Genomic DNA, 576,716 nt, shown 5'->3' on the forward strand with positions numbered 1-576,716 from the left:
GGCTATATTAATACCAGAAAAAGTAAAATTCAAAACTAAGAATATAATAGAGATAATAAGAATTATATCATGATAAAGGGTCAGTTCATCAGGGAAACATACCAGTACTAAAGGTACATGCACCAAATATAACTTGAAAATACATGAAACACTAATACACATCAACAATAATAATAGGCAATTTTAACAGATCTCTTTAAGGGAATAACATAAAAAGGGCAAAAAATTTTTAAGATTTCAAAAACCCTAGCAATAAACTTGACTTGACATTTATATATTAAACAACTGCAAAATCTGCATTTTTTTTAGTGCACCTGGAGCATTCACCAAAATAGGCCATAGGCTGGACCATAAGCAAAACAGTAATTTCAAAAGATTGAAATTGTGTATGTACATTCTCTGACCATGACTGAATTAACTATAAATCAATAAGAAAAGACTAAACAGAAAATATCCAAATATTTGGAAGTTAACACACTCCTAAGTAATCCATAATTCAGAGATCAAAGTGAAAATTGGAAAAAATTTTACCTGAAGAATAATAAAAATAGAACATATAAAAATTCACAAAATGAAGCCAAAGAAGTACATAGAACAAATATATACTTTTAAAGGAATTAGAAAATGTTTAAAATAAATTATCTAGACTTCTAATTCCAAAAGCCAGGAATAGAGCAAATTTTTAAAAAGGCAGAAATCAATGAAGCAGAAAACAGAGGCAATTAAAAAAAAAAAAAAAAGACAAGAGGTGGTCTGAGGGATTAAGGGATTCATTATTGTGAAAACTCTGCTATCAAGATTGATCACAAGAGAACTACAATTACTATGATTAGGAATGAAAGAAGTGACATAGGGGCTCCTGGGTAGCTCAGGAAGTTAAGCCTCTGCCTTCGGCTCAGGTCATGATCTCAGGATCCTGGGATCAAGCCCTGCCTTGGGTTCTCTGCTCAGCAGGGGTTATGCTCCCCCTGCCCCGCCTGCTCTCTGCCTACTTGTGATATCTCTTTCTTTCTCTCTCTCTGTCAAATAAATAAATAAAATCTTTTAAAAGAAAGAAAGAAAGAGGGGACATAACTACGGACACTAAAAAATGTTTTTAAGAACAACTTTATGCCAAAAGATCAGCCACTAAATGAAATGGGTAAACTCCTTTAAGATTACAATATTTGAAAAAACTACTGCAGAAAAAAATCTGTATAGTCCTCTATTAAAGACACTGAATCCATAATTAAGATCTACTCATAAAGAAAACTCCAGCTACCCCAGTGAATTTTATCAAATATTTAATTGGAAAATGAAACAATCTCATACAACCTTTCAGAAAATGGAAAATGACAGAAACTTTTCTCAACTCAGTTCATCAACTTTGTCACTAAACTCTGATAGAGGTTAACCTTTACCCCTGAGATCCAGTCCAAGCTCTCTGGGTCCTTCTGTTTTCTGGGATTCATCCTGTGGATCACCTAGTCAAGGAACAAGGGAAGGGTGGTGGGTAGAGCAAGAATCCTGGACGGTAAAGTACAGTCCTCAAAGTGAACACAGCTTCCTTCAGAAGCCTAAACTGGGGTTGTTGGGTGAGTAAGGTGGGAATATATCGGATTAACTGAGATCTGTACGCCCCAGTCAAGTCTGGTAAGAAATACCAGGAGGAAGACCATGGACTACCTACCACGCATGAGCTCTTCCTGAGTAAAAGTTGATGCAGATTTCCAGCACCTGGGGCCCCAGGCAGGAAAGCAGCAGTGGGTGGTAGGAGAGCTGGGAAAAAAAGCTCAGTGAGTCTGGTTGGGATGGGGATGCTTGAGTTGATGTATCTTCAGTTAAGTAACCTGTTATGACAGAACTGAAGCCTCAGGGGTAGAGGAAGAAAGAAATACAGATGCACATGCAAATAGTTCCACATGCAGTTTATTGTTTCCTTTGACTGTGACCAAGGGAGGAAAGGTGGAATTTTCATTTCAGTGAGACACTCTGTAATATCCATTGTCCTCTGAAGGAATTATTAGTTACTATGGAAAAGAAAAGAGACACATTTTTAAGGTACTGACAGCAAATAAACTCCCCTCCACTGTAAAATATACAAACAACTGGGGGTACTGCCAAGCAAAAAAATTCAAATGTCATAAAAAGGCATTCTAGAAAAACTTTTTTCAATTTACTTGTGCAATTATTTGCCTGAGATTAATGTTTATACTACAATTTCCTGATTTCTGGAGAAGCATCATATTTAATCAGAAGTATTGCAAATGAAAAACTTACATTTTTCCACATACAGTGTTTATGAATGTAACAGTTAAGAGTTGGCATTTGTTTAGAAATTGAAATATATTATTAATTTTACTTTTTCATATATTGGAGCTAATCTATTTAGTTTTTCATGTGGTAAACAGTGTTTTGTTTTTGGCAGTTAGAAACTCATAGGCCTTAAATATTATGCCTATAATACCTAATGGATAAATTCATAAATTAATTATGAATTTATTTTATAGACTAATTTACATATCTTATATATTATATCTTATTAGATATCTTATTGAATTCAAACTCGTTAATTCCATTCTGTCCACAAGAGCAAGTTCCCAACAGAACTTTACTAAACTGAAGAAAAAAGACTAAATGAATAAATACTCATTAATAGCAAGATTAGTAAAGATTAGTATGTTGTTTCTGATATAGTACTTAACTAATTCATCTACCTAATAAATACCTAGGATTTAATTATAGGTTATAAATTTTGTTTCAATTTTAGAGACAGCTCCTAATGTACTTACCTGCTGTTAGGTGTCTGGGGTGCTTTCCTGTGATTTGGATCTAAGTAAATAAGGAAATAATACTTTCATTTTGATAAAATGCAATCTGATAAAGTTACTTTTTTAATTTTTAATGGAAGTTTCTTCCTCTTTCCTTCAAAATAATAGTAAGAAAGAAATATCTACCAAATGTCTATGTTTATACTCTTTATTACCAAAGTCAAAATAAAATTATTGGGACCCTTTTCTAATTTTTATATCTATAGATTAACCTCTAATCCTCTAACCAAAAGAATTAGAGAAAAAAGAATAAATTAAAGAGAAATTTAGTGAGGTTTATTGACAGAGAAAATAATATAGATAGTAAGATTAGTGAGATAATTCTGTGATAAGGGATATAATTTTACTGTTCCCATCCTTTCCTTACCTCTGCTATCTTCAGAATGTAAAGTAGGTTCTTCCTACTACTCTGTGAAACACACTCCTTAAATATATGGTTGACCCCTGAACAACACAGAAGTTAAGGTTGCCAACCCCTACACAGTCAGAATCCACGTATAACACTTTGACTCTCACAAAATTTAATTACTTAATAGTATACTGTTGACTGGAAACCTTACTGATAATATAAACAGTTATATTTTATATGTATTATATACTGTATTCTTATAATTAAGTAAGCTGGAGAAAAGAAAAATTATTAAGAAAGTAATAAGGAAAAGACATTTGTAGTATTGTACTATATTTATTTTAAAAATCCATTTTAAGTGGATCTGCTTAGTTCAAATCCATGTTGTTCAAAGGTTAACTATAGTTAGTTTTCCCCCAAGCCAATTTAAGAATCTAGACTTATGAGTCTACTGATATGCACAACCCATTAGATATCCATCACTTAAAAAAATTCTTATTTTAGTAATGTTATAACACAAAGAGCTTGTTCTACCAATATCTCCCACCAGCTTTTCAACTGAAAAAATATATATATTTGAAATAGAAGTTTAAAAAGAAGAGAAGAAAAAATCTAATAGGCACTATAATAATAAAAGCAGAGCAACTATACCTAGCTTATTAAATTTAAATGAAAGAATAATTCAAAGATGTTTTTCTGGTATATGCTAAACACAAACTGGATGAATGGATTAATGTTCCAAATTATATTCTTCAAATGCAATATATAATGTCTTATGAATGATGTCCTTGACTATCCCTCAATCCCGTTGAACACCATTTCTAGAAGAGGATGATTACGTGAACCTCATATTCTATGAGAGAAGGGACTCCAATTAGAGTAGTTATAATATTAATTATGTATGTGAAGTTCAAGAGAATCACTTATTCAATAAGTTAGTACTTTTACACATGTACTCTGCTAGGTGCTAACTCTAAATTGGTTAGCAAAAAGACACATGGCCATTACCTTCAAGTGGTATCAGAGTATAGAGGGAAAGTAATGCAAAGGGCTGGAAGAATTACAGTGTTTGAGCATTATATCACAAATCCCATGAAAGGGAATGAAGATAATAAAATCAGCTCTTTTTTCATAATTAGTTGAGAAAATGTAACTAACATCTATAAGAGGTTGTGATGTTAGAAGACATCTAAAAATAACAGAGAGAATCAAGGATGTAGAAATTCCATAGCTTCTCTAATGGAGGAAAGGACTTCATCAGAAAGGATAGAAACTATCAATGTTATGGTATAGCCTGAAAATTTAACCCATGGCTATAAGGATATTCTGGAAAACTAGTGGATTGAAAGTAACTAAAAGAAGACACTTGGAAAAACATCAGACCTTAGGAGAAAACTAAACTCTCTAAGGAAGAAGGAAAGGTGAACAGACCAGTATTTGATACTTCAGAGGGATCACAAGGCCACAACTGTGGAGCATGGGAAACTGAAAACTTAAGAAAAATTCAGAGAACCTTTGTTAACACAACTTTGGGCTCTTGAGGGGCTATGAGAAGCAAAGAATTTTAGTGTGCTTATGACACCATCTCTTTGATAAACTCCTCCTAAATGGAGTTCACTCAGTTGTTTATATTGAGGTTAGAGAGGCAAATGTAATCTGAACCAAAAAAAATTTCCCTTTATGCATCTCAACATAAAGGATGTAAAAATCCTCTGCTTATGAGTTAGTTCTGCAAAATAGTTATAGATACCTTGTCTCATTAGATTTAACTAGTTTTTCCTATGTACCAATAAAGTAAGAAATCAATAAAAATTCAGTCAGCTGAAGAAAAAAGACTCATTCCTAGAATGGAATATATTAAAAAATTATTTTTAGGGTTTTATCAATTGTGGGGGCCCAAAAAATATTAAGCAATTATTTATTTGTTCATTCTTATTTTCAAGGTACACTTATTTACGAGAAACACTTCCTAAATTTCTTACCTGCTGGTATATGTTTGAGCACTACTTTCTGACCTGGATGTAAATAAAAACATAAGATAAAAATAATGTCTAACAGTTATATTAAGAAACTTGACTATAGTAAGAATGAAGATCAGGATGTTTTACATCAAAACTAACTTAACACCTGGGACATGCAAAAAAATATTCACCCAACATCAAGTGCAACATATAATATAAAACTTAAGTTCTCCAGTGGGGAAAAGTATCTACATAGCAGAGATGCATTTTTTTCTTAATCACCTCTAAGCACAATATGTAAGTTTGATGATGAATGCCTAAGTTTGGCTGTCAGGCTTCAAGTTAGCTTTTTAAATTCACTGATAATGTAAATTGCCACATTTATGCAAATTAAAACACAATTATTTATTTCTGGGCAATTTATCAGCAAGAAATGACAGGAAAAACTTCCACTTTCTATTCTGTAAATAAAGCTTTCCTTTTCCATTCCACAGAAAAGCTGAAGAAAATAGAATAAAAATCTAACACCCAATGGAGGTCGACAGCTAGAAAGGCTTTTCCTTCTGTTAGTAAAAAATGAAGAAACTAGAAGTTCAGAGGGAAAACAGGAGCAAAAGCTGAATGATTACAAGGGAATATGAATTACTCACACCCTAATAAACATGGTTTTACTAACCTTAGCTTGGAAGGAGTTGATGCAGGTATTTAGACATTAGAAAGCTAAAACAAACCCCAGGACCAGTAGTCCTAAGTGGGGATAAGAAAAGTTATGGCTACTGGGAATACAACAGGTAAGTTGTCTTGGCCACATGGATGGATAAAGATTACCTAGAGATGTAAAACCTCAGGTCTGCAATATGTAAAAAGCACAGGACCTCAATTCCTTAATTCTACTACCCACAAATTTGAACCAGTTAAGTATAGAAAATTCTGAAACATTCATGCTTCAAGACAGGCAAACCTAAAACATTCCCCTCTTCCTAATGTATGCCCACAACTCAGAGCATGCAGAATTCCCATGAGACCATTGTTCCTGAGGATGACACTGCTTACAAGTGTAAATTACAAACTACTGGGTAAAAAAGGAAATTGAAATCAAAACGAGAAAACACGTTCAAGAATGAATAGTGAACAAACTAATGGATAAATATGTTGTTAAATCTTAGTAAGTATTCATTTAGTGCAATAACAATAACAATGACTAATGAAAAGGAAATCATGTAGGTAAAGAATCTAGAAGTTAAAAGCCAAATGACAATATGTGACAGATTAATAATTGAATTTCTCTATTAGATGACCTAAAATCCTTCTGTTTTTTAGGAAAAGACTGGAAATATTAATTGAATTGAAGTATTTAAAAATTAATTATGGGGCACCTGGGTGGCTCAGTGGGTTAAGCCTCTGCCTTCGGCCCAGGTCATGATCTCAGGGTCCTGGGATCGAGTCCCACATCTGGCTCTCTGCTCAGCGGGGAGTCTACCTCTACCTCTCTCACTCCTGCCTCTCTGCCTACTTGTGATCTCTCTCTCTGTCAAATTAAAAAAATAATAATAATAAATTAATTTTAAAAATAAAAAAATAAAAATTATGTTTAAGTGACATTAATATAACCATTCTGGGATTCACCCCTTTCTGTATTCCTTGACTTCAACAGCCTTTCCCACTAAATTTCTACCAGATAAAGATCATTCCAAAAAAAAGAATTGACCTGAAAACTATAGTGTAGATGTTATATTAGTAAAGTGCAGCAACAGTATCAAGTGACATTATTAAAACTTAAGTGAAAACTTATCCAGAAATATTTCCCTAGTACACATCAAGCCAAAAGGCTAGACCAGTAGATTAACATCCCAAATTATACTACACCAAATGAAATGTACATTTTCCTGTAATTAATGGTATCATTCCTCACTCAGTGTAGGCAAATAATGATCCTAGAAGAGATGAATTATGTCAACAGGATTTTAGGATAAGACATATGAAAGAAGAAATGAGAGCATTTTTTTAACTTATTTATTTATTTGACAGAGAGAGAGAGAGCAAGTAGTCAGCACAGGAGGTAGAGGGAGGGGGAGAAGCAGGCTCTCCACTAAGCAGCAAGCCTGAGATGGGGCTAGAGCTAGAGCTAGATCTGGGGCTCAATTGCAAGACCTTGGCCTCATGACCTGAGCCCAGTGCAGCTGCTTAACTGACTGAGCCATCCAGGTGCCTCGAAATGGTTATAAAATTAGTTATATGGATGTGTATGTGTGTGTATATGTCAATATATTTTATGTTTTTAAGTTTTTCTATTTGTCAGTGTGAGTGTGTGTGTGCACACAGCACGTGCGCACACCCCTGGGCAAGGGAGAGGAGTGGCAATTAAAAGTAATCATTCATTCATTCATTCAGCAAATATTTATTGAGCACTTACCATAAGCCAAGAACTCTACTACATTCTGGCTATACAGTGCTGAGCAAGATAATCATAGTTTTTATTTTCTAAGATAACACTATAAGACTTGTGTCCAAGATGAGGAAAAAGTAACTGAGACTTGCTGTATTTGAGTACCATATGATAACTCCATGACATATAAAAGAGATGCTGTTGCTGTTGTTGTTATTATTATTATTATTATTAAATGAAAAATAAATTTTTTAATTTGGTGATAGTAACTCATGACTTCAAAGTGTCATGATAAAGAGAAGACCATAATAGTAAAAGAGAGATAAAGGATAAGAAAGAGAGGCATTCTCATTGAAGAAGAAGCCTTCTTCTAGAATAAGACAAATTATATCACCATCTTGTACAGCCTAGAAAATTTACTCTGTAGATTTGGAAGTGTTTTAGACTAGCAATGGACTTAGAAGAACATACAAGGAATAACACCAGCTCCCCATACGAATAAATAAAGCCTTAAGTCAGAGAGAGAGGAGTAAAAACTCCTAAACATTTCATATCTGCAGAAAGACCCCAAACCCAAAAATTTTAAGTGTGGGAAACTAAAGACTCACTGTTTTATTATATGGAAACATCCACCTTTCAGGACATGGACAGAAATCTAATTAAAACTACTTTGTGATCCTAAGAGGCTATGGAAGATGTAGAATTATTGTTTCTTTATGATGTTTCTCTTCAGCAAAATTTTCTTAAGTGACCAGGATAAGCATTCACTCAGTTGTTCATGAATTTTGTACAGAATTTCTAGTTGCAAAGTCTCCAAATACAGAAGTAAACTTCCCCAATTATGAGTTAGCTCTGTAACCATTTCACCAATCATTTATTCCTTTGTTTCCAAAAAATAAACTCCCAACATACATTAACAAACTGAAAGAAAGAAGACATTGATTTTTCTACACAAATAGTCATTAGTTACTAGATTGGCAAATACTAATGGGTTATTTTTGGTGTAGTACCTTACCAATTGTTACTGTTCAATTAATATCTAGCAATTTATTATTGATAGTTTGTTCATCTTATTTTAACATATTTTAAGAAATACATCCTCATTTACTTACCTGACTGTATCTGTTTGGCTGCTTTCTGATCCAGATCTAAATGAGAATGAAAGTAATGCTTCCAGGTTAATACTAAAAAAAATTTGCCTCCATAGATAATAAATGAATGTTAGACTATTTTGTGACCTATGTTAACTCTTTTATACCTCTAATTACCTCTAATGAGTAATTTTAAAAGACTACTAAGTTAGGCTATGCAAAGAAATAATATCCTAATTTACACATATACCAATCCATAAAGAATATAAATTTCAAACCTCCAATAGGGAAAAACGCAAGAAAACAGCTTAGTTTTTCTCCTTACTTCTTCTCAGAATAAAATATATGCTTGACTTTGAATGCCTGATTCTGGCCTGCAGGTTCCAGTCAAATGCTTTAACAACAGATAAATTACATGTTATGATTTAAAACACTCACTGAGGGGTGCCTGGGTGGCTCAGTGGGTTAAGCCTCTGCCTTCGACTCAGGTAATGATCCCGGGGTCCTGGGATCGAGTTCTGCATCGGGCTCTCTGCTCAGTGGGAAGCCCGCTTCCCCCTCTCTCTCGCTGCCTGCCTCTCTGCCTACTTGTGGTCTCTGTCTGTCAAATAAATAAATTTTTTTAAAAGTCTTTAAAAAATAGGGACGCCTGGGTGGCTCAGTTGGTTAAGCAGCTGCCTTCGGCTCAGGTCATGATCCCAGCGTCCTGGGATCGAGTCCCACATCGGGCTCCTTGCTCAGCAGGGAGCCTGCTTCTCCCTCTGCCTCTGCCTGCCATTCTGTCTGCCTGTGCTCGCTCTCTCCCCCTCTCTCTCTGATAAATAAATAAAATCTTTAAAAAAAAAAAGTCTTTAAAAAATAGATAAGTAAATAAAACACTCACTGACTCCTGGACAATTAGGCAGACTGGGCTGACAGGGCAGTTTCCTCCTTCTATTCCACACAGAGAAATAGTGAAAAAATAATAATAAAACCCACAAAATTACTAATCAAAATTTAAGAGAAGAAAATAAAATTTCTGATGATAGTTTTAAAAAAAGAGAAATTAGAAACATGAAATATAAATAGGACCTAAAGCTGAGTGACTCTGGAGAGCTATGTGAATTAGTCATCCACATTAGCCTATAAGGAGTTGAGATCTCCTGGAAAGCTGGAGTTGACTTCTTTCCCTAAAATTAGAAGCCATGAAAGGATAGTAAAAGCTATTACCATTAATCTTTGAGATGCAGCAGGGAAATTGCATCAGAAGAAGACATACAAATGGCTAACAAACACATGAAAAACTGTTCATCATCATTAGCCATCAGAGAGATTCAAATCAAAACCACACTGAGATACCAGTGTGGACAAAGTTAACAAGACAAGAAACAATAAGTGTTGGAGAGGATGTGGAGAAAGGGGAAGCCTTTTACACTGTTGGTGGGAATGTAAGTTGGTATAGCCACTTTAGAAAACAGTATAGAGATTCCTTAAGAAATTAAATATAGAGCTACCCTATGACCCTGCAATTGCCCTACTGGATATTTACCCCAAAGATACAGATGCAGTGAAAAGAAGGGCCACCTGTACCCCAAAGTTCATAGCAGCAATGGCCACAATTGCCAAACTGTGGAAAAAGCTGAGATGTCCTCCAACAGACAAATGGTTAAAGAAAAATAGAGTCCATATATACGATGGAATATTATGCCTCCATCAGAAAGGATGAATACCCAACTTTTGTATCAGCATGGATGGGACTGGAGGAGATTATGCTGAGAGAAATAAGCCAAGCAGAGAGAGTCAACTATCACATAGTTTCACTTACTTGTGGAGCATAAGGAATAATGGAGGACATTAGGAGAAGGAAAGGAGAAGTGAGTTGGGGGAAATCAGAGGAGGAGACAAACCATGAGAGACTATGGACTCTGAGAAACAAACTGAAAGTTTTGGAGGGGAGGGTGGTGGGGGGATGGGTGAGCCTGGTGGTGGGTATTAAGGAAGGCAGGTATTGCATGGAGCACTGGGTGTGGTACATAAACAATGAATCTTAGAACACTGAAAAATTAAAATAAAATTAACTTTTAAAAAAAGAAGTGTAGATAGAAAAGAATCATCTAGAGACATAGAAACTCTAAGTGCTTAAAATGGTTTAGGGATGTGGATGTAAAAAATATCACATAGAAAAACGGGAACCTCAAGCCTTCCCAACTTTAGGTTAGGATACCAGTCCATGCTTCCTATGAATTCTAGACCTCCAGGTGTAACAAGTGTAAAAATGTATGACTTAGGAGGGTAACATATGAAATAATCTCCACAAGGAATATTTTATAAAGCAGGACACACAGAAATCTCATGAGATAATCATTGTTGCTTAGGCAACCTTAAAATCAAAGAAGAAAGCCACTAAGAGTTAATGTCCACAGCTAGAGAAAAGTAAAGAATTCATATATGAAAAATTATAGGTAACAAACTTTAAAAAAAGAATGTTTAGGATTTCCATAGAGATCAATAAAGGAGCAGAATTCATTAAATAAGAAATTAAAGAACTGGAAAAAAATTGCTGATTTTTAAACTGTTTAGGGAAATCACCCAGAACACTTGATAAACAGGAATGTAATAGAATATAAAAAGACAAGAAACATGAAACAATTCAGACACAGAGGATTTACTATGAAGGAGGTTCAATATTTGAAAAGAAAACATCTAGGACTTTTCTAAAATGAAGAAAGTTGTGAGTCTTCTCACTGAAAGAAAATACGGAGTCCAGTTTATAAGTTAAAAAGAAAAATCTCTACCAGAATATATTATAATGAAATAATAACTCTAGGGACAAGAAAAAAACATAGAAGCTTTGTTAGGCAGAATTCTAGAGATTGCTTCCTAAGATCTCCATTCTTTGGTTATCCAAACATTCTTCTGAGTACTTAAAAGATTTTGCAAGTGTAAGTATAGCTCCCAATCAATTGACTTTAAAATACAAAGATTATTTTTGTGGGTCTGACACAATCAGGTGAGCCTTCAAAAGTAGATTTAGTCTCCTGCTGGAGAGAAGGAAAGAAGAGGAAGTCAAAGCCCAAGGAAGACCTGAATGCCCTATTTTCTTTGAGAATGAAGGGATAAACAATGCAGGCAGCCTCTGAGAGTAGAAAGGGGCCCCCAACAGACAACCAGTAAGGAAACAGATAGTTCAGACCCATAGTCTTAAGAAATTTGATTCTGTTTACAGAGCTAGGAACAAAGCCTGGCCTTTAGGCCTTCTGGTCAGGCTTGTGACAACCCAGCCAAATCTGCCTGATTCCTTTTTTTTTTTCTTTTTTAAGATTTTATCTTTTTACTGAGAGAGAGAAAGGGAGAGCACCTGCATGCATGTACAAGTAGGGGGAAGACTAGAGGGAGAGAAAGAGACTCATGTAGACTCCCTGCTGAGTGCAAAGCCCAACCCAGGACTTGATCTCACAACCCTGAGATCATGACCTGAGCTGAAATCAAGAGTCCCATGCTTTATTGACTGAGTCACCCATGTACCCCATCCACCTGGATTTCTAACTTACACATCTTTGACAGAATAAGTGAATATTGTTTTATGTCACTAAGTGTGTGGTAATATTAACATATTACAGCGATAGAAATACAAAGCCTACTACAGATAAAACTCCTATTAACCACTAAGGAATAAATGAATAAACACACTGACAGATGTTTATCATCATCATCATTATCATCAGTAGGCCAGACTACACTGACATACCTTCAAATAGCTGAGGCAAACTGATCTCAATTAGAAGTCCACACTACATAGACTCACATTCAAGAGTGAAAATAAAGACAATTTCAGGTGGATAAGAAAAACAGCTTAATACACAGAGACTCACTGATGGAAATTCTAAGAGTTGTACTTCCCCAAACAGGAGAGTGAACATAAAAAGATGGAGCAAAATTCAAAAGGGAATAGTGAACAAATAAAGTGGTAAATATGTAGTGAAATCCTGGTATGTTTTGACTAAATACAACAATGACAATGACAATGATAATGATGACTTGTTTGCAGCGGGTTAAAATTCAGGAGTAATTAAATACCAAATAATAATAATATGGACCAGTGGAGAAAAATGTATAGGGATAAATGGGCTAACAACCATATGTGGTTAGAAATTTTAAGTGTTCATTATATCTGAAATTGTAAAATTAACATTGAATTTTAATTAAAATAACAATAAAATAATTCAATCATTAAAGAATATCACTTAAAGACTATAACTAGAACACATAATGACCAAAATAATAGAAACAAAGAAAGAACAATGAAAGTACAATTGATGTAAAAGACTACAAGATAGTGGAAAAATAAAACATTGACCAAGTATGATAAATAGAACAAAAAATAAAGTGGTAGAATTTAGTCTAAATATATCAGCAAACATATAAGTATATAACCATATTAAATTCAACTTTTGAGAAACTCTGGAGATTATACATTTTTAAATTCCATTGGCAGGTTGTTTTTAAGAAACTAATTTAAATAAAAGATTGAAAGTAAAAGAACTGAAAAGTTGCATTATGTCAATCTAACAAATAGAATGTTCATATAGTAATTATAAAACAGTAAGGACTGAATTCATGGCTAAGAAACAATAACAGGGACAAAATACTAACAGCACAGTTAGGTCAATATAATTAGTTCTTCCCAATCCGTAATTACTATAGATTTTACCTGAGCTTTGTCACATACAATCTGTGAAATGCCAGGTATTTGCTTATTTATTTACCCAAGCAATAAAGAATATAACCCAAGTTGGGCCATTTCTAGGCACTATATAGCCTTTTTCTTTACTAATTATATACATCCTATTTCTTAGTAGAGTTGGCTATTTTTATCCTTGTTTCCTGAGTAAACTTCGAATAAACATTAAGTGAATAAAAGACTACTAAAAATTAATTGCTATAAATTAGTAGTCTGCTTTTCAGTGCATTACTTTACCATTTGTATCTGTTCAATTGATACCTAAATTATGAATTATTAATTCACTCTTAATTTATAACATATGTTTTAAGATACTTTCTAATTTACTTACCTGCTAGCAAATGTGTGAGAGCTGCCTTCTGAGCTGGATATTAAAAAAATGAAAAATAGTACCTTATGTTAGTCCTAAAAAACTCTTGTCAACTACATGAATAAAAAGGTCATTTTATAAGCAGTGTTACTACCTCTTTTACAAGACTAGTTACCAATAAAGAAAATAATGTTCAAGATCACTGAACAAAGGTATAAATAATGTTCTTATTTCCCCATATACCTCATCCACAAAGAGTGTAAATTTCAAATCCCACAGCAAAAAGACTATCAAAAAGGCACAGATTTGCTTTTTCCTTATCTCTTCTGAACACAGAATACAGATTTGACTCGGAGTCCCTGATTCTGAACCACATGCCCCAACTTTTAACCTTTTTTTCATTGATCTTGGAAAAAAAACGTTACATATTATGAATTTTAAAAACCCATACTGGCTTCTAGACAATTGGTAGAGTGAGCAGACAGTGCAGTTTCCCCTCTTTACGTTCCTCATAACATAGAGAAGTGCTGAAACCCAGTAACACAGACACTGAATACATAACTGGGGTTAACAATAGGACTTCTCCTGGTGCTAGTAAAAATGAAGAAACTGAGAGCTGAAATGGTAAACAGGAGCTAAAATTGAATAACTGACAGGGCACCTAAATCAGTAATAACACCTTTCAAGCTAGAGATTTAATAGCTCTTCCTCAGAAGGAGTTGAGGTTCCAGGCCTTCGCATATGGGGAAACTGAGTTCCTTAATTAAACCTGGGAGCCATGATGAGCCATATCACCCTTGAAACATGGATAATAAAAATTCTGACTTGTGGCCTTTGAAATGCAACAGGATAATGAGGATATGTAGATAGGGGAAAATGCATCACTGAGAGAAGTAGGAATCCCAAGCCTCCAAAAAGTGTAATTTTAGGATTCCAGTTCACACTCCTACAAATTCTTGAATTCCATGCATAGCAATTGTTTTTAATTATTTTTGATTGATGAAGGAAGCAAAATGAACAATCTGTATGTATTTATATTCAACACAGAACATGCAGAATTCTCAAAGGAAAATCATACACACTAAAGATAAAAGGATCTATGATTACAAACCACTAGGAGTTAATGTCAACACCCACAGCAAAATAATGAATTCACACACCAAAAAAACCAAAAATGATTAATAAAAATTTATATAAGAATATTTTAAATCTCCATTGAGTTCTTTGCAAGAACAGAATTCACAAATCTTAACAGAATAGTGATGGCAGAACTAGTGTAATGAAAGAAAAATCTAACACAATACAAGATTTAGGTAAACATGAATGTGGTTACAAACCATAAAAGCATACTTCCAATTCTGACCAAAATGGAGTAACAGACACAATTTACCCTCCTGCCTAACACAACTGAAAATGCAGACAAAATTGATGAAACATTGATTTTCAGACATTGAATAGCAGACAACATAGGATAGCGATTTCTATAAGAGGGGAATAAAAGAGCTGAGACACTTATGACTGACCCTTCTTATTGCCTGGTGAGAGCTTCCAGGCTATCACACAGCCAGGAGGACCCAGGAAAAACCCAGAAATCTCCCTAAGTTGAGCTAATAGAACTGGGGTTCTAGGAAGGACAAGGCATTAGAATTCACAGAGAAAATACCAGGGAGGGAAAGAACTGCCTAGAGAGAGCTCCTGTGATACGTGGAGAGTCCTTCTTGAGTCTTCTGCAAAGTACTGATCACTGAATGCAAGTGAGGAAACTACTTAAGCCAGAGAAAAATTATTTGAAATTGAGCAATCTTTTGTGCTTACATGGGGACAAGAATAGCTTGTGTTCCCACCACCTGACTTTTAAAATACCATGTTTTGAAGAATTGGGTGGAGTTACTCAAAAGGGTATCATCTCAATAGTGGTGACTATTGTGATCCCACTTAGCAAGGCATTAAAAACAATAGTGTTAGAACAATTGGATATTCTTATGCAGAAAACAACAACTCTATCCATACATTTTAACCTATACAAAACAATTCAAATTGGATATAGGTCTAAATGCAAAACCTAAAACTGTAAAAACATTGAGAAGAAAGCATAGGAGAAAATTTGTATGAATTTTGGTTAGGCAAATATTTCCTAGATAAAAAACTAAAACCATGATCAATAAAAGAAGAAATTCGCACAATGGATTCCACAAAAATTTAAAATTTTTGCTCTTTTGAAAGAATAAAAAGAGAAGTCTATTCCTAGTGTAACTATTTGCAAATCATACGTAAGACTTATATCCAGAGTATGTAAAGAACACTCAGAATTCAATAATAACAACCCATTTTTAAAACAACCACAAGATCTGAACAACTCAGTAATAAAAAGACAAGTCAGTTAAAAAATGAGACCTTTCAGCTGGAACTATCATCTTCCAGCAATTTGTCAAAAAGACCAATACAAAGGGAAAGAGGTATGGCACTAGCTATACATTCTTTAGGCCTTTTAGAAAACATGAAGTTGTTCCGTTAGCCACATAGATGTGAATCTACAATTAAGATATTATTAACATCAAGGAAATGGCCACTGTTCAAAAAGGAACGTCCCACAAATGTTACCATGGCAAAACTGAAAGTCTACGATGTTACGAATCCCACTCAAATTAAGGGCAAGATTCATGCCAAGAGAATTAATGTCCATAATGAGTGTATCAGGCACTCTAAAAACTGAGATCGTTTCCTAAAATGTGTGAAGGAAAATGATCAGGAAAAGAAGGAAACCAAAAAGAATGGTACTTGGGTTCACCTAGAGCACCAGTCTGTTCCACCTAGAGAATCACTTCGTGAGTTTCAAATTGAAACTGCTGGAAACCATTTCCTATGAAATCATGGCATAACAGGTACAAAAATAAATGAGTAAAAGACCTCTGAACTCTAAGTTAATTAATTACTTAATTTTAAAATGGGCAAAAAATGTGAACACATTTCTCCAAAGAAGAGGTACAGATGACAAATAACCACATGAAACAAAGAAGTATCATCAGTCATTAGAGAAACGCAAATTAAAAACAATGAGATGCTACTGCACACTATCGGAATTGCTAAAATTTTTAGAATAAACATATTACCATACCAAACATTGGTGAGAATGTGGACAAACTAGAATTCTCATGTATTAGTGGCTGGGATATAAGATGGTACAACTGTTTTGAGAAACAGTTCAGCTTTTTCTTTAGAAGTCAAATATACCTACCATATTATCTTACCATTCATTCTTAGGTATCACCTTAGGAAAAAGAAAGCACATATTCACAGGGACTTGCATATAAATATTCATAGTGGCTTTATTTATAACAGCTAAAATATGGACACAACCAACACATCCATCAACAGATGAATAAATGAACAAATTATGCTGTATTTGTACAACTGAATACCTATCAGCAATAAAAAAGTAACTGATATATATAAGAGCATGGATGAATTGCAAAATAATTATGATGAGTGAAATAAACCAGACAAAAATAAAGAGCGCATATTGTATAACTCTATTTATATAGAATTCTAGAAAATGCAAACTGAGCTGTAGTGACAATGCAGATCAGCAGTACTGTGGGGATAAAGGAGATGCCAGAGAAAGGAGGGATTACCAAGGAACACAAGGAAGCTCTTGGGCATGATAGGTATCTTCATAATCTTGACTGTTATGATGGTTTCATGAGTTTCATGAGACTACTTTTCTAATTATCAAAACATACCAGATCATGTACTTAAAGAATATGCAATTTCCAGTATGTCAATTATACCTCAATAAAACTGTATGTTATTTTTTAAACAAGAACAAACTAACACATAACAACATGGATCAATCTCAAATGTGGGAAAGAAGGCAGACTCAAAAGAATACCCAACTTTTGTAGCAAAATGGACGAGACTGGAAGAGATTATCCTGAATAAAATAAGTCAAGCAGAGAGATTCAATTATCATATGGTTTCACTTATTTGTGGAGCATAACAAATAGCATGGAGGACATGGGGAGATAGAGAGGAAAAGGGAGTTGGGGGAAATTGGAAGGGGAGATGAACCATGAGAGACTATGGACTCTGAAAAACAATCTGAGGGCTTTGAAGGGGTGGGGGGTTGGGAGGTCGGGGTACCAGGTGGTGGGTATTAGAGAGGGCACAGATTGCATGGAGCACTGGGTGTGGTGCAAAAATAATGAATACTGTTATGTTGAAAATAAGTAAAAAATTAATTAAAAATCAATTAATTAATTAATTAATTGATTTTTAAAAAAGACTACACATTCCATTATACAAAATTCTGCAATAGACAAAACTACGGCAAAGAAGACAGATCTGTCAGCACCAGGAGCTGGAGGTGGGGTTAGAGGGAATCTGGGGAGCAATGGGATTGTTCTTTATTTTATGATAGTCATGGTATATGTATATATTTGTTAAACTCATAGAATTACACACACTAAAAATATTTTACTGTATGTAAATTATAGCTCAGTTTTTAAAAGCCTAATTTGATGAGCACTATTATATGCAACTAATGAATCATTGAAAACTGTATCAAAAACTAATGATGTACTATATGTTGGCTAATTGAATTTAAATTTAAGAAAAAATTCTCACTGTAGTGTCAAAAGAAAGAAGAAAAAGAAGTAGCAAGAGGAAAAGGTCACTACCACCATGGAGACCAGAATTGAAAACCCTAAAATAAAGGAACTGCAGAAAGATAAAAGAGGTAGAATGGTAAGTGTAAATCATTGAATAGATAGACTTTTCTAGAACTAAAGAAAAACTTTTTCATTAAAGATTATGCTGAGTTCAGAGCCAGATAAATAAAAATGAACTCATCAGAACAGGTAATAATTTAGTAACAAGACTTTGGATAAAAGAATACTTGGAAAGCTAACTTAAAGAAGAAACATAGTTTAGCATAATTCATAAAAATAAATTAATTAAACTGGCAGCAGTCATCTCATCACCAGCAGTAAATGACAGAATTCAATGGCATATCACAAAAAGACTTAGAGACATAATTGTTCACATATGCTATGCCCATATAGTGAGAATGAAATAAAGCCCTCCCCAGGCATATTAAGTCAAGCAGATTATTACACAGGGACTGTCACCGTAGTAACTACTAAGACAATGCTTCCTAAGAATAAAGTTGAACCCAGAATGAAAAGAGCAGGATTCTAAAAGAATGGTGATAATTATGGTACCAAAAATCATGTGATTAAATTTCTTAATATTATATACACACATATACTCAAAATTGAGCACAAAAAAAGACTGCATGTAAATGATGGTGAATATGTATAAGGTCTAGAGTTTAATTATTAATATTGTACCAATACCAATTTCCTACCTGTGAAAATGTACTATTTTTTAAAAGGATTTTCTCTTTTTTTTTTTTAAGATTTTTATTTATTTATTTGACAGAGAGAGATCACAAGTAGGCAGAGAGGCAGGCTGAGAGGTGGGTGAGGAAGCAGGCTCTCTGCTGAGCAGAAAGCCTGCGATGGGGCCTGATCCCAGGACCCTGGGATCATGACCTGAGCTGAGGCCAGAGGCTTTTACCCACTGAGCCACCCAGGCACCCCAGTGCACTTATGTTAATGTAAAATGTTATCATTGGCAAAACCCAAATGAAAGGGATAAGGAAAATCTGTGTTATTTTTGCAATTTTTTATATTTCTTAAACTATTTCAAAACAGAAGTTTAAAACAAAGGAATAGTAAGCAAAGACCTAGGAAATATAATAAGTAATCCTAGAAAGTACTGACTAAATATAACAATAGCAAAAGAACACTAACTTATTTGGGGCCAAGTGAAAAGCCAAATTACAAACAAATACCTGAAGAGAGGCTAGTATTGTAAGATCCCTGGTATAATTCAGATGACCATATAAAATGATTAAATTTAGATACTGTATAACATTAACTATAAACACTAAAATTTAAAGAAAATCATTTGAAAATAAAAACAACATAAAAATGTGCAAAGTAACAGAAGAAAAAGAAAAGAAAAAAACACAATTAAAAAATGGATTTAGGATTCCTGGGTGGCTTAGTCATCAGCTCAGGTCATGATCCCAGGAACCTGGGATCAAGCCCCACATCAGGCTCCCTGCTCTGTGGGAGGCCTGCTTCTCCCTCTCCCACTCCCACTCCCTCTCCTACTTCCTCTGCTTGTATTCCTTCTCTCACTGTCAAATAAATAATCTTTAAAAAAAGAAAGAAAGAAAATGGATTTGAGGAAAAGGGGAAAAAAACATGTTAAAAAAAAAAAGATGGCAAATAAGAAAAAATAAAATGACTAAATATATGCCATTATATACTAAGCATATATGCATAACAAACTCCACTATTGTATTCCATATAAGGCTATTTATATGAAAATAACTAAAAACAAAGAAAGATTGAGAATAAAAGATGAAAAAAGATATACTAGGTAAGTCTAAATTTCAAAGAGCAAGTTGATATAGGAATTTAAAACAGTGTGAATAGAATTTAAGATAAAATTAATGACAAAAAGATAACATGTCAAGAAAGCGTAACTAAATTGAGCATTAATGAATTGTCATTGCCTCAGAATAATAAAGCTAAAGTTTCAAAAATCAAAGGGGAAAGCCATGAAATTGAAATACTGAAAAACTTTAGTTTGCTTCTCACAGAAAATAAATTAATGAGCAGATGGGGATGAAATCCCAATACATATAAAATTATTTGAAACAATGTAATTAAAAAGTTTGTTTTGAAACATCTTAGAACACTGAAACAAAAAAATAAACATGATGCAATAATTAAAGTATACCCACAAGAATACATTTTTACAAAAACTGACTTCCCTTCTGGTTCCAACATTTAAGAATAAATCATAGAAACAGGTCTCTCCCAATAAGGTGATAAAATTAGAAAATAATTTTTTCAGCAACAAAAATTGTTGGAAACTAAATTGGAAACTAAAGACTATAATTTACTCATAATTCAAATAAGAAATCATACTACAAGTTTCTAATTTTTTAAACTGTCAGCTATATATTAAAAACTGAAGAGTATACATGAAATGATATATATATTTATATATATGATATATAAAAGGGAAAGTTTTAGCTTTAGTCTTTTGAAAGACTGAAAATTAATTTTAGAAAGAGCTTTAGACTCAAGAAAGCTAGAATTAAAACAGAGCAAAAGTAAAGAGAGCAGAAAGGAGGAAAAGAGCAAAATTTAACATCCTTAAATAAATAAACACTAAGGAAATATAAAGATATCAACAAACCCCAAAGTTATATTTTTCAGATTACCAATAAAACCTCTGAGAAGACTGCTTATGAAAAAGGGAAAAAAGAAAACACACAAACAAAATTAGAAGAGGAAATGTACCTATAAAGAATGTGTAAATATTTAAAATTATATACAATTCCAAAATAAAATAAATAAACTTTAATTCCAAGATATGGCACTCTGATACAGCCATATGTGGCAAAAATATGTAATACATACTAACTTTCAGTGTAGAAGTTGTTCTCTGCAGAGAGGGAGATAATAACAGAAAGATACTACAATGGTTTATTTCATAAAAGAAACAAGAAAAACATTAACATTTGTTTATTTCTACTGGTGGGCAAATGAATATTCATCACTTTGTCCTCTTTGTGTTTAAACTATTTTTTAAAAAAATTAAAATATGCTCAGGATGCCTGGGCATCTCAGTCAATTAAGCATCTGACTCTCAGTTTGGCTCAGGTTGTGACCTCAGGGTCCTAACCTCAAGCCTCCATCAGGCTCCATGCTCAGTATAGAACCCACTTCAGACTCTCTCCCTCTGCCCCTCACCGCTGCACACTCCTCTTTCTCAAAAGACTTAAAAAAAAAAAAAATTCTCTCCCTCTCCCTCTGCCCCTTTCCCCTACTTGTACACACTCTCTGAAAAAAACAAAAACATGTTAAATTCTACAGTATAAGTTTGCCTTCTGAACACTTTACCCAGAGAATACTTTTACAGTCATTTCTTACATAAGGCCACAAAGAAAACTGAAATATTTTCATCTGTGATAAGGTATAGAAATCTAAATTTTTTAAAGATTTTATTCATTTATTTGACACAGGGGAAGAGAGATCACAAGCAGGCAGAGAGGCAGGCAGAGAGAGAGGGGGAAGAAGGCTCTCTGCTGAGCAGAGATGTGAGGCTTAATACCAGGGCCCTGAGATCATGACCTGAGCTGAAGGCAGAGGCTTAACCTACTAAGAAGCCCAGGCACCCCAAAATCTGCATTTCTAATAAATATTTCTAGTGGTTCTCCTGCAAGTAACACATATCACAATTTGAGAACCACTAATGTATTAGAAAGCAATAGATAGGACACATTTAAATTCTTTTTCTCTCAATTTCTAAGTAACTTTAGCAAATTATTTAAATTATACTCCCAAATTTTGCATCTTTAAAATGGGGATATTCAAAACTACCTCACAAAATTAAATGAGATATTTATATAGTACTCAAAATCACTGTAAAACGTATGGTTGCTGTTCATGATACTGCCCTATGTATGACTAGAGTCAAACAGTACTAAAGTTCTGGAACACAAATTCAATTTACTCGCTACTTAGGGACTCCTCTTCTTTGGCAAACCATTTTTTTGAACTATTCCATGAAACAGCTATTATGGTTGCTATGATGATAACAGGTAAAGCAATGCAGAAACCTAGAAGCCACCGGTTCTTTTCAGCCTTTCTAAGAGCTCTTCCCATGGTTAAACCTAAAAATAGAAATATATTAAAAAATCAGAATAAAAAACTGAAACCATCTACTTTACTTTCAAGTTGCAGCAAACCAATTACAATGTTCTTAATTTTTGTTGTTATTCAAAGAACATAGAAAAATAATAATAGAATCATAATACTTAAAACCATCTCTACAACCTCTCTCTCTAAAAGATTAGAAAAAAGTTCCAGAAAGTTCCAACATACTCTACATTATACTATAGCTATATCAAAATCTCACTATAGCACCATTAAATTGGACCCTAAAACGTCAATAATATATAATGTGGAATCATGTAAACCAACAAATTTACAGGACAACCTAATGGAGAAAGTCAATGATATCAGTAAATAAAAATTTAAAATATACTCTCAGTTTCAATAATGATATTGAGAGTTAATATTAGAAGACTAAGATTAAGAAGACATACTTGGTTTTCATTTCTTGAAAAGAAGATGGTTTACCTTTTAATTGTAAATATTGCCTTCTAGGCACCAAAAATCTACCTTTGTTTTTATGAAAATAAACAATTTGAGAATTTATTAACTGAATATGTAAAGATATTAGATACTTGCCCTCCTGCTTCCCAGACAAACTAGAAACTTCTCTGCCACGCCTTTCACAAAATGGAGGCTGGTAGCCCTCAAAGCAATAGCACGTTTCATTGGAATTGCATACCTAGGATCATTTTTAAAAACTTAAATGATCATTTAAAACTATTTTCTCATAAAAAGTAAAATTACCAGATGGATCATAAAGCTTACTTTTGTATTTCCATTTAGTGTAGTTTTATTTATTTATAGAGATAATCCTACAAATCAGATGTTTGGTTTCTAATGCACACACCAAAAACATACACACAGTTTTTTAAAAAACTATAGAGGCTCATAGAATTTACATCAAGAAAATTTAACTTTCAAATATTCACCTGAAAACTTAGTTTGCAATTTCAGAAACATATCCTTAAATTCTAATGAGAATGAGACCCATCCAGTGGTACCCTGGAGCCAGCTAGGACCACCACCTCCAGAACTGGTTGTGCACATCTCTTCCTATCTCCAAGTTCAGTGACATTATGTGCTAGCTTGAAGTATTTGTACCTACAATCCCACTGTCCTTCACCAGGATTGGGTTGTGGGTTTTTTATTTTGTTTTATTTTTTTAAAGATTTTATTTATTTGAGAGAGAGAAAAAGAAAGAAAGAGCAGGGGGAGGGGAATGGGGAGAAGGAAAAGCAGACTCCCTGCTGAGACCTGGGATCATGACATGAGCTGAAGTCAGATGCTTAAAAAACTGAGCCATCCAGGTGATCCTGTTTGCTTGTTTCTTAATCCAAGGGTTTTTGCATTCCAAGAGGCCATCAGATACTTAGATTAGGAACTGACGGTTTCTGTAATTAATATATAGTATATATTATATATTAATATAATTAATGAAATAGTAATAGCAAACACCTTTATGGTACTTACTATGTGTTAGTCTCTATTCTGAATACTACTTAGATTTACTCGTTAAGTCCTCACAACAGCCCTGTGAGGTTTGAGACTAATACTATTCCCACTGTATAGAAGAAGAAACTGAGGCACAGATATTTAACTTGCCCTGCCCTTGACCTCTTGCTATTCTTCCTCTCAAAATAATATAAAACATCTCTCAGTTTCTAAGATCTCTATTCAACAACTTGGATCTAATTCCAAGCCTTAAATGTACAGAGGGTAAAAAAGTGTTCTATTCAGGGTATCCATTGTCCCAGCTTTTGTCACACCACCTTTATGATGTGCTGTGTGTGTGTGTGTGTGTGTGTGTGTGCGTGTGTGTGTGTGTGTGTGCGTGTGCGCACAAAGTATTTTACTCTGAAATACTTCACAGAGGTGATGTCCTTCTCAGGAGATACATGTTGTCAGTTTGTCCTAATATTCTATTGTTACTTTTGGATCACTTGATTAATTGCTGTCTTCCAGGTTTTTCCACTGTAAGTTTCTATGCTTCCATTTGCAATTAATAAGTCATCTATGAGGAAACAGTTGTGAGATTCTGTAAGCATCTGGATCCTCATAATAATTTCACTGATTAGTCTGAATATCCATTATAATTATTTAACTTCATTATTCCTTCTATATTGATAACACTATAAGGAAGAATTTTCCCTTCTATCCACTTATTTCATTTATTTATTGTTATTCAATTATTGTGATCAGTAATATATTAATTATATGGTCAGATGATCTATGACAAGGATGCCAAGCCCACTCAATGGGAAGTCTTACCTACGAATGAAAACTGGATATCCAATGCAAAAGAATGAAATTAGACCTTTATCTCACATCATGTACAAAAATAAACTCAAAATGGATTAAAGACCTAATGTAAGACCTCTAAGATTATAAACTCCTAGAAGAAAACATAGGGAAAAAGCTTTATGATATTGGACTTCACAATCATTTCTTGAACTAAAAGCACAAGCAACAATAGTAAGAATGGACAAATGGATCTACAACAAACTTAAAAACTTTTGTAAATCAAAGAATACAATCAAAAGAGTGACAATGTAATCTATAGAACAGGAGAAAAGACTTGCAAATCATATATATGACAAGAGAGTAATATCAAGAATATGCATAGAGTTCATACAATTCAACAATAATTTTTTAAAAAAATCAGATAACCTACTTAAATGGGCAAAGTACTTGAATAGAAATTTCTCCAAAGATGATATACAAATGGCCAGTAAGAACGAATAGATGTCCAACATCAATAGTCATAAGAGAAATACAAATGAAAATTACAATATCATCTTATACCCATTAGGATGACTATTATAATAAAGAACTGAAAGCAGAGTCCCAAAGTGTAAATTTGCACACCTATGACCCCAGAAGTATTATTCACAAGAGCTAAGACGTGTTAACGACCCAAATGTCCACTAACAAATGACTGTATTAACCAAATATGGTACATACATACAAAGGAATATTATTCAACCTTAAAAAGGAAGGCAGTCCTGTCACATGCTAAAACATAGATGACTGAAATGAGTCATCAATAAAAGACAAATATAGTATTACTCCACTTATATGAGGTATCTAAACTAGTCAAAACCATCAGAACAAGTAGAATGGAGGTTTTCAGAGACTGTTGGAATAGAGGAAAGAAAAGTTACCATCTAATGGGTATTGCAATATTGTGATAAGAAATAAATATTTCATCATTCAGATGATTGATGTATTTTTCATATGTATTTGGTCTTTGTCCACAGTTTCTGGTTTACAGCTCCCAAAACCCTTATAATTTCCTGTGTTGAGAAAGATTAAAGTGTCTTTTGTTATGTAAATGAAGTTAAGTTTTGAAGGCATCTAAGGATGGGAGCTGGTTGCCAGTGGAATCCATGTGATTCCATGTGGCTCTATGATTAGATGGGTGGAAATTTCAGTCCTGCTCTACCCTTCCCCCAACCTTCAGGGAGGTTGAATCAATTGTCAATGGCCAATGACTCAATCAGTTGTACCTATGCAATGAGGCTTCCGTAAAACACAAAAGGACAGGATTCCGAGAGCTTCTGGGTTGGTGAACATGTAAAGATTCGAGGACAGTGTGCATATAGAGAGGGCATGAAAGTTTGGCACCATTTCCCCATACATCTCTCTTCTACTTGGTGTACCTGAATTTTATCTTTTTATAATAAAAGAGCAATCTAGTAAGCAAAATGCTTCTCTAAGTACTGTGGGCCACTCTAGCAAATTAATTGAATCCAAGGAGGGAATCTTGGGAACCTCTGATTTATAGCCAGTTAGAAGTACAGGTAACAACCTGGACTTGCAATTGATATTTGAACTGAGTTGCCAAGGAAGAAGTCATTGGAACTTCCAATCTATAGCCAATTGGTCTGAAGCACAGGTGATAGCCTAAGATATCACCGAGGATAGAAACTGGCATATATATGGGGAGGGGATTGTGCATGCAGTCTTGTAGGACAGGACCCTTAACCTATGGAACATGATGTCATCTTTGAGTAGATAGAATTGAATTGAATTCTGCTGGTGTCCAAGAACTGCTTTTTGGTATAGGAGGAATCCGATCACCCACACTGGAAGCTGGGTGCTCAGAATACCAAAAAGAATATTAGCATTTCATATTTCCAAGATAAAAAACTTCTGGAGATCTGTTTCACAACAATGTAAATATATGTTAATACTACTGAACTGCACATTTAAAAATGTTAAGATGGCAAATTTTGTTTTTTACCACAGTAAAAATCATTCAAAACAGCTTTATTCAAAACAGCCAAAACTTGAAACTATCAAATTATCACCAACAGATAAATGAATAGTTTAATATCCATAAAATGAGATATTAAAAACAACAGAAACTATTTTGTCTAAGTATGTTACAAATGCCATGATACTTTATTATTGTGAACTTGAGATAGTCAATTATCTTTTAAAAAACATTTAAAAGGGGGCACCTGGGTGGCTCAGTGGGTTAGAGCTTTGCCTTCGGCTCAGGTCGTGATCCCGGGGTCCTGGGATCGAGCCCCACATGAGGCTCTCTGCTCGGCGGGGAGCCTGCTTCCCCCCCTCTCTCTATCTGTTGCTCTGCCTACTTGTTCTCTCTCTCTCTCTGCCAAATAAATAAATTAAATATTTTTTTAAAACATTTAAATGAAATACAGTATTTTATCCACATATTTTTTATTCCATCACTCTTCAATGCTTTGTTTAGATCCACATTTCCATCTGACATTATTTTCCTTCTACCTATAGTTTAGTATTTCCTTCAGTGCATATTTTCTACTGGCAAATTCTCTCAGATGTTCATATCAAAAAGAGTCTTTTCTACCCTTAATTTTCAAAATATTTTCATTGGTTAATAGAATGCTTACTTTACAGTTTTTCCCTCACATTTAAATAATGTAATTTAATTGTCAGACTTACATATTTTCTGATAAAAAGTCTGAAGTTATTCTTGCCATTGCTCCTCTGGACCCAATGTGTCTTTCTTCTCTGGCCACATTTAAAATATTATCATTAATGCTGGTTTTCAGTAATTTGATTATAATGTGCCTTCCCAGGTATATTTCTTTGAGTTTTTCTGTCTTAAGATTTATTGAATTTCTCTGAACTTTGAGTTTATGGCTTTCACCAAATTTTGAAAATTATAAAAAATTTTTCTAGCATCCTCTCCTCTTTTTCTATAACTCCAATTACAGATATACCAAACCATTTGATATCATCCCAGGAATTACTGGTTCATGTTTTTTTTTTTTTTTCAATCCTTTTAAATCCTTTTCCTTCAGTTTGAATAGTTTCTATTGGCTTATTTTTAAATTCACTGAAATGATCTTTCATGTCTACTGAGTTGTTAATCCCATCCATGGAATTTTTCATTTTAATTATATTATTTTCCCATTTCTAGAAATCCCATTTGTGTTTTATATTTCTACTTTCTCTTATTATTATGTTAATATTTCTTAAGTCCCTGAGAATAATAATCACTTTTAAAAGTCCCTATCAGTAAATTATATCATTTTAAACATTCTAAGGTCTATCTTTATTGGCTAATTTTTTTTCTGGTATGGGTCACATAATTCTCCCTCTTTGCATATTTCCTTACTTAAAAAGTTTTACATTAGATATTGTGGATATTATACTGTAGAATGTATAGATTTTGTTGCTTTCCTTTAAAGATTGCTATACTTTGTGCTGGCAGGCAGCTAAGTTACTTGCAAAACAGATTGATCAAGCCTTTTAAACTTTGAAAGGGAAGATTTAGAATATCCTTTTCTCTAGGATGAATTTACTGTTCCTAGTCAAGTAATAACTTTTCTGGGGTTTCTAGTGATAAGTTTAGTAAGTTACATGAATAGAAATGAATATGCAAACATTATTAACTTTCCTACACTCTAAACGTAATGGGAAAAGATCCCTAAACACACTAAAAAGAAACTATGGAATATAGAGAAATAATTTTAAAAATAAATATTCAACATCAAATGAAAAAGACCACCAAACTTTCCTGAAAACTATATCAAAGATTTGAATAAATAATCCAAGAAAGAATAATTATAAAACTTGACATATATAATATTAATATTTAATGGATTTTTACCAACTCCTAATAAAACAGTATTATAGTTAGTGAGAATAGTCAGGTCAATAAATAAAACAGCCATTATACATATCTGACAAATGATAATATACATAGCACCACATCTTAGACACCACATGGAAATTAGAAGCCCAGTGGCCAAAAGGCAGAAACAACTTTTCCATTAAAATATATCTATCAAGAAGAGGTTTTAGGGCACCTGAGTGGCTGTTGGTTAAGCGTCTGCCTTTGGTGCAAGGTCCCGGGATGGAGTACTGCATTGAACTCCCTGCTCAGCAAATAGTCTGCTTCTCCCTCTCCCAATGCCACTCCCCCTGTTTATTCCTTCTCTCTCTCGCCCTCTCTTCCTCTCTCAAAATGAATAAATAAAATATTTTTTAAAAATGAGGCTTTAACTCTTTTAAATGATTATCATAACATCAAAACAAAATATTTCAACTATAAGAACACAATACACATACAACATATTTTAGGTTTACGCTCTTAAAGTATGATTTAAACTTTTTTAACATAAACTGAACTTAGCACTGGATGTATATATTAGATTTGTTAAGATTCATCAGTATGACACATAATGATTTGCTTTTAAGTTTTTATTTAAATTTCAGTTGATTAACATACAGGGTAATAATAATTTCAGATTAAAATATAGTGATTCAACATACAACACCTGCTGCTCATCACAATCAAAATGCATTCCTTAATTCTCAACACCAATTTAACCCAGCCTCCTGCCCACCTCCCCTCTAGTAACCATCAGTTTGTTCTCTAGAGTTGAGAGTCTGTTTTATGGTCTGCCTCTCCCTTTTTTCCACTTTGCTCATTTGTTACAATTCTTAAATTCCACATATTAGTGAAATCATAAGGTATTTGTCTTTCTCTGTCTTTCTTCACTTAGCATTAATACTCTCTAGCTCCATCCACATCATTGCAAATAGCAAGATTTCATTCTTTTTATGGCTGAATAATATTCCAGTGTGTGTGTGTGAGAGAGAGAGAGAGATCTTCTTTATCCATTCAGCAGTCAGTGGATACTTTGGCAGTTTCCATAATTTGGTTATTATACATAATGCTGCTATAAACATTGGGATGCATGTATATTTTGAATTAATGTTCTTGTATTTGTTGGGTAAATACTTAGCATTCTAATTGCTGAATTCAGTAAAGTCACAGGGTACAAAATCAAAATAAAGAAATCTGTTACCTTTCTATATACTAATAATGTAGCAGCAGAAAGAGAAATCAAGGAATTGATCCCATTTATAATTGCATCAAAACCAATAAAACACATAGGAATAAACCTAAACAAAGAGGTCTTTCAAGTCCTGTACTCTGGAAACTATAAAACACTAATGAAAGAAATTGAAGAAGACACAAAGAAATGAAAAAACAACACTCCATTTGGATCAGAAGAAAAAATATTGCTAAAATGTCTGTACTACCCAAAGCAATCTACACATTTAATGCATTCCCTATCAAAATGCCAACAGCATTCTGGGGTGCCTGGTTGTCAGTTAAATAGCCAACCCTTGATTTTGGCTCAGGTCATGATCTCAGGGTCGTGGGACTGAGCCCCACTTCCGCCTCCATGCTTAGCACAAAATCTGCTTGAGATTCTCTCTCCTCCTATTCTTCTGTCCCTTCCACATTCACATTCTCTTTCTCTCTCTCAAATAAATTAATAAATTAATTTAAAAAAAAAACAACAACAGCATTTTTCACAGAACTAGAACAAATAATCCTAAACTTTGTATGGAACCACAGAAAACCTCAAATAGCCAAAGCAACCTTGAAAAAGAAAGGCAAAGCTGGTCGCATCACAATTCTGGACTTCAAGTTATATTAAAAAGCTGTAGTGATCAACACAGTATGGTTCTGGAAGGAAAACAGATGGTCTTAGTGAGAAAGAGAAAATCCTAAAGCAGCCCGGGACAAGAAGTCTATAACATACAATGGTTAAAAATACTAGATTGGCAGCAGACTTATCCACAGAGACCTTGCAGGCCAGAAAGAATTAGCATGATATTTTCAGAGGACTAAACAAGAAAAACATACAGCCAAAAATACTCTATCCAGCTAGGGTATCATTGAAAACACAAGGAGAGATAAAAAGCTTCCAGGACAAACAAACTCTAAAAGAATTTGTAAACTCCAAAGCAGCTCTACAAGAAATATTGAAAGGGGTCCTATAAGCAAAGAGAGAGCCTAAAAGTAGTAGACCAGAAAGGAACAGAGAAAATATACAGTAACAGTCGCCTTACAGGCAATACAATGGCACTAAATTCAATTCTCTCAATAGTTACCCTGAATGTTAACGGGTTATATGCCCCAATCAAAAGACACAGGGAATCAGAATGAAGAAAAAAAAATCAATATGCTGTCTACAAGAAACTCATTTTAGACCCAAAGACACCTCCAGATTTAAAGTGAGGAGGTGGAAAACCATTTACCATGCTAATGGACATCAAAAGAAAGCTGGGGTGGCAATCCTTATATCAGATCAATTAAATTTTAAGCCAAAGACTATAATAAGAGATGAGAAAGGACACTATATCATACTCAAAGGGTCTGTCCATCAAGAAGAGCTAACAATTTTAAATATCTATGCCCCCATCATGGGAGAAGCCAATTATATAAACCGATTAATAACAAAATCAAAGAAACACATTGACAATAATACAATAATAGTAGGGGACTTCAACACTCCCCCTCACTGAAATGGACAGATCATCCAAGAAAAAGATCAACAAGGAAATAAAGGCCTTAAATGACACACTGGACCAGATGGACATCACAGATATATTCAGAACATTTCATCCCAAAGCAACAGAATACACATTCTTTTCTAGTGCACATGGAACATTCTCCAGAATAGATCACATCCTGGGTCCTAAATCAGGTCTCAACCAGTATCAAAAGATTGGGATCATTCCCTGCATATTTTCAGACCACAATGCTCTGAAGCTAGAATTCAATCACAAGAGGAAATTTGGAAAGAACCCAAATACATGGAGACTAAACAGCATCCTTCTAAATAATGAATGGGTCAATCAGGTCAATCAAGAAATTAAAGAGAATTTAAAAAATTCATGGAAACAAATGATAATGAAAACAAAACGGTTCAAAATCTGTGGACATAACAAAGGCAGTCCTGAGAGGAAAATATATAGTGATAACCAGCCTTTCTCAAGAAACAAGAAAGGTCTCAAATACACAACCTAACTCTACACTTAAAGGAGCTGGACAAAGAACAACAAAGAAAGCTTAAACCCAGAAGGAGAAGAGAAATAATAAAATCAGAGAAGAAATCAAAGAAATAGAAAACAAAAAAACAACAGAAAAAAATCAATGAAACTAGGAGCTGGTTCTTTGAAAGAATTAATAAGATTGATAAACCCCTGGCCAGACTTATCAAAAAGAAAAGAGAAACGACCCAAATAAATAAAATTCATGAATGAAAAAGGAGAGATCACAGCCAACACCAAAGAAACACAAACAATTATAAGAACATATTATAAGCAACAATATGCCAGCAAATTTGACAATCTGGAAGAAATGGATGCATACCCAAAGACATATAAACTACCAAAATTGAACCAGGAAGAAATAGAAAACATGAAAAGACCCATAACCAGTAAGGAGATTGAAGCACTCATCAAAAATCTCCAAACAAAAAAGAGCCCAGGAACAGACAGCTTCCTAGGAGAATTCTACCAAACATTTAATGAAGAATTAATTCCTATTCTCCTGAAACTGTTTCAAAAAATAGAAATGGAAGGAAAACTTGCAAACTCATTTTATGAGGCCAGCATTACCTTGATCCCAAAACCAGACAAAGGCCTCTTCAAAATGGAGAATTTCTGGCCAATATCCTTGATGAACACAGATGCAAAAATTATCAGCAAAATACTAGCCAATAAAATCTAGCAGTACATTAAAAGGATTATTCACCACAACCAAGTGGAAATTATTCCTGGGCTGCAAGGTTGGTTCAACAACTACAAATCAATCAATGTGATACAACACATAATAAAAGAAATAACAAGAACCATATGATACTCTCAATAGATGCTGAAAAAGCATTTGACAAAGTATAGCAACCTTTCCTGATCAAACTCTTCAGAGTGTAGGGGGATAGAGGGTACATACCTCAATATCATCAAAGCCATCTATGAAGAACCCACCACAAATATCATTCTCAATGGAGAAAAACTGAGAGCTTTTCCACTCAGGTCAGGAACACGGCAGGGATGACCATTATCAACACTGCTATTCAACACAGTACCAGAAGTCCTAGCCTCAGCAATCCGACAACAAAAAGAAATTAAAGGCATCCAAATCGGCAAACAAGAAGTCAAACTATCACTCTCTGCGATGATATGATACTTTATGTGGAAAACCCAAAAGACTCCACTCCAAATCTGCTAGAACTTGTATAGTATTTCAGTAAAGTGTCAGGATATAAAATCAATGCACAGAAACCAGTTGCATTTCTTTACACCTACAACAAGACAGAAGAAAGAGAAATTAGGAAGTCCATCCCATTTACAATTGCACCCAAAAACACAAGATACCAGGAATAAACCTAACCAAAGAGGCAAAGAATCTACACTCAGAAAACTATAAGTACTCACGAAAGAAACTGAGGAAGACACAACGAAATGGAAAAATGTTCCATGCTCCTGGATTGGAAGAATAAATATTGTGAAAATGTCTATGCTACCTAAAGCAATCTGCACATTTAATGCAATCCCTATCAAAATCCCCTCCATCTTTTTCAAAGAAATGGAACAAATAATCCTAAGATTTATATGCAACCAGAAAAGACCTCGAATAGCCAGAGAAATATTGAAAAAGAAAGCCAAAGTTGGTGGCATCACAATTCCAGACTTCAAGATCTATTACAAAGCTGTCATCATCAAGACAGTATGGTACTGGCACAAAAACAGACACATAGATCAATGGAACAGAATAGAGAGCAAGCCCAGAAACAGACCCTCAACTCTATGGTCAACCAATCTTCGACAGAGCCGGAAAGAATGTCCAATGGAAAAAAGACAGCCTCTTCAATAAATGGTGCTGGGAAAATTGGACAGCCACATGCAGAAAAATGAAATTGGACCATTTGCTTACATCACACATGAAAATAGACTCAAAATGGATGAAGGACCTCAATGTGAGAAAGGAATCCATCAAAATCCTTGAGGAAAACACAGACAGCAACCTCTTCAACCTCAGCCGCAGCAACATCTTCCTAGGAACAATGCCAAAGGCAAGGGAAGCAAGGGCAAAAATGAACTATTGGGATTTCATCAAGATCAAAAGCTTTTGCACAGCAAAGGAAACAGTTAACAAAACCAAAAGACAACTGACAGAATGGGAGAAGATATTTGCAAACAACATATCAGATAAAGGACTAGTGTCCAGAATCTATAAAGAACTTATCAATCCCAACACCCAAAGAACAAATAATCCAATCAAGAAATGGGCAGAAGGCATGAACAAACATTTCTGCAAAGAAGATTTCCAGATGGCCAACAGACACATGAAAAAGTGCTCCACATCACTTGGCATCAGGAAATCACAAATCAAAACCACAATGAAATACCACCTCACACCAGTCAGAATGGCTAAAATTAACAAGTCAAGAAATGACAGATGCTGGTGAGGATGCAGAGAAAGGGGAACCCTCCTACACTGTTGGTAGAAATGCAAGCTGGTGCCACCACTCTGGAAAACAGCATGGAGGTTCTTCAAAATGTTGAAAATAGAGCTACCCCACAACCCAGCAATTGCACTACTGGGTATTTACCCTAAAGATACAAATGTGATCCGAAAGGGCACGTGCACCCAAATGTTTATGGCAGCAATGTCCACAATAGCCAAACTATGGAAAGAACCTAGATGTCCATCAACAGATGAATAGATAAAGAAGATGTGGTGTATATATATATATATACAATGGAATACTATGCAGCCATCAAATGAAATGAAATCTTGTCATTTGTGACAACGTGGATGGAACTAGAGGGTATTATGCTTTGTGAAATAAGTCAATTGGAGAAAGACAATTATCCTAAGATCTCCCTGATATGAGGAAGTTGAGAGGTAATGTGGAGGTTTGGGGGGTAGGAAAAGAATAAATGAAACAAGATGGGATCAGGAGGGAGACAAACCATAAGAGACTCTTAATCTCACAAAACAAACTGAGGGTTGCCAGGGGCAAGGAGGTAGGCAGAGGGTGGTGGGGTTATGGACATTGGGAAGGCGTGTGCTATGAAGTTTATAAACCTGGTGATTCATAGACCTGTACCCCTGGGACTAATAATACAATATATGTTAATTGAAAAATTAAAAATGTAATAAATAATTAAATAAAATAGTACTTAGGCTTGAAAGGAAGAATTGGGAGAGACATGCTCATACACTTATTACCACAGGATAAATTTATAAACTTTCTGGAAATCACTTAAAAATTTTAGGTGATCTTAAAGGGGATTAGTATCTTATACTCTATAATCCACTTCTGGAAACCTCTCCCACAGAAATAATATACAAGTTTCTCATAAAAGCAAATTTCAGTAAAAAAGAAGAATGAAATATCATATGATATTGAACATATGGGACTGGTGAAAAGAAATAAAGTTATATAATATTATTTTCTATAACAATTTTTAGGCAATGTTTAAAAGATGGAAAAATTCTTAGAAGTGAAATGCTTTGGATAGAGAAATCATCTGTTACCCCCTGTACATAGTACCATGTCTTCTTGGTTGAGTCAATGACTCAATGAATGAGGCTACACATGTATACATAAACATATTTAGTGAATGAATGAATAGATTTATACATACTTATACATATACATATATACACTTGTAGATGCATGGAACAAAGAAAGCTTTCGGGAGAACAGTTAAGTCTGCATTATAAAAAATATAGTTAATTTTTTACTTTCTACTTTAGATTTCTAAATCTCCAAAGTCTTTCATGATAAATAAGTAGTACTTTTATTATGAAGAAAGAAAATAAGTAGTATCTAGGAATTTGAAGGAATGAAAATTTGCATCGTTAACAAGTCAACAATTGACCTATCAGACAAATATAGCCTCCAAATAAATTTTCTTTGACATGCCCAGAGTGTCCAGAGGAATATTTATAACACTCATTGCTCAAGAGAATTGGGGATAAAGGAGGGAGACGGGGGGGGGAAGAGGTAGTTTTTTTACATTGTAAGTAAAATTAAAAGTGTTTTGGCATTTATGAAAAATAATTTGGCTTTAAGAAATCATTAAAATTTTGAATATATAGATATAGATATACACACACACTTCAACCAAGTAGTCATACTAGTAGTATGACTACTTGGTTGATCCTGGTTATCTTCCCACAGCAACATAGGTTCTAGCATTCAAGGACATACATATACAAGGATACTTATTAAATCTATATCTCCTCATTTGGAAGCATCTGAGTGAAGCATTGTTGAATGAAAAAGTAAGATACGGAAAAGTGTGGTATGCCTATATGTATCTATATTATCAATCGATAGATGATAAATAGATGATAGACAGATACATGATAGATATACATTCAGCAAATATTTGCATTCCTACATTGTGCCCAGCAGTTCTGGGCTCTTGGTAACTAACAACAAAGAATACATGTCTATATGAATATAGCTCTGTACCTGAATAAATGAGTCTAGAATAAACAAAAAAGTAATGATACATGGTAGACTGATAACAAGAGAACACCACAAAAATTAATGTCATAACACTGGTATAATTATGTAATCCTATCACCAAAAATACATGTATACGAACATACATGTGCATGCACAGAGATATTCAAAAGAATAATCTACAATAAAAAAACATAACTTAGTAAGTATATCAATGGCAATATAACTATTTAATGTCCATGGTTGTATACCAAATTTGCCTTACCTGTTTATTTACTCTTTTGGCATATTTAAATTTGTGAACCCTGAAACAAAATTTTCAACAGACAGTATTTTTTAATTTGGATAATGATTTACACTTGTATTAGAATGTGAGGGGTTTTTAAACTTCCTATACACTACAATCTTTTTTTTTCCTTATTATTCTAATATGTGTTATTGTACCATTGCGTGATTTTGACTTTATGCTAATTTTCTAAACGGTAACCTACATAAAGGCAATTTGCCTAGGCAAATTCACTCAATGTCAGTTGCCTTAACAGTCAATTAATCAAATAGTTACTTAGTACTTGTAATGCCAAAAATTTAATCTCAGTATTTATATAGAAATATGATTGGCTGAGGGCACCTGGGTGGCTCAGTGGGTTAAAACCTCTGCTTTCGGCTCAGATCGTGATCCCAGGGTCCTGGGATGGAGCCCCACATCAGGCTCTCTGCTCAGCAGCGAGCCTGCTTCCTCCTCTCTCTCTCTCTCTGTCTGCCTCCCTGCCTACTTGTGATCTCTGTATGTCAAATAAATAAATAAATAAATAAATAAATAAATCTTAAAAAAAAAAAAAAAGAATTATGATTGGCTGGATTGGTTGTCACTGCACTGGAAGACTTCTGCGAAGTTTTAGTAGAGCGGTTTTCATTTTGTTTTCAGAAAAGCATTTTAATAAATTTTCCATTTATATATGCCCAATTATATCTCTCTAGCTATAGCAGCAGAGACCTACTATTCAAATTTTTGTGAGAACAAGCACAGAACACCTGTCCTTGTCTGGCATGTGAGGAGCTTGGGGGTCACCACTCTATCCTAATAAGTAAAAAGCTGAATAAGCTGAAAATTAACAATTCTTCTATATCCATCAGAAAGGTGAAATCACAAACAAACTCTCACCTCCAAAACTGGAGACACAGGCAAATACACAAAGTCAGAACTTAACAAAACAGAAGCCCACATGGGAATCAGTACCAGAGTAGAAAAAATGAAACTGTCATTGATGTACTACTTGGAGGCTCCATTAGAGTTAGAAACTTCAGTGTGCTGTGGAGGTGGGGGGTCTAGTTATTAGAGTATCCCCATACTTTTCTGAGTTTTACATCCAGAAGCTCAACCAGATTCTCACAGAAAATATAAGAGAAAAACTCCCTGTACCCACAGCAGGGGGAAGAGAAAAGGACCAGTTTTGAAATATGCAGGAGTACTCTGTTCTTCTTAACAAGACCAAACTTAAAGAGAAACTATTTTACCAGAGCCTAAAATTATTGAGCTTTTTCAGAGCCTAACTGACATAATGGAAGGGAAATGCCCAATTCCAGTCTATTCTAGCCATACTGTCCCACGTAAAAGAAGAAAAAAACTTACAAGCACTTGTAAAATTCACAGACCAGAGGCATAAGCTCATTAAAAGAATGAGACTTAATTATGATTACAGAATTCTACCACCCCCCACCTTTCCAACACAATTTACCAATACATTATTATTAGTTCCTTTTACTCAGTACATCATGTACAGCTACCAAGAAAAAAATCATGAGGCATACAAAAAAGCAAAAACAAAACAAAACAAAAACCACAATGTGAACAGAGCAAACACCAGAACCAGACTCAGCTAAAGCAAGGATGTCAGAATTATCAGACCAGGAACGCTAAGGGCTCTAATGGATAAAACAGACAGCATGCAAGTATAGATGGGTAATAAAAGGTGGAAAATGAAACTATTAAGAAAGAATCTAAAGGGGCACCTAGGTAGCTCAGTTGATTAAGTGTCTGCCTTCAGCTCAGGTCATGATCCCAGGGTCTTGGGATGGAGTCCCACATTGAGCTCCCTGCTCAGCAGGGAGTCTGCTTCTCCCTCTCCTTCTTTGTGTGCACTCTCCCTCTCCCTCTCTCTCTCTCTGGAGGAATCTAAAAAGAAATGCTGGAGATAAAATTGTGAAAGAAATAAACAATGACTTTGATGGAATCAGGAGTAGACCTATAAAGCTTGAGGAAAGAATCTCTGATTTTGAGGGTATCTCAACAGTAACTTCCAAAACTGAAAACTAATGAGAAATAAAGACTGAAAAAGAACCCCAGGAATCCCAAGGACTGTGGCACAACTATAAAAGGCACACCATACGTGTATTTGGAATACATTATGAAAATAAAGAAATAAGAGATATTTAAATGAATAATAACTGAACATTTTTAAGATCAGACACCAAACCAGAGATCCAAGAAGCTCAGAAAACAACAAGCAAAAATTTCCACCTAGCTATATCATCTTCAAACTTTAGAAAATCAAAGATGAAGAAAAATCTTGAAAACAGCCAGAAAGGGGGGGAAATCTAGAGAGGTGCAAGGATAAAAATTACATTAGACCATTATTCTGAATTGATGTAAGCAAGAAGAGCATGGAGTGAAATATTTAGTGTCTTAAGAAAATAATCACCAAGTTAGAATTTGGAATCCTGCAAAATACTCTTTAAAAGGAAAAAAGAGACTCTCTCAGACAAACAAAAATTGAGATATTTGTCAAGAGCTGGCCTACCTTGGAAGAAATGACAAAAGAAGTTCATCAGAGAAATGGAAAACTATATAAGGCAGAAAAATTGTATTTTACATATACAGAAAAGGAGCATTAAGGATGGAGTAAATGAACATAAAATAAAAACTTTTATTGTTCTTAATTGATCTAATGGATACCAGATTATTCAAAGTAATGATAACAACAAGTATATATGCTTTTGTGTAAGTAAAATGAATCACAAGATGATATGAAGATTGGGAAATAAGATATTGATAATTTACTTATTATAAGGTTACTTACACTACTTGTAGGACAGTGTTATTTGAAACTGGACTTAGATTAGTTGTAAATGTATATTGCAAACAGTAGGGCAACTACTAAAAAAGTAAACATAGTATATAGTATATAGTATATACTACATAGTAGTATATATACTAGTATATAGTAGAAGTATAACTGATATGTTAAGAAAGGAGAGAAAACAGCATCATATAAAAGGCTCAACTAGAACCACAAAGATAAGAAAACAGTGGAAGACATAAATAGGAATAAAGAACAATAACAATAAATGGAAAATACTAATAAACATAGTAGACATAGATTAATATCTATTCTCTTCAAATTATTCTAAAACTACAAGAAGAAAGCCAGCTCCTAAATACATTCAATGAGGCCAGAATTGCTTTAGTAGAGAGCAAAACCAGATGTAGACAACACAAGAAAAACAAACAAACAAAAGAACTATAGGCCAGTATCGCTCATGGACACAGATGTAAAAATTCTCAACAAAATATTAGCAAACAGCATTCAACAACACATTTAAAAATTTATTCAGGTTGGCCAAGTGGGATTTTATTCTGGTGATTCAAGGATGGTTCAATATTCCCAAATTAACCAATGTGATACTATACTAGCAAAATGAAGACAAAAATAACATGATCATCTCAATAAATGAAGAAAAAGCATTTAATATTCAATATCAGTTTATCATAAAAAATCTCACCCTATACTTAACATCATGCTCTATGTTGAAAAACCAAGAGCTTTTCCTCTAAGACTAAGAACAAGACAACGAGGTCTACTCTCACTACTTTTATTCAACATAGTACTGGCAATTTCAGTCACCTCAATCAGACAAGAAAAAATTAAAAGAATGCATCCATATTGGTCACTATTTGCAGATAGTAAAATACGATACATACAAAACCCTGAAGACTCCACCAAAAAACTATTTGAAGGCATAAATGAATTCAGTAAACTTTTAAGATACAAAATTAATACACATAAATCAGTTGTATTTCTATATAATAACAAGGAGCAGAAAGAGCAATTTAAAAAAACAATCCCATAAGAATTGCACCCCTCCCCCCAAAAAATCTAGGAATAACCTTAACCTAGTTGATGAGAAACCTATACTCTGTAAACTATAAATCTCACAAAACAAACTGAGGGTCGCTGGGGGGAGGGGGGTTGGGAGAAGGGGGGTGGGGTTATGGACATTGGGGAGGATATATGCTATGGTGAGTGCTGTGAAGTGTGTAAACCTGGTGATTCACAGACCTGTACCCCTGGGGATAAAAATATATGTTTATAAAAAATAAAAAATTAAAATGGGAAAAAAAAGAAATAACATCTGCAATTTAAAAAAAAAAAAGAAAACACTGCTGAAAGAAATTGAAGACAACACAAGTAAATGAAAAGATATTCCATGGTTATGAATTAGAAGATTGAATATTGTTAAAGTGTCCATACTATCCAAAGCAATCTACAGAGTCAATGCAATTCTCAACACAATACAGATGGCATTTTTTACAGAATTAGAATAATACTGAAATCATTAGTATGGAACACAAGAAACCCTAAACAGCCAATGAGAGGTTGAGAAAAAAGAACAAAGCTGGAGGTATTAGAACCCCAGACTTTAAGACATGTACTACAATGTTGTAGTAATCAAAACAGTACAGTACTGGCACAGAAACAGACATGTACATAAATAGAACAGCATAGAGGGACCATCCTTAAATGGTCAATTAATCTATAATAGAAGAGGCAAGAATATACAGTGTGGGAAAGAGTTTCTTCAATAATTAGTGCTGGGAAAATCCATGTTGTATATAAATATATATATTTTTATATATATTAAATATATATTATTAAATATAAATATATATTATTTATATATATAAATATAGTATTTATATTAGTGTATATATATTATATATAGTATATATACTTTATGTATAATAATATATAATTTATGTATATATACTATATATTATATATTATTATATTATTATATTATATATATAATATAAATATATATAAATATAAATATAATTTTATATTTATATAAAATATATACTATATATTTTATATAAATGTATATACATTTATATATAAATGTATTATATATAAATATATTATAATGTAATATAATATATAATATAATATAAATATATTATATATATACTTTATAGATAGTTTATATATAATATATATAATTTATATATATACTATATATACTACATAAATAAACTATATACATAAAGGAATCTTATATTATATATAATATATATTTATAATTTATATATACAAATTAATTATATATGAATATATTAATATTTATAATTAACCAATATTAATATATATAAATATATTTATATATAAAGTGTATATAATATACACTTAATAATATAATATATAATTAATATCAATATAGATTGATTGATATTAATTATATATAAATAGTTATTTAATTAAATAATATATTAATTATATTAATATTATATTATATAATATATATTATATATAATATTATATTAATAATTAATGATATATTAATTATATAAGTTAATAATTAATATGAATTAAGTTGATATGAATATTAGTATATTTATATATAATATATAATATTTTTTATATATATATGTGAGGGTGCAAGAAATGTGGAGCAAATATATCCATACAAGGTTGTAAAAAGACCCAGATATAAAATATAAGATAATATTTGCTAGCAGCAAACTGCTGACAACAACTAGTAAAGATTTAAGAAGCTAACTACTTCAAATGTGAAAGAAGCAACACAAAACTTGAGGAACATGAAGAATCCTGGAAACATGTATTACCAAAAGATAATAGTCTAGTAACTGAACTCAAAGCACAGAATTTGGCAATTTAGCTGAAAAAGAATTCAACAAAGCTATTTTGAGGAATTTAGCAAAGAGAAATCATAAAAAATTCCAGAGATACAGAATGTAATAAATGACAAGAAAAATGCAATAGAGAGCACCTATAGCAGTATAAAACAAACAGAAGATAGAAATGTTGATCCAGATTATAGAAACTTTTAAATAATCCCATTATAGTAGAACAAAGAAAACAGAATGAAAAACAATGAAGAAAATAACACGTGATCTAATGGGAAATCATCAAACATATATATTAGAATAATTGGCGTTCCAGAAGAAAGTGAGGAAAACAGAACAGAAAGTCAATTTAAAGAAAAAATAGGAGAGTTTCAGGGAAGATGGTTGAGTAGGAGGAACCTGAACTCACTTCATCCCACAGACACACTGAGATAATAACTACATATATGCAACTAACTCTGAAAATGACCTGAAAACTGGTAGAACAGATGATCCACCATAGAGAGAAGACTACATTTAAAAAGGTAGGAGGAACTTTCTAAATCATCAGGGTTTAACTTGGGAGAGCTTGAGCATGATAGCAAACTGAGTTCTCACCCTTAAAGAGTCAGCATAATAAATAACTTGACCTAAAACGCAGCACAGAAGCAATAGTTTGAAAAGTGCCTAGGATATACATTTACTTTTCTCAAAATACGTACAGTATCTTCAGTAGATACCTCCAGGAATAAAATTGCTGGTGGGCACAATTTCTCACCCCCAGCTTAGACAGCTGACACTTGTGGGAGTGCTTTTTCCTTCTATCTAGCTAGCACTGCATGCCCTGTCTCCACATTCCCCATCAGACTTGCCCTATCCGACCTGCATGCTGTAGCAAGCATCTCTCCAAGGAAGCTTCTGCCCTGCCTCACATTGCAAGCAACACCAGCAGGGAAGAGTGTCTCTCCAGAGTGACTTCTGCCCTGGGGAAAAGGGAGATAACCACACACACCAGTACATAGCTCCAGCCAGGACTCTTAGCTGGCTGCACACAGAGGAAGCTCTGCCAGTTGGCATGCTTGCAACCGTGGCAAAGAAGCTAATTGAGGATGTCTAGTTGGCCTACCAGCCCCACCCACTAACAAAAACGTCTCAGTTGGCCACATAAAGAGCAAGCCCCACCATTTGGTGCACCCATAGTTGTAGCACGGAGGCTGACTGCAGGCACCTAGTCTGATTGCCAATCCGTTCTACCAGAGAACCTGTGGTGACCTCAGACAGGTCTCTTAACAGCACAGGAACCAAACCCTGTTCAGTGAGCCGACAATAGGCAGAGGAGGTTATTGCAGTTTGCTGGGCTGAGGCAAATATGGCACAGGCACCATAGCAGGGTACATGCAGTCCACACAGAAGACACACAGAGTGCTGCTTCTGGTGACCAGGGGGCATTGCACTGCAGCGCACCACAAAACCTCTTCTACACAAAGCCACTACTTTCAAGACCAGGAGATGTAGCTGACCACCCTACTACATAAAAACATAAAAACAAACACAGAGGGTTAGACAAAATGAAAAGAAGAGGAATATATCTCAAATGAAAGGGTAAGAAAAAAATCATACCAAAAGACCTAAATGAAGGTTTTTTGACCTTTGTTTTTTTTTTTTAAGATTTTATTTATTTATTTGAGAGAGAGAGAAAGAGAAAGAGCATGAGCATGGGTGGCAAAGGGAGAGGGAGAAAGAGACTCCCCTCTGAGCAGGGAGCCTGACGCAGGCCTCAGTCAGGACCCTGAGATCATGACCTGAGCTGAAGGCAGATGCTTAAATGACTGAGCCACCCAGGCATCCCCAGTTAATTAGTCTTTAGAATTCACCCAAATGAACTGAAAATTTATTCCCATATTAAAAACTGCACATGAATGTTTATAGCTGCTTTATTTATAACCAAAAATGTGAAACAACCAAGATACCTATCTTCAGTAGGTGAATGAATAAGTTATGCTAACATCCAAATAAGGGAATATTAACACTAAAAAGAAATGAGCTATCAAGCCAGGGAAGAACATGAAGGAATTTTAAATGCATATTATTAAGCTAAGGAATCAGTCTGAAGAGACTACACACTATAAGATTCCAACTGTATGGCATTCTGGAAAAAGCAAAACTATGGGGACACTTAAATGATTGATAGTTCTCAGGAATAGGAGGACTGGAGGGTTGAGTAGGCAGAGCATAGAAGATTTTTAGGGCTATGGAACCACTCTATATGATACCATTAATGATGGATACCAGCCATTATACATTTGTCTAAACACATAGAACAAACAACACCAAGAGCACACCCTACGTAAACGAAGGACTTTGACTGATAATGGTGTTTTTGTAGGTTTATGATGATAACAAATGTACTCCACTCTGGTGGAGAACATTGATGGTGAGAGAAGCTGTGTATTGGGGTTAGGAGGTAAATAGGAAATCTGTGTACTTCTCAATTTTGCTATGAACTTAAAACTGCTAAAGAAACAGTGTATTTAAAAAGGAAGATAAAACCAATAGTTTTTCCTCACTGCACATATTCAGAGACACACAAATTATGGCATAATTATTTTCCCTTAATGAACAGGTGAATGTATTCATTGAACACCTCTGAAGAGTAGCCATCTATAAGAATATATCTGTTAAGGTCATTAACAATTTAATTCTATACAGTGTTCTCTAAAAGTACCTTTGGTTATAAATTTAGTGAGCCAATTTAACTCCACATAAGCGAGACACAACACAGACTCTCAAATAAAAGAAACACGATAAATGTTGAATAACTTAGTTAAATGATGCTGTAAAGTGTCCAAGATAGATGTGATTTGGGGAAACAAAAATTTTGTGCTTACTTACTCCATGTCCTCCGCACTTCTCTGAACATAAGACTGCTGCACTTGTAACGTCAGTTGCATCTACACATTCATGATTTATACATATCTAAAAAAAGAAAAAATGCAAAAAACCTTTTTCCATGTTACAGGAATCCAACTGTCTTAACATTACAATCAGTAATTTTATACAGTAAGACCTACCATTCAATGTAAAACATTTCAATCTAAGTACTACTTTTACTGTAACCTATAAATTTTTATATGTTGTTTTCATTTTCATTTAGTTCAAAATATTTTTCAATTTCTCTTAAAATGTCTCCTTTGGGGCGCCTGGGTGGCTCAGTGGGTTAAGCCGCTGCCTTCGGCTCAGGTCATGATCTCAGGGTCCTGGGATCGAGTCCTGCATCGGGCTCTCTGCTCAGCAGGGAGCCTGCTTCCCTCTCTCTCTCTCTCTGCCTGCCTCTTCGTCTACTTGTGATTTCTCTCTGTCAAATAAATAAATAAAATCTTTAAAAAAAAATTGTCTCCTTTGGCACATGTGCTATTTAAAAATGTCTGTTTAATCTCCAAGTATTGAGGGGTTTTTCAGATAAGCCTAAGATAAAGTATGGACTGGATGATAATAGTGTGTCAATGTAGGTTCACCAGTTGTAAAAACTATCCCACTCTGGTAGGGGATTGTTGATAATAAGGGAGACTATGCTTGTGTGGGAGCAAGGGAGTATATGGGAATTCTATACCTTCCTCTCTGTTTTGCTGTGAGTCTAAATCTTCTCTAAAAATTAGTCTTAAAAAATAACTCAGTGTAGGGAAATAGAAGGTATAAATACAACAAGACCAACAAAAATTATAACCATATAACCACTTTTTATTATACTACCCTAAAATCTAACAAAACTATCCCTAAGAGCACAGTTTATATCTCTCAATTTTATTTTTTGTTCCATATATCAAAAGTTTATATTGAAAGAAAACCAATTCAACATAATGAAGACATTTATTAAGTTTTAATCAAATTTGAGCTATTATTAGAGTCCACTAATAAAAATAATAGAAATCTTTTTTTTAAGATTTTATTTATTTATTTGACAGACAGAGATCCCAAGTAGGCAGAGAGGCAGGCAGAGAGAGAGAGGGGGAAGCAGGCTACCCACTGAGCAGAGAGCCTGATGCAGATGTGGAGCTTGATCCCAGGACCCTGAGATCATGACCTGAGCTGAAGGCAGAGGCTTAACCCACTGAGCCACCTAGGTGCCACAAAAGGAATCTTTTTAAAAATATGCTATACATATCTAATATTCTATTATGTAATGTATGAAACATCCAGATATAACCCCTTTGTGTTTAAAATGTAATAACCAGAGGATTAAACATATTCCCAACTCCAATATTTATAAGCAATATCAACTTCTATAGTTGCAGTTCTCTTATATGAGTACAATCATACTTTTTCTATGGAATTTGAGATTTGTTTTGAGATTAAAATGAAATATTTTATGTGAAAATGATTTCCTTTTAAACATTATAACACAGCACAACTCTCTTCAAAGAAATGGCCTCACAAAACCCTTTCTAAATCCAAACTACACCTTTTAATCCTTTACTGTGTGTGTAGTAGTTCTTGGCCATGGTGGTGTGTCTAACAACTCTCTTCCTAATGTGGTCTTTATTGTCTGCTTGCCTCACTTGAAACTGAGATGAAGAGTCCTGTTATATAAGGATGCTACTGACTAAAAGAAATTGCCAAGAATGTTTCATCACATGTTATTAAAAACTACTTCATATAATGTGTTCTCATGCATTATCACTGAGGATCGTCCATGTTATAAAAAGGATTCTATTCTTACTAAATTATCAACTGAATTGTATCAAATCATCTGATGACCAGGCTTCATTTTTTAGTTGTTTTGGCTCCATGGCCAAAATATATCTACTGAACTCCTTGGTATATACCTCCATTGAGGAGGCATTTATGACTCTGAGGCATGAAGAAGTCAATATTAAGAAGACTACATACTGTATTCACTTCGGCAGCACATATACTAAGAAGACGCTACCTACAGGAAACTTAATTTAAACTATAAAACCACCAGAAGAGGCTATTACCATTTACAATTTCACATATTAAATAATTTGTTCAAAATCATCTATTAAGTGGAAACATCAGAATATAGATGCACACCCATCTTAGTCTTTAATGCCTAGAGCATATACTATAATACGTTCCTCATAAGCAAAGATTTGGTCAGGAATTAAATGATATTTTGAAGTGAATTTATGTTATGTCTATGTTTTCTCCAGATTTGGGTTAGCCTCAAAGATAATTAATTATAATAATCAATAATAATAGCCAGCCTATATTTAGCTCTCACCATCTTACCATGGTGCCAGGCATCACACTAAACACTTTACAGTTATTCCATTTTATCTTTGGGATAACCCCATTGAGTAAATGCTATTATTACCCTCACTTTACATACAGTTGTAGTACCTCAGACTTGTTATATAACTTGCAAAATGTCAAAAAAAAAATAGTTTTGAAGATTTGATTCTAAGAAGCCTGACCTAATTATCTACTGGGCTACAAAGGGACATATATTACAAAGTGGGATTTCTTTTTCCTTCTCTAAGAAGAAAAATGAATTTCCATGCTATAGAATACTTAATATATTCCCAAGACCTCTCCCCTCCACACTCCATCCCAAAATACTTAGAGTATCCTTGGTCATAATACTGAAGTTCTGAAAAAGATCAAACATTCCCATTACCCTCTTAATATCTGGAGACAAAATGAAACAAAACTTCTTCTTATCTAAATACTTTAAGTTACATAGTACTAGAAATGAAGTTTGATACTTAAATGACAATATTTATTGAAGAAATGAACAAAACTAGAGTTTAAAAAAACAGCTTTTAAATAATTTACCCTTCCTGTATCACAAAAAGAGCCGCTGGAGATTCTCATTGAATCTTGTTTTGATTGAGCTGACAGGTAGTCTAGGGTTACACATAACTTATTTTCAACAAAAGCATAAATCACAGCACCACTTTCTTTGAAAAAAGGAATTCGAGTAGGGTAAGTACAAACCAATCTTCCACATTGAAGATTCCTGTAAACATAATAAAATTATATGATTATTACACATTAGACATTTATTAAGAATGCTTCAGATTTGCTTCCTTTGACCAAAAAAAAGGACGATTCTCTATTTATATCAAATGTTACTAGAGAAAATGTAATATTTTAACACTGACATTTAAAGTAAATATTTTTATAAGTTTGTAAGCATATCTTTCAATGGCATTAGTGGTCTTTTATTCCCTGTGCAGATGTATATACTTATTTTCAAATAATCAATTCACTCATACATCATATCCCTCTTTAGAGGGATTGAGAGATAAATAAGTTGTGACCCCTACCCTCAAGGACCTTAGAGTTTTGATACTAAATGTATTATAAATCCCATTAAAGGTGCTATGAATAAAATAAAATGAAATAATTCTTACCAAGATTTAAGATGAGGACACATTCTAACTTAGGAATTAGGGAAAACTTCATGGAAAAGATACCATCTGAGTCAAAGCTTAATGATTAGTAGAATTTCAATAGGCAGAGAATAAGGTATTACTAGACAAAGTAACAGCATAACAAACCAAGGAAACAATTACATGGCATGTCTACCAGTGTACAAATGCTGTACAAAGGCCATGTATGCTTTGCTAACAAATAGCTAGTCCAGCGACTAGCATATAGATTTTTAATAAATGTTTGTTAAAATAAATTCATAACCAAAATATCAAAGAGCTTGGTCTTCAGATGTAGAAGAAATTTAATTTCATTTTATAGACACCAAGCAGTCTTCAGCTTGAGCATGCAAGGAAGTGAACAGAGATAATATTTTTATTGGAAAAAATTAGAAGATTCAAATAGGAAGGTCATAATGGATATTATTATGTTCAATCTTGGATTGAATTTAGAAGCCTAATGATCACCCACATACAAATGTATAAAAATTAGACATAAATTTAGGCCTGTAGCATAAGAAAGATGTCAGGGCTACAGAATCTGATTTAAGATTCACTCCCATACTTATGTGTGATAATTGAAACCACTGGAATGAATGACATATATAGAAAAAACTGAAAATAGAATCTTATAGGAACATAAGAAAAGTATCTTTAGTATTTGCATTGCATACCTCAATTCACAGAATTTATATTCACCTCTTTTTCTACCACAGTTCCCAAACCTATCAGCTTGAGAGTGTATTTCTTCATAGCAGGCAAATGGTGCATTTTCTGAACCTGCCAACATTAGAAATATATTTGGGTTAAAACTCCCTTTTTTTTTATCTTAGTCCATTCCCTCATATATTATATGTTTGCTTTGCCTTCTGTACCCAGAAACTTCTCAGAAGTTTTCCTAGTGAGATTATAAGGAAAGAGAATTAAAGTGATAAGGTTATAACTCCTTTTGTTTCATTTTCATTCATTTCCATCACAAAAGATATCATGAAGTGTAAGGACAATTATAGAAGCATAAGCCATGAGAGTGGTCTCTGAAGCAAGGCTATAGAGAGCTAATACAAGAAAACTATACTTGCTTTCCTATGTTATGAATAGGAGCTCATAAAAAGCCAGGTTTATAATAAATTCTCACTAAATAAACCTAACTGTATCTTCAGGAAGTCTAAAATGAAGGGAACAAAACTGCCAAACTATTAACAATTTTTTACTTCATTACTATATTTAGTTTTCATCACTGTGTAAAAACTTATCAAAATCTTGGGAACTTAAAACAACATCTATTTATAATATCACACAAGTGGGTTCTCTTTTTGCTCAAGAGTATCGTAAGGCTAAATAAAATTATTGACTGAGGCTGCAGTCTCATCAGAGGCTGAAGTCCTCTTCTGAGTTCATTGGTTGTTAGTAGAATTCAAGTTTTTTAAATAACCTTACCTTCCTTTTCTTACTATCTGCCAGAGATTGCTCTTGGCTTCTAGGAACTCCCCTCACATCCTAATCACATTGCTCTCTCACACATGGCAGTTTATTTCTTCCAAGCCAGCGGAAGAATCTCTTTGACATCTCCCATCCTTTAAAGGGCTCACATGATTAGGTCATGCACACTCAGAATGATCTCCCTTTTGATTAACTCAAAGCTAGTTATGGGCCTTAATTTCATCTTGAAAATTCCTTTATCTTTACTATATACTATAATCACAGGAATGATATTCCATCACATATTCACTGCTTCTGCCCCAACTCAAAGGGAGGGGATTATCCAAGGCCTATACACTAGGAGAATCCCGAATTTGCATGGGACTACAAAAGACCTCAAATAGCCAAATCAGCCTTGAAAAAGAAAAGCAAAGCAGGAGACATCACAATTCTGGACTTCCAGTCATATTACAAAGTTGTAGTGATCAAAATAGTATGGTACTGGCACAAAAACAGATACATAGATCAATGGAACAGAATAGAACACCCAGAAATGAACCCCCATCTATATGGTCAATTAATCTTTGACAAACCAAGAAAGAATATCCATAGGAAAAAGACAGTCTCTTTAATAAATGATGCTAGAAAAACTGGATAGTAACATGGAAAGAATTAAACTAGACCACTTTCTTACACCCTACACAAAAATAAATTCGAAACAGATGAAAGATCTAAAGGTGAGACATGAACCATGAAAATTCTAGGGGGGATAATACAGTCAGTAACCTCTTTGACATCAACTGTAGCAATTTCATTCTAGATATAGCCCCTCAAGGAAGGGAAACAAAGGCAAAAATAAACTATTGTGGCTGTATCAAAATAAAAAGCTTCTGTACAGTGAAGGAAATAATCAATAAAACTAAAAGGCAATCTATGGAATGGGAGAAGATATTTGCAAATGGCATATGTGATAAAAGGGTACTATCCAAAACAGATAAAGAACTTAACACACTCAACACCCAAAATAATCCAATTAAAATGGGCAGAAGACACGAAGAGCCATTTTTCCAAAGACATACAGACGGTCAATGGACAAATGAAAAGATGCCCAATATCACTCATCATCAGCAAAATACAAATCAAAACTAAAATAGAGTATCACCTCTCACCTGTAAGAATAGCTACAATTAATAACACAGAAAATAACAAATGTTGACAAGAATGCAGAGAAAGGGGAACCCTCTTGCTCTTTTGGTGGTAATGTAAATTGGTACAGCCATTCTGGAAAACAGCATGGCGGTTCCTTAAAGGGTTAAAATAGAACAATTCTAAGATCCAGCAATTACACTACTAGGTATCTACCCAAAAGCTACAAAAATACTGATTCAAAGGGACACATGCACCCTGATGTTTATAATAGCTAAATTACGGAAAGAGCTCAAATGTCCACTGACTGATGAATGGATAAGGAAAATGAGGTATACATAAACAATGGAATATTTCTCAGCCACAAAAAAAGAATGAGATCTTGGGACACCTCTGTGGCTCAATAGTTCAGTATCTATCTTCAGCTCAAGTTCTGGGATTAAGCTTCATAACAGGCTCCCTACTCTGCGGGGAGCCTGCTTCTCCCTCCCCAACTCCCCCTGCTTGTGTTTCCTCTGTCTCTCTGTCAAATAAAATCTTAAAAAAAAAAAAAAAAAAAAAAAGGATTTGAGTTCTGAAGTACAGTTTATACTAAATGAATAAATTGCTTTTGCACCATCATAAATCTGAAAAATTGTTAAGTTGAACCATTTTAAGTTGGGGACTGTCTCTAGTCTGTGATTAAATACAATTCTTATATCGTCTCTCCAAATGGTACTGAATTATCCAATTTCTGATTTTTCTTGAACAATATCTTGGTGTTTAACAAGTCCTGAATTGGCATTCCTAACCTGATATCTCTATTTACAAGTGAACTGATTAAACATTGTGAATACTTAGAAATAACATCACTTTTCCTAATGGTATCTAAATAGTCACCTTTGAAGGACCAATGTTTCAAAATGGTGAAACGAGAATTAGGAAATGATAAAGAAAGAAAAAGAATGTGGGGGGGGTGTAATTAATGAAAGCAGAAACAAGAGAAACCCAAACCCCTTGATCATAAAAGAAAACAGAGAAGGATTAGATGGGAATTCAGAGTGGCTAAATAAACATCATCTTAATTCTCGTAACAATCCATTGAAGTAGATATTGTTTATTTTTATAAATGAGGTAGCTGCGATTATTAGCAAGTTTAATTTTAGAGAAGGTAACTGTGCTAGGCAAAATTCTTTTTTAAAGTTTTTATTTAAATTTCATTTAGTTAACATAGAGTGTAATATTAGCTTCAGGTGTACAATATAGTGATTTAAAACTTCCTTACAACACCTAGTGCTCATCACAAGTGGACTCCTTAATTCCCAACACCTATTTAACTCATATTTCCACCCACCTCCCTTCTGGTAACCATCAGTTGGTCCTCTATAGGTAAGGATCCAATTTTTGGTTTGCTTCTTTCTCTTTTTCCCCCTTTGCTCATTAATCTTTTCCTGGGCTAAGTGGTAGGATACTCACTTGTGATGCTGGGCAGCAGCAGCAAGTCACAATTCCCAGTCACCCACACAACAGTAAGTGTAAACAACCAATACAATTATAACCTTTCTGTACACATATAAGAATTCTATTTTTATAGTATTCAAAAATTCAAAAATTATATGAGATATTCAACACTTTATTACAAAATGGGCTTTGTGTTAGGTGACTTTTCCCTATTATAGGCTAATGAAATGTTCTTTCTGAGGACCTCCAAGAGAAGGCAGGCTAAACTATGATGTTGAGTAGGTTAAGTGTATTAAATCCTTGATTTATCAAGATATAACCCCATCATAATTTGAGAAAGATCTGTAGTCAGATGAATTCTGTTGAAAGTGGGTGTTCTTTGTCGAGCCTATTTTTTCATTAGTCCATCTATTGCATCTAAAGTTATCAATAAACTTTATTATTAATTTCTCTCTTAAATACCCTCTTTCATTAGTTTAGGAATTTTCTCTAAGATCAGTGTGGGTTTTCTAGGGTGAGATGGAAACACCAACAGGGCAACACTTTGCAAATGTGATGTCGTATGTCAAAATGTTCCCTTGTATTCAGTATACTGACCAAATCTACTAAGAGAATCTGTCCTTCCATAGTCCAAATAGTGTATTTAGGTTCCCTGTATTCTAGTACCAAACGCCATGAAGTACAATTAAATAGTGAATTCACTGGCATAGATACTTGTGCATGGCTGGTACTAGGGCAGTAAATGTGAATTTGGGATAATTATTGCAAATAATTTAGGCAATCCTCATAAATACCATTGGGCATTAGGAAGTTTGAGGTTATACTACTTGACAACTGTTAGAGACTACTAGCTTATGTTTCCAGTTGGATGGCTACCCATCTCAACTAGAATAAACAGAGCCACTGAAATGTTAGCTAAAATTTTAGCTTTCATAATCTGATATCTGACTCAACTTCATCTTGTGACTAACAGGCATCCACAGTTTAAATATCCTAAAACCAAACTCTGATTTACTCCTAGATTTCCTCACTTCAGTTTTTAGGACCATTAGTCAACCAGATGTTCAGGGCAAAGCAGAAATCATCCTTGATTTTCTTTCTTCTCCTCACTACCTGCTTCTACCACCAAATCTAAGTCTTAGTTGACACTATTTCCTAAATACACCAGAATATGATCATGTCTCACCTACTCAATGGCCCCAAGTCTAGCCTGAGTGATCATGATTTTCTCTTCTAATGTTCTATAAAAGCCTCCTAACTGACTCACTACCTCCCTTCTCCACTGTAGTACATTCTGCATACCACAAATCAGAGTCATATTTTTAACAAATAAAAAATAAAAATCATGTATCGGTCTCTGATTTAAGTATCTCAAATGGCTTCCTATTCAAACCAAGGATAAAATCCAGTTTTCTTACATAATCTTTACTCAGCTTGGTTCATCACAGTTCAGCAACACTGTCCTCCTTTTTGTGTTTACTGCCTGAACCCTTCACTGGACTATAACTTCCATAACAATAGAAATCTTTTTTTTTTGTCTTGTCCATCATTGGGTTTCTAATGCTAGAAGAGTAGTGCCATGCCCAATTAAGGTATTAGATAAATATTTATTGAGTGAATGAAAAAATCAACACCTTAGGTAACTATACCCCATAATCTTTCTTCCTTATGAGTTTGACATCCAAAACCAAGACCTCCAACATGAATTATACCTATCCTATTTGAGGCAAAAGAGATTTTTAGAGATTGGTATTTGAAACAAACTTCTTAGTGATATCTTCTAAATTATGTTTCCAATGTCAAACACACTAATTTCATTATATTTTGTTTTGTAGTCCCAAAAATATTTTTATTGAAAGAAGCAATATAAATCCTACATTTTTCAAAGAATTTGCAGATAAAACTAATTAAATTTTCCACAAATGGATGAGAGGGGAGAGTAGAAATCTTTTCCTCATGGCTTCCAAAACAGTCTTAAAAGGCATGTAAGATAAGTAAGCATAAACTTACTGAATCTGAAGCCCCTTGACCTATAATGTTTTTCTACCTCCAATAAACTATAGATCACTACTGTACATCAGCTGAAATGATGGAGAAATATCATTTCTAGTAAATACAAAAAATTCACTTAAAAAAATGAGACCAAGAACAGAAGAGTAATGAATATAACTTATTACACTATCACTGGAAGAAGAAATATAGGTAATTTATCTTTCTCCTGTTTTCATTTACATTTACCCTCCAGCTTCCTGCTATTCCATTAGGCCCATCTTTCTCCATATGCTCAAAAGCATAGCTCCCAAAAACTCTAGAGCTTTATATTTGATAGTCTGGTGTCCTTAGAGTGAACTTTCTCTTGGCTCAACTGTCTAGAAGTTCCAGAAAAGAGATTTAGAACTTCCTCAACTCCCTTAACATGAGTCAGATGCTCACCTTAACACGGACTGACTGTATCAAGATTGGAAAGTATTGCAATTGGGCCAGGCCTGATTAGGTACCCACTGCAGTATAATCAAATATGAATAAAGGTATTAATAAGACCATATTGTACTAATAGGATATTTCCCACAGTAACCATGTGGATATTGGATGGTTCCTGGAAAGTGGTACTAAGAAAATCCTAATGGAGATCTCTACAGAAAAAGATGATTCTAGAAGTTTACTGTGGAATCTTGCTTCTTATCATCAATAGAACAGTTCATGACATTTTGATCCATACTGATCTCTGTCTTCTCTATATAAACTTTGGCACTCCAGACAAACATCACTAATAGGAAGAGTATCCTGCTACCATAACTTCTAATGACTAATGCTGAGCTAAAGAGAAAGGAAACATAACACAGAAACTGGCAATTGCCCCCAATATCCACTCCTTTTTTTTTTTTTTCGTTTAGTAATAGAAGTTTTTTATTATTAGCAGGGCAACAAACACCAAGCTAAAAAAAGGATTTCTCAGACTCTCTTGCAACCAGATGTGGTTATGTGATGAGGTTCTAGCCCTTGGAAAATCAGCAGACATTATATACCCAAAACATCAAGTTAATGGCAGTAAATAAAAGGTAGTTACAGTTTCATTTCCTCTTTTCTTGATTCCATAGGCTGGTATAAAGATTTTGTACAGGAAACTATTTTCTACCAGAGACACAAGGTATGGCTGAGCAAGAAGAAAGACGACAGATTCTTGGAAAATGCCATAGAGCCACGTTGTTGAGATGCCTTTAACAACATACCTACCTCTGGAATATTATATGAGAAAGAAAAAAAACTTTTGAACCACTGTACTTGTGTAATAACAAGTTATTCTTTAACCAATAAAGGGAATTGCCACTGTGGTAAACCAAAACACTTTAGGAATGAGCGTCCCATACAAAATACTCTATACCAGATGCCACAGTTTTGTTTTGTTTAGTTTCTTTTTCATTTATTTATTTTCAGCATAACAGTATCATTATTTTTTCACCACACCCAGTGCTCCATGAAATCTGTGCCCTCTATAATACCCACCACCTGGTACCCCAACCTCCCACGCCCCCACCACTTCAAACCCCTCAGATTGTTTTTCAGAGTCCATAGTCTCTCATGATTCACCTCCCCTTCCAATTTACCCCAACTCCCTTCTAACTCCCCATGTCCTCCATGATATTTGTTATGCTCCACAAATAAGTGAAACCATATGATAATTGACTCTCTCTGCTTGACTTATTTCACTCAGCATAATCTCTTCCAGTCCTGTTTATTAGTAACAGGAAGATCAGATTGATCCATAGACGGTTCCAAACTGAGCCAGTATTTGAAGACCAGTGGGAGCTCAGGTAGCCAGCTAAACCTATGTAAATATATTTCAGAAATTGGGGAGTTTGCAATACTGAGTTAAGTGAGCTCAGCTATTAACATGAGCAATCTTACAGATACTTTATAAGCTAATCTATTACATTCATGAGATCACACATACTCAGTTGAATGACCACTTTGAATACTTGTTTTCCATCATATAAGTCCTGACACTTCTTATTGATCTTATTCTCACCTTTATAAATTCTACCATAGCACCATTTCTGTTTCTAAGACAACTTCATTTTATCTAAGACAAATGCACAAGTACTATCACAAGAACTATCAGTAGCAGTCAATAGCACAAGTACTATCAAAACAGTCCCTGTCTTCCTTCTGTGAGTCATACCAACCAGTGTACCACTTACAAAGTTTTCCTGGGGCATCATCTGAACTCAAAATGTTTGACAGGTTTTGAGTCTAGGAGTTTGGGGTCAAACATTAGTTAAATGAATTAACTCCCTCTTAATACTAACATTTAGAAAGTAATTTATGAAAAGTATTTCTGAGGCCTTGATTTCTCTTATTAAGATTATATTACACATTTTATCAAGAAATGAACTAAGGGGGCACTTGGTGGCTCAGTGTGTTAAAGCCTCTGCCTTCAGCTCAGGTCATGATCCCAAAGTCCTGAGATCGGGCCCCCGCATCGGGCTCTCTGCTCAGCAGGGGAGCCGGCTTCCTCCTCTCTCTCTGCCTGCTTCTCTGCCTACTTGTGATCTCTGTCTGTCAAATAAATAAATAAAAACTTAAAAAAAAAAAGAAAGAAAGAAAGAAATGAACTAAGAAGATCTAGTAAGCTAAGGACATATATTTACCTCTCTTCCATTTAAAAAAAATTCTACTGAGGAAGAATGAGGTCGGCCAGATGGCTGGCAAAGTAAGAATGCCAGCCTTCATCCCTTCACAAAAAAAAAAAAAAAAAAAAAAAAAAAAGAATGGCTATCTACAAATGAAAATAGCCCTGGAAGAGCTCAAGAGTACCATTTAAGAACTTAACAGCAATATGGGGAACAAAAAAAAAAAAAAGGAGAATAACTGAACAGAAAGAATTATTGGGGAGATCAAATTAATGGAGACACCTGGAAACAACTAGAACAAAGATGCATGGGAGCTATCAGTAACATGCAACAGATGCCACTATAGAACCCAGTGGCCTGTGCTTCAGAAGACACTGGCAGATTTTACCACTGGGGACCTCAACAATCCCCATGACAGCCATAGACATCCCACACCTTTCACAGTAGAGAAGTCCAGTGCTTACCTGGAGCTCCAGAAAGACACTGGTAGTTTTTACCATTGAGGTAATCAACAGTCATCACCACTGCTGACCCTCCAGATAAGGAGACCTCGCTATGCCTCACTCAGAAAAAGCTAATGTTCTGCTGTCCCAGAATCAGGGCTGCCACACATCTTTCCAAACATTTGGAAATGTGTTTCCAGACCCCAGAACTATAGCTACTCCACATGCACCCACATTTTAGACACAAGAGCGACTGTCCCTGTGTGCTACTCAAATAGACCCTGGGTCCACTGTTGCTCAGTGAGCACATGCTTTCCAGTCCCTGCTACCATGAATCCTCCAAGAACACCTGTACCTGAAGCAGCAGAGCCACTGACAGTCTGGCTAGCCAGGGGCCCAGACCTTGACATGCTTTCACTCTGTAAGGTGCTCAGCCCTATCACTATTACAGAGGCACTGTGCATCAGACACCATTGCCACTGCCACCATCACCACCACCATCACCTCACTGAAGAACCCAACAACCTTGCCACGGCTCTGGCCATCTAAGGACTCCTGCAATTTTTGCTGACACTGACCTCAGCTGAAGAAGTTGCATAGAGACTGTGCCACAGGGCCTGCCCTGGAGCTGTAATCTCTACATTCCACTGAAGAATGCCCCGCAACACACTCACCCACAAGTAAAGGTATTTCCCTATCAAAACTAGTCCATAAAGTCTGGAAGACAATACTACTCTATCAAATATGCAGAAAATGCAAAGACACAAGAAACCCAAAATATCCAGGAATTTGTTGACATTTGCACCATTAAAATATCCTATAGTTTGTCAACTGCTTTTTCTGCATCTAATGAGTCATATGATTTCTACCCATTGTTTCTTTAAATAAGCTTTCTGTCTCCTTCTCTTTTCCTTATGACCCTTGTTGCTTTTGGTGGTATGCCATGGATCACACAGATTTTCTTTATTCTTTTTTACTTTTTTCTTTGTTTTTCTTTCATTGGATAATTTCAGATTATCCAATTATTCTACTCACATATTTTTTTTCTTCTGTTTGATCAGCTCTGCTGTTGATGCTATCCATTGTATTTCCCATTTCACTCACTGTATTCTCCAGCTCTGGAATTTCATTTGATTCCCTTCAATGATTTCTGTTAAACTTCTCATTTTGAGGGTGCCTGGGTGGCTCAGTTGGTTGAGCATCTGACTCTCAATTTCAGCTTGGGTCATAATCTCAGAGTCATAGGGTTGAGCCCTACACATCAGGCTCTGTGCTCAGCAGGCACTCTGCATGAGACTCCCTCTCTATTCCCCTTGCCCCTCCCTCTGCTCGCACTCTCTCTCTCTCTCTCTCTCTCTCTCAAATAAATAAAATCTTCAAAATACTTCTCATTTTGTTCAGTGTTATTTCATTTGTACTTTCTGTGTTTTCTTGTAGCTCACTGAACTTCCTTAAAACAATTACTCTGAATTAAGTTCAATGAGCAAGATAAACTGTTTTTATGAAATACCTTCCATCAGCTCTCCTAGGGATTCTGAGGCTTTTTCAGACATGCTCCATCTTCTTGCTCCCTTTTGTAGCAGAATTATTAAGCACATAGGACTTCTCTCAATCCTGTAACACACCAGGCTGAGTGCTGACAGACTGCTTTTGCTTTTACATGTCTGGCACTAAAGCTCTCCAAATGCATCCAGTTTTTGTTGTTGTTGTTGCTTTCCAGAGATGGGTTAGAACTTCTCTTCTGGAAAACTGGACTTCCACAAAGTCTCTCTCATCAGGGTGATTGTCTAAGATAGTATTTTCCAAACACTGCTAGACTGTGGCCCTGAGGCATCAAACAAGTTCACAAGCCACTGCAGGGTCCACAGCCACGTCCATAGCTGGTTCCTATATGCTTATTATCCAATGCACAGGTGGGGGAGGCTCCTTCCAAGTCTCTTAGCATATGGTGGTAGGTCCCATAGCTTCCATAAACGCTCTCCAACAAAGGTTCACAGATGAATGCCAATTGTTGTTAAGCGGGGAAACAGTGAAGGACATTTTATCAAATACTTAGTGAAAAAATAATGTTCTCAGAAAATAGAATGGAACGGGCCACCTTGGTGGCTCAATTGATTAAGTGTCGAACTGCTGATTTCAGCTCAGGTTGTGATCTCAGGGTCCTGCAGAGGAGCCCTGCATGGGCTCCATGCTCAGCAGAGAATCTACTTGTCCCTCTCCCTCCCACTTTGCAACTCCCCACTGCTTGTGCACTCTCTCCTTCTCTCAAATAAATAAGTAAATAAAATCTTTAAAAACAAAAAGCAAAAAAAGAAAATAGAAGGGAATTTTGTTACTCATTTTATGAGTCTAATAACATAATTCTCATACTGAAATCTGACAAAAACATCTACAAAAAAGATTATAATATACCTCATCAACACAGACAAAAATCCTCAGCAAAATATTAATAAATCAAATCCAAGAATATAAAAAACAATAATACCTAATAAATAATGGGTTTTATTCTAGAAATGCAGGGGTTTTCTTTACCCCCTGTAAAATCAATGAATATAATCTGCCATATTAACAGACTATTAGAAAAATATACTCATCTCAATAATTATGGGGGAAATGTTTGAAAATACTGAACACCCATTTATGGAAAATCTGAAAGAGAAGGGAATTACCTCAACCTTATCAAGCACATTCAGGAAAAACCTATGGCTAACATCATACAAGTAACATTATACTTATTAACTAAGTATAATACTTAATGCTTTCCACCCAAAATCACTAAAACACATGGATGTTTTACTATTCTTTACCACTTTATTCAACATTAACCCTGTACAGTAGAATGAAAAAAGAAAAAGAAGTATATGGCATACAGGTTGAAAAATTAAAAATAAGACATTCTTTATTCTAAAGATATAAGTGTGTGTGTGTGTGTGTGTGTGTGTGTGTGTGTGTGTGTGGTAAAATGCAAGGTCAACAAAAACCACTAGAAGAACTAGTAATCTAAGTACTGCAGACCGTTAACAAATTCCAATGATCTCTGTGAAAGGCAAATTTTTAGTTTAAAAAAAAGTAACAACCACTTTGCTTCTAGCAGTAAATTTCATATCACCATTGTTCATCTTTATCAGCATTTGTATAGGACAGAATAACTCTGAAATCCCTGAATACCTGCTTGTTTCAGGCACATATACACAATGTGTTGCAAAATTTGTTTTTACAATGATTCATTCTGAGCAAGTGCTCTGAATTCTTATTATATAATATTTTTGTCATTTAACAGTTCTGTACCTACAATTCTGTACAGTTCCATGTTCTCTGGTGACTAGTTAGAATAGGACTTCTCTATAACTATTCAGAGTCATTTTGTTTATTTCACTACATCAGATCCCAGATAAAAGATTAAGATACAAAAATCAATTGTATTTCTACTTAGTAGCAACAAACAACTGGAAAACCAAGTTTCATGAAAGCAATACTATTTTACAACAGCACCAAAACCCAAAACATAGTTAGGAATAATATAAAGATTTTTTTAAAAAGTTCACTATAAACTAAAAAACATTTTTTAAGAACATATTCATGGTCTGAAAGACACTATATTGTTGTCAATAATCTAGAATTCATCTATAAATTCAATACAACCTTAATTAAAATCCTAAATGGCATTTCTTTTTTAGAAATTGGCAAGCCAATATTAAAGTTTAAATGAAGATGAAAAGGATTCAGAAAATCCAAAGCAATATTGAAAATAATAAACAAAGTTGAATTTACATTACCTGATTTTAAATCTTACCATAAGTTATGGTAATCAATAATATAAGGATAGATAGACCAATGAAGCAGAAGAAAATCCAGAAATGGAACTCTCCTACATTCTCAATTGATTTTTTTTTAACAAAGATTTCAAATCAAATGAATGAAAAAGTCTTTATTAAAAATGATGATAGGACAATTGCACATATTTTTTAAAATAACTATAAAAGAAAAATTTTTCTTTTTTTAGGAAAGATGGTGGACGAGTAGGGGACCCCATTTCAACCAATTCCCTGAATTTAGTTGGATATCTACCAAACCATTCTGAACCACGAAATCAGTCTGGATCTAAGAATATATATCTGGATCTCTACAAGCAGATAAGCACTGCTTTTTGCAAGGATTGGAAGTGCACAGTCATGAATATGCCAGGAGTTATCAGAAGATAAACACTGTGTGAGGATCCCAGGGTCCTGAGGTCAAGACCTGAGCTGAAATTAGATGCTTAACAGACTGAGTCATCCAGGTGCTTTATGTTGTTCTTTTTCTAGTTCTGATAAGTGTAAGATTAAATTGCTTGAGATTTTTCTTGCTTCTTCTCTTAGAACTGCTTTTGCTGGATCCCAAAGGTTTTGGACTGTTGTGTTACATTTTCATTTTTTTCCATGTATTTTTTTATTTTATTTTTTATTAAGTTTTTTTTTTAATTTTCATTCCAGCATAGTAAACTTAGTGTTATATTAGTTTCAGATGTACAATTTACTGATTCAACAATTCTACACATAATTACTCAGTGTTCATCATGATAAGTGTATTCATAATCCCCTTCAACTATTTCACCCATCCGCCACCTATCTCCCCTCTGATATGCTTTATTTTAAATAAGAGCCCCAGGGAGGGAGACAAATCATAAGGGACTCTTAATCTCAGGAAACAAACTGAGGGTGGCTAGAGGGGGGTGGGAGGGATGGGGTGGCTGGGTAATGGGACTCTAAGGAGGGTATGTGCAATGGTGAGTGCTGTGAATGGTATAAGATTGAATCTCAGACCTGTACCCCTGAAAAAATAATATATTATATGTTAATTTTAAAAAAACCTTCAGTTATTTTTTTTCTACAAGAACATTTTTTGCTTGAAGCATACTTCAGAATACGTGAAGTATATATATATAAAGCATTCATCCAAAAAAAAAAAAAAACAGAATACAGATTTTCTTCAAGTACGTACAGAAGAATCCCCTGGTCATGTCATCATGTAAAAAGAGACATAACAATGGGCACTCAGATGGCTCAGTCAGTTAAGCCTCTGCCTTCGGCTCAGGTCATGATCCCAGAGTTCTGAGATCAAGTCCCACACCTGGCTCCCTGCTTTGCAGGAAGTTTGCTTCTCCCTCTCCCCTCACCCTGTTTGTGCTCTCTCTCATTTGTTCTCTCTCTCTCAAATGAATAAATTTTTTTTAAAAAAGAAACGATAAGTATTCTAAAATTAAGATGACTGAAATCATATTAAGTATATTTCCCAACCACAATAGTACAAAACTAAAAAAGCAAAACTAAAACACAGCCAAAAAATCTACAAAAAAAGCAAAACTAAAACACAGTCGAAAAATCTACAATGTAAATACTAAATATTGAATATATAAATATTAAGCAACACACCGCTGCACAAGCAATAGGCCAAATAAGAAAACGGCAAATCAAAATAGTCTCAATACAAAAGAAAAAGAAAACACAATATTTTAAAACATTCAGGATGGAGCAAAAGCAGATGTTAGAGCGAAATTTATGCTATAAATGCTTTTATTAAGAAAAAAATTTTAGAGGTGCCTTTTTTCTAGTTATGTCACCTAAGGTAAGAGAAATAAAAGGAAAAAAAACTATTGGGACTACATCAAAATAAAAATCTGTATAATGAAGTAAATAACCAACAAAACTAAAAAGCAACTGAATGAATGGGAGAAGATATTTGCAAATGACTTGTCTGATAAAGGTTTAGTACCCAAAATATATAAAGAACTTATGCAACTCAACACCCAAAAAACCAAATAATCCAATTTTTAAAATGGGCAGAAGACATAAACAGACATTTCTCCAAAAAAGACATGCAGATGGCAAACACACACATGAAAAGATGCTCAACATCACTCATCACCAGGGAAATGCAAATCAAAACTACAATGAGATATCACCCTACACCTGCCAGAAAGACTAAAATCAACAACACAAGAATCAGTGGGTATTGGTGAGGAGATAAAGGAACTCTCATGAATGGCTGGTGAGAGTGTAAGCTGGAGCAACCACTCTGGAAAACAGTATAGAGATTCCTGAATCTCTTAGGGTCCTTAGAATCCAGCAATCACACTACTGGGTATTTACCAAAGGATACAAAAACATTAATTCAAAAGGATACATGCACCCTTATGTTTATAGCAGCATTATTTACAATAGCCAAGATATGGAAGCAGCCTAAGGGTCCATAAATTAATGAATAGATAAAGAAGTAGTGGTGTGTGTGTGTGTGTGTGTGTGTGTGTAATGGAATATTATTCAGCCTTAAAAAAAAAGAATGAATCTTGCCATTTGCCTAGCATGGATAGAGCAAGTTATTATAATGCTATAAGTCAGTCAAAAAAAGACATATAATTTCACTCATATGTAGAATTTAAGAAACAAAACAATTGAGCAAAGGGAAACAGAGTACAGAGAGGCAAATCAAGAAACAGAGGACAAACTAGATGTTTACTAGAGGGGTGGTGAGTGGGGGAGTGAATGAAATAGGTGATAGGGATTAACTAGTGCATTTCTCATGGTAAGCATTGGGTGATATATGGAATTGCTGAATCACTACATTGTACACCTGAAATTAACATAACACTGTATGTTAACTATAATGGAATTAAAATAAAAAATAAAAGACAAAAATGCAATAGAGAACTTCAACAGCAAAATCAAGCAAAGGAAAGAAACAATATGCAAATTGGAAGACATGTTCAGGCAAGGGGAAAAAAAAAAGAATGAAGTCCTACAGGATTATAAGACACCAACATATGAATCAATAGGCATTACTGCAGTCACATTAAAAGAAAGAGAATGAGGCAAAAAGCATATTTAAGGAAAAGGAGCTGAAAAATTCCCAAATCTTAGAAGACAAATGGATATCTAGGTTCAGAAAAGTCAAAGGATCCAAAATAGGATCACCCAAGACAACACTAAACAGATTTACATTAAAAACAAATTATCAAGGAAAAAGAATTTGAAAGAAGGCAGGGAAAAGTGGCTACTCATATACAATGGAAACCCCACAAAACCAGGAGTGGATTTTTTTTAGTGGAAACCTTGTAGGCTAGGATGGAGTGGATGATATAATTGAAGTTCAAAACAATCTGCCAACCAAAAAGTACTGTGTTCAGAAAAACTGCTTTTTAAAAATAAAGAAGGATAGTCTTTCTCAGACAAACACAAAGTTAAGTTTATCACAACTAGATCTGCCTTCAAGAAATCCTAAAGGGAGTTCCTCAAATTAAAATGAAAACATACTACACAGCAATGAAAAAGCATAAGAAAACGAAAAGCTCAATGGTCAAGGATATAAAGCTGTGATGATGATATATAAATCACTTTTAATCTAATATAACTGTTAAAATATAAAAATTTGTTTATATTTTGAATATACAATATAAACAGAAGCAATTCTGACTAAAATAGCACAAAGTACGTGAAGGGGAAGTAAAAGTATAGATTTTTAGGGAGCTTGGGTGGCTCAGTGGGTTAAGCCTCTGCTTTTGGCTCAGGTCATGATCTCAGGGTCCTGGGATCAAGTTCCGCATCGGGCTCTCTGCTCAGCGGGGGGCCTGCACCTCCCTCTCTCTCTGCCTGCCTCTCGGCCTACTTGTGATCTCTCTCTCTCTGTCAAATAAATAAATAAAATCTTTTTTAAAAAAGTATAAATTTTTATGTATACAATTGAAGTTAAGCTTATCAACTTAGAAGGCTACAACTACAAGTTACTTTATACAAGCCTCAAGCTGTATAAAGAAAAAAATCTATAATAGATACACAAAAGGTAGAAAAGAATCAAAGTTACTACCAAAAAAATCATCAAATTGGAATCGACAACAATGACAGACAATAAAACTGCAAAAGAGACAGAAAACATAAACAAATGACAATAGTTAATCTTCACCTACTAAAAATGAATTTAAAATTAAATGGATTAGGGGCACCTGGGTGGCTCAGTGGGTTAAAGCTTCTGCCTTCAGCTCAGGTCATGATCTTGGGATGCTGGGATCAAGCCCCGCATCAGGCTCCCTGCTGGGAGCCTGCTTCCTCCTCTCTCTCTCTGACTGCCTCTCTGTCTACTTGTGATCTCTATCAAGTAAATTTTTAAAATTTTTTCAAAAACCTAAATAGATTAAATTCTCCAATCAAAGGGCATAGAGTAGCTAAATGGATTAGCCTCAGGGCACACCTGGAGCTAGCCCCTCCACTCTGTATCCACAGACAAGTGGCCCAAATGCTATCATTAACACCTAATGCAGTGTGTATGCCTGGGCATGAAGGTGAAGCTATGGTAGTGTATGCCAATAACCAGTGACATGACAGCTGCTAGTAAGCCCATAATTGGACTTGGCCTTTGCTGCTTGCTCTGGCCTCTATCACTGTAAGTGTGTATCCAACCAGCCCTTACCCCTAACACAGGCACCTGGAATAGGCCTCTATAGCCAATTGTGTGCACTCAGTCACCTCCAGCCACTAACACTGTTTATCCCTAGTCTCTAGGCACTGAACCTGGAGATTTTTCTGAGGACTCTAATAGCCCCTGAAGCCACTGAGGACTGTCTGACCACACAACGTCCATGCCATGAACCCTAGTGGCCTAAGCCAAGGAGACATTACACCCCATGGACCAAGTGCCATCAACACATGCCCAAACAGGGTACACTGCACCACTAGACCCCGGATCACCACTTACTCCAGAATGCCCCCTCCCATAGATGAAAGTCTTCCCTTACCAAAGTCAATCCATAAAGTCTGGAAGAGGTGACTGCTTCTTCAAATAAGTAGATAACTACGCACAGCTACAGGGATCATGAAGAAGCATAAAAACATGATGCCACCAAAAGGATATAGTAAACCTCCAACAAATAGCTTCACACAAATGGAGATCCAGGAATTGTCTGATAAATATTTCAAATTAATTGTTCTAAAAATGCTGAGAGAGCTACAAGATAGTGCAATACACATAAACAATCTAATAAAATCAAAAAACAATACAAGAACAAAATCAGAGGTTCGACAAATAGAAAATATAAAAAGAATCAAACAGAAATTGTGGAACTAAATAATCCAACAACTAAACTGAAGAATTCAGTAGAATAGTTCAACAGTATAACTGACCAAGCAAGCAGAATCAGTAAGCTAGAAGACAGATCAATTGAAATTATCCAATTAGATAAACTAATGGAAAAAGAATGCAAGGTTATAAAGAAAGCCTATGTGATGTATAGGACACCCTTGAGAGAAATAATGTATGCATCACTGGAGTCCCAGAAAGAAAAGAGAGGGAGAAAGGAGTAGAAGTCTTACTTATATAATGACTGAGAACATCTCAAACCTGGGGAGAGATTTGGACATATAAGTTTATGAAGTTAATAGATCACCTCAAAAATTCAATCCAAAATGAACACATAATAATAATAAAGAGACATTGTAATAAAACTATCTAAAATCAACAATAAGGGAAAGTGGTAAAAAAAATATATTGTCTCTCATAAAAGAGAATCCCTCCCACCCCAGAAAACTGTCAGTAGATTTCTTAGCAGAGATCTTGCAAATCAGGAGACATAGGATGATATAATCAAAGTTCTGAAAGAAAGAAACTGGTAACCAAAAATACCTTACCCAGCAAAGTTGTCCTTCAGAAATTAAGGTGAGATAAAGACTTTTGCTAGTAAACAAAAGCTAAGTGAATTGATCAACACTAAATCTGCCTTAGAAAAAATGCCAAAAGGAGTTCATCACGCTGAAATGAGAAAAGCTAATCAGTAACATGAACACAAATTAAAGTATACAATACATCTGCAAAGACGAGGACATAGTAAAATTCATAATATTCAAACTGTAACATGGTTATGCGTTAACTCTAGTATAAAAGTTAAAGGAGAAAAGTATTAAAATAGCAATAGCTACAGTAATTTCTTAGTGGATACACACTACAAAAAGATGTTATTTTGACATCAAAAACATAACAGGAGGGGAGACTTGGGAAGGGTTTTGAAATTGATCAAACATTATTCTTTTGGCATAAAATAAGCTGTTATACATATATTTTATGTAAGTTTCACAGTAACCATAAACAAAAACCTGCAGTAGATTCACAAATAATAAAGAGAAGGGAATCAAAGCATACTACTATGAAAAATCACAAATTCACAAAGGGAAGCAGAAAGAGAAAAATGGGAAAATAACAATTAACAAGTTGGAATTAGTAGGTCCTTGCCTATCCATAATCACTCTCAATGCAAAGGAACTGAATTTCCTAATCAAAGGACAGAGTTGCTTCATGAATAGGTAGAAAAATAAGACTCAAGTATATGCTGCCCACAAGAGATTCACTTCAGCTCTAAGGACACACATAAGCAAATGTAAAGGAATGGAAAAAGATTTTCCATGCAAGTGGAAAACTAGCAAGCAGGGATAGCTATATATCAGACAAAATAGACTATAAGTCAAAATGCTAACAAGAGGAGTAAAAAAGATCATTATATAATAAGGCAGTCAATTCATCAAGAGGATATGACAATTATAAATATATATCCACTCTACATTGATGTACTTAAATATCATAAGTGCTAATAAAACTGAAGGGAGAAATAGACAACAATACAATAATACTAGGGGGCTTAAATATTCCACTTCCTACAAAGGATAGATATTCAGACAGAAAATCAACAAGGAAAAGCTGGACTAGGGCCAGACTTTGGACCAAATATATATAACAGACACATACAGAATATTCCATTTAGCAGCAGCAGAACACACATTCTTCTCAAGTGTGCATGGAACACTTTCCAGGATAGATCATATGATAAGCCATAAAACAAGTCTTAGTAAACTTAAAACGGAAATCATACAAAGTAACGTTTACAACAACAACAATATGGAACTGAAAATTAGTAATTGAAGGAAATCTGGAAAACTCACCAATATGTGGAAATTAGAGAACATGCTCTGAAACAACCAGTGGGTCAAAGAAGAAATCAAACATAAATCAAAAATTATACTGAAATAAATGAAAATAGAAGGACAATATATCAAAATCTATGGGATTCTGCAAAGCAGTTCTAAGAGGGAAGTTTATAGCAATAAACACCTCCATATAAGAAAAAAGGTGTAAAATAAACAACCCAACTCTATACCTCAAGGAAAAAGAAAAAAAGCCACCATATTAGCAGATGGAAAAAAATAAAAAAGAGCAGACCAGAAATGAATTAAATAGGGATGAGAAAAACAATAAAAAGATTAACAAAATAAGAGCTGGTTTCTCGAAAAGACATACAAATTTGACAAACATCCAACTAGACTAAAAACGAAGATTCAAAAAAAAAAAAAGAAGAAAAGAAGATTCAAATAGGTAACCATAAATTAAGGAAGAAACATTATAACTGATAACATAAACATGCAAAGGGTCATAAGCAACTATTATGAACAATTATATGTTGACAAATTGGGAGAACCTAGAAAAAGTAGATAAATTCCTAGAAACATAACCAACTAATATTAAATCATGAAAAAATAGAAAATCAGAACAGACCAATTTTGAGTATGAGATAAAATCAGTAATCATAAATTTCCCAACACAGAAGAGGCCAAACCAGATAGTCTCCCTGGTGAATTATACCAAACACTTGTTAATGTTAATCATTCTCAAACTCCTCCAAAAAACTGAAGAGATCATTTCCAAATTCATCCTATAAGGCCAGCTTTATCTTGATACCAAAGTCAAATAAAAACACTATAAGAAGAGAAGACTATAGACCAACATCTCTAACGAATACAGATGTAAAAATTCTCAACAAAATATTGCTAAACTAAATTCAATCAAGCATTAAAAGAATAAAACGCCATTATCAAATGATCTCTGGAATGCAAGGATAGTTCATTACATGCAAATCACTAACTGTGATATACCACATAAATAGAATGAAAGATAAAAGATCGTAAGATTCTCTCAATAAAAACAGAAAAAGCATTTGACAAAATACAATATGCTTTCATGATAAAAATAATCAGCAAATTGAGTATAGAAGGAACACATCTTAACACAATAAAGTCCACATATAATAAACCCACAGCCAATATCAAACTTAGAAAGCTTTTCCTCTAAGATGACGAATAAGACAAAAATGCTCATTCACACCACTCCTACTCAACATAGTACCAGAAATTGTAATGAGAGCTGTCAGGGTAAAAAATAATAAAAGGCATCCCAACTGGAAAGGAAGAAGTGAAATGGTCTTGTAAAAAATATAATCTCATATAGAGAGAGACCTAAAGACCCAACCAAAAAGGTGTGTTATAACTATTAAATTCAGTAACTCTGTAGGGTACAAAATCAACATACAGAAATCATTTGAATTTCTATACACTAACAACAAAGCAGCTGAAAAATAACAGTATCATTCTCACTAGCATCAGAACCAATAAAAATACTTCAGAATAAATTTAAATAAAGTGAGAAATCTGTACCCTAAAAATGACAAAACTTTCATGAAAAAAATTTAAGACACAAAAGAAAAGATATCTTGTGTTCTTGGATCAGAAGAATTAATAGGTTAAAATGTCAATACTACCAATACCATTTGTAGTTTCAAAGCAATCTATACCAAAATTCCAGTGGCATTTTTCAGAAATAGAAAAAACTACTAAAATTTATATGGAACCACCGAAACTTTTAAAATCTAAAGCAATCCTGAGGAAAAAACAAAACTAGAGGTACACAATTCCTGATTTCAATTATACTCCAAAACTGTAATAATTATAACAGTATGGTACTGTTTTAGAAGAGCAGACCAATGGAACAGAATGGAGAACCTAGACCAAATCCCATGTATAAGCTCAAAAAATAGTTGATGAGGGAGCCAAAAATACTCAATGGGGAAAAAAGAACCTATTCTATAAATGACATTGGGAAAACAGGATATTCTCATGTAAAAGAATTAAAGTAAACCTCTAGTTTATACAATTCACAAAAATTAACTTGAAATAGATTAACAACTTAAATGTAAGAATGAACACCATAAAAATCCTAGAAGATGACATAGGGAAAAAGCATTGACACTGACACTGTTGTTGGCACTGACTTTTTAGATATGACACCAAAGCACATGCAGCAAAAGCAAGAAGTAATAATGGGACTTCATCAAACTCAAAGGCTCGTGCATAGCAAAAGAAATAAAACAATGAAGACAATCTATGGAATGGAAGTGAATATCTGCAAATCACGAATCTGGTAAATGTCCAAAATATACAAAGAACTCATAAAACTCAGTAACAAGGGTGCCTGAGTGGCTCAGTGGGTTAAAGCCTCTGCCTTCAGCTCAGGTCATGATCCCAGGATCCTGGGATCGAGTCCCACATCGGGCTCTCTTCTCAGCAGGGAGCCTGCTTCTCCATCTCTCTCTGCCTGCCTCTCTGCCTACTTGTGATCTCCAGCTGTCAAACAAATAAATAAAATCCTAAAAACAAAACAAAAAAAAAACCCAGTAACAAAAATCCAAACAATCTGATTTAAGAATGAGAAAAGGAAGAAAATAGACTATTTTCAAAGACATAAATATAGACAAAGGTACATGAAAATATGTTTAATATATCATTAATACCAAAGAAATGCAAACCAAAACCACAATAATTCCTTACATCTATTAGAATGGCTTTCATCAAAAACTGAAAAAATAACAAATATTGGCGAAAATATGGGGAAAATGAAACACTTATGCACTGTTTGTGGAAATGTAAATTGGCACAGCCAATACCCATATGAAGAGCAGTATGAAGGTCCCTTTAAAAGTTAAAAGTAGAACTACTATATGATCCAGCAACCCCATTTCTAATCCACTTTGTATCTACAGGAAATGAATACAAGATCTTGAATAAAAATCTGCATCCTCATGTTTGTATCATTTTTCACAACAGGGAAGATACAGAAACAGTGTCTGTCAATGAAAGGTTTGGTAAAGAAAATGTAGTATTTATATAAAGTAACATTTTATTCATTCATGAGGAAGAAGGAAATCCTTCCATTTATTCCAACATGGATAAACTTGTGGGCATTGTGTTAAGTGAAATAAGTTAGACAAGGAAAGACAAACGTTCTATAGCATTGCTTATGTGTGAAATCACCAAAAACAGAACAAAACAAAAACTGAACTCAAGTAAACAAAGCATACATAGCCTGTGATTACCAAGGCTGGTAGGTGGGGGAAAGGGAGAGATGTTTGTCAAAGAGTACCAATTTCTAGTTACAAGATGATTTAAGTTCTGGGATTCTGAGGTACAACATGATGATTATACTTAATAATACTGTATTACATACTTGAAAATTACTAGGAGAAAAGATTTTAAATACTCTCACCACGAAAAGAAATGTTAATTATAGCACATGATGGAGGTGTTAGCTAACAATATGGTGGTAATCATTGTGCATTGTGCAATAAATAACCATACCAAATCATGTTATATACCTTAAAATGACACAATGTTATAGGTCAATTACATCTCGATAAAGCTGCAGAAGGTGGTAAGGGTCAAGACCCAAAACTGTTAAATTACAAGAAAATAGGGGGAAAGCTCTTGAATATTTGTCTGGGAAATAATATTTTAGATATGGCATGAGAGAACAGACAACAAAAACAAAAATAGACAAGTGGGACACATCAAACTTAAAGACTTCCTTTTAAAATATATATATACTTATTTATTTTTAGAGAGAAAGAGGGAGAGCAAGGGAAGAGGAGGGGCAGAAGGAGAGAATCTTTCAAGCCCACCCCCCACTGAGCAGGGAGTTGGACCAGAGACTCATGAGACCCTGACCTAAGCTAAACCAAGAGTCAGACACTCAGCCATCTGAGCCACCCAGGGGCCCCCAAACTAAAAAAAACTTAATAAAGGAAACAATCAACAGAGTGAAAATGAGACCTATCTGCTAACCACACATCTGATAAAGGGTTAATCTACAAAATATGTAATAACTCATACAACTCAAGAGCAAAAACAAATAATGAGATTTTAAAAAGCAAAAGACCTGAATAGACATTTCTCAAAAGAAGATATATAAATGACCATCAGATTAATGAAAAGGTGTTCAGCATCACTAATCATAAGAAAAATGTAAATCAAAACCACAACTTATACCTTTTAGGATAGCTATTATCAAATAGATAAAAAATAACAAGTGTTAGCAAGGATGTAGAGAAAGGGAAACTTTGTACACTGCTGTGGGGAATGAGGTTGGCACACTCATTATGGAAAACTGTATATAGACTCCTCAAAAATTAAAAATGAACGACATTATGATTAGGAAATTTCATTTCTTGGTATATATATGTAACTAATATGTTAACTACCATGATTGTGACAATTTTTTCACAAAATATCAAAACAATTCATTTATCTTAAATATATATTTTGTCAGTTATACCTTAATAAAGTTTGAAAAATAAAAACATAGATGTTAAATAGAATAAAGAATTTAAATATAAACATTGGGGTGCATATGGCCCTTCTTTTCATAACATCTGTATCTTTGGGGTAAATACCCAGTAGTGCTAGGTCATAGGGTAGCTCACATGAATCATGGAACACTATATCGAAACTAATGATTTACTGTATGGTGACTAACAGAACACAATAAAAAAATTTAAATATATATTTAAATATACAGATAGAATTTAACTTGCACATACATACGTATGTATTAATTATATTTCATATATTATAATTATATATGTGTACATATGCATTGTTATAAGTATATTTTTAATGTAATATGAACATTATATACAATTATATATTATATACATATATATAAACAATTATATAATTATATATATAATTAACTTCCATTTGTCTTGGTAATGTTAATAAAAATACAAAGTACCAACTATGTAGATTTTACAGAACAATATTACCTTTTCCAAATGTGATCTCACAACGTGCATTTGTATCCTGGCAGCCTCCATCATAACACAGATATTTCTTTCTACATAGACGTCCATTCTTTATAGTTACATCATATGGACATTCTGGTGACCCTCCATCACAAAATTCAGCAATATCACATTCACGATGTCTTGCTTCCCTACATTGAACACCTCGTTTTTCAATCTAATAGGAATTAAAATATAAAAAATAAAGCATTACACTTAAGATTGTTGTATTTCTCAGTATTTATTTCAAAACTGTTCTATTTCAAAATTCATTCTATTTATAGTTTAATGACCTATTTATTCATTAATGTCTATTAGTACCTTCTTTGTATAAAGCATTATGCTTATCATATTGAAAAAACTGTATGTTATCAGCTATAACAGGAAATAAGCATATGCACATGCAAAAGTATAACATAAATATGATGTGATGATTGCCAAAGCTCTGTTTGCATTTCAGTGCAAGGGAGGAAAAATCACTTTTAGCTTGAGATAATTATTTCTTGGGTGAAAACAATGTAATTCAGATAATTTCTAAATAAAATATACTTATTCAAAGCGTAGTTTGTAAGTATGGAACATTAGTAATTCTATGACAAATGTAACACATAAATAACAGAATAAACAGAGGAAAACCAAAGGGTAAAGAGGCAGTTCTTAGAGAAGAAACTTAATTATAACTGTTCTCTTGAATTATCCTGTAGTTAATTAACACTTTCATATACAGAATCTGAAAATGTACATAAACCATCTTAAAGGGACATCTATCTCATACATCTTAATTGATGATTTCCAGGTGACAATAAAAAGATTACAGATGTAAGAATGTAACCACATGATAAGATTCTAGAAAAAAATAACAAAATTGCATTAGTCAAGGATAGTCAAGAACACAGAACCCATGGTAGGTAGTTCAATAGAGGGATCGTCATATGACAAATCTGTTACAAATATATTGCAGGAGCTGAAAAGGAAAACAGGAAAAGAGTCAACATCTTCAACATATAAACTGGTATGTGATCTTTCAATTAAATGATCTTTGAATAAATAATAAGTTTGTAGTTTGAACTTTGTGCTAACATAGCATTTAGGAAGTGCTATTCTAGTAAGTTTCATTATTTATACATTTATGGGAGATTGTTGTGTCTTTCAATTACATATCTACAGGTAATTACCACAACCAGTAACAATATTTTTATTTCTAAAAATATAAATAATGGATAGGGTAAATAAAAAGCCCCTTTTAAGGGAGATCTTCTGTATTAAAAATTGTACAATAGCTCTCAACCAAGTCTTAAGAACAACAGCATAAAGTTAGGCAGAATAATCGCATAAGAAGAAAACCTGAACATCCAAGTAATCTTCACAAAATCAGAAATCTGATTGTGAATTTAGTATATTTTTCTTTATCTGAAAATTCACTTATTTTTTGTTTTAACTTAAATTCCATCTTCTTAACATACATAATATTAGTTTCAGAAAGTTCATTTATTTCTATTTCAGCTATAGGTCTAAGTGATTTAAAGTATTAAGACATGATTCATTACATACTTAATAAACTTAAATCTTACTTGACAGTTCCTGCAGCACAATCCTGCAGCACACTGTGATCCTGGTTTCAGCATACAAGTGTGAGGATTACAACAGCTAGCAGGTCCACATTGCTATGAATTAATGGAATGCACAAGTAAAAGTACATCATGATAATAATATAAACTTTGGCAAGAACTATATTTACTGGGCTTACTTTTTGAGTTTTAGGGAAATATATTAATGCTGTCAATATTTATGGTTCTGTATCTCTAAACAATTAGAATACTAAAGTAAGACTTTCACTTCAAATCAAAACAGAGTAACCAGTACCAAGAAACTCTTACCCAACTAGAAAACTAGGAAAAATATATGAAACAACCTTTTTTTTTTTTTCCACAAATTAGAGAATAGTGAGAGAGAACAGAATGGTGGTAAATAGCATCTGGAGGGTGGGGAAAAAGGGGAGATACTGTTCAAAAGGTACAAATTTTCAGGGTGCCTGGGTGGCTCAGTGGGTTAAGGCCTTTGCCTTCAGCTCAGGTTGTAATCCCCAGGTCCTGGGATCAAGCCCTGCTTTGGGCTCTCTGCTCAGTGGGAAGCCTGCTTCCCCTTCTCTCTCTGTCTGCTTCTCTGCCTACTTGTGATTTCTGTCAAGTGAATAAATAAAATATTTTTTTTAAAAAGGCACAAATTTTCATTTAAGAATGAATTAGTTTTCAGGATCCACTGTAAAACATGATGACTATAGTTAACAGTACTGTATCATACACTTGAAATTTGCTAAGAGGATAGATAAAAGTGTCCTCACCACATACAAAAAAAAAAAAAAGGGAACTTGTGAAGGATAGGTTAATTAGTTTGATTGTAGTAATCATTTCAAAGGTTATACATATATCAAAATATTATGTTGAACACCTTAAAAATAAAATTTGTATTTGTCAGTCATACTTCAGTAATGCTGGAGGTGGGGAAAGGTATATAGAGCTTATGCCTACTGCAAATTCAGAATGTCCCCAAAACTTCCCTCTCTACTTACACCAAACACAAGTTCAATGGATTTCCAAAACAACTCTAAGGTTTGGTAATCTACTAGAAGAACTCACAGAACTCACTGAAAGCTGTTATATTCACAGTTATGGTTTATTATATGGAAATGATGCAAATTAAAATTAGCCAAGAGAAAAAGCAACCCAGGAATAGCTCATACTGCCTTCACCCCAGGAATTACATACATAATACTCTCCCAAAACTGATGTATGAAATTCCTGACTTATGCTATGTGGCCAGTATTACTCTAATACCAAACCCAGAGACGTTACAAAAAAAAGAAAATTACAGACCAATATCTCTCATAATCATTCAAATACCAATTTATTCATTATATTGACAGGCTGAAGAAGAAAAACCAATGTAGAAAAAGAACTTGACAAAATCCAATATTCACTTAATGAATCATACAAAATATTAGCAAACTAGGAAAACTTCCTAAATTTAATAGTGAACATACAGAAAAACCTACAGCTAATATCATATATATGATATATATGCTATATCTCTTTCACAAAAAATAACTCAAAATGGATCATAAATTAAATGTAAAATGTAAGGCTATAAAACCTCTAGGAAGGTAGATTTAAGAATAGACCTTATGTGAAGTGCTCTTCCACAATAAATAAATAAATAGGAATAATAATAATCTTAAATAAATTCTTTCAGAAAGTACTGAGCTCAGAATTGCCTTGATGCTTAAACCAGAAAATATTCCAAGACAAGAAAAAAATGCAGACCACAATTCCCTTGTGAAGATAAGTGCCATCAACCCAAACAAAATATAAGCAAATTAAATCTACCACTACATATACAGAACAATGTAAGTGAAGCTAATGTTAGAATGCACGGTTGGGTTAGCATTCAAAAACCAATCAATGATATGCACTATATTAATTAATTAATTAATTAATTAATTAATTTTTAAAAGGAGAAAACTCATTTGAATCAGCTCAATAGACACAAAAATAAGACATTGGACAAAATTCAACACTAATTCCTGATTTGAGACTCTCAGCTAATCAGAAATAGAAAGGAACTTCCTCAACATGCTAATGGTATCTGTTTACCAAAAAAGTTTTATCTAACATCATATCTAATGGTGAAAGTCAGAAAGCTGCCTCCACCAATAAAAACAAAGCAAAGACCATTCTCAACATTTCTAATTGACACTAGATCCAAGGTGAATTCACAAAAGTCAATTGTATTTTCTATACTAGCAATGAATAATTCTTAAATAAAATTTTAAAACAATTCTATAGAAACAAACTATAGAAAAACTAAATGAATTAAAGAAGAGCTAAATAACTGGAGATACACACCATGTACATTGATTGGCAGACTCAATTTTAATTTAAAAAAAAAAAGTAATTCTCCCAAAATTGATGAATGAATACCACACAATTCCAATAAAGTCTCTATATTCACATGCTGATTCTCCAATTTATATGGAAATACAAAGGGCTCACAATAATAAAACTAACCTAGAAAAAAGGAACAAAGTTGGGTGATTTACATTACCTGTTTTCAAGATTTACTGTGAAAATACATGAATTAAAATAGCGTAGAACTGGCATAAAGTTTGGTTACATAAATAAACAGAAAAGAATCCAGGGATAGACACACATGTATAGTAATTTACTTTCATAAGAATGCTAAAGTAATACAATGGTTAAATATAGTCATCTTAACAAATAAGAAATATTTGATACTCAAATGGAGCCTAACGGACCTCAAAAACACTACCCAAACACAAAAATGCACCCAAAATGAATCAAAGACCACTGTGAGTGATAATTGTAAAACTTCTCAAAGAAAACATAGGAGAAAATATTCATGACCTTGAGTAGGCAAAGATTTCTTAGGACATAAAACATTATGACCATAGAAAAAAAAATGATAAATTGGTCTTCATAAAAAATAAAAAATGCCTGTTGTTCAAAGATGTTGTTAAACAACCAAGAAGGTAATACATAGATTGGAAATAAATATTTGTAATATACATGTCTGACAAAGAACTAGTATCCAGCCTATAGGAAAAAAACTCTTACTAATCAATAACAAAAAAACCAGAACTATTTAATGGTTATTTAAGGACATGAGAACATGTTCAACATCATTATACTCTAAGAAAACACAAACCAAAACCATTGTAATGGTTAAAATTTAAAGGGCTACAACATCACATTTTGGTGATGGTGTGGAGGAAATTAAGTTTCATATGTTGCTGATAAGATTGTGAAATAATATAACAATTTGGAAAATAGTTTGCCAGTTTCTCATGAACATATACTTATATGATCCAGCAATTCTACTTTTAAGAATTTGGAATAATGGCCCACTACTGTTAACAACTCAAATATCCATTAGCAGGTAAGTGAAAAAACAGATTGTGTTCATATTTAAACAACAAAGTATTACACAAAATAAAAAGGAAGAAACTATTGTGACATAAAGCAACGTTGAATGAATCTCAAAACACAGTACTGAAAGGAAGAAGCCAGGGCCATCTGGCTGGTTCAGTCAGAAGAGTATGGGACTCTTCATCTCAGGGTCATAAATTTGAGCCCCCCACTGGGTATAGAGATGACTAAAATAAACAAATAAATAAACTGAAAGAAGAAAGGATATGTGAGGCATCATTCTATTCACATGACTTTCTAGATCAGGCATACTGACAATCAGATGTTTCCTGAACAGGTATCACAATCTCAGATTTCAAGATATAGTACAAAGCTACAGTAATCTAGGCAGTAAGGTACTGACACAAAACCAGACACTCAAATCAATGAAACAGAATACAGAGTTCAGAACTAAAGTCACACTTATATGGGCCATTGATCTACAACAAAAGGGGCAAGAATATGCAATATGGAAAAGACTGTCTCTTCAACATATGATGTTAGGAAAATTGGAGAGCTACATGCAGAAGAATAAAATGACAACTTCCTTACACCATACACAAAAATAATCTTGAAGTAGACTAAGAAACTACATGTGAGACCAACCTGAAACTGTAAAACTACTAGAAGAAGACACGGCTGGTAATTTCTTTGACATAAGCATATAAACATTTTTCCAGATATGTCTCCTCTGACAAGGGAAACAAAAGCAAAGTTAAACTACTGGGACTGCACAGAAATAAAAGGCTTCTGCTTAGCTAAGGAAACCATCAGTGAAACAACAGGGCAACCTGAATGGGATAAGATATTTGCAAAATTATATATCCAATAAGCAGTTAATATCCAAAATATATAAAGAACTGTTATAGCTCAACACACACACACAAAAAAATTTCAATTAAAAAATGGACAGAGGACCTAAATAGACACTTCTCCAAAAAAAACATACAGATGGCCAACAGACACATGAAAAAATACTGAACATCACTAATGATCAGGGAAATGCAAATCAAAACCATAATGAGATATCATGTTACACCTGTCAGATGGTTAAAATTAAAAACACAAGATAACGAGTTGGTGAAAATGTGGGGAAAAATAACAAGCATTGTTTGACAATGCAAACTGTTAAAGCCATTGTAGAAAACAGTACAGAGATTCCTCAAAAAATTAAAAATAGAAACATCAAACAAACCCATAATTCTACTTCAGGTACTTACTAATTCAAAAAGATATGTACACCACTATGTTTATACTTAAATTGTTTATAATAGCCAAGATATGGAAGCAAATCAAGTGTCCTATGATTGAAGATGTGGGAGATACATCTGTATCTATATCTATAAATATAATGGAAGATAGACAGATAGATACAATGACATATTACTCATCCATAAAGAAAAAAATAAAATACTGTCATTTGTGACAACATAGATGGATCTAGAGGATACAATGCTAAATGAAATAAGTCAGTCACAGAAAGATCAATACCATGATTTCACTCAAATGTGGAATTTAAGAAATCAACAACAATAAAAAGACCAAAAAATAGAGGAAAACGGTAGTTGCTAGAGGGGAATGGGCAGGGGAATAGTGAAAACAGATAAAGAGGATTAAGAGTACACTTATTATGAAGAGCACCAAGAAAAGCACAGAATTGTTGAATCATTATACTGTGCACCAGTTTCAGGTATACCGTAACACTGTCTGTTAATTATATTTTAAAAGAAATTAAGAGAAAAAGAAATTAAGAAAGAGAGAGAGAGAAAGAAAGAGGAAGGGAGGAAGGGAAACAGAATTAAGAGGGAGGACTTGATCTACCAAATGGCAAAACCTGGGTGGCTCAGGGGGTTAAAGCGTCTGCCTTCGGCTCAGGTAATGATCCCAGGGTCCTGGGATCAAGCACCGTATCAGGCTCTCTGGTCAGCAGGGAGCCTGCTTCCTCCCCTCTCTCTGCCTGCCTTTCTGCCTATTTATGATCTCTGTCAAATAAATAAATAAAATCTTTTAAAAAAATAAAATAAAATAGAGTGGTATGGATACAAGCATATTCAGACTCACATATGTATCACACCCTAATATCACTTCCATCTGTCTTGTAATCATGGAAATGTATAATAGCTGCAGTATGGCTGCAAATACTGAATTATCTTAAAGTACTACAACCTGGACCTTTTGCATCCACTATATTTTCATAGCTTCCTTACCAAGTGTATAATTAAAATCACCCTATGTTCAGACTGTAAGATTAATAGCCTTACCTTACCATATTACTGATCCCATTGTGGAATAATACCTTAAAGGATACTTGGTAGATGGCTGACATGTTAATCTTCAATAAAACATTTATAATATATCCAGAGGTTAAGCACAGGTTTGGAAAGATCTTAGATATTTAGTTTAAAACACAAAAGTTCATTCTAGCTGCCTATTTTTCCCATCAGCAATAATTTTTAGGAGTACATTTTCTACTTGTTCAAAATCCTTCAACCTATGTTTATATAGTATATTCTGGATGTATTTCAAACTTAATTTCACTTACTGTCAATATTCTGCATAGTACTCAGTCATATTTGAGACACGTAACATTTATGACAAAGATATGAGCTTAAACAATTAATTTATTAATTAACTTTCCTATTTATCAGACTTACTTCCTCAGTACCACAGTCACACGCTTCACCTATCTCCACTCTGCCGTTGCCGCAGAGTGCTACCGCATTTTTTCGCATTCGTGGCTTGTTCTGAAGACATCTGGCACCCATATTTGAAATGAAATTTTCAAAGGCACTCAAACTGCAACTGCTAAACGTCTTCACACCACTTGATCTCCTAGAGGTGAATCCATATAATGTCATTGGCAGTACATTTCCAAAAACACAACTCTATATAATATAAATTACTTTCAAAATGTTAAATTGAATAGGTAATGATAAATGTTTATAACAAGTGCTTAGAGGTGAAAATTATTCCTGGGTAGATCATGTGATTTTATTCATTGGGATACATATCCTTATTCAAATAAAATTAAGTACAATAGTAAAAAATAAACAAACCAATTAGAAAATGGGCACAGACTTGAATAGATCATTATTCAAAAAATACATATAAATGTCCAAGAGGAAAATGAAAAGGTGCTCAATATCACTAGTCATCAGGGAATTTCAAATCAAAACCACAATAAGATATCACCACATACCTGTTAAGATGACTATTATCATTTAAAAAGATCAGATTTGAAAAAAATAAAATTAAAAGATCAGATTTGGCAAGGATATGGAGAAATTGGAATCCTTGGTACACTGTTGGTGGGAATGTAAATTGGGGCAGTCACTGTGGAAAACAGTAGAGAAGTTCTTCACAACATTAAAATAGAACTACCATATGATCCCACAATCCCACTTCTGGGTATACATATAAACTAACTGAAACCAGAATCTCAGTGAGATATCTGCACTCCGATGTTCATTGCAGCATTATTCACAATAGCAAAGATAAGGAAGCAATCTAAATTTCCACTGACAAATCAATGGATTAAAAAAAATGTATATACATGCATATATACATATATACACCCATATGCAAAAACATGGATGAACCATGAGGACATTATGCTAAGTGAAGTAAGCCAGTAACAGAAGAAAAACACTGTATGATATCACATATATATATTTCAAGTAGTTAAACTCATGGATGCAGAGTTTGTCCCATGATAATGGTGGTTGTCAGGGGTTAAGAGGAGGTGGAAATGCGGAGTTATTCAATGGGTATAAAGTTTCAGTTATTTGATATGAGTACATTTTAGAAACCTGCTGTACAACAAGTACCTATAATTAACAATACTGTATTGCACATTTAAAATTTTAAGAGAATTCCTGTTAAGCATTCCTACCGCAATAAAAAAATAAAAATAGATTATTTTATATACATTATTATATTAATTTTGAGTTTCTGGGCATGACTGTATATAAATTCTTGTATGTAAAGAAAAATACTTATACATGAATATGATATCTCTTGCCTAGGAATGAAGAAAACCCTGTATCCATTTATGTCAATTCCTGGATATATATCAACAATTCTTCAAACTTCTCTTCTACTCCCTCAGTCCTTCCCCTGACTATTATAAAATTAAGAATCAAACTCTTTTAAAGTTTGAATCTTTTCTGTTTTAATGGTTTTTTTTTTCATTTTATTCACAGGTTTGTAGCACATATATGATAAATGATTCATTAAGTAGTAAGTTGCTTGAGGCAGGGAACTTTATCATCCTTATTATTGGTATTACTTATCACAAGTACAGTACTTAGCAAACACAGAATCAATTGTCTACTGATTTTTTTATAATAACAAAAATCTTCTATTAAATAGATTATACTGTGTTTGGTTCTAAGCTTTCTCACCGATCTTAGAGAAATTTTATATTAATCAAAATTTTATGGGGCGCCTGGGTGGCTCAGTGGGTTAAGCCGCTGCCTTCGGCTCAGGTCATGATCTCAGGGTCCTGGGATCGAGTCCCGCATCGGGCTCTCTGGTAGCGGGGAGCCTGCTTCCTCCTCTCTCTCTGCCTGCCTCTCTGCGTACTTGTGATCTCTCTCTGTCGAATAAATAAATAAAATCTTTAAAAAAAAAAATCCAAAAAAAAATTTTATGTCATTATGTCCACATACCACTAATAAAGATAGCTTCAGAGAGCATTTCCATGAATCACGTTCAATATGTAGTAAAATTCTATCAGATAAGGAGAAAACTGACATTTATTGAGCACCTATTATCAGCTAGAATATTTAATACATACTACATGTCAGGGAGACTGGTTTACATATCAGGGAGACTGGTTTTGTGACCAACATTCTATAGAAATTGAACTAAAGTTAGAAAAGCTAAAAACCTGACAAAACTCAGTTTGTAAATTAGCAAGATCAGCATTCAAACAAAGCTGTTTAAGATTTCAAATTCAGGGGGGAGGAGTCAAGATGGTGGAGAAGTAGCAGGCTGAGACTACTTCACCTAGCAGGAGATCAGCTAGATAGCTTATCTAAAGATTGCAAACACCTGCAAATCCATCGGCAGATCGAAGAGAAGAAGAACAGCAATTCTGGAAACAGAAAAAGAACCACTTTCTGAAAGGTAGGACTGGCGGAGACGTGAATCCAAAGCAACGGGAAGATAGACCCCGGGGGGAGGGGCTGGCTCCCAGGAAGCGGCGGAGCAACAGAGCACAAAATCAGGACTTTTAAAAGTCTGTTCCACTGAGGGACATCGCTCCAGAGGCTAAACAGGGGCGAAGCCCACTCGAGGTCAGCGTGGCCTCAGGTCCCACAGGGTCACAGAAGGATCAGGGGTGTCTGAGTGTCGCAGAGCTTGCAGGTATTGGAATGGGAAAACCGGCTACAGAGGCAGAGCCAAAAATAAGATCACAGCTCGGGCTTAACTTGAACCCGTCGCAGGCTCGGTGAGCTCGGAGCGCCGCCGGAGGTCAGGCAGACGGGAGTTACGGGGAGCTGCTCTCTGAGGGCGCATTGAGGAGTGGGGCCCCAGGCACTAGGCTCCTCTGGGCCGGAGACCAGGAGGCCGCCATTTGTATTCCCATCCTCCAGAACTCAACGGAAAGCACTCAGGGAACAAAAGCTCCTGAAAGCAAACCTGAGCGGATTACTCAGCCCGGCTCCTGGTAAGGGCGATGCAATTCCGCCTGGGGCAAAGACACTTGAGAATCACTACACCAGGCCCCTCCCCCAGAAGATCAACAAGAAATCCAGCCAAGACCAAGTTCACCTACAAAGGAGTGCCGTTTCAATACCAAGGAGAGCAGCAGAATTCCAGAGGAGGAGAAAGCAAAGCACGGAACTCATGGCTTTCTCCCTGTGATTTTTTTTAGTCTTGCAGTTAATTTAATTTGTTTCTTTTTCATTTTCTTCTCTTCTTCTGCTAAAATTTTTTTTAACTTTTACCCTTTTTTACGTTATTAACTAGTTTATCTAATATATATATTTTCTTTCTTATATTTTTCTTTATTCATTTTCTTTTTTTTAATTCTTTCCTTTTCTTTTTTCTTTCTATCTTTCTTTTTGAACCTCTTTTTATCCCCTTTCTCCCCACTCACGATTTGGGATCTCTTCTGATTTGGTTAAAACATATTTTCCTGGGGTTGTTACCAACCTCTTAGTATTTTACTTGCTCCTTCATATACTCTTATCTGGACAAAATGAAAAGGCGGAAAAATTCACCAAAAAAAAAAGAACAAGAGCAGTACCGAAGGCTAGGGACCTAATCAATACAGACATTGGTAATATGTCAGATCTAGAATTCAGAATGACAATTCTCAAGGTTGTAGCCGGGCTCGAAAAAGGCATGGAAGATATTAGAGAAACCCTCTCGGGAGATATAAAAGCCCTTTCTGGAGAAATAAAAGAACTAAAATCTAAACAAGTTGAAATCAAAAAAGCTATTAATGAGGTGCAATCAAAAATAGAGGCTCTCTCTGCTAGGATAAATGAGGCAGAAGAAAGAATTAGTGATATAGAAACCAAATGACAGAGAATAAAGAAGCTGAGCAAAAGAGGGGCAAACAGCTACTGGACCACGAGGGGAGAATTCGAGAGATAATTAACACCATAAGACGAAACAACATTAGAATAATTGGGATTCCAGAAGAAGAAGAAAGAGAGAGGGGAGCAGAAGGTATACTGGAGAGAATTATTGGGGAGAATTTCCCCAATATGGCAAAGGGAACGAGCATCAAATTCAGGAGGTTCAGAGAACGCCCCTCAAAATCAATAAGAATAGGCCCACACCCCATCACCTAATAGTAAAATTTACAAGTCTCAGTGACAAAGAGAAAATCTGAAAGCAGCCTGGGAAAAGAAGTCTGTAACATACAATGGTAAAAATATTAGATTGGCAGCTGACTTATCCGCAGAGACCTGGCCGGCCAGAAAGAGCTGGCATGATATTTTCAAAGCACTAAATGAGAAAAACATGCAGCCAAGAATACTATATCCAGCTAGGCTATCATTGAAAATAGAAGGAGAGATTAAAAGCTTCCAGGACAAACAAAAACTGAAAGAATTTGCAAACACCAAACCAGCTCTACAGGAAATATTGAAAGGGGTCCTCTAAGCAAAGAGAGAGCCTACAAGTGGTAGATCAGAAAGGAACAGAGACCATATACAGTACAGTCACATTACAGGCAATACAATGGCACTAAATTCATATCTCTCAATAGTTACCCTGAATGTGAATGGGCTAAATGCCCCTGTCAAAAGACACAGGGTATCAGAATGGATAAAAAAACAAAACCAATCTCTATGTTGCCTCCAAGAAACTCATTTTAAGCCCGAAGACACCTCCAGATTTAAAGTGAGGGGGTAGAAAAGAATTTACCATGCTAATGGACATCAGAAAAAAGCAGGAGTGGCAATCCTTATATCCTATCAATTAGATTTTAAGCCAAAGACTATAATAAGAGATGAGGAAGGACACTATATCATACTCAAAGGGTCTGTCCAACAAGAAGATCTAACAATTTTAAATATCTATGCCCCCAACGTGGGAGCAGCCAACTATATAAACCAATTAATAACAAAATCAAAGAAACACATCAACAATAATACAATAATAGTAGGGGACTTTAACACTCCCCTCACTGAAATGGACAGATCCATCCAAGCAAAAGATCAGCAAGGATATAAAGGCCTTAAACGACACACTGGACCAGATGGACATCACAGATATATTCAGAATATTTCATCCCAAAGCAACAGAATACACATTCTTCTCTAGTGCACATGGAACATTCTCCAGAATAGATCACATCCTCGGTCCTAAATCAGGACTCAATCGGTATCAAAAGATTGGGATCATTCCCTGCATATTTTCACACCACAATGCTCTAAAGCTAGAACTCTACCCTAAGAGGAAGTTTGCAAAGAACCCAAATACATGGAGACTAAACAGCATCCTTCTAAAGAATGAATGGGTCAACCGGGAAATTAAAGAAGAATTGAAAAAAATCATGGAAACAAATGCTAATGAAAATACAACGGTTCAAAATCTGTGGGACACAACAAAGGCAGTCCTGAGAGGAAAATAAATAGCAGTACAATCCTTTCTCAAGAAACAAGAAAGGTCTCAGGTACAGAACCTAACCCTACACCTAAAGGAGCTGGAGAAAGAACAAGAAAGAAACCCTAAGCCCAGCAGGAGAAGAGAAATCATAAAGATCAGAGCAGAAATCAATGAAATAGAAACCAAAAAAACAATAGAGCAAATCAACAAACCTGGAGCTGGTTCTTTGAAAGAATTGATAAAATTGAGAAACCCCTGGCCAACTTATCAAAAAGAAAGTAAGGAGCCAAATAAATAAAATCATGAATGAAAGAGGAGAGATCACAACTAACACCAAAGAAATACAAACTATTATAAGAACATACTATGAGCAACTCTACGCCAACAAATTTGACAATCTGGAAGAAATGGATGCATTCCTACAGACATATAAACTACCACAACTGAACCAGGAAGAAGTAGAAAGCCTGAACAGACCCATAACCAGTAAGGAGATTGAAACAGTCATTAAAAATCTCCAAACAAACAAAAGCCCAGGGCCAGACGGCTTCCCAGGGGAATTCTACCAAACATTTAAAGAAGAACTAATTCTTATTCTCCTGAAACTGTTCCAAAAAATAGAAAAGGAAGGAAAACTTCCAAACTCATTTTATGAGGCCAGCATCACCTTGATCCCAAAACCAGACAAGGATCCCATCAAAAAAGAGAGCTATAGACCAATATCCTTGATGAACACAGATGCGAAAATACTCAACAAAATACTAGCCAATAGGATTCAACAGTACATTAAAAGGATTATTCACCACGACCAAGTGGGATTTATTCCAGGGCTGCAAGGTTGGTTCAACATCCGCAAATCAGTCAATGTGATAAAACACATCAATAAAAAAAAGAACAAGAACCATATGATACTCTTAGTAGATGCTGAAAAAGCATTTGACAAAGTACAGCATCCCTTCCTGATCAAAACTCTTCAAAGTGTAGGGATAGAGGGCACATACCTCAATATCATCAAAGCCATCTATGGAAAAACCCACCGCAAATATCATTCTCAATGTAGAAAAACTGAAAGCTTTTCCGCTAAGGTCAGGAACACGGCAGGGATGTCCATTATCACCACTGCTATTCAACATAGTACTAGAAGTCCGAGCCTCAGCAATCAGACAACAAAAGGAAATTAAAGGCATCCAAATTGGCAAAGAAGAAGTCAAATTATCACTCTTAGCGGATGATATGATACTATATGTGGAAAACCCAAAAGAATCCACTCCAAAACTGCTAGAAATTATACAGGAATTCAGTAAAGTGTCAGGATATAAAATCAATGCACAGAAATCAGTTGCATTTCTCTACACCAACAGCAAGAGAGAAGAAAGAGAAATTAAGGAGTCAATCCCATTTACAATTGCACCCAAAACCATAAGATACCTAGGAATAAACCTAACCAAAGAGGCACAGAATCTATACTCAGAAAACTATAAAGTACTCATGAAAGAAATTGAGGAAGACACAAAGAAATGGAAAAAATGTTCCATGCTCCTGGATTGGAAGAATAAATATTGTGAAAATGTCTATGCTACCTAAAGCAATCTACACATTTAATGCAATTCCTATCAAAGTACCATCCATCTTTTTCAAAGAAATGGAACAAATAATTCTAAAATTTATATGGAACCAGAAAAGACCTCGAATAGCCAAAGGGATATTGAAAAAGAAAGCCAACGTTGGTGGCATCACAATTCCGGACTTCAAGCTCTATTACAAAGCTGTCATCATCAAGACAGCATGGTACTGGCACAAAAACAGACACATAGATCAATGGAACAGAATAGAGAGCCCAGAAATAGACCCTCAACTCTACGGTCAATTAATCTTCGACAAAGCAGGAAAGAATGTCCAATGGAAAAAAGACAGCCTCTTCAATAAATGGTATTGGGAAAACTGGACAGCCACATGCAGAAAAATGAAATTGGACCATTTCCTTACACCACACACAAAAATAGACTCAAAATGGATGAAGGACCTCAATGTGAGAAAGGAATCCATCAAAATCCTTGAGGAGAACACAGGCAGCAACCTCTTCGACCTCAGCTGCAGCAACATCTTCCTAGGAACAACACCAAAGGCAAGGGAAGCAAGGGCAAAAATGAACTATTGGGATTTCATCAAGATCAAAAGCTTTTGCACAGCAAAGGAACAGTTAACAAAATCAAAAGACAACTGACAGACTGGGAGAAGATATTTGCAAACAACATATCAGATAAAGGACTAGTGTCCAGAATCTATAAAGAACTTAGCAAACTCAACACCCAAAGAACAAATAATCCAATCAAGAAATGGGCAGAGGACATGAACAGACATTTCTGCAAAGAAGACATCCAGATGGCCAACAGACACATGAAAAAGTGCTCCATATCACTCGGCATCAGGGAAATACAAATCAAAACCACAATGAGAGATCACCTCACACCAGTCAGAATGGCTAAAATCAACAAGTCAGGAAATGACAGATGCTGGCGAGGATGCGGAGAAAGGGGAACCCTCCTACACTGTTGGTGGGAATGCAAGCTGGTGCAGCCACTCTGGAAAACAGCATGGAGGTTCCTCAAAATGTTGAAAATAGAACTGCCCTATGACCCAGCAATTGCACTATTGGGTATTTACCCTAAAGATACAAACGTAGTGATCCAAAGGGGCACGTGCACCCGAATGTTGATAGTAGCAATGTCCACAATAGCCAAACTATGGAAAGAACCTAGATGTCCATCAACAGATGAATGGATCAAGAAGAAGTGGTATATATACACAATGCAATACTATGCAGCCATCAAAAGAAATGAAATCTTGCCATTTGCGACAACATGGATGGAACTAGAGCGTATCATGCTTAGTGAAATAAGTCAAGCAGAGAAAGACAACTATCATATGATCTCCCTGATATGAGGAAGTGTTGATGCAACATGGGGGCTTAAGTGGGTACGAGAAGAATAAATGAAACAAGATTGGAATGGGAGGGAGACAAACCATAAGTGACTCTTAATCTCAAAAAACAAACTGAGGGTTGCTGGGGGGAGGGGGTTTGGGAGAAGGGGGTGGGATTATGGACATTGGGGAGGGTATGTGCTTTGGTGAGTGCTGTGAAGTGTGTAAACCTGGTGATTCACAGACCTGTACCCCTGGGGATAAAAATATATGTTTATAAAAAATAAAAAATTTTAAAAAAAAAGATTTCAAATTCAGGTACTTTTTTACCCTCAAATTCATCTTTGAACATTACATAATAAAATATTTACTATTAAATATGAATGTTTTTACTATAAATTATAAATTTTGATAATAGTATCACTAAAATTGAAAAGTGAGGAAATTTTTAATTGAAAATTATATAATATTTTGGCCCTGGAAACTACTTTAGGTCTACTATATATAATCTTAAGTTATTCACCTTTTTGCTCCCCAAAACAGCAGTTCTTAAGAATATGTGTTCCCAAAGATTACTTTTAATCAACTATGCAGGATTTTTTCTATTAGTTTTTTTGATATTTTACATTTTGAATTCTAATACTATGTTAGTTTTGTTTCCAAATTATTTATAAAAGCTTACTGAAAGTATGTATAACTAGCCTAAGTTCTAGGTTCAGAGACAAAGAAATTGAGTGATAGAAAAAAGTAATGGTACTTTCCCTTTGGAAATGGAAAATGCTCTCTACCATTTTTTTGAGGTAAAGGCTAGCACTTGACAGCATTTTGAAAAAAGAAAAATTTATCTTCCCCACTACCCCATTTTCCTTTCAAGGCCTTTCTCTCTTCTACATTTTTTCCTCTAAATTCCTTTCTCATTGCTCATGTTTTCCCTACTCCTCAAATAAGAGGTAACAGGACAGCAATAAATAACTTAGATGTAACTTTATTACTTACATCCTCACAAGTAATGGATAAAATACAATGTAGCTATTATGATCTCATTTTTCAGATGAGGAAACTAAGAGAAAATATAACAAACAAGTGAAAGATTCTAAAGCCCATGTTCCCCTCAATGTATTCCATTCTGAAAAATGGTATCTCCTCTTCTTCAATCAACTTCCATATTTTAATGAAACTGATCTTAGCAAGGAATGAAAAGAAAGCAATATTCATAAAATAATTCAATCTCATTGAATAACTTATAACTCCTTGTTCCTTCTAAATATTTTTGCCTTGTAAAATGATGGAACCAGACAGGAGAGCAAACCTTGCCAGGAGTTTTCTCTAGGTTTCTAGATTCATAGCTCTTGCCATTTTCCATGCTCCTTTCTTCTTTTCAACTTTGAATTCATTTGCATGTGCAGACTATCCTAAATGTGAGAGTTTAAGATACAAGCAACCCACATTTAAAAAGCAGATGTAAATTAAAGCATCTAAATAATATGCCAGTAGGATCACTGAATTATAAGAATTAAGTCTGTTCAAATGCATGCTAATGTTCTCTTGCTTTGTGATTCAACTTAATTCTAACATATTTACTGTCTTATATATGAAGTCATTGTGGAGTACAGAAAATAACAAAGCTTTGGGTTAAACTTGTTAACTAGTATCAACACTGTGACTTAAGAGGTTTTAAGCAAAGTAATTTAACTAAGCCTCAGTTTTCTCTTCTACAAAACAGGGATAATAATACCCATCCACCTCCTAGGGTTGTTGTGAAGATTAAATACTATTAAACAAGTAAAGTGCCTAACTGAACTTTCTGACTTTTATTAAGTGCCCAATGAATCATTGGTGATATTATTGACATCAACTGAAGTCTGGCCGTTAATTAACTGTATATCCAATGTAAAGTCATTTAGGCTTACTACTAATACTAAGCAGGGGCTTTAAAAGACACATTAAATGGAAATAATACTTTCTTACTTGAAAATTACTTAAAATAATGTATGAGATGTATTGTGGAAATACAAAATTTTGTAAAAGTAAGGTAATACATATACACAAGAGTTTTTTAAGAAATTGAAGAACAGGCTGCTCCTGGGTGGCTCAGTAGGTTAAAGCCTCTGCCTGCAGCTCAGGTCATGATCCCAGGGTCCTGGGATCAAGCCCCACATCAGGATCTTTGCTCAGCAAGGAGCCTACTTCCCCTGCCCCTCTCTCTCTGCCTGCCTCTCTGCCTACTTGTGATCTCTGTCTGTCAAATAAATAAATAAAGTCTTTAAAAAATATATGTGTATACACACATATTATTTTTATATAAAGCTAATTTATATCTAATTTGTAGTATAATACATATGTGTATATAAACATGTATGTTAAAGTTGGAGCAGTTATGAAAGAGCATGTTTTCAAAAATTAATGCCTCACTTTCACTCTGACTTCTCATTGTTCTTCAGCTATGAATCGGTCATACTTAGCACAGTCCCTTTGATGTGGGAAACAAAGGCAAAGAACTGTAACTTAAAACTTCCTTACAGCTTGCAGCCCACTGATGGATACCTGAAATATGCAGAGCATGACCTTCCTCAAGGAGCTCATGGCAGCCTTAGTACCTTAATGTTTAAAAGTAACCTTATAGGGGCACCTGGGTGGCTCAGTGGGTTAAGCCGCTGCCTTCGGCTCAGGTCATGATCTCAGAGTCCTGGGATCGAGCCCCACATTGAGCCCCACATCAGGCTCTCTGCTCAGCAGGGAGCCGGCTTCCTGCTCTCTGTCTGCCTGTCTCTCTGCCTGCTTGTGATCTCTGTCTGTCAAATAAATAAATAAAATCTTTTAAAAAATAATAATAAATAAAAGTAACCATAAAGAGATACCTGGGCAGCTCAGTATGTTAAGCCACTGTCTTCGGCTCAGGTCACGATCCCAGGGTCCTGGGATCGAGTCCTGCATCGAGCTTGCTGCTCGGCAGGGAGCCTGCTTCTCTCTCCTACTCTGCCTGCTTGTGCCCTTGTTCTCCCTGTCTCACTAACAAATAAAATCTTTAAAAAAAATAAAATTTTGGGGCGCCTGGGTGGCTCAGTGGGTTAAGCCGCTGCCTTCGACTCAGGTCATGATCTCAGGGTCCTCAGATCGAGTCCCGCATCGGGCTCTCTGCTCGGCAGGGAGCCTGCTTCCTCCTCTCTCTCTGCCTGCCTCTCTGCCTACTTGTGATCTCTGTCAAATAAATAAATGAAATCTTTAAAAAAATAAAATAAAATAAAATAAAATAAAATAAAATAAAATAAAATAAAATAAAATAAAATTTTTTTAAAAAAATTAACTTTATGTTCACATCAGCTGGCCCCTCAATGTCCTGAAAGCCTTGTTTCCAGATTCCTTGGAGATTTGTGCCATCGCTAGCCCCCACTATTTAAAAAGTACACAGTCAATCCTTACAATCCCAGTATAGCCCTTTCTGCCCACCAGTCCTGCCCCAGGAGTAAGGAAGGGGTGAAAGTCTAGGCAGGAGAGAGAGGAGGCCCCTGATTTCCCTGACTGGGCGCTGGAACTATTCCTGGCAGGTGCAGACAGACAGCTGAGAGAGCTGAGCAAAAGATAAGGGAACAAACCAAGAATCTCATGACCACAAGCTTCCCAGTCAGTTCTCAATAAAAGATTGTCCCTAAAAGCCCTCAGCAGCAACCCATTCGGGACTCTTCTCACCCTAGAGAGATTTTTCTTTCCTTTCTGCTCTCGCCTTCACTCAATAAACTTTCACTTCACTTCACCCTTTTGTGTCTGCAAGATTCATTCTTTGACTCTGTGAGACAAGAACTCTGCAATCCTGCAACACTTTCTCACAAATAAAAAATGTAGAACACTATATAAACCTGTGGCAGGAGTTAAGATGGCAGAAGAGTAGGGAGACCCTAAGCTTGCCTCATTCCTCAAACACAGCTGGGTAATTATCAAATTCTGAACACCCAGAAATCAATCTGAAGTCTGAGAGAACAAAACTACAAGTCTACATATAGAAAAGCAAGCACCTTTGGAAGACAGGAGGTGCAGAGAGTTGATACGGGAGAGACATAACTTGGGTACTTCACAAGGGAGGTAGTCCTGCTTAGGGACACTACTGCAAAGCATTACAAGAAGCAGAGCACAAAATCTGAAATATTAGACATCCACCACTGCCAAGATTGTCCCCGGCTTAAAGGTGCTCAGGTGGCAAAGAGGGGCAGAAGCCCAGGAGTAGCCAAGGTGGTCTGAGGATTCCCTGGGTCGCAAGGAGAACAGGTGACACGTATGTGCGGCACTGTTTTCAGGCATGGGAATGGGGACTCCGGCTGAGGGCAGCTAGCCTAGGTGCTGGCTCTCTGCTCTACGTTGCCATGAACTCTGAATTGCTGCACAGTAGTGGGGCTGCTTTCTTGGCAGAGGCTGACAACAGAAAACATGAAGTGAGACCTTCCCCCACAGAATCAGTGCAGGTCCACACCAGGGGAGTCCCTATAATTTGGAGTTTTGAAACCCAGTCACGCTCCAGAAATAAAACAGTTCAGACACAGGTAAGGTGAAAGCAGGGATCTGAAGGCAGCTGGGAACATGAATGATTATTCTTCTGGAGGGCTTCCTGGGGAGTTGGAGGCATAAACCCTCAGCACTAGTTCTAGAAGACAGGGTTTGAGGGGGTGAGGCTCTGCCATTTTCATTCTGCCCATCAACACTGAAAGACTTCTGGGAGCAAAACAGAGCCACCTAGTGGAGGCCAGAGCCCTGCACCACCACCCCCACCCCTAGCCCCCTAGAGACACATCTCCACTAGGGCAAGTCCACCTGAGAAACAGGGCAACAGGGTCCCTCCCCAGAAGACCAGCACAAACAAACATCTTGCACACACCAAGTTTACTGATCTTAGAGTGTTACAAAGCTTCAGCTCTAAGGGAAACAGGATCTAGCTTCCTTTTTACTTTTATTTTGTATTATTAGTTTTTCATTTTTCATTTTTAATTCCTTTTTAATTTTTATTTATATTTTATATTTTTTGTTTGTTTGCTTGTTTGTTTATTTATTTACTTTTAGATGGGACTTCTTTTAACAAGCAGACCAAGACACACCCAGGATCTACTTTTGTTGTTGTTGTTGTTTTTCTACTTTTCTTTTCTGGACAAAATGAAAAGATGGAGAAATTCATCTCAAAAGAAACAACAGAAAGAAGCACGCATGGTCAGATATATGAATCCAGATATAATTAAGATGTTTGAACTAGAAACTGGCAAGATATACTCTGTGCTGAATGGGAAAAATATGCAACCAAGACTACTTTATCCAGCAAGGCTGTCATTCAAAATAGAAGGGAGAGATAAAGAGTTTCTCAGAAAAACAAAAACTAAAGGAGTTCATGACCACTAAACCAGCCCTGCAAGCAATATTAAGGGGGACCTTGGAGTAGGGAAAAAAAGACCAAAGCAACAAAGACAAAAAAGGACCAGAGAACATCACCAGAAACATCAACTCTATAGGTAACACAATGGCACAAAATTCAAATCTTTCAGTAATCACTTTGAATGCAAATGGAATAAATGTTCCAGTCAAAAAACATAGGGTATCAGAATGTATTTAAAAAAAAAAAAAAAAAGCAAAATCCATCTATATGCTTGCTACCTGTAAGAGACACATTTTAGACACCAGCAGATTAAAAATGGGAGCTGGAGAATCATACATCATGCTAATGGACATCAAAAGAAAGCCAGGAAGAGGTTAATATTTAAGATGGTGGAGAAATAGGGGGACCCTGACTTTCCTTGTCCCTTGAATAGAGCTGTATTGATGTCAGATGACTTGGAACACCCAGGAAATCCATCTGAGGATTCGAAGAAGGATCTCAACAGCTGGAGGGAAATAGCATGGCAGCTGCAAGGTGTGTGGAAGTGAACTGTGGGAGAGAAAAAGTGCTCTGCTGAGGAGGGGAGGGAATTCTTTCCACAGGGAGAGAAAGGGAGAGAGTGCGGCCTTGGGTTCACACAAGAAGACTTCTAGGGACCAGAGGCCAAGGAGCCAGGGAACTAGTGTGGCAGGTTTTTCTGCAAACAGTGTGGAGCGCAATCTCTCAGGTTTTGGAAATGCAACACTTTTGCCAGATTGAAACTGTGGCGTGTGCTTCTGGGGAGGAAGAGGACGGTGGCCAGAGAGCACACAAAGTGGTGTAGGAATCTCCAAGGTGCACTGAGAGAAATTGTTTTCCTTCCTGGAATACACTTGGTAAAAGGTATACTGCCACACTAGTGGCAATCCTTATATCAGACAAACTAGATTTTAAGCCAAAGATTGTACTAAAGAGATGAAGAAGGACACTATATCATAATAAAAGGGTATATCCAACAAGAAAATCTAACAACTGTAAATATATATGCCCCCGGCACGGGAGCAGCCAGCTATATAAATCAATTAATAACAAATTTAAAGTTATTGATAATAATATGATATGACTAGGGGAATTTAACACCTCACTCACAGCAATGGACAGATCAGTAATTGGAAATAAGAGCTTTAAATGACTCACTGAACCAGATGGACTTAACATATATTCAGAGCATTTCATCGTAAAGCAGTAGAATACACATTCTTTTTGAGTGTACATGGAACATTCTCCAGAACAGATCACATACTGGGTCACAATTCAGCCCTCAACAAGTACAAAAAGACTGAGATCATACTATGCATATTTTCAGACCACAGTGCTATGAAACTCGAAGTTAACCACAAGAAAAAATGTAGAAGGACCACAAATACATGGAAGTTAAAGAACATCCAATCAAAGAATGAATGGGTCAACCAGAAAATTAAAGAAGTACTTAACAAATACATGGAAGCAAATGAAAATTAAAACATGACAGTCTAAAACCTTTGGGATGCACCAAAGCTGGTCCAGAGGGAAGTATAGTAATACAGGCCTTTTTCAAGAAGCAAGAGAAGTCAAATACACAACGTAAATTTACACCTACAAGAGCCAAAAAAGAAACGGAAAATAAAGCCTAAATCCAGGAGGAGAGGGAAAATAAAGATTAGAGCAGAAATCAATGATATAGAAAGCAGAAAAACAGTAGAATAGTAGATCAATGAAACCAAGAGCTGGTTCTTTGAAAGATTAGCAAGACTGCTAAACCCCTAGCCAGAATTATGAAGCAGAAAAGAGAAAGGACCCAAATTTTAAAAATCATGAATGAAAGAGTAAATATCCCAGCCAACACTGCAGAAATAAAAACAATTATAAGAGAATACTTTAAAAAAAATTATATACCAACAAACTGGGCAACCTGAGAGCAATGGACAAATTAATAGAAACTTACAAACTACCAAAACTGAACCAGGAAGAAATAAAAAATTTGAACAGATCCAAAACCAGCCAAGAAATTGAATCAGTAATCAAAAATCTACCAACAAACAAAGTCCTACCCAGATGGTTTCCCAGGAGAATTCTACTAGACATGTAAAGAGCTAATACCTACTCTTCTGAAACTGTTCCAAAAAACTGAAATGGAAGGAAATCTTCCAAACTCATTCTACAAAGCCTGCATTACCTTGATTCCAAAACTAGACAGAGGCCCACTAAAAATGAGAATTAATAATGGCCAATAACCCTGATGAATACAGAAGCATAGGTTCTCAATAAAATACTAACAAAGCAAATTCAACATTACATTAAAGGATTTTTCACCATAACCAAATGAGATTTTTTTTTCCCTTGGCTGCAGGGGTGGTTTAACACCCACAAATCAATCAGTGTGATACACCACATTAATAAGAGAAAGGTTAGGAACCATATGATGCTCTCAATAGATGCAAAAAGGGCATTTGAAAAAAATACAAAATCCTTTCATGATAAAAACCCTCAACAAAGCAGGGATAGATGGAACATATCTCAACATCATAAACACAATATAAGAAAAACCAACAGTTAATTTTTTCCTCAATGGAGAAAAACTGAGAGGCCAGGAACAAGACAAAGATGTTTACTCTCACCATTATTATTTAACATATACTGAAATTCTTAGCCTCAGCAATCATACAACAAAAAGAAAAAAAAGCCATCCAAATTGGCAAGGAAGAAGTCAAACTTTCACTCCTCACAGATGACATGGTGCTCTATGTAGAAAACACAAAGGATGCCATGAAAATATTACCAGAACCTATCCATGAATTCAGCAAAGTTGCAGGACATAAAATCAATGTGCAGAAATCTGTTGCATTTCTATACATCAATAATGAAGGAGAAGAAAGAGAAATCAAAGGATCAATCCTATTTGCTGTTACACTGAAAACAGTAAGACAACTAGGAATAAATCTAACTAAAGAAGGAAAAGATCTAGGGGTACCTGAGTGGCTCAGTTGGTTAAGCATCCACTTAGGGGTACCTAAGTGGCTCAGTTGGTTAAGTTAGTCAACTCTTGACTATAGATCAAGTCATGATCCTATAGGCTGTTAGACCCAGCCCTGTGTCGGGCTCTGTGCTTATGGGGTGGTGGGGGGGGGAGGTGTGTGCTTGAAGATTCTCTCCCTCCACATCTCCCGCCACATGTGTGTTCTCTCCCTCTCTCTCTCAAATAACTCTTTTTTAAAAAAGAAGAAGCAAAAGATCTCTACTCTCAAAACTATAGAAACACTTCGAAAGAAATTGAGGAGGACACAAAGAAATGGAAAAACATTCAATGCTCTTGGATTAGAAGAATAAACATTGTTAAAATGTCTATACCACCCAAAGCAATATACACATTTAATGCAATCGCTATCAAAATACCACCAGCATTTTTCACAGAAATAGAACAAACAATCTTGAAATTTGTATGGAACTACAAAAGACCCCAAATAGCCAAAGCAGTTCTAAAAAAGAAAACAAAACTGGAGGCATCACGATTCCAGATTTCAAGCTATATTACAAAGCTGTAGTCATCAGCACAGTATGGTACTGGCATAAAAATAGACATACAGATGAATGGAACACCATAGAGAACCCAGAAGTGGACCCAAAACTATATGGTCAACTAATCCTCAACAAAGCAAGAAAGAACATCCAATAGAAAAAAGACAGTCTCTTCAACAAATGACATTGGGAAAACTGAACAACAACACGCAAAAGAATGAAACTGTACTACTTTCTTACACCATACCCAAAAATAAATTCAAAATGGGCTAAAGACCTTAATGTGAGAATGGAAACCATGAAAATCCTAGAGGAAGGCAGAAATGTCTTTGACGTGGGCCATAGCAACTTCTTAATAGACATTCACTACAGGCAAGGGAAACAAAACAAAAAATGAACTATCAGGACTTCAAGTAAAAAGCCTCTGCACAGCAAAGCAAGCAATCAACAAAACTAAAAGATAACATATGGAATGAGAGAAGATATTTGCAAATGACATATCTGATAAAGGGTTAGTATTCAAAATGTATAAAGACTTTACTTATCAAAGTCAATACCTAAAAAATAAATAACCCAGCTAAGAAATGGGCAGAAGACATGAACTGACACTGTTCCAAAAAAGACATCCATATGGCTAACAGACAGATGAAAAAATGCTCAACACCACTCATCATTATCAAAATAAAAATTAAAACCATTATGAGAGGGATGCCTGGGTGGCTCAGTTGGTTGGACGACTGCCTTCGGCTCAGGTCATGATCCTGGAGTCCCAGGATAGAGTCCCGCATCGGACTCCCAGCTCCATGGGGAGTCTGCTTCTCTCTCTGACCTTCTCCTCATTCATGCTCTCTCTCACTGTCTCTCTCAAGTAAATAAATAAAATCTTTAAAAAAAAAAAAAAAAACATTATGAGATACCATCTCAAACCTGTCAGAATGGCTAAAACCACAGGTGTTGGCCAGGATGCAGAGAAAGGGGAACCCTCTTACCCTTCTGGTGGGAATGCAAACTGGTACAGCCACTCTGGAGAACAGTATGGACCTTTGTCCAAATGTTAAAAATAGAGCTACTCTATGTCCCAGCAATTCCATTTCTAGGTATTTATCAAAAGGATACAAAAATAGTGATTCAAAAAGATACATGTACCTCGAAATTTATAGCAGCATTATCAACAATAGCCAAACTATGGAGAAAGCCCAAATGTCCATAAACTGTTGAATGGATAAAGGAAATGAATGTGTATATATACAATGAAATATTACTCATCCAACAAAAAGAATATAATCTTGCCATTTGCAATCACTTGGATGTAGCTGGAGTGTATTATGCTAAGTAAAATAAGACAGTCAGAGAAAAGCAAATACCCTATGACCTCACATATATGTTGAATTTAACAAAGAAAACAGATGAACATATGGGAATAGGGAAAAGAAAAAAGAGAGAGAGGAAAACAAGCTGTAAGAGACTCTTAACAATAGAGAACAAACTGAGGGTTGATGGAGTGAGATGAGTGGAGGATGGGTTAAATGGGTGATTGGTATTAAGGAGAACAATTGTGAATGATGAGCACTGAGTGCTGCACCTAAGTGATGAATCACTCCAAAAACCAGTATGCAGTGTATGTTAACCACCTAAAAAAAAATTTTTAATGCAACAAAAACAAATCAAAATAAAAATAAAACTTAAAAAAAATTATTTGTAATGAAGTTCAACAAAGTTCTGACATTTCCTGCAATAAATACTTTTGTTGTCTTAAAAAAAAGTCTATTTTTTCTGATAGAGCTGTTGCTACTCCAGACTATTTTAGCTTCCATTTGCATATAATCTCTCTCTCCAAACCTTCACTTTCAGATTGTGTGTGTGTTTTTTCTGTTGTAGGCGGCATACACATGGGTCATGTTTTTTTATCCATCCTGCCACTCTATTCTGATATGTTTTTAACAATCCTCACTATGAGATTTCACAAAATACAGTCTCATTCCCTTGCTAATGTATTTTTGCAATTAGGTTTGTTATCTTTGTTCTTAATGGTATATCTCTTTCCAACTCTCTTACACTTAAAATTTCAGGTTTATATTTTGTAGTACTTGGTCCATTTACAGCTAATTGGTGCTATAATTAAACACTAAATTTTTCGCTTCAAATATTTAAAACAAGATAAACATAACCAATAAATCTTACTTTTAAATAAACTTACATAGCTTCTGGATTCATTATGCAAATTGCTCCTGAACAGTGACATTTCTTTGTGTCATCATATTTCATTCCCAGACTTAGTCCGAGCATCTGCGCAACAATAATGGAAAATGCCTCCAAAGTTATCTCCTTGGGGTACTACATTAACAAAAACAAAATTTCAAATGAAAGACAAATCATTCAAAGGTGATAAAAAGTGATAATTTTCTAATTTTGAACTTATTTATTATTTTATCAAATACTTAAGGAAAGAAAATACAGCTCTTTAAACAGGTGAAAAGCTAAGTTCTTCTTATGAAATTTTATTGAGAAATAAGCAAATTGAGTCTATGCCAAGATTGATCATGATTTAACAACAAAATACCTAATATAATTCCTAAGTACCTATCACAACAATATAAAAGAGCTGTTTTTCATTATATCTTTTGGCTACATGGACCATGATCTTCAATTTATCTAGTTTCTTAAAATAGCTCTTATATACATTTAGAATAGTCCACATGATATTCTGCTTCCCAGCACATGAAATGGCCACAAAACCAGATTACTCAGTTCAAGTGTGCTATCAGTTTCCTAATGGGATTCTCCATGACTCCATAACTCACATCAGGAGAAACAACAGAAAGACTCTCAAGGTAGCTTTCCTGTATAATAGCACTCACATATTTAACAAGTGCAGAGATAACTTCCATGCCAAGGAGAAATGTGATACTGGTAATTCATGATGAGCAATAACATCATGATCTCTCCAGTTATGACCAAATCTGGCATCAAATAAAGAACAGGTGAGGACAGGTTGTGAGGAAAATCAGGGCACTTCACTGCTCCAGTGACAAGCGCTAGTAAAAATTTACGGTTCAACTGGATTGTTAATAGTACTAGAGGTTACATATTATGAGAAATATAAAGGGAAAGCTGTGAACGAGCAACTGAACAGTAGATCTTCCTGATTCAGGTCATCAAAGAGCCTTGCCGTTGAAGACGGGTCTGTCCCCTAACCCCACCCAGGTAGGGAGTTCAATCATAACCCTCCCAATGTTGAGTTCACCTTCTGGTGCCACCTGACCAGAAATCAGGTCATAATACCTAGAAGCTGCATAGCTCAGCAATATTCAAGTGGAGTGTACAGTAGGAATAGCTATTGTCCACAGAGCAAAACCAGTGGTAACTTTCAGCCAGGAACTTGGGGTACATGTCAGCCTAAGACCACAGATAGCCTTCCTGGGCTTAAAGTCAGTTCTTCCCAGACAGGGAAGATGATTCATACCTCTTCCATGGCTGCATGTAGCTCCTGGCCCTGCCCAACCATAAGCTTAACTGCAAATACCTAAGAGGCTGCTTAGAAAAGTCTCTCCTGCTCTGTCCAAGAATGGGATTTAATTTTCAGTCTTACTGACTGCTGAATGTAGCTCTTGGCCCTAACTGAACAGAAAACCTAGCTGGTACCTCGGATAGCTGTGTAGCTCAGCATCTCTTGAACAGAGAGAATGACAGGCAGCAGTGAATAGCGACAAGGCAAAACCAATGGCGCCATTTGACTGTGGAACTTAGGGTATAGGTCAGTTTGAGTCAAGACCAACAAGCCATCTAATTCTCATTCTCTACTTTTGCAGAGAAACTAATCTGCAGTCCTGCCCATTGCTAAATACTGACTTCAGCCAGCCTAGACCAGAGAACCTAACCAGTGTACATGGGAAACTGCATAGCCCCATAGTGATACATGAATGGAGAGCACAGCCCATGGCTTTCCCCATCTTCAGAACAAAACCACTGTCCTATCTAGCCAAGAATTCAGTGTACGATATTGCCTATTTTGTGTCCCCAAACAATGGGCCATACAGGATTTGGGGTACATTCTGCTATCCTGCCATGTCAGGGAAGCTAAATCATAGTCCATCTCCTGCTGAGTAAGTACCTATCCTACCCATCTAGGAAGCCTGATGAATGAACCCAGACAAGTGCTGAGCATCTCCCACACCCTTACTTGGGAAGGGAACCAAGCCAGCCATCCTATCCAACAGTTACCAGCTAGCAGCAATTCCATCCCCAACCCCAGAGCTCAGGCAGTAAACTCACCTAAAAATAGACCCTGAGAGCATGCTTCACCTTCCCCAGGGCATTACCAGTGGTCATGTCTTGAAACCCAAACTGCGCTGACTGATAATGAACTATCTCTGCAAAAGCAAATCAGTAAAGTCTGGAAGAGGAGACCACTTACTCAAATGCAGATATACCAACGGAGGCTCCTAGATGGCAACCTAGGTAGACCCTGAACTCATCTTTTCCAAAGACATATGCAATCTATTCCTACCTATAGAGCAATTCCTCCTGAAAAAGAACTAAGGCACATTAAACAACTTCTGGACAACACAGGATAGAGGAAACACATAGAGAAATGAAGGAGATAAGGAGACACAAAAATGACGGGAACACCAGCCCTGATTCTATAGGCTAGAGGCTATAGCACTGAGGGACTGTGAGCAGATCCCATTTTAAAAGCCAGAATTTAAGAGGGAAACAAGAATACAAAGGAACTGACCCTCCACCAAGTGAGGAGGAATCAGAGAGGCTGACACAACTACATTATCCTGTTGACTTGATAGCACAGATGGGAGCAAAATTCAGGCACTTTAGCCAGCCTACCCCCTTACCCAACTCAGGGCCCCTAGCCAACACCAGTCCTGGACACTCTGGGATACAGGGAGGACAAAAGTGCCACAGAGCCATTATAAAAACTAGAATACAGAGGAGGAGTCAAGATGGCGGAGAAGTAGCAGGCTGAGACTACTTCAGCTAGCCGGAGATCAGCTAGGTAGCTTATCTAAAGATTGCAAACACCTGAAAATCAATCGGCAGATCGAAGAGAAGAACAGCAATTCTGGAAACAGAAAAACAACCACTTTCTGAAAGGTAGGACCGGCGGAGAAGTGAATCCAAAGCGACGGGAAGATAGACCCCGGGGGGAGGGGCCGGCTCCCGGCAAGCGGCGGAGCAACGGCGCACAAAATCAGGACTTTTAAAAGTCTGTTCCGCTGAGGGACATAGCTCCAGAGGCTAAACCGGGGCGAAGCCCACGCGGGGTCAGCGTGGTCTCAGGTCCCGCAGGGTCACAGAAGGATCGGGGGTGTCTGAGTGTCGCAAGCTTGCGGGAAATGGAACGGGAAAGCCGGCTACAGAGACGGAGCCGACAGTAAGATCACAGCTCGGTGTTACCTTGAACCGGTTGCAGGCTCGATGAGCTTGGAGCGCGGCCAGAGGTCAGGCAGACGGGAGTAACTGGGCGCTGTTCTCTGAGGGCGCACTGAGGAGTGGGGTCCTGGGCTCTCGGCTCCTCCGGGCCGGAGACCAGGAGGCCGCCATTTGTATTCCCGTCCTCCGGAACTCTACGGAAAGTGCTCAGGGAACAAAAGCTCCTGAAAGCAAACCCGAGCGGATTACTCACCCCGGCTCCAGTTAAGGGCGGTGCAATTCCAGCTAGGGCAAAGACACTTGAAAATCACTACAACAGGCCACTCCCCCAGAAGATCAACAAGAAATCCAGCCAAGACCAAGTTCACCTACCAAGGAGTGCCGTTTCAATACCAAGGAGAGCAGCAGAATTCCAGAGGAGGAGAAAGCAAAGCACGGAACTCATGGCTTATTCCCTGTGATTTTTTTTAGTCTTGCAGTTAATTTAATTTTTTTCTTTTTCATTTTTTGTTTTTTTTCTCGCCTTCTGGTAAAAATTTTTTTTAACATTTACCTTTTTCTTTTTTAACGTTTTTTAACTAGTTTATCTAATATATATATATTTTCTTTTTTATATTTTTCTTTATTTGTTTTCTTTTTTTTAATTCTTTTCTTTTCTTTATTCTTTTTTTTTCTTTCTTCCTTTTTGAACCTCTTTTTATCCCCTTTCTCCCCCCTCACGATTTGGGATCTCTTCTAATTTGGTTAAAGCATATTTTCCTGGGGTTGTTGCCACTCTTTTGGTATTTTACTTGCTCCTTCATATACTCTTATCTGGACAAAATGACAAGACGGAAAAATTCAACACACAAAAAAAAAAACAGGCAGTACCAAAGGCTAGGGACCTAATCAATACAGACAATGGTAATATGTCAGATCTAGAGTTCAGAATGACAATTCTCAAGGTTCTAGCTGGGCTCAAAAAAGGCATGGAAGATATGAGAGAAACCCTCTCGAGAGATATAAAAACCCTTTCTGGAGAAATAAAAGAACTAAAATCTAAACAAGTTGAAATCAAAAAAGCTATTAATGAGGTGAAATCAAAAATAGAGGCTCTCACTGCTAGGATAAATGAGGCAGAAGAAAGAATTAGTGATAAACAAGACCAAATGACAGAGAATAAAGAAGCTGAGCAAAAGAGGGACAAACAGCTACTGGACCACGAGGGGAGAATTCGAGAGATAAGTGACACCATAAGACGAAACAACATTAGAATAATTGGGACTCCAGAAGAAGAAAGAGAGAGGGGAGCAGAAGGTATACTGGAGAGAATTATTGGGGAGAATTTCCCCAATATGGCAAAGGGAACGAGCATCAAAATTCAGGAGGTTCAGAGAACGGCCCTCAAAATCAATAAGAATAGGCCCACACCCCGTCACCTAATAGTAAAATTTACAAGTCTCAGTGACAAAGAGAAAATCCTGAAAGCAGCCCGGGAAAAGAAGTCTGTAACATACAATGGTAAAAATATTAGATTGGCAGCAGACTTATCCACAGAGACCTGGCAGGCCAGAAAGAGCTGGCATGATATTTTCAGAGCACTAAATAAGAAAAACATGCAGCCAAGAATACTATATCCAGCTAGGCGATCATTGAAAATAGAAGGAGAGATTAAAAGCTTCGAGGACAAACAAAAACTGAAAGAATTTGCAAACACCAAACCAGCTCTATAGGAAATATTGAAAGGGATCCTCTAAGCAAAGAGAGAGCCTACAAGTGGTAGATCAGAAAGGAACAGAGACCATATACAGTACAGTCACATTACAGGCAATACAATGGCACTAAATTCATATCTCTCAATAGTTACCCTGAATGTGAATGGGCTAAATGCCCCTGTCAAAAGACACAGGGTATCAGAATGGATAAAAAAACAAAGCCCATCTATATGTTGCCTCCAAGAAACTCATTTTAAGCCCGAAGACACCTCCAGATTTAAAGTGAGGGAGTGGAAAATAATTTACCATGCTAATGGACATCAGAAGAAAGCAGGAGTGGCAATCCTTTTATCAGATCAATTAGATTTTAAGCCAAAACTATAATAAGAGATTAGGAAGGACACTATATCATACTCAAAGGGTCTGTCCAACAAGAAGATTTACAATTTTAAATATCTATGCCCCCAACGTGGGAGCAGCCAACTATATAAACCAATTAATAACAAAATCAAAGAAACACATCAACAATAATACAATAATAGTAGGGGACTTTAACACTCCCCTCACTGAAATGGACAGATCATCCAAGCAAAAGATCAGCAAGGAAATAAAGGCCTTAAACGACACAATGGACCAGATGGACATCACAGATATATTCAGAACATTTCATCCCAAAGCAACAGAATACACATTCTTCTCTAGTGCACATGGAACATTCTCCAGAATAGATCACATCCTCGGTCCTAAATCAGGACTCAACCGGTATCAAAAGATTGGGATCATTCCCTGCATATTTTCAGACCACAATGCTCTAAAGCTAGAACTCAACCACAAAAGGAAGTTTGAAAAGAACCAAAATACATGGAGACTAAACAGCATCCTGCTAAAGAATGAATGGGTCAACCGGGAAATTAAAGAAGAATTGAAAAAAATCATGGAAACAAATGATAATGAAAATACAACGGTTCAAAATCTGTGGGACACAACAAAGGCAGTCCTGAGAGGAAAATATATAGTGGTACAATCCTTTCTCAAGAAACAAGAAAGGTCTCAGGTACAGAACCTAACCCTACACCTAAAGGAGCTGGAGAAAGAACAAGAAAGAAACCCTAAGCCAAGCAGGAGAAGAGAAATCATAAAGATCAGAGCAGAAATCAATGAAATGGAAACCAAAAAGACAATAGAGCAAATCAACGAAACTAGGAGCTCGTTCTTTGAAAAAATTAATAAAATTGATAAACCCCTGGCCAGACGTATCAAAAAGAAAAGAGAAAGGACCCAAATAAATAAAATCATGAATGAAAGAGGAGAGATCACAACTAACACCAAAGAAATACAAACTATTATAAGAACATACTATGAGCAACTCTACGCCAACAAATTTGACAATCTGGAAGAAATGGATGCATTCCTAGAAACATATAAACTACCACAACTGAACCAGGAAGAAATAGAAAGCCTGAACAGACCCATAACCAGTAAGGAGATTGAAACAGTCATTAAAAATCTCCAAACAAACAAAAGCCCAGGGCCAGACGGCTTCCCGGGGGAATTCTACCAAACATTTAAAGAAGAACTAATTCCTATTCTCCTGAAACTGTTCCAAAAAATAGAAATGGAAGGAAAACTTCCAAACTCATTTTATGAGGCCAGCATCACCTTGATCCCAAAACCAGACAAGGATCCCATCAAAAAAGAGAGCTATAGACCAATATCCTTGATGAACACAGATGCGAAAATACTCAACAAAATACTAGCCAATAGGATTCAACAGTACATTAAAAGGATTATTCACCACGACCAAGTGGGATTTATTCCAGGGCTGCAAGGTTGGTTCAACATCCGCAAATCAGTCAATGTGATACAACCCATCAATAAAAGAAAGAACAAGAACCATATGATACTCTCAATAGATGCTGAAAAAGCATTTGACAAAGTACAGCATCCCTTCCTGATCAAAACTCTTCAAAGTGTAGGGATAGAGGGCACATACCTCAATATCATCAAAGCCATCTATGAAAAACCCACCGCAAATATCATTCTCAATGGAGAAAAACTGAAAGCTTTTCCACTAAGGTCAGGAACACAGCAGGGATGTCATTATCACCACTGCTATTCAACATAGTACTAGAGGTCCTAGCCTCAGCAATCAGACAACAAAAGGAAATTAAAGGCATGCAAATCGGCAGAGAAGAAGTCAAATTATCACTCTTCGCAGATGATATGATACTATATGTGGAACACCCAAAAGACTCCACTCCAAAATTGCTAGAAATTATACAGGAATTCAGTAAAGTGTCAGGGTATAAAATCAATGCACAGAAATCAGTTAAATTTCTCTACACCAACACCAAGACAGAAGAAAGAGAAATTAAGGAGTCAATCCCATTTACAATTGCATCCAAAACCATAAGATACCTAGGAATAAACCTAACCAAAGAGGGACAGAATCTATACTCAGAAAACTATAAAGTACTCATGAAAGAAATTGAGGAAGACACAAAGAAATGGAAAAATGTTCCATGCTCCTGGATTGGAAGAATAAATATTGTGAAAATGTCTATGCTACCTAAAGCAATCTACACATTTAATGCAATTCCTATCAAAGTACCATCCATCTTTTTCAAAGAAATGGAACAAATAATTCTAAAATTTATATGGAACCAGAAAAGACCTCGAATAGCCAAAGGGATATTGAAAAAGAAAGCCAAAGTTGGTGGCATCACAATTCCGGACTTCAAGCTCTATTACAAAGCTGTCATCATCAAGACAGCATGGTACTGGCACAAAAACAGACACATAGATCAATGGAACAGAATAGAGAGCCCAGAAATAGACCCTCAACTCTACAGTCAATTAATCTTCAACAAAGCAGGAAAGAATGTCCAATGGAAAAAAGTTAGCCTCTTCAATAAATGGTGCTGGGAAAACTGGACAGCCACATGCAGAAAAATGATATTGGACCATTTCCTTACACCACACACGAAAATAGACTCAAAATGGATGAAGGACCTCAATGTGAGAAAGGAATCCATCAAAATCCTTGAGGAGAACACAGGCAGCAACCTCTTCGACCTCAGCTGCAGCAACATCTTCCTAGGAACAACACCAAAGGCAAAGGAAGCAAGGGCAAAAATGAACTATTGGGATTTCATCAAGATCAAAAGCTTTTGCACAGCAAAGGAACAGTTAACAAAATCAAAAGACAACTGACAGACTGGGAGAAGATATTTGCAAACAACATATCAGATAAAGGACTAGTGTCCAGAATCTATAAAGAACTTAGCAAACTCAACACCCAAAGAACAAATAATCCAATCAAGAAATGGGCAGAGGACATGAACAGACATTTCTGCAAAGAAGACATCCAGATGGCCAACAGACACATGAAAAAGTGCTCCATATCACTCGGCATCAGGGAAATACAAATCAAAACCACAATGAGAGATCACCTCACACCAGTCAGAATGGCTAAAATCAACAAGTCAGGAAATGACAGATGCTGAAGAGGATGTGGAGAAAGGGGAACCCTCCTACACTGTTGGTGGGAATGCAAGCTGGTGCAGCCACTCTGGAAAACAGCATGGAGGTTCCTCAAAATGTTGAAAATAGAACTGCCCTATGACCCAGCAATTGCACTATTGGGTATTTACCCTAAAGATACAAACGTAGTGATCCAAAGGGGTACGTGCACCCGAATGTTTATAGCAGCAATGTCCACAATAGCCAAACTATGGAAAGAACCTAGATGTCCATCAACAGATGAATGGATCAAGAAGATGTGGTATATATACACAATGGAATACTATGCAGCCATCAAAAGAAATGAAATCTTGCCATTTGCGACAACATGGATGGAACTAGAGTGTATCATGCTTAGTGAAATAAGTCAAGCAGAGAAAGACAACTATCATATGATCTCCCTGATATGAGGAAGTGTTGATGCAACATGGGGGCTTAAGTGGGTACGAGAAGAATAAATGAAACAAGATTGGAATGGGAGGGAGACAAACCATAAGTGACTCTTAATCTCACAAAACAAACTGAGGGTTGCTGGGGGGAGGGGGTTTGGGAGAAGGGGGTGGGATTATGGACATTGGGGAGGGTATGTGCTTTGGTGAGTGCTGTGAAGTGTGTAAACCTGGTGATTCACAGACCTGTACCCCTGGGGATAAAAATATATGTTTATAAAAAATAAAAAATTAAAAAAAAAAACTAGAATATAAAGAAACCAGCCCTAGAACTCTATCAAGTGTCCAGGGAGCTATGGAACACTCTCAAGGACCAGAGGGCAGGTGACTACCATTGCTTACATTCCCTTTCCACATTGATAGCACAGACAAAAGCAGAGTCAGGGCACCCTAGCAAGCCCAGTGCCTGGAATTCTGGCCCACACAAGACCCAGTGCTGCCCCCAGAAAAGCCTCACAGTGGGGCCCCAGTGTGGCATACATAGGGAAATCCTTGGACTGTGCTGGCAATAGTGCCAACCATCTCACCAAGATGACTTATGTACAAAGTATCCTGAGTTATTCCAGGCCAACATCCACTCTACAGAGAGCCCCAGAACCCACCAGCAAGTGCCTACTTCAGTTTCAGCCATCGTACCAGTGCAGTCCCAGTATGAAGTGCCCCAGGACTTCCAGTCCACACCCATTACAGATACAGCAAGGCAACCAAAGCTATCAGGCACACACAGACCACATAAGGGGTGCTCCTATAAAATATCATTTCTTCAAGTCTAAGAGAAGCAGCTGTTTTACTTAATTCATAGAAACAAACACAAAAAGACAAACAAAATGAGGCAGCAGAGAATCTTTTCGAAACTAAAGAAGACAAAAGTCTGAGAAAAAGAGCTAAACAAAACAGAAATAAGCAACCTACCTGATAAAGAGATAAAAGTAATGGTCAAAAACATCCTCACTGGAGGGATGCCTGGGTGGTTCAGTCAGTTAAGCATCTGTCCTCAGCTCACATCACCAACCCAGGGTCCTGGGATTGAGCCCCATTTTGGGCTCCCTGTTCATTGGGGAGCCTGCTTCTCCCTTTCCCTTTCCCCCCAGTTCCTACTCTCTCTCTCTCTCTCTATCTTAAATAAGTAAGTAAATAAATAAATAAAAACATGCTCACTGGAATGGAAAGAAGAATGGATGAACTCATTGGAACTTCAACAAAGAGACAGAAAATAGTTTTTAAAAAATCACACTTGAAGAATAGAATAACTAAAATGAAAAATACACTAGAGAGGATAAAAAAAAATTAGAGAAAGCAGAAGATGAATTAATGCTTGGGAAGACAGGGTAATAGAAAGTGCCCAAGTTGAACAGCAACAAAGTAAAAACAAATTTTTTAAATGAGGATATCTGTTCTTATCAGTTTAAATGAGGATATGCTAAGGGATCTCTGGTATAACATCAAGCATACTAATACTCTCATAATAGAGATCCCCAAAATAAAAGAGAGAGAAGAGAGCAGAAAACTTATTTGGAAAAATACTAGCTGCAAACTTCACTAACCTTCACTAACCCAGGTCCAGGAAGCACAGACAGCCACAAAGAAAATAAACCACAGGAAGCACACACTACAATACATAATAATTAAAATGGCAAAGATTAAGATAAAGAGAGAATCTTAAAAGTACCAAGAGCAAAACAAATATTATGTACAAGGAAACCCCTTAATAATGCTATCAGCTGGTTTTTCAGCAGGAACCTTGCAGGCCAAAATGTAGTAGCGTAACATATTTAAAATGCTGAAAGAAGAAAACTACAAACAATAATACTCTCCCTGACAAGGCTATCATTCAGAATTCAAGGACACAAAGAGTTTCTCAGACAAACAAAAGTTAAAAGAATTTATCACCACTAAACTGACCTTTAAAAATATGTCAAAGGGACTTCAATGAAAAAGAAAAGACGGGACACCTAGGTAACTCAGTGGGTCGTGATCCTAGGGCTCTCTGCTCAGCAGGGAGCCTGCTTCCCTTCCTCTCTCTCTGCCTGCCTCTCTGCCTACTTGTGATCTCTGTCTGTCAAATAAATAAATAAATAAAATCTTTAAAAAAAAAAAAAGAAAGAAAGAAAGAAAAAGACAAGACAATAATTAGAAGAAAATTATAAAAGAACAAAATTTCATGAGCAGAAGAAACAAAACAAATGAGCCTAGCAGTAAAAAAAGAGAGGGGGCAAACCAAGAAACAGTCCCTCAAATGCAGAGAACAAGCTGATGCTTACCAGAGGGGAGGTGGGTTTGGGGATGGATGAAATAGGTAATGGGATTAGGAAGCACCAGGTTTTGTATGGAAGTATAAAATCACTAATTGTACACTGAAACTAATATTATACTGTATGTTAACTGGAATTTAAATAACAACTTAAAAAAAGAATGAAGTCATGCCATTTGCAACAACAGGATGGATGGATCTAGAAGATATAATGCTGAGTGAAATAAGTCAGAGAGAAATACCATCTGATTTCACTCATACATGGAATTTAAGAAACAAAACAAATGAAAGGGAAGGAAAGACGCAAAACAAAAACTAGACTTCTAACTATGAAGAACTGATGGTTACCATAAGGAGGGGGGAGGGTACAGGTGAAACAGATGAAGGGGATTAAGAGTACACTTATTTGCTGAGCACTGAGTAATATACAGAATTATCCAATATTATATTGTACCCCTGAAGTGAATACAACACTGTTAACTATACTGGAAATAAAATTTTTAAAAAGACCTATATCAAAAAATTAAAATATTTTAGATTCCTATATTCCTTCCTCAATCCTTTTGTTGAATGGTAAAGTAGTTCTAAAATATTCTTCCTAGGGTGCCTGGGTGGCTCAGTGGGTTAAAGCCTCTGCCTTCAGCTCAGGTCATAATCCCAGGGTCCTGGGATCAAGTCCCACAACGGGCTCTCTGCTCAGCGGGGAGCCTGCTTCCTCCTTTCTCTGCCTGCCTCTGTGCCTACTTGTGATCTCTGTCAAGTAAATAGATAAAGTCTTTTTAAAAATTTTAAAAATAAAAATAAGTAAAATATTCTTCCTAGCTTTCCAGAAAAATAAAGGTAAATCTAGACCTGTGGCACTGGTAGACCTAGCCCATTCTGAATTGTACTCAAGTGTAATAAATGTTCCTCAGTCATATCTGGCCCACATCTATCTCATGTCTCCAATACCCCAAAAGCAAACTGAAAGGCTACAGGTGAGAGATGGGCAGTCATAGCTGGGAGTTCCCTCTTGTCTTCCTGCTAGGGTAGGAGCAGGCAATGAGTTTCCTGGAGGAAAGACCTCCTGCCTAAAAAGTCCTACACCCAGAACACTGGGCAAAGAATTGGGTCAAAAACAAAAGAAAATTATTTCTTGTAATTAAAGGAATGTAAAGAATAATTTTGAAAATAATTTAACACCTAGTACATTTAGGATATAACCCACAGGATGCCAGAAAAAATAGTTAACATTGAAAGAAAAGTCTGGTCTAGAAACTAATCCTGAACTGGCCCACATTCAGACCCATGAAGACATAAATTTTTCTTTATTTTGAATTCAATATACAATACCCAATTCAAATAGAAAAATAACAATATTTTAAACAATAAACTGGAAACCAAACAAACAAAAAACTCAAGAATTACTCCAAAAAAACAGGAAAGGATTCTAAGAAAAGGAAGATAATATTTAATTTTCTATGGCTGTTGGTTTCACTCATAGAAGATAAAGAAGTAAGGAGCTAATTAAGCATTTCCATTAGACCCTGATGCCTAAGAGGTCCTCCTCTGACCATCAAAGCTTTACTAGCATAACAATATATTTCTTTACCCAAGAATTAATATTACTTACATATCACAATATTATAAAATACTATTCATTAATTTAAAGTATAAAAGTTTTTATAGTATTTTTTACTAATCTTGACAATGGATATAAGAAGTGTTCAACTATTCTAATTTATTTTTCATACTAAGTAATTAATGGGCATTGCCTAAGGTAAGTCAATATAATACAAAAAGATATGAATAAAATATAATATTAAAATAAGATCATGTAATATTACATATTACGTATATATTATACATGTATAACTATAAATTACTTATGCAAATAATGTATAATGATATATAATTATCATATATTTCAATAGTATATATATTATATTATTTGGTAACATATTTTAATAATATATAATATTATATACCATATATATGTATGCTATATATTATATACTAAATATAAATATATACTACATGTATTTTAAAAGTAGTATGTAATAATATATTTTAATAATAATGTGAATGTTGTTAAAATAATAAAAATATAAGAATATATACATGACAGAGAGTGGGCTAAATATGTTATAGCTAATATGACCAACATTGCCTAAAGTTTATAAATCAAAATAGGGGGAAGAGAACATTTACTTTAAATAATAAATTTAGCTACAAGAAGAGTTTAAACAGAAATTATAAAGTCTTCAGTAGGACTCCCTGAAGAAGATAAGGAAGAATTACTATCGAATTTTGCTTTTTATACTTATAATTAAAATAACTTTGCCAGGTACATGCACAAATTTTGTAATAAAAATTATGAGTATCAGAAACAAAAATATGAGGGCGCCTGGGTGGCTCAGTGGGTTAAGCCTCTGCCTTCAGCTCAGGTCATGATCCCAGGGTCCTGGGATCAAGCCCCACATCGGGCTCTCTGCTCAGCGGCAAGTCGGCTTCCCTTCCTCTCTCTCTGCCTGCCTCTCTGCCTACTTGTGATCACTGTCTGTCAAATAAATAAATAAAAATCTTTAAAAATATATATATATGGACTGCAAAATCCCACTTTTGCAAAAACATATAGAGAGGGAGCCACAGTAACAGATAAAGACACAATGTAGAAGATACATATTAATCAAAATATTAATAGTGGTCATCACTTCCTGAGTAGAGAGATGCCATAAATTTACATAAATTTCCTTATATGTTCCTATTTAACTTTTAAATGGGGCAGAACATAAATTATTTTGTAATTAAAAAATTTTTTAGTACTTAAATTTGTTTTTTTAAAAAAAATGAACAGGATGGGAAAGTTCCTCAACCAATTACTTTACCTTTCAATGATGCATCTAATTATATCAATAATTTATTTCTAATATATATAAAATATTTACAAATATTATAAATTTTTTAAACAGACATAAAAAGTTTCTTTTAAATACTCATTAAATTTCTTTTAAATTCTCCAACTTTATGTTTACAAGCAAAAATCTGTTTGGGTTATAAAAATTTTTTACAGATAATTTTTCATGACGTACTATTGTCTATATTAAGGAATGCACATGTATTTGTGATATTTTTATTCTACTTCCTACTTCCAAAAGAATTGCAACAGATTTATTCTACAAAATATTCTTCCTTCTACACATTTCAAATTTTTAACAGCTAGAAAGTGTAATCTCTAAATGCAAGTATAAATGTAAACTGTATAAAATTTTGTTATAATGTTGAATGATTTTTAAATGTATAAATTTTTTTAAATAGTAAGATTAAATAATTACATACCAAAGCAATTCCAGCCGAATAATGAGTAACACACATCTTTCCAGGAATTGTTGCTCCTACATAATCTGGATGATCTCTATAGCTAAATAAATAAGTATATATTTATAATTAATTTTGAAAAACATTTGAAAGATGAGAATTTCTGCTAATAATTTGTCTGGGGCCCATAAAGTCCTAGACTGAAGCAAACTGAGGAACAATCTTTCCATACTTACTATTTCAAATTAAGAAGACATTTTTAATTAAATGATATTAAGCATATTATATATACTTTTTAAGATTTTATTTATTTATTTTTCAGAGAGAGAAAGAGACAGAGCACCAGCAAGTGGAGCAGCAGGCAGAGAGAGAAGCAGACTCCTTGCTGAACAAGGGACTCAATCCCAGGACCCTGGAATCATTTTCTACTTCTGTATAAAACTATTATTATTATTATTACCAGTTTCTCATAAGAATGACTTCATTGCTCTATAACTTAATATTATTAATTCTTCTTTGAGTAAGGGCCCATATAAATTGTCATATAATAATGCACTATTCTCAGAGATTTTTCATAAAAATTATCCCATTTAATTCTCAATTTAAGCCAATGAAATAGATATTATTATCTCCATTGAACAAATCATACATCAGATGAGAACTTAAAAGTAACTATCTCAAGGTAACACAATTAATAAGTGCTAGTGAAGGATATGAATTTAGGCAATCTGAACCCAGAGCCATACTTTCAACCACTAAGATACAGACACTCTAAACGTGTTCTGCCATCTTTAGAACCCCCATCAAAACAAACATCCCAAACTATATAAAGGAACTTGTTTCAATTATCAATTGGAACATCCCCCAGTTTCAACTGTACTTCGCATCACATTGCACTGTCTTCCTAGTGCTCTCTTTATTCTGTCTCTCTGATATTTTTTATGCCTAACCCTTCCAGCACTTGTTTACAAGTATTCACTCTTACATGCAACTTTGGCTCCCCGTTCCCCCATGTTTTGAGTACTGTTTACACTCATTCTTAATCCAAGAGAGTGCTACCAATAGATGTGAAAATGTAAGGACTGGTATTCAGCATCATACTAGAGGTTCTAGCCTGTTAAATAAGGCCAAAAATGTAAAATAAAAGGTATATGGATTGGAAAAGAAGGAATACAGTTTTCTCTGTTTATGGATGACGTGGTTGTCTATCTAGGAAATCCCACAGTATATAAAAAAGCTACTAGCACTGTGTGTTCAGCAGGTTTTCATGTCTCAAAGTCAATGTACAAAAGTCAATCTGATTTTCACATACTAGCAATAAAATATTTGAAACTGAAGTAAAATGAAACATTTACAATAGTGCTGATGTTATTTAAGGGTATGAACATGCAATGAGTAGTCAGTAAGACCTACAGATCCAATACAATAGAGGAGATAACAATGTTGTTTTATAATCTTAAAATCTGCTAAGAGCTTAGAAATTTATTATTTCAATCACACAAAAATGATAATTATATAACATGATAGATGTGCTTATTACCACTGCAACAGCAATCATATAATATATAAATGTATTTATTAACATGTTGTATACCTTAAATTTACAATGTTATGCAGAATTCAAATACATTTGAATAAAAAATTTAAAGATAAGTAAATTAATTTTTTCCATTCTGTGTTCAAAAAAGAAGAAAAAATAGCACTAAAAACATGATATACTAGGATATAAAGCTAACATAATGTGAGAAAAATATGTATCCTGATAGACACTGGTATATCTGTATACTGACAGAACTGTATACTACAGAACATTGATGAAAGAAATGTAAAAAGATCTAAGTAAATAGAAGAAAATACCAAGTGCATTGACTGGAAGAGTTAGTATTATTAAGCTGCCAGTTCTCTCCACACTACTGTATAGATTCTATGCAGTTCCAATCAACATTCTAGCAAGATATTTTAAAGCAACTGAGAAGCTGACTCTAACACTTATGTAGAAAGGCAAAAACTTAGAATAACCAAAACAATTTTCAAAAAGAACACATTTGGAGAATTTATACTACTTGATTTAAATGATTTTTATAAAGCTATAGTAATCAAGGCAGTGAGTTATTCACAAAAGAGGCCAAAAATAAACTCTTACATATAAAGTCAAATCACTGTTGCTACTGAGGAGGGAGCCCAAGCGCAAAAAGAGCCCAAAATTGCAAAAGCAATTAAATGGAGAAACTATAATTTTTTCAAGAATTAATGTTGAATAATTATTCATATGCAAAAATGTCCTCCTTCATATTTTTTGGTACAACATCAAAACATGATTTATCATCCAAAACATGATTCATAAAATAAAAAATTGATAGGATAATAATGAATTCATCAAAATCTGCTTTTTAAAATATACTATTAAGAAAATGAAAAGACTATCCACAGCCAGAAAATATTCTGAAATCATATATATTATATAGGACATGTACCTAAATGCTTAAAGAACACTTAATAGGAAGAGCTGGTCCAGGATGGCAACATAGGAAGATCCTGATCTTACCTCCTCCATAGACATACCAAATCTATACCTATTTGTAGAGACACTCCTCCTGAAAAAGGACTTACGGCTAACTGAACAGCTTCTATACAATGAAAGATAGAAAGACAAGAGGGACTGGCAAGACAGGAGACACAGTAATGAAGAGAAATCCCAAATCTAAAACTGCGAATGGCAGTGAGGAGTGATAGCACTGAAAGACCAGGAGCAGATTCATCTGCCCTGGGGCACAGAAAGAAAAGAAAAACAAAACAAAACAAAAAACAAACAATCAAAAAAACCCCTGGTTAAAAGAGCAACTAGTACATAAAAGAACAAGCTCTAGAAATCCACTAAATGTCAGGGGAGGACATTGCTGGACTCTGTGGGTCAGAGACGCTAGTGAGTGCAATGGTTTACACTCAGCCTACAACTTGATCTTGTAGATGAGAGCAGGGTCTGGGAGCCATAACCAACCTGCAAGCACCTGGCCCCTAGCTCACACCACCCCTAGATGCCCTGAGACACAGAAAAAAAAGCCATGGTTTAAAAGACCAACTAGTGTATAAGAGATACAGCCCCAGAACTCAGCCAAACTATGGGGGTATGGGAGTAGTAGGGAGCTGCTAGATGCTAGAACTCTCTCCAGGACAAGGGAGCTAGCAAGTACAACAGTTTCTTTTCCTCTTCCACCTTGATAATGTGAATGGGAGCAAGGTACAGATGCCCTGGCTCGTTTACCACCTCAGTGAGCCCTGTGCCCCTGATCCAACCAAGCCCAGCTGTTCCACTGGAATGCCCCTGGTCACTGCTCACTGCAGCCCTAGCCATTATGCCAAGGTGACACATGTACAAAGCCACCTCAGAACACTCCAAGCCCACACCACTGCAGCTTCCACCAGCTTGATAAGGCACCCCCAATGCAGAACACTCAGGACCTCCAACTGACACCTGCTACCGTTCCAGTCACCCCCAACAGGGTGTGCCATGCCTATAGTGCCCCAGAAACCTGCAGCCAATGCTCACCTTGGTTCCAGCGGCACCACCCCACCCCAAGGGCACTTGCTCTGAGCACCTCAGGATACTTAACTTCAGCTATCCTGCCAGGGCACGGTTTGCATGGAGAGCCCAAGGACCACACCAACACTTTCCCACTTCAGCTTTACCTGTCCTGCAGGGTGCCTGCTGCCTCAAGAGCCCCAGGAAGACCAGCCTATGCCATTTCAGCTATAGCTCACCCACCAGGGTGCCCTTCGCACAGAACAGGACTCTCTGGTCTATACCCCATCTTGGTTCCAGCAGTCCAGCCTAGGCATCCTCTAAGCAGAAAGCTCCAGAATACCATGGCTTACATCCACTTCAGCTTCAAGTATCCTGTCAGGACACCCTTTGTGTAGAAAGCCCAGGGACCACCCTAGACTGTGCTCATATCAATTGTAGCTGTCCTGCTAGGAGGCCCTCAGAATGTAGAGGCCCAGAATACCCTGGTCCGCACCTACTTCAACCTCAGCTGTCCTGCCAAAGTGCCCACGGCGCAAAGAGCCATAGAACCCATCAGACTGCAATCACTTCAGATTCACAATCATATCAGGATAGCCCCTGTGCATAGAGCCTCAGACCCGGCCCACACTCACTTCAGCCCTGGCCATCTCACCGAGCAGCCCTAGTACAGACTGCACCATCTACAGACTGCACCATCAGCCCACTTCATCTACAGCTCCAGTTAGCAAAAGTCAACAAGGGAAGTTGACACAAGGAATGAATATAAACAAGACCATTCCTTTAAGTTTAGGAAAGGTAGTTTCATATAAACAAAAAGAAATTCAAGAAAAATGGGGATACAGAAAAATTGCTCCAAGAGAAAGAAAAAGACATCAGAAAAATAACTAATGAAAAAGAGATATGCAATATGCCTCAGAAAGAATTTATAGTGATAATCATAAAAGACGTTCACTGGGGTGGTCAGAAAAAGTGGAAAAACTCAGTGAGGCCTTCAGTAAAAAGAAAATATTTTTTAAAAACCAATCTGACTTGAAGGATGCAGTAACTAAAAGAAAAATAATCTAGATAGAATCAATAGTAGATTAGTAGCTGCAGAAGAATGGATCAGCAATCTGGAAGACAAGGTCATGGCAAGCATCCAAGCTAAACAGTAAAAAGAAAAAGGCATTTTTAGAAAGTGAAAATAGGTTAAGTAACTCATTGAACAACATCAAACAAACAAATATTCCCTTCATCATTAGGGCCCAAGAAGAAAAGGAGAAAGGAGCAGAAAATGTATTTGAAATAATAAGTAGGGGCAGCTTGGTGGCTCAATTAAGGGTCTGCCTTTGGCTTAGGTCATGACCCCAAGGGTCTGGGATCAAGCCCTACATTGAGCTCTCCACTCAATGCGGCATCTGCTTCTCCCTCCTAGGTCTCCCTTTCACTCTCTCTCTCAATAAAATAAATAAAATCTTTAAAAAAAATAATAGGTAAAAACTTCCCTAACTCCGAGAAGGCAATACACAGCCAGGTTCAGGAAGTGCAGAGAGTTGCAAACAAGATGAACCCAAGAAGGTCCATACCACAACACATTACAGTTAAAATGTCAGAAGTTAAAGACTGGGAATGTTAAAAGCAGTAAGAAAGAAACAACTACTTACATTCAAAGAAAACCCTACAAGACCATCAGTTGACTTTTCAGCAGAAACTGCAGATCAGAAGAGAGTGGCATGATATATTCAAAGTGCTGAAAAGAAAAAAAAACCTACAACCAAAAATACTCTACCTGGCAAGGTTATCATTTGGAATTGAAAGAGAGAGAAGGAGTTTATCATCAGAACAAAAGTAAAAGGATTTTACCACCACTAAGCCTCCTTATAATAAAAATGTTAAAGGGACTTTTTAAGTGGAAAAAAATCCATAATCAGAAGCAAATTATGAGTTAAAGGATATAAAGTATGACAACATATATATAAAATGTGAAGAAGGGAGTAAAAAAGACAAAAAGATCATAAACTTTAAATATAGACTGTTACACGCATAGGATGCTATATGTGAACATCATAGTAACCACAGACCCAAAACCTATAATAAACATAAAATAAAGAAAGCCAAACATAACACTATATAAATTCATCAATCACAAGGAAAGAGATCAAGAGAAGAAGAAAACAACAGAGAACAAAACAACCAGAAAACAATTAAAATTGCGAAGGACTATACCTATCAATAATTTCTTTAAGTTTAAATGGTCCAAATGTTCCAGTCGAGACACAGGGTAGCAAAATAGGTAAAAAGAACCATCTTTTGCTGCCTATTAGACTCTTACTTTAGGCCTAATGATACATACAGATTCAAAGTGAAGGGATGAAGAAAGATAAACCAAGCAAATGAAAGTGGAGGAGAAAAAAGCCAGGGTAGCAATTCTTATGTTGAACAAAACAGACTTTAAAACAAAGACTGCAGGGGTGAATGGGTGGCTCAGTCATTAAGTGTCTGCCTTCGGATCAGGTCCTGATCCCAGGGTCCTGGGACCAAGGCCTGCACCTGTTCCCTGCTCGGTGGGAAGCCTCCTTCTCCCTCTCCCACTCCCGCAGTTTTTGTTCTCTCTCTCTCTCTCTCTGTCAAATAAATAAATAAATCTTTAAAAAAAAAAAACTGTAAAGAGACAAAGAATAACAATAGCAATAACAATACTGTTAAAAGGAATCAGTCCAACAAGAGAATATTACAAATATCTATGCACCCAACATTAGAATATCTAAGTATATAAAGAAAAGATTAACCAATATAAAGGGAGAAATTGACAATAATGTAAAAACAGTAGTGGACTTTAAACTTCATTAACATCTATTAATAGGCCATCCACATATAAAACCAATAAGGAAACAGTATCTTTGAACAATACTTTAAACCTGATGGATTTAACAGGTAAATACACAGTACATTTCATACAAAAACAGCAGAATATACATTCTTTCAAGTGCACATGGAACATGCTCCAGGAAAGGTCAAGGTAGGTCATAAAATAAAGTCTCAACAAATTTAAAAAGACTGAAATTGTATCTGTCATCTTTTCTGACCACAACAATATGAAACTAGAAATCAATTACAAGGAAGAAAAAAACTATAAAAACCAAACATGTGGAGATTAAATAACGTGCTACTAAACAACCAATAGGTCAACTAAGAAATCAAAGAGGAAATTTTAAAAAATGCATAGAGACAGATGAAAACGAAAACACAATGGCACTCAGAGAAAACAATTCTAAAAGGAAAATTGATGGCAATACAGTCCCACCTCAAAAAAACAAGAAAAATCTCAGTCTAACCTTATAACTAAAGGAACCAGAAAAAGAACAAGCCCAAAGTTAGTAGAATGAAGGAAATAATAAAGATCAGAGCAGAAGTAAATGAAATGAAGGCAAAAAAAAAAAAAAAAAATCAGTGGAAAAGATCAAAGAAATGAAGAGCTAGTTCTTTGTAAAGATACACAAGATTAATAAACTTTTCACCTATCTCAAGGTGCTTTTTGTTTCCTCTTTTGATTTTTTTGACCCATAATTTTTTCAGTAGCATGATGTTTAAACTCTATATATTTGTGAATTTTTCAGTTTTCTTCTTGTATTGATTTCTAGTTTCCTAAAATTATCAGAAAAGATGTCAGATACGCTTTAGATCTTCTTGAATACATTAAGACTTATTTTGTAGGAGGTGTCCAAGATGGCAGAGGAAGAGGAGACCTTGGTTTTGTCTGGACCCAGGAATTCCACTAGATAGCTATCAAACCATTCTGAACACCTGCAAACACAACCAGAGATCTAAGAAAAGAATAGCTGGGACTCTACAGATAAAAACGCGACCACTTTCTTCAATGGAGGAGGTGCAGAGAACTGAATCGGAGGTAGTATATGGGAAGATAAAACCACAGTGGGAGGGAGCCTCCATAAGCTGGCACCAGAAAGTGATATATCAGCAGAGCACAAAATCGTAACTTTTAGAAGTCTGCTCCAGTGAGGAATGCCCCCACAAAAGGCACTCGGGTGGCTAAGTAGGGGCAGAACCCTAGGCAGACCTGTGTGGCCTGAGGATCCGCAGGGTCACAAGACGACTGAGGGTGCCTGAGTGTGGCAGAGTTGGTTTTTTTTTTCTTTTCCAAAAGAAAAGAGAAAGGACCCAAATAAATAAAATCATGAATGAAAGTGAAGAGATCACAACCAACACCGAAGAAATACAATTATAAGAAAACATTATAGCGTTATATATTATATATATAATATATGTTATATTGTATTATATTAAATTATATTAGAACATATTATAAGCAATTATATGCCAAAAAAAATTAGCCAATCTGGAAGAAATGGATGCATTCCTAGAGATGTATAAACTACCAAAACTGAAACAGGAAGAAATAGGAAACATAAGCAGACCCATAACCAGCAAGGAAATTGAAGCAGTAATCAAAAATCTCCCAACAAACAAGAGCCCTGAGCCAGATGACTTCTGGGGGAATTCTACCAATCATTTAAAAAAAAGAATTAATGCCTACTCTTTTGAAGCTGTTTCAAAAAATAGAAATGAAAGAAAAACTTCCAAACTTTATGAGGCTAGCGTTACCTTAATCCCCAAATCAGACGAAGACCACAAATGTTATATGATTTCACTCATACGTAGATTTTAGAAACAAAACAAACAAGCAAAGAGAGGAGAGAAACTTAAACCAAGAAACAGACTCTTAACTATAAAGAACAAACTGATGGTTACAAGAGGGGAGGTGAGTGAGGGGATGGGTGAAAACAGGTGATGGGGTTTAAGGAGAGCACTTGTGATGATGTATGAAGTGTTGAATCACGGTACACCTGAAACTAATATTACACTGCATGTTAACTAACCAGTTTAAATTAAAACTTAAAAAAATAAAAACAAAAAGGGCCTGTCTGAGCCAATGTGAGCTTATAGTTGGATGGTGTCAGCAATCAGACCACATACTTGCCCTCACCCCATTTCTGGAGAAGCAGTCATAGCAAACTGCAGGCACTCCCTTCGCATTATCTTGAGAGGCTTTCATTGGTAAGTAGGGCCTGCAGTCAAATCAGATGCCTGCCCTTTGTCTGTCTGTCTGTGGGGGTTCAGGGTGCTCTCCTTCCCTTGTCACATGAGAAGCTTTTGCTGGTGGGCAGGGCCAGCAATCAGACCAGAGGCCTGCTCCCAGTCTGTCTGCCAGGGCTGCAGTGACCCTGAACAACAGGGCTCTCTCACTATACTCACCGCTGAGAGATTTTTTTTGGTGGGTGGGGCCTGCAGTCAAATCAAATGTGTGCCTCCAGTCCATCTGCTGGAGCTGCAGTCAAATTAGTAGTGTGTATGGCAATAGTCTCCTTCCCCAGGGGCAGGGGTCACTGGAGTGGTGCCGGTCCCTTCCATGGCTGCTTGCAGGATGTGATAAAGCAAGAGCCACTTTGGAGAGACTCTTGCAGAGTAGGAGGGTTAGAATGGGCAGATCTGCAGAATGCAGGAGCAGGGCACACAGTATTAGCAAGGTAGGTAGAGAGTGTTCATGCTGGTCCCCAGAAGTGTCAGGGTATCTAGGCTGAAGTGGGGAAAAGAAATGGCACCCACCAACTCTTTTGCTCTTTGAGAAGTCCCCTAAAGATCCCTGGCCCTCCAGTACACATTCTGAGGCTATTAAGTAAATCTCCTTCATGTGTATCTCTGGCACTTTTCGAACTGTGTCTTCTATGCTCTATTTCAGTGAGGTTGTTTGTTGTGCTGGCTCTTTAAGGGCAGGGACTCAATTTCCTATTGCCCCATTGTAAAACTCATGAAGTTAACTCCACTGGGGTTTAAAGCCAAAGGTTATGGAGATTCATCTTCCCATAGAGGTCCCCTACGTCTCTGGTGCCTAGTATGTGGTCCACTCCTCTTCCTTTTCCATGATTCTGATGTCCCTCCTGTTTGTGGTTGGTTTCACTGGGAATTTAGCTTGTGACTCTGTCTCTCCACCCTACCCATTTGGATATGGCCTCCTCTCTATAAGTAACTGTGGAAAGTCTGTTTTGCCAGTCTTTGGGTCATTTTCTATGTTAGCTGCACTGATGTGGTTTTTCTCTAGGTGTGCCTGTGGGACAAAGTAAGCTTAGATTCCTCCTATTCTGCCAACGTCCCTGAAGTCCCAACCAACAGCTAAGTTCTTACTGCCACTTTATTGTTTTCTGGCTGCTTTATAACTAACTGCCCTTTCATTTCTCCTTATCTTGCTCTCTTCCTTTTTGATTTGATGATTTGCTATAATGTATGCACACATTTATTGCATGTTATCTTTTGTATTTATACTATAAGTTTTACCTTTGTGGTTACCATGAGGCTTTCATAAAACAAATTATAAGTCTACTTCAAGGTCTACTTCAAAGTGATAACCTAACTTTGAACACATTTTAATGGTCTACATTTTTACTTCCTCCACCCCGTTTTGTTATGATGTCATAACTTACATCTTTTTGTGTATCCTCTAAAAAAATTATAGTTGTGTTTACTACTTTGTCTTTAAACCTTCTTACTAGCTTTATAAGTGATGAACGCACCCCCTTTACAACATTAGACTAATCTGGATTTTACTATTTATTTGTGAGTGAGATTTACACTTCCATATGTTTTCTTGTTACAATTGCGGTCCATCTCATTTAAACTGAAACAATATTCCTTTAACATTTCCTGTAATATTGGTCTAGTTAGTGGTGATGATGCCCTTTAGCTTTTACTTGTTGGAACACTGTTTATGTCTCCTTCAATTTTTCCAAATACAGTATTCTTAATTAACATTTTTTTCTGTCAGCACTTTAAATATATCATGTAACTTCTTCCTGGCATGGAAAGTTTCTGCTGAAAAATCTGCAAATAATGTTATGGGGTTCCCTTATATGTAACAATATGGGGGGGGGTCCTTGCTACATTTAAAATTCCCTCCCCTTTAACTTTTGACAATTTGATATTAATGTGTCTTGGTGTGAGTCTCTTTGGCTTTGTCTTACTTGGCCTCTCTGGAATTCCTGGATCTGAATGTGTATTTCCTTCCCCAGGTTAGGGAAATTTTCAGCCATTATTTCTCCACCAAAGTTTTCTACTCCTTTCTCCTATCTCTTGCTGATATGGCTGTAATGTTAATATTGGTCTGCTTGATGTTCTTCCACAAGTCCCTTATGCTATTTTTGCTTTTCCTCTCTTTTTCTATTTGCTGCTCTGATGGGGTGAGATTTGAGTTCACTGATCCTTTCTTCCACTTTATCTAGTATGCTGTTGAATTCTATGTATTTTTCCATTCGGTTATTATATCTTTAGCTCTGAAACTTCTGTTTTTTATTTCTTACATTTTCTCTTTTAATGAAATTCTCACCTTTTCCATACAATCCTGAGCTCAAAGAGCATCTTTAAGACCATTATTTTGAGCTCTTTATCAGGTAAATCACTTATATCTATTTCATTAAGATCTTTTTCTGAAGTTTTATCTTTCATTTGCAACATATTCCTGTTTTCCATTTTCCTTGACTTTGTGTTAGTTTCTATGCATTAAATAAATCAGTTATCTCTCAGTCTTAAAGGAGTTGCCTAGTAGTATAGAATATAAAGTTATCATTTAACCTTTTTCTTCTTCTGGTAATCTCTCAAACATCTTGATGTTCAAACAGGTTACTTTATTTTTAGAGGGTCCCACTACTTGATGGTGTCCCAAGACCAGTCACTGCCCCGAATGGGAGGGTGTCAGTCAGCATCTAGATTCAGGCAGACTGGAAACCAGACACTAAGGCAAATATACCTCTTTTAGGGAAGCACAGAGAAACTGGCATTTGGTCTATTCCTTTGCTGAACCCTGTGGTGATAGCCAGTTAAGAACCATTTCTTTGTTTCCACCCCATCACCCTGTGAACACAAGTCCCTCTGACCATCAAAGTCGGGCTATTAAGGAATGTATACTCTGAGCAGCAGCCTCTTAAGTTTAGGGCACCAGACATGTGCACAAGCTCCTTTCTTAGAGACACCAAAGACTTCGGGATGGACAGAGGAAGAGCATGAAGATGGCACCTGCTAGCCTCCCCAGCCTCTGAAGAGGATTATAATCAGACTCTAGATGTGTGTTCAATTCAATGTGTGCTTAACTATGGCCCTCAGGCCAGAGCTATGAAGATAACTAATAGGCCTCTTTCACAGAAAGATTGGGGATGCATTTCAGTTTTCTATCTTTATACTGTGCCCTGTGCGCTGTAGCCAGTCAAGAACTATTTCTCCATTAACTACAGTCCTATAGTACCCACAAAATTAAGCCCCACTGACCATCAGGTGATCCAACAGGTATCCCTTGGGCAGCAACCACAGAAACCATTGCACCAGATGAGTACGCAAGGTCTTTCTGGAAATTCCAGCAACCTACAGTAATGCAGAAGGAAAGCACAAATATGGCACCTAATGGTAATTCATTAGGCCCATAGATGTGTGTTAAATTTCTACTTTCAGAGGAAGACTGGGCATCTCTGTCCACTCCCTGTGTTCTAGGCCCTGTGGGATAGCCTCAGAGTCTGATGAGCCCTTAAAAAAAATTTCCCAATTCCCTATAGCCTGTGGATATTATGATGCAAGCCTTATCAGCTTTCAAATCTAGATGTCTTGTGGGCTTGCCTCTCAGGCACTATCTTAAAAGCTGGGTTGTTAGACGTAGGATTTAAGCTATTAGTTCCTCAGAGAGAATCTCAAAGTTACGAGTTCCCCCAAGTTCTGAGAGACCATTTATCGTGAGATTGTGTCTCAGTCTCTCCTACCTGTTTCAATATGGGTTTTTTTCTTGTTCATCTGATGTGTAGCAGTAGCGTAGTTTTTTTTTCTTTCTCAGAAAAAAACTTTTCTATATGTAGCTTAGTTTTTCTCAGAAAAAAAGTCTTTCCAGATTCAGTGTGTCTATTTCTTGATTTGCATTCCTCTAATGATTAGTATTGACAAAGATTTCTTAATGTGCTTATTGGACACTTGTAGATCTTATCTGGAGAAATGTCTCTTTAAGTCCTTTGCCCATTTTTAATGAGACTGTCTTTTTGCTGTTAATATTTATTGTCCCTTATATATTCTGGATATTAAACACTTACTAGGCATGATTTGAAAATATCTTCTCCTATATGGTGCCTTTTCATTCTGTTCTTTTTTTATTCAAGCATAACCAATATATGTTCTTATATTAGTTTCAGGTGTACAGTATAATGACTCAACAATTCTATACATTTTTTGGTGCTCATCAAGATAACTGTACTCTTAAACCCTTTTATCTATTTCACCTAGCTACCCACCCACTTTCCTATGGCAGATACCAGTTTGTTCTCTGTGTTTAGAAGTCCATTTTTTCTCTTTGTTCATTATTATTTTGTTTCTTAAATTCCACATATTTGTGAAATCATATGTAATTTAACCCTCTCTGACTTATTTAACTTAGCATTTTTCTCTCTAGGTTAATCCATGTTGTGGCAAATGGCAAGATTTCATTCTTTTGATAGCTTAATAATATTCCATTGTGTATGTATACCACTTCCTCTTTACCCATTCATCTATCAATGGACAGTAGGGTTGTTTCCATATCTTGGCTATTGTAAATAAAGTTGCAATACACATAGGGGTGCATATATCTTTTTGAACTAGTGTTTTTGTTTTCTTTGGATATATCAAATTGTGAAATTACTAGATCAGATGGCAATTCTTTTTTTTTTTTTTTTTAAGAAAACTTCATACTGTTTTTCACAGCAGTTCCAATTGTGTTCCCACCAACATGGCATAAGGATTCCTTTTTCTCCACATTTTTGCCAACATTTATTGAGACAGAGAGTGGGTGAATGGGGTGGAGGGGCAGAAGGAGAGAATCTTAAGCTGGCTCCACGCCTAGTGCAGAACCCAATGTAGGACTCAATCTCACAACCCTGAGATCATGACCTAAGCCCAAATCATGAGTCAAGTGCTTAACTGACCAAGCCACCTAGGTGCCCTCGTCTTTTTTATTTTAGCCATTCTGAGAGGTATGGGGTGCTATCTAACGTGGTTTGGATTTACATTTCCCTGATGATTAGTTATGTTGAGTATCTTTTCATGTGTTAGCCCTCTGTACATCTTCCTTAGATAAATGTCTATTCAAGTCTACTGATCATTTTTAACCAGATTATTTGTTTTATTGCTGTTGAGTTATATAAGTTCATTATATATTTTGGATAGTAACCGTTTATCAGATATATCAGTTGCAAAAGCAAAGCCTTTATGCTTTGCTGATGGTTTCCTTACTGGTGCAGAAGATTTTTATTTTTGTGTAGTCCTAATAGTTCAATTGTGTTTTTGTTTCCCATTCCAGAGGGCAGATCTAGAAAAATGTTTCTATGGCTGGTGTGAAAAAAATTGCTGCCTATATTTTCTTCCAGGAATTTTATGGCTTCATGTCTGAAATTTAGGTCTTTGAGCCACCTTTAATTTATCTTTTTCGTATGGTATAAAAAAAAATGAAAGACAATTATCATATGATCTCACAGATATGAGGAATTTAAGAAACAAGACAGAGGATCATAGGGGAAGGTAAGGAAAAAATGAAACAAGATGAAACCAGAGAGGAAGACAAACCATAAGAGACTCTTAATCTCAGGAAATGAACTGAGGGTTGCTGGAGGGGATGCAGGATGGAATGGATAAGTTGGCTGGGTGATGGACACTGGGGAGGTTATGTGCTATCGTGAGTGCTGTGAATTGTGTAAGACTGATAAATCACAGACCTGTACCCCTGAAACAAGTAATACATTATATGTAAGTTTTTTTAAAAAGATAGTCTCTTCAACAAATGGTATTGGAAAAACTAGAAAACAACACACAAAAGAATTAAACAGGACCACATTCTTACACCATACAAAAAAAAAAAAAATTCAAAATGGATTCAAGATGTAAAGGTGAAATATGGAACCATGAAAATCCTAGAGGATAACACAAGCAGTAACCCTCTCTGACACTGGCCCTTAACAACTTCTTCCTAGATATGTCTCCAGAGGCAAAGGAAACAAAAGCAAAAATAAACCATTGGTACTTCATCAAAAGTTTCTTCATAAAAAGTTTCTGCACAGTGAAGGAAGTATTCAACAAAACAAAATAAAATCTTTGGAATGGGTTGATATATTTTCAAATGACCTATGTGCAAAAGGGTAAGTATCCAAAATATATAAAGAACTTCTACAACTCAACACAAAAAAATGAATAATCCAATTAAAAATGAGAAGACATGAATAGACTTTTTTCCAAACAAGACATATGATGTCTGTTGGATGGCCAACAGACATATGAAAAGCTACTCAACATAACTCATCAGCAGGAGGTACAATCAAAACCTCAATAAGATAACTCCTCACACCTGTGAGAATGGCTAACACAAGAAACAACAGGTGTTGGCAAGAATGTAGAGAAGGGGGAACACTTTTGCACTGGTGGTAGGAATGCAAAGTGATGCAGCCACTCTCTAAAATAGTATGGATGTTCCTCAAAAAGGTAGAAATAGGACTACCCTAGGATCCAGCAAATATACTAGGTATTTACTCAAAGAATACAAAAATACTAATTCAAATGGATACATATCCCAATATTTATAGCAACATTATGTACAATAGCCGAATAATGGAAAAAGCCCAAGTGTCCATCAACTGATGAACAGATAAAGAGGAAGTGGTATATATATGTATGTATATATATATATATATATATGTGTGTGTGTGTGTGTGTGTGTGTGTGTGTGTGTGTGTGTTGTATATACATACTCAGCCATGAAAAAGAATGAAATCTTGCCATTTGCAATGACAAGGATGGAGCTCGAGAATATTATGCTAAAGGAAATAAATCAGGGAGAGAAAGACAAATACCATATGATTTCATTCATACACAGAATTTAGAAAACAAAACAAATGAGCATAGGGAAGAAAAGAGAGGGAGAGGCAAACTAAGAAACAGATTCTTAACTATAGAGAACAAACTGATGGTTATCAGAGGGGAGATGGGTAAGGGGGGTTAAATGGATGATGACAGTTGAGGAGTGCACTTATGATGAGCTAGCAGGGCTGAGGGAGGGATAAAGAATCTACTTTTAATAAATAATGAGCTAGAAAGACCAAAAAACAAGGATTTACTTCAAATAATTGAGTTTGAGGGGGTGAGAAAAAGAAAAATTTAGCCATTAGCTGATAATTGTTTTATGGATATGTAAGGTACATAAGGATTAATTATTTTACTTTCTCAACTGTTGTTATGCTTGAAATCTCCCCACAATAAAAACTAGAACAAAACAAAAAAGAAAATTAATATTTAAAATAATGCAGAAAATTCATTAGGGTAAACTGTTTCTAACCTACTTTCCCAAGCCTTTGATCCAACTTCATAACAAAATAAGAACTTTATAAGATAAATCCCATTATTTTAGGTAGTGGTTAAGATTATGGGCTCTGGGGTTCAAACCTGTGGGTTCAAACCAGAAGGACACCACTAGATAGAAGAATCCTGAAATCGTTTAACCTCTAGAAACCTCAATACCTTCATTAGTAAAGAGCTAATAAGCAAAGAAATAAATTTTAGCAAGCCTTTTTTTTTAGTGACAAACAGAAAGAGAATATGAGGCCTGAATGAAGCACCTAATAATGTATTAATAGTCACCAAAAGAAGTTCCCTAAATAAGCTATATTATTATCACAGATCTCTGCTTTCTAAGAATAGTGAAACATTATTCTTACATGAATAAATATGCAATATCATGAGGCCTTAGAGTTAGATAGAACTTTTTCCATTTTAAAAAACTACGCAATACTTCATCTGCCTCACCAACTGTAGAAATCTTATTTTTATCTGACCACAACTCCAATGATGACAGCACAACAGTAACTTTAAACTGGGCAAACATCTAAAAACAAAAGAGATAAATACATGAAAAATTAATCGTTGTTATTTTATAATAACAAAGAAATTAATGCTTGACAATTCCATACTCAGTTTGTATAGATGGCTTAATTATTCAGAAATGCCAAGTGAAGTTAATAGAAATTAGAATTTCAAAACTAGTATAAATTTTTCTAACAAGTATGAAAAGAAAAATACTTACCGAATTTACAAGGCCAATAATTTCAATGACTTTATTTGTTACTATCATGCTATCAGAGCCCAAGTAATCATACTGAAAAACAAAATTAATTTTAAATTTAAATATAATCTGTTATGTAATATGTTTGAAATATACTCTCCATTTACTCTCAGAACTTTGAGGCTGCTTTGGGGTTAGAATAGTTCAAACTAAGACAGTAACAAATTTTAAAAATGAATATAAACTTGGTCATTCATATATGCTGGTGGAAATGCAAAATCATACAGCCACTCTAAACTTCTAAAGAAGGTTAGCAGCTTCTTTCAAAACAAATAATATATTTACCATATGACCCAGCAATTGCTCTCCTGGGCATTTATTTATATTTTTTAAGATTTATTCAAGAGTGAGAGAACAAGCACAAGTTAGGGGAGGGGCAGAGGAGGAGAATCTTCAACAAGGTCCTCAATCCCACAGCTGATGAGATCGTGACCTGAGCCAAAATCACAAGTGGGATGCCAAACCAACTGAGCTACCCAGGCCTCCCACCCTCCTGGGCATTTAACCTAAAGAAATAAAATCTGATGCTCGAAAAAAAAAAAATTCATGAATGTTCATAACAATTTATTCCTATTAATCCAAAACTAGAAACAACTTCTATGCCCTTCAGTGGTTAACTGGTTAAACAAACTGCGGTACATTCTTACCATGGAATAATGATCATTAAAAGGAACTGACTAAACTGTTGATAAATGAAACAATTTGGATAAACCTTAAGAAAATTATGCTAAGTGTTAAAAAAAAATCTCCGAGGGATATATACAAGATAACATTTATGCAATATTGCAATATTCCTAAACTCAAGGAATAGAGCACAGATTAGTTACTGCCAGAGGTTAAGTAGGGGAGTAGGGAGAAATGGATGTGACTATTAAGAAAAATGTAAGAGTCTTGTAGTGATGGTTTATTTAGTGTCTTGATCGTGACAGTGATTACACAAGCCTACATATGTGACCCTAGTGCATAAAACCATACACACACACACACACACAATTAGTGTATATACAACTGCTGAAATCTAAATAAGCTTTGTAGAATGTGCCAATGTCAAATTCCGTATCTATAAATCATCTCTCTGAGGTACAGCACTGCTTGCATGTACCAAAGGACCCTCAAATTAAATATATCTAAAATGAAGCTCATCATTCTTCCTCAAAAATTACCTTTCCAATACTTTAATCAATGGTATTATCATCTATGACCTCCCAAATTTATGATACTACATATCATAAGAGTTCCATAAGAGCAGAACTTTTTCTGTTGTGTTCACAGCTGTATCCTCAATAAGTAGAATGTAATTGGCATCTACATAATGCTCAATAAATTTAAGTGAATGATAAATTAAATCAATTTAAGTCCTTCTAATTCAACCTCAGCAGCAACTTTTAAAATTGCTTTTCTTTTTTCCTATTACTAATACTACTAACTAGTAAATGTTCAGCTTGATTACTGGAATGGTCTCTTAAATGTCTCCAACTATCCTATCAGCAATCCAGCCCCTACCCTATTACAAAAATGATGATTCTAAAATGAAAATATGAACCTGTCACTCCCCTGTTTAAAATCTTTAATGACTCTCCATTAACGTTAGAATAAAATCCAAATATCATATTAGTTCTTCAATTTGTCTCTTTCCATTTTTCTTCTTCAACTCTATGTATTAATCATACTAAACTTGCAGGTTGTTTGTTGTTATTGTTGTTTTTAAAGAACCTTCTCTCTTATTTATGTGCCTTTGCAAGGAAAAGTTTTGCACCAAGTCTTCCCTGGCCCCACCCTCACTTCATTATCCAAACTAATCCACAAACCATCCCTTCTCAGGATCTCACACTCCAGGCCATTATTCCCCTGCCCTAATCACCCAAAGAGCCAACCAGAGACAACCCTTACATCCCAGAACCCACTGAAATCATTCAAGCTCGACAACCCTAAACCTGTTTACTTTGCCTCAAGGGTTCTTTCCCACAGAAGTTATAATCCAGTCTCCTGCCCATGTTCTCCACTGGCTCCCTCTGCTTCCTACCTATTTTGTTACTTCCCCATGTGGCTTCTGCAGGATGTGGCATACTATCTCCTTTTGGGAACTTTGAGTAACAAACAATCTCTCCAATAACAATTTTGTCTCCTGATCTGTTGGCCCAATCATACGTGAATAATAATAAAACACATTTTAAAACTCCTACTTGCATGCTTTTATACTACTCCAGGTTATAGGTATGTGTTTCCATGTCTTTCTCCATCATTGGACTGTGTTTCATACTCCCATATGCTTCCTTCAAGCATAACATTGAATTCACTAGACTACAATGTGGATTTAAAATTTGGGAAGTCAGTGAAGACAGTATCACTACCGTTCTTTATATGCCCAACATCTTTAGTAACATAGATGTCACAGTAGGCTCAATGTTTGCTTTATTAAGAAGATGTAAATATGTATATAAACGTAGAAAATGGACGTTAATCAGCATCATACGGCTGGTTAAACCTGACAATTTGAACAAAAGCTTTTAAAACAACTCTTAAAGTTTGTAACATAATTCTGAAAAAACTATTTTTATAATCCAGAATATTCCCTGGAAATTTAGTGATCATTATTATAAATATCTTAATTTTTTCTTAAATGTTCCATTTGTCCCTTTCCCTATATTCTAATATATCAAATATTTTCATATTCTTCTCTAAATTCTGTCTCTGAATCTCAACTTTGGCTTCCTGACAAGCTCTACAATTCTACAAGTAGAACTGATAATGTGTTTGATTCATATTCTCTGTAGTACCCCAGAGGTGTAACAATCAAATGTTCATCATCAGAACATAACCTGGAGAGTACATTTTTCCCCATTTTCTGAAATCTCTGAAATATGGAGAACATAAAGCCATAAGAGGTCCTTAAATAGTTTTTGGGAATCAGGGATTTAGAAGTATGTTTGTACCAGGTAAACAATACACTGGACCAGGTGAACCTTAAAAACTGCTCCAAAAAAAAAAAAAAAAATCTTGATACATTAATGTAAGCAGTTCTCATAGGTATACTCTCATCACTTTTGGGTCAATAAAAACTTTATAGGATAAAACATTCCCTAGGCTACATACTGCTCTTCAAGTGCCCTAAAAACAAATACTAAAAGCTTAAAGATTTTCACTTAAAACAAATATCATCACTGAAAATATTGTAGATAGAGAGAGATATGAAAGATATGAAAAGATATAAAGATATAAAGATATGAAACATCAGCCTAAAAATCATTTTGTTATTCAGGATTTTTATTTAGAGATTTCAAATAAAACATTTCTAATAGAAATATGTAATTTTGGGCGCCTGGGTGGCTCAGTGGGTTAAAGCCTCTGCCTTCGGCTCATGTCATGATCTCAGGGTCCTGGGATGGAGTCCCGCATCGGGCTCTCTGCTCAGCAGGGTGCCTGCTTCCTCCTCTCTCTCACTCTCTCTCTCTCTGCCTGCCTCTCTGCCTACTTGTGATCTCTCTCTGTCAAATAAATAAATAAAATCTTTAAAAAAAAAAAAAGGAACATGTAATTTTGAGTATTTCATTTTTCAGTTTACAAATTTTTCCACTGTTCTAAGACATGTAGTAAAAAGATTGTTGGGGGTTTTTTGTTTTGTTTTGTTTTGTTTTTACTTTTTTTTTTTTTTACAGTTTTCCATTTTATTTAATCAAAGACTGGTGGGTAAACATAAATACAGCACAATTACTTCAAATCATTCTTCACACCGTGTACACACAGACCGGTGAGCGTAATCCGAAAGAAACCCGCAGTTGGCAATGAAATGCACACAGCTTTTCCTTCCCTCGCTCAAAAAAAATTAAAAACACACAAACTTAGAATCTCATCAGCACACACTCTCTTGTGACAAATGATTCAGACATAAATAGTGGATGCAAAGAAACTATACGCTAACTTATGTAGAACTTCTGTTAATGAACACCCAGCAGCAGCCGTAAGCATGAGGATACATTCCGTGACTGGTAACTAGTCGGGCCCCGAGGGGCGCCGTCGGCAGGGATCGTGCTGCAGAGAAAAGCTATGGACACACACAATGGAAAATAAACTGCAAGATCAACGCATGCATGTTTAATACTGGAAAAATCACGGCCCTCCAAAATTTCTCCACGTTTGTTATAAAAGCCCTCTGCACTCAACTAAAATTAAAATGATCTTAAAAGGATAATACTTGTAAAGTTTACTTAAGTCTTTTCACCCACAGAAACTGCAATGGAAATAAATGTTCAGAGTCATTTTCAAAACAAAAACAAAAATCTATTCTTCTGGCGACATGCATGATTAAAAGGTCTATGCAAGTACGTTGCTCTACATTCCCAAGGACTAGGAAAAAAAACCTCAAGTCAGTTTTTAGTTTGCAGATGGTCAAAGGATTTTGTATTCCAGCAGGAGTTCAAATCTTCTGGATCTTTTCACCAACAACTACTGGATTTTCTTTTCTGATTTTCTCAGCAGCATCAGCTTTGTAATTGTAAGAGCAATTGTGTACATCGGAGTAACGGTGTACACCACAGTAAACATTTCCACACCGGCATTCAAACCCAGTAAGTCCCACCTTCTTCCTGCACATGAAACAACGATTCTTTTTTTATTTTGGTTTTTCAAGAGACTTGCTTTGCTCTTCAGACGGCTGCTGTGCCGTATCTGATACTGAAGCTTGCAGGTCTTCTGTGTCAGGTACTGCTTTGTCCACAGATGTACTGTCCACTTGGGAAGATGCTACAGATTCTGATAAAAGTGACTGATTTGATACAGGGCTTGGCTGCGCTGACGCACATGCAGAGTCCAGCGGGCACTGAACGTCGGGGCCACCGCCGTCCACGCACTGGACGGGGAGAGACTCCGAGAGGCTACTGACGGAGGCTGCAGGTGGGCTTATTCTACCATTACTACTATTCTGTCTTTGAAGATGTTCTTTATAGCACACTGAACACATGCCATTTGTACGAGGGTTTCCATAAAATCCGCAGCCAGTGGAACAAAGCATAGGCACTTGGCTGTGATTAGTTTCTTGAGCCATGTTCCTCTGTTGCACACACAGTTGAGGTTGATGGGCAAACAGCTGTCCTGTATCTCGAGACACACATTAGCCTCCTGCCTTCCCTAGCCTCATAAGCAGCTACTTAAAGTCTGAGTTTTATGCAAGAAAACATTGTAAAGCCTTCAGTGTTTTACCGCAGCAGACTTCAGATTCATTCCACCGAAACCTCCACAATTTTCTGTTCGCTTCCCCTCAGATTAACTTCACTTGAAGCTGTGCTCCGCGGCAACCGAGCTTCTTTACTTTTTTTTTTTTAATGTGTTATGTTAGTCACCAAAAAATACAAGTTCCTTTCTAGTTGGGAAAATTAGACATTCACAACAAATATTTAAAAACAAAGAAAAAGAAAAATACATACCAAAGCTTTATCCACCACGATATGCATTTCCACATAAAGAGGAATTAAATCTGGAACAGCTGATTCCAACTAGAAAAAAGGAAAAAAGCACTTAAAAGCATATAAAACTTTCATAAATTGTTTACTCTGAACCTTTAAAGTCATTTTTCCACTTTATAGAGGTATAACTGACAAAAATTATATGTATTTAAAATATAAGACTAGTTTTGATATATATACATAGTAAAATAATTGTCATAATCAGGCTAATTAACATATCCACCTCACAGAGTGACCATTTTCGTTTTGTGTGCATGATAAGAATGCCCAAGATCAATACTCAGCAAATTTCAAGTTTACAATACACTATCATTAACTATAGTATACAATACACTATCATTAACTACAGTCATTATACTATATGTTTAATCCCCAAAAGTTACTTATCCTGCATAACTGAAACTTTGTACCATTTGACCAAAATTTCCCCATTTCTCTTTGTCCTCAGCTCCTGGCAACTATCATTTTACTCTTTGCTTCTAGGAGTTTTACTACTTTAAGATTCTACATCTAAGTGAAATCATGCTGTATTTGTCTTTCTGTGTGTGGCTTATTTCACTTAGCATTACAGCCTCCAGGTTCATCCATGTTGTCAGAAATGGGAAGATTTCCTTCTTTTTGAAGGCTGAATATTCCACTGTATGTATGTATGTATGTATGTATGTGTATACACATACGTGCATACATATATACATATATATAATAAATATATATATATTCCCAAGATACACAAGTACAAGTATCTCTTCAAGATACTAATTTCATTTCCTATGGATATATATCCAGAAGTAAAATTTCTGGATGATAGGTAGTTCAATTTTTAACTTTTTGAGGAACCTCCATATGCTTTTCCACAGTGGCTATAACAATTTGCATTTCCACTAAGAGGGCACAAATGTTCCCTTTTCTCTACAGCCTCACCAATAATTGTTATATTTTGTCTTTTTGGTAAAGGCCATCCTAATAGGTGTGAGGTGATACTAAATTGTGGTTTTGATTTGCATTTCCTTGATGATTAGTGTTATTGAACACCTCTTCATACACCTGATGGCCATCTGTATGCCTTCTTTAGAAAAATGTCTATTCATGTCCTTTGCCATTTTCAAATCTCATTATTTATTTTTGTTATGGAATTTTGTGAGTTTTTTACATATATTACATATATTAACCTCTTACATATATTAACCTCTTATTGAGTATATGAGTGTATGATTTGCAAGAATTTTCTCTCATTCAATAGGTTGCCTTTCCATTTTGTTGAAGAACAAGGGGTTTTAGTTCCACATTAGGTATTCCTGCACTGGGGGCCTACAGTGGAAAGACAAACCCCCATAATATATGGCTTTAAAAATCAGCAGGGTTTAATTTGAGGAGTATTAGAGGGCTACAGTAAACTGAACTGTGCTTTTGAAGAGCCTATGCACATATTCACTCACTCAGAGGCTCAGCACAGAAGCAGCTGTTTGAAAAGTACCTAGAATATAGGTAAAGATTAGTAACTAATTTTAGGGCCAATGTCAGAAGTATAGAGATTTGTAAAAACTTTCTCTGAGAACAGAAAAGCTAGTATGAGCTATTTTTCTCACCCTCCTTCTGCCTAGCTGGCCCAGCGCTGGTGGGTACCAATTCTGACACTTTCCATCTACCTTATTAGCATTGCATACCCCATCCCAGGGTTCCCTTGAGGACTGGCTCTGTCTAACCACCCCTCACACTCTGGCAGGCACTCCTCCAAGGTGGTCCTGTCCTATCATACTCTGCAGGCATACCTGGCCAAAACCAACTGCTCCCAAAGTGGCTACCAACTAAACACACCCAGTAGATACCCTTGGCCAGGACAAGGCCTTCCGAAGCAGATCTTGTCTTATGGGGAGGCCAGGGGGCAGACCTGCCCACCAATGCAACAGCAAAAGTAGTGATTTGGCTTGAAACCAACCACAACAGGGGCTAGTCCTGCACATAAAACCACACACAGCGGTTGTGGCATAGTCACAATAGAACGGCACACATATCTCAAATAGGGGACAACCCTGGACTGCCTCATTCTGGTGATGAGGGAAATAGTGCTCTGTGCCTCACAGAACACCCTCTATATAAGGCTATACCTTCAAAATAAGGAGCCATAGCTGATCTACCTAATACACAGACAGAAACAGGCAAAATGAGGAGACAGAAGAATATGTTTGAAATGAAAGAACAAGACAAATCTTGAGAAAGAACTAAACAAAATGGAGATAAGCAATCTCTCTGACAGAGTTCAAATTAATAGTCACAAATCTGATAACTAAACTTGGAGAAGACTGGATGAACACGAAGAACTTCAACAAAGAGATATAAAATTCTTAAAATCAACCAGAGGTGAAGAACACAATACCTGAATGAAAAATACACTTGAGAAAATCAACAGCAGAGTAGAGGATACAGAAGAATGGATCGGTGATCCAGAAGACAGGGACTTCTAGGACAACATAAATTATACTAACATTCTTATTATAGGTGTTCCACAAATGGGAGAGAAAAGAAATAAGCAGATACTTACCTGAATATGGAATAGCTGAAAACACCCCTTATCAGAAAAAGGAAATGACATCCAGGTTCTGGAAGGACAGAGAGGACCAAACAAGATGAAGCCAAGAAGATCTACAGCAAGATAATTACTAAAACATCAAAACATAAAGATGAGAATCTTAAGAGTAGCAAGAGAAGAGTAACTAGTTACATACAAAGGAACACCCATAAACCCATCAGATGATTTTTCAACAGAAACTTTCCAGGCCAGAAGGGATTGTCATGATATATTCAAAGTGCTGAATGGAAAAAACCTAAAAACATGAATACTCTACCCAGCAGAGCTTTCATTAGAATTGAAGAAGAGTTAAACATTTTCCCAGACAAAGATTAAAGAGAGTCATTACACTAAACCAACCTTATAAGAAATGTCAAAGGGATTTATTTAAGTAGATAATAAAAAAGTCATATCTAGAAGTAAGAAAATTATGAAAGTGAATTCTCACTGGGAAAATAAACATAGAGTGAAGGTAGTGGACCACGCATTTATAAAGTTAGTATAAAGGTGAAAAGACAAAAGCAGTAAAATAAACTATATCTACAGTAATTAGTTAAGCAAAAATAAAAGATGAAACTATGAAATCAAATACATAGAACATGGAGGGGGAATAAATATGTAGGTGCTTTTAGAATGTATTCAAAATAAAGAGATCATCAACGTTAAAAAGACGGTTAAAGAGGGGCGCCTGGTTTAAGCCGCTGCCTTCAGCTCAGGTCATGATCTCAGGGTCCTGGGATCGAGTCCCGCATCGGGCTCTCTGCTCAGCAGGGAGCCTGCTTCCTCCTCTCTCTCTCTGCCTACTTGTAATCTCTCTCTGTCAAATAAATAAATAAATCTTTAAAAAAAAAAAAAAAAGACGGTTAAAGGGACACCTGGGGAGCTCAGCTGGTTAAGCAGCAGCCTTCGGCTCAGCCCATAATCCCAGGGTCATGGGATTAAGCCTTGCATCAGGCTCTCCACTCAGCAGGGCTTGTGCTTTCCCTCTCTTGCTCTCTCTCCCTCTCTGTCAAATAAATAAAATCTTTTAAGAAAATGAATAAAAAGTAAAAAGATGGCGCTATATATATATAGGTTGTTGTATATGAACCTCATGGTAATCACAAACCAAAAACCTATAATAGATACTAAATAATATAAGGTTAAAAGAATCCATGCGTAACAGAAAAAAGTCATCAAATCACACAGGTAGAATAGTAGAAGGAACAAAGAAGAACCAAAAATCAACCAGAAAACAATTAATAAAATGTCAGTCAGTACACATCTACCAGTAATAACCTTAAATGTAAGGGAACTAAATGCTGCAATCAAAAGGTGTAGGATAAGATAGTGGATTTTAAAAAAACAAGACCCATATATGCTGCCCATAAAAGACTAATTTGAGGCCTAAAGATATATATAGACTGAAAGTGAATAGATAGAGAAAGATATTCCATGAAGTAGAAAAAAACTGCAACATTTTCTTATACCATACACAAAAGTAGACTCAAAATGGATGAAACACCTAAATGTGAGACAGGAATCCATTAAAATCCTAGAGTGGAACACAGGCTGCAACTTCTCAGACCTCAGCCACAGCAACTTCTCACCAAACACCTCTCCAAAGGCAAGAAAAATAAAAACAAAGACATACTATTGTGATTTCATCAAGATAAAAAGCTTCTGCACCCAAAGGAAACAGTCAACAAAGCTAAAATGCAGCCTACAGATAAGGAGAAGATATTTGCAAATGTCTTATCAGATAAAATCTATAAAGAACTTATCCAACTCAAAACCCAAAGAATAAAAATCCAGTGAAGAAATGGGCAGAAGACATGAACAAATACTTCTCCAAAGAAGACATACAAATGGCCAACGGACATATGAAACAATGTTCAACATCACTTGGCATCAGGGCAATACAAATCAAAACCACAATAAGATACCACTTCACTTATGGTTTGTCTCCCTCCCAATCCCATCTTGTTTCATTGATTCTTCTCCTACCCACTTAAGCCCCCGTGTTGCATCACCACTTCCTCATATCAGGGAGATCATATGATAGTTGTCTTTCTCTGCTTGACTTATTTCGCTAAGCATGATACGCTCTAGTTCCATCCATGTTGTCGCAAATGGCAAGATTTCATTTCTTTTGATGGCTGCATAGTATTCCATTGTGTATATATACCACATCTTCTTGATCCATTCATCTGTGGATGGACATCTAGGTTCTTTCCATAGTTTGGCTATTGTGGACATTGCTGCTATAAACATTCGGGTGCACGTGCCCCTTTGGATCACTACGTTTGTATCTTTAGGGTAAATACCCAATAGTGCAATTGCTGGGTCATAGGGCAGTTCTATTTTCAACATTTTGAGGAACCTCCATGCTGTTTTCCAGAGTGGCTGCACCAGCTTGCATTCCCACCAACAGTGTAGGAGGGTTCCCCTTTCTCCGCATCCTTGCCAGCATCTGTCGTTTCCTGACTTGTTGATTTTAGTCATTCTGTGACTCTTAATCTCACAAAACAAACTGAGGGTTGCTGAGGGGAGGAGGTTTGGGAGAAGGGGGTGGGATTATGGACATTGGGGAGGGTATGTGCTTTGGTGAGTGCTGTGAAGTGTGTAAACCTGGTGATTCACAGACCTGTACCCCTGGGGATAAAAATATGTTTATAAAAAATAAAAAATTTAATAAAAAAAAAAAGATACCACTTCTTGTCAGAGTGGCTAAAATGAACATCTCAGGAAACAAGAGATGTTGATGAGCATGCCAAGAATTGGAACCTTCTTAGTGTTGGTGGGAATGCAAACTGGTGCAGCCATTCCAGAAAACAGTATGGAGGTTCCTCAAAAAGTTAAAAATAGAATACCCTATGACCCAGCAATTGCATCCAAAGGATAAAAACATACTGATTCAAAGGGGCACACACACCCCAATGTTTACAGCAGCAATGTCCACAACAGCCAAACCATGGAAAGAGCCCAGATTTACATCAACAGATGAATGTATAAGAAGATGTGGTGTGTGTACACACACACACACACACACACACACACACAAATGGAACACTACTCAGCCATCAAAAAGAATGAAATCTTGCCATTTGCAATGACATGCATGGAACTAGAGAGTATTATGCTAAGCAAAATAAGTCAGTCAGAGAAATACAAATACCACATGATCTCAGTCATATGTGGGGAATTTAAGAAATAAAACAGAGGAACATAGGGGAAGGGAAGGAAACACAAACTAAGATAAAAATAGAGAAGAAGGCAAACCATAAAATACTCTTAACTATAAACAGAGGGTTTCTGAGGTGAGATGGTGGAGGGAAGGGGTAATGGGCATTAAGAGGATGGCACTTGATGAAATGAGCACTGGGTGTTATATGCAACTGATGAGTCACTAAATTCCACCCCAGTAACTAATTTTTTAAAAATCCTTCTGAATCAAAAGAAGATATGCTGAGCTTTAGATGAAGAAAGAATAAAATCTGACTATAGCTGGAAAAAAAAAACTGGCATTTAAATAACTTCCAGGAATACAGACATAAAAGCAGGAATTCAGTTTATTACACTTATGTTGAATATACACTAATTTTTAGAAAGTTATAAGTATGTAACAAAATAAGAATCAGAATAAAAATTTATCATAAAAAAGTAGATGATTAACTGATGCAAAAGATGATATATGGTTCAAAGGAAATGGTAACATTAAGAAAAGATAAGGATGTTCTGAAGGAAAGAATTATTTGTTACAGTTACATGTATGTTCATATAATTTTCTTATAAATAAATCAAGTAAGGACAATAATTGCCCCCAAAATAGTAATAAAACATACACAAACTCACCTTTTCACTTACAAAAATGTTATAGTCCCCTGGGTTTTGTTCTGTGCCTTGGTTATCTTCACTAAGATCTTCAAATTCACTATTTCCACTCTTTAATTTATAAAGAAGATGTTGAAATTCAACTGCAGATTCCAGAGGCTCGATTCCATAAGAAACATTTTCAAATTGCAGTATTCCTCTGTAAAATTAAGACTAAAATTGTAAGTGTTTTTAATCAAATCTCTATTATAAAACTCTGACAGAATCCAAAAGGAGGAGGAGGAAGTGGAGGATAAAGAACATTTTTGAGCTCTGCATTTTGACCCTAACTCTTGACATTATGAAGATAATTCTGAAGAGACAAAAGATCTCCTGCAATCCACAAAATCAGTGGATTTTTTATTTTTTCCATTTTATTCTCTCTATAGATATAAAGGCAGCAGAAATTATATAATCAGTTGTGAGATGTATAAGTATATAGCATTACTGTGATTAAGGAATTTCTTCTTCTCCAAGTCAGTGAAATGAAAACAATAGTAAATAGAAATCTAAAATCAAAAGCTTCTGCACAGCAAAGGAAACAGTCAAGAAAACAAAGAGGCAACCCATGGAATGGGAGAAGATATTTGCAAATGACAGTACAGACAAAAGGTTGATATCCAGGATCTATAATGAACTCCTCAAACTCAACACACACAAAACAGACAGTCATATCAAAAAATGGGCAGAAGATACGGACAGACACTTCTCCAATAAATACATACAAATGGCTATCAGACACATGAAAAAATGTTCATCATCACTAGCCATCAGGGAGATTCAAATTAAAACTACATTGAGATATCACCTTACACCAGTTAGAATAGCCAAAATTAGCAAGACAGGAAACAACATGTGTTGGAGAGGATGTGGAGAAAGGGGAACCCTCTTACACAGTTGGTGGGAATGCAAGTTGGTGCAGCCACTTTGGAGAACAGTGTGGAGATTCCTCAAGAAATTAAAAATAGAGCTTCCCTATGACCCTGCCATTGCACTCCTGGGTATTTACCCCAAAGATACAGATGTAATGAAAAGAAGGGCTATCTGTACTCCAATGTTTATAGCGGCAATGGCCATGGTCGCCAAACTGTGGAAAGAACCAAGATGCCCTTCAACGGATGAATGGATAAGATGTGGTCTGTATACACTATGGAGTATTATGCCTCCATCAGAAAGGATGAATACCCAACTTTTGTAGCAACATGGACAGGACTGCAAGAGATTATGCTGAGTGAAATAAGTGAAGCAGAGAGAGTGAATTATCATATGGTTTCACTTATTTGTGGAGCATAACAAAAAGCATGGAGGACATGGGGAGTTAGAGAGAAGGGGGTTGGGGTAAATTGGAAGGGGAGGTGAATCACGAGAGACTATGGACTCTGAAAAACAATCTGAGGGGTCTGAAGTGGCGGGGGGTGGGAGGTCGGGGTACCAAGTGGTGGGTATTATAGAGGGCACAGATTGCATGGAGTACTGGGTGTGGTGAAAAAATAATGATACTGTTATGCGGAAAATAAATAAATGAAAAAAATAAAATTTAAAAAAAAGAAATCTTAATGAATTTCTCTCTGGCTGGCACTGCTTTTAAAAAATGATTAATGGGTAAGGAAGATGTGGTCCATATATACAATGGAATGAATAGATCCAGAATGGAATAGAATAAATAGAATTCAGAAAGGATGAATACCCAGGCTTTGCATCAACATGGATGGGACTGGGGAGATTATGCTAAGTAAAATAAGTCACGCAGAGAAAGTAAGTTACCATATGGTTTCCCTTATTTGTGGAACATAAGGAATAGCATGGAGGATATTAGGAAAAGGAAGGGAAAAATGAAGGGTGGGGATCTCGGACGGATAGATGAATCATAAAAGACTATGGACTCTGAGAAACAAAATAAGGGTTTTAGAGGGAAGGAGGTGTGGGGATACCTTAGCCCAGTGATGGGTATTAAGGAGGACACAGATTGCATGGAGCATGGGGTATTATACACAAACAATGAATCGTGGAACACTACATCAAAAACTAATGATGTGGGGTGCCTGGGTGGCTCAGTGGGTTAAAGCCTCTGCCTTCGGCTCAAGTCGTGATCCCAGTATCCTGGGATCGAGCCCCGCATCGGGCTCTCTGCTGAGAAGGGAGCCTGCTTCTTCTTCTCTCTCTGCCTGCCTCTCTGCCTGCTTGTGATCTCTGTCTGTCAAATAAATAAATAAAATCTTAAAAAAAAAAAAAAAAGGAACAACTAATGATGTACTGTATGGTGAATAACATAACACAATTTAAAAAAAAAGAAAAATGAGGGCGCCTGGGTGGCTCAGTGGGTTAAAGCCTCTGCCTTTGGCTCAGGCCATTATCCTAGGGTCCTGGGATCGAGCCCCACATCCAGCTCTCTGCTGAGCAGGGAGCCTACTTCCCACACCACCCCACCCCCACCCCACCCCGCCGCCTGCCTCTCTACCTACTTGTGATCTCGGTCTGCCAAACAAATAAATAAATTATTTTTTAAAAAAGAGAAAGAAAGAAAAAGAAAAATGATCATATTGCCTATATAACAAAAGTATATGTAATAAGTTAAGTTTTATTTATAAAAATAAAAATTTAGCATTAATTATGAAAAGGCATTATTAACCTTTTTTATGCATATAGTCTGAATAAGAAATTAAAAGCAAGATTTTAAAGAGTAAACAACTTTTATAACTATTCTCTGGCCCTGGCTCTGGTTCAAGTGGCTATTTCCCAAAAACCATAGGGTTCCACATAACAAGCAAAAGGAACAGTTATTTGTTTGTTAACATAAGGAACCTATATTATAAAAATGAAGATGAAGAATTTCCTGACAGAATGCAAAACTCTAGGCACTATGGAAGAAACCCTTTTAATTGTTAACATTTAAGATATTATTAGATAAATAATTAGATAAATAAGATATTATTAGAAAAATATGAATACTATATTAGTAATTATTTGCTTATATAAAATTTGCCTCCTCCTCCTGAAGGTGATTTTCCTTGAGAAAAAGTATGCCTTGTTTGGTTTTGCTTATTTTTATATCAGTAGGTGACACATGGTAGGTACCAAATATACCCATTTGCTGAAAAAATAAGCATCCTAAACACCTCCTCCAACTTGCTATAGTCATTTGCATTCAGTTGTCATTCCTGTAGCTAAGAAAAACAAGATACAGAGAAAGGAGAAGAGGAAATCTAAACCTTTAAAGAGGTTAGAAATGTCTCTAATCTCGCTAATTTTAGCAAGACAGGAAACAACATGTGTTGGAGGGGATGTGGAGAAAGGGGAACCCTCTTACACTGTTGGTGGGAATGCAAGTTGGTGCAGCCACTTTGGAGAACAGTGTGGAGATTCCTCAAGAAATTAAAAATAGAGCTTCCCTATGACCCTGTAATTGTACTACTGGGTATTTACCCCAAAGATACAGATGTAATGAAAAGAAGGGCCATCTGTACTCCAATGTTTATAGCAGCAATGGCCATGGTCACCAAACTGTGGAAAGAACCAAGATGCCCTTCAGCGGACGAATGGATAAGGAAGATGTGGTCCATATACACTATGGAGTATTATGCCTCCATCAGAAAGGATGAATACCCAACTTTTGTTGCAACATGGACAGGACTGCAAGAGATTATGCTGAGTAAAATAAGTCAAGCAGAGAGAGTCAATAATCATATGGTTTCACTTATTTGTGGAACATAACAAATATCATGGAGGACAAGGGGAGATGGAGAGGAGAAGGGAGTTGAGGGAACTTGGAAGGGGTGATGAACCATGAGAGACTATGGACTCTGAAAAACAATCTGAGGGTTCTGAAGGGGTGGGGGGTGGGAGGTTGTGGGAGCCAGGTGGTGGGTATTATGGAGGGCACGGATTGCATAGAGCACTGGGTGTGGTGCAAAAACAATGAATACTGTTAGGCTGAAAAGAAATTTTAAAAAATAATTAAAAACAAAAAGAAAAGAAAGAAATGTCTCTGGTCAGCAAGGAAAGTGAAGAGATATAAGAGAAGAAACATGCCCAGAGGAGGACTTCATTGCATGATCTCCACATGGGACTCCTCCCTCAGCCCCAAACTTAATATAAACATAACAAATTCACTGCAGCCAAATATCATTCATTGCAATGTTCACATATCAATTGCAGAAAATAACCTCAATCCAGAGCATGTGCTGAGTGTGACAACAGAATTCAGATGTCCTTCAATATGCCCCTGGTAGTAGCACTGAGCCTAGGAAAAGAAAGAAAGTGAAATATTTAGGACTGACAAATTTTCTCATGATTTCTTATTTTATGCTTGCTAGAATTTTCTGAATATTTTCACAGGCTACATGGTTTATATATCAGCATGAGTAAAGTGATATTCAGGAAAAGTCTCCCTATATTTGTCACTTCTATATTAAATAATCTTCTGATTAATATTTGGGATTAATATTTTATACTCTGTTTCCAAAATATTATCCCAAATTTTAGGTTAAATTGCTTTCCAATATATAAATTTAGGTCATCAATTAAAAGACAAAGATTATTAATCTGGATTTCTTTAAAAACCTCATACTCTACTAAAAAAAAATCTAAAATTTAAGGACACAGGAAGATTAAAGAACTAGAAAGCGATATACCATATCAACACAAACCAAAAGGATGATTCTGAAACTTTATTAATACATGAAATGAAGACTTTAAGAAACATTGCCAGGTGATAAAGAGGAACATTTCATAATGAAAAGAGTTTCAATTGATCAGAAAGATATAAATATTCCAAATTTGTATTCACTGACTAGAAAGCTTCAAAAAAAATAAGCTCAAAATTAAAAAAATAATAAAAGTAGAGAAATGCATAATCATAGTAAAAGACACATTTCTGTCAGTAACTGATAAATCAAGCATTCAGAATCTACAGAAGATCTAAACAGCATGTTAGCAACTTAGTATAGGTAAAATACAACCTCGGTTTTATTCTACCTATATTCTTTTTAAAGAATATGTTCTTTTTAAAGAACATAGAACATTTACAAAAATGAAACCATATTCTGGGCCATAAAGCGAGACAAGAAATTTTAAAGAACTGAAATCATACCAAGTTTGATCTCTGAGCACGTACAATTAAACTAGAGATATAGCAAACATCATCACAGGGAGAAGAGTATGTAATTTCCAAGATTCAATAGTGCTATAAATTTTGGTAGAAACCAGTGTAAGATTTCTAATTAAGACACTGTTTTATAATGGAATGAAAAAGAGGAGAAAGGAGCAAGAAAGGAAGCTGATAGCCCTAGCCAATAAAAGTAAAGCAACATGGTGTCCAAATTTAATCTTTCAGCAAATTTTTGTCATGCTAACAATATGCCAGGAATTTTTCTAGGCATTGGGGATAGAACAGTGAATAAAAAGACTAAAATAAAATCCCTCCCTTCGTGAAGATTATTTTGCTAGGGAAACAGAAAATAAATAAAATATATGACACATCATATATTGAAAAGCACCATAATGAAAAATGAAACAGATAAAGTAAGAGAGGACTAAAGGTAAGAGAGCAATTTAAAATCAATAAACAAGAGCATTGAATGACACATTGGACCAGATAGACCTCATAGATATATATACAGAGCATTCCATCCTAAAACGACAGAATACTCATTCTTCTCAAGTGCACATGGAACCTTCTCCAGAATAGACCACATACTGGGTCACAAATCAGGGCTCAACCAATACCAAAAGATGGAGATTATTCCCTGTATATTCTCAGATCACGATGCTTTGAAACTGCAGCTGAATCACGAGGAAAAGTTTGGAACTCAAAAACCTGGAAGCTAAAGACCACCTTGCTTAAGAATGCTTGGATAAACCAGGAGATCAAAGAAGTTAAACATTTCATGGAAACCAATGAGAATGAAGACACTTTGGACCAAAACCTAAGGGATACAGAAAAGGCAGTCCTAAGGGGGAAATACATAGCCATCCAAGCCTCCTTCAGAAAAACTGAAAAATCCAGAATACACCAGCAGTCTCTACACCTTAAAGAACTGGAGAATCAACAACAAATTAAGCCAACCCCAGGCACAAGAAGGGAAATAATCAAGATTAGAGCAGAGATCAATGAGATAGAAACCAGAGATACAGTAGAATATATCAGTGAAACTAGAAGCTTGTTTTCTGAAAGAATCAATAAAATCAATAAACCACTGGCCACACTAATCCAAAAAAAAAAAAAAGAGAGAGAGAAGTCTCAAATTAATAAAATTATGAATGAAAAGGGAGAGATTACAACTAACACCAAGGAAATAGAAACAATCATCAGAAGTTATTATCAACAGTTATATGCCAATAAGTTAAGTAACCTAGATGAAATAGATGCATTCCTGGAAAACTATAAACTCCCAAAATTAAACCAGGAAGAAATTGGCAACATGAATAGATCAATATCTAGTAACAAGATTGAAGCAGTGATCAAAAACCTCCCAAAACACAAGAGCCCAGGACCTGACGGATTCCCTGGGGAATTCTACCAAACTTTCAAAGAAAAAATAACACCTCTTCTCCTGAAGCTGTTTCAAAAAATTGGAACAGAAGGAAAACATCCAGACTCTTTTTATGAAGCCAGCAGTACCCTGATCCCCAAACCAGGTAAAGACCCCAAGAAAAAGGAGAATTTCAGACCAATATCACTGATGAATATGGACGCTAAGATTCTCAACAAGAGGGGCGCCTGGGTGGCTCAGTGGATTAAGTCGCTGCCTTCGGCTCAGGTCATGATCTCAGGGTCTTGGGATCGAGTCCCGCATCGGGCTCTCTGCTCAGCAGGGAGCCTGCTTCCCTCTCTCTCTCTCTCTGGCTGCCTCTCTGTCTACTTGTGATTTCTCTCTGTCAAATAAATAAATCTTTAAAAAAAAAAAAAAAAGATTCTCAACAAGATCCTAGCAAATAGGATCCAACAGCACATTAAAAAGATTATCCACCATGACCAGATGGGATTCACCCCTGGGTTACAAGGATGGTTCAACATTCACAAATCAATCATGTGATAGAACAAATCAATAAAAGGAGAGAAGAACCACATGGTCCCCTCAATTGATGCAGAAAAAAGCGTTTGACAAAATCCAGCATCCGTTCCTGATTAAAATGCTTCAAAGTATAGGGATAGAGGGAAGATTCCTGAACTTCATAAAATCTATCTATGAAAAACCCACAGCAAATATCATCCTCAATGGGAAAAAGCTCTCAGCCTTTCCGTTGAGGTCAGGAACATGACAAGGATGCCCACTCTCACCACTCTTGTTCAACATAGTATTAGAAGTCCTAGCAATAGCAATCAGACAACAAAGAGAAATAAAAGGTATCCAAATTGGCAATGAAAAAGTCAAACTCTCTCTCTTTGCAGATGACATGTTACTTTATAAGAAAAACCCAAGAGTCCACCCCCAAACTACTAGAACTCATACAGCAATTCAGTAATGTGGCAGGATACAAAGTCAATTTACAGAAATCAGTTGCTTTCTCATACATTAACAATGAAAATACAGAAAGGGAAAGTAGAAAATCGATTCCATTTACTATAGCACCAAGAACCATAAGATACCTGGGTATAAACCTAACCAAAGAGGTAAAGGATATGTACTCGAGGAACTACAGAACACTCATGAAAGAAATTAAAGAAGACACAAAAAGATGAAAGACCATTCCATGCTCTTGGATTGGTAGAATAAACATTGTTAAAATGTCTATACTGCCTAGATCAATCTATACTTTTAATGCCATTCCGATCAAAATTCCACCAGTATTTTTCAAAGAGCTGGAGCAAATAATCCTAAAATTTGTGTGGAATCAGAAGAGACCCCGAGTTGCTAAGGAAATGTTGAAAAAGAAAAACAAAACTGGGGGCATCACATTACCTGATTTCAAGCTTTACTACAAGGCTGTGATCACCAAGACAGCATGGTACTGGCATAAAAACAGACACATAGACCAGTGGAACAGAGTAGAGAGCCCAGATATAGACCCTCAACTCTATGGTCAAATAATTTTCGACAAAGTAGGGAAACACACAGTGGAAAAAAGACAGTCTCTTCAATAAATGGTGCTGGGAAAATTGGACAGCTATATATAGAAGACTGAAACTCAACCATTCTCTTACACCATACACAAAGATAAACTCAAAATGGATAAAAAACCTCAACGTGAGACAGGAATCCATCAGAATCCTAGAGGAGAACATAGGCAGTAACCTCTTCAATATCAGCCACAGCAACTTCTTTCAAGATATGTCTCCAAAGGCAAAGGAAACAAAAGTGAAAATGAACTTTTAGGACTTCATCAAGATCAAAAGCTTCTGCACAGCAAAGGAAACAGTCAACACACAAGAGGCAACCCACAGAATGGGAGAAGATATTTGCAAATGACAGTACAAACAAAAGGTTGATATCCAGGATCTATAAAGAACTTCTCAAACTCACACACAAAACAGATCACCATGTCAAAAAATGGGCAGAAGACATGAACAGACACTTCTCCAATGAAGACATACAAATGGCTATCAGACACATGAAAAAATGTTCATCATCACTAGCCATCAGGGAGATTCAAATTAAAATCACATTTAAGATACCACTTTACACCAGTTAGAATGGCCAAAATTAACAAGATAGAAAACAACGTGTGCTGGAAAGGATGTGGAGAAAGGGGAAACCTCCAACCCTGTTGGTGGGAATGCAAGTTGGTGCAGCCACTTTGGAGAACAGTGTGGAGATTCCTTAAGAAACAAAAAACAGGGCGCCTGGGTGGCTCAGTTGGTTGAGCAAATGCCTTCAGCTCAGGTCATGATCCCGGACTTCCAGGATCGAGTCCTGCATCGGGCTCCCAGCTCCTTGGGGAGTCCTCTGACCTAATCCTCTCTCCTGCTCTCTCTCACTCATTCTCTCTCAATTAAATAAATAAAATCTTAAAAAAAAAAAAAAGAAAGAAACTAAAAATAGAGCTTCCCTATGACCCTGTAATTGCACTACTGGGTTTTACCCCAAAGATACAGATGTAGTGAAAAGAAGGGCCATCTGTACTCCAATGTTTATAGCAGCAATGGCCACGGTCGCCAAACTGTGGAAAGAACCAAGATGCCCTTCAGCGGACGAATGGATAAGGAAGATGTGGTCCATATACACTATGGAGTATTATGCCTCCATCAGAAAGGATGAATACCCAACTTTTGTTGCAACATGGACAGGACTGCAAGAGATTATGCTGAGTGAAATAAGTCAAGCAGAGAGAGTCAATAATCATATGGTTTCACATATTTGTGGAGCATAACAAATATCATGGAGGACAAGGGGAGATGGAGAGGAGAAGGGAGTTGAGGGAACTTGGAAGGGGTGATGAACCATGAGAGACTATGGACTCTGAAAAACAATCTGAGGGTTCTGAAGGGGTGGGGGGTGGGAGGTTGTGGGAGCCAGGTGGTGGGTATTATGGAGGGCACGTATGGCATGGAGCACTGGGTGTGGTGCATAAACAATGAATTCTGTTACACTGAAAAGTAATTAATTTAAAAAATTAAATAAATAAAATAAAATAGGAGTCAGTAATTTTAAGCAAAGACCTTAAGGAAAGAGAATCTTGGGAAAGAGCTAGCATCTGGATCAAGGAAAATAGTAAGTAATCCTGGAAGAAGAACATGTCTGGTATGTTGAAGAACAGCAAGGAGACCAATATAGTTGGAACAGAATGACCAAGTTAGGCAGTTATAGGAAATGAGGTCAGTTAGGTAAAGAGGACCAGACTGTATAAAGGCTGTAGGATATTGAAATGACTTTGGCTCTCATTTTGTGAACAGGAGGTCATACGAGGGTTCTGAGTGCAGAAACAATGTGTCTAAGCTCTAACAGGACTGATCTTTTTGGTCAGGTTGAAAACTGACTAAAGGGATGGACAAGGTATAGAAACAAGATTATTCAAGAAGTTATGGCAATAATCTAAGAATTTACTTGGAAAAGAGTGTTATCAGGATGGAGACAGGGGAAGTGGATGGATGTGGCTATCTAATTTAAAGTGTAGGGTCATTATTGATGGAGTGATGGGGGAAAAAAGAAAAGGTTTAAAATATTGTATTTAGTATTTGTGTTTGCTTTTATTAGTCTTTAATTTATATTCATTTATTCAACAAAATATAAATAAACGAATTAACTAAATGGTATCTCTGTTCTATGCAGAATAGAAGCCTTAGTCCATCTAGTTTGTCTTTAACTTACCAAGATTTCAGAAAAGGCTAATAATGAGGGAAATGAGTCAATAACCTGATCCTTAAATATATCGCTTATGAATACAGTATTCTGTATTAGGAAAACATTTAATCAATGTAAAAAAGTTTTTAAAAATCTGTAAAATATAGAACTTAAATCTTACCTGAATATCTGAAGGATGAGAATTCACAGATCCTTGGTTATACAAATAAACCATAAAATTATGTGCTAAAAAATACCTGAATATTAAAAATGAGATAATATTAAAAGTTATTCTTTTTTGAAACATATAAAGCAGTGCTCAGCAAACTAATGCCCTCGGGCCAAATCTGGCCTACTCTGTCTTTGTAAATAAAGTTTTATTGGAACACAACCACACCCATCAATTTATGTATGGTCCATGGCTGTTTTTAAGTTAAAACAGCAAAGCTGAGTCATTTTAACAGAGATAGTATGGTTCTCAAAGTCTGAAATATTTGGTCTCCAAGCCTGGACCTTTATAGTAAGTCTGCAAACCGAACAAAGGTAGTATTTTCTTTTGACATAAATATATAGTTTATATTCAAAGAAATACACACTCAAAATAATTTTCCTATTTTAATGAACTCCTTTATTTTATTTTAATGAACTCCTTTAAAATAGGAAGGGACTACAAGATGAGAAAAAAGGCATTTTAAAATTTGCAAAGATATAAACCACATGTAGGATTATGAAAGTTTTCCATTCTTTCATTCCTTCTAAAATTTCCCTACCATGCATATATATTACCTTTATAATGAAGTAGAAAAGTATTGTTTAAAAGACATATTAATCTGAATGTAGATACTGAAACTACAAATCTGAGTTCAACCTTCTCTGGTATCACTCCCTATACTTATTATCCTATTCCCTCACCTCGTGGTTACTCCTCAATCTAATGTAACATAACTAGACCACCTAGACTAGCTAGTTAGGAATCCTCCACTAAAAGTGATCTTCTACAGGTAACTAATAACCTCCTAGATGTCAAATCCAAAATGCAGTTTGAAGTCAAATAAAAGTACTCTGACACAGACATACTATTGATCACAATTCCCTTTTTTAAGCCATCTACTCTTCAACTTCAATCATACTATTTCCACCTGGCTTCCCTAATATCTTTCTGTATACTTTAAGAGTCCCTTCATCTGGGTCCTTATTTTTTCTCTTAAGTGTTTCCATGGCATTCACCTCTGGGTTGTTCTTCCTTCTCATCTTTGATATTCACTCCTTCCTCTACAGGTTTATCTTGTTCATTTCTGGTGCTTCATTTATACCTACATAAATAGATGGCTTTGAAATTCACATTCACATTCTAAACTGTCATCTGGACATTTCCCTTAGGATATCCTACAAGCACTTCATATCTAATTTTTTCAAAATTGAGCCCACATTTCCCCTGACTCAGATCTGTTCCTCTTCTCCTTCACTGCTACACCAAATCTCTGCTACCACTAAATCCAGTGTTCGCTAATCTTTTTCCTGTCACCTCAGTATATATCTCAAAAGGAAAAAAATACCCTACCTCTACATAGTTCTGCTTTCTGCTATTTCTCATAGAAGTTATTTGTAATATCTTCCTAATTATCACTATGCATAATAGTGATAATCATAATCATTATGCAAGTAATTTCCCAAAACAATACACCCATGTTTTCCCACCTTCTAAACTCCAGTCCCTATAATTCTTACCACTGTTAACAGTCCTGATAAGATGTTCAAATGCACTGAGTACTCTCACTTTCCCTCTTACACACTTGAAAAGATCTTTGAGTTGCTATTTACCATATTCTTCCCTTCTGTCTACAGAAGTTGGTTAACTCTTCTTTTACTCAATCCTATTCCTTGGCATTTTATACAATAAATAGCTTGTTTATACATCTCTAAGAAAATTCCCTCCAGCCTAAAAACTTTTCTTCCTTCTTAAAAAGCATTCATCTGCACTTGTTTCTTCTTTTTCTGCCAAACATTTTTGAAAAAGTTATTTATAACTTAATACCTTAAGTTTCTCACAATCCACCTCTCCCTAATACCATATAGTCTAGTTCTATAATCAAAATTTAACTGAAATTATCCTATTCAAAGTCACAAACTAATTCTAAGCCAACTTTTCTCTACATGAGAGACATTTCCATTGTTTCCTGGTTTCCATGAGAGAATTAAACCCTGCAGAACGTTATTTCAATTACTTTTTCAGTTCTCTGAGGGAAGTACACAGCTAGCACTATTTTTCATAAACTCTCACAAGTGTATAGTCTCATTCCATAATAAATTCCTTATTCCAGGCCTGTCTCTCTGATCAAATCCTGATAAACTTACAGACTTACTTCTTATTCCAACATTCTGCCCTGATTATATATGTCTTTCTGGTTCTGTCAACAACATAAGATCATATAGATTAATTACTTCATGGGGGGGGGCCTTATTTTTTTTCTGTTCCCCTCTATTCACAAAAGACTACTTGAGGCATTAGGACCAAAAATTAAATTAATTCTCAGGAAAGCATCTGTTGAAACAACTAAAATGTTTAATAACAACTACATTAATTATTTTTAACTCTCCATTTTTATTTTAAGTAAATAAATTCATATCAACAAAATGAAATACAAAACTAAATGAATAAAAATTACCTTTGCTTAAGATGTACAGTGTATGGCTTCTCATCTATTGTAATAGTATAGGAAATCTGTTCCTAGAGAATCCAGAGCAAATGAAATGAAGATTCATGAAACAGCAGCAAAACAATAATTTTGTATCAATCAGTCCCTCCAAACATTCCCTAAAATGTCTTGATTAAAATGTCTCAGACTATATATGATTCAAAATATGCAAAAAATATTAAAAATAATATTATGTATTTATTATATAACCCAATTTCTACAAAAATAAGCCTAACATAAGAATTTATATGGGATCAGAAATCTATATGTAACTATATATAACTGAATTTTAACTTCTTCTGAAATTAGAGACCACATGTTATACTATAATTTCTATGTAGGTGGCATCACTGGGATAATAAGACATCCTATATCAGCAAAGTTTATTCTATCAGGCACAAAGATATTTAACTGTTTTCTTAAAATGTATTGCCTGATTCCTATATTTTTAAGTAGAAAATTCTTGAACAAAATTTGGTATTGTTTTTTACTCTATCACTACTATCAAGTTAAAACATGGATAACAATAAGTTGCAATATCACTAAGTTGCTGAAGCTGAGTGATGAGATTTTATCCAACTCAGAGAACATGTAAAAAGAGTTAGCGCATCACTGAAAAGAAAACATAAGCATATAAAAACCAAAAAGACACAAATACCAGAACACAGAAAAAGATAAGGCTTCTAGGATTTGTGACTGTCAGCTCTCCCACCCACAAAAACCCCATAAGGGGCAACACAGAGATAGCCTGGTAGTTTGAAGTCCCTGAAACTCCAACAAACAGACTATGGATAGATATCTGGTCTCACTGCAGACCCTTCCCACCAACAAGAACTTCTTGGGGGACAACACAGGCAGAACAGCACCCTTTAGTGTGCTGAGACTGCAGTCCTGGCAAACATCTGGTCTGCTCAATTCAAGCCTAAGGTGGCCCCAGACTGACCACTTCACAACAGAGGGACCAAGCATTCCCCACAAAAGGAAAAAAGAAACACTGCAGACAACTGGACATAAGGCATATGCCTCTCAGTCACATTAGGACACATACAACATACATAGGTGACACCGATGGAGCACCAGGTTCTGGTAAATAGGAGACATCACACTTCAGGGCACTACAGCACCTCTTCTTCATAAAGCCACTACTTTCCAGAGCAGAAGTAGTTGACTTTCCTAACACACAGAAACAGACACAAAGAGACAAAATGAGAAGACAGAAAAGTATATCTCAAATGAAAATAAACAAGCTAATAAATTCACAGCAAAAGAGCTAAATGAAATGAAGATAAGCAATATGCCTGAAAGAGAATTCAAAGTAATGCTCATAAAGATACTCACTGGACTTAAGAAGATCTCCATTAGAACTTAAACAAAGAAACAGAAAATCTAAAAAGAACCAATTTGGGATGAAGAACTCAGTAACAGAAATTTAAAATACACCAGAGGGAATAATAAACAAGAGGAAGGAGAAGAAGAAACCAGAAAACCAGGAGACAGAGTAATGGAAAGCAATCAAGCTTAAGAGCAAAGAGTAAAAGAATAATAAAAAATGAGAATAGTATAACAAGTACAACAACATTAGCATTATAGGAATCCCAGAAGGAGCAGAGAGAGAGAAAAGAGGGAAGAAAACATATTCAAGGAAATAACGAAGGAAAAAGTCACTAACCTGGGAAAATAGAAATCCAGATCCAGGCATCAGAGAGAACCCCCAACAAAATCAACCCAAAGGGGTCTACACCAAGACATGTAATAATTAAAATGGCACAAAGAAGTGAAGAGAATTTTAAAAGCACTAATAGAAAACAGTTATATACAAGGGCAATCTCAGAAAATTATCAGGTGATTTATCAGCAGAAACTTTGTAGGCCAAAAGAGACTGGAGCCAAGAATACTCCATCCAGCAAGGATATCATTCAAAATAAGAGGAGAGATAAATAGTTTCCCAGATGAACAAATGTTAAGGAATTCATCACCACTAAATCAGCCATTCAAGAAATGATAAAGAAAATATTTTTGCTAGGTACCCAATCATTGTGGATATTAGTAAGATGTCAGAATTAGAGTTCAGAATGATAATTATAAAGATGATAGCTGGATGTCGGAGGCAGGCCCCTGGCCAGGGCGGCCTCCGCCATTAAAAGATGGCTCCTGGCCAGGTTAGGATTGCCTGGTGAGACTAAGCGGAACGCCCAAAGAGGAAGTAAACAGCATTGGTTGTTAGCGAAGTTGTTCGTTTAGGTGCATGGCCTGATTCGCTCCCTCCTGTACCCTGCTTGCTGATTGGTCATGTAAGCGTATATAAGTGTGTAGACTTGCGGAAATAGAGAGAGAAGATGCATCCAAACTGGGGTTCTTGTTGTCCTTGCGGGGCGAGGGCGATAAATGGCGCCGGCACCCGGGAACTAAAAAAAGGAATCTTGCAAGGTAATCCGCAGGAAAGCGGGGAGTAAAGGTCCGCAGGTAAGCGGGGACATTAGCCACATTCAAAATGGGAATTCCACGGTAAAGCGGAGAGTAAAAATAGAAAAACCTTGCAAGGGAGAAGTCCACAGGTAAGCGGGGTAAAACCATGACAAAGGTGGTGGGAAACTTGTACAAGACCGCAACAAGAAGCGGGGTGGCGATAGAGCCAGGATTTTCTTATTGAAACTGCAGGTAAGCGGGGAAGGGACCACGATCAAAGTGGTGGGAATCTTGTACAAGTCCACAATAAGAAGCAGGGCAGCCTTAGAGCCGAGATTAACTTGTACAAGTCCGCAATAAGAAGCAGGGCGGCCTTAGAGCCGGGATTTAGCTGCGAGTATACGCGGAACAGCCATTAGGTTGGGATTCTAATTATGGGATCTGGACTGTCAAAGTCGAGGTTAGAGGGTTCCCTAAAGGACCTTCTAAAGGCCAATGGCACGCCATTAAAAACGAAAACTGCTAGGATAAAAACGGTCAAGCAGCAGCTGAAAGACATTCAGCCCGTATGGATTCTTCCCCCAAGCCCTTAGTTCTTTGGAGGACACTGCCTGCCGTAATGCAGCGGCTGGAAATCCTCAGTGGGACCTAGAAATGTTAATGGGATTAGGACCGTATATGGGAAAGCAGGCCCAAATACAATACAACCCTGCAATGTATCTGCAAATAGCCGCAGCGGCCACTAAAGCATGGGAAGACAATTCAAGGCAGTGGGGATTTACAGGGTCAGCTGTCTAAGGTAATACAAGGACCAAATGAAGCATATGCTGATTTTGTAGCGAGGCTGATGCAAACAGCTGGTCGAATATTTGGGAGGTAGAGACAGCCATCCCATTGATGAAACAGCTGGTTTATGAGCAGGCTAATAAATGGTGTAAAGAAGCCATCAGACCTTGGAAAAGCAAAGACTTGAGTACATATATTAAAGTTTGCAGGGATATCAACGACAGTGTTATTCAAGGGCAGGTGATGGCTGCAGCTATCACTCAAGGTTTACAAGGATTACAGGGAGCTCAACAATATAAACATAGGGGTGCTCCTGGAGTTTGCTATTACTGCAAGGAGCCAGGACACTTGTAGGAGCTATAGTTACCAAAGAAGAGAGTTGGACCTTCCTATTTCAAAGCTCCTCTCCCCAAGAAACCGAGCTGCTCACAGTGATAAAAGCATTTTAAATGTTTCATCAAGAACCCTTCAACCTTTTATCAGATAGTAGATATGTGGTGCAAGCTGTCTCTATCATTGAAAATGTGGGTTCTATTAATGCCAGGTCTACTATCTCTAAGGCATTACAAGAAATCCAAACATTAGTTTGGGACAGGAAGGCTCCATTTTATATTGGCCACATACGAGCTCATATAACCTTACCAGGCCCCCTGACAAAAGGTAATCGGTTAGCAGACTCCTTAACCAGAGGAGAATTTGTCTTTGCCATTGAGGACCCGGTGCAACAGGCGAGACATTATCACAAGCTGTTCCATGTGAATGCTTTAACTCTTCGCCTCAAATTTAACATAAAAAAAGCACAGGCACGGGACATAGTAGTCTCCTGCAGAAATTGCGTGATCTTACTACCTGCACCGTCCTTGGGGGTTAATCCTAAGGGTTTGTTACCTAATCATATATGGCATATGGATGTCACACATGTTTCAGAATTTGGAAAGTTAAGATACCTGCTCTGTAGATACCTGCTCTGGAATAATTTTCGCCTCAGTGCATACGGGGGGAAAAATCCAGAGATGTTATCGCCCATTGTCTACAGGCTTCCGCGGCATGGGGAAAGCCACGCCAATTAAAGACAGATAATGGTCCAGCCTACACATCACAACCCTTTAAAGCCTTCCTACAACTTGACATTCACTTGATACATGGAATACCCTATAACCCACAAGGACAGGGTGTTGTGGAGCGTGCGCATCTTACAATAAAAAATGCGCTTTATAAACAAAAAGGGGGAATAGGGGACACTTTCAGGTTCCCTAAAGATAAGCTCAACACCATTCTCTTTATTTTGAATTTTTTAACGTTGAACAAAACGGGTAAATCAGCTGCAGACAGACATGCAAGTGATGCTGCTGCTTCCCCTAAGCCTTTAGTACTTTGGAAGGACATCCTCACAGGAAAGTGGAATGGACCAGATCCAGTGTTAGTATGGAGTAGGGGGTCTGTATGTGTTTTTCCACAGGAAAAGGAGGCTCCAATTTGGATCCCAGAGCGGCTGGTGCATGCAGCCTTGCCTCCAAACACCAGTCATGATGCTGAAGATGCTGATGATAACTCTGGGGATGCTACACCTCCTGCAGCAGACTCAAGCCAGAGAGCTGTGAGCAGTGGTTAAAGCATGGCTATATCCTTTACCAGTGACTAACTCTTCTCTCATATTCCCTCCTCTCCCTTTGATGCATGGCAGGTCTGTAACTTGCTAGGAGCATGTACTGATATCCATGTTAAATGGTGGCAAATTCCTCAACTGTTCTTATAAACAAAATGACTCTAGTATCTTTGAGACAACAGTTAATGTGTCTTGTCCCAATAATATTACTTATCAGCCCACTCCCATATGGGTCTCTCCACCATTCCTTTTCCTCGTAACAAATGCTAGCGAGCTGAATGATATGTTGAATTGCACTAAGAATTGCTGTCTTTCCCAGTGCTGGAATGTTACGGCCTTCAAGCTGGCTGTGATTATGCGTATCCCTACCCATGTTCCTATCCCAGTTTCCATTCCAGAGGACAAGTTACCGGTGGTGCTATCCAGAAAGAAGAGAGATTTTGGTATCACAGCCGCCGTTGTGACTGCATTGGCTATATCTACAGCGGCTGCCACAGCAGCAGCAGTCTCGCTTGCTGCAACTATACCCACTGTGGAAGCTGTGAACACCCTTGCAGAAGGAACGGTGGCTGTCCTTCAAACACAGACTCAGATCAATGCACATCTGCAAGCAGGAATTCTGATAGTCAACCAGAGAGTGGATTTGGTTCAAGAACAAGTGGACATATGGGGGGCCCTTTGGGGACTGTGATGTATAGTACCCTTCCCGGCAATTTGTGTAACTCACATAGCCTATACTAATATGAGTGACTTACAGAATGTCTCCCGACAGCTCTCCCAATGCTTGCGGGGGAATTAGTCCGCAGAATTCCAAAACTATACTCAGCACCTGCTACTAGGCATAACAAGGATAAATAACACTAGAGTTGAGCTTGCAACCCTCCCAGAGATAATCAAAACATTGCAAGATGTGTTAACCTTTACAAAACAATGGGCTAGCGTAATTGGTCTGATGATAATCCTCGTAGTGGGCTTGATTCTGCTAGTAAGGAAACTGCAAATTTGGAGGCGACAGCAACCAAGGCAACAACAAGCCATGGTGCAGGCCTTGTTAGCCATTGAGACTGGTACATCCCCCCAAGTGTGGCTAAGTATGCTGGATCGGTAGTCAACGACGGGTAAGATTGGTGGGGGAAATATACCAACCTAAGACAGGACGCAGATCATTGATATCTGCCGCACTGACAACCTAAGACAGGCACGATCCCTGCCATAAAAGAAAAAAGGGGGAGATGTCGGAGGCAGGCCCCTGGCCAGGGCGGCCTCCGCCATTAAAAGATGGCGCCTGGCTAGTTGCCAGGTTAGGATTGCCTGGTGAGACTAAGCGGAACGCCCAAAGAGGAAGTAAACAGCATTGGTTGCTAGCGAAGTTGTTCGTTTAGGTGCACGGCCTGATTCGCTCCCTCCTGTACCCTGCTCGCTGATTGGTCATGTAAGCGTATATAAGTGTATAGACTTGCGGAAATAGAGAAGATGCATCTGAACTGGGGCGTCTTGTCGTCGTTGTGTGTCGAGGACGATACCTGGACTTGAAAAATCATAAATGATACTAGCGAATACCCTTCTGGAGAAATAAAAGAACTAAAATCTAACCAAGCTGAAATCAAGAAAAACTATTAATGAGGTACAATCAAAACTAGAGGCTCGATGGAGGAGAGGGAAGATGGCAGAGAAGTAGGAGACCCTGTTTCAACCAGTTCCCTAGGGTGAGCTAAATATCTACCAGAACACTCTGAACACCCATGAAATCAGCCTGAGATATAAGATTATACACTTCTGGATCTCTACATGGACAGAAGACATCAGTGGAGGTAAAGCCGAGTGGGAATGCTCGGACTAATATCCGAGGATAAACAGAAAGAAGAGGGAGCCACCACAAGCAACCCATTGAAAAGTAATACTCCAATATGAAAGTACCCTGTGATTGGGGACCAGCATTAACTTCGAGTCTGGTCAAAAGCACTCAAAAGAGCAAAAGGTCTTAAGGGGCAACTGGTAATCAGGCAGTCAGGGGCATGGGCCCAGGATGGTCACCACTGGCGACCTCCTATGCCAGAGAAAGTCCAGCAGAGCCTCTAGTCCATGGTCCCCGAGTCTCTGACTTTCCACTGCTTACACCACTGCTTGGCTGGGCCTTAGAGAGTTGCTGACTTTCCACTGCTTACACCACTGCCTGCCCGTGCCTGAGAGAGTCTGGTGTGGGTGCCAGCTGGCAGTCTCTGGGCCCGCAGCCTTCTGAGACCAGCCTTGGGGTCTAAACACTCCCAGTCCATATTTAAGAAACCCAGTGTGATCTCCAGTCAGGATACCTCAGCTGGAAGCCTTCCGTGACCTGCACGACCATGCTGTCTGAGAGTCCCTGGCGTGGGATGCACTCCAGACAGCAGTCCTGACAAATGCAGCCACCAGAAGTGGGCTCCCCAGACCAATATAGCTCGCGGCTTTAGTGGCACAAGGATGAAAAGACAAGCGGGGGGCCTCGGGTGACTGAGACAGTGGCTGCGGGTGTGTACCATCTGTGGGAAGTTGCCTTGTTCAGCAGAGTCTACAGAAGGGGAGTCTGTGTGTTCCTGACCATCAAGAGAGGAAGTCTAAGGCTTCTCTCTGAGGCAGAAGTCTAGGTGCAGACAGATTTTTATTTTTCTCTGACCCTCTGAAAAGCTGCAAAAAGCTACCAAAGAACAAAAACCTCCAGAGAACAAAAGCCTGAAAAACTAGTTTCCATAGAGGCCAGCCCCTTGATAGCCTGTCGGGCTACTCAACCAGAACAATATTAACTGGAAAACAATGTAGCAGTCCTCTCCCCCAGAAAACAAGACAAAAGAACAAGAGAACAATCACCACAGGGTCCACATAAAACTGTAAAACAACATCAGGGGAAAACAATATATTAAGCTCCCCATATTGCCCTAAAACCTGTATATTTCATAAATACAACTTTTTTTCCTAATTCGTTCTCACAATTCTTATTCTTTTAATTTATTAACCTACTTACTATTACAGTTAGAGGTTTAACACAACATATTCCATAATAACTTTTTAACTTAAACTTTTTTCATACAAATACCTGTATTCCATTTTCTTTTTATTTGCTTTTAATATACATATAGATATAAGCTTCAAGGTAATCCTATTTCCTTATTCAATACTACCCCTATATATAAACCAGTTTTAATTTCCCTATATCTCTGGAAAGTTGAGTCCTTTAACAAAGATAACAAGATACACCCAGGAAGAACCAAAAAAAACTTCTTCACTTCTTCACTGAGGATTTATAACCATCCTCCTATCTTTTTCTTCTGTCAGGGGTTCTGTGTATTTGCTTTCATTCTAGTATTACATAAATCTTATTCTTGGAGTTCATTTTGGCTAAGTTCTTCTATTTATTTCTTCTCATTTACTTTTGTCGGGCTCTATTTGTTTATGTATCAAATAATCTTGCTTTGGGGACTCATTTTGGCTGGATTTTCTCGCTTTTTTTTTTCTCTTTCTCTCTCTTTCTTTTTCATATTTCTTTCCTTTTTGGTGGTGACTTCCAACTGCTCCGAAATTTTCCAGGGTTCATCTTGCCTGGGTTGTGGCTGATATATTCAGCTATAAATCCCTTCAACTACCACTCACCAAAATGACAGGGAGGAGGAAACTAAACAGAGGAATAATTCAGAGACTGTGTTCTCTCCCACAGAACTATTGTATATGGACATAAACAGTATGTCAGAAAGGGAATTCAGGGTAACAATTAACCAGGCAATGGTTAGAGAAAACCATTAGAGATAACATACAATCTCTAAGGGCAGAAGAGAGAGCCAATCTGGCAGAAGTTAAAAATGCTATTGATGAGGGACGCCTGGGTGGCTCAGTTGGTTGGACGACTGCCTTCGGCTCAGGTCATGATCCTGGAGTCCCGGGATCAAGTCCTGCATCCGGCTCTCAGCTCCACGGGGAGTCTGTTTCTCTCTCTGACCTTCTCCTCGCTCATGCTCTGTCTCACTTTCTCTCAAATAAATAAATAAATAAATATTTTTTTAAAAATGCTATTTATGAGATCCAATCTAATCTAGATTTTATTTATTTATTTGACAGACAGAGATCCCAAGTAGGCAGAGAGGCAGGCAGAGACAGAGGAGGAAGCAGGCTCCCCGCTGAGCAGAGAGCCCGATGCAGGGCTTGATCCCAGGACCCTGAGATCATGACCTGAGCCGAAGGCAGAGCCTTTAACCCACTGAGCCACCCAGGTGCCCCAATCCAATCTAATCTAAATACTCTAACAGCTATATACTCTATTCAGGCAGAAGACAGAATTAGTGATCTAGAGGGCAAACTGATAGAGAAGAAGGATCAGGAGGAGGCCTGGAACAAACAGCTTAGAAGCCATGAAAACAGAATTAGGGAAATAAATGATGACACAAAACATTCCAATGTCAGAATTATTGGAGTCCCTGGGCCGGGGGGGGCGCGGAGAAGGAAGACTAGAAGATATAGTTGAACAAATTCTGGATGAAATCTCCATGATCTGGGGAATGGAACAAGTGGTCGTGTCCTAAATGCAGAAAGGACACCCTCCAAGGTCAACAAATCTAGAAAGACCTCCAGGCACTTAATTGTGAAATTCACAAATCATAATTTTAAATAAGAGGTCTTTTCTAAAATATTTTATTTATTTATTTGAGAGAGAGAGAGAATGAGAGGGGAGAAGGTCAGAGGGAGAAGCAGACTCCCCATGGAGCTGGGAGCCCAATGTGGGACTCAATCCCAGGACTCCAGGATCATGACCTGAGCCAAAGGCAGCCACTCAGGTGCCCTAAACAAGAGGTCTTAAGGGAAGGTAGGGGAAAGAAATTCCTTACATACAGAGAAAGACCCATTAGAATAACAACAGACTTGCCCACAGAAACCTGACAAGCCAGACATATTCAGGGCACTAAATGAGAAGAACAAGCAACCAAGAATACTTTATCCAGTGGGCGCCTGGGTGGCTCAGTGGGTTAGGCCGCTGCCTTTGGCTCAGGTCATGATCTCAGGGTCCTGGGATCGAGTCCTGCATTGGGCTCTCTGCTCAGCAGGGAGCCTGCTTCCTCCTCTCTCTCTCTCTCTCTCTCTCTCTCTCTGCCTGCCTCTCTGCCTACTTGTGATCTCTCTCTCTGTCAAATAAATAAATAAAATATTTAAAAAAAAAAAAAAGAATACTTTATCCAGCAAGGCTGACATTCAGAATGGACAGAGACATAAAGATCTTCCAAGACGGGCAAGGTTTAAAAGTTTTTGAGCACCACGTCAACACTACAAGAAATATCAAGGGGGAGGGTTCTATAAAAGAAGAAAGAACTCAAGAGTGACATAGAACAGAAATTTACAGACACAATTTATAGAAACAAGGACTTCTCAGGCAACATGATGTCACTAAAAACTTATGTTTCAATAATCATTCTCAATGTAAACAGCCTAAATGCGCCCATAAAAAGGCACAGGGTTGCAGACTGGATAAAATGACAGAATCTGTCCATACGCTTTCTACAAAAGACACACTGGAACCTAAAAATACATCCAGACTGAAAATGAAGGGCTGGAGAACCATCTTTCATGTCAATGTGCCTCAAAAGAAAGCTGGGGTAGTGATTCTCATATCAGATAAATTAGATTTTAAGCTAAAGACTGCGGTCATCCTTACAGAAGGATGCTACATCATTCTTAAAACATCTATCCAACAAGAAGATCTAACAATTGTAAATATTTATGCTCCCAATATGGGAGCAGCCAACTACATAAGCCAACTGTTAATTAAAGAGTCATATTGACATGAATACATTAATAGTAGAGGATCTTAACACGCCACTCTCGTAATAGGCAGATTGTCCAAGCAGAAAATCAATAAAGAAACAAGAGCACTGGGGCACCTGAGTGGCTCAGTGGGTTAAAGCCTCTGCCTTCGGCTCAGGTCATGATCCCAATGACCTGGGATCAAGCCCCACATCAGGCTCTCTGCTCGGTGGGAGCCTGTTTCCTCCTCTCTCTCTGCCTACTTGTGATCTCTTTCTCTCTCTCTGTCAAATAAATAAATAAAATATTTTAAAAAGAAAGAAAGAAAGAAAGAAAGAAAGAAAGAAAGAAAGAAAGAAAGAAAGAAAGAACAAGAGCATTGAATGACACATTGGACCAGATGGACCATTCCACCCTAGAACAGAACATTCCACCCTAGAACAGCAGAATACTCACTCTGGTCAAGTGCACATGTAACATTCTCAAGAACAGACCACATACTGGGTCACAAATCAAGGATCAACCGATAACAAAAAACTGAGATTATTCCCTGCATATTCTCAGACCACAGTGCTTTGAAACTGGAACTCAATCACAAGAAAAAGCTTGGAAGGAATTCAAACAAATGGAAGCCAAATACCACCTTGCTTAAGAATGTTTGGATCAACCAGGAAATCAAAGAAGAACTTAGACAACTCATGGAAACCAATGAGAATGAAGACACTTTGGACCAAAACCTCTGGGATACAGCAAAGGCAGTCCTAAGGCGGAAATACATAGCCATCCAAGTCTCCCCCAAAACAACTGAAAAATCCAGAATACACCAGCTGTCTCTATACCTTAAAGAACTGGAGAATTGGGTGCCTGGGTGGCTCAGTGGGTTAAGCCACTGTCTTTGGCTCAGGTCATGATCTCAGGGTCCTGGGATCAAGTCCTGCATCGGGCTCTCTGCTCAGCAGGGGGCCTGCTTCCCTTCCTCTCTCTCTGCCTGCCTCTCTGCCTACTTGTGATCTCTCTCTGTCAAATAAATAAATAAAATCTTTAAAGAAAAAAAAAAAGAACTGGAGAATCAACAACAAATTAAGCCAACCCCAGGCACAAGAAGATGAATGGATCAAGAAGATGTGGTATATATACACAATGGAATACTATGCAGCCATCAAAAGAAATGAAATCTTGCCATTTGCGACAACATGGATGGATCAAGAAGGGAAATAATCAAGATTAGAGCAGAGATCAATGAGATAAAAACTAGAGATATAGTATAACATATCAACGAAACTAGAAGATGGTTTTTTGACAGAAACAATAAAATCAATAAACACTGGCCAAACTAATGCAAAAGAAAAGAGAGAGGACCCAATGAATGAAATGGACAGAATGAAAAGGACAGAAACAATCATCAGAAATTATTATCAACAGTTATATGCCAATAAGTTAAGTAACCTAGATGAAATAGATGCATTCCTGGAAACCTCTAAACTTCCAAGACTGAAACAGGAAGAAACTGACAACCTGAATAGACCAATATCTAGTAACGAGATTGAAGCAGTGATCAAAAACCTCCCAAAAAACAAGAGCCCAGGACCTGATGGATTCCCTGGGGAATTCTACTAAACATTCAAAAGAAATAATACCTATTCTCCTGAAGCTGTTTCAAAAAATAGAAACAGAAGGAAAACTCCCAGACTCTTTCTATGAAGCCAGCATTATCCTGATCCCCAAACCAGGTTAAGACCCCATCAAAAAGGAGAATTTCAGACCAATATCACTGATGAATGTGGATGCCAAGATTCTCAAGAAGAATCTAGCTATTAGGATCCAACAGTACATTAAAAAGATTGATCACCATGACCAGGTGGGATCAATCCCTGGGATGCAAGTGTGGCTCAACATTCACAAATCAATCAATGTGATAGAACAAATCAATAAGAGAGAAGAGAAGAACCACATAGTTCTTGACAGAACATGTCAACATGTCGACATGGTCCTCTCAACTAAAGCAGAAGAAATATTTGACAAAATACAGCATCCATTCCTGGTTAAAACTATTCAAAGTATAGGCATTGAAAGAACATTCTCAACTTCAAAAAATCTATCTATGAAAAACCCACAGTGAATACATTTTCAATGAAGAAATGCTGACAGCCTTTCCTTTGAGATCAGGAACATGACAAGGAAGCCTACTCTCATCACTATTGTTCCACATAGTACTAGAATTCCTAGCCTCAACAATCAGACAACATAAAGAAATAAAAGGTATTCAAATTGGCAAAGAAGAATTCAAACTCTCTCTCTTCGCAGATGACATGTTACTTTATATGGAAAACCCAAAAGACTCCACCCCCAAACTACTAGAACTCATACAGCAATTCAGTAACGTGTCAGGATACAAAATATATGCACAGAAATCAGTTGCTTTCTTATACACAAACAATGAAAATATAGAAAGGGAAACAACAGAATCGATTCCATTTACTCCAGCACCAAGAACCATAAGATACCCTGGAATAAACCTAAAACAAAAAGGTATAGGATTTGTACTCAAGGGACTACAGAACACTCATGAAACAAATTGAAGAAGATGCAAAAAGATGGAAAAGTACTCCATGCTCATGGTTTGAAAGAATAAACATTGTTAAAATGCCTATACTGCCCAGAGCAATGTACACTTTCAATGCCATCCTGATCAAAATTCCACCAGCATTTTTCAAAGTGCTGGAACAAACAATCCTAAAATTTGTATGGAATTAGAAAAGATCCCAAATTCCTAAGGAAATGTTGAAAAAGAAAAACAAAGCTGGGGCATCACGTGCCTAATTTCAAGCTTTACTACAAAGCTGTGATCACCAAGACAGCATGGTACTTGCACAAAAACAGACACATAGATCACATATGGTCAAATAATATTCAACAATGCAGGAAAAAATATCCAGTCAGAAAAGAACAGTCTCATCAATAAATGGTGCTGGGAAAATTGGACACCTATGAATAGAAGAATGAAACTTGACTATTCTGACACCATACACAAAAATAAACTCAAAATGGATAAAAGACCTCAGTTTGAGGGAGGAATCTAACAAAATCCTAGAGAAGAACATAGCAGTAACCTCTCTGACAGTGGCCACAAACTTCTTTCAAGACATGTCTCCAAAGGCAAAGGAAATAAAAGCAGACATGAACTTTTGGGACTTCATCAAGATAAAAAGCTTCTGCACAGCAAAAGAAACAGTCAATAAAACAAACAGGCAACCCACAGAATGGGAAAGTATCACAAATGGCACTACAGATAAAGGGCTGATATCCAAGATCTATTAAGAACTCCTCAAACTCAACACCCAAAAAACAGATAATCACATCTAAAAATGGGCAGAAGACACGAACAGACACTTCTCCAAAGAAGACATTCAAATGGCTAACAGACACATTGAAAAATGTTCATCATCATTAGCCATCAGGGTTTAAATCAAAATCACATTGAGCTGCTACCTTACACCAGTTAGAATGGCCAAAATAAAAATACAAGAAAAAACAAGTGTTGAAGAAAATGTGGAGAAAGGGGAACCCTCTTACAGTGTTGGGGAATGGAAGTTGGTGCAACCACTTTGAAAAATAGCATGGAGATTCCTTAAGAAATGAAAAATAGAGCTAACCAAGACCTTGCAAATGCAAGGGTACTTGCTACTGGGTATTTATCCCAAAGATACAGATGTAGTGAAAAGAAGGTCCATCTGTACTCCAATGTTTATAGAAACAATGGCCACAATCCCCACACTGTGAAAAGAGCCAAGATGCCCTTCAACAGACAAATGGGTAAAGAAGATATGGTCCATATATACTTCCATCAGAAAGAATGAATACCCAACTTTTGTATCAACATGGACGGGATGGAGGAGATTATGCCTAGTGAAATAAGTCAAGCAGAGAGAGTCAATTGTCATATGGTTTCACTTACTTGTGGAGCATAAGGAATAACATGGAGGACATTAGAAGAAGGAATGGAAAAGTGTATTGGGGTAAATTGGAGGGGGAGACGAACCATGAGAGACTGTGGACTCTGAGGAACAAACTGAGGGTTTGGGAGGGGAGGGAGGCTGGGGTATAGCTGAGCCTGGTGGTGAATATTAAGGAGGGCAGGTATTGCATGGAGCACTGGGTGTGGTGCGTAAACAATGAATCTTAGAACACTGAAAAAATAAAATAAAAATTTTTTTTAAAAACTGGAGAATTTTAGTGCTATGATAAATGAGGCAGAAGAGAGAATTAGTGATATAGAAGACAAAATGATGGAGAATAAAGAAGGTAGGAAAAACTACTGGACCACAAAAAGAGAATTTGGAGATAAGTGATACAATAAGATTAGACAATATTAGAATAATTGGGATCCCAGAAGAAGACGAGAGAGAGGGCAGAAGGTATATTGAAATAAATTATAGCAGAGAACTTACCTAATTTGCAGACGGAAACAGGCATCAAAATCCAGGAAGCACAGAGAACCCACCTCAAAATCAATAAAAATATGTCAACACCCTGTCATCTAATAGTAAAACTTACAAGTCTCAGAGATGAAAAGAAAATCCTGAAAGCAGCTCGGGACAAGAGGTCTGTAACCTATAATGGTGGAAAAATTAGATTGGCAGCAGCCCTATCCACAGAGACCTGGCAGGCCAGAAAGGACTGGCACAATATATTCAGAACATTAAGTGAGAAAAATGTACAGCAAAAATACTATATCCAGCTAGGCTGCCATTGAATATAGAAGGAGAAATAAAAAGCTTCCAGGACAAACAGAAGACAGAATTTGTAAACACCAAACCAGCCCTACAGAAAATATTGAAAGGAGTACTCTAACTAAAGAGAGAGCCTAAAAGTAGTAGACCAGAAGGGAACAGAAACAATATTCAGTAACAGTCACCTTACAGACAATACAATGGCACTATATTCATATCTTTCAATACTTCCCCTGAATGTAAATGGGCTAAATGCCCCAATCAAAAGACACACAGTATCAGAATGGATAAAAACAAGACCCATCAATATGTTATCACAAGACACTCATTTTAGACCAAAGATACTGCCAGATTTAAAGTGAGGGGTGGAAAACAATTTATCATGCTAATGGACATCAAAAGAAAGCTGAGGTGGCAATCCTTATATCAGACAAATTAGATTTTAAGCCAAGATGAAGAACACTATATCATACTTAAAGGGTCTGTCCAACAAGAAGATCTAACAATTTTAAATATGTCCCAAACATGGGAGCAACCAATTAAATAAACAAATTAATAACAAAATCAAAAAAACATATTGACAATAATACAGTAAAGTAGGAGACTTTAGGACCCCCTCACTGAAATGAACAGATCATCTAAGCAAATGATCAGCAGGAAATAAAGGCTTTAAATGACACTGGATGAGTCAGACATCACAGATATATTCAGAAATTCCCATCCCAAAGCAACAGGATACACATTCTTCTCTAATGCACATGGAATATTCTTCAGTATAGATCACATCCTGGGTCACAAATCAGATTTCAACTTGTACCAAAAGACTGGGATCATTCCCTGCATATTTTCAGACCACAGTGCTAGAACTAGAACTCAACCACAAGAGGAACGTTGGAAAGAACTCAAATACATGGAAGCTAAAGGGCATCCTAAGAATAAATTAGTCAACCAGGAAAATTTTAAAAATTCATGGAAATAAATGAAAATGAAAACTGGACATTTCAGAACCTTTGGAATACAGCAAAGGTGGTCCTAACAGGGTCCTAACAGGGACAGCATATAGCAATACAAGCCTTTCTCAAGAAACAAGGAAGGTCTCAAATACACAACCGAATCCTACACTTAAAGGAGCTGGAGAAAGAACAGCAAAGAAAGCCTAAACCCAGCAGAATAAAAGAAATAATAAAGGTCAGAACAGAAATCAATGAAATAGAAATCAAAAGACCCAAAACGAGAAGCTGGTTCTTTGAAAGAGTTAAGATTGATAAACCCCTGGCCATATTTATCAAAAAGAAAAGAGAAAGGAGCCAAATAAATAAAATCATAAATGAAAGAGAAAAGATCACAACCAGCATCAAAGAAATACAACTATAAGGACATTTTATGAGCAACTACACACCAGCAAATTTGACAATCTGGAATAAATGGATACATTCCTAGAAATGTATAAACTACCAAAACTGAACCAGGAAGAGACAGAAAACCTGAACAGACCCATAGCCAGTAAAAAGATGGAAGCACTCATCAAAAATCTCCAAACAAAAGCCCAGGGCCAGACAGTTTCCCAGGGGAGTTCTACCAAACATTTAAAGAATAATTAATACCTATTCTCCTGAAACTGTTTCAAAAAAAATAGAAACGGAAGGAAAACTTCCAAATTCATTTTATGAGGCTAGCATCACCTTCATCCCAAAACCAAACAAAGTCTCTATCAAAAAGGAGAATTACAGACCAATATTCCTGATGAACATAGATGCAAAAATTCTCACCAAAATACTAGCCAATAGGATCCAACAGTACATTAAAAGGATTATTCACCACGACCAAGTGGAATTTATTCCTGGGTTCCAAGGTTGGTTCAACAGCTACAAATCAATCAATGTGATACAATACATTAATAAAAGAAAGAACAAGAACCATATGATACTCTCAGTAGATGCTGAAAAAGCATTTAACAAAATACAGCATACCTTCTTGATCAAAACTCTTCACAGTATAGGGACAGAGTGTACATACCTCAATATCATCAAAGCCATCTATGAAAAACCCAAAGTGAATATTATTCGGATGGGGAAAACATGAGAGTTTTTCCCTTAAGGTCAAGAACATGGCAGGGCTGATCGCTATCACCACTGCTATTCAACATAGTACTAGAGATCCTGGCCTCAGCAATGAGACAACAAAAAATAAAAGCATCCAAACTGGCAAAGAAGAAGTCAAACTATCACTATTTGCGAATGATATGATACTTTATGTGGAAAACCCAAAGACTCTACTTCAAAACTGCTGAAACTCCTACAGGAATTCAGTAAAGTGTCAGGATATAAAATCAATGCACAGAAATCAGTTGCATTTCTATACACCAACAGCAAGACAAAGAGAGAGAAATTAAGGAGTTGATCCATTTACAATTGCACCCAAAACCATAAGATACAGAAGAATAAACCTAATCAAAGAGGCAAAGGATCAGTACTAAGAAAACTATAGAGTACTCATGAAAGAAATTGAGGGAGACACAAAGAAATGGAAAAACATTCCATGCTAATAAATTGGAAGAAAAAATATTGTAAAAATGTCTAAGCTGCCTAGAGAAATCTATACATTGAATGCAATCCATATCAAAAGACCATCAACTTTCTTCAAAGAAATGGAACAAATGATCCTAAAATTTATACAGAACCAGAAAAGACCCCAAATAGCCAGAGAAATATTGAAAAAGAAAACCAAAGTTGGCAGCACCACAAGCTCTATTACAAAGCTGTCATCATCAAGACATTATGGTACTGGCACAAAAACAGACACATAGATCAATGGAACAGAATATAGAGAGCCCAGAAATGGACCCTCAACTCTATGGTCAATTAATCTTTGACAAAGCAGCAAAGAATCTCCAATGGGAAAAAGAGTCTTTTCAACAAATGGTGTTGGGAAAACTGGACAGCCACATGCAGAAAAATGAAACTGGACCGTTTCCTTACACCACACACAAAAATAGACTCCAAATGGATAAAAGACCTCAATGTGAGAAAGGAATCCATCAAAATCCTTGAGGAGAACACAGGCAGCAACCTCTTCAACCTCAGCTGCAGCAACTTCTTCCTAGAAATATCACCAAAGGCTAGGGAAGCAAGGGCAAAAATGAGCTATTGGGACTTCATCAAGGTCAAAAGGTTTTGCACAGCAGAGAAAACAGTCAACAAAACCAAGAGACTATTCAACAGAATAAGAGAAGATATTTGCAAATGACAGATCAGATAAAGGGCTAGTATCCAAAATCTATAAATAACTTATCAAACTCAACACCAAAGAAAAAATAATCCAGGGGCGCCTGGGTGGCTCAGTGGGTTAAGCCACTGCCTTCGGCTCAGGTCATGATCTCGGGGTCCTGGGATCAAGTCCCGCATGGGGCTCTCTGCTCAGCAGGGGGCCTGCTTCCCTTCCTCTCTCTCTGCCTGCCTCTCTGCCTGCTTGTGATCTCTGTCAAATAAATAAATAAAATCTTTAAAAAAAAAGAAAAAATAATCCAATCAAGAAATGGGCAGAGGACATGAACAGACATTTCTGCAAAGAAGAGAAGATGGCCAACAGACACAAGAAAAAGTGCTCCACGTCACTCGGCATCAGGAAATCACAAATCAAAAGCACAGTGAGATACCACCTCACACCAGTCAGAATGGCTAAAATTAACAAGTCAAGAAATGACAGAAGCTAGCGAGGATGCGGAGAGAGGGGAACCCTCCTACACTGTTGGTGGGAATGCAAGCTGGTACAACCACTCTGGAAAACAGTGTGTAGGTTCCTCAAAAAACTGAAAATAGAGCTACCCTATGACCCAGCAATTGCACTATTGGGTATTTACCCTAAAGATACAAATGTAGTATTCCAAAGGGGCATGTGCACCCCAATGTCCATCAACAGATGAAAGGATAAAGAAGATGTGAGTTACACACACACACACACACACACACACACTGGAATACTATGCAGTCATAAAAAACCAAAATCTTACCATTTGCAACAAGATGGATGGAACTAGAGGGTATTATGCTAAGCAAAATAAGTCAATCAGAGAAAGACAATTATCATATGATCTCACTGATATGAGGAATTTGAGAAAAAGGACAGAAGATCATAGGGAAGGGAGGGAAAAATGAAACAAGATGAAACCAGAGAGGGAGACAAACCATAAGAGACTTAACCTCAGGAAACAAACTGAGGGTTGCTGGGGGGTGGGGAGGGAGGGTAGGGGTGGCTGGGTGATGGACACTTGGAAGGGTATGTGCTATGGTGAGTGCTGTGAATTGTGTAAGACTGATGAATCACAGACCTGTACCCCTGAAACAAATAATACAGTATGTATTAATAACAAAAAAAAAAAGAAAAAAGAAAACAATCCCATTTACAATTACACAAAAAATAATAAAATATTTAGGAATAAACTTAACCAAGGAGATTAAAGACTGTACTCTCAAAACTCTAACACACTGATGAAAAAAAAAACTGAAGATAACACACACTATTGAAACAATGTTCCATGCACATAGACTGGGAGAATTAATATTGTTAAAATGTCTACTATCCAAAAGCAACCTATAGATTTAATGCAATACCATCATTTTTAATAGAATGAGAGCAAATAATCCTGAAATTTGTATGGAACCACAGAAGACTCTTGAATAACCAAAGCAATCTTGAAAAGTAAAGCTGCAGGCATCACAACCCCAGATTTCAAATTAAACTGCAAACCTGTAGTAATCAAAACAGCATGGTACTGACAAAAATACAGACATATACATAAACAGAACAGAATAGAGAGCCTAGAAATGAACCCATAACTACAGGATCAATTCATCTTTGACAAAGCAGGAAATAATATGCCATGCAAAAAAAGATAGTCTCTCGATGTGTGCAAAAAACTGGACAGCCACATGCAACAGAATGAGACTGGACCCCTATGTTATACCATACACAAAAATAGACTCAAAATGCATAAAAGCCCAAAATATAAAAACCCAAAAATATAAAATTTCTAGAAGAAAACATAGGCACTAATTTTTCACATCAACTATAGAGACATTTTTCTAGATAAGTCTCTTCTGGCAAAGGAAACAAAAGCAAAATTGAACTACTGGGACTGTAACAAAATAAAAAGCTTAACCACCGAAGAAAAAAATCAAAAACTAAAAGACAATTCACCAAATGGGAGGAAGTATTTGCAAATGGTATATCTGATAAGAGGTTAATATCCAAAATGTATATTAACACCAAATATCTAAAATGTATATTAACAACTTAACACCAAAAAACCCTCAAATAATACAATTTAAAAATGGTCACTAGACATGAACAGACACTTCTCCAAAGAAGACATACAGATGGACAACCGTTCTATGAAAAGATGCTCAACATCACTTATTATCAAGAAAATGCAAATCAAAGCTATAATGAGATATCACCTCAGACCAGTCAGAATGCCTAAAATAAAAACACAAGAAACAACAAGTGTTGGCAAGTAGGTAGAAAAAAGAAACTAGTGCACTTTTGGTGGGAATTCAAACTTGTATAGCCACTATGGAAAAGAATATGGAGGCTCCTCAAAAAATTAAGAAAAGAATAACCATATGATCCAGTAATTCCACTATTGGGTATTTGCCTAAAGAATATAAAAACACTAATTTGAAAAGATATGTATACCCTTATGTTTACTGTCACATTATTTGTAACAGCCAAGATGTGGAAGGAACCCAAATGTCCATAGATAGATGAACAGAAAAAGATGATGTGGTACATCTACACAGTAAAATATTACTAAACCATAAAAAAGAATGGTATCTTGCCATTTGCAACAATATGAATGGATCTGGAAGGTATGATGCTAAGTGAAATATGTCAGTCAGAGAAAGAGAAATACCATATGATTTCATTCATAGTGGAATTAAAGGAACAAAACAAAGAAAAAAAGATAAACAAAAAGCAGACCCTTGGGGCGCCTGGGTGGCTCAGTGGGTTAAGCCGCTGCCTTCGGCTCGGGTCATGATCTCAGGGTCCTGGGATCGAGTCCCGCGTCAGGCTCTCTGCTCAGCAGGGAGCCTGCTTCCCTCTCTCTCTCTGCCTGCCTCTCCGACTACTTGTGATTTCTCTCTGTCAAATAAATAAATAAAATCTTTAAAAAAAAAAAAAAAGCAGACCCTTAAATATAGAGAAGAAACCAGTGACTTCCAGAGGGAAGATAGATGTGAGGATAGGTGAAACAGGGAAGGGGTTAAGAGTACACTTATGATGATGAGCAATGAGAATCACCATATCGTACACTTGAAACTAATATAATACTGTTAATTATACTGGAAATAAATAATAAACAAACATACTGAAAACATGAATTCAAAAAGATATATGTACCCCATATGTGTACTGCAGCACTATTTACAGTAGTTGGGATATGGAAACAATCTAAGTGTCCACTGATAAATGAATCAGTAAAGAAAAAGTGGTACACACACACACACACACACACACACATGATCACATAACAGTAAATAAGAATGAAATCTTGTCACTTGTAATAACATGTGTGGATCCTGAGAGTGTTATGCTAAGTGAAATAAGTCAGACTGAGAAAGACATATGATTTTACTCATATGAGGATTCTAAAAAAACAAAACAAGTTTAAAAAACAAACAAAAAGCAGATCTGGACCTGTAAATACAAAGAACAAATGGATGGTTGCCAGAGGGAAAGGGGTATAAGGGATGGGCAAAATGCCTGAAGGGGAGTGGAACATACAGGCTTTCATTTATATGGCATAAGTCATGAAAATAATAGGTACAGCAAGGAAATATGGTCAATGATATTATAATAGTGTCGTATGGTGACAGATGGTAGTTACACTTGTGGTGAGCACAGCATAGATATAGAGGTGTTGAATCACTATGTTGTACACCTGAAACTAATGTAACATTGTATGTCAACTGTATTTGAAATTTTTTAAAAATATTAAAGAGCTTCTCCTTAACCACTTTGGAGAAATTATTCCCTTCGGTCAATCATCTAGATATTCCTCATGTAAGACCCTAAGTCTTCTACTTACTTGAGCAAAACTGAGAGAGAGAGAGAGAGAGAGAACACACAGAGGGAGACAGAGAAGCAGACTCCTTACTGAGCAAGGAGCAGGACACAGGACTCAATCCCAGGAGCCTGGGATCATGACCTGAACCAAAGGCAGGTCATGATGAGCAATGAGAATCACCATTGCTCATCATGTGCTCATTTTTATTTATTTGGACATTTAAAACTTTTACCATAAAGCAGTGACAAATGTTAGATAAAACATTTTGATCTTTATATTTACTTTTACTATCAAAACTTTAAATTCCATATCAGTAGTAATATTGCATACTTATATTCATTCTATAAAGGGGATGATATATTTAATTGCTATTAATAGAAATAAACATTTCAGATAATATTAATGTGAAAAATATCTCTTACATTTTCTGCTTCTGAATTATGACTTGTATTTGCTTGGATTTTCTCTGGAACTACAATTTGTAGAAATGAATTTTGAGAACCTGAAGAAAGGAAAAAAAGAGTTAATAATTGTGTTTTATACCTGACTAAATATTTGTTCAGGTTCTTTTGTAGAATTCACTTGTGCACATATGAGTAATCACTGTGTACTCCTAAAAAAAATCTTGAAAACAAAAAACAGACAAGATAGTTATGAAAGACCAAAGAAAGGACAAAGGGTGGAGACAGGGGCATAGTATTAAAATTACACAAAATTTGTTACTCCTGAGGAAAACAGACCAAAAAACAGTCAAAGATAAACTTCAAGAAAACTTTGCTGAAATAAAAGATTAGAAACCATAGACTGGAAAGTACCCTGAATTCAGGAATAACAGTAATAATTAAAACAGAAAGTCTACAAAAGTTATTAGGTGTCTAAGAGAAAGAAAAAATCCTATAGGCTTGTGAGCAAACAGGAAGAAAAAGAAAATCATACTGAGCATTAGGGAGAAAGCAGACTAGCCTGATAATTTTTACATTATTCAACACTATAAATGAAGAACAATGTATTTTTTTAAGTTTTTATTTAAATTCCAATTGGTTACAATACATGTTAATATTAGTTTCAGATGTACCATATAGTGATTCAACATTTCCATACAACACCCAATGCTCATCACAAGTTCACTCCTTAATTCCCATCACCTATTTAACCCATGTCCCCACTCACCTCCTTCTGGTAACCATTAGTTTTTTCTCTATAATTAAGGATCCGTTTCTTGGTTTGCCTCTCCCTCCACCCTTGCTTATTTGTTTCATTTCTTAAATTCCACATATGAGTGAAATCATACGGTACTCATCCTTGTCTTATTTCAGTTAGCATGCTACTCTGCAGCTCCATATCCATCATTGCTAATGTCAAGATTTTGTTCTCTTTTTTTATGGCTGAATAACATTTCATTGTCCATACGCCACTTCTTTTCTTTTCTTTCTTTTTTTTTTTTTTTTTTCTTCTCAGATGCTGGGTTAGGGTTAGGGTTTACGGCCAATGTCAGGTTTAGGGTTAAGTTTAGGGTCAGGGGTAAGGGTATATGTGCCTGGTATCCTGCTGTTTAGAGAACTCTCCAGAGAGTTCAGTTTAAGGTTAGGTTTAAGGGTTGAGGATTAGGGTTAGGGTGATGGTTAGGGTTTAGGTTTAGGAGTTAAGGTTTGGGGGTTAAGAGGTTGGGATTTGGGGCTAAGGTTAGGGTTAGGGTTAGGGAGTTTGGGTGTTACAGGGTTTATATTAATTAAAGAAGATTTTACTTGATAGTTTATACACAATGTAGTTTCAGTGAGTGAAACCCAAGGATCTTCCCTTATGCTTCTACGCATCCATTTACAAACACAGGGTTCTTATTATATGCTATCATATGTTTATAAACACTTTTATTATAATGAAAGAAAGTTTTACATGAAACGCACATTATACTTCATGTAGTTATATTCAGTTAAGAATAGGGTACCAGGGTACCAGGTGGTGGGTATTATAGAGGGTATGGATTGCATGGAGCACTGGGTGTGGTGAAAAAATAATGAATACTGTTATGCTGAAAATAAATAAATTAATTTAAAAAAAAAAGAATAGGTCTACTCCCACATGTTTTTTACACATACATTTACAAACACATATATATCACTGAAAAAGATGTTACTTGAACAATTATTTATATATAGTATAGTTTCAATGAGAAGCATATGGCTATTCCCATATTGTTCTATGCATATGTAGAAACTTCAATGAAAGATGATACCTGGAAGACTGATTATATATACTGTGGTCTCAGAGTTTTAAGCATAGGGCTATTCCCATACACTTTTACACATTTGAAGAACAAGTTCTTTTGAAAATCTTTAAGAAAGTAAAGTGTGAAAAACCTCAAACTTCATACCCAGTAATACTTTCATTTGAACATAGAGAGAAAGGAGATGTATTCACAAGCAAAAACGTAAAGGAAATAGCTCAAAGTCCCTGTCACAAAAGGCAGAAAAATTCTTTCAATGAAGATGTCAGTATACTTAAAGTAAAAGGTTAGCAGCAGGTATTAAATAAACTTAAATATAAAATAAGGCTAAAACAACCTTGAGAATTATAGTTATTTAATAGAGTGCAAATGATATAAATATAGTAACATATACAATAATGTCAGGCAGTATAGAAGAAGAGGAAAACCATATGTGCATATTGATTTCCTTAAATTTACTGCATTGTGGCCCAAAAATAATTGTGAATAAAGCTGAAAATCAAGTGGTAGAAGTAGAAACATATTGTTCAATGGCATAACAATATAGGAGAACTGAGAACTAAGACTTAAAATAACCACAGTCATATAATAAAGGGGAGAGCAGGAAGTGGGTAGCAATAGATACTAAACTTTCTAATTACAGTGAGGAATCACTATTACTGCCTAAATAAAAAATTTAATCCTTTATGTTAGCACTATAAGCATTCCAAATTAAGAGAACATACACAAAGGCACCCAGAAAATAAAGAAAAAATCAAATTTTCCCAGTGAAAAGACTTTACCAAAAACATGATATCAAAAAGTATGATATAATTAAGAAGTTCTAAGATCAAATATCTCACTCTTATCAATAAATGTAAGCTGGATGAAATAACCAACTGAAAGAAAAATCTTCAGACTAGATCTGCAAAATCAAAACCCAATTACTCAGACCTTGTATGGAATATTAAACACTTGCTCTAAGCTAATACTTTATTAGAGGACCTAAAATGTAGCTGTGGTTCACATCAGGCAAAGTTGTATGCTTACAAGAAGAATGGTGATACAGGAGATTTAGGATCAAATCTGATTTTACTCATGGGTCTACACATGCATCCTATCATAATTTGCCCAATTATAGAACAGTATGTGGAAGCAGATATAATCAATATATTATGGAATCCCAATTTGTCTCCCTGACCCAAAGAAAGAGGATTATTATGGTAGAGAGGGCCAAATGAAAATCTCTGAATATCATATACACCATCATCAAAACATTTATAAACCAAATATTTCTAAATCCAGAAAGTAGTCCAAACCTGAAAAGAACTGAAGTATACAAGAGCAGTGATTCCTATTGTTTTTCTATTTTGTTTGATTTGTGCAGATGATAAGCACTAAGGACAATGAGTTGTCTTAAGGTTAGCCAGGTGATGACTGCAATAGCAAGTGTTGTTCCAAATATAGTCTCTTTACTGAAGCAAAGCAACACAGGCATTGGCACCTGCATGTAATCCCTGGTAGAAAAAGGTGTTTTCTCTAACCCAATAAGCAGAGAATTCCAGAAGAAAGTTTGCATTCTCACTTGACAGTGAGAGCAATGTACCATTCATACTGCCTCAGGTATTTATCATTTTTAGTTTTACTTCTTCCCAGACCCTAACATCTCACTGTCTGTGGTAAGGGGAATAATAATTCCTCTCAAAGATGTCTATACTCTTTAATCACCAGAACCTGTGAATATATTAGGTTATGTAGCAAAGTATATTTAGGTTTGCAAATAAGCTGACCTTAAAATAGGGTATTTGTCCTGGGTTATCCATGTAGTCTTAATTTAATCACAAGTGTCCTTAAAAGAAGATTTGGTCCATATATACAATGGAGTATGATGCCTCCATCAGAAAGGATAAATACCTTTTTTGTATCAACATGGATGGGACTGAAGGAGATTATGCTGAGTGAAATAAGTCAGGCAGAGAGAGTCAATTATCATATGGTTTCACTTACTTGTGGAGCATAAGGAATAACACGGAGGATATTAGGAGAGGGAAAGGAGAAGTGAATTGGGGGAAATCAGAGGGGAAGACGAACCATGAGAGACTGTGGACTCTGAGAAACGAACAGGGTTTTGGAAGGGAGGGTGCTAGGGGGATACCTGAACCTGGAGTACTGGGTGTGGAGCATAAACAATGAATCGTGGAACACTGAAAAAATAAAATTAAATTAAAAAATAAAGATGAATGAAGCAGAAGAGAGAACCAGAAAGATGGTAGTATGACAAGAACTCAGCCCAATGCTCCTAGCTTTGAAGACGGGAGAAAGGGAACCCAGACAAAGAATGCACACAGCCATTAGAATCTGAAAAAGACAAGGAAACTGTCTACTACAGCCTTCAGAAGGAACACAGCACTGCTAATTCCTTGATTTTAGCCCAATGAGACCCATTTTACAAAAATGTAAGATAGTAAATCTGTATTGTTTAAGCCACTAAATTTGTGGTAACCTGTTATAACAAAAATAACACTAATACATCACCTAAGAGAAAATTATTCTGGAATTCTGGAATGAAACTGCACCACTATCTCACACCATATACAAATATAAATTCAAAATGGATTAAAAATTTCAATATATAACCTGAAACCATTAAATTCCTACAATAAAAGCAGGCAGTAAGCTCTTTGACATCAGTCTTAATAATATTTTTTCAATCAGTCTCTTCAAGGAAGGGCAAAAAATAAATAAATAAAAACAGAGCTACCTTATGACCCTGCAATTGCCCTAGTGGGTACTTGCCCCAAAGATACAGATGTAGTGAAAAGAAGGGTCATCTGTACCCCAATGTTAACAGCAATGGCCAGTCACCAAACTGTGGAAAGAGCCAAGATGCCCTTCAACAAGCAAGTGGATAAAGGTACGGTCCATATATACAATGGAATATTACACCTCCATCAGAAAGGATGAATACCCAATGTTTGTATCAATGTGGATAGGACTGGAGATTATGCTGAGTGAAATAAGTCAAGCAGAGAAAGTCAAGTATCATATGGTTTCACTTACTTGTAGAGCATAAGGAATAACTTGACGGAGGATATTGGGAGTTGGAGAGGAGAAGTGAGTTGGGGGAAATTGGAGCAAGAGATGAACAATGAGAGACTGTGGACTCTGAGAAACAAACTGAGGGCTAGGGAGGGGCAGGGGGCAGGGGTATAGCTGAGCCCAGCGGTGGGTATTAAGGAGGGCACTTATTGCACAGAGAACTGGGTGTGGTGCCTAAACAATGAATCTTGGAACACTGAAAAAAATTATTTTTAAAAAATTAAATAAATAAATAATGGGATTACATCAAATTAAAAAAAAACTTATACAACATAGGAAATCATCAACAAAATGAGAAGGCAAGCCATTGAATAAGAATAGATACTTGCAAGTCACACATTGGATAAGGGGTTAATATCCAAAATATATAAAGAACTTAGACAATTTAATATCTAAAAACACCCCAAATGAACAACCCAATTAAGAAATGGACAGAGGACTTAAATACACATTACTCCAAAGAAAACACAGATGGCCAACAGGCCCATGAAAGATGTTCAACATCACTAATTATCACGGAAATGCAAATCAAAACTACAAAGATATCACTTCACACCTATCAGACTGATTATTAAAAAGACAAAAAACAGTGTTGACAAGGATGTGGAGAAAAGGAAACCCTCATACGCTGTTAGTAGGAAGGTAAATTAGTGTAGCTACTATGGAAAACAGTATGGAGGTCCTCAAAAAATGAAAAATAGAGCTACCAGATGATGCAGTGATTCCATTTCTGGGTATTTCACCAAAGAAAACACAAACACCAATTCAAAAAGGTATATACGCACCCTTATGTTCACTGCAGCATAATTTACAATAGGTAAGATATGAAAGCAACCAAAGTACCCATCAATGGTTGAATGAATAAAGAAAATGTGATAGATATATATACAAACATATATAATGGACCATTACTCAGCAATAAAAATGGAAATCTTGCTATTATAACAACATAGGTGGACCTAGAGGGTATTGTGCTAAGTGAAATACATCAGATGGAGAAAGATAAATACCATATGATTTCACTTGTTTGTGGATTCTAAAACAAAACAACAGAACAAACAAAACAAAACAGAAACAGACTCCTAGATAGAGGTAACCAATTGTTCATTAACAGAGGGGCATGGGATGGAGTGGCTGGGGGGAAACAGATGAAGGCCATTAAGATGTACAAACTTCCAGTTATAAAATAATTACGTCATGGTGATGTAATGTACAGCAAAGAGAATATAGTCAATCATATTGTAATAAATTTGATGGTAACCAGACTTATCATCGAGATTGTTTTGTAGCATATATAAACATTGAAATCACTATCTGCACACCTGAAACTAATAGGATGATACGTGCCACGTATACTTCATTTTAAAAAAAATAAAATTTGAGGCACCTGGGTGGCTTAGTCAGTTAAGTGGCTGCCTTCGGCTCAAGTCATGATCTCAGGGTCCTGGAATCGAGTCTTGCATCAGGCTTTCTACTCAGTGGGAAGTATACTTCTCCCGCTCCCCCTAGACTCTCCTTATGCTCTCTCCTCCTCTCTCTCAAATAAATAAAATCTTTTTTAAAAAAATTAATTAAAAATTTTAAAATGAGGGGAGGAGTCAGGATGGCAGAGAAGTAGCAGTCTGAGACTACTTCAGCTAGCAGGAGATCAGCTAGATAGCTTATCTAAAGATTGCAAACACCTACAAATCCAACGGGAGATTGAAGAGAAGAAAAACAGCAATTCAAGTAACAAAATCAACCACTTTCTGAAAGGTAGGACTGGCGGAGAAGTGAATCCAAAGTGACAGGAAGATAGACCCCGGGGGGAGGGGCCGGCTCCCACCAAGCGGCGGAGCAACAGAGCACAAAATCAGTACTTTTTTTTTTTCTTTAAAGATTTTATTTATTTATTTGACAGAGAGAAAGATCACAAGTAGGCAGAGAGTCAGGCAGAAAGAGAAGGGGAAGCAGGCTCCCTGCTGAGCAGATAGCCCAATGTGGGGCTCGATCCCAGGACACTGAGATCATGACCTGAGCCGAAGGCAGTGTTTTAATCCACTGAGCCACCCAGGCGCCCCCAAAATCAGAACTTTTAAAGTCTGTACCGCTGAGGGACATCGCTCCAGAGGCTAAACCGGGCTGAAGCACACGCAGGCTCAGCATGACCTCAGGTCCCGCAGGGTCACAGAAGGATCGGGGGTATCTTGAGGGTCGCAGAGCTTACAGGTATTAGAACGGGGAAGCCGGCTACAGAGACAGAGCCGAGGAGTGAGATCCCGGCTCAGGGTTACGTTGAATCGGTCGCAGGCTCGGTGAGCTCGGAGCGTGGCCGGAGGCCAGGGAGACGGGAGTAATTGGGCGTGGTTCTCTGAGGGCACATTGAGGAGTGGGGCCCCAGGCTCTAGGCTCCTCCGGGCGGGAGACCGGGAGGCTGCCATTTTCATTCCCATCCTCCAGAACTCTACAGAAAGTGCTCAGGGTACAAAAGCTCCCAAAAGCAAACCCAAGCAGATTACTCAGCCCGGCCCCTGGTAAGGGTGGTGCAATTCCGCTAAGGGCAAAGACACTCGAGAATCACTACAACAGGTCCCTCCCCCAGAAGATCAACAAGAAATCCAGCCAGGACCAAGTTCACCTACCAAGGAGTGCAGTTTCAATACCAAGGAGAGCAGCAGAATTCCAGAGGAGGAGAAAGCAAAGCACAGAACTAATGGCTTTCTCCCCATGATTATTTAGTCTTGCAGTTAATTTAATTTTTTTTTCTTTTTCAATGTATTTTCTCTTATTCTGCTAAATTTTTTTTAACTTTTACCCTTTTCTTAACATTTTTTAACTAGTTTATCTAATATATATTTTTTTCTTTTTTATCCTTTTTCTTTATTCGTTTTCTTTTTCTTTTTATCTTTCTGAACCTCTTTTTATCCCCTTTCTCCCCCCTCACGATTTGGTTAAAGAATATTTTCCTGGGGTTGTTACCACCCTTTTAGTATTTTACTTGCTCCTTCATATACTCTTATCTGGACAAAATGACAAGGCAGAAAAATTCACCACAAAAAAAAGAACAAGAGGCAGTACCAAAGGCTAGGGACCTAATCCAACAGACATTGGTAATATGACAGAGCTAGAGTTCAGAATGACGAATCTCAAGGTTCTAGCCAGGCTCAAAAAAGGCATGGAAGATATTAGAGAAACCCTCTCGGGAGATATAAAAGCCCTTTCTGGAGAAATAAAAGAACTAAAATCTAACCAAGTTGAAATCAAAAAAGCTATTAATGAGGTGCAATCAAATATGGAGGCTCTCACTGCTAGGATAAATGAGGCAGAAGAAAGAATTAGTGATATAGAAGACCAAATGACAGAAAATAAAGAAGCTGAGCAAAAGAGGGACAAACAGCTACTGGACCACGAGGGGAGAATTCGAGAGATAAGTGACACCATAAGACGAAACAACATTAGAATAATTGGGATTCCAGAAGAAGAAAGAGAGAGGGGAGCAGAAGGTATACTGGAGAGAATTATTGGAGAGAATTTCCCCAATATGGCAAAGGGAACAAGCACGAAAATCCAGGAGGTGCAGAGACCCCCCCTTCAAAATCAATAAGAATAGGTCCACACCCCATCACCTAATAGTAAAATTTACAAGTCTTAGTGACAAAGAGAAAATCCTGAAAGCAGCCCGGGAAAAGAAGTCTGTAACATACAATGGTAAAAATATTAGATTGGCAGCAGACTTATCCACAGAGACCTGGCAGGCCAGAAAGAGTTGGCATGATATACTCCAAGCACTAAAGGAGAAAAACATGCAGCCAAGAATACTATATCCATGTAGGCTATCATTGAAAATAGAAGGAGAGATTAAAAGCTTCCAGGACAAACAAAAACTGAAACACCAAACCAGCTCTACAGGAAATACTGAAAGGGGTCCTCTAAACAGAAGAGACCCTAAAAGTAATAGATCACAAAAGAACAGAGACAATATACAGTAACAGTCACCTTACAGGCAATACAATGGCACTAAATTAATATCTCTTAATAGCTACCCTGAATGTAAATGGGCTAAATACCCCAATCAAAAGACACAGGGTATTAGAATGGATAAAAAAACAAAACCCATCTATATGTTGCCTACAAGAAACTCATTTTAAACCCGAAGACACCTCCAGATTTAAAGTGAGGGGGTGGAAAAGAATTTACCATGCTAATGGACATCAGAAGAAAGCAGGAGTGGCAATCCTTATATCCTATCAATTAGATTTTAAGCCAAAGACTATAATAAGAGATGAGGAAGGACACTATATCATACTCAAAGGGTCTGTCCAACAAGAAGATCTAACAATTTTAAATATCTATGCCCCCAACGTGGGAGCAGCCAACTATATAAACCAATAAATAACAAAATCAAAGAAACACATCAACAATAATACAATAATAGTAGGAGACTTTAACACTCCCCTCACTGAAATGGACAGATCATCCAAGCAAAAGATCAACAAGGAAATAAAGGCCTTAAATGACACACTGGACCAGATGGACATCACAGATATATTCAGAACATTCCATCCCAAAGCAACAGAATACACATTCTTTTCTAGTGCACATGGAACATTCTACAGAATAGATCACATCCTGGGTCCTAAATCAGGTCTCAACCAGTATCAAAAGATTGGGATCATTCCCTGCATATTTTCAGACCACAATGCTCTGAAGCTAGAACTCAATCACAAGAGGAAATTTGGAAAGAACCCAAATACATGGAGACTAAACAGCATCCTTCTAAATAATGAATGGGTCAATCAAGAAATTAAAGAGAATTAAAAAAATTCATGGAAACAAATGATAATGAAAACAAAACGGTTCAAAATCTGTGGGACATAACAAAGGCAGTCCTGAGAGGAAAATATATAGTGATAACCAGCCTTTCTCAAGAAACAAGAAAGGTCTCAAATACACAACCTAACTCTACACTCTAAGGAGCTGGACAAAGAACAACAAAGAAAATTTAAAACCAGAGGGAGAAGAGAAATAATAAAGATCAGAGAAGAAATCAAAGAAATAGAAAACAAAAACAAAAAATAGAAAAAAATCAATGAAACTAGGAGCTGGTTCTTTGAAAGAATTAATAAGATTGATAAACCCCTGACCAGACTTATCAAAAAGAAAAGAGAAAGGACCCAAATAAATAAAATCATGAATGAAAGAGGAGAGATCATAACCAACACCGAAGAAATACAGACAATTGTAAGAACATACTATACGCCAACAAATTTGATAATCTGGAAGAAATGGATGCATTCCTAGAGGCATATAAACTACCACAACTGAACCAGGAAGAAATAGAAAGCCTGAACAGACCCATAACCAGTAAGGAGATTGAAACAGTCATCAAAAATCTCCAAACAAAAGCCCAGGGCCAGACGGCTTCCCAGGGGAATTCTACCAAACATTTAAAGAAGAACTAATTCCTATTCTCCTGAAACTGTTCCAAAAAATAGAAATGGAAGGAAAACTTCCAAACTCATTTTATGAGGCCAGCATCACCTTGATCCCAAAACCAGACAACGATCCCATCAAAAAAGAGAGCTATAGACCAATATCCTTGATGAACACAGATGCGAAAATTCTCACCAAAATACTGGCCAATAGGATTCAACAGTACATTAAAAGGATTATTCACCACTACCAAGTGGGATTTATTCCAGGGCTACAAGGTTGGTTCAACATCCACAAATCAATCAATGTGTTACAACACATCAATAAAAGAAAGAAGAACCATATGATACTCTCAGTAGTTGCTGAAAAAGCATTTGACAAAGTACAGCATCCCTTCCTGATAAAAACTCTTCAAAGTGTAGGGATAGAGGGCACATACCTCAATATTATCAAAGCCATCTATGGAAAAACCCACCGCAAATATCATTCTTAATGGAGAAAAACAGCTTTTCTGCTAAGGTCAGGAACATGGCAGGGATGTCCATTATCACCACTGCTATTCAACATAGTACTAGAAGTCCTAGCCTCAGCAATCAGACAACAAAAGGAAATTAAAGGCATCGAAATCGGCAAAGAAGAAGTCAAACTATCACTCTTTGCAGATGATATGATACTATATGTGGAAAACCCAAAAGACTCCACTCCAAAACTGCTAGAACTTGTACAGGAGTTCATTAAAGTGTCAGGATATAAAATCGATGCACAACAGAAATCAGTTGCATTTCTCTACACCAACAACAAGACAGAAGAAAGAGAAATTAAGGAGTCAATCCCATTTACAATTGCACCCCAAACCATCAGATACCTAGGAATAAATCTAACCAAAGAGGCAAAGAATCTATACTCGGAAAACTATAAAGTACTCATGAAAGAAATTGAGGAAGACACATGGAAAAATGTTCCATGCTCCTGGATTGGAAGAATAAATATTGTGAAAATGTCTACGCTACCTAAAGCAATCTACACATTTAATGCAATTCCTATCAAAGTAACGTCCATCTTTTTCAAAGAAATGGAACAAATAATTCTAAAATTTATATGGAACCAGAAAAGACCTCGAATAGCCAAAGGAATATTGAAAAAGAAAGCCAAAGTTGGTGGCATCACAATTCCGGACTTCAAGCTCTATTACAAAGCTGTCATCATCAAGCCAGCATGGTACTGGCATAAAAACAGAGACAGAGATCATTGGAACAGAATAGAGAGCCCGGAAATGGACCCTCAACTCTATGGTCAACTAATCTTCGACAAAGCAGGAAAGAATGTCCAATGGAAAAAAGACAGCCTCTTCAATAAATGGTGCTGGGAAAATTGGACAGCCACATGTTGAAAAATGAAACTGGACCATTTCCTTACACCACACACGAAAACAGACTCAAAATGGATGAAGGACCTTAATGTGAGAAAGGAATCCATCAAAATCCTTGAAGAGAACACAGGCAGCCACCTCTTCGACCTCAGCCGCAGCAACGTCTTCCTAGGAACATTGCCAAAGGCAAGGGAAGCAAGGGCAAAAATGAACTATTGGGCTTTTATCAAGATCAAAAGCTTTTGCACAGCAAAGGAAACAGTTAACAAAACCAAAAGACAAGTGACAGAATGGGAGAAGATATTTGCAAACGACATATCAGATAAAGGGCTAGTGTCCAAAATCTATAAAGAACTTAGCAAACTCAACACCCAAAGAACAAATAATCCAATCAAGAAATGGGCAGAGGACATGAACAGACATTTCTGCAAAGAAGACATCCAGATGGCCAACAGACACATGAAAAAGTGCTCCATATCACTCGGCATCAGGGAAATACAAATCAAAACCACAATGAGATATCACCTCACACCAGTCAGAATGGCTAAAATCAACAAGTCAGGAAATGACAGATGCTGGCGAGGATGCGGAGAAAGGGGAACCCTCCTACACTGTTGGTGGGAATGCAAGCTGGTGCAGCCACTCTGGAAAACAGCATGGAGGTTCCTCAGAATGTTGAAAATAGAACTGCCCTATGACCCAGCAATTGCACTACTGGGTATTTACCCTAAAGATACAAACGTAGTGATCCAAAGGGGCACGTGCACCCGAATGTTGATAGCTAATATGTTATATTACTATTAGAAATACAAAACACGTAAGACAGGAAATGAGTTTTTAAATATCCTCATATAAAAGCATAATCCATAGAAAGCATAAAATATCATAATAGATTTAAATACAAATATACCTTCCCTGAGAGCTGAATGGCTTTTCCAGTTCACTACCTGCATCTGGAAATTTCAGGGCCCAAGGGCTATTTTAATTCTTAAATAGTCGCTTTCAATATAAGTACTACATACTTTTAAAACTGTATAAAACTTTTTAAAGTCATAATTTTCACATCTTCTTTATTTCTGTGTGTTTTATATTTTGGTTACTTGGCCCCTTTCAGACAAATGATTTGCAAATATTTTATGTCCAATAATTTCTTTGCCTAACTCTTATTTCTCCCTTCCTCTCCTCTCATGTCTCTCTCTCTCTCTCTCCCTCTTTCAACTTAATAATGGCAGCTTTGAGTCTATCTAGAAAAACGTATGTCCATACCCTTAATTAGAGCTCTGCCCTGAGTAACTTTATCTAATTGAGTTTTACTGACACATTGGTATTCAAACTTTTTAAAATTCCATTTCTTAACTATTTAGAATCTGGAATCAGTCACCTTTTAAAATCCTGAAAGGATCTTAATTTTTTGGATTTATTCCCTATCATTTCTTTTTGCAAACTGGCCAATTGTTTGCTGAAATTATATCCTTCTCTTAACACTTTGCCAAATCTGGGTAATTAAACTGACCTCCACTGCAGAAAGATAACATTCTGTTATCTAACTTCTGTAGAATGCAATCAATCATACAGTTTACTGTAACTTTATGAAATAAAACTATGAAATGTTTTGTAACTTCTAGTTGGTTTCAATTTTTTTATTAACATATAATGTATTATTTGTTTCAGGGGTACAGGTCTGTGATTCATCAGTCTTACACAATTCACAGCACTCACCATAGCACATTACCATCCCCAATGTCCACCACCCAGCCACCCCATCTCTCCCACGCTCCTCCCCTCCAGCAACCCTCAGTTTGTTTCCTGAGAGTAAGAGTCTCTTATGATTTCAATTTTTGTCATCTACTATCCATTACCCACTGTTCATTGACCAGCTGGTCAATCAAGGACATCTATTTTAAGTTTGGTATGACAACACTTTTCAATTTCTATATAAGTCAATTTAGGCTGACCAGGTTATGGAATGATAATAAAGAAAATATTAAAGCCTTGGTGACTTAACACAATAAAAGTTTATTTTTTTTTCATGTAAATTCTGATGAGGGTCACCAGGAGCTCTCACTGAAGTAGTGACTCAAAGATCCAGGTTCCCTCCAACTGGTAACACCATAAACTCAGCTTATGGCTTCAAAGATGACTGTGGTATCAGAAAAGAGAGATGGAAGAAGGAGAGCAACTCTTAATTGCCTTGATCCAAAAATTGCACACATCATTTCTTCTTAACCTCATAAGCAAGAGATAGTTTGGGAAAAGGCCGAGAAATGTAGGCAAAAGGTGGATACTCAATGAGCATTAAGGAATGCACCATGAAAAAAGGAGAGAAAATATGTATTTACAGCAAATGTTAGCTGAAGGAAAGTTGATGTAGCTATGTTAATATTAGCATAAATAGACTTCAATGGGTCAAAAGCATTTAAGTAATAAACAGAAACCATTATGAATGCAAATGAATGAAGCTGGAACTCTACTTCACACCATATAAAAATTAACTTAAAATGGATCAGCAACTTAAATTTAACAGATAAAACAATAAAATTATTAGAAGAAAAGACCAGAATAAATCTTCATGATTATAGATTTGGCAATGGATTCTTAGATATGACACCAAAAACACGAGCAATATAAGAAAAAAATACATATACTAGATTTCATCAAAATTAAAAACTTTTGTGAATCAAAGAACACTCCCAAGAAAGTAAAGACAGCCTACTGAATGAGAAAAGATACTTGCAAATCATTTCTCTGAAATAGGTCTAGCGTCCAGAATATAAAAAGAACTCTCACAGCTTGACAACAAAAAGAACAACCAATTTTAAAAACAGACTGAACACTCATTTCTCCAAAGATACACAAATGGTCAATAAGCACATGAAAACATGCTCAATATCACTAATCATTGGGAGAATGCAAATCATAGCCAAAAAGAGATAACATGATATATCCACTAGGAAGACTATAATCATAAAAAAAAATTAAATAAAAATAACATGTGTTGGAAAGATTGTGTAAATTTGGAACCTCCGTACTCTGCTGGTAGGAATGTAAATTGTATAGCCACTATGAAAAAGTGTGACAGTTCCTCAAAAAAATTAAAAATAGAACTACCATATGATTCAGCAACTGCTCTTCTGAATATTTTTGCAAAAAAAATTGAAAACAGAGACTCAAACAAGTACATGTCCATATATGCTCATGGCAGCATTCCTCACAATATCCCAAAAGAAGATGCAAGCCAAATATCCATCTACAGATGAATGGATAAACAAAATGAAATATATATTTATCCATTTATATTCCACACAATAGAATATTACTCAGCCTTAAAAATTGTGACACCTGCTACAACATAGATGACTATTGAGGGAGCCATGCTAAGTGAAATAAACCAGTCACAAGAAGAAAAATACTCCACAATTCCAGTTATATGAGGTACCGACTATAATTTAACTATAGTCCTCAGAGACATAAAGTAGAATGGTGGTTTCTATGAGCTGGGGGAGAGGGAAATGAAGATTTAGTGTAAAATGGGTACTGAGTTTCAGCTCAGAAAGATGAAAAAAGTTCTAGAGATGGATAGTGGTGACAGCTACACAACAATGTGAACGTACTTTATGCCATTAAACTGTACTGAAGAATGGTTAAAATGAGTACCAAACAGAAAGCATACAGATGAAAAATACAATAAGTTAACTGAAAATTTCAGTAAAGGGGTTTAACAGCAGACTAGACATACAAAAGCTAAAGGAGTTCATCATTATTAGACCAGTCTCACAAGAAATGTTAAAGAGAGCTCTTCACGCTGAAACAAAGGATAATAATTAATAACACAAAAACATAAGGAAATAGAAGACTCAGATAAAACTAGAAAAAAATCTACAAAAATAAAGGGTAACTGAATATAAATATTTTCGTCAATGAATTTCTACTTAAAAAGCAATAAACTATAAAAATCAGTGAGAAAAATAGTTAAAATGGTAAATTTTATGTTATGTATATTTTATCACAATTTATAAATTGTATAATGGGTATAGCACTTCCATTTTGCAACATAAAAAGGTCCTACAGATAAGTTACACAATAATGTGGATGTACTTAACATTACTGACCTGTATACATTTAAAAATAGTTAAGAAAGCAAGTTCGCAGGAAACCAGACTAATAAATAAAAATCAATCACTTTCTTACACATCAGCAATGAACAAGTAGAATTTGAAACTTAAAATACAATGTCATTTATATGAGCATCCAAAAAAAAATGACTTAGATTAGTCCATGTTCATGGAGAGTATAACTCAATTCTGTCAAAATGTCAGTTCTTCTCAACTTGACTCTATAGATTCATTACAATCTTAACGAAAATCCCATTACCTCATTTATTCTAAAGTTTATATGGAGAGGCAAAAGACCCAGAATAGCAAATTCAATACTGAAGGAGAAAAATAAAGATGAAGACTGCCATAACCTAATTAAATGACTTGCTATAAAGCTACAGTAGTCAAGAAAATGTGGTACTGGTCAAAGAATAAATAAATAGATCAATCAAACAGAATAAAGAGCCCAGAAAAAAATAAAAAGCCTACATAATATAGTCAACTGATCTTTGATAAAAGAGCAAAGGCCATACAATAGAGCAGATAGTCTTTTCAATAAGCAGTGTTAGGACAAGTGAATTTCCACATGCAAAAAAAAAAAGTCAGACTTCATTAAAATCAACCTCAAATGGATCAGAGACTTAAATATAAAATACAAATTATGATTAGGTATGGCAATAATTTTTTAGATAAAACACCCATAATGCATGAAGAAACAAATGATAAGCTATACCAAACTTCTGGGATGCCTGGGTGGCTCAGTGGGTTAAGCATCTGCCTTAGGTTCAGGTCGTGATCTCAGGGTGACAGGATCGAGCCCCACATCAGTTTCTCTGCTCAGTGGGGAGCCTGCTTCCCGCCTCTCCCCCCCACCACCTGCCTCTTTGCCTACTTGTGATCTCTTTCTGTCAAATAAATAAATATTTTTTTTAAAAAATGAAAAACTTCTGCTCTGCGAAAGACAATGTCAAGAAAATAAGATGACAAGTCACAGACCACAGACCAGGTGAAAATATTTGCAAAAGGCGTATCTGATTAAAAAACTGTTTATTCAGGGGTGCCTGGGTGGCTCAGTGGGTTAAAGCCTCTGCCTTGGGCTCAGGTCACGACCCCAGGATCCTGGGATCAAGCCCCAAATCTGGCTCTCTGCTCAGCAGGGAGCCTGCTTCCTCCTCTCAATCTGCCTGCCTCTCTGCTTACTTGTGATCTCTGTCTATCAAACAAATAAATTAAAAAATCTTTTAAAAAAAAACTGTTCATTCAAAATATACACAGAACTTTTTTTAAAAAGATTTTTATTTATTTAACACATAGAGAGCAATCACAAGTAGGCAGAGAGGCAGGGGAAAGCAGGCTCCCTGCTGAACAGACAGCCCGATGTGGGGCTTAATCCCAGGACCCCCGAGACCATGACCTGAGCTGAAGGCAGAGGCTTTAACCCTCTGAGCCACCCAGGCACCCCTATACACAGAACTCTTAAAACTCAACAATAAGAAAATGAAGAACCCAATTTAAAAATGGGCAAAATACCCGAACAGACATCTCATCAAAAAAAAAAAAAAAGAGAGAGAGAGAGAGAGAGAGATGGCATATAAGATGAAAAGATGCTTTATATCATATGTCATTAGATAATTCCAAATTAAAATGAGGTACCATTACATACCCATTAAAATAACCAAAATCTGTAACACTGACTACACCTAATGCTGGAAAAGATGGGAGGCACAGGAACTCTCCTTCATTGGTGGGAGTGCAAAATCATATAACCACTGTGGAAGATAGCTTGGCAGTTTCTTACGAAACTAAACATACTCTTACAGTATAGTTTCTTACAAAACTAAACATACTCTTACATACTCAACAATCCTACCCCTCGGTTTTTACTCAAAGGAGTTGAAAAACTTTGTCCAAACCAAAAACCTGCCCATAGATGTCTCTAACAGCTTTATCCGTAACTGCCAAAACTTGCAAGCAATCAAGATATCCTTCAGTAGGTGAATGGATAAACTGGTACATCCAGATAATGAAATGATACTCAGTCCTAAAAAGAAGTAAGATATCAAGCCATGAAAAGACACAGAGGAACCTTAAATGTATATTTCTAAGTGAAAAAAACAACAACAATATGAATGATTCCAAGTATATGACATTCTGGAAAAAGCAAAACTACAGATACAGAAAAAAAGTCAGTGTTGTTGGGAGTTAAGAAAGAGGGAAGTATGAACAGGTTGAACACAGGATTTTCAGGACACTGCAACAACTCTATATACCACAATACATGTCATGACATGGATACATGTCATGATACATTTGTCAAACTCAAAGAATGTACACAGGCAGAGTGAATCCTATAGTAAACTATGGACTCTGGGTGATAATAATATGTCACTGTGAGATCATCGATTTCAACAAAATACCAAATGTAACAAATGCGTGGATGTCAATAGCAGAGGGAGTATATGTCTAAGGATAGCATGTATGGGAAGTCTATATTTTCCTCTTAATTTTGCTATGAACCTGTAACATTCTAAAAAAACAAGTTTATTCATTTTTTTAAATTGTTAGGATGATAAATTTTGTTATGTGCATTTTACTATAATTTAAAATTAAAAATTATAAAACAAAGGTACTGCATTAAAAAAAAAAACTCATGAGCAAAATATCCAGAGTTCAAGATCCCGTGAATTCTTAATAGAACATATTCTGAAAAGTTCAATGACATTTTTTAGACACCATACTGCAACTAAGTTTTATCATTTGTCAAGTATTGATGTAGTATCCAAAGGATACTGGTAATTATCTGAAAAGGCTATTAAAATACTCTTCCCTTTTCCAACTATATAAGCTGGATTTTCTTCATATACATAGCAACAGATTCAATGTAGAAATAGATACAAGAATCTAGCTATCATCTATTAAGCCAGACATTAAAGAGATGCAAAAATCTAAAATCATGCCAGTGTTCTAAATTCTTGTTTCAGAAGATAGTTATTTTTTACATGTGTAACTTATGTTACATATAATAGATCTGTTACTGTCATTTTTTAAAAAGAATTTTATTTATTTATTTGACAGACATGGATCACAAGCAGGCAGAGAAGAAGGCAGAGAGAGAGGAGGAAGCAGGCTCCCCACTGAGCAGAGTGCCCAACACAGGCCCCATCCCAGGACCCCGATATCATGACCTGAGCCGAAGCCAGAGGCCTTAATCCACTGAGCCACCCAGGCGCCCCTGTTACTGTCATTTTTAAGTGAATTAATAAAAATTCTTAAATTTCTATATTAATTTCCAAAATTACGAATATTAACCGACATAAAATGTAAGCCAAAGCTCTTTGAGAATTTCTATAATTGGTAAAGAAAAATTGTTTGCAAACCACTGTATTAAAATATTGTGTGTTATGGTGAAGATCTATGTCCCCCCAGAATTTCATGCTGAAGTCCTAACCCTAATGTAATGTTATTTAGAAATGGGATCTTCGGAAGGTATTTAGGTCTAGGGGTGGCCAAGAAGGTGGATCTCTCGGGATGGGATTAGTGCCCTTGTAAGGAGAGTTTGCTCTCTCTCCCCCCACAAAGAGGCCATCTTAGTACACAGCAAGAAATCAATGGTCTATTAACCAGGAGGAAAAGACCTCACCAGACCCCCACGATGATGGCATCCTGGGCTGACTTCCTATCTTCAGAACTGAGAGAAAATAAACTTGTTATTTAAGCCACCCGGACTAGGGTATTTTGTTATGGCAGCTCGAGGTCACTAATATAGCATGCAATAGCAGAAAGACTGGTAACAACCCAAAAGTCCATTAATAAAGAACTGGCTAAATAAACTGTGGTACCTCCAAACAAGGGGACGCTGGGCCAATCGTGGAAAAAAGACACCCCATGCGCTGACCCTGACACCGGAGGGCAAGAATCAGAACAGTGTATAAAAAGGGAAGAAAAATAAGAACGTATCTAAAACGTTTGCTTGCATCTAAACCACCCCTAATATATTTTAAAATTTTGAGGCTGCTTTACACGGTTCTTTGTATCCTGTCATAATGTACCTTTGTCACAGCACAGGAGCCGCTGCATTTTTTCCCCTTAACTGAAGGACAAATTATTTCGCAGGTATGCCAGACACGTTACGTCGGAACAAATGGTATGGGAGGACAGGACTGCTTTTGTTTCCGTCTCCGTCTGGATTTTGAGTGGAGTTCAAGAGGCTCTGGGGTGCTGCTTCTGGTGCAAGAAACGTTGGGGCAGTTTTGTGAAGTGCAGGAAAGACCTACAAGAAAGGCCACCCCCACCCCAGATTCCAAAAAGAGATTTGTCCTTGAGCTCATCAAGGTTCTCTTTCCCTCTGGGGAGTCCCTTCTCTATCCCTACAGAGCCCCCCCCCCCAAAAAAAAAGCCGGGTTCCCAGGCTACCGCGGGGACCTCAATGGCGTTGGGCCACCATGCGACGGAAGCAGATCCTTCTTGAGAGAAAAACCTTCGTCTCACAGACCCCGTGTAACAAGGTCTCCGCGGCCTTACCGGGTCCTGAAGCCAGCAAGCCAAGGAGCCCAGCCAGCAGCAGCAGTAGGCGGAGCATGGCGTGGCCCCTGGGCTCCGGGAGCCGACTGAGCCGGCGACAGTTGGGGGCGCTCGGAAACGCCGCGTCCGCCGCGCACCCGCGCGCGCTCGTGGGGCAGAGGTCTCGCGAGGTCGCTGCGACCACGGGCGCGCCGGGCAGGCCGGTTTAGGCGGCGAGGTGGGCGCTCCCTGCCCGACGGGGATGCTCGTCGCGGGCAGGGAGCGCCCACCTCGCCTCCAGCCTAAACTTCTCGGGCCCGACCGAGAGCCCGCGCCGTGCGCGGGTTTATCCCGCCGCCGCTGCCGTCGCAGTCGCGGTCCCCCACCAACCTGAAAGAACTAACTAACGCACTGATTGTAGTCTGTTCTGTAGCACACGCTTCCAGGTGTTTAAAAAGACGATCGTGCAGTACTTTCTGAATTTAAAACTATATGCACGCACACACTCATTATTTACTAAAGCCGGGTTTCTTAAAATTAAAAAAAAAGGGGGGAGGGTGGGGGCAGAGGTGTGAAAAAGATTCCAAAAAGGGGAACGTGAGAGTCTGTTATCTTTGAAAAGAGTCGGCCACGGTTGTTTTCGCCCATACCTGTGTCTACTTTTCCTCCAATCAATCTGGTTCTTCACAAGCCCTTGGCTAGAACTCACAGGATACCATTCTCTTGTTCAACCCCTTCTCAGTACTGCGAAAACTTATGCATGTAGTGAATGAGGCGGAGAAAGATTCTCAGCCCGAGTTCCAGTACGTATATCCCAGCAGAAAAATTTGCTAAATTCCAAGCCCAAACTGACACCTATTTTCTGCTACCCCGATCCTTTGGCCACTATGACTTCTCGTCTTTCCTAATAAACATTGCCTTATTCCCTGGGACTGCGATGCCTCCTCCCTCACCTCCAGTCTCCAGCATATGCACTATCTTTTAATTCTTTTGAAATACCAAAGAATGAATTAATAGGTAATGCTTCTATTAACAGAAAGGCAGACACAGAAACTGAAAGGCTGGGTGGCAACACAGAAAAGCTCACTTTTAGGGAACCACTAGATCTAAAACAGTTTCGATGCGATTTTACTGATGCATAAAATTCAACAGGCCCATCTAAACCTAAAAAGGATTAGCATGAGCAAAAACAAGGCAGCAAAAATCTACACTCAGCTTGTATCCCAACAGAACAGCCAATGCTAGACTAACACTGTTTCTAGGCAGTAGTTGAGTCAAAAGCTGGTTTCATCTTTCTTCATAGTATTAGAAAAACAACTACAGTAAGTATTTAGACCTGTAAACTAGTGGTATTTTGAATGAAATTCTGGTTTATTTATTGTTTCTCTTCTTCAACCTTTCCTGTTTAAATCTTTCATAGAGCAAACTTTATAATATTCTTCTGTATATAGTTCTCCCCAGAACAGGAGTTAGATGTATGATCCAGAACGTATGTATCACAGTGCTTAATGATAGCTGCAAGATCGTAGAGTTTCAGTAAACATTTATGGAATGTAATATAATAGGATTTGTGCTTAGAAAACTTGGGCTGTGCTTAACTATATGGTTAGAGACCCAGGCATATGCTTGAGAGAAGGGAAAATGCAAAATCCTGAGCAAGGTAATTTTGTGACCATATAGTCAAACAGTGATATCAAAGTCACAGATAACTGATCTAATTAATCAAATGTCCTTAGCAGGCGGCAAAGAAGCCTCTTAATATTTGCAAATTTTGAAGTGACATCTATGGCCAAGAAACTTAACAATTTTTAACAGCAATCCAGAATAAATCAAGGAAAACCTAGATGAAAAGCATGGAAAACATATATACAAAAGTAAAGGAAGTTCTGACTGATCAAAGTCTTTTAGAAAAACTTTCTAAATACTCAAAAATCCAAGGATTTATCTAATTCTGAGAAAGGCTTTCAGTTATATAGTTAAAATATAACCAAGATTTCAGTGATTCAAATTATAGTTGCAAAAATTAAGACTATATGAGAGAAAGACACAAACATTTTAGTCTATTAATTCATTCAGAGATTTAAATAAAATGAAGAATCTTCATTTGGGATTGTTTACAATTTTTTTCAAAAAAGGAACATACATTAAAGACTGTGTTTACTTCATTAATGAGTAAAGTGGTGAGGTATTAAAGCCAGCTCAAAGGAGAAGCTAAAGATCAGGAATATTCAATTAAATGTGTTACTGGAGGAAAACAGGGAGGGACGTCAGCTGAACCTCTGCAGGGCAGATTTTCATATCTATGGACAAGAATTACTTTGCATTCCCATCAGTTATCTACAGTGATAAAACTATTTTACTATTGTAAAATAGTTCCTATGGAATCCTATAGCCAGGGAAGGTGAGTTCTCTTCTAGCTCTCGGTCTAAACTCTAGACAATGCATACACTGAAGTACAAATTTCCCCTATATTTCTTATATCTTGTTGTCCTTTTTATGGACTGCCTGGCCTGAGTATTTGTCCACCCACATCCTATATGTAATTTTTAGTATATACCAGACTGTTAAAATAATGTATCATCTTCAAAGAACTTAAACATCTGTCTTCTTCAAAACTAATCTGTTTTCCTTTAATAACAAAAAAGGCACTGTGCACAATTTGGCAGAAGTCTGAAAATTAGTGAGATAATATCTAAAAGTTTGACTAGTACTTTTATCTAGAACTAGTATGATGTTTTAATTAATTAGGTTATAAAAAGCTGGATATTTAGGAAGTTACTGGGCGACACAAAACAGAATTTCAAGTCTTTTATTTACTGCAAATGTTATATTTGTATATGTATATATACACAAACAAAAATTTTTGAAAAACTAATGAAATTCAGTTAATAAACCTATTATTAAATTTTATTATGAAAGGTTATGAAAATTTTTTGAGTGTTTAAAATTTCACCATCCATATCATTTTTTCCCAAGTAAAAATTCATTTTTTACACAGCTGGAATAGTTAACTCCTACACACCTCACTAATTTTTTTGCTTTATCTAAGAAAAACCTTTTCTAACTTCTTTTCTCCAGCCTAATTTCTTTGAAAACATTAGTTACAACAGAGACATGATCCAGCACACCTTAGTAAATGTAAACATTCTAAATCATATTAATAGCAAGCTTTGAAGTTTCAGATTTTAAACTTAAAGTGCTCATGAAATTCTCAAGTGGTTTTATGACATCTCAATTTGACTGAATATTATAAGAGCTCCTGCTTTGTCACAGAAAGGTTTCAACAGCATATCTGATTAGTTCTATTAAATACTCCGTACCTTAAAGTTTATTTAAAATAATGCCATTGTAAAAGAATGCCATGCTTTAACATGATTCGTAATAGAAATTCTATTATTAAATTAATTTTTCTAATATTCATTATCCATAGATAGACCCATAGACTCTATTATCTCTAGAATCCATGGAATCATTTATCCATAGAATAATCATAAAAATGGAAGACAATAACTGTGTGTGAATACACACATACACACTTTTAGTATACTTTGTACACTCAAAACAAGATGATGATATATAAATTGTGGGTTTTGCGCATTCTTCTGAAGACAGAATATTCCTTTATTTGTGTAATGAATGAGATAGACAAGATTCTAGCATATGATGATTATTAGTCCGTGCAAGATGAAAAATATTAGATATTACTGACAGCTAATTAGTTTTCACAGGTATTAGATAATCACATGTTCAACCAGAAACTACATTAATGGCAACTAAGGTCAAAATTCAGAATTACATTTAAGCACTTAATGACAAAACGTAATTTAAGAATCATTACAATACCATGTTTAAAATAACATAATCCATGTTTGGTGGGTTAACCTCACAGAATGACTGAATAAGACTTATTCAGTGGTGGGAATGGAAATGTTATTCTAAATGCCCTGGCTTTTTACTGCATTTCGTATATTTCTCAATTCCCATTACTCAATTTCTGTTTTTCTGTGTTAGCGAAGTTTGTTTTGTAGTACTTTGTTTTCATTCATAGTTGCAGCAGGAAGAAAGGCTTTTCAAGAAAATATCAGGAAAAAAAAAACATATTAGCTCAGTTCCCTGAAGATGTTTGCAAAAGTAAAGATTAAAAAAAAAAAAAAAATCAAGTGAGAGAACTATATAAAGGAGGTGCAGGTGCAGGACGAGCAGGAATTAAATTTCCCTGAGATGATACTTTCGGTTGTGGTGGAGGTGGCCTGTGAGGGGGAAAAAAAGACATTTAATTATGTGTTTCAACTGAATAAAATACTACTACTTCATTACAAGCCCAATGTAACACCATCTATAACACTGCTGACAATTCTTAAGAGTACATTAGAAGTACATTACATTCTGAGATTATTATACAACTTATATGCAATGGTTAAAGGATGCAATCGGCATCTAAAATGGCATAACTATCATAATAGAGTAATGGTATTCTATATAATCAAAAATATATGAAGGTTCTGGTTTATATATTTTTAAAAGGAATAGCACACGAAATTGAAAACTATAAAAGACAAGTAAGCTCACTAGCTCCGTGTATACAAATAAAGCTGAAATTCCAACTCATTCAAAACTAACATCCACTCTGAGAATCAAACCTGCCATGACTTCTATACATGTCCTTCACCTCTATACCCTTCCTCACCCTCTTCATTCAATTCTAGGATTCCTCTACTCCACTAACACACCAGAACATTACCTGATGAATATCTGTCTCACAATTTATATAATTCTGTCTTGATGCGCAGCCACTCTTATTACATTAAAGGTTCTACAGGAGGACACTCCTCAATGTTGCCATTCAGTTGCAATTTGAAGGATTTCGGGGGGTGAGAGGGATAAGATGCACTTTATATATTGCAAAATATCATAGTTAATGTTCCTCCTTGCTGATTTTAAGCCCATCCATTTAGAAGTGAAAGATATTTCTGTTTTTGAACTCACATATGATTCTTTCATTAAAGTTTGTAGTTCTGGGCTGAAAGTCTCAAACTTAACTATTAACTCAATGACATAATCATTAGTCATTTTAAAGTCTGTGTCTGATAATGCTCCTCACTAGATTACCCTCTGAGTTTGTTTCTGTCATCTGTGGCTTTTCTTGTTTTAGTCACATTTTCTTTTCTTGTAGATCTGCTCTTTTGACTGGAGCCAAACATAAAAAATTGTTGAAATAAGTTAAGGATCTAGTTTATCCTTATTGCTGGGTCCCAACACAGTGCCTGGGATGATTACCAGGCTACCTCCTCCTTGGCTAGGCCCCAGTTTTTGTCCCCTCAGCCCTGTGAATTTGTTGCAAGCTCTCCTCAGCTTCCTAGTCTCTCAGTTCTCATGTTCAGAATTTGTAGCCACTTCCAGGACAGAAAAGTGTTCCCCAACAGCTGGGATTATGTCTATACTGCCTCCTTTCCTGGGCCCCCCACACACTTCCTCCTCATTTCCTTGGTAGTTCTCTCAGGCCTTCAAACATGTATTTTCTTACACTGTCTAGCTTTTCTAGCTGTCCCTAATAGGAGGGCTGGTCTAACCCATCTGGTGTGCCATTGCTGGATATGTTAAAGGCCCCTGCTGCTGAATCTTACATACACCAAAGGCTGCAGCATCATTTGCTTGTCTTGCTCAGGCTTCTTTAAAATTTTATGTCGACACTGCACTAATATGACAAAACTTACATAAGAAGTTCTTAAAAACTTTTCTAAAAATTGTGTTCTATCTAACCACTGGCAAGAAATACCCTGTACTAAATTAAATACAAAAGTCAAATATTTGTATTTAATTTAACCCTGAGTTTTATTCTGGTAAAGTAATCTAAGTGAATTCACTTCAGACCTTGATGGGAACTGCTGAGGCTGCTTGGCTGCATAAGTCGGTACTGGAAATCTGTTTGCATAGATAGGCTAAAAAGGAAAAAAACAGTTATTACCACAATGCACTCATAAATATGTTTCCTATACATAAAGTGATCGATATATTTTAAATCAGTGAGTAGATGATTTACAATGCTGGTATTTAAAAATATTTTGCATTTTCAACATATCTTTGCCACTGAATGTAGAATACTTAACTCTTTTCAGGCTATATTTTGTAATTCAATAATACTATTTATAATCTTGGTTCCAGTCAACTACATTAGTTAAAAGATAACATATTTGCTATACCAATATACCTATTTTTAAAGACTTATTTATTTATTTGAGAGAGATAGAGAGAGCATGTGTGCAGGTGGAGATGCAGAGAGAGAGACAGAGAGAATCTCGAGCTGGTTCCGTGCTGAGCATAGAGCCCAGTACAAGGTTCAATCCCCCGACCCTGAGATCATGACCTGAGCTGAAACCAAGAGCCAGACACTCAAATGACTGAGCTACCCAGGTGTCCCTACCAACATATTTTAAATAACATCTTCCAAAAATGTATTGCCAAATCTGTTTGGTACCTAACTAGTACTGTAAATACTCCTAATTTACAAACCTTAATTTTGGGATTCATGATATTCCTTCTTTGACAAGATAACTGAAATAAGTTCTATAATAAAATGAGAGATTATGATAAATAAGAAAGTAAAAGTAAGAATATTTTTCACATTTCATATTACATTAGGAAAAGTTAGGGAGGATCAGATGGAATTAATAAATCACCGATGATGTGATCTTGACCAAGACATTGTCTGCTATCTGCTGTTCTTTCCTAAAGCTATTTGACAGGCAAAATATGCCAAGTGTAGGGAGCCTCAGAGGCTCAACTGGTTAAGCATCCAACTCTTGATTTCAGCTCGGGTCATGATCTCAGGGTCATGAATTTGAGTGCTGGGTATTGAGCCTACTTAAAATTCTCTCTTTGCCCCCCACTCCACCCCACCCCTGCCACTTGCATGCTCTATCTCCAAAAAGAAAAAAGAAAAAAAAATATATATATATATGCACAGCGTTGGGGAAGAGCTTAAACATTCTCTGGGTCCTGCTGTAGAACAGGTAGTCTATTATTTTGCCCCATAGAATACTTGCTTATACTGTAAAAACAGAAGGAACATAAGAAAATATCCCATTCCCTTTTCCACCAACCCACAGAAGCAGTGTTTTAAAAGGATAGTTAAACTCTACTTCTTGGAATTTATCTGACATATACTTTTACATGTATCCAAAGACGTATTCAGAAGGATCCTTGATGCTGCATTTTTCTGTGGTAACAAGATTTGGAACAATTGGTTTTTAGATTTGTGACAAATCCATAAGATGGACTCATACATATACAGTTATTAAAAGCATGGGATACATGCTTGTTACTCACAAACAGTGGACTAAAATGTTCCAAGTAGAGAGAACTAAAATGCTGGTTAAAATATTAATAGGAATTTTTCAATGCTTGAATGAGTTCCTAGGGAATAAGAAACATCTAAAAAACCCCCCAAAATAAGAAAGTATGAAAGAGTCCAGAGTACGTAACAGCATTTGTCCTATGAATATCTTCCATCCTTGGTGGGCTACATTATATGTTTTCAGGTAATATATAGACCTAGAAGACAAAACCTGAAGCCTGAGTTGGATGGAATGCTGAATTAAAGACAAAACAGAAAGCTGAGGCCCCTAACAGGCAATATCCTCACTGGATTAACTTAATAAAGAAACATCTGTCCCAAAGAACAGTGGAGAAACTGCCTAAACAGACCTTGGTACTGGTAGAAGGCAAAAAAAAGAAAACTATCTCCCTGGGGAATTTCTAACCACACAACCATCCTCTCAAAGGTTTGGGGGGCCAGAGTTCCTAACACTTGTGTGACCCAAAGAAACACCAACAAAAATTTTAATTTAAAGGCACAGAAGATGGACCATGCCCCCAGGCATGTAGCCAAGGGAAATACATACACTCTCTGTAGGAACTCACTGTAATTCAAGACTGAAATAATTCTTCCATATAAAATTCAAAAGATTGCCAGTTTACAATCAGTATCACAAAGCACACTAGCAAACATGCCATTGCAAGAATCAGTAGAAATAACAACAGAACCAAGACTACACACATTAAAATGATCAGATAAAGCACAAAAAGTAGGTATTTTTATATGTTTAAAGAAATGAGTGCTTTTAAAAATTATAATGAAGCTACAAGAAACTATCATAAATGACCAACGGATTTGAATCTAATTTATCTAACAATGTATCTAAAAACAAGCAGAGGGGAAAAATGAAATGGGGCAAGGAGGAAACTGAATCAGTCCCAAAAATAGAAGAGGCATTGTGGTGTGGGGAGAAAACAGAAGAAACAAGAAAACAAAGAGATCATAAAAATCATATGGTAGAAAAACTATTTTAATAACTGTACTCAACATAAAGTCTCCAGTTAAAAGAAATATTTTTAAAATTTTTTTTAATTTTTAATAGAAAACATAAAAAGGAAAATTACATGTAAAAAGACATAAATATTAAACAAAAAGAAAAAACTGATATTGCTGTATTAATATTTTAAAAATGGATCTGAGATGAGAAATGCTCTTTCCCAATCTCATACATAAATACCAACAGCCAAAAGCCTTTTAAAAATAGCTATCAGGAACTGCTTTAAGGATGTCTCATAATCAACATGAAAAATGTCACTAGAAGACATGGGGAAATATTTAAATATGCCAAGGAAACTGAAAACTTTTCCCCCAAAATCAGGAATACAAGGATGCTTGCTTTTACCACCACTATGCAACACAGTACTAGAAGAGGTAGCCAAAACAACTAGAGGAAAAAAGAAAATAAAAGACATCCAATTTGGAAAGAAGCAGTGATACCTCTACTCACCAATAACACGATCCTATATAAACAAAAAAAACCTGAAGGGTCCACAGCAAAGCTAATAGTACTAAGAAATGAATTCAACAGAGATGCAGGATGTAACATGAGCATGCAAAAATTGGTTTTGTTTCTACACACCAGCAATGAAAAATCCAGAAAGGAAATTCAGAAAGCAGTTCCATTTACAATAGCATCCAAAAGAATAAAATACCTAGGAATAAACTTAACCAAGAAGGTCAAAGATTTGTATACTGAAAATTATAAAACATTGCTGTAAGAAATTAAAGTAAACCTAAATAAATGGAAAGACAACTAGTGTTCATGGATTCAAAGACAATACTGTCAGGATATGTCAGTACAACCCAAAGTGATCTGTAGATTCAACAGAACCCCTCTCAAAATTCCAACAGCCTTTCTTGCAGAAATGGGAAAGTAGATTCTCAAATCATACGGAATCAAAGGGGCTTTAAATAACAAAACAATCTTGAAAAGAAGAAAAAAGTTCGTGAACTCACACTTTGCAATGTCAAAACTCATTACAACCCCACAATAATCAAAATAGTAGAACTGCCTTAAGGATGGAACTAGAGCCCAAATGAACAGAATTGAGAGAACAGGAAAAAACCTATATCCCTATGGCCAACTGATTTTCCACAAAGTTCTAAGTCCATTCAACAAAGAAAGAATAGTCTCTTCAACAGATAAGGCCAAGACAAGTGGATTTCTACATGCAAAAGAAAGAAACCGAATCCCTATTTTATACCATATACAAAAATTATTCAAAATGGGTCAAAGACCTAAATATAAGAGCTAAAATTATAAAACTTTTAAAACATACAAGTAAATCTTCATGTCCTTGGATCTGACTACGGATTGTTAGAGATGACATCAAAAGCACAAGCAACAAAAGAAAAAACAGATAAACTGGACTTCATAAAAGTTAAAAACTCTTGTGCATCAAAGCATCAACAAAGTGAAAGATAAACTACAGAATGGAAGAAAATATCTATAAAAGTGTTAATATCCAGAAAATATAAAGACCTAAAATTCAACAACAAAAAGACAAGCAACCCAATTTAAAAAATGGGCAATGGACTTGAATGCACATTTCCCCAGAGTAGAGATACAAATGGCTAATAAGCAAATGAAAAGATACTCAAAATCATTAATCGTTAGAGAACTGTAAATCAAAACCACAACAAGGTACCATTTAACATCCACTAAGATGGCTACAATAAAGTTTAAAAAAAAAGCAAAAACAGAAAACAACAAGTGTTGACAAAAATGGGAAGAAATCAAAACACTCATGGTAGAAATGTAAAATGGTGTAGCCACTGTGGAAAGCATTTGGTGGTTCCTCAAAAAGTTAAGCATAGAATAACAACATAACATATCAGTTCCACTCTTAGGTATACACCCAAAAGAACTGAAACATAGGTACCATAAATAAATAAATAAATAAATAAATAAATAAATAAGAAAATAGGTACTCAAGCAGGTACATGTACATATATGTTCATGGCAACACTATCCACGTTAGCCACTAAGTAGAAACAACTCAAGTGCCCATTAATGGAATAAACAAAATGTTCTATATATATATAAAGTAATTATGTAATATGTAAGCCATAAGAAGAAATAAAGTTCTCACATACACTACTATAGGGATGAACCTTGAAGACACTGCTATATGAAATAAGACACAAAAGAACAAATATTGTATGATTCCACTAGTAAGAGGTACCTAGAATAGGCAAATTAACAGAAAGTAGAAAAAGACCCTGCATAGTCAAAGCAATACTGAGAAAGAAAAAGAAAAGCAGGAGGCACCACACTTCCTGATTTCAAACTATGCTGTAAAACTACGGTTATCAAATAATACAGCATTAGCAGAAAAACAGACATACAGGGTGATGGAACAGAAAAGAGAGCCCAGAAATAAACCCACACATACATGATCAATTAATTTACAACAAAGGAGCCAAGAATATATGGGAAAAGAACAGTTTCTTCAAATGGTACTGTAAAAACTGGACAGCCACCTGCAGTTACATCATACACAAACATTAACTTGAAATGGATTAAAGATTTGAATGTAAGACCTGAAACCACAAAACTCTGAAAAGAGATCATAGGCAGTAACTTGGAGATGGTTTTCTAGCTGAGATACCAAAAGCAAAAATAAACAAGAAGAAACTATGTCATAGATCAAACTAAAAAGCTTCTGCTCAGCAAAGAGAACAATCAACAAAATAAAAAGGCAACCTACTGTATGGGAAAAAATATTTGCAAGTCATACACCTAACAACAGGTTAATTTCTAAAATACATAGAGAACTAATACAACTCAATAGCAAAATAACAATCTGACTAAAAAATAGAAATACTATATAATCTAGTATTTCCACTTCTGAGTATTTACCCAAGGAAAATAAAAACACTAACTCTAAAAGCTATCTGCACCCCCATTTCCACTGCTACATTATTTACAATAGCTAAGACATAGAAGCAACCTAAGTTTCTGCTGATGGATGAACGTAAAGAGAATGTGGGGGCACCTGGGTGGTTCAGTGGGTTAAAGCCTCTGCCTCCGGCTCAGGTCATGATCCCAGGGTCTTGGGATCAAGCCCCACATCCTGCACTCTGCTCAGTGGGGAGCCTACTTCCTCCTCTCTCTCTGCCTGCTTCTCTGCCTACTTGTGATATCTGTCTGTCAGATAAATAAATAAAACCTTTAAAAAAAAAAGAATGTGAAATATATATAGCAAAAAAATAAAATACTATTCAGACATAAGAAAGAAGGAAATCTCGCCATTTTCAAACAACATGGACCAACCTTGAGGGCAATATACTAAGTGAAATAAATCAGACAGAAAGACAAATACTATATAACCTCCCTTATATGTAGAATCTTAAAAACAAAACAAAACACCAAACTCATACATACAGAGAACAGATAGGTGTTTGCCAGAGGTAGGAGTGGGGTTGGGTGACATTGGGTGAAGGAGGCAACTTCCAGTTACAAAAGAAATAAGTCATAGAAATGTAATGTACAGCATGGTGACTATAGTTAATCATATTGTATTTATATTTGAAAATTGCTTAGAAAATAGATCTTAAAAGTTTTCATCACAAGGATAGTAAAATTATGTGGGGTAATGGATATTAACTAGACTTTCTATGGTGATCAATTATTTCACAATGTACACAAATACTGAATCATTATGTTGAACACCTGAAACTAATAAATGTATGTCAATTATATCTGAATTTTTAAAAAAAGTAGAACAGTGGTTGCTAGGGGTTGGGGAGGGGAAAATGGGAGTCACTGCTTTGGGTATCGAGTTTCTGATAAAAAAGATTTCAGGAATAGATAGTGGTGGTGACTGTACAATATTATGAATATAATTAATGTCACTGAATTATATTCTCAAAAATGGTTAAAATGCCAAATTTTATGGTATATTTACTTAACCACAATTAAAAAAGGAAAAAAATATAACAAGGATGAAGAACACATGCAATTTCTAACTAGCATATGTGAGCACCCTGTATATGTAGTGCTATGGAAAATTCTCTAACATATATGGTTTTTTTTTTAAATTTATTTATATATTTGTCGGGAGGAGAGGGAGAGAGCACAAGTAGGGAGAGCAGTAGGCAGAGGAAGAGGCAGGTCCCGGGCAGAGCAAGGAGCCCGATGCAGGACTCAACCCCAGGACCCTGGGATTATGACCTGAGCCAAAGGCAGATGCTTAACTGACTGAGCCACCCAGGTGTCCCACTAACATGCATGTTTAAGGGGGAAAGTGGCATAACAATTTTTTGTTTCTTTTTTAAAAAGGAAAAGGGAGCAGAATAGGGAGACTGTGTATACACACACATGCACACACACGCACGCACATACATGAGGAAGGATATTTAATGACTTTAACTCCACATAATTGGAAAGACTTTAAAAGTCTGACAATATCGAGTGTTGACAAGGATGGATGGAGGTCAACAGAAATACACATACCAGTGATGATACAATCTCTTTGGAAGTCAATTTGGCAATTTCTAGTAAATAGTTACTATCTTTCAGCCCAGCATTTTAATTCCTACAAGCCTCTAGATCAATGCTCTCTAATAAAATTTTCTGCATTGATGGAAATATTCTGTATCTATGCTTTTCAATACAGTAGTCAGTGGCCACATGTGATCTACTTAGTATTTAAAATGTGAATGAGGAAAGGCATTCTTAATTTGTAGTCTTCTTATTTGTAGGTACAAGAAACTGGAATCTGCTAATAGGAAAATGGTTTTTTAAACATCCAAAGTGAAAAATGAATGAGAGCTGCAGGTATTAAGAGGGCTAAATCATGGGGCGCCTGGGTGGCTCAGTGGGTTAAGCCTTTGCCTTCGGCCCAGGTCATGATCCCAGGGTCCTGGGATTAAGCCCCGCATGGGGCTCTCTGCTTGGCAGGGAGCCTGCTTCCCCCTCTCTCTCTGCCTGCCTCTCTGCCTACTTGCGAGCTCTATCTGTCAAATAAATAATAAAATCTTTTAAAAAGGGGGGGGCCTAAATCACAAAGCAATGTTAAAGGAAAAAGCAGGTTGCAGAGAGATGCATGAAATAGCAAACAAAACATAAAGTTTAAAAACAACTGAAGCAATACTATATATTTCTTAGGGATACATGCATACAAAAAAAAAAAAAAAAGGATATTATCTCAGTATTCCCCAATACACTCAAAGGCAGTGATTACTGGTCCCAATGCTGAGACAATTACGCCTATTCCAGCAGCTCAGCCACATGCCCTAGGGAAGCCAGGCATTGAAAATACAGAGACAGGAGACAAGAAAACAACAGTAACAGGAGAGATCCCACACATTATTTCCCAATCTTGATTTCAGGGCAAAGCATTCTCAATGTCTACATATCTTCTCCAGACACCTCTGAGCCAGAGACCCTACTGGTATTATTTTCATTAATCAGAGCCCACACTTAGAAATCACACTTCTTCAGAAATAATCTATGCTTATTTCTATATCCATGTAAAAATTATTTTTTTAAACTTTTAGCAATGTGATATCACAATATAATAAAAAAAAACTTTTTTGTTTTAAACTTACAACTTCTCTGGGAGGAGTCATTGAAGAAACATGTCGAGGAACACTCACTGGCTGTCTAGATGTTTCCACTTGGTTTTTGCCATCTGATCTGAAAGAGACAATTACTTCTGAGCTACAGTAAGATTAGATCATTTCTACGTGACATGTTACACATACCCTGCATTTTCTCAGATATAGAATAATGATGTTCATAGTGGAAGTAACGATGGTCACAATGACAGCTAAAATCTTCATGACATTTTTAACAGCTTTCACACATTTTTCATCTTTACAGTACTAGAAAGTTTTATTAACCCCACTTTATAATTAAATAGCCTGAAATTCTTAGGAACCATAAAATTGGGCCAATTAGGCCAGTGTTTCCAAGCTTTTCTCCTCAGGTCTTCCTAAAATGAAAAGGTAAATACACATTCTAAGGCTGAATACACAAAACACGAAGCTGTCATTCTAAAAACGAGGAAGCCCAAGAGGAACAAAGAAGCTGGTTGGAAAGATAGTAACTAAATTTTAGATGTGCTGAGGTGACAGCACGGCAGTTCGGTAAAGATATATAGGAAAGAACTATGGGTATGGAACTAAAATTTCAGAGATGCAGATGGGAGAATTATCTATGGATTGGTCAGTTTGGGTATGATAGGAAGCAAGAGAAAGAAAGAATAGGAAGACAAATCTGTTTTAGTATATATTAAAAATTAAAGCTAACATCAGGATACCCTAGCAAAATATTATGTACTAGGTAAGAAATCACTATCATAATAAACTAGCTTTTTATCATAATAAAAATGAGTTTTTAAGTAATTACATTGTGCCACAATGTGCTATGGACTTTATTTGTTAACATTTTCCCATTTAATCCTCACATCAACCCTAAGAGACAGGTAATATTATTCCTATTTCAGAGGAAGTAAACCAAAGCTCAGAGAATTTTATTTATTATTCCAGTTCATAATTATAGCAAATGACAAGCTGAAACTTGAACCTAGGATCTAATTACAAGGTTATGCTAATATATGTTGTATTCTAATGCCAACATGTTGTAAGTGATGGTTGAGATACAGTCGTACAAGCGTCTGACACAGAGACCAGAAATGTCAGGTGTCTGAATTTTGACAGCCCTTCCTTCCACCAAAACTTAATTCTTAAAAACTGGTAATTCACAAAATACGCTTTCAAAATTTGAAACACTCTTCCTCTGTGAGAACTGATACTCCAAAGAGACACGGAAGAAAATTTTGTGACATTTACATTTTTTATCTTTAACCCATATTTTAATCCCCAATTAAGAAGCCCAATTAAGAAGCTGTAGCCCAAATTTATATTTACCCCAGTATCAGAAATCAGTGTCAAACAACATGAACCCTAAGGGCTATTTTCAGTAGCTTATAATCCTTTTCACTCACGATTATTAGAGATGGCTGAGTCACCACTATCTTTAATCCCACCTAACTCTTAGAACCCTATTTTTAAACCAACCCTTATGATATGGCTATCATCATTAATAACTACTTTATTTAATATGAATATAAAAGAAAAAAATCTAAGTACTCGTATGTTTGTGATCTCTTCTTTCGGAAGTAGCTTTTCCATAGTTGATCTCTCTTGATGAAGACAAAAGCAGCCAATACAATAAGGGGAACAATTGCAAAGAAGAATACCAGAAGTCCATCTCTCAATGCAGTATTCTTTTCTAGAGAAAAAAAATTTATACTAATGATCATTAAATTAGAAGTTAATGCATATTAACTAAGACATATCAGGTGATTATAAATGTTTTACATTAATTTTCACATTGTTCAAAAGTCAAACTGACAGAAATTGAATACACTGAGAAGTCTTGCTCATACCTCAACAATGCCTGCTTCATTTTTGCCTTCCCATTAGATAACCACTTTCATTAGTTTCTTATACAATCTTATACTATTTCTCCATGCAAATAAAAGCAAAAAATAAAGTATGCTTTTATTGCCAACCCTTTCTTATACACAAGTTAGCATATCATAAGCACTATTCAGCACATCATTTTTTTTATCACTTATCTATATAGCTTCCCAAACCATACATAGAGGACCACCTCATTTTCTACACAACTATACAAAACTCCATAACAAGGACGTCCTATAGTATATTTAACTAGGACCCTATTGATATTTCTCCAATCTAAAACAATGCTGTAATAAGTCAACTTTGTACATATAGGATATCATGCTGGTGCAGGTATATGTATAGAATAATTTTGCAGAAGTAGAACTGTTATACTGAGAGCAAATGCATTCATCATTTTTTAAAGTAATGTCAAATTATCCACCACAGTGGTGGCTACAATTCAGCATGCAAGCCAGCAATATACAAGAATTCCTCAAAGCCTCACCCATAGAGTCAAACTCTGCATTTTGCCAACCTAATGGGTGAAAAACTGTATCTCATATCATTTTAATTTATATTCTTTTCTATACTATGAGGTGAGCAACTGTTCATGTGTAAGGAAATATTGTGTTTCTTTTTCTTGCTCAGTCTATTTTCTATTGGACTATTATTTCCTTTCTTCATAATTTCTAAAAGCTCTTTATATATTAGGAAATTAGCTTTGTCTGTGACATGAGTTGGAAGTATTTTCCTTATTTTGTCATTTGTCTTACAGTAGTACAATGCTTTTCTTCATGCATAAATTTATTATTCTTATGTAGTTGAATTTATTAATCTTATTTTTTATGGCTTCTGGGTTTTAAGACTTACAAATTTTAGAAATCTATAAATTCACATTAATTTGATCTTTAGGAAAAGAAAGGATATAGTAAGTATAAACAGCAGTGATAAACTGTAAAGTTGTCCACATAATTTTAAGTTTGTAAAAATACCAGAAATTTGTTAAAACTTGTATGAAACTACATGAAAGAACATTCAACCCAGTTAAAAATAAGAGAACTAAAGTGAGCTTGATCTCTCATTTGATACTTACTAATGAGCAGACATAATTTAAATTAAAGCATCTAAACCTGGCAAGGTTACGTTGAAACTGATACATTCATACTGCCAATGATAATAACACAAATTCATTTGGAATTTTGGTCAAGGACCATAGAAAGGATTATAACTTCAACCTAATAATCTCATTACCAGCAATCTATCCTTCAACTGGAAAAAGTATGTAAGTATTAAGATGCACACTACATTACTGATGCATTTCAAAAATTTATGAACAACCTAAATGTCAAATGATTAAAAACCCACTAAGGTGAGTTATGGCACATCCAATCCACTCAATGGATTGATACATGGCTATTAAAATCTGTAGTTCCAACTTTGACTTCTAGCCAAGATGGAGTACCAGGAACCAGATTTATCCTGGGAGCTTTAACAACCAGAAAACCAGGCAAAATATATTAAGCAACAGTGTTTAAGACACTGGGCATCAGATAAAGAAAAGCAGTCCCAGAGAGACAGAAGTAAGGCAAGCTTTACACATGTCCCAGTTTGTTGCCTAGGGAAAGTTAACAGATCATAATGGGAGGTGAGGGAACTCAAGCAAAGCTCAGTAGACTCCTTGAATTGAGGAGATGAAGCTGGTTGTCTGAGGAGGCCAAAGCAGCTGGAGTTCACTGAGCAAAGAACTGGAAGGGAGAGCGATGCTGACATAACTTGAAAGATCTGCGGAGGGTTCTTCTCAAATATTCAGCTGGGTACTGAGCAAGGTACGCATATAAAGAAATCACCTGAAGCCAGAGAAAGAACCCTCTGAAAGGATTTGTGGGAACAAACCCCACAGGTCACACAGGATGAGGAAAAATGCTACCATTCACAGCAGAAAACTTCATAATCAGTATGACACTGAGTAGAACAAACAGAAGGCTTTTTGCCTCAGTAATGGGGCAAAATCAGCTCTAGAATAACCGCTCAGGTCCTCCCTAATAGAGCTTAAAAGCAAGAGCCAAAAGGATCAAACTATGTCCAAGTAACATAAGCACATAAGAACAAGACTCATCAATAGAAATCCCGAAATATCCAGTATACAAGAAGACAAAATTCAGTTTCTGGCATCCAGGTGGGGGGGGGGGGAAATCACAGGACATGCAAAGAAGAAACATACAACCCAAAATGAGGAGAAAAATCAATCAGTCAAAACTAAGAAATGCTACAGATGATAGAACTAGTAGACAAAGTCACTAGAAGTTATTCTAATTGTATTCCACGTGCTCAAGAAACTAGAATAAAGATCAAACATGCTACATAGAGACATGAAAGATACATTAAAAAAAAAAACGCAGAACTTACAGAAATAAAACCTATAATGTCTGTGATAAAAAACACACTGGATGGAATTAATGGCAGATCAGACATCAAAGAATAAGAGTGAACTAAAGAATAACAATAGTAACTATTTAAAATTTAAAGCAGAAAATAATTAAAAAAAAAAAAAAAAAAAAAGCAAATCAGTGAGATGTGAAAAAACTCCAAGTAGCCAAATATCCATGCAACTGGAATCCTGAAGAAGAAAGCAGAAAAAATATTTGAAGAAATAATGACCATAATCTTCCCAAATGTGAAAGAAACTATAAAAGCACAAATCCAAAAAGGCCAACAAATCTGAAGCACACCAAGGCATATTACAGTCAAATACTAAAAACCAGAGATAAAGAGAAAATCTTACAAGCAAGCAGAGTAAAAAAGACACCTAAAAAATAAAAGACCAAAAGAGAAAAGATGATGGCCCATTTTCTCAGGAAAAGTAATACCAGCCAGAAGACAATGGAGAAACATCTTTGAAAAAGTAAATATGGGGGCGCCTGGGTGGCTCAGTGGGTTAAGCTGCTGCCTTCGGCTCAGGTCATGATCTCAGGGTCCTGGGATCGAGTCCCGCATGGGGCTCTCTGCTCAGCAGGGAGCCTGCTTCCTCCTCTCTCTCTCTCTCTGCCTGCCTCTCCGACTACTTGTGATTTCTCTCTGTCAAATAAATAAATAAAATCGTTAAAAAAAAAAAAAAAAAAGAAAAAGTAAATATGGGTGCTAGAGTACAGTCTCCAGAGGGTAGACACAGACTGCTACCTTTAAAATTCTTTATGCAGTTATCATTCAAGAAGGAAGCAAAATAAAAACTTTTTAAGATATACAACAACTAGGGGTGCTGGGTAGCTCAGTCAGTTGAGGGTCTGACTCTTGATTTCACCTCAGGTCATGATCTCAGCCCCATGTTGGGCTCTGCACTCAGCACAGAGTCTGCTTGTCCCTTTCCTTCTGGTCCTTCCCCTGATCATTCTCTATCTCTCTCTCCCAAATAAATAAAATCTTAAAAAAAAAAAAAAAGATACACAAAAACTGAAAGTATTAGTAACTGACAGACCTACATTATAAGAAACATGAAAATAAGTCCTTCAAGCAAAAATTCAATGATACCAAATGGAAACAGAATTTTACATACAAATATTAAGAGCATAAGAAATGGTAACTACATGGGTAAATATAAAGAACTTTTCTATCATTTAAATCAATTTAAAAGGGGTGCCAGGGTGGCTCAGTTGGTTAGGCATCTGCCTTCAGTTTGGTCATGATCCTAGGGTCCTGGGATTGAGCCTTGCACAAGCTTCCTGTACAGTGGAGAATCTACTTCTCCCTGTCCCTCTCCCTGCAGCATCCCCTGCATGTTTTCTCTCTCTCTCTCTCTCTCTGTCAAATAAAATCTTAAAAAATAAATAAATAAATTTAAAAGATAACCAACTCTTGGATGTAAGAGTTACGGAAGTCAAGTCCAAAGATATAAATTCATAAATTATTACTATTTAGCTGGGTATGATAAGCATTACAAATGCTCACCATTTGTAATTTCCAGTTATAATGGATATAACATATCCATTATTTCCAGTTTTCCTCCTCTCCTAAAATATAAAGGCTAAAAATACCCCTGTTGACTTCAGGTTAGGTATGTCCACATAACTTCTATTAGCCAAAAAAATGTGACCAGAAAAAGTATATTGTCACCTTTGGTTAGAAACATACAAAGGGTCAGGAAATGATTCTTTTAAGTTATCTTCTCATGTTCAAGCATACCTTAGAACTTCACTCTAAGATCTTAACTCCTCATCATGGTGAATCCAGAGACCAGTCTAAGTCTCTGAGTTTACTATAAGCAAAGTCAATCTATCAACCTATATTGCACATGCTGATGAGAAAGGCAAATAAATGTTTGTTGTATCAGGTCATTTTTTATCAGGGCTAATACACCTGATTACCTAATATAGATGGCACTTAAGGACATTTAAATTTTATGGGATTTAAATGTAATTTAAATTTTTAAAATTAAAATTTAAATTTAATGGGATGAAGTAAAGATAAAAAGAGAAGAGTTACAAGTACTGAATTCTGAGATCTCCCAACTTTAGGAAGATAAAAAGATAAAATCGAGTTGGAACAACCTAGCAACCAGTTGGGCAAATGTACCTACCAAATCAGTATGTAACAATATGTTGTAGCTCTTTGGGGCTATAGGATTTTCCTTTGGATACTGTGGTTTTATAAAATCTGGTGATTCTTTATAAAATCTTTGTAATTGTTAAAAAAAAAAAGCCAACTGTTTACAGCAAAAATAATAACAATATATGGTAGGGTTTATAACACATGTAGAAGTATGATGACAACAGCACAAAAGCCAGGAGGAGGGAAATGGAAGAAGCCGAGTGAAGTGGTAAAATATCACATAAAGAGAGACTGTGATAGAAAAATAGCAATATGACTGATTTTAACCCAAACATTACTAATTAAATGTAAGTGGTCAAAACAAGTCAATTAAAATGCAAAGACTCGCAGACTGACTAAAAGAACAAATCCAAGAGGTACCTGTCTGGCTCAGTCTGTAGTGTGTGCAACATTTGATCTCAGGGTTGTGAGTTCAAGCCCCATACTGGGAGTGGGCCTACTTAAAACAAAGCAAAACAAAACAAGCAAGATCAAACTATATCCTGCCTACCAGAAATCCACTTTAGATATAAAGACTGATAACCCTCAGCACTGAGCATAGAGCCTACTCGGGATTCTCTCTCTCCCTCATTCTCCCTCTACCCCTCACTCCTTGCCCCCACTCCCAGACACAGTCTTGCTCTCTCTCATTCTAAAAAAATAAAATAAAATATATAAATAAATATCAAGGCAGAAATAGATTAAAAAAGGAAGAATGAGAAAAAATTTCCCATGCTAACTAACCAAAAGAAATCTGGAATAGCTATATTAATTCCTAACTGCACAGCTCAGAATATTACCAGCTATAAACAGGTCATAATGATAAAGGGGTCAATTTATCAAGAGAACACAGCTTCACAGTACATAGAACAAAAACTGACAGAATGGCAAGGACAAACAGGCAAATCAGCAGTGAGAATAACACCAGAGACTTCAGTATTCCTCTCTCATAACTAACAGAACAAGTATATAGAAATCAGTAAGGAAATCTAAAACTTAGATTTCATGTCAATTAACATGAACTAATTATTTATAAAACTCTAACCAATTATAGCAGAATATGCATTCTTTTCAAGTGTACATAGAACCTTTTCATGAGATAAACCATAATCTGGGCCAAAATACAAGTTTCAGAAAATATAAAAGTATTCAAGTCATATAAATTATGCCCCCTGACTACAGTATAAGAAATGGGAAATAATAACACTAAGATATCTGAAAAAATCCCTCAGATACTTCAAAATGAAGTAAAGCATCTTTAAATAACTCAAGTCAAAAAAAAATATTTTTATTAGAAACTGGGCCACCTGGATGGCTCAGTGGGTTAAGCCTCTGCTTTCAGCTCAGGTCATGATTCCAGGGTTCTGGGATCGAGCCCCGCATCGGGTTCTCTGCTCAGCAGGGAGCCTGCTCCCCCCTCTCTCTGCCTGCCTCCTCTGCCTACTTGTGATCTCTGTCTCTGTCAAATAAATAAATAAAATCTTTTAAAAAAATATTAGAAGTTAATATTAAAAATATTAGAAGTTATTTTGAGCTGAATTAAAGGCACAATGTATCAAAATTGGTATAATGTAAAAAAAAAAGCAGTTTTAGAGGAAAACTGATAGCACTACAACACCTATATTAGAAAAGTACAATCACCTCATCTTCTACCTTCAGAAATTAGAAAAAGAACAACAAATGGAACTCAAAGTAAGCAGACTGGGAGAAAATATTTACAAAGCACATATGTCATAAAGGACTTGTATCCAGAATAAAAAACTCAAGAAGACAACCTAAGAACTGGACAAAATGATTTGAAGACACATCACTTAAGATATGTGGATGGCAAAGAAGCACGCAAAAAATGCTTAACATCATTAGGAATTAAAGAAATACCATTCATCTGCTAGAATGGCTAAAATTAAAAAGACTGACCATATCAAGTGTTGGGAGGATATGGAAAAATTAGAACCCTTATGTACAGCTGGAGAGAATATAAAATGGTATAACCACTTTGGAAAACAGTTTGGCAGTTTCTTAAAATGTGAAACATAAATATACTCTATGAGCCAACTAGTCTTCTTAGTATTCACCCAAAAGAAAGCAAGCATATATTCTTACTAGGAAGATACTGGTAAACAAGGAGCTCACTCATAGTCTATTAGGGAAAAAAGTAAATAAGTAATTTCATAGTACATGATAGTGCTTAAAGTAAAAGAACAAATAGAAGAGGCATACTAGCAGCACCTGGGTGGCTCAGTGGGTTAAAGCCTCTGCCTTCAGCTCAGGTCATGATCCCAGGGTCCTGGAATCAAGCCCTGCATTGGGCTCTCTGCTCAGCGGGGAGCCTGCTTCCCCCTTTCTCTCTGCCTGCCTCTCTGCCTACCTGTGATCTTGCTCTCTGTCAAATAAATAAAATCTTTTAAAAAATAATAATAAATAAATAAAAGAAGAGGCATACTAATTCAGATTTAGGTAGTCAGGGAAAAGTTTCAAGAAAATAAGTTATAAACTGCATCTGAGTAGCCATTAGCCAAATTTCCACAATGTGAATATAATACTGTATGAAGACCAGAGTTAAAACAGTAGTAGCCTATTAGAGGAAATAAAAGAAGTTACAATGTCTTTTTTAAAAAGATTTATTTATTTAACTGAGAGCAAATGAGCACACCCCCATGCACACACATCAGAGAAAGGGCAGAGGGAGAAGGAAGAGAGAGAATCTCAGACTCCCTGCTGAGCTCAGAACTGGGTATGGGGCTTAATCCCACAATCCTGAGATGTGAGCCAAAATCAAGCACCAGACCCCCAACAAACTGAGCCACACAGACGCCCCCAAAAGTTACAACATCTTAAGCATAATGAAAAGAAGCTGGAAAATTAAGGTAGGGGCAAATCATACAGGGTATTTAAGCTGTGTTAAGGATTTCTGGATCTCATCCTAATAGCAATGTAGAAGCACTGAACTCAAAGCAGGAGGATGGCATAATGAAAACAGTTCCTGAAGAGAAACACTAAAATTCTATATCGTAGTTATGGAACATGGATTATAGGAAGCAAGAGGGAGCGTAGTTAAGAGTAGTATGTAATTCTGGGAGTAGTTATCTAATTCTGGGCAACAGGGATTAAAAAAATAGATACATTCACAAGAAATTCAGGAGGCAGAATCAACATATTTAGTGTATAACCAACGTGGGAAGTGAGGGAGAAGTACAAGGATGCCCAATTTCTTTTTTTTTTTTTTAAGATTTTATTTATTTATTTGACAGAACGAGATCACAGTAGGCAGAGAGGCAGGCAGAGAGAGAGAGAGAGGGAAGCAGGCTGCCCGCTGAGCAGAGAGCCCGATGCAGGACTCGATCCCAGGATCTTGAGATCATGACCTGAGCCGAAGGCAGCGGCTTAACCCACTGAGCCACCCAGGCGCCCAAAGGATGCCCAATTTCTGACATGAGCCACTGTATGACGGTATTACTTGCCATTGTATGTAGGTCCACTGTCCACACTTCCTCCATATCCTTTAGTCTCACAATTTGGGGGAGCCCAGCCATTATCACAGTGACAATTCTTATTGCTATTACATACCTTCAGAAAAAAAAAAAAACAAAAACACTTTGGTTAATTGTGAATATTGCTCTGCATCATAAACTCAATAAAAGAAGCCAAAAAAAAAAAAAAAAACATTCAATTCATGCAAATCCACAGGCACTCTTTTTAAGAGTGAAACATTTATCAGATATCTAAATTCCCCCATTATCTAAAAATCTTGGAAAGAATCACCTAAGCCTCATTCCCTCATTGGGAATTCTCATGATTCAGTGCTACTTCATGAACAAACCAAAAGAGAATATTACCTACCCCATGTCCGTGACACTTTTTCTGAATATCACAGTCATAATTCAGAACAGAAGCATTTACGCATTGAAAGTTTCTACAAATCTGAAAAAAAAAAAAGTGAACTAATGAATAAGGAAAAATTGATCACATTAATCAAGTGCCCAGAAGAGCTATGCACAGATTATTTCATGCTGAATTCTTTTAAACTTGGAAGGAATTGTTAACATTTTTTAATGAAAATGTAGAAAAATAAGTGAAATTAACATAACTATCAAAAAAGACAAGGATGACACAAAGGCCAAAAACAATGATAAAATTATAATCTATTATCCCATACAAATATAGATATGAAAACCCTAAGTAAAATATTCACAAATGGACTTTTTCAAATCAAGAGTAACCAGATAGAGTTGATATCACTATTATAGAAAGTTAAATTATAATAAAGTCTCAATAATAAGAAATATATTCCCATAATACCTCATATAAATTGCCATTATTACAAGATACCAAAACAGTATTCTATAAAATTTAAAACTCAATTTAATTTTTAAAATTCTTCCAAAATAAAAGTTTACCTTGTTGATAAGATAAAACCTATCTTCTAGTATCATGATTAATGATGAATTAATAGAAACATTTCTACTAAAACCACTATTGAAAGTAAGCCATTATTATCTTACATAGTTCTAGAAATTCTGAGATATGAAATACAAATGAGTCCTAAATATTCAAAGAGATATAAAAAGTATCATTACATGAGAAAAATATTACAGACCTAAAGGAATCAGCTAAAAACTTACTAGAAATTAAAACTTATGAAAAACTATTCTTTTTTTTTAAGATTTTATTTATTTATTTGACAGGCAGAGATCACAAGTAGGCAGAGAGGCAGGCAGACAGAGAGAGAGGTGGAAGCAGGCTCCCTGCTGAGCAGAGAGCCCGATGCGGGGCTTGATCCCAGGACCCTGGGATCCTGACCTGATCTGAAAGCAGAGGCTTTAACCCAATGAGCTACCCAGGTGCCCCTGAAAAACTATTCTCCAGAGAAAAGTTAGAAAAAGAGACTAACTTTTTTTAAAAGTCATGGAGTACTATCTTAAAATTTTATTAAGCAACCAATTACACAAAATCAAAATGTTTAAATGCTCTAATGAAATAAAGAATTAGAGAATAATGCAATATCAATAGATACCTTTATTATTCTGAAAATACATAGGTTTCAACATTATTAAAGAGTCAGAGGATTGTCCAAATTCTTTACTAACTTTCAGTTAATATTTTTTATTTTTTATTTTCAGCATTATTTTTGCACCACACCCAGCGCTCCATGCAATCCGTGCCCTCTATAATACCCACCACCTGGTACCCCGACCTCCCACCCCCCTCCCCTTCAAAACCCTCATATTGTTTTTCAGAGTCAGTTCATTTTTAAGTAAGAAATATATTCATATGATTAGAAATTTTAAAGTACAGAAGATTCTACAGTAATAAGTCACTCCTCCCCTGTCCTCCACCCAGCCATTTCTCTGAATAAAGATTTCAAAATACTTTTTTCATATGTATGAGCTTTAGAGGAGATATTTACCAATAGCTTCTCTATTCAGCTAGGAGGAGACTTTTCTTTCAATAACTGACTTAGAGTAGATGACTGAGGCATTAAATAAGATCACAGAAATAAGATGAAATGTGTTAAGATCTCACAGACTCACTTTAGGGACCACAACTTCCTAGTTCTTAGTAGAAAACAGTGTTCTGACTGGCATTATTTACTTTGTTGAATGGTTAGGACCAAATTGGAAGGAATACCCTGATAAATTGCTTGAAGGGGTAAAGTAAGACCATCCTCTCCAATACTACCCAGCCTCCACCACCACCACCAACCCACAAGTAAAGGAGAGCAGATGAACTCAACTTTAGGACTTCCTGCTTATTAATTTCAGGGTGTGACTTTGGAGCCAAAGCAGAACTACCTAGGATAATTTAAAAAGGAGCTACTCAAGAGTTCTCTTTTTACATTTCTTTTCCCCCTTAATGTTCAGCTCCTCCCCTAAATAAATGTTGAATATATAAAGCTTGAAACTATTATTATACTATATGTTAACTAAATTGACTTTAAATAAAAAATTTAATATGAATACGTATGTACTGTCAGCCTGCTCAAAGTCCCCAGAGTCCAGCCTTTGGTAGATACCAGAAAGAACAGGATCCAACTTATCCTATTTACCGCTACAGAAAATTCTAGTAATGGGGCACCTGGGTGGTTCATTCAGTTAAGCGCCTGCCTTCAGCTCAGGTCATAATCCTGGGATCCTGGGATTGAGCCCAATGTCGGGCTCCCTGCTCAGTAAGAACCCACTTCTCCCTCTGTCTCCCATTCTCCCTGCTTGTGTGCTTGCTCACTCTCTCTGTGTGTCAAATAAATAAATAAAACCTTTTAAAAAAAGAAAAAGAAAATGTTTGGTGTTTTGTTCCATCAGTATATAAGTATAGGTACATATACCAGGCATTTACTACCCTTGTACATGAATGTTGTTGACATAGTAACACAACACAAAAAGACAAAAATTTTAAATAAAACACAAAAAGATAAAAGCCCTTAAAATATACCTATATATGTTAGTAATCACCCAGAACTTAAAGCCAGTATTTTTTCAACAAAAAAAGAATTTGTGGGGGTTTGGAAGTAATAGTGGTACATCTTACATGGAAGAAAATAAATTAATGTGTCATTTAAAAAAGCAGTATAACAGAAAGAAAAATATATATAACCTCCATACTGAACTCATAAACACACACACTCAAACACAATTTGTGCAATATAATAAGAGAGGAAGATACAGCACAAGATATTAAGAAAACCTTTTAAAACATCATTAAGTAAGATCATAGAAACAGAATGAAATGTTAATGTATTAAACAGTACTTATTAAAGTCAAAGCCCAACAAAACTATAAATATACAAAAAAAATAGGAGAATTTTTATATTTTACTGGAATACAAAAAGCTTTTCTAAGCATGACATGAAACTAGGGCAAAACAAAGTGAAATAACCTTATGATATTTTAAAATTTCTTTGTAGCAAAGACAAATGCTAAATTACAAAAAGTAGATATTACTGTTTATTAATATTCTCTACATACGAGGAGCCCTTAAAAATGATAAAATAAACCAGCAGAAAAACAAAAACTATAATATAAATACTGACTTAACAGAAAAGATACACAGAGCTAATAAAGATATGAGAAGATGCTCAAGAACAGAAATGCAAACTAAAATAATAACGTAGCTTTTTGTCAATCAGGATGTCAAAAATTTAAAAGACTGATAATATAAAATATTATCAAAAATAAGACACCCTCATATCCAATTAGTGGAAGATAAATTACCGCCATCTTGTTGAAAAGTAAATTGACAGTTTCTATCAATTTTTAAACATGTATGTACCTTAATTTAAAAATCTATTCCAGAAAATCTATCCTACAAAAGTACTTATAAAAGTAGATGAGATTAGGGGTGCCTGGGTAGCTCTACCTTCAGCTCAGGTCATGATCCCAAAGTCCTGGGATCAAGCCCCACTTGCTTAGTAGGGAGTGTGCTTCTCCTTCTGCCCCAAACCTCTACTTATGTGCACTCTCTCTCTCTCTCAAATAAATAACTAATTTTTTTAAAGTAGATGAGATTAAATGTAGAAGAGTGTTCAATGCTGGTAAAGTCAACTAACAAGTCAACTACATACGCTATAAACTTCTGCAATGTGGTTAAGTCAAGACTGCATCTATAATGGAATAAAGTAGATTTCCATATAATGACATGAAGGATCTCTGCACTGTGCTATTGAGTAAAAACATTTCATAACATTATCTAAAGTCTTATCCCAAAGTCTAATGGGGTGGTGGGGAGTATATACACTTGTAAATGCCCAGAAAGAGAACTGGACAGATTTAAAAAAATAATGTTAACAGTAGTTACCCCTAGGAAATGAGTTTCAAAAGAGGGGAAATTAGTAGGGTATGAGTAAGGGACCTTTATTTTTTGTTCTCCACGATATTTTTAAATTTTTTAACGATGAAATTGTTAAATAATAATCTATTTTCTAAAGACTTTATTCATTTGAGAAACAGAGACAGCAGAAGCAGAGAGTGAGGGACAAGCAGACCCTCTGCTGAACTGGGAATGTGACAGGACACCAGGCTCAATCCCAGGACCTGGAGATTATGCCCTGAGTGGAAGGCAGATGCTTAACCACTTAACCATCTGAGCCACCGAGGCTCCCCTTCCCATAATCTTTTTAGTTTTTTTTTTCCAAAAGAAGAAAAACTTCGATTAGGTCATGAAATAAAAAATAATCATATGGTATTCATAAAGCTCAGGCTTAAAACAACTCTGAAAAGAGTTGGACAAAACTTCCATTAGGCAAACTCAAATATAAAGAAAGTATGATAACAATATCAGTCAAGGTAAAATTTAAGATAAAACCATGAAGATTTACCAAAGGGACATTTTGAACCAATAAAAAATGTAATCATGAGAGGCTGTGGATGCTGAGAAACAAACTGAGGGTTTTGGAATGGAAGGGGTGGGGGTGGGTAAGCCTGGTGGTGGGTATTATGGAGGGCACGTATTGCATGGAGCGCTGGGTGTGGTGCATAAACAAAGAATTTTGGAACACTGGAGAAAAAATGAAATAAATAAATATCAAGTTTTAAATAAAAAAATGTAACACAACTAAAATGTAATAGTCGACAAACTCTGCCACAAACATAGATTCAGCATCCTTAGTGCAAAAAATGTTATACATCGGGAAATGAAAACAGAAAGCTACTAGGAGACTTTTACATTCCTTTCTCTAAATCTTGAACACACCGAGAACAAATAAGAATGTGAAAGATCTGGAAATACAATTATCAAACACTATACGTTATAAGTGAGAATACACTCTTCGAATGCAGTTGGAATATTTATGCAAGATTGAAGAGAGAGTCAACTTATTAAACATGGAGGTTTCATTCTTAGAAATGACCAAAGATATTAAACCAAGCACCAAATCTGACGTGAACAACTGACAGCTTTTACAGCCATCAAAGTATGCCCAATTTCCAAAGCAGAGTCATTTTCATAGTCAGAAAATCTTTTTGCCATCTCTTTCTTACATTTTGGGAAAGGGAAAAAGCCATATTTTGTTGGTTATGATTTTCAAACCAGACAATCATGCACTTTCTGATATAGTCATTGGTTCAGAGAAAAATCTCATAACTTTGGTAACCCATACATTTTTAAGTAATCAAGCATTCCAATAAACTGAGTCACCACTGTCAGAATTTTTTCCCACCAGAGAAACACTCAGCCTATGAATGACAGCAAAAACCTCTAAATGTCAATGCTGTGCTATTCTCAATCAAGCTGACAGAACACTTCTAAACTGACTTCTGAAGAACAGGGTACCAGTTTATCTTCGTTTTTTTTTTCACTTAATTTTTTTAAACAAAATACATTGAACATGGCTAAAAATCAAATACTGCTAACAGTGTTTAGGATGAAACAACTCCATTTCTATCTACACTGCCAGTCCAGCAGTCGGGAAGCAATATAAATGATAAATCCCACCCTATTTTAAATTAGTATCCTATTTCTTTTTCTTTCTTTCTTTTGGTGGGGGAGCATGGGGACAGGTAGTTTCCAGTCTTTTTTTTTTTAATTGAAGTATATATATTCATAAGATATTAGTTACAGGTGTACACCATAATGATCCAACAATTACATATATTACAAATCATCCAGATAAGTGTAGCATCTGTCATCATACAAAGTTACAATATTACTGATCATATTCCCTACACTGTAGTTTTCATCTCCATGACTTACTTTATGCTATTTCTTGATTTATCTGTACTAGACAGCATCAACTCATGCCTTTTATGATAGGTAAGAATTCAGTTTTTATTTATTTATTTATTTATTTAACAGAGAGAGACACAGTGAGAGAGGGAACACAAGCAGTGGGAGCGGGAGAGGGAGAAGCAGGCTTCCTGCTGAGCAGGTAGTCAAATGTGGGCATTGATCCCAGGACCCTGGGATCATGAACTGAGCCGAAGTCAGCCACCTAAAGACCGAGTCACCTAGGCACCCAGAATTCAGCTCTCTAACAGGAACCCAAATACCTCTCCTTCGTCTTCTCAAATATTGCTTCACATTTACACAACTAATACTGGGATACTGTCCCATCAGTACATTACACATCATTATTCCTTAAGCAAGTAAGGAACTAGGTGGAAGAAAAAACAAAAACGGGATGCTGACAAGTGGAAATTAAAGTATCAACTTTATTTTCAACAAGGCATTTAACATGACTAAAGCAGACAGCAAAATGGGCTTCCTAATACTGCACCCCCAAAATCAAACTTACCTGCCTAATCACAGGTTGCTCTGGACAACCACAGGCCTCCCCCCACAGAAGCAGAGCCTGCCCTGCTAATTCTACTGCATGGCTCAGAGAGCAGACCAGAATGTGCCCTCTCTGCAGGCAGGTAGATCTGAAAAGAGAAGACAGAAGGGGCTGAGGCACCCATGCCCAGTGTCTTCTCCCAAACTCATTAATTACACCAATGAGTGAAAGAGGGTGTGAAAAAGGAACATACTGAGGCTGAGAGCATTATTTGTTTTCTTCCAACTTTACTGAGATATAGTTGATGTATAATATTGTGTGACTTTAAGTTATATAACACAGTGATTTTTAAAAACTTGTATTCTGAGAAATGAGTGCCACAGTACGACTGGTTAATAACCTGCATCCCTCCATATAATTACCATTTCTTTTTAGTAGTGAGAACATTTAAGACATATTAGTACTTTCAAGCACATAGTACAGTATTATTAACTATGATCAAAATGCTGAATATTAGATTCCAAGAATTTATTCATCTTTAAACTCTCCATCTGACTTTTTTCACTTAGCCTAATACCCTCAAGATACACCTATGTTATCACAAGTGGCAGAATTTCCTTCTTTCTCATGACTGAATAATATTCCAATCTGTGTGTGTGTATGTATGTATATATGTGTATATACACGTGTGTGTGTGTGTGTGTGTGTGTGTGTGTGTGTGTGTGTGTGGTGTATACCACATCATCTTTACCCATTCATCAGCTGATGGCCACTTAGGTTATCCTGGCTATTGTAAATAATGCTACAGTTATTATAGGAGTTTGCTTATTTGCTTATTATAGGAGTACAGATACCTCCTCAAGATCCTGTTTTCATTTCCCCTGGATATTCTCCCAGAAGTGGGATTGCTGGATCATATGGTAGATCTATTTTCCATTTTTTGAGGAAATTCCATACTATTTTCTACAGCAGCTGTACCAGTTTCCATTCCCACCAATGATGCACAAGAGTTCCATTTTCCCATGTCCTCATGAACAGCTCTCTCTTGACATGTGATGAGAGCTATATAACAAGGATGAGGTGATACCTCATTGTGATTTTGACACCCATTTCCCTAATGATTAGTGATGCTAAACATTTCTTCATGTACCTGTTGGCCATTTGTTGTCTTTATAAAAACGTCTGTTCAGGTCCTTTGCACATTTTTTAAAAATTGGATTGTTTTGCTATTGAGTTATATGAATTCCTTATGTATTTTGGATATTAACTTCTTATCAGATAAATGATTTGCAAATATTTTCTCCCATCCCAAAGGTTGCCTTTTCACTTTTTTTACTATTTCTATTACTATACAGAGGCTTTTTAAATTTTATATAGTCCCATTTAATTATCTTTGCTTTTTTTGCTTACGCTTTTGATGTCATACAAAAAAAAAAATCAAAGACCAACGTCAAGGAGCTTTCTTTCACATGTTCTTCTAAGAGCTCTACAGTTTCCGGTCTATACTTCATCTTGAGTTATTTCTGTGAGTGGTATAAGATAGGGGTCTAATATTACTGAATACTCAATAGCATATGAATATCCAGTTTCCCAGTACCACTAACTGAAAAGATTATCCTTTCCTCATTGAGTAGTCTTGTTGAATAGCCTTATCAAATACTAGTTGATCATATATGCAGGGTTCTTTCTTGGCTCTTGATTCAATTCCATTGATCTGTGTGTCTCTTTTTATGCCAGCACTATACTTCTTTGATTACTATAGCTTTGTAACATAGTTTAAAATCAGGAATTGCATGCTTCAAGCTTTGGTCTTCTCAGGACTGCTTTGGCTATTTGGGGTCCTTATGGGTCCATTCAACTTTTAAGATTGTTCTATTTTTATGAAATATACCATTGGATTGCATTGAATAGATGGCTTTGGATAATATGGAAATTTTAACAATACTAATTCTTTCCATCCATGAACATAGGATATCTTGCCATTTATTTGTTTGTCTTTTTCAATTTTTTTCATCACAGTCTTATGGTTTTCAGTCAACATATCTTTCATCTCCTTTCTTAAATTTGTTCATATGCACTTTTTTGGGAAGCTATTGTGAATGGGATGGTTTCCTTTATTTCTTTTTAAGTTAGTTCACTGTTAGTGTATACATATGCAACTGATTTCTGTATGTTGACCTTGTATCCTACAACTTACCAAATTCACAGATTAGTTTTAACAGTTTTTTTGGAAGTCTACAGAAATTTTTATTTAAAAGATACCATATCATATCAAACAAAAACAATGTCACTTTTTCTATTCAGATTTGGATGACTTTTATCACTTTTTCTTGCCTAGATGCTCTGAGTAGGACTTTCAGTACTATGTTGAATAAGAGTAGTAAGAGCGGACATCCTTCTATCATTTCTGATCCTAGGTGAAAAGCTGTCAACCTTTTACCACTGCGTATGATGTAAGCTATAGGTTTATCTTATATGGCCTTTATTATGAGGAGGTACATGCCTCCTATATCCATTTTGTTGAAAGTTTTTTTTTTTTTTAATTCATTTATTTGTCAGAGTGAGCATAGGCAGACAGTGGCAGGCAGAGGCAGAATGGAGAAGCAGGCTCCTGCTGAGCAAGGAGCCTGATGTGGGACTCGATCCCAGGATGCTGGGATCATGATCTGAGCCGAAGGCAGTGGCTTAACCAACTGAGCCACCCAGGCGTCCCGAAAGTTTTTTAATGAAAAAAGTATGCTGTATTTTGTCAAATGCCTTTTCTGCATATGAGAGGAGCATGATTTTATATTTAATTTTATTAATATGGTATATCATACTTATTTATTTGCTTATATTGAACCACCCTTGCATTCCAGGGATAAATACCACTTGATCATGGTGTACGATCTTTTTAATGTGTTGAATTCAGTTTGCGAGTATTTTGTTGACAATTTATGCATCTATATTCATCCAAAATATTGGACTGTAATTTTCCTTTTTTGCAGTGTCTTTATTGGGCATCAAGGTAATGCTGACCTTGTAAAATGAGTTCAAGAGTGTTCTCTTCAATCTTTTGAAGAGATTAAAAAGGACTGGCATTAATTTTTCTTTAAATGTTTGGTAGCACTCACTAGTTAAACAATCCGGCTCTGGGCTTTTCTATGTTGAAAGATTGTTGATTGCTGATTCAATCTCCTTTCATGTTATTGGCCTATTCAGATTTTCTATTTCATCATGATTTAGTCCTGCTAGGCTGTATGTCTAGAAATTTATGTTTTCTCTAGGTTATCCAATTTATTAGCATATAACTGTCCACAGTAGTCTCTTAAAAACGTTTGTTCTATGGTATCAGTTGTAATGTCTCCTCTCTTTTATTTTTTGTCTTCTTTTTTCTTTTCTTTTCCTTTTTTTTAAGATTTTATTTATTTATTTGACAGACAACGATCACATGCAGGCAGAGAGGCAGGCAGAGAGAGAGGAGGAAGCAGGCTCCCCGATGAGCAGAGCGCCCGATGCGGGACCCGATCCCAGGACCCTGGATCATGACCTGAGCCGAAGGCAGAGGCTTTAACCCACTGAGCCACCCAGGCACCTGAGTCTTCTTTTTTCTTAGCCTAACTAAAGATTTGTCCATTTTGTTTATATTTTCAAGAAATCAGCTCTTATTTCTTTGATCTTTTCTATTATTTTTCTGTCTCTACTTCATTTATCTTTATTATTATCATGATCTTTGTTATTTCCTTCCTTTTACTAAATCTGGGCTTAATTTACTCATTTTCTATTTCCTCGAGGTATAAAGTTACGTTGTTTGACATCTTTCATTTTTCTTAATGTAGGTGTTTATTGCTATGAACTTTCACATCAGAAATGCTTTTGCTGTATCCCATAAGTTTTAGTTTGTAGTCTTTACATTATGTTTGTTTCAAAATACTACTGATATACCACTGGTTGTTCAGGAACGTGATGTTTAATTTCTACGTATTTATGAACTTTTAAGTTTTTCTCTTGTTGATGATTCCCACTTTCACACCAGTGTGGTCAGAAAAGATACTTGGTATGATTTCAATCTTCCTAAATGGTACATAGGACTCTCAGATCACATCCCTTTAATGTCCTCCAAGAGTAATGTGCCACTCTCCCAGCTTCTTATCCCCTCCTTTCAGTCATGCAGGTCAAAAGTCCACACTCTGGATGAGGTGAGAGTGAACAGGTCTTGCACAGCTGAGAAAGCCAGGTGCTCACTCACTCAACCACTCTCACTTCCCCTCGTGGGAGAAACCGCAGGCTAAAAAGATTTATCTGGCCCCTAAGCTGTGCCATCTTGAGAGGGGTGATGCAGGTAAAGCCAAACTGCTCCTCTTACCCACTCTAATGTCTAAACTCATGTATTTTGCTCCAACACTGTGCTGGAACTTCTCTGCTGGAAACCTGCAAAGGTTCTCTCATCTGTGGGTGATTGTCTAAGACTGTGTTTTTAGGGACTTACAGACTGCAACTCAGAAGGGTTAGAGCCAGAAAGAGGCCACCGAAGGGTCCACAGCCAGCACCAAGGTCCTTATAACCTAACTATCTAACACACAGTAGACAAAGCTCCTCCCTGGTCCCTTGATATATGATGCTAGATCCCACGGCTCCCACAAAGGCACTTTTGTCGATGAATGGATACCAAATTGTTATTATTGAGGTGGGGTTGGAGGGGTGCAGACACAAATGAGGAACCTCTTACTCAGTCATGTTGCTGAAGCCACTGAAAACCTGAATGTTGAATTCCTCCACAAGGACACAGTGAAGTAGGGACTAAGTATTCCTTGCCAACAATTAAAACAAAACATTGTTGATTTCAAAGCTGAGTATTAAGAGTGTATTTTCTCTCTTATATAGCTTTTGTTTTTGCTATAGCAAACACTTGCCTTTCTTCTTACACAATCAGCCTCTGTCATATCAATATTCAAACCCCCACCAAAAAATTTTTTTAAAAAGGCTATTATGTCATTTCATCTTCTGAGTTTCCTCTTTCTCTAGAGACCTTCCTTTAGGGATCCCTTGCTCCAAATGAACTGATGATTCTCCAGCCTGGAGAATAATCACAACTATTATCTTGGAATTTCTCTTTGACATTCTTCTGTATCCTAAATAACAATTCTTTCTCTTTTCAGGTTACTTCCTCATTTGCTGGAAAAGTACATTAAATGATTTCTTAAGAAAAGAAAAGACCAATTTTCTGAGCCTTTGAATGTCTGAATTGTTTTTATTGTGCCCATCTCACTTGACTGATACTTTGGCAGAATTCTAGGTTGAGACTCTTTCAGAAACATAAAAGCATGGCTCCCCTGTATTCCAGAATGCAGTTTTCAATCGCATTCCTTTATTTGTGACCTTTTTATTCTTTTGTTTGCTTTGGGGTTTTGTTTTGTTTTGTTTTTATTTGTTTGTTTGTTTTATCTCTGGAAGCTATCAGGATTTTTCTTTAACAAGTGCTCTGTAATTTCACAATTGTCCATTTTCTCTATTTTCTTTCTCCAAAGGTTTAAATTAGTTAGATTTTAAAATCTTTAATTGATCCTGTCAGGCTTTTATCTTTCTCTCATTTTTCTGTCTCAGTCTTTCTGCTCAGCTTCTTCCAAGAATTTCCAATTTTATGTAACAATCCATCCATAGTGCAGTTATATGTGCAAGAAGAGGAACAGGATACTAGCATTAGGATAGGGAGAAAGGCATCTCACAGAGGACAGCCAACTATGTATCAGAAGTTCTACTGTCTCACTTCCAACCTGGAGGAATAGGCAACTACTTGCTGTTGCTCTGATGACCACAGAGGAAGAGTGGGCAGATAGGACAACCAGCTAGCCTTTCCATGATTAGACTAAAAGTAATTCTATATTCAGTTTCACGCTTCACCCCACTCTCAGCTACAACCAGTTTTTCCAAATCTGAGCTGAAAACCAATGTGTTTAGGGTTCTGCCAGTGTAAGAGAGTCTTCTTGTTCACATCCCATCAGTTTGTACTATAAACTGTAGATTCCACTACGGTCTACTATCTTCTATCCTCTTTCAGTTTTTCAAAACGTGTTAAAATCTTTATCTACTGTTGAAATCTCATACATTCCATACTTCAAGACTTATTCCCTATTTATTCCTTTCTATTTTGAGAGGGTGTAGCAAATAAAGAAGATAAATGAATATTACAATCCACCACATTTTACAGAATTTTTTTCCCAATAAATATTTTTACTTGGAACTTCATTAATTTATAATAATTATGATGCTTATCACCTGTACAGAACAGACAGAGTGTCAGATCTGTGGTCAAAAATTATTCTGAGTGTTTCTGTGAGGGTGCTTTTTTTGGTCAGTTTAACATTTAAATTAATAGACTGAGTAAAGTAGATTGCTTTCCTAACATGCAGGGGCCTCATCCCATCAGATGATGGACAGACTAGAACAAAAAGCCTGACCTGTCCCTGAGTAAGAATTACTCCTGCCTGCCTGTCTTCAACCTCAGGCTGATTCTGTCTTCCTCCTAACATGAACTAAAATATTGGCTCTTCATAGTCATTGAGACTGCTGGCTTCCAGACTAGAACTATCATCAGCTTTCCTGGTTATTATATATAATAACACATATATATATAATTCCTATTGGTTCTGTTTCTCAGGAGAACCTTGAGTAATGCAGATACCTAACCTGAACTAAAAATATTGGCTCTTCATAGTCATTGAGACTGCTGGCTTCCAGACTAGAACTATCACCAGCTTTCCTGGTTATTATATATAATAACACATATATATAATTCCTATTGGTTCTGTTTCTCAGGAGAACCCTGACTAATGCAGATACCAAGACTGGTTCTAGAAGAATAATTTTTAAAGATGAGTTTTCTGTATTGGTCCCTGGGTTTCTGGAATTGGCTCTTACCTGACTACATTTAAAGATGTTAATGACTTCATTTGCAAGAGAAGAGTACTGAGAGTCCATAGCATGATCTGGCAGGAAGACATGCAAAATATCACTACTTGTTATTCCTAATCAACTTATAAGAATCAAGGACCTGGGTAATTGTGCATATGGTATTTTCAAACACTTTCGTCAAACTAACAAATATGAGATCAATGGCTACTCCTAATGTCACTGGACAAAGTAGAGGATAAAAAGAATAAGCTCAGAAACTTGAACTCTCAGCTCAAATACAACAAAAATAACCTAAAGGAAACCTTAATCTTTTGTAGCCACAGGGCTGAGAACTCTGAAAATCAAACCCAGAATTTCATCCTTCAACTGGTGAGATTACAACACAAATTGGACCTCCCAACTTTGCAGGGTATCTACTACTAAAGTGAGGGCACTAGGGGGACAGAATGTGATCCTGAAAGTTGGAATGAGATGTGTGGCAAGACCCCAATATCTGTGTAAGAAGAAAAGTTCTAGGTCAAATGAACAGAAGTCTAACCTGAATCAGGGAGCCCCTAAATACTCATAAGTCCTTCTTGCCAGTGGAAGCAATCTCCCTACTGTCAACAGAAAAGGCCCCTTCACTCTCAAGAAGAGGGATTAGCACAGCATTGCCTGAGGAAATTGTAATGGTCTCCTATGAGGAAGCTGTCCTGCAAGACAATGCTGATTCTCCACAGAAATCATCTCCACCAGCCCTCTTCTCTGTTAGACCTATCCACTAGACTCAAATCTCAGCAGGCCCCTAAAAGTGTGACCTATAAGGAGGAAAAGAACTACTTGAGTCTTCTAATTTATCATGAAAGAACATGTGTCAGAATGGATATTAAGGGTGTGGAATAATGGTGGAAGGATCATAAAGTGGGATCAGGCCAAATTTATCAAGGCACTTACAAAGGAGAGATTCTGCATTCAATGCTGCAGGATAGGGATTTAGAAAGAGCTTTAACAGTTTGTTGGTTAATCAACTAAAATATGAACCAGAAGTTAGCCCATGCTGAGCATGCTGGAAATGCTAGACGTGTCTTGGTTAAAGGCAGGAGAAACAATTCAAAGACTTAGGGAAGGTTGTAATGTTAGGAATGGGTTTGCCATTTCAGACCCATTCACTCACTCTGGAGGGGTCCAGCAGACACACCTTTCACCATAACTGTGAGAAATAAATTGTGAGGGGAGTCCCTGCAGTCCTAAATTGTTGTATCATCACTCTTATCTTAGGCCACTTTACATTAGGAACAGCAATCACTGAATTGGCACACAAATATCACGGGAGTTAACTGAATGCCAGGGGTAGGGCAAGTGCAAAGGCACTCAACTGCAAAGGCAAGGTGGATATGATCACCATAATAAAGAGCAAAGTCAAAGAAGCAATCAGAAAAGTCTGATTTGCACAAACCTAAGGCATTGATAAGCTGATCATGGTGCTCCTAGAAATAAAAAAGAGAGGAAGTGTACCAATAAATTTTTACTACATCTGTATAAGCAGAAAAGTTCGAGGTCAAATGAACAAAACAGTGTAATAGGCCCTCAATCAACTGCCAAACTTGAGCCTCATTACACACCCAGAACCCCCTACATGAACGGGAGGACTGGTCCTCTTCAGGTAGACACTTGATTCACGGCCTAAAATGTATACTCTTACTCTTTCTCCAATCCTTCCCCAACAGGATCTATGGCCATATACCAGGGTAACCGGGCATTGTGCAAAACGAAAATCATCAGACCTCTCAGGAACTACTGGACACTGGCTCTGAACCAACACTGAATCCAGAAGACCCAAAACATCAGGTGGCCTACCAGTCAAAGTAGGGAGCTATGGAGGTCAGCTATCAATGGAGCTTCAGGTCCTCCTCACTCACAGGAGGCCCACTGCATCCCAAACCCATCCTGGGCTTATTTTCCCAGCTCCAAAATGCACAACTGGAACACACACAATCAGCAACTAGCAGAATCCCCACACTGGCTCCCTGACCTGTGGAGTCAGGGCCATTACGGCAGGAAAGGCCAACTGGAAGCCACTAGAACTGCTACTACCTAGGAAAACAGTAAACCAAAAGGGATAAATACCACAATCCAGGAACCACTGCAAAGTCAGTACCACCATTAAGGACTGGAAAGGTAATCCAGGTCAACTAAGCTATCTGGCCTGTGCAGAAGACAGACTGATCTTGGAGAACGAGAGTGGATTATCAGAAGCTCAAGCAGCTGGGGAGGTAAGTGCTGCTCTAGCTACTGGTATTGCTTGAGCACATTCACGGATCTCCTGGCATCTGGGACGCAGCTGCTGACCTGGCAGGTACTGTTCTCTCCACCCCAGCTGCTAACCATCACCAGATGCACTTTGCTTTCAGCTGGCGGGGCCAGCAACACACCTCCAAGGTCCTCTCTCAGGGGTACAGCAACTCTCCAGCCCTACACCATAAGTTAGTTTGGGGGGATCTTGATCGACTTTTTCTTATCTTACAGAAGAAAGATAATTCCACCCATTCTATGGATGCCATTACCCTGACTAAACCTAGTGAGCAAGAACTAGCAACGCTGAGGCACCTGGGTGGCTCAGTGGGTTAAAGCCTCTGCCTTCGGCTCAGGTCATGATCTCAGGGTCCTGGGATTGAGCCCCGCATTGGGCTCTCTGCTCAGCAGGGAGCCTGCTTCCTCCTCTCTCCCTGCTTCCTCCTCTCTCTCTGCCTGCCTCTCTGCCTACTTGTGATCTCTGTCAAATAAATAAATAAAATCTTAAAAAAAAAAAAAAGAAGAAGAAATAGCAATGCTGTAGATCAATCGGTAAGACAAACTGCATGTCAGAGGTGGAAAGCAAATCTGAGAAAAAATCCGGGGTCTTCTACATCTGTGAAATTTCTAGGAGCCGGTGGTGTGTAACACATCTACAGTTCCTTTCAGAAGTGAAGGATAAGGGGCACCTGGGTGGCTCAGTGGGTTTAAGCCTCTACCTTCGGCCCAGGTCATGATCCCAGGGTCCTGGGATTGAGCCCCACATCGGGCTCTCTGCTCAGCAAGGAGCCTGCTTCCCCCCGCCCTGCCTGCCTCTCTGCCTACTTGTGATCTCTGTCCGTTAAATAAAAAATAAGTAAAATCTTAAAAAAAAAAAAAAGTGAAGGATAAGATGTGACATCAGGCCCCACTGGCAATTAAAAAGAGGTAAGACAATAGTGGGCCTTTGACTTTGGAGGCGATACAGTCCTGATCTGGGCGTGTTACTCAAGTCCACTTACCATGTGACCTGAAAAGCTAGTGGAGTATGGACTAGAGCAAGAGAAGATTCTGCAACAGGTCTAGGAGGCCACACAAACTGCTCTGCCAAATGGGCCCTTGCTCCAAAACATTCGGTGATGCTCCAGCTATCAGTGGCAATAGGAATGCTCTCTGGACCCTCTGGCAGTTCCTCAGAGGTGAACAGCACTATGTTAGTACTTAGGATTTTGGAGGAAAATCCTTCCATCCTCACCAGATAACTACTCTCTTTTTTAGATACAGCTCGTGGCCTGCTATGGAGGCCTTTCTAGACTGAACACTTAACCATAAGCTACCAAGTTACCACAGGACCTAACTGTCCATGAACTATCCAGTCATGTCCAGGACATGAACTGGGTGTTTACCTGACCCACCATGCCTTAAAGTCTAGCAGACACAGTAATATTCCATCATCAAATTAAAGTTGCAGATACATGGTAAGCTTGAGCAGATCCTGAAGGTAATAGTAAGTCACACAAAGAAATGGCTTAAGCACCCACAGTCTCCCTTCGTGCTTAACTATCTTCTCTGTCCCAGACTTTAGACCAGAACTACACCATTAGCTCTTCTGAGTGTCCAGCTTGCCTACTGAAGATATTGGATCCTAGGACTTGTTAATCTCCATAATCGTGTAAGCCAATTCCATATAAAAAAATTCCTACACAGGGTGCCTGGGTGGTTCAGTGGGTTAAGCCTCTGCCTTCTGCTCAGGTCATGATCTCAGAGTTCTGAGATCGAGGCCCGCATCGGGCTCTCTGCTCAGCAGGGAGCCTGCTTTCCCCTCTCTCTCTGCCTACCTCTCTCCCTACTTGTGATCTGTCAAATAAATAAATATTTTTTTTAATTTCCTATAAAAAATCCTACACACACAGAGACACACACACAAACACACACACACACACACACATACACAAACATACACACATCCTATTAGTTCTGCTTCTCTGGAGAGAACCCTAATACACTGACCAATATTTCTCACTTATGCTTAGACCAAAACTAAACAAATACCTAAAATAAACCAAAACGTGCAAATGTTTAGGAATGCTTCAAAGCCTTTACCACACTGAGCAGAATGCACAACACAACAGCTAAAAGGTATTTGGGCATGAAAAAGGAATGAGTAGTATCCTACTTCTCTTAAAATTTAAGTCTATTCTAGTGGCTCTCTTTATGAACTCAATGTTTGTACTGTCTCAAAATTCAGATGCTGCATGATGGTATTTGGAGATGAAGACTTCTGGAGATAATTAAGTTTAGATGAGGGTGGAACCTGGTCTGACAGGATTAGTGTCTTCATGAGACACCAGAGAGTTTGTGCTCTCTTTCTTTCTGGCCCTCCACATGCACACAGAAAAGGGGTCATGTGAGCACACAGTAAGATGATAACCACCTATGAGCCAAGAGAAGAGGTCTAAGAAGGAAATGTACCTTAATGGCACCTTGATCTTGGGACTTACCAGGCTCCAGAACTATGAGAAATAATTTCTGTTGTTTAAGCCAACTGGGAGCTAGTATTTTTCATGGCAGCCTGAGCACACTAAAACATGACCAGTAATGACTAGTCTCAGGCACTGAAGCTGAAGAAAGCAGAGACTATGTAATAAAATTTGACTGCAATGATGTCTATTTTATTTGTTTGTTTCTGTATTTTGTTGACTTGTTTTCTTTTCCTTTTTTCTTTTTTAATTCTATTCAGTATGATTTCTCATCTCTCTCTCTCTCTCTTTCTTTTTTCTGGTAAACGTACCTAACTCTTCACCTCCCCTCAGTGTCATGGATTTAAAAGAGGACTAAGCATATGGCAGAGCCTGTATTCCTATATTCTAGACCCCACCAATCATACTCTTTTATACTGCTGGACATTACAACCGGCCCTTCAAGTGGTCCCTTATATTCCCTTCCCAGGAAGTCTTGATTTATAGCTGGAGGGAAAACAGCCCTACCTACTTCAAGGGTACTGGGAAAATATGAGGGTTTTTTTCCTGCTATATTGTAAATCTCTGTATGCACTAGAAGGAATAAAGCCAAAAAGAGAGAAGTGATATCAGCAAAATGACCTCATAAAACATCCCTTAACAATAACCCCCATCACACACATAATATTTTGAAATCTATCCATGACAAAATGCCTTTGCAAGAGCTCTGGATCCAAATAGGAGATTATGAAACCCCTCTGTAGTCCAAGACTAAGGAGAGCCATTTTGAGAAGTTAGGCTTGTACACTAGGAAGCTGACTTACCAACCATGGTCCTGGCTATAGACTCAGAAGCAGCTCTATACCCTGAAGGGCTACAGACCCACCTGGCTTTAGATCTGTCACCAGCACCAAATACCAAAGCACCCGAGAGAAGTCACACCCACATGTACATCAAATAGTAGGTATACGGACCTCAGTCCCAGCTGTGGTCCATGAACTTTAGGCCCCCTTGACCCACAGTCTGGGAGCCTCTGGAGATAAACCTGTCAAACACAGATTATAGAATCTTAAAGGGCCTTCTACTCAACTCCAGTCCCCTCCCAGCCACTCTCCTTGAACAGGCCTGTTGGCACAAGGGCCATGCAGGAGAGAGTCCCATCTGTGCCCCTTGAGCACTTGAAAGGGCCCTATAATTAGCTCTAGTTTCTTCACAGCCACAGTCTGCCAGTAGCCTGAAGGGTCCAGGTCCTAGTGGGAGACACTCTTGTCAACCACCCCAGCATTTCTAAAAGAACCGTATACTTGTGAACCTAGCAACCACAGTCTGTGAATACACTTGCTGGCACAAGGATCCAAAATGAGACACTCTGAGCTAGAACCCCAGAAAGCCTCAAGGGCCCTAAACTTGGCTCCAACGCCATCATAGCCATACCACCAGATCCCCCACCAGATCCACCAACCAAGGGACCCACCTCCTGCAATCCCAAAGATTCTGAAGGGGATCTGTACTAGGTTTCAGAAGCTCCAAGCCTTAGTCCACAAGCTGTCCTGCCAGCACAGAGACCCAATAGTAGATGCTCATCCCTGCACATCAAGAGATCCTGAACTAGCTTTATCTTCTGCTCTAGTCCTTTCCACTAGTCAGGGAGCAGTCCTGGCCACTCAGGAACCCATCAAGTGAATAGACAGCAATCTTCTCAGGTCCCTTCCTAATGGGAGCCATACCAGTCCATGAACCTGGTAATAGGCCGGTGTCTGAAGACCCAACTGCAGACTCTGAAGCAGACCCTTGTCTTAAGGCCACCCTACTTACTGAACAAGGTACAGAAGGTAGTTCAATCCACTGAGGGACCAGTTAGCATCTATACCTACCAAAGCCCCTGAAAACAAGACCCCACTGGGGAGCTGTAACCAGCTCCAACCCAGCCCAACTAATATTCCAGAGGTAATCCCATCAACATAGAAAATAGGAGGGCCTTACCTCATGAAACCAATCTGTAAAGACCAGAGTAAGTGTTTGTTTCTTCAAATACACGTCCATCAATATAATACTACATGGAAGAATCAGGGGACTATGACCTCACCAAAAGAAACTAATAAAGTACTAATAAATGACCCTAAAGAAATGATGATCCATAGGTTACCTGACAAAGAATGCAAAATAATCATCATAAAGTGAATGAAATGAGAGAGAATACAGACTTCTAAACAAAATCAGAGAAACAATGAATGAATAGAATGAGCTTAATAAAGAAGTAGAGACCATAAAAAGAATGAAAAAGAAAACCTGCAGGTGAAGAAAACAATGACAGAGATGAAAAATGTAATGGAGAGCTTTAAGAACAAATTTACTCATCCAGAAGAAATAATCAGCAAACTCAAAGACACACTGCTTGAAATTAACCAGTTAGATGGGGTGCCTGTGCGGCTCAGGCAGTTAATCATCTGCCATTGGCTCAGGTCATGATCCCAGGATCCTGGGATCGAGCCCCCCCCCAATCAGGTCCCTGATCAGCAGGGAGTCTGCTTCTCCCTCTCCCTATGCCCCTCTCCATGCTTGTGCACATGCTCTCTCTCTCTCAAATAAATAAAATCTTAAAAAAAAAAAAAAAAGCCAGGTAGAGAAACAAAAAGAAAAAAGACTTTTTTGAAAAAGATTAAAGAAAGCCTATGTGAATTAAGGGACCCCATTAAATGAACATTCATATCATAGGAGTCCCTGAAGAAGAACTTGGCAGAAAGTTTATTTAAAAAAAGAATAATTGAAATTTCCCCAAATCATGGGAGAATATGGACATTCAGGTATAGGAAACTCAAAGAACTCCATGAAAGATCAACCCCAAAATTCCTTTGAGACACATTAATCAGATGTTAAAAGACAAAAAGGAGAGAATTTTGGAAGAAGGAAGAGAAAGCGGCAAGACTCATGACATACAAGGGAACCCCCATATGGCTACTAATGGATGTCTCTAAAGAAACCTTGCAAGCCAGAACAAAGTGAAATGATACAGGCAATGTGCTGAACAACAAGAATAAAAAATTGCCAACCAAAAATACTATACATGGCAAAACTGTCCTTCAGAAATGAAGGAGAGCTAAAGACATTCCCAAACAACAGAAGAGTTCATCACTACTAGCCCTGCCTTTCAAGAAATGTTAAAGAGAATCCAAGTTGAAATGAAAGGATACTAACAATATGAAAACATATAAAACCACAAAACTCATGGTAAAAGGAAATACATAGTCAAATTCTGAATACCTTAATACTATAATGGTATAAAATCACTTTAGTATAAAACTTAAAAAATAAAAATAACTTATTAATGGATGCATAATATAAGAAAATGCAAAGTATGACATCAATAGTTTAAATATGAGAGAAGTAAAAGTGTAGAGCTTGTATATGCAATTGAAGGTAAGTTATTATCAGCTTAAAATACACTTATACCTACATAGTGTTTTATATAAGCCTTATGGTAACCACAAGAGAAGGAACATAGTAGACAGGCAAAAGATAAAGAGAAAAGAATTAACGTATACACTACAAAAAAAATCACAAAGGAAGATAGGAAGAGCAGAAGAAAGGAACAAAAAAACTGAAAAACAGTCAACAATGAAATGGCAATCAATACCTACCAATAATTACTTTAAATATAAATGAACTAAATTCCCAATTAAAAATACAAAGTGGCTGAATAAATTAAAAAAAAAATCAAGATCCAACAATAAGCAGCCTAAGAAAAGCTCACATTAGTTGTAAGTGCATACAGGTTGAAAGTGAGGAGACAGAAAAAAATATTCCATGTAAATGGTTATACTTATATCACATATAATAGACTTTTAGTCAAAACTGGTTGCAAGAGACAAAGAAGGTCATGAAATAGGGATTAAGGAATCAATTCATCATGAGGCTATAACAATTTTAGATATTTATGCACCTTACATGGGAGCACCTAAATATTTAAAGCAAATAATAACCAAACTGAAGGGAGAAATAGCAATATAATAACAGTAGTGGACTTTAAAACCCTACATTCAACATTGGATAGATCATCAGAAAGAAACTTAGTAAGAAAACAGCAGACCTGAAGAACTTTATAAACCAAAATGGATCTAACAAACATAAACAGAACAGCCCATGCAACAGCAGTAGAACATCTAGTCTTCTTAAGCACACACAGAACATTCTACAGGATACAACTTATGTTGGGCCCCAAAGCAAGACTTAACAAATTTAAAAAGACTAAAATCTTATCTAGTATCTTTTCTAATCACAATTTCTGATTTCTGAAATGGGAAATTCACAAAAATGTAGAAAGTAAACAACAGGACATGGCTCAGTCAGTTAAACATCTGCCTTTAGGTCGGTTCATGATCCGGGGTCCTGGATTGAGACCCACATTGGGCTCCCTGATCAGCAGGAAGTCTGCTTCTCCCTCTCCCTCTACCTGCAGCTCCACCTTCTTTTGCTTTCTCTTTCTGTCAAATGAATAAATTAAATCTTTACAAATAAATACATAAATAAAAGTAAACAACACACTCCTGATCAACCAATTCTGCCACTTACAACAAGATGCATAGAACTTGAGGGCATTATTCTAAATGAAACAATTCTGAAAAAGAAAGACAAATATCGTATGATCTCACTGACATGTACAATCTTAAAAAAAAAAAAAAGTCATACTCAGAAACAGAGAGTAGAATGCTGTTTTTCAGAGGTTGGGGAGTAGGATAAGTGAGGAGACGTCAATCCAATGGCACAAACTTCCAGTTATAGAGAAATTTCTGGGTATCTAATATTCAACATATGATTATAGTTAACAATATTATATGCTTGAAAGTTGCCAGGAGAATAAATCTGAAATGTTCTTACCACCGAAAAAAAAAAAGAAAATATATTTATGTGAAGTAATAGATGTGTCAATTAACCTTACTGTGGTAATCATTTTGCAATAAATACATGTATTGAATCATCACAATGATTATACCTTAAACTTATACCATGTTATATTCAATTATATCTCAATAAAACCAGGGCAGGAGGGGGCAGAAGAAGTGCAGGGAGCCAATAAGGGAGAGGCAAAGATGAAAAATACTAGAAAGAACTACAGGAACATTATTTGTGATTCTGGGTTCCAAAGCTCTTTATGGGACTCTTTGACTTAAATCAATTAATTTCTTATCCTTTAATTTAATCTTATCTGAGTTTTTATGAGACCTAAGAGTGCTGATTATAATCCACAGAGTAAAATTTCATCAATTCAAAAAACATCAAAAGTATACAGTTACAGAATACAAAATGAAATTAGCCCAGGAATATATCTAAAGAAAAATTTAATGTTACCAGATGCTCCAGGAATGTAGAGATAATTTAATGTTAGGGAATTTATTGGGATAACCCAGCACACATTAGTAAGTCAAAAGTAAATAATGATTATTTTAATAGTATCTAATATTTTTAAATATTTAATATTTTTAATATCAAAAAAACTACTCATAAAATATAAAATCTATTCTTTTTTTCTTATTAAATAGGATTAAAAGAATACTTCACTAAAGAAAAAAATACTATCTCCCCCAAGCCATTAGCCAAAATCATACATAACCTGAAAGATTAGATATATTCCCATCCCAAGATGGTCAAGACAAAGATGTATGCTATCAGTATTTGAAATTGTTCTGGAAGTGCTATCATTGCCATTACAAATTGCATATATAATATATTATCAAATATATCTATCCAATATATATATCTAAAACAAATCCAAATTGTAAATACCAGAAAGGAAATGAACATTTTATCATTTACAAATGATGACTGTTTACTTAGAAAATACTAATATAATTAATAGAAATATGTAACACCAAGTATATGACTAGAAACAAAATAAACATATACAAATTTTTTTCTGAATACCAATAATACCTAGTCAAAAATAAAAACAAAATAGCTTTTCTTGCCAATAAAACCAATTAGAAATTGTAACATAACAAATTAGAAAATATAACAGAAGAAAATGGGGCTGTTCATAATAGCAATAAAAATACATCTAGCAGGGGCATCTGGGTTGCTCAGTGGGTTAAGCCCCTGCCTTCGGCTCAGGTCATGATCTCAGTGTCCTGGGATCGAGCCCCACATCAGGCTCTCTGCTCAGCAGGGAGCCTGCTTCCCTTCCTCTCTCTCTGCCTGCCTCTCTGCCTGCCTGTGATCTCTGTCTGTCAAATAAACAAATAAAATCTTAAAAAAAAAATACATCCAGCAATAAAACAAACAAACAAACAAAAAAAAAACAGAAAAAACCTGTAAGACTAAATCTTTAAAAGGCCTCCCAAAAATGGAGACACATACAATGCTTTCCTATCAGAAGACTCAATAATGTAATCATGTCACTTTTCCCTATTATAAGTTTTAATGTCACCCCAACCAAAATAAAAAGCGCTTTTTAATTACATTTTTAATTTTTTTTATAACCTGACAAAAATTATCTCAAGTTCATCTGGAATGATAAATGAATTAAAATCCATTTTCCTACTTTTCTGTAGGAAAAAAGAATGAATGGGCATTTGCATGACCAGATATTAAAAATATATTATGAAACCAATAAAAACTGAAACAAGGCAGTACAAACATGAGTAGTTAGAAATATCAAAAGCATAAAGACAAAGAAAACAGAAATGAAGGCTTGAATATATACAAATTTAATAGGTAATTTAAATAAGATTTCAAATTAGAGAGATTATAAATGAACCATTTATAATAAACCATTCTGAAGAAAATGACATTAGAACTCAACATACAATGGTAATTTCTGAATGAATAAATGATAAAAGGGGAAAAAGAATGCCAACCTCATACTGAATATACTCCACATTCTCCTAGATTAAAGGGGAATTAAATGAAAAATAAAATCTTCTAGAAAATACCGGAGAATAATGATCTGATATTATACTGAGAAAGATCTTCAAAAATATTTAAGCAAAGTTAGAAATCATAAAGGAAAGGAATAACGGATTTGAATATATAAAAATTCAAATATAGCAAAAAATTACTAAAAACTAAAGAAAGAAGAGGCAAGAAATAAACCAGGCAGAAATACTATATATATTTATATCTATTATATATTATATACATGTTATATAAATGACATTATATATGACATAAATTAGTAAAAATTCTTTTAAATCAGTAAGAAAACAGACCAATTTTTTAAGCAAATCACAAAAGAAGGAACCTCTGCCCTTACCATTCGTGGTCTCACTCTCAAATAAACAAATATATCTTAAAAATAAATAAGTAAGTAAAGCATGCACACCCCATTATAGTAGTTTAACCTCAGAAAACAAACATAATATTCTGGAAAGTTTTATTTATAAAGCCATTTGCCTTAGCACTGTTTATAGTAACTACAGCAATTGAGTTCTTACAGTGGCAAAGGCAGGCACAAAAATATAAGGGTCTTTTTGGAAGAAGGAAGGGGCAGAACTGGTACTGAAAACTGTAGACATTAAGGTAACTTGCAAGTCCACCTGTCTTCTTCACATGTCGTGTTATTAGTCATTTATGTTCTCTCCCCCTCCTTCTCCTCTTCTACTCTCCTCTAAGTTGGTTTCTTCAACTTGCTCAACACTCCTGCTCCCCTGTATCTCTTCTGTATGACTGACGTTTGCCATAACTCTTCTTGACCTGCTCTTAATTCATGGCATCGGTAAAGAATTCTTACAGTTTCTGCACTACTCTTAATTATCTTTCTTAACATATATTTTCCCCAAAAAGGAATTTGGCCTAACTCATTTTCTCATAGAGAACCACTGGTAGGAAGTGAGGAGCTGATCCAAACCACAGTGATCAGGGTCACAGGGAGCATGGGCAGATGTTCACTCTGCCATTTCTAGTGCAGAAACACACAAGCATACACACCTACACAACCCTGGCAATCACCTAGGTGCTCCCACACCAGCAGACTCGATCAGCTAATAAATTATAGCTCATTGATCAGAGAAAGAAATATGCACAGTATATTGCAACACACGCCAGGGGCTATAATACAGACTGTCAGTGAAATCTGGATAGTAGAATAACAATCATTCTTAATTTTGTCCTTGGTGGCTTTGTATTTTCTAAAATCCCTATAATAAATACCGATTTCTTTTATAAATCAGAAAAGAACTTACTTTGTATAAAGTTTTAAAAATTTTTTTAACTTTACTTCATAGAGAAAAATCATTTTGATTACCTTTCCATCATCACATCTTGTGCCTTCATTCACCATCCCAGGATCTGGAACATCTGATCCTAGCTGGAAATCCACACCCCAACACTTGGTGCCTTTACTGGGAGTCTGAATAATAGCAGGAACGATTCCAAATACAGGCATGTCTTGGACATTCTCACACTGAAGCTTTCCACACAATGCATTCCTATAAAGATAGAGGAATAATGCAAACATAAAATATACCCAGTGTAGATACAAAAGGAAAATTGTGTATTTTGATACATAAAGAAAGTTTATTTATATTTAGCTGAAGGGAATCTCAACAGAGAAAGTATATGAGAGCAAAGACTTCAAAGCAGTTCTCTTCAAATATGGATAAGAGGTAAGTGGATGCTAACATGGAGATTAGTAGGGTACCAGGTGGTGCTCATGCTTCTTCTTCCCCCACACCTAATCTCTCTTTACTATCTATCTAGAGCTCGAAAAAGTCTGAGGAAAAAGTTGTTTATAAATATAACTTTGCAAATGTTTTCACACATATTATTTCAAAATAATAGGACTATCCCAAAGTTTAATTGTGACTTCTTATAGAGTTACAGTAAGGAGAAAATTAGATTCTGTACTGTAAAGTAAAAAAAGACTCCACACTTCTTGGCTTGGGTTAACTCTTAGTTACTTAAAGACTCAACTTATTAATTCACTAATTCAATTCACTGGTTCAGCATTACAACAAGCATTATGAAGGTATGCCTAACTATAACTCTTATCACCAAGGCTGTGTTAGCTCAATACCCTTCCTATAACCTTTCATAACACGCTAAATACCACTACCATCAACTCTGATGATGCTATATTGAAATCTTCTACTTGACTGTCTTGTGATCCAAGCAACTACCCTACACTTGAATCTCCTTTACGGTATCACTGCCAAGTGATATAGGATGTAATTTTCCTTGAATTCACCTAATCCTCTAACTCACTAGTCCCTAAAAGTTTTCATTCTAGATATCACAAAACTATTTTACTTCTTGAGTTAAAATCTATCTCCTTATAACTGTTCCTCATTGGTCCCAGACCTTCCACATGAGATCACACAGCTAATGTCTTTTCCTTCTCACACATGGCAGCTATTTTAGGATAATTACCATGTAGTTCCTAAATACTTACTTCAACAGAGCAATACCCTACAATCATTTCTTATGGAACAAGGATCTCCCCCTCTAAATAGTTTGTTTGTCTCACAGCCTCTTGAAGAACAGTACTCAGAGTAGGGCATGAAATTTCAGTTATAGCCTGACAAGCAAAGAACAAAATGGAGCTCACGTTTCCTTTATCTTAGATACTGTACGACTATTAAGCCCAAGATTACAGCAGCCTTTTTTTTAAGATTTTATTTATGTATTTGAGAGAGAGTGCACAAGCAGGAGGAGGGACAGAGGGAGAAGCAGACTCCCCAGTAAGCAAGAAGCCCAAACAAAGCAGGACTTGATCCCAGGAGCCTGGGATCATGACCTGAGCCAAAGGCAGAAGCCCAACCTACTAAGGCACCCAGGCAACCCTACAGTAGCTTTTACAGTAAATACATTACATTATTGATGCCCTTGAACTGATCACTAGCTAAAATCCCTATTTACTTTTTGCATATACTATTAAGTCTCCTCTTCACTCTATCCTGCACTCGAGTTAGTAATTTTGTCACAACTTTACATTTATTCTTAAGTCACCAATTATTTACTAGTTAACTTGAATAAAGTGCTTACACTTTCTCAGCTTCAGTTCCTTCATCTGAAAAACAAGAGATAAATAACAATGTCTATCCACATAGTTGGTTGAAATTAGATAGGAAAATCTCTAAAACAAAACATAGTATAAAGCAGACCTAAGTTAACATCTGTTGGAGCCTACCAAAATTCACATTCCTATGATATACTTAGGTTTCGTGTGTAGTATTGGTGACATATTAAAAAGCGGTTACAAATCAATAAGAAAAAAAAAAAAAAAAAAACATGTCCACAGAAAAGATTAGCAAAGATACAAAAAAGGCAATTCAGAAAATAAGGAATGCAAGCAGCCAACAAAGCTAAGAGATTGTCACTCTTATAAAGGAAAATTCTATTACAAGCCTCAATAGAATAATTGCTTCTGGCAAGGATCATCAATGCATGCTAAAACCACAAAGTAAAACACTGGTGGGAAACTGGCTATTCATATTGTATAAAATCATCACTCCTCCACATATTATCTGATAGCTGTAATGGGCAAAACAACTCTACAAGTTGCAAGATATTGTCATGGCCACTTAGTATCACTAATAAAATGAATTTATCCAGAATTATGTGCCTCCTTGACATAACGTACCAGTCATGAAGTATTCTTCCCTAAAATGTTTAACCTGAATTAAGACTTTAAATTTAATTAAGACTTTAAACTTCTGATTTATAGAGAAATCAAGGGATAGAGACACAAGTTAAACAACAATGAGAAGAGACTAACAAATCCAGATCATGGGCCATTCTAAAAGGCCACTGGCCCAGTTATTTCCTTAAGGCACTATCACTAAAAAGAAAAAAATAAATGAAGAAGACTATTTTAGATTAAAAGTGACTTAAGTGACATGACAATTAAATGCAATGTATGATTCTTAACAGATCCTAATGTGGAAAAAAAGCAGCTATGAAACACAATTTAAGGACAACTGGAGAAATCTTAATATTGACCAGGTATTACATGATAGTTGGAAATGATCGTTCTTAGGGCAGTGGTTTGGACATAAAACCTTCCCATGGAATTAAAAATACTAAAAATATATTAAGAATAATAATTTGGAAAAAAAAGAATAATAATTTGACTTCCCCTCAAAAAGTGTTATATAATTACAAGAGAACTTATATCTACAACTACTTTTAAAACTATGTAAGATAGATATCAAAAGTCATGTTCATATCCCTTTTTGAAATACTTTGATTTTTTTTTATTTTCCCTCCATCTACTCTGTTTTGTTTCAAGAAAGGTAAATTCTGAATATTCTGTGAAATACACCATATATTAATAACTAATTGTTAAAGAATTGGAACAAAATAAATGGACTAAGATTAAGGGGGGAAAGGTACACAGCAGTAAGAACACCTATAAGAGGGCATCTGGTTCTGTGAAGAAAGATGGGGAAGTCTTTGAACGTAAGATCTGGAGGACTGGAGAACATGCCAGCCAGAAGGAACAGCAAGGACGGAGGCCCTGTGGCAGAAGGACCACATGTAGGCCGCCACAGCTGGTGTCTCACAGCATTTAATGGCTGAGTAGATAAAGATGAGCCTACAAATAAACACATTCAAAGAGCAACTGGAAACACAGAAAAGAACACTAGAAGAAATTTCCACACAGAAGCCAAGGAAAGAGGGAGGTTTCTTCAAGAACAAAATGGTCAGCATAACTGAATGCTACTAAAAGTCAAGTAGCATGAAGACCTAAAAATTTCAGTTGGATTTCGCAACATGGAGATCACTGTTGTTATTTCTTCTTAGCAAACATTGTTTCACTAGAGTTGCTTAGACTAACTGGCAAAGTAGGAGGTGGAGCCGGGAGAAGAGATGCACAGTATTTCAGAATAATTTCAATTACACAAAATATCAGTGTGTGCATGTATAGCACAAAGAAACAAAAAGAGAGGAAGAAATACACTGAAATCAGTAAATATATACCCATGGAGATTATGGATGACCATTTTCTCATTTACAATTTTTTAATAATTATTAATTTTTTACCATACACAAATACTACAGAAACAAGAAAGTTTTAATCTGTCACTTTAAAGTTATAGAGAGTGGGACGCCTGGGTCAAGCATTGGTTAAGCATCTGCCTTTGGCTCAGGTCATGATCCCAGCGTTTTGGGATCGAGTCCTGCATTGGGCTCCCCAGTCAGTGGGGAGCCTGCTTCTCCCTCTGCCTGCTGCTCCCTGCTGCTTGTGCTCTCTCTCTCTCTCTCTCTCTCTGACGAATAAACAAAAAAAAATCTTTTCAAAAATAAAAAATAAAATTACAGAGAGCAAGAACATAACAACATCCAGAATGAAGACTGCAGATACCTTTATTTACACATTTATCAACCTAATCTTTTAATGACAAAAAAGAAGAGGAAGAATGTTTATTTGAGGTTCTTACTGTAGAATAAAGAAAACCAAAGATTCTACAATCTGTTAGATTTTAGGCAATGAACATCAAAAGAAATGAATTATTTTACTAGTTCTCAGAGTCTCTCTAAAGCTTTGTTAGAAAATTTTCAAGTTTGGAAATTTCAGTATTTAAGGGGGAGAAAGCAAGCAGATGCAAGGAACTATATAAAAGATATCAGAGATGACTGGTCTTACACTCTTGCACATTCCTTCACAGCCTTGTCTTCACTTACCCAGTGGCACACTTCTTGTATTCATTGCCAGAGAAGCCACAATTGCCAAATCTGTCACCTTTAGAATTCACATCAATGAAACAATCTCTTGGGGCAGCCTTGGCTTCTGTAACATTAAAAAAAAAAAAAAAATGGCAATTTAATGCAGAAATAAAAGTATTCCCTATGTCAACCCACACACGAGGATGAACTGCTTTAACACCTTCTAAAATGTTTCAAGCCTCACAGGTAGAACATTTTTGATCCAATTTTATCCTTAATGAAATGTAAAAGTAAAGCTTAGAGAGTATTTAAAAGTTACCCTGGGCTCAAAGAAAAGTCATTAAAAGAAATGCCATTAAACAAGATGACATTACAAATAAATGAAAAGGTGCACACAGCCTGGTGGTGGTCTCGGAGTATCTGTTCTCAGCCTCTCAAACACATACCTGCTGCCTCGTTAGATCAGGCTCGGAAGGGCTGATTAAAAGACTGCCAGCTATTATTACTGGTTTTTTTCATTTACCACATTTGGATGCTGAATTTAGATGCCCCCCACTCACATGACAGATTGGCAAACAACCATGACAGCTGAGGAAGTAGCGAACCATTCTTGCTCTCTTGCATCTTATGTAAGTGTTAGCACTTCATGTTCAGTTCACCTGCCAATTACACATTCCTAAAAAACTTTCCTTGAAAATATTTTTAAGCCAAAATGCCAGTACTTTCTATTGAAAAAAGTAATTCACTTGCCTATCTTGCACATCTATCGCTATGTTGTTTTGGCTAAAAGAAAATGACTGTGGGGCGGGGGGGAGCTGGAATGAGAAAGAGGCAGAGGACCACAGGACATGGAAAGGGAACAGAAACCTTCCACACAGGGCAAACAGCACGTGGCAGCATCCCTAGCGGGGCCCTTCCACAGAAGAGAAGCTCTACAAATCCAGATAATCTCCAAAAAGAAAAGTAAGTCTAGTTCACTTAGTCCTCGGCTTTTCCGTAGGCCTCCATGAAGATGGCATCATTGCTAAATACCAGTATTTAACTTGTTAAAATGTATCCGTTATAATTTTTTAGTCTGCGATGAGTGGCTTATTTTTGCAAAATGGATCAGAAGTTGACAGATCTCCACTATTCTATACCATGACCTGATTAACACAAATACATCCCATTTAATTTTTTAGTCCTCTTGGCTCAATCCCTTTCTGACCCACCGTAAAATAAGGGCTATAACAGAACAAGAGACAGAAACTAGAGGCAGCAGCAATCTGATCAAAGTCAACATCTAGTTTCTGAGAGATCTAGCACAATACTCATGAAGGAGCCTCTTTTTTTTTTTTTTTTAAGATTTTATTATTCATTTGAGAGAGCGCACAAGCAGGGGGAGAAACAGAAGGAGAGGGAGAAGTAGACTTCCTGCTGACCTGGGAGCCCAATATGGGGGTCAAACCCGGGACTTGGAGATTATGACCTGAGCTGAAGGCAGACATTTAACTGTCTGAGCCACCCAGGTACCCATAACTGATCTTCTTAATTGAGACAAATAAAAATAAAAACAGAGGATTCGGGTCTCCTTTCCTTTCCTCCTTCTCCGTCCCCTCTTCTTTCCTTTCTTTCTTAAATATGTATTAATCCCCTACTAAGTGTCCCACGCCCTGATTAGTAATGGATATAGTTTACCAGTATCTCTCTGGAAAGATACAGAAAAGCTCCTGTTAGTAACTCTCTGCTGTCTTAATGACTAAGTTTCAACAAACATCTAGTGCTCACTTATTTATTCACTTGAATGTGGTGTTGTTCCTGTTTTTACTGACTCAAGAGAGAAACAGAAGAAGATAGGAAAACAAGATCCCAGCACGGTTTGGGCATAAGCCCATCATTGTCAATTATCAAACAAAGCAATCTGCCTCATTATGCTGAAAGCAACCTTTTCCTTGAGAACCTCAATCACTTGAACCCGAGAAAGGAAACACAAGATGCCATACAATAAAGACTATCACTGCAGGAATACAGCTAGCATCAGTGTGTAATAAAAATCAGACTAACAAAAGGTGCTGCCAGGCCTCAGTGTACACTCCCTATGGTTCTTCACCAGAACTACTGAATTACAGCTACTTGATATCCTTTGGCATAACAAACAGCAAAGTCAAAGAAGCAATCAGAAAGTCTGACTTGCACAGACCTATGGCTATAGTTAGCTGATCATGGTGCTCCTAGAAATAAAAAGAGAGGAAGTGTACCAGTAAATTTTTACTACATCTGTATAAAGTTCGAGGTCAAATGAACAAAACAGTGTAATAGGCCCTCAATCAACTGCCAAACTTGAGCCTTATTACACACCCAGAACCCCCTACATGAACGGGAGGACTGGTCCTCTTCAGGTAGACACTTGATTCACAGCCCAAAATGTATACTCTTACTCTTTTTCCAGTCCTTCCCCAACAGGATCTATGGCCATACACCAGGTTAACCCGGCATTGTGCAAAACGAAAATCATCAGACCTCTCAGGAACTACTGGACACTGGCTCTGAACCAACACTGAATCCAGAAGACCCAAAACATCACGGTGGCCTACCAGTCAAAGTTGGGAGCTATGGAGGTCAGCTATCAATGGAGCTTCAGCTCAGGTCCTCCTCACTCACAGGAGGCCCACTGCATCCCAAACCCATCCTGGGCTTATTTCTCCAGTTCCAAAATGCACGACTGGAACACACACAATCAGCAACTAGCAGAATCCCCATGCTGGCTCCCTGACCCATGGAGTCAGGGCCATTATGGCAGGAAAGGCCAACTGGAAGTCACTAGAACTGCTACTACCTAGGAAAACAGTAAACCAAAAGGAATAAATATCACAATCCAGGAACCACTGCAAAGTCAGTACCACCATTAAGGACTGGAAAGGTAATCCAGGTCAACTAAGCTATCTGGCCTGTGCAGAAGACAGACTGATCTTGGAGAACGAGAGTGGATTATCAGAAGCTCAAGCAGCTGGGGAGGTAAGTGCTGCTCTAGCTACTGTGGTTCTATTGCTTGAGCACATTCACGGATCTCCTGGCACCTGGGACGCAGCTGCTGACCTGGCAGGTACTGTTCTCTCCACCCCAGCTGCTAACCATCACCAGATGCACTTTGCTTTCAGCTGGCGGGGCCAGCAACACACCTCCAAGGTCCTCTCTCAGGGGTACAGCAACTCTCCAGCCCTACACCATAAGTTAGTTTGGGGGGATCTTGATCGACTTTTTCTTATCTTTTGGAAGAAAGATAATTCCATCCATTCTATGGATGCCATTATCTGACTGAACCTAGTGAGCAAGAAGTAGCAACGCTGTAGATCAATCAGTAAAACAAACTGCATGTCAGAAAGAAAAAAAATCAGGGGTCTTCTACCTCTGTGAAATTTCTAGGGGCTGGTGGTATGGGATATATCTATAGTTCCTTTCAAAAGTGAAAGATAAGTCATTACATCAGGCCCCACTGGTCCAGAAATCATGAGGTAGAAGTGGAAGTGGCACCACTCTTTCTCCTAGTGACCCTCTAGCAAAATTTTTGCTTCCTGTTCCTACCACCTTATGTTCCTGCTATCCTAGAGATCTTAGTTCCAAGAGGAATGCTTCCATCAGGAAACACAACAACGATTCTACTGAACTAGATGTTAAGACTTAAACCCAGGGTGCCTGGGTGGCACAGTCATTAAGCATCTGCCTTTGGCTCAGGTCTTGATGCCAGGGTCCTGGGATCAAGCCCCACATCAGGCTCCCTGCTTGGCAGGAAGCCTGCTTCTCCCTCTGCCCACTCCCTCTGCTGTATTCCCTCTCTCGCTAACTCTCTGTCAAACAAATAAATAAAATCTAAAAAAAAAAAAAAAAAAAAAAGACTTAAACCCAGCCATTTTACACTTCTCATACTTCTGAATGAACAGACAAAGAAGGGAGTTACTGTGCTGTCTGAACTTTACTACTACTCCATTGTGCCAAAGTAGCACTGGACTAATACCACACAACAGAGATAAGGGAGAATCTCCATGGAATACGGGAGACCTCATAGGGTGACTCTTAGTATTAGTATGCCCTGTGACTGAGACCAATGGAAAGCTATAGTAACCCAATTCACGTCACGCAGCCCAGAGCCTTCAAGAATAAAAGTTTGGGTCACTCTGCAGGTTAAAAACTACGACCTACTGATGTGCTTGGTGAAGACAAAGGATATATGGAATGGATAATGAAGAAAGTTGTTAAACCTACCAGCTATGACCACATGACCAGTTACAGAACCTAGGACTTCAATTGTCATGAGTATTTCTTCCCTTTTGTCATAAATGTATTTATAATCAGAAGTCCCCACAACCGACTTCCTGGGTCCAATTAATTTGCTAGAGCAGCTCACAGAACTGAGAAACATTTTTACTTACTAGATTACTAATTTTTGTAAAGGGATATAACTCAGGAATAGCCAGATGGAAGAGATACATAGGGGAAGGTGTGAGGGAAGGGGCTTGAAACTTCCATACCTTCTCCAAGTACAACTTTCCCAGAATATCCACTTGTTCACCAAGCTGGAAAAGCTCTCAGAACCCTAACCCTTTGGGGTGTTATGGAGGCTTCACTGCATAGGTATGGTAGATTAAACCACAGGCCATTAGTGATTAACTCAATCTCTAGCCCCTCTCCCCTTCCTAGAGGTGGGGGAACTGAAAGTTCTAACCCTCTAATCACACTGGTTGGTTCCCTGGGCAACCAGCCCCCACCCTTGGGTTACCTAGGAGCTTTCCAAATGTTACTTCATTAACACAACAAAAGACACATTTATAGCTTTCTTCACTTAGGAAATTCCAAAAAGTTTCAAAAGCTTGATGCCAGGAACTGGACAAAGATCAAATATATTTTTCTAATTATAAATCACAGTACCACATCAATCCGCAGAGCTTTAACTAAAATCATAATAATCTACAGTAAAAGAATGAAGAATGGAAAAAGACCAAGAATATGATGGCAGTTGACAAGGGTTAAAAGAAGGAAAGAATTTTAAATTCTCATCTTCCATAGTGAGAAATTAATGGTTAATACCTAGAATGGAAAAATCAAAAAATGGCATTACCAAGAGATTATCTAAAGACCTGAAGCAAATAACAGAATAATCAGCTAGAAAAAGTGAAAAGTGGTTGCCCCAGTGAATGGGGCTATTAGGTGGAAGCACACTTTTTCATAAAAACTTATTTTTAAAAATCTGGCTCTTTAATATGTATATATAACTTTGATAAAAATGAAAACTTTAAATAGAGAAAGCAGGAAACTTTCAAACATCCTAAATATCCATCAGCATGAGAACGGATTCCATTTACATAATGAAATACTCTAATGTACTGTGATCTAAATGTATCATAATGTATTGATATTTTAATCAAATGTATCAAAAACATTTTAAGTGAGCAATGAAAACAGCAGACCCATATGTATATATACCATACTTTTTATATAAAATTATTAAAACTAGAACATGATACTAAGTAAATATATATTTATTCTCTTTATATACATATAGAATAGAAAGGTAATAAAAAGAGAGGGAATGAAAAGCAAAAACCATCAACTGAATTTGCACATATCAAATTCATGAACAGGACTGGTCATGAAGAAGGAAGGAGGGATATATAACAGGAAAACTGAAATTTTATCAATAATGTTGTCTTTACATTTTTAACAAAAACTGAAGCACAAAATCAAAACAACCAATTTCAATTACAGTTAAAATGTCTTACTTGAGCCAAAGATGACTTGACACTGAGCATCGTAATATTGGCACATGCCATTGTAACAATAGGCTTTGTTATTCTGGCAAGGATACCCATTCTGAATAAAAACATCTGGCTGACAGAACTGGGAAGAACCATTGCAGTATTCCGGAACATCACATTCATTGGTTTTTCCTCTGCATAAAGTACCACCTGGAAGGAACTAGGGTAATAAAATTCAAATTAAACAGGAATATCAGGACAATCTCTACACAAATTAATCAAATCTGAAGCCACAGTATTTATATCTATAAAAAGTTCTAACAACAACAAAATATTAGAAAACCAACAGAAATATGAGCAAAGTCTGATAACAGGCAACTCATAAAAGCCATGAAATACAGAAAATGAAAAAAATATAACCTCATGATAACCAAAAGAAATGCAAATTAAAACTTTAAAAGCACTTCACACTTGGGGCACCTGGGTGGCTCAGTCAGTTAAGCATCTGTCTTCCGCTCAGTTCATGATCCCAGGGTCCTGGGATTGAGTTCCACATTGGGCTCCCAGCTCAGCGGGGAGTCTGCTTCTTCCTCTCCCTCTGCCCTCTACCCCACACCTGTTCATGCTCTTTGTCTCTCAAATAAATAAATAAAATCTTAAAAAAAAGAAGGCACTTTATGCCCATCAGACTAACCAGGATTATAATACTTGCTAGCAACCAATGTCAGCACAGCAAGAATTTGATTACCCTGCTGGCAGAAGTATAGACTGGTACATTTGTGGAAGGTATATAATACGTGTCAAAATTTTTAACATGTATACTCTATCCCAACAATCCCACTTAGAAACAAAAATTAGAAGCAACCTAAACAGCCATCATTAGTTGACTCCATAAAGAAATTATGGTATAACCACATAAAACAGTATTAACTACGTAACCATGTAGAACTATATGAATAAAGTCTATGGTACCTTACTGAAAAAAGCAGGTAGTAAAAATAAGTGTATCTGTGTTCACACACTTATACACAATACATATACACATGCATTCACATTTATATAGGAAAAGAGTATGTAAAGTTAACAAATTACCAACAATGGCTACCTGAGGAGGGTAAAATGATAGAGCATCTTTCACTGCATACTTCCTATACTTTGGTATTATTAAATTATTTATAAAAAAACAAACAAACACATTACTTTCTTTTTTTTTTTTTTTTTTTTAAGTAGACTCCATGCCCAGCGTGAAGTCCAACACAGGGCTTGAATTCATGACCCCAAAATCAAGACCTGAGCTGAGATCAAGAGTCAGACACTGAACCCACTGAGCCACACAGGTGCCCCAGATCACTCTTAAAATCAGAAAAAAAAAGTTTCTCCTTAAAATAAAAGTCTCACAAGACCACTTGTTATAAAAGAATGTAATTCAAAATTATAAACAAGTGGCATAAAATTTTTCATAAAATCATGTAAAAATAGTGCTCTCTTACAGATCAGAAAACATGAACTTTAATATATCCCTATTTGTCCTTTTTCTACTTTTTTCCAAATAGGGAGGAATTCCTTACTGTAGAGAGTAAAATGGAGTCTCTTGCATCAAGCAGGGCCCTGTGTCAAGCAATGACACAAGTAGTTCAGGTACTGCCCCTAGGAGATATCATCCGGGACACATGTTAGCTGACACCACCAGAACTGATAAGAGAATAACCAGAAGAGGTCTGCAGAGACCCAAAACTCATTAAACCTCTTTAAAAAGGGAAGGATTTTGGCAGCAAGCCATCAGACTCTTCAGACCTTGCCGCCAAGGCTCTGCATGATTAATCTCCAAATGGAATGTAGAGCCTTCACCACTTGAACATCAGAAGCAGTGAGTGCAGCAAGCTGACCCAGACCAGATGGAGGCCTTGTCTCAACCACACGTCCACAGTTCTTTCACTTCCTGCGCCCTTCTGCTACCTTGTTTGTTGTGTGCCTTGTCTTCTCTCCTGCTCCAGGTACTTTGTAAGGAGCCTAGTTTCATCACATAGTGAACTGTCACTGAGTTTGGAATCCTGAACCTGGTTTCTGATTGTGATTTAACTTTGCTTATGACTGAATAAAACTGACATCATAGAAAGACACAACTCATGTTGTTGGCAGGATTCATTGTCATTGACTCATCATGTGTTAGAAAATTTAGAAGAATCAGAAAAGACTCCTAAAGTCTTGCTTGAATTTGACTATAGCTGAACTGAAAATAATAAACTGGGCAATAAATTTATGTGAATATAGGGTTCCCCAGAGTCTCACTGAGAGTGAAATCCTACGGTTGGCCCAGGCAGGTGAAAGAAAGACTGGTTCTATGCAGGGAGCAGTCAGCAGCCAAAGCTCGTCTGGGGTTACGCCTTTGTTTGTCAGGCACGGCAGAACTAGCCAAAGCTGAGACCAAGGGACACTGCCTCAGAAAGGCACTTGGAGGGCCAAGAAAAATTAAACCATTTGTAGGTACTACAAAGATATATGCCACTACTGGCCAAATTAATCTATAACTTGGCAGAAAGGCGTAGACAAAAATTATAGGAAAATCTGTATAAATATCCTAGGGTATAAGTGGGAACTAGAGCTTTACATAGTTAAGAAATTGTATATAACAGCTGCTAGGTTATAAAAAAGGAAGAAAGATGTGTGCACTAGGTAAAAGCCCAAAAAGGATGGTGAAAAGGGCCCAGAGGCCTGACACCATACTTTGTATACACTTTGTATACTTTGTACTTCTATACATTGTATAGAAGACCTGTGGAGCTCCATAGAATTAGAAGTTAGAAAGAAGCTCACAATCAGGACCCCAGGAGATGCAGTCATGGATCTGAAGGATTCTAAAAATGTAAAGCCCTTAGTGTCCCAGGCGCCCACTGCAGAGGTTCCCATCTTACCTATAAAAACCATCTCGCAGTTAGGCCAGGGCAGACAAAGGGCAAAGAGCTAGCTAATTAAGTAATGAGGCAGGCCAAATCAATGAATAATTTAAAATTTAAAGGACAATAACCCCTTAGGACCCCAGGATCCCCATCCTGAGGATCCAGGAGACTATGATGACCCTGGGGCAGGGGGGTCGGAAGGAGGATAAATTATCACAGCAGACCTATAATTACCAGGAAGAAAGTATCAGGTTACAGTAATGGACAAGAAAACCTGTGGAAATAGCAGAGGACAAGAGAATACAGTCATGCTCCACCTCAAAAGATTAGAACAGAATTTTGTCAAAAGCATATATCTGATACAGACTGGATGCTTCATGTATGGGATAATGGGGCAAATACAACAGCATTATCGGGGCAGAGATGCCTCGGATATCTTCTTTAGCTGAAAATCCCTCTTTAAACCAAGGAAATGAAGGAGAAATAAACCACCAAAATTCTATCCCTCTGGCCCTGGATTGCTTTGGCATGGAGAAAAGTAAACTCTTATCTAGACCCCACGAAATTTGGAGATAAATAGAATTGGACTGACTTAGAGCAGGCTCAACTGCATTGCCACCAATTGGTTATTCCGGTTCTGATCTATGACACTCAGGGAAGATTCACCACATCCTTTGAGGTGCCAGGCACTAATGGGATTAAAAGAGCACTGCTGTTAGGAGCCCCGGAAAACATAAAGATGTCATTTACAAATGTGCTAGCAGGATGCCATACCATGCAAGATGTAATAAATATATGCAGATCATCAGGCACACATAAGATAACACTGACAGCTCAGGAAACAGCAATCACATTAGCGGGATGTATCTAGGCCCTCAAGGGCACCTGAACTACTCACAAAATGAACACACAGGCAATCATCTGTGGAAAGAGACCACACCAGAAAGTTCACAAGTAATAATACTGTGCAGGTATCTGCAAACACAATGAGCAGACCATTTGCAGAGAGAGAACACAAAATTATCTGAACTATCAAAAAAGAGGGAACAGCGAATATATCCAGAAAGAAATCAAAGAAATATCAATAAGAAGTCACATGGAACAGAAATTAGTTAGAAACAGAGAGCCAAGAAATACAGAAAATAATAGAAATTGATACAAAAATCGAGACAGAAGAGGAGGAAAAAAGAAACATTTCACTGAAACCATTAAAAGAGGAGGAAGTATACCAGCAAACAGTATAGGAAAGGGAACAACAGATTTACTAAAATGTTCTTCATAAAAAACGAGAGGACCTCAGAATGGATTGGAAGGCCACCAAATCCAGGGATAATAGGCCACATATGCAATTAGCATTAAAAATAGGAAAGGAAATAAGAACAGACACATTTTCGGTAGGTACAGGATCCCAAATATCATTATTAAAGAAAGAAAGACCTAATGAAGGAAAAACTATAAATACTGAAGAATCAGGAGGAAAAATCCATAGAAACAGAAGTATTAATGTAAGAACAGAACCTGTGAGACATACTTTTGTGAGTGCACTGCAGCTAGAAAATATTATAGGAATGGATTTAATTCCAAAATTATATGAGGAATGGATGCCATTCAAAAGAAATAAAAATAAGAATATATGCTTAACATAGGGGCGCCTGGGTGGCTCAGTGGGTTAAACCTCTGCCTTCGGCTCAGGTCATGGTCTCAGGGTCCTGGGATCGAGCCCCGCATCAGGCTCTCTGCTCGGCGGGGAGCCTGCTTCCTCCTCTCTCTCTGCCTGCCTCTCTGCCTACTTGTGATCTCTCTCTCTCTCTCTCTGTCAAATAAATAAAATCTTAAAAAAAAAAAAAATGAATATATGCTTAGCATAGAACTCCCCAGACTCCATAGGGAATCATTTACTAAACAATACCCATTAAAATGGGTATGTAAGGAGGTAACAGAAAAGATGATGGAATTATTAAAAGACAGTACAATTATTCCAGGAATGTCATCCAGTTTTATTGTCCCACATGTTCAGTGTTAAAACCTAGTAGACAATATAGGGTAACAACAGATTATAGAAATCTAAATAAAGTATCACCAAAATCAATGGGAGCATTACCTGACAGAAAAGAAGTAATTTAAAAGATAACTAGTTATAATGGAAAATATTATGTGACTATAGATATGTCAGACATGGTTTTTGCAATACCTGTTATAGGAGAAAGCCAGGAATACACCAAAGTCTCATGGGAAGGCAAACAATATCAATTTGTAAGGTTGCTCCGAGAATATTTAAAGAGCCCAGTATAGCACATACTATACTGTCCACTCATATAGAGCAATCATTGTACAAATCTCTGGTAATAGTCTATGATAACATAACAACAAAAAATAAGGAGCAATTAAGACAAGAAAAGGAAAAGTTAATACAGGATTTAAGGGAAAAGGGATGGACTATTAACAATGAAAAAATATCAGGCCCAGACACTCATTGTAAACTTCTAAGAATTCAATGGTCTTCTGAAGGAAGGAAAATGCTAGATAAGGTTAATAGATAAAATATAAGCAATAGGACCACCTAAAGATAAAACAGAGGCACAGAGAGTTAAAGGCTCATTTGGATATTGGAGATAGCATCTACCATACCTTAATATAATCTTAAAACCTATTTACAAAATAACTAAAAAGGCACCAATTTTGAATGAGCAAAACAACAGGCTTTAGATACATTAAGGGATTTTTTTAAGACATTTCAAACAATATACTATTGAGCAGTAAGAGAACCATTAAAAAAGAAATACTGGGGCGCCTGGATGGCTCAGTGGGTTAAGCCTTTGCCTTCGGCTCAGGTCATGATCTCAGGGTCCTGGGATTGAGCCCCGAATCAGGCTCTCTGCTGACTCTTTTCCCCCTTCTCTCTCTCTCTGCCTGCCTCTCTGCCAGCTTGTGATCTCTCTCTGTCAAATAAATAAATAAAATCTTAAAAAAGAAAGAAAGAAATACTGGTAAGTAGAGAATATGGTACATGGTCCCTGTGCACAAAGAAGAAACACAAACCTAATTTTCTACCAGTAGGATTTTGGACTACAAAGTTCCCATATTCAGAACACAAATATTCTATATTTGAAAAACATATATGGTAGCTATACAAAGCTTTAAAAAATATAGAACCTCTAACGGGAAATCAAAAAATAACAGTGTCAAGTCATATACCTTTGCTCCACTGGATAAAACTGAGCCCAGAAGAATGGACAGGTATCCAAATTGATTCAAAACTAACGTGGAAATGGTATATTCAAGAGACCTCTTTCCAGAGACAACCAAGACTCCACACCGAGGAAACACATGAGAAGGAAATAGACTTGCCAGAATTTACTCCAAGGAAGGGCAGGCAAATCCATACTCGAAACCTAGGGAAACAGGACCCACCCTGGTCCAAACGTCTATCAAATGCCTAGTTTACAGAGACATCAGCCTCCACAGTCTCTGGAAGAACAACAGACAGCTGTAGCACAGAGACCCGGGACAATTTGATACTCAGGGAGAAAGGTAGGACTCAATCTGCACAACATGTAGAATTAATTGCAGTAGTACTGGCTGTAAGAAAATCATTAAAGGAAAATCAAAGCACCATATATATTTTTACTGACTCATGGGCAGTAGCCCTATGGTCAGGAAAATGGCCAAGAAATGATTCTAAAATAAATGCCAAAGACATATGGTCAAGAGAATATTGGGAAGAATTATATATAGCTTCAGAGAAAATTAAAATTTGTTACACGTGTGTCAGCACATAAAAAAGTCAACACAGAGGTATCAAAATATGAGGCTGATGCATTGACAAGAGACATTAAGGCAAAAAAAACAAAGGAAGGTTTAAAATTAAAATTAAAAAGAAATAAGAAAGGATGGAGACACACATTGCCACCAGTAATGTTACAAAGAGAGAGGGATGGAAAACAGGAGGTACTCAAAGTAATACCAACTGAAATTTAAAAAGACAGGAAACCAATATCACATAGATAAGGAAATAACAGAAATACTAATAACTCCACATACAATTATGGAAATACATAGAAAGCATACATAGGAACACACGCCTTATATAAATGGTTCACTGAAAGAAATCTTAAAAGTTACTTGGCAAGAAATAAAAAGAACATTAAAAGAATGCATCACATGTAAACAGGTGATATATAAACACAGGTACACTGCATCAATAGATACATACCTACAAGCCTATCACATTTAATTTTATAATACAAATAGACTTTACAGAACCTTGAAATCACAGCTATCAACAGATATATACCACTACCATGGTAGACCCATATATAGGATTAGGGATAGCTCTGGTTGCCTCTAGCCCATCAGCTCATGCAACACTAAGAGCTCTAGAGTCATGGGCAGCTCACTTTGCAGCACCAGTAACAGTAGAAAGTGATTAGGGAACTCATTTGGCAGCCACCTTAGTTTAAAAGCTCTGTGATCTATGGGACTTACAATGGAATTACCATCTAGCCCACAATCCTATAGCTGCTGGATATACAGAGAGATTTAATGGATTATTAAAAATAGAATTATGATTGATAAGAGAAACAAAGAAGTTTTTAACAAGGCCTGGATATAGTTTGCTTTTTGCTAAATCAGAGAGGCAGGTTATAAAAAGATGGTCCTCATAAGATGTTAAACAACCCTGCCCCAGACACGGAAAAAAGGGAGGTAACAATAGACACACTTAGCACAGAAACATTTCTTGGACTACAGGGGCTAAAGGACAGTTGCAACTTAAGAAAATCCAGGACCTTGTTCCTATGGACATACCTTAGAATACCTGAAGAAAAATTACATACTAGAAGGGGTTTCCACTACAGATCAGAAAAAAAAAATCTTTAGGGGTATCTGCGTGGCTCAGTGGGTTAAGCCTCTGCCTTCAGCTCAGGTCATGATCTCAGGGTTCTGGGATCGAGCCCCACATCGAGCTCTCTGCTCAGCAAGGAGCCTGCTTCCCTCTCTCTCTCTACCTGCCTCTCTGCCTACTTGTGATCTCTGTCAAATAAATAAATAAAATCTTTAAAATAAAAAAGCTGATATATATTTTTATGCCCCTGGTTATTACTTTGTACTTTTCATTATAAGACAAGTCTAATACATGCACACTTACATCATCAGTTAGAACACAAAAATCCAGTGTTGATCTAGTTTCCTGCTAATGATGCTGCTGGGCAAAAAATTACTTATAATTATCAATATTCTCCCGATTCTCTGTCTTGCTGAACTAATCAGATACTTCACTTATTGCCATAATAGAAATTGCCACATTGGTAACAGGACCCAACCACGGTGTAGAAAAATAGCTAATTACACCATCTGCTTAATTAAGATATCACTAAAAGAATAAGATTTTTTTACATTAGGAGAGAAGAGAGAAAGACAACAATTACCAGACTCAACCACACCAGACCTCCTAGAATCTCCTGAAAAGGATCTAGATTTGACACTTAAAATTTGGGAGGACAATCCAGATATGGAACAATACTTTTCATTCATCTAACCATCAGATGCATAATGGGTAGAACATACATGGTCAGTACAGCACCCTAACTGTAAGAATGTAATTAGAATTGACTCATCTATACTGATTTATATAGCTAACGACCATCCATGCATTGCCTGACCTACCCATTGACAAAATAAGACTTAGAAACCCTTTAAAGTTCCTGGTAGGACGAGGCATCATCTCTAACTTAATTATCTCAGCAATTCAGGAAGCAGAAATCCAAAGTTAAGCAAGAATTATATGAACTCAAAAAATGTGAACCCCTTACACAATGCAGTAGAAAACTTAGGTTCCAAAATTTTCTTAGCATTTAAAGAATTACATTCTATTGCCCATAAAACTATGTGTGATTATCATGCATACCAACTGGAATTTATGTATAATAGTGACCATAAGATTCAGGCCCTGCAACAAAATTTACTTAATCTGAGAAATACTTATTTGAATGAACAATTAAAAATTAGTTGCTAAAGAATCAATAACCTTCTTGAGAGAGCATGGAATAATATTAGAAACATTACAGTAACAGGAAAAATATATTCTTCTAACTGGACTGAATCTCTTTTACAATTAGACCTCTTGAGACCATCAGGTTGTGACAATACAACCTGATGTAAATGTAAACTTTCATTGTTAAGACTATTGGAGATCGAAGCCTACTAGCATATGACTCATATGCTGTGCAACAACAAATACAAGGTAATACTGCACTCTGGCAACGTGTATAACCCTATGGATAGATGGATATTCATTATCCCAAAAAATGGTATTTCAATGATCTCTTAACATGTACTATACCCGGCATGAATTGGAAATCAATGCTAATCTTCTTTCTTTAACAAAAGCACCCACTGAAAAGTTGTTTTTTTTTTTTTTTAAGATTTTATTTATTTATTTGAGAGAGAAACAGTGAGAGAGAGCATGAGCTAGGAGAAGGTCAGAGAGCGAAGCAGACTTCCCATGGAGCTGGGGGCCTGATGCGGGACTCGATCCCGGGACTCCGGGATCATGACCTGAGCCGAAGGTAGTTGTCCAACCAACTGAGCCACCTAGGCGTCCCTGAAAAGTTGTTTTTTAACATGGGACTCTTTAATTGGATAATTTGTGCTAATGTTTATTCAGAGGTTAAATTCTTTAATCACATTAAAATGAAGGATACTACTATCCCCATAAATAATGAACATATTAAAATATTGTATGCTATTAATATAACATAATAAGTAATGTTACCAAAATGGATACCTACATCTCAGAATATTCATACAGAGATCTTCCAATATCTTACCATACTAAAATAACAGAAATACCTTGGGTTAAAACTGACAAAATTGATAAACTTTTGGATGAAAACATGGAAGGACTCAAAGCAGACCACAAAACCTTAACCAACAAGCTAACCCATTTTAAAAATGCTACACAGGCCCTTCATGCAGCTTCAGCGTGATTAATATTAACTTAACTCCATTAAACAAAGACATAGAAAACATAATAAATGTTCCTTTCTAGAATTGTTAGCAAACTCCTTCAAACATGTGATTTGTTCTGACTCATGGTCTGACTAAAAACCTTTAAAATACCTAAAGATGGGATGGAATTATCTCTACACATTTGGGAATCCATTAAGGAAATTCTTCTATTATTTTCAGTTACCACTTTTGTTATATATCTTATTAAATATGCTATTAGAATGTTAAATATGCACTTTTACTCTTAAAAAAGAAAAAACATCACAGAAAGACTATGATTCTCCATACCCTCACTGTTCTTTTTTGGATACACCAAGAGTCTATACTGAAGATCCATATGTATTTTTTTTATTTTTACCTTCTTTTTGTTTGACTTTATTCAACTAGATGTGACTCTGAGGTGGAGTTCTTATTTGTGTTTGCTTGATTCATTTTAATGTATCTATCTTGGTTGGATCTGATGTGCTCCTTATCTTATATGGTTTGAATTTAATTGATTTTGTTTGATTTCCATTGAAAACTTGATTAAGTAACCTAAACATATCTTTTGCTATGTTACCAAACTACTCTTGCCATCCTGCTTTAACACATATTTGATTCCTGGCATGGCCCTTAGAGAATTTGCCAAGAGGAATCATGGGGTAGAATGTAGAGAGCAAAATGGAGTCTCCCACATCAAGCAGGGGCCTGTGTCAAGCAATGACAAGAGCAGTGCAAGTACTGCAGCTAGGAGATAGCACCAGGACCCACAACAGCTGACCCCCCGGAACTGATCACCAAGAACCAGAGGAGGTCTGCAGAGACCCAAAACTAATTAAATCCCTTTAAAAAGGGAAGGATTTTGGCAGCCAACTGTCAAAGTCTTTGTCTATGACCACCTAAAAATGGTAACTGCCACTGAAGGCTCTGTCCCAATGATCTCCATTATCTCCAAACAGAAGCAAGATCCTTCACTACTTGAACATCAGAAGCGGTGAGTGTGGAGAGCTGACCCACAGACCGAGGCCTTATCTCAACCACACACCCACAGACTGACTTCGAGTTGGTTCGTTCACTTCCTGCGCCCTCCTGTTATCTTGTTCCTTGTGTGGCTTGTCTTCTCTCCTGCCCTGGGTGCCGAGTAAGAAGCCCAGTTTCATCACATGGTGAATTGTCACTGAGTTTGGAATCCTGAACCTGATTTCTAATTGTGATTTAACGTTGCTTTAGGATTGGATAAAGCTGACATAGTGGAGAGACACAGCTCATGTGTGTGCCTTCACAGTGGTTTCATGACACTTACCCAACAGTCTTTACAACAGTCACCATATGCACATTCAGCAGATGATTTAAGTTTACAAGTACTTCCTTCACAACAAGGGTCAGATTCACACTCCTGTGAAAAGAAAATAACTGTCAACAAAGAAAGGAGTCATTGTCATCAATTTTCATTAATCAAAGTCTTATCTCAGATCTAGTATCTTCTTTCAAACTGGGCTATAGCAGTTACTCTCTGGAAAATCACTTACTATCCTTCTGAAGTTATCAGTGACTCTTCAGCTACAACCACTGAAAGTTCAACATCTTTCAAAGGACTGAAATCATACAGAGAATGCCTTTTTGTCTTCTGGAACTGCCAGAACAAGATACCATAGACTGGTGGCTTCAACAACAGAAATTTATTATCTCAGAGTTCTACAGGCTAGAGGTCCAAACTCAAAGTTCCAGCCAAGTCGGGTTTTGGGAAGGACATTCTTCCTAGCTTTGCAGACAGCTGCCTTCTTGCTGTGTGCTCAGATGGCTCCTCCTCAGTTTGGATGGTCTGATAGAGAGAGCAAGCAAGCTCTCTGGGGTCTCTTCTCTTAAGAGCAATAACCCTGTCAGATCAGAAGCCCATCCTTCTGACTGCATTTACCTTAATTACTTACCTAGAGGCCCCATCTGTAGATATAGCTACACTGGGGGCTAGGGCTTCAACATATGAATTTGGGGGAGGAGGATACATTCAGTCGTACAGTTTCTTTAATCATCACACAGAATTAAGCATCCACCAATACCTTTCTCTCTTCATGCTCAAGGTCTGACTTCTCTTATGGGTGTGTCTTCACATTATGTGACCATTCTTTTTACCTCGCCTGGCTTCTCTCACCCCACCTTAAACCTCCATGTCTCCCCCATCACACACACACCCCAAATCCCACAACCTCCTACCCACAGAGACACCTCCTCTACGTTCCAGCTAATGTGTTCAGGTCTGAATTGTTTGAGGGAGAAGGAGAAGGAGGGGGAAAGAGTAAGAGAAGGGACAGAAGGAGGAGGGATGTGAGGGGCCCAAGGAAATAAGCTTTTTTTCATTTTTGAAGAATATTTGTCCTATGACGGAATTCTAGGTTGACAGTGTCTTCTATTGAGAACTGTAAATATGCTATTCTATTATCTTCTGGCCCTTAGCATTTCCGGGGGGGGAGGGGGGCAATCAGCTGCCATTCATATCTTTGTTCCGCTGGTTTTTATTGGCTTCTTTCACTATTTTCTCTTCATCTCAGCACTTTGATTACAGTACACCGAAGTAAATTTTCTTTGTAATGATTCTGGCATGGGTTCACTTGGTGTTCTGAAATTGTAAGCCAATGTTTTTCCCTAAATTAGGGGGGTTTTAAGCCATTATTTTATTTTTTCTCTCATGCTGTCTCCTGAGATTTCATTAGCAGTTACATGACTATTTGATATCTCCTACATGTCCCTGATGCTCTGTTCATTTTTCTTTTTGACTCTTCTATTTGTTCTTCAGATTGGGGTATTTCTTTTGATCAGTTTTGCCCACATTGACTCTTTTCTGCCGTATTAGTCTCCTATTAGTTCCAGCCAGTGAAACTTTCATAAATTGGACGTCTTAGTTCTATAATTTCTATTTGGTTCTTTATTATCTAATTTACATTTATCTCTAAAACTTTTTATCTCTTTAATCATGAACACCATATTTTTTTTTTTAATTCTCTGATGATAAACAAGGGAATACGATTCATAGCAGCTTTTTTTTTTTTCATTTCTAATAGCAAAATGTTAGGAAAAAAACCAACTCTACATGGTTAGACAAAGGTTAAACAAACTCCAGGCAGGCTGGTGGAAATAACAGCATAAACATTATTCCAAGTTCTCTGCAGTAAAATCCACCCAATGGAACAATACTCATAAAAAGGAATGAAATATGAATACATACAACAACTTAGACTGACCTCAAAGGCATCACATTCTCAAAAGAGAATATATCTTATGACTCCATTTATCTAACACTGAAGTGGCAACACTACAGCTAGAAAACAGTAGAGGTAGCCAGGGCAGGAGTTGGGGGTGGGTATGAATACAAAAAGGTAACAGCAGAGAGTTTTTTTGTGTGATGACAATATAGTTCTGTGTTAACTGAGGTGGTGTTTACATAAATCAATGAGTGGAATAAAATTACGTATGCAGTTAAAAATGGTAGTTAAAAATGGTGAAACTGCATCACCACTTCCTCATATCAGGTAGATCATATGATAGTTATCTTTCTCTGCTTGACTTATTTCGCTAAACATGATACACTCTAGTTCCATCCATGTTGTCGCAAATGGCAAAATTTCATTTCTTTTGATGGCTGCATAGTATTCCATTGTGTATATATACCACATCTTCTTGATCCATTCAACCCCCATGGTGATGCCACATGAGGGCTTAAGTGGGTAGAAGAAGAATCAATGAAACAAGATGGAATTGGGAGGGAGACAAACCATAAGTGACTCTTAATCTCACAAAACAAACTGAGGGGTGCTGGGGGGAGGGGGTTGGGAGAAGGGGGTGGGATTATGGACACTGGGGAGGGTATGTGCTTTGGTGAGTGCTTTGAAGTGTGTAAACCTGGTGATTCACAGACCTGTACCCCTGGGGATAAAAATATATGTTTATAAAAAAAAAAAAATTATAGTAAATGAAAGAAGCCAGTTACAAAGGTCACACATATGGCAGAGTTCCATTTATATTAAACATCCAGACTAGGTAAGTCCATGGAGACAGAAAACAGATTAATCATTGGCAGGGACTGTGGGGAAGGAGAAATGGGGAGTAACTTCTTAATGGTTACGGGGATTCCTTTTGGGGCAGTGAAAATATTGTGAATCTAAACAGAGATGGTGGTTGTGTGTGAATGTACTAAATACCAGTGAACTGTGCACTTTAAAATACAGTTTTATATTCTGTGAATTGTACCTCAAAAATAAAAGAAAGGGTCCCTAAAAAATAAAATGGTGAAACTGAATAATGTCTGTGATCTAATTAATGCATCAATGTCAGTGTTCTGGTTTTTAAATTGCATAAAGCTACGTACAATGTCAATTTGGGGGCAAACTGGGTGAAGATACATGGGGCTCTTTGCACTGTTTTTGCAACTTCCCATCAGTTGACAATCATCTCACAACAAAAATGTAAAAATAAATGAACCCTCGGGCGCCTGGGTGGCTCAGTTAGTTAAGTGTCTGCCTTCAGCTCAGGTCATAATCCTGGGGCCCTGGGATAGAGCCCCGCTTCAGGCTCTCTGCTTAGCAGGGAGTCTGCCTCTCCTCCCTCTGTCTCTTCCTCTGCTTATGCCCTACCCCTCCCGCTGCATCAAATAAATAAATAAATAAATAAATTATAATTTAAGCCTTGTACCATACAAAAGAATTCAGATGAAATGGATCACAGTCCTAAATGTAAACCCTAATATTACAAGCTTCTAGGAAAAAATCTTTGCAACTCAAGATTACACAAAGATTCCTGAAATATAATACCAAAAAAGCAGAGCCCATAAAAGCATAAATTGGTAAAATGGGCTTTCATCAAAATGTAAAGCTTCTAGTCTTCCAAAAACACTGTTAAGGTAATTAAAGACAAGCTAGAGACTGGAGAAAATATCTGCAAATCACGTATCTAGTATCTAGTAACGGACTTATATCCAGAATATAAGAAAAACTCTCAAAACTCAAGAAGAAAACTACCCAATTTTCAAAATGTGGAGAAGAGGTGAACAGATACATCATCAAAAAAGATCTACAAATGGCAAATAAGCCACTGAAAACAGGCACCACATCACTAGTCCCTAAGGAATTGCAAATTACAACTTCCGTGAGGTACTACTTCACACTTAAGAGAACAGCTAAACTGAACAACTATGTGAAGAATTAGAACTTCCAAACACTGACAGCAGGAATGTAAAATGGTACAAACACTTTGGAAAACACTTTGAAAATGTCTTGAAAAGTTATACACCTAACAAATGACCCAGTCATTCCACTCCCAGCTATTTCCCCAAGAGAAATGGAAACATAAGTCCATAGGAAGACTGGTATGCGAGTCTTCCCATACAGCAACTTTATGTGTTCATAGCCCAAAACTGGAAAGAACCCAAAGGTACATGAACAGATGGAAAGATAAATCAATTGTACCATATCCGTACTATTCAGTGATAAACAGCAATAAAAAGGAATGAACTACTGACACGGTAGCAACATGGATGAATCCCAAAATAACAGACAGAATGAAGCTAGATAGACACATGAAATTCACTTACATAAACTTACATGAAACTCTAGGAAATGCAGCTAACGTACTATGACAGAAAGGAGATCAGTGATTGCCTGAGGCTGGGAGAACAAAAAGGGATGCAAAGGGCGCCAGGGCGGTGCAGTTGGTTAGGCAACTTCCTTCGGTTCAGGTCATGTTCCTGGGGTCCTGGGATCAAGTCCCATATCAGGCTCCCCTGCTCTGCAGGGAGCTTGCTTCTCCCCCAGCTTGTGCTCTCTCTCTCTTTGTCAAATGGATAAATAAAATCTTAAAAAAAACCAAAAAACAAAAAAAAAAAGCAAGAGGGTGGCGGGCAATGAATGGAAAGAAAGGATTACCAAAAGTCACAGAGAACTTTTTGGAATAATGATGTGTTTCTTACCTTGATCACGATGATGGTTTCACACAAGTATACACATGTCAAAAATGTATCAACTTGTATGCTTTAAATATATGCAGTTTATTGTTGACCAAGTGTTCTCAATTGCATATTTCTTACTCTTTGCTCTGTCCTAACATAGTTTATTAGTTCTTTTAGTAAAGCTTCTGTCTTTCCTACAGGCCCCTGAGCTTTGCTTGTCCTTACAGAAAAAGTGGAATGTGCCACCCTCTCCCCCCTATCAGCTTTTAGTGGAAATCGGCTGACTACAGCAGAACACTTTTGTATCAAACCTCACTGGTCATTTCCCCTTGCTTACCCAGCTTCCTCTTAAAAGATTCTGCCTTCCGGCTTGCCCTCACCTTGACCCTTTAAAAGAAAAGCCTTTTCTTATTTGATTTTAAGGTACTTTCAGATTTCTGAGATCAGAGCATTCTCCCTATTACAATAGTCTTTATTCTGAATAAAGCTTTTCATTATCTAAGTCCAAATTTGGTTTCTTTAACACTGTATTCAATTATACTTTAAAAAAGCTGCTAAATTGTTTTCAAAAACACTGTGTAAGATATATGGCTTCATAAAAGATTAAAGAATGAGGAAACAGATTATATACACGGGAATTCTGTTTATGATAAAAGCATAATTTTAAATGGTTTTATAACAACTGATCATTAATGGATAAAAGTTAATCCCTTAGCTTATTCCACATGGGCCCCCTCAACTAAAGAGCTAATATAAAATTTTCAATTACAAAAATGCTAACAGAAATTACGGAGGGCTTATGATGACAATCTTGAAAAAAGAGTACTATAAGCCAAGCCAAAATACAAAATTCAGAAAATCTTAAGGGAAAGAAACCTGATAAAATTCCTTCATTTAAATTTCAAATTTCAATATAATAAAATACATCTTACAAAAACCTAAATGTCAAGAGTGAATTCTAAGACAAACCAAGAAACACACTCTTAACTATAGAGAACAAACTGATGGTTAAGAGGGTGCTTGGGGGTGGGTAGATGAAATAGTGATGGGGACCAAGGAGTATGCTTCGCCGGATGAGCAGTGGGTGTTGTATGGAAGTGCTGAATCACTATATTGTATACCTGACACTAATATTATACTGTATATTAACTGGAATTTCAATAAAAACTTTAAATATAAATAAATGAACAATAAATAAAGGAACTCAGAAGAAAAAAATGTCAACTAGAAAAAAAGTAATAGAACACAAAATGGAAATGAATTAAAAATTATAATTAAAAAACACAGATTGGGAGAAGAAAAGAGAGAACCATAAAGGAAACTTTAGGTGTTAATGACATGTCAAAGTAGTCATCAACTGTTACAAATGTTACTGTGCTGCAGGACGTGGAGGGTACAGGAAATTGTGTGTGTGGTGTGCATGGTGGTATATGGGAACTCTTGGTACTTTCCACTCAATCTTTCTGTGACCCTAAAACTTCCCTAAAAGATAAAGTTAACTAATTTTTTAAAAGCTAAATTCTAAGCTACAGACAGAGAAATATTAAAACATACACAAAACAACAGACTTTGCCCACAATATGTGAGCTCCTAAAAATCTATTTAAAAGAATGAATGACACAAGAGAAAAATTGTTAAGGGACATAAAATGAGAATACATAGAAAAAAACAAGCACATAGTCTATAAGCATATGAAAAGATTAATAATTGAAATAATAATCTTCTTAAGAAAACATGTATTATTCTTTCCTGGAAAGACTATACTGTAGGGGGCACCGAATGCCACCATAAACTATTGATAAAGTGTAAACTGACACAGCCTTTTTGTAGGAAATTTCATAGCCTCTAACAAAATTTAAAAACATATACTCTTCAATTCAGTAATTCTACCCTAATGTAATTAACTTAGAGAAACACTTGCATCCCTGCCTATATAGACATTGGATATGCACAAGGATGTACTGTTTGCAACAAAAAAATACTATTTACAATAAATGTTCATTAATAAGAGTATGGTTCAAGAAATCATAGTATATCCTTATATGGGAACACCAGTACATCCTTATACGGGAATACTAATCAGCAGATTAAAAGATTGTGTCTACATAAGGTATTGACATTGAAAAATCCCCAAGATATACTAATAGAAAACAAACAAAAAAAGAAAAAAACCTCTGCATACAATATATTAAGTCTGCTATGCAAAAAAAAAAAAAAAAAAAACCCTAAGACAAACCAAATGATTTACAAATGTACATTTTACATGTGTGTAAAAAGGCACAAAGTCTAAAAAGAAACACACTATCCTTTTAAGAATGATTACCAATCCAGAAGGAAGTTTAAAAACTAATGGTGTGAAAGGGGAACTTTGCTTGTACTTACTATTTGAAACTTTTGCACCAAAACAAAATCTGTGGTATTTGAGACTGAAGTGGTATTCTTTTTTAAAGAGTAATTCTGTAGTGTGAAAGTTCAAAATGCAAATATAGACCATCTTAGAAAGTTTTGTGCTGAAGTGAACAGTTAGGAGAAAGCAAAAGATATATAGTATTTAAAGAAGAAAGATCTGAGAATGCCTAGAAAGGAAAAGAGCCTGGTCACCCAAACACTATAACATTAATTTAGAAATTAAACATAACCTTGTTAGTGCCTTACTTTCTTCATCTGATATGATAATACAAAAATATCCATCTCTTAGGGTTATTGTAAGGATTTTACCACATCAAACATTTAAAAGAAGTCCCTGACAGCAAGGGTATAATGAAGGCCCGCCATAAGTCCATCATAAAATACATGCTGTCTTTCTAGAGCATGAAGTCATCTGCTTCTAAAGCATGAAGATACAGTCAGATACAGAAAAAGTACTTGTGGAAAACATTAAGAATATGGTAAAGCTTAAACAAATCTAAACAAATTTCTTCAAAATTTAATGGAAGGCCAAGAAGGAAAGGACTTTTACACAGACCACTTTGAGAGGAAAATGTAAGATACAGAATAATAATAATAAATATGGGCATGGGCTTATGGCACTAAGTGTGCATAAAGGTCTGACAGAGATCAGGAGGCACAACACTGAAGGTTAATAAAGGGAGAATGCTCATCTAAGTAGCAAGAATTTTGTTCCTGAAGGACTCCAGAAAATGGATCAGCTTCAATTTATTATTAAAATGAGTCCAACCAAAAAAGTATTTCGCAATGGTAATGCCAGAATAGTGAAAGCTTACAAATGAAGAGCAAACCGAAAAACTGATTAGTTCTTTAAAGTAAATAAATGATCTAATAACCATAACCGAAATGGCAGAAGTTAGCAAAAAATGGAAGAATAAACATGGTGCTTTCCTGACATCAAAACAGATGACACCACTAGTTATGGTCTGGGAAGAAGACATGGCCAATCCCAGGAATATGTCCCCACAAGCAAAATACCAATCCTCATTTGCCACTAACTTTTGCCAACTCCTATGCCAGTTGCCCAAAGCAAGCTATTCCATTTTTTCCAAATCCTGAAGTAATTTCACAAAGCAAAAATCAAAAATTAAACTGACCTTTGGAGTACCACAGTCACACTCTTCCCCGGGATCCACCAATCTATTACCACAGAAAGGAGCACTATAGGCTTCATCAGGCTTTGGAATATTAAGAAGGCAGTTTCCTCCTTTATTTAAAGTTAACTTCTCAAAGTCCTCTGCACTGCAACTGCTAAAGTTTCTGGAACCTCTACAATAAACATTAAGAAAAAGATCTTATGTCATAGCAATTATTCACTGAGATTTTAAATCACGTCCTCAACCAATAAGTGAATATTTAAAATGGCAGAAAATAAACTACCAAAAAATAGAGAGAAATGAGAATAAATATAATACATTATTTCAGTTACTACATAATATTCACTATTGGGGTTATAATATATTATACCCCCATGAAAATATCTTCCAAACATATCAATTACATTAATATATAAAACCATAAGAAGACCTTAGAAATTATCTAGTCCTATCTAAAATTCAGTTTTATTTACATTCTATAATAAAAGTTCCTCAAATATTTGACACTAGCTATATGTTTCCCCAATCTCTTCTCACTCTACAGGATAACATTGTTATGTTCCCTTCACTATCACATACAGGGAGCCATGTGAAAATAATGTGAATGGGCTTTCCAGTGAGGATTCATGATAGCCACCAACAAGCAAACTGCACAGCGCAGAGTTTCAGCTAGAGTCTGAGGTTTAAACCTTCTGGTAATTCCTGAGACCCATGCTTAATACTCTGAAGGCTAGAACAGCTTCTAGAAATTGCCCACCTTGAGCTATCCATGTGAGATCTATACAAACCATGAGCTATGCATGTGAGATGTATACAAATGCAACTTTGATTTGTTCTACATGTTGTTGGTGGGGTTTGTTTGTTTTTTTAGTTATGGGTTTACGCAGTAACTCTTAAATACATTCAGAGAGTCCCACTATTTTCACTTTTGAAGATTACAGAGAAAAACACCCACATATACACCAAGGATCTTTGAGAAATCAAGTCCGATTGAAGTTTTATCAGGGGAATTTGGTGCCCTGAAAGACTCTCTTTCATCAGCTTGAGCAGTGGTGCCAAGAGTAGCAGTGGAAAAGAAAACTGTGTTGCATTATATAGTTATTAAGGAGGCATCCCTCTCTATGTTGGCTCTTTTGTACATCCACAGAATCTAAGAAACAGATTCTTTCTGTGACACATTGTGTTCTGGATATACATATTACACTCTTTGCTAACTGGCCCGAAGTTTCTAGAGAAGTCAATAGTCCAGACTCTATGCTCTTGGAAATGGAAAGCAGCCTGCCTAGACATTTTGGTACCATTAACTACCAGCTGAAAAAAAAAGTCTTTGAATGTGGGGTTTTGAAGGATTTTAACAAACTGACCAGCAGACAAAGAAAGGTCAATTGTCTGGAACCAAATAAATAAATAGGCAAAGGCAGTGTTTTGATTCACATACAAAGAAAAGATATACCACAAGTCCATTAACAATAACAAAAAAGGCTTGTTTTCAGTATTCTTTTTCTTACTAATCCCTTTTAATGATATTGTGAGGAAGAGTCCTCTTGTACAATATCATTCATTCAAGTATTTCTTGAACCTTATTATGCACAAGGCACTCTCCTTCTGTACCAGGGATAAAATGATGAACAAAGCAGACAAAAATCCTCACCCCTACAGAGCATTCTAGTGAGTGAGTCAAACTATACACATAGTAAGTAAACTGGAGAGTATACAAAGGTGGTAAGTGCCATGGAGAAAAGTGAGAAGGTGAAGCAGGTGACCCAGGCAGGGAGGGGGAGGGAGGAAGCAATAGCAGTCAGGACAGGTACTTCAACCACTGTGATAAGGAGTCAGCACTGGATATGTGGGAAAAGAACAGCACACCAGGAAGGAACAACAAGTGTGAAAGCCCTAAGGTAAAATCCTGTCCTGTGTGCGCAGGGAACAGTAAGGAAGCCAATGAGGTTGGAGTGAAGTGAGTCGGGGAAGGAATGACTAATGAGAGATGCAGTCAGCAACAGTGAGAATAGGCCATTGTAAGACTCTGACATTCTACTGTGAGGGAAATGAGGAACTTGGGGGGGGGGGGTGATACAATGGGAAGTGGTGAGCAGGAGTTTTAACATGATTAGACTTGTACTTTAATTGGATCACCATGGTTCCTATTTTAAGGAGAAAGTACATACAAGGGGTTCTTGCAGAAATCCACTCAAATGTTGATGAGGTACCAGCATGACAGCAGTGGAAACAGTGAGGAGTGTCTGGATTATTTATATGTTTTAAAGGAACAGCCCTTAAGATGAAGAATCTAATAAAAAGAGAGAAGACAAAGATGACTCCAATATTTGGGGGACCGAACTGCAAGAAGGAAGGAGTTACCATTGACTGACGTGGAGAAGACTGAGGGCGGAGCAGGTTTTAGGAGAGCTAATGGAGTTTGGGTCTAACAGACATCAGGTGACACTGTCAGAGTAGCAGTAGCTAGTAATTACCCAATTAACAAAAGAGACTTCAATTTATTTATTTATTTATTTATTTGGTAGGAGACTTCAATTTAGACAGAGGTTTGTGACTACTTTTTATTTGCTATTGTTGATCTATATATGATAAGTATCTTGTCTGACATGTAGTACACATTCAATGTTTTCTGTAAGAATACACTAACCAGCCAATAGCCACAAATATACACATGTCTACACAACTGTGCAGACATGTGTATATTTCTACACTTGAGTCCCTAATTCTAATCTACATAAGGTCTATCACTTCTGTTGGGCCACCTGGGTGATTCAGTCAGTCAAGCGTGTGCCTTCGGTTCAGGTCATGATCCCAGGGTCCTGGGATCAAGCCCCATATCAGACTCTGCTCTTAAAATCTTTTTTTTAAATCTACATAAAGTCTACCATTTCAAAACAGATTATTTTTTAAATAAGTTTCCTAGTTAGTAGATGGGACACATTTTCTCACAAATACAATGTCTAAAATGTTTCATCCTAAAGCAACCCATTTAAAAAAAAATCTGTTTCCCCACAATGGAGTTGACCATAATATACTGAAAAGGATTAACAAAATCAAAGCATTTCTGGTGCTTTTTACCTGATGGAGAGAGTAACAAACATTTCCATATTGCTCTTCAGTAAGCCTATGGGAACTACAATGAAGATATTTTTCCCCTAGTTATCCCTGGATGGCACCTACAGTAATAAAGATGATCTTTCTCCTAATACTTGGTTTGAATAGCAACTAAAGTATTCTGATTCTCTACGTATCACCTCTGGGTGGTAGGATATTAAATTAAAGCATCTCCTCATCTCTTTTCTCACACCTAGGTAAGTTTCCTAAAACTGCATTAAAAGGAGATAGATGTAAATGACAGTAATGGAAACAATCTAGCAGAATAAAGCCAAATAAAAAAAAGGGGGCAATTATCATTTAGAACATTCTTTCTATGAGTAATTTGGAAATAATGAGAACACAGTTCCACCATTACCATCCTAATCCTCCAGGCAAGGAGTAGGAAGTCCTAACACAGGGCTCTAAATGATGGCAATTACTTAGATATTTTTTAAACAGTTGCCTGCGGCACCTCATCAGTTGAGCATCTGAAACTTGGTTTCTGTTCAGGTCATGATCTCAGCATCATGAGATTGAGCCCCATGACAGGCTCCGTGCTCAGCACCCAGCCTACCTGAGATTCTCTCTCCCTATCCCTCTGCCCCTCCCCTGCACACTCATACTCTTGCCTGTTCTAAATGAATTAAGTATTTTTTTAAAATAGAGTGCCCTGATTATTGAGGCTTTCCTGAACTAGTTGGCATTGAGGGCCATGGGTAAGAAAGCCATTTCTCCAGAAAGGTACCTCCCAGGAGGAAACCTCACACTTTCAGAAATCTAAGAGCAGTTACACGAGAAAAATACTACCAGCCCCCACCAAATACCTTCAAAATATCAGAAATCATATTACAAAGTTAGATTATCCACTTTTTAAACAGAACTGGCTCCAAATGGTTGAGCTATCTGAGGAAACAAGTCAAATGTCTATATATATCGACTGCATCTAATAAAAGGCCTAACTCATAATGAACATTCAATTAATATTTACTATACAGCATATGAAGTAGAAGGTGGGAAACTTATCCCTGAAAAAAAATTTAATACCACCGAAGACAGCATAATCATTCTTCTCAAGCTATTCTTAGCAAAAACTGTTCAAAGACATTGACCAACATATTACCAAAATATAACATGAAGGCACAAAATACCAAAAACGACTCAAAAAGGAAAAGTAAAGAAACTATAAGGGGGAGGGAAAAAAACAGGTACAATCCAATAAAGCCTCCAGACACTAGAATTATCAAATAATAACCAAAAACATCCTGCTTACTCTGGTCAGGGAGAAAAATGACAAGCTCAGAAATTTTAATAGGGAAATAAAATCCCTAATAGTAATACAGCATGTATAAAAAAACTAGATAGAAATTTGGCAAATGAAAGATAATAAGCAAAATTAAGAATTCGATTTATAGGGGTGCCTGGGTGGCTCAGAGCATTAAGCCTCTGCCTTCAGCGGAGGTCATGATCTCAGGGTCCTGGGATCAAGCCCCGCATCGGGCTCTCTGCTTAGTAAGAACCTGCTTCCTCCTCTCTCTCTCTCTCTCTCTGCCTGCCTCTCTGCCTACTTGTGATCTCTCTCTGTCAAATAAATAAATAAAATCTTAAAAAAAAAAAAGAATTCGATGTATAGGTTTAACAGCAGACTACAGATAAAGATAGTCTCAGTGAACTAGAAGATATAAAAAGAAGTTACCCAAAAAAAAACACAAAATGTTAGAAAATATACAAGAAAATATAGGAGGCCGGATTTTGTGTGGTCTTACACAGAGTTAACTAGAGTCACAGAAGGACAGCAAATATGCAGGAATACTATGCACAAACACGATATGTAAAGAAGCAGTATATGCAAATATAATAGTGGAGAATTTATCACAACTTATGAAAAATATCAAACCTCAAACTTTAAAACTCAAAAAACAAAAATCCTCAGCAGATATATCAGCGTGTATGCTTGTTTTTTTTTTCTTTCCACAACTTTAAGAAACATAAAAAAACTTAAATTTTTAAAAAATTTAAAACTATGAAAATAGCTGACGTACATAAATCCACTTTGACAAAATAACATTTTAGTGATAGCTAACATCAACAGCAACATGGACCCCAAAAGAAAAGAATAATACCAATATGCTGAGAGAAAATAGCAGATAATCTAGAATTCTATATTCAACAAAAATGTCCTCAAGACGAAAGAGAGGAGGGAGGAGTTAAGATGGCAGAGTAGTAGGGTGACCCTGAGTTTGCCTCCTCCTCCAAACACAGCTAGATTAACATTCAACTATTTTGATCAAAACGATCTGAGGATTGGGGCACCTCGGTGGCTCAGTGGGTTAAAGCCTCTGCCTTCAGCTTCAGGTCATGATCCCAGGGTCCTGGGATCAAGCCCCATATCAGGCTCTCTACTCAGCAGGGAGCCTGCTTCCTCCTCTCTCTCTCTGCCTGCCTCTCTGCCTACTTGTGATCTCTGTCAAATAAATAAATAAAATCTTTAAAAAAAAAAAACGATCTGAGGATTAAGGAAACAATCTGCACAATTGGGCAGAATGCGGCAGATGTGAGGTTCTGAGCCATGAACTGGGGAAGAGGAAAGCCACGGGGCTGACAGGAGAGGGAACCATTTTCACAGAGCAAAGTCAGGGAGAGGGCGAGAGCGGGAGAAGATGCAGCAGGTAGGGACCACACCGTAAGTGAGGAAATCCTCTGGGTCGCACTGCGAGAGATTTCTGCCCTTCCCGGAGCATATTTGGAAGAGTGAATTTTTCCTCTCCAAGAACAAAGGGCCAGCTGGGAGCCACGCAATGGATCCCCGTCTCATCCTCAGGAAGGGGAACTTAGAGCAGCTTTTTGCTGTCTGCCACAATAGAATCAACCCTCTGTGTAACTGCCTTTCTCGGATAGACAGGAGTAGGGGACCAACTCTTCTGAAAATGATAATCTGGTTGCAGCATTTCACTGTGGGTTACGGTAGACTCCAGCCTCCATGGGCACACTGTGACTGCTTTTCTGGGACAGGACAGAGCACCGAAAGGTTCTCCCGGTGAGGAGGGGGGTGTGGAATGATTCCGCACCTTGCCAGGACCTTTAAAACGTGGGAGTTTTGAGTCCCAGCCACAGACCAGAAATAACATACAGGAGATCTGTGATGTGGGGCATGCTGACAGCCCAAGAACAGACAGGTTAAGGACAGGGAACTGAAGAAAGCCCAGGACACAGGAGATTATTTGCTTTTCTGAAACAGCCTCCTGAAGAGCAGTAGCCAGAAGTTCCCCTCCCTGAGGACGAGAGGGCGAGGTGATGCCATATTCTTCCCCCTTCACTCTTCCTCCTCCTGCCCACCAAAATGGTTGAACTTCATATAGAAACATAGTAAGTAGCTCCAGTGAAGGCTGGAGTCCCCTACTAAATGTCACACCCCTGTGCTTGGCAGGGGCATCATCGTAAGGGCAAGTTCACATGTGAACAAGCCCAGTAGGCCTCTCAATCAGAAGACCAAGAGAGGTACCCCCCAAGTACCAAGTATACTGATTAAAGAATGTTCCAAAACTCAGCTTCTAGTGGAAATAGGAATAGGATTGTTTCTTTTTTTTTCCCTTAGTTTTTAATTTTTTCAAATTTTTCTGTCTTTTTATTATTTTATCTTCTATATATTTTTTCTTTTTTTCTCTTTTTTTGTGGGGGGATCAGGGTTATAATTTTTTGCTCATTTGTTGGTTTGTGTGTTTCTTTCTCTTGTTTTTTGGATGAGTTTTTTTTTCTTTTCTTCTTTCCTTACTCTTTTAACTTCCTTCTTTCTTCTTTTTTGGAATCAGACTCATAGTTATTTTGTTTATTTCTTCATCTGCATTTTTGTTCCTTTTGTTTTTCTCTCATCTTGGATCAGGCTTTTTCTTTTTTCTTTTTCCTTTCTTTTCTTTTCCAGGTTTATCTTAACAAACAAATCAAACAACACCTACTTAAAGGTCCAACCACTCTCTACTACAAGTAAGGAGGAACTCTGGAGAGGATAGACCAATGGGAAAGAACAGCCAAATGTAACAGCAGAGTATACATAGTACACACTAGAAATGCTTACTGAAGATTTTTGTTGTTATTGTTGTTCTTATTGTGAGGTTTTTTTTTCTTTTTCTTTCTTTTTTTCTTTAATGAACAAAATGTTGAGACACAGAAAGCTACCCCTAAAGAAAGAACAGGAGGTAGTATTCACAATATGGATATAAGTAAGATGTCTGCACTAGAATTTAAAACGAAGATTATAAAGATACTATCTGGGCCTGAAAAAAGCATGGAAGGCACTAGAGAATCCCTTACTATAGAGATAAGACAACTAAAATTTAGTCAGGCCAAAATTAGCAGTACTATAACCCAGATGCAGTCCCAAGTGGAGACCATAAAAACAAATGAATGGAACAGAAGAGCAAATCAGTAATACAAAAGTTAAAATTGTGGAAAATAATGAAGCTGAAAAGAAGAGGGAAAGAAAACTATTAGATCACAAACATGGACTTAGGGAACTGAGCAATTCCATAAAGTGAAATAATATCCATATTATAGGAGTCCCAGAGAGGAGCAAGGAGAAAGGGGCAGAAGGTTTATTTGAATAAATTATACCTGAGAACTTCCCTAATCTGGGGAAGGAAACCAGGCATTCAAGTCCAAGAGGCACAGAGAACTACCTGCAAAATCAATAAAAATAGGTCAACACCTCAACATACTGAAACTTGCAAATTACAAAGACAAGAGAAAACCTTGAAAGCACCTCGGGAGAAGAGGTCCTTAAACTACAAAAGTAGACACATAAGGCTCACAGCAGACCTGTCCACAGAGACCTGGCAGGCCAGAAAGGACTAGAATGATATATTCAATGTACTAACTGTGAGAAATGTGCAACCAAGAATACTTTATCCAGCAAGATTATCATTCAGAACAGAGAGAGAGATAGTTTCCAGGATAAACAAAAACTAAAGGAATTCATAAACACTAAACCAGCCCTGCAAGGAAAAATTAAAGGGGGCCTTTTCAGGGGAGAGAGAGCCCAAAAGTAACAAGGACTAGAATGAACAGAGACATTCTATAGGAACACTGACCTTACATGTAATTAAAGATATGAATTTAGTGCTAAATTCATATTATTCATAACTTTCAATAATTATTCTGAATACAAATGAACTAAATACTCCAATGAAAAGATTCAGCATATCAGAATAGATAAAAAAACAAACAAACAAAAACCCACAAAAAAATAAGACCTATCAACAAGCTGCTTACTAAAGACTCATTTTCAACCCAAAGATACCCCCAGACTGCAAGTGGCAGGGTACCATTTATCATACTAAACGACAACAAAAGAAAACTGGAATAGCCATCCTTATAATCAGACAAACTTTAAACCAAAGACTGTAACAAGAGATGAAGAAGGAACTATATATAATAAAAGGGTCTATCCAACAAGATCTAACCATTGTAAATATTTATTCCCCTCACTTGGGAGCAGCCAACTACATAAATCAATTAATAACAAACTTAAAGAAACTCATTGATAATAATACAATATGACTGGGGGACTTTAATATGCTACTCACAGCAATGGAAAGATCATCTAATTAAAAAATCAACAATAGGATGGGGCGCCTGGGTGGCTCAGTGGGTTAAGCCGCTGCCTTCGGCTCAGGTCACGATCTCGGGGTCCTGGGATCGAGTCCCGCATCGGGCTCTCTGCTCAGCGGGGAGCCTGCTTCCCTCTCTCTCTCTGCCTGCCTCTCTGTCTACCTGTGACCTCTCTCTGTCAAATAAATAAATAAAATCTTAAAAAAAAAAAATCAACAATAGGAAACAATTGAACCAGATGGACTTCACAGATATATTCAGAGCATTTCATCCTAAAGCAGCAGAATACATATTCTTTCTGAGTGCACATGGAACATTCTCCAGAACAGATCACATACTGAGTCACAAATCAGGCCTCAACACTTTCAAAAGGATTGAGATCATACCATGCATATTTTCAGACCACGAAGATATAAAACTTAAAGTCAACCACGAGAAAAAATTTGGAAGGACCACAAATACATGGAAGTTAAAGAACAACAGGTTAACCAAGAAATTAAAGAAGAATTTTAAAAATTCATGGAAGTAAATGAAATTTGAAAATGAAAACACAACAGTTCAAAACCTTTGAAATGCAACAAAGATGGTTCTATGAGGGATATATATAGCAATACAAGGCTTCCTCAAGAAGCAAGGTCTTAAATACAAAAACAACCTTATACCTAAAGGAGCTGGAAAAAGAACAACAAATAAAGCCTAAATCCAGCAGAAAATGGGAAATTAAGATTAGAACAGAATCACTGACACAGAAATTAAAAAAAAAAAAAAGAAAGAAACACAGAACAGAGCTAAGAAACTAGGAGCTGGTTCTTTGAAAGAATTAACAAGATTGATAAGCCCCTACCCAGACTTATCAAAAAGAGAAAGGACTCAAATAAATAAAATAATGAATGAAAGAGGAGAGATCACAACCAATACCACAGAAATAAAAATAAGTGTAACAGGGGCGCCTGGGTGGCTCAGTGGGTTAAGCCGCTGCCTTCGGTTCAGGTCATGATCTCGGAGTCCTGGGATCGAGCCCCGCATCGGGCTCTCTGCTCAGCAGGGAGCCTGCTTCCTCCTCTCTCTCTGCCTGCCTCTCTGCCTGCTTGTGATCTCTGTCTGTCAAATAAATAAATAAAATCTTTAAAAAAAAAAAAAAAGAAATAAGTGTAACAGAATATTATGAGCAATTATATGCCAAAAAATTAGGCAATCTGAAAAAAATGGATGCATTCCCAGAAACATAGAAAATACAAAAACTAAAAATAGGAAGAAATAAAAAACCTGAACAGACCCATAACCAGCAAAGATATTGAATATCAAAAATCTCCCAAAACAAGAGTCCAGGGCCCACTGGCTTCCCAGCAGAATTCTGTCAAACATTTAAAGAAGAATTAATACCTATTCTTCTGAAACTGTTCTAAAAATAGAAATGGAAGGAAAACGTTCAAACTCATCCTATGAGGCCAGCATTACCTTGATCTCAAAACCAAACAAAGGCCATACTAAAAAAGAATTAGACTAAAAGTCTCTGATGAGCAAGGATGTAAAAATTCTCACCAAGATATCAACTAATAGGGGCCCTGGGTGGCTCAGTGGGTTAAAGCCTCTGCCTTTGGCTCAGGTCATGATCCCAGGGTCCTGGAATCAAGCCCCACATTGGGCTCTCTGCTCCACAGGGAGCCTGCTTCCTCTCTCTCTCTGCCTGCCTCTCTGCCTACTTGTGATCTCTGTCTGTCAAATAAATAAATAAAATCTTAAAAAAAAAAAATAAAAAGATATCAACTAATAACAGTACATCAAAAGGATTTTCACCACAACCCATTGGGATTTATTCCTGGGCAGCAAGGGTGGTTCAACATCCACAAATCAATCAATGTGATATACCACATTAATAAAAGGACAAGGACTATATTCCTCTCAATAGATCCAGAAAAAGCATTTCACAAAATACAGCATCCTTTCTTGAAAAAACCCTCAATAAAGTGGGAATAGAAGGAACAGACCTCAAAATCATAAAAGTCATATATGAAAGACACAGCTAGTATCATCCTTAATGGGGAAAAACAGAGCATTTCCCTGAAAGTGAGGAAAACCACAGGCATGTCCATTCTCACCACTGTTGTTCAATATTGTACTAGAAGTCCTAGCCTCAGCAATCAGACAACAAAAAGAAATAAAAGCATCCAAATCAGCAAAGAAGTCAAACTTTCGCTCTAAGCGGACAACATGATACTCTATGTAGAAACCCAAGATTTCACCAAAAAACTGCTGGAACTGATACAGGAATTTAGCCAAGTGGCAGAATATAAAACCACTGCACAGAAGTATATTCCATTTCTATACACCAATAATGAAGCAGCAGAAAGAGAAATCAAGAAATCAATCCCATTTTCAATTGCACCAAAAACCATATGATACCTAGGAATAGACCTAACCAAAGAGGTAAAAAGATGTTCTCTGAAAACTACAGAACACTTTGAAAGAAACTGAGGAAGACAAAAAGAAATGGAAAAATATCCCATACTCATGGATTGGGAGAACCAATATTGTGAAAACGTCTATGCTACCCAAAGCAATCTACACATCCAATGCAATCCCTGTCAAAATGCCATCAGCATTTTTCACAGAGCTGGAACAGACAATTCTAAGATTTGTATGGAACCACAAAGGTTCCTGAATAGTCAAAGTAATGTTGGAAAAGAAAACCAAAACCAGAGGCATCACAATTCTGGACATCAAGCAATACTGCAAAGCTGTCATCATCAAGACAGTATGGTACTGGCACAAAAAACAGACACAGAGATCAACGGAACAGAAATGAGCCCACAACTCTATGGTCAACTAATCTTTGACATAGCAGGAAAGAACACCCAATGGAAAAAAGACAGTTTCTTCAACAAATGGTGTTGGGAAAACTAGACAGCAACATGCAGAAGAATAAAACCAGACCACTTTCTTACACTATACACAAAAAGAAATTCAAAATGGATGAAAGACCTTAATATGAGACAGGAAACCAACAAAATCCTAGGGGAGAATACAGGCAGATAGCTCTGTGATCTGTCACAGCAACTTCTTTTTTTTTTTTTTTTTAAAGATTTTATTTGTTTATTTGACAGAGAAAGAGATCACAAGTAGGCAGAGAGAGAGGAAGAAGCACGCTCCTGCTGAGCAGAGAGCCCAATGTGGGGCTCGATCCCAGGACCCTGGGATCATGACCTGAGCCAAAGGCAGAGGCTTTTACCCACTGAGCCACCCAAATGCCCCAAGAGGAGTATTTTAAAGCCACATTTTTTAACAAATCTTTTAGGACACTTTTCCTTTTATTTTATATTATTTTTTCCCCAGCTTATTGGGAAATAATTAACAAAATATATATATATATATATATATATATATATATATATATATATATATATATAAAATATGTTATTATCTATGTTACATATATACATATATTTATATGTAAAGTATAGAATGCAGTGGTTGTATACACATATACATTGTGGAATGATTTGTTTGTTGTGAAAACGCTTAAGATCTGCTCTCAGCAACTTTCAAGTATACAACAAAAATTTATTTCCTCCGAGTTCTGGAGGCTTAAAGTCTAGGTCAAGATGCTGCCAAGTATGGTTTCTGGTGAGACCTTCGTGACTTGCGGGTAGCTGCTGGCCTTCTCACGGTGTCCTCACACAGCCTTTCCTTTCTTGTGCTCCTGGTGCCTCTCCCTCTGCCCCCACTGTGGGGTGAGCTCAAGAGTCCATGCTTCACTGACTGAGCCAGCCAGGTGCCCCTCTGTCCCTCTTTGTCTAGACACAGCAGTCTTATTAGGACCCCACCCTTGTGTCACAGCAACTTCTTACTAGATACATCACCACAGGCAAGGGAAACAAAAGCAGAGATGAACTATATGGACTTTATCAAGATAAACAACTTCTGCACAACAAAGGAAACAGTTAACAAAGCTAAAAGGCAACCTACAGAATGGAAGAAGATATTTACATGTCTTATCAGATAAAGGGCTAACATCCAAAATCTATAAAGAACTTAGAAAATCAACACCCAATAAATAAATAAATAAATAAATAAATAAAAATAAGCCAGTCAAGAAATGGGCAGAAGACATGAACAAACATTTCTCCAAAGAAGACATGTAAGTGGCTAAGAGACACATGAAAAAATGCTCAACATCACTCAGCATCAGGGAAATATAAATCAAAACCACAATGACGTACCACCTCACACTAGTCAGAATGTTAAAATTAACAACTCAGGAAACAACAGATGTTGGCGAGGATGTGGAGAATAGGGATGCAAACAACTGTAGCCACTCTGAAAACTAAAAATAGAACTAACCTATGACCTAGCAACTGCACTACTAGGTATTCATTCAAAACATATAAAAAATAGTGATTTGAAGGGACACACACACCCCAATGTTTACAGCAGCAATGCCCCCAATAGCCAAAATGTAAAAAGAGCTCAGATGTCCATCAAATGATGACTGGAAAAAGATGTGGTATGTACATATACACAATGGAATAGTATTCAGCCATCAAAAAGAATGAAATAATGCCATTTGCAACAATGTGGATGGAACTGGAGGATATTAAGTTAAGCGAAATAAGTCAATCAGAGAAAGACTCTAATGTGGAAATTAAGAAACAGAACAGCAGATCATAGGGGATGGGAGGGAAAATAAAATAAGATGAAATCAGACAGGGAAACAAACCATAGGAGATTCTTACGTATAGGAAACAGGCTGTTGGTCGGTAAGGGGAATGGGGTAACTCAGCGAAGGTCATTAAGGAGGTCACTTAATGTAATGAGCATTGGGTGTTATATGCAACTGATGAACCACTAAATTCTACCCCTGAAAATAATAATATACTACATGTTAACTAAATTGAAGTTAAATAAAAAATTAAAAAAAATAAAGAATGAAAGAGAAATAAAGATGTCCTTGTTGCAGGGGGGCAGAGGCTGATCTGATCAAGAGACAAACTACTATCAGACACATACCCAAAGAAATTAAAAAAGGGTTTTTCAAGGTAACTAAAAAATGATACCAAATGGAAGGTCAGAGATGCAAGAGAACCAGCGAGTAATGAAAGTGATAACTATGTTAACAAAAATTAATTAAACAGTGATAATGCATTCCTGACACATAGTTACATAAGTCAGGAAGTGAATAAATAAAGTTAAACTGCTCTAAAGTCCTTCAATTGTGTAAGGAAGGATATGACTTAATATTAAACATGATAAATCAAGGATATAAGTTGTGATTTTTAGAGTAACTCCCCCCAAAAAATCAAAGATTACATAACTTCCATTCTAACAGAAGTAAAATAATGAATATTGAAAACACATAAATAATCCAAAATAAACAAAATAAATCCAAAATAAACAAAATAAAAGATTTTTTAGAAGAATATTAAAGTGAAGCAAATGAAAAACACATAAGATGGTAGATTTAAACCCACATACTACATCTCATTTATTCTAAAACACATTCTTCACATATTTAAAATACTCTGAAACTGAAATCCATCTGACAAAGTACTTACTTAGTAGGCATCATTTTTCTTAGTGGTATATAAATAATAATGTATCTTACAATCAATTGCATCTACAGTTAAATAAATATAGTATATTACTAATTATATTAAACATAAATAAATTAAATGATACAATTAAGAGACAAATACTGTCAAGCTGGATTAAAAAATAAAACCTAAACATGTTGTTTCAAAGCATACATCTAAAACATAAGGATAAAGAAAAGTTCAGAGTGAAAGGATGGGAAAAAATATACTTTCTACATGAAAAAATCTGGGGAAGTAAATTAGTAACAGAAAAACTGACAGTCTAATCAATAAAAAAGGAAATGAAGACACATAGATTGAGAAGAAATAAAACTTTGCAAATGACAGTCATCTATGTATAAAATCCAAAAGAACCAACAAAAATATTTTCTGAAACTAGTAAGCAATTAAAGCAAACTTATTAAAAAAAAATGAAAGGCTGTAGTACAGAAGAGTAATATACAAGTCAGTTGCTTTCTTATATACCAGCAACAAACTAACAAAATTTGAAATTAAAAACTCAATACCATTTACATTAGCAAAACCAAAACCAAACAAAAACACTCAGGTAAAAATGTAACAAAATATGTACAAGATCTATAAAGGAAAACAATAAAACTCTGATTAAAAAAAAATCCAAAATGACCTAAATAAATGGAGATATAGTCCATGTTCAAGGACAGGAAAACTCTATAGTATTTATAAGGATGCCCATTCTTCCCAACTTGATCTATAGATTCAATGCAACCCCAATTAAGATCCCAGTTGGTTATTTTTAGGGTATTGACAAAGAGATCTAACATTTATATGGAAAGAAAAAGGACCCATAATAACCATACATATTCTTTCTCTGAAAGAGAACAAAATTTTAAAAGTGACAGAATCTGACTTTAAGATTTACCTTAAAGCTACGGTAAACCAAGATAGCACAGTATTGGCAAAAGAACAGATAAATGGATCAATGGAAGAGAATCAAGTCCAAACATAAACCCAAACAAATACAGCCAACTTATCTTTCACAAAAGACAATTTGATGGAGAAAGGATAGTCTTTAACCCAAAACAGAGTATCCACTGCAGAGAAAAGAGAATTGTCTTACACTTGGTGGAAATGCAAACTGCGGCAGCCACTCTGGAAAACAGTACAGAGGTTCCTCAAAAAATTAAAAATAGAACTATCATAAGATTCAGCAATTGTATTACTTGGGTATTTATCCAAAAATACTGATTTGAAGGGATACATGCACCCCCAATGTTTGTAGCAGCGTACAACAATAACCAAACTGTGGAAAAATCCCTAATGTCCATCACTGGTAAATGGATACAGAAGATGTGGCATACATACAATGGAATATTACTGAGCCATAAAAAGGAATGAAATCATGGTGCCTTAGTGGCTCAATCGTTAAGCATCTGCCTTCAGCTCAGATCATGATTCCAAGGTTCTGAGATCAAGCCCTACATTGGGTTCCCTGCTTAGCAAGAAGCCTGCTTCTCCTTCCCCCTGCCTGTTTTCCCTCTCTCACTGTCTCTCTCTCCATCAAATAAATATGTAAAATCTTAAAAAAAAAAAAAAAAACTTGCCATTTGCAATGACGTGGATGAAACTAGAGGGTATTATACTAAGCAAAGTAAGTCAGTCAGAGAAAGATAAATGCTGTATGATTTCACTCAGATGTGGAATTTAAGAAACAGAACAGATGAACATGGACAGGGAAAGAGAGTCAAAACAAAAAACTGACTCTCAACTATAGAGAACAAACTGAGGGTTACTGGAGGAGAGGTTGGCAGGGGATGGGTTAAATGGGTGATGAGTATTAAGGAGGGTACTTGTGATGAGCACTGGGTGTTGTATGTAAGTGATGAATCACTAAATTCTACACTTGGAAATAATATTACCTAGTATGTTAACTAACTTGAATTTAAATAAAAACTTGAAAGAAAATATGAAGAAGAGTATCTGCAAAATCTTTGGCAAACATTATATTTAATGTTAAAGTGCTGAAAGCTTTCAAATATCGCTGTATGATAACAGATGGTAACTATTCTTGTGCTGAGCACAGAATGATGTACAGAACTGTTAAACCACTATGTTGTACACCTGAAATTAATATAATATTGCATGTTAATTATTCTTTATTAAAAAAAAAAAGACAAAGATGCACATTACCACCACTTCTACTTGAATAGTGTACAGGAGGTCCTAGCCAGTATAGTCAGGTAATAAAAATAAATAAATAAAAGTTATAAGGATTGATGAAATAGAAACAAAACTATCATTACTGCCAGATGATGTAATTATATAAGTAAAAATCCAAAAGAATTCACAGGTGTATAGCACTAATATAAAAGTGTAACAGGCTGCTAGATATAAAACAAATATGAGAAAAAGAAATTATTTTTATACAAAAAATTAGAAAATTAATTTTCAAAAGAGAAATCACTTATAATAGCATCCAAAAATATAAAGCATATGAATAACACTAACAAAAGAAATTTAAATCTCTTTAGAGAAATATAAGAGGAATTAAAGATCCTAGACTTGAAGATTCCTTAATGAAAATATTGTTAATTCCTCACCAAACTAATCTAGAGATTTAATACAATATCAATCAAAACCCCAATAAGACTTTTTTGTGGAATTGGACAATTCTCAAATTTATATGAGAAAGCCACAAATAGCCAAGACATTCAAACAAGTAGGTCAAAGTAGGACAACTTGCTTTATACAACCAATTATAAAGCTGTAAAAATTCGGAAACTACAGTATTGATGCAAATATAGAATAACAAACAAATGAAATAAAAGAGCTCAGAAACAGACACATATATTTGAGGACACTTGATTTATGACAAAGGTGACACTCCAAAGTAGCAATGAAAAGGGTATCTTTTTAACACATGGCCCCAATTCAACAGAGAACTCCTATGGGGGGGGGGGGGGGACCTGACCTCTACCTGACACAATACACAGACAGTAATTCTAGGTGGATTTTTGGACCTAGATACGAAGAAAGGCTAAAATGGATCAAGAGTCTGGAAGACAACACAGAAGAGTATCTCTGTGACATTAAAGTTCTGGAACATAAATAAGATACAAAACGCAAGAGTCATAAAGGAATAGATTGATATACATGACTACATTGAAATTAAGATTTTTCACTAAAAGTCACCAAAAAATTTATAAAGACTTCTATTAATCAATAAAGATAGTCAACCCAATAGCAAAACTGGGGAGGGTGGGATGGAACAGTATCTTCGCAAAAAAACAATCCAAATGGCCCATAAACAGATGATTTAATCTCATTAGTAATCAAGGAAATGCAAAGGAAAAGCACAATAATATACCAATGTGTCCAACGCATTAGCTACAGTTTAAAGTGGATAATATCAGTTGTTGGTGAGGTATCCACTTAGCACTCACTGTATCCCACAACACATCTCCTCCAGCCACCTCTGATTCCAGCAGTTATGGTGGACAACTCCCCACGACTCCTGCCTCTAAGCTTTTTTTTGAGTTGTAACTTACAAGCACCGGGGCAGTTAAAATCCCAGGGGGCAACCTTCAAACCAAATGAAGATGGAAGCAACAAAAATGAAAATGTAACGCAGCTACCTATATCAGGATAGACAAACAGCACAAATACAACGTCAACTAAAAAAAGCCACGCTGATATGAAACATACTTGTATAATTGTATTTATTTACTCTATTTAATCTATTCTATGAATGGAGCTCAAAACAGGCAAAAATTAAAGTGTTTAGCAATACATACTTTTTGTGACAAAACTGTCGAGAAAAGCAAGGAAATTACCATAAAAATCAGGATAAGGGTTAACTTCAGGGAAAGGACAAAAGAGACTTCAGAGAATCCTGGTAGTGACCTGACATGGGTGGCTACACAAACGTTCACTTTATAAAAATGTGTTCATTTGTGGGTGCCTGGGCGGCACAGTCAGTAAAGCAGTCAATTTGGTTTCACCTCAGGTCATGATTTCAGGGTTGTGAGATGAAGCCCTGTGTCAGACTCCATGCTCAGCGGGGAGTCTGCTTCAGATTCTCTCTCTTTCTCTCTGTCCCTCTGGCTCATGTTCTCCCTCTCTCAAAGAAATAAATTTTTTAAAAATGTGTTCAGCTATACATTTGTTTAGCTAGATTTTCTGTATGTGCTTCATCTTTCATAATAAAAGTGTTTTTAAAAAAAAAAAATACATCACAAGTTCTCCCAGAGTAAGAAGGCCCTGCAAGACTTATCCTTGGTCCTTCTCTTCCTACAGTCAGGCTCAGTAGAGTCTAGTAAACCAGAAGGGTACTCAATCAGGACTGAGAAATCTTTTAGGAAAAAAGATGAATTTGCTCAGCCTGATAGGGGTTGCTCAAGATCAGAAAGCAGACAGGGGGTTATACCTTTTATAGAAAGAAATCATTAAAAAAAAAAAAAAAAAAAACAACAACAACAACAAAAAAAACAAAAACAGAATCCAAGATGAAGAACAGAATAAGAGGTAAACTTCGAATGCAGGGCAATCTTTCTCTAAAAAACAAAATAAATAAAATAAAATAAAAAATACACAAGAAGGTGGAAAAAAAATACCACCATTAATAAATGTAGATTTATCACCAGCTGTTGGAGGAAGTCAGTTCATTTCAACTAGGAATAGACTTGAGCAGCCATCTGTCTAATGATGTCCACCAGATCTTAAATAGTTAATCCAACACTGTCTCCATTATGTCCATTCTGCCCTCTGCTTCTCTGCTCAAAGTGGAAGTGAATGCAATGTTGTCTGAGATAGTTTACTTGTTCTCAGAAGAAGCATGATGCCCTTCATTCAGTAGCAAAGGTCTCACTTATAGTCTTTTGGGGCAAGTAGAAAACATTCCATTCTCTAAAATCTTATATTCTGAGATCTAGAAAGCAACATTCGTTCATTAGAAGTCCTCTGCCATTACAAATGTTGCCTCAAGACATCTCTGTTTGCTACAGACTCAATTTTATCCTAATACCAACATTTTTTTTAAGTAGGCTCCACTCCCAGTGTGGACCCCAACACACATCTTGAACTCATGACCTGGAGATAAAGAGTCAGATGCTTAAACAACTGAGTCACCCAGGCACCCCATCCTAATACTCCTAAAGTGCTTCTACACTGACCCCTGTAAGCAATGACTTCCCAAAATTTCATGCCTTGCACCATCTCACCCAGTCTCAATCTGTCTCTCTAATGTTTTATTTTGCCGTAAGACCATGCTAAACCATGCCCCATTTCAACCCTGCGAGCATAATACATTTCTGCTTCATATACAAAAGGTCAACAGTGAAAACAGCTCGAGGTGAACATCTGTAAGCAGTGGAATATTTATATTTATCCAACACTTACCTACCAGCTACATCTCTGTAATAGAAGATAAGTAAAGTACAGATGGGACTTCCCTTTCTTTTTGCCCTGGTTAATTTTAACTTACTACAGTAAGAAAATTACTATTACAAGCTCAATAAAATGTGTATAAACTCACATAATGACTCACTACACCATCACACAACCTCCCCAAAAGACAAGAGCAACAACAGACAAATATTCTATATATCCTAAAATCTCTATTAGAGGGGCTCCTGGGTGGGTCAGTCAGCTGGGCATCTGCCTTTGGCTCAGGTCCTGATCTCAGGGTGCTGGGATCAAGCCCCATGTAGGGCTCCCTGCTCAGCGGGGAGTCTGCTTCTCCCTCTTTCTCTGTCCCTCCTTCAGCTCATGTTCTCTCACTCTCTCTTTCTCAAATAAATAAAATCTTTTTAAAAAATCTCTATTAGAATGCTAAACAAAAGCGTGAACTAATATGGCACCAGAAATAATGGGAAAATAAAGTCAATACAATCCACTCAGATCTATCTGAAATATGATCATCCGGTGAAAAGTTTTTAAAAATAAATAACTCCACAATAAAATTAACAATGTATAATACTGCAAGCATATATTATCAGTTCTCAAGAGTAAAGTCCAGGGGAACACTGATGAGTAGCAATCTCCTAAATGTTCAATGCTATTAATATCTGTAACAGACAGGTATCTACATTTATTTGAAATTAATTCTATTAAAATAATATTGCCTTATTTCCTAACTAAAAATAAATATCTGCTCAGAGCAAAATGATTAAAAAGATAAAACCAGAAGAAAAATAAATACAAAAGTGACCCAAAAGACTACCACCAAAAATGAGAACCAGCTAAACATTTTGGCATACACCCTTCCAATCTTTCTTCACATGTTCATATTTTTATTTTTTATTTATTTTTTTAAAATATTTTACTTATCTATTTGACAGAGAGGGTCACAGCAGGGGGAGTGGGAGAGGGAGAACAGGCTTCCTGCGAAGCAGGGAGCCTAATGGCAGGGCTCATCCCAGGACCCTGGGATCATGACCTGAGCTAAAGGCAGACACTCAACAACTGAGGCACCCAGGTGCCCCAGATGTTCATAGTTTTTAAAAGGAATAACTCACACCATGATTTCTCACATATTCTTTTCTTTTATTTGAATAAATTCATTATATATTGTTAACCAGAATGATTTACAAACCATCTTCTGTAGTACTCTGGAGTTTCCAAGAAGATGCTATACTAATATGGTCATAAAATATAATTTTTCATATTTTTTAAATGGAAGAAGGGGCTTAAAAACATGACTTCTAGTACCATACTGTTACACTAAATAGGTATTTTGTGGTCAGTATAAACTATCTATTTTTTTGGACATGTGTAAGTTGTGCCCATTTTTATTGTTGAACAATGCATATACATATTGTTTGCTCACTCTCTGATTATTCCCCTAAAACAAATTTCTAAAAATAAAATTGCTGGCTTAAAAACATATGCTGTAAGGTTTTAAACACAAACAACCAATCTGTTCCACAGAAAACCTGTACTAATTCTCATTATACCAGAAGTATATGAGAGTGGCCTGGTGACCTACATATCCTGGTTTCATAGGTTAAAAACATGCTGTTTTATTGCTTTGATTTACATTTCTTTGTTTAGTGATATGAAGAGAAGTTTTATAAATTTACTAATCTTTTATATTTATTTCTTGTATTATGAGTTACCTGATCATATTCTTTGCTCATCTATAAATTTATGATATTATTATTCAAAAAAAGGCAAAAACAAAAAACTCTGTCTCAAATGTTTCAAATAGTATTCTTCGCTATTTGAACTGCTAGTATTCACTGTTTGAACTGTTTTTTATATACACAACTCTTCAAATCTATAGACTGCTTTGCACTTTACAGTTTTGGGGTTGTGGGGGCAGTGGAAAGACTCATGCTTCGAAAAACCTTTCTCCATCCAAGATTATATCTATTAAGCATATTTTCTTCTATTTCATTATATTTTTGGAATTTATTTTAAAGTATGACATATGGTAATTTCTTTTCAAATTCTTAACAAATTATCTCAGCCTCATTTACTGAAAAAACCCTACCTTTAAAAAAAAGGTCACTTTTATTATTTCTGAGGTTTCTACCATAAGACTGTGAATATGTTTCTTATGCATTTAAGTTAATATTATACAGTTCCCAAACATAATAGTTCATACAGAGAGCCTTCTTTAAGGGTCTTCTCTTTCAGTATTTTCTTCACTACTATTGCAAAATTACTCTTCCAAATTGACTTTAAACTTATTTTTGTCAAGTTCTACAATGAATAAAATATATACATATCTGGAACATGATTAGACTTATACTAAATTTGTAAGTTAATTTGGTAAAGACAGATATATTTCCAATATTTAGTCTCTCCATAAAAGAACACTGTCTTTATTAAAATTACATATTCTGACTTTCAATAAACTTCTCTGTGTTCTTTAAACAAGTGCTGCATATTTCCTATTAAGTTGATCCCAAGGTACTCAGAATTTTTGACAAATATAGTTTTTTTCTCACATTTTTTCAAAATAGTTAAAACTGGTCTATTGAAAATCTACTTATTTTATAACTGTATTTCTAACACTAGTTGATTCCCTTGCTTTTCAAAAGTAGACAATCATAGTAACATCATTTCCCCCTCTTTTCAAATATTTACTCCTAAATCTTTTTCTTATTCATTGCACTAGCTAGAAAACCCAAGCCAAAATAAACTAATAGTACTGATAGTATCATGTACGCCCAATATTCCATGGTTTCCCCTCCAATCTTATACCCATCATTCTCCACCATGTTCTTTGCATAGAAGGCTGACCTATACGGACTGTACCTTTCATGGAGACGTGCAAGAAACATGGCCAATAAGAGACACTGGCCAAGATAAGTTGGTAGGAGAATAACTGATTATTCCTCTGGGTCCCACTGTTAACAGGTCACCTGATGATGGCAGTTTCCCTCTACTTCAACTTCTAAATGGTCAGGATCTCTCACAGCCATAGCTATTTCTCTCCACAATCCCGGAACAGTTATCTATCTTTACATCTTCTACATCCCCACTGGGTGACATACTTAAGCCAGTCCCTAAAACTTCTTGCCTATTCTCATGGGGAAAATGGTAGATCACCTTATATTCGAGATCATCTTGTATTCATGTTGAAGTTTTAATATGCAGTAAGTTTTAAATGTAATAGTCATCATACCATTTTATTCAAAATATTTCATAATTACTTTGGCCTTTAGGTCTCTGGCAGAAGGTTTACTTAGGAGAATGTTTTTAAACTACCAACTCATAATAATTTTTGTTATTAATATCTAGTTTTCCACATTGTGGCCAAAGAATGAGACCTGTTCTGTTTCTGCTTCTTTTCTAAATTATTCAAGTCTTTTGGCAAAATATAGGGTCAATTTTATGGAGATTCCAGAATACCTGAAATGAAGATATATGTTCTGTTTGTACACAGAGTTACATTATTATCTATTAAATCAACCATTCTAGGGGTACCTGGGTGGCTCAGTTAGTTAACCGTCTGCCTTCGGCTCAGGTCACAATATCAGGGTCATGGAATCGAGCCCCACATCGGGTTCTCTGCTCAGCAAGGAGCCTGCTTTTCTCTCTCTCTCTCTCTGCCTGCTGCTCTGCCTACTTGTGATCTCTCTCTCTCTCGGTCAAATAAATAAATAAAATCTTTTAAAAAAATAAATAAATGAACCACACTGATATTTATTTAAATCTCTATAATCTTATGTGCTTTGTTAATATAATCTGGTAATGATTAAGATGTTTTAAAATTTCCTCTTAGATAAGTGCTCATCTTCCCTTGACATGCTTTTTACATTACATATTTTAATAACATAATATCAATAATAATGATAAATGTTCATTAATGATCATATATCTTACAAATGAAAAGTGATCATTTTTGCCTTATTTGGAATCTCTTTGTCTCAGGTATGTTTCCTAGATGAAACATTTATTTACAGTGGTGTGAGACCTAGACTGAGAAGCATATATTTGTCAAACTGTTTAATTTGGCCTTAAATTATTATATCTTATACTTTGCATTTTGTAACATCTTAACAAATGTTCTTTTGTGCTTTATTTTGCATAATTTCTCTAAAAAATTTTTTGTCCTGGGGAGGCTGCCTGGCTCACTCAGTAGAGCATGTGACACTTAATCTAAGGGTAATGAGTTCAAGCCCCAAGTTAGGTGTGGAGCCTACTTTAGGGAAAAAAAAAATGCCCTTGTGAATTAGAAATGGCATCCTGTTTTCAATTCTACCTTGAGGTCATTATTTTGACAATTTAAAATTCAGTAAGACATCTATTTCTCCAGTTTTCTATGATTTTATACCTCCCCAATTAAGTTGTTTTATTTTAATATTATATATTTTCTTTCATGTTTCATTTGTTCTCATTTCCCCTCCACTAAATCCAATGGTCCAAAAACCATACTTTCCACTGTGTTCTCAACATCTATTCCATCTTTCTTTTAATCTCTGTCCTTTCCCCCTGTAATCTGGGAAAGTTTATCCAGACTGACTTGGAACAGGCATTAAAAAGAATTATCCAACCAAGGCCAAAATGAGTTCCCATGCTAGGACTGAGATAAATTTAGACCTCCTGGCCCCACTGTTCAAGAGGGAATCCCAAACACTTCACACACACACACCCCTCCCATTCCATTTCCTAACACAACGCAGCTGCAGCAAGACTCCCTCCCTGCCTTGAGTCTCCTGGGACAAATTTCCTTCTGTCCTATAACCCTGGTTACATTTATCACCGTAAGAAGCTGTAGCTCTCCATGTAGGCCCTTATCTCCCTCCTGTTCCCTTACTAGGCACCTAGAATTCACAGTCCAGCATCAGCAAAAACTCTTGATATCCTCAACCTCTTCTCTGAAAGTAACTTTCACTGTCAAGCTCTACTTGAAATTCTTTTACTCCCGGATTTCACAACTTCCACTAGAACCTTCTCAAGGAGCAGCAGCTTTTTCCCTCATACAATACACATATCAATAATAATGATATAACCCTCATACAACTAGAGATAGAGTCAGTGTTCTTCCTCCAGATTGCTGCTTCTAGGCCATTCTTCCTCGATCCTTTCTAAAACCTTCCAGCTCTGAATCTCATAAAATTAAACTACGCACTATTTAATTACTCACGTAACAACCTGAGGTGCTCCTTCTCATGTCCTTCTCACCAACACTGTCACTCTAACACTACTCTTGTCTTAATTTTTGCTGATTTCAATATACAGGTAAATAACCCTACTAAGCCCTTGCTCTCTCCAAAGCCTGAACTCCTCTCCTCCAATGATCTAATCCTCTGCCATTCAACCACTCATTGCCATGCTTTTAATGGACATTTTAACATTACTATAGTTTATAATCTCAACTTTACCCATCTTACTCTCCCCAGGTACATCTTTATACTCCAATATAACTTTAATCCCACTGGGACATTCAGTGTTTTCCCTTTTCACCTCCTTTATCCCCTTGATATCCTCCCTTTCCTAGCCCTTATCCAGCTTCAATGTCATGGTCCATCATGATAATTACTCCTTTGCAAACAAATCTGACTTCTTTGCACCCTTCTTACTTCATTGTATTTGGCCTAAATAAAACCCGGTTAACATCAGCTCTCGTATGCTACCTATGCTATTGAATGCGGATGCACAAAAACACACAACCACAAACTAATCTCCAATTATTAATTAGGGACTTAAAATTCATGACTGTGAATCTCATGTGGCTCTTTAGAATGGCCCAGGAAACACACTCTACTCCATTTACCCTCCCATTCTTCCACCCAACTATTTCATACCCTCTCTTATCTCCTGAAATCCCCAACAACCTTTCCCCCCACCAACCTTTCGGCTGATGAACACACTTCCTACTTCACTGGCAAAACGGAACCACAGACTCCCCACCACTACATCTATCCATCTACCAGCAGCTACCTCCATTTACTCTTATTACTACAGATACCCTGAGCTCCATTTGAACAAACCCCTCCACTTGTGCCCCAGATCTCATGTCCTCTCACCCACTCAAGGTCACCTACAGCAATGTTTCCCTTTTTGTTCTAGATCACCAATTTTACCCCCTACAAAATTATTCCTCTTAGCATACCTGCTGTAATTTCTTCCATCTTGGAAAAAAGTCTACCCTAACCATACTTCTTCCTTCCGCAGATAGCCACACAGCTTCCTACTAATCTCCTTCAAATATTTCGTCTATTATCATCTCAAAGGAGCTTACCATGACTGTACTAATTTAAAAACTGCAACCTGACCTCTACCATCACCACCACCACCTTCTGGCCCTCCCAATACTTTAAATACTTTAAAATGTACTTCCAATACTTTAAAATATAAACTGCATTAAGGGCACATCTTTATCTAATTCACTGAAATACTGCAAGTGCTTAAAACAAAGTCTAGCACTGAGTCAGCATTCAATAAATACTCGATAAGGGGCACCTACGTGGCGCAGTTGGTTAAGTATCTGACTCTTGGTTTCAGCTCAGGTCATGATCTCAGAGTCTTGAGATCGAGAGCCCTGAGTCAGGTTCTGTGCTCTGCCCAGAGTCTGCTCAAGTTTCTCCCGCCATCTCCCTCTGCCCCTGCACCCAACTTGCTCGCACATATGCGCTGGATCTCTCTCAAATACAAAATTTTTTTTAAATAAGATTTTTAAAATTAATAAATAAACAAATACTTAAGTGAATGAATAAAGTATGGGTCCATTCTTCATTGCTTCTTACAGCACTTCAGATTCCACTGTAGCACTGTTTCTTTCCTAACTCTGCATGCCACCACTTTTATCTTAGTCTCCTGTCTTATCAAGGTTGATTATGCATTTCTTGTTCCCTGAATTCCTGTCTCTCTCCACTACACTCCCAGCCAAAGCAAATACTAAATGTACTTCCCTCCCCTGCAGGAAATCTTACAAACATATGACTTTTCTTGTGAATATAATTACTTTTTTCATTAAGTACAGTTATTTTCATGAACATGTTCTAATTCTTCCACAGCAATTTTTCAGCCTAGTATTTGCTCAAAAACAGGTAAATCCTGTAGCAAATTCTGCTTGAGAGCTTTCCTTTACACCACGATTTAATTAGAACTGTACTTTCAGATCTGAAGATAAAGAGCTGGCTAACAGCAGTTTTTATTATTCTTTCTGTGCCCCAGAAACTTGAGGGAGGTAGGAAAGGAAATGAATACTTGGAGTTGCAGTTATTCCCCACATGAAATCTTCATCTGTGCTTGGAAAAGATGAACATCTTCCACATCTAATTTTTTCTCTAGCTCAGTTTCTACTCACATATGCATTGTGTATGTCTAGCTCTCTACTTAACACTACCACCTACTAAATTAGGAAGGAACCGTGTTCCCTTATGATAAATCTGCACCAAAAAGAAGCCCAACAACTCAAGGGTGGTGTTCACCTGTAGACCCTCCTTGTAATTCCTTTTGAACCCTGGCAAAGAAGGGGTTCTAAGATCACAGGCTCTGGACCCAGACTTCTTGACTTCAAATCCCAGCTTCACCACTTCCTTTGATGTGTAACCTCACTTTCTTTATCCTTAACTGGAGATACCCACATCTCATTAGGTTGCTGAGCACTAAAGATTAATTCAAGTGCTTAGAACAGTGCCTATTACAAAATAACATTCACTAAATGTTAACTCTTCTTTCTCCTCCCCTTTGTCTTGCCTCTCACCTTTATTTATAAAAGTAGAGATGTTAGTAAGACTATGTCAAGATTTCTTTCCTTTACAGTGACAATGAAGCACTTTTCTCAAAAAGTGATTTATGAATAAATGCCTCCTATAGTCTTTCAATCTAATCTAACCTACACTACATCTAACAAAACTCTTTCCTAATTCCTAATTCAGATGTAAATTTTTCCATGTTCTTATAGTTCTGGTGGGTCATTCTACACAACAGTGTAGCTACATACCTGTGCCTACACAAATGTTTCTGTCTTAAAGGTCTCTGGAATCATTTACCTAATTAAAAAACAGACTTCTCATTGGTGTGTCATGTGATTAATTTCAGAAGAGCCAGGAATAATTTTTCAACATAGATATGAGAACATCACAGAGTTTAAGAAACACCCATCTATATCATGTTAAGAAGAAATAATTCAGTTACTCACGATGCTCCTGAATTCATGATGCAGCTCTTTGCACCACAAAAACAATCTCTGCCATCATCATGATTCATTCCAAGGTTATGACCCAACTCATGAGCAACAATGGATGCGAACGTCTCCACTGTAATTTGCCCAAACTGCCCAAACACAGGAAAGTATTAATTAGGTTTCTGAACAAAAAGGATATGCTTATTATTTTTTCCACAAAAGGAAATTAATCACTACAATGGTGACCCGTCTTTACGATAAATCAAGCATCCAACATCAGTCTTCACACATTTCACTAGGAAACTGATACGGCATGGACATAGAGCCTTTAAGCAACAGACCAATTATGTTAGCACTAATAAGTTATTTGGGGAAAACAGATTCATGGTTCTAATTTAATTTTCTTAAAGAGGTTTCAAATTCCTTGTCCATAAAAAGTGAGGAGTTAATGAACACATCATATTAGAAAACTAATCCAATCTCTAAAGAAAAAACACATCTATCACTTCTACCCAAAATATTGTTTTAAGGACTAGAGATGGAAATATGCGGTCAAATACTTGACACCGTCCTAACGCAAACATCCAAAGTTAAATTTCAAGAACAAAACGTACCACATTAATCCCGCCTGCGTGGCTCCTTGAACATACTGTTCCCACAAATGCCATTCCTGCAGTCCCACCAAAACCTTTCTTCCTAAATGAAAATAAAAGGTCAAAGTTAGAAAATGTACTTGCGGGGGTGAAAGGAACACACTGATCTTACTTCACGGGGCTGGTAGAACCTACAGAAACTGGGAGATGAATGGCAAAGATAATTGACATTTTAAATCAGAACACAATTAAGTCTTACTTCTTTTTTGTTCTCAGAGAACGAGATTAATATCAGCCATTAATTAATATCATTAATTAATATTAATAAATTAATATTGATTTCTCAAATTGAGATATGTTTTAGACACCAAGCTTTTTTCCTACCCTCTAGACAAAAAATCATCCTAAAATGCATTATATTTCTTTATTCAAAACTTCTAATGAGGAGAGACAGTTATCAGTCAATGAACACAACGCACCCAGGAGGCTGCAGAGCAGGGAGCACAGGGAACGTAAGAACCACAATGGCCTCCATATGGGTCGCAGGTAATCATCACCTACACACTTGTATCTCAAGACCTATTTCTCTACCTCGAACTCCTTTGCCCAGTAAATTCTCCTAGCTCATTCCCTCAGCCCCTTTCAAGTCTTTACTCACAAGTCTTCTCTTTTAGCCTTCCCTCACCACACCAACCCTACTCCTCCAATACTTTTTTTCTTGGCAAGTGCTCCACTATTTATTGAATAGAAAAGGATAATAACAACAACACAATGTATTTAAAATATTCTATAAGCCTTCACAAGCGCTTTACAAAAATAATCTCATTTCAACCTGAAATCCTACTAGATAAAAATTATTGGGCCCACTGAACAGATTAAGAAACTGAGACTCTGGGAAGTTTTATCTTCAGCTGTTAGGTCACCAAGCTGTGGTCTGACATAATGCTATCTGATTCCACATTTACTATCCTCAATAACTATACCATCCTGGCCCTTTCTCCCCTATAGCCAGGTAAGCACATTCTAATCAGGGAGAAATGCAAGTAAAGAAATCTGTCTTCATGTCATGAGGAGCTGAGCCTACAGTACAAAAAACTGTGGCTACTAAGATTCTTCAGACATTTCCTGGACTCTGAGTCAGAATATGAGCTTCACTGGTTGTAACCTTAACCTCCCTGGGAGACATGCAGCTACAGGAAAATGAGGTACTTATTTCTTCACATGATGATAGAAAATTAGAACCCAAGACACTGTGTTGTGTATCTAGTTCCATTATCACAAACATAGATGACAGAGGCCACACAACATGCCCAAATTCAAGCTGTTTCGTTTTGTAGCAGTCTCAACTAGCATGCCAAGGCAGGCAGCTCCTTCAGATGAGAAAGGCAGATGCCCACCCTTGGCCTTCACTGGCTAAACCAAAGGCAAGGAGATGGAGAATTCAGCCTTATGCATCATCTCAGGCAGTGCTTTTCAAACTATCTAGAGGGAAGGGCCAGTAATTTTTTCTTTAATTTCCAATTCATCACAGACCAATACATCTTCATTTTCCCATTTTTTTTAATTGAAATCACTGATATATTAATTTCAGTTGTATAATACAGTAATTGGATAATTATATACATTATGAAATGCTCACCACCATAATATAGTTACACTCTTCCTATACTTTTACTTCTACCCTCCCTGCTCTATTTTTCCTCCTTATCACTTATTAGTATTTAATATATTATACACATTTATGGCTAATCTCCTCTACCACAATATGGACTCCGTGATGGCAAGAATTTTCATCTGGACAAACACAGTTCAACTGCATGAGTTCCCTTACAGAAAATTCTAGAAAATGGAAATTAACCCACATTAACAGAAAAAAGATTAATGGTTGCTCGGGGAAGGAATTTTTTTGGGGTTTTTTTTGTTGTTTTTTTTTTTTGGAGGGAAGAGAAGATTGGATTACAATGGGGCCTGGAGGGAATGGACAGTTTGTTATCTTGATCATGGTGATAATTTCATGGCTAAATGTCAAAACGCACCTAAATGTACACTTTAAATATGTGCAGCTTAATCTTCGTCTGTTAAACCTCAATAAACCTGCTTAAAAGTTTAAAACATTTTAAAAATACAGAATTTTTGTCTTCTTTATTCATTGCTATACCCTAGTACCTAGGGTATACACCTCATAAATATTTTTTAAATGAATGAATAAATCTTTCTCTGAGGTATCTGACCAACAAAGAGAAGAGGATACTGCCATAAGGGAACTGCTAAGGAAACACGCAAGATCACCCTCTACTTAATACCATAGTCTCCAGGCCCTACACATGTACTCAATGCTTCCAAAAGGCTCTTTAGCAGCCCATTCTTTTTTTTAAAAAAATATTTTATTAATTTATTTGACAGACAGATCATAAGTAGGCAGAGAGGCAGGCAGAGAGAGAGAGGAAGGGAAGCAGACTCCCTGCTGAGCAGAGAGCCCCATGCGGGGCTTGATCCCAGGACCCTGGGATCATGACCTGAGCCGAAGGCAAAGGCTTTAACCCACTGAGCCAGCCAGATGCTCCTTTAGCACCCCATTCTTAACGAAAAACACAGCCAGGGATCATTAGACAGACATTTGGGAAATGCCTCCACATGACAGATGGATACCAGACAGAAAATACAAGACAGCTTGGTAGGTTTGTTTGAGCAAGGCATGAGAAATGTGCTAGATGCCTGTCCCTTCTGGCCCCCTGTAAACTAGAAGGCAGGAGGATACTTATAGGAGCAATTTTACTAAAAATTAGTAAAAAGGTCAGGACCAAGCCTTTGTGATTACAGGGCTATAAAAATCCACTTTGGCATTTTCACTGCCTTGCTTTAACTAACTCACATAACGAAAGAAAACAAAATAAAATCAAGAGTGTGGGGAACGGGCAGCACTCCCTATACTAGCGGATGAAAGATTACTACAAACTCTGCTGTCAAAGAGTTTAGAAAGCAAGGGGGTCAACACTCAGCGACAAAGACCCTTTGCTCTTCTTTGCTCTCACCTTTATTGGTCCTGCAGAAGAATCATAGATCTTTATCACACTTTCTCAAGCATGTGATGCGTGACAAGGGGTCTTGCTGGAACTAGGAGGATTGGTTTATGGGAAAGATACGATATGCTAATCTGCTTGTTCTAAGAGTTCTGCTAAACATAGCCTAGGGGACAATGCATACATCTCTAGGATGTTTCGGCAGCTGTTTGGGCTAAGAAAGCTTGGGGGAACTCTCCACATGGCATTCCTACGGCAGAGTGGTCACGCAGGCCTCCTGGTCATGCATGCCTCAGCATCCCAAAGACCTGGGCCCTCCGCTGAAATCTTCCCTGCCCCCAGCGGTCTCCGTGTTACATTTTATCAAGCCAGGTAATGTGGATGATTTCATGCTCTACATTAATAACTCAAACACAAAGGAAATTTTTCCTCAGAAAAAAACTGAGTTTTAGGTACCATCAACACTGAGGGAGGCAAAAATATATAAATTAGAACACTTTTCTACAAAAAGCTTGCCTATCAATTCAGAAGACTTTCTCAGGGGACAGGAGATGGGGAAGGGGGTTGGATAAAGAGTAACAATAACTTAACTGCTTTGGCAGACAAAGGAGGCTGCAGCAGCCTAAGGCCTTCAAAACTTCATCCCTCAAACCAGAAAACTTTTAAGCATGAAATATTTTAAATAGTTTTAAATGAGGATTTTGCTGTAAGTTTTGGACTGTATTGGTATAAGTGATTTATTTAAGTTTAGGCTTTATTATGGTACCATAAAATGCTATGTAAAAGAAAAAAAATTTTTAAACATCTATCAGTAAGAGCCCAAAGAGAGTAAAAGAATTATTATATCCATAAAATGAGAACTTGATTATATAAAAATATTAAAGGGGACAAAAAGTTCTATGGAATATTAAAAATAAGATGACATGGGGCGCCTGGGTGGCTCAGTGGGTTAAGCCGCTGTCTTCGGCTCAGGTCATGGTCTCAGGGTCCTGGGATTGAGTCCCGCATCCGGTTCTCTGCTCAGCGGGGAGCCTGCTTTCCTCTCTCTCTCTCTGCCTGCCTCTCTGTCTACTTGTGATCTCTCTCTGTCAAATAAATAAATAAAATCTTTTAAATAAATAAATAAATAAATAAAAATAAGATAACATAAATAAAAAACTCAACAGAAAGCTTAAAAGAGAAATTTAAGGTAATATCCCAGAAGGCAGAACAAAAAACACAAAAAGAAAGGAGATGGAAGATAATAAAATTAGAGGACAAACACAAGAAACTCAAAGGCCAACCAAATAAAAGTCATTCCCAGAAGGAATGACAAACAAAAATAAAGAAAATCAAATCATCTACAAAATAATTAGAAAAAAATTCCTAAAACTACAGGACATCAGTTTCAAGACTGACGTTCCCACTAAGAACACAACACAATAAATGATAAAAGACCTACACTGAAGCATTATCATCAGGACAATTCAGAAACCTGGGAACCAAGAGAAGATCCTACAAGTTCCCAGAGAAGGAAGAAAACAAACAAACCCACAAAGGACCAGGAATCAGAAATGGTTAAGGCTTCTCAGCAATAATACTGGAAGTCAAAAGACAACAGAGCCATACCTTCAAAATTCTGAAGGAAAAAGACTTCACGCCTCAAATTTAACAGAAAGCCAAATAACCAAAAAAGTTACAAAACAAAACCCTGAAAAACTGAGTTACTTAGGCCCTAGGATAAGCAGAAGGTTACACAGGTGTAATTTTTAAATTCTATTCTGAGACTATAAAGCACAATTTCTGACTTGCAAGAGGTCAAAATTTTTTCTTTCCATATATTCTTTCACAAGACGAAGGTAGAAAACATTCCATAACAAGGCTGAGGGAGTGAAATCCAGGAAAGAGGAAGGACATGGAATAAAGGTGACAGGGGATCCAACACAGAAGAGAAGACTCATTATTATACTGTGACTTGTCACGGGGAATATCACACAAAGCCCTCCTTATTCAGACGAATGCTCAAAAACCTTAAGAAAACATGATTCTTAAAAAAAAAAAAAAAAAAAAGCAGAAGTTATCGACCGTTACATTAACAGCGCTTTTTTTTAAATCTCTTACAGAACGAGCTGTGCACTGTCATGTCTCCGACGTGTTATGAGAAACTTTTCCCGCCACTGTACAAAGTTCCCCAACACATCACCAGCACCTCCAATTATGTTGATCAGGTTTCCATTTGTCCAAATCTCTAGTCCAACTAGTACAATTCGAATATTCAACATAATATACATCTAGGAAAAAAAGCAGAAATAAAAGTATATAAAATATATTAAAGAATCTTAGAGTATCTTTTAACTTATAATGAACATAACTACTTATAATAAAAGCAGGACTCCTCCCCTCCAAAAAATATACTTCATGCAATATAATGAGACTCTAACCTTTTAAGGGTCTCAGTGTCCTCATCCGCAAAATGAAAGTAACAGAGTTCAAAATGGTTTTTACCTTCCATTCCAAAATCTGACAAACTGAAAATTTATTGCTCTAAACTAATGCATATCTATGTATGGTCCATATGTATCTCACTTAATATAAATATTCATACATTTCACTACAGGAATATCAGCGACTTTGATTACAAAGAGCCACCAGAGATCCTGTTAGAGATGTTATGCAATACATAGCAAACCAAATTATCTTTCTAAACTTTTACCTAAAATCCTAATTATACATACCCCAAAGGTTTCAGATAGTGCACTGTGGAATGCATTTTTATTTCATAGAGATACTGGGAGGAATAAATGAAAATAAATGTAAAGCACTTGGCTCAGTTTCTAGCATATTATAAATGCTCAATAGAACACTACTGTCTTCATCATTATTATTATTATGCTAAATATTCACATCAAGGAAATACCTTATAGAGGAAATTATCTTATAAGAACATGCATCTAATTCTTCAATATCTCCCACTGGATAACTGAACTACAAACCCTCCAACCAAACTTCTCTCTCTCTTCCTCCCTCCCTCTTGGGCATGCTCACGCTCACGGTCTCTCTCTCTTTCTCTCTCTCTCTCTCTCTCTCACACACACACACACACACATACACACAGAGTCCTATCATGGTTTCAGAGTAGGAGGCAGCATTCATCAAAGTAAGATTGAGTAAAAATTCAAAGGTCTTTTCATAAATGCCAAAGTTCCTTATCCTTTCTACACTGAGGATAAAATAGATGCTATTATGAAATCTCTTACGTGTCTCAAAGTCTTTCTACAATTATACATTCCCTTCAAACATAAAAAATGTTACAAAACAAACTAGAAAACAGACCCCTGAAAGAATGAGCCCCTAGGATAATCAGAACTCAAAATGAAACTATTTTTAGATTCCGTTCTGAGACTATAAAAAGACAGGCTAGAATAATCCCAGTTAATAGAAAACACAACTCACACTATCCAAGTAGTTTGCCAAACGGATCATCTCCTCTCTCACTGCAGTCTGATTTCTTCCCATCATGTCATACTGAAAAGCAAGAAAGGGAAATCATTTCACCAAAGTCATTTACGAAAAAAATTTCTAAAATCTGTTATAATGAAGGTAAGAATCCCAAATATTTCCTCTGCACTAAAAATGGAGGCATTTAGACAAGCACCTGCCTTTCAAATTAAGAAATCTACAGGATACATTTCAGTGAAATAAATAGGAGTAAGAAAAACAGGTTCAAGTATGAAATGAATGTTAAGCAAAACATATTGAAATCTTTATTTGCTCCAAATTAGCATAATTTTTAAATGAATTCTCTTTAATGCTCTTTTTATTCATTTTAATGCAAAAATGTTTTCAAACAGTTTATAAAGGTAGTGTTTAAAACCGTCAAAATGCACAGATAAAGGGATAAAAACAATCTAACAGATTTCCTGACCCTTTCATCCCTTAGGCTAAAGACATTACCAATAAACAATTTCTAAACTCGGGGCTAAATTAATAATGAGAGATTAACCAATGTTCACCAACAGACATTATATGAACAGACATTATATAGACAAAATAGATATTTGCAAGTTTAACCATATTAAGACAAACAGTTGATGTGACTGATTATTTTCTTCAAGACCCGGCTAAATCCAAATGTCTATTTTAACATTATTCTAATACAATCAACAAATAACTAATAAAAAGAAAATTTTAAAAAGAATGTATGTTTTTGCTCTAAGATAAGAGCATTAATATATCAGATCTTATTTAATATATCAGAACATATCAGATCTTTTATCAGGCAGGCATTTTATCATGATTTTCCTAAACAAACAAAAAAAATTAATTTATCTGATAAGGTTTGATTAAAATGGAATCATTCTTATTTTGAACCATTTTCCACCAGTATGTAACATCTATCTGGAGAGAGTAATAAATAAAAACATTACAAATCTCTATTTTTGACTTGTCCAAACGTTCTCCAGAAACTTTTTATCCATTATCAGGTGTGCAGTTCATGCTTGCTCACACTCCCTGTGCTTTTTCCTTCTATCACTTGAGGGTAATGAACCCACAATGAACAAATCTGAATACGTTCTATCTGTTAATAAACACAGCTTGTTTATTTCCAACCTATGCAAAATAAAGGATTTTTTTAGCCATAAAAATAGTCTAAACTCTGTAGCTTACAAGAAAGGATCTGCCAATATTGATAAGTTTCTACAACTTTTTCACACAAACAACAAAGCTAAAGTAAAAGTCAGACAAAACATTTCAAATAATTTATTAAATTATATAACAGCTGTATCTAAAACTGATAACCCTGTAAATGCTGAAATAGACCCATTACTTTTCTTAGCTAAGTTAAGCACAATTCTTAAATATGAATAAGGAAATCCCTAGTGTTATCCTGGACACAGAAACTAAGAGTAAAGACTAAAATCAGCTATTCTCCTGTATTCCCTTCTGCAGCACGCCACAACCTGGAAGTTTCCGTCTCTTAAAGTGACGTATATGCAAGTTGGTTGAAATTCTAAAGAGCAAAGTAATTTCATTAGGCAACAAAGCAGTATCTGATTGCTGGTTTTTCATCACAGTCCTCTAAAGCCATCTGAAAAGGTGACCCTAACTGACGGGCAATACAGTTTTGCTTAAGAAATTCTGCATGAGGAGATCACCCGAAACACCTGGGTTAGGTGGGGGGAGAAGATGACCAGTAAAAATAGTTGGAGGTACTCTCATTCACTACCTTCAGTTTCTGGTGGGGTTACAAACATCAAGCATTTTTAAAGGAAAAAACCCATTTGAGATTTAAAAATACATTTAAGAAAAATCAGTATAAATATATTTTATGGTTCCTTAATGGGATGCTCACTTCTCATCTGCTTTTCATGAAAAAGAAGAAAAACTGTCACCAATCCTACCCTTTCCTTGTCTACGACAATGAACAGCTCCACGTATCGCGTCTGTGGCAGGACAGCTCTTCTTCTCTGTCAAAAAAAAAAAAAAAAATTAGGCCAAAAACAAAAAAATTATAAGACTACATGTAAAAAAAAAAAAAAGAAAACTACATGTTTTTCATAGGTAGTGACCTTATCCTCTTCTCTAATCTCTTATTTCAGGCCAGCTAAGAACGTGATAAAGTTAGTTTAGTTTACACACATCAATAAAGCCAAAAACATATTTTTTTCTAAAATAGTGACATCTCCTCTCTATACTAGCCTGAGAAAAATTCTAGTTAACAACAATATGAGGTATTCAAATTTCCAAAGCAGAGTTACTGATTTTCTAATATCAAAACTACACATACTCACACACTCTAAAGGGAAGCCCCATTGCTATGTTGAGTGAAAAAATGAACATAAGAATTATACTATTACAAGAATACAATAACCCAGAGCAGAAGTGAGGACAAGGCTGCCACTTCAAAACAGGACTAGTTCTGTGATTTTCAGAAATTCATATATAAAGTACAGAATTTGACAAAAATTTAAAGGTTCTCCAATGATTGAAGTTAAAAAGAACAGTCCAACAGTACAAAAGAGTGGAGGTAAGAAAGGCAATGAAAATAATGCCATAAACTCATATGAAAATGTATCAGAAGAGGTGCAAGCCTCTTCCAACACAGCAGCATCATCTCACATGCAGAAAGACGCAGTGCCCACAACTGAAGTTGAGCTGTTCCTAGGAACATTTCAGCCTTTAAGAGCCCCACATCAAGAGTAGGCAGGGAATCTTAATGGTGACTCAAAAGAGGGAAGCAAGTGTTCCTGGAAGACATCTTAAATGAAGTACTAAGTCTCAATTCGTCTCTCTTTCTCCGATCCAGGGCTCAGAAATCACTATTCTTGTTGTTGTGAAAGATATATAAATAAAAAATTGTACTGCTCTCTGGAAGACAATATAATGGACTATCACGCAGCAGTGATAAAAAGAAGTAAGTTCTGTTTAATATTTAAGCCCTGATTTCTAAAACACACAGGAGCTTGACTGCATTCGACTTGGTAGCAGGAACTGCATCTTTTTATCCCCTAGTACCTGTCTAAATGTCTGGTCCATAGACAGAAAAACGTAACAAAGATAAGTATTGGTTTAATGCATAAAGACATGATTTTTTAACACATTAGTCTGAGCCATTAAGAAATATATTTCCTTACTCGAAGTAGCTGAGTGATGCTAGGAGGCTCTTCTTCTTCATAGTTTGTGGTTTCTGTTTCTATATCCTTGTTGGAAACCCCACATTTCAGAGGCTCTTTGTGGACATCATCCATTCGATAAAAGATGTGCTCAAAACGAGAACTGTTTTGCAGGGGTTCAATCCCGTAACTCACATTCTCTATATGCAGCAATCCTCTAAGTGTCACGTGACACGTACACAATTTTTAAGAATGAAGAAAATAATACACAGGAAAAGGAATCAGAAAACCGAAATTCAAATCCTAGTTCTTAACATGTCTAAGAAAGGGTAGCGTGTGGAGAGAAAAATAGCACGGTTTTAGAGTCACACAGATATGAATTTAAATCTCAAGACCTCTACCTACTAACATCACTCCCTAAAAAAAGTCAGTTAACCTCTCCAAGTGACTGTTGTATATAACAGAAAGCAACTCAGAACAGTGGCTGAAAGTATGGACTCTGGAGCCAGAGAACCAGTGTTTGAATCCCAAATGTTTCTCCCTAGCTGTGCGGCTCTCAGCAATGACTTAACCTCTACCTTACTTTATTCTACATGGGGTTGTTCTGAAAACTAAATTATTAAGAGTGAAATACTTAAAACATGGCCTGATGCACAGTCACTGCTCTGTGTTATTACTTAAATGGAGATGATTATAGCCGTCTTATACAGCTGGTTTGATAATTAAAATATTTATTAGTTCAATCAGTCACATAACCGATGAACCAGAATAGCATCATACTGCCAGGGCTTCAGTAAATGTAATTTTAATATTATTATCGTTTTATTTGATATGTGGTACAATTTCTCTGAACCTCAGTTTGCTCATCATCACCTACATACAAAGATAGTGAGCCCCCTTTCACAGGCATTATGATACTTAAATGAAAGAATATAGGTGAAAATTTTATATAGTGCTACAGAAACTAAAAGTATGTTTTTTTCTAAATAGCAAAATTATTTAGCAGTCTCAAATCAATGAAATTTTCTCTTTAGCTATTGAAACTCATCAACTGTAGTATTTTCTTAAACACGTCAAGAATAATACCTGATACATATCTCTAAAGACCTTCCACAATACCAAAGTAAAATCTAATTTTGTTAAGTCCCTCCAAGTGACTTGATTTAGAAACTGAGACAGGTAAAAGGGTAAGAAATAAAAGGGAAAAAAAATGACACAGAAAATTCCTTACCTGAGTCCGAAACAGTCGCTAAGAGCAATGGATGAATTGTAAACTCCCTCCACATAGCCCCGATAATGACAATGATTCTAAACGATAAAAACTGTATTATCTTCAAATACTGTTACATGGCTATAATTCATCATAGAAATTACACAGCTAACAAAATTATTTAAGGTCAATAAACTAACAATTCTGTTCATAACACTGGCATCTCATATCATGGCATTCTTTGAACTACTATCACCCTATAAGCATACAAATGTTTAGGCAGAATTCCAGAGGATACTAAGTACACACAGCTCTACTCCAATAGCCTTTAAGCTTAGAAGCAGAACAAGACAGCATTATGTCATGTTTAATATCTTAGATCATAGTCAATCCAGGAAGCTACAGCAGTCAATTGATACCTAACACCGAAGGGAATCTTGTGACAAGCTAATGATGCCAAGGAGGAAGAAAAGTGAGTATGTGGCAAGAAAGTAATATTGACCACATGATTTTCTTTTCTTCTTATATGTATATTAATCATATTATTATTAGTTTTACATTTAGCCATCTTAAAAAATAAAAAGAGGCTTTATCCTTAATTTTGAACAACAAATTGACCATTGGAAGTACAAGCATATTATCACTAATACCAGATTTCTTTTACTACACGATGAGATATTCTCCTCTTAAAATAGTCTCAAACCACTAAAACAAAGCCAAGGTCATGGGAAAGGGGGCTGTTGGGGAGACTAGCCCTACCACACATTAAGACATATCACAAGGCCTTAAAAAATTAAAATAATATGATAACAGTAGTGAATTAGAGAACCACCAGTGGAACAAAATCTGGGGGACCTGAAATAGCCTAAAGTACGTATGGAACTGGGGCAAGGATTTTTATAATAAATGGTGCTCAGACCACTTGTCAGACATTTGGAAAAAGTTAAAATTAGATCCATACCTCACTCACCACACATAAGAATAAAATTTAAATGAATCAAGAATCGAAACATAAAAAATAAAAACTATACAAGAACTAAAAGAAAATATGGGTGACCTTCTCTTTAACCTGGGTGTAGAGAAAAGCTAACTATCACTCAAAATACATCTGCAATAGAAGGGGGAAAAAATGATAATTTTTACTACATAAGAAGTTTTTTAAACTTCTATGTGAAAAAAAAAAAAAACATCAAAAAACAAAATCAGGGAGGTTGGGAGAGCCTAGTGGTGGGTATTATGGAGGGCACGTATTGCACGGAGCACTGGGTGTGGTGCATAAACAATGAATTGTGGAACACTGAAAAGAAATTTTAAAAAATATATAAGAATTTAAAAAAATTAAACACAATACACAGATTGGGGAAAAAAACATCTGTAAGTTATTTCACAGATACAAGACTAATATCCCTAACTATAAAGAACTCTTGAACATCCAAGGGGAAAGATTAAAAACTCAAGAGGAGAGGAAGAAGTAAAACTGTCACTATTTGCAGATGACCTGATTTTATATATGGAAAACCCTAAAGACTCCACCAAAAAACTGTTAGAACTAATAGATGAATTCAGTAAAGTTGCAGGAAACAAAATCAATATATAGAAATCTGTTGTGTTATATACACAGATAATGAAGCAGCAAAAGGAAAAATTAAGAAAACAATCCCATTTACAATCGCATCAAAAAGAGTAAAATACCTAGATATAAATTTAACCAAGGCAGAAAGATCTATACACAGAAATTTGTAAGACATTAATGAAAGAAATTGAAGAAGATACAAATAAGCAGAAAGATAATCAATGTTCATAGATTAGAAGAACAAATGTTAAAATGTCTAGACTAACCAAAACAATCTACAGATTCAAGCAATTCCTATCAAAATTCCGAAGGCATTTTTTACAGAAATGGAACAAAAACCTAAAATTTGTCTGGAACCACAAAAAATATCACATGGAATAAAGATACTTCTTTCTCTTCTTGAGAAAGAAAAAAAAGAAAGCTAGAGGCATAATGCTCCCTGATTTCAAACTATATTACAAAGCTATGGCAATCAAAACAGTATGGTGTTCGCATGAAAACAGACACACAGATCAACGGAACAGAACAGAAAGCCCAGAAGTAAACCCACACCTATATGGTCAATTAATTTCTGACAAAGGAGCCAAGAATCTACCAGTTTCTTCAATAAACTGTATTGAAAAAATTGGACAGGAAAGAATGAAACTAGACCACTTTCTTACACCAGACATAAAAATTAACACAAAATTAGATTAAAGACAGCATAGCAACTATAGTTAATGATGCGCTACTGCATATATGAAAGTTGCTAAAAGATTAATCTTAAAAGTTCTTATCAGAGACACCTGGGTGACTCAGTCGGTTAAGCCACTGCCTTTAGCTCAGGTCATGATCCCAGGGTCCTGGGATTGAGCCCCACACTGGGCTTCCCTGCTCAGTGGGGAACCTGCTTCTCTCTCTCTGCCTCTGCCTGCCACTGTGCCTGCTTGTGCGCGCTCTCTCTCTCTCTCACTCTCTAATAAATAAAATCTTTTTAAAAAAATAAAAAATAAAAAAGTTCTTATCACACACGCACAAAAAAACACTTTGTAACTATGTATGATAACAGATAATAAGATTTACAGTGGCAATCATTTCACAACATATACAAATATCAAATCATTATAATGTATACCTGAAACTAATGCAGTATAACATATATCGATTATACCTCAATTTACAAAAAACGTTTCTTAGAGGAACAGCAAAAAAAAAAAAAAAAGTGGAAAACAGGGCAAAAGACATAATTAGGCAATTCAAAAAAGAACATAAAAACACCTCACATATATGAAGATTTTCAATCTCACTCATAAAAAAGGTAAGAATCCATGAGTCTACGCTGACACAAATAATTAAGAAAGGAAAACTTTTCCTTGCAGAAACAGAAAGCACTAACGCACAGAGAATCACTAATGAAATTAGGAAGTCACCATTTTGACCACCATCATAATAACCATTAATTCAGACAAATACTAAATACTAACAGTAGTGGATAAAAATTTAAGAAGTAACAGGATATTTATATTAGCCTCAAAATGTCTAACCATAATATTCATTAAGAAGGAAAAAAAATTAACTGTACAGAAGGAGAAACCTGGCAGAAAATTCCTTAACTAAATGATCAAAGTTAACATGATCAGCAACAACACTAACCACAGTACATGCTTCTTGACAGGATACACTGAGGACCACTCGGTATCGCTCTGGTGGTATTCCTGCCAAAAGCACATAACCTGAATCTGATCATGAGCAAACATCAATCTCGAATTGCAGGACATTCTACAAAAGTTTGCCCATGCTTCTCAAAAATGCCAGTGCCATGAAATACAAGGAAAGAGAAAGGATTTCCAAATTAAAGACGACTACAGAGACATGACCACTGAATGCAACACATGAACTTGGATTTTCTCTTGCGATGCATAAAGTACATTACTAGGATGGTGCACCCACAAAATATGTATCAATAGACCTGTAAATTAGACAATAGTATTGCTTCAATGTTAACTTCCTAATTTTGAAAATTATACTTGATTACATAAGAGAATTCCTTGTTTTATTTGACAAAGGAATACCATGTCTGCAACGTACTCTAAAAGGTTCAGAAAAAAAAAGTAGAATAAAGCAAATGAAGTAAAACGTAGGTGAAGATGCATGAATATTTTGTATTATTCATGCAACATTTCCTCTAAGTCTAAAGTGGTGAAAATTTAAATAAGAAAATTAAAAAAACAATTCTATGCTAAAAATACAGGCTCAATTTCAATATTTTACAACTTTTTCTAGGGTGGGGCAGTTCACAACCACTCATGTTTTTCTTTCCCAGTCCTTTGTGTTAAAGTCTAGTTTTGATATTGCCTTATTCTCACTAGAGGAAAATAAAGACCTTCTACTATTTATTACCAATGAGGTAGCACTGATGATGTAATAATACTTCTAACTCATGGCACTCCAATATTAAATGTTTCTAGTTTAAGTTATAGTAGAAGCTCTCTTATTTGACAGGACTGAAATCCAGCACTTGGTCACTCGATCTATCAACTCGATGGTATTTTTTAAATGACTTGGGTTTATTTAATCTTTCCAAAGTCTTCAATGCACTTTTAAAAATCAAGGAATCGGGGGCACCTGGGTGGCTCAGTGGGTTAAGCCTCTGCCTTCCGCTCAGGTCACGATCCCAGGGTCCTGGGATTGAGCACCCATGGGGCTCTCTGCTCAGCGAGAGCCTGCTTCCCCTCCCCTCTCTCTGCCTGCCTCTCTGCCTACTTGTGATCTCTGTCTGTCAAATAAATATATATAATCCTAAAAATTAATTAATTAATGAAACTAAATATAAATAAATAAAAATAAACAACGAATCATATTTCATAAGTTTATAAAACATCTAAACTTTGTGATAACAGTAAAGGTGCAAATGCCACAATTTTAGAAACATGCAAACTACAAGCAAAAAACTCAACATACAGGAAGGAGGGAGGGAAACATACAGAACTCTGATATAAAAATGCCCAGTGGGCGCCTGGGTGGCTCAGTGCGTTAAGCCGCTGCCTTCGGCTCAGGTCATGATCTCAGGGTCCTGGGATCGAGTTCCGCATCCGGCTCTCTGCTCAGCGGGGAGCCTGCTTCCTCCTCTCTCTCTCTCTGCCTGCCTCTCTGCCTACTTGTGATCTCTCTCTGTCAAATAAATAAAATTAAAAAAAAAAAAAAATGCCCAGCCACAGCCCAGCAAGCCTGGCCAGTCAATATATTTTTCAGATCAAAGAGTATTAATTAGAAAATTAGTTAAGACACTGGTTGATGCATTTGCAAGGTACCCCAAAGTTTTAACACATAGTAATTTGGAGTTTTATTTGACACAACAACTTGTATAATGTGATTATTAGAGCTTAGGTTTTTTGTGAAAAGACCTTTGTGAAAGACACTGATGATAAAAGACTCCTAATGGCTTTATGAATTACTTTCATCTTAAATAGATCATAAGGGAAAGCATTTAAATTTTCAGTGTAATTTAACTGTATTTTATAAACAAAAGTAATGTCACTATGATATCTGGCAATATAGCCATATGTCAAAAAGTCCCAGTACCAAAGTTATAATTGGTATCTCAAGTCTATAGGCATGCTTTTATCTATCTGAACAATATTTAATAACCAAGAAGTAAGTAAAAGACTTCATCTGTCTTAGTTTATATTTTTCAATCACCCATAATCCCATAATACTACTTGGAAGATAACAGCTGCATAAATTTCTATGACTGAAACCTATTTTTAACAGTTTTAAGTATGTATTTTTTTAATAACAACAAATAATAATATGCATTGAGTTAAAAATGGTCAGGCTATCTGTTCCAAGTATCTTACAAGTATTAGCTCATTTAATGAAGATACAAAGTACAGCATAAGGAACAGAATTAATAACATGTAACAATGTTACATATGTAACATACAGTGTTACATATGGTGACAGATGGGAGCTAGATTTGTCCCATCACAATGTATATAACCACTGAATCACTACGTTGTGCACCTAAAACAAATATAATATTGTATGTCAACTACGCTTCAATTTTTATAAAAAGGTATTAATTCGAGGTGCCTGGGTGGCTCAGTGGGTTGATCCTCTGCCTCTGGCTTGGGTCGTGGTCTTGGGGTCCTGGGATCATGCTCCAAGTCAGGCTCTCTGCTCAGTGGGGAACCTGCTACTCTCTCTCTCTCCCTGCCTGCTTCTCTGCCTACTTGTGATCTCTCTCTGCCAAATAAATAAAATCTTTAAAAAAAAAAAAAGGTATTAACTCACTTAAGCCTTCAAGTAACTCCTTGAAGTTGTAATTATTATTCCCACTTTAAAGTGCAGATAGTAAGGTACAGATAAGTTAAAGTAACATGACCAGCAAATAAAGTGATTAAGTCCAAACAGAGTATATCTCCAAAACCTCCACCAAGAAACTTCTCCCAAGGGGCAAAAACAAAAGTCTTTACAATCACCGCTTTTGTCAAGTGGCTTAAATTATGTGGCCTTGTAATTATTATTCCCACTTTAAAGTGCAGATAGTAAGGTACAGATAAGTTAAAGTAACATGACCAGCAAATAAAGTGATTAAGTACAAACAGAGTATATCTCCAAAACCTCCACCAAGAAACTTCTCCCAAGGGGCAAAAACAAAAGTCTTTACAATCACCGCTTTTGTCAAGTGGCTTAAATTATGTGGCCTTTGGCTTCACGTCATAGTAATCTCTGGATAAATAATTGAATGGGTAGATGAACAAATGCACGCGTTGGTTATTTGTGATCTGGTTTACGCTATCATATAAGTTGAAGCTGCTCTACTAGTTTGCTGTTAAACAATGGAAAATAAGATACTAAAAAGAATCAGAAAATGAACCAGAAAAGAGTTAAGTCTGTCAGCGTATCCTTATTTCTTTAAGCACTAGTAATTAATCTAAACTAAAGGTTTGCCTTCTATTTATTGGAAGAGTACTGCAGAAGTGCATAACTAACATGAATAATTCAACCTAGCCAAACATTACAAAGCTCAGGAAAAAAATAACACGTTTAATCAGAACAAAGACTTCTCCTGGGCATTAATCCAGAAGAAAAAAATACAGAATGCCTAACTGCCAAAAGGGACTATAGAACACTCTTCTCAAATGACACTAGAAATGTTTATGCTCTAATTTAATAACACATAAAGCCGAATTCGGCAGCTGCCAATCATTTCAAGTATTCCCGGCCAGTTCTGTCCTCAGGAATACTCTGTTCTCTGATGCAATGTAGGCCACATTTCTTGAGAAAAGAACTGTTTTTAGTAAAACATACAAATGTTTGTTCTTTATTAAGAACTAATGGCAAGTTAAATGATTTAATAAGGAAGATGTGCTTTCAGAAACATAAATATACATTACAATATAGCAAACATTCCCCCTTCATAAGCAATAAGGATTACCATTAAATAGGAGATTCTTTTCCCGAACTTAAAAAAAAAAAAAACCTGACTACCAAGTACCTGGAGAACTATAAACTATAGTCTACTCTGTGTAAAGGCATCCCCCCACCCACCCCCTTCCCGGAACAACTCCATGTATTATAATGTCAAGAATGGCCCTTGGTGACTGCAATATACAGTCTTGCATATGTGAACAAAACTCATTTTTAAATTATAATTATTTTAAATTTGCTATAAGATCAAGAGGAAAATATATTACCTGTACATCAGGATGGTCAGAGATCAGAGCCCCTTCCTTATTGTAGGTATAAACTACAAAATCTTGGGGCAAAAGATCACTGGAAGAGGAATAAGACACATCATTTAAAATAATTTTAATCTATATACAACTAAGAACACAACTCATAAGGCAGCACTCCTAGAAGAGATAAGTAGGAATAAAAACTTTTACCTGACAAATTATTATTTTAAAGAGGGAGCTACTATAAAACAAAAAGCTCATGAATAGACTTAAATCTAAAATCGTGTGCATTGCTTCCTCATGAAGAATGCAGGCTGCATAATTTGTTTTACTGGTCATAAAAACTCTGGTTGTAAAAAACACAAGTAATGTCTTTTAATTTTTCTGATACACCACATAGGAAAGGTACAAATAAGGTTATACAGCACATATTTCCAGAAGAAACTGTGTTTTTTACTCTTTCCTAAAAGTCCTCTATAAACAAGAAGCACTCACTACTTTAGCCTGGTAAGTATAGGGGCAAAATCTGTGTCAGTTCGACGAAACAATTACTGTGGATTCCTGAAGCTCCCTTGTGTGTTAAAGGAACTCAGTACTGTAAACCATACATGTAAAGACAGGGTCATCTTCATTAAAGAAAAAACTATTCGGTGACACCTGTTAAAGATGGTAAGGCAGACTTCATTCGGCTCCACTGTGACAGGGAGAGGAACCACTGCAATGGTTATTTTACAGGGAGGGAGAACCAAGGATCAACTCCAGAGAAGTTGGGCATGGGCAACTGGGAATTTATAGCCAAGAGTCAGGGTATCAGGGATCAGTGGACAGAAAATTACTAACTAGAAGTATGAGCATTGAGAGGTGGTGTAGCTAAACGAACCTAACAGATTCTCAATGAAGACAGGCCAGAGTGAACGCAAACCACCTGGAGGGTCCTAAAGGATGAGGAATGTGACTACACGGCCAGAGGGATCAGAAATGGGGTAAGGGGGGAGGAGTTCTTAATAAAACCAGACTTGACAGGGAAGTGCACCAATGCAAGAAGGTTCAACAGCCTGACTAAAGTTTGGTCAGGCAAAGGCTGTTTGTCAGTCTCCCTCTTGTTCAAGAAGAGACAACCTTCTTTCCTCTCAACAATAAAAATCCCTTTTTCTGTCTGGATGCCTTCTGTTCATTAAGGATCAGCTGAATCATCTACTGGAAGTTGGTATTAAAGGACAATTGCTGGATGCTGCTAGCAGTCAGACATTTAATGAGGACAGTTGCTATGAAAATAAAAAAAAAACAAAGACTAATAGTTAGAAACCCAGTTTCTAAGTCCAATGGGCAGTGATCAGAGTTTTTAGATTTGAAGTTCTTGAAGTATGGTAGAGGATGGCATTGGCCATCTGACAAGTTCCTGGGTGGCAGTCTGAATGCCTCTGGTGATGGCATCAGGCGTTCTGCTGAACTTTCTGAATGGGCCATACAGCAGGAGACAGGAAGGTTGCCCATACATGTCTGCTGTGGCGAAAAAAAATTGGGGGGAAGAGGGGGGAGTTTATGTGAATTTGTCCAGCTACAACTTGCAGAGCTTCATGAAAAGGTCGGTCTTAATTCTCAAAGATTTCAAGTCAGAAGGGAGAAAAATTGGAAATGTTAATTTGGAGAGTTGTAGCCAGCTATTGGAGGAAACCAGAAGATTTCAGGATTTGGTAAAAACTGGCAAAAAGAGGGGCACCTGGGTGGCTCAGTCGGTTGGGCCTCTGACTCCTGGTTTCAGCTCAGGTTGGGAGATCAAGCCCCACACCGGGCTCCACACTCAGGGCAGAGTCGGCTTGAGATTCTCTCTTTCCCTCTGCCCCTCCCCTGCTCACACATGCTCACTCTACCTCTCTCTAAAATAAATAAACAAATAAATCTTTATTTAAAAAAAAAAAAAAAAAACTAGCAAGATGAGCCAGCAAGGGTATACTGCAGTTTTCCACTGCAGTGAAAAACAATTTCTCTCTACAGTCACCCTCATTTCTGTCAGAGATAATCAAAGTAAGACTAATCTGTTTGCAAAGTAAACCTAGTCTAATTAAACCTGGTCTGATTATTTACATAAGCCTAGTAAAAATACTGACTGCATTGGCCCTTGTTTGAGTTTGATTTACTGCAACACTTCAAAAGGAATCTTAGATTGGACTTTTAAAAGCCTCTAAGGGCTGGGAAGCCACATGAAGAACTCACCACTAGATTTTTTTCTTTTTTTTTTTTTTTTTTTGCCGGTGGTACTTATACACACAGGAGAATTCCTCTCTTCTCAGGGTTCTCAAAATACCTTGAGGTTCCTGGACCTGCCAGAAATGACCTTCCTTACTCACATTTAAGGCAGGAAACCCCGTAAGCCAGATAGACGCTGGTTTTTCCAAGGGGTGTGGTTTATTAACATTGGCTCCCTAAAGTCAGCCTTAGTTCCTTAAAGCTGTCTAGTCGTATCTGATCTGAAGCATATCATTCTCAAATATGACATTACAAAAACCTTGGTGATATAACTAAGGTTTCCAAATGTATTCTGGTACAAGGAGAACAGATTCTCAATAACTTATATAAATAACTATACTGCCATGAAAATAAGAATATTCTCTAAGAGCTTTCAATTTCTAGAGAGCTCAGGTAGGAAGGAAAGATCAGTGCTTCAGTTCTGTTTACAAAGGTATAAATTACAAATTGCTGTAAGTTACACTTAGCTTAAGAAAAGAGAAAAGGTCTTCCTTAAATTTGGAAAGAAAAAAAAATTAAAGAACCAGCAATGTTTCAAACAAAGTTACAAAAAAAAATTATAATCATCTTCATCAGTTCATTTAGGCCCATATAAGTAAGTCTTGCTGTACTTAATCCTGGGTTAGTAGTTTTTATGAATCCATCTGTTTCTTCATTAATTCAGGAAATTCTTTTTTTTTTTTTAAATATTATGTCAGTCACCATACAGTACGTCATTAGTTTTTGATGTAGTGTTCCAAGATTCATTGCTTGCATATAAACTCTGGAAATTCTTACACAGTTATAAACACTTCTAGAGAAGAATCACAGTAATATTGTTACTTTCTGTGAGTGACAAAATTGTTCAGGTTAAAGACCTGATGAGAGTTCACCACAATGCTATTGACAAGGACATTTTGTTACTTCTGTGCCACCCAATTTAAGTTAATAACTCAACAATAAAGGTACTGGCAAATTTCTGTGAACATCATACAATTTCTATACGCAAATACAACACATACCTGTATTGTATGTACAATCGTCACTTATTTGACAATGCTTCCCAAGTAATTTAATATATTAAATAAGCCTAATTGAACATGAACCTTTTTTTAAATTTTTTTATTTTTTATTAACATGTAATGTATTATTAGCCCTGGGGGTACAAGTCTGTGAATTATCAGGCTTACACACTTCACAGCACTCACCACAGCACATACCCTCCCCAAAGTCCATAACCCAGCCACCTTCTCCCTGCACTCCTCTCCCTGGCAACCCTCAGTTTGTTTTGTGAGATTAAGAGTCTCTTTAGTTTCAAACGTGTCTCTTTTTATAAGGAGAGAGACAAAAACAATGAGATTTTCCAGGGGTCATCTAGGAAATCTCAAAGTTAATCTGAGGTCAAAAAACTCTTCTTATGGTTGACAAAACAACTCTTCTTAGAGCTTGGAGAAGCTGTCACAAAGGTCTGAAGGTCCGACCATCTGACTAAACAAGATCACAGGTCACTGGGAAACAATCCTTAGTTATCCATTTAACCAAACTCACAATTCAAAGATCTCAAAGGCAAATACACAAAACTACCTAGTTACAAAAATTCTTAGCCTCTTACTATCAAGAACACCTGGTTTTCAATCAAAGAACTGATTGACATGAAACACAAGAAATTGTTTAAAACACAAAATCTTGTTTTCCCAGGCATATTACTTAAAAGGTAAAGAAAAACAACTTTTTTTTTTACAATTTCTAATTAAGAGCAAACAAATAATCTAAAAAAACTTTGTTGCTTTAACACAGAGAGAAAACCAAATAATGGTTTCACATCAGTGTGCTATTAATACTAAGGCGAATTTTTAAAAGTTAAGATAAATAAATATATAAAAACCCTACAAATAAATCCATCCAATCTTGGGCAGCTACAGATTCCTTTTCCAAGGTTTCTTTTCCTCAAATCTTGTAAGAAATTTTTCTTATAAGCATTCGGTTTTCATCCTACTCTTTTCTTCTTTAGCATTCTGGAACAACCAGTCCCACTTTACAAAAATTACTCTTTTCCCCCTAACAAAAACTTGTCCTTCATACCTTCCCTTATCAAAAATACATATTACTTCCCTTTTTATAAAGTTATTTTTCTTTACCCTTATTATTCCTAGTAGTTTCATTTGCATATCCTGACTACATTTTTAACCATCAGAAACTCAGCTTTTCACTGAAAAACAGGAAGTGGACAACTGCAAATTCACATATTATCATACTATAGCAGGTTTAAGAGTATTATCATTTCATAATTCCTAGAGACATGTGTCTTTTTCATAGCACAACTTTATCATGTTTATTCACAGATTCAAGTATACTTAGCTTTTCTATACCATATTAAAAATGAGATGCCAAAAATGAATAAAATTAATGTTCATCAATTAATGTTTCAATATTTTCTCTAATTTGGGAATGAGATCTAGACAGCCAATAAATATACATCACTAACTTAACTTTGTACAGCTTGAACATTTAAAGTTATGAAGAGGTTTTTAAAACTATTTTTAAGGAGACCTATTATAAAACAGAATGATCATTGAGAAGTTCATTTATAAACTTTCATCCCATTTATACCTATTTAGTTTACTTGAACTTAACAATTATGTTTGAATTACATAATTTCAAAGACATTAACTAAACAAAGCTAGCCATCCATCATCTTAAGTTATTTTTTCCTGTTGACAAGTCAAGCAAGTATCAAAAAAAAAAAAAAATCACAGATGCAAACAAGCTAAAGAACCTACAAAGTTATTCATCTGATTCTTTCTTCTTTGTCTTTGTTAACTGCTGTGCTTGACACACATTAAGCAATTCCTTTTTATTATACATTTTGTTTTTAGGTTAGATTTATAGTTTAAAATCTTAAACATCTAGCAGAAATAACAAGTTTGTTTGACTGGTAAACACTGGTAGGAAAAAACTTTGTATCTCCATTACATATTTAATGCTGAAAACTCTGATGTCAGTTTATCAATAATTTTATCAATAATTTTAAAGTTAGCTTTATTTATGAAAGATTTTCCCAAATCATGCAAACTTCAAAAAAAAAAAAAGAATTTATAGCCAAGTTAGTTTCTTTATTTCTGAGTTTTAAGAAAATTTATATAAGTGTTCATTAGCCAAAGCCAATACGAACAGAACTCCTTTAAGGGATTTTTTTTTTTTTTTTAAATATATTTATTTATTTGAGAGAGAGAGCATGCACAGACATCAAAAGTGGTGGGTGGGGCAGAGGGAGAGAACCTCAAGTGACTCCCTACTGAGTGCAGAGCTCCACACAGGGCTTCATCTCACCACCTACGATATCATGACCTGATCACCAAAATCATCAGTCGGACACCTAACCAACTGAGCCACCCAGGCACCTCTCCTTTAAGGGATTTTATAAATTAATCTGATCATTCCATCCAGAGGCAGGAGCACATCTATCGTACACACATATATAAACAGATATAAACACACAGACATACACAAATAGAGATCTTACCGCTTCCGTTCCAAAATTTTAGCCGTGAGTCAGTAAAACAGTAATGCAGTCTCACTGGTTTATCTCCCCTTTGTATTTTCACCTGAATTGTGTTTGTGGCAAATGGACCAGTTAAGGTGACTTGTCTACCAATGACTGTGGAAACTTTTAAGATTTTTTTTACTGTGATGTATAATCTTACGAAGGCAACAGACTGAATTTTAGATGACTGACTGAAAAGACATCCAAGTGCTGTCTGGACATTTCCAAAGTCCATAAGTAGATAAAATGTCCAACTCTATTTCCAAATAGTCGGGTTTTTTTCCCTCTTCTAAGTCTCAGAGAGTTGCTGTCAGGGGTACCTGACTCCCTTGAGAGGGCCCAATGGAGGTTAAGGCGTCTGCAATTGCAGGGGCTGTGGAGAGCTGAAGGCTGAAGTGGGAAGGGAAAAGTCAACAAGGGTGGACCAAGGGACAGAGACGGTAGGGGCTGGAAGAGCTACATCGCAAAGGATTCAAAGAAACTAGAGGGAAGACTGAAGGTAATAAGAGGAGGAAGGAGGAGCAGAAGCAGCAGGAAGGGAGAGGTACAGGGAGTATTGAGGTTGGAGAGATCTCAAGTTTCCCAAAGAGGACAATGAAGTTCCAAATTACCCTCACCAAAATCATGTCAATAAGAAAGTAAGCAGACCCAGCAGAAAGTCAGCAGGAGTTTGAGGAAAGGGATTTCAGTTGGCTGAGAAGTTCCCCTGGGAGAAGAGGGATACAACAGAGAAAAGAGACAGACCTCAGGGAGAGCCAGGAGGAAGAAGATTCCAGCCCAGGGAGTCAGGGAATGATCCCCACTCAGAACAAGGAGCCAGGAAGACCTTCCAGCCCAGCAGGTACCTTGCAAAAAAAAAAAAAAAAAAAAAAAAAAAAAAAAAAGCGTGGGACTCTAACCCAGCTTCAAAGAGTATAATCAGTATCTTAAAAATCAAAATCTGTCCTTACCAGCGTCAATAGACGTTTGTCTGGTGCAACAGTTCAGGAGTCAGACTCACCAATGGATCCCCAATCAATCAGCCAGGAATGAAGACAAGCCTTCAAAGGTGCATACTTAGGGCCCTGGGTGAGAGATCCGGGGGTCCAATGATGAATCTGAGTCATGGCACAATGACTGTCAAAGAAAAAAATTACCCAATGACACCTTTAAAGACAGTGAGGCACACTTCATTCAGGATCATTACACTAAGTGTTAAGACCATTTCAAAAGGATTTCATAGTGGAGGAGTGAGAGAAGGACCAACTGCAAATACAGCATGAGCAAGGGGGAATTTATAGCCAAGGGGCAGGGTGGCAATGGATAGAAAACTACTGACAGGAAATTTCAGGGGCGAGGGGGGGTTCTAGCTAAAGCAACCTAACAGATACTTGCTGGAAACAGGACATGGTGATCAGACGTCACCTGGGGACAGCTAAAAAATGAGGAGCCTGATCACATGTCCAGAATGATCAGAAATCGAGGACAAGGGGGTTAGTGGTTCGTGCTAAATTGAATTAGTAGGGTTCTTACCAAAACTGGATTTTACAAGGAAGTGCACTGATACACCTAGAAGGTCCAGAAGCCTGACTGAAGTTTGGTCAAACAAAGAATCTGTCATTTGCAGGACCAGAGCAGCTCCATGCTTATCTCCAGGGCTTATGGACACGTCAGGAAGGGAGTGTGCTAGCTAGTGATTTACAGTGTGCCATTTAAAGTTCCCAACGCCCCCGGAGGCAGCCAGGCTCAGCTTGCCTATACTGTTTAAAGATAGAGAGATTGATGGTTTGCAGGCATTTGAATCAGTTACACGGCCTGTCTTTGGCTACCTGACCAGGGTGGTATAAAAGACCCCTTGTGTAAACATGTGCCTGGGCTCCCCTGAAAGTAAGACGCCACACACTTATCTCACAGGTTTGTAATCTAGAGACAAAGCACATCTGGGATGTACATAAAGTTTTCAATCCCCTTGATTATCTGCACTTTCTTTGTCCTGAAGCACTGTATCATTCACCTTTTTTAAAAGCTCCCAGAGTGAGCCTGAGAGTAGCCTAAGGCATCTGCAGTCCTTTTAATTACTCAACCCTGTTTATCAGTGCAGTGCCTCCTCTCCAGTCTCTCCCCAACACACACACACACACACAAACACACACAAACACACACCCTCCATCTAGTGGTGAATCTGAAAAGAATAAACTGGAGATAGTTTGCTCTGCTCTGAAGTCACTGCCTACCCAGAGAGCAAATTCTGCTATGCTTCTCCAGAAGGGGAGCAACCACTAGGTAGCACTGACATGAATGTGCTACCTAGAGGCCACTCTGCCTGATGCTGGAGTTCAGGATTAAGAGGCCCACCAGGCTTTCATTCTAAGCTAAATCCTCCACCCAGCCCTTATCAGTAATAAAACTGACATATTTAACTTACCCTTCCATTTCATTTTTAAATCTTGCAGCACCTGCACAAAAAAGATGTGATCTCTTCTTTCCCATAACCCTAGTTCCTGCCAAATACTCCATGTAAGTGATTACGTACCCTCTTCCACAAGAAGGGTTCATGGCCTTAACCAAATTCTTGAGGGATTTGAGACCTAAAAAGAGTTAAGACCACTATTCTATGGAAAAAAAAATGTGCATTTACCAGAACACAGTCACTCCTTTATTGAATTTCATAATTTCCCTATTACTACAAAGAATGCATCTGAGCCATTCTATTAAAGATATCCACTGTGCTTTTTATTAGTGATCACTAGCTTTGGTGACCACCTTTCAAAGATACTCAAAGGCCTAACAACTCTTACAAATGCCTGGAAAAGTACCATTTGCCACCAAATCAAGAAGCATAGTAATACAGAGCAGACATAACATACATATGTAGATCACCAGACTTCTGGTCAAATGACTTGGGACTTGTACCTCAGCTTAAAACCTTACAAACTACGTTTGAGCAAGTCAAGGAATTTCTCTGAACCTTGATATTCTTAATGCATAAAATGAGGACAACAGACACTGCTCAACATTTAGATTATAACAATACAATAAATGAGATAAAGGTTATTAAAATGCTTTATAAGATGAAAACTATACAAACATAAGAAACTATAGTTGATCCTTAAACAACATAGGACTTTGGGGCACTGACACCCCATGAAGTCAAAAACCCAAATATAATTTTTGACTCCCTAAATACGTAACTACTAACAGCCCACTGTTGACCAGAAGCCTTATGGATAATGTAAGTGGTCAATTAACACGTATTTTACACATTATATGTATTTTACACTGTATTCTTTCAATAAAGTAAGCCAAAGAAAATGTTGTCAAGAAAAGCATAAGGGGGTACCTGGGTGGCTCAGTCAGTTAAGAGTCACACTCTTGATATCAGCTCAGGTCATGATCTCAGGGTTGTGAGACTGAGCCCTGAGTCAGACTCCATGTGGGGCATGGAACCACCTTAAGATTCTCTCTCTCCCTCTGCTCCTCCCCTCCTCTCTCTCTCTCTCTCTTAGGGAAAAAAGGGGCAGTGAGGGGGGTTGCCTGGGTGGCTCACTTGGTCAAGCGTCCAATTTTGGATTTTAGCTCAGGTCATGATCTCAGGGTTGGGAGATCAGGCCCCACAGTGGGCCCCATACTGGGCAAGACTATCTCTCTCCTTTTTTCTCTGCCCCTCTCCCTACCCCATGCTAGCGCTCTTTCTCTCTCTCCCTATCTCTCACTCTCTCAAAAAAAAAAAAAAAGAAGAAGAAAAAAAGAAAATCATAAGATTATAAGGAAGAGAAAATCATCTACAGTATTGTACATATATTTATTGAAAAGAATCCACATATAAGCCAATCCATTGGTTCAAACATATGTTGTTCAAAGGTCAACTCTATTATTTTAATTAATTTTAATTAAATTAATTCAATTAACTAATTAATTGAATTAATTTACAAGTCCTACAGAAAGGAACAGAAGAAAATATTTGGATCTATTAGGGTTTTTTACATATTGACATCATTACATTAGAGTCAAGCAAGATCCTTCAGGAGTTTTGTGAGAATTATATAAATAGTATACCTAAAAGTACCTAATACAGTGCCTGGGACATAGAAAATGTTCAATAAATGTTAATGTCCATCAAATACAGTAGAAGGCTTCAGAAAGTCTGCTGGACCATATCTGTTGCACTGCCTGAACTCCTGCTAGGGGGACTCAAACCCTTTGGATTAACATCCTCTTCTGGATTAAAAGTCTTACTCAAACTTGAGGATGCACAAAATGCATCTAGAAAGCTTGTTAAAACATCTAGAAAGCTTGTTAAAACACAAATTGCTATGACACCTCCCAAACGTTTACTTCATTCTAGGGTTAGTCCAGTGAATTTGCACTTGACAAATTCTCAAGGGCTGCTGAGAGGTTCCAGGACTATGCTTTGAACACCATGTCCTTAGGCAGAAATACTTTATATCTCCCTCATTCACACCTCACTGTAGATGGGCTTATCAGGCGACTTTTTTTTTTCTAGGATTTTTCACTAAGATTTAAGTTGTGCTACATAAGAAAAGGGAAAGGTGGGGGCACCTGGGGGCACAGTCAGTTAAGCAACTGACTCTCGGTTTTAGCTCAGGCTGTGATCTCAGGGTCATGAGGTCAAGTCCCACATCAGGGTACATGCTCAGTGGGGAGCCTGCTTGAGATTCTCTCTCCTTCTCCCTCTGACCTTCACACTTGTGTGCTCTCTCTCTCTCTCTCTCAAAGAGATAAATAAATCTTTTTTAAAAAAGAAAGAAAGAAAAAAAATTAGAATTTAAAAAAAAATTAGAATTATAAAAAAAATAAAAAGAAAGAAAGAAAAAGGAAAAGGGAGAGACAGACCACAGGAAAGTGGGTGACTCAGCATGGTTAAAAACTTGGCATTTCAAGAGGTGGGTCAAAGAAAACAGATTACCAAAGTGGAGTCAGGTGAAAACATGCCAAAATGTGGAGAAGGGATTAAAAGGGAGTGGTGAGAGACTACTCTTGCATCCTAAGTATCGTGACCATCCCCTCTCCCCATGCTCAACCCCTGCAAAAAAATTCGTATGTTGAAGCCTCACAGCCAGTGTGGCTATATTTGGAAATGGAGCTACTAAGGAAGTAATTATGGTTAAATAAGGTCATGAGAGTAAGGTCCTAAACTGACAGAATTGGTGTCCCTATTACAAGAGACACCACAGAGCTTGCTCCTTCCCCTAACCCCCACCCCCCATAACAAGGAGGCCATGTAAGCGCAGCATGAGAAGATGGCCATCTGCAACTCAAGGGGAGAGCCCTCTCCAGACACCAGCCCAGCTGGCCCCTTGATCTTGGACTTCTGGTTTCCAGAACTGTGAGAAAAATAAACTTCCTTTTTTTTTTTTTAAAGTCTGCGTTATTTTGTTATGGCAGCACAAGCAGACTGATATAGCTATTAAAGACTTCTTTACCCCTGCTTAGTTGTTACTTAGGCCAATGACAACTAAAAAGTTTTCTCCTGAAATACAACTTTCTTTGGCTTTAATTTAATTTATTTTCCCTTGCTCTAACGTCAACGGAAACCAAAAATAGTATGACTTTTCCACACTGCTACTCCTGTTATTCTCACCTTTTTATCAATCTACTGAACAATATCTAACTAAACAGACTATTTAAATATGCTATTTAAAATACACTATCTTTGGGTGCCTGGGTGGCTCAGTTGGTTAAGCGACTGCCTCCAGCTCAGGCCATGATTCTGAAGTCCCAGGATCAAGTCCGGCATCAGGCCCCCAGCTCCATGAGGAGTCTGCTTCTCCCTCTGACCTTCTCCCCTCTCATGCTCTCTCTCTCTCAAATAAATAAATAAAATATTTCTTAAAAAAATACATAAAATAAAATACACTCTTTAAAAACATACTATTTTTTAAACCAAAAAGCCAAAGTAAATTAAATTTCTTACTTGTTTCTTTCCAAGTGAATAATATGCTCTTTTCCTTCAGCTTGGATGATATAAGACACCTAAAAGCACAGGGGGAAAAAGAAAAAACAATAAAACACCATCTTATAAATCACTTTTCAACAACAGGTATTTATAAGACTAGAAATTCCATCCTGAGTTAAAATAATCTGGCACTAACTGAAATTGTTTTACAGAACCTTGTAACTGCTCTTAAATAATAAAAAGATACTCTGATCATCCCTACCTTCCTTTAATAACCCATTGTGGGAAAACACTTGCATGTCTATCTAAACTTTCCTTAAATTCATTTATAATTCAGTTGTAACTTCAGAAATTATTTCTATTAAGTGTGGTCATATATTAACTACAAGGTAAAATACTTCTTCCCTTTTGTTTAAGTGAAATGCATTTCTTAGTTTCAAGGGATTATCTTTATTTCTGGTCACCCAAAAGTTGAAATTCATACTCTTATGATTTTATGGCTTCACACAGCTTACCACATTTCACCACTTCTAAAACCCACTTTTTTCCCCTCAAATGAACATCTCTGAAATCAGGATGCATCAAACAAAGGTGCAGCAGTCGAACTGGCAGGCCTCTGTTTCTTTTGTAATTAGTGGTCTATTTTTTTTTTTTTTCTTAAGATTTTATTTATTTGACAGACAGAGATCACAAGTAGGCAGAGAGGCAGGCAGAGAGAGAGGAGGAAGCAGGCTCTCTGCGGAGCAGACCTGATGCGGGGCTCGATCCCAGGACACTGGGATCATGACCTGAGCAGAAGGCAGAGGCTTTAACCCACTGAGCCACGCAGGCTCCCCATAATTAGTGGTCTATTAAACAACAGTGTGTCTTACAAATGACAGCATCTGAGCCAATGAACTGAGATAAGGTAACCTGCACTTACACAAGCTCAAGTTCACAGGCCCCTCTTCTTTATCTCAAACAACTTCCCCAGCAGCTCACCAGTTCATCCACCAGAAGTGCTTACTGTGATCCCTAGAACCATGAGATTTCACTTTCCATTAACTCTTTGACCAAAAAGAAAAGTCACAGAGGGACTCAACAAATAATATTATCAGAAGTGACCTCTTATTTTCCTTATTGTTTCTGGGCTCTAAGTTAACGTTTTGCCAAGAAATAGCATGATCCCCTCTTCTGGAACTCATCAAGAGCCCACTTCTAGGGCCTAGACCAAGTTACAGCTCCTAACACTCTATTTTCACAACGTGAGCTACCTGTGACCTACCTCAATCTCAACTTAGGCATCAAAAATACCAAGCTCCTAGGTACAAACTTCCAGTGACAAAATAAATAAGACAACAGAGATGAAAAGTACAGCATAGAGAATACAGTCAGTAGGATGGTAATAACTTTGGTGACAGATGGTGACTTCACTTAAGGTGAGCACTGAGTCATGTATAGAATTACTAAGTCATTAAACTGTACATCTGACACTAATATAACATTGTATATTAATTATACTCCAATAAGAAAAGAATCAAAACTAAAAATTAAACAAAAGAAAGTTAGAAACAACAACAAAAACTCCAAGCTCCTTCCACCTTCACAGTTTTGGCGTGTGCTGTTCTATCCTGTCTGCTCTTGGCTGTCCTATTGTCACAGAAATTCTGAAGAGTCTGAGAGTTGTTTCCTGATACTGTACTGTTTGCCCAAATATCTGTCCCGATTGCTCATTCCCCTGCTTCCGGTCTTTACTCAAGGGTCAACTTCTCAGTAAGGCTTTCCTAGGCTGCCCTACTAAAAAAATACAAACCCTCTTACCCCACCCATACCCTCACTTCCAGCACTCACTATCCACCTTCCTGGTATAATTTTCTCAAGAGCACATACTATCACCTTAAATAATCTACATTATTCATTTATATTATTTCTTTGTTTACTGAATCCCCCTACCCCCATCCTGATAGAATGGAAGCTCCATAAGATCATGAATTGTGTCTGTTTTGTTCACTGGCGTATCTCCAATGCCCAAACCATGCTTTTACTTGTTCAAATATTTATCAGGGCATATGAATGACATTTGTTATGATCACAAGTACCTATGTGTGCAGTACTGATGTAGAAATCAGAAACACAATAAAGTCGAAAGCATAGTCCCTGTGCTAAAAAGTGAAGAAAAGGAGAAAAATAATGAAGCAAGTACACATTAATTCCATCCTAAGACAAAACATAATCAAATGGTAGAACATCCAGTTCAAAACAAAAGGAAGGAAGAATTATAAACTGTAGGGCCATTTATTCCTTACTTAATAGAGAAGAACTAGAGGTGAATGACGTATGCAACTAGAGGTAGTACCCAGAGGGCGGGCAAGAACCAAACGCTCCTGCCTCTAAACTCCAGTGTTCTTTCTATAAGGCCCAGTCCCTGAACAATGTATGCACTCCCTTCTACTTATGAATATACCAGAGATTCAGACATAATAAGCTAAACTCTATCCTGCATCATCTGTTACTTTTAAATTATAATAAAGTTAGATTATACTTTTCTAAAGTTGAAGAGTTTGCAAAATCAAATGAATTCCAAACTTAGTATTTCTGAACTTTACAGTTGAAGAAAACAGTATAAAAAATAATTTTTGTGGGGGCACCTGGGTGGCTCAGTGGGTTAAAGCCTCTGCCTTCGCCTCAGGTCATGATCCCAGAGTCCTGGGATCGAGCCCCGCATCGGGCTCTCTGCTAGGCAGGGAGCCTGCTTCCTCCTCTTTCTCTCCGCCTGCCTCTCTGCCTACTTGTGATCTCTGTCTGTCAAATAAATAAATAAAATCTTTAAAAAATAATAATAATAATAATAATCATTTTTGTGTACTGGTTACCCCGTTAACAACACAGTAATGTTTCTTCTACTCACTTCTGAGTGAACATTCCCATATAATGAAATACATACATGTAACATACTACTATTCTCCAGAGTCTGTGAAGATACAGTATGATGTATTCTACCTATCATAAGCTAAGAGAGAGATTAATTCTTATTATTATGAAAAGGCCATTGTAACCAAGACCAGTGAGAAAAGGGTTAGAAAACTAAATAATCCACATCCTACCCTGGTCATAGAATTTTATTTAATTATTTCATTCTGTTATGTTTCAAGTTGACCATCTGTCTTTCAAAAAAAAAAAAAAAAAAAGCTACTAAGGATCAATATATTACTTTTACTAGAATAATGACCAATGGATATCAGTGCCATATGTATGGTAGTGTACTGTTCACTGGCCAACACTTCTCAGTGAACCAACCTCTGCTGAAAGTAACACACTATCTTTAAAAAAAAAAAAAAAGTAAAATTTAAACACATACATACTTCTCAAGAGATAACTTGCCTGTTTTGAATAGGGCCTAGGGGCTTCTCTTCGTTCTCTAGTTAATCTCCAAGGAGTTATAATTTCATAAGAAGAGAGATGTGAGGTCTGTTGAAAGCCTAGAGAAAAAGGAATAATAAATATTACATAACAAGTAAATGTGAAAAACTAAATGGTACTAAAATGTAATGGAAATCAAAGGCTGAATGTTTAAATCACAGGAAAATCATGTGACATTCATATATATGGTGTGCGTGTGTATTTTACCCAAAAAATAGCAATTTACTTGATAAGTATGAGGGGAAGAATATTTTCATTTAAAGGGATGTAAGTCCTCATAGTGCATACACAGCGATCATTTTCAAACAATTTCTTGCTATAAATCTTATTCACCCTTTTCCTTAAAATAAATCTGAAGGTATACACACAAGAAAAAAAAAGTGCTTTGGAGAGGAAGTGGAGGGAAGGCATCTGGAGACCAGCACCATTTACTCATCTCCCATTTTTCACCCTCACCCAAAATGAATGACTAGCAACACAAACAGAAGACTGAGCGAGAACAGACACATTTTTCTCTCAGTGGATCGAGTGCATTGTGACAACTCCTTCAAACAAGTTTCGTACATTTACTTATGATATTTACATGTCTACATATGACATTTTATAGCCTCATATATGTGCAATATGATATAATGTTTCATAAATGCTATACTGCAGAGTTGATTAAAATGAAGTCTCTCCCTTCATCCCATATCATAATCATATCATATCGCCCTGATATGGTATTGGAATACTTATGAAACAAACAAGGACAATTAGAAAAATTACTTTCAATGCCTGATTGGTTAACTTTAATAAATACACACTTAACAACGTAGCAATTATCTCAACATTACATTACTGCCATTAATGTGTCCTAAAAACAAAAACTCACTTCTGATAAAATTTATTAACAGTGAAGAACTCAAAACAATCATCCAGACTTAGTCCCAATTCCAATCCTGCTCAGTTTACTGCACAGTGGAATCACAGCTAAGTGGAACTTGGGTTCCAAAGTCATCACTAGAGCAAAAATGGAGTATAATCAAAATTGCCCAAGGAATTCCTTTAGTAAGACACCCCTTCCTGGAGTCTGATACAAGGTCTCTCAATACGCCCAACACAATTATCTTCTTCCAGGATCTTTGCTGATGGCATGTCAATTTATTTTCAGTGAACGTGATGAAGTAGATGGTCACCACTTAAGGACCATGAATGAAAATTCCATCTCTCTCTATGTCTGTATATTACAAAATAATTTAATTAAGTGGAATTTCCCTCACAAATAAGTGCCCAGGAGAGGGTGAGGGGAAGAAAGGACTTCCATAAGTTAAAGAGCCTTATAAATGTATGGACCTCTTTGGATTCTAATTCAACAAATAAATGGAAAAAAACAAATTCTGAAACAATCAGGGAAATCTTGATGACCCTGAAAAATTACTGTTAATTTTCTTTATGTGTAATAACCATATTGTGGATAAGGTTTCTTTTTAAAGTCCTTATGTCTTACACAGACAAAATTATATGATGTCTAGGATTTGTATCAAAATAGAGTGTGTGTGAGGGAAGAGATACATATGAAATTATATTGAAGTTGGGTAATGGGTACATGTGAGTTCATTATTCTCTCTGCTGTTATGTGTGTTTATAATTTTCTATGATAAAATAAATTATATTTTAAAGTAGCTACCTATAGGGAGTGGGATGAGGGGAGAAACTTCATTTTAATCAACTCTGCAGTACAGCATTTATGAAACATTACATCATATTGCATATATGAGACTATAAAATATCATATGTAAACATGTAAATATCATAAGTAAATGTACAAAACTTATTTGAAGGAGTTGTCACAATACACTCGATCCACTGAGAGAAAAATGTGTCTGTTCTTCCCTCAGTCTTTCTGTTTGTGTATGCTAGTCTTAAGCCTCCTCATGAATGTGGTTTAGATATATACACACACAGAGATATGGAACATTGAGATAAGGACATGGGACTTGTTTCCTGCATCCCTCCATGTCTGTATGGTTTGAATTTGTTTTTACAATGAGTAATGCATAATCCCTGTACTACCTTCAGAATTATAAGGGGAAAAAAAGAGTATTTGTTCAACAAAAAGGCATAATCCATTTAAAGTGCTGATTATCTAGCATCTCCCAAAGTTCCTTCCTCATCCTTACTAACCTCACACCTACAAGACCCGGTCCTTCTTACCTGGTCTCCCTACTCCCATTCTCTTCCTTTGGATCCAAACTGAGTACTCATTCACATATTAAGTTTTACACCTCTCAGATTTCTCAAATACAGATTAAAATGAAGCATTTACAGCTAACTTTCTCCAAGATATCACTGTATATAAAAATGTCTATTCTGGGGCTCCTAGGTGGCTCAGTCATTGAGCGGCGGCTGTCTTCGGCTTAGGTCTTGATCTCAGGGTTCTGGGATGGAGTCCCATATTGGGCTCCTGCTCAGCCGGAAGCCTGCTGCTCCCTCTCCCACTCCCCCTGTTTGTGTTCCCTCTCTCCCTGTCTCTCTCTGTCAAATAAACAAAATCTTTAAAAAAAAAAAAGTCTATAATCTTGTCTAACTTGGGATTTTAAAAAAGATACAAAAGGAAAACAAATTGTATCCTATCTAATACAATACATTTCATACTAACAGTTTTCAAACTCTTTACCCAACTTCAAACCCCTTATATCTTTATACTATGGCATATTATGCTATCTAAGATGGCTTCAAGTCATTACATGAGAACACCAGAGATAGACTCCAATACTCACAAAAGTGGCCATAAGCTAATCCAAGGCATACTTATGACATACTATAATAAAATATCATTCAGATATTTGGAATTGTTAATGGGGAACCATGTCAAAAGAAATCCCCAAGGCCTTCACAAATGGTGGCTTCAGATCACTAGATAAAATATCTTTAATCTTACATCAACTGAGGTACAGGACTACTGCCCCACCCAGAAGAAATGTTTCAATGACCTCTGTTGTTTTCAAATTGCTAAAAATACAAGTTTCAATATTACCTTAATTTCACTCTAGATCATGATAAGTTGTTCAACTACTAGAAATGTGGTGATGTTACAGAACCAGACTCCCGGCACTCTGGGCAACGAAAACTGATAAGATGCCAAGCAGGTATGGTCAAGCAAGACTTTTATCAGGGGCTTCTGCCGGAGCAAAAGGCAGATAGCACAAAGCAAAGTGTCCTTGGGCTAGCTCCGTAAACAATGGCCAGGGAAAGTTTTTAAAGCAGCTGAGGTAGGAAAGGAGTGACATCTAAGCATGTAGCACTGGGGAAATACAGGAAACTGGGCCCCAGTTGATCAACCATGCTTCACACATGTTATGTTTCATTTGCATGTTAAGTTTCCACCGCTGGGCATAATATATAACATTATATTGGGGAGAAAAGTCAGCAAAAAGTCAGAGCTGGGTCCATTTGGCTCTGACTGGTCTGGTTTGGTCTGGTCTTTGTAGGAGCACACCTGTTGTAAATTGGGTCCTGTTGCTTGTTTCCAGCTTATGGCTTCTGGCTTCCTGATCACATACAGCCACCTGCAAGCTGGACTAGAGAAATGGGTTATTGCCATTGGTGCTCTGAGGGGGCCAGGGTTTTTCTGCAAGTTCCTGTTCTGTCTCAGTGGTGCAATAGTTGGCAAGAATAAAATTCTTTTAGCAGGTAATAAATTAGAAGCTCTGTGTAACAAAAAATGAATCACTGTGTACATTTATTTGCAATTTCCTATGACCCTAGCGTTATTTCAAACTAGAAAGTTTTTTAGGTAAATCTTTACAGGCTTTGACATATATCGTAACAGGTTCAGGGAACTGTTAACACTAGAAGCTAAACAATATGCAACTCAAGTTTTTTGTTTTTTGTTTTTTTTTTCATCTCATTCAACTCAGAAGAAATCACAGAGAAAAAGAAATGTCTCAGAAAAGAGAACTACAATTGGGCAGGCAGATATTTAAAGAGCTTTCAATCTGAAACAGGTTAAATAACTTTATAATATCAGGTATAAAACTATGGATCTTTCTGTGAGGCTGTTAGCAAAGAATAGCAATCCAGTATAGGAAAATAAGACAGAAAACTCTTTCTGCCCTTCTCACTTTAAAGCATAATTCTTGTTAGGAAAACAACAACAACATAGTTAATCCTTTATTTTTAATAAGACTCTCAAAATTATAGCACCCAAAAATAACTTCTCTATGTCAAACTGTTATTCCAATACTGACTTCTTGGTTTTAAAATCCAAGGATCTTTCTGAGTGCCATAAGGAGTTCCAAGAACATCATAACAAATGTACATATTTTTTCCCGAATTCCCTTTTCTTTTTAATCCCAAATAGTAGCAACCTTCTCATGGGAACCAAAATTACATGTTTCCCATGTTACTATAAAGGAAGTGCATGCACATTATTTGTACAAAGCTTCAAGCCTCAGCACTGCTGACATTTGGGGCCAGAAAATTCTTTGCTGTGGGGGGCTGCCTTGTGCAACGTAGGATGTTTAGTAGCTTTCATGGCCTCTATCCACTAGATGCCAGAAGAACTATCAGTGTGACAACTAAAAATATCCCCCAGATGCCTTCCGGGGACAAAACTGCCCCCCACTGAAAAACAATATAAGCATATAGTTCACAATGAAAATAAAAATCTTAATACAATCAACTAGCAGAGGATACAGATTTGTTACTTTGGAATTTGACAGAATAAGCACACTGTCAAAAATCAGATTACTAGGAAACATGGGCTGGAGATAAAAATAAGAGCTGAAACATGAAACTTAAAGAGTCTTCAACTTAGTGAAAGAGAAGGGTGCTAGTTGCACTTCTTTATTCCTCTGACTCCTTAGATCTTTTAATGAACTGTGTTTTGAAGAAAGTCTAAGTATATGTTTCAGAATAGTAACTGTAGTAGAGGGAAACAAGAGAATTCTACTTAATTGCAAAGCAAACAAATGTGAATTCTCAGTCATGGGCTTTTCTCATTTCCTTCCTGCCTATTATGTAAACAAACAGCCACCTTTAAATACTTTCACTCTATATAGAAGATAAACCTGAGTTCCATATAGAGCATGAATAAAATAATTTTGTTGCCTGAATTCTTTTAAAAGAGAAATTACTGTAATTAAATCCAGAAAACCCTGTTACTTTGAGCCACATATTTCCATTCCATTCACAAGGTCAGCCTCAAATAAATATCATATACTAATAATTATACTCAAAAATAATTATAATTTCAATTGCTATGTCCTACCTTCTTATATTTTTTGAGTGAGTTTTTTTTTGTTTGTTTTTTGTTTTTTTTACCATTTACCCGTCTTCACATTTAAAAAGAAACAGAGCTTTTGCTGTTGTTTGTTTTTAAGTGCCCCTATGGGAAAACCACCAACCACTTAGAAGATTTAATGCCCTCGAGAACTTAAAGCTCCTCTAGCAAGGAATTTCAGTTTCTTGAGACAAAGAATGATACCTTATAAGGACAATATAATTTATGGATCATGTGTTTCCTGCTCTGGTACAGTAAGTATTTGATGACTACATGTTGAGTAAATGCCTTCTTATCTTTATAGAGTCATTCATAACAGATCTCCTACTTGTTAATTGTCATGTACAACCAGAATTAAGCTTTATTTTTATGACGAGTATCTTTTTAATGCCAATTCTCCAGAAATCCACGTGGTCCACACATTTGTCATTTAACGTCAATGTTCTATTTCATTGTATGGCTCTGCTATAGAATGCTTAGCCACCCCTCTCAGGTAGCTAGGATCAGAGCTTCTATTCACAAAGAATTTTAATTTATTGGTGAAGCCAATGGAACAGGCTCTCCAGGGGTCTACTTGCATAAGGGTTCTAAGGAATACTATAAAAGGAAGGGGGGGGAACCTCCTAAAATGAGTTAAACCATGAAAAATCTCATTAAAAGAAAAATATGTCAATGGGAAAAAGGCATTTCCCATATACTGTCCTACAGCATAACAAATGTCTGGCAGTGGCATCATGTTTCCTTCTTATAAACTAAAATACTCTAATTCTTATGTTAAGATAAACACAAACTCAGAAACAACTGCATAGTTAAAAACTGACCACATTAGGTGAACTTCTCAGGTTTCCTAATTCATTCTTAAAAGGTCTGATTCAAGGAGCATCTCACATATGATCACTTCAGGAAAAATGATTTGACTAAAATAACAATATCACAAAATGAAAAATAAACTAGAATAATCTCCCAATATACAAAAAAGATTGTACAGTTCAAAGTGATACCAAGATCTACTTAGGAGGCAGTCCTATAGCACTGACTCAAAGGACAGCATAACTCTAAGACTCTGAGATATATTACATATCAAAGGGAAAAAGTATCAGGAGGCTATTATCTATGTCATATATCTGAGGTTGTGCATATTTCAAGAAAAAGCTTTCAGTTACTCAGATCTTGCACCTTCAGAGAAATTCTACAATAAACCAGGATCTCTTTTTTTTTCTTTAAAGATTTTATTTATTTATTTATTTTTAAAGATGTTATTTATTTATTTGACAGAGATCACAAGTAGATGGAGAGGCAGGCAGAGAGAGAGAGAGGGGGAAGCAGGCTCCCTGCTGAGCAGAGAGCCCGATGCAGGACTCGATCCCAGGACCCTGAGATCATGACCTGAGCCAAAGGCAGTGGTTTAACCCACTGAGCCACCCAGGTGCCCAAGATTTTATTTATTTATTTATTTATTTGACAGAGATCACAAGCAGGCAGAGAGGCAGTCAGAGAGAGAGAGAGAGAGAGAGACAGAGAAGGCAGCAGTCTTCCTGCTGAGCAGAGAGCCCGAATGCAGAGCCATCGATGCCAGGGCCCTGGGATCACGACCTGAGCCAAAGGCAGAGGCTTTAACCCACTGAGCCACTCAGGCACCCCTAAACTAGGATTTTTAACAAAAAACAAATATAAAGTCAACTTTCGTGACATAAAATTTAAATGTTTTTTTGAAAATTGCCTTGAACCTATAACTTGTTTTGTATATATATTAGCTATAAATGTTTTCTTTTTTACTTTAAAGTTAAAAGCAAAACTACCTTGAAATTTAAAAGACGTCATTCTCCTTTACAGCAAAAACACAAAGATACAAATTCAAGTAATTTGCTGGCACCCAAGACAAAATTAGTACGGACTTAAACTCTTACCATGTAGTTTGTTTTATAGTGATTCACCATAAGTAAGCTTTAAAACTCAATGTCTTTAGAATCTAGCCTTTAAAAAAAAAAAATCTAGGTCTGCATCATAATTACTACCTTAAAAGAGAAAATCGGAAAAAGTTTCATACCCAATTCCCCTTGTTATTTTTTCACAATAATAGAAAATTACCTTTGTCAGCCTCAGTTTTGGCGGTTTTAAGTTTACTGTTAAGTGTCAGCCCTTTGGAATTTATATTGCATTTCCTCACTGACACGTTATAAATGGTAGTAAAGATCCTACTAAAACCTATTCAACTTCTACTGTAACTAATGTGTGGGTGTTACTGAGTCCTCAAATTCCTCTTCATTAACAGAAAATGTTTCAGTGCATGTTTTAAACATCCTGTATTGCAAAAATTTAGTCAGCTGATTTCGGAGGAACATTCCCCTGGAGAAATAGGAGTTGACTCATTGCTAACTATTACAAAAGCCTCTCAGCTGGTCTCTCCCAGCCTCCAGTCTCTCCCTCCTGTGTTCTGTCTTCCCCTGCTTTGCCAGTTACCTTAATCGCAAATCTAGTTATGTCGTATGGAATCTGAAAAACCTTCTTGCCCAAAGAACTTCCTACAGGGTAAAGTCCAAACGTCTTATCATGGAATAGAAGGCTGTACCAATGGGTACCAATCTACCTTAGTTTCTTCCTTGCCTCCCTTTCCTGTAGATCACCTGCAGACATTCTCTTCATTCCCTAACAAGTCATGTTCTTTTATCCTTCCATACTCTCACAAAAACTCTTTCTTCTCCTTAGAACACATTCATATCCTTTGACTTGAACATTCCCTGATGTAGATGAGATCAAATACCACTTATACTATAAACCTCCCCCAAGGTTTTATACATCTCCCATAAAGACTTTAGCCCATTTGGTCACCCTTTGCCCGTCCATAAGCATTAAGCATGGTGTCTTACAGGAACTCCATAAATGTTGACTAAATTTTGAAAGCATGACCACGCTTAAATGAAGGATTGGCCATAAACTGTTAAAGCCATGGTTAAGACCCATAAGGCTATTCTAGGTGCGTGTGGGTGGCTCAATCTGTTAAGCATCTGACTTCTGCTCAGGTGCCCTGGGATCCAGCCCTGAGTCGGACTCCCTGCTCTGCATGGAGTCTGCTTCTCCCTCTCTCTCTGCCCACTCCCCATGCTCCCTCATGCTCTCTCTCAAATAAATAAAATCTTAAAATTTTTTTAAAAAGCATAAAGATCTTCCATTCATTTATATGCAAGTATCCAATAATACATACATTAACATTAAAAATATAGTCTTATTAATATTTGCAAACACAAACAATCATGGATTACTAAAACTCCAAATGTATATACTATACTTCATCTTACAGACTGGTAAATGTTAACCATCTATGAAAAGCACAGCAAAAACAGTGTTAACCAGAAAAGAAATGGTGTCTTCCCGTTCAATGAAGTTTCAGTATTTAGAGCTTCAGAATTCCAAAGAGGCAAATTCACTTAATTGCCAAAAAAAAAAAAAAAAAAAAAAGTAATTCCTGAAGGTCAGCAATCCTACAGTGAAATCTTCCATCATCACCTTTGAGCAACTCTCAAGGCAACCTTCAGTAAAAACTCTCATTATCCATCACACTCTCAAGGGCTAATAAAGAAAATAAGAACCATGCAAACAATAATTTCAGCAAGAGCCAGAACAAACGAAGCCGTTTCCAGAAAGAAGCTAGAGTGCTAGCAATTTGTTACCACTACGTTTCGGCATCTCCAGGATAAAATACCTTACATATTCAAGGGAAGTTTCACAATTCAAAAGCAATCTCACATGAACGATTTAATTCTTACCGGTGCTTAAGCAGAGCAGGGATTATTTTTACGGATTTAAGACATTACGAACCCAGTAAAAATGCAGATAAAAGACTGCTTGGCTATAGAAACATAGCACTTCGCTTCCAAAAATAAATACTATTTACTATAACAACAAAATGGCCCAAGACAAATGAGCAACCCCCCTTTATTCCATCACTAAATCGAGTTCGGTGGACATACTAGAAACTCCGCTCTTAAAATTAACGTCAAAATTTCAAATTATGATAACCTGGAGCCAAACTTCCATCTCCCGGTCTCTTTCCAAGTGACATAAACTCACAAGCAAAACCAAGCTCCATTTCTCAAAGCAGTTTAAACAAGAACACACCCTCGGCGTGCACTCAGACTCCAAGGCTTTTCAGCCGACTCCCTGAGGGCAGAGTCGGTCCCAGAGAAGTCCCAAGAGAGTCTGGGGGACCCAGTTATGAGCGAGATGGGGGTGGGGCGCACCGCAAAAGGCTCTGCCAAGCCGGAGACGGAGGAAAAGGGACCAGCCAGAACACTGCCAAGAAGGGTTTGGGGCGCCAGACCCCGAGCCTCGGGTCGGAGCACTCTGCACACACAGCTGGAGCGGCTCCGCCTCCCGACCCCAGGTCCAGTCCCCAGCCAGGCCCCTCCGCGCCCAGGCACCGCGGGGTAACTCCGAGCGTCCCAACCCTAGGAAACAAATCTCAGAGCTCCCTGCGGGGCGGACACCCACCTGGCCGAGCCCCACCGAGAACTGGGCCCACCAAGTCAAACAGCAGCAGCCACTGGAGCCGGAGGACCCGAAAGGGCGAGCCTGCGCCCGATCCCATCGCGGCAGATTCCGCAGGTTCCACTCAACACTGGGTCGCCTCTGCCTCCGCCTGCTCCATCATTTCCCAGCCCTGCCGGGGCCCCAGAGCTGGCCGGGATGCGCGCTCCCGGGACGAACACGCGCTCGGCACTGACGCAACTCGGCTCTTGTCCGAGCTCGCTCCCGACATCGCGCTCCCTACGCTGACGTAGAGAAAAATCCAGTCGCCGGCGGGAGAAAGGATTTCTGTCCCGGCCGCTAAAACCCTCACTAGTCCGCCCCGCCCCTTCACACTCGCTGCCCCGCCTACTGCCTGACAAGCCCCCGCCCTCTCTGCTCCTAGGCCCGCCTACTTTGGGCGTAGAAGAACCTGATTGGAGGAAGTACCAGAAGGAAAAGAAGGCGGAGCGCGAGACCCAGAAGCGGAATTGAGGAGCAGAAATGAAGGCCAGCTCCGCCCCCCTGCGCAGCCTTTTCTGATTGGCTTGTGGGCGTTGGGCGGAGCGTCGAACCGCGCGCCCATTGGCTATTTTGTGGCGAGGAGTCCGGCTCCGCGGAAAGGCCTAACCCGGCAGGGCTTGCTTGAGTCGAATGTGTAGGCTCGGCTTTGTGGTTGAGTCCGGGTCTCCGCCACTGGGCCCGGGAAGATGGTGCTGGGTGGTTGCCCGGTGAGTTACTTACTTCTGTGCGGCCAGGCGGCTTTGCTGCTGGGGAACCTACTTCTGCTGCACTGTGTCTCTCGGAGCCACTCGCACAACGCTACGGCCGAACCCGAGCTCACATCCGCTGGCGCCGCCCACCCCGAGGGCTCGGCCGGCGCTCCGAGCTGGGAATATGGCGACCCCCAGTCTCCAGTCATCCTTTGCTCTTACCTGTAAGCTACCCAGACGTCGAGGCAGAGATGGAGATGGGGCCAAGGATGTATGGGTGTTGGGGTGGGGGAAGGGAGGCTGCTTTTTTTCCCCCAGACCCTCTCCTCCTGAGGACCTGACAGTCAGCATGCGGGAGGTTAATTTCATCCAGGTTTCTCACTCCTCTCACCCATGCAGGGGGAAACCTTGTGTGTCGGTGGCAGATCCCTTGGGATCCCGAAAGAGAACTAGGGAGGAGTGACATCATATAGTCTCCGGAAGAAGGGTACGAGGTTGTGCCTTCTCTATCCCGCTCCCTTTAACGAAGGAGAATCCTTTGTAGGTGTTCACTATGAGGCACAAATAGAGGAAATGACTTGTCCTTGCCACGAGGCACTTTCTTTTAGAAAAGCAATATCCTAACCGTTGCAGAACCGAGTCATTTTTAACATCTCTTTTTAGTCCGTGAGAAAAGGCGTTTGGGAAATGCAAAGAGAACTGGGAATCCTTTGGCTTCGATTTTGTTCCCATTGTCTTGTGGCTCCTTGCCCAGGAAAGGGAGAAAGCCATAGGAGAAGTAGAATCCACGTAGAAATAGGACCAGAAACGCTTCCTTTCCCCAGTAAAAGGATCATTTGGATGGCTGTCTATTTGACCTGCTGTTCTTCAGTCTGACAGCATCTCTTGCCTTGGGGATCAGTCAGAATTAAACCCTAGAAAACCTGAAGTGCCTCTTGCCTGTTTTGATTATATGCACTTAAACAGCCATTTGCAAAAACCATATGAGAATGACAGTCATGATCTTACTGGTGCTTTACAGCCCTGATGAATTTATAGAATGTGACGACCCAGTGGATCATGTTGGAAATGCAACTGCATCCCAGGAACTCGGTTATGGTTGTCTCAAGGTGGGTTTTCATTTTGTTTTATAAGCAAACTCTTCCGTAGAGAAATAGTACTGGCCAAATGCTGTTACAACAAAGTATCAGGGATATGAAGTTACCTTCCTATAGACTTAATTAGAATGACTTCCTGGAAATTTCCAGCCTGGCCAGCATCAGTGACTGATCAAGCCATTTCATTTCCTCAGGAAGGAGTGTCTGTGCCAAAACTACCCAGGTGCACAGACCAAACTGTCTTTGCTTCTTTGGGCTGATATTGATTGATTTAAAGCTATTAATGTCACCTCCTCATTATCCTTCAAGTATGCACTTTCCTAAAAGAACAAAAGAAAGGCTTATGCACTTTTTTTTTCTTTGCTTATGCACTTTCTAAAACCAATAATGGACTAAGCTGCATCTTTGTTACACATGCATTTCGGGCAAAGCTCCTTTTGCCAATGATCTTTCTTTTCATAAGGCAAGCATTTTCCACCATGTCCTTAAGAAATAGATGGGGCCTATCAGTATCTGCCTTTGTAGAAGGTTGTATTCAAGGAGAAGCCTTAAGTACAACGGCCTCTTGGGATGGAAGAAAGCCATTCAGTTCCATTAATAACATCCTAGTTAGTCTCCCCAAAACCAGTGAAATTCATGTACCTCCCCATCATGCTGCATAATGCAAGTCAAGAGTCAATCAGTTATAAGAGACTTATGGGAAAATATGGTTTGTACTAAATCAGAGACAGAGAAATAAAACTGAAAGTAATAAGACCAAAAGGCAACTCTTAATGCAGTCATGTGTAAAGAAACATTTTCAATAAAATGAGATCTTGATGTGTGGATAATTATCAATGAAGGTTTTGAAGGTTTGAGTAGCATTGTATAGAGATCACTTTTGTCCGTTTTATTTTTTTTTTTTTTAAGATTTATTTATTCATTTGAGAGAGCAAAGAGGGGAAAGAGGGACAGAGGGAGAGAATCTCAAGCCAACTTGTGTTGAGCGCAAAGCCTGGATGCAGAGCTCAATCCCCATGACCCTAAGATCATGACCTGAGCCGAAATCAAGAGTCAGATGCTCAACCAAATGAGCCACCCAGGTGCCCCTGCTTTTACCTATTATAATTAAAAACTGAACTGTTCCTGTTAGGCCACTCAAGCTGCCACTTTCCCCAGAAGTCCTAGAGGACCAGTACTCAAAACACCTAAATCCCAGGGGAAGTATGATTTCCAGCTCCCTTCCCTTTAAGGAATGCACCAGTGAAAATAGGAGTGAACAACTTAATAAGGTGCCAGTGGAGAATGTACAGCTGTGCTTTCTCTGCTAGAATTCAATTACATAAATGGTCAGAGGTCCTGTTCTGAAATTTTTTGCTAAAATTTAAACACACAAAAACATACTACAGATATCTGATAATCCCACATTCAAAAAAAAGTTCTGGGGCGCCTGGGTGGCTCAGTGGGTTAAAGCCTCTGCCTTCGGTTCGGGTCGTGATCCCAGGACCCAGAGCCCTGCATCGGGCTCTCTGCTCAGCAGGGAGCCTGCTTCCTCCTCTCTCTCTGTCTGCCTCTCTGCCTACTTGTGATCTCTGTCTGTCAAATAAATAAAATCTTTAAAAAAAAAAAGTTGTGAGTCATGATATTCTGAGGTCTTTTCCTAATTATGTTCATTTACAATATATATAGAACTTCTAATACACATTGATTTTTTTAAATGCCCATTCCCAAATGCTCAACTATGTGCTCTTTCCTGTAAATACAGGATAATTAAAATATTGTGTCCATCTATTCTAAGTGGTGTTTAATGAAACTGATTTTAAATTTTTTCACCATATTAAAGAAGCTAGTTACAAGAAAAAAAAAGTTTATTTAAAACAACATACAGTTAGGGTGGAATAATTTAAAATCACTTGAATCACTAAATTCCTTGCTCTTGAACACAGCCTTACCCCAACTTTATTAGTACAATATTGTACAATATTGTCCTGAGTCACCTCTTATTAATGAACATAAAGATCTGTTTTGTGTAACTTCTTTGGTAAGTTTGGGTTGTTTTGTTTTGGTTTGGTTTTTATGCCACAGTTCGGTGGGCAGGCCTACAGTGATGTGGAACACACTTCTGTCCAGTGCCGGGCCCTCGATGGGATTGAGTGTGCCAGTCCTAGGACCTTCCTGCGGGAGAATAAACCTTGTATAAAGTAAGTGTTACTTTGAATGGGGTAGTTGGTACTTGGATAGAGGTGGAGCTGTTTTCCTTGTCATCTCATGATATGACTTTTTTCTTTTATCTTAAGTGTTAAAAGGGCAACATGATTACTACTGCGCATAATCCATGGGCAGGAGTGATGTGGTTACAAAAAGAGAGGACACTGGACTTATGAGACCAGAGGCCATAAGTTCTAAGTGTCAATAGAAGACCAGAGACTTTGTCCCTCACCTACAAAATAAAGGAGCTAGACCAGATGATCTAGCTCCAAAATTCCTATGGTAGACATAAATCCTATAAAAATAGTCTTAATGTGGGACGCCTGGGTGGCTCAGTTGGTTAAGCAGCTGCCTTCGGCTCAGGTCATGATCCCAGCGTCCTGGGATCGAGTCCCACATCGGGCTCCTTGCTCCGCAGGGAGCCTTCTTCTCCCTCTGCCTCTGCCTTCCACTCTGCCTTCCTGTGCTCGCTCTCGCTCGCTCTCTCTCTGACAAATAAATAAATAAAATCTTAAAAAAAAAAAAATAGTCTTAATGTTTGAGGAATGAAGGTTTTATTCTTGCTTTCTTTATTTCTTTAAAGGTTTTATTTATTTGTCACAGAGAAAGAGAGCGAGAGCACAGGCAGAGGGAGAAGCAGACTCCCTGCTAAGCAGGGAGCCAAATGTCAGGGTTTATCCCAGGACCCTGGGATCAAGACCAGAGCTGAAGGCAGATGCTTAACCAACTGAGCCACCCAGGCATCCCAGAGAAATAAAGGTTTTATTATGACAAGTGTGGATCTCTCTCCTGAAAAATAAGTTTATCTTAAAGAATTAGGGTAAAATCTGTAAATTTTGCTGGAAGGCACAGCGTGTATTTATATCAGTTGCTAATGGAGTCCGTGGTGTTTGATGACAATATTAGAGCAATTGTAATTGAGTGTCATTGCAGTACATAAGACCCAAGTCCTTACTGAAGAAACCTCATTTTTAGTCGCCACAAAACAATAGAAGGGTATACAGAGATCAGTGCTCATCTGAGGAAAGACCATGACATTTCCATAGAGAACTGCATTCAGAAATGCAGCCTCAGGAAAGGTGCCTGAGTCAGGGAGGGCTGCAGGCCCAGACTCTACTCCTCCCAGGATGCCTACAGAGCACATGTGCTTGATTAGCTCGTGTCCAGTCCAGTCAGTATTTGTTCCTTTATGCCCCTAGGTAGTACTCTTCTGAGAGCCTAGGCCAACTAGAGATTTTCTTTTTGGGGAGGATGAGAGGCCACAGAGGGACTGCTACATCATCCTTTCACTTGCATTAAATTCATTAGTCCTTAAGTTTTAATTTTCATGTGGTAAACATCTTCCTCTTCATTTGTTCTGTCTAGATACACGGGACACTACTTCATAACCACTTTACTCTATTCGTTCTTCCTGGGATGTTTCGGAGTGGACCGTTTCTGTCTGGGACACACTGGCACAGCAGTGGGGAAGCTATTGACACTTGGAGGACTTGGGATTTGGTGGTTTGTTGACCTTATTTTGCTTATTACTGGAGGGCTGATGCCAAGTGATGGCAGCAATTGGTGCACTGTCTACTAAAAAGAGCTGTGGTCATGGCCCAGAGAGGCATGTCTTCTGAATTCATCTCTACAGGCTCAAAACTTCCTTGATAACAGACCTGACCATTACTTTCCTTCTTCAGAGGGAATGGGTTTGGTTAGGAAGGTTTCTTTGGACTCTGGGTTTTCAACCCAAATTTTATCTTGCAGACTAGAAATGACAAACAGTGTTTGGGAATCAAGTGTGTACCTTTCCTCACTATCTTGTAAGTTGCAGGGGTTTCCATACTGTATTTCTATACATTGCTGTATCTTCAGTACATTGGAGCAAGTGGACCCAACAAGATGGGCAAAGTAAATATTTTTAGGTGCCTTTTGTGACCCTAAATCTTCATGCAGAGGAGATGTGAAGCCGAACCAGTGAAGATCTTCAGCAGAAGTAAAATGGCCATGGATTTTAATACTCACTGAAATTCTGACTTTCTGAAATTAAGTTGTGGAATAAATTTTGCCAACCTGGAATGCTGTTTGGTATTTTCAGTAAGTAGAGTGAGACTCAAAATTCTGTATGTTTTGCTAAAAGCCAGGCATTTGAAATGAACCACTCTACTAATAAATCCTATTGTTACATCATTATTATGCTCCAGAGGCGGTATATGCAGTACAATAATTTCATTTCATTTATATTTTGAAAGCCCAACAATAATCAGGTATGTCTGGGGTAAGCTCTCCTCTTGACTATCCTATCTAAAAATTAGTTATATACAAGTTCAGAGAGCTTATGTTGTAGGCTGTTTAAAAAAAAATCTTCTGCAACTAATATAAAATTATTCTTCACAATTATGTTAGGTAAGGTGAAAAGTGTCATACCTTTAGGGCAAAAAGAAAAAAAAAAACAACATTCCTACTTAAAGGACAGAATTACCAAGAATTGGGTGGAGTTAAGACGTGATTTATGGGGGCAAAAAGAACACATTCTGTCAAAATAAGCATGGTACCAGAAGTTTTCACTGTGGGCTACCGGACTCAATTGTTTGGAAGAAGAGACAGCCAAGCTTTTGCATTCCCAAATCACTGGCAATAAAAGGAATTGTTCTAAATTGTAAGTTCTGAGAAACCTAGTTCCCATCCTTTGCAATTTAAGTTGAAAAGAACTCTTAAATATGAAGTAAAAGGAGGACTTTACAGACAGGTCAAACAAAGAGCCTGATAATCAGGATAAATTCTAGAAACAAGGTAGAACTACTTAAAACTTGGTCTCCTAATTTAAGTTGACATAAGCACCAAGAATCACAGTTAAATTAACACTGGATATGCTCTATCATTATGAAGCAGCTTTTCTGAAAGCTTCAGATTTATCCCTGATTAATATGATTACTGTTCTTATATTATTAAATGGTTGACAAATGTGTAAAAATTAAAAGATTATTCTGTCCTGAAAATTCTGTACCACATTGACCTTGACCTTGTTTGTAACAGTAATAATTGGTAGATTCTTATCCATAATGTCTGTACTATAAGTATATAGTATTTTTTAAATTGTTGGAGGTCATGAAAAAAGCCAGACCCCCTCCCCAGGAAAAAATGCACATAAATAAAATTTTGCATAGAATTTAAGATCCCATATTTTAAAAAACAAAAATAAAATACTGACTTGTAAGAGAAATCTGGAAAAGAAATTAAAATCTTACCGAAGAAAATAAGATCCTGCTCTAAGCCATCCTGCCTCATCTCACACTTTTCAAAAAAATCTTCAGAATATTCACAAACCCCATCAAAAGCTATTTTCTTTAAAAACACCAATACTTTGGCAGCCTTCAGGCTGAAAATCCCTAATGTTGCCAGGAGGATGAGCTCAGGTAAAAAGGTCATAGTCTGTAAATTATTGAAGGATCTGTCCTATAAAAGAAGCCCTCTCCTACTCAAAGCTTTTGGAGACCACTGCCAGGGTGATCATGAGAACCTAGTGTTTCTCTGTGAGAATCTGCCGTTGTCAGTTTGAATCTGATTTACAAATAATGCTCATCCTGCACATCTACAGACCCTAGCCAAATGTGGTACAACCTGGAAAACTAATTGAAAAAAGGCAGTGTTAGGAAAAATTCAATTTCCTTTGCACTCTGGATTCAGGTTGTTTCTTCATATTTGGTAGGTCTGTTCGTGTGTGTACATGTATGTGTGTGTACACACACATTTGTGTTATATCCAGTTTGTGGCTACAGAGAAGTTTTAAAATCCACAAGTGTCCTTCTGTCAAGGTTAAATTAGAAACTGCTTGTTTTTCAGTTGTTTCCTGTGTTGAAATAAAATGTTATCAGCTTCCCAGACTTCCTGGCACCATGTCCTTCACTTGCTTTAGTGGGGCTTCTTAGCAACATTTGAGCACCCCAATCTAAAGATCCCTAAGTGTGTGTGTGTGTGTGTGTGTGTGTGTGTGTGTGTGTGTGTGTCTGTATATTTTAAAGCATTCATTTTTCTTAAGAAAGAGACCCTAAAACTTGTTAACTTTGGCACATCTCCAGTAAAAACCAGGTAATATAGTGTGGTTTTGTTAGATGATTTCTCTTTAAAGCAAGATACTTAATTGATTATTTCAGGTGTGACTGTCAGGAGCAAAGTTTGACTTCCTCGACGAACCACGATGAAAAGGGAATCATTGTCCTTAACAGCTTCAGTAACATCAGTTGTGGTGGTAACAGGTTGCCCATTTATGCTGACAATTACATCGTGGTCTCTCAACCCAGAGCTGGGAGAGGGAGAAAAAAAGGACCATGAAACTAAGTTTTACTTGTCCCCGTTTCAAATTTAATGTCTGTCTTTTATGGCACTATCTTGCTGTCATTTTTTTAATGATTTTATTTACTTATTATTTATTTATTTTTCCCCATACAATTGTACTCTGATCAGTTCGGTTTTGACAGCCCACTTACTTGCCCCATCTCCACCCACAACATGATAGCTCTGCTTCCAGTTAAGTCAAAAACCAGTCATGCTGTCAAGTCTAAATATTCAAGGTTCTGGTTCTAGGCTCCTTTTCCCCAAAGTTGTGATTATATTCTGTCTCCAATATATTTGCTTCACACAGAATATATATTCTAGAAACAAAAAAACACCTCCAAACATGAAACACTTCAAAAAAATATATAGCCAGGCTGATGATTTCTCTTAAAGTCAGTAATGGGCAGGAAGAGGGACATCAGATTAAATGACTACAAGTGACTTCAAGAAAGCAGTAGTCCCACATTTCAATGTTCATCCAAATCACCTGGCGATCTTGTTTAAAATGCAGATTCTGATTTAGTGGTAGGGCCTGTCATTCTACATATTTTTCTTTTTTCTTTTTTTTTTTAAAGACTCATTTATTTATTTGACAAACAGTAAGTGAGCTGGGGGAGAGGCTGAGGCAAAGAGAGAGCAGCAGACTGCACACTAAGCACAGACCCCGACTCTGGGCCAGATCTCACAACCCAAGATTATGACCTGAGTCTAAGTCAACTGTCGGAGGCTCAACCAACAGAGTCACCCAGGTGCCCTTCTGCATTTCTAAAAGAGCCCCAGGTGATGCCGTGCTGCTGATCTACAGACCACATTTGAGTAGCAAGGACCAGGATACCTGAAAGAAATAGCTTTAGCCTTGAACCAAAAGATAAAAATAAAGGGCTGGGGGGAGGGCAGGAAGCAAGAATATCTAGGAAGGCCTATGATGAGCCAAATTTAGTAACACAAGACCTAACATTTCGCTATTAACAATTAGTACCCCGTAGTTTCTTTCCCCTACTGAAAAGAGTTGTCATAATATCAAAAGATAATTGAGCTTTGAGAAACAAAAGTAGTGAGAATATGCTCAAGTGTAAGAGAGGGACCCAAGAGAATAATTGTAGGACAAACCGCCTCTTTCCTCAGTAGTTAGTATAAATGTTTAAAAACAAGAGTAAAATCAGCTGGAGCACTTCTTTGATGAGCTGTTTGAGCATCTGCTTTATTAACATTCACTCATTCAGTGCTGGCCTCTAGTTCAAAGGAAAAAAGTACCTAAAACACGTTCTTAAGCCTTTAGCCCTCTGAATTTTTCCTATTCTTTTTTTTTTCTTTAAAGATTTTTATTTATTTATTTTGAGAAAGAGAGAGACAAAGTGAGAGAGAGCATGAGAGGGGAGGTCAGAGGGTGAAGCAGACTCCCCATGGAGCTGGGAGCCTGATGTGGGACTTGATCCCAGGACTCTGGGACCATGACCTGAGCCAAAGGCAGTCTCTCAACCAACTGAGCCACCCAGGTGCCCCCCCCCTTTTTTTAAATTTTTCCTATTCTTAATAAATAAGATATCAAGAGTAGATTTGGGAATTCCTAGCAAAACTGATTTAAAACTTTCGCTATTAACTCATCATGAATTCCTGAGCTACAAAAAACCCATCCCCTTCCCCAAAAAAACCCACAAGTACACAAGTCTAAATCAGCACTGTCCAACAGAAGTGTAAGGCAGGCCACATATGTAATTTTAAATTTTCTGGTAGCCACACTTTTTAAAACGATCTTTATTTTTGAAAATCTCACTAAAAACAGATGAGGCTCATTTTAATAATATACCTATTTAAGTCAATATATGTATTTTAATATGTAACTTTTTAAATTATTAATAGGTATTTTAGACCATTTCATTTAAGTTTTTGAAACCCACTAGAAACAAGACACATCTATTATGCTGCTATACAACATCTTAAACAATGCAGTTGATTAAAGTTACAGGCAGTCCTTCCAAAACAAAAGGCATGTCTCATGGAAAAACTTTTATATAGCTTGCCTCTGTTTTGTTTTTTGTTTTTTGTTTTTTTACTTAAATAAATTAAAATTAAATAAGATTCTGTTCTTCAGCCACACCAGCCACATCTCAGTGTTCAATACCCATGTGTGGCTAGGGTCACTGCACTGACTTGTGCACATCTCGATCTGACACACATTTACCATGGCATGCTGGGTGATGGGTCAAGGCCTGAGCTCTTACCTTTCAGCAGCTGTTCCTTGAATCACCTCATACACAAAAACCCCAGAACTCACATCAGGGAAATCTGGATCTTGCCTTTTCATCTCTTGAAGAAGGCTAAGAAAAGTGAAAAAGTTTCCCCAGAAGGTTAAGAAACACAATGAATTCATCATCTGAGCCCTGGTCAAAGCCTCCAACTCAATAGGTACTCTTGTGTGTTCTACTGAAGGCTTCAGGCAGCCACTGAGGATTCCATCAGGCCAGTCGCAATTATTCTTCCCTGGGGTTGGGCCGGTTCTCTACCAAAGCCCTGAGCCTCTGGACATTATAAGCTCCATATAGCCACAGTGAAAGAAGCTAGTGAAATGTACCGTAAATGATTCAGGCAGAGGCAGATACCTACCCCGTGATAACGGGGCCCTACATTCACAAGAGTAGCCAGCTGGAGCCCACATGCTTTAGATTCCCTGTTAAGACCATCCAGCTCTGCCTTTTGCTTCTGAAAAACAGCCCAGACATACTGAAACCCCTGCTTACTTCATAGTGAGAGGCAGCATTCGCAGACCGAGATACTTCTTCTGTGAAAGAGCCTTCCCTGGAAAGGAAAGTTACAGGGCGTTACTAACAACAAAACTTCTTTCCTTCTGACAGAACTTAAAAGACAGCGAGTCACGGAACATCCTTACTATTATTATAACTGCGCTTTCGGGCTGTCAGCCATAAAAATGTGCTTCAGAGAACCTTTGTCGCTAGCACGGACACTCCTCCCATCCACCTCCCATCTCCAACCCATGGGTTTCCCTTCCACCATAATCCATGTATTTCTGGTTACAACACACGCCCGCTTTTGTGCCCAGTTCCCCCCTATTGCCACCCAAACCATCGTGATAAGAGCTCGGTACCAGGGACTCAGTATTCTACACAATCCTAATGGCGGCCTCTAGAACAGATGGAAGGCTCCTGAGAAACACAAGAGGGGAATTAAAAGTCATAACTCCCCTCACCTTTCAACTGGCGCTCATGGAATTCTGCCAAGAACTGTCGAATTCGATCTGAGGGAATCGCAAAGGAGATTCCTGCAGTCACCTTCAATGTATTTATGCCAATCACGTCACCATCCTGGCAAGGGAGGAGTCATCATTCAGTCGCCAAGTCATGCAAACCGACCAGAACAAAACCAGGACCGTCAGAGGAGGGAGAGAAGCTAGTCTCTGAGGCTCAGAGCACAAGAGGGGCTAGAGGAAAGAGGACTTCCTCAGAAAGCAGTGGATGTTACCCTTATAGGAACCTACCCATGTGCAGATCCCTGCTGAGGATATTTTTTCTTTTAAAGATTTTATTTATTTAACAGAGGGAGAGATCACAAGTAGTCAGAGAAGCAGGCAGAGAGGAGGAAGCAGGCTCCCCGCTGAACAGAGAGCCCGATGCGGGGCTCGATTCCAGGACCCTGGGATCATGACCTGAGCTGAAGGCAGAGGCTTAATTAACCCACTGAGCCACCCAGGCACCCCCTTGCTGAGGATATTTTTTAAAACCTGAGTTCATTTTTTCCTTCATCAAATGATTTTAAAAGTGAGCCAGTTTCTATTTTGACACAGATAAGAGGACAAGGAGTACTTGCCTTTTCTCCTCAAATGAAACTAAAAATAAACATGGAAAAGGCAAAAAGCTGTTGGATTTTCAGCAACACTTCAATGGAACTCTTCAGAGTTAGCTAATTGACCTCAGAGAACAAAGCTCTACAAGGCCAAAGCTATGAAGTTGGAAACCCTTTCCTCTTCATGCACTCATCACCCTTTAGCCTCTGTTGGGTAATGGGAAGGATAAAAAATGAGACTTCTGATCGTATTAAAACACATACCATAATTCAGTAGGTCTGGTGTGTGGTCGACAATTTGCATGTCAGCCCTGCTCTACTAAACTCATTGTCTTTTTTTTTTTTTTTTTTGAGAAAGAGTAAGAGAGAGAGTGTGAGCACACACAGAAGGAAAGGGAGAAGCAGCCTCCCCACCCAGCAGGGAGCCTGACGCTGGGCTCAATCTCAGAACCCTGGAATCATGACCTGAGCCAAAGAGAGATGCTTTACCGACTGAGCCACCCAGGTGCCCCACTAAACTCACTATTAGAGAAAGCAGGCACAAGAAAACTATATGAGTAGCATTACTATGAGTAAAAGAGCGCTCAGTAATTTCACTTAGTTCAACCTCCAAAAAGCAAGTACAATGTGTAAAGAACGGAAAACAATCAGCTCAAAGGGACTCAGCATGATCACAGACTACGTGTCAAACAGCACTGCACTTTATGTTTTCACAGGTATTTAAGCAACTAGAAACTCTCACCTTTCCTAGAGATGATGAGCAACATCTGAGAATTAAATACATGACAGGGATGGATTCTCCCTGCGGCTTTTCTCTGTCAGGACTAAAACCCCAAAAAGACCATGTCATGTAGTTATTAGCACGTTGGGATGCGGGACAGTTCTTCCCATACAGGAGCCTGCGGTCTTCAAGGATAGACATTACGTAGCACAGTGGGTCATCTGACTTACATGTTAATTTAGTGCCCCGAGCTTTTGTTAACTTGGCGATGAAAACAGCATGGCAAAGAGATGTCAGTAAGCAAAAGTAAATGATGATGGGTAAATGATGATAACCCCGCCACAGATCTTAGATCTTCGCTAACTATTTAGCTAAGATGCAATCATAGAAAAAGCATCTCACCAAGATCTCTACACAAAAGTGACATCCTATTCTGCATCGTCAGTCTTGGAAAGTTGGGAAGAGACATGAGACAGCCAGGAAAGTGGCCACTTACCAAGTTCACCAGAGGGCCCCCAGAATTGCCGTGCTGAAGACAGAATTTGAAAAAATCATCAGTGCTTTTCTCCTTGTCATTTATACATGGTTCCTAAAGAGGTTTACCCAAAGCAGCCAGCTCTGGTGAGCCCCTGTTCCTCATAGACAGACAAAGCCTCACCCTTGTCATCACCAACACTGAAGTCAGTGCGGGTAACAGACAAGACCCAAAGAATCACCACCTTCTACGGCAGAGGTGACCTCAATAACAGACCCAAAGAGACTGCTCAATATCATGGATGCCGACGGTCACATCAAATGGGCTTAACTCTAACAATATGGCATTCCATCTCTCCAGTGAGTGTCTAACTGAACTCTGGACAGCGCCAACAGGCCAAAGGGAAAAGAGGGCCTTCTGACATGTTCTCACTGTCCTGCCAGTACATTATGGGTTGAGGATGGCCCTCCCAAGAAACTTACGTTAATTATGGCATCCGTCTGGATATAGTCCATGTCTGAATTCTTCAGCCCCAGCTCTCTGCTCCCTCGCTGTGTAGAGCTGACAATTCCTGCTGTCACTGTGTTCTGCAGAGAAAATGGGCTGCCCAAGGCTACCACGAACTCTCCAGCCCGCAGGTCAGAGGACCTGCCCAGCAGCAACACAGGAAGGTCAGTCTGCACACAGCCAGGAGGGGTGGGAGGAACAGAGAGATGAACAAATCAAGACTATAATCAACCAGTTTATTTGTGTAGAACACACATATGACAAGGTCTCGGTCATTTGGACACTTACAAGACAAGAATCCCCCACCCTCTCACATGGGTTCTGTAAGTGCCTGATGCTTCTTCCTCAAATTCCAGCAACCGCGACCTCTCACTTGGTAAGGTGATAAGGATCATCTCTAAAATCTAAAATTATTGTTCTGTAGAAATTACTGTAACTAAAGGACCAGTGAAGTCGCTGATGAACATACACTGACATTAGCAACGCAGCACGATACCAGCTCAAAATTTTAACTTTTTAAAGATTATTTATTATTTGAGAGAGAGAGAGAGAGAATGACAGAGAGAAGACAAGCACAAGTGGAGGAGGTGCAGAGTCCCCACTAAGCAGGGAGCCCAATGTGGGGCTCAACCCCAGGACCATGAGAAAATGACCTGAGCCAAAGCCAGACACTTAATGACTAAGCCACCAGGCACCCCCCCCCCAACTAAAAATTTTAGAGTCAAAATTAAACCACAAACAGAAAGATCACCCAGAACTGTGCTTCTCAAATTTTAATGTGTACACGAATCACCCGGAGATCTTACTAAAATGCAAATTCTGACTCAATAGGCCCAGGTGGGATCTGAGATTCCGCATTTAAAAAAAAAATTTCAGATAATGTCTGATGCTGCTGATGTGCAGACGAGACTTTGTGTAGCAAGGACCTCGGAGTATTCCTCGGCAGCTCTGAATCCATTGCCATCATTGCTAGTATTCTAAGGCAAGCAGAGAAATAAGTTTCCCAGAAGCATCTGTTGAAGGAGAGACTGGATAGTTAATAGAAGTTGTTAGGGATATACAGATGGGCATAGCAGAAAACAAAAGAGTGAAAAACAGGGGGGAAAGGAAACTAGAAAATAGCATATACGAGGTAGAAAAGATGTGGCATGGGAACGGGGATGGAGCAGAAAATATCAGCAAACTGATGGAAATCCCCAGATGTACAGACTGACTTGGTCCTGCATACTCACATTTGGCTCGATCTTAATCAGTGCAAGATCCAGTTTATGGTCAATGTCTTTGACAGTGGCTTCATATTGGACCCCACTCTGGAGCTCCACCTGGATCCGATGCTGGTTGGTGAGGACGTGGGCATTAGTAACAATGAGACCATCCTCAGACACTATGAACCCAGAGCCACTGGACGCAGGAATATCCTTGTTGCTAAGAGGTGACCTGTCCCAGCAAAACCACAGCATAAGCAGAGGGCAGGAAAATCTCGGGATCCATCCCAGTCTGGGAACACGGAACCTCTCATTTATCAAATACAGCTCCACCACAGTTTTCTCAGACATTTTACAATCCCCTGTCTGTGTTTTCGTTCTCTCCATGTCTAACTGGTCTGTGCACGTTCAGCGCCCTAGCCATCTCTTAGGAACCACGACTGAGAGCTGAGCACAGCTCTCCTTTTCCAGGGACGACTCCCTCCCCTCCTTCTTCAGCGCTGGTCAGAGAAGCAACTCTCTGCTTCAGAGGCCTCACCTAACCATACCACTGCAGACGTGGACCTGGTGCCACATTATTGAGGACCCAGGCGGGGAAGGGAGTCAAAGAAGCCTGGTTCCAGCTTGGGTTCCACTACTAACTGGCCTTGAGACGTAGGATTCCCTTCCAGGCAAACGAGGGACCTGAGCAAGGTCACCATCAGGATGCCTTCTGGCTCTGACATCGGACCTTCCGTTTTGTCCATGCGGGACGAGGAGGAGAGAAACCCCAGACACCTAATTGCAGAGGAGTAGCCCCGATTTGGAAGTCACAATCCCTATGCTTCCGCTCTTTGGCTAAACCACCCTGAACAGAGTATACAACCCTCTCGAGCCGCGATTTCCTCACAGCGGGTTTTATGACTAAACGATGCCTAGAAAGGGATCCGGAGCAGGTGAGCTCTCAGAAACAGCCCGCTGGGGTAGCTGGCGGCTCGTCCTGCCTCCTTTACCTGCGGAACAGCTGCAGGTGAACCACAGACGGCGCCACCTTCTCCACCACCTCCGCGATGAAGTTGTACTTGCTCCGGAGCCCGCCCGCACTCCTGGTCCCTGCGAAGAAATGCTCCATTCTTGGGGGCGGTGGGCGCCCCGCTGCTCGGCCGGACCAGGCGTCATATCCCAAATCCCCCGGGCTCTCGCCTCCTCCTCTCTCCTGTCCCTCCCTCTCCTGGGTGTATTCGCCGCCACCCCGCAAGGAGACGCCTTGAGGGAACCAGACCTGTCATCCCGGATGGAAAGAAAAAGAGAGAAAAGAAAAAAGGGAAGACGCCATTCAACAGGCGTGGGGAGGCAGGCGGGGAGAAGCCGCACGGGAACTGGTAAGGAGACACGTCGGACGGAAAGAAAACTGGGAACGGGGAGTTGAATCGGGAGGCAAAGGCGGGAAGCCCGCGGCGAACCGCGCGACCGCGGCGAGCGGCTTCGGGGACTTGCGAGCCGTCCGAGCGCGCGGGCCCCGCGCTCACCTCGACCCGCGCAGTCGCCCTTCAGCACCGGCAGGGCGGGGAGCGCGCCTCGGAGGCGCGCGGCGCGGTTGTCGGCGCGCAGCGCGCACAGGCTGGGGTAGGTGCGCCCGTCGCTGCCGCACACCGCCGCCCCCGCCTCCGGGCAGCCGCACGTGCCGACCCAGGCGCCGCGGAGGCGCCGGGTGCTGAGCGGCGCGCGACACTGCAGCCCCGGGGCGCACGGCCGGCCCAGCGCCCCGCCACAGGCCTCGCCTTCGGCCGCCGCGCAGACGCGGCAGCAGCGGCAGCGATCGAGCACCGGCGTCGACCCCGCCGAGCAGGTGGGCAGCGGGGGACAGCGCGTGGGCTCGCAGACCCTGGGACAGGGCAGCAAGGCCCTGGACCTCCTAGCCTCGACTCTGGGCACGGGCAGCGGGGGCAGCAGCAGCCACAGCAGGAGGAGTCGTCCCGGCACAGCTGGTCGCAGCTGCGGTCTAGTCATCTTGCCTCTTCCTTCTTCACTCTCCAGTTTACTTTGGACTGGCAACTGCTCTAAAATGAGCAACACTTTCTCCCGGCTAGGTGTCGCCTCTGTCACCCCCGAACTTTAAGGGGCAGAGCCTGGCAGACCTCTCCATATACACACACACCCTCATCCCCTAGCACATGTGCCCGCCCACGCCCCAGGGCCAGGTCCACCCCACGCAATGAAGAGAGGTCCCCAACCCTACCCTGTGCAGGGATCTACCTCGGGAAGTCCAGAAAACCAATAATGGGGCAGACTGACAGGAGAGATCACCCACCCACGGACAGAAGGTCAGCGTTAGGAAAACACACACCATATTTCAGTATTTCACATGGTTTTATTACAAAACAAGCAACAAAACAGTTTTAGAAAATTATTTTTTGCTACATACCAATTAGGAGATCACATAAAATGAGAAGCGTAACAGTTTCCATGCACTCAGCTCAGTGCTTACAGTGAGTGCATTTCACAGCTGAAACATACTGGTTCAAAACACAAAATCATGCCACACGTTCATAAGCAGTGGGGGGAGAGGTCAAACAATATATATATATATTTTTAAAGATTTTTATTTATTTATTTGACAGAGATCACAGGTAGACAGAGAGGCAGGCAGAGAGAAAGGAGGAAGCAGGCTCCGGGCTGAGCAGAGAGCCCGATGTGAGACTCGATCCCAGAACCCTGGGATCATGACCCAAGCCGAAGGCAGAGGTTTTAACCCACTGAGCCACCCAGGTGCCCCCAAACAATATATTTTTGCTAATATTAGCTTTATTCAAATTCTACTTAGTACAAGTGACTGTAACTGACTGCCGCACGCAATAACATAGAGAAAAAAAAAAGTAAGAAAAAAGTGATGGTGGTAGAAAAGATTTGCTAAACTGTCCATTTTTGACATGTTCAAAGTTTATAAACATAAACAAAGCTCATTTGGGAAACTCAATTTCCAAAACGGTGTTATTGGTCAACAATAAAAACAAACATCAAATCCCACGCTCAACTCTACTTAGGTCCTTTTAGCCCATATCAGAGCACAGTTATTATATTCAGCAAGGAAAATAAACCTTTTGCTTAAAGTGAACTATAAAGCTGGAACTTCGCTCTGCTCTTTCTCACGTGGGTGAACTCAGCATTCTACTCAAAAATAAACGTATAACTTCCAATATTTTGACCTGAGACTACTCTACACCTTAGTAGGTTTATGATATCTCCCAGGATGCAAAAGGTCCAACAATGTTTACGAACCACCAAGGGATCTTGAGTAAGCAAATCCTTAAGCTCTCAAGAATAGGGGATGGTAAAGAGTTCAATTATTAGGAAGATCATCTGTAATACTGTTACATAAACTGAGTCAAGACCATTTCGAAAGTCTTAGGAAAACAGCACAACTCAGAGAAGGTTTTTACTCCACAAAGAAAATGCAGTACCTTTTTGGTTCTTTTTTTTTTCCCCCAAACTCAGATTTATTCCAAAGCCTATACATTTAACTACTAACCTATACTGCTTCCCTGCCCTATTTTTTCCATCTGGTTCCATACACATTTAAAGCCAAATGCTTTGACTATATATGAACTATCTTTGGCTCACATGTGCAGTGACATTAAAAAGTTGTGATGTGAAATTGGCCAGAAGGTAAGAAATATGGACACAAAATTCTGAAATAAGGTTTGGGAATGACAATCCTTACAGACTTCACTGAAGATAATTCTATTTATCTGGTATTGGAACTACATTAACAATGTTTCCATTTGGTATTCCCAAGTATTTGCCAACTAGAGTCCTTGTTTTCCCCCTCTTTCATAATAATAATATAATCTAGATTTATATGTATGTTTAACACATCCTAAATAGACCCTACTGAAATAAGAAACATTATCAGCTTACTATAATGGCCAATTAATTTAGCAGTAGTATTCTAGCAGAGAGTTTATTTAACAAAAGAGAAATGGGTACATTTTCACAGCTTAAACACCAAAAGATGACAGCTTACATGAGTTAGGGAATGTTTTAAGGGATCTCAAAAGTTCCTAACTTATTTTTGTTAGTGCAATATTTTGTACTTTCTCTGATCTATCTAGCCAAAGAATTTTCTTGAGGAAAATCTGAAGACAAAACGAGAGACAAAGAGCTTTAAGAATCTGAAATGCCTACTTATCAGGCTACTTAAAGCTGTAACCTTGGTCACCCATAAATAACTAACTCTCAAGCCACAAATTTCTGATGACAAAAGTCTACAAGAGTCTGCAAAAAAGAGGACAGAGAGAGAGAGAGAGAGAGAAATCCAGTACTACGTGTCTTTTCTACCAGAACCGCTAGGCCAAAGAATTTAAGTGAAAAAACAGCTTCAATGCAGTGTAGTCAAGAAAAGTTCTCAACATGACATGGACTTCAAGGAAATTACACTGCCGGGAAGGAACAAAGATTTCTCTCACGCCCCTAAAGATTTCTGATGACACGTTTTTGCCTCTGTATTAGATCTAGACATAAGGAAGGAGAAGGATTGACTTAGGTAAAAATGCATCTCTTGGTATCTTCCTCTAGTCATTAATTTTTAATTTAAAGCTAATTAACTGATCTAGCTGATAAAAGGCATAGACAGAAATGAGTTAGTTTTTCCTCTCCCTTTAAGGAATCCTGATAAGTTAACAGTTCAGCACGTAAGTTGGACAAATTCTCCCAGGGACCCTGGAAATAGTATCTTCTTGTCAAATGAAAGAAGGTACACCCAAAAATCTGGGTGGGAAGTGCCATCTATGCTCTACCTGGGAAATCTCTAGTCAGCAACGCAGAGCCTCTAAATCAATGTTACTATGCACAGTTTCTATTTTACTAAAAATATAAATACCGCTCAAGATTATCTTTGTATTGTTAAGTACATGGAACCTTATTTAGGGTTACAAGGTTTGATCATGCAAGTCCGCAAAGTTTCATTCAAAGGGCAACAGAAAGAGTAGAAAGAAAGCAAATCCACCAGGGTTTATAATATACAGCACTTAAAATTAGACTACATCAGCCCACTGAAGAGAGTTATGAGGTTAAGGATTCAAGAAATCTGTGCTGAAACAGACCTTTTCTTCTGTCTGGAAAACACAGATCAGAAAAGTTTATCTGGATGACGTTTATTTGGATGTCGGTCTTTTCCCAGGACCTACTCTAAAGCAATTCTAACACTCTAAGATAGAGATCTGATCTCTCACACAAGAGAATTATCCTACACTTATCAACCCTCCGAACTTCCAAATAATGCCCTAGTGATGGAAATGTCTGCTCTATTCTCAATAGTCGTGACTTTTAACACCGATAAACCCATCCCCAGGGCCTGACACAGAAACTGGGGGGCAGGTCTGCCACTCACGTTGACATTATTTGGGGTCATAGACAAGAAGAGAACAATTCCCAGAACTGGCCGATCCACTGAGGTGGAATCTTTGCCCATACCTTCAAACAAGATCCCTATTTCTTCCCCTCTGGAGGTCCCCTGGGAGGCTCTACCCTCGTAGACATTCTGAGAGCTATCTGCCGCCCCCCCAAGATTTTAACACCTCTGCTCAGAATGTATCCCCAGCAAACCAACTGGTTTAGTTACAACCTTCCTACCTCACAGTCAGACCTCAGCCAATAAACAGGAATTAGATAAACCAGAGGACTGGCCCAAGATTCTATGCCTGGCCTGGGAAGTAAAGGAAAAAACTACAATTAGGATGAGGAAATACAACTTGGTTGGGGATGAAATTGTACTCCCAACCTCCTCTGACCAGGAAGATCTTAGGGCAAAGTAGAGGCAACCTGCTCTCCACTGAGTGTGCCCACAGGTCTAACCTAGCTTCCAAGTTAAATACACTATATTTGTATTTAAAACAAAACAAAACAAAAAAACCAACAGGCCAGCTGGATGGGCCCCTTCCACCGAGCCTCCACAGGAATATGAGTGCCAAATGCTCTCTGACTGTCCTCCAAAACGTAGGGAAACTGAGTGATGGCCTCCTTCTCTTGAGTCCTCCCCCCTCCCAGGACACCGCGCCCTATCACACATCAGAAGTCCGTATGCTCTCGTCATCAAGGCTGAACAGAAATGGTTTCTCCTTGGGGTGCTGGGGCTCCGACCTGTGCCTTATCCGGGAGCTAGGCAACACCCCAGAAGTACTGCTCTCCCCAAGTCGAGGCGTGAACAGAGAGTCCCCAGGAGTCTCTTCAGCTGGAAGCAGCTTGTCCCCGGCCTGGGGGACAGGGGTCCAGGGTTGCCAGGAGGAAGCCACAGAGGGGGCTTTGCAGAGAGCTTTTTTCTCTTCCACAAGTGGCCGCCCCCTGCACAGGACAGAGTTGGGCCCCCCCGAGAGGCCGGAGCTTCCAGAGCGAGTCAAAGAAATGGATCTAGAAAAGGACATATCCTATAAAAATAAAAGGGAAGGGGAAAAAATGGAAAATAAGACCTTTCCTGACAATGTTTATCCCAAAGCCCCAGGAAGAGCACCCACCCAGAATCACCCCCTCATAGGTCCGGGGCACTTGTCTACAGAAATCAGGTCTGACCAACAGAATTCACTCCAGATGTGTCAAGGTCTGCCTGGCAGGGAGCTGGGTAGAACACATCACAGACTCGGTCTCTTTACTCAGTCCTACCTCACCTCTTTCCAACAACCAAAAAAACAAACAATTAAACTTTGTGTAAAAACAAAAATCAGTAGAAAGAGAAAACAAACATGACAACCCAAGGCTTCAGCTGCCTCACCAAATAAAACCTGCCCCCTCAGAGAGACTCCGTCTCTTAAGTTGACAGTGACCATGTACCAGAAAGGAAGTGACTTACTCTGGGGTGGCACTTGAGGGCCTGGACAGCTGCCCCGATCTCCTTAATCCAACTGTGCATGTCTTCAGGACTGTCCGCCTGCAAAAACACCCACAGCACTTAGGGAGAAATGTTTGGCACTATGATTTTAGCTCGCAAAGTCTGTGATTCAATTCTCAGTTTATGAAATCACACCATTAGAGCTGGAAGGAGCCCAGAGACCATGTCGTCCAGTGGCTGTGACTTGTGAGGACATTTGTTTCCTGAAAACTCGTATCTGACACCCTATAAATAAAACAGCTCAAGCAGAGCTGCTCTGCAGCGAGGCAGAGGCCGTCCCTGCTGAAGCCCCTCACCCTGTCTGGAACACAACGGGCTTCTACAGAAAAGAAAAATGAAGCCCAGAAAGCCAAGCTCAACTGTAAGCTCAAGGCTTACAGTTGGTCTAGATTTCAGTTCTCCTGACTCCCAGTCCAAGCACCTTTCTACCACAGCCATCCAAAGAGAATAATCCCCTTTTCAACTCCAGTCCTGCTAAAGCCAAACCCTCTGCAAATCCTCCAAGATACATATTATCTCCAGGAACAAGGCTTCGCTCAGAGCACAAGCGACCTGGGTCTGTCTGGACTCCATCCAGGCCTGAAGAGTCGGTAGACTCAGAGCACCAAGCTTACCCAACAGGAAGGGCATTGCTGCGCCGTTAGAAAGCAAAGCCCCCTGAAATACCTACCGACCCCAGAAGGGGGCAGCAGCAGCACTGTGAAGAGAGGAAGGAAAATGAAATGGCCAAGCAGCAGCAGGTGGAGCCCTGGGGATTCTCAGGGCCTTCCAGCTTTACAGTAGTTGAGTTTAAGGGAGCCTAGCAAACGCTTGCTGTGGCCCTACTCAGTCTTACACGTGGCATCGGGGCCAGGCACAGAGATGAGACCAAGACCAAACCCCTGACCTCCAGAAGTTTCCCTTTGGTAATCTCTCTCCGCCCCCTTGCCATCCCCTAACAGTCTTACCCCAAATCACAAGTGTCCACCTGTGTGCCTACGCAAGGTATATGTAAATGCCACCCTCCTGCCGGCAAAATTCTCCACATAGGCCCCTCACTTTCCCCATCCCCCAGATGATTCTTTCCTGTTGCACCGTGTCAGAATAAAACCATAACTAGTTTTTTTTTTTTAATCCTCAAAGTGCCGTTCTGTCACGCCCAAACGTACCCTCATTAGTTAGGTGTGTGCAGAAGACACTTAGAAAAGAAATGGTTTCAGGGATGCCGGGGTGGCTCAGTTAAGCCTCTGCCTTCCACTGAGGTCATGATCTCAAAGACCTGGGATCGATCCCCCCATGGGGCTTCCAACTCAGAGGGGAATCAGCTTGTCCCTCTGCCCCACCCTCACCCCTCACCCCCTACCCCCGCCCCCCCACTCTCCCTCTCTCAAATAAATAAATAAATAAATGTAATCTTAAAAAGAAAAGAAACCGTTTCACATGTTGGCATACTGGGTTAAGTGGGTATAAAAACAACCTAAACATTTCTCTCACACGTTAGAGCTGCAACTTCACCTGTATTCTCTCTCCCCGCCCCAACCCCTGGGCTTTTCCCAGTTCTGTCACATCCTGGTGATTGGTTTTCCAAGAAAAAGACAAATCCATCCCTAGTTCAAGAAGATAAACAGGATGAGCTGTCCAAGATTCTTCCAGAAGTTATTTTACTAATCTCAGGGCTAGCCTGTTCCACAAGTAGAACCACTAGGAAAATGCAATGAACCCATTTAGGTAAAGCAGTTTGAACAGAAAGTATTAGTTATTGCTGTTGTTATTATACGAGGGACACAAATGAAGCCTTAAATTCTCACATTATATATAAATTCCGACTATATATATGCATATGTATATTATATATACATATTAATATATAAAAAATAAATTACGACACTATATACATAATGCATATAAATATAAAATAAATAATATAGATTAATGTTATATTAATGTATAAATGTATATTATATAATATATAAATATATATTATATAAATTTATATAAATAAATTCCAACACTATATATATATACATATATAAAATATACATATTCTAACATATACATATTCTAACACTATATATATACTATATATGTAACTGGCCTCTCCCTGAGATTTTTTTTTGTTTCCTCATACTCAAACCACAAGTAATTCCTGCCTAAGAATCAAATTGTCCAGATGAAATAAGATAACCTACTTGGCTACTTTGAGTTGAATTAGATAGAGGTAATTAAATTGTCCACTAGTAGAAAAGCATTTCTCAAAGGTTTTCCTTCTAGGGAGACAGCTGATCTGGTAGGAGGAAATGTCAGAAGACCTGGAGAGATGGAGATGGGAACTGAGGGAAAGACAAATGTCTCCCACACCATACAGGAGCTCCGGCATTTTCATGAAACAGACCACGCGATCCCCACAGTGATAGCTTCCAGGGTATAAAGGTACTTCAACCCCCACCCCACAACCCAAGCACAACACAGCAGCCTCCATGTCAAATGCTGCCTTACAAGCCACAAGCCAACTGTCTGACTATCCTTTGAGACCCCACCAATGCTCTCGTACATCTCTCCAGGGACCCACCACACCACGAGCCTAGCAGTCTTCACCCCAGCCTCCATCTAGCAAGGAGTAAAAGAAACTGAGTGCCACCTGACTTAACACCTGGGGAGTCAGACCCAAGAATCACCAAGAATCAGACCCTCTAAAACACATTTAAATTGTTTCCAACTTCCCTATCATATAGTAATGCTGCTATTCATAACTTTGTGAACAACGGTTTGGGTTTTGTTTTTCATTTTTACCATTCTTCTGCTCCTAGGAAAATTACTAAAGAATATGCATTCTTCTAAGGCTCTTGTTACATCTGGCAAGAGAGACTTCTGGTGAAAAATATAGATTTCACTTGTCACCAATATATTATTTTATTAGGTGCACCCCAGCTAGAATTAAGTATTTTAGGGTGCCTGGGTGGCTCAGTGGGTTAAGCCTCTGCCTTCAGCTCAGGTCATGATCCCAGGGTCCTGGGATCAAGTCCTGCATCAGGCTCTCTGCTCAGCAGGGAGCCTGCTCCCTGCCCCACCCCCGCCCCGTCTTTCTCTCTGCCTACTTATGATCTCTCTCTGCCAAATAAATAAATAAAATCTTAAAAAAAAAAAAAAGAATTAAGTATTCTAAATTTTTAAGTCTTCCCTAATATGATGGGCAAAATAATTAAATCTCTGCCTTAAAAGATTTAGTAATTAAAGATGGAAACTGTTTGCTAAGTATATTTTTTCCCCAGTTCTCTAATCCTGCTTAAGGATATTTCCTGTCAGATAACCGATAAGAGTTAACCCAACCAGGAGGATAGTAACAGTAAGCATTAGTAAGCATTATTTTAATGTTTAACAAATGTCATTTTAAAATATTATCCAGGGAGTGCCTGGGTGGCTCAATTGGTTAAGCATCTGCCTCTTGATCTTAGTCTCACGGTTGTGACTTCAAGCCCTACACTGGACTCCACACTGGGCGTGAAGCCTACTTAAAAAATAATAAAATAAAATATCATTCAAATAGAAAAGCAGATAATGTGATAAGAATGAGAAGAAACAGACCATCATTTTATTGAGATCACAATTATAAACTCTATTTGTACTTTTAGAACTGGGATTCACTGAAAACAAACATATGGCATATGTGTATGTCTATCTTTAATGGGAAGCTTGGGCTTAGCTTTCATCAAAAATCCAAAAATATCTTAAAACAACATCACAAGAGTGAACAAAAAAAACCCCAAAAAACAAAAAACAGTGCTGAGTCCACACACCCTATGATGAATTACAAGAAGTCTAAAAGATGCTTAAAATTCAGCAGAACAAAAAGGGAAGTGCCACCCTCATACCTTCATCTCTTCCTGGCATGCTGACGTGTGTGCATTTGTTTCTGGCACTTGGCTGGAAAGAAAAAGTAGGGTTTCTGTCCTTGAGAACAGTTTTTGAGGTGAGATGAAAAAAGGGTATTAAAAGGAATCACAGCAGCCTGCGGTTTATTGTAGTCCAATGAGCTTTTTTACTGAGGACCTACTCTGAACCCAGTACCATAACAGATGCAATGATTTGAAGCAATGAATTCCAGAGGTCGTCAGTGATAGGCCTCCAGTACCTACTGCAGTGGCTTCCGCTGCCGCGGTCCAACATTTGTAGGATGCTCCTCCTCCATTCTGTTCTCCACCTCTGCACTACCCCTCCTTCCCTAAAATTCCCTAAAAATCCCTCCCCCTTCCTACCTAATTCTGTCTTTAGGCACAGTATAGCAACATCCAATTGTCTAGGCTGTGCACTGCATAGTTCTAAGTGTTGTCATTCACCCTATAGTCTAAATTAAAACAGTAAGTGTCCAAAGAGCTCTAGCCAAACACTCTACAATTCACTTTGGAGCCCTCTTATTACTACTCTTAATCCTGACACACACACCCCATTACTACTCTTATACTGACAACTGGGCTTATGGCAAGTTACCCAAACCAAGCTGCACTACATTTTTCATCTGGAATAACTAAATCCTCCAATCTAATACCCTGACCTTCTATGTCTGGGAAATGGGGAAATGGTGAACCCTGCATGCCTTGTATTCCAAGGAATGACATCTCATCTTGAACCCTTTTCCAAGACTGAGAACCATCTACAGGCGGATGAGTCTGCTGACTTCCCCAAGCTTAGATACCTGATTACTGCCATATTCTGGTTGTTGGTCACCGTGATCCACCTGACTAACAGCCAGTCCCCTCAAGCTGTTCTCTCCTGGTCATCAATGGCCACACCCTCTACATCTTGGGTTCTGCACTGAGCTTTTATTTTTTACATACCTTTTTCCTATTTAAATTCAATTAATTAACATATAAAGTATTACTGGTTTCTGAGGTAGAGGTCAGTGATTCACCAGTCTTATAGAAAACCCAGTACTCATTGAATCACGTGTCCCCTGAATGTCCACTACCAGTTACCCCATCCCCTCAACTACCTCCCCTCTGACAACCCTCAGTCTGTTTCCTATAATTAAGAGTCTTATGGTTTGTCTCCATCTTCATATTTCGTACCAAGCTCCTTTTAAACAACGCAAATGAGTAGGTCCTTCCTAATCAGTTCCACAGTTCACCAGATTTATTATCTCGAACAATTTACCTTCAGACTCTCCATCTCCTCATCTGTAAAATGGAGATGGCCTCAGAGATTGCTGAGAAATTACGTGATATGTTGCCCTGTAAACTCCTTAGCACGGTGACTGTCACAACTGAGTGTACAACAAATGGTAGCATCCCAGGGTTCAAATTGTATGTAAGTGTGACATAGAAGGCATATGTGACAGACGGTAAATGACCAACACGTCAGCAATTGGAAGCTGGCCCCATTCTGTCACCCAAGCCTCTGTGCCCTGCCCAGGAATCTGTTTGCTCTGCCTCAGCTGCCCTGCCCTCTGGTCTAGCTTCCCCAGACACCAAGCATACGTGGTTCTTTCCGGCAGATCTACCCAACATACACTACGAAGCAGGTCAGAATGCCAATGAGGCATGGTGGCGAAAGCTGCTGGCACCAAACTGTAGGAGCAGTCATATGCTTTTACCTTTTGCATGAAAAACAATTTTTACTTGGAACAAATGACTGACAAACAATCAGTCGAACTTACTCAGACTTAGGCATATGGTGGACTCTATCTCAAAAATGAATGAAAGGAATCTGTTTAGTCAAGCAAAATCATGATTTTTTTTTTTTTTTTTTTTTTTGCAAATGATGAATTTTGAGCTTTCAAACAAAATTAGAATTCCAAAATCTGGTATCGTCCTCCATAAGCTTGACAGCTTTCTGTACTTAACGACTTTGTTGATGATGAGCCTTGTGGTGATGTTAACAAATGTGATTTTTTGATATTATATCATAAAATATGTCAACATTTGGAAGATCTGCATACCTCAGTGGGACCACTATTTTCCCAATGACTGGGGCACAGTTACAAAATCATGCATTGGTAAAAAGGATCCATTCAAAGTATAAAAATGACCAGTGGAATTTTGTATAAGAGTATGAAAGTTGATCGATACTGAGATTGGCTCCCAATCCACATTGCACCTAAACATTAAGAAAATACCATTTGTCAAGTTTTGATATAGAATTGGAAAAAATATCCACAATTATCTGAAAAAGCTATTAAAATATTCCTTTTTTCCAAATACATATCTGTGCGAGGCCAGATTTTCTTCATGCTCTTCAACCAAAACAACATATGGCCACAGATAGAATGCAGGAGCAGATATGATAATCCTGCTGTCCTCTATTAAGCCAGACATTAAAGAGATTTGCAAAAATGTAAGAAAAAAAAATGTTACTCTAGTTGCTTTTTGTTTTAGAAATATACCTGTCTTTCATAGAATATTACTTGTGTCAACATAAGTGAGTTTTTATTGGCTATCTGACAATAAATTATACATATTCTTAATGATTTTTACTGTATATTCTTCTCAATTTTCTGTTCTCTTTTGAGTTATGGGCTATAAACAGGCTTGTCCATTCGCTCATTTGTCTACTTCCAGGTGATGCTAGTGTTCTTTTATCCCAGAAATGTAGGAGAAGGCGAAGGAGGGTAGAAGGGACGGGAAGCTTCTGGTAAATGTGCACACACTTTGTTCGAAAGTGTTTTGAACATTGTTTTTGGTTGGAGTTCATGTTTCCCAAATCATTCTCTCTCATCCAGGGCTCATTCCCAGCATCATCTTTCCCCTGACAAGTACTGATTTCGTATGACCCATGTGTCAGGCACCATCTGAGGACCTTCATAACATGTCAACTCAAATGTCCCACAGACACTGTCAACTCATCACCCCCAACACAAAGACTGAGGGACTCCTCAGTCCCTCCTCCCACACTCTGGTCTGAATGACAACTGCCATTGGGCATCCCAAAGCCCAAGCCAAACACCGCCCAGTGTCCTTAACTCCCCTGGTTCCCCTTCTCCCACGTCCAACCCATGACCAAGTCTCAGAAAACATCCTTCAATAGCTTTTAAACAGTCCACTTTTCTCCACATGCTCGTTCAAACTTCCTTCATCCCTGACCCAAATTCCAATGACAGCGATGGCTCGCCCTACCTCCTGTCACCTGTGTCTATACCGCACTGAGCCTGGAAACTCACAACTAGCACGCCAGTAACGCGGATGGGTTGAGGGATAGCACCTCCACTCCAGAGATGAGGAAAACAAGCTTGAAAGTCAGACCATTTGCCCAGGTGGTATTTTTAAAAGGCAGAGCTGACTGGGCCCCTCTCCTGGTTCTATCTCAAGCGCCCTAACTTTCAGAACAAAGTACACGCTCTTTAACAGGGCCTGTAAGGCAAGAGCCCTCTGTACGGGCACGCCAGCCTTCCATGCGCCCTGTGCTCCTTTTATCTCCAGGCTCTTTCACACATGATCTCCCCTCTGCCTGGGCCAGTCTTCCCCCAACTGATTTGGTTTAAACCTGTCTTCCTTCAAGAAACCCCCCTGACTCCTGAGACAGAGAAAGCGCCCTTCTTATGAGTTCCCATGACAACCACTGCTCACTGTAATGCTAGCACTAACCATGCTGGTTTTTTTGGTTTTTGCTTTTTTGCTTTTTATTCCCTCAGCCCCTTTGGTGAGGTTGTTCCATACTCAGAATGCATTTAGGTTTCTTTTGTCATCATCAGCATGCCGTGCTGGAATTATGTGACCTCTGAAGTGATTTTTTAAATTCACATATATTAAAGTATTCTACTCTTTACTCTTACTTGTGCTATAAAGTCCTCTTTCAGGCATCCACCACTAAAGTATCATACAGAATAGTTTTGCTGCCCTAAAGATCCCTCAGCATTCATCCACCCAACATTCCCTCCCCCACCCCATCACACTGTTTTAATCGCCTGTCTGCTTGACGATCTCTCTCCCTCTGGTTCAGGATCTGTTCTGTTTAACAGTGTCCCCAGGGTGGGGTTAAAATGCCTGGCATTCTAAGGATACTCTGAGTATCCCTGTTAAATCCAAGAACTGGAAATGCTTCAGAACCTACAGCCTAAACGTCGACCCCGAATGACAATGGAACCAGCGCTAACAACCCCAGCAATGCTATCCACAGCTCCCTTACGCTCTCTCTTCCCCAGTGGAGTCCACGGCTAGTTAAGGCTAACAGCATGTCTGCTCAGCTGGTGGAGGCGGGGTGGGGGCAGGACCAGCTCAGAGGGGTCAGGATTATGGAGTGGCTGCCCAAGAAAGGGGGCCCCGTGGAAGGGATGGTACTTAGCGGGGATTGACACTTGGAACAAAGAAAGAGCACTGGGAACCCTGAAAAGCCTCAGCTGGGGAGCCCCACATCTAAACCAAAGCCCTTCACAGCAGTCTGTACACGAAATGAGACATTATGACGACGCTGTGTGGATCAAGGCATGTTCGAGGATTGCTAAGCAGGCTCGCAGATGAACTTGGCATGGAGAGTCTAGGCCCTGCTCGGGGATCTGTGTTTCTCGCTCCTATGATTTGAGACGAGCTGGGAGAGCTCCAAAGCCGTGGGAGGAGGGAGAAACTCCGGAGAGCTGAACTGTCAGAGCCCAACAATGACTTTCTCTGTGCAGCTGGGCTTTGCACCTGGTGCTTGCACAGGGCCCTCTGTGCTTTTGTCCTTCCGCACACAGAGCTGTCTACACAGGCGGGGCTTATAAATACCGTCCAAAGGAGAAGCGAAACCACTGGCTAGTTCTTCTTTTCTCTGCTTAGTTGGCGCCCAGCAGCTGAGAGCAGCTGGTACGAACTCGCATTCCCCAGTTCGGAGGCTCAACCTGCTCTTACTATTTTATGGTTGGGAAGCTTCTGGCAAACATCCTGTTTAGAATAAAATGGGACTCAGACTGACCATCGGGGGGCTAAATTTACCACCTAGAAACTTCAAACAAAATAAAAGAGAAAGCAGAGGAAAGGGCGAGACCTATCATCACAACATTCACAAAGTCAGAACACCAAAGTCTTCTCAAAGTAAGCTTTTTACCTGTATGTAGAAGGTCCTGGAGCTTGTTATGATTTCAAACAGGTTGTCCCTCATTAAGAGATCACTAGACAAAGAGAAAGAAAGTTACCACGCATGCCCGCACACACATTGAGGACATGATTCATTCTAAGTCAAGGCTCCGTATAAAGGGGGGCTCCCAGGTCATTCCTCCTCCAGTCTCTGCCTCAAAAAACACAAGGGGGTCTCCCCTAGCTTCACTTCCTACGGGCTCTCAGGCTTCATCATCCCCATGGAAACCCCACACATACACCCCACCACCAGTTCTAACAAGATAAACTCCTTTCCCTCTAAAACCGTCTGCCTAATATCCACCACATCCCGTAACACCTACAGTTGTGGGGAGAGGGTTATTTTTTGAATAATTTTTTAAGGATTTACTTATTTATTTGAGAGGGAGAGAGAGCACACAGAGGAGGAACAGAGTGAGAGAGAATGTCAGGCAAACTGCACCACGAGCTGGGAGCCCTACACAGGGCTCCATGTGGGGCTCCACACAGGGCTTGATCTCACAACCCTGAGATCCTGACCCCGGCCAAAACCAAGACTCGGACACCTAACCAACGAAGGTACCAGGCACCCCAGTGGGGTTTTATTTAGTGGCTAAGACGTACGGTTCTTTTATGCAAAGTGGTTTTAAGTGGTTTTTTCCCAGGGTCAAGCAGATGAACATTGTATTGGTCTTATAAATATGTAAATATAACTCATTGATTATATATTTATCACTATGTAAGATACTATTTACATCAAAATATAGGGAGAGATATTTGACGTGTAAGATTTTGTTAGTTTCAGGTATGTAACATAATAATCCAATATTTGTATACATTGTGAACTGATCACAAGAGGGCTAGCTGACATCCATCACCACACATAGTTACAAGTTCTTTTTATCTTGTGATGAGAAGTTTTAAGGTCTACTCTCTCAGCAACTTTCAAGTGCACAATACAGTATTATTAATTATTAGTTATACTGTTCATTACATCCCTAGGACTTAACCTATTTTATAAATGGGAGTTTGTACCTTTTGAACCCTCTTCACCCATTTTGCCCATCCCCTACCCCCGAAACCACCAATCTGTCCTTCGAGTGCTTTCCTGTGTGTTATTTCATCCAATCCTGACAACAGTCCAATAAAGAACTTAAGATTTTCCCTACCTTGTGGATGAGGAAACCTAGGCTCAGAGAAGTTATGTGACTTGGTGCCAAAGTTAGCAAACAGCAGAGCAAGGATCTGAACCCAGGTCTGACTCCAGGGTCTATGCTTTTAATTATTCCACTACCGCTTGCTTCTCCTAAGGGAACCAACTCGTTTGTAAAACCTTCCTCCCCACAAGCAGCCACTTTATCAGCTTCATGAAATTCCTGCCCTGTGGGGGTGCTGGGTGGCTCAACTGGTCAAGGATCTGACTTCTGCTCAGGTCATGATCCTGGGATCCTGGGATCCTGGGATCCTGGGATTGAGCCCTGTGTCAGGGTCCCCACTCACTAGGGAGTCTGTTTGTCTCTCTCCCTCTGCCCCTCCCCTTACTCATGCGCACGTGCAAGCACGCGCTCTCTCCCTCAAATAAATAAAATCTTTTAAAAAAAGAAAGAAATTCCCCCTCTGTGCCACCCTGTACTGGGCTGAGACAGGGAGCCAATGAGTAATGGAAGGACAGATTAGACTACTGTAAGATGCTTCAAACTGGCTTCAAATTTGGGGAGAAGAATCAATCCTGACTTCTGTAAGGAAGAAGGTGAGAAGTAGCTGGTGCTCAGTGACAAACTTGAAATCAGCCAAAATTATTTGCAGCATTAAGTGTCTGCTGTGTGTATCCTTGTGCTGTGGGCAATATATAAGGAGTGAAAGGTCTAATTCCTTCCCAATAAAAGAACCAAAAAAAGCAAAACTATACAATTACATGTTAGATTGTGTGTTGGACGCCAAGAGTGAGAATAATTCCAAAAAAGGACTGGTCACAGGCAGAGCTGGCTCCGGAAATGAAGACTTGGAAGGCCGTGGCAGGCACTGGGCCCATGACATGGGCACTGGGCAGAGGGGGAGCCTGAGACGAAAGACCCATGTGGGAAGGAACAGCAAGACGGGGGTCAAGAGGACATGGGGCCAAATCTCACCTCCTCGTAGAGAAAAGTATTTTAGGAATATTTTAAAATCTTTGGGAGCCTCTGTACCCCAACTGTAAAATGGAGATGAGACCTCCCTCATCAGGCTGGTCACCCCAGAGATCAATGTATAAAGTATATCAGGCATCTGCTACCAATTACAGCAGATGGTGGCCTCTTGAGGCACATTTCACTGGCCATCATTACTTTCTGAGTAGAGATGGCTCTTCTTCTGGCTATAATGTGTTAGCTTTTTGAATTATTCACATGCATACAGCACACTCATGTCATCGACTACGGAGGAGGAAATCCCTGCCCTTGTCACGTCTACTTCCGAGGCTAGGTGTTGCCTTCTAATTCAGTTCCGCTCAGCTGAGTTTAACTCAATTTAACAAATGTTGGTTGACTACACAGTTGCCCTAAAGCTTCCTGACTGGGTCTGGAGAGGCCGCACAGTCTCAGAGGCCTGGTACCCGCACTGCCTTGCAGACTTCCTTCTCGGCTCCCTTAATTCCTTCACTAAGAATTCGGTCTGACTCCGGCAGCAGGGGACTCTGGCAAGTGCAGAGCGTGCTTGGGACTGAACATGTTCTGGGCTCGCTAAGCTGCCCACCATACCCAGATAGTTACACAGCTACCTATCCACACGGGCCCTCTGGAGTCAGGGGAGGCAGGAACCATCTCTGGGGATGAGTCATGGCCAATCTCTCCTCCACCCCCCAAGCAAGCTCTGGAACCACACTTCTGAACTTCCACCTATAGACACTGGCACAGATGACAACTTGCCACTGGGAACTTTCCTAATCTCTACTCTCCAACCGTCATCTGCAAGAGTCAGTACAGTCCCAATTCAGTCTCTGCTTCCTTGGGTCATGTGGCATTCGTCAGCATGCACGACCGTCCCTGCATCCCCACGAGAACATTCTGCCTGCTGCCAGGCACCTCCCTGATGACGCTGGCTTTGCATCACACCATCCACGAGATAGAAAGACACAAACTGTCTCCCAAGACTGCAGATTGGGATGCCTGGGGGGCTCAGCCACTTAAGCATCTGCCTTCAGCTCAGTTCATGATCCCAGGGTCCCGGGATCAAGTCCCGCTTCAGGATCCTTGCTCAGCGGGGAGACTGCTTCTCCCTCTGCCTGCTGCTCCCCCTGCTTGTGCACTCTCTCTCTCTCTGACAAATAAATAAATAAAATATTTAAAAAAAGAAAAAAAAAAAGGCTGCAGATTAAGGGACCGAAGGAGGATTTCTAGATGCCCAGATATCCTTGGGTTTCTAAAGCTTAGTTCTAAGGGCATCTGTATCTGTACTGCTTATGGGAAGGCCCTTGAGTCAGAGCCCCAGATCCCAAACACATCCCATGCACTATGGTATGTGGACGGTAAATCATTTCCTACTGGAAGCGCAAATTGTTCAAAGGGAGTCACACAGAGTTGTTGTGAATCACCCTTGTGTTAAAGGGACATGAGAAACTTTGTCCACAGGAGGAGAAGCATAAGAAAATCAGGGAAGAGGCACAGGCAAAGCAGGGTTCTGACCAGAAGTGCTGCTACGTGAGAAACCTGAGGGCATAGTCCCCACTCGGAGCCCTTGGCCTTTTGGGAGATAAACATCTAATTCTAACACTCGAGAAGCATCCCAACACCACTCTCTTCTTTGTTCCTATGTTCTTTCTTTTTCTCCACCAGAGAATTATTATATAGGCTCTGCCCCTCTCCTCGGGGGCCAGAGTAAGGTAGTGGGAAAAGACGAGCTAGCCCAGTGTGGTCTCTTAGCTGCATCGGTTTGGAAGTGGTGAGATGTCAGCCCCCGTCATGTGCAAGGAAGAAGGTTCTTGAACAGAGCCTCAGAAAGGTAGTAAATGGAGATTTAAGCAGGCAAATGGGGGATTTTGATCAGAAGAGAATCAGCACAGATGATTACCCAGATTTGACCAGACACTCATGGGTCTTGAGAACGTCCTTGAGAAATATAGTGCGCAGTGGTTCTCGGTCCTGGTAGAAAACACAGGTAAAGAAAGATAAATGAGGCTACCCACGTAATGCCACAACCCAGACCAGCTGACCAATGTACCTCTCTGGTCAGAGATGGTTGGCTGATACCAGGCTGCGAACAAGGCATGGTCTAAAAATAACTGTCTAGTGAGGAAAAAATTCTAAGAAGATGCTATGTGGCTCTGATGACAGAGTAGCTTGCTGCAGAGCAGGAGGGAAGAAGTTGGGCCATGTTGCTGTATCGATGTAAAGAGGTGCACACAGGGTAGATGGAGGGCACACGGAGGCACCTCTTAAACCTGTGTGTGTGTGTGTGTGTGTGTGTGTGTCCACATCTCTACTCACGCACACACATCTGGGTGTTATTCACAAGCCTCTTGCTTCCATGACCTGTCAGAAGGGCCCCAGAGCGATTACAAACCTGCTCACACTTGAAGTAGGAGATAGTAAAGTCATCGAGCACAAAGAAGCGACGTTTCCAGCTCTTCCGCTGAAATAAAAAAAAGCAGGACATTAAGAAGAGGCCCCAGCATTCTGGAGAATGTTCTAGTTCTATATTTCAGGGTACCCAGCCGGAAGGAAGCTGGGCGCCCACATTCAGACTGCAGGGTGGGGAGCCACAAAGACTTCTTCCTATCAAACACAATGCCCCCAACCTGCAGGGTGAATGCTTAGTCCCACACCTCACACCAGTTCAGGAGGGCATTGAGGGGGCAGCTAGTGCCGAGGAAGGCGGTTCCTCCTGCCAGCCAGCTCTCCCCTGGGCTACACCCACAGCCACTGCCCCCAGGAGCCACCAGGACCCACTAGAGCCCCCGCGCCGACACTCACCACATTCCCTTGCTTCACACAGTAGCCGCTCTTAATGAGGGGGGGCCCAGAGGGAACACGGCTGCCTGTCGTGGGGATGTAACTCTGAGACCTCCGAAGGATGGCGTGGGACCCAGGCTCGCTCCCCTCCTGCCCATCCCCACCGTTCTACAAGGAAACAGCGGAAGGATTAGCTCATGCCTCAGCCAGCCCTCTCCGGCGAATCCTCTCCTGCCTCTTTCTTTCCCCACAATAGCAACGAAAGGAGAAATAAACAAGAAAGTAAACATTCACGGGCTCCTGTCAGACACTGTACCGGGAAATGTCACAGGACAAGGCTCGGGGAAGCTGGGCAGAACCAGGAGAAAGGTAAGGACAGAGAATACAAGCCAGAAGAGGGAAGAAACACCCTAATGGGAAGAGGGACTGTGGGCTTGTTTCCAGGCTCACCTGTCTTCCCCAGCTCCATTTCCCATGTGATTTCCAAGTGCCCGTCACAGGACCACACAGCCTCAAGATACAGCGGCCCTGATTTCTGCACTGCTATTCTTCAAACCCACCCCTGTCCTAGATTTTCCTGACTACCCCATTGGCACTGGCTCCCCACCCCCAACCACCTATCCTCTGTGCTGACCTCCTCTGTGCACGTCACTCGTCCACTGTGGATGCTCCCATACCCCCACCGGCGCCCGGCAGCCCCAGGCCCCAGCACCTGGTTGATGGGCGTGTGTACCACCACCCCTCCGATGATCTCTGTCTTGTAGGCCACCTGCGGCTTCTTCTCTAGGGCTGGAGGAGCTGGCAGGCTTTTTATAACTTCCGTAGTCAGGGGCAGGCTCCCAACTTTGGGTACCTGGAAAGAAAGAAAGCTTAGGGAAAATGGGTGGGGCGGGGGAGACATGGGGAAAGAGACAAATGCTAGTAGGACCTCCTCTCTTCCCCAGCCCTTCCATCGACCCATACCTGAATACAAGGAACTCTGCCAGCGGACGCCTCGATATACACATACGCACACCCATCGGGCCTGAACACCCACTATGAGCCAGCCCTTCCCTGACAGCAGACCAAAGATAAAACAGCAAACAGACACGTCCTGCCCTCACGGCACGGACATTCTAATAGCAGAGACTGACAAAAAAGGGAGAGCCAAACACACACAGAGAATAATTACAAACTGCAAGCAGTGCCATAAAGAAAAGAAACAGGAGCTGAGACAGACAGAGGGAACTATTTGAAATGGAGTGGTTAGCGGCGGTCTCCAGGGGAGGAAGGTGCTAGAACAGTAACCTGCAGAGGAACAGGAACCAGGCATGTAAGGAGGAGAGCACATAGTAGGGCGGGAACAGGTAATAAATACATGTGGGCTCTGTTACAGAATTCAGGGAGCATGAACTTCAGAGCCCAAGGTACTGACTCCTCACCTGTCACTAACTCACTCAGTGACCTTCAGCAAATCACTGAACTTCTCTCAAGGCCAAAAGTGTCCCGTGTAGAAAATGAAAAGGGTATAATATGGATGTCATAGAGTCACCATGCTTACCAAATGACAAAGTACATATACTTAAAAACTTCAGAAATAGAAAAATACAGTTGACCCTTGAACAATGCAGGGGGTAAGGGTACTGACCCCTGCACAGCCAGAACTCCGTGTATAACTTTCAACTCCCCCTGAATTTAACTACTAATAGTCTACTATTGACCAGAAGTCTTACCAATAACATACATCATAAATTAACACATATTTTGTAAGTTCTATGTGTCATATGCTGTATTCTTATGATAAAGTAAGATAGAGAAAAGAAAATTTTATTAAGAAAATCATAAGGAAGGGGTGCCTGGGTGGCTCAGGTCATGATCTCAGGGTCCTTGGATGGAGCCCCACATTGGGCTCTCTGCTTGGCGGGGAGCCTACTTCCTCCTCTCTCTGCCTGCCTCTCTACCTACTTGTGATCTCTGTCAAATAAATAAATAAAATCTTTAAAAAAAAAAAAAAAGAAAAGAAAATCATAAGGAAGAGAAATACACTTCCAGTCATGTAAAAAATCTTCATGTAAGTAAATCCATGCCATTCAAACCCATGTGGTTCAAGGGTGGAAAGTATTATAAAACATCTTAATTAACATTTCACAAATGGTATTAACATTTACAAACACAGCCCTTTGTGAAGAGTTATCTTTGTTCCTCTCCTTGGCAGAATTAGGGCACCACGGACAGTCAGAGAATCACAGAATTTTTACGGCTCCTTTGACGCCACAGGCCACAGACTACAAACGGTGGCATGAAGGCAGATTCTGGCCAAACTGTGTTTTGTTTTGTTTTGTTATTTAATTTTTTTTTTTCAGTGTTCCAAGATTCATTGTTTATGCACCACACCCCACACTGTGTTTTATTGGTCTGATGCAGTATGTTTCTCAATCTACACTTAAACCTTGGGGTAGGGGCGCCTGGGTGGCTCAGTGGGTTAGGCCGCTGCCTTCGGCTCAGGTCATGATCTCAGGGTCCTGGGATCGAGTCCCGCATCGGGCTCTCTGCTCAGCGGGGAGACTGCTTCCTCCTCTCCCTCTCTGCCTGCCTCTCTGCCTACTTGTGATCTCTGTCTGTCAAATAAATAAATAAATAAATCTTTTAAAAAATAAAAATAAAAATAAAAAATAAAGCTTGGGGTAGCTCACCTAAAAATCCAGACTTCTAGCCAAGCATCATTTCTGTGTTTAGAGGGAGCGCATGCTCCAGTGTGCCCCGTCCCCACCCCGCTCCCACCACCGCGGCCGGGAGTCCGGAGCTCTTTATCCCCGTTTATGTTGCTGTCCTTCCGCCTTGCTCACCTCTCTTCTTTACTCTGGCAATTCCGATGAAATCTGTCCATTGTGTCAAGAAAATAGGAAGAGGCCCAGGCCATGCAAGTCAATGGCCCAAAGCCATGGTTAATAACTGCACGGAGCCCGGGCCCCTAAGTGCCCGCTGGGGCGATGCCCACAGCCTCACGAAGCCTGTCCTTCACCCAGACTCAGCACCTGTGTGGGTTGGCAGGATCCCTGAGTAACACTCACACCTTCCCTCCTTCTACAGCCTCGAGAATCAGAAGGATCTAAGAATCTAGACCTCTCAAGAGCTCATGGTTCTGGGCACTTGGAGAATTCCGTCAAGGACGAGACCAAGGACCACTCCATTCCATGTCTGCTCAAAGGAGGAAGCGCTCCAGAAGGACACTGGAGCCCCAGAAAGAAGATGAGACCCTTCCTCCTGGCCTGTGCGCTCCGTTTACATAGACAATAGTGATCTCGGCCCACCTGCTCTCCAGAGGCAGCCAGAAATCCACCTTCTCTTTCCCTTCGGGCTGTCCGCACAGCAGTTCCCACTGCTATGGGCCCCATTCAGCACCAGGCAAGGTACCACACTCTTGAGATCTCTATCTCAAGCCATCTTATGAAGGAGGCATTATCTCCTCCAATATACAGATGACATAAATGAAAGCTCATTAAAAAGAAGTAAGTTGCTGCTAGGACTGCCGGACTCTCCGTTGCTAAATGTCCCACTACCCACCTATGCTACCACCATTTCTTTCCCTGAGCTTAGCTATTGTGTGATGCGACCCCTTTGAGGATGTTGATAATTGCTGGGATGTTTCGTCATATCATCATCATGGAACAACAGAAACTCCCCCCAAAGGACCTAAATGAATTCCAGCAAAGAAGAAGGAGGAAAGTAGCCATTTAGAGGTCCCAGTGGTCAGAAAAGGAATCATGTTAGCTTAGCTGTCGTGTGGCCTCTCAGACTCTCTTTAGCTCCTGTATCATGGGCTGGTTCTGTCTGCCCAGAGCCTTTCCAACGCTTCTAGAGACTGAATCAGTCTGGGGAAGACAAACTCAACAATAACTATGCCCCAGAACCTGAAAACAAGGTCTTTCTTTTGGTTCGGCCATATCCCCAGAGGCCTAAATTCAAGGTATACCCTCTTCCATTCACTTGTGCGGTATTCTCTGATGGGGGAGAGCCTTATGGATCTCATTTGCAATGTGAAATGAAAATTACAGGGACACGAGGTGCCTGACTGGTTCAGCTGGCAGAGCAAGTGACTCTTGATTACGGGGTTGTAAGTTCAAGCCCCGTGTTGGGTGTAGAGATTACTTTTCAAAAAATCTTAAAAAGAAAGAAAATTAATTACAGGGACTCATCTTACTTCCCACCAGGCATGGCTAGACTGCGATGAGGAATAATCCAATGAAGGCAAGGGACTATGGTTTACTTTTACTGCTATTCCTTTTCAAAACATTTCAACTGTTTGGGGAAATGTAGTTAGTGGAATAATGTCCCACTAAAACTATCCACCCATAAACTCAGAATGTGACCTTATTTAGAAATAGGGTCTTTACAGGTGTTGTTAAATTAAGATCAGATCATACTGGTTTAGGGTGCGCCCGAAGCCCAGTGATTGATGTCCTTATCAGAAGAAGAGAGGACACAGGGACACAGGCCATACCATGATGATGGCAGAGATGACAGTAATGCAGCTACAACCCAGGGCACACCATGGACCTCCCAGAGCCACCAGAAGCTGGAAGAGGCAAGGAAGGATTCTCCCCTAGAGAGGCAGGCCACCCATTTGCTCTGGTTGTCCCATAAAACTCATACAGGAATACTAATACTCTGAGAAAATCCAATTCCTTAAATACCACATGTCAATCATTTCTTCAATGACAAGGACCCAGAGGCCTTAGCACAAAATGGACAGTGATCTGTGGGCAGAAAAATTGGATCCATCCTGGCTCCTTGACCTTGGACAAGTCACTTTAATCACTAGGCATTTCCACTATCCTGTTTATAAATGGATTTAATAACACTTGCCCTTCCTACCTAAGGATTTTTTATGAAGCTACAATGAAGCCAAGCATGTAAAAGCAGTGTGTGATCCAACACACATTACAATGGCTGCTATTTTCAAATATTTTCAAATATTTTTCAAATATTTTCATAAACTCTTCTAGGTCTTTAAAGTCATAGGGTCCTGGGTTTGAATGCCAGCTCTACCATTTATTCCCCTCTAGACTTTGGACAGCCCTGACTTCCATGATTCTCATCTAAAAAAAAAAAAATGGCAGTGAAACCACTTATCTCACAGGAGTGATATCAGAGGGGTAAAAATTACAGCACATATGAAAGCTTGGCTCAATACATTATCTGTTCTTTCTTTCATCTCTGTATCCCCCAAAGTGCCTGATACTTCACGTATGTATACAGTGCCCTAAAGTGAGTGTGCATGCCATCGATGTGGTGTCCAGCCCCACATCCTCCCTCTTTCCGGCCTCCCTGAGGAAGGACCCAAGACACAGGACAATATGGCAGTGGAGAAAGGAGTAAACCCTTCCAGGGCACAAACAGATGAGGAGATAGAGTGCCCCTCCTCTTCCTTCTAACCCATGGGACCTGGAGTGAAGAGATGTATGAACCAAGCCAAGGAAAGGAAGGGGGATCGTGGAGAAAATGGAGACCCTACAGCAGGCTCTGACATCTGGGATCTCCCAGCCTCTGGGCACTACCACATTTCTTCCCACTCCTGTGGCTTAGAACTTCCATTCCATGGGGCCAGAAAAACAGCAGGAGGTACTCACTGCTTAGAGCAACCCTATGAGGGCTAAAAGGCCCCCACAACCTCACAGGCTGGGTAGCCCAGTGAACCAGACATGGACAGAAGAGGAAAGCTAAGAGGCAAGGCTGAAAGAGAATAAAGTATCAGACTTTGAAAGAAACTCCAAAACTGCATTAGACACAGAAGGAAGAAAGCCCCACCATGGAAAAAGAAATTCTGTACTAAGCTCAGCACTGCAGAGCCATGTGCACAAGCAGAGGCATGTGAGTTAGCTGTAACATCCCACCCTCCCTTCAGTTCTCCCTCTTTTCCTGGGTTTCCCGAGGCTTGTCAAAATAACAAGACCACCTCAATAACTCAATTGTTCTCTGCTTGGGTCTGGCATCACAAGAGTTGGATTGGTGTACCAATTTCTTCTATTAATTTATTCACAGAAACCCTGAGGTATTTAGGAGAACAATCTGCCCCAGTAAATAATGGTTACTATCAGGAATGACTAGAACATAAGCATTTCTGACTGTATGATACAGAAAATCAATCTTCCAGTTACAGAATGGGCAGAAGACACAAACAGACATTTCTCCAAAGAAGACGTCCAGATAGCCAAGAGACCCAGGAAAGATGCTCATCACTCATCATCAGGGAAATGCAGATCAAAACTACAATGGCTATCATCTCGCGCCTGTCAGAATGGCTAAAATCCACGACACAAGAATCAGCAAGTGTTGGCGAGGATACGGAGAAAGGGGAACCCTCTTGCACTGTTAGTGGGAATGCAAATGGTGCAGCCACTCTGGAAAACAAGTTACTCAAAAAGTTACAAATACAGTTACCCTACAATCCAGCAATCGAACCACTGAGTATCTACCCAAAGAAACAAGAACACTAATCCAAAGGGATACATGCACCCCTATGTTTATAGCTGCATTATTTACAATAGCCAAGGTATGGAAATAGTCCAAGTGTCTCTTGACTGATGAATGGATAAAGAAGTGATATAGATATAGAACATATATTATATATGTATATGTATATATGTAAATATGTATGAATATGTACATATATGTGTATGTGTATAACACACACATAATGTAATATTATTCAGCCATAGAAAAGAATAAAATCTTGGGGCACCTGGGTGCTTGATTGGTTAGGCATCTGTCTTCGGCTCAGGTCATGATCTCCAGGTCCTAGGATCGAGCCCCATGTTGGGCTCCCTGCTCACCAGGGCATCTGCTTCTCCCTCTCCCTCTGTCTCTCCCCCCGCCCCCCCATTTTTGTTCTCTCTCTCTCGAATGAATAAAAATCCTAAAAAAAGAAAATAATAGAATTTTTTAAAAAGAATGAAATCTTGCCATTTGGGATGACATGGATGGAACTACAGAGTATTAAGTATTATGCTAAGGGAAATAAGCCCAAGAAAGACAAATACTGTATGATTTCACTCATATGTGTCATTTAAGAAACAAAACAAAGAAGGAAAGCAGGGGAAAATGAGAGAGACAAATCAAGAAACAGACTCTTAACTATAACGAACAAACTGATGGCTACCAGAGGGGAAGCAGGTGGGGGCTGGGGAAACAGGATGAAAAGGAAGCAGTGCACTAGTCAGCATGAGCAGAGGGTGACATACGGCAGTGCTGAATCACTGTATTGTACACCTGAAACTAATCCAACACTGTATACTAACTGGAATTAAAATAAAAACTTAGAATAAATAAATGAAAATAAATTTAAAAAGAGTATCAATCTTCTCAGCACACAAACCATGGCTTGCATGCCACACGTCTGCCTACTGTCGATGGAAGGTCTAGTTTTTTCCCAAACATAAAGTCTTCCCTCTTCTCTTTCCCACCCTTCTCCCTTTTCTGTATTTCTAAGGAAGAAGAAAGGAGTTCACCAGCCAAGTCAAAGAAGATGAGAATATTCACAGAACAGTCAGTGAACCAGCTCAGTGATGCTTTCAAATGGAAGGCTTTTCCAGGACGGGTTGGTGGATGGACTGGACTGACCCCCAGGCAACCTCTTACAGGAAGAAGAGTCCCCCCCACCCCACTCCCAAGCCAGTAAAAAGTTCTGACTTCCCTCTTTATATGCTTTTCCCTTTCCTCTGCTTCTCATACTCAGCAATCCATTTTCCAATCCCACCACGTTCTGAATCAGCAGGCCAGAATGACCTAAAACACAACTCACCGGGAGCCCTCCCAGGAAGCACAACAGGGACGCTCCATACACTTCCCCTTGAACTTGATTCAAACTCAAACTCTCAGTTCAAGTTGTGGTTAGTCAGCCAAGGTGTGAGAAGAGGAAGGGGGAACCGGGTCTCCACAGGCTCCTGGGAAAGCCCCTGCTGTAGGTGGAGCGTCTCCCCACCCCAAAGAGGCCACAAGCTGAAAAGAGGCACTGAGTCCCTCCAGAAAGAAGGACTCATACATACGGTGATCTTGCTGGCTTGGTTCAGGGCTTCCACCCAGTCCTTCAGATCCTTCTGGTCATTAGCTTGAAGAAAATACCTCTGAGAGAGGGCATTGATGACTGCAATAATCATGGGGGAAGAAGAGAGAAAAACCCAGGTCAGAACACATGCAGGACAAAAAGACGCCATCAAAACTCAGGTGCCTGAGGTAGCAAGGTGGAGGTCTGCACAGAGCGAAGGCATCCGCCACGGTGCAAAGTCGGCGGCATGTGCATCTGGGAAGCAGCAGGCTGCAGCCACGCTCTCTCTCCAGAAGTGTGAATTGTTCCATTGAGCCATGAGAACAACACCTGTTGTTCATGTTGTAACCACCCCCTTCATGTGCTGTTGTACAGGGATGAGGCTTCTCGTCCGCCCTCAACAAGACACGAACTTGAACCGCTTTCTAGAGGCACCAACAGATTGAGAGTCTCAATGGTACACATATCATTTTGGACCCAGGGCTCCTTGTTTCCACTGGCACAACTGGCCTGACTTAGGAGTCTTGCCTGTGGTCGGGAAATGGAACAAAGCTTGCCTGAGATCAAATCTGTGACCCTGACCTCATTCTCAACCTGTTCTTTCCTCTGAACCCTCTATGAAGTCAATCGTTTTACTTCTGCGTTCATTACTTATCTTGTTTAGATCTGCTGACCACAAAATCTGAGACAGTCATTTCTGAGCTTAGCAATGACACTTGAAAGAAATGGGACAACAAGAACACCAAAGAAGCCTGACCCAACCCGAAGTTGGGAGAGAAGACAGCTCAGTGACCACCTAATTCTCCGAGCATAAATTAGTCAGAACTACAGGAGGTGAGCTTCGTAGGGTAGACAGAGAATTCATTAGTTCATTCACTCATCTCACAAATATTACTGAGCATCCACTATGGGCCAGGAACAGCTGTATGTGCTGGGGATACAGCAGTGACAAAACAAAGGGACAGCCCTGCTTCATGGAGCTGACATGCAGAGCCACCCATATAAACAAGAGAAACTACTTGTTAGCATCTGTTTGTGGCACTTAGTACATTACCGAGAACACAGTAGGCACCAAATAACAACTGATGATTTAATGAGTAGGGGCATCCACTGAGTGACTCTGCTTCCTGTGTCACTCCCAACTCTGGCACTCATGTGCCAGTGCCGAGACACTCAACAGGATACTCCTTTTCTATTGTTCCCCCAACTCCCCCACATCTCCACCTTTCCTGAGCGCACCGCGGCTGCGTCTGAGAGAAGGCTTCCCAGAAACGACCCGGAGATACCTGGACCCTGCCCTGCAGAGTCAGGAAAACCGAACCGTCACTGGTTCCTGTACCTCCGCCTTCCGGGACTATCTTCCCTGCAAGACCAAGGAAAGCAGTATCGCTGGAGACGTAGGCACGTCACCATGACTGAAGTCACTCATACACGCAGGGAGCAAGTCACATGTGATCACAGGACTGTCTCCACACGAAGAGGAAGTTGCCGCAGGACTGTTCAGAAAACCCAGCCCCCAGTTCAGTACTTACCAAAGCAAAATGGAGTTTTGGGTTTCTGCTTCGGTGTAGCTATGCTCACCTAAACCAAATAAAAAACAAGAACAGTTTTATAAGATGGTTGTAAAGCATTTTTTTTTCACTTTTTGGGGGGGAGAGGCTGTAAAATTTTCTACACAAAAAAGAAGAGTATTTATGGGGCGCCTGGGTGGCTCAGTGGGTTACAGCCTCTGCCTTCGGCTCAGGTCATGATCCCGGGGTCCTGGGATCGAGCCCCGCATTGGGCTCTCTGCTCAGCAGGGAGCCTGCTTCCTCCTCTCCCTCTCTGCCTGCCTCTCTGCCTACTTGTGATTTCTGTCTGTCAAATAAATAAATAAAATCTTTAAAAAAAAAAAAAAGAAGAGTATTTAAAACATATATAAACATTCTAAACAATAGTAATGAAGTGGAAACGCTCTACTCACCCTCCAGATGAAGAAATAGGTAATTACCAGTCCTATTCCTTAATGTCCTTTGTGTGCCCCTCCCTGAAAGAATCTCCTCCCCACCCCTCAAGGGATAACCACTACCTGGCTGTCTCCCTTCATCTTCTTTGCAAAAATACTTTGGAAAGCCACCCGCTCCAATAAAATTCTCTTTGGACCACACAACCCCAACGTGGCCTATTCACACTAGGAAGACCCCAGCCCTCTCTCTCAACCCCTGACCCCCTCCCTAAACCGTTCTCCAAATGAACAGTGGGATGGCTACAAATACACAGATTCCAATTAGAGCTCACAGGAAGGTCTGGCAGCGTGCCAACGTCCATTTCTATCTACCCTGACTGCTTAACCCTGAAAATAGAGGAGGGTGCCCGAGGAATCAGAGCATACCTATGCATTTAAGGGAAGAGAAGAGAAGAAAGTAGAAATAGTTTTACAGCTCCTGTTGTGTTATCTCATCTTGTTTCTTCAATCCCACCTCTGGCATGTACACTCCTGACTGTGTACACAGATGAACCTGCCTCACTCGGATTCAAACATGTGGAATGAATAAAGGAAAACAAATCATGTCCCCCATATGCCAAGACGGGACTGCCCTTGATGGAGTTCAGCTGAAGTCCCTGGAACAGGTCTCCACCACTATACCTGGGATTGCAAAGGAGGCACCTTCCCCCAAGACCCTAGGTTAGGAACTAGTCCCACATTCTCCTAATCCTCCATTGTCTCAGTCCCCTTTCCAAGCAAGGGCCTTCTCCTACTTGTATGAGACCTGAAAAAAAGGCCTGCCCTCCAACATACAAAATGAACATAGCATACTCAACATCAATAAACAAATCACTAATGTCTATATAACATTCTACCAACCTCTTCAACAAGGATTTTAAGTGCCTACAACAAAGATGTCACATTAAGTCGACTTCATTAATGTTTCGTTAAACAGTCACAAAAATCTCATCACATTTGAAAATAATTAGTAGCTTTGATATTCTTAGTTCAAAAGAATCTTTGGATATGCGAGGTGATTGCTGCGAAATATAGCCAATCATGAATTAAATGTGTTACTCAGCCAAATCACCCCAGAAATAAGACGACTGAAATCCTCTCGAATATTTTATAGCCAATTCTATTTAATGAGGGTATGGTTATATTCTGATCTGTTCACCAGGATGTAATGTGGAGGTCTTATGGCCTAAAGAAAGCCTTTCAACAGTCCTAAAAAATATAAAAATTCAGGCAAAGGTGAGCCCACCTCACAGACTACCCAACTTCAGGCATGTCTTCACCATCCCCAGAACCCACTCCCCAGAGCTCCATGACATCCTAAGTTCTGGTCCCTGTGCCACCTTGTTTTGGGGGTTCTGGATCCTAGGATTCCATCTGAACCACAGCATACACTGTTAACCTGCTTGTGTCTGACGTCCTGATCTGTCAATGACTCAATTTCTGGCTCTTTCCCTCGGCATCCTTGTTCCTCCTGCAGGTCCCTTGTGCCCAGAACACCTGCATGGCCTGGCCTCAGTTCCCAAGTAGCTCTGACCAGCAGAGAGCAGGCTGACCCTCAGAACCCACATATCGCTCGGCTTCCAACTGTAAGCTTTAGAATGGCTGTGAAAAGCTGGGCACTCAGACCCTCACTGGCTTACGAGAAGACTCACCCCTTTCTCCCAGAAACTGACATTTATCACTGACCAGACAAAGCACCACGGGCAGAGACTTTTCACCAGGTTGGATGACAAATGGTCCACAGTGACCACAACTTTTTAGCAGCCTATACTGAAGGAATGCTACCAGCATGCTTAGTACAACAACCTAAGCGATCACCTGGCTTTTCATTTGTTTTTATAGGTTTATCCCGTTTTCAGTCAGGGGACATCAGAGATTACATACAGGCACACCTATAATTTGCCTCAGGCCCAACCACAGAAGCATTACTTGGCAAAGCAGCTAGCTCCTTGCTGAATCAACCAGACATCAGTTCTAGTTCTGCCCTGTGGGCCATTTAGCATGGGTTAGACCCTCAGTGTCTCTGATCAGCTTCCCAAGTAGCAGAACCAGAGTGCAATTACTATTTTCCTTCTTATCATCACAGAATGACAAAAGAAGAAAATGAAATTCTATCTACCTGGGCTGTGTCCCTCGGGGAGAAGGGCTGAAGTACGGGCCTCATTTACTATGGAAAGGTAGCTCTGGCCTCACCCTGATATCCTGGGGACAGTGACAGCAGAATCCCTCTTCCCCTGGGAGGTATAAGCCCTCTGGCCTCCACCCCACCTCATGCTGGTAATCAGACCAGACTGTTGCAGCCTCCCTCAGATGTAGTGAAGGACCAGAGGATCCTGAAAAAGCATGACTCACAGACCAGCTACAGGGAGGGCACCCAAGGGCTACCATCCCCCTGCCGGAGGTGACCACAGTTAAGTAGCTGCGTAGCCGTGGTTGACTGGTGGGTCCTGAGTTATGCAAGCAGCGAGAGGAGGTCAGGATGTGAGGGGTGGAATGGGCATGGGTCAACCAGAGAGTGACGCAGACAAGGCCACTCTACAGCTCAACAGACTCTCAGGAACTTGCTCTTATCAGATCAAACACAGACCACAGCGGCAGCAAACTCATCAGTGGCAGGGCACTGCTAGCCAGCCCCATCCTGTCTGCCCCTGGCCGGAAGTGGAGCTGGGGCCCCTCTGGTAGGAGCAGCAGCAGCAGCAGAAGGTCTTGAAGTTCTGGGGTGGCTCTGCCCTAGTGTCCAGGCGCCCTTGCCTCATGAGGTGGCATCAAGAGCAGAGGAAGCCGCGGTCAACTACACAGAATGACTGGAAGGGTTCTAAGCAGTGGTCTCTGGACCAGCTTCCGGAGGTCAATGAGCCCTGAAATTACAGGCAGACCAGGGTTGTACACACATACATACTTCACCTGGGGTCCATGATCTTCACCCAGCACTCAAAAGGATCTGTGACCACCACCACCACTACCACAAGAAGTTAAGAACCAGTGTTCTTGGAAGGTCTTCCTTATAACTAACTGAAGGCAAGCCCTGACAGAGCGGGGCACAGCCGGGGATGGGACACGGGGGCTGGCTGTATAGAGGAGAAGAGCCTCAGGCAAGGCGGGAAGGTGGTGGCACCAAGCCCATCTTACATCATTTTCCAGTTTGCCCAAACCTGGTTCTGCTGCCATCAGTGCCCCGGAGGACATCAAGTCAAGGACTTTCACCTCTGTCAGCCTTTCTGAAGCATCATCCCAACACACACCCTCAAGAAAGAGCGACAGAACAGCACCCCTGAACAGAGACCACACGTACACAGCAAGCCAGGTCAACACTACGGTAAAATGCTGTCCTCTGGGAGGGACTACCCAAAGGTTCACAAGAAATAAGCTGGAATGCTGAATTTGATGCCAGTGGCCCCGCTAAATCGGTTTCTGGGAAAACCCCTGCTTGCTGGCACTGAGTCAGGTAGGAGTTAAAGGCTCACTGCTCTATGTAACCTGACCCCTGGGGCAGCTGCAGCGGGGTGTGTGTGTGTGTGTGTGTGTGTGTGCAAAAACACCCACCCAGGCCTGCATCTCTCCAGAAGGGCTAAGAAACAGGTCCATCCTTTCTAAATGAGACAGCTTCCAAAGCTGAGAATTCTAAAAACCCTCATCTGAGCTGCATTTATAAATCATGATTCAGCAAGAGACGGTATTCACTCTTCCCCCAATTTAAAAAAAAAAAGAAAAGAAAGAAAAAAGTCTCCCACCAAACCAAACTCTCTCCAACAGGAGGTTTGGAGTTTCACTAATAATGAGGTTCTCTACTCTGCCTCTCTGATTCTGTTCCTCCAAACCTCCTAGAAAAAGACCTCATGAGCCCCCACCAAGACCGGACAGGAGAGAGGAAGGCCCAGGCCTCCGGCCCGCCCGGCCCCAGAGGCAGCCACATCTCTCACCACAAGGCAAGCACAAATTGCCCACAGCTGCGCTAGCAAAGCTTCGCTTTAAGCCCTGCCCCCTTCCCCTGAGGTCATTATCTCCTCTCTCTAATCCGCTCAGACCCTGCCCTGCATCTTCTGCCTCTGTGCCCAGTGGTATCGGCTAGCCCTTGTGTCTGCTCGCCCTGCCTCCAGCCCCTGTGGCGGCTGCCACCTCCAAACCAGCCCCGGCCAGCTGCGACAGGCGGCTGGACCCAAGGGTTCCCAAAGTTCACTCAGATCAGGGTCCCCCCCAACCTGGAAGAACATGGACAAGGAAGCAGAGATTCCCCAAGAGGCCCGATATGAAGGGTGCGTGGGGAGAACAGGACTTCCGGAACCTTCGTGCTGGCTGGGTGCCACCTGGCTCTTCTCACTGGACAAAGAGTTCCTCTTTCTGGCGAGGCTCTAAATCCCCAGCCTTTTTTATCTCTGCTGCATCACAGGTCAGCACTGGAGCCTGCTCCGGGGGCGGGAGTGGGCCTCTGAAAGCAGCTCAGTGCCGCAGCTCTGCGTGGGCATCACCAACCAGCCCGCGGTCTCTCCCCCGCCCCCCCCCCAACCCCAGTATCTCAGCTCCGAAGAGGGGCTGCTCTTTCTACACTAACCGACCGGAGGTGTTCTGTCCGGCCTGCCTGCCAGGCCCTCCTGCAGTCATCTGGCGGCGGAACAGTTCCCTGGCACAACCGAGTGCCTTTCCGGGGCTCTCCTAGCCTTCCCTCCACAGTCATCCTGTCCCCACCCTTTGTGAGCTGCTCCTGTGGAACAATACCCTTTGGGAGAATCTTTTCTAGTCACTGGGAGTTTTGCAGTTGTTTGGTACTTTTTGTCCCAATGACGATAAAAGGTCATGCCCGACTCCTACCCCAGCACCTAGTCCTCCATGGCAGGAGCTGGAAGCATCACTGACCACTGTGTCCCCGGAGTAAGAGGCTTCAGGCTCACCCTCCAAGAACCTGCTAACCTCACTCCACCCAGCACCGGTCAGCAGCAAAGCTTCCAAAGGGAGGACAGGGGAGCACTTCACTGCCCAGGCAACACACCCAAATGCTAATGCCCAAAGAATTTGACATTTCTCATTTAGATATGAAACCTACTTAGAGAACGTGAATCCCCAGAGCTCCAGGCGGACATTACCTTCGAGATGTAGGTCAGCTGCAAAGATCCAACGGCGCCTGCCCCCATGGCCAGGTTCTGAAAGACACACGTTTTTCATTTTTAAGAAGCATGATGCTATGTGAGGCACTGGAAACAGCACTAAGAGACAGAAGACCAAAACACTAGTCCTGGCTTTGCAACCTTGACCAAGCCATTTACCCACATTCTTTAGCTCACTCTCCTCCGTAAAATGGTGATAATTCTTACCATGGCTATGTTGACACAAACGTTATCCTTGGCCTTGCTTACTACAGCGGGGTGTCTTCTAGGATGGTGGTTAGAAGCGTGAGCTCTACCATCTGAGTGAGTCAGTTCCTTAACCACTATGCCTCAGTTTTCCTTTCTGTAAAAATACGGATACTAACGGTACCTACCTCACAAGGCAGTCATGAGGATGAGTAAATTCATGTAAGGGCACTTGCAATCATCCCCGGGACATAGATGACTCTCAGCAAGTATTAGCTATTATATTTTTTTTCTTTCCTGATGGCTCTAGTCCCCTTGTTGGCTTGGTCCTGCTTTATGCCACTTCAAATTGTTTTTGTAATAAACAGAGTACATATTCACACAATACAGAATTTTTTTTAAAAATCCAGCTATTTAGTTTATTTCACAGGATTATTATGAATACCAACTGGAATGATGTCTGTATGCCATAAAACACTAAATAAATGTCCTAGTAAAACAGCAAGAAACCCACAGGCACCTGGTCGGGCAATATTCTGTCCTAGCACAATCTCCCCGACTTGCTTATTTCTCCGCTGTCAGAAACGAAGCAATGAAGACACAGGGATGACAGCACACCGAAGAAATGAACACGATTAGAAACCTCAGCCATGAAGTTTCTTATTTATACATTGGAAAATCTACTCCCCCAGGGACCTTAAGAACCTGTCCAGAGCTCCTGGTGCCCCTTAAGTTGCTGCAGAAGCCTCAGAGAATAATCTTGAAGCCCCCAGTTATTGGGGGTTATCTCAAAGCAATAAGGGAAACAAATCTTAGATAAGGAGAATTTAGTAAATTTCCTAAAAGGTTAGCAGTGAAATGACCTGTCATTCCAGGAGACTGCCCTTAAGAAGTATTTTAGACAGGGGACGCCTGGGTGGTTCAGTTGGTTAAACAGCTGCCTTCGGCTCAGGTCATGATCCCAGCGTCCTGGGATCGAGTCCCACATTGGGCTCCTTGCTCAGCAGGGAGCCTGCTTCTCCCTCTGCCTCTGCCTGCCATTCTGTCTGCCTGTGCTCACTCTCTCCCCCTCTCTCTCTCTGATAAATAAATAAAATCTTAAAAAAAAAAAAAAAGAAGTATTTTAGACAGTAGGGAAGAGCCCTTCTAGGCCCGATGATCTAAACTAACATACATCACCTGAAGCGAATGCAATATGTGAAATTTTCTACACACAAGAAAATGGATGGGAACAATACCACGATAAAAGGAGTCTCAGAGCCCTTAAATTGTGGACTAAGAAATTCAGAAAGGATGTGTTGCCTCCTATCCCCCCCTTTTTTTTTAAAGATTTTATTTATTTATTCGACAAAGAGAGATCACAAGTAGGCAGAGAGGCAGGCAGAGAGAGAGGAGGAAGCAGGCTCCCTGCTGAGCAGAGAGCCCGATGCGGGGCTCCATCCCAGGACCCTGAGACCATGACCTGAGCCGAAGGCACCAGCTTAACCCACTGAGCCACCCAGGCGCCCCCCCCAACCTTTTTTCTTAACAAATGAGGTCATAAATCTAAATGCTGCCTTTAGGTAATCAGATTAGAATTTCAAATATGGACGATCTGATTTATACATTTTTTTTCAGATATACAGTGATTGCATTTTGCTGACTTTTAAGGACACCTCTATTCGATAAAGAGAGATAGGCCCTGCACCCCTAAATCAGAGTCCACGAAGGAGCCACAGGCACTCCAAAAGGCCACTGAGCAACGGCCACTGCCCCAAGGAGAACCGAGAGCCGCTCTGGGCAGACAGCTCCGCACAGAGTAAGGCTGCCTCCAAGGACCACAGGGCCACCAGCCTCTCCAGGACACGGAGCACCTAGCCCACTCCCAGCCCCCATCTGGCACTGGAGGAAAGGGAGGGGCTTTGTGAGTGAGGGGATTGGTCCAAGGTCACATAATTGGAGGCAGAACTTGAACTACAAAGCTCAGGTCATCTGACTTCAACCCAATGCGTTCCAAGCAGCACGATAAAAATCTTAGAAAAGACTGGGCTGTTGGAATTCTAGCTGTGACATTATCGCCCTGTGACTGCAGGCAAGTTTCTCTGCCTATAAAAGGGGGACAATAAACCCTCCTTGGGCGGTTGTGAGGATTACATGAAAATACATAAGGAGAGCCTAGCCTATGGCAGCTCCTCTCCCCGACCCACGACGACGCTAATTACAAGACGCAGAGGCCAAGTCTCAGGGCTGGTGTTGCACAACTCACTCTCATCACCCCAAACCACAGCCCAAAGGCCTCCAGAGCCCATCTGGAATTATGAGTGATGAAGTGGAATTTGGGGAACCATTCGGACACTAACCCACACGTAATGACAGATAGGAGTGGGTCAGATTTCAACTACTTCATCCCCTCCGCCCTCCGGGGCTGCTCCACCCTCCGTCCCATTCCCACCCCCCCCACCACCCCCCGCCCTCTCCCCCCACCCCCCTTCAGCTCTCCCACTGCAGAAAGACAGAGGAGCAGCTCTCCTGACTGGTTACCTGGGGGCGGGGGGCGCCTTCACCTCCCTCACCCACCACCCACCCCACAGCGTGCTCACATGTACCTCCCTCTCCACCATGAGAAGCTAGGAAAATATGACGAGTGTGTATAAATGCAGCCCCCCCCCCAGCTTCCTCCCCACCCAGGGGGAGAGGAATGACAGGAGAAAACAGCCCCAGGATCCCAGAGCCTTGATCCGGAGTGATGGCTCAGTGTCCACTCCGATTGCTGGACCTGGGAGATTCACGGTGACAGCTTGCTGCCAGGGCGGCAGCCCCAGGCAGAAACTTCCTGGTCAGGGAGGAATGTACCAGCATGTCTGAGCTGGAGACCACGGCAGCCAAGAAACAAACAGCACCCGAGGCGGGGCAGTGTGTCAAAGACTAGGCAAGCGGCCTCTCCAGGACACGGCCAGTCTCGACCTCCAGGGAACCGATAAGAGGATCCACCTTCACAAAGCTTCTCTGGGCTGCAGTCTATCCCTGGCCTCCCCTATCTCTGAATCCTTGCACACCCATCCTGCTCCAGCTGTGGTGCACACCACACTTTCCCGGGGAGCATGTGTGCAAAAGGCCCAGGCTCAGACCTCACCCGAAAAACACTGAATCATAGTCAAATGGAACATGGTCAGAACATGCACATTTTTCAAATGTTCCCAAGGGATCCCTACACAAGCCCAAGTCTGAGAACAACTGCTCTACATGACCAAATCTAGCCCTTGGTTCTAGATCGGCGTATCCCTTTCTGCGAGATTAAGTCTCTTCTTGCCAGATTTTAAGCACATTGAGGACATGAGTAGGATCTTATTCCTCTCTATAGCAGGCTCCTCAATTTTTATTTATTTGTTATTTTTTAAAGATCTATTTATTTTGAGAGAGAGAGAGAGAGCCTGTGTGCATGAGTCGGGGTGGGGCGACAGAGGGAGAAGGAGAGAGAATCCCAAGCAGACTCCCCACTGAGCACAGAGCCCAAAGCAGGGATCCACCCCAGGACCCTGAGATCATGACTGGAGCAGAAATCAGGAGTCAGATGTTTAACCGACCAAGCCACCCCAGGCAATTTTTAAGCAAAAACGCTATTTGCACAGTGGTTAAGTTCCCAGACCAGTCCCCCCAAAATCCTGCTACACTCTGTACCAAAGACGTCCCACCCACCCCTGGCAAACCACCTTTCTTTGGAGAGGCTTGTTCATGTTTTGAACTGGGCTGTCACTTGAGTTTACAGTTACCACGACCTCAGGCAGGGTTCCTGAGGGACAGGAATCGGGTGGAGGGGCATAAAAGGACCGAGCCCCAGCAAGACGAGAGAGTCAAGGGCGTGGGGAGAGGCCTGGGACGCCTCCGACATGAGAACATCTGAGCAGATGCGGAGGGAAGGCGAGGCTGACCTGCAAGAAGGCGGCTTATGGGAACCACTTGCGGATGTTTTCACACAAAGTCCCGCATTCACGCCTCACTCCCGGGGCTCTAACTGACCCCGGACAGGGCCCAGGCACCTGCACGTTTTTCAAGCGTCCCAGTGATTCCAGGGTGCTGCCCATTTTGAGGACCCCCCGCTGCACGCTTGGGCTGGTCCTGCTGACTCTGCACAGAGATGCCAGCTGGTGAGAAAGCCACGCCTAGCGGCAGCCCACAGAGTGACCTTGGCTGCTGCAGCAACAGTAAACAGGGAGGGAGGGGCAGGCAGAGGGAAGGGGATCCCAGTGCCATGCGTGGCCCACAGCCATTGGACGTGAGGACGTCTGTAACTCAGGAGCATTCTCAATTTTCTGAAACAATGCAGGGCACAGGGCAGGTTCCCATTCTTTTATGAAGACACTGCCAACACCTTGCTTTTCACTCATGTGTTCTTCTGCACCAAGGGCCTCTAAGAAGCTCCCGCTCCCCATGAGGGGCAAGCGTCGAGTTGATGCTTTTCCAGCACCAAGGAAGGAGCCAAGAGGCCCACACAGAGATGTGACAGACCTCCCGTAGTAAGCCTTTTTCCAGAAGCCACATTATCTCTTGTCGAAATAGAAAATTTTACCCTAGGAATGTCTCCTACTCCCTTTCCCATCTTCTAATGCGAGTTATGAGGAGCACAGAGATGACTAACGACAGAGTCATAAATTCACAGAGCAACAACACTAATGGGTTCTGGTGATCCCGTATCATTTGCCACAGGAGTCCTCGAAGACTCAAGGTGGGGAAATGACTTCCTCAAGGAGCTGAATAAAGACAGAGCTTGTAACTCCCACCATTGAGTCCAGCACTTCAGCAAAGCACAGTTTGAGGAAGGGAAAAGTAAACTAGTGTCTATTTAGAGTCAATTTTGCACCAGGCCAGGCTGCTAGGTACTCCTGCACATTGTCACTTAATCCTAACAATCCCATTTTACAGATGAAGAAAGTTAACACCTGAGCAGGTGAAGCAGCTTGCCCAAAGTCACACAGGCAGTGAGCAGTCAGGCCAGTGTTCAAACCCAACCCCTTCCTGATTCTCCAATCTCACACGCTTTCCCTCTACACCATGCCACCTCCCGGGAGACAAACCTTCAAATGTACAAGGACCTGCTCATTATCTAAGAGTTGGTTATCAATGAAAGGTAAATACAAGAGCAGGACCGGCAGGGTTACACCGAAGGAGGCCCTCCACAGTTGCCCAAGCTGGGAAGGGCAGGCACTGGCCAAACTGGCTCTTGCCAAACTCCGAAAGACCAGAGATTTGGAGTGGAAGGGGGAAAGGAAAGATGCTGATGCTTTCTTACCTTCTTTCATATCCCCCGGGGTGCCTAGCAAAACACATCAGGCCATCAAAACCAGCTTGCTGGTCAATGAGTGGGAGGAGGAGGAAGGACTGTTTATGGAAATCCCACAGAGAGGCCATGAGCCAACATGGCTGCCCATAGGCTGAAACCACAACTCAAACCACCAGAAACCGAGGCCAGACACAGACTCTCAGAAAAGAAAGACTCACCTAGGAAGAGTCGTGTAATAGGAACGGAGGGGAGAGCATAGTTCCCTCTGCCCCACACTCCATAGCCCTCACCCCAGAATGGGAGAGTAACTGAAGGAAAGTAACCAAGCTATTATTCCCAGGCATTAGGTGACCCAGACAGTGGCCTGACCTGTTGCTCTGGTATCAAACATATCTCCTCCCCTCCATTCTGTAGCTCCACTTCCTGATACTAACTTGAGGAAGGATGAAATGCCCAAGGCTACTCTCCTCATTCTCTAGGTCAAAATACACATGCAACACTTGCCTTCCAGAAAAGTCAACTCTGCATCATGAACCACTGTGTTGGTGCAGGGCTTGCATTCTATCACCTGGAAGCCTCCTCTCTGCTGACTGTTGACACGCATCCACACCAGCTTCAGCCAGGATGGACTGCATGACGGGTAAGTCTCTTGACTTACCCGTCCCTCCCCCAGTCCTAGTGATAGTGACCTAAAGACACGATCCAAGGTCAGGGCTCTAGATAATCCCCAGGACATGTTTGGGGTCCCAGACTCCAACTACCAGCCCTGAAATGGTTCTGAAACTTCAAACTCAGTAAGCCAAGACCTTCACCCATGTGCTCAAGGCAGCCTCCTCCACACCTGCATCAAACTCGGGGTCATGGCCCCTCTGTCCTGGAATCGGCTCCATTCGCCACTGCCCTATGCCTGCCAGCGGCTCTGGTTTCTCTTCTGGTCAGCCTGACACTAACCCTCTGACTGCTCTCCTCCACCCTCCCGTCAGTCACAGTGCCTGACATTTTTTTCCTTCACGTGGCCTCTAGATCTGTCCCTTCCTCTCTATTCCCTGTGCACCACTGCCACTGACATTCCAGGACGCCCAAGACAAATCCTCGCTGTCAGCAAATGACATCTCAGTAATACTCCAGAGTTTATGTAAGCATTTTCACATACATTGCTTTATTTAATCTTCACAGCAACTATGTCAGAGATAGAGATAATTAATATCATTACCCTTGTTTTACAGCTGAGAACACAAGGCTCAAAAAATTGGGCGTTTCCCTAATTAAAGTACACATCAGTTGTCCTGCATACAAGGGATACAAACTAAGAAAATGGGCTTGAGAGCAAAAATTGAATATGCAGCCCCCTCCTAAATGTACAGTTGCCTGCTCTGCCTTGGAGACATCATTTGAATAATAAAATGGCATTCTTTTGTATATAAATAGCTACATAAATACATAAAAAAACAATAAATATATCAAACACCAAAGGTTGACATCTCAAAGCCGAACATTAATAACAATAAAACCAAAGACAAATTTTAAGAAAACTCAGAACAGTTTCATCACAGTTCCACATTGGTAAAACCTTGGCTAAATTTCACAGCTTCCCTCTCCTTTTGTTGGTTAGACTTTAAACACCGAGGAGCAGCATTATGCACACAATTGTCCCAGAGTGCCTGTTGGTTTTCACTTCCTTTTAATTTAGACAAAGTACCATCTTTTTTTTTTTTTAAGATTTTATTTATTTATTTGACAAAGAGAGATCACAAGTAGATGGAGAGGCAGGCAGAGAGAGAGATAGAGGGAAGCAGGCTCCCTGCTGAGCAGAGAGCCCGATGCGGGACTCGATCCCAGGACCCTGAGATCATGACCTGAGCTGAAGGCAGCGGCTCAACCCACTGAGCCACCCAGGAGCCCTTTGTGTGTTTTTAAAAACAATCCTCGTCTTCTTTATCATTAAGATGGTACTTTGTCGAGCGCCTGGGTGGCTCAGTGGGGTTCGATCCCAGGACTTGGAGATCATGACCTGAGCCAAAGGCAGAGGCTTAACCCATGGAGCCACTCAGGCACCCCTGCAAAAATCTTTTAAATATTGATGGATTCAGCCAAATTTTACTCAAGGAAACTTCTGACAAAAACCCCACGATTTAAAAAAATATATACCAATTTTCATCTAGCCTTTACGACAAAACTTGTATCCGTTTATTTATATGTTTTAGGTATTCCTACCACGCTTCTGTATTTTTCCTACTAAAATATCCAGATATCCATCTTTTTTTTTTTTCCTAAAGATTTTTATTCATCTATTTGATGGACAGAGATCACAAGTAGGCAGAGAAGCACACACAGAAAGAGAGGAAGGGAAGCAGGCTCCCCGCCGAGCAGAGAGCCTGATGTGGGGCTTGATCCCAGGACCCTGGGATCATGACCTGGACCAAAGGCAGAGGCTTTAACCCACTGAGCCACCCAGGCGCCCCACAGATATCCATCTTTTTGTGAACACAGCTCAAGTTCCTTGCTCTTTTCAATGAAACAACTGCTTTCAGATTTAAAAAAAGCAAAGGGCTCTCACCGTGGCCCCAGAGTTGGCAGGAGAGACACCATCTACCTGAATGTTACAATGATCCGTAATTCGCATCATGGCCTTTGGAAAGTAAAAGCGCCTGAGTACTTTTTGGCTATGGAGAGAAAATTCACTTTACAGAGTAGATTTGACAAGAACAGCCACCTCGTGCAGCAGTACGTTCGGGCTTCTGTTCCGCCTTCGTTCAGGGCTATATAATTTAGTCTTGCAGTTGCTTAGCCAAATGGGCCTCACGAGGGTGGAGCATAAACATCGCTGTGCAACTAGAACATGGTTAGTCACTCTGCAGGCCACGGTCATAAAGCACAGCCTAATTAAGGTATTTTATCTCTTCTCTCATGATAGGGACCAACACTAAATTAAAATACAGGTACTGGAGCCATAATATCACAGTAATGTTTCCAGGGACATCCAGCCCATGTTTGCTTCTGTTCAAGGACTTTCTGTGTGCTGATATTGTCAGCCTATTGATTTTTAAGTGCATTAGCTGTATCAGGGGCCATTAGCAATAATGTCAAAACTTTCCGTTTATAGGGGTCCTTTCCAGCTGATGGGTTTCATCCCACATCGGTCTGGTGTCACCACTGCCTCTATCAAAAACCTGGATTTCTTACTTCCCTGCATCAACTCTATAAATTCTGTGCGACATCTAGGGCCGTACCTGGTCCATGCAGGCTGACCCTGGAATGAGCACCTGTTGTATGTCCCGTGAGCAGAGGGCAGCCCTCCGGCTTCCGGAGCTGTTTTGCCCTCATTTATAGAGCCGAAACCAGGGACTGTCCAGTGGGGTACACCACTCTGGAGGCCTAACTTACTTCGAGCCCCACTGCAGCATCGGGCTGAGGCCTACTGTTTGCGAACGTCTGTTTGAGCTCAGACCACTGCCAGCTTCCTCTGCTTCCCTGTCCTGCTTCCCAGCTCTCGTGACAGTTTCCAGAAGAACATTTCCTGAAGAAAAACTTGGCACAGGGGCACCTGGGTGGCTCAGTCAGTTAAGCATCTGACTGCGGTCAGTCAGGTCATGATCTCGGGGTCCTGGGCTGGAGCCCCACATTAGGATGCCCCTCCCGTCAGTCAGGTCATGATCTTGGGGTCCTGGGCTGGAGCCCGACATCAGGATGCCCCTCCCTCCACTCGCGTGCATTCTCTCAAATAAATAAAATCTTGAGAAAAAGAAAAAAAAAAGAAAGAAAAAGAAAGAAGTTGGCACAAATCCTCATCTCGGCGCCTGATTCCTGGTCTTGGGATCTTCTTCTGGAGAACCTGACCTTAGATCCCCTCTGACCAGGCAAGCTCACCTTCCTCCTTGGTGCTGCCTCTGCTCCCAAATGACCGCCACTGCCCTCACACAGAAATACCCTCCTCTTCCCGTGCCGCTCTGCCTGGGACAGGGGGCATAACGATCAAAGGAGGTACTGCAAGTGAAAACACATCTAACCCTATAAAATGTCCTACAAATGGAACTCACTGGTGGTAATGCTTTGTCTCACCCATCCTTCCATATCTGGATCCAGCACCACCCCCTCCAAGAACGGGGCCCCCACTCTCCCTGCCACATTTTTTTTTTCATCATCCATCTTCTCACCTACAGCGTTAAGCTCCATGAAGGTAAAGATTTGGTCTACTCACTGTTGGAGGAATGAAATACATTCACAGGATGTATTTATGCATTCAACAAATATGCGCTAAGGAATGTTTCAGGAATTAAAGGGCTGAAAGCCATGTTAAAAATCATCTAGAGTACCTATAGCCTGGAGAGGATAAATAACTTCCCTAACATACAAAATAACTTCGTGGCAGATTCTTGATCTCTTTTCTCCCAGACCTAAGGACTTCCCATCTGAGGCCCCAGTTTGAGGCCCTGCAACTTTTTAGATGGGCAGCTACAGAGGAAAATGGCAGCCCCTTCTCCTTCAACCAAACGGCTGGCATCTGGGCCACTGAACTCAACAATAGGCTTTCTAACAAGAAAGGTGCACCGAGATTTTTAGCACCACAGTTATGGGTGTTGTTTTCATCTCTTCAACTAAGCCTGAATCCCTGGTGGCAAAGACTTACTGAATCCACCTCCCAAAGGGTCCGGGGGATCATGCACAGGGCTGAGCTCAGACGTCAGGAGGAGGAGAACACAGGGGAAGAGCGCAGACACCGGAGTCTCACCAACCTGGCCCCAACTCCAGCTCTAAACTTAGCTCCTGAGTGACCTTGAACAAAGGTGCCAAACTTCCGGCACCTTGCAGAGTTCTTCCAGAGGATAACAGCCCGAGTCCCAGGATCACAGGAAGGACGTCATGAGATGCTATACGTAAAGTCCTCTGCACTCAATAAACATAACCAGCAGTTAACAGTACGTCGTAGCAGTGGGAGTGGTAGTAAAACCAGGCTCTATAAACACCAACTACCAAGTAGCTCTGACAGGCCAGGATCAGAGATGTGGGTTGAGAGAATTCCCTGCTATTAAGGAAGATAATTTTTATAGGGAAAAGGAGATGCCCGATAAAGTAAGACGGGCACTGACCAAACGCAGTGCCATGTCTCTCTCCTCCAGAACAGACCAACCCCCTCAGTTTGCTTTTGGGGTTCAAACCCAATCCATGTGCTCCTGACTCTCGGCACTCTGCTTCACCTGCCTCTGCAGTTCTTCTGCTCGACGGAGGCCCAGGGGAGAGGCCCGATCCCCAGAGAGCAGCACTGGGGTCTCTGCATTTTACAAGGGCCTCCCATCTGACAGCCTCCCCACTTGGCCCCCTTGGGTGTGTTCATTCATCCAGTGAGCACACACTGACCAAATGCTGGGCGCTATGGATCAAAACCCAAGCCAGATGAGCTCCCCACCCTCCAGGACCTCCCAGCTCTGAGCATCCTCCAGCTCCTCTTTCTTAATCAGAGACTCCTCCCTGCAGAAGCTTTCCTGCCTCCTAAGCAACATGAAGACGATGGTCTCATTAGCAGCAATAAAGGCAGGGAAGTAGAGTTAGAGATTGTCAGTGTCAGGATCCCAGCTCTGCCACTTTGCTTTCTCGTTGTGTAACTGTGGGCAAGTTCTTCCCCTCTCTGCCTCACCCACCTCACCTTTAGAATGAGGACAACAATACCTACCAATTAGACTTGTCAGAATGAAATGAAACCCCACTGAAGTCTTTTGAACAGTGCTTGCCACATAGTCATAAATGTTCACGAATACTATTTCACAACTTAAAAAAATAGCCACTCTCACATCTAGGATGGCTATTGGGCCACCAACCCAACAGAGAGCTAAGCCTACGATGGGAGAACTGAAAATGTTCGGATCTACTGCTCTGCTGCAGCAAGACTCTGCTTTTTCTGGCCAAGCCAGCTGGAATCTCTGCTTCCAGGGAAAATGTAAAGACTCTCCAGCAGTGGCCACAAGTTCTATTTGGTAACTCAAACTCAAAGAAGGCTCGAGCTCCGAGAGCATCCTGAGAGCTGAGTCAGCAGGGAAGTGGAGGAGGCTCCCTAGGTAGCGTAGGACCTGCTGCAGAGGCTGACCCCAGAGATCCCAGGGAGGCAGGCAGCCCATAGCGGAGCATTCAAGGTCAGGGCAGGTTCTAGAACCAAAGAACAGGCAAATCAGTGGGCAGGTCAGAGCAAGGGAAATCCCGACCACTGCCAGCTTTTGAAATCTGAGATGGTGACAATATGGCCCTGGGTGATCTGTCACTAGTAGCAAGACTCGAGGTGTGAGGTCCAGGATATGAAGGAGGGACAGCTCTCAGGGGCGATGGCTGGCAACAGTTAGTCGGGATTCCCTAAGCACGTGCACTTGGATTAAGAACAGTCCTAGCAGGAACCAGGGCAGTAAGCAAGTTAAGTCAAGGAATACTACTTTTGAATTACCCTAGCTGATAGGACAGGTGAGTGGGAGAAGGTACACAAAGGAAGAAAAAGGGAAAGGGAAGGAGTGATAAGACCCAGAGACTGTGAGTCACTCGGGGCTCACCCCTGACATGCCAGAAGCCAAGTCTCCAGCAACAAAAACTTGATCCCAAGCTCCTCCAACAGTGCCACTTCCTTTCACAGCAGATCTGCTGACCCAGCTGTGGGCACCTGCACAGAGCAAAGGCAGGGGAAAATGATAGAGTAGGGCCAGAAGGCAAACCCAAAACCAAAATATTATCAGTGGCAAGCATTCCAGACGAAATCAAGGATCTAAGTGTCCATATGTAGGCTTCATCCTGCAAACCCAGCCCTTCAGATGAAAGGAATCAACAGACGGGTTATCAGAGATGTGGGGTGACACATGGGACACAGTCTTATTTAGGGTGAAGTCTTTCCTGGAGAAGGTGACTAGTGGCAGCTAACCCGAGTATGTTTTCTATGGCTATACTCTTTTCTCTCAGCCATCAAATCCAGAGAACAAAATGCCAAAGGCCTCTAGAGGTTAGTTCCCAGATAATGACGTAGAGGCTCACAGTAATCTTTGTGCACATCTTAAAGCACAAATCCATCCCATGACACTCAGACTTTCCTCCTCCCAAGCCTCTCAACCAGAGCCAGATCTGAGCCCCATGACCCTCCCGGCCGCAACATGGCTGTGACCCATGAACTTGACATTCGGGGGCCATGCCAGTCTTTGGGGCCTCAGTCCACCAAACTGCTCCAAGGCAGGGGGAAGGAAAGAGCCAGCAGAAAAAAAAAGACTTGAGACTTTCTCCCATACCAGTGACAACTCCAGGGGTCCCCAGACCCAGTAACAGAAAGCGGGGGGCCCCTGTCTTTGTGCCTGGCTGCCACAAAATGCTAGGCAAGTCACCTAATTCTGGTCGTGTCCTTGATGAAGTCAATTCTAGTGTCTGAGACTCAGCTTCTCACCTGTAACACGAAGAAGCAAAACTAGGTGAACACCAAGGTCACCACCAACCCAGGATTCTAGGACTCCCTGGTGCAGGAGACCAAAGCAGTCCAACATCTGTCCAGCTCAGGGAACCAGGCCACATTCTCTGCCAGGGAGGGGCCCCAGACTGGAAGAACAGGAGTGGCCACAAGGCCACAGTCATAACAAGGCTGGTGAAAGCAAGCAGGCCTTGCCTTGGAGCTTGGAACCAGCCAGGCCCGCCTCCCCTGGCCTGCTGCAAGTGTTCAGTTCCTGAGTGCAAGAAAAGTTCCTGGATCCCCAGGGTTAGGAGAGATGAGCTTCTTTTTCCTCAAGCTAGTATCTGGGATGGCTCCCTGTGTGCGTGTATGTGTTTGCTGTTTTTTCCCCTCCTCACTATCAGTTTGATGCCATCCACCATCGGGGGAGCTGAGGCGGCTTCCCCCGACCCACCGCCTTCCCATGCAGCCTCTCACCTGGGGGTTGTCCATGTACCAGAGAAGGCAGTTGGCCTGGGTGTCCAGAATAAAGTACCTCCGCAGAAACTTGCCGCTGTTCTCATGCTCCTCGATGTCCAGAAACCCACAGATTCGGTTCTGTCGATCCACATAAGGCATTCCTGGGCTCTGCTCACATCCCCCTGCGTGGCAGAGGAAGGGAGGTGAGGATAAGCGGGGTGAAGCGCACCCGGACTCAGGACCTGTAGGAACTTCACTCCGGTTTGACTCACCGCTGTGAGAAGCTAGACTACCTCTCTCATCCTCCCTCCTTCCCTAGAGCACCAAATGTTCCACCCCAGCCAGACCCCGGAAATCTCCGTCAGTTCTGTTCCACATGTAGCCAGCGAAATGCGTGAGCAGGGACTCGGCTGTTTCCTGAGCTCCACTGTGTGCTGACGAGAGCCGCGGGCAACTTTACTATGAAGAGGAAGTAAGCCTAGATCAGGGGCCTCGGTTCTAATTCCAGCTTTAGCCCCGGAGGAAGTGTGTGACTGCAAGCTATTTAATCTCTCCACACCTCAGTTTCTGCACCTGTAAAATGGGGATAATTGTGGTACTTACACCTCCTAAGATTTTGGTGAGAATTAAGTGCCTGGCACACATTAAGCATTTCATACACATGAGGTATTATTATTGCCCTTCACAAAAGCCTTGTAAAGTAAGCCATAACCCAATTTTTTAAAGATTTTATTTATTTGACAGACAGAGATCACAAGTAGGCAGAGAAGCAGGCAGGGAGAGAGGAGGAAGCAGGCTCCCTGCTGAGCTGAGAGCCCAATGTGGGGCTCGATCCCAGGACCTTGAGATCATGACCTGAGCCGAAGGCAGAGGCTTTACCTCACTGAGCCACCCAGGCGCCCCCATAACCCAATTTTATACATAAAGAAACTCAGAGAAGATTTAAGCCCCACCCCAAATTCCCACATAAAACTTTGCCAGGAATTCAGTCACCAGGAGCAAACCTCCAGCTTCATGAAGGAATTAAATCTGAGGGCCACATCCCTCAGAGCTAGCTTCACTTGCTTTACTTTGCTGTTACCCGAAAGCCATTCATGACCGGAAGGATGAGGGCTCAGAGTAAGGCCCCAACCGGTGAACACTTCCACTGACTCCAAAGGATCTCTGGTGATGAGAGACAAGCTTCACCTTCAAGCCCGCCTCCTTTCTCCTCGTGATTTCCTTCTGACTCTCTAAAGAGCCAAACAAAGGGCAGGGGCTCTATTCTCCTCAAGGGGGATGAGCACTTTCCAATAAGCAACACAGAGAACAGGTGAAACACAGGCCCACAAGGGTCAGAAAACACCACAGGACATTCCGACTTTCAAGGACTAACACCACCCACCACTGGGCCCTGCTCAGCTTCAACAGGCAAAACTCACTATGACCCAAGCCCACCAAAGCCCTAAGCAAAGTGGGGAGCCGGGTGGTTTGAGGCCATGCCTGTACCACAATGCTGGGTCAGCAAGTAAGATACCAAGATGCCCCACCCAGAGCCGTCCAGGCCCAGGGCAGGCCAGCCCCACATTCCCAAAGTGTGGCGACTGGTGGCATGGTCTGTTCTCTCCCAGCTCTGTGGGGGCCTGGCAGTGTGGAGAGGCTGCCCCAAGGAAAAAAGTGCCTGCCACTGTGCGTGTGTGCATGTGTGCACACACAAACACACAGATACCGGTGAACAATGAATCCTTGATTGTAGGTTAAGATCAGGCCAGATTCCTGATGGGGACAGAGGACAGTCAGAAGGAACATGAGCCAGGGGCCCACAGCTACTTGCTGCGTAATGATGGGGGACAAAAGCATACAAATGCGGGACAAAGGTGAAACAGCACAGTTAAAAGGAAGGAAAGAAGTAAACGGTGAGAAAAGTCTTTTAGCAGACACCGGGTCAAAGAGAAGAAGGCAGGAAGACTGGCGCTGGCTGGGAAGGAACACAGTCCTGAGAAAGGATGCAGCTTCCCCACTCAGATTCAGGGGGAAATCGGAGTCCCACGCAGAAAGGCTGGGATGACCCATGCATCCCATGCACGGCCCCATGCATAAGGGCCCTTCTGAGATGAGGGAGCTCCCCCATCCCCTGAGAAAACCAGACAAATTCCCTTGATGCCAGCCCAGCCACAGAGACAGAATTTCCAGAAGTTTCAGGACCGCAGCCACTCCGGGGACATCTCTACGAGAAAGCATCTAAACTGCAGTAACCAAGCCGACTGTCTCTAGACCCAGCTGGTAAGCATGGCATCTGGCGTACTGCTGGCTTGCAAATGTTCCCTTTTCAGCCTACAGGACTAATCAGTGCCAGCCTTTTTGTCAGGTCACAGGCTAGAGAAGGCACTGTGTACAATCCCCCAGTCTACTTTCGTGGAGGGTGCTTCCCATCTCCACGGATCCCGGGTGAGGAGAATCTTCTTGTGTCAAAAGGAAGGAGAACAAAAAGAATTCTGGTTACTTCTCCTGACTGTGGTTCTAGCCCCCGGGGGGGGGGGGGGGAGAAAGCTGCTCGGATGTCCTGGGAAGCAGCTGAGTCACGGAGCTCATCGAGAATGTGGGAGGCAGGGGAGAAGGATGGGCCACAGGAGAACCAAGCATCACAGGGAAACGCTGTTATGCCTAGCCAGCCCACACAGAAGCAGTATACTCAAAAGATGGCGCATGAAACACAAACCTGACGTCCTAACCCCCAATCCTCTGTCAGTTCATCCTGACCCCACTTTTCATCCCTTGTCAGAACACAGACTTAGCTTTAGTACAGGGAGCCTGCTTCTCCCAATCCCCCAAGCCCCCATCTCTGCTCTTCAGCCTGCCACCACCATCCTTCAAGTCCCTCTGGTTCCTCAACTTTTTCCTGGAAGGCCCCCCTAATCCAGTGATTTCTGCCACCCCATGCCCAACCCCAACAACTGGGCAGTGAGGGGAGAAAGGGAAGTGCTAGTAACTGAGTCATAAGGGAAGAGAAACACCTTGATGCAAGCATACACACTGTCACCCCAAACACCCCTACTAAGACCCATGCAAAGCTCTGTACATTCTTTCTACATCCCTCCAATTATATAGTTTTAGCCTGTTTTCTGACTCTTTAAAACCACTTGTTATGGGGCGCCTGGGTGGCTCGGTGGGTTAAGGCCTCTGCTGTCAGCTCGGGTCGTGATCCCGGGGTCCTGGGATCGAGCCCTGCATTGGGCTCTCTGCTCCGGGGAGAGCCTGATTTCTCCTCTCTCTCTGCCTGCCTCTCTGCCTGCTTGTGATCTCTGTCTGTCAAAACAAAACAAAACAAAACAAAACAAAAAAAAACACTTGTTATATTAAATTTCATTTTAATCCAAGTTTCACAGTGTAAAACCACTGAGTGGAGGGTGACATAGGGTGCTCTATCCCAGCACTTGTCCCCAACCCATGTCCTAAGCGCCATCCCTTATAATGACTCTCTCCCCATCTCCTGGGACAACAAGCAAGTGTTCTCACTGGGATGCAGCATCAGATGCCCCTATCCCAGGCGAACCCCTTCACCTCTGCCCTAAGAGCGTAATGAAACCTCCTAGCAAGTAACTGTGGAGTCTTCACAACGCACTGGTGACAAAGAGCACAGAAGATTTGTGCAGAAAAGGACCCTGTTCTACCCCACTCAGTACCCTCTTTCCAAAGTTTGCCAAACCTCCTTAGAATTTTCCATTTTTGTGTGCAGAAATCAAGGTATAACAATGCTGGAATTTTTTTTTTTAATTCACTCTAGCCAGTCGTTTTCATTTTTGCATGCTTTTTCATGCCCCTCTCCACATAATTGGCCTTTTTAAATTTTTAAATTATATCATAAACATGTTCCATGTTGCTACATAGTCTTTATAATCATTGCTTTTAATGGTTGCATAACATTACTGAACTGCATTTACTATAATTTACTTAACAATTTCTCTATGATTAGACAGTTAGATTATATTCAGCTTTTCACTATTATAAATAATGTTATGTAAATTCTTATTTTCATGCTTTATTTCCTCTTTCACATGGAAACAGCATACACAAATTCCAAGCAATAATATGACTAGATCATAGGTAATGATCTTTTACAATTTTTGAGACCTATTTAAAAACTGCTTGCTAAAACTATTATCTGTTTACATCACAGTCAGAAATATATTGTTACAATCTCTATAATCTTGTATACATTGAATGTTCTCATTTTCAGCTGTTGCTAGTTTTAAACATACAATGATGCCTAGTGAGGCTGAACATTTTTTCACGTTTGCTTCCTGCTTCGTCTTCCTTCCTGGACGTTGTAAAATGCAAATCAAATTATGTGCACATACAGTAATGCATATTCTCTCTCTCTCTCTCTCTCTCACAAACACACACACACACACATACACACACACCAAACTAAACCAAAATATGGCCTCACATAATCTAAATAATTGAAGAATGTATTTTAATGAAGAGTAAAATAGAAAAGAGAAAAGTTCTATATGATTCAGATTTCTTCAATGTATAGTTCCTAAGTATACTGCACTTGAAAATATGTTAAATATTTAACTTATGGTAGAAGGGAGACGGAGTACAAAGTGAGTTTCCATTGGGTTACCCACTGATCAGCAGCAGAAAATGGATTAAATGTCAGTTAAACCAAGATTCCCAGCCAACATTTGCCAGTTAACCAGATGAAGCTTATGGGAAGAGTCAAGGGCTTCCCACCTGAGAATGAGGTGAAGGGCACTGGGATGTATCTGTCCAAAATGTCTCCCTGACTGCCCATTTCAATGTCTTAGCTTCCCTCATTGGAGAAGATTTAAGCCAAGGAAAAAAATAATAAAACTCTCCCGTAGGATTTGAGGCAATTGACATTTTCATCAGGCTAATTATATAAAAGAGAGAGCTGGGACCAAGACCCAGAGGAAATATGCACCAATGGGAGACAGAGGCACTCAAGAATATAAAAAGAAGATCGCTGCTTGAAACAAATGTCACCTACTTGGAAAGATGTGTTAGGATTCTTACACACCTGGGACAGAAACATGAAACTTTGTGAAAGCAATTTGGCAATAGGTAACAAGAGAGCTAAAAATGTTCATACCCTCTGACCACTAATTCTACTTCTAAGATTCCATCCAAATAAATAAACTAAGATGCAAATAAAGATTAAAATTTTTAAAAAGGCATCTGCAGTAAAATTCATAGTAACAACAAGGTGGAAATGACCTGAATGTCCCAATGATTAGAGGATAATTAAATAAATTATGAGACATTTACATAAGGAAATGTTACATGATCATTTAAAAATTATGTTTTCAAAGAATTTTAAATGAATTAAGGAGAAACTCACTATATCGCAAGTTTTTGTAAAATATGACTTACAATATGATCTCAATCCCCTAAATATTATTTTTGTATTTCCAAATATATTTGGATAATAAAAGACTGACACACAGACACCAAAATATTGACTATGGTTTACGGGTAAAATATTACTTGTTTCTGTATATTTTCCAAATTTTCCGAATGTTCTACAAGGAATGTGTGTTCCTTTATTCAGCAGGTGGGAGAGATATTTAACTGCACACACACCTTGCCCCAGTGTATAAATTCTGAAGCTGAGAATAAATTTGTGAAGTCTCCAGAGGCCACAAACAAGCAAAACCTTGCCTCAATTATAGCTCTCTTGGGACTTCTTGGTGTTTCAAAGTCTATTTGAAAAGACTTTTTGAAAAAGCCCTATGTCTGACATAGGGCTTGAACTCATGACCCCAACATCAAGACTTGCTCCACTGACCGAGCTAGCCAGGCGCCCCAAAGTCTTAAACCTAATAAAGTATCATCCCACCCTTCAGTATTGCCCAAGAGCCAGGTACCTACCCAGAGGGCTTTGGCACTCTCCAATCTAGTGGGGTTTGTGTTTCTTATTTCTTCTTGCAACATCCTCTTAAGACAAGCTCATTCTTTCCGCTGCAGGTTTGGTTCCTTACTCTCTAGTCTTCATAAGAGGAGCCCCTGTCCCGGAGGCCCGGTCAATATTCACACCCACGTCGATCATTATATTCCTCTACTGCTATAGCGCCTAAGCCACACCATGCCAGTACTCTGGGGAAATGAGGCAGGGACGCTGACCAAGACACCCAGCGGAATTTTCCTTCCTGAAATTTTGGAGACAGGGCTGGCGGTTTTTTTTGTTTTGTTTTTTTGTTTTTTTTTAAATAAACGGCTGAATAGTGGAATAATAGATTTTTTTTTAAAGAAAAGCTTTAGAGTTATTACATCATTAATGTCTTTTTTTTTTTTGAAGATTTTAATTTTAAGTCATCTCTACACCCATCGTGGGGGTCAAACCCACAACCCTAATATCAAAAGTCGCACACCCCACTAACTGAGCCTGCCAGGTACTAGTAGTATAGTTTGGAGATACAGGAAAAAATTGAGTGAAATAAGGGAGGTTCATCTGCTTGACCGTTCTGACACTTCTGAAGTAAATAAAAAGGAAAGTGATAACACAGAGATAAAGCCTTAAGTGGTACTGGCCCCATTATGAAACCATCTACGGGAACCTCTGATGGCTCAAGTACGAAAAAAGAATTAATCCATTTTTTACATTTGGAGATTTTTCTTTCATGTTACTTTGCCTTGGCAGGACAGGGAATTTCAGGGATTTTGCTCCAGAAAAAGTCAGGAAGATGTTTCTTGGCATGTGACAGGATGTGCAGGAACCCATCTCCTGTCTTGTTACCCCGCTGGGGCGGAGGCTGGAGACAACAGCGTCCTTGGTGAGTGAGAGGGATACCCGCCGGAAATTGCTAAACTTCGACAGGAGACAGTTTATCGGGAAATGACATCAGAGGTCTCAGAGGACTGTAATACAGGAGACAGGAACCGGGGTGTGGAGGTGAAGTGCAGCCACTCTGCTATTGCTAGACTATGCACCCGCCATGTGAGCACACTTCACCCATGTTTAAATCTGCAACATACGTAAGTGTGTAGTGTGGAGTTTCAACCACGCCAAAGGCCCAGGAAAAACCACAAGACACAGGCATAGCTATTTCAAAATACATCCTTGGGAATGGACCAAAGATTATAACTTAGAAAGTGTGGGAGAGTCTATCTCCTACTGTTACACTATCACTGCATTTTGAAAGTGTCATAAGAACAAATGCCAAATAGTCTTAAGGCAGGAGAATAATGTGAGAGAGTTTGTTGCCAGCGGAAGTGCAGAGGGAAGAATGCAAACATTTACAGCAATGGGAGGTTAAGAAAAGGTGCCCCCATGACACAGACAGCCAAACCCCACTGGACCCTAGAACTTGGAAGGGAGGGCAAGACACTCGAGAAGGAATTTTTAAGGGGACACATTTCAGGGAAAAGACTGGAGAAACTGAACATTGATCCACTGCAATAATGACACTAAAAGCAACAAAAACATTTTAAACAGTCATGACCTCTCTTAACAGCAGGTTCATCTATGGTCCCAGAAAAAGTGGCAGTTGGAGCCAGTAGGAGACAAAGGCCTTCCCCTGGCTCAAGGCTCCACCAGAGATCACAAGCATAGATGAACAGCCTCACCTGCTTTATAAATTAGCTTATAAGCACTGAGATCTCCAACTTTCAGAATTATAGCAGCCCCCGCCCCCAAGTTGAGAAACCCAGTGAATTCCGTTTCCCTGCAGGGCTTCCTAACAGGAACCCACAGCAATGATCTTCATTTAAAACTTGACCCACTGAAACATGGACAGCAGAAAACTGAAAAGATAACATCATGGCATCTCCTATCTACTAGCCTTTTGCAAAGTGCTGGGGGTAACTGTTAAGTGGCTTAAGTGTGTCTGTCTCAGGAGGAGGGGTGGGAGGAGGGGCAGGGTGTGGCAAGGAGGAGGTGCAGGTGACAGCGACCAGCATGACTGCATTGGTCGAAACTCTTGCAAGAAGAGGACCATGGAAAGGGCGTGCTGATTTCGGTGACCCGTCCGTGTGGTGGACTGAAGTCACAGAGCATGAGTTTTCGAGTCAGACGCCACTGAGCTCTCCTGGGATTTGCACAGTGGAGGGAGTCACTTTACCTACTTCCAAAGTGGCTGCGAAGATTAAATGAAATAATGTGTGAAAAGTGCTTAACAGGAGATCTGGTGAAGAGGAAGCACTGGGGAAATGTTGTGACACATGTGTGTGTGCATGTGTGTGAAGCGCCTCACCAGGAGTACGTGATTATCATGAACACGACCACAAAGCAGCTTCTTAGAAGGGCAGGCAGCCGCGCGGCTGTCTCTACCCCTCAAATTTCAATAAGCACATGTCAAAAGAAAAGGCTGCAACACTGGGATCCCTCACAGGGAACGGTATAAACTTCCCTTACTCTTCTCTCTACTCTGGGAACCATCATACTTTACATCTCTGAAATTCTCCAGGAGGTTGGAGAAAAAAGCAATCCGAGCGCTCCCAGACTCCATGCTGGCCAGGCTATCCTGAAGGTAAGCAGAAGCCAGGCAGCAGATCAGGTTCCAGGGAAGGGACTCCGCACCGCCTCCTGGTCGCCCACGGAAGCATCCCAACGCGGAAGGGCCCCCTTGCAAGTGGCTGGCCCAGTGTAAGTCCTAGCTGATGGCACAGCGAATCCTAGCCTTTGCCCTTTAACTACGGTGTTTCTCAAGAGTGTAAAGGACAAGCGGACCTAGGGTCCCACCCTCTTTATCTCAGCTGCCAGCCTCTGTGGGCAGAAAGGCACCCCACAGGGGCCAGGCTGAAAGCCTTTGGAGCTCCCACCTCAGCAGCTCCGCGACCTGTACCATGAAAGTGCACAATTCAGCTTTCAATCCTCTGCAGAAAGGAGATAAATTATAAAGCCAAAAGGTTGGATGGGCTTAAAAGCAGGGGTCAGGGGATGCAAGGGCAGAGCAACCCAAGATTCGGAACAAAGGTCGACAGAGTCTTCCAGTTATAGTCCCACTGCACCACCACAGGCCTCCTCAGAACAGGAAGGAAGGGACCCCATCCCTCCCACCTCTCAGCTGCCCTATCTCCCCACCCTGTCCAATTCCCTGTCTCAGTGATGGGCTTATACTGGGCAGGGCTACGATTCTTCTCTCCCCATAGGCTGTCACACTATAATATTTGCTCTGCTTCCTTCCTTTCCAAAGCCTAACAGATTAGATTGCAGGAGCCCTACCCAGCTCACTAAGACAGATGGAAAACCGAAAGCAAGGCAACTCAAACTGCTCAGGGTAGAAAGAAAAGGTGGGGCAGTCCAATGTGCCAGCACGCAGATTCCCTTTTCCAAGCCCTGGGTCCACCTGGCTCATGAAGAACACAGGAAATCAATGAAGTACTAGCTAGATGCACACCATGAAGACCGTGGTCCTGCTATCTGGGTCTTCATAGCATTCCAGCACTTTCAGGAAACACCCAGCAAGCAAGCAAGAGAGCTGGTTGTTCAGGAGGATTTGACTGATAGAGCCAATGCTTCTCCCTTCTCACTTCTGCAGAATTTCTCCATAGGTAGGCACCAACCAAAGCCTACATGTCTTCAGGATTTATTGTAACCTTAGTAAAATACAGAGCTCAATGCAGTTCAGCTCACTAGGAAGACAAGATGGGACACGCAGGCCCTACTTCCTTTTACAGAAGAGAAAAGAAAGCACCAAGAAGGGAAAAGAAGAGCTTGCAAACTCTACCCAGGAGCAGGTGGTTTGCAAATCAATACCCAGGTGATCTCCCTCATCTGCAAGGTGAGCAAGACGCCCATCATGAACTAGCTGAAATACTACAGGGGTGCCACAGACACTGTGTAAAAAGTGGGGCTTACAAAAGGGAGACAAGGTCTAAAAGCAACATCCAGAGGAAACCCCCATGCACCAGCTCAGTGAACCGAATTTCTATATGCTTGGAGTACTGCCACAATGCTCCTTGCCCTTCCATCCCGACAGATGCCAACAATCCGTGTACCTGCAGCCATTCATTCATTCATTCTCCCATTCAACAAATATCTGCCTAACACCTAGGCGATGTCCTACATCACAGTGGCCATACAGTCTAGACTACAAGCTAGACTTTTACTATGCCAAAAGTCATTACTCTCAAGCGGCACACAAGGAAAACAGAAATAGCTGAAATGATGGCGCTTTCCAAAAAGCCTCTCCTGGTTTCTTAAAGAATGCCGGATCTGTATTTTAGCAATCCACTTTGTGTTCGAGGCACTCGTGGACAGCCTATGTCTGCCATCAGATGTAAGCTCCCTGAAGAAAGAGGCTGGCCTTACTTCCTCACTGCCTTTCACATCCTTGTTATCCATGACATGTCAACCGAATGCAACCATGGAACAGAAAACAAACCCTCCTATTCTTTCCAGACCTTTGGTTTCACCGTTTCTGAAGGCTTTGCCACCAAACAAAGAAAAATGATGGAGTTCCAGAAAGGAAGAGAAAGGGCACTGACTTAGATATATTAAGAACATGAGTACAATTTTGGAACTTCAGCCCAAGTGCAACCACCGCTCAGCGGGCTGAGAGCCACAGCTGGCATCCTGGTAGAACGCTTTTCCCCTCCCTCTTTTCTGCTTCTCACGCTCCTCTGGAAAACCCCATTTGAAGTCCTAAAGAAAGAAAAGAGGAGGAGCGGGAGAAGGAGTTAGAAGGGGAAGATTCAGCTAGAACCCAAACTCACGAAGAAGGAAGGAAACCTAAGGCGAAAGGCTGGGTAGGGGGTAGGGTTGGCCTCGGGGGAGGAGATGTGTGAGGCCCCAGTGGAGGTGGCCACGCCGCGCCTCCTCTCTGGAGGTGCCTGTACACTTCTCCTTCCTGCACGGCCTCTTCTGCCCCTTTTCCTCCCCCCCCCCTTTTTTTTAATCTATTTATTTTTTTGCTTTCTTGTTAGTTTGATGTAGTAACAGTCTTTAGAACTAGGGCAGAAAAGGGAAGCATGTAAGGTGAGGAAGAAGTTGGTGAGAGCGAGAGACAGCTCTCTCAAGGGTGCTTTCCCAATCTGGCACCGAACCTGCATTTTAGGACAGTTTTCCTACAAGTCACCACCCCCCACCCCCCCCCCGCCGCGCCCGGAGTTCCAGAAGCCCCAAGGGCCCGGGCTGCACCCAGGGGAAAAGAAGGGATCTGTCTAGGGGAGCCCTGTAGGCCTGTCACGTAGTAAGGTAATAGGGGAAGAGGAAAACGAGGCTCCACGTCCCAATCCGAGCCCGAGGGACTTGCCTGGGACGCTCTCCGCTCTCCTCCCCTACCCGCAGCCCGGGCAGTCGTCGCGAGGCCGGTGCTCCAGCGCCAGAACCCGCAGCGAAGTTTCGCCGCTGCAAACGTGAGAAAATGCAGCTCAGCAGAACACCCGCCCCCCGCTCCCGCGGCCCCACCCCCGCAGCCCGACCCCTGGCGGTGGCGACCTTGGCCACCCCGGACGCTCCAGAAGATTGGAGGAGGGGCTGCCCTCCGGGATTTCCCGGGGGCTACGGGAGGCGCCCGGGAGCTGCGGCGACCTTTCTCTTCGCCGTCCGCCGCCAGGGCAGGCGCACCCGGCCCCGCCTGCGCGCCCTCGGCGCCCCCGCCCGGGCTCCCCTGCTCCCCCTGCTCCGCCTGCTCCCCAGCCTCGCCTGCCCCCGCGCGCCCCTCCGCGCCTCGCTGCGCCCCGACCCGCGAGGGCGCCCCACTTACCCCGCCGTGCGGCGGCCGGGGCTCGGGCAGGGTGGGTTACATCGGGGTGGGACGCGCGTCTCCGGCCGGCCGGGCCGCCGCTCTCCGGGGATTTCTTTATCTCGCCGCCAAACTCTCGGTGCCTCTCGCTCCTCTCGCTCTCCTCCCCGCACCCCCACCCCTCCTTCTCTCTTGTCTCTCGGCTCTTTTTTCCGGGTTAATTACGTTTCGCATTAAAGCAAAACCCAGCCCCGGATGTGAGTACAATGCTCCGCCGAGCCCGCCGGGGGAGGAGAGGGGTGCCGGGGCGCCGCGGGGTGGGAGGGGGCGCGGCCGGGCGCCGCGGGCTGCGCGGAGGAGGCGGGGGCGGGGCGCCCGGGAGGCTGCCCCGGGGGCGGCGGGCCAGGCGCGGGCCGGGACCCCTCGCCGGCGTCGGCGGCCGCGCAGGTGGGACCCGGGCCGCCGAGACGGCCGCGCGGAGGAGGCCCGCCTCGGACGCGGGGCCCCGGGCAGCAGGTGTCCGCGGCCGGAAAGGGGCCCGGGGCTGAGGGCATCCTGGAGCGAGGGTGGCGAGCCGGAGCGCGGGCTCCCTCTTGACGCCCATTTCTGCCTCCCAGAGCCCCACCCAGCGACTTCAGCCGGGCCTCCCTCGGGTCCTGAGCCCTTGGCCTTTCTAGGGCCGCGGGGTGAAAGTTCAGGGTTGGGGTCTGAAGAAGGAGCGATTCTCAGGGGGTGTCGTCAATGTGCCAGAAGAGTCCGCGGGCGCCGGACCTTGTAACGAGGGGCAGAGGGACTTTCTCAGTGTGACGCAAAGACGCCTTGCCTGCGCTCAGGGCAGAGGGTGCGCTGGAAAAAAATGGGAAACAGACGAGCATACATGAAGTAAATAATGCCAAGGGGGACCTAAGAGAATTACTGCGTGCCGGGGCAGCCCCTGCAGGATCTCGTTTGGATACACACAGCAACCGAACGGGTATCCAGCCCGTTCACGATGAAGAAACCGAGACTCGGAGACGTGAAGTAATTTGCCCTGGGTCTCTCAGTCAGTCCACGGCAGGTCTGTCAGGTTCTGGGGCCGGCCTCCCACGTGCGGAGATAATTTAAATATCCATAAAGTCAGCCACAAAACCTCCGAAACAGGGACGCATAGTGGATTCGCCAGTGGGATGGAGGACGGAGAGCTGCTGTGTCTGGGGACTCTGATGCAAATGTCTTGAGGCTTTGAGGGACCGGAGGACAAAGGAAGATGCTTGGGGCTCTAGGACAGGGACCGGCTGTGCGAGAGTGATGGAAGCGCTGTTCCAAATCCCACTATTGTCGGGGAAAGGCACGCTAAAAAGTCTCCAGGACCGGAGGCAACACCGCTGGGGAGTAGGGGACCGTGAGCACCGAGGGGCGCAGCAGGACGACACGCTGCGTGCAGCACACACCCCGAAAGCACCAGTGATGAAACCACACAAGTTTCCTCTTCCATTTTGATTGCCAAAGCAAAACTGAGCCACCAGTTCTCTCAGGTGTGAAACTAAGGCTCTTTGCTCTAGAACAATTTGCTTCGAATGAGGAAGGAAAGGGGAACACAAGAAAAAAAAAGTTTCCTTTGAAATAAATACATCAACCTAAGGTTTTTTTCTGCTTGTGAAGATGTTTGCGACTCATAAGTTTCAGGCAACATAACGTCTTAAAGGAGAGTGTTCTCTGGAACCAGATGGACTGGGTTTGAATCCCAGCTCTGCCAATTATTAGCTTTGATCCCTGCACAAAGGACATTTTTGTGCCTCGGTTTCTATCTGGGTCGTTATGAAAAGTAAATGAGTTAACGTGTAGTGTTTAGATTACTGTGGAGCATGAAGTAGGTGTTACATAAATGTGTTTTAATTTAAAAATTAGATTATGGGTTTCATCGTGAAAAGGAGCAAAATTCCACTCGGCTCCAAGCAAATCTGACTGGAACTGACGGTTTCCAGTGTGAGCAATGAGGTAAAAGTCTCAGATTTCATGGTATGGTTCAGATTAAAACCCATAAAAGTCTACTCCCCATGGGGCCCGCCTGAGTCACTCACTCACAGAGCCACAAATATTTCCTGAGCACTACTGTATTGGATGCCTGGGAAGCGAAAGGAGCCAAAGGCCTTGGGTCTCATTAGAAGGATACAAGTGTCACTAGAAGGTTGAGGCAGCCTTGTATCCCTCTTGGAAATGCTGTGAAAATAGCACAGAGGATAAGTACAGTCAGCCTCTAGAGGAACAGGACATCTGGAGGGAGAGGTGGAGGGGAGCTTGTATCAGAAAGAAAATGGACTTTGAAATGAGCCTGAGAAAATGGGTACAATTTTTCTGGAGGGGGGGCAAGAACACACTGGGCTAGGAAAAGGGTCATCAGTGCACTTTGGATGATGCTCAGATTTCACTGGGAGCCCCGTTTACAGTCCCATTTGCCCCTGCCCAGGACCTGGACCCAGTTATACTACAATCTCTGCCTTGATTCCACTCCCCTATCCCCAGACTTCTGGTGTTCCTCAGTGGACTCCCCCATCCCCTCCTGTAGGGGACACCACAAAGCAGGTGTCAGTTGGGCCTGCACCCTGCTGTGTAGCCCCTTTGCTATCTCTTGATCTGGACATTTTGAAAATACTTCCATTACCTGATTTTATGCATTCATTATTTTCAGTGCAATAAATAGCTCTGGTGTCTGAAAATGTAACTGCCTGTGGGGAAAGAAATGTCACCTGGGTGACAGTCAGTTGAGCATCCAGCTGTTGATTTCAGCTCAGGTCATGATCTCAGGGTCATGGGATCAAGTCCTGCATCGGGCTCTTGTTCAGATTCTTTCTCTCCCTCTGCCCTCCTCCCTGTGCTCCCTTGTGAGGGTTCTCTCTCTCTCTCTCTCTCTCAAATAAATAAATAAATATTTTTTTAAAAGCGGGGAGAGCCTTTCACATCACGTATTTCAGTCCCCTCATTGTGTCTGCAAGATGAGGTTCAAGTTGGTTCTAAAAGCCAGGATTGACTTTCCCCAGAATATTCCAGTACTGACTTCCCCAGAATATTCGGGTATTCTAGTTTTGGTATAGGAATCTTTCTATGAAGGTGGAGACTTCTTACCCAGAACCCAAGAATCTAGACAGTAGTCTATAGGCTAGCCATTTATTTGTGTAGTTTCTATTTATTTTCAACATTAATGGCTGGGTAACTAGACGGCCTAATAATCTTAGATGGGGAGCCAGTGCGTCCTCTGGACAAATGCATTATTCTCTCTCCTTCAAGATACCCATTGTATAAGGTACCAGACAGCAGTCAGGGCCCATTAGTTCCACTGGGGAAAGTGTGAGACTCAAGAGCTCATTGGCTGATCCTGATTCAGGCCAGTTAATTTCACACAGAGAGAAATTGCTCCAAGGCTATTGCACCTCTAACGCTAGCTGGTCATTTCATAGTTACTGTCGGTTTCCATAACAAAGTACCCTCCATTTCCAGAAAGATTACTCAAATTACTGTTCTCTTCAGTCCTATTCATTCAACAATTATGTGAACCTATTACCATTTTTCCTCCCACCAGGTATCTTGCATTTACTTATTATCCACGTGCTTGCTAAATGCTAATTGTTGTATGTGGATTATCTCACTTAAGTCTTAACTGGGAGCAAAATACTATTATGTTCTCATAGATAAGACAGCGAAGGAATAGAGACTGAGCCTAGATACCAACCAGTGCAACCAGCACAGCCTGATGCCGGAACCTTCCCTCTTAACCACTGACTTTGTGAAGAATACAGAAAGACCTAACACAGGGCTCCTTCCCATCCACATTGTCCATAATTGTCATCATTTAGTATTTCCATTTCATGTCACCTGGTAATTTCATGTCCAAGGATATGTGCTCTACATAGTCGTCTGGAGACATATACAGTATATATGGAGTATATGTGTCTGTGCACATATGCAGTGTATACATATGGAATATATACACACATACTCACTGCGGTGTTGTTCATAACGTTGAAAATTATTTCTGTAAATAAAAATTATACATTTTTACTATGTGCAGAAAGAGTAGAAGACTACATGCCAAACTGTTAACCACAGTTCTCTTAGGGTGAGGAAGGAGGGGTTATAATGTCGTATCTCACTTTCCAGGAGATGTATTTCTGTATGTTTCATTTTTTGCCATAAACATGCCTACATCTGGTTTTCAAAAAACAATAATGGTTGAAATTTTTAATTAAAAAAATTTTAGGCTCTATTAGAAAGCATATTTTAGCCCTCAAGGAGCCATCCTTGAGGCTGGGAGGGAATATAACATATACAGAAATAACTATCATAAATGCCAGAAACTCATACACACAGATTGGTGGACAGCGATACAATTCTGTGGGAATCAAACCAGCTCAGGTTGAGAGGTGCGGGAGAAAATGTGTAAAGGAGATGGCACTTTAGGAGGACCTTTGCAGGAAAGGTAAGATATAGAAGGTGGGGGAGTGGGTGAGAACACACTGCCTCCCAGTGCAAGACCGCATCAAGGAGACAGTGTAGAGGCAGGAACGCATGGGATCCATTTGGGGAAGTATGGCCAGTACAGTTCAGTTGGAGCCCAGGAGAGTAGATGCAGGACTGTGATGGGGAACAAAATAGGAAAGAAAGGTCGCTGGAGGGTCTTCGTTGCTAAGCTAATGACTTGTATTTATTATTTTAGGCTTCAAGAGTCCCTGAAGGTTTTGAGCAAGGAAGTGACACAATTTGTCATGAATAAGCAGTGATTTCATGGTGACGGCCTCGTGACTGGACTCCAGCGCCCAGCCGTCAGGATTTGCATCCTGACTGTCACTAATGAGCTGCGTAGTCATGGACCAGCTATTTTACTTCTCTGTGTTTCCATAAAACGGGGAAGGTGGTGATAACAGATAACCTACCTCATACCATGGTCTTTGAGATGGAGTGAATTAGTGTTTTTCAAGACACATGACAAGTGCTGAGATTGTTAAACTTAAAAAAAAAAAAATAGCATGATACCTTTGGATTGAGATCTTTGCATTTCGTTTTGAAACTTTTATTACAAAGAGCTAACATTACATGGTAAATTATTAACTGTTCCTTCTTTTCCCTCATACAGGTTTAGAGATTATTAATCTCCTTTTACAGGTGGAATAATTTAGGTTTTAAGGAGAGAGATTCAATCTTGGCCTCACACGGCCAGGCGTGAGAAGAATCCACACGTTCTGAATCCTCATTCAGTGACCCTGGGTGTTGGCTAGCACCCAGGGTCATCTCTTAGCTCAAACTCCTGGAACCTGAAGAATAGGAAAAATGGGGAATGGAAGAAACTGGCAAATTCTCTTTCTCTGGTGAGGGAAATAACAGTAAGGGACAGTAATTAAGGTAAAATCAAAAAAGATAAAACTTTGGAGGAACCTTTAAAAGTCTGTATATAGAATCAAATTTGTAAAATATAAATATATATGTTGGATAATGCCCCCAACCAGAATCATATGCGGAAGACAGAACACTTGGAGATAAGGTTTCTAGGAGGTAATTAAGGTTAAATGAGGTCGTAAGGTGAGGCCCAAATCTGATAAGATTGGTCACTGTATAAGAAGAGGGAGAGCTCTTTACCTCTGTCATGTGCATCAAGGAAAGGCCACACGAATGCCCAGTAAGAAAGTGACCACCTGGGACATCTGGGTGGCTCAGTCCTTAAGTATCTGACTTTGGCTTAGGTCATGATCTGGGGTCCTGGGATCCAGCCCCGCAATGGGCTCCTACCTCAGTGGGGAGCCTGCTTCTCCCTCTCTTATTCTCCCTCCTCTCTCTTGCCGTCTCTCTCTCTCTCGCTGTCAAATACATAAATAAAATCTTTAAAAAAAAATTTTTTTTTAAGAAGGTGGCCACCTGTATGCAAGCCAGGAGGAGAGCTCTCCCCAGAACCCAACCATGCGGGCAAACTGATTTCAGACTCCAGCTTCCAGAACAGTGAGAAAATACATTTCTGTTGTTTAAGCCATCCAGTCTGTAGTATTTTTTATACACATGTGTACACATACACATATACATGCATTGCATACATACACATGCCAAAAATTATCTCCTAGTAACAAAGTTTGGAAAATATTGCTATACAGTTAAATCTGACACGAATAAACCTCAAAACTGATTGCACATCCTGTCCCCAGAAATAACAGTCTGCTGGCCAAATGCACCATTACTATTGATTCATGCTGATGGCATTGTTTTTCCGTCAGTTTGAATAAGTGCAGTGCTCCGCTCGGATTCCTGCATCTCCAGCGATGCCCTGGGATTACACGGGAAGGATTGGGCCTGTGGAATCAGAGAGAGAGGATGAATAGATAGATATCTTAGCTTTGGATCCATGATCACATTTTAGCACTAAGTTAACTTCAGAGTTGCTTAGACTGGTTACATAATTCATTCCTCAGCATGATCCTACAGGGTGGGGGTGGGGGGCTGCTGTTAGGAAGTTCTTGTGGGTGAATACAAAGTCATTGACTAGAATAAACTCTGTCCAGTTCATTCCAAGAGATGTGTGGTAGTCAGTGAAGTGAGTTCATTTTTAGATCAGTGGTTCTTAACCCAAACTGATTATTAGGAAACAACAAAAAAGCACCAAGGATATTTGGACATAGATGTATGTCCTTCCATTATTTTGTTAATAGGAAATATATACACAGTACAACGACCAAAAGGGGCAAAAGAGTAAGATTTAACAAGTATTTCTTCCACTCACATTTCCCAAACACCGCTGTCCTCCCCAGAGAGAACCAATGTGTGTGTGTGTGCGTGTTTAATAGTAAAAAAAAATCCAGATTCGCAAAGATATACTTAAAAAGTTATTACCTATAACTATCTGAGTTAGGTTTACAGATGATTCTTTAAAATTGTTATGTTTCTGAATTTTCCAAGTATTCCTTAATAGGCTTGTCGTATTTTATGATTAGAAAAAAAAAATGTTAATTTTAAAGTAAATAAAAATATTTTAATTTAAAAGTACCTCAGAGATCTCATAGCTGCTTTGTGATTTAAAAAAAAAAAATAGAACTAACTTTATCCACAGATTGTCAGTCTATTGATATATTTCTCAAAATAATTTAACCAACTTGTTTCCATGCACATAAAATTCCTGCCACTGGAAAAGATATACAGAACCTGATTACCAACTTGAACCCTGACATCTAGTGAAACTCATTATGACTCACTGGAAACAGGTAATTGGCTCAGGAATCTTCTTTCAAATTTCATCATAATTTGTATGATGACTCCACATGTCTATCAAACTATATTAAAAGTAAGTGTAACACTAGACTGGAGAATTAAGCCCAATCCAGGCTAACGCCTTTATTTAGTAATTAAATAATAACGAGCTAAATTTATCCTTACATCTAATCCTTAACGATGCCCTGAATGTTCTAATTGGATAAATAGCCAAATGCACCCTCCAGCATCTGAGGGTCAAAAGATGTCATAGTCCTGGCTTGCTGAAAAGATGTATAGGGATTGTGGCACTGATCTAGAGGTCACCCTTCTGGAAACTTGAATCTCCGGAATGGAATTCCAAACACAGAAGGCAAGAGGGAAGGGGCCCCTGAGTAGCCAAAGTCCCTCATTAAGGAGAGCCTTTCTTAGCCTTTCTTCCCGCTTCTGATGGAATACCTAATTTCCAAAGGTCCAGTTATGTGGTTTTCTTGTCCTCACGAGATTAGAAACAGTTGGGAAATGGAGATGACACTAGAGATGGAGAAGGGGCGGGATGGAGGAGGACATTATTTTATTCCATTCATTCCCATGTCTGTAAATGGATCAGCCGACAACAAAAGAGGGGAAAGAAAAGAAAAGTTTAAAATTCCCAGAGGTTATATGTGCTCAAGACGATCTTTGTCATTCCTGGCGCTGACCTTGAGGTAGGAAAAAGTGGTTGAACGGTGATGGGTGCCTTTATTTTAGTTCCACGTGGTTTTGCTGCTAGGAGTGGTGGCCTGTGCAGAGGAGACCACCTCTGAGAGCAGCAGTAGGAGAAAATAGGATTCACTTACACTCTTTTACCTTTTTAAAATAATATATCATGTACATTATGTATCTTTTGTTTAAGAATAAAAATTCTTAAAAAAAACCTCGATGCCATACAAAAGATTTTACAAATAAAAAGTTAGTGAAAATAAAATTGTAGAGCTAAATATATTGAAGACCTGAAACCATAAAACTCCCAGAAGAAAACATAATGGGAAGCTCTTGGCACCACTCTTGGCAATGATGCTTTTAGACTTAACTCCAACTAAAAGCAAAAATGAACAAACGGGACTACATCGAACTAAAAATCTTTTGCACAGAAAAGTAATAAAATGAAATGACAACCTACTGAATGTGAGAACATATTTGCTAATCATGTATTTGATAAAAAGCTAATATCCAAAATATGTGAAGAATATATATATAAGGGGCGCCTGGGTGGCTCAGTGGGTTAAGCCACTGCCTTCGGCTCAGGTCATGATCTCAGGGTCCTGGGATCGAGTCCCGCATCAGGCTCTCTGCTCCACAGGGAGCCTGCTTCCTCCTCTCTCTCTCTGCCTGCCTCTCTGCCTACTTGTGATCTCTCTCTGTCAAATAAAAAAATAAAATCTTTAAAAAAAAAAAAAAGAATATATATATAAAATGTCATATATATATATAAAATATCATATGTATATAAAATATTGTGTGTGTGTATGTATAAGCAACTTGGTAGCAAAACCAAAAATCTGATGAAAAATTAGACATTTTTCAAAAATAGACATGCAAATAGCCAAGAGGTATATGAAAATATGCTCAACATTATTCATCAGCAGGGAAATGCACATCAGAACGACAATGAGATGTCACCTCACACCTGTCAGAAGGGTATTATCAAAAACACAAAAGATAACTATTGTTAGTAAGGATGTGGAGCAAAAGGAAGCTTTGTGCACTGTTAGTGGGAATGTAAATTGCAGCAGGCACTATGAAAAATAGTATGGAGATACCTCAAAATATTAAAAATAGAACTACTATACAATCCAGCAATTTCACTTCTGGGTATATAGCCAAAAGAAGCAAAATCACTACTTCAAAGAGATACCCGCATGAGCTATCCCACAAGAAAATGTAATACACACACACACACACACACACACACATGCACACGCAGAATACTGCTCAGCCATAAAAAAGAGGGAAATCTTGACATTTGTGGCAACATGAATGGACCTTGGGGGCATTATGCTAAGTGAAGTAAATCAGACAGAGAAAGATAAATACTGTATGAACTTACTTATACGTGGAATCTAAAACCAAACAAACATAGAAACAGAGAACAGATTAGTGATTCCAGAGGCAGAGTAGGAGGGGTGGGTGAAAAATGAGTGAAGGTGGTCAGAAGATACAAACTTCTAACTACAAGACAAATTAGTTCTGGGAATATAATGTATAGCATAGTGACTATAGCTAACAACACTGTATTGTATATTTGAAAGTTGCCAGGAGAATAGATCTTAAAAGTTCTCATCACAGAAAAAAAATTGTAGCTATGTGAGGTGATGGATGTTAACTAAATTTATTGTGGTGACTGTTTGGCAATATATATTGATTTGGTCATTATATTCATCAATTTATTTGATCAAATTTTGTATATTATATGTTTATATATTATATTTACATATTATATATAAATATTATACACATATGTTGTAATATATTATAAATATACATATATTTAATATAAGCATATATATTAAAGTGTACAAGTACGTTGTACACTTTAAATTTTTTATTTTTATTTTTTTAGAGAGAGAGCATGCAAGCACATGCCCACTACAGGGTGTTTGGGGAGGTGCACAGGGAGAAGGGGAGATTCTCAAGCAGACTCCTCGCTGAGCCTGCAGCTCAATGCAGGGCTCCATCCCAGGACCCTGAGATCATGACCTGAGCCAAAATCAAGAACCAGACAAATGCTTAACCCAAGTGCCCATTGTACACTTTAAACTAATACAGTGTTACATGTCAATTATATCTCAATAAAAATGGAAAAAATAACAAAAAGATACAAAAGATACAAAAAAATTGTATGCCGTGAGATACCACTACACACCTATCGGAATGGCTAAAATAAAAAATAGCCACAATGTCATATGCTGGTAAGGATGAAGAGAAACTGGATCATGTTACATTGCTGGTAGAAATGTAAAATGGTACAGCTCCTCTAGAAAACAGTTCGGCCATTTCTTTAAAAAGTAAACATGCGACTATCATATGGTCCAGTAATTGCCCTCCTGGGCACTCATCCTAGAGAGAGAAGACATGAGGGACGCCTGGGTGGCTGAGTCAGTTAAGCATCTGCCTTCGGCTCAGGTCATGATCCCAGGGTGCTGGGATCAAGTCCCATGTCGGGCTCCCTGCTCAGCGGGGAGTCTGCTTCTCCCTCTCCCTCTGCCTCTGCCCCCCACTCATGCTCTCACACACACTCTCTCTCTCAAATAAATAAACAAAATCTTTAATTGAAAAAAAAGAAATGAAGACATGATCACATGAAAACCTATACGTGAATGATTATAGCCCTTTTATTGATAATAGCCAAAAATGAAACAACCCAGCTGTCCTTCAACTGGTGAATAATTAAACTGTGGTAGATCCTTACCATGGAATACTATTCGGCAAGAAAAGGGACCAAGCTACTGATAGACACAAGGATGAATATGCAGAAAAGTCTACGAGTGAAAAGAGCCAGTCCCCAAAGTTTACGTGCTGTGTATTGATTCCATTTCTATAACATTCTCAAAGTGAGGACACTATAGAAATGGTGAACCCATAAATGATTGTCAAGGTTAAGAAGGGTACAGGGTAGGAGGGAATTGGGTGTGGCTATACAAGGGCAGCTGGGTGGGGAGCGAGGAAATCTTGTGCTGATGGAAATCTTACTGTTGTCAGTGTGAGTGTCAGTATTCCGGTTGTGATAGCGGACTGTGGTTTACAAGACGCCACCACCAGAGGAAACATGATCTCTCTGAACTATTCCTTACAACTGCATGTGAAGCCACAGTTATCTCAAAATAAAACATTTAAGCAAGGAGAAAAATGTTAAGCTAAAAAAATATTATGAGAGTCTCGTGCTTAAATAGATACTACCTATTTTTAAAAATCACTTGGGAGGCAGCATATCCCTCTGGACCCTCGCTGAACAAAGCCCACATGCTGGTTAAGCACACTTTCACATATTGTGGCTGTCCGGACTCAATTTGTGGTGAACTAACATTTAGTTTTTAGTTCTGATATGAAAAGCTGGGCTGCATCGCTCTCCTACCTCCACTGCTACAATCCCTAGGACAGAGCTTCCCCCGGGTGCATTTCCTCTGCCATTGGGGCATGCGGTTCCTTCCATCCATTTTTCTGCCTTCCTTAAAAAGCAGGCTTCTGATACTTGGAGGAAGTCCAGAACTTCGCTGGTATTCAAGAGAGTCACTCTCTGATGACAGGGTGCACAGAAGAGTTGGTGAGATCATTTTAATTCGTTACCATAAAATGCTGCTGTGGCTTCCCCGTATTCAGAAGGTGAGAAGCAAGCATTACAGCAAGTCTGTTGAACGCAGCTTCTAATTACATGTCACTGAGTACGCCGGGAGTCGAATCATGGCCACTGCAATGGAACTGCGTGTTCTTGAAATAGTTCAGCCATGAGGTCTAGGGGCTGACTTATTTCTGGTTTCTCCAACTTAAGCCCTTGTTCATGACCCTGTAACTACCACCCAGTTAAGAGGAGATGGGCAGCACGGTGAGGGGCACAGAATTTGGACTAGGGCACCTCAGTAGGTAGAACGTTGATAGAATGATGCCTATAATTTTTATTGTGCAAAGTTGTAAAGGACCTAGAAATCTAAGTACTATATTTTGAACAGAAATGCTAGTAAGAGATTGATATGAAGCAGAGATCTGCAAACTTCTCTACACTTACACCCCTAAAAAATGCTGAAGACCGTGCATCCCTTCACACATTTTAAGACGTCTCTAACTCTTCACAGGTTGGAGGGCTCACGGAGGATGTAGTCTGCAGATTGTTTTCATTAGATGTTTTAAAATAAAACTGTTATATCACCCTTTTTAATGCATCCAATAGGATCTAAGTACCATAATAAATTGACACCACTGTTCCTTTTTCAAGACGAACATGAAGTTCTTTAACAGAAATGCTCAATCATTCCTTTCCTCCATGACTATATTTTCCTTCCACTTCCCTTAAAGATTTGTCTCCAAATGTCATATATCTTTATGATATCTTTTATTATTTGAAAATCTATCATTTGGGGATCTTTTACTGATTAATTTATCATACATTTTGAAACAAACATGCATGTGTAAATTGATTTTATAATTTCAAAAACTATCCTGTAACCGGAAGGTATTAAACCATTTCCTGAGACTAGGACATTATTATAATTATTGGTAACACAATGAATATGTATTTTGTTGATCATTAAACAGAAAATAGTAAAATGTTGGAAATTACCCTCCTAATGAGAATTCTCTCTCCTAATGGAGGAGGATGGATTTTTACAGATATGTATTTGTATATATTTCCATTTACATGTAACTAGTTCAAATATCCATCCATTAATATTACTTACTGCAAGAATGAATAGGTTTGGGGTGCCTGGGTGGCTCAGTGGGTTAAGCCTCTGCTTTCGGCCCAGGTCATGATCTCAGGGTCCTGGGATAGAGCCCTGTGTCAGGCTCTCTGCTCAGCAGGGAGCCTGCTTCTCTCTCTCTCTCTCTTCCTACTTGTGATCACTGTCTGTCAAATAAATAAATAAAAAATTTTTTAATTAAAAAAAAGAATGAACAGGTTTAGCACCAATATTATCTTTATTTCTCATTTTTGTGAATGTAAGCACTGAGATAACTTGTTTCGCATTACTAGGTAGATGGGGCCAAAAGGAGTTTTGTTATGACAATGTCCATCCAGAGCTGACGAGAAGAAAAGAAACTAGGGACATATTTCTGGGTTTATGGCTTCAGAGGTGCACCTGGAATGACTCAATCACTTACAAATACAAACCCTATATACAGATTTGTAGCTGGTCCACCTTTGCCGGAGAACTTGAGATTTGTTTTTCAGCAGTGCCAAACTGGCGATGTTATTCAATTCTTTGGACTCCTTCACATTAGAGGTCAGATACCACTTAGAGACCTTCCTTCAGAAATTACAGTGGAGGTTGTGTCTGCGTGGGGCAGAGAGCATGTGGGATCTGTCTGTACTTTCTGCTTCATTTTGCTGTGAACCTAAAACTTGCTCTAAAAAATAAAGTCTATTTTTAAAAAATTACTTTAATGATCTATCCATGGTCGACTCCATTGGGTTTTCCTCCAAGTTTTATGGAAAACAAGACATTGGAAACCATCTAATTTGTATCTCACAAATTGGTATCTCAGTCGTAAAAGCTTTTGCTTTCTCAACACAAACACAAATATTTCTAATTGTTCCTTGTCTTGGCCCTAGAGGTTTTTACAATCTAGGACAATGGCTTTCTTTCCTTTTTTGAGAAGGGAGGAAGGGCTGGTGTGCCGGGAGGGTGGGAGCAGAGAAGACCCAGCGTGACACCCCACTCTCATTTTACCTCAGGTGGATCCAGACGTTGAATCCCTTGAAACCATCTACCCTGTGGGCACCCACCATTTACACACCACTGGAGGGAGGGGACTTACGAACGACTTCTACTGCACCATAAAGTCAGCTTTGGGGGTAGTGTTTTGCTTTTTATCTGAAATTCAGATTTAACTGGGTATCCTGTATCTATCCCTTTGGCAACCCTATCCAACCCAAATCATTCTCTTCAGGAAATGGCAAACATGGAGACCCGGCAAGTCTCCACAAAGGCCCTCAACTGGGGAGCAAGTTTCTTTCATTTTTCCCTGTATCTACTTCTCAAACAGAGTTACTGTTTTCTCATCTCTCATCTCGGCGTCCATCTTTCTCTCCCCGTCCCAGCCTCCAACCTTATTTCCATCCTTTGAACCCAAAGCAACAATGTCAGCAGAAACAACAGCAATGACAACAATCATGAAAGCAGGAAAGCTTTTGGAGGAAACCAGGCCAGTGAAATGCATTTGAGAGGAGCAGACAGTGTGTGGGTACAGTGTGGGCAAAACATCTCTGTCCTGTCCTCTCCAAAGCAGAGGCTAAAAACAGGAGGGAGGGAGCAGTCTCTTCTTTCAGGACAGAAACCACATATTTAAAATTTGTGACGATTCTCCTTTCCAGTCTTGCCCGTGGACACATAATAAAAAATATTATTCGAGTCCGGTTGCATTTCCTATACGCTTTGGTGCTCTCCTGAGCTGTTCCTTAGGAAAAATACCAGCAAGCCTTCCCGTTTTTTCTTCCCCCTTCTGTTCCTATTTACTACCACTGCCTTTTCACCCTCCCCTCTCATCTCCCAAGCACCAAAAATAATTTGAATTTCAAACTTTTTTTTTTCTTGGCCTTCCTGTGGGTGTGGGAGGACCTCCTTTGGGAATTGTTCTGGATCTAGTCAGCTCCATCTGTAATTTGCAAAATCTCTGTCTGTACCCCGCCCCCACTTCCTTTTCTTGATACATGGGAGTCCGGGTGTCCCCCACCCCACAAAGAACCTCCTCAATCTAATCCTTAGGGAACCAAATGAGAGGACCCCCCCAGGGAGGCCCAGTGGGTCTGCAGCCTTCACTTACCCGGCCCCTGGTTTTGGAAGGGCAAGATCTCTCTGCACAAAGGAGCCAGCTTCTCACCAGCCAGAGGAAGCCACCTCCTGCAGGCCGACGGCTCCAAAGGACAAGGTGACTTCCAGGAGGAAGGCAAGATCTGTGCTTTTCGGTTCAGGAGACCCAAGGCAAGTTCCTGTTTCAAAGACAGAGTTTAAAAAACTGATTAAGTTCAGAGAGTTTTGTGTGTGTGCATGTGTGTGTGTCTCCCCAATTCACCCACGTGATCCCCTTGATTTTCCTCTGGGGGACAGCTGAGCTGCCTTTTCAAAAAATCTCTCTGGACCTCCCCCCCACCCCCGCCACCTTCCCCATCCGCTGTCATCATGGTCATTCCTGAGCTAGTGTCTCAATACTCTGGTGAATGCTTGTTACTGACAAAAAAAGAAAAGGGAAAAAAAATGAGAGAAAGAAAAAGGACTTCACATCTAAGAATTTCCTGTGGTTTGGACAGTTTTAGTTCAAGGCTTTCATGATTTTTTTTCCCCTCACTTTTTCCATGCTGAAGACAGGGCTCAGAAATACAGCTGATGACCTGTAGAACTTGTTTTCTTTCTTAGGTCCTATAGGAGACACTCTCCTTGGAAGAGTTGGAAGTTGAAAGGGAGTTGGAAGGGAGCAGTAAAATAGTTAATGCCCGAGGCTGAAGACCCAATTAGGTGCAGGCAGATCTTTGGTGCTCTCCAGAGCCGCTGGGAGGGTGTACCCCTGGTTGCCTGGCCAAGAGGCACCAAAGACAGGTTTCACATCTCTGTCTTCATAGTTACTTGTATATTCCTCTATTTTGGCAATTTCCTTAGCGTAAAATAGGTATAATAATGCCTAACACACAATGATAGTGTGAGGAATTAATAAAATGAGGGTGTCTAGTACAGTACCTGACATACAGTATTAATGAGAATTAATGTTTGTAGAGCATGAAGTGCACTTATCACATTCTATTCTGTTCATTCACTTTTTTGTCTTATCACCAGAGTCCGAATGTCTTACTCCTTCTTACATCCCCTCTACCTATGAGAGTGCCTGTAATATAGCAGACACTCAATACATATTTTCTAATTAATCCATCAAGTAATTAATACCTGTTCCAACCCTCACCCTGGCCCCATTTTGTCTTGCTGGTCAAGCATATACTCTCTGCCCTCTCCTATGTTTCCTGGACAAGGTTCTGGAACTCAAGATATGAACAAAAAATTGCCACACTTGCAATGGATCAAATGATAACAGTCCATTTCCTAGAAATACCAAAGGGAATTTTCTCAGCCACCACACCGAAGGGAAGAGATTCAGGAGCACAGATTCTGTGGGATATTATTATTTCGAAATCCACTGCAGGAAAATGATGTGTTCAAATGAAAGCCTGAGTCCAGGGTGCTATTTATAGTCAAAGTATTTCAAAGAGCAGAAAACAGCAGACTCCCCAAGGCCCTTCAAAGAGGGAAGAAGAGCATTCTGAAAGAAATAGAGGAAAGAAGGAAGGCAGAGAGGGAGAGAGGGAGGAAAAGTGGAAAGGGAGAGAGAGGAGGGAAGGAGAGAAGAAAGAGAAAATGGGACGGGGGAGAGGGAGGAAAGCTAGAAGAGTGGATTTCACAGCAGACACATGGAAATCACAGTTACGCATGGTCTACCGAACACAGAATTTTATTAAACCCTCACTAAAATGACAATAAATGGAGGAAAGGAACATAAAGGTTCAAGCACAAAAAGAACAAGAAAGTATCAACAACCAAATATAAATGTTAAGACCTTAAGAATCACAAAAGCTGTGAGAAGTAGAGACTAAGCTACCCTACCAGAAAAACCTAGACTTGCAGGAGTTGGAAGCCAACAGAAAATCAGCTCTGTGGTCATCTCCAAGCCCCAGACAGGCCAAGGGCTTCGAGGATCAGGAACCTCTGAAAAGGGTGGCAGGGCAGGTGTTGGTTTGGGTGGGGCAGAAAACAGGAAGATTGGTTGAAAGTTTGTGTGAAGAGGAAGAAGACTGAGAAGTTCAACAAGACAGACTCACGGCTTAGGAGCTAGGATCCACTGAGGACAGAAATAAATTTACTAACGAGGGGCAGATTCATTGAAACTTGTATTTTGAAGGGTAATGCCACCACTTGTGCCCCAACTCCCTTATCCAACTTGGCTGGAGGAATGCTGGAAAAGGCTTACACCTCCCCAGTTCCCACCCTCCCACCACAAGGCAGGAGTGTGGGGGAGTAATCACATCGGGAAACTGTCCATCTCAAGAGAAAAACTCTACAGAATCTGTTATTTTTCTCACAGTGCAATGGCTTTGGTACAGCCCACCTGTCCTCAAACCTCCCACATATGCTCAACACTTTCAGATAGATTTTTAGTGCCTCACTTATAACTGTAAACCAACCATCAAGGACCATCAAATGTTTGAGGGAATCCTCCAACATCAAAGATAGACCTAGGATATGGGGTGCCTGGGTGGCTCAGTGGGTTGAGCCTCTGCCTTCAGCTCAGGTCATGATCTTAGGGTCCTGGGATCGAGCCCCAAATCGGGCTCTCTGCTCAGCAGGGAGCCTGCTTCCCTTCCTCTCTCTCTGCCTGCCTCTCTGCCTACTTGTGATCTCTGTCAAATAAATAAATAAATAATCTTCCAAAAAAAAAAAAAAAAAAAGATAGACCTAGGATAGACCAAAACAACAAATGAGGAAAAACGGGGGGAAACTTGGAAGAAACAGAGATAATGCAGGGAGAGAGGGAAAAAAATATACTTTCATATTTAAGTAAAAAGAGATACTATGTTCTCTGATGCTTTTTAAAGAAAGAGAGAGAGAGCCCATCCAGAGAACAGAAAGACTCATGGAGTTAACAAATATGAAAGGAAAAAAATTCAATAGGAGAGTTGAAATCTACCAGTAGAGGAAATCTACCAGAAAGTAAAACAGAAAGACAAAAAAAAAAAAAATTAGGAAGTATGAAAGATGAAAACAATTAGATACAAATACAAGAGGTTAATAGCTTCTTAATAAGAGTTGCAAAAGAGGGACACCTGGGTGGCTCAGTGGGCTAAAGCCTCAGGTCATGATCTCAGGGTCCTGAGATCAAGCCCTGCATTGGGCTCTCTGCTTGGCAAGAAGCCTGCTTCCTCCTCTCTCTCTCTGCCTGCCTCTTTCCCTACTTCTGATCTCTGTCTGTCAAATAAACAAATAAAATCATTTTTTAAAAAAGAGTTGCAAAAGAAAAAAAAAAAACAGAGAAATTAATTCATAATAGAATCCCAGAACTGAAGTACATTTGTTTCCAAATTATAAGGGCCAATGGGTACTCAACAAAGTGAATGAAAACATCACAGTGAAATTCCAGAACTTCAGGGATAAAGAGAAGATCCTAAAAGCTTTCAGAGACAAAGAAACAGGTCATACTCAGAAAAGTCAAGGAATCAGAATGGCACCAGACTTCTGAACAGGAGTACTGGACAGTAATGGACGAAGACATCAAGGCCTTTAAAAGGCCTTGAAAAATGAAAAATGATTTATAACTGTGACCCTTATATTCAACCAAAGTAAAACTAAACATGAAAGTAGAATAAAGGTATTTTTCAGGCATACGTTGTCTAAACAATTCACTTCCCATTCACCCAGTCTCTAGAAAATACAAACCAGATTCCTGAAAAATAGAGGCCTAACATATGAGGGAGGTAGAGGGAATTTTCAGGATGAAGATGAAGAAAAGTTTCAGGATCGTTGCTGTGCCTCAATCCCAAGGAAAAAGCAGTCTCTATCAGAGCTGGCAGACAGAGAAATACAGGATTGCTGGATATGGAGACATCCAAATTTAAAAAAGAAAGAAACTGGGAGATCACCTGTTGTGCTTGAATGTCTTAGAAAGAATTTTATAATTCTATGAGAAAGTGGGAAGAAGAATTAATGACAGATACATAGGAAACCAATTAAACAACAATAAAAAGGTCATTATTAATGCCAGGAAAAACTAAAAGTTACACAGGAAAGAAAAAGTAATCACAATGTACTACACGACTCTTCTCTGAACAAAGTTTACATAAATACTAATGTGAACATTAATATTGATTTGATTAAAAACTGTTACGTAGGGGCGCCTGGGTGGCTCAGTGGGTTAAGCCGCTGCCTTCGGCTCAGGTCATGATCTCGGGGTCCTGGGATCGAGTCCCGCATCGGGCTCTCTGCTCAGCAGGGAGCCTGCTTCCTCCTCTCTCTGCCTGCTCTCTGCCTACTTGTGATCTCTCTCTGTCAAATAAATAAATAAAATCTTAAAAAAAAAAAAAACTGTTACGTAACTAGAAAGGGGAGGAGTAAGAGAGCTAAAATCTGATATTCCATAGTAAGATGTCCACAGAAAGAAAAATCAAGAACTCGCCCATAAGAATGATCTATGAAACTAAGATGGTAAAGAGCATGAGAAACTTCTAGGCTAAAAGTCTAAGTGATTGCCTCTCAAGCAAGTAAAGCAAGGCACTATTTTTTATTATAAGCCTTGTAGTACTATTTGATTTTTTAAATGGTGGCAACTTTTATTTCCTGAAAATTGAGGAAACAGGCATTCTGAGTTCTGGTCCTAATTCCCTCCCATACTATGGGATCTCTGTTTCCTGTATGTCAAACGAGGGGCTGATGACCTCTGTCTTTTCCTCTCCCATAATGGGGGCAGAAATCAGAGCCCCGTCAGTAGACTCTCCCCAAACACTCTCATCCTCTGAACTCCTGACATTTGATGTCCCTCTCTTTTCCACAATAATTATATTTACTTACCCGGTAAACCGGAGATTCTGGAGCATCTTTATGCAGCTTGGAGAAGTTTCTACTACATTTTCTTTCATATCAGATGATCGTCAGATGCAAAGATTAAGGGCAGTATTGGGAAATCTGGTCTCTCTTGTTTGATGACATCATGTCCAGCTCTCCGACACAGTCCTTGTATCCTAAATCTGATCAAGCATTTTTGGCCTTTCTCCCCAAACCAGTTGAAAACTTTCAGATGGTAAGGACCATAATTAATGGGTTTTCTGTTTGTTTGGTTGGTTGGTTGGGGTTTGTTTTCTCTTTTTTGTTTTCGCATTCCACATTGAGCATGATACTGGTTTGATAACTATCTGCTGAGCAAGCAGAGGGGGGTCTGCCCTGTCTTGGCGAGAGGTCCTGCAGTGCACGTGACTGGAAAGGGGACCTATTTATTTTAAAAGAGTATAAAAACAGCAGGATGACGGTGGGGGATTCTGGTCTAAGAGCCTGAGATGCTGCTTGAGTGGCTTTCTGTACCAACTCTGTTTCTATTTTCTGCGGGATGTTTTGTCCAGTTCTTGGATGCATCACTGGGTTAGGAACTAGAAAACACCAAGACTTTAGCTATACTTGGCCACTAATACACTGGGTGACCTTGAGAAAGTCGGATGTGGTCATTTGGCCTCATTTCTGCCCGCGTAGGATGAAAGGACTTGGACCAGATGCTGCAGGCCCTTCTGGGCCTGACGCTGTAGGAACCAAGACTGTTTCCAAGTGGGTAGACACGGGGATGGGACTGCTGGGGACCCCGTGCTGCCCTGCGGGAAGAGGACGGCCTGAATGGCAATGGCATTGTGGAATGGGGGGGGCGGGCAACAGGCAGCACCAGGTGGCAGAGGGCTGAGCCAGGCAGCAGATGTGAAAAGGGAAGTGAAATAATGTGCGAGCAAACTGCAGGTGGGATTATTCATGAAGAAAAGAGCACCTCCACCCGCTTCACTTCAGGTGACCCCGGGAAGAAGGCGCCTTTGGCCTGCACGGTCTGTGCCCACGGTGACGCTCAGTAATTCCAGAACATTGTGAGGATACTATTTCCATCAGAGTCGCTGATTTTGAAGAGGCTTGGTGGTAACCACGTGGGGAAGAAAGCCAGTGAGCGTTTGGGGTGAGGGTTGGGAGGGGCTGAGGTGGGAGGCAGGGAAATCTGGGAAGCAGTCGTGCAAACACAAGTCATAGAGGACGGGCGACAGTGCTGTGTCTGCCCCCGGCACTCGCACACGACTTACGGTTGGGAAGGCCCCTCCCCACGCCACGGCTCTTCTCAGAAATGCCCAACTCCGGTTTCAGAGGGGGCGTCTCCATGTCCTTCGGCAGCTCTGCCCTCCCGGTGTAGTCATTTGGTTGCCGATGGATACTTCCTCTCACTTGAACCCACCACGGTGTCTCCCTCACCTGGCTCAGTTGATAAATCTGGGACGCACGTCGGGCCCATCAGTCAACTGAATGGGGATATTTCAGATCACAGCTGCGTGAGAAAAATCCAGATCCTTTTGTGTGTGTTAAAGCTTGGTGTGAGCCAGAGTATGGCTGGTGGAGAGAGTTGTTCTGAGAGAATGAAGCTCTTGGGAAGGAAAAAAACAAAATAGTAAGAATTCTAGGAGCTACTGAGCAAGGGGTTCCCTACAGCCCTCGGCGTAGCTGACATCTGAAAAAGTAAAAGCTCCATTTGAGGTAAAACCCTCCTCTCACGGAGTTACCCCTTTCCCTTAAGGTACATTGAGTTGTTTCTGTTGCTTGGAACCAAGAGTCCCACCTAACACTCCAAATCTAGTTGAATATTTAAAAATCCATACTTTCTCCTGTACTGGACTATGGCAGTTTTAAATTTTAAATATGTTCCTAGAATTAGTAAGAACTCATGATCTGAAATACAATTTCTACCAAATTTTGGAGCCAATCAAATAATTTTGCTTAAAAATAAATTAATGTTGGGGCACCTGGGTGGCTCAGTCGATTAAGCGTCTGCCTTCAGCTCAGGTCATGGTCTCGGGGTCTGGGATGGAGCCTGGAGTCAGGCTCCCTGCTCAGTGGGGAGTCTGCTTCTCCCTCTCGCTCTTCCCCTTGGTGTTTATATTCTCTCGCGCTTTCTCTCTCTCCCTCACTAAAATAAATAAATAAAACCTTTTTGAAAATACTAATTAATGTTTGACTTTTCCGAACATTTGATCTGGAGTCTTCAACAGTGAAACTTCCAGCAGTAGACTAATGCAGTCTGGCAAAAGTATGACATGTGAAACAAGGCCATTGTCTTGCTGTCTATTTGACATAGTCAAGTTTTTCAAGTTCATTCTTCAAAATGAACATCTGACCTTAAATGCTTTTGATATGGCTGCTGTTTCTTTAGCCAAGCCTACCAGATACACCTGGGTTGTTGCCCATGGTGGGCACTGCGAAAAGACCACAGGGCTCTCATCACCTACACTGGAATCTCCAAGGTGTCTCAGCACAGAGTTCCAAGCGTCTCCGTGAGCTGACCAGAGGTGGTGAAAGAATGAAAACTCCCTGCCCTTCCTGAGCTAGAAAGTATAAATACCAGCTTGCATTAAGGTCCTCGATAGAATCCATTCATGCACTTACGATTTCACTCAGAAAAGTGCCTTTTCTAGGTGCTCAGGACACAGTGGTGAAGAAAACGGAGACTTTTTTGTAGAGCTTATACGAACAAGGAACGAGTGACCTAAGTGTGGCGAGCACTAGGAGTAAAGTGGAACGAAGGAGCAGAGAGTAAGGAAGATCGAGGAACACTCAAAATAGAGGAGGTGACCTTTGAGCAGAGATCTGAGTGAGGTTGAGGAGTGAGCCATGAGAGATGTGGGGGACGAGGGTTCCCGGTAAAGGGAACACAAGTCAGAGGCCCTGTGCAGCTCCGAGTTCTGCTTGTTCAAGGACGAGCAAGAAAGCCATTGCTGCTGGAGCCGAGTGTACGGGGGAACGTGGAGGAGACAAGGTTGGGAAGATCATATGAGGACATGGTCGCGTATTATGACCAGGAGCATGGCACATCTGAAACAGTGAGCAGTTCATACTTGAGACAATGAGTTGACATGAAGAGTCTGTTTCTTCTGCTTATTTTGTCTTTTTTCAGTCATTTTCAGGAGTATAATTGGGTCCCATGGTAACTAGTCCCTTCTCCCACCTCTGCCCCTAGCCCCCTTACTTCCCCTTCCCCCACAAGACTCTTATTTCTCCCTGTGCCTCCTTATCCCCTTTGCTTTGGCCATGCAATGTGACTTCTGGATCCCCTGAAAGGGTTTGCTATTTTACCACCGTGTCTTTACTCATGATCCGTCTCTCCTGAGCACAGTGCTTCTTACCACATCATCTACTCGTCTCTCAAGACAAACATCAAACGTCACCTCAACTGTGCAATCTTTCCTGATCACCGCCTCCAAACAGAATGGACCATTCCCTCCCGTGGGTCCTCAGAGTGCCCTGGGCAAACTTCTAGCATAAGCCGTTTATCACTTAATGGCACTTCTTCGTTTGTCTGCTTCTTTCCCTGTTTACATGTGAGCCTCTTTTACTCATATTTATTTCCTACCGCTTAGCATAGATCTTGGAATACTTTATTGTATAAAGAGAATGAGTTTCCCTCTGTTGTGCATATTTAAATTACACACGATAGTTCTGCCAAAGTAGTAGGAGCCCAGATGCTTACAGTCACACACATACAGTAAGAATGTTAATGAAAATGTCAGATGAGACTTAGAGCAGATCTACCTGACTTAGAGCTATTCGTGCTCCTGCCATCAGCTGCATCCCAAGGTTGATTCTCATAGGGAAGGATGGAACTGGGAAAGAGTTTGAACAGGCACAAGTATCTAGGGAGTGCAGGCTGTTTTGAAACCTGTTTCTGTGTCAGGCATCTCTCGGCATACTGCCGTGGCCGTATGCAGCTGACAGGTCTGCAGCTCTCACTAAGTAACAGTTGGCACAAGGGACCCATTAGCTGGTGGGCATGGGACTGTTGGAGACTGAGCTCCTCGTTCTATAGCTCCCTGCGACATGATCAGCACCGTAGAGTGAACGCTGGGGAAAATAAAAAGCAAATAACTCGGTCCCTATGTTTGGGGAAGGGAGAGCATGATTCTATCTATAGAAGGCATTAACTGATATTTGTCAATTGATGTGTTAATATGTGAGACGTAGCTAGCACGTTACAGAGGACCGTAGCATCAAGAGCTGGATGGCATGTTCCAGACGGTCCTTGTTATGGATATTTTCCAGGGTCTCTTGACCTTGAGTTTGAAGGCCAATATGTGGCTTCTATCAGCTTGTCTGCCTCTCGTGCCCTGGGCCATATGCAGTGGAACGTAAAGAGAATCCAGAAATGCCTTTGCCAGGTGCTCCAAGTAGTTTCTCTCCTGCTTATTCCAAGTGCCTGCCGTGTCCTAAGAACACATTTGGAACGTGTGCCTGCCCTCCCTCTGCATCTCAGAGGAAGGTGACTCGAAACTGACCTGGAAGAGTGAAGGGGTGGCAGGTTTGCCGAGCCTTGGGAAATACATATGGGACGTTCGTGGTCTGAGCCTGCCGCCGTCCAGGGTTGGAAGAACTGTTGTCACCAGTTACTTTTTTATGAGTTCTCATTGAAAAAAAGTCACAACTGGACACCAAAGGCAAGTGTGCTCCTGGTGAAGAAGACCAATGGCAGTAAATTCTGCTGCTCCCAGACACCTCCCGCTGCAGCAGCTGACCCAGCCGCTTTGCCAAGAAGACGTCGTTGCCTGAGACGGGCTCCCAAATAGCCTTCCTTAGGAGAGAGCAGCTGGTGGCAGCTCGGATGAGATGTAACCATTACCAGTTCCTGAAGCAAGATTTGAAACCCTGAACTACAAATGCTGACAGTTTATCCTTCCATAAATCCTAACTGTGCTGACTTCATTTGGTCTCAAGTAGCCAGCTACATGCAGCTCCTAGGGGAAGCAGTAGAGTTAGTATATGTCCTCACCTAACGGTACAAAGTTTCAGTTGACTTTTAATTTTTTTTTTAAGCCTTTGCTGCCTTAACTTCCTGAGTCAGGGGTTGAATTTGATACATACAGTATGGTGTCTTTGGAGCAAGGGCCCAGGGCAGTTCATTGCACCTAAAAAACTGATACTAAATATCTATTGCTTAACGGACATACTGCGTTTTAGCTTTTTAGATCCCAGCAAGACATTTTGTATTGATTAAATATCACCTAACATTGAGTTCATATTCACAGAGCTCCATTGCACACAAAAAGTCCTTCATAGCTATTGTTAGCTAGCTTTTAACCTCTGAACCTCTGAGGACAGAGTTTTTTTGTATTCCCATTTGCTGGGAAGCTTCTTTAATTGAAATTTAATTGCTGGGAATCTTCTTTAATATTTACCAATATTAATATTAACATTAAATTTATATGCTTAAATTATATATAATAATATAATAGGATTAATATGGTAATATTTAATATTAATCTTTCATTAATATTATTAACATTTATTTCCTGCCGAGGTAGAACCTGTGCCCTTGGAGGGAGAACTGAGGTCTCTACCTCTCCTCTGTGGATAGGAACTGGCACAATGTGCCAGACCTCTTGTGCGCCCAATGCGACATTCCGTCTCCAAGAAGGTTCCAAGGGAAGTGTGGGCAAGGGCACGTGGTGTTCCAAATCTGTCCTCTGAGCATCAGCTGTAAACACTCATTCTAGAACAAAGAACCTAAAGCCCGGTTTTAAAAAAGTAAAGCAAAAACGTCAATAGCATTTGATGTCAATAAAATGTGTGACCACATCCTAATGAGCTCACTCGTTTTTTGACGAGCTGTTCATATTAACCACACTGCCCTGTGTAGCTTGGGTCTCTGCCTTCTGTCATAAGTTCAGCCGCAGTCTGTCTTTAGATAAGTCACTCAAAAGGTTCCCTTAAAAGGAACCCAAAGATTCATTCACCGAAGACAGAATTAGACACACCTGGTGTAAAAATCACGTACCCCCCAATTCAGCTTTTGAGAGTTAGCAGCTCGCCACCCCCTCGTCCATATGTACCAGTTTTAGCGTGCCTGGTCGCCCGATGATTCATCCAAGCTGCTCTGGAAGTCGGCTCTGCTGGTGACAGTAAGGCTGATCCGCTCTCTGCCCTCCCCTCTAGCTGGTGAACACGCCCCATATCATCTGGGCCACGGCTACCAGCACACTGGGGCCTTCTTAATTTAGGTGCAGGCGGCTGAGGCAACAGGCTCCCACACGGAGCTTTCCATCTCTCCATCACTCCCCCCACCCGATCGTTTCCATCTGCCACCAGAAGTGCGCGAGCCCTCCAAGAGGATAAGGACCCAAGGATCCCTCACAGTCCTCCGGACCCTCAGCACCTCGACAAATGATCTTGCTCCTTGGCTGCTTCGCTCAGGAGCCTCGACGCTAACCCATTTCCCAGCTCTGTCGGCGGAGTCTTGCTCTCACTTTCCGCTTCTCAGAGATTCTCCACGGCGAAGGTGCCAAAAACTCATCTCCTTTGAACTTTCGGTAATTCTGATGCTGATTAGATTAACAGAGACTCCAAAACTTCTGGTAGTTCCAGATCTTGGGGTTCTTTTTCTGATGTTTGGGGGACAGATCTGTGTTCAGAGGCTCAGGCTACGCACCCTGAAGCCAAGAGTCCTTTGTGGGAATCGCCTTTCTCCTCTCCCTGCTCCCCACTCTCTATAGATTCTCACATTCTGGAGCAAAGCCAGGCTTTTTGCTTTTTTTTTTTTTAACTGTAGATTTTCAAGCTAGCCCTAGCAGGTCTCCAGCTCTCTCTCCCTCCTCCCTCTTCTTGCGTTCCCCTCCTGGCCCCCATTCAATGACTAAAGCTCTCCAGGAGTATTTCTAGACCAGGATATCTACTGTGACCTTGTGATTGCACTAATCCTCTGGTTGAGGCTGCTCTGCTCCGAGAATCACAAGGATGATTGTGGGTGGGAGTGGGGAGGAGGACAGTGCACCCTCCAGGAGTGCTGTTTATTTATAGAACAGGCCTTTCCCTTTCCCACCTTGAGTTCTCTGCTAATCCAGCAATCCCTATATCCTCAAAGACTCCCTTCGGAAGGTAGGGGATGGGGGACCGGTGCTGCCAAGGTCAAGACCAGAGTTCTTATAAGTCAGCACCAAAGGTCTGCCCCCACCCCCACTGCCACCTCCATGGGACAAACCCGAGGAGGCCCCAGTTCCTAGGAATGGTTGACCACCGAGCATTGTAACTTCCGCACAGCCCAGAGGGGCAGCCGGCTTCTCCTGCCGGGGCCACCTGACTCAGCAGCCCTGGGGAGCATGAGTCAAAATTCCCGGGAAAGTCTGGCCTCATTCTGGGGCTGTTTGAGGGCTGGTAGGCCTGGCAATCCCTTTGGGGTCTTTGAGGAACAGCCTGGGAAGTTGCTGTTGGAGTAAGAGCGACGAAGGACAAAAGGGGACTGACTTGGCTTGTCTTGGGGGATGGAATCGCCCCCATCTGGATTAAGGGGAAAGAAGAAAACCAGGACTCTGGGGAAAGAGTGAGAATGAAGGCCACCTGAGTAAACGGACAAGCCCAACCTCGCCCCACCCCCATTTAACACATGACTTTATGCTACTGTGGGTGACCGATGGTTCAAGTTCCAACTCAAGTGGACAGTAAGTCACCCTGCGGGCAGGAACCGGAAGGCACAGAGCTGAGTGCAAAACTCGTGCTCAGTAAACCTCAGGGGACCTTACACAGATTCCTATTATGTGACTGTTACCAGTACTAGGAAAAGTTTTTGGAAGATGAGGAGGAAGAGGGGGAGGATGGCAAAATTCTACAGCGGGCAGGAAAACTGCGCCTTTTCTATTCACTCTTCCCTCTGCCCGGAGAGTACAGGGCACATAGTAATTTGCAAAACCATTGGCTATTTTTTTATTAAATAAATCATGATTATCATAGTTCCATATTTGTCACCTAGAACATGTAACCTGTTTGGCAGTGATCTGACCTGGGCCTTGAGCTTTTCTCTCTCTCTTAAAAAACCAAGAAGAGGATTTGCTGAGCTTGGTGGTCTGGTCTCCCATGCAGCCCCTTGAAGTGCGTGCTACCGTGGGGTAGTAGTGGTTTTCCCGAGTTGGCCTTGCCTCAGGGCCATCTGGAGAGCTCATGATGACCTGGAAGCTGAGCCCTGGGGTCTTTGAGTCAGTGGCTAGGGGATGGGGCTCAAGAAGGCAGGTTCTGCTGCTCTCCTGTGATGGTGCTGACATAGAGGGACCCCACTTTGAGAACCACTGCCATCAGGGTGTGTTCAAAGTGTCTCAGGTTTTCTCACCTGGCACTTGAGGATTCAAGAACAGCCCTGGGAGTCTGTGGCGAGAACGGTGGAGAGGCCCTCTATAGGATTCTCAGAGGGATCGCTGTGCCCTCTCTGCCCAGGATCTGCCTTCTCTAGAATGTGGAAATTGACAAAATGGGACAAAGGTTGATGAGCAACCGTTTGGGGATTCCAATCTAATTTGCCTCCAGGCTCACCTCTGCACCAAACTGTTCTCGTCCAGCCCAGGTAACTTTTCTAAATCAGAAATCTGATCATCTCAGTCTCTCCTGACTTGAAAGACTTCCATGGTTCCCTAATTCCTCCAGCATGAGGTCCACACTTCAGGGTGCCTTAGCCTGGTTGGCAAACCTGTCATGGTTTGAGCCCTGCCTATCTCTTCCACTTGGTGTGCAGCCTCTCCCCAACTACCATGGTTCCTAGAGATGAGCTCTCTCACCCCGTACCTCTGCACAAGATTTTCCCGGTGCCCTCTCTGCTGCGTCTTCCCTGAAGGGCTCTCCCCTACTCCGCCTCCAAGCGAAGCATGCCCCCCCACCCCTCCTCCCTGTTCTTCCCTCCTGAGTAGGCACCCCTCCTTCAGAGCCCTCATCGCCAGAGCAGTTGTCCTAGAGCTTTGCTCTCTGACTCGTCCGGCCCGGTTATGGAGGGCCTAAGACTGGCCTTTCGAATCCCCAACATGGAGCATTCTACTCTGGGTGGCAGAAGGAGCTCGGAGAAGGTTTGTTGAATGAATGCAACTGGCCAAGGACTCAGCACTAACAGACCGTACAGGGGAGCAGTAATTACTTTAACCTTGGGCACTTTTTGATACAATGTGGGGGCTGGGATGGGGGGCACGTGTTGCAGGTAAAGATAAGGGGAGGGAATGAAGATGGGGGCGGGGGGCGTAATTAGCAGCGTTGCCCTTAAATTATCCACAGTAAAATACACTCCACCAGCCTTTTTTTTTCCCCAATGCGTGGTGACAAAGGTGTGTTCAGAGGCAAGCAAACCAAGCTTTAGAGGTAGCATTGCAGGCAGAGGGGGAGGAAGTTGGAGGTTTTGTGGAAGAGGAAGTAAGAGCCTCCTGAAAGTATAGCGTCTGTAAGAGGGGCCTAGCCGCCCTGGCCCCTACCTGCCCCCACCCCAGCTCCCCCTGCTCTCAGGACTGGGGGCAGCCTCTTTCTCCTTCCCTTTAGATTTGATGGCCGTAGATGGTAAGGAGTGCCCAGAGCCTGAGGACATCTGGCTTCTCTCCGTGCACTTAGTGTATCAATCAACTTCATTTCTGAAGCTATTTTTATACTTATGAGGTTGACTTCGATAGCACAGGATCGAGTTTAGGGAATCAGGAAACCTGGTTCCTCTTTCTCCTCCAGTGACCGGCTAGCTGCCTGCAGTTGGACCGTTGTATTTCCGCTTCCTCCCCTGCCAGGGGGTGCTTGCTGGGAGTGCCCACTCGGGTTTATTTATGACCCTCTCAAGCTGACCACAGAGCTGTTTTCCATTCCTGAGATTATGCCTTCGAAAACTTGGACCCATTTTCTAAGTTCTTCCAGTGATATTACTCTTTGTGAACTCCAAGAGCCAAGAAAGTATGATAAACAAAAGCAACCCCAGAGGGAGTTTCTCAAGTTCCAAATGTTTGATCTCCAAATCTGGCTGAATTTATCAGCTGAAACCACCATTGACAGAATATTTCTGGCTGACCTTTCTGCCCTCTGCACCAGCCACCCCCATTCTGAATGATGAGCTTCTCGGCCCTTCTATTAGCCTCTGCACAGATACCTCCCCTGGGATAAGAGCCTGTGTTCTTCCTGGAACCAATTTAAACCCAACCGAGACTTTAAAAAATACATTTAATAGTTGGAGAGGCTCCCTCTCCTTTTAGCTTCTGAGCTCATTCCCTCTGGGAACCAAGTGACATTTAGATTCCGGTGTGTAAGTTGTTTTTTCTTTAGATTCGTTATTGTGTAAACATTCCTCTGCAAATTATTTTCACATTGTAAGGCGACTTCTTTCAAGTGTCCAGTCAGACTGAGTCCTACTCTGTTCCCCTCACTACCCTCAACTTGACTCTCTCTCACTCACCAACTTCCCCATTTCTCAGCCACTCAAATTCAAACTAATTCTGCTCCTTGTTAAAATATTTCCCCAACTTTCTGGAATTTCCATTTCTCAAGGTTATCTCCCCTGGGCTGCTGCCAAAGCGAGGCCCACTAAGATGAGTGAAGGCAGCGCGGGTCAGGAAGGGCAAGCCAGGCGCAGTCAGCGGGAGGGCCAGAGCTGTCCTGAGAAGGGGACTCAGGACCAACAAGACAGGCTTAGGGTGAAGGCAGAGCATTAGCGCCAAGACCAAGAAAACAGGGGGCTGGAGGGGGGGGGCAGCTGTCTAAATATGACCCTTGCAGCAGGCTGGCAGTCACAGACAGAAAAGCAGGCAAATTACACCTCCTTCTACTAAGAACCCAACTCTCGTGACAGGCCCACAAGAGTAACTTCTCCACACGTCTTTCCTTCCAACGTTGCCGTTGAAAGCTTTGTCTAATTCCCTTGTACCCACTCTTCATCGCTCAGTTTTAAAATGTGTCCCCTTACCAGGGCTGTTATGCACAGCCACATGGGCTGGTCACGACTCTGGAGACTGTCATTCACAGAAACTACAATATAATCTTCAAAAGCACAAGCCACTTAACTTAGAGACATCTTTTATTTTTCTTCTATTCGGTAAGAAAGGGAAAGTGGTTTCGTGGAAGGATACCTCAGTAGTCGTACCTCTGCCGCAGGTTACTGTGTGGCCTTGGGCAGGTCACCGTGCCCTCCATGTCTCTCGACTCTAAAATAAGGGAGGGTCGGGCGCCTGGGTTGGCTCAGTGGGTTAAGCCTCTGCCTTCGGCTCAGGTCATGATCTCAGGGTCCTGGGATCGAGTCCCGCATCGGGCTCTCTGCTCGGCAGGGAGCCTGCTTCCCCCTCTCTCTCTCTCTGCCTGCCTCTCCATCTACTTGTGATTTCTCTCTGTCAAATAAATAAATAAAATCTATAAAAAAAAATAAAATAAAATAAGGGAGGGGGACGAGATCATCTCTGGGGTCTTGCCCTCAGGCAATGCTCTTTTCTGATCAGCAGAAAGTGATGACATCATTTTGATCAGTAAGTTACACGATGGGGAGCTTTTGCTTAATCATTTTCCTTTATTACCAACGGCTTTTCAACATGCTCATCTGACCATAGGCATCTCCTTGAGACGCTGAGGATGTTGAAGCCCCGTGAAGGTGGGCTCCCTGAGCCAATTCTCTTCCTCGACTTTTTGAGCTTGGATCTTTTCTGCACCATTAAAATCAGAGGCCCTCATTTGAGGAATTAACTGAGGTGATCACTTGGGGTCATACAGCAGCTGTGGCCCTTCAGGGTCTCACTTTTGCAAAGAAATCAAAACAAAGTGAGGCAAGAAGGTTGACCAGATAACTTCTTAAGTTTGAGAAACAAAGCATTCCATTCTAAGTTTCTCCCCGTGGGGGCTGAATCGCGGCACCTCCTGGACTTTGTTTCCTATCGAATCACAGCGTGGCCAACGTTTTCTAGCAAAGATCATAAACCAGGACTGTGGAGAACACTGGAGAAACACTCGTTCGACCAGTCCTAGGGTAATTCCGTAATACCAAGTTCTAGAAAGGAGGTTCGGGAGAGAAGGTTTTCTTTAGTTGGCTGCATCCAACAAGGCTTTGTCCAGAGCTCTGACTGTGGGGAGACAAGAGCGGAGACACTACTCCTGAACCTTGAAATCAATTTGTAATCAAACACTTGTGAAAAATTAGAAAATTCGAGCAGCACTTCTCAGTCACTCAGTCTACGTTGCATGTAAATTCACTATTAATATTGAGGCCACTACCGTTTGGAAGTGATTGTTTTAAAAAATATAAATTAGAGTTGATTCAAGGTTGTCTTTTAATACTGAACTTCAAAAAAACAAGTCCACTGCAGGACCGCTCGTTCTTTCTGAAGGAGAGAATTATTTTTGTTCAGGAAAATACCTTGTAGGGACCTTTAGATTGTAAAGGAGGGGACGAAGAACAGAGCCTGAAAAGACAGAGCCAGTAGAGGAATCACTGAACTGTTCTGCTTTAGAAAGAGGGTGGAATCCAATCCCTCCTCCTGGCTGCACGTTGCTCTTGAAAATAAGGAAAATAGGCAAACCAAGAGGCTGAATGGTAGCATGGTCCTGGCCCCGTGACTGAAAATGGGGGCTCTAGAGTTCGACCTCTTGGGCTCACATCTACAAAACCCACCATGATGCACCTTGCAATAAAGCATATTTAGACAGAAGAGAATTGGCTTCCATCCTCTGCCCACCTCCCATTCTCTACCAGGCTTGGGCTAAAGTTCTTATCTCAACCGTGGTAAAATACATACATGTAATACATACATGTAACATAGAATTTCTTATTCTTTTTTTTTAAGATTTTATTTATTTATTTGAGAGAGAGACAGTGAGAAAGAGCATGAGCGAGGAGAAGGTCAGAGGGAGAAGCAGACTCCCCGTGGAGCTGGGAGCCCGATGCGGAACTCGATCCCAGGACTCGAGGACCATGACCTGAGCCGAAGGCAGTTGCTCAACCAACTGAGCCACCCAGGCGCCCCAGAATTTCTTATTCTTTTAATATTTTATTTATTTATCTGAGAGGGAGAGAGAGTGCAAGTAACATGAGCAGGTTGAAGGGGCAGAGAAAGAGAGAGAGAGAGAGGGAAGAGGAGAAGCAGGCTCCCTGCTGAGCAGAACTCCATCCCAGGACCCTGGGATCATGATTCATGACCTGAGCCCCAGGCAGATGCTTAACCGACTGAGCCACCCAGGCACCCTAGAATTGACTATTTTACTCATTTTTAAGGGCACAGTTCAGTAGCATTAAGGACATTTGCAGTGTTGTGCCGGCCTAAGGTTCTTATTTTCTCTGGGGGAGGGGAGAGTGTGAGGGAAGGGAGACACAGCCTCAAGAGACGGAAGGAATGTTTGGCATCCGTGGTGTTCTCCCAGCCCATCTCCTTGGCACCATCTAACCAAGAGATTCCTGAAATTGCTACCACCATCCTGGGAAGTCCAGCTAACCATGGGGCCAGAGACTGACCTCACTGACTATTTAATCCAGAGAGGTCAGTCCCCAGTAGGTGGTTAGTGCCAGACTATAGGATGGAATCAGATAACGCAGCTGGACCGCTGGAATGCCAGGCCGGCAACTAGCAAAGCTCACCGCGGTCCTATCATTAAGCTCACAATAATGCAATCCTGCCTTTCTGGAACCGAAAAATAGGGGCCCCAAATATTCCTTATGGAGGGGTTTACTGCAGTAATAATAAGCATAATTAGCACTCAATCCATACAAGATATTACTGGGCATGTCTCAGATTCAGATTTAAGCTGTTGCACTCCTATTCCACAGTAGATCTACATCCACAAGATTTTTTTTTAAAGATTTTATTTATTTATTTGAGAGAGTGAGAGCGCGAGGAAGGGAATGGGAGGATGCTAGAGGGAGGGAGAGAAGCAGGCTCCCCACTGAGCAGGGAGCTTGATATAGGGCTCAATCCTGGGACTCCAGCATCACGACCTGAGCCAAAGGCAGGCGCAACACTGACTGAGCCACCCAGGTGCCCCATCCCCTAAGAGGGGACTCCACTTCTCTCCTAGGACAGGACCTTTGTGACTCTGGCATGGAGAACAGTAGAACCAAGCTCCAAGAAAGAACACAGTGGACAGTCGCTAGATTGGTTGAATAGAACATAGGTTGGCAATTTTTTTTATTTTACTTTTTTGGAAACGACCAGATGGTTAATACCATAGGCTTTGCAGGTCAAACAGTCTCTGTCACACCTACTCTGCTCTGCTGTTGTGATGTGAAAGTGTCACAGATGTTACATAAGAAAATGTGTGTGGGGGCACCTGGGTGGCTCAGTTGGTTGGGCAACTGCCTTCACCTCAGGTCATGATCCTGGAGTCTCCCAATCAAGTCCCACATCAGGCTCCCTGCTCGGTGGGGAGTCTGCTTCTCCTTCTGACTCTCCCCTCTCATTCTCTCTCTCTCTCAAATAAATAAAATCTTTAAAGAAAGAAAGTGTTAAAAAAAGAAAGAAAGAAAGAAAAAGAAAATGTGTATGGCCCCTGCTGCAATAAAACTTGATCTACAGACACTGGAATTTGAATTTAATTTTCACTTGACATGAAGTATTCTTCTTTTGATTTTTTCGAACACGTAAAAATACAAAAACCATTCTTAGCTTGGAGAGTCATATGAAAACAGACAGTAGACTCAATCTCAGGAAACAAACTGAGGGTTGCTGGAGGAGAGGGGGGATGGGAGGGTTGGGGCGACCGACCAGGTGATGAACATTGGGGAGGGTCTGGGCTATGGTGAGTGCTGTGAGTTGTGTAAGACTGATGAATCACAGACCTGTACCCCTGAAACAAATAATACATTATATGTTAATAAAAAATAAAAAAGAAAGAAAACAGGCAGTAGGGCAGATCGGGCCCCGGCCGTCATTTGCTGACCCCTGAATTAGATAACAGGTACATTAAAGGTCAGAATTATGCCTTCTTCATATGACCTTTAACCTAGTCCTTCTCATGCAGTGGATGTTTGAGGGATATTGAATGAAGCAGCAACCAGTGAAAGGCAAAAGGGAGGCATTTTAGAAGAGCAACTTGCTAAATCATTTCAGAAAGATTCAATCTGTGTGATGACAGGCTGATGGCTGGCATGGCCAAGCCTGTCAAGTGGGTGGGGCCGCAGGGACTGGTCCCAACTGCACCAACCAAGTCCTTTATCATAATCAGTCTTAACTGAACTCTTCAGCGAAGCCCATGGTTTTACACCCTGCCTGCAAACTGCCTTAAATCCTTTTTTAGAACAAAATAGAAACATAAATAAGTCTAGATAATATCTACTGATCAAAAAAGGTGACCAGAATCACATTATAAGATGCCTTCTCCAAGAAGCCAGAAAAACGATCAGGTTATCTTCTATTGGCATTGGTCAAGGTCAGAGATCAGCATTCGGAATTTTCCAGAATTAGAAAAATGGCAGATCGGTGTCCAAAAGCACAGATAGACCCAGAATCTGATCCACCTACGGAAATGAAGTGGACCCAGTTGGAATCTCCAGCTGCTGCCTGCTTTGCCTCCTGGTGCACACGCCTCCCTCCCCCTCACTAATCTTGTCTCCCAGACAGAACAAAAGCATTTGCCTCCAGCCGAGTGAACCCTGTCCTCCCTGAAGTTCAGGGATCCGTGGACACTGAGGTACTAAATTTGGATGCACACAGGTACAGCTGTGTTTGTGTTCGTGACTTGATTTCATCTAGGGATCTGGCAAGTGTTCATGTGGATGGGGGACTCTCAAGCAAGAATGCCATAAAAAGCATTTTCAGTGCAGAACTATGACCAAAAGAATTAGGAGAACAGCTGTCAGGAGAACATATCTGGAATATGAAGGAAACCTGAACGGAGATTGGAAAAGAGCTCAAGTTCGAATGACGCATTGAAAATGTTCGTATACCTGCACACATACGTAGTTTTAAAAAGAACATAGAGTCCCAGAGCAAGCTCCAAGTCCGGAAGGAGGTCTGCGGTGTTACAGCGGCTGCCCGGGGTCCCAGTGTAGAGGCCAGGCCCGGCGCCCAGCTCTCTTCTCAACCCAACACACATGCTTTGAAAGATGATGCAGGGAAAAGGAAAGAGGCCTTCCTCTCATCTATGGTGAATTATCATACCCAGCTTTAAAAAAATTTATCAGGGTGCCTGGGTGGCTCCGTCTGTTAAGCGTCAGACTCTTGGTTTTGGCTCAGGTGATGATTCCAGGGTCCTGAGATGGAGCCCTGCATCGGGGCTCTGTGCTCAGCAGGGAGTCTGCCAGAGATTCTCTTCTCTCCCCCTGCCCCTCCCCCCTGCTCACTCTCTCTCTCTCTCTCAAATAAAGGTCTTTAAAAATGTATTAAGGGAACATATCTTATTGGAAAAGAGATTGCCCAGGAAACCACCCTCAGCTATAACCACAGTAGCGCTAAGATGGGGTGAGCCAACAGCTCACAGTCCTTCCTTGTCCCTTTGTGGCACATACCACAAAAGTTCAATAAGGCTTGAAAAAGGAGGGGAAAACACTGGGGAAGAAAAGGGACAGGAAATGGATAAAGCTTTCCCCCATCAGCACTTCCCCAGGACTTGGCACATAGTAAATGCTCAGTAAATACTCAGATCTGGGAACACTGTTCACAGTGAGATAAGAAACAGGGAAGGGCAGACGCACAGAGCTAACCACAAAAGAGGGAAGCAAAGTCTAGAGAATCCTAGCAACTGGCCTGTAAATCTAAAATTATTCTAAAATCTGTTTAAAATATTTAGAGAAGCTGGTGGTTATTTCAACAGATACTCCAGTAGACCAATTATTTCACCAGACCCCTGGAGTTCTCTGATTTCTACCTGTGTGACATTGTGGTGAAACCTTCTTTTTTGCCTTTAGGTTTATTTCATTGGCTCAAACTCTTGGATTCAGCTTCACATTTTATCACACTTCTAAAAATGCGTGGTAACTGCATGATTTCGTCACTTTCTTCATTTAACACAAGTATCCTAACTGCTCGAGGTTACCCCCTTGAAGAATAGCGTTCGTAGTAACAATCACCAGCATCTACGGAAGATTTTTGGTAATTTACTGCATATATACACATTTATCATTTAGAACTGAACGGCGCAAAGGGAGTTTAGGAAAAGAATCTGTCATCAAGGAGTAGTCTTGCTTCTTATAGATGAGGTTTCGTTTTTTCGAATGGGAGTCAGGTTAGCTTTTAGCAGTGGCAGCAAAGCTGAAATGAGGCTTTGAACCTAAGTAGCCCGCCCTCTGCTGCCACCGGGAGGAGGGAGCTTTCAGTGCGGTGGAGACCCGAGAAGGAAAGAATTTTGCTTTTTCTCTTGTAAAACAGAAGTTTATCTTTTAGAGCACTTTTGGGTTCATAGGCTCTTATTCTTCATCTGCTCTCCCCTAACTTCCTCTTTTCTCTTTCCCTCTCAACTGACCATTAGGAAGGAATTTTTATTATGTCCTGTTTTCTGAATGCAGCTTCATGTTCCTGTTTTAAAGTGTTGATTTCTTCAAGTTACTGTGAACTGTGGCTGTTGGTTACTAAGTGTCCTAACTCCGCAGTTTAAGAGATGGGCATTGCAACCGAAAGTTCTTTTTCTTCCCCGTAAAACACTGTGACTGATTCCACAACCATAACCTGCAGTCAGTGGCTTTCAAGCTTTTTATTTTTTAAGATTTTATTTATTTATTTGACACAGAGAAAGAGAGCGAGAAAGGGAATACAAGCAGGGGGAGTGGGAAAGGAAGAAGCAAGCTTCCCGCAGAGCAGGGAAAGTGTCGCTGATCTCGATCCTGTGAGCCAAGGGCAGACACTTACTGAGCCATCCAGGAGCCCCGCAAACCTCAGCTTTTTTTTTTTTTTTAACTTTTTAAAAACTAAGACATTTAAAATTGTGACCCAGTGCACATATGTACATGTGAGATAACAGTACCACAACCTGGTGATTCCCTTCACTGGTCGTTCTGACCACCATCAGCCCGTCCGCTCTCTTCTGTACCAGAGACTTCCAGATGGGTGCTGACCTGGTTTGAGTGGCGCCCCCCAGTGTCCACTCACACACATTTCACAGTGAGAGTCATAACATTTGCTGCAGGAAACACTTGAATTAGACCTCTCATTTCGGCCGAAAACGGATGATGTTACAAAGACCAACTGAAAGGGAGAAAGGAAAAAAAAAATGCGTCTGGAAAAATCAGGACTTCATAAAAGGCAAATTACACTAAGTGCCACCCTTTCGGGGGAATCTGAGGTATGAGCTTTATTGCACAGCACCTTCAGGTCTGAACAGGTCTGGCCGGACTCTTCCAAGATTTTAGTAAAATATGGTGCTTATGCCTGAACACACCAGGTTAGCTTACTGTTCTGTCATTTTTGATGGCTAGAACAAAAAAGGCAGAAGTCTACAAATGTCTTATGGTTGAATATTTGTGATTATGTAAGTTTGCACATCTTAAGAACTCAACATGTTTTGTCAAAGTAATTTATTCTCAGAAAGGCAGACAAGACAGGCTGGCCATCTCCGCCGGGTGTGCAACCAAAGGCCTGAGTCTGTGAGCATAAGGCCTTGGGACTGTTGGGCACATGTCAGCTTGAGTCATGGGAGTGTTGGGGACAGTGGCTGTCATGACACAATCGAGAGAAGCTTAGAGGATAAAGCCTGACCTCGTCCTCCGGCAAAACTGAGGCCTAGACTGTTGCAGTGGAAATGAGCACAAACCTGGAGGCTGGCTGGGGCTGGGCCCAGGCCTTTTCCCTTCCTGTGTGACAATGGGCCGCCATTTGCCTCTCTGAATGCTCCAGCCACAGTGGACGCTGCAAAAGGCCATGGACCCACCGTCTTTTGACAAGTCCACTCCTGTCAAGACATCCCAAGATAGGCCTTTCCAGAATTATTTTGAAAGGGAAACCGGGGGACCTTTTGCCTTACAGTCAGCACTTTGGACGGACCTGTAAAACCACAAATCCAAGGAACGGATCTGCTGGCATTCTCCGTCCAAATGAAGGGGCTGGGGCCTGACCAAATGGAGTTGACTAGAACCCGTGGCTCAGCCTTCCATGCCAAGCTCTCTGCAAAGCAAGAATGCCCGAGAGGTAGAATAGAGTTTTATTTTCCCTTTACAGTGCCTTTCCAACACAGTCACCAATTACGTAGCTCTGAGGTTTCATGCTCTCACGCTCTGGAACTGTGGAGATAGCATGCAATGGCCTGTCTGCTCTCCACTGAAATATTCCCATGTGAGGTAAGAAAAGAGCAAGACAATTCATTTATTGAATAAAAAGTTGTCCTCCACACGCTCGAAGGACATGTTGCAAAGTGCCCCAAGATGGAGTGGCCTTAAGGGGAAGGGGTTTGAGATCAGACACCTGGGTTCACACGCCAGCTCCACCCTCCAGGCAACCAATTCGTGTTCGGTGTTTTTTAACCTCATTTTCCCCCATCAGTTAAAAAAAAAAAAAAAATTCCACTCACATGGAATTGCTCATGACCAAAGGCACCTGGCACAGAGAGGACTCAAATGTCATTTACCATTTCTTTAAAAAAAACTAATTTAGTCAATTGTGTTAGTTCTGTTCTAGTTAGTTCTGTTAACTGAATTATATCTTGACTGTTCCTGCATATATGTTCCCTTGGAGACCTATACATTTTAGCAAAGGAAAACTCGGAATCATAGACACCAACGATCTCATGGCTGGTACAGGTCTGGGGGTCTTGGAATGGTCTGTGGCACAGAAACAGGGACGTTCATCCCATTTAACTGCTCCATCACCCTAACTTTGGGATCTGTCTTCAGCTAATCCTCCACACTTCTACTTCCTATTAATCTCAAATAAAAGAACAAAGTTAGGTTCACTCTTAAGTTTCCAAAGCTTTGTAATTTTGAGATGTCTCATCTCAAAACTAACAGCAAAATCACTGGACTCTAAGAGGGAGTCTCCAAGTTCTGATGAACTCCAAGTTTTCAGTGATGATAATCACTGTCCCATTAAGGAGCTAAGGGCCAGGCGCCCTACATGCATTCCCGCGGAGCCCTCCCAACCCCCTCCTGAGGTGGGAACTATTATCCCTCGTTAGGAACACGGAAGCTCAGGCAGATGAAACAACAGAAAGGCTGGATCTGAGCCAAGTGCTGGGCCACACGGCCTGGCGCTCGGCTGGCTTTGTGTGTCCTCCCCCTCATCTCACTGTCCCTCCTCCTGGACCCGCCAGCACTCACTGCTTGCTACAGCACTGACAGCTCGATGCCATCTTGTCCTGCGTGGGGGTTCGGTTTAACTCGTGTTGAAACTGTAAGCACCTCTGGGTCCCCATCCTCAAGCACACAACTTAATAACCTTTAAGTCACAACTGAGCAAAGACTTATAGATCAGGAATGGCTTTTTACTGGGAAAGAACTTTAATTAGCATACCATTGATATTTCAGCAACGTTTCCATCGAAGTTGAAAACAATTTCTTTCACTAAGCCTCAGAAACTCTGCACGTCTCACTTTGGATTCTGCAGATGCAGAAATATTTGTTAAGTGAGTAAATGCATGTGGGAGAAAGGTACTCAGTTTTGACTGGTCCTTAAATGCCTACAAACTTGGAAAATGCCTGCGGTATTATCCAAAGTTGAGACAACCTGGATATAAAGAGCTTGAAAAGGAAGGAGGATAAAGTAACAATTTGGCTGCCCCTTTTTGAGGGAGGGCAACAATGTTCACTAACACGCCAGCTGTGCCTGCCGTCTTGGCTGCGCTTCTCTCCCAGCCTCACTTTCCATAGCCGGAAAAGGGCTTAAACAGATAGACTGCTTTTTTTCATACGTTGACCACTGGCCGTAGCGAGAAATTAATTTCTCGTCCTGACCTACTACATACACACTTCTATCTGCCACAGATTTCGTGAATCACTGCTCATCGTTAACTTGTGCAACACTTTACCCCGTCAAGGTTTCTCTTAGGAAAATACTGCCTGCCACTCACTGAAAGTGTCACATAGTCCCCTATTTACTAACGTGTGAAAATCACCTTTGGTCTCATACTAAGAATAATACTTTAAGAGTAGGAAGGTACTTTCCATCATCTTCTTCCCAATAGTGCTTAGAAAGTGATGCGATTTCTCCCACCGTGTGTACATAGCAATGATCAGTGCCACCTCCTCTGTCGTTTTCCAGGACTCCTCCGGCTGGTTCAGGAGCACACTAGTGAGAAACACTGTTTTTAGGAACTTTGCAGGCTGCAGCGTCTTATGATGCGGCCAACGGTGCTCTGACTCTCCTTTTGGGTCTCCCATCAAGCTGTGAAGTGGAGCCATAGCTACTCTTTTAATTGATCTTTTCCTGCAATAAAACTCATGAAGCTCCTGCCCAGGCCCCTCTCCCCTTAGGCACAGAGGTGGCCGGGCCAGTACTGAAAAAGGTTTTCCTGGTGTTAACCTAGAAGAAACACAAAACGTGAACTCTTTTCTGTGGGCTGTTCTGCAATGTTTGCACAGTCTGGGCTTATCCTGTGTCTGTCACCAAGTCCGAGAGCTTGAACGGACTTAGGTTCCCAGCACTTGAAAAATGCCAGGGCAGACATGCAGTCTCTAAGCAAAACCAAGAAGTACGCAATTAAAAACTTTGTTTGCACAGATGCGAAGGCATGGAAATTTATACGGCAAGGTCTGAATTCCAAAGTTTGTTTGTTTTAATTACACACCCAACCAAATGCATAAAATTTCACAAAATGAGTGTCATGAAAATGTCATCTGTTCTATTTTTAGCCTGAAATATGGAGCTCTGAAAAGCAGGGCTGTCATAAATTTTCACACTTGGGGATAAGATGACTTCTAACCAGGGGGAAAAACACTCCCACACCCAGATCTAACAGTGGTAAACAGTTTTTATTCAGGCAATGAAACATGGAAAAAATATATTAGTAATCATTATAATAATTTCATTTGTGTGAGTATAACTTTTACAAATATTTACCTGACATATAAAAGGGAAAGTACTGTGCATATAAAATTTATGTAGATGATTATTCCACACAACACAATCCTGATAGCAGTAGTCAGTGCAGCGTTCGCTCCTTGGGACGACAGGCTCCTCGCACGCGGCTCGGCGCCTGCGGGGACACGGCAGAAGCACGTGTGCGGCTGACATTGACTTGTTGGCACGTGAGTACAAATGGGCATCTACTGGCAAACACGCTTGCTAACAGCAACACTGAAAGGTTTACTGCTGCCTCTGAGGTTTAAAGGAATGCCTGGATCCCGCCCCCTGGGTGACCAGGACAGCGTGGAAGCCGCGCGCGTGGCCGGTGACCCGCAGGTGGCCCTGCATCTGGACTGGCTGCGGTCCCGGAGTTCACATCCGTCCATGTCCACGTGGAAATTACTGACAGAGCCATCTGCTAACAATGGGACCGGGACCTACTCTGTGTATGTTTCAGATACCACTGACAGGCAGAGGGGGACAAAGTGACACCTTCACGGCCCTACAGTGAAGAGTGGATACAGGGGAAGTTCGAGCCACACCTCAGCTCTGTGCCTGGCCTCCTCCACACGAGTTGGAACCATTACTTGGACTGCCACAGGCCAGCGTCACACGCGACACCTCCATGTTAGAACTATAACCAGAATATATATATATATACGTAATAGCTGTAACCATATTATAGTTAATAAAGTCATTCCTTAGGAATCTTGTTTGTCCAAATCTAACTGCATGCTAAGAGGCACAGACATGGGATCGCATTTGGACGAAGAACTACGGAAAGTGCAATCTTTAGTCTCCGGAATGCCGGCTCTGGGCACGAGGGCGTGGGTCTTCCCTGGAAATGCTGCCATTGACATATCTGCCAGGGAGACCCTTAGAGAGAAGTGTGTAGTGTATCAGTTCCTTTACCTGTACTAGGCGGGAGACTCAAGGTTTGAGAGATACATTGCTCTTTCAAAGCCACTGGAATGTGGAGGCCAGTCAAACCTTTTTGGAAGAAGTCTCCTCAAAATGCTACTTCTTTTAAATCTTTGAAGAAGATGACTTCTTAGACCTTTGGCTTGGCATTCTGGGATTCCCAGACTATATTTTATTCTTTAATAAGCAAATAATAATCTGATATCTTTTAAATTCTTTAGACTATATACATCTTTACTTTAAAATCCTTTGCCTAAATCATTTACTCTTTCAACACTTAGTTTCTCTCTTCCCAACAAGAGGATAAAATAAGAAACCCACATCGTCCGAGAGCAAACTCGCACGGTCACAGACTACAGAGGAACGATAGTCGTGTACGACTTGGGAAACAGCTACCAGTTGTAGTGGAGAACCAGAGGAAATAAACAGGGAGCATTAGAGCTTCTGCCCCAGCAAAAAAGGCATGCTGAATCATCTCCATCCACAGCACACCAGACCTACCGATGCCAGCTCTTTAAAACTCTATTCTGAGCTGCAAAGCCACCACTGGGTCCTCTGTTACCTGCCTTGACTGAAAATGTGTGCTTCACTCTGGCTGCTTAGTCAGCCCAGGAATGTTCTGGGCACTTGATGCTCCCTGTGTATAAACAGTGCTAATGCAGGGCTGTCTATAAAACGTCTTAAGTATTTGTGTGAGGGTTGCACAAAGTGTGGGACAGGAAGGAAGGGTAACTGGCTGGGAAGAAAATTCAGCCTGAGCTAGCCTCCAAAATGAACCGTAAATCTCCCCTTAGATTCCATAGCATTCTGGAAGGCTGCCAGAGCCTCAGAGTTTTTCACCATCATGTGTTTCTGCACTTCCTAATTTGGGCTGGGTCTGAAGAAGCTAGATACCACGTGAGAAAAATGGGCTTCTCAATATTTCCAGAACAGTTTTACAGAACAAAAGGTTTGGACAGGTCACTGGGTTCCAGGAGCTTCTCCAAATAAAGTAAATCTCAGGAGGGCTGACCAACCAAGTGGCAAACTGTTCGGTCTGTCTTGTACTAAATCTTCCCATTAAAATACTTTTAGATAAAGACTATCTATCTACACGTTGGCGAAGTCAAAAACTTGAGAAATAGCTCTGGGTTCAGAATCTCAACAAGACTGATCACCTAATACCCCCAAACCTATCTGGGACAGCAGCTTCCCTTCACCTTCCCTTCCCATTCTTGTTAATGGGGTTTATTACCGCCCACCTAACAACTCAAGAGCCCTCACGTGCTTTGAAGCAAAATTCTAGGCTATGTTCTTACTCTTTAGAATTTTGTAAGGTTTTTTTTCTCTTGCTTATTTTTAAAGAAAAAAAAAAAAAACATACTTCTTTCTGCCCAGGATATTCTCTTGATGTACCAGCTGAGCAAGCTACATTTTTCTTCTTGTTGGAGAATATCCACCTATTAAGTGAGAAGGAAGAACATTCCCTTGTAATGGCCGTTGGCTGAGAAGCCAGTGGCAAACTTTCGTGGCCCTCGCACAGCGACCTCACTCACTGGGGGCTTTTTGGGGCATCTTCCACCAGCGTGCTAGGGAGGGATTGTCGTCACCTTGGTTTTAACACACAGCTACTTTTTTTATATACATAAGAAGCCTAAATGGAGGACGATGGATTTAGAATGGAGACCACTATAAGAGCCTTTCATGCTTAAAACAGATCAATATAAACCAAATAAACATGGACATCTCAGCAAAACACAGCAGCAAAAAGGTTTGGCAACACTTCTTTCTGCAAAATGCAAAGTGAATTTCCCTAGTAGTGGAGGACTGAGAGACATCAGTTCCACCAACTGGAGACACTCGTACATCGCGGATACTGTGACTCCAGTATCACACTCACACTGAAGCACAGTGGCTGCTTTCAACGCCCAAATGATTGTCAAGTCATTTCTCCAACCACAGATCATTTCAGTTGTTCTTTTTTTGTACAAAATATTAAGACAGTAGGCTTTAAAATACAGCCTAAGCACCAATTACGATAAATGCATATTGGCAAGACGTGACTTCTAGCTTTAAAAGACATTATTATGGACCTCCCTGGGGCTAACGATTGCACCCATGTGAATAGTACACTGCTAAAGAAAAACGCATTTTTCAAGATCTATAGAGGTTCTCCACTAGGCACAATTCATTGCTGAAGTTGGATCATGCAAGAGTTTTTACAAGAAAGGTACGAAAACTTACATGTACTGAATATAGTGCATATCACCATGAAGACTTTCAGGGTGTAAGATTAAGACAAAAGAGTGCTTTCAAACACTGCATGGATTTGGTTCTGCCTACCAAATGGAAGGGAGTTTACTGGTGTTACATGGAAAATGTCCGTCTTAGGGCTAACAGTCCCATCACCCTGACCCATGTCCAGGAAGAACTTGAGGAATTTGGTCTTGTGACTATGGTTTTGTTCCCTGCGCTCCTCTCCTCCAGGATCCAAACGCTCTTTGTTTAACAATATTCAAAATGTGCTGATTTTTGGAGTGGCTCACAGGATTTTTATAGCCCATTTTATTAAACACTCTATTAAGTTTGAAAGGATTTTTTGCCTTTTAAAAAAAAACAACTGAAGAACAATGCATCGCACTTATAAAAACTCAACTGTTTCCTCACCTAACAATCACTAGTAGGGTTACAATTACCTTCTAACTCAATGAGATCACCTAAGCCTTTTACAAGTAGATTTTCTTTGCATATTTCAAATAGAAAGATGATGAAGAGTCAATGCTGATTTTGTAGCAACAAACAGAAGCAGAGGAGATGGAACGGCTCTGGGACAGACTTGCCAAACCTTGGCTTGGAGGGAGTCCCACCAGCGCTGCCCTTCGTGCAGTCTGGGACTGACCCCAAAGGGGCCACACATGTCAGGGCTGAGGAGTGTCCAAATACCAGGGCAACGAAACACTGTGGCAAAAAGTCTTCCCCAGATGTAAAACCCGAGTCTGGGGTCTTCACACCTTCAATTCCCCAAATTCTGAGGTTGGCATTCTGGGCCACGACTCTATTTCAAAACAGGGTTTTACACCTATGGAAATACACTCTTGTGTGGAGAAGCTCTTATTTGACTCTGCTTCAGAGGAAAAAACAGCAGCATATATATAAGCATCTATGTGTGTGTGTACGTGTGTGTAGAAACAGGTACTAGTCCCTTCTTGTTTATAAACTAGAAGTAACAATAGGCCAAATTATTTCCTCCCTCAAATAAAACTACCAATGCTGAATGCTAAATTTAAAAGATGAAATAAATAGGTCACCAAAAAATTCAGACAGCTGGTGGACAGAAGATGATCCCAAACAGGAGCCACAAAATCCCAAATTTAACGTGCTTGGAAAAGAAAAGACGACTTTTAAAAATGGACTAAAGATAGAGAAATCACGACCCCAACCTTAGCAGCCTGACCAAACCTGTCAGCGGACAATGCTCAGACGCTATTCCTCCCGGGACTGTGCGATGCTCTAGGGCTCCTTCCAGGGCTGTTGTGTTGGCAGCAAAGCGGGACAGGCAGCAGTAGGCATGTGCTTTTTAAAGTTTTTTTTTTTTTCTCTGCAAAGGGACAATTATTCCTGGATAAGGCAAGATAACTGTGGTTAATAGAAAAGCAGCCAAATGCAGATCTGCTGAGCTAACGAGGGAACTCAGTCTGTCTTCCCCAGCTTTGCAATCAGCTCATCGCAGATTTTCGTTAGTTCCTCGATTTCTTGGTTCTGAAAGACAAACAACATGGTTATGTCGGCCACTCCACATCCTGAGATCAAGGCAATGACAACTAGTCCCAAGACTGGCTACGTTCTGCCTAGACATCCTAGCTCGGTGGTTTGTAACATTTCTACATCAGAGACCCTTTAAAGAAAGGGACCCTTCTCCCTTGAAAAATGTTCATGAGTTCACAACGTCATGCTTCAGTTGAGCAGGGGATGAGGGTAACCACTGGCCCTCTGCAGCTTGCCCGGGAACCTCTTAGTTCTCAAATTTTCTTGTTATCACAGGAATCATCTGTGATATTTGTTACAAACACAGGTACCTGGGACCTCACTCAGCCCATCAGCACCTCCAGGGACCTGGGATTCTGGAGTCTGACTATGCCAAGGAACAACGTCTAGGGGTTAGCAGACCCCATGATAGAAACCCTTGCTTCAGCTAAATAGATGCCATAGGCATGAGCACATAATTGAAGATACAGTAAGAAAAACACCAGAGGCACACAAAAAAATGAAGTCTAAGAATCAATGAATAGTGAGAAATAGGGACCTGATTTTTATCTGCCTGCAGAATTTCTCAACCACGGACGGCACTGCTGACATTTTGGACTGGGTCAGTGTTTGTAGTAGGGACTGTCCTATGCATTGTTACATGTTGAGGGGCGCCAGCTGTGACAACTTAACATGCCTCTAGATGCCACCAGTGTCCCCAGGAGGGTAAAACTGCAGTGAAGGGGCAAGATGCCTTCATGTATTATGCCAAAAAAAAAAAAAAAAAAAAAAAAAAAAGGAAAGAAAGAAAGAAGAAAAGATAGCCCCAGAGCCTAAGAAGTGTCTGGTCCCCTAAACTTTAGTTAATGCAATTTCCTCTCTGCATCCTTCCTGGGGATGTTTCCGACTCATATGCTTGGGAATTAACGGTCTCCTTGTTTGTGTCCACCTGAATCAGTTCCCAGGGGAGCTGGATCAAAGTGTCTGGGCAAAAAGACAAGGCTTCTCTTTCATCCAAATCCACTACAAGCTAACCTCTGCCAATGAGGAAAACCAAGTGTCTCCTGGTTGTCCCACCACACCCCTCTGCGTACCTTCTGCTGAAGGGCTCTTTCCAGGGACTCCACCTTCATCTGCTCCTTCCGGAGTCCGGCATGGAGAGCTGCGCTCTCAGCCTTTGCTTTTGTTCGAACCTGAGCAATCTCTTCATTGGCTCTGTTTGTGGCGTTTTGTTTGCAGAATAAAGGGACAAGAAGCACCTGGTTAGTCATCGGCCATAGCTAAGGAGTCAAGATGCTAACCACTGACATTTGTGAGACACAGACTAAAAGAAATGACAACACAAGGGAAACATCGGTGACTTACACCATTCAATTTAAATTTATAAATATTCAATTGACACACAACTGCTAAGGACATTTCCAAGGTGCAAACCAGTGGTGGAATTAATCTGATAGGCCATAGTGAGTTCAAAATTTATGTCATTAGAAAATGGAATCATGTGACAGTTTCTACAGCAATCTTAGATTTTTTTTTTTTAACTTAGGACAATAGCAGGCAGGGTCATCTGTGGGACTGTCACAGCTAGAGAGTCAGGACACTAACCACTGTCATCTATGACGCTAGAACTTAAAGTAACTTCATTAATGAGATACAAAAGAAATTTAAAAAACTATATGTCAATTGATAAATAGCCAATTAATTGACGACAGGATGCTAAGAATGCTTTCATCAGAAGCATGAAAATTTAAATGATAAACTTTTAAATTTATCAGCTTGGCAAATATTAACCAGGATGATCTTATTCTGTGATGGCCAAGGTGCCAGAAAACAGACTCACCAGCTGGTGGGGAAAACGAAAGCTGGTGCTGTCTTTGTGGAGGGGGATATGGTTGCAACTATTGTAATTTAAAATGCATACATCTTCTGACCCAGCAATTCCCTTGAAGTAACATATCCACAGCAATACTCCCACTCTGCACAATTGTGTACACAAGGATATTCACATTCCATTGTTTGCAATGGAAAAAGGTGTGAAACTATCTAAACGCCCATCGGTAAAGGAATGGGATAATCCTACAACCTAATAAAAATAACTAGATGGAACTACATGTTTTGAGATAGAAAATGGTCATGATATACTATTAAGTGAAAAAGGAAATTTGTATTTTATGACTCCGATATTATGAAAAAAAAAAGTCTAAAGCCATTTTGGGTAGTATTTGAAAAGGCACAAAGAAAAAACTGGAAGAACACATTATAAACCTTTGGTAGCAGCACCTCTGGGAGCAAGAAGGAAAGAAGGGAACTTGAAATGATTTACAAACATGAAGAGGGAGAGGAAAATATACAAGTAGGTATTACTTTTTAGCTAAAAAATAAAGTTGGAAGCATTCTTGAGACTATTCCTCAGGACAAATTCCAAATGTGCTGGACTTAAGGGTTAAAAAAAATAAATGAAGTCATAAAAGTGTTAGAAGGAAAACATGGGAGTATATTTCATATTCAGCCCAGAGAAGATCTTTGTTACCACAACAGAAAATCCTGAGTAAAAGAAATAACTGACAAATTTCACTACAGAAAAATAAATTCCTGCACATCAAAAAACACTAGAAGGCAAGAAGACAAATTAGAAAAATCATTTACAAATCATATCACAAAGGGCTGGCCTCCTTAGTGCAAAAATGTAAATATATATATATATATATATATATATATATACTGACAATAGAAAACTGGGCAAAGAATAGAATCATTCACGGTAAGGCTAGTATAGGTATAGACAGTTGCTAAAATATATTCAATTTTACTCCACAATCAAAACTACATTGAATAAAATAAATGCTCTATTTGCTTATCAAAAAAAGAAACCCCCAACTAAACTGAAATACCACCTTTATCAATTGGATTTGCAGAAAACAAAAAATTTGGTCTGCTGGCTAAGCCGTAGGGGGAAGAGAAGCTTTCGTACTTCACATAGGGATAAACTGATAAATGTCGAATGAGGGCAATTTGACAACACTTATCATAATTACAAATTTGTATTATTCTTTGGCCCAGTAATTCCTTTTCCAGCATACAGAAAGCTCACCAAATGCATGCCAAATGATAATAATCCAAGGTTCCTTATAGCAGCCCTGTTTGTAGTGGCTGGGAAATAACTTGAGTGTCCCATAGGAGAGGGGTTTGGTTAAAGAAATGACACATTTCAACACTGGCACACCATATGGCTGTTAAGAAAAATATGGAAGCTCTTCATGGATTGCTATGGAAGGATTTCCAAAATGCACTGTTAAATGAAAAAAAGCAAAGTATGCTGTCATTTGTATAGCAAAGGGAGAGTCTTACCACAGTAAAAAAAAAAAAATGGTAATCACATGGTGTGTTGGAGGTGTTAGTTAAGGCCACTGTTGTGCGATATACAGAGCAAATCAACAGGTTGTACACCTTAAACTTGCACAACCATTTATGTTCATTATACCTCCATAAAGCTGGAGGAGGGGAGGCCAGAGGAAAAGGGATGGGGTAAGAGAGAGATAAAGTGTACCTTTTTATTCTTTTTAATGTTTGAAGCATGTGAAGATTCTACCTATTCAAAAAATTAAATAATAAAAGGCATGCATGCACACACACACACACACACACCAATGCAACCTGGAGTTGCCAAACAAGGCTGAGGGCTTTTGGGGCCTTTTTCAGTCTTCCCACCACACCATGAACCGTGAAACAGATTTACTGCAAGCTCTCACTTGTCTAGTTTTTCTTCTGCGTGGATCTTCAGAGCCTGGTATCGCTGTTCCTCTTGTTTAACTCTGGCTAAGTAATCCTGAGCACATTTTTTCAAGGCTTCTTCATTCTGTTCCAAAGTGACAATTTAAAATAAAAGGAACTGGTCATTTTATTTTTCTCCCCCTAGTGACAAATCATGTACCCGAGTTTTTTTTAAAAACAAGAAAAGCTAATTAATTCAGATGCCTTTAGGTTATATTCCACGATAATTCAAAACAGGCACAACTAATTCTTACTGAAGAAATTCTAGATAATTTCTTCATGTATAAATTTTCAAAACATAGTAAGTTTCAGTTATATCAATACACCCGGTTTAGGGAGGCCGTCATTCAAAAGTAAATGGCAGGGGTGCCTGGCTGGCTTAGTCAGTAGACCACATGACTCTTGACCTTGGGGTTGTGAATTCAAGCCCCATGTTGGCTATAGAGATTACTTAAAAAATAAATCTTATAAAAAGAAAGAGCTCAAAAGTGAATGTCAATCTCAGTCCCCTTTTAGGTAAGTTGGCCATTTTCATTTTTATTTTACTATGAAAAAAAAAAAGAATGTTCACTGCTACAAATGTGTCTTATTGATGGCATGCAAATAAGGTGAATCAATACGCCCACTTACATGTAAATTTAAAGGAGCCTCGTTAGCGCAGTAGGTAGCGCATCAGTCTCATACATGTAAATTTAAAACATAATACTTATTTTCCTCTAGAATATGTAGCCTGAATTTTTCAGTGCAAATATTCCCTTTTCTTATTAAAATTAAATTGGTAAATTATCAAAACAATTTCTAGAATTCTCCTAAGGTCTGAGGGTTCCACTTCTACTACACTCCATGCCACACTCTGGCTGTGGCCTGACCCAGGAGGGGAATGACCAAGACAGGCCACTTGGTGGGCCAGATGCCTGAACCACCACAGAAAGAGAAAAGGGGACAGAAAAACCAGCCTTCCCTGGAACAGAAGATACAAGGCCAATGAAATACAGACCCCAATCCCCTATAGGCTAGCCACACGTTTGGCATGTATGTTTAAAGTTCCATTACTGAGAAAATACACTACTAAGGAGGCAAGAGGAAAAGGACATGCTACCTTCTTGAACCCTTCCAGAACACCTTTCAGGTTCTCGTATCTCCTGAAGAGATCAGAAAGGGACCTTTCCACAGAGTTAAGGTCAGCCAGGGCCTGCTCCTTCTCCATGGTCAGTTGCTGGAAGCTTTTCTGAGAGGTCATAGTTGTCCTCTGCTCATCTTCTGTGAACCACAATCAAAGGTAAAGGCAGATTCACACAACAGATGGTTATCAGCTGCTCTCTGTGAGCTAAGCCATATTCTTGGTCGGGGGACTCAACAGTGGACATAACAAAGTTCCTCTCAAGGACTTACTTTAGTGGCAGATTCAGATCATGACAAGTGATGGGGGAAAACCAAAGCAGAAAAAGAGAGGTGGGGTTTCTTTTTCAAATAGAGGAAGGATTTGAACAGGGACGCAAAGAAGCTGAGGGTGAGAGCCATGCAGCTACCCAGGAGGAGAATATCCCAGCAGGGGAACAGGGGTGGCAAAGGCCATATGCTGGGGAGGCAAGACGTGATATGGACTGTAGAAAGTATGATTTCAGTGCTAAAGTAGAGAAAGATTCAGGTAGTCAGTCAGTCCTGACAATACTGGCTGCAGAGTTTTCTCTAAATTCAATGCAGGAGCACCGACCATCATCATTTTGTAAAAGGTATCAGTGCGTTAGATAGAGGGAAAAAGTACAACTTGCAGCAGAGGAAGGACTGCACCCAAATGAAGACCCTGTCCAGGAGTACTGTGATATGGGTTGGCCATCAACCTCCTGGGGGCCAGGTAGAGGGGTTTTTACAAAATTCAAGCATTCGCTAGTCTCTACAATGAACCTAACAACGGCTGATGCTCATTACTTGTGGACTGTGTTTTTGTGAATTCATCTACTTGCTACAACTTATATGTAAACCCAAAACCAGTCCTTCTGCTACATTTCTGGTCATGCGCAAAGGGGCAGAAAATGTCAAGTCACTTGACGTGCACATTCTCGTCTAAGGCTAAACCGGCTGACATGCTGTCTCCTTGTTTCATACTGTAACAAGTGTCCTTTTCAGGCTATTTAGTATCATGAGTTTGTATTTTTGTGCTTCCTGTGGGTGATTTTGTTGCCTAAAATGGTCCCCGAGTCTACATGGTGCTGAGGTGCTGTCAAGGGCTTTGAAGAGCTAGAAGGCTATGATGGAGAAAATACCTTCATGGGATCATCTTCATTCAGGCATGATCTATAGCACTGCGGGCCATGAGTTCAATGTTAATGAATCAGCATTAAATCAAATGTCTTTAAACAGAAATACACATGAGACAAGATTATGTACTGACAACGATGTTATGACCTGAGGCCCACAGGAACCTCACCTGTACTTCCCCTAAAGCAACAGCTCAGTATTTGCTAATTCAGTGTTTGTGGCAACTTTGTATGACAGAACCACTGCAAACAGTGAGAATCAACTGAATCTAAAGGATGGACAAGTGGAAGCTTGTGTTCTGATTTGAAGATCATCTATGCAGGGACGCCTGGGTGGCTCAGTTGGTTAAACCACCACCTTTGGCTTAAGTCATGATCCCAGCATCCTGGGATGGGGTCCCCTATTGGGCTTCTCCTGCTCTGCAGGGAGCCTTCTTCTCCCTCTCCCTTAGCCTCTCCCCCTGCTTGTGCTCTCCCTCTCTCTTTCTCTGTCAAAGAAATAAAGAAAATCTTTAAAAAAAAAAAAAGAAAAGAAAAGAAAAAAGAAAGAAAGCAAGCAAGAAAGAAAATCATCTACAGAACCTATGGCTCACACCTCAGAAAAAAAATGTCTGGGGTGCCTGGGTGGCTCAGTCAGCTAAGTGTCCGCCTCCTGGCTTTGGCTTAGGTCATGATCTCAGGGTCATGAGATTGAGCCCCCAGTCTGGCTTCCCAGTCAGTGGGAGTCTGCTTGAAATTCTCTCTCTCCCTCTCCCTCTGTTCCCCCCGTCATGCGTATGCACATACTCGCTCTCAAATAATTAAATAAAACCTTTAAAGTAAACAAATGTTCTTACCAATCATTTGAGCAATGGTCTTTTCATATTCAGCCACAATTTTCCTTAAAACAAATTATCAGAAGAGAATTTTCAATGGAAATTTGAGAAATGCTGCTCTAAACAATTAAACACAGTAAAAAACACGTGAACATCATATAGAATGTTCAATGAATGAATATCTGAGTGATGTTCAAATGAACAAATTTTATATAATCCAGTTATCTGCTTTGGGGCTTTTAATGTTAATGTAAGATTTGCTCATTATTGTTAAAAAAAAATCTTTCTGAAGATTTTATGTTAATAAGCCTTTTATTCTATTTATTTTATTCTATCTATAGAAAATGCCCTCAATTTCTTTTGCACCTCATGTAAATGATCTCAAGGAAATACATTAATTCTGCCTAGACAAATCAATCTTTCACTAAATAAGGGGGTTCCCATTCTTGGGGTTTTTCCTAAAAGTCTGATCTGAGTTCAGGCTTTTCTGGCCCCCATCCACTCTTTTGGACAGTCAGTCACAAGTTCTATTTTACTGTCCTAGTTCCAAAAGCATTTCAACTATTCAAAGACTTTAAAGATCACCCTATCACATTAGCCTTTCTTTTTGGCCAAGTGCAATGAAGTTTCCCTGGACCTATCCAGTGAGATAAGGGCTCTTCCTTTTGACCCCTCATTGAAAAATGATGGCTTCCCTGCCCGTCGCTGGTGGTATCCATCACGTTGGTCCAAGTTTCTTCTGATGGCTGTTGTAAGCTAAGGGCAGAGGCTGTCCCTTCCTCTCCACTACACACAGCACGGGAGCTCACACCCAGTAAATGCTCACAAAGCAAGTAATACAAGAGCTACAAATTCGATTGGGCATAATTAAAATGTTTCTTCATCATTCAAGTGCTGACTGTACAAGTATATAAATTATGCTTTTTCTTCTTTTTCCATACTATCTTTAGTTATTTCATAGCTTCTAACTCTCCTTTCTAAGGAATGAACAGCAAAAAATAAAAAAGATTTCAATTTAAGATCAACCAATTTTGTTTCCCCTTAACATGCTTTTTATAATCTATTTGGTAGTTATGAAATTTGAAGCCATCATGCATAACTGATTTTTAAAAAGCGTAACAAATTATATTGCCTCCATAACTGAATATGTCAATAAATCTTATTATTCTGTAGTTTAAGTGGATTTTTCACACAAGCTAAGAATTATGTGGGTTCTGCTTACTTGCAATGTTCTCGACAACCCACAAGAGGCTACAGTATTTGAATAACTGGTCAGCAACACTCTTGAAATGACATTGCCAATCACAAATTAAGGTGCAAATATCAATGCTGTCTAGTTCTCAACAATTGGTTCTGTGATAAGCAAATACTGTCATTACTACATTTATATTAAATCTAACAAAGCATAATAAAGAGATCCAACCCCTCCCCCAAACCTCTAGTCTAACCTCATCTCCAAGACTTCTTGTCGGGTTTCTTCGTATTTTTTCTTCCATTCATTTGCTTCAATTTCCTTAGTGATTATCTAAATTATAATAGAGATAAAGCTTGGTTAACCTACTGAATCTACTACAGTTTGAATTTAAGATTGGAAACTGAAAACACACAACCAGATCCATCCTGAGACATTCAAGCTACACTGGGAATATCGACCCTCAACATCTGTGTACAATACGCACAAGCATTTGGAAAAATGTCCTCTCTGCCCCATAGGACGGTGGAAATATAGCCACCAAAGTAAAGGTGAACAGAACATCCCCCAGGAAAGTTCCAAGTGATAATCACCATCTCTAGGAATTTTACCCAGGTCCAGGGTCCAGGGTCTGCCTCCCAGCTCTGCAGGCCCAGAATCTTGATTCGGACAGGACACCAAAAGAAGAGCCATCAGCCTGGCAGAGACTCACCTTAATCAAATACTAATTTTACTTAGGATAAGAAGGAGAACTATGACAGCATCAGAGCATGACCAGCACATTCTCCTTTATATAGATTTCTGAGCATTGGCAATAATGGAGTCATAACTAGGGGCTCAGAAGTTCAAAGCCTCTAGCCAGATGCACCTGTACCTTACTGCAGGCGGGTTCTTGCTCCTCAGACCAGCACCCAAATCCCTGTTTGGGACGCCCTTACTAAATCGTTGCCTCAAACTCCATGAGCATGGACAGAGCCTTGAGAGGCATCACTGTTCTTTTATTATACTTCTCCATGCTTCTTTCTTCCTAATTGATACATTCTTTATTTTGGTGCCTTTAATCAGAATCTCAATCACCTAGTAGCCTACCCATCTGCTTCAGGTGTCAAGGCACATTCTTGCTCTGTTCCATTAAGCAGTCATCATCCCATTGTTTCACTCCTGGGAGGAAGATGAGGTCATTTTTCTCATTGACAAGATTTTGGTAGGACCTCCTCACCACTGCTCCCAAGTTTTGACTATAGGATCAGCTGATATCCCTCCTTATCAACCTAATGCTATTTTGTGAGGTTCTTAACTACTCGTATTGTATTATAAAAATAACATCGCTGCACTAAGGGACTTTCCCTTCTTAAAAAAAAGGGGGCGGTGAAATCATCAAGAGACACATAAGGCAAACTCATAAAATACAGCACAGAAATATAATGCGAGAGGGTAGTAACTGACTAAGAGCGCATGATTGTGTCTTTCATTTTTTTTTGATCACCCAGGAAAGGCCTAGCAGTAATCTATTTAGTAATCTCTTGAACAGAGGCTGTTCAAGAGACACAGGAAAGGAGGAATTTAAGAGTGGGCTGTTTAATTAAAGAATGGATCAAAGTGGGAAGCAATTTTATATTATTGCAAGTCTGCACTGATTTAGTTACATATATGGGAAGAGTTGGCAGAATTCGACATTTAAAAAACTTCAAAAGGCTGAGAGATAAAGAAGCGTGGTTAGCTTTCTCCCTAGGACTACTGCAATGAGAGTTTTAAAGGGAGCCCTTTCTGTGAGCTACACAAGCTGAGGAAATAAGAACTTCCAGCTGGGGATAACTCAAGCCAAACAGAGATGGGATCTCCCTGTGGGCACACGGGTTTCACAAAGACAGGGTGTGATAAGTGGACAGAACATGAGGACTTTTACCTCTTCTCTGATGAGAGTGAGCACAGCTGTCTTATCTGATTCACTGAGGCAGATGCCATCCAGGGGGCTCTCTCCTCCACAGGCCACAGACACGGGGGCCTTCTCCAAAGAGGATTCCAACAGTGCCTGAGGGGGCAAGAAGTTACACTTAATACCTCCAGTCTTCAGGTTCCCAACCCCAAGCATCCTTCAATAACTTCCTCATTACTCAATTGATTACAATGTGTAAAAACATGTTTGAAGACAAAAACACAGCAGGGGAAGCTTTCAAGAAAAAAATAAAAGAAAATAAAACCTAGTTACAGTACTACCTAAAGGAAAAAGCACTCAAATGAATATGGGTATGAGGGGAGCAAGTTAACTTCCATTTAACAGAGGGCCCAGTGAAGTTTTCTTCTTATCCAAAAAGGAGAAAGTGCAATTATCACAGTGACCAGTCACCAAAGAACCGCATGCATGAAAAGGAAAAATGTCTCATTTTTCAGGGGGCTTCTGGGGATGATGCATTCCATGTAACTTTCCCCCAAAAAAGTATCAACTTTCAAATACTGAAATAGCAACTTTTAAACATACTGATACTTTCATGTACCTCTTTAGTCACTTTGGATGGAAATGTTTCTAAAATGGACTAGTAACTTTCAGGCCTCAGGAAGTAGAAATGGTGCACACATCTGAAGGCTGACTCCCCTGCCCCTAGCCCCAGAACGATTCAGGGTCACCAGGAACTTCAGTTGCTCTGCAGTGACGTCTGGTCCTGACCCAGCAATGCTGTCGGGCGGACAGCATGAGTGGTCCCTGTACAAAGTGGCCACAGGTAAAGCCCAGATCTATGCCTGCACTTTCATTTTTTTGGATTCTTCCTGGCTGTTAAGTTTTCTATGTCCTTCTGATGTAGCAGCTTGCTTTTATGGTAAATTCAGGTTCCAGAAAGCCACAGTGGTGACTATTTTTTCACATGAACGTGGACTTCATTCTCTGCTCTTTCATACAAGGCATTTTGGGGGCTACTTCCTCCCATCTGTGTAAGTAAACTTTTTTGCATAAATAGGAAAAAAGCTGTTCTAGTAACATCAAAAATGCCAACCCAAGTGACCTGTCAATAATCTTAACACTCTTAAGAGTCTGTACCACCAATAAGTTAGTGATTGATTATAATTAATCAGTTCTCTGGTGTCTTGTTTCAACCAAGACAGAACAGAAAGTCCAAAGCCAACTTAGACCAGCAGTTTTTTAAACTTTTCATGGTCACTACAACTCACTGTTTCCCTAGAAAATGCTAAAAAAAAATTCACACATAATTTTTGCATTTAGCTTCATGTAGAGGGGCCCAATACAGAAGACCTTGGCTCAGGCCACGGAAACAAGAATGCGAAAGCCACAAGATGGCAGCCCCCATTTCAAGCAGCATCTGCAGGAAAGCAGTCTACCCTGCTGACAGGAGTTCATGGTCCCCCCCAGAAACACTATCTTAGGGCAGATTCATCATTCATCATTCAAAAGCCACTTGTGCGCTTTTGAATCAAACATGGCTCCTGATGATACCCACCGTCCTGGTACTCATCCTCTTATGTCATCTGGTTGCCTTGAGTCTAGGCTGGACCTGGGGACTCACTTCTAAAGGGACTACGGTAAAAGCCATGGGATGTCACTTTTGAGATTAGTTTACGAAAAGACTCCAGCTTCCACATCATGAAGGACTCTCTGTGGAGAGGCCCATGTGGCAAGGAATTGATGTCTCTGAGACATGCTGACAGCCTACTGAGTGAGCTTGGAGTGGCTTCACCCCAAACTGAGCCTGGAAGTGACCACTGCTCTGGCCAATACTTTGACCGCAGCCTGCGTAAGGTCAGAGGCACCCAGCAGAACCGCCCCAGGATTCCAGAGCCAGAAAGGAGGACATCAGAAATGGTCTTGTGGATAATGAATAAACCTCTAGACATCTGAATCAGCCCATTAACGTCCTGTGCCATGCTTCTCCTCAAGAAACTTTCTCATACTCTTGCTTCCCATGAGCAAGAGCCTATAGGGAGGTAACGCTCTAGGTCAAGCTGACACATTTGGTTCACTTTGTTGTTAAATTTCTGATTCTAAGTTAACACATTTTAAAAATCACTCTTTTGTGTTTTTATTAGTTGAAACCAGAATCCACAAGTCAAATCAATTCTAGGAAACAGCCCTCCTGTGACCCTCAAGTTAGCAAGATTTTTATTTTGGGAAATAAGCCAAAAGAGTTTTCTTAGTAAGGAAAATATAGTCTGTTCTAGAGGTTGGTACCTCATTCATTTGTTGAGGGGATAAATGAGTTGTCTGCCCACTTGCTCAACAATTTAATGTGTCTGAAAGAGGCAGCATTCTGATGGAGGCAGGTGCTCAGACCTCAGATGGGGGCAGATGCATCCAGATGAGGTCTATCTGCAGCTTGCGGCCCTCCCTTGGTCACTCCCTTCCACCTGGCCATGTGCTGCTCCCCTCGTGGCTCAAAATGCAACAGTTCTTACAAGAAATGTATGGCCCTCGCCTATTTTAGCCACCTTTTTCAAGAACCCTAGGATTTACCTTTTTACCTTCTTTAGTCCTTTATATTGCTTATCAAACAGCAGAGAAAGCCTACAGAATCTACCATCACAAAGAACTGACCAGACCATCTCATCCTGGGCCAGGCAATCTATTATGTTTAATAAAGATGCTAACCCAATCAATGAGTCCCAGCCTTCCAAGTGGTCTTGTTTCATGTCCCCTAATCCTGTTCTCTGTTCCCAAAGCATTCAAAATTGTGGGCCAAGAAAGACCTGTCTCCAGGGAGCCTACTTCTGTTGCTGCCCCTGCTTGTGTGCTCTTGCTCTCTCTCTGTCAAATAAATAAATAAAAATCCTAAAAAAAGAAAGAAAGAACCTGTCTCTAGACAGTGGAACTTAATGCAGTCCTGGTTGCAGACAGGCAGTGAGCACAGATACCACCAAGGAAACCTCTCTGCTCGTGTCCTTGCAGTGGAAAAAAGAGCACCATTAGTCTCTCACAGCAAGCTGAGCTCATCCCATCTTTTGTCCTTGAACCCACTTGAGTAGCACCATGCTAGCCACAGCACTCTAACAGAGACATCCTTGGAAAAACCAAAAGAACTCAACTTTTAAGAAGTTTAAGCCTTCCTAAAAAAAAAAAAAAAAAAACAATAAATGGATGGACACCTAGGTGCCTTAGTTTAAGGCTCTGCCTTTGGCTCAAGTCATGATCTCAGGGTCCTGGGATCGAGCCCACATTGGGCTCTCTGCTCTAAGCTCCGCATCAGGAGCCTGCTTCTCCCTCTCTCTCTGCTTGCCTACTTGTGATCTCTTTCTCTCTCTGTTAAATAAATAAATGAAATCTTAAAAAAAAAATAAACATAAAAATAAATTGACCCCAACAGAAAAATGCTGCAGACCAATAGCTGATACGCAGGATGAGACCGTCCACGCACCACTGATTACTCTGGCCTTGATCCCTTAGCTGTGGCCGCCACCACCTGCTGGCAACGAGACTGCATCAGGAATGCACTTCCAAGAAACAGGGAGGCTTAAACAAGTGAATGCTAGATTAACCAGATTTCTTTTTCAACGTTTTGAACACTGCCATTGCCTTATATGATGCTTATTCCACATTCTAGGAAGTAGAAATTCGTTGATTTTGGGAACTCCATTGGGATTACTTTTAAAAGATCACAACAAAAGATATGTTCTTCAGCAGCTGGCTCCAAAGACAAGTATTCCCCATTTTTCTTTCTTGTTCAGTCTCCCCTCCCCCCTTCCTGGCAGCATCACCCCACCTGACAGTGGCCTAGCACTTTGAGCTCCCATTTGTGACATCAGCACTGCCTTTCACCCCATGACCACTGGGCCAATAGGTGCTCTCCTTTATGGATGAAGCAGCTGGGCAGCTGGAAGCTGAACCACGCTGTTCACAATACAGGGGAAGCCACCTAGACCTGCCCCTGCACAGACCAAGGCTTGGTCCACTTGGCACAACCCACTCCCATCGTGCTTTTGCTATTTTTACAAACTGAAAATACAAGAAACCACTCCCTTAGTACTTGCAAAACTTCTAAAGACACTGGCTTCCCCAAGCACATAAGCAGGCTCTCTTGGCAGCGGTATGTGTAACGTCAGCCACTGGTGGGTGGGGACAGCAGGCATCCCTCCCACCCACAGATGAGGCAAGACAGGCAGAAGCCCATGAGCGGCTATGCTGGGATTAGACGACCTGGCTCCCAAAAGAGTGATTTTGTCCAGAAACAAACATCACTGATGTGTGAGGCCCTTGCGGGGGGACAATGCTCCCGAGACCCTATGTGCTTTATGTAGATCTTCCTTCTGCCCATGTTTCCACAGCCGCCCCCTTCACCCATCTACCTTCATATTTGCTCTTCATGTCGTCTAGGGAATCACTATGGGTCTTGGCCTAACAGTGAGTCCTGAAAACAATTTACTAAGACATGCAATCTGCGTTAAAAAATGAAATAGAGGGGGCGCATCGGTGTCTCAGTCAGTAAAAGTGTCTGTTTTTGGCTCAGGTCATGATTCCACGGTCCTGGGATCGAGCCCTGAGTCAGGCTCCTGGCTCAGTAGGGAGTCTGCTTCTCCCTCTTGCTCATGCTCTCTATCTCAAATAAATAAATAAAATCTTTTTAAAAAAATGAAATAGAAAAGAAAAATATCAGAATGAATCACATGAAGAAAGGTAGAGCGTTTTGTGCAATTTGTTTTATATATATATGCGCATATGTTGTGATGTGTCATTCATATATACATATTAGTCAAGATGCAAAATATATTTTTACTGTGAATTAAGGTAAAGGATGCTTCATTCAGAACTTCAACTAATCGTACAGCTTCAACTACCCTGTGTCCTAAAGGCCCTCAAATTATTAAAGATTAAAATTATTAAAGATTCTATTTATTTGAGAGAGAGGGAAGGGCAGAGGCAAAGGGAGTGTCTAAAGCAGACTCCACTTTGAGCTTGGAGTCTAACGCAGAGCTTGATTTCACAACCCTGAGATCACAACCTGAACTGAAACCAAAAATGAGAGGCTTAACCCACTGTAATACCCAGGCGCCCCTTGAGTTGGTTTTAATAGATTTGAAGGCCGGGGCACCTGCGTGGCTTAGTTAGTTACGCCTTCGACTCTTGGTTTCAGCTCAGGTGGGGACTTTGGGCCCAGGGATTTAGGCCCGAGTTGGTCTCCACGTTCAGTGGGGAGTCTGATTAAAGATTCTCTCCCTCTCCCTAACTCGCAAACATGCTCTCTCTAAAATAAGGAAATAAATTTTGGGGCATCTGGGTGGCTCATTTGGTTAAGCGTCTGACTTTGGCTCAGGGCATGATCTCAAGGCCCTGGATTGAACCCCACCTGGGGCTCCCTGCTCAGGGGGGAGTCTGCTTCTCCCTCTGCCCCTCCCTCTGCTTATGCTCTCTCTCTCTCTCAAATAAATAAATAAAATCTTTTAAAAAAATGAATATCAATCAACCAATCTTTTAAAAAAATAATAAATAAAAGCCAGCCCAGGCATTTATGGAACTCATGCTATGTAATTAGAATAGCCTCCCAGAAATATGGACTTAGAAACTGGTCCAACCAGAAACTGGTCTCAAATCCACAGATCTAAAAATTAAGTTCTACAGTTCTGCTCCTCTTTCTGTATTCTTACTTTACTGATTCCTGTACTAAGCAGAATTTATTGTGGTAGGTGCTAAGGTAGCAGCAAACTGACAGTCATGGTCCCTATCTTCACCAAGCTTACAGTGTTGGGAGGAGGGAAGGGAGAACAAGAAGTGACTCCAAGGGGTAGGTTCACAGAACTGAAAGGAATTGCATATGGTAAGGGAAGAGTCAGACGTGTGAGGAAGAGAGGAGACAGTAGAGGCTGGGGAGAAAGGCAGAGTCCCAGTGCAGAAAGCCACATCAGCCACTAGAAGAATCTGAACTTATTCTAAAGACTAGGGAAGCCAACCAAGAGATTTAAGCAAAGAGTAACAAGATCAGTTTGGTATTTAAAACACCTTGGGTTATGTGAAAGGATGAGAGAACAGCCTGGAAACAGGGAGACTGGTTAGAAAACCACCATATTCAAAAAGACTGGGGGTGGCCACAGGCTGGAGAAACGTCAGTGGGTTTATAATATATGGTTTTTGGACATCAAAACCACAGATTTTGCTTGTGGGAATAAGGGGTAGAGAGGAGCTCCTGGGCACCCCAGGCTTATGGGGTGGCTTATCAGTAGCACTGACCACTTAGATATTCAAGAAAGGAACCTTGGGTGGTTTTCACCAACTTTCTCTCACCACCACTCCACCCCAGCTACCATGCACACCTCCCAAGTCACCAAAGAGTGATGGTTCTACCTGATAAATCTCTCTCGGCCTCCACCCCATCCTTTGAACTCTTACCCATCGTGTTCCTTACTTAAAACCCCTCAATAGTTTCCTACTGCTTCTACCATGAATTCCAAACCTCCTGGCACCATATCAATGCCCCCTGATTATGTGGCCCTCAGCTACTCTATGTAGACTACCCTGCAATCACATGAGATAACTAACACTTGTACCTCCTTATAGAGCCCATGCTTCTCACTCCCTGCCTTTGTGCAGGCCAACTCTGCTGCCCAGAACACCCCTCACTGCTTTATCTTACAAACCCCACTCTCTCTTTACAACTAAGTTCAAATGGGGAACCTAAGACAACACTACCTTAACCAAGTGATCAGTTAATTCCACTAATTATGGAATAAGGGGGGATCCATAAAGTCACTTTTGATGGCTTTGTGCCCAAATTGCATAAACTGAATTTAATTATGAGAAACACTGGATGAACTCAAAATGAAGCATATTCTACAAAACACTAACCTGTATTCTTCAAAGGTGTCAAGTTCAGGAAAGACAAAGGAAGACTGAAGAACGATCACAGATTACAGGTGACTGAGAACCTGAGAACTAAACGCAACGTGGGGTCCTGGGCCGGATACTACACCAGAAGAAGACATTACTGGGACAACCAACATAATTCAAATATGGCTTATAGCCTAGATAATACTGTACCCCAGTATTCACTGATTCTGATAACTGTACTGTGATTCTATAAAATGTTAACATTCAAGGAATATGGGTGAAAGATTTACAGGAATTCTTTATACTATTTTTGTAAGTCTAAAAAGGCATAACATAATTTTGCTTTTAATGAGCTCAAATCCAGCTTCTCAGACACCTGCTGCGCAGGTGGTCAGCCCTGGCTCCTGCAGCCTCCGCAACACATTAGATTATAACAGTCATACAGTATCATTAGTTTCCATTTTGTATCCACTACCCGTGCTATTCAAAAGAAATAACAATGCAAGCCATTGGTAATTTTAAATGTTTCCGTAGCCATTTAAAAAGTAAAAAGAGGGGTGCCTGCGTGGCTCATTGGGTTAAAGTCTCTGCCTTCGGCTCAGGTCATGATCTCAGGGTCCTGGGATCGAGTCCCACATCGGGCTCTCTGCTCAGCAGGGAGCCTGCTTCCTCCTCTCTCTCTCTGCCTGCCTCTCTGCCTACTTGTGATCTCTCTCTGTCAAATAAATAAATAAAATCTTAAAAAAATAATAATATAGTTCAGTTAACCTAATATATGTAAGATATGATCATCACAACATGTAATGAATATAAAACGTTCAGAACATTTTATTTTCCTTTTTTTTTTGGTCCTAAGTCTTTAAAGACTAGTCATACTTGACATTTACAAGACATCTCAATTCAGACTAGCTACTGGTCAGGTACTCAGTGGCCTCATGAGGCTGGTGGCAACTGGATAGATCTCAGGATAGACTATGAGCTCCTCGAGTGAAGAAACTTTTATTCATATCTCAGTCCATCACCAAACAATGACTAGAAGTAATTTATTTAAAGACTTAATGTGAGTTTTTAAATAAATACTAAAAGGAACAAAAAACAAGCCTGAGCCCCACATTTCCCCAGCCCCCAACAAGGAGTAACTTACGGTCATGGCAGATCCATCTTTTTCCATCTTCTGGCAGGTCTCTTTCTCTATGCCTACAACACAGAGAGTCATTTTTACAGTTACCCCAAGAAGTCAGTTCCTGTGTTTCCTGGTGAAAAGATTCTGGAGATCCCAGTGCAGGCCCAGAGGGACATCTATGAAGCCATGAACAGCATTTCCAGATTTTCAAAGGAGCACTGGCACTTTGCTGACGGATGTGTTGTCTGTATTAAAAGTCCAAAAAACTCAGAAGGGGTGTGTGCCGTTTGCCAGCCATACACAGGATCACCATCTTTAGGTGGAAAGAATAGCAAGGCTGCCCCCTTGTGTCCGTGAAAAGTTTTGTAAGTAAGTTTAACCACAGGACTAGGTCAGAAAGAAGAAACCACAAAGTGAATGTTATTTTTATAAGCAGGTCTGAGTGAATTTAAATTCCAGCACAGAAGGGTATCCTCAGACTAATTAATGTAGAAGATAAAACAATAAGCTCTAAATTCCAGTGCCTGAAAAACTAAATTCCTTCTCCTCCCCATACGCTTTCAAACTTGTCTCCAGTCTACCTTCCACTCTATAACCACCAAAGGCAACATTTAAGAAAAACAAAACAAAACAAAACAAAAAACCATGCTTTTTCTAATTAAAGGAATATGCACTTATTGAAGAAAAATTTAAAATATGAAAAAGCACACGATTTTAAAGCTACAATCCATGTAGCAACAATGAATTACTACTTTAGTGTACTATCAACAGTGAATTATTTACAACACAAATGTGACCATCACCACTCTGCTTACAAACCTTCAGTGGCTCCCCTTTATCTACAGGATCAAGTCCAGATTCCTCAGTATGACTTCGTTTTCCCACTTGTCCTAAATTCAGAGAACTGCTGAGCATTTACCAACACGGCAGGTTCCTTCCCACCCCTGGGAGAGATTCTCCGTCCCTGGGGCACATCTATGTATGAATCTCGCACAAAGGAGATTGTCCCCAGGAAGCAGACTCTGTCCGATTCCCCTTACAGGGCCAGATCTCCCTTACCACCTCCGCAACGCCTACCACCCCTGCATGACCACAGTTTCTGTTTGCTCCCAAGACACAGCTCATCAGTCACTTAGGCTGAAGCACTAGCTCTTCACTAACTCTGAGGACAGCACTGTGGCTAATGGAACCCCAGCTCTGGAAATTTCCATTGGAGGAATTTCCTCCTAGTGATGAAGAATATAATCCATCAAATATCTACGTGCTCCTATACCAGAGGAAATTCAAAGATGAATCACTCATAGTCCTTAACCTCAAGAAGTTCATCAAAGACACCGGCTATACTAAATACATGGAGTACGAGTGATAAGAAGAAATGTGGTGGTAACATAAAGTATGTAGAAGCCAAGTCATGTTTTGACAGAAACCTGAAAGAATGGATGGAATTTTTATAGAAGATGGCAAAGAAAGGCATTTCAAATGTAGGAAATAATATAGGTACAAGCGTGCTCAGGATGATCCCTGGGAATGGTGGCAGAGCAGAAAGCAGCCTGGGAAGAAACATGGAACAGTGTCTGGCACGTTTACTCTACAGATGGGAGATGAGATGTGGGCAGTGAGGAGAGGCTGAGGGAAGAACTCTTGCAAAGTCTAGACTTCCACCTGCTTCCCTGGTGTGATGACATGTTGTGATTTTAAAAATTCTAAGTACAAAAGTCCCCAGATCAAATTACATTGCTGAAAATCTGAGTTTTTAATAATGTTTACAGTAGTCAGGAACATGGTTCTAAACATCTCACAAGTCAAGTTTAAGGTCACAGATATAACTTGGAACCTGGACAAGGGCCTCAGCTCTAGAATGTTCTTACAAGTTCAACAGTAAGAAGCTTCTGCATAGGTTAATCTAGTTAGTTCTTATTAGAACATTAAGGATTTTTCAGTATATTGGTCAATTTCATTCTACCGCATTGGTGAACAGGAAAATGTATAATACTCTAGTCATGAAAGGAATCTCTTTCCAAGTTAAGCACTATGGTTGTAAGACCGTGAGCCAGATGGTTGAGGTTCAAATCCTTGTTCTACAATTTGCTAGTCAAGTGACTTTAGGTGGCTGACTTAACTTCTATGTCTCACCTTCCTTCTCTGGAAAATAGGGGAAAAAAATAGTGACCAAGGTGTAACCAGTTAATAAATGTAAAGCACTTAGAACTTAGTGCCTGTACATGGGAAGGCACTATACATGTTACTGTTATTTCTCTACGCTGAACCACCACCACCACAACATGGCTACAGGCCACTATATTTTGAGATGCGGTCCCATACAATAAATGACTCAAAATGTAAATAGTCTCGTACATCAGTGTCTCCCGTGCATTCTGCCACACTCATCCCTAGGTCTCTGGCACTTCGACAAGACACTCTCCTGCACCTCTTTTCTAAGTACAGGAGACAAGCATAGATCAGCAACCTCCATCTATCCTCCAAGAGACCCAATTCTCAAATAGTCTCTTTAAAGCGCCTCCTGCATTAGGCTTTCAGGCATTTCTAGGCTTAGGTACATTAGAAAGATGAACATACACTTCCATACCTGCTTCTGAGGATGAAAACGCATGATTTATGGTAGACACAGGAACATTGGAACATTCAAAGTACTCCAGGTCTTCCTCTGGCTCACCTTTCACCTCGGCCCCAGCCGATTTCTGACCAGATGAAGTGGACGCCAGTTTCTCCTCATCAGTAGCGTGGCCATCCCTATTAGAAATGTCTGAAATCTGGGAAATCACTGCTCCTTCATCCTGGGAAATGCAACAGATTAGGTGCTACCATTTAGGAGGATCAACAGTGGGAAAGGTGACATCTCAGCCACCTGTGTCTGATTAAGACTTAACCACAGATTTTGCTACCAATCAAGGAGGAAGCTGGGGTCTCTCAATCATAGAATACTATGCTTTCGGGGTGCCTGGGTAGAATCAGTAAAATCAGGTAAAATCAGTCGTTAAGCGTCTGCCTTCAGTTCAGCATAAGTTAGTCTAATTAGTTCTTATTAGATCCCAGAGTCCTGGGATCGAGCCCTGCCTCGAACTCCCTGCTCAGCAGGAAGCCTGCTTCTTCCTCTCCCACTCCTCCTGCTTGTGTTCCCTCTCCTGCTGTTTCTCTCTCTGTCAAATAAATAAATAAAATCTTAAAAAAGAAAAAAAGAATACTATGCTTTTTCTAGAACCTAGCTTCTGTTATTCACACATGAGGTCTGAAAAATTAACCTTTTCCAGCCTAGATTTATAAGCAAGAGTTTTAAGTAGTCCATAGTGGTTTTCAAATATTTTGCTCATATACCCCCTGAATTGTCTTGGAATACCAATGTATCCCACTGTATTTTCAGGTGACAGTCAAAAACTTTTCAGCAAAAATATAAAAAATTGCAAAAGATGTAACACTTGCTATACTTTTTTTTTTTTTAAAGATTTTATTTATTTATTTGAAAGACGGAGATCACAAGTAGGCAGAGAGGCAGGCAGAGAGAGAGAGAGGGAAGCAGGCTTCCCGCGGAGCAGGGAGCCCGATGCGGGGCTCGATCCCAGGACCCTGAGATCATGACCCGAGCCAAAGGCAACAGCCCAAACCACTGAGCCACCCAGGCGCCCCAACACTTGCTATACTTTAAAAACTGGCCTTGCTTAATTCAATCTAGTTAATCTAGTGATTTGATGATGCTTTATCATCTATTTAAAATCAAACATGTACACACATTCTTTAATAGTTTTAGTAGTCAGGGCACCCGGGTGGCTCAATGGGTTAAACCGCTGCCTTCGGCTCAGGTCATGATCTCAGGGTCCTGGGATTGAGTCCCGCATCAGGCTCTTTGCTCAGCAGGGAGCCTGCTTCCTCCTCTCTCTCTCTCTCTCTGCCTACTTGTGATCTCTCTGTCAAATAAATAAATAAAATCTTAAAAAAAAAAAGTTTTAGTAGTCAGAAATTTGCATCATTGCTTTTCTTCTCTGAATTTTCATTTCCCTTCTACTTCTACCAAAAAATTATCCTTAAAAAAAGCATTCATGTGTTTGAAAGTCTTTTAAAGTTCTCCCTATAATTTTTCTCAGTTAAAAGTTAAAAATTAAAATAACTTTTATGACCATAAGTCTCTAAGTATTAACATTTCTTCTTCTGCAAAGTTTATCACTGTAATCAACTAAGGCATAACTTATCCTAAAATTATTACAACTTTTCATAAGTGCTATCAAATACAAAAATTTTTGCTAAAAACAAGTAATGACTACATATTGTTGTACCAATTATTTAAAAACTTTTGCAGTGTAGGGGTGCCTGGGTGGCTCAGTTGTTTAGGCTTCAGCTCAAGTCATGATCATTAGAGCCCCACATCAGGCTCCCAGCTCAGTGGGAAGCCTGCTTCTCCATCTCCCACTCCCTTTGCTTGTCTCTCTCTCTCTCTCTCTGTCAAATAAATAAATATATAAAATCATAAATTTTTAAAAATTAAAAACTAAAAAAAAACTTTTGCTGTGTGATACATGTTATTTTTCTGAATTAAACCAAAGGTAAAATTTTCACAGTTCTTATTGCCTGCTTTAGCTGCATTTGAAAGTGGATACTTTACATATTTGTAATGGGTGAAAAAATAAATGAGAAAGCAAATCATTTTTTCTTAATCTTCAGCCATGTACCAAGTTGATGGTACAAACTATGTAAAATAAATCAAATTTAAAATGCATTTTATTAACCAATGAATGTATTCCTGTAATCACAGTTATGCTGAAATAACATTTTTTAAAGGGTCTCATCACAATCAAATGGGTCTGGATTTTTATTTATTTTTTGTTTCCCAATTCATAGAGCCATGGACAAATATTTGTTAGAAAAAACAAGGATCCCTGTGAATTTTAATTCTGTTTTTCATTTTTATAACTATAAATCAATAAGAAGTCTTAGTTAAGCCTATTTATACAAATAAATGAGACAGAAAAAAGTTTTGTAATAGAAATGTCTCTTAATTCTTGGAACCCCTTTCCAAGTTATGTACCCAAAAATTCTATCATCAAAAATTATTTTGAGGGGGGCTCCTGGGTGGCTCAGCTCCTTAAGCATCTGACTTTGCCTCAGGTCAAGGTCTCATGGTCCTGGGATAGAGCCCTGCTGCTGGGATCCTTGCTCAGTGGGGAGTCTGTCCCTCTGTCCCTACCCTCGTTTGTACTCTCTCAAATAAAATCTTTAAGAAAAAAAAATAATTGTTTTACTGAGATATAATTGACATATAAATTGTGTCAAAGATCATTTTTAATGATCTATCAGATCACAACTCAGATTTTCCTACTTCGCTAAAAGCAATGAATTGGGAAACTGTCTAACTTAAAAAAAATTATTAGCCAGGGTGCCTGGGTGGCTCAGTGGGTTAAGCCTCTGCCTTCAGCTCAGGTCATGATCTCAGGGTTCTGGGATCGAGTCCCACATTGGGCTCTCTCCTCAGCAGGGAGCCTGCTTCTTCCTCTCTCTGCCTGCTTGTGATCTCTCTCTGTCAAATAAATAAAATCTTTTAAAAAAAATTATTAGCCAGTTATTAGAGTCAATCATTTTCTTAAAACATGTACCAATATTTGAAATCTGCCCTTTGTTTTGTGTCCCAGATGTTTCATACCCAGTGAAAATGCACCTTAGTAAGATTTAGAATGAGAGGAAACTATCCAGAAGTAGGAAAAGGGTTAATGTGAGGCGGCTCCCCTGTTCTCAGGAGCCTTCTCAGGTCACTTGAGCAAGTTAAGGATCTGGAAATTGGTTTCCTCAAAGTCAGATACTCAGACACCCATTGGAAACTCTTCATTAATCCCTCCAGCTCCCCATGCCCCCCAGGACACAATTCCAGTTTGTGGGACCCATGGTCTAAGAGACATTGGTGATGGGCAAAGACTCACCTGAGAACACCCATCCAAAGCAAGAGACTGTGTTTCATATTTCTTCACCTTACAGCCACTCCTGGAAAGGAAAAAAACAAAAAACAAAAAACAAAAACAGGCCATTTTGGAATCCCATTGACAACTTCCAAGCTATGAGATGGAGCAGATAAAGCAATGTGTGCAGAGAAGCCAAAGCATACAGCACCACACACGTTCTACATCTACACATTAGAGATGGGAACACCTTTCACGTCTCTGAATCTTCTCCTGGGAGGCAGGGCAAGCAAGGAACTATAGCTCAGCTCATTCTTGGAAAAGACCGCCTCATGTGCTTCTGTGGGACATTTAATACCAGTACTCTGACCCCCTACAGTTTCTGCTTACACACCACCAAGCCTTTCAGAGGTACCCTTAGCACCTAGAGACATTCCGTTCATCTGATCCTTACTCACTTGGCTTTGACATTCATTGGAAAAATTACCACACTGAACCAGATTCTTTAAAAAAGTTCTTTATTGCACTAAAAACCACAGATGTCTGATAAGACAGTTCCAGACCTGTGTGCTAACAGAGAAGAACTATGGTCAATGAAAAGTACAAAAATAAAAATATCTGTGTAAATGGTTACCATTCCTATTAAGCAGTAAGATGGAAAATGAATGTCAGGTATTTGTGCAAAGATTGGACGTGGGGAAAACGCCAACCACCTGTTATTTTTTAACTGGCACACAATTTATGACCTGAAGACTGGTTCCCATTCTGTTCTGTTTCAATGAACTTAAAATTTCTAGCAAAAAAAGTCACTCTGAGAAAATAAATGAATAAATTTACAACTTTCTTTTTCTTCTTCTGGGGGGAGGGAAAGGGACTTTATATAATTCATCTTATTTGAGTCATAAAATACCAGGAGCAAATGAAATGCAAAGGGAGGAGCACATAAAGCTATCAGAATGTGCACGATCACCACCTAGTTTCTGGATTTTTTTTTTTTGTTTTTAACTAATGATCTCACTAAATGCCACCCCTGCCACCAAACCACCAAACTGGAATTGCCTCTAAAATGTATCCCCTGCTCCAAGCCAGCAACCTTATCCTATCAAAAAAGTCAATTACTTCGAACAACAGCAGAGCAGTCCCTCAGACCACTGTCAGGATGATGGCCAAGCCAGCGCTCATTATCAAAGTGCCACATGAGGTGTGCCAAGCCAGGGAGCAAAGCTCTTGCACCTAAGGTGGAAGGCTGAGCACCACTCCTTTAGGTACAAATTGCAAGGCTAAGCTGACTCATGAAGTGGCAAATGAAATGCAAAAAATCATCAGAAGGTCAAACTCAGAGACAAGGCAACATGCTATGGAGAGATGGTCTAGGGATGGTCTGGGGAGCGGAACTGCCACCGGTCCCAGGGACAAACAGAAACAGCAGGAGTACTTACAACAGAAAACAGAGAAATTTCACTTGTTCAGTAGTCCTGATGCACCAACAAAATTAGAGACAGAAAAGAGACAGACAGATGGAGAAAAAAATCATGTAAAGCCTGAAATATTTATCTGTAGTCAGGCAGATGTAAAGGCTGCAAAATTCTTTCTATGCGGTGGGATACAAATAAAAATGTCATACTCAATGAATGTTATCATTGGTGAGCAAATGATTATCAGGAACCTCTGACAGATAAGAGGAGTAGAAACACTCAGAAATGCCTCATATTCGACGTTATAGATGAAAAGTGAACTTCCAAATATTTATCAATATTTAAAACCAACATTTCACTACTGAGAACATTTACTCGTAAATGTCTCGCCATCCAGATTAAAGGCAAGGGTGCATACAATAGTTGACAATGGATCAGATTATAACTACTGTAGATGTGTATCCCTAAGAAGCTTATGGTGACTTTATATAATTCATCTTATTTGAGTCATAAAATACCAGTTGTAGACGGTACAATGTCTCCACTTTACAGAAGAATCTGAGATGCTAATTGCATGCATCTTTTAAAAAGCCCCACAAGTAACCTGCTAGCAGAACTTCTAACTTTCCACTTGATCCTACTTCCACTGGCACACTCCAGCCTTTCCTACTGATGAAGGGATTCTCTAAACAAAACCCCAGTTACACAAGAGGTAGAACATCCTCTCTTACAGAAAGAACAGGGAGACAAGAGTTGACTGTGTAAGAGTTTAAAAAAAAAAATCTATAAGGTATGGTAAATCAACAAGCTCACTCACCAAGAACAGAACAGGAGGAAATGCTTCTGGGTGAAGGGGGTAGGACTTAAAAGGGTACTTCTTGCTACTGCAAATCAGGTGTAGGATAAACTCCCCTCCCTTTTGTTTCAGATTTAATGTGATCTGACACGAATGCACTGGCTACGCAGCTTTGACATGCATCTGGAAGGGAAGTCCCCCGATGACTCCTTATCAACCTTGCTAGCCAGAAACCCCCCACATTTCAGACATCCCACATTACGAAGCACCAAGGCAATGATGGGGCCAACAAATACCCAAAGCACTGAGTAGACAGCGGTAACTAACCTCAGTCCTGAGGTTGCCCAATCAATATTTCCCAGCAACCATTTAACTGCTCATATATCATCAAAGAACAGATCAAGAACTACTACTGACAGTTCATTCACTTTAGACATTCTGGGAATGCCGAGGAACTGATTCTCATGGCTCAAGCTTCTTGGTCCTGATGCTTTCTGCTCTTTAAACTTTTCTAATACAATTCATCATGCCATTTAGCATGTTCCACCAGGCCACACTAATGCTTACCATTACTTCCCTGACCCATCTATGGTGACAGCTGGAAGTAATGGTTCTTCTCATCCTCTCTTTTCACATTTCATCCTCCATGTCACTGGTCCTTCTCTATATCTCATTTTTAGTAAAGCGTCACAGGGTCACAAAGGGATATATTGTCATCAACTCAAGTTCTGAGAACAGATAACCTTGTAGCAAATTTAAACTGAAACTTTACACGGAATACAGCTTGATCACTCCGAGAACTCCAAGGACCTTGCAAAAGTGGTTACGGAATGGTCCCAGAAAGCGGGGGAAGGGGAGGGAGACAACACACAACAAAAGACTAATTCAGTCAGATTGACATGAATGTTTAAAATGTTCTTGATTCTCATTGGACATTTACTGCCTTACTGATGGAGCCAGAAGCTAAACTTGGAGACATGTGAATTCTTACCAACTTTTAGCAGTAGGTTTGTTTCCAACAAAAATCACAGCTTCCTGTTTAAAGTGAAAGACTTCTAGAAGACCTTTTGGGACCATTCTGCACATGTTACTGATAATAGACAGGTAATCTGGAGGCTTGGAATTTTTATTTTATCCATAGAGAATCTGAAGGTGGTGGCTAGCACAGACCGTTGAATTCTGTAAAGCAATTCCTGACAGCCCAGATAGGATTTCTGAAAACCATCAAATCTCTACCTATCGTACACTATTTTGTTTTTTTTTTAATAGGAGATAAGTACCCAAGGTGTGGAGCTGAATAAGCTGAGGGTTCACACTGGACTTAAGCAAAATAGTGTGGACTGCTGCACAAAGCTATGAGCTGTGTGTCTGCCCTGAGGCACCTCAAAGGTAACTTCTGTTGGCCAACCAGAGCAGCAGGCTGCCAAACTCAGAGAGTACACAGAACACAACACCCACACCCGTTGTCACTCACGTTATTAAACGCGACTTTGCCTTCTTGGGTGATTCTAAGATTTCATTAGTAAGATTACCGGCGGGAGAACAAAAGTCATTGCTTGCTAATGTTGTAGTTGGTTTAAAGGGATCCATGGATTCATCAAAGTGGTAGGAGCCCTTAGAGGAGAGAGGGGGAGAGCTCTGCAGAGTAGAGTGGCCCCCAAAGGGAATGACGTTGTGGTGGTCCCACTGGCTGGGATCCAGCTTAGCTGATGCCTGGGAAGGAGGAGCACTGTGTACAGTGGGCTCTGCAAGTGGGTCCGCACCTTTGGCGCCCACTGGCTTACTAACGCTATCTTTCTGTACCTTGGGAGGCAGTTTGCTACCCAGTTTCCTGCCAAGCTTCCTTGGAAGGCCTTTCCTGGTCTCTACATTTTCCACGTCTTCTGTGAAATCAAACTCTAGTTTCAGAGGTGAGTTCCTTGACTCCTCCAACAACTCAACTCCTGAATCGTTGGTGTCACTGCAGGGAGCGCTTGCTGTTTCCTTAATATCAGGGGGAGATCTCTGGATCCTGGTACCTCCTAGCAAAGGATTTGTGTTCCCATCCATCTCACTGGGACAGAACTGATAGGATGCCTGGGGGAGAGACGTGCCTTCCAGGGCAGTATCAGTCTCTAAGAATTCGCCAATTGTCTTCTTCCTCAGAGAGACGGGTTTGGGTTTTCTTAGCCTGCTTCTGCTGGTAACTGGCTCTGGACAGGAGCTGCCAGCCTTTAGGTCAACCTCTGTGGAAGCCTCCAGTGCAACCCCCATGGTGCCTTCTGTCATTGCCTTGTCCAGGATGGCTTCTGGTACGCTGGAGGGCAAAGCCTCACCCAAGACCACAGTTACACAGCCATAAGTGGCCTTTGTTCCTAGAGCTGCTGGGATATCCGTGACATTCTTGTTTTCTACTGAAAATGGCCTCACTACTGAAATTTTGCTACTCTCACGTTCAGGTTCTTCTTTGAAATCCTTGATTGCGTAAGAATCACCAGCCTGCTGTACTACCTCATTTTCTGAGGTTCTAGAGCAAGTCTCAGATGAACATTTTTCAACCACTTCTGCTACCAGCTGTTCATCAGCTTCTTGTGATTCTAAAACAAAACAAAAAAGCCATCTATTAAAGACTTATCTTTTTGACATGGATAAATAATCTCTACCAGCTGAATCCACAGAGACAAGCAGCAAGTTCCTCTCTCTTTGCATTTATTTATTTATTTAAAGATTTTATTTATTTGATAGGGAGAAATACAGAGAGAGAGGGTACACAAGAAAGGAGAGTGGGAGAGGGAGAACCAGCTTCCTGGGGGAGCAGGGAGCCCAATGCCGGGCTTAATCCCCGAACTCTGGGATCATGATGAGCCGAAGGCAGACGCTTAATGACTGATCCACCCAGGTGCCCCATCCCTCTTTGCTTTTATGAAGTAAGGTCAGCGGAGCAGCCCTAAAGGGAACAGCCAGTGCTACACTCTAAAATCAATGTTCCTAGCCTAAATTGTGTATGTGTTTTATCCCAGTTATATAAACAGTAATTATAGCAAATAGATCTATTGAAGAAAGAGCTAAATAGACTGAGAGACTATTCCATAGTTTAAAATAACTGGACTGGAATGGAAAGAATGTTAGATACTGCCAGCTAAGGTAGATGGGTCAGATCTGGCCCCAGACAGCTTCAGGGTCCAAATGCTACGCAGGAAGATTTTCATCTTTGGATGTCAAAAACAAGTACTCCCTCTTCCCCCAGAATATTGTTTAAAGTACTGAACGGTTTCAAAATTAATGACAAACCCATCATGGCCTACTCATGGCCTGGTCAGAGGAACTTCTTTGTAGACTTAAAAAACTAAAAGAATATAGGGCTCCTGGGTGGGTCAGTCAGCTGGGCATCTGCCTTTGGCTCTGGTCATGATTCCAGAGTCCTGGGATCAAGCCCCATGCCTGGCTCCTTGCTCAGCAGGGAGTCTACTTCTTCCTTTCCTTCTCTCCTGCTATCTCTCTCTCAAATAAATAAATAAAAATGTGTGTGTTTAAAAAAAACAAAACAACACAAAAACCACACACACACACAAAAACCCTTGAAATTAAAAAAAAAAAAAAAAACTAATTTGAAAAATCAGATAGAGAAATGGCTTAAAAAACAAATAGTCCTGGGGTGCCTGGCTGGCTTAGTTGATAGGGCATGCATGGGACTCTCAATCCCAAGGTTGTGAGTGTAAAGCCCATGCTGGGCATAGAGCTTATTCAAAAAAAGAAAAATCAACTGAATTTAATAAAACTTAAAAACATTGATGTTATTTAAAAATAACAACAAATAGTCCTTTCTTTGCTAAAACACAAATCATATAATAATAAAGTTATTTTCTTTAAAAGCTCTGTCACTAAACTGGGCCAGGTATTCTCGCAAAGCACTTGTGAATATAAATAAAGATCCTCTTTAACTTGGGTTTTATTAGAAGAAAAGCTGCAATTAGGAAAGTGTCCATGAGGGTATTTCTTTAAAGCACAAACTAAGAACGTGCTTTTCTGACTTAGATACCTGAAGTAACAACAGAATGGCAGGGGCAAAAACTGAATAAACTGGTACGATCATGGTATCTCATGATTTTAAGGAGAACTCTGAGGGGACCCTCTAATCCTACTTCCTAACCCCAATCCTAATCCAGGATCAAAAAAGGCTGAACACCACGGGAAGAGTTTTTTAAAGCGCTCAGATATATTTTCACACGACTCCTTTATGATTGGAATTAGGTCGGCAGTGGCTCACAAACTCTTCTTCACATATGCTTCAGATATTCTACTAAGGTCCACTATGAGTTTGGTTTTCAAATAGACATTTAACTATTATTAATGCTGTACTTCTTAAGAAGCTTTCAACATGTGGTATCTGGGAATTGCTTTAACATACTTCAAAAGAATTTTTTTAAAAAAATAGAAAGTAAAGGGGCACCTTGGTGGCTCAGTTGGTTAAGTACCACATCATGAGTTGTGACGTTAGGTTGTGAGATCGAGCCCCACACAGGGCTTTGTGCTGGGCATGAAGCCTCTTTAGGGTTTTCTCTCCCCCTTCTCCTTCAGCCCCTAGGTAGCTTCAGGATAAGGGGGGTCACAGGAAAGGCCACGCCAGGATAATGGGGTTGGAACTTTCAGGCCCACGCCATCCTCTCCTCAGGGGAGGAGACAAGCCGGAAGTGAAGTCTAATCACCAACAGCTAATGATTTAATCAAACATGCCCACAAAATAAAACCTACATAAAAACCCCTGAACAACAGGGTCTGGGGGGCTTCCAGGTTAATGACCTCCTCAAAGTGCTGGAAAGGTGGTACCAGAGAGCGAGGACATGGACATGCTGCACCTTCACCTCACTTTGTCCTTTGCACCCTGAGTTCTGTGAGTCCTTTCTAAGCAAATCACCAAGCCTAAAGAGGATGCTGTGGAAATCCCCAATTTAAAGCCAGTTCATTGGAAGTACTGAAACTTGATTTGCAACGGACATTGCAAGTTGGGGGAGGGGGAGGCACACAGTCTTGTGGGAATGAGCATGTAATCTGTGGGGCCTGTGCAAACTATGGATAGTTAGTGCCAGGATTCACTGAACAACTGATGCCAAGTTGGTGTTGGAGAATCTGAGAACACACAAAACAAGAAATCTGTCTTGAAACAGTGAATATTCAACTGAGATAGCCACAAAGGCACCTGAGAGTTTTTAAAATGATGCTTTTAAACACTGCAGTATTTTATTTTTCCATCAAAAGATTGAAACTCATGAGGCACCACCTTCACATACTTTTTCTAAATTTTACACCTGCAAAATTAAGAAATTTGACAAATTGTGAGATACTCTTAATAACTCAACTTTGAAACACAAATTTCCTTCTGCTCCTCTTTTGGGAGGAGCTTCCAGGACAGTTCAGCTAAAGCATATTTTCAGGTACTAAGTGTTTCAAAACTTCATTGGTCACTACTGACTTGTATAAATCTCAATAATATATAACCCAAATATAATCTCAATAATATATAACCCAAACACAAGTGAAATACACTGATTTAGACTCTAATTTAGTTATTTTGTTTTCGATTTCATAAATCCCATTATTTTAAAAACTGATGTTTTGAATCTTTACAACTTCTCACAATCTAGTCTTTTAATAAATAGTTCTATTTCTTTTACCCAAGTGATACAAATAATAATGAGATGTTTTCATCTAGGTGTAACCCACTGTGGCATAACTGAGCACAGAGCAAATGTAACATGGAGAAGAACTGCAAGGGGTCAAAATTCTGGGGCTTTGGTGAGGGTAATGAATAGAAAGAGAAATACAGACTATTTGAGAAAGAAAATGGGGTAAAACTGGTAATGTTCAGTCCTTGGCTGGCCATAGGACTAAAGTTGATGAAGGTATCAAAGATGATTCGTTAAGTTTTTAACTTATGGAAAGACAAGATGTATTACCATTCACTGACATTCAAAAAGTACTAGTAGAAGAGTCTGGGAGCTGTCGGAATGGGGCCAGGAGTTTGGCTTGGACACGCTGAGAACTGTTTGGGCCTTTGAAGTAGAGATGCTGTGTAGGCAATAAGCTCAGAGAGATCTGGGATACAAACAATACTTGATACAATTGAAGCCATGGAGGTAGATGTGATTCCCTTAAAAGTCACATTTTAAGGGTGGCTCAGTGGCTCAGCTCTGCCTTCAGCTAAGGTCATGATCTCAGGGTCCTGGGATGGAGCCTCCCCCTCTCTCTCTGCCTGCTTCTCTGCCTACGTGTGATCTCTGTCAAATAAATAAATAAAATCTTTAAAAAAATAAAATAAAATAAAAGTCACATGGAATACCACATAATTACAAGTTATTTCCATTTTACACTTTTTCATCGTTGACCTCAGCATATTTTAAATCTGAATTTCTAATTTATTTTTACTTGTTTTTATTTTTTTTTAAAGATATTTATTTATTTGGAAGAGAGAGAGGGAGAGACAGCATGGTGGGGAAGGGCAGAGGGAGAAGCAGGTTCCTGCTGAGCAGGGAGCCCAATGTGGGTCTCAGTCCTAGAACCCTGGGACCATGACCTGAGCCAAAAGCAGATGCTTAACTGATTCAGCCACCCAGGCACCCCGAAGCTAATTTTTTTTTATAGCCAGTATCTTTTATTTTTAAAAAAGCATATCTAGAAGTGATTAATCCAATTTAAAATAAAACTTCAAGACAAAAATAAGCTTGTAGATACAGAGAGCAGATTGGTGGTTGCCAGAGGTGGAAGGTAAGTAAAATGAGTCAAAAGATACAAGCTTCCATTTATAAAATGCTTTAAATCATGGGGTTGTAATGTACGGTATGGTGACTACAATTAATAGCACGGTACTGCATATTTGAAAGCTGCTAAGAGAGATCTTAAAAGTTCTCATCATAAAAAAATAAACTTGAAACTATATATGGTGACAGATGTTAACTGGACTTACTGTGGTGATCACTTTGCAAAATATAGAAATATTAAATCATTATGTTATACACCTGAAATTAAGGTCAATTGTGTCCCAATTTTAAAAAACTGAGTTTTAACCATCGTTGTGAACTAAGAGTAGTATTATTAATAATGGCATCATAGTTTTATATAAAATTGTCCAAAAATGTTTTACGGATACATACTGAAACATGTATGACATGATTCCTGGAATTTGCTTTAAAGATATTTAAGCAACAAAATAAAAAGGGAAAAAGAGGGAATGTTGGAAGCAAGTTCGAGAAAATCTTGGTAATTGTTTCATCTTGGCACTGGCAATATGGAAGTTCTACTTTTCTGTGTGATGTTGGGAGCTGATCACAATAAAAATCTGCTTCTTTTCTCTCCTAATGTCTTCACCTTGCCATTGACTTGTAAATTTTCACCATTAGTCTCCCTCTTGGGATCCCTGGGTCTCCACACCCTCAATCCTCTGTCCTTTCTACAGACTTGAAAACCGTGAGGGGAGGGCAAGGCTACAGACAGGAGAGTAGTGTGACCAATACCTGCCCATTTCTTGGAACCTCACCATCAACCCCATGCCCCCCAAAAGACCAAGGGGAAACCTCTAAGAGCCACCTTTCACTTACCTCTCTCCTAGCTTTTGGTTTCTGCCCTAATCTTCTCTATTAGAAAAGGACAGGGCCTTTCCACTTTCCCCCACATCTGTGCACTCCTTCTAGACCACGCCCCTTGTCCCCATCTCCACCAGCTGCTTTTGCCAATAAGAGGGAGCATACCTACCTCACAGAGTGAGGGGACAGGGCAGGCAGCCTGAAAGCTAGAGGAGGAGGAATGACAAAGGATCAGGATCTCAATGTTAAAACAGAAGTTCCAAGGCTGCCTGGCCCAGCCCCATCCCTACAACTCTAGGGATTAAGGAGCTTTGGGGGCTGCCTGATAAAGCTTGCCACCCACCGGTAGGACTGCTAGGAAAGCAAAGCTCCTCATCTGAATTCAGCCTGAGCAGACAGGTAGAGGAACTCTGCTAAGACGACACCATGCAGGTGCCAGGCAAATTAACATGCCCAGTCATGCACCCAGTCACTGAGGACCCCACCTTGGTCCAGTATCTTCAGTCCCCCCTAGAAAGTACTTCCAGGTGGGACACAGCAGGTGGAAAAGGATTGGTCACTGACTTACTAATAAGTCAGTTTGGGGAGTTGCGAGAATATCAAACAAGAAAACAAACCAAAGGGACGCCTGGGTGGCTCAGTTGGTTGGACGACTGCCTTCGGCTCAGGTCATGATCCCGGAGTCCCGGGATCGAGTCCCGCATCGGGCTCCCAGCTCCTTGGGGAGTCTGCTTCTCCCTCTGACCTTCTCCTCACTCATGCTCTCTCTCACTGTCTCTCTCAAATAAATAAAATCTTTAAGAAAAGAAAAGAAAACAAACCAAAGAACTCAAAAAGATATGTCTGAGTAAGATTTGAACCTTACTGAATCCGAATCCACCAAGTATCCCAGTACCAGCTGAGCCTATACACCTAGTGATGCCCGAAAACAGAACCTAAACTTCAAGTACCACAGCACAGAAGTACAACGCCTCTCCCAGCAGGCTCCGGTTCTCAATCTTCCATCAGTTAAGAGTTTCAGTCACAGCTGTCCATGCTTGCTTTTCATTCGGAAACATGGTTAGGTAACTGCCTGACCTCTATTCATCCTTCTATTCTTACAAAATCCCTGTATTCCTTAAAAATCTTCCTCTAGGGTGCTGAAATGCTCTCTCCCCGAAAAAAGTCTGATGAGTGTGGACGATTCTAACAAGCACAGCATTGCCTGGCAGTTTCCTGAACACAGGCGGTTAGAGATTAGATCAGTAGATGAATGCAAAGCAAACAGAGGAAATCCAAAAATAGACCAACATTTCCACTTCTGCCACATTTGTTGCTTTTAACACAACCCTTCCTTTCAATTATCAGCCTCACCTAAATCTAAAAGGCTGTGTGAATCGCCCAGAGGTGCTTTAAAGCAAGGACATTTTTATCCTTATTCAGGATATAGACTATTCTAATGTAAAAGATTTTCCCTCCATTTTCAAGTATTTTCAAAAGAAAAGGCACAGAATACCGAAATTTTGAAGACAAGGTAACAGTCTTCAGACATTGTGGTTTGCACTCCACATGTTGAAGATACACTGAGTTAGAAGACAAGTTTATGAAAAAGCTTGAAAGCCTCAGAAGAGGGGAAACACTATTAAGACGAAGTGTTTTTGAAGCTGAGAAGCATATTCACTAAGATACATGGAGAACCTACTCAGCTAGGTGCTTTCATAAGTACGACCCCATTTAAGAGGAGACAGAACAGAACCATTTGGAAAACAGTGGATATTAAACACTTCTGGTTTGACATTATTTTCAAATATGCTTGCCTTTTCCCCCCTCAGATTTTAATTTTTTGGTGAAACACCGTTTGGAAGCTCTTTTTAGATCTGCCCATTAGTTCCTCTCCCTTAGCTATAGAAGGTCCCCTCTCTGCATTCCCAAATACCTGATGTGTAAAGTGAAGAAGCTGCCAAAATTTGAACAGGCCTCCTGTATCACACAGACATATACACTGGCCTCTTTCTAACCTCAAAATTCACTCTCTCACACCCAAGTTGAAGATAGAAGGTCTGACTCTAAGGCCTTAAAACAAAATCTGAGGACCAATACATGAAAATGAACGACGTTTATAGAAAGTCAGGAAGGGTTCGTAGATAAATTTTCAAAGGGTCCACAAAGCCCCTGAAATGCAAAGAAAAGTGACATCAGAGCATTCTCCAGGGGAGAAAATCCAAAGCCTTCTTCACAGCCTGGCATTTAGGAATCACTGCTCTTGAAGACTGTTATTTCTGAACCACTTTTAGGGTCCTCAAAAGTACTCCTCTCATTACTTTATAGTCATAACTTTAATTCGCCTTCAATCACTACAGTGAGGTTTAAAAACTGTTCAGCTACTAAGGGAAAAAAATCTTAACATCTAAGAATAAAGCTTGTCACCTCTGAGAATGTTCAAAAGGGATGTGTTGCAAGTGCTGTTCTAAGCACTTTAAAGTGTGGACTAAATCTTTGAGGGAACATTCACTAAAACATAAATTCAAATAGGTTTTGCTTAAACCCAATTCAGTCCCCTTACTTCATTCATGTTGACATCAAGACTGGATGAGGAGACTTAAAGGGACATTAAGTCCCTTCCCTGGACTGAAGGGACATTAAACATCAAGTGGGAGTGGGTGGGGGAAATGGTCTCGCCAGTACCCAGGTGTGGCAGGAAGGGAGACTCGGCAGATTATCCTGGGAAAGAGAATCAAACCCCAGGAACAGACTTGAGTAAATATTTTCTTTCTCTGGACAGTGGTCCTGGTTTTATTGTGCAGAGTGCAGCATCAAGTCAAGAGACCCCCCCAAATTTGGGGTCTTTGGCCTAAACCTGCAGATTTGGCCTAAGTCTGCAGACTTACATGGAGCTCTTCTCTAATAACTGCTGAATATTAAGAGAACATTGATTTGAAGGGGGATGCACACCACTAGCGTGCCCAGTGACCCTGGTCTCAGCTGACGGCATTTGGAGGTCAGGTGTTATGAAGCCCCAGTAGACAGCAGAGAAGCGGCCACCCACAAGACCTGGTGTCCTGTAAGAAACAATGAAAGGGAAGAAAAAGGAGGAAGCAGCACTGACTACAGTGTCAGGCATGGTGACTGAGCATTTTACAAACAAAAACTTACACAATTAAAAGGGGGATTAAAGAGGACACACAGACAGAATCTCCTGTCTTAAGGAATCTCCGAATGGGAAGCAGCAAGCAGTTTTGGTGAGCAACCAGACCATAAATCCTCCTCCCCATTCTCCACTAAACAAAACAAAACAAAACAAAACAAAACAAAACAAAACAAAAACAACAAAAAAAAATCCACCATCCCCGGCGCTTTCCACTGAACCACTGAGATTAAGTTCTATATGATAATGGCTACAAGCAAGCAAGCATTTTTTTAAAAAATGGCCAAAACTTTTTTGAAAAATATGCTCACTTCCACACAATTAATAAGCAGGATACCATTTTTCAACCCATCTAATTTGTAAAAATTAAAATATTGATAATACCAGTAGCAGCTGCTAGATAAGGGGGCCAATAGGCACGCTCATACATTTCGTGGGTAGGTCTATTGTGGGATCTTTCAGAGTATTTAGCAATAACTATCAGAATCCAAAGTGAATAGATTCTTTAATTCGTCAATGCCACTGCTAGGAATTTATTTTAATTATGCTCACAAAGAGGGCCATGCATACATATGTAAAAGGAAGAAAATATTCACTGAAGGGTTGGTTCCTACACACTGATTTTGGGCAATTATAAGGTATCACAAAGGACTGAAAGATCACTAAATATGCAACATTATACCAAAATACCATTGGGTGTTAAGTCAAAAAGTAGATCTGTATGTGCTAACAGGATAAGATCTCCAAGACACATTTATATGGAAAAAGAAAGGGGAAGGACAGTGTTTGAAGAAACAGTTAAATGGTTATTCAACTTAAACATATAAAGACATAAAAGTTATATTTTGAAGCTTAGAATCCTTTTTTAAGCACAAAAATTTCTTCTTACCCAAACTTAATCCCCTTTTACCCATTTCTCTTTTGTCTCCATTTCCCCAAAGGATTCCTATTTCCAACCCCAACTAGCTCCCCTATCCTTCTCCTCAAGACAGAAGTGTAGAATTCATTGTAAAAGGCTATTTTTGAAGTGTTCTGAAAAGTTTTTCTTAACTACAGTATTGTTGTAACTGCTTGACTCTCTAGATATTTTACTTTATTTAATTCTCACAACAATCCTGTGACCTATTTTTTTAATCCCATCTCACAGATGAAGAAATCATGGCTCAGAATGGTTAACACACACACACACACACACACACACACACTCATGCTCAAGGTTGCACAAAGGAAGGTGGAGGGAGAGAGGGGATGGCAGCTAAATTCTAGTTTGGAGCACAGGCAGGCCATGGCTCAATCATGAAGACAGTCCCCCAATTAATTCCAGAGCTATCCCCATTATCTAATTTCTCTTCATTCACGGGAAACTCCAAGTGGGATCACAAGTCAAGGAAGAAAGGGTCCAGGATGGGGTTTCAAATGCTATGGTGTGACACAAATATATTAATTATGCTATCAAATCCACTGAGGGTGGGCATCTGAGAGTCAGGAAGCAGAGGAACAGTCTCTAGGAATAAAGTACGAGTGCTATGCATCTGAGTGCTCAGATGTGAGAAGAAGAATTCATATGGCCATGTTGGGATACACATCTCAAATACAAGAAACTATTCCTACCTACTGCTCCAGTCTATCCTCACTGGATAGTTGTACAATCTCCCATGTTGTAATATATCTTATAATTGGGAAACCTCAATCTATACAACTATAGAGTAGAACCTTTGGTTACCAAGACCCTGGCCTGAATTTCTCTATTCGAGCCCAAAATGTGGATCTTAGGTATTCATGGCCACATAAAAGATATGCAGAGAATAACACAAACTTGGAAGGCCCAGCAATGACAGTGAAGTTTTATAAATGTACAACAGCAACTGACTATAAGCCGCAGTACTAAGATATTCTAAAGATCCAAACCAGATGTTCAATGTCACCACTCCCTAATGAATTTAAACCATATGCTTCATCAGGACTTGACGCCCTAAAATCAAATCACAAAATATTTTCTAAGATAATCATCTAACCAACCATGAACCGGCCCTCATGACCTGCAGCATACACTGTACTAGGCATAAAGAGACCACAAAATAGGTGCATGGAGCTGATAATCCTGTTAAGGAAACAAGAGCCACACTCAAAGCCCCTTCAGAGAACAATCACGTGCTGAACAGCGAGAGGAAAAACTACCACCTTCTCATATGGTCGCCACATCACATGTTTTATACAGAAAACACTAGTGCTCCTGGACTTCTGACTTAAGGGAGTCAGTTTCTCATATCACCAACTTCTCTCCCCTTTCTAAAGGAGTGATTCTTTCTTTGAATTTGCCTATGAAGCAAAAGAAGAGAACTTTCTACAGCATTATATGAAATAATCATTTATTTTTAAAAGCTGACTAAGTTGTGTTTTAAGAGAACCCTTTTTGGGGAGGGGAAGAGAGGGAGCAGAAAGAGAGGGAGAGGGAGAATCTTATGTGTTCCATGTCCAGCACACTAGCCTGACATGGGGCCCAATCCACAACACTGAAATCATGACCTGAGCCAAAATCAAGAGGTGAACACTTAACCAACAGGCGCCCCTAAGAGAACCTTCATTACTGACTTAGACGCAAGCTGGGAGGAGGTGGGATGAACAAATACAGGGCATCTAAGATATGGATTACAGGAGTGCTTAGGAAATCAGCACCTGGACCAAGCCTAGCATTTCCTCAGAGAGGAAAGTAAACAGCTGTTCTCAGTGCTGGCTCAGAGCAGAATGGGTCAGAGCCCACAACTGATTTCCTAATGTGGCACTCATGTATTTGTTCTACCACTCCCCAGGGCACAGGCAGAAATAGGTCTCCAAATCACTTCAATTCCCCCTCAAACCCAAACTTAGTTCATATTCCTTTTGTAACAAGGGCAACAATCAATCCCCTGAAATGTAATGACAGAAAAGGAGCACAGTATAAACACTAAATCGCAGACAGTAGTAGTGTTTTCCTAGAACTAAGAGTTTAGAACAACAACAAAAAAATACTTCACTTATCTGATCCTCAAAACATTACCCAAATGGATCCTCAAATCAACCCTGTAAAAAAGGCACAGCAGGGCTTATTAATTCCACTTAAAAATGAGACACTGTAGGTTAACAAGTTAGATAACTTAGATAATCTAAGTAGATCAATTCCTAGAAAGACACTAATTACTGAAACTGACTTAAGAGGAAATGGAAAATCTGAATAGTTCTAAAACACAGACAGAGACTGAATTGATAAATTAAAAACTCCCTCCACCCCCCCACACACAAAGACTTGGATCAGATTGGTGAATTCTACCAAATATTTAAAGAATTAATATCAGGTGCTTGGTTGGCTCAGTTGGTTAAGTGTCTGCCTTTGGCTCAGGTCATGATCTCAGGGTCCTGGATCAAGCCCTGCATCAGGATCCCTGCTCAGCAGGGAATCTGCTTCTCCCTCTGCCCCTCTCCCAGCTCATGCTCTCTCTCTCTCTCTCTCAAATAAATAAAACCTTAAAAAAAAATATGAGTTAATATCAATTCTTCACAAACTCTTGTAAAAAATATGAGGGGAAAAGACTTCCTAATTCATTCTATCAGGCCAGTATTACCCTGAAAACCAAACCCAAAGCTATCACGAGAGAAAGAAACTATAGACCAATATCCCCTATTGAAAACAGAAGCAAAAATCCTCAACAAAATACTATCAAACTGAATCCACCAACACATAAGAAAGATTAAGCATCATAAACAGTGGGATTTATCTGAAGAATGCAAGGTTGGTTTAACATCTGAAAATCATCTAGAGTAATATACCATAGCAACAGAATGGAAGACAAAACTCACATGATCATCTCAATATATACAGAAAAAGAATTTGACAAAACCCAACATCCTTTCATGACCAAAAACACCAAACAAACTATGCATAGAAGGGAACTTCCTCAACTTCATAAAGAGCAGTCATGAAAATCTGTATTTTACTTAATGGTAAAAAGATTGATGCTTTCCCCTTAAGATCAAGAACAACACAAGAATATCAGCTTTTGGGCGCCTGGGTGGCTCAGTGGTTAAGCCGCTGCCTTCGGCTCAGGTCATGATCTCAGGGTCCTGGGATCGAGTCCCGCATCGGGCTCTCTGCTCAGCAGGGAGCCTGCTTCCTCCTCTCTCTCTCTCTCTCTGCCTGCCTCTCTGCCTACTTGTGATTTCTCTCTGTTAAATAAATAAATAAAATCTTTTAATAAATAAATAAATAAATAAATAAATAAATAAATAAATAAAAAGAATATCAGCTTTTGCTATTTCTATTCAAAATTGTACGAGAAGTCCTAGCCAGGTCAGTTAGGTAAGGAAAAGAAATTAAGGGCATCTAGGTTGGAAAGGAAAAAGTAAAAATTGTCTCTGCAGATGAAATGTGCAATGATTATAACTAATAAATGAATTGAAGCAGATTTGCAAAATACAAGATCAATGTGCAAAAATCAATTGTATTTTTATACACATGCAATAAAAAAATGCCAAAAGAAATTAAAATTCTATTTATCATAGTACCAAAAAGAATAAAACACTTAAAAATAACAGAAGAAGGGCAAGACTTGTATTCTAAAAACTATAAAACATCATTTGAAGAAACTAAAAATATTAATAATAGAAAGACATCCTATATTCATGGATTGGAAAATTTGATACTCTTAACATGACAGTATTCCCCAAATTTATCTACAGATTGAATACAACCTATATGAAAACCCCAAATGGCTTCTTTGCAAAAATTAATAAGATGATCCTAAAATTCAACATGTGAAGAACCCAGAATAACTAAAATAATCAAAAAAACAAAGTTGGAGGACTCTTATTTCCTGATTTCAAAACTTACTACAAAGCTACCATAATCAAGACAGTGTAGGATAAACACAAGGAAAGGTATATAGATCAATAAAAGTTCAGAGTCCATGCCTTACATCTATGATCAATTGACTTCTGACAAGGTTTGTACAAGGGCACAAAATTAATTCAAACAGTCTTTAACAAATGATGCTGGGACAACTGGCTGGACATCTACATGCAAAAGAAAGAAGCTGCACCATCTCCCCACAGCATATATAAAAATTAACTCAGAATCAATCACAGACCTAAATGTAAGAGCTCAAACTATAAACTCTTAGAAGAAAATATAGGAATAAATCTTTGTGACTGTGGGTTAAAAGGCAAAGCGTTCTTGGACATTTTGTCAAGGGACAAAAGAAAAAGTAGGAAACCCAACTTCATCAAAATTAAAAACTTTTACACATCAAATGATGCCATCAAAAAAGTGAAAAGAGGGGCACCTGGGTGGCTTAGTGGGTTAAGCCTCTGTCCTCGGCTCAGGTCATGATCTCAGGGTCCTGGGATGAGCCCCATGTTGGGCTCTCTGCTCAGAAGGGAGCCTGCTTCCCCCTCTCTCTCAGCCTGCTGCTCTGCCTACTTGTGATCTGTGTCAAATAAAAATATAAAATCTTAAAAAAAAAAAAAAAAGTGAAAAAGAGGGGCTCCTGGGTGGCTCAGTCAGTTAAGTGCCCAACTCTTATTTCCGCTCGGGTCCTGAGATCACTCAGTGTTGAGCATAGAGCCTGCTTAAGATTTTCTCTCTTCCTTTCCTTCTACCCTCCACCCCCCAGAAAAGTGAAAAGACAACCTCCAGAATGGGAGGAAATATTTACAATCACATATCTAACAGGGGACTCTAAAGTACTCTTACAAATCAATATAAAAAGATAAATTACCCAGTTAAAAAGTAGGCAAAGAATCTATATAAACATTTTGCTAAAGAAGATTCACAAACAGCCAACGAGTACAGAGAAGATGCTCAACACTGTTAGATATTAGGGAAATGCAAATCAAAACCAGGAGATGTCACTTATCATACCTACTAAGATGGCTAAAATCAAACAGACAGATAACAAGTGTTGCTGAGGATGTGGAGAAACTGAAACCCTCATACACTCTTGGTAGGAATGTAAAATGGTGCAGCCACTTTGGGGTAAAGTTTGACAGTTCCTCAAAGTGTTAGAAATAGAGTTAACATATGACCCAGCAATTCCACTAGATACATACCCAAGAGAAATGAAAACACATGTCCACACATAAACCTGAACAGGAAGTGTTCGTAGCAGCATGAATCATAATAGCCCCAAAGTGGAAATAACCCTAACATCCATCAACTAAACAAAATGTGGCATATCCATGCAGGAGTACTAACTGACAATAAAAACGAATGAAGTACTGATGCATGCTACAACATGGACATGAACAGAGGCAATCACAAAAGACTGCAGACTGTATAGTTCTAGTTATATAAAATGTCGAGAATAAGCAACTCTACTGATACACAAATTAGATTACCAGATGCCTAGGACTAGAGGGTGGAATGGCAAAGGACTGTCAATGGGTTCAGAGTTTCTTTGGGGGTGATGAAATGTCCTAAAAATTGGAGGGAGGCAATAGTTGTACAACTCTGTTAATATACTAAATACTAAACATGATTGAATCCTAGACCCTTAAAATGGGTGAATTGTATGGCATGTGAATTAGAGCTCAATAAAACTGTTAAAAAATAAAAAAGGGATATGGCTCAAAGGCTCAGAGCGGGAGCACTGTCCTCCAATTCCTACTAAAATGTTCTACTACACCACAGACTTACATTTCAGAAAATGCTTTAAATAGTCTCTTATATATATCACTTGTAGGGACACGTATTTCAGAGAGGTGTAGGTCTCACCATCACATCAATTTGGGATTTTAAATTTCTCTTGAGGAAGCCTATAATGTGCTAGATAGAGTCTATTTATGGAAAAAGGTGAAAAAAAATGACATCACTCCTCTCTCCTACAACAGATACAGAGAATTTAAGAACCAGCCTAGAGACAAGACAATGAGCAAGCTCTAAGCTTTGTTCTTGTTTGGGGAAGAGAAGTTGTTTTTTTTTCAATGCTAATTTTTAACATTTGACTTCTTTCAAGACCTCCCTCACACATTCCCATGTTAAAACTATCTCTTTGGGGGCGCCTGGGTGGCTCAGTGGATTAAGCCGCTGCCTTCGGCTCAGGTCATGATCTCAGTGTCCTGGGATCGAGCCCCGCATTGGGCTCTTTGCTCAGCGGGAGCCTGCTTCTCTCTCTCTCTCTCTGCCTGACTCTCCACCGACTTGTGATCTCTCTCTCTGTCAAATAAATAAATAAAATCTTTAAAAAAAAAAAAAAAAAACTATCTCTTTGCTGCTAAAACTCCTGGAGAAGCCAAGAAGGCCAAGAAGCCTGGGAAACGGAAGCCGGCTAGCTTCCTCCAGACTACGCTCACTGGAGGTCTTAGGCCCTACTCCCCACAGCAAACCAGAGCACCCAAAGCAGAGCTGATATTCCATCGGTGCCCCCCCATGCGGGGCCAGTGTGTGACACATAAAAGACTTCCTTCTCAACTGATTATCTTTTACATACAGAAAAAGTACATGTAAATAGTGGTAAAGCTGTGCAGCTCTAAACCAACAGCTGTAAAGGATTAACATTTGTTCTTCATTCGACCCTTTCCCTTTGAAAAGCTCTCCTCCCTCAAATGTATGGCTTGGTCCTGCCCTCCCACCCCCACCTCCCCTGTTTGAATCCAAGCTTTAGGAGGGAAATAAGTGGTCTGACCTGAGGAGACTGTTAATAAGGTACATATTAGCATTTAGGCATGTGTCCAAAATTCGAGGTTTTTTTTTTTTTCCCCAGCTTTACATCTGAATTCCCAGTCAGTCCCTCTGATTACCTCAAAGCTGAAATGTATTTTATATACATACATTCTTAGCCACTTAGTCAAGGGCACAAGCCTTAAAATGGAGTAGAAGTGGACACGATCTATATTGCCTGCGGGAGGGAAAACAATACAAGCAGGCCTTTTCCAGGAACGCTGGGTAGAACCTCAGGGTATAGGCGGTAGAACTCACATTCCCCTGACAACCACTGGGGCCCCAGGTCACCCAGAAGCATGAGAATAAGGAGGGGATTCCAAGTGAGTGAGTCAAGGCAGGAAAATGCAGAACATCCTCTTAGCTATGCCATAATTTTAAGATGTCACTGCTTAAAGCAAAAAAAATCAACACCCAACACCCTCTCCACACCCACACCCACCCCTGACCAAACCCAGACAGCAACAAATAAACTGTCCAAACTTCCTCTTCCCCATCCTCCAGGGGAAAAAAAAAAAATTTAATTACCAAGTAAAACACTACTCAGGAACTGCAGAAGGGGCCAGGGGCAAGTTTAGCAGTTTTTTTGCAAGAGATAAGGCGCCAGATGCCATTTCTCCTGAGATAAGCTTCTAACTCCTGATGAGGCTTACTGCAAAATATGACTCCATAGTTAAAGAATAATCTGGAAAGCCGCTTAATAAGCTGAAAAAGCTTATACTAAGGATAAAGAAAATATTTCAAATTTCCAAACCAGCTTGTTATGCTGTTTTACTTAAAGAGATCCAAACTCTACTCGGAAGGCCAAGATGACAATTTCATAAGAGGGAGGGGCCCACAAAACATGAGTGTCTGACCACCAGGCAGCCAAACCTTCTTCCCAGAAACCCATCCAACAATGAACATGTCTTCTCTTCTTGCTCCTGAGATGCCCTGGAGTTTCAGAGGCATCTGGATTTGTTCAAGGTTACATTTCAAATACATTAGAAATCCCCCACCACAGACAGAAACTGTGGAAGGCCCTCCCTGTAGGACTTTTCCTCCATCCTCAACTCCTGCAGCAGGAGGAGCAGAGAGAAAGAGCACGTGCTAACAGATGGGACTCCTCTGAGAGATGTGAAATTGTGTAACTTCACCCCATTGCTGCCAAACAACCAGAATGTACATCTCTTCAGAAATAATTACTGGAGAATTCAAAATACCAACCGCCTCTCTCACAAAGTAGCAACCGCCCACACAGGAGCTGGGGGCTGATGCAGGATAAAGGAAAAGAGAAATGAGCCTCCAGACAGAGCAACAGCAGCCGATTCACCAGGCACATCAGATGCCTCCACAACAGGTCAGGGACCCTGGTTGAAGACCATGTTATTTCTCTGGTCTCTTCTGCTCCTGCAGTCTAAGAAAAGGGGCAAAAGGAAGGGGTGGGTAAAGTAACCAAGAGGCCCCCGGGGAAGAGAATAATAAAAAAGTCTGAAGTCTTTGAAATCATACCCTTTGGTATAAGTTTTTTTTTAAGAAATAGAAAACAGTCTTATGCTAGTCAGCCTCCAAGATGGCCCCCAGTGAGGGTGCCATTTACCAGGTGAGATGAATCTCCTGGCAATCATGCCATTGGACTGACCCGTGGAACCAAAAAGATATTGTGGAAATAACTGTGACTTCTGAGGCTAAGTCATAAAAGACATTACAATTCCCATCTTGCTCTTGGATCACTCACTCTGTGGCTAGTCAGCTGCCATGCCAGAATACTCAAGCAACCCCATAGACAGAGAGGTCCGTGCACATGATAAAGAACCTGCCAGGCAGGAGTGAGCTACCTGAGGATAAGTTCTTCCAGCCCCAGTCAAGCTCTTAGATGACTACAGTCCCAGCCAATACTGTGCCTTCTCACAAGTAACCCTAAGCCAGACTGCCCAGCTAAGCTGCTCCCCAGATTTCAGGCATATGAAAACTACGTGAAATAATATTTATTGTTCTAAGCTGCTAATAAGTTTTGGAGTAATTTGTTATGCAGCAATGGGTAACTAATACAGGCCTCTTAGAAACTCCTCTTTCTATCCGAAAATAGGTAGAGTCCCAGGAGGCTGCAAACATCTCTGCACGTACCTCTTCTCACCCACACACAACTGACAGGTGGGAGAGAGAAACCAAAAGCTACTGGAGAATATGTCCCCTTCCTCTTAATTTCTCACTGATGAGTTGAAGCGAAGCATTAAGGGTGCAAAATGTTTTCAACAGAGCTGCTTACCCAGTAACATTTTTTTCTTTCCTGTTGCTGGCTCTGTGTCTAAATTTTGCTACTAACTCCTGATATTCAAAATTCTTGAAGTACATTTTTTTATTTCACGTATTATATGTGCCAAATTAATAAATGTGAAATATATATCCCCAATTGAACTTTTTTTTTAAGTTACTTTCACTTAACAGGATTCACTTAACTTTCACTTTTGAAGGATGTTCTCTCCCCATCATACACTCTTGTCCTGGCAACATTTTAAGAACCTTTATTTCCTCTGATAAGTTTTCTCTTTAATCAGTTAAGAGAGAGAATCACAGATGCCCTGGGGAGATAAGCTGTATAATATGTCCAGTAAAGCTCTCGAGGTGCAATCTTAAAAGTTGAATTTAAAACCCCACTCTACTATGAGCAGTAAAGACGCTAGCCTTGATTTCCCAATCTTTGGAATGGAGATCACTTGCATCCTATCTCATAGCATCAATGTTCTAAATATCAAGTAAGATGCTGAAAAGAAAAAAAAAAAGCCTACTTGCTTCCAATCCACTAAATATCAGCTGACGCAGAAAGCCAGGTGGTCTGCTAGGGGAGAGTCTTATGATGGGAAAGCTGGAGATCAACAATATACTGTTATATTTCTGGCAATAACATGGGAAAGAGTGTACCTGGACTGGCTAGGAAAATGTTTATCTGCCAAACAGAACTGCCAGGTTACATTTTTTCATTTGTGAAATAATGAAATACCCACTTGGCCATTAACAATCTAACCCCTGGAGATCTGATCATGTTTGTGGAAACTCATAAAATTAGGTTCACATACAAGCAAAGGTGAGGGTGAGATCAAAACTTACAAGCAACAAACCCAATGCTAACAGTTTTCAGGCAGTTCAGCAACCCTCATTTATCATATCCCCACCAAAATGGCTGTTTTGTTCTGGGGTGATAAACCAGGATCTTCCCATCACTGACCTGAGGTTAGGAGATTGCAACGAAATGGTTTATGCTGCCAGGACTTCCTATGAAGGGTGTTACTCCCCACTTGAAAAAGACACTACAAGAAGTCTTTCACCTAAATATTTAAATGGCTTTAGACCACATCCATTTCTTTTTAAGTGGAGCATCTAATGGCAGCAACACCATTTTGGAAGGATTGTCCTCAGCTGGACACGTACACCCGATGCCTTCAACCACCACAAATTGTCAAAGTAAGCTAGCTCGCTTTGTTTGATGCTCTGGTAAGCCCCAAAACGGGGAGTACAAGTCTGAAATGAGTTTAATCCTTACAACATTTCTCAAGAAGATCTTGAATTCACTGTTCATTTTGAAAGAAAAATACTTTGTAGTTATTAAAATGTTTACTTTCAGCAGGCTGACTTTTCCCCACCCCTGAGTTTTTTATTTTCCCCAAGAAAACTTTCTCTTTGGGTAGAGCACCACACAGAAGCTCCACATAGCTCATTATACTCATATAAATAAAGCAACAAAGAAACATGGCCCTGGTCCCTAAAAACGTATCTGGGGGGAGAAACAAAGAATTGTACCATACTGCTGAAGTTTTCAAGCTTTAAACATCTTACAGGACTATAATACAAAAATTTAAATTCAACTGTGAAAGGGCCAATTACATAAAAAAATAAAAAATAAAAAGATTGGGATGGTTTCAGGTATTGTTGAAGGAGCCATGGGGTTGAACTATTAGACTAGGTAACATTAAGGTTCCTTATTAGTTCCATTATTTCTAGGAAATTCTACTAAAGCCATCCCTTAGGGACAGGGAGAGGATGTTAAACTAAATTCTTAGGAGAGCCATACTCATGGATTCGACTGGAACACTTCAATAAATACTTAATGAAAAATGTCTACATACTATTTTCTTATACATGTAACCCAAAGCCTTAGAATCAAAAACCTAAGGCTCCCATTTTAACAAGATTTGCATTCTAGGTCTTAATATATGCATAGTCTGAAACAATCCAATAAATATACCATTTCAATCCTACAATATATACTAACAATACACCACACCACCCATCAAATAAATTTTGAAACACCCAATTAAAACCATTAAATGAAATTAAAACCATTAAATTAAAACAATTAAGAAACACTTAAAGGGTAAAAATTTAAGATCTATATATTTGTACTTATATTAAATGATTCCCAAACTCTCTTCATTCTTTCCTAATTTCCTTTATTCATAACTCCTTGGATCTTTTAGTTAATTGAAAATCAGGTACACTGACAGACCAATGACATCTGTGGTTTTGCAAGGGAGGCTAATAGCCAGCCAGCCTAAACCAGTCTTACCCTAAAGCCTTACCTGACCATACAGGCCCACGCTAATGGCACCTGGCACCATGCTTCATCATTAATTAATCATGGATAGCCTTGCCGCACCAAAGAGGGAACATAAGCAGGGGAGTGGGAAAGGAAGAAGCAGGATTTCCCATGAGCAGGGAACCTGATGGGGCTAGATCCCAGGACTCTGAGATCATGACCTAAGTAAGGTAGAAGCTTAACGACTGAGCCATCCAGGCAACTGCCTTGCTGCTTTCTTTATAAAGTTATTTCAAATTACTTAGGCTTTAGATTTTTTATCAAAATTATCTTAAGTGTGGATCTAGGTCAGCAAACATTTTTGTCAAGAGCCAAACAGTTAATATTTTAGGATTTTGCAGGCCATTCTCTGTTCCAAGTACTCAGCCTTGCTATTTCAGGGGCTCCTGGCTGGCTCAATAGAGCATATGACTGAATCTCAGGATTGTGAGTTCGAGCCCCACAGTGGTTGTGGAGCCTACCTAAAGACAAACAGAAACACCTTGCTAATTTAGTGTAAAAAGAGCTATAAGAGACAACACCTAAATGAGCAAGTGTGGCTGCATTCCCATAACACTTTATTTATGGACCCTAAAATTTGAATTTCATATAATTTTCACACAGCCAATTTTTTTCAACCATTTAAAAATGTAAAAATAATTCTCAGCTCCCAGGCATAACAATAATTGGCCACAGCAGGAAGCAGGCCACATTTGGTCTATGAGCCACAGCCCAATTCCTGATCTAGACTAACAAAGTGTGTCAACAAACAACTTCACATTACCCCCAGGCCTCCAGCAGTAAATACCAGCAGATTGATCCTGTTTATCTTTCCTTCTATTTCAGGAGAACTATCCTATGTCTTTGAAATACTGAGGCATCTAATTAACACATCAAACAGAGTAGATTTAACTAGTTGTTCCAAGGGCATATGAGAGCTTCAGCACGAATTAAGATTTTCTTTCTCAAAAAAAGGTAACAATCTATAAATGAAGGTCTATGTGTGGTAAGGAGACTTCTAGTAGCAGAGGACATTCACTTTTAAAATCTAAAATGAGGGGCGCCTGGGTGGCTCGATGGGTTGGGCCGCTGCCTTCGGCTCAGGTCGTGATCTCAGGGTCCTGGGATCGAGTCCCGCAGCGGGCTCTCTGCTCAGCAGGGAGCCTGCTTCCTCCTCTCTCTGCCTGCCTCTCTGCCTACTTGTGATCTCTCTCTCTGTCAAATAAATAAATAAAATCTTTAAAAAAAATAAAATAAAATCTAAAATGATGGACAAAACCACAGTCCACCAAAAAAAGGCGGGGGGGGGGGGGACACGGGGGAGGGTATGAACCTGAGATTGAACCTTCTTCAGAAATCCTCTCACAGGTGATGTCTCCTCACTGACACAACCCCAGACAAAGAGAAGGAACAGTAATAGCAGCAGCTTAAACAGTCTTTGTTGGGGAGGAAGACAGATAGAAAACACAGAATTACCAGCCCAAATATTACAGCCACTACTCTAGTATTTTCAAGGAACCTCTTTGGTTCAAGTTTTATTTTAGCAGTTAGTCTGAAACCAGCTTCTATCTGTGGCTTAAAAAAAATCTCCGCAACGTCATCTACCTTTTAATATCTAGAATGGCCTATAACTCTGTCTCCAGAAGCTTTATACAGAGTAAGTTCCCCCCAAAAAACTTCCAATAAAAAGAAAATTAGGGGCGCCTGAGTGGCTCAGTGGGTTAAAGCCTCTGCCTTCGGCTCAGGTCATGATCCCAGAGTCCCAGAGTCCTGGGATCAAGCCCCACATCGGGCTCTCTGCTCAGCAGGGAGCCTGCTTCCCCCACTCTCTCTGCCTGCCTCTCTGCCTAATTGTGATCTCTGTCAAATAAATAAATAAAATCTTAAAAAATAAAAAAAAAGAAAAAGAAAATTAACTTCAAATAGACGTAGAAAATCAACTTCAAATGTTTCCCTGTGTTCAAAGAATCTGATGGAGTTTGGTGGGCCACGGGTATGGGATATAGGATACAGCCCATACATTAGAGGACCATTATATATAGAAAACCAGGATCTTTTACATATGTTAACTTCAATCCCTGACTAACAATTCATAAATCATCCCTCCAGAAGATACAGTCTTATATAAACTACCTGCTGCCCTACCACGTCCTGAAACCACAGAAATATGAAGGACCACAACCTGAAACCACAGAAATATGAAAGACTAACTTTATCAGGAGCCAAACAATTAACAATTTCAGGAGAAAGAGGACCATCCAAGCCTAGAAATTAAGACTTCAACATGAAATAAGTCTCGAGGAGTTTTTGTCCACTAATACTGTTCCTGGTCAGACCTGTGTTTTGGTAGTATTTTTGTATTTACTGTGCATGTGTAACAAGGCCATCAGCAAGACTCTGGACTAAGTCTCCTTCTACAAGTTGGGCAGAAGTTCTCAAAGGCAGGATACTACCAGGCTAATATGCAATCATCCTATTACTTAAAGATCCTAAATTGAAAGTTTTCTTAATACGGAGTGGTAATGTCCCAGACTGTACACCCTCCCCCCACCTCCTGCCAAAGACATGGCCTTCAATCACCATCTACTATTCCACAGAGCTTCCCTGGTCCAAGACTCTCTAAAAGAAAACCTTTTAGAGAGAGTAAGAAATAGAGTAAGAGCTAGAAGCTACCAAAACATATTAAAAAAAAAAGAGTCAGTGGCACAGGAAGAACCAAACAATTGGGTCTCTATGGCTCTGGGGGCCTGAGCCATACAGGCCTCTATGCAATTAGCAAAGAATTTGTCAAGATGAATCAGACTACCAGCTGACAGAATGGTGAGGAAGGGGCCACCCAAGCTGAGGGCAATTCAAAGAGACTTTCAAATAGCTACTTAACAAGTCTGGTGAGCATTATTTAAATTTGATGCGAAAGCTTCAAAATAGTTCTTTCCAGCTTTCAAATATCCTTTCTGATCTGCCGATCTTAAGAGAGGAAAAGGGAAGCTATGAAGAAGCGCATCTTCTGTGCTGTAAAGCTCAGTGCCACACTCGAGTGCTCCAGTACATAAACTTGCCCATGTAGTCTCTTCCAAAAACAATGGTGAAAAGCAACGGGGATGAGTTGAGGATATGGCTAAACTTTCAGCAGGGGGAAAACAGGAGAAAGTTCCCGATTCAAAAGCAAAATCAACTCACAAAAAGCAGGGATCATTTCACCAATAATTCCAGCTCCACAACGAAGTCTATCACAAAGCACCTGACTTCCCTAAGCAACCTGTGAGGAAGTCACGAAGCCATAAAATACGGTAACTGCTAGAAAAAAAGTCATCATTAGGTCAAAAACTAGTTAAGAGAATAACTGAAAGCTGGCTCTATCCACCATCGTAGGGTGACAGTGACAGATAATGGAAAAGAGAAAGCACTCAACAAGGACATACGTGCTCGAGTCCCTTCTCCAGACAGCAACTACTTACTCTTTGAAAAGGGATGTCAATGCATGATGTCTCTGCTCAAAGCCCTCTGTTGTGGGTTAAACTGTGTCCCTCAAAAAGATATGTTGAGGGGCTCCTGGGTGGCTCAGTTGGTTAACCATCCAACTCCAACTCCTGATTTCGGCGCAGGTCATAATCTCAGAGTGGTGAGATCAAGCCCTGTGTGGAGCTCTGTGTTGACGTGGAGCCTGCTTAAGATTCTCTCTCTCCCTCTGTCCCTTCCCACCTCAAGCACTCGCTCTCTCTTTAAAAGAAAAAAAAAAAAAAGATATGTTAAGTTCCTAACTCCCCATACCTGTGAATGTGACCTTATTTGGAAATAGTACCTTTGCAGATGTAATCAAGCTAAGATGAGGTCATACAGGATTAGGAGGGCCCCTATATCCACTGACTGGTGTCCTTAAAAAATGTCATGTGAAGGCACAGAAACACAAAGCAAAAGCCTGTCATGTAATGGAGACAGAGACTGAAGTTATGCTGCCACAAGCCAAGGAACACCAAGAATTACTAGCAACCACCAGAAGCTAAAGGAGACAAGAAAGGATTCTTCCCTAGAACCTTTGGAAGGAACATGGCTCTGTGGCTCTCCTGACACCTTGATTTTGGACTTCCAGCCTCCAAATCTGTGAGAGAATACATTTCTGTCATTTTAAGCCATTACAAAATGTTCCAGACTTCCCTTTATCTGGCTACTACTGTTCTACTGGCTACTACTGTTCCCTCCCTCGTCACTCCACTCAAGCCACACTAGCCTCCTTCCTGGTCCTCAAAACCCTCCCACCACCGGGCCTCGCCCCATCCCAGGATGGTCCTGCTTCAGGCCTTTGCAGATACCATTCACTCTGCGGAAAGGGTTCTCTCTCCAAGAATCTGCAAGGCTGTTCCCTCAATCTCCCCTCAGGGCTCTGCTTAAGTTCCCTTATTGGCAAGGCTCCGCCTAATTACCCTTCAGCGTCTCTATCCCCACCCCATACACCCTATTCTCCTTCCACTGCTTTATTTTTCTCCATAATACTTAAGCTGACATAAATATCTTGCTTGACCTTTAAAAGGTCCATCTCCCTCCATAATGTTAGCTTAGTGACAGCAAGACTTTTTCACTGCTGAATCACAGCGCACTCTATTAAGTGGATAAACAGATTCTATCAGGACAGGTGAAATTTTACTCGAAACTGGCTGAGTGACAAGAAAGGTTTCTACTAATTAAATGGAACAACAGAAGCTTTTGTAGACGAAGGGCAGGCTCAAGGTTGAGCTCTGAGGGGGCTAGGAGACAATCTCTGTGCCAGGTTTTTTTAGGTAGACTGAGAAGCTCACCACCATTCCTGTGTAGATGAGGGGGAAGGTGAACAATTTTAAAGATTCCTTTCTATCTAAATAAATCAACTCTTACCTATAAATTTTGTCCCCAGTCATACACACACCCCTGGAGAAAGTGATTTAGCTTCAGAAATAGCCAAAGCCAACTTAAACATACCTCCCTCCACCTCTGCATTACCACACATATTTTTGGTTTAGGGGAGGCTGGGGGGAAGGGCGCAGCAGGAATATCTGATAATGATAATTTTATCTTGCAAATATAAATATACAAACTACTTAAAAAGAAAGCCTCTGACCACCACATTCCTAAAAAGCAAACAAAAACATTTCAAAAAAGCCAGGAGCTTTAAAACAACTTTCCTAGTAAGTACTTAATCCAAAGCTTTTTAAATAGCCCGAAGTTAACACTCCTCCTTTCCTCATTTACATCTTCAAAACTTTAAACAAAAGAGGGAGAAAATGAAAGTCTTTCTTTACCTTGGGTTTTGGCCCCTGGTCCTGCCAATCCTAGGGATGAATCACAGGATTCCTTGAGAGGCGATCTGATTGGTGTTTCAGCTTCAGGGGTCTCAAAATTACCTTCAGAATCCGAGCTGCCAAGGGGGAAAAATGAGGAATTACCACTTTCAACGGTATTTCCGACAACCTTTACGGTCTACATATGGACAGAGTCCAGCATTTTTGCCTGACTTTACAACCCCACTAGTCCCAGCAGGGACTGGCCTGTGGGAGCTCACCATGGGGTTTTCTTGCTGGGCCCTTCTGGGCCTTTTGCCTGGCATCCTGTCTGCCTGATATTCCTCCATCCTCCGGAGCTTTTCTCCATCACGATTTATTTCCGAGGTCATCCTTTCTTCTGATATTCCCCCAAAAACGCTTTTCAACAGACTCCTTTTCTAACAAGAGCCCCTACACTCATAGGCTTAAAAAATTAAGATTGCCCCCTCCTCCTCAAAATTAAGTCAGCTCTCGCCACGATCCCTTTTTCTCAGGCAGGCCTCTACCTGTCTGGAACTCACTCGGCCCCAAGCTGAGAACACGGTCACCTGCCTTCCTCAGTCACTCGGTGACAGCTCAGCAAGGACCACCATTTCTCACCAGCTGCCAGGGGCCTGTCGTCACGCGACCTTCTTTACCAAGGCTGCATTTTCGGGACACACAGGGACACCAGGACGGCCTGGGAGCGACTTCTTCCCCACAGAGTGGGGCCCCAAGTTCTACGGGTGTGATCAGTGACACTGTGTGTGTGTGTAGGGGCGGGGGCGCGGGGCTCAAAGCTTGAGAGAAAGTGACTGAAGCAGACCGGGATGCGGAAAGACTGCAGATGCCGGGTTAGGTTCTGAATCGAGCTCATACTGAAACGGGGGAAAAGGAACACCGGACAGAACATCCTGAACTTTCGAATGCACAGCGGGGCCCCTGCTACGGGTAGGGACGCAGCGTTGCGATGATAATGGTTACGCGGCTGAGCGACCACACACACGCACACAGAATGAGCCGCAGATGGATGGAGGGCAGCACGTCGGCATCTCGGCAGGGATGCGTGTACTTGCCTGAAACTCAAGGATTTGGTCTCGGCTTGCGAGTCCTCCTCCTCGGGGTCGCCCTCTGGCCCTCCGGCCTCGTCCTCTCCGGCGCCCCCGCCGCGCACCGCGGACCAGGTCCATTTCGCCCACTGCACTGGGGACAGGATCTGCCAAGGGCTGAACGCCATGAGCGCGGCTCCTCTGGCTCCAGCTCCTAGGAGTAGGGGAAGGGGGAGAGCCTTTTTTCCCTTTCAAAATGGAGGGAACGGGTGACAGACGCCTGTAAGCGTTTCCAGCGGAGGCGCGGATGTGGTTAAACGAGCGCCGTCGGGGGCCCGGGTGGAGCGCTTCCTCTCGGCCGGCAGGCAACGCCGCTTCCTCCTCGTCCTCCTCCTCGAACGGTGCGGCCGCGGCCACCCCCGCGCCGGCGCCTCCCGCGGGGAAGATGCCTCTCCTGGGGCCTCCTCAGGGCCCGGCCCGCGGCGCCGGGAGGCTCGGGTCTCGGGGTCTCTGGCTCCCGCCTCCCGGCCGGCGGGGCGCGCATCAGCTGCCGCGGGAGCCGCGCCCCAGGAGCCGCCCCCTTGGACCGTACTATTAGTGCGCGCGGGCGGGGGCGGCGGCAGCGCCGGGCCTTTGAAGTCCTCGGCGGGCCCGCCCGATCCCCCCGCCGCGGCGCCACTCTGGTCGCGCCCGGACTGCGGGAAGGGGGCTGCGGGGCTGCGACTCTGGCGGGCAGAGCACCCAGGCGCCCCCAACAGCCCTGTCAGCTGCAGGAGCCGGGAAGATCCTTTTTCTGGGTCCGCGCACGCTGGACTTTTCCTCCTTCCCTTCTTATTTTTTCGTCTTGCTACTGTGACTTAATGGCGTTGTAACATTGAACCGCACAAAAGTGAAGCCCCGTATTTAAAAACACACACACGCGCGCGCGCGCGCACAGACACACACACACACAAACTTTGAGGCCGCTGTTGTCTGAGGTTTCTCTCTCTCCCTCACACTGACAGCGTGGAAGATTTCAGCCTCTTCACCTCCGACCCTGTCGCTCCCCGGATTTGGAAATTCCTCAGCAACGCTACAAGAGTAGCCAAGCGCTGGAACTGTAGATGTTGTGTCCCTCCCCACACCGCAGTCGTGGGCGCTCTGGGGCCAGGTCTCTGGTAAAGGTCTCAGGCTTAATTACCCTGTGAAATTATAGCCTGTCGGTTTCCCATTCTCCTTTTTTGAGGCTTTCTCTTCATAACTTCTAAGCCTCTGATTTCTGACTTCGTCTGCTGCTTCAGAAGTATGCCAGCAGGCCTTGTGAAGGCAGCCTTCAAAATAACAACCCTCTTTATGTTGGAAGGCTGAGGAACATGGCAGAGCTCTCCTCGCCTTTTCTTCATTTTCCATATAGGGATCGCTCGCCTCAGAATTTCCAGTGCACCAAGGAAGCCGGCTCCACAAACCACAAACACCAGGCTTCACCATCTCCTGGCCTGGGTAGGGCATTTCTTGTACTATTGGAATTTCCCAGAGTTGCGACGAAACTGTGAGGTGACTTCAGCTTCTCACAGAGAGAGCAGCTCCAGAATTTAGGAACAAAGTCATGCTGAAACTGCAGGAGGCCGCCCATCTCCCCTGAAAGGGGTTGGCACTGGCGAGGAGTCATGACTGTATCACACATTCGATAACACAGAAGCAAAAAGAAGGCAAGATAAGCCATGGCAAGTCGTCTTACCATAACAGAAGGGCAGAGGTTTGCCTGAAGTCTAGATAAAAGGGTTGGGGGTGTCAGGATGCTTTAGAATTCACCCAGCTCCTTCCCAGAGAGAAACACAACTGTCATGACTGTTCTAGAGGCAACAATGGGAAGCAAGCAGGAGTCTTTTTTTTTTTTCTTTTTGTGTCGCGTCCACATGAAATACATCACAATATTATCCAATTTTTTGTATTTTTAGGTTTATGGCTCACCATTTAAACACTCAGGTGGTAAGGTTCCCTAGATTCCTGGATTTCACACAAGTGTTCTGTAACCTGGAAATCATATTACCCAATATAAATCAGTAACTGGCATAACCTGGATCCTGTTCTTTCTTCTTCCTGAGTAGTTCTCAAATCTTTTCAATCCTCTGCATCCCCATTGTAGCTAACATATAGATCCCACACTATCCATTTTTCATAAGTTTACTGTAAATGTCTTCCAACTGGTTCTACCTCTGAGGGTTTTCCCACCTGGGGTCACCCCACCTAAATGATAGATGACTTATGCTCTGGTCTTGCTGTTCCTGCTCCTCTTTACTCCTAGCCCTTTGTATTCCTTGCCATAAACAGTATAGAATTGGTTCTGAACTTTTGATATAGCCCAGAATCATCTAGGGGTGCTTCTTTAAAAATACTAATCCAGATTACCAGCAGGACCTGGTAATCTGTACTTTTACCAAGTATCTTGGGGAAATTTTTCCACGGGATAAATTTGGAAAACAATAACTAGCTTGGACTGACTAATTGCTGCTTCCGGAACAATTTCCCTTTTGCCTGCAGAGTTTTGCACATTCCCCTCCCCCTTATTCCCCACCTGGAGCTCCCGGACTTTGACTGTCCAAACTTCCTTCATGACCCAGCTCAAGGGTCTGCTCTGGAAAAACAAGCTGATTTCTACCCCCATCTACCATCTCTATACCCCAAACGTTAATAGAAACCTTTATTGTGGCCCTTAGATGGTTTTGAAAGGGGGCATTATTAATAGTTATACCAGACAGCAGGCTTAAACCAGGATGTCCCCAAGATGTAAAGTCACCCTACACTTCACACACGATATATAACGTATTTGTTTACATAGCTGTTCTCACTTCCGTACCATAAGTTTTTAAATTGCAGGGACCATTGGTTCATCTTTTCTCTTTGCCAAATTTTCAATGATAAAAACATAGTCTTTTTAAATTGCGGGGGCCACATCATATTTGTGATTTATTTTTATTTCTCCAGATATTAGGACAGGGCCACATACTTAGTAGGTGGTTCAGTAAATGAACAGAAGAGGAATATTCTAGTTTAGTAGTAGATCTTATGAATTTGGCTAGGATGACATAAATTCCTAAAGCCTGACTCCTCCAGGGGAAATCAAGTTTTGGAACTAGCACAGAGTAGAACTTGGAGCAAGTAATGGCCCCAGAAAGATAAAGCTGGACCTATACAGCAATTTCTTGAAACTGGAGAAGCAAAGGCCCAGGTTGCTGAACACTGCTCCTCGACAAGCTCCTGGACTTAATGTGAACAACAATAAAGGAAGTAAGTACTCAATAGTTTGCATTTATTTCATTGTTTAGAAGTTCAAGTAATGAGGCTAACTGACATATCGATTTTCCCGTCATTCTGGGAAAGAATGGGAAATGTTTGAAAATAGATATCCTAACCAAGGTAAACCATTTTGCTGCTATGTCCTCAGCATCACAGAGCAGAATGGCTGCAAACACATGACCACATAACCAAACGAGATGTATTTGTTTTGGAAATGACCGAAAACCCAGAAAGGGCCCCATCTGTTCTCTTCCCTCCTCTGCTTCTTGTCTTTCACAGAAGCTTTGGATCAACACACCCTGAAAATCTGAAATGTAACTCCTTTGAAACAGTCCTTAATTGTGGTGTAGCCAAGCCAGGCACATCCTTTGCCTATAATGGATGTTCCAGAGGGATCTGCAAGATGGGTCTCTATAGTTAAAAAAAATAACAAGGGGCGCCTGGGTGGCTCAGTGGGTTAAAGCCTCTGCCTTCGGCTAAGGTCATGAACCCAGGGTGGGATCAAGCCCAGCCTCTCTGCTCGGCAGGGAGCCTGCTTCCCTTCCTCTCTCTCTCTGCCTACCTGTGATCTCTGTCTGTCAAATAAATAAATAAAATCTTTTTAAAAAAATAACAAAATAAAATGAAAGAGTAAGCAAACTCAAACAGGCAAACAACTAACCATTTCATAGCATAGCTATTCTAGTAAAGCCTGTAGGAATGGGTAGGCGTTGGGGGCAGATGTAGTTGGAGCCTAATTGGTATGGATCCCATTTACCTGGTAAAAAGTTTAACTCAAGTTGAACTTCATCCTGTAGTGGGGGGAGCAAACACCAGAACCTCCCTAGATAACGCAAGGCAGTGATGAGGCCGTGGCGATAGCTGTGCCATCTGGAGAAGCCTGCTGTGGCAAAGGGGTAGCCCCACCCAGTTCCTGATGCCCAGCATTGCCATTTAACCATCTTCCAAGAGAAACTCAGATTGTGGATTTCATAAGACATCTTCCAATGTTTAATGTTCTTACTAATTTAAATCGTTTGAAACCTTGAGGAGGCCAACATGGTGCTGGATCAAAACAAAGCCATCAGTGTGCCTGGTGGCCCAGGGAACCTAGATGGACAGAGGGGAGTCATCAGGCTTTGAGCAAGTAAGTAACATTTCCATTTAGAAAGAATATTCTGGTAACAACCTGGGGGATGGGAGGGGAAGAATCAAGACTGGGAGACCCAGAGAACTGCATTTCCCTGCCCCAAACCACCTAGAGAAAGCAGACGGCTCCTGCTCCAGAGGGTAAAGAAGCAGAATCGGAATTTGTGTCCTTAGCTTTCACTCCACTTGTTCAGGAAGCATCAGAGCTGTAAGCAATCCAAGCATGATGCAAACACTTTTACAGGGGAAGGACAGGAAAACCTACTGCTAAGGCAACCGAGTTTCCCACAGCCAGTAAAACGAGAAAGCATCTGCTCTTGAGATGATGGGAGTGGAGGAGGTAGAGGAGGAGGGGAGGGCCAGGATGGTAAGAGAGCATCGGGGCTGAAGTAGCCACAGAGAAAACCGGAAGGTCAGGCAGGCAGGTAGACAAACCCGTCAATGTATCCGTCTTCTCTCACAATCTAGGAATCTGGTGAGCAAGAGATACATCGAATTCAACTAAGATTACATGCCAGATGGATGATATCACCAAAGTGGCTGGGCAGCTTTGAAGCAAGTAGGCAAAGTACTGGCCTGGAGAACAGCAACTCAGTCCATGTGCCTCAGTGGAACGCCTGCAGAACGCCCCCCACTCCCCAACCCTTCTTTTTGAGAGCCATCTGCTCATGGGATGAGGGTTCCAAGACATGGTGGGGAATTCCCCGCACCCGGTTACTCCATCAACCTGATCCTTGAATGCTCTCTCCTTACTCACTAGAGGTCCTTGCAAGGTCCCCAAGACATAATGACTTGACAGTACTTTATATCAATAAAGTTGCATCTGATCCTTATAATCATTCTCTCCGGTAGTGGGGCAGGTCTTCTCATTCTCAGTTTGCAGGTGAGGTAGCTGAAGCAGAAAGGGCAACCACCTGCCTAACGTCTTACAGCTAACTGCCGCCAGAGCTGAATCTAGAAGGCTAGTCTGTCAGTACCTTTGGTGCATTATCACACTGTAAGAAAGCAGAATGTCCTTGCAGCCACTGGGTAGCCTGCCATTCCGTCAGCTGGACACTCCTCTCAATATACCACTGCTGCAGTCCCTGCTTCCTGCTCACCTGGCATGAAAGCCGCAGCCAAGAATACCTATCTCCCCTCCACCCCCAATGCCAGCAGGAGTCCTGCTTTCCAGACTGACCTCAGTCTAACCAGGCAACAACTGTGCTGATGTCTGCACAAGACAACATGGCAAACAAGAGCATCTGACATATTCAAATATGTTAACGTTACATTCTGAAACTTGCAAGATCAGATTGTATTCTTACTTACAGGCTACAATCATCTGTAGAATTACAATCTTTCCTCCACTACCCAAACACACCCAAATCAGAATTTATATGATGCATTTTCACTGAAAATTATACCACAAAGAGAACTTCCTTTCTAATTTTTTAAGAGAAGAGCCAGATTTATGTCCATGGTTAATACTCTTTTAGAGCTCCAGAAAGATTAAAATTAAAAGATTTAGATTGCATCTTTAGAGACTTGGCCAAGCTTCCCACCAAGGGCCTGCCCAGAGACCCTTGTCAAGGCTTTGCTTTGGTGAATAATTCCTGTCAGGTCGACCCTCTGATCTATTCTGTTTTGTATCACAAAAGTAAAGTTTGACTTTCCCAGAAAGTATGCCATTCTGCCTAGGTCACAATCAGACTTATAGCAGAACTGCCATGTAGCAGAGTTATACTGTGTCAGCTTTTAGTGGAGGTGGGGAAAAAAAAATAAATCTATTCTGTGATGTTTACACGGACCTAGTGTCATTTAAGAAGCCGGTTCTTAAACTTCTTATGAAGTTCTCTCCCATCCCCATCAGACAGCATGACTGTATGTTTATTGGCTTTATGAGAAAGTTCAGTTTAGCTCTACCCTGGGATGTAGAAGTATTAGCCAAAGAGTTGTTGAGTATGAAGGACAGAAACAGAGACAGGTCAGTCTGTTCATTCTAAGTGAGGAAAATAACCCCAATATTATTCCTAATTCTTCCCACCAACAACCACAAATCCAAAGTTGAAAACAAGCCAAAAATAAACACAAAAGATCCAATTAAAGCACTGAACTATCTTTAAATTTAGAAATATTTTCTATTCCAGGAGATACAAGTGGTTTTTCTGGCTAAACAGCATTATTGAAATTACAGAGCCTGTTAAATAGGTAGACCATCTTGTAAAATTATTGTTATTGATTTAACACACCTTGTGCTCTATTTTTCTTAAAGATCTTTTTTTATTTATTTGAGAGAGAGAGTGCACAAACAGGTAGAGGGGCAGAGGGAGAGGAAGAAACGGACTCACTGCCAAACAGGGAGCCCAGTGTGGGTCTCGATCCCAGGACACTGGGATCATGACATGAGCCAAAGGCAGATTTTTAACTGACTGAGCCACCCAGGCCGCCCCTGTATTCTTCTATTGATCTTATATTCCTTTTCAGCAGATTAGGCATTAAGAAAAGTGGGCCCTCTGAATCAGGCAGCTTAACATGTTAAGCCTCAGACAAGAAAACCATCTGGAACCCTTGCTCAATTGTTTACAAGTTGAAGTTTCTAATAATGAATATTATTCCAAATTTGAGAGATCTACATTACCTCATGGTTAGAGAGTAGGTAGACGCTAAGACTTGAGTTAAAGAAGATGAAGGAATTTAGGAAATTGAAATAGAATACAACTACTTCTCCTGTAGCCATTTCATTCCCTCTCCTCTATCCTACCTCCAAAATAAGTCTCCCCAAATAATACACCTGGAACACTAGAACAATACTGACCCCGTGACCCAGGTTTTCTGATATCACCTTGATAGCAAATATTCTACCCATTCTACTTGTAAATACATGTCTCCATTTTCAATTGATGAAATAATGTCACTAAGAAGTCGGACGATAACAGATTGGGATGACAGTTGGAAAGGACAGCAGAGCTTGTGGGGTGGTTAGGGAGGAGGGCTTGTGGGAGGAGTAGCCACCCAGAGAAAGAATAAAACCACAAATTCCAAGATAATTGGGATACCCACTCTACCTAAATCCGCACTTGGCGGGAATTGCATGACAGTAATTCTTTGTGACTGATAATCACAGTTTCTAAGAGAAAAAGATGGGAAAGTAAGTAGCAAACTCCGTGACAGGGCATGTAGCCTTCTGCTACTTCCAGCCTTTATCTTTTTAGAGCAAAAGTTCAACTGCCATATTTGGGTTCTGAAACCACATGTGTGTGAAAAGTGAAGGAAAATATGTCCTTTTACTTCTCTGTTACCGTATGAAGTGGGGAGAAGGGAAACCTCTCTTTTTTAAGTATGTTAAAAAATTTTTTAAACTCCAAATGTTAACACATTGCTCATTTGCATCCCTAATATAAGCTAACCAACTAGCTAAATAAACGGAAGGACATTACAATGTTCCAAATTGGTAAAACTAAATTTAAGATGGCAATACTACCCAATTAACTAATAAATCTAATGCAAAAAAAAAAAATCTAATGCAATTTCAATCAAAATTCCTAGGATTTTTTTTCTTGGGATTTGTCGATATTTTCCAAAAGTTTATTTAAAAAATAAACAGGTGAGCATATTTTAAATTCTTTAAAAAAAAAGAGAGAGTCAAGAAGGGGATTAGGTCCACACGATATTAAGACACATTGATGACAAAATAGGCATATCCTTGCTCTGTGAAACAGAATGGAAAGCCAAGAAAAAGACACAAAATATATGAATATATTATATGATAAAGATGATGTTGTAATACAGTGGGGAGGAGAAGATTATTTAATAAGTGGTTGGGGAATAAGTGGTTGGCAATGGAGAAAAAGATCAAGTTAAACCTCTACCCCAGAGTGTATACCAAGATAAATTCCAGATGGGTTAGAATGCTAAATAATAAAAATCACACCACAGGGAGAAAACAATCCAGAAACAACAGAATCTGTCCAAGCTCCGTCAGAAGGATGACTGCCCAATCTTTCAAGTAATTAACGAAATCACACTCAAAATAAAGATTACAGATTTGGCTACAGAAGAAGAGTAAAGCTACTAAATGTTTGCCTTCAAATTAAAAGGCAAAAGACAGGCTGGGGAAAATAATAGCAACCAAGAGCTAATATTGTTATTACCCAAGGAACTCATGAAAATCATGAAGATCATTAAAACCCCAGCAGAAATTAGCAATTATAACTGCTTGCTATGTGTCAGACACTAATCTAAGTGCTCTTTACATGAATTATCTCCTCTAATCCCTACCTCTGGTCCCACAGAATTGGAGGGTATTCTTATAAGGAAGGTATTAGTATGACCTTTAAAAAAAAAAGGTCAAGTTGACTACATTTTCAATGTCTAGATTAGGGGCTTAGCAAGAGGGGTTTCAGAAGATTGTGACCTCTCTGAAATTATATGCAAAACTCTGTGTGTGTGTGTGTATTTGCACCCATCTCTCCCCACCTCAACCCCATATACCATCAAGTTCCACTCCAGAAATAATGCCTTAGGCCGATTAAAGATTAATTTCTGAGGGAAGTTCTACCAGAAGGGCCCTTACAAGGAGAACACAAACCTGCCGGAGATGAACACACGAAGCGGCAAGTTTGGGAGACACACAGCACAGTGCAGACACCGGTACTAGTGGGCAATCTGTGGGTCTAATCTAAGTGACACCCTCATTATAAGGAGGCCTTTGCCTGGGGAGCCAAGGTGCCATCAAAAAGGAGATCTTCCCCAGGGACTGCCCACTGACACACCTGAGCGTCCTCAAGGACACACCAAAGTGGGCCAGGATATCAAAAGTGCACTTTATGTGGGAGGGGCAAAAGCATTTGTTTTAACATGTGTCTCTTTGGGGTGCTCTCCTTTTGGGGTACTTTCCTTTCAAGAAACCATGTTGATGAGGTACACCGGACTCCAGGAGTCCCCCCTGATTTGACAGTTACCTGCGGTCAGCCGGGGTCTAGATGCAGAAGATTCTCCTTAGACACTGTTAGGTCAGTAGCGGCCTTACGCTGGGTGCCAAGGTGGACGTCATTCACCTTGCTTCTTTTCATCACAAAGGCATTTTGTCATCTCACATCATCACAAGAAAAAGGGTGAGTGTAGTACAATAAGACATTTTGAAAGACCGCATTCACATAACTTCCATTACAGTATGGTATTATAATAACTTATTTTATGGTTAATTATCATTGCTAATGTCTTACTGCACCTAATTGATAAATTAAACCAAGTCATAGGTATGTATAGGAAAAAAACATAGTACATATAGGGTTTGGTACTATCTGTGGTTTAGGAACCCACTGGGATGAGTTTTGGCATCCACTGGGGGTTTATCTCTAGTGGGTAAAGGGGAAGGGGTTTATCTCTGGTAGGTAAAGGAGAACTATGGTGCTAGGTAGGGGCATTTTCCCATCTGGGAAAAAGTGGGAACAGTGGTAGGGCTCCGTGGTGGATAGTGTTGCCAAGGCCCGGTTCTGTGCAGCAGGAAGCTTAAGAATCCGGGGAGCTCTTTTTAAGAAAAATACAAAAGGACCTTGTGAATATAATGCGAGACCCTGCAGGGGACCTACCCAAGTGAGGGGTCCTGAAGTTTAAGCTGCATTAAATCATTAAATCATGATTTAAGCTGCATTAAATCATGGTAAATTCAACTCTGCCCAGAGGGTGAAAGAAAGCCTCGTGTCTCTGGAGAGTCCAGCAAAGCCTCAACTTGGTAAGTGAAAATATTCATCTATTGAAGGAAGGAATCACATTGCCCTCCTGTAGCTTTCAAAAGGCATTGAAAAATTTTAACTTTTGGAAGTTCGATAAAGGGGTCAAAAGTTATCTTCTATACAATGTGTGGAACCTAACTCATGGTTCTATTGCTTCTGTACAAGTGTAAATACACACACACACACATTTTAATTATGATAAAAAGTAAATCTGTAATACTCAGGGGAAAGGGGGTGGGGAGAAGGGGGTGGGGTTATGGACACTGGGGAGGGCATGTGCTATGATGAGTGCTGTGAAGTGTGTAAACCTGGTGATTCACAGACCTGTACCCCTGGGGCTAATAACACATTAAATGCTAATTAAAAAAAAAAAACAAAAAACCTGTAATACTTCTCTAGCATCATGCACCTTCTGCACCCTTATCCTTTGGACTTCCACAGCCATGCCAGCAGCGTCTAACTTCCTCCCACAGCCATTATTTCCTTATTTCTTCTGGTAAAAGAGCCCCCTGAGTTTCCACTGGGCACATGGGCACCGAGCAGAGGCCACATTTCCCTGCCCTTTCTGCAGGCAGGAGTGGTCTTGTGACTTAGTTCTGGCCCGGGAGAAGTGAGCCAGGTGGCAAGTATGACTTTGGGGTGATGTCCTTAAAAAGAAAACTGCTGTGCTTGCCCCGTGTTGTGGGCTGGTGCTGAACCAGCTTCTACTGTGTGGACGAAGACCACACTTGGGAGATGGCAGAACAGACGGACGGAGCCACGCCTGACTTCTGGACTGACATCTGGACCAGAGTGGCCTGCTGCTCTAGACCAACACACCTGAGACCTGTTATGTAAAAGGAATAGGCCATCTTTGTGCTACTCCCTACTGAGTCTCCTGGTGATAAGCAACCTCACCTCCTCCTTACAATACAACTTGTTTTGGGGTGTTTAGCATCTTCAATTCCCTTAGATGGCAATGTGGGAAGAACCTGCCTTCAATGTCATTCCACATCATTGTGAGAAAGATGACATTTGGGTTCTTTCCAAAATGCATCCTATATCACAGTGGTGTCTTTTTTCTTAAAGCCAGAAAATTGTCCAGCCGTGAGACTTGAGCCTGCCATGTGGATGAGGTGGTCGAACTACCCTGAATACAAGACTGGGCCCATCCTTCCCTCTCCCGTGATGATCTGAGTTGTAATACCACCTTTCCGGAAATTAGGGAGTCATGTCTTTAAACATGACAGGTGTGGATGAAAAGCTAAAGGGAAATGGAAGTCAACACTCGGTCTTCCAGGCAGAATGGATTTGGATATTGTATGAAGGATATAGTCTCTGCTTGAATTCTTCTTGAGTATTTCTTGGAAATGATATAACAAATCCAGAACTACTATATAATAAATATGAGTATTTTGCCAATTCAAAGGCTGAAATCATAATTGTCCCACATTTTATAAAGAAATTAATCACTGTTGTTCTTTGGCTTGAACTACAACCGGAGTTATTTCTGGTACTCACCCATAACATATTTTTTTAGAAACTGTTTTCATGCAGACTCATAGTCAGTCAGTCATTTTGTTGTATTATCTTACAGAAGTGCCATAAGTCTGGTCATCCTTACTGTTCTTCTCAGTACCTCATCATGTAAGATGTGGTAAGACTGTACGGATTTTCTACTTCCTTTTGCCAAGGCACAGATAACTACTGAGTAGAATGTATTTGCTTCAAATCATTTTCTGAACAGATAATAAGTCTAAATCTAATCATCTGCCCAAGATCTCACAGAACTACAGAAGTTTTTAGATGGAAAGGACCTTTGCCAAAGTCACTGAGCTGAATATCCTTGTTTCCAGATGGTCACCTGAGTCCCTGAGGCATTAGAGATTGCCCAAGGTGCGGTCAGGCACCAACGTTTGCCTGACTGGGACTTACATCTTTCTGGCGGAAAGTATAAATTCTAGGCTTTCTCCCCAAACCTAACAGATATACACATTTGGTATATGGAATAGAGATAAAACTCCATGCCCCACCCCCACAACAATCGCCTTATTTTATTTTTTTTTAAGTAGTTCCATGACTAGCATCGAGCCCATCATGTCACCCTCAAAAGCAACTTGAACTGTTTTATAAAACAAAGAATTTTTTTTTAAGATTTTATTTATTTATTTGACAGAGAGAGACACAGTGAGAGAGGGAACACAAGCAGAGGGAGTGGGAGACAGAAAAGCAGGCTTCCCGCAGAACAGGGAGCCCAGTGCTTGATCCCAGGACCCTGGGATCATGATCATGACCTGAACCGAAGGCAGATGCTTAGCGACTGAGCCACCCAGGTGCCCCAAGAATTTCTTTATACAAATAACATTGTGCTTTGTCTAAAAAGTATTTTAAATACCTTTAAGGGAAAATAATACATATGCTCATTATTTCATTCAATCACTCCACAGAGTTTACAAATGACAAAACAAATCCAGTCCTTGCCCACATGAGTATAGGCATTAGTGAGTTTAGGAAGCAAAGAAATAAATATGTAACTTACAAACTGTGAAGTGTGCTTTATCAGAACAGCACAGGGGCCAAGGTCAAGGCCAAGGGAAGTGGGGGGTTAGTGGAAATAAATCAGGGAGGGGACAGGCTGAGGTCCAAGGGATGGATGTGGGAAGTGTCAGGGTAACAGCGTCCTGGCAGATGAAAAAGGAGCCTCTGCTTCTGATAAGTGTAGCCAAAGCAAAGCGAGTGAGGGGCTGAACTGTCCAGATATTGTTGGTGGAGCAGGAAAGGCACAGGTTTCCAGGGGGATGGTGGGGGGCCTGCCGGAACATGGTCTTAAAAAGGTGAGTTTTTGATGACACACAAAAAAACAAAGATGAAAGATAAACTCACCCATAATTGTGCTTTTGATAAACCGCCACCGTTAAAATGTTGGTGAACAATATACCCTGTTCTTAGCTTTTTCAAGGCACATATGGCGTCAAATTATTTCTATTTTTCTAATTATTCTCTGTCGTTCCCGACTAGAAGTGGCTCCATGAACACAAAGCATCTTGCCTACCTTGCTGTGTCTGCGGATAAGACTTGACGACTGAATGAATAGACACAAACTTCCAAATACTCCTCTTAAAAATACACAAGCATGTACTTACAAGCATGGATAGACAGACAGGCAGACAGACAGATACTTTTACACACTGTGATTTAAATATCATACCACCCTGTGCTACAGGTGAGGACTTAATCCCTAACTTCTCCACTTTGCAGCTGGAACCCCACTCCCCCGGGGAGGAAGTGGGGACTGGGTTATGAAACCAGTGCCCTTCCTGACCCCGTTGAGCCCATGTTCTGCTCTCTCCCTCAGTTGCAGCAGCAAGCCTTCCCTTGTCTACCAACTTTTACACCATTTGTTCCCCATGGAGGGATCTTCAGGGGGTTTACTGTTCCTCATTATAAGTGCAACTGTGACAAACAACGCCACACATGTATTTTTTCACACAGAGACAATGATTTCTTAAGAGTTAAAACCCTAGATATGGGACTGTAGTGTCAAAACACATTTTAATATTTGGATGAATATAGCAAAACAGCCCTCCAGAAAGGCTGCACTAATTAACCTTTTTAAATGACGGTGTATGAGATAGCCTTGTCCCTCAACCTTAACCAACCGTGCATCTGAAATAATGGCAATTGGTTGGAAATGACATTGTTGGTTTTCTTTGAACACATTTGATCGCTAAAGGAAGTCTGAACACCCATTAATGTATTTATTGAACCAGTGGCTGACTCCCTTTCCTTCTTTCTTTGGTAAATGGAGTGTTTAAGTCCTTTGCCTTAAATCAGTAGTTCCTCCCAGTCCTGGGACCAGCAGCATCAGCTCTGCCTGGGAATTAGCAATGCAAATTCTCAAGACCCACTCTGAACCTGCCAAATTAGAAAACTTGGGGGTGGGGGAGGGGTAAAGGAGGTACAGCCTCTGTGTAGTCTCCAGTGCAAAACAGCCACATTGCAGACCCTCCCTCTCTACACAGGGTATAGGTCTCTAACTTCCAAACTAAAGACAAAAAAGCTTTTTGATCAACAGCAAATTCCATATTTCCTCCACAAAATGGTATTTGTGGACTGAATTGCACTTACCATTTCCTTTCATTCGAAATATTCTGAACTACCTCAACAGGACCCGGGAGCCCACTGCATAACCAGTACCAACCTCACAACAGTGCCCCGAGATGACACCTGTACTATCTGCCTAGACTCATGAACCCATTCTCTGAGCAAAAGTCCCATTTTCTTTGAGCAGCCACTCCCTCCCACGCTCAGGACCTGTGGTTTGGGTCTCCCGCTCCTGACGCAGGAGTGGGAGAGTGAGTCAGGCCTGACTAAACACCACAATCCACAGCCAGTCCCCTGACCGTCCCCCCCCACCACCACAGCCCACCCACATTTGGTTCTGCAAAAGGCACATAACCCAAGCCCATCCAACTTACGTCTCCTGACAACCTCTCTAAACTTGGTCACCACTATCTCTCCTGTTTCCTGTATCAAACCTGGGCCCTCTGACAGGATTCGGAAGAAAATCCAGCAACCAGAGGGAGGGAGACATGCTGAAAGCTGCCCACAGGAGCCACCTGTAGGAGAGATGGCCTTTACCATGGTAACTGCAGTATATTCAGCAGGAATCCTAGAGTGATGTCAGCAGACAGTATGTGCACAAATGTGACTCTGCACTGGGATTAGCCAACTTGATGGGCATTTTCATTAGTCATTGGCCTCTTGGTTCAATAATCCCTTTATTTAAGAAGCTCTGTAAGCCTCAAGTAATGACAGCTGGTAGACATATTTCCCAGGCTGGTGGATGCCAGGAAAGGATATGAGGAGTCTGTGTGGTAACATTCTTCAGCCTCATTCCAGGACTCCTGATACATCTGCTTGGTAAAAATTGGCCTCAGATGTTCCCAGGATTCATTCTCCCTCACCAGCACCACCAAGGGCCACATTTAAAGAAACTCCCTAACGCTCAGATATTATTAAAGTGTCCTCATGCTGGAATCTGTCTTTTCTCCCTATGGGGGTTGATTTCCTGCCCCTCAAATAAGATATTCAGAATTATCTTTAGTATCTACACTTGAATAAAATTAACTCATTCAAAACCATCTACTGAGTGCCTCTCAGCATGGGCCAGGCAGGCCAAAGGAACTGCTTATTCTCTCTGCAATCGACATACAGAGCAGGGACATTATAAACAGCATAATGCAAGGCACTGATTTGTTTCACACATCCCCAGCCTCTGCCTGACGAAAGTGGAGGAAAGCTCAAGTATGACCAAAAAAGGAAACCCCATGATTCAGCTTCCATAGAGGGTTTTCAAATGTGTGAAGGGGAAAAGTATGGGGGAGAGGAAGAAAAGAGGGAGGGAGGGAGGGAGGAAGGGAGGGAAGACCGAGCACGGTGACGTTGCTGATGGCAAAAGAGGAATGTGAGCCCAAGTCTCTGCTCCCCTCAAGATTATTCTGCTCCTGGGGAGCAATTTTCATGCTGATAAATAATGTAGCATCAAAAAACCTCTCTGCTTTGTACAGAACATGAAAAATCTGGAATTTGATACTGTCAGCCAGAGTATTCATACATACTCTATTCAAGACACAGACAGCCCTGAATACAGCTCTTCAGCTCAGCAGGGGAAACCACAGTCATCTGACATCTCTATGCCTGCGACTGTCACAGCTCTGGAAGGATGTGTGGGAAAATCAGCGCAAGCCACACAGGCCCATGTGTGTGTGTACACACACACATGCGCACACCCACACCCCACATACACACACCTCACACACACTGCACACATACAGCCACACACAGAGACCCACATACACGCACACCATACACAGATACATACGACAGAATCACACACACACACACACACAATTACTCCCATTCATTGTCACACACACACACCACACCCCTCCAGGAGGCGCTGTTCTCCAGTCCTCCCACCAGGGGGCGCCACCCACCATCCACACCTCCTCACACCCGTTTGGTACACACACAGAGACACACACATATACATAAACACGGGCACACGTAGCCCCCCCCCGTCACACGCATACACAGGCATATGCACTTCTCATACACCTCAGTCCTGACACAAGCCCCAGCCCCACTGACCATTCATTCATATAGGGATATGGAATCAATCAAATAAGACAATCATCAGGGGTATAAAAACAACTTCCACTTAAAAGAAAAAGACCATAAAACTGGGAAAGGACTGCAAAATGAGAAACACAAGGAGAAATTAAAAAGTGTAGGCCTAGGGAAACAAAGACTGAGAAAAAGAGATACTGAAAGCGCCAGTCAAGCTTGGATTTGGTTTTGTTTGGGTTTTGGTCTCTGAAATACATTCTTCAAAAGCTGGGCTAACCCCACTTCTTAGAAGGACAGGCATCCTGGAATGTTTATAGCAGCAATGTCTACAACAGCCAAACTATGGAAAGAACCTAGATGTTCATCAACAGATGAATGGATAAAGAAGATGTGGTATATATACAATGGAATACTATGCAGCCATCAAAAGAAATGAAATCTGGCCATTTGCAACGACCTGGATGGAACTAGAGGGTATTATGCTGAGCCAATAAGTGAATCAGAAAGACAATTATCATATGATCTTCCTGATATGAGGAATGTGAGAGGCAGAGTGGGGGGGGGGGGTTGGGGGTTGGTAAGGAAAAAAATCAAACAAGATGGGATCAGGAGGAGACAAACCGTAAGAGACTCTTAATCTCATGAAACAAACTGAGGGTTGCTGAGGGAAGGATGGTGTAGGGAGAGGGTGGTTGGGTTATGGACCTTGGGGAGGGTATGTGCTATGGTGAGTGCTGTGAAGTGTGTAAGCCTGACGATTCACAAACCTGTACCCCTGGGGCAAATAATACATTATATGTTAATAAAAATAATTAATTTTAAAAACAAAACACCAAAAAACAAAAGAGGAGGAGGAGGAGGAGAAGAATGGGCATCCTGCTGGGTGAGGGGGGCACTAGGGTCCCCTTCGCTCTCTGCAAATGAAACCTGCTCTACAGATTTGCCAGCCAGGAGCTACAGCAACCGCCAGGGGGCACCAGAAAGTTCTGTCTCACATTCAATCAACAAACAGTTTTTATTTGTTTTTTTTGTTTGTTTGTTTTTAAGATTTTATTTATTTGACAGGCAGAGATCACAAGTAGGCAGAGAGGCAGGCAGAGAGAGAGGAGGAAGCAAGCTCCCTGCTGAGCAGAGAGCCCGATGCGGGGCTCAATCCCAGGACCCTGGGATCATGACCTGAGCTGAAGGCAGAAGCTTTAACCCTCTGAGCCACCCACGCGCCCCAACAAACAGTTTTTAAAGAGAGTTTCTTCAAGGTTTGTATTTCCATGAATACAAAAAGTCACCATGAGTCCCCCCCGCCCCGTGTCAAAAACAGGGTGTTTCTCCTGCAATTCATCCCTTGCATACCAATGAACGATATATGAAGGAGAGGGAAGACTTCCAACTTCTCAGAAGCCACAAAAAAATAGGCTCAGAACCATGGGGTTTGGAGTGAAGAATGCACGCCCAGGAGAGTCAGGATCCCACCCAGCAGAAGGTAAAAGAAGTATGGAAGAATTCAATTTCATCCTCCCTCAGTCCCTGTGTTCCTTTCTCTGACATATACTATAAGTTGGTATCAGATGACTCTCATTTTATCCCCCCCAGCAAAGGAGTCTCCTGAAGAAACCATCTCACCTCAAACCAGCCGCCGCCAAGAACTAAGCGGATGGTGGATGGCGCCCCCTGGTGGGAGGACTTGAGAACAGCGCCTTCTACCTGGCAAGAAGCAGGTGAAAGAGGCCAGCTCCACACCTTCGTACCTCTCCCTCTCTTCCCTGCTGCTCCCCTCCCCCACGGCTGTTGTCAGCTACTTTTGAAATTTGGACACATCTCTTGGTCCTAATCTTGTCCTCAAGGGAGCTTTCCAACAACCACTTCAGGTATCAACTGTAAAGGTGGCCCATGTTCTTCAGAACTTGACTTGTGTTCCCAAATGTCATCACTACCGGCCACTGGACTTGTACCAGGAACCGCGGCTGCACTCACGAGGAACCAGTGGATGTGCGAGTTTGCGAAGGCAAAGTAAGGAATGGGGGAAGGGACTGGACTCAGAAATGCTTAAAAGGTGATGTCTCTCAGGTAAAATGTCAGTCATCTTCCCATCACTACTTCACGTCTAAGCCTAGGAGTTTTGTTTTCTCAAACCCCTATTTAAGAACAATTTTGATGTAGCCATAGAAACATAACATTTTGCAGTTGTTAGGAAAGCAAGACTCACAGACAAAAATAATTCTGCGGAGAAACCCAGGAAAAGCATTCTATCTGCTCTGTGTAAATGCAATAGAGTAAATGGGTATTTATCTACAGGATGGGCAGGACAGTGTTTCTCAAACATTTACTTTGCTGAAACTATGTTATCACCAGGGACCAAGCCATAAAAACTTATTTTCTAGCAGATAAACGGAAGCCTCTGCTGGTTAATGAGTTGCCTATGTGGCCAACTGACACTGGAAATGACTGGTAATTTTGTTTCTTCTGCTTCAGCGAGGTGCATTAGACTGAATCCCAGCTCCACAATTTACTGGCTCTTAACCTCCTCCAGGTTTCTTAACTTTGTCTAGGCCTCGGTTTATCTCACTGTAAAATTGAGATAATAATATCTACTTCATAGGGTATAGGAAAGGATATTTTTTTCAAACATTTATTTATTTTAAAGACAGAGTACATGAAAGCAGGGGAAAGGGCAGAGGGAGAGAGAGAATCTCAAGCAGACCCCTCCTAACCACAGACCCCAACGTGGGGCTCGATCCCACGACCCTGAGATCATGACCTGAGCTGAAACCAAGAGTTTCAGCTCAGGTCATGAAGTCAGGTCAAACCAAGACACTCAACTGACTGAGCCACCCAGGTGCCCCAGGTCTAGGAAAGGGTTAAACAAGATAATGCATTTGCTTCAGGATCCCTGACACTCCTAACTTTTATATATTGTATATATGTGTATTTTCATTTGGAAAAAGTCGACATTTTTAATAGGTTTACATGACATTTTATCATATTACCAAGGGATCTGTGATCCAAAGGAGTTTTAAGAGCTGGTGCTCGAGAGTACAGCATCTTTGTAAGATTCCTACGGGCTCTCATCCTTACCAGTGACATACCACGCTGTTGGGCTTTTATGGGGACTTATGGTAGGAGACAAATGTGTGAGTTAAATTAGAAACAGAACTAGCCTGCTTTCAGAAAATAGATATGACTCCAAAGTTTCTGAGCAATACCCCTAAATTTAAGCAAGTCAAATATGATTTCTTTTGCCTACAATTGTTATTAATAGCATTTGCAGCAGGCACACCACAAGATTGGTCAAAGCAAAATTATACTATGTCCAGGCAATATATATATATATTCTCCACAGTATCCTTAGCATTGAGAATTCTGAAAATGAAGAAATGTCAGTGTGAGAAATGCTCTTACTCTCTGGACTTACCAAGTCTCTACAGGTAGAAGAGCTGGCAGATCAAGGATGAGTAGAGAATAGTGGTTAATCATTTGCCATTCCTTATATAAACCCACAAGGACTTTATATCATATTACCATGAAATATAAAGTCTAGACTGTCCAAGGAAAGTGTGTGACAGCATGCAGATGACCTGAGGATCTGAAGGCACTACTGTTTCCAAACAGGAAGATAAACTTTTTAAAATGAAACCTTCAGGGGCGCCTGGGTGGCTCAGTGGGCTGAGCCTCTGCCTTCCGCTCAAGTCATGATCTCAGGGTCCTGGGATGGAGCCCCGCATAGGGCTCTCGGCTCAGCAAGGAGCCTGCTTCCCGTTCTCTCTCCTACCTCTCTGCCTACTTGTGATCTCCCTCTCTGTCAGATAAATAAATAAAATCTTAAAAAAATAATAACAAAATAAAATGAAACCTTCAAATGAACCACAGATTGACCTACATCAGTGTAAAATCTATGAAAAAAGCTCAATTGTGAATATTCTTTTTTCCCAAGTTCCACATATGCCCCCCGCCTCCATTCCCAAAGTTATCTCTACTCTCCTCTGACTCTCTGGCAAATGTCTTGCCTCCCAAATTATGAATGAATACTCAGATTTTAAATATTTAAAAATGCATTTCTCTGCTCATGTAAATTCCTACATAAATAATAAATAATATTCACAGGGCCTGAACACAAGAAGGTAGTCAGTTAATATTTGTTGAATGGATAAAAATGGAAAGAGAAAAACCAACAAGTGTTAAACAGAAGGAGCGAGAGGTTATAATACTCAATTTTAAAAAAATATTTTATTTTAATTTACTTATTTCAGAGAGAGAGAGAGATAGTGACAGAAATAGCAAGAGAGACCATAAGCAGGGAGAAGAGGGAGAAGCAGGCTCCCAATGAGCAGGAGGCCTGATGTGGGGCTTGATCCCAGGACTCTGGGATCGTGACCTGAGCCAAAGGCAAATGCTTAACCGACTAAGCCACCCAGGCGCCCCTAATACTCAATTTTTAAAATGGTATTACAACCTGTGGGAAAGGAGGGATTATTTAAAGCAGATTTTCCTCAATTTACAAAGGGTTACGTCCTGAAGAACCCATTATAAGTTGAAAACATCATTAAGTCAAAAATGCATATCCCTAAACTATGGAACAGCACAGCTTAGCCTAGTCAACCTTAAATGTGCTCCGAACACTCACATTAGCCTACAGCTGGGCAAAATCCCCTAACACAAAGCTTACTTCATAATAAAGCATTGAACATCTCCTGTGACTGACTGAACAGTGGACTGACAGAGAGAACCAGAAGGGTGGTCCGCATAGGCATAGTCTACCCTCGTGATCGTGGGGCTGATCGAGGCCTGGGGCTCCCTGATGCAACCCAACATCATCACAGAGGATCATCTTGCCTAAGGCGGGCCTGGGAAAGCACCAAAACCCAAAACTCGAAGTATGGTTTCTACTGGACATATGTGACACCACCATCAACTTGAAAAATCCTAAGTCAAACCATAGTAAATCAGGGACTGTCTCTACTTAAGACTAGTACTGGAGTAACTGGCTAGCTTTTTTGAAAACAACAAACAACAAAAACATTAAAGCCTTACCTTCACTAATAGTCTAGAAATTTCAGATAGAGTTAATGGCGTATTAAAAAGAAAACTACAAGAAGAAAATAGTTATCTCATCTTGGGATAGGGAAGAACTTACTAGGCATAAAAGCAGTGGAAGAAACCCTACAGGAAAACATGATAGGTTTATTTATATTAAAAAGTAACAGGACTACTAAACGTAATGTGGTATTCTGAATGGGATTCTGCAATAGAAAAAGACTGTAAGTTTAGGCTGCATTCATTCGTTCACTCATTTTAAAGATTTTATGCATTTGTCAGAGAGAGAGAGCTCGAGCGAGCGCACAAGCGGGGGGAACATCAGGCCAAGGGAGAAGCAGGCCCCCTGGTGAGCAAGAAGCTTGACCCGAGACTCGATCCCAGGATCCTGGGATCATGACCTAAAAGGAAGGCAGACAGTTAACTGAATAATCACGAATTATGTCATCGTGAATTATGACATTTTCACACAATAAAAATAACTTATATAAAAAAAGAAAAAGGATATCAGATAAGAACTAAGTAAATCTGTATAAAGACAGATTTGTTAATATATCAGCTATGGTTCCATGAATTATAACAAATACTATACTAATATGAGATACTGATAATAGGGAGACTCTGTGTGGGATCTATAGGAACTCTCAGTAAGTCTGTTGAATTTTTCTGTAAATCTAAAACTGTTCTAAAATAAAAAGTTAATTTAGAAAATACCTTGCCCTTGAGGCACCTGGGTGGTTCAGCTGGTTAAGCATCAGACTCTTGGTTTAAGGCTCAGGTCATGATCTCAGGGTTGTGAGACCCTGTGTTGGGCTTTGTGCTCAGCAGGGAGTATTTTCCGAGACTCTCTCGCGCTCTCTCTCTCTTTCTTCCCCCACCCCCACGCACGAGTGCATGCTCTCTCTCAAATAAATAAACAAACAAATCTTTAAAAACACCTCCCCTTCCAGGGGCGCCTGGGTGGCTCAGTGGGTTAAAGCCTCTGCCTTTGGCTCAGGTCATGATCTCAGGGTCCTGGAATCAAGCCCTGCATTGGGCTCTCTGCTCAGCGGGGAGCTTGCTTCCCTTCCTATCTCTCTGCCTGCCTCTCTGCCTACATGTGATCTTTGTCAAATAAATAAATAAAAATCTTTTAAAAAATAAAAAAGATTAAAAAAAAAAAACCTCCTCTTCAAAACAACAAAAAAATGGTGGACAAGGGTTATTAGATTTGTATGACATAACAGCTAGGCATATAAATCTCTGGATTCAGGCTGTCTAGGTTTAAATTTCAATTTTAGCACTCATTAGCTGTGAGACCTCGGGCAAATTGTTAAATCTCTCATGTATAAAATAGGAATTTAAAATCGTACTTACTTTATAGGACTATTTTGAGAATCATGTAAGTTAATGTATGTTAAGACATTAACATTCTCCTTACACACAGCAAGCACTCAATAGATGTTAGCTGACCTCATCATATAAAGAACCCTCACAATTAAATATGAAAAATATTAGTACTTCAGTACAAATTGGTTAACAGAAATAAATTAAAAATTACAGTTGGCTAATAACATATGGAAAAAAGTCCACTCTCACTGATAATGGACACAAAAATTAAATCAAGATTATATATTTTTTTCTTATCAAACTGGCAAAGATTCAAAATGATAGTGCCTAGCATTGGAAAGGATATTATACTGCTGAGGAGGGGGAAGGAGTGTAATCAATACTAGATTGGGGGCGATAATTTGGCAATATACAGTAATATATATAACATATAACAAAACATTCAGAATGTTCACATTCTTTGATCCTATAATTAAACTTCTAGGAAAGTATCCTAAGTCATTAATCAAAGATGTACAATGAATTATAAGGATATTTACTAACTGTGTTATTTACATGGGCAAGAACAGTTATCAACCTAAATGTCAACCATTTAGGAAAAAATTGAATAAACTATGGTACATGTAGATAATGTACCCTCTCAGTATAATGATACAGAGAAATATTAATAAAGTTAAGTGGGGTTACACAGTGTAACCCCACTTTTGAAAAATATATTTACTGGGAAAAAAAGAGAGAGTAATATGTACCAAGATATTAACAGTCATCTCTGGGTAATGAAATTATGAATGATTTATTTTCTTTATAGATTTCTGGGTCCGGTACATGTTACAACAAGGACGAACCTTGAGGACATGATGCTGAGTTAAGTAGGCCAGACACCAAAGAACAAATACTGTGTGCTTCCAGTTATAGGAGGGACCCAGAATAGGCAATAGAGACAGAAAGCAGAATAAAGGTTACCAGTGGCTAGGAGAGGGGAGGATGAGAAGTTATTGCTTAATGGGTGCAGAGTTTCTGTCTGGGATGCCAAGAAAGGCCTGGAAATGGGTGTTTGTGATGGTCACACAACACTGTGAACATACTTAATGCCACTTCATTTTAAGTGTACACTTAAAAATGATTTAAATGGTCAATTTTATGTTACGTGTATTTCACCATAAGAAAAAGAAAAAATCCCACGAGAGCCTAAGTGAGCTTCCTCAGAGGATGGGCCTCCACGTCCTGTGGCCATTTGAATGCGACCAGTTCATCTCCTGACCTTGGGTTAACAAATTCTTGCACCCTGCAGCCCACTGTCTACAAACCAACTCGGACATTACACCTCCTGGCTGGGCTCAGAGCCGAACTCGAAGCTGGATCCCCAAGTTCACAAGCTGAGCCGAACTCAAGAGTTGGACGCTTAACCAAATGAGCCACCCAGGTGCCCCTTCTCTTCTCGATTTTTAGTACAAACATGTACCAGCTGGGAGAAGCTGTTGGGGGGAAGTGGGGGTGGGGCACAGTTGGCCACAGAATTGAAAAGAGGGAAGAAATTGTGGAACAAAACTATACCTCAACCTCCTTAGAGTTTCAATCCTTGATAGACCAACTACTTTATCTTTTAATGATTTTTCAGAAGATTTTTCTTCCCTTATTAACCTTGTTACTATCTGAATTACCCCCAGGGTCTAGAAGTTGTGATCACTAAACTCAACATATACACACAAATAATCCCCTTGTTTTTCCAATTCTGACCATTTCCTTTTGTGCTGGCCTCACAGGGAATGGGGCCATTTAAACATGGGTATTTAAAAAATATCTATAGCAATTGGGAACTTAAATATTTTTTTAAAAGATTTTATTTATTTATTCGACAGAGAGAGATCACAAGTAGGCAGAGAGGCAGGCAGAGAGAGAGAGAGGGAGGAGGAAGCAGGCTCCCTGCCAAGCAGAGAGCCCAATGCAGGACTTGATCCCAGGACCCTGAGATCATGACCTGAGCCGTAGGCAGAGGCTTAACCCACTGAGCCACCGAGGCGCCCCGGGAACTTAAATATTTTTAATGACAAGAAAAATTGCAATGGTTTTCAGAAATATTATTTCCCAAATTTACTTATTTTGAGTCCTGTGTTTCTAAAACCTCAAAGCCAGAGCTTCCTTTTCAGGTCAAGAACATCTGTCCCACGGTGACTTGCCCATCAAGAGGCACTTGAGTTTAATTGTTGCTGATTTTGCAATTCACTAGAACCTTGTAGAACCTGTAATTAATTCATGTGATCAGGAAGGCCCATGGCAAAACCACTCCAGACCTTAGAAACTCCTCCTAACAGTGCCACTGTCCTATCCCATGATGATGTCCAAATGCAAACAAAGATTGGTCTAGAAATTCAGTAAGGATTGACAGCAGGTGCATATCTTGCATTCCAGGCAGACAAGTTCAACAAGCTGTAGTTGAATTAGTCACACGCTGGATTCCCTAATGAATAACAGGCTCTCTTTATGTCATTCTTCAAATCTCTCCACAAATCTGCCAAAAGCAACCACCTAAGGAATCAGAGGTTTCAAACATCTCACCAAACGGCCATATTCCCAAACACACATCTGTCCTCTGAATAGTGCTCTTTCTGGAAAATGTAAATTAACTGAGAAAAAAAAAAAGATTAACTCAAGAGAACTTGCTTCTTTTCTAAGAGGCCTTGCTGAACTAGGACACACGTCAACCTTCCCTTCAGAAAAGACCCTGCCTTCTTCAAAAATGTATATCCCAAAGAGCCCAGCCATAACCTCTGGTTTATAGGTGCATTTACATAGAAACATTATAATAACTCAGGTAGGGGCTCTTAGCAAGTACTATGTGCTGCCCTGATATATACATCTGTTAACAGTAGTTAACAGCTACTGGCATTTTACTTATTTAATTATTTATTTTTTAAAGATTTATTGGAGAGCACATGCATCCACACAAGGTGCGGGGGGGGGGGGGTGGCGGTTGTTGCAGAGGGAAAGAATCTCAAGCTGACTCTGGGCTTGACCTCACAACCCTGAGATCACCACCTGAGCCAAAATCAAGAGTGGATCCTCAACAGACCGAATGACGCAGGTGCCCCACGATTACTGGCATGTTAAAGATGTAGAAATTCTGCCCCACAGAAGAATTAAGTGATTGTTTTCCGAGGCTTCCCAAGCTAAGCTAGTAGGCGAGCTAGCTGGGATGCCCACCCAGGTCTGCCTCGCTTGACAGGTTCTGTTCCTAATCACCACATCGTGCAGCCTCCCTGAAAAAATGAAGTAAAATCTCCCCTGCTTCTCACCAAAGTCAGCAATTTTGTTTCCTTGGGTTTGGGGAAGGTAGACAGCTACAATTTTTAATTGTAATGAGCATAATCTTAAAATTGGGCATTTCTTCAGCCAGATTGTACACAGGAACTCAGTAAAACAAACAAACAAACAAACGCCAGACATTTCTTTTCATGTACATCCATACTTCTTTATATTTCATGACAGAGTTCTGCTATTAGGGATTTATCTGGTTAATTTTAATACTTGATTAAATTATTCTGCAATATTAATGGTGACCATCCTGAAACATAATTTCTCCCTCGAAAGACAAAGGCCTGTAGTAACGCTTTCCTTCTGGGATTTTCATGTATTTATTTATTTTTTTAAGGAACAATAGATGTTGAAAATGCAACTGAAAAGGCTTGAGTAGGAGACTTCCTTGAGGTCAGTGTTATCCAGGACAGCCACATGTCCGGCAGGAAATCTGCGGCCGGGTGACATTAACAATGAATGCCCCACTATCTCAGACCCTGTAGAGACTTGTGGCTTCTATAGCTAAATAAGGCAGGGCTTGGATAAAGGGCATACTTTTAGCTTTTCATATTACAGGAATGGAGTCTCATATTTCTAGTCTTTGACCTGGTGCACACCAAGTGGTTTGCAGTGTGGTCTGCACAATCTGGGACCTAATAATCCTGTCACTGCCTACAAGAGTTTATGTGCTTCTTAATGTATTCAGTTAAGTAGAGAAGGACATCTCTGGGCTGTATTCCCAGGTGAAGAGCAAAAATTGGTTTTATGTTGATCATATTTAGGCCAGCTTTGCTAAATATCTAAGGTCCACGTAAGAACCTCACTGGAAGAGAGATCTTCTCTATCTATTGCTAAGTCACTGGCTAATCTAACAATCAAATTCCTCACCCTAGCCACTGAACCTTACAAGGGAAGCACGGAGTTCAACATGCTAGCAGTGAATGATTCCAATATTTACTTTCAAATTACACAGTAAACATGTTCACAAAGATTAAATAGTCAACTTTTATCCTTGGCTAAAACAATATATTACTTAGAGATAAACTTAGAGATATTTATATTGCTTAGAGATAACTTGTCTTTCATATATACCTGATTTTATGTCATCTTCAGAACAGCATGTGAAGCAGACGTTGTTTTCACTCCCATTTTACAAATAAGGAAACAGACACAGAGAAGTTAAGAAAGAGATAATTGCTCCTAGATAATTCTAGGAGCATAGCCTAGAATTAAACCCAGGGCTCTATGCTTCCAGAACTCTTAACTTCATCTCAATCTTACACTGCTGCTTGTGTTCGCTTTTTATTTCTTTTTATTATTTTTTTTAAAGATTTTTATTTATTTATTTAACAGACAGAGATCACAAGTAGGCAGAGAAGCAGGCAGAGAGAGAGGAGGAAGCAGGCTCCCAGCTGAGCAGAGAGCCCGATGTGGGCCTCGATCCCAGGACCCTGGGATCATGACCTGAGCCGAAGGCAGAGGCTTTAACCCACTGAGCCACCCCGGTGCCCTGTGTTCGCTTTTTAAAAGGTTAAATTGACTTTGTCAATTTCCTCTTTGTAGGTACTAAGCATGGCTAATTCAGGTTTCTCCCTTATTCAGGAAGAATTAAAGAAAAAAAGTGAGATGTATTCTGCCAGCTGAAACAAAAGTTGGCTTCCTAAGATAGCCTTAACTCTCCTGTGGAAGGCAGCTGCAAGAGTTCTAGAGTCAACCAACCTGAGCTCACCACTTTCTAGCTGTGTGACCTTGGACAAGTCACTTAATCTCTCCGCCCTTCAGTTTTCTCAGCAGTAAAATGAGGGCAATGAGAGAAACTAACTGGATGTTCTTGGGGATTAAATAATAGAGTAAGTGTTTTGCACATTTTACACGCTGGATAATTCTCAGCTATCTATATGATTAATAAGCTTCCTGAACTAAGTTCGGTAACCATAAACATCAGGAGGCATAACTAACATGTCTGTCATATGGAAATTCAGAAAGCTACTTTGCCTCGGAAAGAGCACCAAAAAGATAACCAAAGAACGACCAAAAGCCCTCCCAGGGCCCAGGCTACACATGGGAAGCCTAAGTGTATCTTTCTCAAATGAAAAAAACTTCATCATTGGCTGAATTAAAATACAGTATGGATTTCTCAACATGACCTCACCTCCAAGATACAGACGCGTTCTAAAATTATTTTAAATTAAAAGCTTAATGATTGTTGGGTTCCCAAGGAGCTCTCAGTGCATCCTCTCTGGAGAGAAGCAGGGCTACCTTTCCAACCCGGCAGCTAACTTGCTCTAAATCACGTTCTCTAAAAATGTTCCTTCGCAGCTTGCATTTCAGTTACTTGGTGTCCCCAATTGTTTTTGTCCCAGAACAAAAGCCTAATTGCTGCTGCTACAATACAGCCCTTTTTCTGAGATCATCATGAGGGAACAAGAGAGGGAGTTCTTAGGAGCAGCAAGCACTGCATCCGAATTCCGGGACTCCGAAGGCCCGCACTGACTGGCCAGGTCACCGGAGCCTCGAGCTCCTTTCTGATTATCTCCACCCCGCTGCAAATAGCTGTCTCGAGAATACTTCGGAACCCTTTAGGACACGTGTGTTTTCCTGCTTGGACGAATTCGGGAAAATTCGGGGTCCCCTTCTCCCACCCGCGCAGCGTGAACAGGCGCAGAGCAGCGGCCCCGCCTGGGAGCGACTGTGTCGCGGTGGGGTCGTGGCCGGGCGCCCCGGGACCCCGCAGGGCCAGGCTCGGGGCGGGACGTCCCACCAGGCCCACCCCGGAGCCCCCGGTCCCCGCAGGCGCGGGCGGGAGCCCCAGCTTCCCAACCCTCAGGGGCAGGCGCCGTGCGCTCGCATCCCGGGCTGGCACGCAAACCCCCAACGGCGACCCCGGGGAGGGCTCGGGACTCACGCGCTCTCTCGGGTTGTCGGGGGCTTGTCCCCGGCCGGCTCGCGGCCCCGCGGGCTCTGAGAGTGCGCGCCTCCCATAGCTCGGAGCTCGGCGCCCTGGCTGCGCCCGCCCGTGCTTCGCGGCGCGCCGGCCGGACCCGACCCTGGGCGGGGAGGAGGCGGCAGGGCGGGGGAGGAAGGGTGGGGCGGTGGCGTGGTGGGGCTGTGGGGCGGGCGGGTGGCGGGGAGCGGGGCCTCAGGGTCCCGGCGGCGGGGAAAGCCGGCTAAAGGGCGTTGCTCGAGGCGCAGCCAACTTCGCCGCCAATTGCAGGGCTCGGCCTGCACGGCGGCCGGGACTCCGGCCCCGGGAGATGCTGAGCGCCCCCGCGACGCTTCCGGGGGGGATGCGGGCCCCGCACTCCCAGCAGAGAAGTCCCTTGGCGGCGAACGAAGACAGGTGGAGGGGGCGGGAGGCCTGGGCGCACCTCGCGGGCCCCGGGGACCTCAAGCCGTCGGCGTCTGCCCGCCCGGCTCGGGGGCAGTTGGCGGCGCCGGGGGAGTCCCTGCTCCAGGCGAGGGGGGCGGGGGTGGCTCTGCAGGGAAGCACCAGTAGGGGGCGGGTGAGGGGGGGTGCGGGTGGTGTGTGTGTGTGTGTGTGTGTGTGCGCGCGCGCACACACAATTACTTCACCCTCCGCGAGTCTTCTTCATCTCTAAGATGAGGGGCTATGTTCATTTTTATCTCTAAGCTCCCTCTGGTTCTGACCTTCAGTTTGGAATAACTTCTCTTCCAAACTCTGTCTTAGTGGAAAATGCCCCCATCGTCCCGTCGCACCTGTGATCCACTGATGATGTACCTAATAACTCCCTTTGCAGAATATTTCATGCCCTCGCTCACCCACCCCCATCTCCTACATCCCTCCTCTCCAGCCATCTCTCTTCCGTCCCAGTGTTTTTTTTTTTTTTTTTTAAGATTTTATTTATTTATTTGGCAGAGAGAGAGATCACAGGTAGGCAGAGAGGCAGGCAGAGAGAGGGGAAGGGAAGCAGGCTCCCCGCTGAGCAGAGAGCCCGACGTGGGGCTCGATACCAGGACCCCGGGATCATGACCCCAGCCAAATGCAGAGGCTTTAACCCACTGAACCACGCAGGTGCCCCCGTCCCAGTGTTTTGTTCTGCTTGTTTTTCAACAAAGATTGGAATGCCCTTTTCTGCTAACACCTATTTAGCCTTCCAGACCAACTCAGACCTTCCTTCTGTAACACTATCCTGCATCCTGATAGTACATCATTTTTGTTAACTGCCTGTTTCTTCCATTAGAATATAAACTCTGCAAAGACCGGGGATTGTTTTGTTTCCCCTGTTCCCCCAACACTGCCTGGTGCATCATTGACACTAATAATTGTTGATAAATGCACGTTATCATTTTCCTCCCCAGTGTTCCCACACCATTTGTTAATTCCTCTAACACAGCACTTACCGATCTTATTTTGTAATTATTTCTTTACATGCCTGTCTTTCCACTAGAATATGAGTTCTATAATTCTTGTCATAAGCTCTATGCAAGCTTAGCACCTGGAACAGTGCCTGTATCCTGCCTTATATACAATATGAATGAATGGGACTGTGGCAAAGCACACAGAATGGTGTTCAACATTAACTTTGTTCTTGACTGGAAGCTTTAGGCAATAAAGACGTATGTGCCTACATTTTAATGTTTCCAGAAAGGGTGGGAAAACTCATAAGGGAAACTTCTTTTTACAATGGATCCTTTTCTATGTCGAATTTTGACTTCCTGTTTATACATTATCTTCACTCTAACCCAGCCGGGAGGTTTTGATGCTGCCACATTGCAGGCATATACAGGCAGAGTATTTGGGAATGGGAAAATAAACATTAATTAGTAAAAGTGTAGTGAGACTGGGAATTGAGATCGTGTGGGAAGGATTTCAAATAGCTGAAGCAAAGTTGACTCTTGGCAGATGATTTTAAAAAAGCTTACATTCTCCACATGTTCTGTCTGGGATAGTTTGGCAATGTGATTGAAGTGCCATTGATAATGCAAACATAACCCAGTCAGAGCCATGGTCCCTTTCAGAGGAGCACTCAGCCTCTCCTAGTGAGAAAGGTCTTTATTCCCAGTGGATCCTTCCAAGGGGAAAACAGGAGGGGAAGGGAAAGAAGGGGAAATTTTCTTTCTACTGGATAGATAAGGTGGGCTGTTGGGGAAAGTTTTATTATTATTAGCGGAGAAAGGCACAGGGTAACATTACTAAACATCACTTTTGTTTAAAAGAAAAGGAAGGGTGAAGACCACATCCCATTGTGATGCAGAGAAAGCAAGACAATGAAGCCAAAAAGAGTCTACAAAATAATGAGAAAGTTTGTCTAGAGGGGGCCAAAGAGCATCTCTGCGTAGATGATGTGTTTACTGGTTTTGCCGCCTTGATTGGAACAGAGATGGGCAGCTGGGGCTCCAGACCAGGGGAGTGAAGACAGTGAAGGTTCAGTCTTATCTTTTGGGAAGTAAACTTAGGAAAGTTCCCTGCTTTTCAGGGAAAATGCCCAGGATAGACCTGAGAGACCCAAAAAGCCCTCTTCCCCCCAGTGTATTATGACCGGCCCTTCACATGGAAGCAAAGCCAAGTTCTGTTTCCTTATCTCTGAGCTGGCTGCAGATCTCCCACAGAGGAATAGGCTCTGGGATATCTACAAATCCTCTGCTTAATGTCTCTTGGTTTAAAATCCTTCTGGCTTTTTATATTTCAGTTGGAACGCAACATTTAAAAGTTCAGCATCGCTAATGAAGAATTAGAAGGGTTACCATTGCAATCTGAGTCCTTCTCTCAGGAAAATTATTAAACAGATGGAAGTGCTTCCTCTCCCTCTGTGTGGTTCTGCAGCTGTGCCCTCAAAGGCCTGCGATAAGTTGTGGATGACCGTGCTGTCATCTGACCCACTGACCAAGAGAGTAAGGCCAGTTCTGGGGCTCAGAACTATTCACACAGCTGAGGAGTTGTCCTTCAAGGGGAGGGTAGGAGGATAGCAGCTGGACACCATTTGCTGTTATATTTGATATGGAATAAAGGGAGAAGAGAGCCTTCTGACGGTTTTATGGTTTCCTGCAGTTTCTGCCTAAAACACCCAGAGACGGAGAAGAAAGGGAAGAGGAGAGGAGGGAGGCAGCCGGCATTTTGCAGCCCCCAGGCAGCAGGCTGCTAAACATGATGGCCAGTTGGGATCAAAGGAGATCTATGGCCTGGGATGGAGTCTTGGAAGGGTAGTATTTGATGTCCAGTGTTAAGGTTTCCATTTTGCATTATAATTCGGTAGGCATTTCTTTAAACATTGAAAAAAAGAGCAAAGAAAGAAAATTTAAGAAATGGAAATTTATGATTGCCCCCTATGTTGTGAAATACACTCATCAATGTCAAACCCTACCCTTAGAATGCTGCTTAGGCTCCACAGAAGGATGAGAGCCAGCATTTAGTAGATACCGGGGGCTTTGCTTGGGGCTTGATGAAAGTAACCGCACTTAGTCCTCATAATACAGGGAAATGATAATAACAGTAGGTAACAGATTTTTGGGTACTTTTTATATGTCAGCCTGTTTGGAGTGCTGTAGATTTATTCACTCATTTAATGTCCATTACAATGTTTAAAGGCACTTTAGTATCCTCAGTTTACAAATGAGTAAAGTGAAGCAGGGGAAGGTTAAACATTCTCAAGGCCACACAGCTACAAAACGGCAGGAGCTAGGTGTGGAAGCCAGGTAGGTTAGCTCAGGAGTTATAACACAGAGCTTAGCCTCTACTGTATTTCCTTAATTTTTACACTGTGCCCCCCATTTTAAGATGAAGAAACTAGAGTTTAGAGAGGTAAGTAATGTGTCCAGTATTTAAACCCAGGTCTGTCTTGATCACAAAGCTCATGTTCAACATGGATTTCCCTCCTTAGCAATCATGCCAAATGAGTGTTACCCTTCATAGTAGCCATCCTGGGAAATCACATGCTTATCTCAGAGCTGCACGACCTTTCCATTTTTGGAAGTTACTGAAATGCTAATTTATAAGCCAAAAGGATAAAATTAGGTTTACTCCATATTGTTAGTAAGGGCCACATAGTCTTTCTGCAAGAGCCACATTTCTTTCTTTCTTTTTTCTTTCTTTTTAAGATTTTATTTATTTATTTGACAGACAGAGATTACAAGTAGGCAGAGAGGCAGGCAGAGAGAGAAGGGGAAGCAGGCTCCCCACTGAGCAGAGATAATGATCATGACCTGAGCCAAAGGCAGAGGCTTAACCCACTGAGCCACCAAGGCGCCCCAAGAGCCACATATTTTTCTTGAAATTAGGTAGCGTAAGTGCTCCAACACTGTTCTCTTCTTTCTAGTTTTAGTTATTCTCGGTTGTCTTCTCATACAAACTTTAAAATAAATTTGTAAATTTCTTAAAAAAAAACAACAACAACAAAACACCTTGTCTGGATTTCCATAGGAATTACACTAAATCTATTGACTAATTTAAGGAGAACTGATAGTTTAACAACATTGAGGCTTCTAATCCATGAACTTGGAATAGCCCTGTTTATGGAGATCTTGAATTTCCCGTAATGTTATAGTTTTCAGCCTCTAGGTCTTGTACTTTGTTTGCTAAATTTATTCCTAAAGGTTTTTATGCTATTTTTAAGTTTTTTTTTTTTTTTTTTTTTTTTTTTTTTACAGATTCTATTTATTCATTTGAGAGAGAGAGAGAGAAAGCATGAGCGGTGGAGAGAGGCAGAATGAGAAGGAAAAACAAACACCCTGTTGAGCAGGGAGCCCCATGTGGGGCTTCATCCCAGGACTCTGGAATCATGACCTGAGCCAAAGGCAGATGCTTAACTGAAGGAGCCACCCAGGCACCCCTTTATGCTGTTTTTTTTTTTTTTCCTTCCACAACAAGGAAAATGTTATTTAATTCCTTTATGCTATTTTAAATGGAGAAATAAAAATGATTATTGTATATTGTATCCTGCAACCTTGCTAAATTCATTACTATTTCTGATAGTTTTTTTGTGGATCCTTAGGGTTTTCTGTATGTCAGTTGCAAATAAAGTTAGTTTTACTTCTTTCTTTATCTCTATATACCAGTGCCTAGCTCTGACTAGGCACTTCCATGTAATATTAATAAAAGTGGTTAGAGCTAACATCTTGGCCTTTTCCCTGATCTTAGGTAGAAAGCATTGAATTGTTCACATTGTAGCATGACACTAGCTGTCATCTTTTGTAGATTGCCTTAATCAATTTGGGAAGTTTGCTTTTATTTATAATTTGCCAAATTTTTTAAATTATAAAAGGTACTCAATTTCAAAAAAATTACATTTCTGTACTTATCAAAATCATATTATTTTCCTCCTATATTCTATTAATTTGTTGAATTACATTGATTGATTTTCAGATGTCAAGCCAAACTTGCATTGTCCCTTGATTGTGGCATATAATCTTTTGATATGCTCTTAGATTTGATTTGATAATACATTGTTGAGGATTTTTGCATCTATATTCATGAGGCATGTTGATCTGTAGTTTTCTTTCTTAACATGTTTTCATTTTATTTTGAAAGCAAGATAATAGTAAATCACAAAACACGTTGGAAAGTATTTCCTCCTCCTTTATTTTCTGGAAGAGTTTTTGTAGGATTGGTATTATTTCTTCTTTAAATGTTTAATAGAATTCACCAGTGAAACCATCTGACCCAGAAGTTTTTTTGTCAGAATGTTAAATTCTAAATTTCCTTTCTTTGTCATAAGACTATCCAACCATTCTGTTTCTTCTTGAGTCAGCTTTGTAATTTATATCTTGTCCAGAATGGGTCCATTTCACCTACATGGTCACATTTAATGGCAAAAGATGCTCAGATTACTAATAATGGGGTATTTGGAGGACCTGGGTAGCACCTCAGTTGGTTGGGCATCTGACTCTTGGTTTTGGCTCAGGTCATGATCTTATGGGTAGTGAGATCATCCTTGAGTCAGACTCTGTGCTCAGTGGGCTTCTGCATGAAGATTCTCTCCTTTTAACCCTCCCCCCCAGATAAATAAATAAATCTTTAAAAATTAAAAAAATAATAATGATGGAGTGTTCTTCTTTTAATGTTTGAAGGATCTGTAATGGAGTCCTCTCTTTCATTACTGATATGGCAATTTCTTTCTTTTTTTCTTTCTTCCTTGGTCAGCTGCGATTGAGATTTATTAATTTTATTATTGTTTTTCAAATGACCAGCTTTAAGTTTTATTAATTTTTCCCTTTTTTCCCTGTTCTCTATTTCCTTGACTTCTGTCTTATCATCATTATTTCCTTCCTTCTGATTATTTTGTGTTTAATTTGCTCCTTTTTCTAATTTTTAAAGGTGGAAACTTAGATGGAAAGGTGAAAAATTGACTTAAGAGCATTCTTTTATCTCATAGGCATTCAGAGCTATGACTTATTTCCCTCTAGGGACGAATTAACATATCCTGCAAACTTTTATTATTATTCAGAACAAAATATTTTCTAATTTCTTATCATTTCTTCTTTAACTTATTGAATATGTAAAGTGCTTCATTTCCAAATATTTATGATTTTCCCAGTTATCTTACTGTTCTTGTTTCTAATTTAATTTAATTTTGGTCAAAGAACAAATTTGAAATTTACTGACACTAGAATCTTTTTTAAAAAATGTACTGAGACTTGTTCATTGTCCAGAATATGTCTATCCTGGTAAACATATCATGTACACTTGAAAAGAATATACATTTTTGCTGTTCTTGGGTGAATTGTTCTATAAATGTCAACTAAGTCAATGTGGTTGATAGTATTTTCTGTCTTTGCTGATTTTTGTTTGTTTACTCTATCAATTTCTGGGAGACATTACATTCTCCAGCTATGATTACATATTTCTTCCTTTAATTCTGTCAATTTTTGCTTCATATATTTTGAAACTGTTATTGAGCACAGACAAATTTGTGATTTTTATGTCACCTTGACTAACTAAAACTTTCATTATTCTGAAGTGCCCTTCTTGATCTTTGGTAATACATTTTGTTTAGAAATCTCTTTTGTTTGATACTAATATAGCCACTCCAGCCTTCTCATACTTACTATTTACATGATAAATCATTTTATAGCCATCTATTTTTTTTAATCTGTCTCAGTCTTTATATTTAAAGTATGTCTATTTGTTTTTTTAAATAGATTTTATTTTTTAAAACAATTTTAGGTCCATAGTTAAACTTAGCAGGAAGTGTAGAGAGTTCCCTTGTACCCCCTTGCCCCCAAACACACACACCGTCCCCAATATCAATATCCCACACCAGAGTGGTACATATGTTACAACCAACACTGACATCATCGTCATCCAAAGCCCATAGTTTACAGTAGGATTCACACTTGGTATTGTACATTCCATGAGTTTTAACAAACATATAATAACATGTATCCACCATTGTAGCATCATACAGAATACTTTCACTCCTCTAAAAACCTGCTGTGTTCTGCCTATTCATCCTACTACCCCTTTCCCTGGCAATCAGATATTTTTACTGTTTTTGTAGTTTTGCCTTTTCTGGAACATCATAATAGGGTCGAACAGTATGTAGTCTTTCAGACTGGCTTGTCTTATTTAGTAATATGCATTTAAGGTTCCTCCATGTCTTTTGGATGGCTTGATAACTCTTTTCAGCCCTGAATAATATTCCTTGCCCGGAGGTACCACAGTTTATCCATTCCCCTATTAAAGGACATCTTGGTTACTCAGGGGATCTTTGGCAATTATGAATACAGTTGATATAAACATCATGTGAGGATTTTTGTTTGTATAAAAGTTTTTTAGTGGGTTAAACCTCTGCCTTCAGCTCCGGTCATGATCCCAGGGTCCTGGGAACGAGCCCCATATCAGGCTCTCTGCTCCGCAGGGAGCCTGCTTCCTCCTCTCTCTCTCTGCCTGCCTCTCAGCCTACTTGTGATCTCTATCTGTCATATAAATAAATAAAATCTTAAAAAAAAAGTTTTTAACTAATACCAAGGAATGTTTTTGCTGGATCATATCATTTATTTGTAAGGAACTACCAAACTATCTTCCAGAGGGGCTGGACCATTTTGCACTCCTATCAGCAATGGATGAGAGCTCCTGTTGTTCCACATCCTCACCAGCATTTAGCGTCACCGGTGTTCTGAATTTTCGCCATTCTGATAGGCATGCAGTGGTATCTCTTTCTTTTAATTTGTAGACTCCTGATGACATATGATGTAGCACATCTTTCATATGTTTATTTGTCATCTATATATCCTTTTCACTGAGGTATTACATTTGGCCTTTTCAATCCATTTAAGAAGAATCATCAATTTTAGTCTTTTGATTGGAGTGTTTAGGTTATTAACATTCATTGTAATTATTGATATAGTTGCGTTGGGATCTATCATTTTACTTTATTTTATTTTAGAGATTTTATTTATTTATTTGACAGAAAGACCACAAGCAAGGGGAGTGGCAGGCAGAGAGAGAAAGAGGCTCCCTGCTGAGCAGAGAGCCGAACTAAGGGCTTGATTCCAGGACCCTGGGATCATGACCTGAGCCAAAGGCAAGCACTTAGCCGACTGAGTCACCCAGGTGCCCTGGTTCTATGATTTTATATTTTTGTTTCCTACTTTTCTCTTTGCTTCTCCATTTCCCATTTCTTGACTTTTTAAAAATACTACTTTAATATTTCATAAATTCTTCCATTTTTGTTTTATTGATGGCCTTTTAGCTATAGTGTTTGCATTCTTATTTTAGCAGTTGACCTATAAATTACAAAATACATCCTTAACTTATCATAGCCCATTTAAAGTTAATAATGTACTTCTTCAGGCAAATTCTAGAGATGAAAAGTGCAAATTTCTGAAAAAAAGTTAACAGATGGACTTAACTACCAAATGGTATGTTAAATGAAAGAATAACAAACTTTAAGATAGATCAACCAAAATTACTCAAGCTCATGCCACACCAGAATCTATTTCCGTTTCCTCTTCAGTACCTTCTGGTAGTCACTTATATATGATATCCAGGTTTTAGAGTTAGTTTCTGCAAGGATGGTCATAATACCCAGAATGGTCCATAATATCCAGAGGTAGAAGCCCATATATTTTTCTTATGGGATGGTAATTCTCAGCTTTATCACCCACCTTACTCATCACAGTAGTCCTGTGTGACCGAGTTTCAAAAATCAATTCCACCTCCACAGGATGAACACTCATCTAGAATACTGAAAATAATTTCCTATGTGCCCTGAAGACAATTTTAAGGGCATTGAGCAATGGAAGCATAATTGCACTAAATCTGTAATATCTTAAGGTGACAGAGACTAATATTCCCTAATATGTGTTCTTCTCTTCTCTCTTAGTAAAACAAACAAATAAAAAACAACCCTGACTTTTAGCCATTAAGAATGATAACTACAGGGGTGCCTGGGTGGCTCAGTGGGTTAAAGCCCCTGCCTTCTGCTCAGGTCATGATCCCAGAGTCCTGGGATTGAGCCCCGCATCGGTCTCTCTGCTCGGCAGGGAGTCTGCTTCCTCCTCTCTGCCTGCCTCTCTGCCTACTTGTGATCTCTGTCTGTCAAATAAATAAATAAAATCTTTTAAAAAAAATAATAACTACATTTCCCAGTCTCTGTTGCATATAGGTATGGCCATGTAACTAAGTTTGGGTCAATTCGATAAAGATGAAAGTGCCAAGTTCAACTTACATGAGGTATCATTAATGGGGGGTACTATGGGCTGAACATTTGTGTCTCCCTCAAATTCATACGTTGAATAATCCCCAACAGTGATGATATTAGGAGATGGAAACTTTGGGGGGGTGCTTAACTCATGAGGGTAGAGCCCTCATGAATGAGATTGGTGCCCTTATAAAAGAGGCTCCAGAGAGATTCCTTGTCCCTTCCATCATTTGAGGACAACAGCTAGAAAGCACTGGCTAATGACTCCGGAAGAGAGCCTCACCTTTTGCCGACACCTTGCTCTTGGACTTTCAGCCTCCAAAACTGTGAGAAATAAATGTACAAGCTACTTAGTCTATGATATTTTGTTATTTTGTTATAGCAGCCCAAAGAGACTAAGATAGGTGGTGAGCCCTTTTTGGCTCTTTCTTTTCCCTGCTGGCTGGAATGTATGTAGATGGGATAGCTTGGTTCACGTGGCCATACTTCCTGATGTTGAAAGAGCCTGAATTCCTGATACCACGGAGCCCCTAAGTCTGTCCTACAGACCTTTTATACAAGAGAAAAAATAAACTTACATATTGCTTAACCACCAATATTTCAGATTTCTGCCAAGCATATCCTAATTATATTCTGGTCATTAAATTATGGAGGAAAAAAAGTCCTATAACCCTGTAGTCGAACCATCTGTACTGGAAAAATGGTAATGCTGAGTGATCCTACCAGCAATCATTCCACCTGCTTTCTAGATAAAGAGTGTGTGTAAATTAGGGGCATCTTGGTGGCTCAGTTGGTTAAGTATCCAACTCTTGGTTTCAGCTCAGGTTATGATCTCAGGGTTGTGAGATCGAGCCCTGAGAATGGCTCAATGCTCAGTGGGGTGTCTGCTTATCCATTTCCCTCTGCTCCTCCCCCATCTCTTCTTCTCTCTCAAATAAATCAATAAAATCTTAATTAAAAAAAGAGTTTGTGGGGCGCCTGGGTGACTCAGTGGATTAAAGCCTCTACCTTTGGCTCAGGTCATGATCTTAGGGCTCTCTGCTCAGCAGGGAGCCTGCTTCCTCCTCTCTCTCTGCCTGCTTCTCTGCCTACTTGTGATCTCTGTCAAATAAATAAATAAAATCTTAAAAAAAAAATGTTTTTGTAAATTAGCCCCTAAGCCTAATGCTTTGTAGGGCTGAAGTGTAGCTTCTGCTGAATGTGTCCATAAAACCTGCCCCAGCCATCACTGCCACCCATGCAAATCTGTGCTTTATCCCAAATAAACTTCCTCCAACCAAATGTTTCCATTCTCTTCCTCAATCCTGCCCTGAGAGATTCATTTATCTTTGCATTCATTTATTCATTCACTCATTCATTCAACAAAAACATACACCTACCTTGATGTCTATCTTACTCTGAATTCACCTTTGCAACAATGTTGCGGAAGGCATGAGTTGCCTGACACCTTCCTCCAGCCTCACAATGACCCTGTTGACCCTAATTCCGCCTCATATCATTGTTACAGCACGGCCTAAACTCAACAAAAAAGTTAAAACTAAGACTGATTTCTAGAACAGAGCTGGAAAGGATCTCAGAGGTCATCTAGTTTCAGCTTCTTTTATTAATATGAGAGAACCGAGGCCCTGATACATTTGAGACTTGCCCAAGGTTACAGAGACAGTGCCAAACCTGCAACCAGGACTCAGATTTCCCCACCCTGCCCAGTCCTTTGTTCTTTCCTCGCTTCTTACTTCCTTCATTCACACTTAATCCAAATACAAAGATTACATATCTATTACTTTGATTAGAAAACATGAATGTTTCACTTTGAAAACCATCCCAGTTATACTCAGTGTCAAAGAAAGAAATTACCTTTGGTGATGTCTTTGAATTTATTCTCAGTTTACCCTGAAGAGTGAATATGCCAGCAACCCAGACCAGGACATTTGCTCTGACTGGAGCCCTTGGGACTGAAGAAAATTAAGTCAGGTGAAAGTCACATGCTTATTTACAAGGTAGGTTTTCAGTGCAAGTTTCCAGCCAAATGCCTTTTGCCTAAGGCTAATTCTCAGAAATTCCTCTACAGTTCTCCCATTTTGTGTATCACAGTTCTCTTACACTTTGCACTAGCAAAGCTGACTTCTGACGTGCATGCACACAGACACACACACACACACACAGTCTTTGTTCCCTGATTCAATGTGATACAACTGTCATCCATAATAAGTGAGCAGTTTCCAGAATAAAGTTTGTGCTTCAGACCTGTGATTCTGCCCTCCTACTGCGGGAACAGCTGCCAAGTTCACAGTTTCAATCTGTATTCTCCAGGAGAACAATGAAAGCACTTAAAAAAAAAAAAAACTAAAAAAACACCTTCTTTTGTTTTTATTTCATTTACTTGTCATTTCTATTCCTACATAATGGTTCTGGGACTATGCCCTTTGTGTGCTTTCTATTGATTTTGTTTTAAAAGCAGGATATTTTTTTGTGCCCTGACATTGTCTTCAGAGACAGAACCTGCCTGTAATTCAAACATCCTGGACCCAGTAACCTTGAGCGTCTTAGAACATTAACTCTTGGTACTTTTTTGGGTCTCAGCTAACTCAGGGGTAGAGACCTGGAGAAACCTTTCGGTATTTGTTTTTAAGTAATCTCTACATCTAACGTGAGGCTCAAACTCACAACCCTGAGATCAAGAATCACATGCTTTACCGACTGAGGCAGCCAGGTGCCCCAACCTCTGGGTACTTAAACATGGATTCCAACCTCACTGACTAGTGCTGAGGGTTGGAGAGTAGGGTAAGTATGCTGTATTTCTACTCTTCCAACGTTAGTCATTGCACCAAGAAATGAAAAAGCAGATAGAAAAAAAAAGGAAAGAAAGTTGGCAAGAGTCTTGAGGGTCTGGGTTCAAGGAAGTGCTTTAACTTGTGTGCATTAAATTTGGAATTAAAAATCAATATGATGGTTCATTGTACCAAAATAACAGCATAAATATTAAAAAAAACTGCTACTGTTTTCTGACTGGGCAAACCACCAGGATATATGGAGCCTAAAAATGCTGCAAAGCAGAAGCAAACATTCCAAGGAAATCTCTAAAGTGAGACAAAGTAAATATAAAATGTTCTTTGGCTTAGAAGTTAAGAGTGTCCTTCGAGGGCATGTCGGGACCTTAATTATTTATCTTAGGACATTTGTGAGCCAGCCAGAGCTGCCAAGTTACAAGAATAAAACAGGCTTTTCACAAAAGAATACAAAGAAGCTTATGGGGCGCCTGGGTGGCTCAGTGGGTTAAAGCCTCTGCCTTCGGCTCAGGTCATGATCCCAGGGTCCTGGGATCGAGCCCCGCATCGGGCTCTCTGCTCGGCAGGGAGCCTGCTTCCTCCTTCTCTCTCTCTGCCTTCCTCTCAGCCTACTTGTAATCTCTGCCTGTCAAATAAATAAATAAAATCTTTAAAAAAAAAAAAAAAAAAAAATACAAAGAAGCTTAAATGCAGGTAGAACCAAACTTCAGAGCTACCTTTTCCTCAAGCAGTCTCTGAGTCTTCCACCTTCCTACAGAGAAAGACCAGATCTGCACTGCAATGATTCTGAACCTGTGGGTGAAAATCCAGGGCTCCCGTGGGAGTGAGGATGGAAGAATATAAAATAGGACCCCTGGCCAGATGTAGTATGTGCACTGATCAGCAGGGAGTGCTCTTGTTTACCTTTTTCTGTGCTCTGGGGAGGGGTGGTATCAGACCAGGATTTGCTTTGAGTAGTCTCAGCTTTGAATTTTTCAACTTTCTTGCCTGGGCTCAAAAGTTTTTTTATCTGCATTCAACTCTGTGATCCACATGGCCATTGATACTATAACCATTTTCTTGAGCATTTGGGAATCCAAAAGTATGGGTGGCACTAGTGGCTCTTCCCCATGAATAGTCCCCAGGAGGAAGACACCAATCCTACCTCTAGGATGGAACACAGCATAAGAAATGCAAGAAGGGAAACAGAGGCTTGAGCAAGGTGGAATGAATGGGAGAAACACAATACCCACATTGCGTGCATCAAAGCACGCTGAAGGAGTCATAGGGCCCAATAGCTGAAAGGGGCCAGTGATCATCTGATTCCAAATCCCACCTGATTCAGGAATCTTCTGCTTGAGAATCATGACCAATGATCAGCCAACCTCTGCTTGCAATTTTCAGAGATATTTTTGGCAGGCGAAGAATTGCAGCACTCAGATCCCTTTCCAAGAAAGGACTTAGCAACCCAGCTTCAAGGAACGTGGTTAGCTGATAACCTCCAGCTGTTAGTGACTTCAGGGTCCGCCTCAGCTTTTCAGTCTTCTCTGGGTCCCAGAGAATGGCTGAGCAAAGCGATAGTATAAAGACCTGACCACTTCTGCCCAAAATGGCACTCCTCTTAGTGGACAATGTTTGCTTTGGAGCTCCTCAGTGGCTTGGCAGAGACGTAGTCAGAACAGCAGTCTGAAGGCTCTCCTGCCCAATCTTGCTTTCTTTCTCTCCTGTCCAAGTGTTATACCTCAATAAACCTTAATACATGAAACACGGTTTCATGTTTTTTGTTTTGTTTTGTTTTTTGTTTTTTTTTTTTTTAGGGCACGAGCTATTCTTCTTCTTCTTCTTCTTCTTCTTCTTCTTTTTAAATTAAGTAAACTTAATTAATGGGGCTCATTAATGGGGCTCGAACTCATGACCTCAAAACTAAGAGTTGCATGCTCTACTGACTGAGCCAGCCAGGAGGTGCCCTGGGCATAAGTTATTCTTTACAATACTGTAATGGCAGAAACATGACACTACACATTTGTCAAGACCCATAGAATTTTACAGCATCAAAGTGAACCTTCATGTATAAAAGAAAAATCACTTAGGAGGTCAGGAGATCCCAGGATGGAATGCAGACTGACAAAACAATCCAAATGTATTACAAATATACAAACACCTTTACTTGAAGGTGTTGAGGGGGGAAAGGTGCTGACCTAAGTAGCTTTGGAAATAAGTGGAGTCCGTAAGTCTAACAGCCATCAAATACACAGAAGCACTGTATTCTGGCTGATAAAGTTGTTTCCCACAGAAGCACACATTCGTAATTCTAATAACACTATACATGTAAATTGCAATTGAACAATGAAGTAAATGGATGGCAGATGGTGGGAGCCAGGTTTCTCGGTTGAAGTGGGAAGTTACAGGTAAGCAAATGGAGGTCTAGAAAGAGCCATGTGGTAATAGATTAAAGTTAAAGATATCACTATGAATCCATGTTTTTTTCAATATAGATTCAGATGGTTACACATAGAAATATTTATAAATATGTGTATATATCCAAGTTAGTATACACACATGTATCTTGCTCTACCAGCCAAGAGGGTGTAAAAACAAAAATCCGTCAGTAGTAACAAACATACATAGTAGTAACAAACATACAAACATACATAGTAACAAACATACAAACATACAGAGCTTGATTTCAATTCCTTTCTCCAATAAAAGGAACCAGGACTACCTGTACTTGGAGAAATGGGTGATTCTAGGACTGGGGCAAGAAATATACAAGATGAGCATCTTATAGTGCCAGAAAGTAAAGAAGTGCTCAAGAAAGAAACAAACACACCACCACAACCCACACTGATAGAGGTATAACATAGGGACAAAGAAACCAGCTGGAAGAGCTCCCGATGGCCAAAGCTGGAACAAGCTGAGATATGAAATTAACAAATTAGTGTTGGATTATAACCTGAAGTATGAAATAATTATGCATAAGTTTCTACAATCTAAGTAAATGATTTAACAAATAAATAAATGAAGAGCAAATGTTCCCAAAGAAAAATTTCTAATAACTTATGTAGGAGTACCTACCTAAGCTCTTCCAGCTGCCTTTGTTGTCTTTCAGGACCCAACTCAAACATCACCACCTCAGTGAGGGGACTTCTAACTACCCAGTCTGGAAAAGTTATCTCTCAATCCCCACTCCATCCTCTTACCTTGATTGGTTTCTTCTGAAATTATTTTTATTTTTACGTATGGTCTTATAACCATCCCCACCCACGAGGCCCAGAACCTCATTATTCTCGCCCACACAATCTTCTCAAGTACCTGGAAAACAGTCTGGAAATACAGTGACCACTCAAAAAGATCTACCAGTTGAATGAACAAATGAAAAAAAATGAACAAATGGGTCTATTTCTTCGACATGAAAGCTCTTTGAACATAGGGACTCATGTTCCTTCCAAGTTTTCTTTACTTCAAGCTGGAAACCTCTAGATTCTTCACATTTCTCACTTAACATAGGCACCTGGTACCAGATGATGATACAGTAGTAATAAAATTATTTATTTATTTATATAGTGCTTTACTATGCTGTGCACTGTGTTAGCACTTTAAAAGTAGCTTCTCTTGGGGCGCCTGGGGGGTTCAGTGGGTTAAAGCCTCTGCCTTCAGCTCGGGTCATGATCCCGGGGTCCTGGGATCGAGCCCCACATCGGGCTCTCTGCTTGGTGGAGAGCCTGCTTCAGCCTCTCTCTCTCTCTCTACCTGCCTCTCAGCCTGCTTGTGATCTCTGTCAAGTAAATAAATAAAATCTTTTAAAAAAATAGCTTCTCTTTTATTCACCCAAAGTTTATGCTCCATAAATCAGGCATTGTTGGATGACTTCTAGAATGTCATTATTCCCCTTAAAAATGGTCCTAGATCTGGACTGTACGATGAAATGCATTCTGGACAAAGGAACTATTACCTTCTCTGATGTCTTTGTCTATCATCATTGACCTATTTGGGGAATAGGTGTGCCTAAGCAGCAGTGAAGCCATGCTCTTACTGCTGTCCTCTAACCACTGCCAGTGGTTATCACATTGTCTGTGATGAGCTAAGGAGCTTGTAGTAGACTATAAACCAACCATATCACTAAGGACACTGTTCAGTTCAGCTGGTTTGTTTTTCACAGCAAGACCTTCTCAATGTAGGAAGCCGTGTGTTGGTTTCCATTCTGAGACCAGCTCTTCATCTTGTTGTGGACTGCCTCTCTGAGCAGCACTGAAATCAGACACAATTCTCAGCATTGTTTTCTTATTCTGGGTTGTAATAGACTTGATATCTTGTTCATTCCTGCTGTCAACCAACTTGGAGCAAATGGAACTACTCAGGGCAGAAATCCTACAAAGAATAGTCAAAGATTGCCCAGAGACGGGCAGTTGGTAAAAAGATGTGAGAAGAGAGGAGAGCGTAGCATAGCGGAGAAGCCCTAAGACGGAGTCCGATGACCTCTGTTTTAGTCCCGGATCTCTCATTCGCCAGCTGTGGGTAGGGAAATTCCCCTCTCCGGGTCGCATTTTCTTTATCTATGATGGAAGTAGGTAATTTCTTTCAGTTTTTGTGCTCTAGGTTTTAAACCCTTGAGTCAAACGACTTCCATGTACTAAATGCTCCTAGGCTAAGCCTTTCTACAACTTGCATGTCCCCATCACATCTGCCGATATTTTGTTTCCCACCACGTTTTGCCTGGACGCCACACCCGGCTTCAGAACAGAAATGTCACAGTGATATCCAGCAGCCAGACCCAAAGATAAGGGAATTAGGGTATAGGTATAGGAATGGTTGCTGAAAGGTATCTTCAGCAATATTTGTCTCCCAATGATTGACCAATGCTTTTATCAAAACATAGAGGTATCAATAAATGCATGCCATTAAAATTGTTCTGGAGTTTTCTGGTACTGCATGTAAAGGGCTTGGAAGTTACTACTCTGTCCTAACAGCAAGTAAAAAGCTGAACAGACTGAAAAATCAACAACTCTTCTTGGATCTGTAGGAGAGGGAAGGACATCAGGCAAACCACTACACCCGAGACTGGAGACACAGACAGGTAAGTACAGAAAGTCATTGCTTACCAGAGCAGAGATTCATAAGCAGAACCACCATGGAAATCATCTGGATATCACCAAATCGATTCTGAAGTTTAAATGGAGATGTGGAAGACCCAGAATGGCCAGTATGAGTTTGAAGGACAGGAACAAAGCTGTAGGACTGACACTCCCCAACTTCAAGAACGACTATAAATCTGCAATACTCAAGACAGTGTAGTATTGGTGAAAGAATAGACAAATTAATGGAACAGAACAGAGAGCACATATATAGACCCACCTACAAATAGACCCATATACATACAGTCAAAGGAGCAAAGGCAAGACAAGGGAGCAAAGATAGTCTTTTAACAAATGGTGCTGGAACAACTGGACCTTATACCTTTCCCAAAATTAACTCAAAATGGGTCACAGACCTAAATGTAAAATGCAAAACTAGGGGCACCTGGGTGTTTCAGTTGGTTGAGCATCTGACTTCAGCTTAGGTCATGATCCCAGGGTCCTGGGATGGAGCCCCTGGTCGGGCTCCCTGTCCAGTGGGGAGTCTGGTTGTCCCTCTGCTCCTCCACCTGCTTGTTTTCTCTCTCACTCTTACTCACTCTCTTTTTCTCTCTCAAATAAACATAAAATAAAACGTTTTAAACAAAATTGTTTTGAAGGGATCCATCAGCACCTCTGTCTCTCTCTGTAGTAAGCTGAACAATGATCCCAAAGATATCAGGTCCCAACCCTGGAACCTGTAACTGACCTTAATTATAAAAATGTTATTTTTATTGGCAAAGGTAATTAGGGATTTTTAAACAGACAGATTATCTTGGATTATCTGGGTGGGCCCTAAATGCAATCACAGGAGTCCTTATCAAAGGGAGGAAGATTTCATACACAGAAGAACGAACAGGCAATGAGACTATGGAGGCCAATACTGAAGTGATGTGGCCATGATCTAGGAACAGTGGAAGCCACCAGAAGCTGAAGAAGGCGAGGCACAGATTCTCTCCTACAGCCTTTGGAAGACGGCGGTGGCCCTGTTGACATCTCGATTTCTGCCCAGTGACACTAATTCTGGACTTCTGGTCTCCAGACCGGCGAAAGAATACATTTCTGCTGTTTGAAGCCACTGAATGTGAGGTCATTTGCTGTAGCAGCTACAGGAAACTTACACACCGTCTTCCTAGATTTTACCTTCCTTTCAGATAGATTTTTCTGTCCATAACAAACAAAGCCACCCCTCTGCATCAGTCAGGACCCTCCCCCGCTTGAGAGCTTAATGAAGGGACTGTATACGAAGGACTGAGTAGACTTTGAGAGACCTCAAGAGAGGGTCCTCTCACAGAGTTGACCGTGGGGGAGACTCCGGAACCACCCCAGACCTCAATGGTTAGGGGGACAGAGCTGTGGGGGGAGAGAGGGCCGTCTGACAGGAGCCGTGGCCTGCAGTCAGGGGACACAGTCGGCCCACAGCAGAGGAGCATGGGGAATAAGCTCCTCATACCACTCTCTTCCCTTGCTCTGATCTCCTGCCAGTGGCCTCTGGTCCTAAATGCAAGGAAGCCATTTACGTCAGCCTCCTGGACACAGAGAAGAGTGGAGAGTGGATTTATAAGAGCAAGTGGAACTATCTGGCACCCACATAATATCAATTCCTTCTCAAGACGGTTCACATAACAGACTGGCTTTGTGAGACAGAGACAGAGGCTTTGTGGGACCCCCCGGCATCCTAGCTCTGTGGCTGTGGGCAAGTCCATACTTCACGAGCCTTCTGTCTCCTCATCTGTAAAATGAAGGATTCAGACTAGGAAGTCTTTAAGATCCCTTTCAACTCTGATCTCGGGATTCTAGAAGCTGACTAGATGCCTTACCAGGCTGAGGCTGACATGTGTCTAGAGTCCTGACAGCTGTTTACTTACTAAAATAGAAGCAGGCCTCTCTTTTCCATGACGCATCTCTGCATCTGTGCAAGGATGAGCAGTACATGCTGGTCACGGGCTGCTTCAAGGGAAGGAGCAGGCTGTGCTCTCTTAAAATGTGGACATGTCACAGGCATGCTGGAAAAGGGACCGTGAGTGGGCCCCGGACAGCCAATGGCATCATGGGAGGAGGCAGGCAGAAAGGCATACCACTCACCCAATGGCCGGGACACGGTCAGTGGGTGCGTCTGCTCATTCCTCAAGAAAACTCCAGGGGCCCTCAGCAGCTGGCAGCAGCTGGTATGGCCCTTGGGCTGGCCTGGCCACTCACTGGCAGGCCCAGCAGAGGGGTGGCTGCCAGCAACCACACAGATGGTAATAATTAGCCAGAGAGTCCAACTATGGAAAGTTCCAAGGGTCCAGGAGAGCCCCACACTGAACAAAGAACATACACCAAGCCTTCCCCTGCCGCCTTGAGACATTTTGTTCTGTAATATGCCTGCCTTTTCAATGACTCCTGTCTGCTTCTGTCTCTTTGCAACCTCTTTTTCAAAATTGAGGGAAGAGAATATCTTCATGGGCCCTTCAGGCCTGAAAGTACTGGAGTAAACTACCCGCCCCTCCGCTCCTCTCCCTATACCCTGGGTGGCCTGGGATACACAACAGACTTCCTCCCTGCCCCCACCCCCACCCATCATCA

At 39.5% G+C, this 576,716-nt stretch overlaps 7 protein-coding genes, 3 long non-coding RNA genes and 1 pseudogene across 33 annotated transcripts; 3 read left to right on the forward strand and 8 right to left on the reverse strand.

Annotated features, from left to right (window-relative positions):
• Positions 1-1,874: 1,874 nt before the first annotated feature.
• Positions 1,875-199,631, reverse strand: ADAM32 (ADAM metallopeptidase domain 32). Of its 6 annotated transcripts, none has more exons than XM_082715368.1 (23): positions 199,494-199,631; positions 179,218-179,297; positions 156,415-156,476; positions 153,930-154,005; positions 147,692-147,768; positions 143,511-143,688; positions 137,072-137,140; positions 131,613-131,684; positions 131,248-131,414; positions 114,991-115,072; positions 100,569-100,705; positions 81,150-81,327; positions 75,085-75,177; positions 73,496-73,691; positions 49,151-49,256; positions 47,878-48,061; positions 44,974-45,057; positions 22,966-23,068; positions 22,332-22,385; positions 13,649-13,681; positions 8,619-8,654; positions 5,142-5,174; positions 1,875-2,009 (listed from the first exon to the last, which is right to left on the reverse strand). In XM_082715368.1, exons 1-23 carry the CDS (start codon positions 199,549-199,551, stop codon positions 1,954-1,956), a joined length of 2,214 nt encoding a protein of 737 aa, XP_082571494.1. In that variant the 5' UTR covers positions 199,552-199,631; the 3' UTR covers positions 1,875-1,953. The 6 variants fall into 6 exon arrangements, 5 of the variants coding, with proteins under 5 accessions (XP_082571494.1, XP_082571495.1, XP_082571492.1 ...); XM_082715366.1 differs by having other exon boundaries at positions 1,907-2,009; positions 22,226-22,385; XM_082715367.1 differs by lacking the exon at positions 13,649-13,681 and having other exon boundaries at positions 1,907-2,009; positions 22,226-22,385.
• Positions 135,261-136,944, reverse strand: LOC309855255 (AN1-type zinc finger protein 6 pseudogene; annotated as a pseudogene). Its single transcript has one exon. The product of its transcript is annotated as an AN1-type zinc finger protein 6 pseudogene (transcript).
• A 2,636-nt stretch (positions 199,632-202,267) lies between the features above and the next one.
• On the reverse strand, positions 202,268-351,082 carry ADAM9 (ADAM metallopeptidase domain 9). The gene is made up of 22 exons (XM_082715345.1): positions 350,643-351,082; positions 340,850-340,947; positions 337,508-337,566; positions 325,842-325,920; positions 318,612-318,688; positions 317,402-317,597; positions 316,169-316,234; positions 314,220-314,291; positions 312,888-313,057; positions 307,789-307,870; positions 307,190-307,323; positions 279,344-279,515; positions 271,167-271,259; positions 260,004-260,199; positions 254,269-254,374; positions 249,887-250,070; positions 223,687-223,767; positions 223,308-223,413; positions 214,948-215,089; positions 213,403-213,490; positions 205,344-205,411; positions 202,268-203,722 (listed from the first exon to the last, which is right to left on the reverse strand). Exons 1-22 carry the CDS (start codon positions 350,737-350,739, stop codon positions 203,629-203,631), a joined length of 2,460 nt encoding a protein of 819 aa, XP_082571471.1. The 5' UTR covers positions 350,740-351,082; the 3' UTR covers positions 202,268-203,628.
• Positions 351,083-351,228: 146 nt separating this feature from the next.
• Positions 351,229-356,829, forward strand: TM2D2 (TM2 domain containing 2). Its single transcript, XM_082715376.1, has 4 exons — positions 351,229-351,594; positions 352,392-352,479; positions 354,532-354,647; positions 356,020-356,829. The coding sequence occupies exons 1-4, from the start codon at positions 351,368-351,370 to the stop codon at positions 356,231-356,233; spliced, it is 645 nt and encodes a 214-aa protein (XP_082571502.1). The 5' UTR covers positions 351,229-351,367; the 3' UTR covers positions 356,234-356,829.
• On the reverse strand, positions 356,567-367,921 carry HTRA4 (HtrA serine peptidase 4). The gene is made up of 9 exons (XM_082715371.1): positions 367,186-367,921; positions 366,670-366,769; positions 365,705-365,909; positions 364,448-364,642; positions 363,987-364,019; positions 362,177-362,291; positions 361,710-361,767; positions 361,194-361,289; positions 356,567-358,939 (listed from the first exon to the last, which is right to left on the reverse strand). Exons 1-9 carry the CDS (start codon positions 367,664-367,666, stop codon positions 358,774-358,776), a joined length of 1,449 nt encoding a protein of 482 aa, XP_082571497.1. The 5' UTR covers positions 367,667-367,921; the 3' UTR covers positions 356,567-358,773.
• An 86-nt stretch (positions 367,922-368,007) lies between these two features.
• Positions 368,008-447,377, reverse strand: PLEKHA2 (pleckstrin homology domain containing A2). Of its 4 annotated transcripts, none has more exons than XM_082715375.1 (13): positions 445,994-447,377; positions 441,216-441,381; positions 414,886-415,049; positions 401,543-401,599; positions 396,013-396,061; positions 394,482-394,579; positions 387,170-387,310; positions 386,479-386,625; positions 386,069-386,137; positions 385,577-385,647; positions 381,525-381,588; positions 372,498-372,575; positions 368,008-372,078 (listed from the first exon to the last, which is right to left on the reverse strand). In XM_082715375.1, exons 3-13 carry the CDS (start codon positions 415,024-415,026, stop codon positions 371,716-371,718), a joined length of 1,278 nt encoding a protein of 425 aa, XP_082571501.1. In that variant the 5' UTR covers positions 415,027-415,049; positions 441,216-441,381; positions 445,994-447,377; the 3' UTR covers positions 368,008-371,715. The 4 variants fall into 4 exon arrangements, with proteins under 4 accessions (XP_082571501.1, XP_082571498.1, XP_082571500.1 ...); XM_082715372.1 differs by lacking the exons at positions 441,216-441,381; positions 445,994-447,377 and adding exons at positions 426,069-426,163; positions 426,522-426,887; XM_082715374.1 differs by lacking the exon at positions 445,994-447,377 and having other exon boundaries at positions 441,216-441,459.
• LOC309855256 lies at positions 426,767-431,518 on the forward strand. Of its 2 annotated transcripts, none has more exons than XR_014306697.1 (2): positions 426,767-428,477; positions 431,191-431,518. It is a non-coding gene; the product is annotated as an uncharacterized lncRNA (long non-coding RNA). The 2 variants fall into 2 exon arrangements; XR_014306698.1 differs by lacking the exon at positions 431,191-431,518 and adding an exon at positions 430,166-430,384.
• Positions 447,378-470,139: 22,762 nt separating the features above from the next.
• Positions 470,140-556,779, reverse strand: TACC1 (transforming acidic coiled-coil containing protein 1). 14 transcript variants are annotated; one of them, XM_082715358.1, is made up of 15 exons: positions 556,579-556,779; positions 527,818-528,004; positions 526,742-526,857; positions 500,021-501,122; positions 497,775-497,810; positions 496,360-496,420; positions 493,026-493,233; positions 490,460-490,512; positions 482,461-482,586; positions 480,811-480,887; positions 479,384-479,427; positions 477,389-477,549; positions 476,268-476,374; positions 473,613-473,733; positions 470,140-472,533 (listed from the first exon to the last, which is right to left on the reverse strand). In XM_082715358.1, exons 2-15 carry the CDS (start codon positions 527,976-527,978, stop codon positions 472,465-472,467), a joined length of 2,442 nt encoding a protein of 813 aa, XP_082571484.1. In that variant the 5' UTR covers positions 527,979-528,004; positions 556,579-556,779; the 3' UTR covers positions 470,140-472,464. The 14 variants fall into 14 exon arrangements, with proteins under 14 accessions (XP_082571484.1, XP_082571480.1, XP_082571472.1 ...); XM_082715354.1 differs by having other exon boundaries at positions 493,113-493,233; positions 527,818-529,440; positions 556,579-556,704; XM_082715346.1 differs by having other exon boundaries at positions 527,818-529,440; positions 556,579-556,704.
• Positions 549,295-550,136, reverse strand: LOC309855258. Its single transcript, XR_014306700.1, has 2 exons — positions 549,989-550,136; positions 549,295-549,451 (listed from the first exon to the last, which is right to left on the reverse strand). It is a non-coding gene; the product is annotated as an uncharacterized lncRNA (long non-coding RNA).
• A 61-nt stretch (positions 556,780-556,840) lies between the features above and the next one.
• On the reverse strand, positions 556,841-570,865 carry LOC309855254 (uncharacterized protein; the record flags this gene model as incomplete). The annotated part of the gene is made up of 3 exons (XM_082715377.1): positions 570,374-570,865; positions 568,127-568,224; positions 556,841-557,149 (listed from the first exon to the last, which is right to left on the reverse strand). The coding sequence occupies exons 1-3, from the start codon at positions 570,402-570,404 to the stop codon at positions 556,841-556,843; spliced, it is 438 nt and encodes a 145-aa protein (XP_082571503.1). The 5' UTR covers positions 570,405-570,865.
• On the forward strand, positions 556,974-561,358 carry LOC309855259. Its single transcript, XR_014306701.1, has 2 exons — positions 556,974-557,013; positions 561,279-561,358. It is a non-coding gene; the product is annotated as an uncharacterized lncRNA (long non-coding RNA).
• Positions 570,866-576,716: the final 5,851 nt, after the last annotated feature.

The sequence above is a fragment of the Mustela nivalis genome, assembly GCF_964662115.1.
Source record: "Mustela nivalis genome assembly, chromosome: 20".
NCBI classification, from domain to species: Eukaryota; Metazoa; Chordata; class Mammalia; order Carnivora; family Mustelidae; genus Mustela; species Mustela nivalis.

Excerpts from the sequence above, each read along its gene's own strand:
- HTRA4 (XM_082715371.1), bottom strand. The coding sequence starts at position 367,666 with ATGACTAGACCGCAGCTGCGACCAGCTGTGCCGGGACGACTCCTCCTG. Across the intron at positions 364,643-365,704 it reads TGATTAAGATCGAGCCAAAT|ACTGACCTTCCTGTGTTGCT; the intron begins GTGAGTATGCAG and ends GGCTGTGTGCAG. Across the intron at positions 364,020-364,447 it reads AGACGGATGCCATAATTAAC|CACGGCAATTCTGGGGGCCC; the intron begins GTAAGTTTCTTG and ends TTCTGTCTTCAG.
- PLEKHA2 (XM_082715375.1), bottom strand. The coding sequence starts at position 415,026 with ATGCCTTATGTGGATCGACAGAACCGAATCTGTGGGTTTCTGGACATC. Across the intron at positions 401,600-414,885 it reads GGTACATGGACAACCCCCAG|AACCTGGCCATGGGGGCAGG; the intron begins GTGAGAGGCTGC and ends TGTGTCTTTCAG. Across the intron at positions 396,062-401,542 it reads AGCTGACCTACATCTCGAAG|GTGAGCATAGCTACACCGAA; the intron begins GTAATGTCCGCC and ends TATTTGGTTTAG.
- TM2D2 (XM_082715376.1), top strand. The coding sequence starts at position 351,368 with ATGGTGCTGGGTGGTTGCCCGGTGAGTTACTTACTTCTGTGCGGCCAG. Across the intron at positions 351,595-352,391 it reads GTCATCCTTTGCTCTTACCT|CCCTGATGAATTTATAGAAT; the intron begins GTAAGCTACCCA and ends GGTGCTTTACAG. Across the intron at positions 352,480-354,531 it reads TCGGTTATGGTTGTCTCAAG|TTCGGTGGGCAGGCCTACAG; the intron begins GTGGGTTTTCAT and ends TTTATGCCACAG.
- TACC1 (XM_082715358.1), bottom strand. The coding sequence starts at position 527,978 with ATGGCGTTCAGCCCTTGGCAGATCCTGTCCCCAGTGCAGTGGGCGAAA. Across the intron at positions 493,234-496,359 it reads CTTTGGATGGGTGTTCTCAG|GATGAAGGAGCAGTGATTTC; the intron begins GTGAGTCTTTGC and ends TGCATTTCCCAG. Across the intron at positions 479,428-480,810 it reads CAAGAAGTCTTGGAGATGAG|GAAAATTGTGGCTGAATATG; the intron begins GTTAGACTAGAG and ends ATTTGTTTTAAG.
- ADAM9 (XM_082715345.1), bottom strand. The coding sequence starts at position 350,739 with ATGGGATCGGGCGCAGGCTCGCCCTTTCGGGTCCTCCGGCTCCAGTGG. Across the intron at positions 271,260-279,343 it reads GTGACTGTGGTACTCCAAAG|GAGTGTGAATCTGACCCTTG; the intron begins GTCAGTTTAATT and ends TTCTTTTCACAG. Across the intron at positions 203,723-205,343 it reads CCTCAGCAGTTCCCATCAAG|GCCACCTCCACCACAACCGA; the intron begins GTCTGAAGTGAA and ends TCCCCCTCACAG.
- ADAM32 (XM_082715366.1), bottom strand. The coding sequence starts at position 199,551 with ATGCTCCGCCTACTGCTGCTGCTGGCTGGGCTCCTTGGCTTGCTGGCT. Across the intron at positions 49,257-73,495 it reads TGAGATCACATTTGGAAAAG|GTTCAGAAAATGCACCATTT; the intron begins GTAATATTGTTC and ends TAATGTTGGCAG. Across the intron at positions 23,069-44,973 it reads AGAAGTGCGGAGGACATGGA|GTATGCAATTCCAATGAAAC; the intron begins GTAAGTAAGCAC and ends AAATGATCCTAG.